Source organism: Canis aureus, chromosome 12 (genome assembly GCF_053574225.1).
Source record: "Canis aureus isolate CA01 chromosome 12, VMU_Caureus_v.1.0, whole genome shotgun sequence".
Taxonomy (NCBI): domain Eukaryota; kingdom Metazoa; phylum Chordata; class Mammalia; order Carnivora; family Canidae; genus Canis; species Canis aureus.
This window is the reverse complement of record NC_135622.1, coordinates 2,185,442-2,707,500: the sequence shown is the minus strand read 5'-3', so window position 1 is coordinate 2,707,500 and position 522,059 is coordinate 2,185,442. Positions and strand designations below refer to the sequence as shown.

The 522,059-nt window shown below is 41.0% G+C and overlaps 2 protein-coding genes, 5 long non-coding RNA genes and 3 pseudogenes across 12 annotated transcripts; 5 read left to right on the top strand and 5 right to left on the bottom strand.

The window, feature by feature from the left end:
- The first annotated feature begins 1,827 nt into the window (after window positions 1-1,827).
- On the top strand, window positions 1,828-2,011 carry LOC144324798 (guanine nucleotide-binding protein G(I)/G(S)/G(O) subunit gamma-5 pseudogene; annotated as a pseudogene).
- Window positions 2,012-10,823: 8,812 nt separating this feature from the next.
- Window positions 10,824-26,742, bottom strand: LOC144324799 (uncharacterized). The gene is made up of 3 exons (XR_013390224.1): window positions 26,520-26,742; window positions 15,427-15,643; window positions 10,824-13,032 (listed from the first exon to the last, which is right to left on the bottom strand). It is a non-coding gene; the product is annotated as an uncharacterized LOC144324799 (long non-coding RNA).
- On the top strand, window positions 25,176-28,254 carry LORICRIN (loricrin cornified envelope precursor protein). 2 transcript variants are annotated; one of them, XM_077916192.1, is made up of 3 exons: window positions 25,176-25,324; window positions 26,743-27,258; window positions 27,370-28,254. In XM_077916192.1, exons 2-3 carry the CDS (start codon window positions 26,766-26,768, stop codon window positions 28,020-28,022), a joined length of 1,146 nt encoding a protein of 381 aa, XP_077772318.1. In that variant the 5' UTR covers window positions 25,176-25,324; window positions 26,743-26,765; the 3' UTR covers window positions 28,023-28,254. The 2 variants fall into 2 exon arrangements, with proteins under 2 accessions (XP_077772318.1, XP_077772317.1); XM_077916191.1 differs by having other exon boundaries at window positions 26,743-28,254.
- Window positions 28,255-102,313: 74,059 nt separating this feature from the next.
- On the bottom strand, window positions 102,314-338,117 carry MAGI3 (membrane associated guanylate kinase, WW and PDZ domain containing 3). Of its 5 annotated transcripts, XM_077916190.1 has the most exons (22): window positions 337,739-338,117; window positions 198,995-199,111; window positions 183,259-183,378; window positions 177,871-178,080; window positions 172,411-172,585; window positions 168,949-169,028; window positions 159,441-159,498; window positions 155,237-155,331; window positions 150,116-150,304; window positions 146,667-147,272; window positions 145,384-145,415; window positions 144,239-144,395; window positions 141,971-142,062; window positions 139,833-140,025; window positions 136,934-137,122; window positions 131,676-131,861; window positions 114,717-114,819; window positions 113,848-113,974; window positions 113,118-113,261; window positions 108,649-108,787; window positions 107,794-107,884; window positions 107,047-107,185 (listed from the first exon to the last, which is right to left on the bottom strand). In XM_077916190.1, exons 1-21 carry the CDS (start codon window positions 338,052-338,054, stop codon window positions 107,835-107,837), a joined length of 3,378 nt encoding a protein of 1,125 aa, XP_077772316.1. In that variant the 5' UTR covers window positions 338,055-338,117; the 3' UTR covers window positions 107,047-107,185; window positions 107,794-107,834. The 5 variants fall into 5 exon arrangements, with proteins under 5 accessions (XP_077772312.1, XP_077772314.1, XP_077772313.1 ...); XM_077916186.1 differs by lacking the exon at window positions 107,794-107,884 and having other exon boundaries at window positions 102,314-107,185; window positions 337,739-338,116; XM_077916188.1 differs by lacking the exons at window positions 107,794-107,884; window positions 337,739-338,117 and adding an exon at window positions 336,541-336,592 and having other exon boundaries at window positions 102,314-107,185.
- LOC144281358 (large ribosomal subunit protein eL37-like) lies at window positions 254,092-254,384 on the top strand (annotated as a pseudogene).
- On the bottom strand, window positions 303,418-324,681 carry LOC144281357 (cytochrome b5 pseudogene; annotated as a pseudogene).
- Window positions 338,118-354,567: 16,450 nt separating the features above from the next.
- LOC144324795 (uncharacterized) lies at window positions 354,568-357,060 on the top strand. Its single transcript, XR_013390221.1, has 2 exons — window positions 354,568-355,193; window positions 355,335-357,060. It is a non-coding gene; the product is annotated as an uncharacterized LOC144324795 (long non-coding RNA).
- Window positions 357,061-427,100: 70,040 nt separating this feature from the next.
- Window positions 427,101-428,879, top strand: LOC144324585 (uncharacterized). The gene is made up of 2 exons (XR_013390034.1): window positions 427,101-427,215; window positions 428,447-428,879. It is a non-coding gene; the product is annotated as an uncharacterized LOC144324585 (long non-coding RNA).
- Window positions 428,880-457,512: 28,633 nt separating this feature from the next.
- On the bottom strand, window positions 457,513-459,339 carry LOC144324584 (uncharacterized). Its single transcript, XR_013390033.1, has 4 exons — window positions 459,196-459,339; window positions 458,975-459,051; window positions 458,054-458,197; window positions 457,513-457,738 (listed from the first exon to the last, which is right to left on the bottom strand). It is a non-coding gene; the product is annotated as an uncharacterized LOC144324584 (long non-coding RNA).
- Window positions 459,340-463,564: 4,225 nt separating this feature from the next.
- On the bottom strand, window positions 463,565-467,339 carry LOC144324583 (uncharacterized). The gene is made up of 3 exons (XR_013390031.1): window positions 467,180-467,339; window positions 466,678-466,839; window positions 463,565-464,629 (listed from the first exon to the last, which is right to left on the bottom strand). It is a non-coding gene; the product is annotated as an uncharacterized LOC144324583 (long non-coding RNA).
- Between the last annotated feature and the right edge of the window lie 54,720 nt (window positions 467,340-522,059).

Here is a 522,059-nt window from a genome sequence, read left to right as displayed (position 1 = left end):
ATTAGGAGTAAATAAATGAGATGGACAAATTGAGTGTGGACATTAGCTGATAGTAGCATATATTGATATTGGTTCATTAGTTGTGACAAATGCACTACAATAATGCAAGACCTTAACAATAGGGAAAACTGTGTGCAGGGTAAACAGGAATGCTGTACTATCTTTGCAACTTTTCTGTAAATTTGAAACAATTGATTTTAAAATATCTTGATTAAATAAGAAATAACGTCCATGTTTCTAGGTAGGAAAGTACAAACAGAAAAAAATATCAATTCTCCCCTAGTCAATTTATAAAATAATGCAATGTTACTCAAAGTCAGTATTCTTAGAAGTAATGAATTATTATAGTTTATTTATGAAAATAATCAGATGATAATAGCCAAGAAAATATTTTTTAATGAATTTATTTTTTATTGGTGTTCAATTTGCCAACATATAGAATAACACCCAGTGCTCATCCCGTCAAGTGCCCACCTCAGTGCCCATCACCCAGTCACCCCCACCCCCCAAGAAAATATTTCTAAAAAATTAGTGAAAAGTGGACTTGTATCAACAAAAAATTTAAAATACAAACATAGGAAAAGAGAGAGATTAATGGCAAAGAATAAACAGCCAAAGGACAAACCAAAATATATAATTTAGTCTATAATAATTAATTGATAAATAATTAAACAAAAAAGTGGGAAAATTAACTACAGAAATTCCAAATTAATTTCATTTGAATTCAAAAGTTAAAGTAAAAAAAAAATTTTTTTAAACTTGGAAAAATACAGGCACCTTATCTCATGGTAGTCTTTTCAGTGTACAAGCATAATAGGCAAGAACAACAAAAAAATACAATTTCTGTGTCTACAAGTAGGAACAAAATTAAATAGCATACAGAAAGCTGGAAAAAAATACATTTACAACATATATAACCAGCAAAGGTTAACATGCATTATTAATATATTAAAGAAATCCATAAAGAAAAAGATGAGCAGTTTACCCAAAACAAAAGAAATAATGCGTAGGAAATTCACTAATGAATAAGTAAATTCCAAGACATCAAAAATATGTTTATAACTAGTAATCAAAGAAGTAAGATTAAAGCAACAAGTTTGCTTATCAGTTTGGCAAATGTGAAATAATAAAAGGAATGATAATACCCAGCGTGACAAAGGTGTGTGGAAATAAATGCTCTCATACAATGCTTGTGGGAGTTAAAACTGGGACACTCTTTCAGGATGACAAGTTGGCACCCATAACAACAACAGCAATAATAATGATAGCCAAGAATTTTGTACTAACTGGGGCCAGGCGGGGATCTAAGGGCTTACCATGTATTAGGCCACTTGTGTGTCATAGCAACTCAATAAATGAGGTACTATTAATATTCATATTCACAAGGGAGGAAACCTGCAAGATCTTCAAAGGCCATTCAGCTGGCAGGTGGCAGAGCTGGATCTCAATCCTAAGTGGTCTGACTCTAGAGCCTGTGTCTTGCCTGTGGATATAATGTGATCAATGTGCTGTGACCCAGGGATCCTGCTTCTAGGAATTTACCCTAAGAAAACAATTGGCAATATTTATAAACTTGCGTATAAAGGTATTTAGCGCAAAAAATTTATAAAAGCAGAGGAAAAGGCAATGTAAATTATCAGCAGTAGAAAAATGATTCACTATATTGAGGTATAACCAGTCATTAAGACATGCCGTAGAAAAATAAAAATATGTTAAGTAAAAAAAGTAGGCTTTAAAATGATAAATATGGGCCACACTGCCCCACCCTCTGGCCCCATGCATCTAAGACATGGCCAATTCATGCACCCACAAGTCTGTCCAGCTCTAATGAGTGCCACATCTGCTTCCTCCAAGAAAGTGGTTTAACAGCTCCAGGTGGACGCCAGGCTCCACAGGGTGAAGGTTTCCCAGGTAGCCACATATTTGAAACAAATGCTCAGCATGACCCCCTGCTGAGTAGAGTATCTTCAAGAATCCCTTCAGACTGCAGAAAATCTTTTCCTTTTTGTAGTAAAACTAACCTTTGGATTTTTTTTCTAAACACTTTTAATGAACTGGTAAATTTGAAGCCTGTACAAAAGCTTATCCCTGTAATAGGTGCTATCAATATAAACTTCTCTTGTCAGTCCTTAACATCTATTTCTCTGAATTTTCATAAATTTCTACTTCACAAGGGTAATTTATTTTATATACACTGAGAGCATACAATAAAATACTTGTTAATAATAATAATACGGAAATCATATTTTTTAGAGTAACACAAGGCCAATAGAATATTTTTATTTTTGATGCATTCTATATTTTACAAATGTTTTAAGTAAGCATGCTCTGCTTTATAATAGAAAGTTATATACTTTGTTCATTGTTTTAAAATGATCAAGAAAAGCAATTCCTTTTGATTCTCATATCTGATATGTCTCCTTTCCTTGGCTGTGATTTTCTATTTCATAAAACTTATAGGTATCCTTTGCTATTATTATTATATATTAATAAACAATATATATTGCAATAAACAATTTTTGACTAAAACATTCATGTCACCAGGAAATGACAGTTTATCACAAACATAAGTTGTGAGGGATCCCTGGGTGGCGCAGCGGTTTGGCGCCTGCCTTTGGCCCAAGGCGCGATCCTGGAGACCCGGGATCGAGTCCCGCGTCGGGCTCCCGGTGCATGGAGCCTGCTTATGTCTCTGCCTCTCTCTCTCTCTCTCTCTGTGACTATCATAAATAAATAAAAATTAAAAAAAAAAAAAACATAAGTTGTGAATTCAGAGTTAATTCATGACGACCCTCCACAGCATTCTTCATATGTTTGTGCTTCTCAGACCTTCAAGCACAATTCCAGGCAGGGATTCAAGATCAACAGAGCAGGATGAGTCCCCAACTCCACACCAGGGTGAGGAGTATCAGGGGTCTGGGCCCTTCTCTGCTGAGCATCCTTCCCCAGAACAGGCACTGTGGAAGGAGCTAGAACATGTGGAGGATGAGGAGTAGAGTGGAGAGGATATCTCCTCATAGTTTGTGAAAATTGGGCAATCAGCATAATGTTCTAACTTCTAGGACCCTGAAAGGCAAGACCACCAGCCTCCCAGTTGAAGGCTGTGGTGGCACGGTGACACATGAAGGTCTTCTATGATCTCTGATTCAAATAATATAGTATTATCCAACTTCTATAGTGTACTAAGCCTTTATTCCTGCCAGGATGTCCTTGAGGCATGTAGCACTTTATGGCCTAGCAAACACATTTGTCCAGATAATCTCACACAATCTTGGGAGCAGCTTGCCTGGCACCCTGTACCAGGCCCTTGTGGTCCTGTTCTCTGCTGTCTCCCCAGTGTCCACAACAGCACCTGTCTGTGTGCATGGAGTAGCAGTGGACATGGCATCAAATGGACATGCACGGTAATGTACATGATATATTCTTATCTGTTAAATGGAGACATCAGTACATATTTCTCAGAGTTGTTGTGGAGATAAAATTAGGTCCTTGGTGTAAAACTCTTGTCAAGGCAGCTGACATATTGTGTAGGGTAAATAAAAGCACAGAAATCCTTTAAAAATTTTGGGGTTCAGTTCCAGACCATTCCAATAAAGTTAATATTGCAATAAAGCAAGTCAGATGAATTGTTGGTTTCCCAATACATATAAAAGTTGACACTATACTATAGCTTAAGTGTTCAGTAGCATGTCTAAAAAAAAAAAACAACAATATGTATACCTTAAATAAAAATACTTTGTTGGGCACCTGGGTGACTCAGTTGGTTAAGCATCTGCCTTCAGCTTAGGACATGATCCCAGGGTCTGGGACTGAGCCCTATATTAGGCTCCCTGCTCAGTGGGGAGTCTGTTTCTCCCTCTCCCTTTGCCTGCCACTCCCCCCTGTTTGTGTACTATCTCCATCTTGCTTGTGCATGCATGTACATGCACTTTCTCTCTTTCAAATAATCAAATAAAATCTTTTAAAAAAATAAACAGAAAATACTTTGCTTCTAAAAAATGCTAACCAACATCTGAGCTTTCACCAAGTTGTAAATCGTTTTGCCTTTATGTTGATGGCGGCTGACTGATCAGGGTGGTGGTTGCTAGAAGTGGAGGTGGCTGAGGCAAGTTCTTAAAATAAGACTACAATGAAATTGCCCCATTGATTGACTCCCTTTCATGAACGATTTCTCTGCAGCATGGGATGCTGTTTGATAGCACTTTACTCACAGAATTTCTTTTAGAATTGAAAGAAGTCAACCTTCTCAAATCCTGTCACTGCTTGATCAACTAATTTAATATAGTATTCCAAGTTCTTTGTTGTCATTTCGACAGTCTTCACAGCATCTTCACCAGGAGTAGATTCCATCTCAAATAACCACTTTCTCTAAGAAGCAGCTCCTCATCCCTTCAAGTCTGGTCATGAAATAGTAGCAATTCAGTCCCATTTTCAGGTTCTACTTCTAGTTCTCATTCTCTTGCTGTTTCTACCACACCTACATTACTTCGTCCACTGAAGTCTTGAACCCTTCAAGGTCATTCATGAGTGTTGGAATCAACTTCTTCCAAACTATTAATGTTGATATTTTGAATATCATGAATCATGAATTTTTCTTAATGGCGAATCCTTTCCAGAAGGTTTCCAATTGACTTTGCCCAGATGCATCAGAGGAATCTATGGCAGCTATGGCCATATGAAATGTATTTCTTCAATAGTAAGACTTGAAAGTCAAAATTACTCTTTGATCCATAGTCTGCAGAATGGATGGTGTGTTAGCAGGCATGAAAATAATATTAATATTGTTGTATATCACCATCAGAGTTCTTGGGTGACCAGGAACATTGTCAATGAGCAGTAATACTTTCAAAGGAACCTTTTTTTCTGAGCAATAGGTCTCATTATTGGGCTTAAAATATTCAGTAAACTATTTTGTAAACCGATGTGCTGTCGTTTAGGCTCTATTGTGCCATTTCTAGAGCATGGGCAGAGTAGATTTAGTGTAATTCTTAAGAGCTCTAGAGCTTTTGGAATGGTCAGTGACCATTGGCTTCAACTGTAAGTCACCAAGTAGATATGCCTCTAACAAGAGTGTCAGCCTGTCCTTTGAAGCTTTGAAGCCAGGCACTGACTTCAGGTGATATCTTCTAACACAAGGCTGTTCCATCTACACTGAAAACCTGTTGTTTAGTGTAGCCACCTTCACTGATGATCTTAGCTAGATCATCTGGATAACTTTGCAGCTTTGACATCAGCACTTGAATGTCATGAACCAACCTCTGCTAGCTTCAGATTCTTCTTCTGCAGCTTCCTCATCTCTCTCAGACTTCACAGGAATGAATAGAGTTAGGGCTTCACTATGGATCAGGCTTTGATACTCCTTAAAAGGGAGTATTGTGGCTGGTTTGATCTATCTGATCACTAAAACTTTGTCCATATCAGCAAATAGGCAGTTTTTGCTTTTTTACCATTTGTGTGTTCACTGGAGTAGCACTTTTATTTTTCTTCAAGAACTTTCCCTTTAAAAAAAAAAAAGAAAGAACTTTCCCTTTGCATTCACAACTTGGCTGTTTACCTCTAGAGTCTTAGCTTCTGGTCTGTCTTGGCTTTTGACATGCCTTCCTCACTAAGTTCAGTCATTTCTAGCTTTTGATTTAAAATGAAGGTCATGTGACTTTTACTCTCCTTTAAAAACTTAGGGTCCATTGTAAGGTTACTAATTGGCCTAATTTAATGTCTTTGTGTCTCAAGGAATAGTGAGTTTCAAGGAGAAAGAGAGAGGCAGGGGAATGACTGGTCAATGGAGCACACACAAAAGTCAGAATACATTCAACATTTATGATTAAGTTTGCCATCTTATACGGAAGTGGTGTGTGAGGTCCCAAAATAATTATAATAGTAACACCAAAGATCACTGACTATGGATCATCATTATAAATATAGTAATATGAAAAAGTTTGAAATATTGTGAGAATTACCAAAATGTGACACAGAGACACAAATTGATCAAATGCTGTTGGGAAAATGGTACCAATAGATTTGTTCCATGCAGAGTTGCCACAAACTTTCAATTTTTTAAGAATACAGGAGTACCTGGGTGGCTGAGTCAGTTAAGCATCTGCCTTTGGCTCAGGTCATGATCTCAGAGTCCTGGGATTGAGCCCTAAATCAGGCTCTCTGCTCAGCAGGGAGTCTGCTTCTCTTTCTCCCTCTGTTCTTGTGCTTGCTCACACTCTCTTTCTCTCTCTTCAACTCACTCTCTCTTAAATAACAAAAATTTAAAAATATCTTTTAAAATGTATTAAAAATAAATGTCTGCAAATCATAATAAAGCACAGTACAATAAAATGACGTATGCCTGTATCTGAAGAACCAAAGAATTAAAGTGTGAAAAGGCATCCCAATTTCCTGAACTCAAAGGTATGACTGTCTACACAGCTGCCAAGATCCAAGGTCCTGATGCAGCAGAAAGCCTTGCAGGGTAGGGAGGGGTTGTACCCCATTTCACCATAGCCCACTCCACCCACTTATTCTTACAGCTGAGCACTTATGAAATCCCTTTCTCTTGTCATCAAAACATTGCAGAAGAAAGGCAGGACCTGAGGGGCCACGTTGCCAAACCACCCTGCTGAGTTCTGTTGGCAGAGTCAGGCATGTCCTGGGAGCAGTTTTTCTAGAATCAATGATGGATTTGTGCTGATCCAGTCATTCTCTCGTGATGAAAGTCACGGGACAACGTGGAGGTCTTACCTGATGCCTCCACCCTGAAGGAGGGAACCACCTGGAGAATATGTATCTCTTTGGGTCTCCTTTACCCCTCTTCCTCAGCAAGACATTTGGCCATCTCACATACCAGATGGGGCCCTGTGGGGCCACTTTACCACAGAATGAGTCATCTTTGGGTACTGATGATTTCTGCAGCCACACAGATTATGCTACAATCGGGAACTCAGCATAACAAACTGTACTCTCTTCCCTGGCCTCTGGTGATGCTCCTGGCAGCAAAGAAGTGCTGTGTTGTACCAAATGAACACTAGCACTCATATACTATGGGGTTTGAAGCCACTTCCTTGACTTCCCTGAGGCTTCATTTACTCACAGTCAGGAGGGAATAATAATGATGCCAAAATCACAAGTTATTTTGAAGGTTAAATGAAACAACTCTGTGACTACTAGTCAGGGCAAAAATATTTGATGATTTATTTGTTCATTCCATGTGAGATTATCAGATAGGCCAGTGTAGTCAGTCAAACTTAGTCATGGTTACAAGATCCACCTTCCAACATTTCCTGAGGCCACTGCAGCCCCTGCCTGGACCCCCTCCCCGCTGTGCTCTCTCCCCCACAAGCCTGCTCTCATCTCAAGGCAGCTCAACTTTTCCTCAGGTACCACTATTTGAAGGAACAGCTTGTACAGTTAAGATCTAATCATGTTTCTTTCCTTTCTAAAAAAGTCTTTGGTGGCTGCCCATATCCTTTAAAAGTAAAACAAAACAAAACAAAAAACCCTTAACATGGCTTTCAGACCTATTTGTGATGCCTTACCCCTTCCTCTTCACATGCACTGCACCACAGATCCATCCTTCGTAGGCCTTGCAGGGGCCTGCACACTCCCTACTCGGTTACATCCATGCCTTCATGCATGCCTCTCCCTCTGCCTCAGATTCCCACCCACCCTTTCATCCCTATGACTTATTCTGAAGGATCCTAGGGCCAGGAAGACCCTACCATACTATATAGTGCTTCTAGAGTGTGTCCCTGTGTGTCACCCTGTGGTGCAAATGTTCAGCAATATGTCTGTCCTCCAGACTACCATGTAAGCCCTGCAGGGTAGGGGCTTTATCTTCTTCATTGTGGTTTCTCAGGTTCTATCCCAGAGTAGTGCTCAGTGCATCCATGGATATCATTCTCTCCAGAAGGGAATTCTTTCTATAATCTGCTTCCAACATTCCAGCATCTCGAGCCGGCCCACTGTCCTCCTCAAGGGCCAGGTACAGGCCCCCCATTACTCTCTCCTGGGCATCCAGCACAACTCAGGCCCCCATCACAAATGAGAACTTATGTGCATCCAAATTTGCATTTAACTATATGCACATATATCTTACCTGTGGGCAAACATCAGGGTGCTTTATGGCAACTCTCTCAAAGTTTAAGAATGCTGTTTGCGGCTATGGGAAAGAATAAAAAAGATTGGCGAACCAAGGCTTGATACCACAGTTTCATACTATTTTGTTCAGGCAAACGAAATGAACTTCTGGAGATAATCTTTATCACAGTCTGAGGTTAGTAAGGGTAATGGTAGTAATAATAATTCTATAGCCCTAATAATCACCAATTAACTCTATAATAATGGTAACATTGATTGGATGTTTTCTATTTGTTGAGCAATATATTAAGAAACCTTATATGGACTGATTCAATGTTCACACCTATACGAAGTATCCACCATTACAGTTGTGTGACCCTGAGTAATTTTGCCTCCATTTCCTCATAACTAAAGTGGGGATAGTCATGGCACCTACATCATAGTAATTAAGTGAATTATTGTATATAAATGCTTAGTAAGTTCCCCTAAAATGTGACCCCCTCTCCCTCAAAGATGATCTGAACCTGAGGTTGTAAGTCCTAACCACTGGGGTCTACTACTTTAGAGTTGTTATATGGTTCAGGCTGCCCAAGGGAGTAAGAACTAAAACCAGCAGGTGGAAAAAACAGAAGGCAGATATCTATTCATTATATTTTTCTTTAAAAAGCCCTTAAAATAATAAATGCAGCAATTTTATATCCTTTCTACCTTTGAGAAACTATTGTTTCTGTGTTTAAGGAAGCATATATAATATGCATAGAAGTTTTGTTTGCAAGAATGAAAATCAAAGCAATGTATGGCCATCAATTTAAAAATGGCTAAATAGACTGTGGCAGAACCAACGCATTACTAAGGAATAGTGACAAGCAACAATGTGACTTAACACTCTTCTACAATATGTACAGGGTGCTGACCTGAGTGCTTAGATAAATTAACTCATTTAATCCACACATGAACCTAATAGATATAGGTATACTATAATACTAATTAACAAAGGAAGAGACTGAAGCTAAGGGAGGTTCAATAATTTAGAGCATACAAATAACAAATGACAAAGCTGTGATTTGAATCCATGCAGTCTGGCCCCAGAGTTTATCCTCTTCCCTAGTCTACTAATCTATTGTTGAATGGAAAAAAAAAAAAAAAACAAGAGTCAGACAGACACGAAGAGTATGTGTACACACAAATGTACACACAATGCAATATTATATTGTTCCTGAATATGTACATAAAGACAAGGAAATGATCTGCTAAAAAAAATTGTTCTGAATAATAACATTGGTTGTCTGTGCAAGACAACAAGATCTTGGCACAAGGATTGGGAATGATGACCAGGAAAAATTTTACCTGATCTAAATTTTACAGCCACTCTGGAAAACTGTGTAGAGTTTCCTCAAGGAGTTAAAAATAGAGCTATTCTATGACCCAGCAATTGGTAAAATGAATTCACCTCAAACATACAGATGCAGTGAAACGGCAGGACACCTGCACCCCGATGTCTCTAGCAGCAATGTCCACAGTAGCCAAACTGTGGAAGGAGCCTCAGTGTCCTTTGACAGATGAATGGATAAAGAAGCTGTGGTCTATGTATCCAATGGAATATTCCTCAGCTATTAGAAATGACAAATACCCACCACTTGCTTCGACGTGGATGGAACTGGAGGGTATTATGCTGAGTGAAATAAGTCAATCGGAGAAGGACAAACATTGTATGGTCTCATTCATTTGGGGAATATAAAAACTAGTGAAAGGGAATAAAGGGGAAGGGAGAAAAAACAAGTGGGAAAAATCAGAGAGGGAGACAGAACATGAGAGACTCCTAACTCTGGGAAATGAACAAGGGGTAGTAGAAGGGGGGTGGGCAGGGGGATGGGGTGACTGGGTGATGGGCACTGAGGGGGGCACTTGACGGGATGAGCACTGGGCGTTATACCATATGTTGACAAATCGAACTCCAATGAAAAATATACAAAAATAAATAAATAAAAGAGAAAAAGAAAGAAAAAATAAATAAAAATTTTAAAAACTTTTGAAAAGACAGTGTTTTTTAGTATTAGAAACTCATAAAATAAAAATAGCTAGAAGGAACTAGCTACATCAAATTAAATGAGTTCCCTAATCTTAAAAGGATTGATGATGTATGGCTTACATTGCCATTCTTAAGGAATTCCTTAGAGGGGGTCCAAGCATTAATAAGTGGCTACAAGGTCACCTACTGGTCCACTCTGGCTGGTTGTCATCTTAGGCAAATAAACTCACATGCTGCAAATTACTCATCACCTTTTTTCATCAATCTTCTCACCCTTCTTGTTTGCGTTAGCTCCATGAAACACATTGCTTATATTCACCCAAATGCAATTCTAATTCCTTTTTTTAAAAATCTGATCTTATTTATTTTGTCACTCTTAGAACATTTTTGACTGGACTCAGACTTCAAGGTAGAAGCTCTCGAGAGGACGGCCTCCGTCTCTTGGCAATCTGTCCCTGGTGTTTTTCTTTGGCCTCCTTCATTCTCTTGGCCAAAAGTTTAGCATATTCTGCAGCCTCTTCTTTATTTTTCTTAGTATGCTGTTTCTTCAAAGCAATATGCTGAGGTTTGTGTTGGAGGACACGTGGAGTAGCAAGATGCTGAATCTTGGGTGCTTTGGTTCTAGGTTTCTCACCTTCTTTGTTTAGGGGCTTTCTAACAACATACTGGTGGACACCATCTTCTTTTGACAGATTAAAAAGCTTTCAGAAAAAAAAAAAAAAAAAAAAAGCTTTCAGATTCTGCTGGCTGGCTCTTTTGGACCCCAGGCAACGAGGCACAGTAGTATTAGTGAGTCCAGGAATATCCTCTCCCCGTTATTCACAATAACCAAATTGAAAACACTGAGATTGGCATCCACAATGCAACCCCGAACAGATTTGTGCTTCCTTTCTCCAGTCCTCCTGGATCGGTAGCAGGAATGCCCCTTACTCAGCAGGAGGCAGACACGGCCATGGGGCAAGACACCCTGCTTCATGGGAAAGCCTTGTTTGTCATTGCCACCACTGATTCAGACCACGTAACCCTTCCATTCCTTGCCCAGAGCATCAGCAGCAACTTCTGTGGCCATACGCTACTCATAAAAAAAAGGTACGCAGTTTGTGCTCATCATCTACTTCAAACTCAAGGAAAGATTGTACGATCCATTTAAACTAGAGTATAGACATCTGATATTAGTTTGCAGTGAGTCTCCAACTAGGAGGCACAAAGTTTGTAAAGGTCAGAATTACAGTTGAAAGGATGAAGCTCTTACGGTAAAATGTCAGGTATCATTGAGGAGGTGAGGGTGGAGAGGTGATCAGGGGAAATCTTTCCAGGGGAGATTTCTCCAGTGAGGTTGCATTCTCTTTGGCTAATGTTGGGTTAGGGGTCTGGCTGGCCTCATCCCTTTTGTCCAATTTTCTCCCATATTCTTCTTGAGTTACCCATTCACTACTTAATACTATTATTACCAATGTTGACAACTACCATTTGTTGAACACTTACTATGTGACAAGCACTATGTTAAATATTCTAGTGTCTCTTCATTTAAACTTTACCACATACTTGCTGTGAGACTATTACCCACATTTTATAATGACAAAAGTGTGGTCTGAGGAGCTGATGAAAATGTCCACAGTCACACGTTCAAAAGTAACTGAGCCACAATTGCAGGCAGGCCTGTCTGACTCCAAAGCTCATGCTCTTCAAGTTCTGCTATCTTGTGCGCAACAAGTCAGCATTGACGATCAGCATCAGCATTCTGAGAGCTGTCTACTTGTCACTCTTTACTCTAGACAGACATAAAACACACACACACACACACACACACACAAATCCCCTTCTGGACCAAGACCTTTGAGGAACCCAGAAACTTCAGAACTTTTGGAAGCTGGAATTAAACCTAACTTATTAAGCTTCCATGACAGAATGAGAGGCATTATTGTGGTTCTCTTCAGCAAGGGATGTCCAAGCATTGGGATCCCAAGCCAACCTTGCTTTGGGCTGGATGGAAAGGAGGTTTTCAGTCAAGCCAAAGAGTATACAATCCAAAAGGCCTCTTCCTACACTACGTTATGTGCCCCCTTTCTGAGTCCCTAAAATGATCTGAGCTTATTATATTTTTAAAAACCACTTGCCATATTGTGTTTACATCATGTGTTAATGTCTGTCTCCCTTGCTGTGCTAAGAACTTCAGGATAGAACTGAAACTTACTGATCATCCAACTTCTAGTACTTAGCCCAGTGTCTGTCATGCAGTGATGCCCTGTAGATATGGAGAAATATCATAAACAAGGTAATTGTACTCAGTAGGGAATAGGTAAGCGACATTTGAGAAAAAAGGAAGGGGAAAGAGTAATGATTTTAGGAGATGCTTGGCATCTTCAATGAGTTTCTGGCAGCCAGTGGCTGGGAAAGAGATGTTCAGCTTCATCCTGAAGTGGCCTACTGCCTTGGAGGCACCACGAAAAAATAATTCCTCTTAATTTCTGTCCTTTTTTCTAACTTTACTTTTTTACCCATCCTTAGTAACTTTAACTATTCTTTTATAGCCTTTTAATCATTCAAAGATGACTATTCATCAACCCCCAAGTCTTCTCTTCCCCATACTAGTTGTAATGGTGGTGGTGAAAATGAGTAGTGATGGTGATGGTGGTGCTAATGGTGGTAGGGGTGAGAATGGATCATGGTAGCAGTAGTAGTAGCAGTGGTAACGGTGGTGGTGGCATAGGGGACCTGGCTACTGAGACCAAAGTCCCTCCCCACTTTGCTGCTGCCATTTGGCAGGACATGTAGAGGGGAAAGCACATGGATTGGAGTGAAAGCAGAAAAGGAGATGATATTTCCTGGGGAAGAGTGGTCTGTAGGATAGTACTTTCTCCTTTCCAGTCACAGTAGTTTGTTCTGGATCTCAGCCTTCCACATCCACTTCATTTTGGGTTTGTCCAGGATGGCAACTTCTGTGTGCATTTGAGAGAAAGAAAAATGGGAAGAGAGTAGAAAGTAAAGTTAAGCCCACCAAGGCAGGTGCTTCAGGTCTCCCTTAGCCTACTGGGATAGCCTTGGCCAGACCTGTCAGAGCCTGGCTCAACTACTTGCCATTCCCTATGGGGAGTGGTCAACAGATAGGAGTGTGAGGCCACATTTCAGTGGTGGTGGCAATGCCCCACCAGCCACACCTGGCTTAACACCCCCACAGACATGGAGCCCTCTTGAGGGACACTTGGCCTGTTCTGCCACAGATACCATGGTAAGCAATTAGGTTCAGGAATCAGAACACAATTTATTTTAAGAAAAACAGGATGCTTATAACATCCTGTGTAAATAGAACAGCCACAACACCCATGGCATCTCTGGAACTCAGTGGCATTTCTGAGACTCATTGCAGCAAAGGCAGCAAGTTAATTGGACTCAATCCAAGTTAATTCCATCTCCATCAGCCAGGAGTTTGGCTGAACCACCTCCATTGTCTCACATTTGATTTCCTGGGGGATTAGGCACAATAGGCAGCACAGTAGGCAGCAATTACCATCAACCGGCTCTCACCTCTTTTTGGTGCCTTCCTCTGAGATTATTAGCTCTCCAAGATCAGACACTTAACTGAGCAAGGCTCAGAGTCAAGTGTGGCATCCATACATATTGTCTGTAGCCAAGTCTTAAGTGGTAATGATAACGAATGGTGATGGTAGTGGCATCACTAAGGACTCCCAACCAGGGCTGAGTGACCTACTCACTGTGACAAACTCCACTTCTGATAAAATAGCATCCTTCTAGAGACACAAATGCCAAGCATCTCCTAAAATCATTACTCTTTCCCCTTCCTTTTTTCTCAAATGTCGCTTACCTATTCCCTACTGAGTACAATTACCTTGTTTATGATATTTCTCCATATCTACAGGGCATCACTGCATGACAGACACTGGGCTAAGTACTAGAAGTTGGATGATCAGTAAGTTACAGTTCTATCCTGAAGTTCTTAGCACAGCAAGGGAGACAGACATTAACACATGATGTAAACACAATATGGCAAGTGGTTTTTAAAAATATAATAAGCTCAGATCATTTTAGGGACTCAGAAAGGGGGCACATAACGTAGTGTAGGAAGAGGCCTTTTGGATTGTATACTCTCTGGCTTGACTGAAAACCTCCTTTCCATCCAGCCCAAAGCAAGGTTGGCTTGGGATCCCAATGCTTGGACATCCCTTGCGGAAGAGAACCACAATAATGCCTCTCATTCTGTCATGGAAGCTTAGTAAGTTAGGTTTCATTCCAGCTTCCAAAAGTTCTGAAGTTTCTGGGTTCCTCAAAGGTCTTGGTCCAGAAGGGGATTTGTGTGTGTGTGTGTGTGTGTGTGTGTGTGTGTGTGTGTGTGTGTTTTATGTCTGTCTAGAGTAAAGAGTGACAAGTAGACAGCTCTCAGAATGCTGATGCTGATCGTCAATGCTGACTTGTTGCGCACAAGGTAGCAGAACTTGAAGAGCATGAGCTTTGGAGTCAGACAGGCCTGCCTGCAATTGTGGCTCAGTTACTTTTGAACGTGTGACTGTGGACATTTTCATCAGCTCCTCAGACCACACTTGTGTCATTATAAAATGTGGGTAATATCTCACAGTAAGTATGTGGTAAAGTTTAAATGAAGAGACACTAGAATATTTAACATAGTGCTTGTCACATAGTAAGTGTTCAACAAATGGTAGTTGTCAACATTGGTAATAATAGTATTAAGTAGTGAATGGGTAACTCAAGAAGAATATGGGAGAAAATTGGACAAAAGGGATGAGGCCAGCCAGACCCCTAACCCAACATTAGCCAAAGAGAATGCAACCTCACTGGAGAAATCTCCCCTGGAAAGATTTCCCCTGATCACCTCTCCACCCTCACCTCCTCAATGATACCTGACATTTTACCGTAAGAGCTTCATCCTTTCAACTGTAATTCTGACCTTTACAAACTTTGTGCCTCCTAGTTGGAGACTCACTGCAAACTAATATCAGATGTCTATACTCTAGTTTAAATGGATCGTACAATCTTTCCTTGAGTTTGTCATTTAATCAAACATCTATTATTCTCCAATAGCTTTTCCAGATAGTAGACCTCGTTTAATCCTCACAACACCCTCAAAATGTAGGCAGGCCAAAGCCATTTGACACATAGAGATGTAGGTTCAGAAAGGTGAAATAATAATGTACAAATGGTGCCATGGCTAGTGAAGGGTGGAACCAGGATTCTGCCCCATGTCTCCTGATACCTGTTCAGTCACCAAAGTCTTGCCACAAACTAGAGACTATTTCTGATAATAACCTGGGTACAAAATAGAAGAGGCTGGGGGCTCCGAAGGGAAGAGTGGGGCTCACCTCACAGGACACATTGCCTAGTTGAGGGTGACTCCGGCCTGCCCCTGAAGGCAGTGCTCTGGGTTAGCTCCTGAGTCCTGGTGTCACCCAGGTCCATGCTGTGTGGGCAGGATGGAGCTGGGCCTGCTGTCACAATGGAGCCTCTCCCACTCTCAGCTGAACCTGAGGCCTGACTCCCACACCACAGTCTGTGTTTTCCAGGAAGATGTTTGGAATCCTAGGAAGGAAAACAGCACGGCCCATGCTGTAATCTAGGGCTTCCAAAACCTCAGTAATTCACATACCCCCTTTACAGATTTTTCCATATACATGCACTATTAATACTGTATTAATAATCCCTGCATTATTAATAGTTTTCTTCAGATCCACTCACTATTTTCAGTTAGCCAAATTTATTTTAAAAGGTATATTACCACAGTATTACTTTCTTTTGCCTCATCCTAAGCAATAATATCCATAAAAATCATAAATCTGAAGTGTTTGTTCTAATACACATTAAAAATAGTGGAAAAGTATAGACAAATATTTCTAGAAAATATTTCACATGTTATAAAGCTATGACCTTTGTATTTTATTCATGGCATGAAGAGATGGTTAAAGTAAAGTTTTACTTTGACAATTTATCCAAATTAGCAAATGAATAAAAATATTAAACCAATTAGGATCTTTTTAAAGGTCAAAGTGACTTTTTTTTTTTGGCTGCTTCTGTTTTTACTAAAGTCTACCCCTAATGTGGGGCTCAAACTCACAACCCTAAGATCAAGAGCCCCATGTCCCAAAAGTAACATTTTAATAACATTTATCTATTCCTTTTGTAAATTATCACCCAGTTACATACTTACATATGTCTAATAAGTGTTTTCTACTTACATCCACAATCTGAAACATGAACAAGTCATTTTCATTTTTTAGAGGGAGGGATGTGGAGAAATTGCTTGCTTTTTCTCTTCATTCTCAATGCTCAAATAAAATAAGTAATCATATTCCCAGATTGTTTCCTAATCTTTTCCCCTCGATTAGAAATGTTCTATCTATGGTCCAGTGTTTTTTTTTTTTTTTTTTTTTTTTTTTTTTTTTTTTTTTTTTTATGGTCCAGTGTTAAAATCTGGTTCTCTTATATACTAATCCAATAATTGTGAGGTTGATAATACTCTATACCTTACTTTAAGGTAAGGTCAAGTGACTTGCCCCAGGTTCCACAACTATTTAAGGGAATAACTCAGGAATCGAATACATGGTCTAGAACAAATATCAATAGTTTTATAAGGTGGGGGCGGGGTCATACATAGCTATTACAATAAGGAATGTTTGTGATTCATCGGTAGAAAGCACACCTCATTTTATGTAGCTCCTCTGTAATCCATACAGGATCCAGAAATGATTATGAGGAGTAAAATGTTTTAATTAATCATGGAGAGCAATTAAATATCACAAATAATTTAATCAGATATTAACATCAATCATATTGAAATGAAACCACAGCAATAATTCAGAAAACTTCTAAAAACCTTCAGAGAACTTCTAAAATGATGTAATGTCTGATTATCTCCTTTTAAGGGGGCCAAATGGGTCTTACAATTTCATGCAGTTGCCAGAATAAGATAAAAAAAAACAAATTTGGGATGAAAGAGAAAGCCAGTATTCTGGCCAGACTCATGGTAGCAGTGCTACAAAACCTCCAATAATTCGCCTGCCCTTCCTACCTTTCTTTTCTTTCTTTCACCTTCTGTTCTCCACTTCCTTCTTTCTTTTTTCTTTCCCTTCAATAAACATTGATTCAGTGCCTGGTATGTCCATAGGTTTACTATGGTTTACTCCTGGTTTACTAAGAGCTGCGATGCCACCCTTGCCCTCCAGAAGCAAACAATCTTGTCAGGGAAGTGAAAATAGGACAGAGACTAAATATGCTCCCCGCCCAGGCTAACACACAATATCCAGGCCACTGACAATTCCAGATGTGGGCAGATGTGGAGTCCATTATACATTCCTCCATTCTACCAGCATCCACTACAGGCTATGCCAGGCATGTGCGGATGCTTGAGATGCAGGATAGTAAATAAGACTCAGCAACCCTGCAAGGAGTCCCCAGTCTGGTAGGGGCAGGATTACTGTGCTGCAGATAGGTGCTCTCTCAATCAGGTGGAGTGTTGAGCAAGGGTAGAGGGGTGGGGTGATGTCTAATAGAATATTAAATGGAAAATAAAAAAATAAATAAATAAAAAATAAATGGAAAATAAGAGACAAATCAAGGAAAGGGTGGATTAACCGATGCAGGAAAAGCACAAGAAGATATACAAAGGCATTAAACATAGCCAATTCAGTGGGGGAGAGGGTCGATGGGTTTGTCTAGAGCAAAATGCTTCTATAAGAGAACAGTCAGATGTGGGCAGTACTGAACCACAAAAAGCCCTTTGGACTAAGAAATCTGGGCTTCATTCTGATGTAGGGACACTGAAAACTTTTAGCTAAAGAATGGCCTAATTGCAGCAAATCTACTACCATGGCTAGAGACACAAGTCATGGAATGAGGTGGGCCAGATCCACACACAATATAGTTACTGTGGGGGCGCTTGAGTGACTCATTCAGTTAAGCCTGCCTTCAGCTCAGGTCATGGTCTCAGGGTCCTGGGATCAAGTGCTGAGTTGGGCTTCCTGCTCAGCAGGGGAGTCTGCTTCTGCCCCTACCCTTCCCCCCTGCTCATGTCCTCTTTCTCTCTTTCTCTCTCTCTGTCAAATAAATAAATAAAACCTTCTTTAAAAATACAGTTACTGTGGAGACTGAGGGCTGGTGAATAGCAATTCCAGGGCCAGGATTCCTAGGAGAAAGGGAACAGGTTCTTTGGGAAAAGTCTGACTTGAGCAGTGATACTGACATCTGTGGAAGGAGAGAGATACATGTATACACACACACATGCACATATAACATGTACACGTGGACATATATATACACATCACACATCTACTTGCATCATACACACATCGACATGTATACACATATAATATGTACATATAGATATGTGTACATGCATCACACTTGGCACATCTACATCATACATGTGTACACACATCACACATGCACACTCAGCCACATACACATAAAGGTAATATGAAAGCCAAAACCCAAATCTGGAGAAACCTATCTATAGTTTCCACTATTTTCCAATCCTAACTTAAAACCCTTCTTCCAAGGAGGCTTATCCAGTGGCTTCTTTTCTCTGCATCTCCTTGTCCCTCAGATGCTTGGCTACCAATTTACTCAAGCATCCTAAGGACTTATTTTCCAAATGCCCCACTAAAGTGCTGATTCCTTCTCTGTCCCTCCCCCCTACTCTCCCACATACACACTAAAAGATTTGCAACACGTTTCCCAGAGTTCACAGTCTCTCATGGTTTCTCCCTGTCTGATTTTTCACCATTCAGTTTCCACACCCCCCCTTCCCTTTTGGTCCTTTTCATATTTCTTATATTACACATATAAGTGAAACTATATGACGATTGTCCTTCTCCAATAACTTTGTCCAGCCTTCTGCTAAATCTCTCCCTCTTTCTCCACAACAAGCTGAAGTGGCAAGGGGAAATGCTCTTGAGAAAGAAAAGTTACCAAAATGCCTCTCAGGAGCCTACGGCTAACACACAGAGAGATATAAGAGTTTCTGGGCTCTTTTCTCAGGGGCCCTTGATTCTTGTCATCCTACCTAAGTTTCTTCCCTGCCACTGCCTCTGACCCTCATTTCTCCCTTCTCTCTGTCTAGAGAGGGGCCCTGGGAAGGAGGGGCCTAAAGGAAACTGGTCAGAAGTCAGACTGACTTTTTAGGTGGAGAAATTTGAGGTTGAGGGGAACAATGCCTTGCCCAAGCTCACAGGTTGAGATCACAGAATTCCCAAGACTCCAACACCTCAGAAGAGGAAAGATTCTAATCCCTACCCTTCCGAACAGACCAGAGACTGGCAAACCTCAGAAGTGCCCCTGGTTCTGCTTCAGGCCCCTCCAGAAAGCTCTAGGAAGGCATGATCCAAGGGATATTCTGAAAAATAAGAAGCAGGAGATGATGGGGGAATCAGGCACCTTGGATGAAAGATGAGGGATCACAGTGGAAAGCAGTTTGCCATAGCTAATTTACTTAAGCTACTTTCCATGGAAAGCTAAATCAGATTCCATTTGCCCTGAGATATGACTAAATTCTCATCATCTCATTGGCTGATGAACAAATATTTATCAAATACTCTGAAGCAGATGGAGATATGAAAATTTAGGAGTATCTGATTTTGTCTGGATGGTGCTCCTAGTCTGGAAAGGAAGGCCCTAGGAATCTATACCAGATGTGAGAGATGGATCCAAAGCCCCTCATCTTGGAACTCTCCAAGCACATGAAGGGAACCAGTGAAGAAGTCAGCAGAAAGCCACCAAACAAATTGTGATCATTACCACTTTTCTAAGCAGTGGGATGTTTTGCCACAAATCATCCATCCAATTTGAACAAGTTCAACTACTGAAATGAGTATAGTTTGAAGAATGAGCAAACATTCAGGATAATCAGCAAGTATGACAAACAAGCTTTACTATTCAAGAGAGAGACTGGACCTAAATTCTGGTCTTCAGTAGTAAATCCCATTAGCTGTCCTGTGAGTTAGAGAGGTCACACTCAATGTCGCTGTAGTCCCAGGGAGTTCCTGAGAGAAGCTTGTTAAGTATTAAAGTGGAATTTGAGACCAAAGCAGAAAGGGCACGTATCTTGGTTTGAAAATAACAAAGGGTGACAGTCATCTGAAGCAGCATGCCCCTAGAAGGCTGTGGGTCTGAAATGTTTGTGCTTTTTCCTTCATATCATATTGGTTTCCAGATTCCATTTGGCTTGGGAGTCAGTTAAAGCAACATGGATTATACCAGTGGATAGATAATCAGTGGATTATCGGTGGATGAGCTGGGCCAACATTCTGGGAGCACCAACTTCCACGATGCACAAAAGTCCTGAGAGGTCTCCCCTTATCGTGTATCTCAGAGCAGGACTGGCCCACAGATGCTGTTCACTGCTCCTCCCTGCTTATAGTTTACATGTGAACTCAGGAGATTGGCCCTGAGCCCTCAGGCTACCCAGCGGCTGACCACTTGTTGAAGGCCTCCACTCAGCAATTTAATTCCAGACCCAGAGGCTAGAGCATCCAGGCTCAGGAGCTTCCCTGAACGTGTTAGTTCAGCTATGAAATACTTTCACTGTCATTTTAACTACTCCCTGGTCTTACTCCCAACACCTGAAGATAATCTTGTCAGGAGAAAGCACAAAGCTTTCTACAGTAGAGTCTATCGTAGACAAAGGCCTGAGTGGGGAGGCCAGAGATCCAGGGTCTAGTCTCAGTCCTGTTGTGTAGCTTTGGAAAGTGGTTCGGCCTCTCTGAGCCTTGGGTTCTTCATCTACATTCACCAGTGTTAAGAGTCGATCAGATGACCTCTACAGCAGCCCACCAGTGAGTAGAACTGTCCATGAGCAGCTGGGAGAGGGCCACGAGACCACGAGAAGCAGGGTGTGGAGCTAAGCCTGACTGGGATGTCATCCCCTCACTCTGCCTATGTTGATTCATAAGGAAGAGACATGTAGTACCAGGAAATAATGCACGATTTGGAATCAAAAGAACTGAGTCTAAATCCTGGCTTCGCCACTTAAAAGGTTGTGGCAATTTGAGCAATTCCATTAGTCTTGATGGGCTGCTTCCTTATCTGGGAAACGAGGATAACATATCACTGGGCACATAGGACCTTGTTTTTGTTTTGTTTGTCTTTTTAAATATTTTGTTTGTTTGTTTGTTTGTTTGTTTATTTATTTATTTATTTATTTATTTATTTATTTAAGAGAGAGAGAGAGATAGTGAGAGAGCACGAAGCAGGGAGGAGAGGGAGAAGCAGACTCCTGCAAGCAGGGCGCCCGACGAGGGGCTTGATCCTAGGACCCTGAGACCATGACCTGCCCCAAAGGTGGCAGATACTTAACCAACTAAGCCACACAGGCACCCCACACAGGACTCTGGTGAGGAACAGACAAAACACCTATGTGGCAGCAGTTCATAAACACCACAGTCTGTCCACACAAAGTGTCTGAGCCAAGCAAGTGCAGTCCTTGGGCAGGCACACTGCCCATCTTGCATGCATCTGGAATGACTCAACTGTGGGCCTCCTTCTCCATGTAAGGATGAGCTCCAGGAGCACCCAAAGGAGTCATTCAAGAGTCAACATGTCAAGATAGAACCCCAGGATGCTATGAACTCTTTTTAAATCTTAGTGTATAGACTAAAGAACTAATGGGGACCTGGCTGTCAAGAACAGTTATGATTTGAAAAACGAGACAAGGCTACCAGATGTGTCATTAGCTGTAACTAGTATAACTGTTCCTTAAGGACTTGGAAAGGGAAAGTGGCAAAGAAGACGGAACCAGTGGGTAGATGAACCTAGAGAAGCTTCCTAGAGAAGGAATTCTACAACTGTGAACCACCACAGAGCTGTCCTCCCAGACCTTTTTTTTTTTTTTTCTCCCAGACTTCTAACAACGACAACCACCTCTTCAAACTGCTAACCCAGAAGAGCTGGAGAGAGGATGGAAATGTAGCCTGGGGGGTGTCTGAGGCTCTGAGGCACCTTCTGGGCAGGACTCTAAGGGGAAACTTCCCACTGAATATAAACAATACTAAGGGCTTCCAAGCTTTATGCCTGCCCTGCCAATACTCCTAAGCCTTTGCCCTGTGTCCATTTTATTCTTTGCAAACCACCCATTATCCTTTAAGTCTCAGGTAGGGAGGTTGTTAGCCTTCAGCCATGAAAATGCATTGGTATAGTTTTAGATACTTAAAGATTGTGATGAACAGGTTTCTTTCAGACTGGGGACTCCCCAAACTCAAAAGCTATGATCTCCCCTCAGACTGAGGATTGCCTGGGACAGGAACCATGCCCCTCCTTGCACCAGGGCTATTAGTCATCAGCGTTAAGAACTCCCTTCATTTCCACCAGGATTTACTGAGCAGCTATTAACACATGGCCCTACACTGGACACTGATGCATTTGCTTTACAGCCCATCCCCTCTAAGGATACAGGTACAGGCAGGAACCTAGATCTAATCTGTGAGGCAACAGAATTCAGGCATGTTAGGAAGCACATATTTTGGGCTAAGTGTCTAAGGTTATAAATCTTTAAACTATGGCATGTAAAGTTTTATAAAACTCCAACTGCCCAAGTGTAATAATTCTATAAACTTCCATCATTTCTTCATTGATTTGATGAAATGTGATAATCAGTTGCTGTCCACACAATACCTTACTACCTCTGGTCTAAGGAGATAAAACGGAGAACAAAGTTATGTATTCACACCTCGGCAAGGCTAACTTAAAGCCACAAGATCTAGCATTGCTGTCAATACCATGTTGCATCACCCTTTTCTACATGTTATCAAAGTAGGTGTACTCATTTAAAGAGTTTCCTTATTAAATGCCATCTAGGGAGGCAGAGGCAGGCATGGAGTATCTCTCTCCCAAATCCACCAAGGTTATCTGTGCACAGGTTCGACAAGGCTTCTGACTCTTTCATAATACTCCTTGCAGTACCCAGCACACTGCTGTTGTCTGGATTAATGAATAAAGCCCTAGTATCTCATATCTTATAGAAAGAAAGAAAACATCATATATTTCTTTTAAGAACATGAACCCTCCAAATGGACATGGGCAATTTGAAGATTATTGCTCTTTGAGGCTTTGGGAACCTGCACTTGAGGTTCCCAAACTTCAGAATTTCGTAGTGTGGTAACATCTCCCTCAAAACAATATGGGAACTGTTCTATTATAGCCAAATGTGTTTTGTTTGCTTTTTGTTTTTGTTTCGTCAAGTAAGAACTTGAAAGAAACAACTACAGCCTCCTGCAGTTCCAACACTTTAAATTTTAACACAAAGTAGGAAGGCCATGATTTCAAAATTCAAGACTTTTCTCCTTGAGAATGCACTGCTGAAATCCTTTAACTTACATTTTCCTCTAGAGAACACAGAGTAATGGGCCAACATGGGTCTACAAATCAGGGCTGGAACTGCACATGATCTATATTTTCTCCCCTTCTCCAGAGGAGAAGTTGATCACATAACCAACTAAGTAAAACCATTCTTTGTTATACCCATGGCAATCATATAGTTGGAGCCGGTTTTCCTTCAAAATCTCCCTGGTGGGCAGCCCAGGGGGGCGGGGGGGGGACGGGGCACTCAGCAGTTTAGCACCACCTTCGGCCCAGGGCCTGATCCTGGAGACCTGGGATCGAGTCCCGCATCTGGCTCCCTGCATGGAGCCTGCTTCTCCCTCTGCCTGTGTCTCTGCCTCTCTGTGTGTCTCATGAATAAACAAATAAAATCTTAAAAAAAAAAAAAGTTACAACAGGAAGGTTTTAAAAAAAAAAAAAACACAAAACCAAAATCTCCCTAGTGCCTCAGCTTCAAGCTGAGAAACATGTTTTCACCAACAGATCCTGGCTTTTCCCTTCTGGCTATTCTCTCAGGAGGGGATCATGTGGGTTTGCCTGGGTTCATGCCATCCAAGCTAGAACTAGTGCCACAAGTTTCCGAAGACCACACTCTAATCAGGATCACTTGATCACTAAGCCACCGTAATTAACAGTCAACTTATTATTGGAGCTGTCATTTCAACACATAGGTGGGTGGAACAAAATTCAAATGCCATACCTTAAACAATAGCAATTGAGTTCTGGTGATGAAAGAAGAGAGGACCATGCTGTTCACACACAGAGGTGATGCTACCAGTCAAGGGTCAATGGAGAATTTTTGAGTTATTTTCTTACTTAAGAACTTGCCTCTAGCTATCCATAGACTCCCTTCTGGCCTTGGTGTCCAAGGCAGGCCAAGTTGGAGGTAAAACTGTGCTGTAATAGGAGAAAACAATAAAACGGACTCTTCCCTCTTCCTGAGCCTATGAAATAGATATTACTATTAATAGACAAGGTAACTGAGCATCAGAAGCCTTTTCATTGAATAGACAACAAATACTTACTGAGTGCCTCCTGTGCTGTGACTTTGTCCAAGGTGACACAGCTGGCAAGTAGCATGGGGAGCACCCGAATCTAGTCACCTAACTTCAAATCCTTTCCATTCCACAGCTGCCTCATAGGCTGAGGTCAGTGTCACCACACAAGACCACAGGATGCCAGGGCCAAAGGGCCATGGTGGGAAGGACCACATGGTCAAGCTCTTTAGCTTGTTCATCTGCACTTTTTTCAGAAGAATAAATATCCAGGAGTAAATCAAAGTAGACACCCATGTCCTATTATTTGTAGCCCTGGCCATGCCAGAAGTGAGTACTGGAGGCTTGTGCCCGCTCTTGTGCCAGTTTCAAGACAGGAACACCTCAGTGAATCACACATGAAACACTGGGGGGAGAAACTGTTGGCAAAAAAGGAACAGGCTCTCTATAAAGTTGAGGGTTCCAAGCAATGGGATTAGAAGCCAAATAGGAGGTCCTACTCTTCACACTAAGGACTGAGATCTCCAGTGTGACTCTTTGGGGCCACCTCAAGAGTCACGGACCTAGGTCTTTGCCAGAGGTTTTGGAAACAATGTCTACCATCCACTCTGGCTAGCCATCCCTGCTGCCATATAGTTGCATCAGAGAAGGGGCCAGTTACACACTAGGCTGCTCATTCTGAGTATGCCAAAATCTTCATGAATGGGCCACCCTGTGCCTGTAATCAACAGACAGGTGGGGTGACAGCCATAGGTCACATAACTGAGTCTAAACATGAAAGGCGGGCTCAGATCAATAGATGAGTCAGGGCTCAGAGTATAAAACCTTGGGAGCTCCAGTGCTGCTCACAGAAGCCAGCATCTCCTCTCCTCCTCTCCACACTCAGCCCCTTGTGCTTCAGGTAAGTGTGAGTTCTAGCTCTTGTCTTCCCAGCTAGTCTTCTCCACCCCGCTGCAGCTAGGTAGACCAAGAGACAGACCTGCAAGGCCTCTCTCCTCTTTGGAAGCTACAAGACCTCTGTGTGCCTTTCCAAGTGCATTCATGTTTAGAGGGAATTCAGGTTGGAAGTTGGGGGGTGGGTGGTAGTGGTGAGCTGCTGCTGTGCAGATGGTGTCTCTAATCTTCTGGCCAGAATGGGAACTCCACAAAGGCAAGAGTATCTCCTGTCTCTCTGGCATCCCAGTAGGAGCAGGCCAGTGATGGGCACAGAGGGACATTCTGCAGACTGCTCCTGTGAGTGAGCAGGATGAACCCTGCGCCACGTGTCAGGAGGAGAGGCGATCTTACTTCCAGGGAGTAAGGGAGAATGGGGAGAGTAATTCAGAGAATGCTGCCAATGGGGGAGATTTGGGGAAGCACAGGAACCCGGTGCTGGAAGAGAAATGGTGTGAGATACTGGGACACAACTTCCTACTAGCAATGGTCCCTCAACCAAGCCTGGATGTAAGCAAAGCCTACCTCTTCGGGTCAGGAATGTTGGTCCAAAGGACCGCCGGGTCCTTTCCCCTGTGTCCAGACAGGACCAGGGAGAAGCCTTTTTTGATAACTAGTTCAGGTATCATGGCTAGGCTCAGTGAGCTTTTTTTTTTTTTTTTTTCCTTAAAGATTTATTTATTTTAGAGGAGGAGAGGGGGGCAGGGGGGAGGAGGAGAGAGAGAGATAAAGAGAGAATTTAAAGACTCCCTGCTGAATGAGGAGCCTACTGCTGGGCTTGATCCAATGACCCCAAGATCATGAGCCGAGCTGGAATCAAGAGTCTGAAGATTAAGTGACTGAGCCACCAGGAGCCCCTGCCTTAAGAGCTTTTGCAGAGAACGGGGAGTGGGGAGCAGCAGCCTTCTGACATTCGGACAAACCTCCCTCTGTCGTGCCAGGGATGGGTAACACACGCACAGCCCCCTGTAGGTGGAGGTTTGTGCTAATCTCTATTTGCATCGGGAGAATTCTTGCTAGGATCCGAGACCTGAGAGATAAAGTGCCGTAACCCTCTCATTTTACAAGAATGGAGTACAGAGGAGGGAGTGAGGGTTATTTGCCCCCAAATCACCTAGCAGGTGTCCGAGGCAGAGCCAGGAGAAAGAAATGGGCAACACTACCTGGTCTTTTTAAAGCTTGGTCAAGACTTCCTGAGGTGAGCGCAGCTCTGTTCTGCAAGCACCAAGCCTAGGAGGGCCCTGTAGAGCTCTCCCAGTGTGAACCGGGCGCCGAGCCGGGCCGGCAGTGCTGCCCTGCGGCTGGGGGCGCCCTCGGCTGCAGCTGCCTTGGCCGCCGCGGTGCTGCTCTTGCGGCCGGTCCAGGAAGGCGCTGCTCTCCTTTCAGGGTTCGCTTCCTGCTTGCGCAAGATGTCTCACCAGAAGAAGCAGCCCACCCCCATGCCTCCAGTGGGCTTCGGGAAGACCTCGGGCGGCGGCGGCGGCGGCGGCGGCTGCGGCGGCGGCGGCGGCGGCGGCTCCGGTGGCTGCGGCGGCGGCGGCGGCTCGGGTGGGAGCGTCAAGTACTCCGGGGGCGGAGGCTGTTCCGGCGGCGGCGGCGGCGGCTCCGGCTGCGGAGGCTACTCCGGGGGCGGAGGCTGCTCCGGAGGCGGCGGAGGCGGCGGAGGAGGCTGCGGAGGAGGTTCCGGTGGGAGCGTCAAGTACTCCGGGGGCGGAGGCTGTTCCGGGGGCGGCGGCGGCGGCTCCGGCTGCGGAGGCTACTCCGGCGGCGGCGGCGGCGGCGGCTCCGGCTGCGGAGGCTACTCCGGCGGCGGCGGCTCCGGCTGCGGTGGCGGCGGCTCCGGAGGAGGTTCGGGTGGGAGCACCAAGTACTCCGGGGGCGGCGGCGGCTCCGGCTGCGGAGGCTACTCCGGGGGCGGCGGCGGCGGCTCCGGCTGCGGAGGCTACTCCGGAGGCGGCGGCGGCGGCTCCGGCTGCGGCGGCGGCTCCTCCAGCGGCGGCTCCGGCTGCGGAGGCTACTCCGGCGGCGGCGGCGGCGGCGGCTCCGGCCAGCAGGTTCAGTGCCAGAGCTACGGAGGTGTCTCCGGCGGCGGCTCCGGCTGCGGAGGCTACTCCGGGGGCGGCTGCGGCGGCGGCTCCGGGGGCGGCGGCGGCTCCGGCTGCGGCGGCGGCTCCTCCTCCAGCGGCGGCTCCGGCTGCGGAGGCTACTCCGGCGGCGGCGGCGGCGGCTCCGGCCAGCAGGTCCAGTGCCAGAGCTACGGAGGTGTCTCGGGCGGCGGCTCCGGCTGCGGCGGGGGCTCCTCGGGGGGCGGCTCCGGCTGCGGCGGCGGCTCCTCCGGGGGCGGCTCCGGCTGCTTCTCGTCGCAACAGACCCCCCAGACCTCGTGCACGCCCCAGCAGGGCTACGGAAGCGGCTCCTCCGGGGGCGGGGGCGGCGGGGGCTGCTTCTCCAGCGGCGGCGGCTGCGGCGGCGGCTCCTCCGGGTCCGGGGGCGGCGGGGGCTGCTTCTCCAGTTGTGGGGGCGGCGGCGGCGGCTCCTCCGGGTCCGGGGCCGGCGGGGGCTGCTTCTCCAGTGGTGGGAGCAGCGGCTCCTCCGGGGGCGGCAAGGGCGTCCCGGTATGCCACCAGACCCAGCAGAAGCAGGCGCCTACCTGGCCAGCCAAGTAAGGCCCGTTGGAAGCCGTGGAGAAGAAAGAGCTGCAGGTGTTCTCCGTGGGCGCCAGTGGCTTTAGCGCTCTCATGATATTGCCCTGAGGTTCCCAAATCCTACAGGTGTTAACACTGGAGCCATTGAGTTCTGGGGCTGCATCTTGTTCTGCATTTTTTCCTCTTTGGTTTCTGTACAACTACCTCCCAACCCCGGTACATCCTCAGTCAATAAATTTGCAATTCATGAGAATTTCTGCGTTTCCGGCACCTTTGTAGCTTCTAAGTTCATTCATACTATCTCATTCATCTTTCCTCCATCCGCTCGTCTACGTGTACATTCATTCAACAAACACATTTATTCTACTAGGGGAAGCAGAGTGGGTGGATAGAAGAGAGTCAGCAGAGGAGTGAGGAATGGCTGGCAACCAATAAACAAGGATGCGAGCTCTGGTTTATGGCTTATGATGGTGAGATGATCCTCAAACACAGAAATCCTAGGAAGAGATTTCTATAAACAGCTCCTGGTGGGTTGCATAGCCACTGTGGGTCTTCACCCTGAGCTCAGTGCTTTTTAAAGACAGGTCTGCCCTGGGGAAATGCTATCTTTCATAGTGCAGAGTCTACTCTTCAAGGTCTGAAAGCAGGGTGGCTGCATATGAGGAGGACCAGCTTATGCTACCCAGACTCACAGGAGAAAGGATAACTGTTTCAGATATTGGTGACCCCCTACAGTGTGTAAGACTGTTTAGGAGGCACCTGTAATGAAAAGAGGATGTAAAGGAGCTGTTTCTTCTCTTTTAAAGGAGATTCACCCAATTTAGGAATATACAGCATAAATGTATACGATAAACACCAGTACCAGAGAGGTCATGGGGAAATGCAGGAAGCATACCAATTAACAAGGAAGAAACTACACTTGCTCCATTAATTGCACAGCTTACAAAAGAGATGTAGAACATCAACCTGGTCAGGAACTCTCCCAGGCCCCATTTCATATCCTAATTCTACTAGCTCTAGGTAAATGTTAACTTTTTTATTTACTCAAAGCAAAACACCTGCTACATCAAAAAACCAAAGTACTCTCCCTACTCATTCATTGCTGGAGACAAAAAGACAAATTATCCCTCCCCAACTCTTCCATCTACACAATCAAAACAGCAGCTTTAAAGACCCAAGTCCAAACAGTACGTTATTTCTATGTTGTTGGGTTTTTTTAAATAAATGGATTTTTAGTTCTGTACCATATGGAGTAGATTCATTTCTTTCTATTGTTCCTGCTAAGTATAACTAAAGTATCTGGTCATAATATATTTTTTTAAAAACTTTTGGAAAGTCTAAAAGGTAGAGAGAAGGCAAAATAGTTACAGTCCTCAGAACTTGAGGACTGACACTGTGGTAAGTTCCCTGGGTTTTCTTTATGCCTCCTATTTATCTTAGATTGGGCACTGGAAAGTTCACAACCAAGAAATGCCAACAGGTGCAGACAAAAAAATATCCCCCCCAAACTATTTTCTTTATCCAAAGGACCAAGAAAGAGATAAAGACGTGACCTACCAAGGCAGAAATCTTTTTCGGCAATATCCACCCTACTTAAGCCAACCATCTTGGAAAAAAAAAAAAAAAAGAATTGGAAGATTGGGCTTCTACCTGGACCTAGGGGTGAGAAGATAATATCCCCTACACACACACACTTCACTGGTGCAGTATTAGCAGAGACCTGCTATAGTAGAAGATTTCAATAAGATCTGGAGTCTCATAACACAATATACCAAATGTCTAGCACACAGTCAAAAATTACTCATCATACTAAGAACCAGGAAAATCTCAACTTGAATGAAAAAAGACACAATACTACACTGAAATGATATAGATTTTGGGATTTTTGACAGAGACTTTAAAAAACCTTCAACAAGAAATTACAAACACACTTGATAAAATAGAAAAACTTGGCAAAGAAATTCAAGATATAAAGAAAGAATGAAGTGGAAATTTTTGAACTAAAAATTTAATAAACAATTATAGAATTAAATTTTAGAATTGAAAAATATAAAATTCACTGCATAGGTTCAATAACAGAATAGAAATGACAGTAAAGAATCAGTGAACTCAAAAATAGATCAATAGAAATTATCCAATGTCAGTGACAGAAAATAGGCTAGAAAAGAAGAAAAGAGAGAGAGCTTCAAGAACCTGTGGCACTGCAAAAGAGCTAGGATTCATGTAATCAGAGTCCCAAAAGGAGAAGAGAATGTGTGACTAAAAAAAAAATATTGGAAGAGATGATAGATCAAAATTACCTAAATTTGTGAAAGGCATAAATCTACAGATTTAAGAAGATAGGTCAACTTCAAACAGGATTAACCCAAAGAAAACTACACCAATACAACACTGCAAAAAAAAAAAAAAAAAAAAAAAGAATTTAAAGTGAATTAAAGACTAAAATTTAAAACCTGAAACTGTAAAACTTCTAGGAGAAAACATAGGGATAAAGTTCCTTGACATTGATTTTGCTGGATGTGACAACAAAAAACAAGCAACAAAAGCAAAAATAAATAGATACCTGGGTGACTCAGTTAAGCATCTGCCTTTGGCTTGGGTCATGATCCCAGGGTCCTAGGATATAAAATAAATAAAATCTTTGATATAAATAAATAAATAAATAAATAAATAAATAAATAAGACTAACTCAAACTAAAGAGCTCCTCACAGCAAAAGACAACAAAATGAAAAGGCAGCCCACAGTATGGGAAAAAATATTTGCAAGTTGTATAACTAATAAGGGGTTAATATGTAAAATTTATAAAAATTATTTACAATTCAACAGCAAAAACACAACAATTTTTTTTTGTTCAAGATTTTATTTATTTATTCATGAGAGGCAGAGACAAAGGCAGAGGGAGAAGCAGGCCCATTGTAAGGAGCCCAATGTGGGACTTGATCCTTGGACCAGGATCACTCCCTGAGTCAAAGGCAGACATTCAACCACTGAGCCACCCAGGCGTCCCAAACACAACAACTTAATTTAAACATTGGCAGAGAAGCTAGAATATACAATTGTGTAGACACACAGATGGGCAACAGGTACATGAAAAGGCACTCAACATCACAAATCATCAGGGAATTGCAAATCAACACCAAAATGAGCTATCACATTACACCAGTCAGAATTACTATAATCGAGAAGATAAGAAATGGGGCAGGGCAGCCCGGGTGGCTCAGTGGTTTGGTGCTGCCTTTGGCCCAGGGCGTGATCCTGGGGACCCAGGATCGAGTCCCACATCAGGCTCCCTGCATGGAGCCTGCTTCTCCCTCTGCCTGTGTCTCTGCCCCTCTCTCTCTCTGTCTCTCATGAATAAATAAATAAAATCTTTTAAAAAAAATAAAGAAATGGCAGTACTGGCAAAGATGTAGAGGAAGAAAAAAACCCTAGTGCACTCTTGGTGGGAATACAAATTGGTACAGCCACTATGGAAAACAGTATGGAGGTTTCTCAAAAAATAATAAATAGGACTATCATATGATCCAACAATCACTTCTGGGTATATATCCAAAGGAACTTCAACGTGGATGGAACTGGAGGGTATTATGCTGAGTGAAGTAAGTCAGTCGGAGAAGGACAAACATTATATGTTCTCATTCATTTGGGGAATATAAATAATAGTGAAAGGGAAAATAAGGGAAGGGAGAAGAAATGTGTGGGAAATATCAGAAAGGGAGACAGAACGTAAAGACTGCTAACTCTGGGAAACGAACTAGGGGTGGTAGAAGGGGAGGAGGGCGGGGGGTGGGAGTGAATGGGTGACGGGCACTGGGTGTTATTCTGTATGTTAGTAAATTGAACACCAATAAAAAAAAAAAAAAAAAAACAAAGGAACTGAAATCAAGATCTTGCAGAAGTAAATGCATATTCATGTTCATTGCATCATTACTTGTATACCTAAGTGTCCATCAATAGATGAATGGATAAAGAACATATATGTATATATATGAATATTATTCAGCCATGAGAAGGAAGGCATTCCTGTCATTTGCAACGACCTGGATGGACCTTGAGGGCATTATGATAAGAGAAGTCAGATAAAGAAAGACATAACTGTATAATATCACTTATACCTAGAATCTAAAAAAGACAAACTCTGAGAAACAGAGTAGCCTGATGGTTACCAGGAGTTGGGGGGTTGGAAAAAATGAGGAGATACTTATCAAAAGACACAACTTCCAGTTATAAGATTAACAACTTTGATGATCTAATATAAAGCAGGTGATTATAGCTAACAACACTGTATCATATACTTGAATGTTGCTAACAGAATATATGTTAAATCTTTTCATCACAAAAAAAGAATAGGTAACTATGTGACAAGATGGAGGTGGTAGGTAATATTATGAGGGCAATCATTTTGGAATTTTTAAATGTATCAAATCAACACGTTGTACACCTTAAACTTACGCAATATAATGTATCAATTATATCTCTGTAAAGCTGGAAAAAAAATACAATAAAGGTGTTTATAAGAGTTGTACATATACAAGCAAAGAAAGAGAGCAAAAGAAAGAAAATAAACCCACACCAGAAAACATCATAATCAGGGGGGCGGGGCAAGATGGCAGAAGAGTAGGGTCCCCAAGTTACCTGTCCCCACCAACTTACATAGATAACTTACAAATCATCCTGAAAACCTACAAATTCAGCCTGAGATTTAAAGAGAGAACAGCTGGAATGCTGCAGAGAGAAGAGTTTGTGCTTCTAACAAGGTAGGAAGACAGGGAAAAAATAAAAAAGAATCCAGTGGGGGAGGAGCCCCCGCGAGGAGCCGGTCTAAGGGGGACGGCAAGAGCCCCCAGGACAGGAAAGCCCAGGCCAAGAGAAGCAGGAACTTTAAAAATCTTCCTGGATGGAAAGGCACTCGCAGGGGACTCGGGCAGGATCCCAGGAGGGGCAGTGAAGCCCCCAGGTTCCCGGGGTCACTAACAGAGGAAGTGCGCCCTGGGGGAGAGCATGCCACACCCCGTGGGCCCAGCGCGGTAAAGGGCTAGAGCGCGCGCCACTGGGGCCTCGGGGGAAGCTCAGGTGGCAGCTCCGAGAGGAGGGGGCTGCGCAGCCTGGGAGCGATTCCAGCAGTGCAGGACCCAGAGCCCAGGACGCCGGGAACATAACCCAGGATCGAGCGGTCCCCTGAGTAGACAGAGGCTGGGAGGGCCCAGGACAGCGAGGACGCTCCTGCCGCCGAGGGGAGCCCCCAAGCTGTGCAGCTCAGCGCCCCCTGCCCCCGGGAGCATGCAGGGCAGTGTGGACTGGGAGCTACGGTAGTTTCTGCGGTAGCTGACTCCAGGGCTGGAGAGCTGTCCGCTGCCACTGTTGTTGTTAACTCCTGGTGTCACCCTGTGCCTGGGACAGAGCAGGGCCGTCAAGGAGCAGAGGCCTCACAGGATAAACAGCTGCCACTGAGCTGTACACCTGGTAGGGGGCAGGGCATCTCCCTCAGGTGTACACACCTGAGAATCAGCACAGCAGGTCCCTCCCCCAGAAGACCAGCCAGAAGGACAGGGAGGAGCAAGTTCTTGAACAAGCAGTGCTGGAAAGCTCCAGGGGAAATCGAGGGATTTACAATATATAGAACCACAGATTAACCCTCCTTCTTTGTTTTTGTTTTTGTTTTTGTTTTTTGTTCTTTGTTGGTTTCCTGCTTGATTCTTTGTTTTTCCCTGTTTTTTCTTTTTTTTTGCTCTTCCTTTTTCCAGTTTATAGCCACTCTGACTGACCAAAATGACTAGAAAGAAGAACTCACCACAAAAAAAGAATGAGAGCAGTCCTCTCTCTCACAGAGTTACAGAATTTGGATTACAATTCAATATCAGAAAGCCACTTCACAAGTACAATTATAAAGCTACTGGAGGCTCTAAAAAAGGATAAAGGATTCAAGAGATTTCATGACTGCAGAATTTAGATCTAATCAGGCAGAAATTAAAAATCAATTAAATGAGATGCAATCCAAAATGGAGGCCCCAATGACTAGGGTCAATTACATAGAAGATGCAATGAGAGACATAGAAGACAAGTTGATGGCAAGGAAGGAAGCTGAGGAAAAAAGAGAAAAACAATTAAAAGATTATGAGGATAGATAAGGGAAATAAATGACAGCCTCAGGAAGAAAAATCTACGTTTAATTGGAGTTCCCCAGGGCACCAAAAGGGACAGAGGTCCAAAATCTTTATTTAAACAAATCATAGCTGAAAACTTTCCTAATCTGGGAAGGGAAACAGGCATTCAGATCCAGGAAATAGAGAGATCACCCCCTAAAATCAATAAAAAACGCTCAACACCTCGACATTTAATAGTGAAGTTTGCAAATTCCAAAGATAAAGAGAAGATCCTTAAAGCAGCAAGAGACAAGAAGTCTCTAACTTTTATGGGTAGAAATATTAGATTAACAGCAGACCTCTCTACAGAGACCTGGCAGGCCAGAAAGGGCTAGCAGGATATATTCAGGGTCCTAAATAAGAAGAACCTGCAGCCAAGAATACTTTATCCAGCAAGGCTCTCATTCACACTAGAAGGAGAGATAAAGAGCTTCCAAGATAGGCAGAAACTGAAAGAATATGTGACCACGAAGCCAGCTCTGCAAGAAATACTACGGGGGGTTCTGTAAAAGAAAGAGTAAGTCCAAGGAAACAATCCACAAAAACAGGTACTAAATAGGTATCATGATGACACTAAATTCATAACTTTCAATAGTAACTTTGAACGTGAATGAGCTTAATGACCCAATCAAAAGGCGCAGAGTTTCAGACTGGATAAAAAAGCAAGACCTGTCAATTTGCTGTCTACAAGAGACTCATTTCAGACATAAGGACACCTACAGCCTGAAAACAAATGTTTGGGGAACCATTTACCATTAAAATATCCTCAAAAAAGCAGGGGTAGCCATCCTTATATCAGATGAACTAAAGTTAACCCCGAAGACTGTAGTGAGAGATGAGGAGGGACACTATATCATACTTAAATGATCTATCCAACAAGAGGACTTAGCAATCATCAATATTTATGCCCCGAATATGGGAGCTGCCAAGTATATCAATCAATTAATAACCATGTAAAGACATACTTAGATAAGAATGCACTAATACTGGGAAACTTCAACGCAACACTTTCTGCAAATGACCCATCTCCTAAGCACAACATCCCCAAAGAGGCAAGAGCTTTAAATGATACAGTGGACCAGATGGATTTCACAGATATATACAGAACTTTGCATCTGAACACAACTGAATACACATTCTTCTCAAGTGCACATGGAACTTTTTCCAGAATAGACCACATACTGGGTCACAAATCAGGTCTCAACTGATACCAAAAGATTAGGATTGTCCCCTGCATATTTTCAGACCATAAGGCTTTGAAACAAGAACTCAATCGCAAGAAGAAATTTGAAAGAAACTCAAATGTGCAGGTTAAAGAGCATCCCGCTAAAAGATGAATGTGTCAACCAGGAAATAAGAATTAAAAAGATTCATGGAAACTAATGAGAATGAAGATGCAACCATTCAAAATCTTTGAGATATAGCAAAAGCAGTCCCGTGAGGGAAATACATCGCAATACAAGCATCCCTCCAAAAACTGGAAAAAACTCAAATACACAAGCGAAACTTGCACCTAAAGGAACTGGAGAAAGAACAGCAAATAAAACCTACACCCAGCAGAAAAAGAGACTTAGTAACAATTCGAGCAGAACTTAATGAAATAGAGACCAGAAGAACTGTGGAACAGATCAACAAAACCAGGGGATGGTTCTTTGAAAGAATTAATATAATAGATAAACCACTGGCCAACCTTATTAAAAACAAAAGAGAAAAGACTCAAATTAATAAAATAATGAATGAAAAAGGAGAGATCACAACCAATACCAAGGAAATACAAATGATTTTAAAAACTTATTATGAGCAGCTATACACCTATAAATTAGGCAATTCTGAAGAAATGGATGCATTTCTGGAAAACCACAAACCATCGAAACTGCAACAGGAAGAAATAGAAATCCTGAACATGCCAAAAACCAGGGAGGACTTTGAAGCAGTCATCAAAAACCTCTCAAGACACAAAAAGCCAGGGCCCCAGATGGCGTCCCAGGGGAATTCTATCAAAGGTTTAAAGAAGAAACAAAACCTATTCTACTAAAGCTGTTCGGATTGATAGAAAGGGATGGAATACTTCCAAACTCGTTTTATGAGGCCAGCATCACCTTAATTCCAACACCAAAGACCCCACCAAAAAGAATTATAGACCAATATCCCTGATGAACACAGATGCAAAAAAATCTCAACAAGATACTAGCCAAATGGATCCAAAAATACATTAAGATTATTCACCATGACCAAGTGGGATTTATCCCCGGGATGCAAGGCAGGTTCAACACTCATAAAGTAATCAATGTGATTGATCATATCAGCAAGAGAAAGAACAAGAACCATAGGATCCTCTCAATAGATGCAGAGAAAGCATTTGACAAAATACAGCATCCATTCCTGATCAAAACTCTTCAGTGTAGGGATAGAGGGAACATTCCCCAGCATCTTAAAAGCCATCTATGAAAAGCCCACAGCAAATATCATTTTTTTTCTTTTTTTAATAAATTTATTTTTTATTGGTGTTCAATTAGCCAACATATAGAATAACACCCAGTGCTCTTCCTATCAAGCGCCCACCTCAGTGCCCATCACCCAGTCACTGCCACCCCCCGCCCACCTCCTCTTCCACCACCCCTTGTTCCTTTCTCATAGTTAGGAGTCTTTCATGTTCTGTCTCCCTTTCTGATATTTCCCATTCATTTTTTCTCCTTTCCCCTTTATTCCTTTTCACTATTTTTTATATTCCCCAAATGAATGTAACCATATAATGTTTGTCCTTCTCCGATTGAATTATTTCACTCAGCATAATACCCTCCAGCTCCATCCATGTCGAAGCAAAAGGTGGGTATTTGTCGTTTCTAATGGCTGAGGAATATTCCGTTGTATACATAGACCACAGCTTCTTTCTCCATTCATCTTCCGATGGACACCGAGGCTCCTTCCACAGTTTGGCTATTGTGGACATTGCTGCTAGAAACATCGGGGTGCAGGTGTCCCGGCGTTTCATTGTATCTGTATCTTGGGGGTAAATCCCCAGGTGTGCAATTGCTGGGTCGTAGGGCAGATCTATTTTTAACTCTTTGAGGAACCTCCACACAGTTTTGCAGAGTGGCTGCACCAGTTCACATTCCCAACAGTGCAAGAGGGTTCCCCTTTCTCCACATCCTCTCCAACATTTGTGGTTTCCTGCTTTGTTAATCTTCCCCAGTCTCACTGGTGTGAGGTGGTGTCTCATTGTTGTTTGGATTTGTATTTCCCTGATGGCAAGTGATGCAGAGGATTTTCTCATGTGCTTGTTGGCCATTTCTATGTCGTCCTCTGTGAGATTTCTGTTCACGTCTTTTGCCCATTTCATGATTGGATTCTTTGTTTCTTTGCTGTTGAGTTTAATAAGTTCTTTATAGATCTTGGAAACTAGCCTTTTATCTGATACATCATTTGCAAATATCTTCTCCCATTCTGTAGGTTGTCTTTGAATTTTGTTGACGGTACCTTTTGTTTTTCAAAAGCTTCTTATCTTGATGAAGTCCCAATAATTCATTTTTGCTTTTGTTTCTCTTGCCTTCATGGATGAATCTTGCAAGACGTTACTGTGGCCGAGTTCAAAAAGGGTGTTGCCTGTGTTCTCCTCCAGGATTTTGATGGAATCTTGTCTCACATTAAGACCTTTCATCTATTTTGAGTTTATCTTTGTGTTGGGGCCAGAGAGTGGTCTAGTTTCATTTTTCTGCATGTAGATGTCCAATTTTCCCAGCACCATTTACTGAGGAGACTGTCTCTTTTCCAGTGGATAGTCTTTCCTGCTTTGTCGAATATTAGTTGACCATAAAGTTGAGAGTCCACTTCTGGATTCTCTGTTTTGTTCCATTGATCTTTGTGTCTGTTTTTGTGCCAGTACCACACTGTCTTGATGACCACAGCTTTGTAGTGCAACCTGAAATCTGGCATTGTGATGCCCCCAGCTATGATTTTCTTTTTTAAAATACCCCTAGCTATTCGGGGTCTTTTCTGATTCCACACAAATCTTAAAATAATTTGTTCCAACTCTCTGAAGAAAGTCCATGGTATTTTGATAGGGATTGCATTAAACGTGTACATTGCCCTGGGTAACAATGACATTTTTGCAATATTAATTCTGCCAATCCATGAGCATGGAATATTTTTTATCTCTTTGTGTCTTCCTCCCTTTCATTCAGAAGTGTTCTATAGTTTTTAGGGTATAGATCCTTTACCTCTTTGGTTGGGTTTATTCCTAGGTATCTTATGCTTTTGGGTGCAATTGTAAATGGGATCGACTCCTTAATTTCTCTTTCTTCCGTCTCATTGTTAGTGTATAGAAATGCCACTGATTTCGGGGCATTGATTTTGTATCCTGCCACACTGCCGAATTGCGGTATGAGTTCTAGCAATCTTGGGGTGGAGGCTTTTGGGTTTTCTATGTAGAGTATCATGTCATCGGTGAAGAGGGAGAGTTTGACTTCTTCTTTGCCCATTTGAATGCCTTTAATGTCTTTTTGTTGTCTGATTGCTGAGGCTAGGACTTCCAGTACTATGTTGAATAGCACTGGTGAGTGTGGACATCCCTCTCTTGTTCCTGATCTTAGGGGAAAGGCTCCCAGTGCTTCCCCATTGCGAATGATATTTGCTGTGGGCTTTTCGTAGATGGCTTTTAAGATGTCGAGGAATGTTCCCTCTATCCCTACACTCTGAAGAGTTTTGATCAGGAATGGATGCTGTATTTTGTCAAATGCTTTCTCTTCATCTAATGAGAGGATCATATGGTTCTTGGTTTTTCTCTTGCTGATATGATGAATCACATTGATTGTTTTACGAGTGTTGAACCAGCCTTGTGTCCCAGGGATAAATCCTACTTGGTCATGGTGAATAATTTTCTTAATATACTGTTGGATCCTATTGGCTACTATCTTGTTGAGAATTTTTGCATCCATGTTCATCAGGGATATTGGTCTATAATTCTCCTTTTTGGTGGTGTCTTTGTCTGGTTTTGGAACTAAGGTAATGCTGGCCTCAGAACGAATTTGGAAGTACTCCATCTCTTTCTATCTTTCCGAACAGCTTTAGTAGAAACGGTATGGTTTCTTCTTTAAATGTGTGATAGAATTCCCCAGGGAAGCCATCTGGCCCTGGACTTTTGTGTCTTGGGAGGTTTTTGATGACCACTTCAATTTCCTCCCTAGTTATTGGCCTGTTCAGGTTTTCTATTTCTTCCTGTTCCGGTTTTGGTAGTTTGTGGCTTTCCAGAAATGTGTCTGTTTCTTCTAGATTGTCCAATTTATTGGCGTATAGCTGTTCATAATATGTTTTTAAAATCGTTTTTATTTCCTTGGTGTTGGTAGTGATCTCTCCTTTCTCATTCATGATTTTCTTATTTTGAGTCCCTAATTTTCTGGTTGACCCTTTCATCTTTTAGCAGGATGGTCCTTAACCTCCACGTGTTTGAAATCCTTCCAAACTTCTTTTTGTGATTTAGTTCTAATTTCAAAGCATTAGGGTCTGAGAATATGCAGGGGATGATCCCAATCTTTTGGTATAGGTTCAGACCTGATTTGTGACACAATATGTGGTCTATTCTGGAGAAAGTTCCATGTGCACTTGAGAAGAATGTGTATTCAGTTGAGTTTGGATGTAAAGTTCTGTAAATATCTGTGAAATCCATCTGGTCCAGTGTATCATTTAAAGCTCTCGTTTCTTTGGAGATGTTGTGCTTAGAAGACCTATCGAGTGTAGAAAGGCTATATTGAAGTCACCAAGTATAAGTGTATTATTATCTAAGTATGTCTTAACTTTGGTTATTAATTGAATGTGGCAGCTCCCACATTCAGGGCAAATATATTTATGATTGTTAAGTCCTCTTGTTGGGTAGATCCTTTAAGTATGATATAGTGTCCCTCTTCATCTCTCACTACAATAATCGGGATAAATTTTAGTTTATCTGATATAAGGATGGCTACCCCTGCTTTCTTTTGAGGACCATTTGAATGGTAAATGATTATCCAACCATTTATTTTCAGGCTGTAGGTGTCTTTATGTGTAAAATGAGTCTCTTAAAAAAATAAAATAAAATAAAAATAAAAATAAAATGAGTCTCTTGTAGACAACAAATAGATGGGTCCTGCTTTTTTATCCATTCTGACACCCTGTGCCTTTTGATGGGGTCATTAAGCCCATTCATGTTCAGAGTTGAAACTATTGAAAGATATGAGTTTAGTGCTATCATGATACTTATTCAATCCTAGTTTTTGTGGATTGTTCCATTGGACTTCTTCTTAAAGAGGAATTTCAAAAGTCCCCCTTAAAATTTCTTGCAGAGCTGGTTTGGTGGTCACATATTCTTTCAGTTTCTGCCTATCTTGGAAGATCTTTATCTCTCTTTGTAGCGTGAATGAGAGCCTTGCTGGATAAAGTATTCTTGGCTGCAGGTTCTTCTCATTTATGATCCTGAATATATCCTGTCAGCCCTTTCTGGCCTGCCAGGTCTCTGTGGAGAGGTCTGCTGTTAATCTAATATTTCTACCCATAAAAGTTAGAGATTTCTTATCTCATGCTGCTTTAAAGATCTTCTTTATCTTTGGAATTTGCAAGCTTCACTATTAAATGTCGAGGTGTTGAGCGGTTTTTATTGATTTTAGGGGGGGATCTCTCTATTTCCTGGGTCTGAATGCATGTTTCCCTTCCCAGATTAGGAAAGTTTTCAGCTATGATTTGTTTAAATAAATTCTGGACCTCTGTCCCTTTCAGCGCCCTTGGGAACCCCAATTAGATTTTTCTTCCTCAGACTGTCATTTATTTCCCTTAATCTATCCTCATGATCTTTTGATTGTCTCTTTTTTCCTCAGTTTCCCTCTTTGCCATCAACTTGTCTTCTATGTCACTCACTCGTTCTTCCATCTCGTTAACCCTCATCGTTAGGACCTCTAGCTTGGATTGCATCTCATTTAATTGATTTTTAATTTCGGCCTGATTAGATCTAAATTCTGCAGTTATAGTCTCTTTAGTCCTTTATGTTTTTTTTTAGAGACACCAGTAGCTGTATAATAGTGTGTCTGAATTGACTTTCTGACATTGAATTGTAATCCAAATTTTGTAACTCTGTGGGAGAGATGACTGTTTGTGATTCTTTCTTTTGAGGTGAGTTTTTCCTTCTAGTCATTGTGCTCAGTGCAGAGTTGCCAAAAACAAGTTGTATTGGGAAAAGGAGAAAAAGAGAGAAGAGAAAGAAGAAAAGAAAAAGAAAAAAAGAAAAAAGAAAGAAAGAAAGAAGAAAAATAGAAGAAAAGAAAAAAGAAAAGAAGGGGGGAGCAAACAGAAATCAAAAACAAAAAACAAGGGGGAGTATCTTCTGATTCTGTATGCTGTAAATCCCTCGACTTCCCCTGGAACTTTGCAGTGCTGCTTGGTCAATAATTTGTTTTTCCCCTGTTGGTCTAGCTGGTCTTCTGGGGGAGGGGCCTGCTGTGCTGATTTTCAGGTGTTAGCACTTGGGGGAGCTGCTCAGCCACCTGCCTGGTGCAGGGCTCAGTGAAAGATGTTTAACCTGTTTATTCTGTGAGGCCGCTGTGAGGCTCATTGGAGGTTGTTTACCCCGTGAGGCTCCAGGAGGAACAACAGGGGCGGCGGCCAGCTCTGGAGCCCTGGAGTCAGCTCCCGCAGTAACTATGGAGCTCTATGTCTGCAGGGGCCTGGAGGCTCCGGGGGCGGAGCCGCTGATCTGCTCAGCTCGGGGCAAGAGCATCCTTGCTGTCCTGGGCCCTCCCGGCCTCTGCCTGTCCCAGAGGGAGGCCGGATCCTGGGCTGTGTCCTCGGCGCCCTGTGTTACCGGGCCTGCGCTGCTGGAATTGGGCTCCTGGCCGCGCAGCTTCCTCCGCGCGGAGCCTCTGCCGGAGCCCCTCCCAGCTGCTCCCGGGTCCAGCCATGCACGTGCTGCAGCTCTTTAGGGAGCCCGGCCGCGGGGTGTGGCGAGCTCTCACCCCAGGGTGCAGGTGCTCTGTTAGTGTCCCAGGGAGCCTGAGGGCATCCCCCCCCCTCCTGGGGTCCTGCTCTAACTCCCTGTGAGCTCCTTTCCATCCGGGAAGATTGGTGAAGCTCCTGCTTCTCCAGGACGGTGCGTTCCTGTCCTGGGGACACTCGCCGCGGCCTTAACCCAGCTCCTCGCGGGGACCCTCCCCCTTGGATGCCTTTTGTTTCTTTATTTCTTTTTTTCCATCTTCCTACCTTGATAGAAGCGTGAACTCTTTTCACTGTAGCATTCCAGCTGTTCTCTCTTTAAATCTCAGGCCGAATTCGTAGGTTTTCAGGATGATTTGAAGGTTATCTAGGTAATTTGGTGGAGACAGGTGACTTGGGGATCCTACTCTTCTGCCATCTTGCCTTGCCTCCGCAAATATCATTCTCAATGGGGAAGCACTGGGAGCCTTTCCCCTAAGATCAGGAACAGGACAGGGATGTCCACACTCACCGCTGCTATTCAACATAGTACTAGAAGTCCTGGCCTCAGCAATCAGGCAACAACAAAAAAAAAAAAAGAAGAAGAAGAAGAAGACATTCAAATTGGCAAAGACGAAGTCAAACTCTCCCTCTTTGCAGATGAGATGATACTGTACATAGAAATCCCAACAGACTCCACCCCAAGATTACTAGAACTCATTCAGCAATTCGGCAGTGTGGCAGGATACAAAATCAATGCCCCGAAATCAGTGGCATTTCTATACACTAACAATGAGACGGAAGAAAGAGAAATTAAGGAGTCAATCCCATTTACAATTGCACCCCAAAGCATAAGATACCTAGGAATAAACCTAACCAAAGAGGTAAAGGATCTATGCCCTAAAAACTACAGAACACTTCTGAAAGAAATGGAGGAAGACACAAAGAGATAAAAAATATTCCATGCTCATGGATTGGCAGAATTAATATTGTGAAAATGTCAATGTTACCCAGGGCAATGTACACGTTTAATGCAATCCCTATCAAAATACCATGGACTTTCTTCAGAGAGTTGGAAAAAATCATCTTAAGATTTATTGAAATCCAAAAAGATCCCGAATAGCCAGGGGAATATTGAAAAAGAAAACCATAGCCATGGACGTCACAATGCAGGATTTCAGGTTGTACCACAAAGATGTGATCAACACAACAGTGTGGTACTGGCACAAAAACAGACACATAGAACAGAATAGAGAACTCAGAAATGGGCCCTCAACTCTATGGTCAACTAATAATATTTGACAAAGCAGGAAAGACTATCCACTGGAAAAAAGACAGTCTCTTCAATAAATAGTGCTGGGAAAATTGGACAGCGACGTGCAGAAACATGAAACTAGACCATTCTCTTACCCCATACACAAAGATACACTCAAAATGGATGGATGATCTAAATGTGAGACAAGAATCCATCAGAATCCTAGAGAAGAACACAGGCAACACCCTCTTTGAACTTGGCTACAGCAACTTATTGCAAGAGACATCTAGGAAGGCCATGGAAACAAAAGCAAAAATTACCTATTGGGATTTGAAGAATGAAGGTAAAATGCTTCTTCCCAGTAAAAGAAACAGTCAACAAAACTAAAAGACAACTTGCAGACTAGGAGAAGATATTTGCAAATGACATATCAGATAAAGGGCTAGTCTCCAAGATTATAATCATTCTCTACTCATACAACCATTCTATTTCTCACTTTCGACACAGTATTCAATAAAGTACATGAGATATGGAACCCTTTATTTTAAAATAGGCTTTGTGTTAGATGATTTTGCCCAATTGTAGACAAATGTAAGGAGCATAGGTAACATATGCCAGGCTAAGCCACGGTTAGTTTGCTTGGTTAAGGTGTAGTAAATGCATTTCAACTTAAGACATTTTCAATATATAATGCATTTATTGAGACATAACCTTGTTACTGGACTTGGGTCCTTAGTCCCAACAATGGTAGAAACAAGGCTGGACCCAAAATTTAAAAGCACAGGCAAGGCTTTATTGGGGCTTATGCTAGAGCACAGGAGAGAAGCACAAAGGAAAGAATCTTCAGGCTGGCTCACTGGAGAAAGGTCAGAGAGAGTTTATTAAAGAAACTTAGGGGATGCCTGGGTGGCTCAGCAGTTTGGAGCCTGCCTTCAGCCCAGTGTGTGATCCTGGAGTCCTGGGATCAAGTCCCGCATCAGGCTCCCTGCATGGAGCCTGCTTCTCCCTCTGCCTGTGTCTCTGCCTCTCTCTCTGTGTCTCTCATGAATAAATAAATAAAATATTTATTTTAAAAAAAGAAACTTAGGTGGGAAAAGGGTGCCATCTAAGCATGTAGAGGAGAAGATTTATTAGCACCTGTGCACTTAAAGGTCATGCTTCCTCTTGAGTTGCATGTGAAATTATCACGTAAATCTCCACACCTGGGCATGACTCCTAGTATTATAATGAGGGGAGTGTCAGTGCAAGTTCAGCACTGGGGTCCATCTTGGTGCAGGTTGATTTGTACCAGTATGAGCCTGCTTCTTAGCTGGGGCTTTGTTCTGCAAGAAAAGAGAGGGCCAGCAGGGAGTAGAGAGTTTTCTAGGTGCACAGGAGCTTATTCCCAAGGTCCTTGACTGTTTCAACCTATCTATAAGTTGAGAAACATCTGTATATAGACGTACGAAATGTAAATGACAGATTAATTTTTACCAAATGAACTCATGTAATAACCAAACCTCAGAAGCATTCCTTATCTCCTTCTCAATCATTAAATATAAAAGGTATTATTATTCTGACTTATATTACAGATTAATTTTGCTGATTTTTAAAAAAGATTTTATTTGTTTATTCATGTGAGACACACAGCGAGAGGCAGAGACATAGGCATAGGGAGAAGCAGGCTCCCTGTGGGGAGCCCAATGCGGGACTCGATCCCAGGACCCCAGGATTAGGATCTGAGCCAAAGGCAGATGCTCAACCAGAGAGCCACCCAGGTGGCCCTAATTTTGCTTGTTTTTGAAGGTTATGTAAATATAATCCTGTAATATGTATCTTTTGTGTCCAACCTCTTTTGCTTAGTATTATGTTTGAGAAATTCATTCATGTGCTTGACTTTGACGTGGGAAACAAAGACTATAGAAAAATTAAATTTCCTTACTACTTTCCCACTGACAGTCCTTAAAACAGGCAGACTGACCTTCTTCTTGGAACTCAGCTACCTCAATATTGATACTTTGTTAAGGGCAAAAGGCAATTTTAGCTTAATATTATCCTGGCCTCCACATGATACTGTAAGTCTTCTTTAACATATAAAAATTCCTTTGGAAATTTCCTTTATCGCTACCCCCCGAGATACATGTTAACAATCATCCTTCAAGTATATGGCCTACTGATATACATCTGAAGGGTCTCATGACAAGAGTTTTATTAGAGAGCAGTGAATGACCTTTTCCTAATAATAGCTATCCTCCTAAAGCTCCTGGAAAACTTACTTCCAAAATTCCTTAGAGACTTGCAGTATCCCTAACCTCCCAACTTGAAAGTATATAATCAGTTACTAGTCACAACCCCAGTGCAACTCTTTCTGCCCTGTCCTGTCCTGTTCCTGTGCTTTAATAAAACCACCTTTTTGCATCAAATATGTCTCAAGAATTCTTTCTTGGCCATTGGCTCCAAACTCCACCATTTTCTACATCACTTTGAGCAGTACCTTCCTATTTTTCATTGCCATTTCATTTACCAGTGCATAAATATATTATAGTTTGTATTTTCTACTGTTAGTAGAAACGGTTTTGTTTCTTTTTGTTGTAGCCTTAAGATGCTCAGTCAGTGATCTATAATTAGTTTTCTTTTTTAAAAAATATTTTATTTAAATTCAATTTGCCAACATAACATGCAGTGCCCATCCCATCAAGTGCCCTCCTTAGTGCCCATCACCTAGTTTATAATTAGTTTTCTATATACCAAATCTTAATATGCTGTGTTTTCATTACATTTTTTTCCTTTATTTGATGTTTATTTTTAAATTTTTATTTAAATTAAATTAATTAACATAATGTATTATTGGTTTCAGAAGTAGAGTTCAGAGATTCATCAGTCTTATGTAATACCAAATGCTCATTACATCACATGCCCTGCTTAATGCCCATCACCCAATTACCCCATCCCCTCCCCACCTCCCATCCAGCAACCCTTAGTTTATTTCCTATGATTGAGTCTCTTATGGTTTGTCTCCTTCTCTGATTTCATTTTGTTTTATTTTGTCCTCCTTTCCCCTATAATCCACTGTTTTGTTTCTTATATTCCACATATGAGTGAGATCATATGATAACTGTCTTTCTCTGATTTATTTCACTTAGCATAGTACCATCTAGTTCCAACCATGTCATTGTAAATGGCAAGACTTCTTTTTTTTAATGACTGTGCAGTAGTCCATTGTATGCATATATTAAATCTTCTTTATCCATTCATCTGTTGAGGATATCTCAGCTCTTTCCATAGTTTAGCTACTGTGGACATTACTGCTATAAACCCTGTGGTATAGATGCCCCTTTCTTTTACTACATCTTTATCTTTGTTGTAAATACCCAGAAGTGCAATTGCTGAGTCATGGGGTAGCTCAATGTTAAATTTCTTTTTTTTTCTCTCGGTAAACATGGTTTGGGCATTTTTTATTCATAATTTTTTAAATTTAAATTTAATTTGCCAAAATATAGCACAATACCCAGTGCTCATACCATCAAGTGCACCCTCAACCCATCACCCAGTTAGCCCATCCCCCCGCCCACCTCGCCTTCCACAACCCTTTGTTTTTTTTACAGAGTTAGGAGTGTCTCATGGTTTGCCTATCTCTTTAATTTTTCCCACTCAGTTCCCCTCCTTTCCCTTATAATCCCTTTCACTATTTCTTATATTCCCTGTATAAGTGAAACCATATGATGATTGTCCTTCTCTGATTGACAAAATACCCTCCAGTGCCATCTACATTGAAGCAAATGGAGGGTGTTCATCCTTTCTAATGGCGGAATAATATTCCATTGTATATATAGACTGTATCTTGTTTATTATTTATCTCTCGATGCACATCAAGGCTCCTTCCACAGTTTGGCTATTTTGGACATTGCTGCTATAAACATTAAACATTGGGGTGCAGGTATCCTGGCATTTCACTACATCAGTAACTTTGTGGTAAATACCCACTATTGCAATTGCAGGGTTATAGGGTATATCTATTTTTAACTCTTTGGGGAAACTCCACACTGTTTTCCGGAGTGGCTGTATCAGTTTGCATTCCCACCAACAGGGCAAGAGGGCTCCCCTTTCTCCACATCCTCTCCAACATTTGTGGTTTCCTGTCTTGTTAAATTTCACCATTCTCATTGGTGTGAGGTGGGATCTCATTGTGGTTTTGATTTGTATTTCCCTGATAGCAAGGGATGTGGAGCAATTTCTCATGTGCTTGTTGGCCATGTGTATGTCTTCTTTGGTGAAATGTCTGTTTATGTCTTTTGCCCATTTCATGATTGATTGTTTCTTTGCTGTTGAGTTTAATACATATTCTTCTCAAGTGCACATGGAACTTACTCCAGAATAGACCACATATTGTGTCACAAATCAGGTCTGAACCTATACCAAAAGATTGGGATTGTCCCCTGCATATTCTCAGACCCTACTGCCTTGAAATTGGAACAAAATCACAAGAAGAAGTTTCGAAGGATTTAAAACATGTGGAGGTTAAGGACCATCCTGCTAAAAGATGAAAGGGTCAACCAGAAAATTAGGGACTCAAAATAAGAAAATCATGAATGAGAAAGGAGAGATCACTACCAACACCAAGGAAATAAAAACGATTTTAAAAACATATTATGAACAGCTATATGCCAATAAATTAGACAATCTAGAAGAAATGGACACATTTCTTAGAAAGCCACAAACTACCAAAACCAGAACAGGAAGAAATAGAAAACCTGAACAGGCCAATAACCAGGGAGGAAATTGAAGCAGTCATCAAAAACCTCCCAAGACACAAAAGTCCAGGGCCAGATGGCTTCCCTGGGGAAGTCTATCAAACCATTAAAGAAGAAATCATACCTATTCTACTAAAGCTGTTCGGAAAGATAGAAAAAGTTGGAGTACTTCCAAACTCGTTCAGTGAGGCCAGCATCACCTTAATTCCAAAACCAGACAAAGACCCCACCAAGAAGGAGAATTATAGACCAATATCCCTGATAAACATGGATGCAAAAATTCTCAACAAGATACTAGCCAATAGGATCCAAAAATACATTAAGAAGATTATTCACCATGACCAAGTAAGATTTATCCCTGGATGCAAGGCCGGTTCAACACTCATAAAACAATCAATGTGATTCATCATATCAGCAAGAGAAAAACCAAGAACGATATGATCCTCTCATTAGATGCAGAGAAAGCATTTGACAAAATACAACATCCATTCTTGATCAAAACTCTTCAGAGTGTAGGGATAGACGGAACATTCCTCACCATCTTAAAAGCCCTCTATGAAAAGCCTACAGCAAGTATCATTCTTAATGGGAAAACACTGGGAGCCTTTCCCCTAAGATCAGGAACAACACAGGGATGTCCACTCTCATCACTGCTATTCAACATAGTACTAGAAGTCCTAGCCTCAGCAATCAGACAACAAAAAGACATTAAAGGCATTCAGACTGGCAAAAAAGAAGTCAAACTTTCCCTATTCGCAGATGACATGATACTGTACTTAGAAAACCCAAAAGACTCCACCCCAAGGTTGCTAGAACTCATACAGCAATTTGGCAGTGTGGCAGGATACAAAATCAATGCCCCGAAATCAGTGGCATTGGTATACACTAAAAATGAGACTAAAGAAAGGGAAATTAAGGAGTCTATACCATTTACAACTGCACCCAAATCATAAGATACCTAGGAATAAACCTAACCAAAGAGGTAAAGGACCTATACCCCCAAAAACTATAGAACACTTCTGAAAGAAATTGAGGAAGACTCACAGAGATGGAAAAATATTCCATGCTCATCGATTGGCAGAATTAATATTGTGAAAACATCAGTGTTACCCAGGGCAATTTACACGTTTAATGCAAACCCTACCAAAATACCATGGACTTTCTTCAGAGAGTTAGAACAAATTATTTTAAGATCTGTGTGGAATCAGAAAAGACACTGAATAGCCAGGGGAATTTTAAAAAGGAAAATCATAGCTGGGGGCATCACAATGCCAGATTTCAGGTTGTACTACAAAGCTGTGATCATCAAGACAGTGTGGTACTGGCACAAAAACAGACACATAGATCAATGGAACAGAATAGAGAATCCAGAAGTGGACCCTCAACTTTATGGTCAACTAATATTCGACAAAGCAGGAAAGACTATCCACTGGAAAAGAGACAGTCTCTTCAATAAATGGTGCTGGGAAAATTGGACATCTACATGCAGAAAAATGAAACTAGACCACTGACTGGCCCCATACACAAAGATAAACTCAAAATGGATTAAAGATCTCAATGTGAGACAAGATTCCATCAAAATCCTAGAGGAGAACACAGGCAACACCCTTTTTGAACTCGGCCACAGTAACGTCTTGCAAGATTCATCCATGAAGGCAAGAGAAACAAAAGCAAAAATGAATTATTGGGACTTCATCAAGATAAGAAGCTTTTGCAAAACAAAAAGTAATGTCAACAAACTCAAAGACAACCTACAGAATGGGAGAAGATATTTGCAAATGATGTTCAGATAAAGGGCTAGTTTCCAAGATCTATAAAGGACTTATTAAACTTGACACCACAGAAACAAACAATCCAATCATGAAATGGGCAAAAGACATGAACAGAAATCTCACAGAGGAAGACATAGACATGGCCAACATGCACATGAGGAAATGTTTCGCATCACTTGCCATCAGGAAAATACAAATCGAAACCACAATGAGATACCACCTCACACCAGTGAGACTGGGGAAAATTAACAAAGCAGGAAACCACAAATGTTGGAGAGGATGCGGAGAAACGGGAACCCTCTTGCACTGTTGGTGGGAATGTGAACTGGTACAGCCACTCTGGAAAACTGTGTGGAGGTTCCTCAAAGAGTTAAAAATAGATCTGCCCTACGACCCAGCAATTGCACTGTTGGGGATTTACCCCCAATATACAGATGCAATGAAACTCCGGGACACCTGCACCCCAATGTTTCTAGCAGCAATGTCCACAATAGCCAAACAGTTGGAGGGGCCTCGGTGTCCATCGAAAGATGAATGGATAAAGAAGCTGTGGTGTATGTATACAATGGAATATTCCTCAGCCATTAGAAACGACAAATACCCACCTTTTGCTTCAACGTGGATGGAACTGGAGGATATTATGCTGAGTGAAATAAGTCAATCGGAGAAGGACAAACATCATATGGTCTCATTCATTTGGGGAATATAAATAATAGTGAAAGGGAATAAAGGGGAAAGGAGAAAAAATGAATGGGAAATATCAGAAAGGGATACAGAACATGAAAGACTCCTAACTATGGGAAAGGAACTAGGGGTTGTGGAAGAGGAGGTGGGCGGGGGGTGGTGGTGACTGGGAGATGGGCACTGAGGTGGGCACTTGACAGGATGAGCACTGGGTGTTATTCTATATGTTGGCTAATTGAACACCAATAAAAAATAAATTTATAAAAAAAAAGAAAAGAAGAGAATGATATTTGCTGTGGGCTTTTCATAGATGGCTTTTAAGATGCTGGGGAATGTTCCCTCTATCCCTACACTCTGAAGAGTTTTGATCAGGAATGGATGCTATATTTTGTCAAATGCTTTCTCTGCATCTATTGAGAGGATCCTATGGTTCTTTCTCTTGCTGATATGATCAATCACATTGATTGCTTTATGAGTGTTGAACCAGCCTTGCATCCCGGGGATAAATCCCACTTGGTCATGGTGAATAATCTTAATGTATTTTTGGATTCAATTGGCTAGTATCTTGTTGAGGTTTTTTGCATCCATGTTCATCAGGGATATTGGTCTATAATTCTCCTTTTTGGTGGGGTCTTTGGTTTTGGAATTAAGGTGATGCTGGCCTCATAGAACGAATTTGGAAGTATTCCGTCCCTTTCTATCTTTCCGAGCAGCTTTAGTAGAATAGGTTTTGTTTCTTCTTTAAACCTTTGATAGAATTCCCCTGGGACGCCATCTGGGGCCCTGGCTTTTTGTGTCTTGAGAGGTTTTTGATGACTGCTTCAAAGTCCTCCCTGATTTTTGGCATGTTCAGGATTTCTATTTCTTCCTGTTGCAGATTTGATGGGTTGTGGTTTTCCAGGAATGCGTCCATTTCTTCCAGCTTGCCTAATTTATTGGCATATAGCTGCTCATAATAAGTTTTTTAAATCATTTGTATTTCCTTGGTATTGGTTGTGATCTCTCCTTTTTCATTCATTATTTTATTAATTTGAGTCTTTTCTCTTTTGTTTTTAATAAGGTTGGCCAGTGGTTTATCTATTATATTAATTCTTTCAAAGAACCATCCCCTGGTTTTGTTGATCTGTTCCACAGTTCTTCTGGTCTCTATTTCATTAAGTTCTGCTCGAATTGTTACTAAGTCTCTTTTTCTGCTGGGTGTAGGTTTTATTTGCTGTTCTTTCTCCAGTTCCTTTAGGTGCAAGGTTCGCTTGTGTATTTGAGTTTTTTCCAGTTTTTGGAGGGATGCTTGTATTGCGATGTATTTCCCTCACGGGACTGCTTTTGCTATATCTCAAAGATTTTGAATGGTTGCATCTTCATTCTCATTAGTTTCCATGAATCTTTTTAATTCTTATTTCCTGGTTGACACATTCATCTTTTAGCAGGATGCTCTTTAACCTGCACATTTGAGTTTCTTTCAAATTTCTTCTTGCGATTGAGTTCTTGTTTCAAAGCCTTATGGTCTGAAAATATGCAGGGGACAATCCTAATCTTCTGGTATCAGTTGAGACCTGATTTGTGACCCAGTATGTGGTCTATTCTGGAAAAAGTTCCATGTGCACTTGAGAAGAATGTGTATTCAGTTGTGTTCAGATACAAAGTTCTGTATATATCTGTGAAATCCATCTGGTCCACTGTATCATTTAAAGCTCTTGCCTCTTTGGGGATGTTGTGCTTAGGAGATAGGTCATTTGCAGAAAGTGTTGCGTTGAAGTTTCCCAGTATTAGTGCATTCTTATCTAAGTATGTCTTTACATGGTTATTAATTGATTGATACATTTGGCAGCCTCCACATTCAGGGGATAAATATTCTTTTTTTTTTAAATTGGTGTTCAATTTGCCAACATATAGCCTAACACTCAGTGCTCATCCCATCAAGTGCCCCCCCCCCAAGTGCCTGTCACACAGTCACCCCCACCCCCGCCTACCTCCCTTTCTACCACCCCTTGTTTATTTCCCAGATTTAGGAGTCTCTCATGTTCTGTCTCCCTCTCTGATATTTCCCACTCATTTTTTTCTCCTTTCCCCTTTATTCCCTTTCACTACTTTTTATATTCCCCAAATGAATGAGACCATATAATGGTCTCCTTTGTCCTTCTCCGATTGGCTTACTTCACTCAGCATAATACCCTCCAGTTCCATCCACGTTGAAGCAAATGGTGGGTATTTGTCGTTTCTAATGGCTGAGGAATATTCCATTGTATACATAGACCACATCTTCTTTATCCATTCATCTTTCAATGGACACCGAGGCTCCTTCCACAGTTTGCTATTGTGTACATTGCTGCTAGAAACATCGGGGTGCAGGTGTCCCGGCGTTTCATTGCATCTGTATCTTGGAGTAAATCCCCAACAGTGCAATTGCTGGGTCGTAGGGCAGGTCTATTTTTAACTCTTTGAGGAACCTCCACACAGTTTTCCAGAGTGGCTGGACCAGTTCACATTCTCCCCAACAGTGCAGGAGGGTTCCCCTTTCTCCACATCCTCTCAACATTTGTTGTTTCCTGCCTTGTTAATTGTTCCCATTCTCTTTTTTTGAGATTTTATTTATTTATTCATGAGAGACAGAGAGAGAGAGAGAGGGGCAGAGACACAGGCAGAGGGAGAAGCAGGCTCCATGCAGGGAGCCCGACGTGGGATGGGATCCCAGGTCTCCAGGATTACACCCTGGGCTGCAGGCGGCGCTAAATGGCTGGGCCACTGGGGCTGCCCAATTGTCCCCATTCTCACTGGTGTGAGGTGGGATCTCATTGTGGTTTCGATTTGTATTTCCCTGATGGCAAGTGATGCGAAACATTTCCTCATGTGCTTGTTGGCCATATCTATGTCTTCTTCTGTGAGATTTCTGTTCATGTCTTTTGCCCTTTTCATGATTGGATTCTTTGTTTCTTTGCTATTGAGTTTAATAAGTCCTTTATAGATCTTGGATACTAATCCTTTATCTGATAGGTCATTTGCACATATCTTCTCCCATCCTGTAGGTTGTCTTTGAGTTTTGCTGACTGTATCCTTTGCTGTGCAGAAGCTTCTTATCTTGATGAAGTCCCAATAGTTCATTTTTGCTTTTGTTTCTTTTGCCTTCATGGATGTATCTTGCAAGAAGTTACTGTGGCCGAGTTCAAAAAGGGTGTTGCCTGTGTTCTCCTCTAGGATTTTGATGGAATCTTGTCTCACATTAAGACCTTTCATCCATTTTGAGTTTATCTTTGTGTATGGGGCCAGAGAGTGGTCTAGTTTCATTCTTCTGCATGTGGATGTCCAATTTTCCCAGCACCATTTATTGAAGAGACTGTCTTTCTTCCAGTGGATAGTCTTTCCTCCTTTTTTGAATATTAGTTGACCATAAAGTTGAGGGTCCACTTCTGGATTCTCTATTCTGTTCCATTGATCTATGTGTCTGTTTTTGTGCCAGTACCACACTGTCTTGATGACCACAGCTTTGTAGTACAACCTGAAATCTGGCATTGTGATGCCCCCAGCTATGGTTTTCTTTTTAAAAATTCCCCTGGCTATTCAGTGTCTTTTCTGATTCCACACAAATCTTAAGATGACTTTTTCCAACTCTCTGAAGAAAGTCCATGGTATTTTGATAGGAATTGCACTGAATGTGTAAATTGCCCTTGTTAGCATAGACATTTTCACAATATTAATTCTGCCAATCCATGAGCATGGAATATTTTCCATCTCTTTGTGTCTTCCTCAATTTCTTTCAGAAGTGTACTATTTTTATTTTATTTTATTTTATTTTATTTTAAAATTTATTTTAAATAAATAAATTATAATTATAATTATTTATATAATTATTTATATATTTATTTATATATATATTTATTTATATATATTTATATATAAATATTTATATATAATAATTATTTATATAATTATAAAATAAATAAAATTTATTTTATTTTAAAATACTTTCAGAAGTATTTTAGGATACAGATCCTTTACCTCTTTGGTTAGGTTTATTCCTAGGTATTTGTGCTTTTGGGTACAATTGTAAATGCACCTGTCTTTCCTATCTTGTTAATTTTCACCATTCTCACTGGTGTGAGGTAATATCTCCTTGTGGTTTTGATTTGTATTTCCCTGATGGCAAGTGATACATAGCATTTTCTCATGTGCTTGTTGGTCTGCTTTTGGGTGCAGTTGTAAGGGGATTGACTCCCTAATTGCTCTTTCTTCAGTCTCATTGTTAGTGTATAGAAATGCCACTGATTTGGGGGCATTGATTTTGTATCCTGCCACACTGCCGAATTGCTGTATGAGTTCTAGCAATCTTGGGGTGGAGTCTGTTGTGTTTTCTATGTACAGTATCACGTCATCTGCAAAGAGGGAGAGTTTGACTTCTTCTTTGCCAATTTGAATGCCTTTTATTTCTTTTTGTTTGATTGCTGAGGCTAGAACTTCTAGTACTATGTTGACTAACAGTGATGAGAATGGACATCCCTATGGTGCTCCTGATCTTAGGGGAAAGGCTGCTGGTTTTTCCCCATTGAGAATGATATTTGCTGTGGGCTTTTCATAGATGGCTTTTAAGATGCTGACGAATGTTCCCCCTATCACTACTCCCTGAAGAGTTTTGATCAGGAATGGATGCTGTATTTTGTCAAATGCTTTCTCTGCATCTATTGAGAGGATCCTATCGTTCTTGTTTTTTTCTCTTGCTGATATGATCAATCAGATTGATTGTTTTACAAGTGTTGAACTAACCTTGCATCCTGGGGATAAATGGCACTTGGTCATGATGAATTACCTTCTTAAAGTCTGTTGGATCCTATTGGCTAGTATCTTGTTGAGAATTTTTGCATCTGTGTTCATCAGGGATATTGGTCTATAATTCTCCTTTTTGGTGGTGTCTCTGCCTGGTTTTGGAATTAAGGTGATTCTGGCCTCAGCATCACTGAGTTTGGAAGTATTCCGACTCTTTCTATCTTTTGTTACAGCTTTAGTAGAATAAGTATTTTTTCTTCTTTAAACGTTTGATAGAATTCCCCTAGCAAGTCATCTGGCCCTTGCCTTTTGTGTCTTGGAAGGTTTTTGATGACTGCTTCAATGTCCTCCCTGGTTAGTGGCCTGTTCAGGTTTTCTATTTCTTCCTGTTCCAGTTTTGGTAATTTTTGGTTTTCCATAAATGCATCCATCTCCTCTAGATTGTCTAATTTATTGGCCTTTAGCTTCTCATAATACATTTTTAAAATCATTTGTATTTCCTTGGTATTGGTTGTGATCTCTCCTCTTCCATTCATGATTTTATTACTTAGAGTCTTTTCTCTTTTGTTTTTAATAAGGCTGGCTAATGGTTTATCTATCTTATTAATTCATTCAAAGAACCTACTCCTGGTTTTTTTTTTTATCTGTTATACAATTTTTCTGGTCTCCATTTCATTGACTTCCTCTCAAATCTTTATTATCTCTCTTATGCTTTGTCTAGGCTTCATCTGCTGTTCTTTTTCCATTTCCTTTACATCAGTGGTTAGCTTGTGTATTTGAGTTTTTTCCAATTTTTTGAGGGATGCTTGTATTGTGATATATTTCCATGTTAGGACTGCTTTTGCTGTATCCCAAAGATTTTGAATGGTTGTATCTTCATTCTCATTAGTTTCCATGAATCTTTTTAATTCTTCTCTAATTTCCTGGTTGCCCCATTCATCTTTAAGGATGCTTTTTATCCTCCATGTGTTTGAGTTTCTTCCAAATTTCTTCTTGAGATTGAGTTCTTGTTTCAAAGCCTTATTGTCTGAAAATATGCATGGGACAATCCCAATCTTTTGGTATCGGTTGAGACCTGATTTGTGACCCAGTATGTGGCCAGTTCTGGAGAAAGTTCCATGTGTACTTGAGAAGAATGTGTATTCAGTTGTGTTCAGATGCAAGACTCTGTATATATCTGTGAAATCCATCTGGTCCTGTGTATCATTTAAGGCCCTTGTTTCTTTGGTGATGTTGTGCTTAGAAGATCTGTCATTTGCCGAAAGTGCCATGTTGAAATCTCCTATTATTAGTGTATTATCTAAGTATGTCTTTGCTTTGGTTATTAATTGATTGATATACTTGGCAGCTCCCACTTTAGATGCATAAATTTTCATGATTGTTAGGTCTTCTTGTTGGACAGACTCTGTAAGCATGATATAGTGTCCCTCTTCATCTCTTACTACAGTCTTTGGGATAAACTTTAATTTATCTGATATAAAGATTGCTATCCCTGCTTTCTTTTGAGGACCATTTGAATGGTAAATGGTTCTCCAACCTTTATTTTGAGGCTGTAGGTATCCTTAGATCTCAAATGAGTCTCTTGTAGACAGCAATTAGATGGGTCTTGCTTTTTTATCCAGTCTGAAACCCTGCCCCTTTTGATGGGGTCATTTAGCCCATTCACGTTCAGAGTTACTATTGAAAGATATGAATTTAGTGTCATCATAATACCTATTGAGTCCCTGTTTTTGTGGATTATTTCTTTGGGTTCCCTCTTTCTTTTACAGGGTCTCCCTTAATATTTCTTGGGCTGGTTCGGTGGTCACATATTCTTCCAGTTTCTGCTTATCTTGGAAGCTCTTTATCTCCCTTATTCTGAATGAGAGCCTTGCTGGATAGAGTATTCTTGACTGCACGTTTTTCTCATTTAGTACCTTGTATATATCCTGCCAGCCCTTTCTGGCCTGCCAGGTCTCTGTGGAGAGGTCTGCTGTTAATCTGATATTTCTCCCCATATAAGTTAAGAATCTCTTGTCTTTCACAGCTTTAAGGATTTTCTCTTTATCTTTGGAATTTGCAAGTTTCACTATTAAATGTCCAGGTGAATGCTTTTTATTGATTGTGGGGGAGGACCTCTCTATCTCCTGGGTCTGAATGCCTGTTTCCCTCCCCAAATTAGGGAAGTTCTCAGCTATGATCAGTTCAAGTATGTTTTTGGCCCTCTGGCCCTCTCGGCTTTTTCTGAAACCCCAATTATATGTATATTTTTTCTTTTGAGACTATCATTTATTTCCCTTAACCTTTCCTCATGGTCTCTTAATTGTTTTTCTCTTTTTTCCTCAGCTTCCTTCCTTGCCATCAACTTGTCTTCTATGTCACTCACTCCTTCTTCTATCTCGTTAACCCTCGTCGTTCGGACCTCCAGTTTGGATTGCATCTCATTTAATTGATTTTTAATTTCACCTGATTAGATCTAAATTCTGCAGTCATGAAGTCTCTCGAATTCTTTATGCTTTTTTCCAGAGCCAGCAGTAGCTTTTAATTGTGCTTCTGAATAGGCTTTCTGATATCAAATTGTAATCCACATTTGTAACTCTGTGGTAGAGAGTACTGTTTCTGCTTCTTTCTTTCTTTTTTTTTTTAAATTTATTTATGATAGTCACACACAGAGAGAGAGAGAGAGGCAGAGACACAGGCAGAGGGAGAAGCAGGCTCCATGCACCGGGAGCCCGACATGGGATTCGATCCTGGGTCTCCAGGATCGCGCCCTGGGCCAAAGGCAGGCGCCAAACCGCTGCGCCACCCAGGGATCCCTGCTTCTTTCTTTTGTGGTGAATTCTTCCTTGTAGTCATTTTGTTCAGTGCAGAGTGCCTGTATGAGTGGGCTGAGTCTAGAATATCAACCACAACCTAAGTAAATTTCACCCTAGATTATTCTTTCTAGAAGTGAAAACCCTTCTCTCTGTAGTGTTCCAGCTGTTCTCTCTTTAAATCTCAGGTCGAATTCATAGGTGTTCAGGATGTTTTGAAAGTTATCTAGGTAAGTTGGAGGGATCAGGTGAGTTGAGGACCCCTATTCTTCCACCATCTTGCCCCACCTCCACTATATGGGTCTGTATACACACACATATACAGAAACACACACACACACACACACACACAAACTCTCTTTATATATATATATATATATATATATATATATATATATATATATATAGTCTGACTAGAGGTGTATTGATCTTATTAGTTTTTTCAAAGAACCAGCCTTTACTTTCATTGGTCTGTAGTATGTTTTTAATTTCTATATCATTGATGTCTGATTAATTTTTAAAATATTTTATTTATTCTTTTGAAAGAGAGAGAGAAAGAAAGAGAGTATGAGTGGCAGAAAGGCCAGAGTGAGAGAGAGAAGCAGACTCTGTGCAGGAAGCCAGAAATGGGGCTTGATCTGAGGACCCTGAGATCATGACCTGTGCCGAAGGCAGATGCTTAACTGGCTTAGGCACCCTGGCACTCCCATTTCTGCTCTAATCTTTATTATTTCTCTTCTCCTGCTGGATTTAGGCTTTATTTTTTTAATTTTATTTATTTGTTAATGAGAGACAGAGAGAGAGAGAGGCAGAGACACAGGCAGAGGGAGAAGCAGGCTCCATGCAGGGAGCCCGATTTGGCACTCGATCCTGGGACCCCAGGACCATACCCTGGGCCAAAGGCAGGTGCTAAACCGCTGTGAATTTAGGCTTTATTTGCTATTCTTTTTCCGGCTTATTTAGGTGTAAGGTTAGGTTGTGTATTTAAGACTTTTCTTGTTTCTTGTGAGATGCCTGTATTGCTATATGCTTCCCTCTTAGGATCACCTTTCCTGCACCCCAAAGGTTCTGAACTGTCATGTTTTCATTTTCATTTGTTTCCATGTATTTTTAAAATTCTTTTTAAATTTCTTGGGTGAACCATTCATTCTTTAGTAGATGCTGTTTAACCTCCATATATGTGTTCCTTCTAAATTATCTCTTGTGATTGAGTTTAAGTTTTAGAGTATTATGGTCTGAAATATGCAAATTTCAATCTTTTTTGTACGATTTGAGACCTGATTTGTGACCCTGTATCTGAAATTTTCTGGAAAATGTTCCATGTGCACATGAGAAGAATGTGTATTCTGTGCTCTAGGATGAAATGCTCTGAATATATCTGTGAAGTCTATCTGTTCTAGTGTGTCATTCAAAGCCCTTGTTTCCTTGTTCATTTTCTGCTTAGATGATCTCTCCATTACTATGAACAGGGTGTTAAAGTCCCCTACTATTATTGTACTATTAACAATGTGTACCTTTATTTTTCTTGTTAATTGCTTTAGAAAGTTGGCTGTTCCCAAGTTAGGGCATAAATATTTATAATTGTTAGATCTGGGATCCCTGGGTGGCGCAGCGGTTTGGCGCCTGCCTTTGGCCCAGGGCGCGATCCTGGAGACCTGGGATCGAATCCCATGTCGGGCTCCCAGTGCATGGAGCCTGCTTCTCCCTCTGCCTATGTCTCTGCCTCTCTCTGTGTGTGTGTGTGTGTGAGACTATCATAAATAAATAAAAATTTAAAAAAATTGTTAGATCTTCTTGTTGGATAAACCCTTTGATTATGAGATAATGTCCTTATTCATCTCTTATTACAGGTTTTAGTTTAAAATCTAGTTTGTCTGATATAATGATTGTCACCCAGCTTTCTTTTGATGTGTATTAGCATGATACATGATTCTGTACCCTCTCACTCTCAGTATGGAGGTGTTTTGGGAGCTAAAATGAGTCTCTTGTAGACAGGGTATTGATGGACCTTGGTTTTGTATCCAATCTGATACTCTGTGTCTTTTGATTGGAGCTTTATGTCCATTTACATTAATCCTTCCTGGTCTGCTTCCTGGTCTGCTGTCAGCCTATACATCTACCCTTGTAGGCTAAGGACCTCTTGTCCCAAACTGCTTTCAAAATTTTCTCTTTATCTTTGAAATTTGCAAGCTTCACTCTAATATGTCTAGGTGTTGGCCTGTTTTTATTGATTTTGAGGGTGATTCTCTGTGTCTCCTGGGCTTGAATGACTGTTTCCTTCCCTAGATTACAGAAGTTCTCAGCTATAATTTGTTCAAAATAACCTTCTGCCCACCCCCTTCTTCATCTTCTGGGACCCCTATTATTCAAATATTATTTCACTTTATGATATCACTAATCTCTCAAATTCTCCCTTTGTGTTTCAGTAGTTGCTTTTCTCTTTTTCTCAGCTTCTTTGTTTTCCATCATTTTGTCTTCTATACCCCTGACTCTCTCTTCTGCCTCATTCATCCTAACAGTGAGATCCTCCATTTTTTGCTGCATCTCAGTAGAAGCATTTTTAATTTTGTCTTGATTAGATTTCAGTTATTTTATGTCTAGAGTAAGGGATTCTCTAATAGCTTTTTTTCTTTCTTCAAGCTGAGCTAGTATCTTTATAATCATTGTTTTGAATTCTAGTTTTGACACCTTATTTATATCAATATTGATTAAATCCCTGGCAGTGAGTTCTTCCTCCTGTTTTTTTTTGGGGGGGTCAGTTTCTCCACCTCATCATATGCCCCTAAAAGGATCGAAGAAAGAGAGCAAAGACAAAAATAAAAACAATATAGAAAACTACAAACCAGAAAGAAAAAAAAAAAAACAGAACAAAACAATAAACTAGATCTTTGGTGTATTTTGGTCTGTTTGTTAAAAGAAATTAGAATCCAAATTAGGAAAGAAAGAAAAATTTGTTTTTCCTATATTTATATATTTCTTATATTTGCATATATTTATTATATATGTATATATATAAGATAAAACACAATGAAAGGAAGCAATATATATATGAAGATAAAAATTTAAAAAGAAGAGAAAAGAATTGAAAATATGAGAAAATAGTTGAAAATTATATATATATATATGAAAAAAAAAGGGGAAGATGCCTGGGTGACTCAGCAGCTGACCATCTGCCTTTGGCTCAGGGCATGATCCCAGGACCTGAGATCAAGTCCAGCATCGGGCTCCCTGTGAGGGGCCTTCTTCTCCCTCTACCTGTGTCTCTGCCTCTGTGTCTCTCATGAATAAATAAGTAAATCTTTCTTTTTAAAAAAAAGTTGTGAATGCTATATAGTGTTTTCCCCAAAAGCTGAAATTTTGCAGTTCTCTATGATTGGTAAGCTTGGTGCTAGCAAGTTTGTCTTCTGGGGAGGGGCCTGTTGCAGTGATTCTCAAGTGTCTTTGCCCTGGTGAAATTGCATCTCCCTTGCCAGGGGGCTGGGCTCAGTGTAAGTGTCTCTGGGTTGCATGCACTATGAGGCCCTGTTTTGCTCCCCGAAGGCTTTCAGCACCAGTGGCGAGTGTGGGGATGATAATGGTGACACTCTGATCTGTAGCCCTGGAACTGAAAGTTGGGGCTGCCCACTCTTCAGTGAGCCCTCACAGGAAAGCAGCCAATCACTCTTGTCTCCCTGGTTTCCCACCAAACTCTGTGTTCACCAGGCCTCTTGGCCTGTGACCAAGCATTTTTATCTCAGGAACATGACCCACTTTAGAGTCTGCAAACTTTACAGACTCCTGTGGTGTGGACCCATACTGTTCCTCCTGGTGGAAGCAAAGGAGGTCTCACTGTGCTTTTGCCTTTTGCTAGGCCCCTGCCCAGAGAGTGGTCATGGAGCTGTGTGGTGGTTCACAGTTTATGGCAACACCAAGCAGAAAGCCAGCACCTAGATTGCTGTTTTCGGCCAGCTTTCCTGCTCTGATGCTTGGACACTCTGCTGCATTCAGGTACCCCCATTCTTCTGTTGACCCCAGTGATCCTGAGGCCATGCTGTCCCATCTGCGATTCTGCCCCACTTTGCCACCTGACCACCTTTAAGCCAAGGATGTCCCACACTGTAGCAGACTCCTAAAAGTTACAATTCCATGCTCTAACTGTTTATAATACTTGTGGTAGCCTCCTTAAGCAAGTTCCCTCCCCTCTATGGGTTATCTTCTGATATATCACCCTAGATTCACATCTCTAATCTCCTACCTTCCAAAAAGCAGTTGCTTTTCTCTTTGTAGAATTGCAGCAATTCTTTTTTCAGATCTCCCATTGGGTTTGCAGGTGTTCAGATTGATTTGATAACTCTAGCTGAATTCCGGGGACCAGATGAAATTAGGGTCCCCTACTTCTCTGCCATCTTAACTCCCCCCTCTTATTGTAATTTTAATTTACATCTTTCTGATGAAAGATAAAGTTAAGCATATTTTCATATATTTATTAGATATCTAGAGACCCTCTTTTGTCTCTTCTTTACTTTTGTTCATTCCATGTTGAGTTGTCTTTTTCCTATTGATTTGTCAGAGTTTTCAACTTAGTTTAACACAAATAAGCAATGTCATTTTTTTCATGGCTGACAATTTTAGTATCTGATGTCTTTATCTAATTCTTCTGTGTCAGGTTGCTGACTCTTACTCATTGTATTTTGTACCTTCTGTGGCTTGTGTTTTTCACTGTATCATGCCAAATTTACTAGGAGCTTTCAAATGTGGAATATTTTGAGTCCTAGGTTGAAGTCAGCTCCTCTATAAAGAATGTATACTTAGTCTTTCCAGTCTCCATGCATACTACTATGTAATCACTTTCAATTTTTTCAGTCATATGATAGAATGCATTCAGATCACAAGCTCGCATGCCTTCTAGCTGGTACTTATAAATTCTGAAGGGATTTTTTTCTTGATACCTACTAGTAATTTTCAATAAACAATTTTATCCTCTTCTGCAGGATAAAATACTTCTCATTCACATTTACACTGAGGGAGTAGCTCTTTGGGATATATGACCACTAGTTTGATATACTTACTTGGCCAGGTTAGTACCCACTTACTTAATCAAACATTAATCTATTTGTTGCTGTAAGGGCATTTTGTTGTATGGCCATCATCTACAATCAGTTGACATTAGGTACAGGAAATGACCCTCAAGAATGTGGGTAGGCCTTCTTGGGGAAGAAAATATTTCCTTACCCTTCAAGATTCTTCCAGGTAGTCTAAGACTTAAATTGACATGAGATAATTAACAGGAGACAAACAATAACAACAACAACAAAGTTTAGTTATATGCATATGGAGATGAACTAATAAAATTGAGACTCAAAGATTCCACTAGATATCCAAGTTGAAAAAAGCACAAAAAAAAAAAGCACAGAGTTAGAATTGAAACCTCATGTTCAAAAAAGATGTTTTGATTATAAATATGAAGGTAAAGTGATGAGTTAAAAATGGGGATCCCAAAAAAGCTCAGCAGGAGATCAAAGGAAGGGGTAGAAAGTTAGACCTTAATGGAAGAGTGGACTCATCATCCCAGAGACTGATGCAAAGAGAGTTTTGGTAATGGGGTGCAGGCACACTTGCTCAGTCACAGGAATGATGAAAGTAAGAAAGTGAGAGGGAAGCCTGGGGAAGGAAGTGGAAGTGAAACATGAGGTTGTTTTTAAGGGCCTAGTGAGCAGAAGCTTACCAAGCAAGCAGAAGACTTGTCTCAGGACAGCACTGGGAACCCATAAGGAGGGTGGCTGGATCTCCTCTCTGACCTCAGTCTCAGGACAGGCCACCTTGCCACTTGTCATCCTGATGTGCCAGTAATAGTTTGGTGACCATAGTACAGGATGCCAACAACCTGCACATCTGTGCAACAAGTGCCCCAGCAGGTCTGCATGCATCTCCAGCTATTCTCCCTTTTCTCCTGTGCTTGCATCTGTTGGGATTGCTGCACTGGCCTGAAGATGTTCCAACTCTACACCCCCAGGGCTTGCCCAGCCCCTGCCCTGGCCAGGGAGCCAGCCTGCCTGCACCACCTCCTAGCCAAGCCACAGCAAGACTCTTGCTCTCTTCTGCTGCTGATTGCTCACCTAACTTCTACCCAAACCACTAGGGGAGTCAGCCCACACTGGTACCCCTATACCTGAAAAATGCCCAGGTCACCTAATTCAACTTTACTGCTGCAAAGAAGATACTGAGGATATTCAGTCACTTCACAAATATGAGTTAGGCTACCATTATGTGGTGCTATATCTGACATCATCTCAGGAACTAAAGATATACTGCAGAGGTCTCTGCCATCATAAAGCTAACTTCTGGTGAGGAAGACAGATATAAAATGAATAACAGAATTAAAGATGTGGTTCCAAATCAGGCACTGTTGGAAAGGGCAAGTATCTGAATGAGTCCATGGCTGGTGGATGGTAAGGGGAAGAGAGTTCTCTGAAGACATGACATTTATTTTATTTTTATTAAATTCTTTATTTAAATTCAATTTAGTTAACATATACAGTATTATTAGTTTCAGGGGTAGAAGTTAGTAATTCATTGGCTGCATATAACACCCAATGCTCGTTACATCAAGTGCCTTCCTTAATGCCCCATCACCCAGTTACCCCTTCCTTCCACCTCCCCTCCAGCAACCTTGTTTGCCTCCTAGAGTTTAATATCTCTTATGATCATCCTCCTCTCTATTTTCTTCTTTTTTTATTTTTCCTTCTCTTTCCCTATGTTCATCTGTCTTGTTTCTTAAATTCCACATATGAGTGAAAGAAGACATGACATTTAGACCAAGAACAGAAGAATGTATAGAAATTGATCAGGCAAAGAAATGGGAGGGGGAGGGTTTGAGAGACAGAGAAGGGCCTGAGATCCAACTCATGTCACTTCCTTGGTGCAGTCATCCCCCTCCCTTATTCCTACTTACCTCCAGATGAAAACCTCCCTAAGGGAAGGAGATATTGGTTGTCTTTGGATTTTTCAAGTGTGAGAACATATGGGGTTTTTTTTTATACTTCAGCTTGTTTGTGACATTGCGGGTTCTTTCCTCTCTTTTCCCTTTAAATACCAATCCAGAGAATTTAATTATTGCCTAAACTTTACAGACTAGCAAACCAAAAGGGTTGAACAAGTGCCTTTAGCTTCACTGGGCTAGAATCCAAACCAAGAATCTTTGTAATTTTTAAGAATCTCTGTGATTTTAAGCAGTGTACCTTTAATTTCCTCACATGCCAGAAGTCAACAGATCATGAAATTCTATCCACCCTCCACAAGCCATACACCACTCATAAAAGTCCTTCTACCTGTCATATCTGGCTTACTATATAAATACAAAACTACTCCCTGTGTGCCTGGGTCAGGCTGATGTGCCCAGAGTTATCTTGAAGAGTTAATAAGGAGTCACATCCAGATTAGTGGCTACTAGACCAGAAGATGCACACTTGAAATGTGAAACAAATGACATATATGTAAAAAGAACAAGAAAAGAGGGGGGTGGTACCTGGATGGTAAAGTTGGTTAAAGCATCAGACTCTTGGTTTTGGATCAGGTCATGATTTCAGGTTCATGAGATAGAGCCCTGTGTTGGGCTTGTATTCAGCACAGTCTGCTTAAGATTCTCTCTCTCTCTCTACCCCTGCTCTCTCTCAAATAAATAAATAAATAAATAAATAAATAAATAAATCTTTAAAAAAAAGAACGAGAATGGAGAATAATTAGGAGTAGAGTTAAATTTAGAAACAAGAAACAAGAGAAAATTCATATTTGGGGTATATAAGAATACTGATAATAAATGGAATGATGACTGTGGGTTCTGCATAATGGAAACAGATAAGAATGAATGGTGACATTGCACCACACACACACCACACACACTACATGCACATAAACCACACACACCCCACACATGCACACACTTTAGCCACAATTTCTCCTTCTAGCACTCACAGAATTATAGGGAGTAGAAGACTGATAGCACTTGCCATTGCATTTGTGGTTTCTGCATCAAACAACAGGGACTTGTGGCTAGAAGATAACTATCATCCTGGAGGTAGCTTTCTGAAAAAACTGTACAAAACAATGGTGATGCAGGGAAATGGGTTTCAATCTAGGTTCTTGACCACATCTCTTCAGTTATTTGTCAAGGAAATGGGAGCACGTGCCCTCCTTGCAGCTTCTTGCAAAAGTCAAGTGGGGCAATGTATGTAGGAGTGCCTGGAGTTTGTTGACCAATGCCTGTGGATGTTTAGGAGGTGACTGTGAAGGATTTGAATAAAATGCTAAAGATGAAGAAGGAGCTATGCCTCATAGATGATGATGAAATCAGAATCCAAAAGATTTCAGCAGATTTTAACCATGAAGAAATACTGCTATAATATAACAAATCAAGACAAACTGGAGTCCCACACTTGGGTTGAAAAACAGGCCTGGTGAGGGCATGATGGGGTAAGAGGTGGGTTAATAGCAGTTATGATGGAAAGATCCACTGGGCCAGTAGGGTAAGCAGTGTGACCAAAAGGCAGTCTTGGGATGCATTGCTTATATTATTTTTTATTGAGGTATAATTGGCATACAATGCTACATTAGTTTCAGGTCTACAATACAGCGATTCAAACATTCTATACATTACTCAGTGCTCACCACAGTAAGTGTAGTCACTGTCTGTCACCATATGTTATTACAGTATTACTGACTATATTTCATATGTTGTACTTACCTTCATGACTTATTTATTTTATGGCTGCAGTTTGTACCTCTTAATTTCATCTATTTCACCTATCCCCCCACTGACCTCCCTCTGGGAACCACCAGCATGTTCTGTGTCTATAAGAGTCTGTTTTTTATCTTTGTTTCTTTGTCATTGCTATCATTATTATTACAACATGAATTTAGAACTACACCATGTGCATAGGGTTTTTCAGGTATCATCTTATAAATTAAAGAATATTGTTGGATCAGGGAAGTAATTATTCCTGTGAACTTTGGGTTTTTTGTTCACTTCTGACCACCCATTATAAAAAGAATATGAACAACCTGGAGAACAGCCTAATATGCAGACAAAGAAACAGAAACTCAGTTCATTTCTGGTATGCACTAGCTATGAGACCTTAAGAAGGTGATGCAATCTCTCCAAACCCAGCCTCAGTTTCCTCAATTGTCAAAAAGCCCTACAGAGCTGTTTTGAAGATTAAATGAAATCACATATAGTGATTCCATGAAGGAAGAAAAAAAAAACACTAAATATTATTAGGCATTCAGCTATCTTAATTATTCATGTATGGGTGTCCACTCTGTGGATCTGCTGTGATTCAGGGTCCTGGGATCAAGTCCTGCATCGGGTTCCCCACAGGGAGTCTGCTTCTCCCTCTGCCTCTGTCTCACTCTCTGTGTCTCTCATGAATAAATAAATAAATAAATAAATAAATAAATAAATAAATAAATAAATTTTTAAAGGGGGTGGTGGGGGAACTTTGGTGGTGGAGTATGTTTTTCCCCAAGTCTCACTGATGGAGGAGGCCACCGTAAGGTGGGAGCAATGATCAACCTGGAATGAAGATGGAATTAACCTATGAAAAATCTGGTGTGCTACAACAGTGGGCAGTTTTAGGCAGTATGAAGACAGGATTTTGCACTCTGACCAATAACTCAACAGCAACCGAGGGAAGAGCAGCTGTCCTCCCAGGCTGGGAATGCTGCCTGTACACACCCGGTCCTGCCCAGGCGTGGCTACTGCCCTTCCATTCCACAGACATGTAGGCCCACCATTGTGCCTCTGGAGATCCTGAGACCTGGCAGGTGTGGTACAGCCTGGGGAGTCCAGGTTGGGAGGGAGGGGGGGGAGGCAGTGAGGAGCCACCAAGAGGCCCAGGTGAAATCCATGGGCACCTGGAAGAAAAGATATCATTTCTGCTCTGGAGAAGCAAGAAGCTTTTTGGGAGAGCTAGTCGGGATAAATGTCTTAAAACCTTGTGGAATTGGGACGCCTGGGTGGCTCAGGGGTTGAGCGTTTGCCTTTGGCTCAGGGCATGATCCTGGAGTCCCGGGATCGAGTCCCACATCGGGCTCCCTGCATGGAGCCTGCTTCTCCCCCTGCCTGAGTCTCTGCCTCTCTCTCTGTGTGTGTCTCTCATGAATAAATAAATAAAATCTTAAAAAAAAAAAAAAAAAAAAAAAAAAAACCTTGTGGAATTACAGTGGTTGGGAGTGGCCAGGGACCAGTGCGGGCAAGCCCAGGAGGTGAGCCCATATCTTGCCCACCTGGGCTCATTCTGTGGGAAAAGGTCACTTGGAGTGAGATTGTGGAAATCCCTAACTGCCATGCTGACTTGTTTACTTTACTTTGTCAGAAAGGAGGGACCATGAAATGACTTTGTCCAGGGGGGTGAAAGGAAGGGTGCCATGCTCAGATTCTGAGTGTCCCTTCCTTTCTTTAACTCACTGAGTGAACTTGAACAGGTCATCTGGACCTTTTGGGTTCAGTTTTCTATAAAATGTAGGGATTTAGCCAGATTTATTTTATTCTGGAACCAAAGAAAACTTCATTTGACATCTTTTTTTTTTTTTTTCCTTTCCTGGCTTATAGCTGTGGAAAACAACTGGTAAGATGAGCTCTAGAACCCCTCTCACCCTCAGAATCCAGGAGCCACGAAAGAGGTGGGTCTCTCCTTCTCCAGAGGCTCCTTCAGAACTGCCAAGGCCTGTGTGCCACAGGCTTCAGGCCAGGCTGTTCTAGGGAATACCAAATTCCCAGGGGCTGCCAGGGCTGGTGTCTGCAAAGGCACCTCCTTCCTGCTGCAGATAGGACTAATAGATACTGAAGGAAAGAGAAAAGTCTTCTTTAACCTCAAGGTCTTCCAGCTGGACTAGGAATTAAATTTACATGAAACAGATTAACAGGAGGAAAAAAATGAAAGTTCTATTAAGCGCACACAGAGGCCCAGGAATGAAATTGAGAACTAAAGAAATGACCAAGGCAGGCAGTTTTTATACTTTTTAGACAGAGAGACAATAAATTTGTCAGGCATTGACAGAACAAAGAAAACTTAACTTTGAGAGCTGGAGGTAGCAAATTAATAAAAAGTAACAGGAGTTGTTTATACAGCCTTCTCTGATCTAAATACTCCACCTCTGGTGATAAGAGTATCTTTATCTCCTGCTACAGGGTGCCTTTCACATGCGGAAATTTATTTTCTGCTTTCAGGGGGATGGAGGAGGATCTGAGTGTCCTTTTACTACAGGCTTTCTTTTTTTTTTTTTTATTGAAGTTCAATTTGCCAATATATAGTATGACACCCAGTGCTCATCCTGTCAAGTGCTCCCCTCAGTGCCCGTCACCCAGTCACCCCATCCCCCAGCCCACCTCCCCTTCCACTAACCCTTGTTCGTTCCCCAGGGTTAGGAGTCTCTCATGTTTTGTCACCTTCTCTAATTTTTCCCACTCATTTTCCTTCTTTTCGCCTATAATCCCTTTCACTATTTCTTATATTTCCCATATGAGTGAAACCGTATGTTTGTCCTCCAATTGACTTCGCTCAGCATAATACCCTCCAGTTCCATCCACGTTGAAGCAAATGGTGAGTATTTGTCATTTCTAATGGCTGAGGAATATTCCATTGTATACATAGACCACATCTTCTTTATCCATTCATCTTTCGATGGACACCGAGGCTCCTTCCACAGTTTGGCTATTGTGGACATTGCTGCTATGAACGTCGGGGTGCAAGTGTCCCGGCGTTTCATTGCATCTGTATCTTTGGGGTAAATCCCCAGTAGTAGCACAGGCTTTCTTAAGTAGCTTTTATTTAAAATAATTGGTATGCCAGAGTGGCACATTTTTGGGCAGCCTGCTCTTGATCTCCATAATAGCAAAGCCACAGCAATAGCCATACCCCCATGAACTTTAATGGAACTGTTATCACATGCCAACCATGAGGTCTAAGTCCTTACCACATTTAATTCACTTAATCCTCACAACAACCCTCTGAGGTAGTGAGGGGTAGTATGAATTGCACTTTACATTATTAAGGGGAGTTGATAAGAATTTAGGTCCTAGGACCTTGGAGGGTTCTATCGGCTGCCATGACAGTGACCTCCCTGGGAGGCCTGAGGTGAGGGTAAAGTTTAGCATAATTCTCAGCTGCTATCTACAGATACTTCCAAATGGCACCATTTCCTTCTGGGTGGGTGGCTGAGCTTTGTGGTGTCGCTCAGATGTTGCCAGCCCTCAGGTTTTTAGGGCCAGGTTCTGGGGATGAGTCAGGTCAGAACCCAATATAGGCTTAGAGTTAGGGCTGAGGAGGTTAGAGGGTTCTATCTGCTGCCATGGCCATGCCAGAGGCCTGAGGTGAGGGTGAGGTTTAGTGTAAGGCTCAGATGTAAGGCTGGTTTGCAGGGGGTTGATGAACGTGCTGACGGGCTAAAGGGGAACTTCAGATTTCTCAGGTTCTAGCTATCTTTTGAGTCTTCCAAATGACACCATTTCCTCCTGGGTGGTTGGTGAAGGCTTGTGGTGTCACTCAGGTGTCATCAGTCCCTTGGGTTTCGGGGCCTGGCTCTGGGGCTGGATCAGGTCAGAACCCATTCTAGGTTAGGATTAGGGCCCAGGAGCTTGGAGAGTCCTATCTGCCACTATGAGGTGACCTCTCCAGAAGCCTGAGTTGAGGGCAAGGCTTAGTATGAGGCTCAGCCTCCTGGCAGGTGTGCAGGGTGGCCCTGAGCATTGTTCAGTGTTCAGGGACACCTTCGGATATTTTAGGCTCCTGGTATCTGCCCCTCCTAAAATGGCACCATTTCCTCCTAGGTAGGTGGCTGAGCTTTGCGATGTCCCTCAGGTGTTGCCAGTCTCTCAGGTTTCGGGGCCAGGCCCTGGGGCTTGGTTGGGTTAGAACCCAATCTCAGGTTAGGGTTAGGGCCCAGGAGCTTGGAGGGTACTATCCGCTGCCCTGTCGGTGTCCTTTCTGGGAGGGCTAAGTTGAGGGCAAGGCTTGGGTGAGACTCTGGTTCAAGGATGGTGTACAGGGGCACTGATCATGGGACTGAGTTCAGGGGATCCTTCAGTTTTTTCAGGTTCTAGCTATCTGCTGGTCTTCCAAATAACACCATTACTCGGTGGATGGCTGAGATTTCTGGTGTCTCTCACATGTGGTCCGTCCCTTGGGTTTCAGGGTGAGTCTCTGGGGCTGGGGCTGGTCAGAACCCAATCTAGGGATAGGGTTAGGGCCCAGGAGCTGAGGGTCCTATCTGCCATCATGGGGGAAATGTCCCCAGAAGGCAGAGTTGAGCGCAAGTCTTAGATGAGGCTCAGATTCCTGGCTGGTATTCAAGGGGCCCTGAACATTGTCCAGTAGTCAGGGAGCCCTTTGAATTTCTCAGCCTCTGGTATCTGCCCCTCCTAAAATGACACCATTTCCTCCTGGGTGGATGGCTGAGCTTTGTGGTGCTGCTCATGTGTCATCAGTCCCTTAGGTTTCAAGGCCAGGCTCTGGGGCTGGCTCAGATCAGAACCCTATTATCTATCTATCTATCTATCTATCTATCATCTATTCACTCAGCCATCAAAAAGAATGATATCTTGTCTTTTGCAATGATGTGGATTGAACCAGAGGGCATTATGCTAAGTAAAATAAGTCAATCAGTGAAAGACAAATACCCTATAATTTCATTCAAATGTCCAATTTATGAAACAAAACATATGAAGGGTAGGGAAGGAAAAGTAAACTATGATGAAAACATAGAGGGAGGCAAGACATAAGAGACTCTTAACTCTAGGAACAAAATGAGGGTTCCTAGAGGTGAGGTGGTTGGGGGATGGATTAATTGGGTGATTTGTTTTAAGGAGAGCACTTTAAGAATGAGTACTGGGTATTGTATGCAACTGATAAATCACTAAATACTACCTCTAATATGAATAATGCAGTATATGTTAAATCAAATTTGAATAAGATGTGGTCTATATATACAATGGAATATTACTCAGCCATCAGAAAAGACAAATACCCACTATTTGCTTTGACATGGATGGAACTAGAGGGTATTGTGCTGAGTGAAGTAAGTCAATGGGAGAAGGACGAACATTATATGCTTTCAATCATACAGGGAATATAAGAAATAGTTAAAGGGATTATAAGGGAAAGGAGAACTGAGTGGGAAAAATTAGAGAGGGAAACAAACCATGAGAGACTCCTAACTCTGGTAAACAAAGGGCTGCAGAAGCAGAAGGGGAGGTGAGTGGGGGGATGGGGTAACTGGGGATGGGCACTAAGGAGGGCACTTGATGGGATGAGAACTGGGTGTTATACTATATGTTGTCTATGTTGGCAAATTGAATTTAAATTTAAAAAATGGGATGAGTGGGATCCCTGAGTGGCTCAGCGGGTTTAGCGCCTGTGTTCCACCCAGGGCGTGATCCTGGAGTCCTGGGATTAAGTCCCACATCGGGCTCCCTGCATGGTGCCTGCTTCTCCCTCTGCCTGTGTCTCTGCCTCTCTTGCTCTCTCTCTGTGTCTCTCATGAATAAATAAATAAATAAAATCTTTAAAAAAAAAAATGGGATGAGCACTGGGTGTTATACTATATGTTACAAATTGAATTTACATCTCAAAAATGTAAAAAAAATAAAATTATATATTCAATTAAAAAAACAAAATGTAAAATAAATAAATAAATAAAATTTTAAAATAAAAAAATAAAACTTAAACTTAATTACAAGAGAAAACAGATGAACATAAGGAGAAGGGAAGGAAAAAATAAAATAAAATAAAATAAAATAAAATAAAATAAAATAAAATAAAATAAAATAAAATAAAATAAAAACAGAAGGGGAGGCAAACCATAAGAGACTCTTAACTCTAGGAAACAAACCGAGGGTTGCTGGAGGGGGAGATAGGGTCATTGTGTGATGGCCATTAAGGAGGGCACTTGATAAAATGAACACTGCCTATTATATGCAGCTGATGAACTGCAAATTTCACCCCTGAAACTAATGATACACTATATGTTAACTAAATTGAATTTAAATTAAAAAAAAAAAGTTAAAGGAGGTATGGTTGAACTTGAACTTGCCTAACAGAGAGTGTTGATGTGTAGGCTCTACCACAGGTATTTAGAAGGAGCTGTCCTTATTACTTAGGTAAAAGAAAATGAAGTTATACATTTCGTTCACAAACTTATCCCTTGTTCATTTTAAATGTCGATTTTTTTAGCCTTCCTTACCCCAACTTTTTACTGATTCTCTATCAAGGAGGAAAGGGCTTTTACCCACATAGCTTACACCAGGGATTGTTGGAAAGTTTCCATACTTCTTCTGTGCAAAGTGAGAGCATCGGTGTTTTGGATATCCTAAAGAAAGATGTTCCTAATGCCCTTGAGCTTGTTGTGAGGGCAGGTAGCATTAGCATGGTGATAGGTAGCCAGGTTCTATTTCCCCCTTCGCTGATTTAGATGCCTCCATCCTGAAGATCCGACAATTCAGCACAGAGCGAGCCCTTTCGAGGAATCTTACACCAAAGGCCTAATTTCAAACACTTGAACATCAGCCAGGAGAACTAATCTGTTACCCTCAATCCCTTCTATGTCTCTCTACTCATGGGAAGGGCAATAAATAAACCAGCACCAGGAGATTTCCCTCTCTTTCAGAAGGAAGAATGCAGTTCCCTTGTTGACAGGGCTCCCAAGCACAGGAAACAAGGTTTACCTTTGCCCAAGCCCACAGGTGTTTATTTTTCCTGAGGCAGGCTGCTTGCTAAGACATTGTGCTAATCACTTCCTTCTTGACATTATCCCATCCTCATCTCTAATGAAGAACCTTGGCCCCCTGTGTATTCATTTCCAGCCTTCTGCTATTTTTTTCAAACTAGGCTTGCCCTGGAAGCCATTCAGATCCAATGTCTCAGAGTAATATCCTCTGCTTTAAAACTATGGGCCCTCAACTTTATGGTCAACTAATATTCAACAAATCAGGAAAGACTACCCACTGGAAAAAAGGACAGTCCCTTCAATAAATGGTGCTGGAAAATTGGACAGCCACGTGCAGAAGACTGACACTAGACCATTCTCTTGCACCATACACAAAGATAAACTCAAAATGGATGAAAGATCTAAATGTGAGACAAGAATCCATCAAAATCCTAGAGGAGAACACAGGCAGAAGACTGACACTAGACCATTCTCTTGCACCATACACAAAGATAAACTCAAAATGGATGAAAGATCTAAATGTGAGACAAGAATCCATCAAAATCCTAGAGGAGAACACAGGCAACACCCTTTTTGAACTTGGCCACAGCAACTTCTTGCAAGATACATCTATGAAGGCAAGAGAAACAAAAGCAAAAATGAACTACTGGGACTTAAGATAAAAAGCTTCTGCACAGCAAAAGAAACAGTCAACAAAACTAAAAGACAACCTGCAGAATGGGAGAAGATATTTGCAAATGACATATCAGATGGTCTGGTCTCCATGATCTATAAAGAACTTATTAAACTCATCACCCAAGAAACAAACAATCCAATCATGAGATTGGCAAAAGATATGAACAGAAATTTCTCCAAAGAAGACATAGACATGGCCAACAAGCACATGAGAAAATGCTCCGCATCACTTGCCATCAGGGAAATACAAATCAAAACTACAATGAGATACCACCTCACACCAGTGAGAATGGGGAAAATTAACAAGGCAGGAAACCACAAATGTTGGAGAGGATGTGGAGAAAGGGGAACCCTCTTGCCCTGTTGGTGGGAATGTGAACTGGTGCAGCCACTCTGGAAAACTGTGTGGAGGTTCCTCAAAGAGTTAAAACTAGAGCTGCCCTAAGACCCAGCAGTTGCACTGTTGGGGATTTACCCCAAAGATACAGATGCAGTGAAGAGCTGAGACACCTGCACTCCAATGTTTCTAGCAGCAATGTCTACAATAGCCAAACTGTGGAAGGAGCCTCGGTGTCCAACGAAAGACGAATGGATAAAGAAGATGTGGTTTATGTATACAATGGAATATTACTCAGCCATTAGAAAGAACACATACCCACCATTTGCTTCAACGTGGATAGAACTGGAGGGTATTGGGCAGCCCCGGTGGCACAGCGGTTTGGCGCCGCCTGCAGCTCAGGGCCTGATCCTGGAAACCCGCATAGAGTCCCACATCAGGCTCCCTGCATGGAGCCTGCTCCTCCCTCTGCCTGTGTCTCTGCCTCTCTCTCTCTAGCTGTGTCTCTATGAATAAATAAATAAAATCTTAAAAAAAAAAAAAAAAAGAACTGGAGGGTATTATGCTGAGTGAAGAAACTCAATCGGAGGACAAACATTATATGGTCTCATTCATTCAGGGAATATAAAAAATAATGAAAGGGATTAAAGGGGAAAGGAGAGAAAATGAGTAGGAAATATCAGAGGGTGAAAGAACATAAGAACATAAGACACCTAACTCTTAAAAAAAAAAAAAAAAGAGACACCTAACTCTGGGAAACAAACATAGGGTAGTGAAAGGAGAGGTGGACAGGGGGGATGGGGTGACTGGATGACGGGCACTGAGGGGGGCACTTGACGGGATGAGCACTGGGTGTTATACTGTACGTTGGCAAATCAAACTCCAATAAAAAATAAAAATAAAAAAAGAAGACTTACAAATAGCTAACAGACACATGAAAAAATGTTCCTCATCACTTGCCAACAGGGAAATACAAATCAAAACCACGATAAAAAAAAAAAAAAGAAAAAAAACAAAAACAAAACCACAATGAGATCCCACCTCACAGCAGTAGAATGGGTAAAATGAACAAGGCAGGAAACAATCAATGTTGGGAGGATGTAGAGAAAGGGGAACCCTCTAACACTGTTGGTGAGAACACATGCTGATCTAGCCACTCTGGAAAATGCTATGGATATATATATATATATATATATATATATATATATATATGGAATATTATAGAATATTAAATATCAAATATTTATAAATATTATATTCACATTATAATTATATTATAAATATAAATATAAAATATTACATAATATTAAAAAAACAGAAGTGATTTAAGGTTGACAGATTGGTTCTTCCAACTGATGATGTGTTTGGCAATGGTCCTTGGAGCAGTATTCCTTAAAAAAGCTCTTTCTACACTGAAAAGGTCCTGGAGCAGACTACACATGTGTGAAGTCTTCTTTTTTTTTTTTAAGATTTTATTTATTCATGACAGACACAGACAGAGAGAGGCAGAGACACAGGCAGAGGGAGAAGCAGGCTCCATGCAGGAAGCCTGATGTGGGACTCGATCCCGGGTCCCCAAGATCATGCCTTGGGCTGAAGGTGGCACTAAACCACTGAGCAACCCAGGGATGCCCTGTCTGCTCTTCAGAATGAAGACATCTCTTGTCAGCCAGGGGAGGGAGACCACGTGGCTACTAATCACAGCATGCAAAACAGCAGGACAAGAACCGAGCACTCAGAGGCAGAAGGGGGAGTTTTCCTTTAGGCTATCACTTTTTGCTCTCATACAGCACCAGAATGGGAACCTGCAACTAACACTAGGTGCTGGGTGTGTGAAGACAACTGTATTATCCCCTGAATGGGAACAACCCTAGCTAGGAAAAACAGCAAGACAATGGGAATGGCTTCAAGGAAAACCAAAGTTCTCCATTTCAAATGAAAATAAAAGTTATCTGGGAGTAAGATGTCTAACTTCATCTCCCCTTGCCCCAGAAATGAGGCAAGCTCCTTTCCAAAGCCTCTGGCCAAACCCATGCACAAACCTTTGGAGTTCTTTCAAATGCCAACATTGAACTGAAGCCAAATTACAAAGGGCCCTGTGGCATGACTTATCTCACAGTCAGGGGCTCTGTCAGTTTCCCCAGTTTAAAACAGAAAATATTGCACTCAGAATACTGGCACTCAATGGCCTCCAAGAAGAATCTCCTCAGAAAAAAATAAAATAAAATAAAAGAGAGAGAGAGCAAGGATGAATATTTATGCATGGAAGCAAGGTTCTTTACTGGTTACAAGGAGGAAAAAGTTCTACATTTCAAATGAAATGGAATAAATCTGAGATAAATCTGAGATGGATATGTCTAAATTTCTCCTGCCCCAGCAATGACACCAGCACCCTTCCAAATCCTCTGGCCCAGCCTACACACATTCTCTGTTGGGTACCTTTAAATGCTCTAGGTTTCATGATAATTTCACATTAGGTTTCACATTATAATTATATTATATGCTGACCCTAGAGCTTGCTTAAGATTCTCTCTCTCCCTCTGACCCTTCTCCATTGTGTGTATGCTTGCTTTTGCTCACTCTCTCTTTCTCTGTCTCCAAAGATTAAAAAAAAAAAAAAAAAAAAGAACTCCACAGAGTTCTGAAACTCAAAGTGAAGGGGCGCTGTGGTCCAAGGTATCCCATAGTCCCAAGAACTCTGCCAGACTGCCTAGATTAAAGCAGAAAATATGGTTCTGAGGCACTTCTTTGGAATGACCCCTAGGTTGAATTTTGTTTGAAAAAACAACAACAACAAAAAAATGAGAATGGACACACAAAGGCCCAACATGCTTCACAGAGATGAGAATGAGAGAATACTGAGAATTAAGTGACTTGGAAAATGTCCTAAAAATTTGGCTGTTTTAGGAATAAGAAATTCCACTGTGCTTGCTCAAAGGGAAACTTCCACTGGATACACCTGGAAAATGAGTAAAGAAAAGGTCTGCATTCCTTTTTTCTCTTTTTTTTTTTTTTTTTAAATCTTTGGAGACAGAGAAAGAGAGAGTGAGCAAAAGCAAGCATACACACAATGGAGAAGGGTCAGAGGGAGAGAGAGAATCTTAAGCAAGCTCTAGGGTCAGCACGAAGCCCTATGTGTGGCTGGATCTCAGAACCATGACATCGTAACCTGAGCCAAAATCAAGAGTCAGATGCTTCATCAACTGAGCCACACAGGTGCCCCAAGGTGCCTTCATTCTTTCTTTAGAAAAAGAATCTTCTTACATGGAATTTTTCTTGCACTTCCATCAGTGGATAGAGACAGCAGTGATTCAGAGGTACCAGGCTGGATCTCCCAGCTAATGATCAAATGTTCAGAACTGGTACTTGGAGCATTCTATTTCTGCACTGAACAGGTCCTGGAGCATAGTAGGCATCCACGGTCCATCTGTTCTTCAGAATGAAGGTATCAAAATTAACCAGGAGAGTGAGGCAAGCCAGATACTCATCTGTGTGCATCCTCAGTTGGCCAAGAATCAAGTGCTCAGGGACAGAAGGGCAAATATTGCCTTCATATATCAGATGCAGATTATTTTATCTGAGCACAGGTCCAGAGTGCGAACTCACCACCAGACCCTGGGTTCTGTGTGAGTTAAAACATGAGGGTTCCTGAAGATGACCCAAGACCTTGTTAGGGAAACAGCGAGGACATGGGAATTACTACAACGAGTTCCAAAGTTCTACAGGTTGAGTGGTGGAATGGGATAAATCATTCAGGAAGATAGCTCCCTTTGTTTCCATTTGTGCCAAAAAGGAGGCCAGCTCCCTCCCAAAACCTCTGCCTGAGCCTACACACAAACATTCTCTGCTGGGCACCTTCAAGTTCCCTAGTCCTTCTGATGTCCACATCCTTCTGAAGCCAAATTTTGAGGGACCCTCTTGTGCAACCTATCCCACAGTCCCACAGAGTCAACTGGACTCCTCAGTTGAAATCAGAGGACATGGCTCTAAGACGCTGGCTATGAATGTGGAAAATGCAGTTACTAGCACATTCTCCTAGCAAGCTGGCCATCTCAGGAACAAGAAACACCAGTGGGGTTTGGCTAAAGGAAACCCCCATTTGGGGTGCCTGGGTGCCTCAGTGGTTGAGCATCTGCCTTCGGCTCAGGTGATGATCCCAGGATCAAATCCCTCATCAGGCTCCCTGCAAGGAGCCTGCTTCTGCCTTTGCCTGTGTCTCTCATGAATAAATAAATAAATCTAGAAAGAAAGAAAGAAAGAAAGAAAGAAAGAAAGAAAGAAAGAAAGAAAGAGGAAGGAAGGAAGGAAGGAAGGAAGGAAGGAAGGAAGGAAGGAAGGAAGGAAGGAAGGAAGGAACTCCCATTAGCAACACCTGGAAGCTCTGTCAGCAAGATGCCTACAATATTCTTTCACTTACAGAGATAAAGCTTTCAGCCTTGGCTCTTTTTCCCTGCAATTCCCATCAGTAGATAAAGGCAACAGGGGTTCAGTGGTAGTCAGTCGACGGGTGCTTGTGAGTAATGTGCAAGTCCTTGGAACTGGGGTTTGGGGCAGTATTCCTTGAAAGGGCTCTTTCTGTGTTGACCAGGTCCCAGAGCATACTTGACATGTGTGAACCTCCTGCTTTTCAGAATGCAGGCATCTAGGTCAGTGAGGGGTGGTAAGCAAGCTGGCTGCCCATCACTATGTTTGCCAAGCTGGGTAAGCAGCAAGCCCTCAGGGACAGCATAACCCCTTTGGGGGAGGGAAAAGGAGGAAGAGTTCAGGCACTGAATCACCTGCTTTGCCCAGGACCACAGTGGGAACTCACCAGCAATCCCTGGGGGTTCCTGTGTCAGTCAGAGCCCCATTGCCTTGAAATAGAAACCAAGAACTGCTTAGAAATATAGCAAGGGGTTGGAAATGGCCGCAGGACCAAAGTTCTACATTTCTAATAGGAATGAAATGAGTCTGGGAATGAAATGTCTCCATTTGTTTCTCTTGCCCCAGAAATGAGGTGCCCCAGCACCCTCTTAAAACCTCTTTCCCAGCCTACACACAACCATGCTCTGCTGGGCACCTTCAAAAGCCCTAGGCCTCCCAACATCCACAGACTTCTGGGACCAAACATTGAGGGGCCCAGTAACCATACTTATCTCACAGTCCAAAGGATTTCACCAGGCTCCCTGGTTTAAAGCAGATGAATCTGTTTTGAGAAATTGGCTCATTCTTTCTCCAAAGGTGAAACTAGCTTTTAAAAGAGAGCCAGGGGCAGCACGGGTGGCTCAGCGGTTTAGCACCTGCCTTTGGCCCAGGACATGATCTTGGAGACCGGGGATGGAGTCCCGAGGCGGCTCCCTGCATGGGGCCTGCTTCACCCTCTGCCCGTGTCTCTGCCTCTCTCATGAATAAATAAAATCTTTAAAAAAAGAGAGAGCGAGCCAAACATTGGAAATGGATACACAAAATGTTAAACATCTTCAGGAGTGGTAAAAGAGGAATAAAGTTGAGAATGGAGTTGTGGGCGACCACGGACTAGCTGGAGTAACTGAACCAAACCAGGCCCGGACTGTGTCCCTCATTCACTCAAAAGGCTCGAGAGCCTAAAGGGTGAATAGTTGGTAGATGCTTGAGAAAGGGCTTGAGCAGTGGTTCTCAGGCTCGCTTGTACGTGATCGCCCACATAGCACAATAGACACAACTTATTCTGACCTGGGCATAAATGTAAGTAAGGGTCTGTCTGTCCTTGCTGGTCTGTTTACCACACCTAATATTCCTTTGAAGTGTGCACATCTGGAGCAACAAGCTTATCTATTTACCAAGGTCTTCTGGCGCCAGTGGGTCTGTCTTGCGTGCTGAGAAAGGGGAACCTTGGAGGGTTTCACAAACATGCTAAGAACAGATACTTCTTTGTCTTCGTTTTGCTTATGCTATATAATGTTGTAGAACCTTGAATAAAGCTGGCACTGCTTGGACATCATCCACTGTGTCCCTCCTGTCCCCATCTCTTTACTTTTCTTTTATTTTCCTCATCCCCATATCCTCAGGACCCTGATCCTGTTGCTGCAGCGCGCACAACATGGAGTGACAAGCACAATCTCATAACAAGATGGTCTTGATGGATCAGTGCCAGAAGCATCTGCAGTGTCTCTACAGCCTCTACTGTCTCTGCCCCTTTCCACCAGCCTCTCCCGAGGGAGGTAGAAGCTATCTCCAGGAGGGGAGGGGCCGTGGGGATGCTACAAAGGTAACTGGGAGCAACACGCGTTCCTTGAGCGCAGCTTCCCACTACCCTCTCCCATAAAGGCCTTAGAACACACATCGAAAGTAAGTGTGGAGGATGGAGATCAAGGCGGTCTACTTCACCCTGAGAAACCACCGTTCCCTGAAGGCAGGTTCTGACAAGCCTCTCACGGAAGGGACTCAGAACCTACGTCCACGGCAGGCTGGAGGCCCCGTGGAAATGCACAGTTCATAACTGCAAGAAACAGCATTCCTTGAAGGCAGCTGTCAGCTTGCCTCTAGGAAGGGAGCTTGACTCTCTCTCTCTCTCTCTCTCTCTCTCTCTCTCGACAGTAGGTGGCGGAGGCGCACTAGAAGGGAGCTGTACTTCCCTCAGAAAGAAGCATTCCCGGAATGCAGCTTGCAACTAGCTTCTCACCCAAGGGAGTTAGGACCCATCTCAGCAGGAGGCGCAATGGAAAGGCCCTGTCTAAACTCCGATGATGGGTCCTTCCTCCTATGCGGTTTCCTCCAGCCTCTCACATGCTGCTCAAGAACCTCTCTGGGGGGATCCCTGGGTGGCCCAGCGGTTTAGTACCGACTTGGGCCCAGGGCGTGATCCTGGAGTCCTGGGATCGAGTCCCACGTCGGGCTCCCTGCATGGAGCCTGCATCTCCCTCTGCCTGTGTCTCTGCCTCTCTCTTTCTCTCTCTCTCTCTCTCTCTCTCTCTCTCGTGTGTGTGTGTGTGTGTGTGTGTGTGTGTGTCTCATGCATAGATAAATAAAATCTTAGAAAAAAGACAAAGAACCTAACAGTAGGTGTGGGGACGCAATGGAAACGCACCGGGCTCAACTCTCAGAAACAAGCACTTCTTGAATGCAGCCTTCAACTAGCCTCTCACATACGGTTCATCAGGAAAGCCCCGACTTTTGGGGAGGACCCGATGCTGGGCTCCCTTGGGGAGACACTCTGGTCTTCGTTCCGGTTGGTTTGTTGCTGCAGCTTTCGGTATCTTTGCACGAACCCGGCCCTGTTCTGATTGGTCATGGTAAACCACGGATGGATGGATCCAGAACCTGGTCAGGCTACCTGGCAACTGGGGGTGTTTTCATCAAATGGAGAGATCGGAACATCGGGTCTTTCGTGACCTCTCCACAAACAGGAGTGAGACCGAGGCTAGAGTTTGTTGGCGTCTTGTTTGTGTCTACGTGTCCCTATGTGTCCTAGGGGAGAGGTTTCCTCCACCTGCGGATGCCACTGCTAACATCCCATTGCACAGGGACTCTAGCTCGTGAGCTGGAAGGCAGGCGCGGGTAAACCGCGGGCACCGTGCGGCTCAGAGAGATAAAGACGAGCCCCAAAGCTTTACAAGTTCCCATGATCTGAGATGAAATGTCCCACATTCGGGACACCTGGGTGCTCAGCGGTTGAGCCTGTGCCTTTGGCTCAGGGCGAGGTCCCGGGAACCTGGGATCTAGTCCCACATCGTGGAGACCCCTTCTCCCTCTGCCTGTGTCTCGACCTCTCCCTGTCTCTCATGAATAAATAAAGAAATCATTAAAAAGAAAAAAACCAAAAACTTTAAATCGGCCTCAGGCCTTGCGGGAGGCTCCCCTGTAGCTCCCCCCCCACCCCGTCCCCCCCCCCACCTTCCCCTCCACCTCCCCCCACTTTTCCGCAGGCCTCCCGGGCTGCAGTGGTCCACCCCTCTGCCATCCCCGGTGCCCCCAGCGCCATCGCCCCCCCACCTCCCCACCCCCAGCGAGGAGCCAAACCCACCCCAAGCCATGGGGCCACCTCCTTCTGAGGTTCACATTGGAGCGCCCCCCAGATCACCAGGCAGGAAGGGGCCCCAGGGCTCCCCTGGACTTCAGACTTTCCCACGGGAGCCTGACAGTGAGAGTGGGGAACACATCCACTGACGTTGTAGCGGACACAGGGGCGACATATATGGTTTTCAAGCCAATGCAAGGCTGTTGGTTTATTTTAAATGCACGTGTCCTTGGAGCAATCAATGTCACACGTCACACAGTTAACCAGCATTCTCCCTCCACCCCCACCCCCCCGCCCCCCTCCGGTTGTAAAATCTCTTGATTTTCAGTTCTGTCTGCCTTACAAGCCCTTGGGGGGTGCTGGCTGCGCCTCAGTCTGGGAGCCTGGAATGCTGGTGACCCACATAGACCCCTCCGCCACCTTTATACGAAGAAACCACGGTTGCCGTCTTGTCATGTGTCACACAACAGGCACAGAAACCACAATGAGAACTACTCCGACCCTGGCTCCGCCGGACCGCACCGACCAGACGCTGGAGGGTTCCAGGCCCCAGGGAGGGCCCTGCTCAACCCCGCTGTTACCCCAACGGATTAGTTAAGTTGTACCTGCTGTGATTTGTCCACAGAAACTGCTTAAGATGGTCCATCTGCCTCGCAGACCACTCACTGTTGAGGTAAAATAAGAGAAAAAGCGTTTACAGGTAAACACTTACAATAGCTTCCAAAATCTTTGGTGACCTGAGACTTCGAAGTTGGACTAGGTTAACTGGTACATTGGGTTGAATTCATCGGATACCTGCGTCTTTTCAACAGAAGGTAAAATACTAACACCATGAATCACTAAGACACCCAAGGTGGTTTTTGTTTTGTTTCCTTGTGTTTTCCTTCCTCCCTCCCCTTTTCTTCCCCTCCCCCTTTTTTCTTTTGATCTTTTGTCTTATTCAGGAAAACTGCAGATACCTGCGTGTGTTAGTATACATGTCTCATGCTTTCTTGAAAATTGTCTTACACACACGCACACACACACACACACACACACACACACAAACTGTGTTTCTAAAAACTATGACATGCTTTCATACATTTGCCAATCTAAAGGATTCTGGTACAGTAGACGGTGTGCCCGTGGTTCCTACTGACTTTTCACCAGAGACTGAGGTTTCTGGGAGTTAACAGTCTGCCCCGTGGGGGACGCCTGGGTGGCTCAGCGGTTGAGCACCTGCCTTTGGCTCACCTTTGGCTCAGGGCGAGATCCTGGGGGTCTGGGATAGAGTCCCACATCCAGCTCCTTGTGGGGAGCCTGCTTCTGCCTAGGTCTCTGGCCCTTTCTCTTTCTCTCTCCGCCTCTCATGAATAATTAAACAAAAATCTTAAAAAAAAAAAAAAAAGAGAAGGAAAGATTCTCTCTTTCTCCCTCCCTCCCCCCCTTCCCCTTCACACATTCCACATGGAATCGAGACTGCTGGAAAACGATAAGGAAAACAACTCCGTGTGTGAGAAGGTAGGAGATGTGTAGGAGAAGAGGCACAAGGCATGAGAATACATTTTTTGTTGGGGGAAAAGAAAAGAATGTTTTAAAATGAGCCTGGCTATTTTTTAAAAAATTTTATTTATTTATTCGCGAGAGACACAGAGAGAGGCAGAGACACAGGCAGAGGGAGAAGCAGGCTCCCTGCAGGGAGCCCGACCTGGGACTCCATCCCTCAACTCTGGATCATGCCCTGAGCCTAAGGCAGAGGCCCAACCGCTGAGCCACACACGCCTCCCAGAGCCTGGCTTTTTAGGGAAAGAAAACTTAAGACTGACTCTGAATTACAAAAGGACATTGCAGAAGGGGTTTCTGAAGGAGACTTTCTGAAAAGAAATTGTGTGCATGATCCAGACGGACTGAGATTGGGAGAAGTGAGTTTTACAAGCACACTGGTATGGCATTCAGATTTAGCTCTTCTCTCTGTTAAAATGCCAAGGTTTACTTGCATTGGAAATCTACTCTTGGTAAGAGATTGTGAACAGAGAAGAAAAGACCGTGTTTTTATTTCTTTTCTAACTGCCCAGAACAGCAAGGTTTTTATTTTTTTAAATATTTTATTTATTTATTCATGAGAGACACAGAGACAGAGAGAGAGGCAGAGACATAGGCAGAGGGAGAAGCAGGCTCCATTCCAGGAGCCCGATATGGGACTTTCTCCCAGGTCTCCAGAATCACACCCTGGGCTGCGGGCGTCACCAAACCACTGGACCCGGGCTGCTCAAGGCTTGGTTTTCAAAGTGAAGCAGGTCATGTTTCCGCTGCCCGTAAGCAACCCTTGAAGAAGGGTCGACCCTTTTTAAAGAGGCTGGTGGAGACCTGCATTCAAGTATCTGGCATCCCAGAAGGACTCCAGTCCATATTTACGGTGCCACCAAACCTGCCATGGATATAGATTTAAACTGCCTTGATAGAGAGGCTAGTGGGCTAGGAATGCTGAGTCAGAAAATTAATGCTGGGTCATGTGCATTCAGCCTCCATAGCTGCTGTGGACGTAAGGTCTACCTGGCCTATGGGACAGGCCTAGTGGAGAGTTCCCTCAGGGAAACTGTCCAGGATACTAAGAGGGAAAGGAAAACAATGGCCAGAACTCCCTTAGGCATGTTCAAAACTTTTTTCTTTCTTTTTCCTTTTTTTCCCCTTTGGTTTGGTTTGGTTTGGTTTTCTGGTCCAGGTATTGGAGGGCACCCGGCTGGTGCCATGTGACTCTTGATTGGCCGGGGTGGTGAGTTCCAGCCAAAGGCTGTTGGATGGGTGTAGAGATCACTTGAAACTAAAAAGCTTTCGGAAGCCTGGGTGCTTGGCGGTTGAGGCTCTCCCTTTGGCTCCAGGTGTAATTCCGGAGTGCAGGAGGAGAATCCCGCATCGGGCTGCCCGCGGTGAGCCTGAGTCTGCTTCTCCCTCTGCCTAGGTCTCTGCCTCTCCTCTCCTCTCTCTCTCTCTCTCTCCCCCTCATGAATAAGGGAATTTTCAAAAATCTTAAAAATCAATAACCCCGACAAAAAAAAATCAATCACAGTAAAAAGCTTTGAAAACCAACCAAACCCAAGGGACCACAGGACAAGGAGAAGCAAGAACTATTGATGATAGACACCTGCGAGCATTAGGCAGTCATAGGAAAACATAAACAGTGGTGGCAGAGGATAGGACCCTGGAGGTGACAAAGCAGCATCCTGTCTAGGTGCTGGGGCACTTTGACGCTTTCTGGGACCAGTAGGGACCTTTCCAAAACTTCACCCTCTGATCCAGACAGGAAAGGGCACAAGCCCCCCAGCAAGAATTCCTCTGATGAAGGGAACTCTTATCACGTTAGGTCACCAATGGGCCATGGGCTTTTAAGGGTTTCATTTCCCACCCTCTCTGTTGGGCTTCTCACCTGTATGAATCCCTGATCCCACTTCACAGCGTCCACCCATCGGGGATGAAAACTGTTCCCTGCACATCCTACATCCTGAGCACTATGAAAGCTCCCGACCAGACGCGACAAGAGAGAAATCAAGCAAGTCGGGTGACTCGGAAGGCTGGACAGCCATCTGGCGGGGGGAAGGTTGGCCAAACTCAGACACTTGAAAGGCCGGCCCCCGGCCCCCCGCCCCCCGCTACCCTCCTCTGGGGCCCCGGGCCTGACCGCGGGAGGGGATCGCTGGGTCCCCTGGTGCGAGCCTGTGCCCCCCCCCCTCCCCCGCCAGGACCTCGGCCCTCTCCGGGACCCTCCTGCGGGTGGCGGCTGAGAGCCGGGGGGCAGCACCGCAGGGAGCCAGCGAGGCCCAAAGGAGACCCCTGGAACCACAGACACCGCAAAGGACGGCATCCCCAGGGCACCCCCGTGACCTCCACCCTCTCACGGCTGGGGCTCCAGACCCCAGGACAACCTTGACATCAGAAGGATGAACGAGGAAAGGAGAGGACGAGTTTGTCCCCGACAAGCGTCCCGTGGCAGACCCCTCCCGAGCAAACAGAGACCCCAAGGAGTGGCCAACCCTACCTGCTTGTCCGTTGGGGTGAACAAGGAGAAGAGATTGTGGGAGAGGAACTCAACTATGTGGGGAGGCTAAAGGCACATACGGATTTCTTTTCTTCTCTTTTCTTTTTTCTTTTCTTTTTTAAACAAGATCCATCTGTCCAGAATTCTCCTGCTCATGCTCGACTCCCTGTCCTTGAAGACAAGAATGTCATTCATCCCCTCCTGGCACCTCCTCCAAGGCACCTTCCAGGGGCCTGGGAGGGGGTGTCCTTCTCCAAAGAAAGGGAGGGGGAGTCAGCACACCCTCCTTCCACCTGCTGGGGGGGTTGAGTGTGTTTCTTCACTGCTGCCGCTACTTTTTAAGTGTCTATAGTTCAAAACTGTATTCTGGATTCCTTTATATCCAAGTCTTATCTCAGACTTGACTTTTGACAGGAGGAGGGAGGGCAGGCCACATTTTCTCCTGCCACGGTGGAGAAGCATAAGACGGGTGCAGACCTGTGCATACTCCTCTCTGTCGTTGGGGTGAGCAGAGGATATGGACTCAGCTCTTGCGGGTTGGGATCTAATCTCTCTGTGAACAGTCGGGCAAAGTATCAGGCGAGCAGAGGGCGAGTGCAGATGAGAAGACCATGGACAAGATCGGCTACAGATGCTGGAGTTTCCAGAGCAATGACTGCATCAGAGGCATGTGAATGTCAAAGACTTCCCGGGACCTTGTTTATGGATGCGTTGGCGGGTAGGTCCTTTCAAATGGACAGTGCTCCCATCCGATCACTTCAGCATATGGTCTCCAGCTCCCGTGAGCAGTGTGGTCCTGCAGTTATAATATGGGCCTGATGGGGGATGGGATTGTGCCAGAGAAAGGGAGACAGCGTCAAGTCATTGAGCCTAAGGCATGTCTAAGACAGTGACTCTCTTCAGTAGATTGAGGCAGAAGGAGGACAGCTGGATTTCTGTTTTGTGGGTTGAGTATTCTGTGGCAATGTGGTGGGTGTAGGTGGCTGTTGTTTTGTTTTGTTTTCTGGACGAGGTGAACGAACTCTTCCAGTGGAAGTATTTGCACGAGGGGTCTGGCGGGATGGGAGGGTGTGGGTCAGTCCATTCACCAAGAAAACAGGAGAATCAGGCTTTTTAAGAACTAGGCAATGGCAGGAGTTTAGCTTGGCTCATCGCAGCAAGTGGCAACAGCAGAAACAACAGAACATTCCCAGAATGAATTGAGTTGCAGGAGCCAGCGTGAGCCTGCCTCGCCACCCTAGGGGGTACATACCTATTGTCACACACACACACACACACACACACACACACACTTCTGTTCCCAAATCCACTGGAGGACTCAGCCTTGGTGGGGGGGATGGGGGGTGGCTGGCATCTGAAGGGAAGTTCCAATGGGCCTCATTCAGCCATTTCATTCAAATGCACAAGACTGTCTCTTAATGTCCTCAGGGCCTGGGACTTGCCTCCATTGAATGGCTTTCTTCCACTCCCCCAACCCTCAGGCTGCAGCTTCCAAAGGGGGGGAAGGGGAGGGGAGGAGAGGGGAGAGAGGCAGAGGGGAAGGGAAGGGAGAAGAGAAGGGAAGGGGAAAGGGGATGTCTGAAGAACTCACCTTGTCTGGGGGCCAAAAAAGTCCCCTCCTCGATTCCTAACCCAGGAAACCCCAATAAACCCTTTGGGATCCTGGATGTGGAGGACGACACCTCACTCTAATGCCATCCAGGGGTGGGGGTACATCTGGGAGAGCGTGGCGTGGTGTGGCCTGCTCAGTCTGAGGGGGGCTTAAACACCTGAAGGTGGTGTCTTGTGGAGGCCGAGAAAACTAAGGCCATCCCACCTCAAGTTCAGCATTAGCACAAGTACAGCCATCTTAGGCCCCTGTGAATAAGAGCTGAACTTTACGGGAAAATGTCCTCAGCAGGGAATCCCAGGTCAGATCTTAAGAAACTCCCCCACCCTTTCCCCCATATTGGAATGGAAAAAATTCCTCCACCCCTTCTGAAAATCCCCTAGACCAGCCCATAAAAAACCCAGCTGTAACCCACTTCGGGGTCCAGCCCCTGCTCCGCTGTGTCGGGTATACTTGGACCCAGGCTCGAGCTCGCTAATAAACCCTCGTGCGCTTGCATCGGGGTCGGCTCCTCGGTGGTTTCTCGGATTCGCAATCTTGGGCACAACAGTCTTAGGGTCCAGAGGCCAAACACAGGCACAGAGGGATAAGGGCGAAGGACTAAGGGAGGCCTGGCCAGGGACAGTTCTGACTCATCCACCCTGGGTGAGGACCCAGCAAGGACACTCTTTCCTCTAAAGCGACGGGCCAACAGTTTCCTGGTTCCCCATCGACCTGTCCTCCCTCTCGCACCCACTTCCCAGGGGAAATCCTCAGTCTCCTTGGACATAGTCACTGGCTGTTTCACAAGCCACCTTCTGTCCACTAAAAGGAGGAAGGAAGATGGACAAACATGAACCAGCCCCACAGATGGCACCTCCCCTGGAGAGGTGGGGAGTGGCGGGCCTCATCGGACAAATGGTGACTCTGAGCCATGATCCCAGGGTTCTTGAAAAAATGAAATGGAAGGAGCACCTGGCTGGCAGAAGAGCACTCAACTCTTGATCTCAGGCAGGGTCGTGAGTTCCAGCACTACGTTGGGTCTAGAGATAATGAAAAACGAATGAACGAACATTTAAAAAATTAAGTATATATGGGACGCCTGGGTGGCTCAGAGGTTGAGTGTCTGCCTTTGGCTGGGGGCGGGGGTCATCCCCGGGTCCTGGGATCCAGTCCTGCATCCGGTTCCCTGTGGGGAGCCTGCTTCTCCCTCCGCCTGTGTCTCTGCCTCTCTCTGTGTGTGTCTCTCATAAAGAAAGAAATAAAATTTAAAAAATATATAAAAATTAAAATTAAAAAAATGGAATGGAAAGATAACGTGGCAGGAGGATGTGAAGGTGCCTAATACTGCTGAACTCTAGGCTTAGAAACGGCTAAACTGCTCCACTGCAGGTGATGTCTATTTTTAACCGCAACTTAAAAGCAAAACAAGACCCCCTGTCCTTGGCTCAGAGTAAGGGAGTTCCTGGGTCAGGTTGGAGGGGGTCCTGTCGTCCGCAGTGTGGAAGACCAGGGTTCAGCAATCCGGAATTTTTTCTTCCTCTCCAGGGAGACAGATGTGGTCACTGACGTCATCCCTGTAAAGGCAACTCAAGAAGGAAGAACTTCAGCATTTCAAAGCACCTTTTAGGGGCACCTGGGAGGCTCTGTCAGGTTAAGCATCTGACTCTTGGTTTCATCTGCCAGGAGGTGGTATTCTTGACTCATCTGGTCAGCCTGTGGGGAACTCTGGAAGGAAGGTACCAGGCCCACAGTCTCCAAGGCGCTTGATTGGCTCCAGAAAGTGGATCTGAGTTTCTCCAAGTTGTCTGATCCTATCTGAGTCTATGCATGTGTCTAAGGATGAGATTCCAGGGGCGCCTGGCCAGCTCCGACAGTAGAGAGCAGGGCTCTTGATCTCAAGGTTGTGAGTTCCAGACCCATGCTGGGAGTAGAGCTTACTTTAAAAAACAAAACTGGGGTGGGGGGGTTGGAGGAAGAAAAAGAAAAACAGATGCCATTCTAGTTAAGGCCTTGGTAATACAACCAGTCCTTCCAAGGGTGTCTGGTTACAATGAGAACAGATTCCCACCGAACTTCTGCAGATGATTTCCAATTGCCATAAAAGAAAGATTACTTGGTGAGAGTTTCTGAACTCTGGAGGGTCACAGGTAGGGAGAAAGATAGATATTTTAATTTGTTCACAAAACACTTTCATAAAATTTCTGTAACTTGTAGATATCTCTAGAGACAAACCATCTTAACGATCTGGAGGAGCAAACATGAAGGGATCGACAATGTTTTGAACAAGAGTCGTTACAAACGGTCATCGTTGTCCTTCACTCATTCAGTTCCATGTTGTTTGTTTTTGTTCTGTTTAAATGCAGCTTTTTCATTAGTTCTGGCAATTCATCCTGTAGTTTGATGATCTCAGGATGACAAGAAACCAGTATTTGTCCAAAGTCCTTTTCGTGAGTCTTCTGGAAGCTGGACCATATTTTTGCAAGAGCATCGGAACAACATCTGCAAATGACAGGGCGGTCAACAATGGATATGGTGAAAGACCCGATGAGAGTTCATTATAATGCAGTCGAGTAGAAAAATTATTTTTTGTAACACACAGCATTTTAACAATTCGAATGTCGAGTGATGGCACTGTACCAGGACATTTGCAACTCCAGGAATTTCATTTCGTTTCTGGAACACTGACAGCATTCACACACCCAATATAATCTAAGAGGGTTTATCATTATTTATCTGTTTGACATGCTTCTCATGTGACTTCACATAGCAGGTAAACTACATATATTAGTCAAGAGACTCTATTTAGGGTTTGACTTTCTGGGAATCTGTTGAAAATCAATGAACGAATGAGTGAAAAAGCGAACAGCCACCCAGCCAGCCAAAGCAAGCAACCAACCAACTAAGGCAGAAGCAGGCTCCCCACAAGGAGTTGGATGTGGGGCTCTATCCCAGACCCCCAGAACATCTCAGAAGGTTTCAAGGCACCTGCCTACAAAGGATCCCTGATCATTACCAAGCTGAGAACTTCCGTATCTGCTTCACAGAGGTGGCCCTAGGAGATTCTCCAGGAGGCTATAGAGTTGTCACCAAAATGTAGCTCCTTTAATATTGAGAAGTTTTCACTCTCTTATGTAGGTAAAGACCAGATGAAAATGAATATAAAACCTTGCTGGGGGCAGCCTGGCTGGCTCAGCAGTTTAGCGACTCCTTCAGCCCAGGGCCTGATTCTGGAGACCCGGGATCTAGTCCCGCGTCGGGCTCCCTGCACGGAGCCTGCTTCTCCCTCCCTCTCTGTCTCTCTGTCTCTCATGAATAAATAAATAAAATATTTAAAAAAATAAAAACCTTGCTGTTCTGGGCAGTTAGAAAAGAAATAAAAACACGGTCTTTTCTTCTCTGTTCACAATCTCTTACCAAGAGTAGATTTCCAATGCAAGTAAACCTTGGCATTTTAACAGAGAGAAGAGCTAAATCCGAATGCCATACCAGTGTGCTTGTAAAACTCACTTCTCCCAATCTCAGTCCGTCTGGATCATGCACACAATTTCTTTTCAGAAAGTCTCCTTCAGAAACCCCTTCTGCAATGTCCTTTTTTAATTCAGAGTCAGTCTTAAGTTTTCTTTCCCTAAAAAGCCAGGCTCTGGGAGGCGTGTGTGGCTCAGCGGTTGGGCCTCTGCCTTAGGCTCAGGGCATGATCCGGAGTTGAGGGATGGAGTCCCAGGTCGGGCTCCCTGCAGGGAGCCTGCTTCTCCCTCTGCCTGTGTCTCTGCCTCTCTCTGTGTCTCTCGCGAATAAATAAATAAAAATTTTAAAAAAATAGCCAGGCTCATTTTAAAACATTCTTTTCTTTTCCCTCAACAAAAAATGTATTCTCATGCCTTGTGCCTCTTCTCCTACACATCTCCTACCTTCTCACACACGGAGTTGTTTTCCTTATCGTTTTCCAGCAGTCTCGATTCCATGTGGAATGTGTGAAGGGGAAGGGGGGGAGGGAGGGAGAAAGAGAGAATCTTTCTTTCTCTTATTTTTTTTTTTTAAGATTTTTGTTTAATTATTCATGAGAGGCGGAGAGAGAGAGAGAAAGGGCCAGAGACCTAGGCAGAAGCAGGCTCCCCACAAGGAGCTGGATGTGGGACTCTATCCCAGACCCCCAGGATCTCGCCCTGAGCCAAAGGTGAGCCAAAGGCAGGTGCTCAACCGCTGAGCCACCCAGGCGTCCCCCACGGGGCAGACTGTTAACTCCCAGAAACCTCAGTCTCTGGTGAAAAGTCAGTAGGAACCACGGGCACACCGTCTACTGTACCAGAATCCTTTAGATTGGCAAATGTATGAAAACATGTCATAGTTTTTAGAAACACAGTTTGTGTGTGTGTGTGTGTGTGTGTGTGCGTGTGTGTGCGACAATTTTCAAGAAAGCATGAGACATGTATACTAACACACGCAGGTATCTGCAGTTTTCCTGAATAAGACAAAAGATCAAAAGAAAAAAGGGGGAGGGGAAGAAAAGGGGAGGGAGGAAGGAAAACACAAGGAAACAAAACAAAAACCACCTTGGGTGTCTTAGTGATTCACGGTGTTAGTATTTTACCTTCTGTTGAAAAGACGCAGGTATCCGATGAATTCAACCCAATGTACCAGTTAACCTAGTCCAACTTCGAAGTCTCAGGTCACCAAAGATTTTGGAAGCTATTGTAAGTGTTTACCTGTAAACGCTTTTTCTCTTGTTTTACCTCAACAGTGAGTGGTCTGCGAGGCAGATGGACCATCTTAAGCAGTTTCTGTGGACAAATCACAGCAGGTACAACTTAACTAATCCGTTGGGGTAACAGCGGGGTTGAGCAGGGCCCTCCCTGGGGCCTGGAACCCTCCAGCGTCTGGTCGGTGCGGTCCGGCGGAGCCAGGGTGGGAGTAGTTCTCATTGTGGTTTCTGTGCCTGTTGTGTGACACATGACAAGAGGGCAACCGTGGTTTCTTCGTATAAAGGTGGCGGAGGGGTCTATGTGGGTCACCAGCATTCCAGGCTCCCAGACTGAGGCGGAGCCAGCACCCCCCAAGGGCTTGTAAGGCAGACAGAACTGAAAATCAAGAGATTTTACAACCGGAGGGGGCGGGGGGGGGGGGGGGGGGTGGAGGGAGAATGCTGGTTAACTGTGTGACGTGTGACATTGATTGCTCCAAGGACACGTGCTTTTAAAATAAACCAACAGCCTTGCATTGGCTTGAAAACCATATATGTCGCCCCTGTGTCCGCTACAACGTCAGTGGATGTGTTCCCCACTCTCACTGTCAGGCTCCCGTGGGAAAGTCTGAAGTCCAGGGGAGCCCTGGGGCCCCTTCCTGCCTGGTGATCTGGGGGGCACTCCAATGTGAACCTCAGAAGGAGGTGGCCCCATGGCTCGGGGTGGGTTTGGCTCCTCGCTGGGGTGGGGAGGTGGGGGGGCGATGGCGCTGGGGGCACCGGGGATGGCAGAGGGGTGGACCACTGCAGCCCGGGAGGCCTGCAGAAAAGTGGGGGGAGGCGGAGGGGAAGGTGGGGGGGGGGAACGGGGTGGGGGGCAGCTACAGGGGAGCCTCCCGCAAGGCCTGAGGCCGATTTAAAGTTTTTGGTTTTTTTTTCTTTTAATGATTTCTTTATTCCTGAGAGACAGGGAGAGGTCGAGACACAGGCAGAGGGAGAAGGGGTCTCCACGATGTGGGACTAGATCCCAGGTTCCCGGGACCTCGCCCTGAGCCAAAGGCACAGGCTCAACCGCTGAGCACCCAGGTGTCCTGAATGTGGGACATTTCATCTCAGATCATGGGAACTTGTAAAGCTTTGGGGCTCGTCTTTATCTCTCCGAGCCGCACGGTGCCCGCGGTTTACCCGCGCCTGCCTTCCAGCTCACGAGCTAGAGTCCCTGTGCAATGGGATGTTAGCAGTGGCATCCGCAGGTGGAGGAAACCTCTCCCCTAGGACACATAGGGACACGTAGACACAAACAAGACGCCAACAAACTCTAGCCTCGGTCTCACTCCTGTTTGTGGAGAGGTCACGAAAGACCCGATGTTCCGATCTCTCCATTTGATGAAAACACCCCCAGTTGCCAGGTAGCCTGACCAGGTTCTGGATCCATCCATCCGTGGTTTACCATGACCAATCAGAACAGGGCCGGGTTCGTGCAAAGATACCGAAAGCTGCAGCAACAAACCAACCGAAACGAAGACCAGAGTGTCTCCCCAAGGGAGCCCAGCATCGGGTCCTCCCCAAAAGTCGGGGCTTTCCTGATGAACCGTATGTGAGAGGCTAGTTGAAGGCTGCGTTCAAGAAGTGCTTGTTTCTGAGAGTTGAGCCCGGTGCGTTTCCATTGCGTCCCCACACCTACTGTTAGGTTCTTTTTCTTTTTTCTAAGATTTTATTTATCTATGCATGAGACACACACACACACACACACACACACACACACGAGAGAGAGAGAGAGAGAGAGAGAGAGAGAGAGAGAGAGAGAGAGGCAGAGACACAGGCAGAGGGAGATGCAGGCTCCATGCAGGGAGCCCGACGTGGGACTCGATCCCAGGACTCCAGGATCACGCCCTGGGCCCAAGTCGGTGCTAAACTGCTGGGCCACCCAGGGATCCCCCCAGAGAGGTTCTTGAGCAGCATGTGAGAGGCTGGAGGAAACCGCATAGGAGGAAGGACCCATCATCGGAGTTTAGACAGGGCCTTTCCATTGCGCCTCCTGCTGAGATGGGTCCTAACTCCCTTGGGTGAGAAGCTAGTTGCAAGCTGCATTCCGGGAATGCTTCTTTCTGAGGGAAGTACAGCTCCCTTCTAGTGCGCCTCCGCCACCTACTGTCGAGAGAGAGAGAGAGAGAGAGAGAGAGAGAGAGAGAGAGAGAGAGTCAAGCTCCCTTCCTAGAGGCAAGCTGACAGCTGCCTTCAAGGAATGCTGTTTCTTGCAGTTATGAACTGTGCATTTCCACGGGGCCTCCAGCCTGCCGTGGACGTAGGTTCTGAGTCCCTTCCGTGAGAGGCTTGTCAGAACCTGCCTTCAGGGAACGGTGGTTTCTCAGGGTGAAGTAGACCGCCTTGATCTCCATCCTCCACACTTACTTTCGATGTGTGTTCTAAGGCCTTTATGGGAGAGGGTAGTGGGAAGCTGCGCTCAAGGAACGCGTGTTGCTCCCAGTTACCTGTGTAGCATCCCCACGGCCCCTCCCCTCCTGGAGATAGCTTCTACCTCCCTCGGGAGAGGCTGGTGGAAAGCCGCCACGCAGGAATGCTTATGTCTCAGAGTTCAGTCCAGCACCTTCCAGGCACCTCCTCACCTTCATTGGAGCTAGGTTCTGACTCCCAGTGGTGAGAGTGTGGTTGAAAGCCACATAAGGAATGTTTCTTTCTGAGACTGGAGCACAAGGCCTTTCCACTGACCTCTGCCCCTACTGCGGACACAGGTTCTAACTCCCTTATGGTAGAGGCTTGTCAGAAGCTGTCTTCAATGAATGCTTGTTTCTCAAAGTCGACGGCATTTCCCTCAATCCTCCACAGGTTCTTTCGTTATAGGTTCTAATGACTTTAGGTGAGAGGGTTGTGGAAAGCTACGTTCAAATAACGGCAGTTGCTCACAGTGAACTATATAGGATAGCCTTGGCCTCTCCACACCTGTGTCTTCCATCTTCCTTAGTTCGGATGCTAGTGGCAAGTTGCAGCACTGGAACGCTTGTGTCTCAGAGTTCGGTCCAGAGCATTTCCATGGCACATCCACGTCTAGAGTGGAGCTAGGTTCTAACTCCCATTGGTGAGAGGCTAGTTGAAAGCTGCGTTCAAGGAATGCTTCTTTCTGAGAGTTGTGCACAGGGCCTTTCCATTGGGCCTCCACCCCTACTGTGGACTTAGGTTCTAACTCCCTTATGTGAGAGGCTTGTCAGAAACTGCCTTCAAGGAACACTTGTTTCTCGGAGTTAGGTTTATGGATTGGGTCAGGGGTAGGTAGGTTTTGGGTAAGAGCAGAGTTTCTGATAAGAGTAGTTGTAGGAGTAGGGGTAGTTATTGCAGTAGGAGTAGATGTAGGGGTAGGGCTAGTGTAGCTGTAAGAGCAGGGATATGAGTAGGGGCAGACTTAGACTTAGTGATAGGCTTAGGGTTAGGTTTAGGTATACAGGCATGTGTAGGGGCAGGGTTAGACAGGATGAGAGGTTGGTGTAGAGTTACAGGTAGGGTTAGGGGAAGGTGTAGGGTAGGGTGTACAAGTTGGGATAGAGGTACAGGTAGGGCTTTTGTTAGTTGTATGGGTAAGGCTAGCGGTAGTTGTACAGGTAAATGTAGTCTTTGGGCTAGTGGTAGGGTGAGTTTTTAGGAAGATGTGTGGGTTGTGGTAGGGGCAAGAGTAGATAAAGATGTAGGGGTAGGTATAGCTGAAGAAATGGGGTATGTGGAGGGGTAGTGTTAGGGGGAGGTGTAGGGGTAGGAGTAGGAATAGGGATAGGTATAGGGGTAAGCGGTAAGGATAGGTTAAGGTGTAGGGATAGGGCTAAGATGAGTATAAGTATGTATAGGAGTAGGGGTAGAGTTAGGGTTAGGGGTAGGGTTAGCAGTTGGGTTTCAGCTATAAGTAGAGGTAAGGGTAGGAGTAAGAAATAGTGTAGCAGCAATGGTAAGGGTAGGGGTAGGATTAGCTTTAGTGGTAGGGGTAGGGATAGGCTTCGGAGTAGTCGTAGGTGTTGGGGGAGAGTTGAGTTAGGTGTAGAGTAAGGGTTAGGTGTAGGTTTCAGGTTAAGTGTAGCTGTAGGTTTAGGGGCAGGGCTTGGAGTAGGATTAGGGTTAGGTGTATGGGTAGGGGTAGGGGTAGGTTAAGCTGTAGGGGTAGGAGTGAGGTTACAGGCAGGGCTATGCATAGTGCTAAGGTAGGAGTAAGGATGTGTGTAGGAAAAGGGGTAGGGGTAGTGGTAGGTGTAGGGTTAGGGATAGCTTTATGCATTGGTTTGCGGGAGGTGTAGGGGAAGAGTTAGCTGTAAGAGGACCTACTACTACAGAGTTCTGGGGAGAGGTAACAGTGGGGTAAGGGTAGTTTTAGGAGTAGGTGTAGAGTTAGGTGTAGGGTTGGGTGTCGGTGTAGGGTTAGAGATGGGGTAGAGGGAGCAGTAGGTGTACGAGTATGGGTAGAGTTAGGGGTAGGGTTGGAGTAGGGTTAGGGGTACAGCTAGCAGTTGGGTTTGAGGTAGGAGTAGATGTAAGAGTAGGAGTAAGGAATAATGTAGCAGTAAGGATAAAGGTAGGGACAGGGGTAGGATTAGCTTTAGGGGTAGGGGTAGAGGTAGGTTTAGGGATAAGTTTCAGGGTAGTCATAGATGTTGGGGGAGAGTTGAGTTAGGTGTAGGGGTAGGAGTAGCGTTAGGGTTAAGGATAGGGGTGGGTTTTGGAAGTAGGAGTAAGGGTAAGGTGGTAGGTAGGGATAGTATTTGGGATGGGGTAGTTGTAGGGTTAGGGTTAGCATTAGTTGTAGTGGTAGGTTTACGGTAGGGTAGGGTTAGGGTTAAGGCTAAGGGATGAAGTAATGGGGTAATCTTAGGGGTAGGGATAGCTATTAGTGCAGTGGTATGGGTGGGGTTAGGGAAAGGGATGTGGGTCATGTTAGGGATTGGGGTAGGAGTAGGGGAGGGGTATGTGGTGGGGTAGGGGTAGGGGAAGTTGTAGGGGTAGTGTTATGGTAGGGTTATGGTTAGGGAAGGCTTTGTGAAGGGTTATGAAGGGGGTTGGAATGGAGTTAGTGTGTTGGATAGGGGTAGGGATAGGGTTACCTATAGGAGTATTTGTAGGGATAGGCATTGGTTTGGTGTAGGGGTAGGTATAATGGTATGGGTATTAGTAGGGGAAAGGGTAGGTATAGGGTTAGGAGTATGTGTAGGGCTAAGTGTATAGTTAGGTATGAGTTAGGGGTTGTGTTTGGAGTACGTTAGGGCTAGGGGTAAGGTTATGTTTAGGGTTTGGTGTAGGAGTAGGGTTAGGTTTAGGTGTTAGGGTAAGGGTAGTCATAGGGATACATGTAGGGGTAGGGATAGTGGTATGGTTAGTGGAAGGGGTAGGATTAGGGTTAGGCATAGGGGTAGCGGTGGTTTTAGTGGTAGGGGTATGGCTACGTTTAAGTGTAGGGGAAGGGATAGTGTAGGGTTATGGTTAGAAGTAGTTGTAGAGTTTGAGCAATGGGTATGGGAAATGGTAGGGTTTGGGTTATGTCTAATGATAGACATAAGGATAAGGTTAGGGGTAAGTTGAGAGTTAGGGATAGGGTTTGGAGTACCATTAGGGGTAGGAGTAGGGTTAGGTTTAGGGGTAGGGGTAGGAGTAGGTTTAGGGGCAGTTGGGGTAAGTGTAGTCATAGGGTTACCTTTAGGGGTACAGGTAGGGGTATGCTAGTGGTAAGAGTAGAATTCGGTTAAAGTGTAGGGGTAGTTTTAGGGGTACAAGTATGGCTAGATTTATGGGTAGGGGAAGGGGCAGTGTAGGGTTATGGGTAGAAATAGTTGTAGAGTTAAAGCTGTGGGCATGAGAGGTGGTAGGTTTAGGGGTAGGGATGGGGTAGAGTAGGTATAGGGGTAAGGTTGGGGTAGGTGTAGTACTAGGGATAGGAGGATGATAGGGTTGATATAGGGTTAGGGTTAGGATTAGTTATAGGGTTATTGGTAAGGGTAGGCTTAGGGATATGTGCAGGGTTAGAGGTAGGTATGTGAAGGAGGAGGGGCACAGGTAGGGGGTATGGGTAGAGGTATTGTTAGGGATAGTCTAGGGTTAGAGGTAGTGGCAGGTGTTAGGGGTAGGGCTATGTGTAGTTAGAGAAAGGGTTAGGGTGAGGGATAGGTTTACAGGTGGGTTAGAGGTATGGCTAAAGGTAGAAGTAGAGGTATGTGTAGGGTTCGGGATAGGAATAGAGGTTGGGGTATGGTGATGGGCAGGGTTAGGGGAAAGTATAGGTGTAGTGTTAGGAGTAGGGGGTTGGGCAGGGGTAGGGGTAGATGGTGGATTAGCTGTAGTAGTAGGTGTGGGGACAGGGTTATGGGTAGGGTTAGTGGTATGAAAAGAACAGTATAGTTAGGGGTAGGGATAGTTGTAGGAATAGGGTTAAGTTTAGGGATGGGGAAAGGATAGGGATAGGGTTAGGTGTAGGGATACTGGTAGTAGCAGAGTTAGTGGTAGGCCTCAGGTTATGTGTAGGGGTAGTTTTAAGGATATGGTAGGGGTAGGAGTAGGTTTAGGGGTAGGTGTAGGATTAGGGTTAGTGTTAGTTATAAGGGTAGGGATAGGGTTAGGTGTACGGCTAGGGTTAGAGTTAGGGGAAGTGGAAGGCAAGGTGTAGGTGTAGTGGCAGGGGTAGGGATTGGAAAGAGTAGGGGTAGTGGTATGTTAGGGTTAGGAAAAGGTAGATGTAAGAATCGGGTGGAGGTAGGTGTAGGGTTAGGGTAGGTTTAAGGGTATGGATAGGGATATGGGTATGGATAGTTTAGGTGTAGTGGTATGTGTAGGTGTAGGAGTGCTTTTGTTGTGGTGTAGGGATAGGATTATTGCTCAGCGTATGGGTAGGCATAGAGATAGTGATAGGTGTATGTTAGGTTAGGAGTTTGAGGGTGAATGTGTAGGGGTTGGGTTATGGGTAGGCATAGGGCTAGGGGTTGGAGTAGGGTTAGGAGTAGGGGTAGAGTACAGGTAGTGGTTGGGGTACGAGTAAGATTAGGGGTATGGGTAGGGTTAGGGGTAGCATTAGAGGTAGGTGCAGTGATAGAGGTAGCCTAGGTGTAGGGTAGGGTATTGTAGTGGTAAGGTCTTATAGGTAGGGGTACTGGTAGGGGTAGGGGTAGTAGAAGGGTTAAGAGTAGAGCTAGGGATATTGTTAGGTGTAGGGTGTCAGGGAAGTGTAGGGTTAGTGATAAGTATAAAGGTAGGGATGGGTGTAGAGGTAGGAGTACATAAGGATACTGTTAGGGTTAGGCATAGAGTAGGGTTTAAGGGTAGGAGTAGGGTTATGGTTAAAGGCAGGTTTAGGAGTAGGGTTAGGGTTAGCAGTAAGGGTAGAGTTAGGTATAGGTTAAGGTGTAGCAGTAGGGCAAGGGTTAGGCGTAGACGTGGGACAAAAGGTATAAGTATGTATAGGAATAGGGTTAGGGGTAGGGGTAGGGTTGAGGTAAGGCTAGCAGTTGGGTTAGAGGTAGGAGTAGAGGTAAGGGGAGGAGTAAGGAATAGTGTAGCAGTAAGTGTTAACAGTAGGGGTAGGGGTCGGATTAGCTTTAGGTCAGGTGTCAGTGTATAAGTATGTTTAGGTGTAGGGGTCAGGGTAGTAGTAGGTGTTGAGGGAGGGTTTGGTGTGATGTAGAGGTAAGGTTAGGAGTAGGTTTTGGGTTACATGTAGCTGTAGGTGTAGGGGCAGGGGTAAGGCTAGGTGTACATGTAGGGGCAAAGGTAGGGGTAGGCTTAGTTTTAGGGTTCAGTGTACAAGTATGGGGGACCTAGGCATAGTGTTGTTTCCAGTGTGGCTCTTCTGTATCTTTAGTGGTGGGAGAGAGGTTTTGCTAGTCTTCAGGTCATTCTTAACTCTATGTAGTTGCAGCCTTGGTGTGTCCATGGGAGGAAGGGACGATCTTCCTACTCTGCAGCTTCCGCTGATTTTTTGCCTACTTGATTCTGGTCCCTCCCTACTGGAGTGTAATCTCCTTAAGGCAGGGACTCTTCGTCTACCCCTTAGATTCCCCAGAATGCAAAACAGTACCTGATCCCATAATAGGTCCTCAATATAAATGTACAGAATGAATGAGTGGACCTCAAATAACATTCATGCAACTTTTTTTTTGTTAGGATGGAAGAGTTGCAACTTCCTTCCTACTCTCAGTGCTTCATTTATCTCTGTATAATTTCTAGGAACTTGGGCTTTTTTTTTTTTTTTTTTTTAAGACTTTATTTTAGAGAGAGTGCATGACTGGGCCAAGGAGGAGGGAGAGGGACAAGCAGACTCCACACTGAGCGGAGAGCCTGATGCAGGGCTTGACCCCATGACCCTGAGCTGAAATCAAGTCGGATGCTCAACTGACTGAGCCACCACCCTGGCACCCCATAATTTGGGATTTTGTTTTGGTCCCAGAAATTGGAGATAAACTTCAGTGGTATTTAGCTGTTACCGAGAAACTAAACTATTGTGTAAAAACAGGGCTAGATTAGATCAGACATTTATTTTTATTTTTTTATATATTTATTTTTTATTGGTGTTAAATTTGCCAACATATAGAATAACACCCAGTGCTCATCCCGTCAAGTGCCCCCGCTCAGTGCCCGTCACCCAGTCACCCCAACCCCCCACCCACCTCCCTTTCTCATTCATACATTTAAATGGAATGATAATAATAACTATAGAAGGCTAAGAGAAATAGCTGTTTACTTAATTTGTATCAGGAAAAACTATCCCTCTTAAAATTGCTATGGAGGTAAAAACAGAAATTTCCTAAATATGTACATTACAGCTAATGTGTAATATAAGCCAAATACTTCATATAGTTGAAGAACCAAATACTTGCCTAACTGACCCGTGGTTTCTTGGTTTTCAGAGACATGTAGAAAAATCCTAAATACCACAATGCCTCACAGGGTATAAGCTTATGGGTCTTTGAATTTTTGGTTCACTGTATTTATAAGTAAGTGGTCTTGTGCTCTGTAAAAATAATAGTCTTCCAAATTAATTACATTCACTTTTGAAATTTTTTAGATCTACTCACTCATAGTAGGCCAAGTGGGTCTGACTCCCAATGTGGCACATGGTTTGGGATTATGGAGAAATTCATTAAAGTTAATCTCATGTATACATGTATTGACTAGTTTAATCATTTAAAGTAATCTTTTGCTTCTTGCAGTTATTGGTGCCCATCCTGAATAATCAAGTTTGGATTTCACAAATGTGCAGTAATTCCATACTTTCCTGCAGCATGCCTGAGTGTATAAACTGTAATAAGGGATTATTCAAGGTAACAAACGATTGTTGTTTATTAAGGACAAAATAAGCCTCTTGATTTGTGTACTTGCTAATAATAGTTCTGCTTGACTTTAATGCAAACACTGTAAAATAGACAAATTCTCAGGATTCTCTGTTAAAATTTAGATGTTTAGGCTAGCTAAAGCATTCGGCTATGCTTTTATATTTTTAATGTCTCTGAGAATGACTCAGAGTTTAGTGGTTAGAATCACACTCTTAACACAGGCTCTCTTGCATAGCAACAATGAAAACAGATCCAAGTTAGTGGCTCTCTTCAACTAATAGTTACCTAAAGCAAAGACTACAGGTTTCATATCATAATTAGGGCATGCTTTAAAGAAAATCATTGTATTGCTGATAAACCTTAATAGCATGACCAGTAAGGAGCTGCCTAAATAAATAAATCTGTGGGAATCCCTGGTGGCTCAGTGGTTTAGTGCCTGCCTTTGGCACAGGGTGTGATCCTGGAGTCCCGGATCATCAGGCTCCCTGCATGGAGCCTGCTTCTCCCTCTGCCTGTGTCTCTGCCTCTCTCTGTATCTCTCGTGAATAAATAAATAAAATCTTTAAAAAAAAAATCTGTTATTGTTTAACACATAGAGATAGCTCTTAGGCATTGGAGCACTCCACGATGATGTAAAAAGTTCCTCTGATGTATCCTTCATACCATAGTGTAACATCACATTTTGTGCAAAAGTCCGTGTTTATACCAACATTCTATGGAGCAATCTATGGACTAAGCTTCAGCTTAAACACATCTTTGTGGAGGTCATTAGACTGTTAACTGTTAGTTTAATTTGAATATACCTTGCTTTTTAAAAACCATATTCTCTTTAATTGCCGGGCATACTAAACACGAAATTCTTCATTTGTGCATGTGTTTAAAAGCATTTGGTTTTTTCTACACGGGAATGGCTATTTAAAGGGGGGAAAAAAACCCAAGATATTTTCATGTAGAAATAAAAAGCCAAATGCTTTTGTGTCTGAGACTTCTGAAATAGTTGACCCTGTTCAACAGCTACTCGGTCTTAAAATTTGATGTAATTAGGATCTCAGTCTCTCAAGACAATGCGGTAGCATCCCAGAATTTCCTGAGAAGGTGCACTGTCCACCCAAACAATTTTGCTGCCACTTCTACAGCTTTTGCTATGACATGTGTCTCCACTGTGGGGTTTGGGAACCTGGGGTTTGATTTTATTTTTAATGTGAATTCATGCAAGGGTAGGAATTTATTTTTACCTGCAAGGGCAGAAGAACCATGGTTGCGAAATAGGTTTTGAGCATTAATCATACCAAAAAGTAAATGAAATCTAAGTCAAAACACTTCATTCTGAAAGTAAGTGTAACCTATAGTAAATGAAATGATTTACTGTTGAAATGACATAGTCTGATGAAAAAAGAGTTTTGTGACCTTACAGGAAACTAGACTTCGACTACTCTATCCATTAGAAAGGTCTAATCACTGAATTTCCAATAAGACAAGTCCTTTTCTCTCCTGACAGTGTAAGAAAAGAGTTTGGGGTGTAGCAAATTACTTTTGCAAAGCTATTTTCTTTACAATGAACAAGCATAATGATAATTAAACCAATTTCAAGGTGTGCATACTGGTAAAAGGAAGCTATACAGGTACAGTCATCATTATGAGTCTTCCTGACTGTATGATTTTGAAAGGTTGTCACTTGGAGGAACAGAATCTATTTAAGGAGTCACACTATAATATGAATTAGCTCCACAAGGAGAAAGCAACATTAAATAAACCTGACAGTAAAAGAAATGCAGGCTGTAAACAGTTTTTTGTTTTTGTTTTTTTAATATCTATATAAAAAATAACGAGCGATTTACAGATCTTTCTCTAATCAGAACCTCAAGTGTATATATAAAGGTACTGTACAATATATAAACATTTACAACCAGTACATCCATATTTTGCTTAGCATTCCAAGGCCACATTGCTACATCACTATAATCAGTACAGTGACAGATTACTTAGAAAGAAAAGAGCCACATCAGACTGACAACATATGACATCAAAGTTATGTCACAGTTAACAATAAAAATAGGATTTTTATCACTAATTGTGGACTATAGGGAAAATAAATCATTTCTGTGGTGATAAATTCTTAGCATGTTATCAAGCCTCCTAATTTTTCTCTATTCAAGTAGTTACAATAGGTGGGTAAATATAGTTCTGGATGAAAGGGGATTTCAGAATCTCACTCTGGGAAGCATGTCTCAGCTACAAGGGCAGCTTCGGTTGTTACATTAAAGACTTTCACAGTCGGACTCTGAGAGGACAGGGCCTGGATGTAACATGTTTCACAGGAACAAAATGAACCCAAATGACAGAACAGGTGTGTTCAAATACTCCATAAAATGGTTTCGTTCCAAGATTGTTTCTTTATTCATAGTGGCTGCTTCGGGAGCTGGAAAAACCTGGATCTCTTTTATGGAGTTAAAACCAGTCTCTACCTCCCAACAAACATCTTTATTTAGATCTTTTAAAAAGAACTCCGAAAATGTGTATAAGCTCTAAGCAGATGTTTAGTCTCCCTTTCTTGTTTTTTAAATAAGTTAATGTAGATAGAAATTAAAATGAAATACGATCTAGCAAGTGCTATCTACCGCTGTGCCACGTCTGCCCTCTTGACCTGTCTGTCCTGAGCACATGTGCTGCCTCTAAACACCGGAACTTGTACAGCTGCTGCCAGAAGCGATGGTCCTTCAGCTGGCAATGGGCTGTGAAACTGTTTTGTGACCACGGTCCTCGCAGTCTGTATGCTATTTGGACTCCTCACATAGGCACCATGTAGTAACGACTAAGGAATGAGTACTAGGAGGTCCAACCCAAATAGCCAGAAATAGAAACCTGGTAGCTTTTCCTTGACACAGCAGTAGGCAATATTTCCGCATGCTTCTTTCTGGTTTCATAATGAAATAACCGAAGTGAAAGGGTGACCTGAGATGCTAAGACCACATCAGGGTTGGACACGATAGCAAGAGGGGAACTCTTCATTGCCTAAAGCACTAGCTCATTTTGATCATCCAATTGTAATATTCTAAGTTACTTGAAATACCTGATCCAGCTGAATTTAAGAACCCTACGGAAGTGTCGCTATTTGACCACATTTTGTTTTTCTTTTCAGTAGTGATGTTTCGGAGTATCATTTTTAAAACTGGGCCTGGGCCATCACCAGTAGCTTAGAAGAGGCAGCTGCCATCATTAATGACGGGCTAACAATCCCTTCCTCTGCAAGGACGCAAATGTGTCTCTCTGTAAACATGCAGCATGCTATTGAGAATATCAACTTCCAAGCCAAACCTAGTTTTTTCATTACCGTGGAAATCGCTGAGTGAGATGGATAAAACAGACATGATACAGTAGATAACTTGGCACAGATATAAAGTGAGTTGTGACCACACTGTGCAGATCAGCGTGTGTCACTTGGTGGGACACTCACGAAGATGGGCTGGGTGCAGGGCAGGGCAGCCAGCTGGGGGACAGTGGGGTCTCAGCGATCCTGGAGGCCCTTCACGCAGCCAGGGTCACTTGATGCTCAAATTAAAATGTGTGTGTGTCAGATTTCCTGGAAAAAAAAAAAAAATGACTGTGTGTGTGTGTGTGTGTGTGTGTGTGTGTGTGTGTCTTTTTGGAGAATGACACTTCTTGGTAAGAAGAGATTACAGCTTGTTTCTCTGTTTTATACCGAAGGTCATAGCCGTTTCTCGGCCACACCCGTAGTGCCTGTGGCTTTATTTGCACTTGGCACCTTCCAGGGCCCTGGAGTTATGGGTGTTTTCTTAACAGGAGACGTGCTCTCAGGCCGGACCCCTCCACTCTCCCTCGTTTTATCAGCTGCCTCCTGTTCTCTCCCTTGGGGAGCTTTGGCTTTGTTTAAAACCATCCTTTCTTCAGGGTCCTGCTTCCGCTTCTTGTCTGGTATTTTGGCATTCTCTCCCATCTTCTCTTTGCTGGAACTTGTCTCTCCAGAGGTCGCCTTCCTCCCTTTCTCCCCATCAGGTAATACTTTACTAGCAGTGGGACTAGGCTTTTTGGACGGAAGAGACTTTTCATCCATTCTCTTGCTTTTTGTCTCTGGAGACCTGGTTCTGTTTTTTCCAGGCAGGCTCTGCTTTGTGTCTTTCCTGACAACACCTGATTCTTCTTTGCCCTCGGAGGTCTGCTCCGCACCATCCCCAGCACGGCCCCCTCCTCTCTGCCCATCACACCCTAATAGTCTGGCTTCAGCGTTCGCTCGGCCTCTGCTCCCTTCAGTCCTTGGCTGCTTCTTGGGGCTTGCAGATCGTCCTCTGCTTCTTTTGCAGTGCTCCTGCCCAGACTCTGCCCTGGCGCCCATCTGACCTCCTTTCCGGTCACCTTTCCTGGGGCTGAGTGATCGATTCCTGGGACTGAGTGATCGATCCCTGGGTCTCCTTGGGGGGTCAGCTGTTAGAGGAGTGGGAAGCTTGTCTGGACGTTCTTCCACATGTCGGAGGGCAGGCTTCCTGGGACTAGCAGATCGGCCTCTTGGTGTAACATCGTTTTCTACTCGGAGGAGGTTTTTCTTGTCACTCTGCCCATGAGTGCTGCTGGGTGGATCCCTTTTATTCACATTTTTCTGGAGAAAAGAGGGCTGCTTTTTATCAGACTGATTTTCATTGAAAGTGCTTTTCTTTTCAGGCACGCCGTCCTTTAATTCCTCTGTCTTTTCATATATCTGAGCTCTTGTTAAAGACTCTTCCACTCCTGGCATGGGAGATGCCTCAAAGACGGAAGGACAATGTGAAGATGGGGGACATGGTGGCTGCTCATCATAAATCACATTTGAAGACGAAGGATTAGTAACATCCCAATCACCTACAAAAAGGGATTTGGGTGGAACATTATTAAATTTTAGAATTACAAACAGGAACAATAAGTTCTGAACTGTGACAAGCTATTTGAATTGTACTAACTGCTTAAACAGCCTTATATATGCTGAGCTCTCTCTTTCTCTCTAAGGCAGGTCATAGAGATAGCTGTACTTGTACACAGGGTGGTGGTACTACAAGTAGGTTGTTTAAATATACACAAAATAACAGTTATCATTTTTCCAATAACATGTATAATTAGTGACATAATATATGATGTATGAATTCTTCATAAGTAAAGCCCAATAAAACTTAGAAGAAATAAGTAATAAAATTGGACCAAATTACTTGGTCCAGGAACCTTACTAATTTGGCTGTTATCAAAAGATACAGCTTATGGATATGCCAAAATCACTAATAAAGGCGACCTAGCTGTGGTAACCAGAACGAGAGGTTCATGGGCAATTGTAAATAATTTTCTGGCATTAAGCGGTCAAATTTAATGTCAAAGGAAACTGAAAAGTGCAGAAGATAGAGATGTATTTAATAGCATCATTTTTTAATTAAACAGAAAAAAAAAAAGAAGGAAGTGATTTACAAGACATGCAAATTTACCAAGTCTTTTTAAGGAAAGACCAAGAAAAGCCCTGAAAGCCTTAATGTTGCTCAGGTTTCACGTAGGAGCACAGACCGGAAGGAGCCAAACCTGAAGAAGGAAGAGAAAAAGCCTAGGACTATGTAAAAAAAAAAAAAAAAAAAAAAAAAAAATCACAGCGCAGTTAGCAAAGATGTCACTGGGAACGTGTATGGTTTACAAGCAGATGGTGGAAGATCACACAGTCAGAGAATTACAGGCTGGAAGGGGACTGCAGGAGGTCACGCCTACACCTGTCCCTCCGAAGCTTTAGGGGTGGGGGGAGGAGGGGGACTAGAAGGGACAAGTCCTGGTGGTATGGTACTGGAGTTCTAGGCTAGTGCACTTAATTAAAAAATGATTTTCAAATCCTGTGCTATTTCAAAAACATACGGCACCAAGCTGAAGGTCGGTACAGGAGTAGGGACATGGTCCCACGTCCAACTTCCTGACTGCAGTAGGGCGACAGTAACTGGTTTTTGACGAGTGACCAGAAAAGCCTAAAGTTCTTAGATGTTCTTCGTGACATTTAAATCACTTGCTTCTGATAGCCTTTTTTTTTTTTTTTACAGACACATTTCTCTACAAAAGCAACTGTATGTTTTCCGTTGAAATTGCTTAGCATCTTCCATCCCAACAGAAATCATGCCCGGAGCCACTTACTTCGTGATATTATAGTAACTATGCAGTGTAACTAGTTTCAGCTGGCTCTGGTGTTTCTCTCTGAACCAGCTAGTATGGTATCTGCCCCCTTCAGATAGACATCCTTTTCCTGCCATTGCCCCCTCCATAACACATGGGCAACTTTTCAGCTACAGGTGAGCTACTTCACTTACCGTGGTCAGGTATTAAGCCAGTTCCCGGCCTCAAAAGCAGAAGAACTTTATTTCCACCGGCTTGAATGAGTTCAATTGCTCGAGTATGTGTGATGCCTTGTGTAGGTTCCCCATTGATTTCAACAATCTGGTCCCCTACCTAGAGAGGGAACATTCACAGGAATGACATGTGACTCTGCATCCTTCCTTCCACTTTGTCCACTCTGGAGCCACTCAACTTTGGCTGAGTGACCTTCTCTCCTTGGAAAGATGTTTAACTTGTACACCGTGCCATTCTACTAAGGCTGAGAGGAGTGGACAGATGACAACAATAGGAAGGGATGGTGTCCAGCTTTATTCACTCTGTAGAAATCCCACAGGAGAAAGTTTTCTATGACTAGTGAATGGGATCTGGGCACCTTGAAATTGTGAATCAGATTCTGAGTTTTCCAGCAAAGGATAAACACAAGAGGTGAGGTCTCTGCAATCCACATGATACTTGAGGGTTGTAGCTGAATGATCCGCCTGGGAAAGGTACTTTTCAATTTGAGCTGAATCTTGAATTTATTCTGAAACCCAGGCAGGTGGATCCTCATCTCTGAAGCCTTTCCTGGCCTCTGGGGGAGAGGTGCCCACCCCACCTCTTTGTATAGCCCACATGTCCCGTATGTCTATGAAGCATTAGATTAAAACTCTGAAACACTTCAGCTTGGAGAATATAGTAATATGAATGCTTATTTAAAACCAGTAACTGGCTTATGCTCATGACTTTATTGAAAAATAATTTCCTCAGGAAACATAAAACTAGGAACCAGAAAAAGATGCCTCAGTACCACTGCTGTTTACTGTAAAAGCTGTTACTATCATTTTTTAAATGGAAAATATGGATGAACCAAATATAACTTCTGTAAAGGAGCTGAATAAAGATAAGGATGGTAATGATGTTAAAATATGTTTCAAGGTGATGAGCAAGCATAGGGTACCAGCTTCAAAAGAGAAAAAGTGAACAATGGACTGAAATTCCAAAAAGCTCAAATATTTATGAGCTTACTAAAACCATCCCGACATAACACAGGATGACCCAATACTTATTTAACAGAGGCTGGGGGAAGAGTCTGGAACCACAGATAGCACAAAGAACAGGGGCCAGGAAAGTGGGTGTTGTGGTCCACTCCTGCCTCCACCTCCTGCTGGCAGAGTGGTTGGTCTCAGTCTCCTCCCTGTGAAATGGGGATAACGTCAGCACCCACCTCCTGAGTGCTGGGGACAATTTAATGAGAGAAAACCTGATCACACAGCAAACAGACAAATGTTACTTTTCAAGTTCTCTATTTCCCAGTCTTGCCAAAAAAGACTTCAAATGTATCAGATTTACCTGAGGCTCAAACCTCCTCTCTACACTGCAAAAAATGTCAAGTAAACTATGGAAAAAAAAAAAAAGAGGAGTCTCTTAAAGAAATGGAGGATGTCAAATAAGATAGATGGATTTAACATAGAAAGCAGAAGAAAAATCTTTAAACAAAGTAAGATAATAATAGGGGCACCTGGGTGGCCCAGGTCATGATCCCGGGGGGCCTGGGATCCAGTCAGAGTCAGACTCCCAGCTCAGTGGGGAATCTGATCCTCCCTCTTCCTCGGCCACTACCCTTGGAGCGCTTCTTGCTCTCTCTCTTCTTCCCTCTCAAGTAAACTCTTAAAAAAAAAAAAAGATGGGAAAAATTCATACACATATATTAATAAAAAAGTGTATACCTAGAATATGTAAGTGACACAAAAGTCAATACTCAGATTTCCCTAATAAGTGACTGAAGAAAAATTATTTTCATGAGGAAATATTCATAATAAATTACCACTGCATATAAAGTCCTGCTGATAATTAGAGAAATGAAAATTAAGGCAGAGAGTACTAGGAGCATGCTTTGGGAGTGTCTTGCGAACATGACTGAGGTTATCATTAATTGCAGTCACATAGTTTGGCTTGAATTCACTGTCCTAATAAGCTGCCTATTTCTTCCTCTTTTAGTACAACAAATAAATTGCAATAAAGCTTGTAATTGAACAGATTTGCCACCAGGTGTCATTTTTGTTTAACTTTAAAACCACATTGTGGAGAAGGACACTAGAACCCTATCTATGGCTTTAAGATTTATGGTAGACAGGCCCTGGGTGGGGCAGGGGGTTGCGGGGAACAACAGGTTCTCTACTGGACTGTATGAAGCTGGCGATTTAAAAAAAAAAAAATGGAAGAAATTTGAACATTCTTCAAAAATTCTGTTACTTAAAAAAATTTAAATGTGTCAAAAAATGAGGACTACATCTTTTGATAAATAGAACCAATAACAATTTGAGTTCAGGTTTATGTTATTGAAAAATAAAATTATGGAGGACAGAGGAGACAGAAATCAAAGAGAGGAAAAATGCAGAATAGAAGAACCAAGGGAAGAAAAGAAGTAGAAAAAGGGGATAGAGAAATACTCTGTTCCTTAAAAATGTTACTATATTAACAGCCACTAAAAATTTACATCTTGTATTGAAATTACAAAATATTATTTCCAGTACATAGCTTACATTATCTTAGAAGGCCTCCAGAACCGTTACGCTTCCCCAAACAGTCAATCCAGACAAACACAGGTTGGGGCCTGACATGGAAAGCATGCGAACTGGGTCCCACTGCAGCTGTCACAGGCCAAGAGACCCCAGCAAGGGACCTAGACTCTGAGAGACTTGGTTTTATATCGGGAAGTGGGGACAATGCCACCTCCCTTAAAGGGTTTTTTTGAGGCTAACACTAAGTGAAAACAGGTGTTGCCTGGAAGACTACAGACTCCACATTTTCTTCTGTGTCTCTCATAAATAAGTAAATAAAAATCTTAAAAAAAAAAAAAAACACCCAGATTTAAAATATACCCAAATTGATTTTTAAAAAAGAAGGGGAAGAAAAAGGACCAATCTCTGTCTACTGAAATCCTACCTACTTTGGGTGCCTGGGTGACTCAGTCCATTAAGCATCTATCTGCCTTGGGCTCAGGTCATGATCCTGAGGTTCTGAGATCAAGCCCCATGTCAGACTCCCTGCTCAGTGGGGACTCTGCTTCTCCCTCTCCCTCTACTTGTGCTCTCTCATTTGGGCTCTCTCTCTCAAATAGATAAATAAAATATTAAACAAAAAAAAAAAAAAAAGAAAAGAAATCCTACCCACTTTCCCATGCCACCCATTCTGTGAAATCTGCACTCCTACCTTCTTTGAACTTGTGCACAAATCTGGTCATTTTGAAGAGGGTGGTGTCTTATTTGTTTTAGGGTCACCCTTGCTCCCAGCTCATTCAGTATTCATTCATAAAAGCTTGGGGTAAAGCAAACACTCAACACATGTTTACCAAATGAGTAATGGGAGTAGGGGCAGTGATATGGAAAATTCAAAGCTGCAATCACCTGGAAGTCTGCCTTTTCCAAACATTATTAGAATGTATCATCTGATTTATTAAAAAAAAATCTTCAAAAAAAAAAATCTTCACTGCCACCTATTCAGAAGGGAGGAAATCCAAAGTTCTCTTGAGCAGCAGGGGGAAGGCTATCTAGAATTTAAAATTTCTAATGTATCACCTAACAATATCAGTGAACTATTTTTTTAAAAATTGAGGCCAGCACACATCCTCTATGTGAGATTCCTCCTGAAGAAACATTCAGAGGAGGGGGGAAATACCTGTGGTGCAGATCTGCAGACAATCTGGTCTGCAGGGCCCTGGACAAAGCTACAGCATTCCAGAGTTGAGAACACCTATGATGGACCATTACCCATGTGAATTCTAGTCTTTCAATAATAGTAAAAGTTGGAAGAGTCATGCTTTTGGATTTCTGGCTACCTCTGTAGGTGGCTAAGAGGAAAATAAAATCCTTAGGCTATTATTTCTGGGAAGAGGTTGAAGATTGTTTTATCCTGGCTTTTCCAAGACTTTTAATAAGATGAAAGGATATTTTATTTACGAATCCATTTGCCCTCAAACATTGATGGTATAAGTAAAAAATAAGTTTCCTTACCATCCAAAGTCAAGAAGGTAAGAACAGTGTCACTGTGGTACTGCCTAGCACACCAGAGCACCTGGCAACATGAAATTGCCAGGCATCAGAAGGTGAAACAATGAGCAGCTGCTTTTATTTTTTTTATTTTTTAAAGATTTTATTTATTTATTCATGAGAATACACAGAGAGGAGAGAGAGAGAGAGGCAGAGACACAGGCAGAGGGAGAAGCAGGCTCCATGCAGGGAGCCTGACGTGGGACTCGATCCCAGGTCTCCAGGATCATGCCCTGAGCTGTAGGCGGCGCTAAACCGCTGAGCCACCGGGGCTGCCCCGCAGCTGCTTTTAGATTTAGTGACCAAAACCTCTGATGCTTAGCTTTGGGAGGTTTCCGCTTTCTTTTTGATCAACTATTTTCAGTAGTTTCCAGTTGGGAGCCGGAGCCAAAGGCTGCGTAAGGAAACCAACTCACGTGAATCCTGCCGTCTTTGATGGCGGGGCCCTCCTCAGCAAGACGCAGGATGAACAGCCCCATGTTGTACTCCTTCCCCCCGCGGAGGCTGAACCCGAAGCCCCGGGGGCCTCTCTCCAGCTCCACTGGGTGACAACCAAGGCTCTGGGAGAGGAAGAAGCATAAGGAAAACAAGTTTTCATGGACTATTGACAGTTGGAAGAAAGACTACTTTTGGAGCTGGGAGATATGATTTTATACTTTCATTATGCATTTCTGTATCTTAAGAAAGGAATGTAGGTTTTGGTTGAAAATCTACTTCTTTATAGATGCAACCTAAATTAGTCTGAAGATCACGTTATCTCTACTGGTTGGTCAATGTGCAACAGAACAATCAGAGAACAGAATTTGGGGAAATGCTTCCTTTATGGAGATTTTGACTAATTGTTCTGAAAAAAGAAAAAAAGCACACCCCCCCCCCCAACCCTACTTTGATGAGCTCAAACACTGCTATTTCTAAGTACTGGACCCAGTGGGCTCATTTCTCCAACTCTGGGGTATACTTTTTCACTGACATTCTCTTATGGAAGCTAACAGAATGCCAAACACACAGCAAGTCTTCAGGAGTTGTTAATCTTGGGAACTAATGTTATCTGAGTTGGTCTGCAGTAAAAATTCACCAGTGTCAGGGATTTAGTAACTGAAAATAACAGTCTGTGTCTTGGGGGCAGAAAGAGGGGCATCTGTGCACCTGATCATGCCGGCTGCCTACGACTGAAATCATCGCCGTGTCGGGCTGAGCAAGGTGCTTGTGGTCAGACCACGAATGTCTGTAAGACATGGAGACGTCTTTCCCAATGTCACCTTCTAGAGCACTCCTACAAGAGAGAAATCCAGTCACTCTCTGAACTGAGAAAATGGAAACAGTTTTAAAGTAAATGCAGATGAATGTCTTTCCAAAGCCGAGGCTGGCCATTCTCCTGACAAACTGCTATAGGGGCAGACCACCAGAGACGCTAGGGCACAGCTGGTCATTCACTCCAGCACCAAGGCGGTCAACACCCCACATTGTTTTGGTCGGGTTCAGTTTTGGTCTCAAGGGAGTCTGGGTGCAGTTTATGTTAAGGAAAACTGCACTCAAGTAACTTGAGCCAGAGGGCAGATAAGCTGACCTTGTCAGCAGCCCCAGTGCTCACAAAGATGCTAAAGTTCTGGAAATCTAGTTTTTGTTCCATGGCTGGTATTTTCAACAAAAGAGGAAAGAAGTAAGTACAAATGCTGCTCTGGTCTGCTCAGGTCATCTGGATTTGGGGCTTCCCTACCAAAATGATGAGGATGAAGGTAGGCAGAGCTGGATGCTGCTGCCACTTTTTTTGTTGTTGTTATTCCTAATCCCCACTCGTCAGGCATGATTGGATAATTATGCTGCACCCTGGGATGAGGACGGGAGGAGGGGGGAGGTTCTGAGGGAGTGTAGGGCGTAGGGATGTATCTGAAGGTGGAAAATCCAGGAGTTCTCATTTTGACCTCACCAGTTGGCTCCTGGACACCTGTATGGGTGCATGGGTGGGGGTGGAGAGATGAGAGAAAAAAGCCCAGACCTGGGGAGAGCAGCCTCACCTGTCCCCAGGTAAATGGTTGGCCTGGGACTGTCCCATCGGTCTGTGATGCATGGCTGGGCTTTGCCTGGCTGAGTTTGTTCCCGATGGGGGGCCATGATGCTCTGTTCAGATGAGAAAACAATAAAAATAAGAATTTGTACATAAAAATATAAAGGCCAAGTGGTTTACAAAAGTGAGATAGTAACAAATGTTTAAAGCTTTATACTGACTTTCATGACTTTAGCATGAACAGCGCTGCTGTCAGCTGTCTGCAACATTAACATTTTTTCCCCTGTGGCTTTGATTGATGCCTGTGTTTGAAGGGAACAAGCATCATATCTTACTGCACACACTTCCCTCTTTCACCCTCTTTTGGTCACCCATACGACGTGAAAATCAGAAATGTACACACTCAACAATATCATCTAGAGGACAGAGTTCCAGGAACTATCTGTCAGCCTATCCTACGGGCTTCCAGAGCACACACCCCGCTACTGGTAAACAACTCTAGATGACAAAGCTCAGTCTCAGGACTGGTGGAGAACAGAAGCCAGTCTGCATCCACACAGATCTTTGAACGTGCATGAATATTGGAGCAATTATTTTGCCTGACACAAATACCAAAAACAAACTTATAGAACCATTCTGAGTGTTGACAAATGTTTATGAAGACTTCACTGCTTCTGTACTCTGAGAGCACAAATGCAGGGGGAGGGAGTTATCATTTCTGTCTGTACCATCTCAGCACCAGCCCCAGACCTCCTTGAAGGCAGATCCCATAATTAAGAATGGTAGTAACTGCCTGCATGGAGATGGCAACTCATGGGTTGTAACAGTTAAGAGAGACTTTTAAGGCTAGCACTTTCATATTTGTAAAGCTGAAACTCGTGAATTTTTTATCTTGTCCATATATTAAACATAGGATATTTAAAATATCAGAGAGAGAGGGAGCATAGCTCAGTAAATAGGATGATGAACTCTGTGGCAAGACTGACAAGGGATAAGCCCTGTGTGTTCCTGAGGAAATTACTTATATTCTCTGTGCTTCTAATCATCTCATCCATAAAAGGGAATTATGACATATTAGATAAAGGGCTAGTATCCAAAATCTATAAAGAACTTATTAAACTCAACATCCAAAGAACAAGTAATCCAGTCAAGAAATGGGCAGAAGACATGAACAGACGTTTCTCCAAAGAAGACACTCAAATGGCCAACAGACACCTGAGAAAATGCTTTGCATCACTTGCCATCAAGGAAATACAAATCAAAACCACAATGAGATAGCACCTCACACCAGTCAGAATGGCTAAAATGAACAAGTCAGGAAACAGATGTTGGGAAGGATGTGGAAAAAGGGGAACCTTCTTACATTGGAATGCAAGTTGGTGCAGCCACTCTGGAAAACAGTGTGGAGGTTCCTCAAGAAGTTGAAAATAGAGCTACCCTAGCCCAGCAATGGCACTATTGAGCAGCTATCCCAGAGATACAGATGCAGTGATCCAAAGGGGCCTGTACCCCAATGTTCATAGCAGCAATGTCCACAACAGCCAAACTATGGAAAGAGCCCAGATGTCCATCGACAGATGAATGAATAAAAAAAGTCATATATATACACAATGGAATATTACACAGCCATCAAAAATGGAAATCTTGCTATTTGCAATGATGTGGATGGAACTAGAGGGCATTATGCTGAGTGAAATAAGTCAGAGAAAGACAATTATCCTATCATCTCACTCATATGTGGAATTTAAGAAACAAAACAGAGAATCATAGGGGAAGGGGGGGAAAAACATGACAAAATCAGAGAGAGAGAGACATAGCATAAGAGACTCTTAACCATAGGACATAAACTGAGGATTGCTGGAAGGGAGGGGAAGGGGATGGGGTAACTGGGTGATGGGCATTAAGGACCCCTGAGGTAGTAAGCACTGGGTATTATAGAAGCCTGATGAATCAGAGCCAGCTCAATGGGTTGAGGAGAAGACGGCGGAGGAGTCGAGGGCCTCACCTCCCCCGGCCCCACCAACTTACCTAGATTACTTTTAAACCATCCTGAAAACCTATGAATTCGACCTGAGATTTAAAAAGAGAACAGCCAGAACGCTATAGAGAGAAGGGTTTTCGCTTCTAACAAGGTAGAAAGGCGGAAAAAAAAAAAAAAAAAAAAAAAAAAATCAAGTGGACAAGAGGCCCCGCAAGGAGCCGGGCCAAGGCCGCAGCGAGAGCCTCCGGGACTGGAAGGCCCAGCCCCCAAGATGCGGGAACTTTAAAAAATCCGCACCGGATTCTCCCCGGAAGGAAAGGTGCTCAGCAGGGAACCCGCGCAGCACCGCGGGAGGGGCAGGGACTCCCCCAGGCTCCCGGAGCCACTAACAGAGGAGGTGCGCCCGGGGAGAGCCCCCGCACGCGGCGGGCTGGTCTCGGTCAGGGGCTGGAGCGCGCCCGGCGGGGCCCCGGGGGGAAGCCGGTGGGTCAGGCGGCGGCTCTGGACCAGGGGCTAAGCCCTGCTGCCTGCGGGAGCTGCGCCCCGGGAACGGGAACGGGAACGCAAGGCCAGCAGCACAGGCCCCGGATCCCAGGCCCCGAGCGGACACAGCCCAGGATCCTGCGCTCCCCCTGGGGGAAGGCGGAGGTGGGGAGGGCCCAGGACAGCGAGGACTCTCCTGCCGCTGGGTGCCCCCAAGCTGTGCAGGACAGTACGGACTGGGAGACTGCGGTAGGTACTGTGAGGAGCTGACTCCAGGGCTGGAGAGTTGGCCCCTGCCAGTGTTGCTGTTCCTCCTTGTGTCACCCTGTGCCTGGGAGAGGCAGGGACACCAGGGGACAGAGGCCTCACGGGGTAAACAGCTCCCACTGGCACTGGCACCTGGCAGGGGATGGGACAGCTCCCCCAGGTGCACACACCTGAGAATCAGCACAGCAGCCCCTCCCCCAGAGGACCAGCTGGAAGGATGGGGTAAGAGCAAGTTCTTGATCAAGCAGTGCTAGAAAGCTCCAGGGGAAGTCGAGAGATGTACAATATATAGAACCAGAGGGTACCCCTCCTATTTTTTTCTTCCTTTTTCCAGTACAACTCATTTTTATTGCAGATTGTAAATTTCCATTTTTTTCTCTTTTCCACCATAACTACAATATTTTACTACCTCTTCATTTTTAAATTTCTTCCTTTTTGACTTTCATATTTCTACAATTACAGGTCCTAGATATATTTTCCACTTCTAGATTCCCTTCAACATACTCAACTTAATTTTGGGAGATATAAAAGATATGTTTTTTGTTTTGTGTTTTTTGTTTTCTCTGCCTCATTCTGTTCTAAATGGGGCGGGGATTAACACATTCTAAAACATGACCAGCATGCACTAAGAACCAAGTGGTATACCGTGCTGGTTTGTTCTGTGAGATTCCTCATTCCCATTCTGCCCTGCTCTTTTATCTCATTTATGTTTTGGTGGTCAGTGTTGGGGTTCTGTACAAGTACTGCTGGCTTATATAAATTTGACACTGAGCACCATCTAACATTCAGAACTTAATATACTAGAAACAAGAGGATCACCCTCTAGAACCCCTCAGGTAGAATATACTCTCCCTCCACTACAACTATGTCACCACCACCATCTCCCAATCAGCCCCCCCTTTTTTTCTTCTCCTTGTTTTTTTCTTTCTTTTTCTCTTCTTCTTTGGGATTCTTGGCCTTTTATTTTTTACTGCTTTGTTTTAAAATTTGTTTTTCACTTTAGTAGTCCTTTTGTGTTATATCGTTCTGATCTTTGTTTTCAATTTCTGGTCTCTGACTTCGGCAGAATCATCTAGGGTGAAAATTTACCTAGGTCATGATTCTTGACTCAGCCCACTCATACAGCCACTCTGCACTGAGCAAAATGACTAGAAAGGAGAACTCACCACAAAAGAAAGAATCAGAAGCAGCACTCTCTGCCACAGACTTACAGAATTTGGATTACAATTTGATGTCAGAAAGCCGATTCAGAAGCACAATTAAAAGGCTACTGGTGGCTCTGGAAAAAGGCATAAAGGACTCAAGAGACTTCATGACTGCAGAATTTAGATCTAATCAGGCCGAAATTAAAAATCAATTAAATGAGATGCAATCCAAACTGGAGGTCCTAACAACGAGGCTTAATGAGGTAGAAGAAAGAGTGAGTAACATAGAAAAGAAGTTGATGGCAAGGAAGGAAGCTGAGGAAAAACAGAAAAACAATTAAAGGACCATGAGGAAAGGTTGAGGGGAAATGATAGCCTCAGAAGGAAAAAATCTACATTTAATTGGGGTTCCAGAGAGCGCCAAGAGGGCTAGAGGGCCAGAAAGCATATTTGAACAAATCATAGCTGAGAACTTCCCTAACTTGGGAAGGGAAACAGGCATTCAGGTCCAGGAGACAGAGAGGTCCCTTCCCAAAATCAATAAAAACTGCTCAACACCTCAACATTTTATAGTGAAATTTGCAAATTCCAAAGAGAAAGAGAAAATCCTTAAAGCAGCAAGAGATAAGAGATCCCTAACATATATGGGGAGAAATATTAGATTAACAGCAGACCTCTCCACAGAGACCTGGCAGGCCAGAAAGGGCTGGAAGGATATATTCAGGGTCCTAAATGAGATAAACATGCAGCCAAGAATACTTTATCCAGCAAGGCTCTCATTCAGAATAGAAGGAGAGATAAAGAGCTTCCAAGACAGGCAGAAACTGAAAGAATATGTGACCACCAAACCAGCTCTGCAAGAAATATTAAAGGGGATCCTGTAAAAAAAAGCAGCCCAAAGAAATAATCCGCAAAAACAGAGACTGAATAGGTATTACAATGACACTAAATTCATATCTTTCAATAGTAACTCTGAACATGAATGGGCTAAATGATCCCATCAAAAGGCGCAGGGTTTCAGACTGGATAAAAAGCAAGACCCATCTATTTGCTGTCTACAAGAGACTCATTTGAGACCTAAGACACATCCTGCCTGAAACTGAAAGACTAGAGAACCATTTACCATTCAAATGGTGCTCAAAAGAAAGCTGGGGTAGCAATTCTCATATTAGATAAATTAAAGTTTATCCCAAAGACTGTAGTAAGAGATGAAGAGGGACACTATATCATACTTAAAGGGTCTCTCCAACAAAGGACTTAACAATCATGAATATTTATGCCCCTAATGTGGGAGCTGCCAAGTATATCAATCAATTAATAACGAAAGCAAAGATATACTTAGATAATAATATACTAATAGTAGGAGATTTCAACATGGCACTTTCGGCAAATGACAGATCTTCTAAGCACAACATCACCAGAGAAACCAGGGCCTTAAATGATACACAGGACTAGATGTATTTCATAGATATCTACAGAACTTTGCATCTGAATGCAACTAAATACACATTCTTCTCAAGCGCACACGGAACTTTCTCCAGAATAGACCATATACTGGGTCATAAATCAGGTCTCAACAAATCCCAAAGGACTGGGATTTTCCCTTGAATATTTTCAGACCATAATGCTTTGAAACTTGAACTCAATCACAAGAAGAAATTTAGAAGAAACTCAAACACATGGAGGTTAAAGAGCATCCTACTTACTAAAAGAGGAATGTGTCAACCAGGAAATTAAAGAAGAATTAAAAAGATTCATAGAAACTAATGAAAATGAAGATACAAGAGTTCAAAATCTTTTGATAAAGCAAGGGCAGTCCTGAGAGGGAAATACATCGCAATACAAGCATCCCTCAAAAAACTGGAGAAAACTCAAATACACAAGCTAACTACTCACCTAAAGGAACTGGAGAAAGAACAGCAAATAAAACCTACACCTGGCAGAAGAAGAGAGATAATTAAGATTCAAGCAGAACTCAATGAAATAGAGACCAGAAGAACTGTAGAACAGATCAACAAAACCAGAAGTTGGCTATTTGAAAGAATTAATATGATAGATAAGCCATTAGCCAGCCTTATTAAAAAGAAAGGAGAAAAGACTCAAATTAATAAAATCATGAATGAGAAAGGAGAGATCACCACCAATACCAAGAAATACAAATGATTTTAAAAACTTATTATGAGCAGCTATACGCCAATAAATTAGGCAATCTGGAAGAAATGGACGCATTTCTGGAAAACCACACTATCAAAACTGCAACAGGAAGAAATAGAAAACCTGAACAGGCTGATAACCAGGGAGGACTTTGAAGCAGTCATCAAAAACCTCCCAAGACACAAAAGTCCGGGGCCAGATGGCTTCCCAGGGGAATTCTATCAAAGGTTTAAAGAAGAAACAATTCCTATTCTACTAAAGCTGTTCTGAAAGATTGAAAGGGACGGAATACTTCCAAACTCGTTTTATGAGGCCAGCATCACCTTAATTCCAACACCAAAGACCCCACCAAAAAGGATAATTATAGACCAATATCCCTGATGAACACAGATGCAAAAATTCTCAACAAGATACTAGCCAATAGGATCCAACAATACATTAAGAAGATTATTCACCATGACCAAGTGGGATTTATCCCTGGGATGCAAGGCTGGTTCAACACTCGTAAAACAATCAATGTGATTCATCATATCAGCAAGAGAAAAAACAAGAACCATAGGATCCTCTCAATAGATGCAGAGAAAGCATTTGACAAAATACAGTATCCATTCCTGATCAAAACTCTTCAGAGTGTAGGGATAGAGGGAACATTCCTCAGCATCTTAAAAGCCATCTACAAAAAGCCCACAGCAAATATCATTCTCAATGGGGAAGCACTAGGAGCCTTTGATCAGGAACAAGACAGGGATGTCCACTCTCACCATGCTATTCAACATAGTACTAGAAGTCCTAGCCTCAGCAATCAGGCAACAAAAAGAAATAAAAGGCATTCGAATTGGCAAAGAAGAAGTCAAACTCTCCCTCTTCGCAGATGACATGATACTGTACATAGCCAAAAGGCTCCACCCCAATATTGCTAGAACTCATACAGCAATTTGGCAGTGTGGCAGGATACAAAATCAATGCCCAGAAATCAGTGGCATTTCTATACACTGAGACTGAAGAAAGAGAAATTGAGGAATCAATTCCATTTACAATTGCACCTAAAAGCATAAGATACCTAGGAATAAACTTAACCAAAGAGGTAAAGTATCTATACCCTAAAAACTACAGAACACTTTCTGAAAGGAATGGAGGAAGACACAAAGACATGAAAAAATATTCCATGCTCATGGATTGGAAGAATTAATATTGTGAAAATGTCTATGCTAACAAGGGCAATTTGCACATTCATTGCAATTCCTATCAAAATACCATGGACTTTCTTCAGAGAGTTGGAACAAATCATCTTAAGATTTGTGTGGAATCAGAAAAGATCCCGAATAGCCAGGGGAATTTTAAAAAAGAAAACATGAGCTGGGGGCATCACAATGCCAGATTTGAGGTTGTACTACAAAGCTGTGGTCATCAAGACAGTGTGGTACTGGCACAAAAACAGACACATAGATCAATGGAACAGAATAGAGAATGCAGAAATGGGCCCTCAATTCTATGGTCAACTAATATTTGACAAAGCAAGAAAGACTGGAAAAAGGACAGTCTCTTCATAAATGGCACTGGGACAATTGGACATCCACATGCAGAAGAATGAAACTAGACCATTCTCTTACACCATACACAAACATAGACTCAAAATGGATGAAAGCTCTAAATGGGAGACAAGAATCCATCAAAATCCTAGAGAGGAACACAGGCAACACCCTTTTTGAACTCGGCCACAGCAACTTCTTGCAAGATACATCTATGAAGGCCAGAGAAACAAGAGCAAAAATGAACTATTGGGACTTCATCAAGATAAGAAGCTTCTGCACAGCAAAAGAAACAGTCAACAAAACTAAAAGATAATCTGAAGAATGGGAGAAGATATTTGAAAATGACATATCAGATAAGGGCTAGTTTCCATCATCTATAAAGAACTTATTAAACTCATCACCCAAGAAACAATCCAATCATGAAATGGGCAAAAGACATGAACAGAAATTTCTCCAAAGAATACATAGAGATGGCCACAAGCACATGGAAAAATGCTCTGCATCACTTGCCTCAGGGAAATACAAATCAAAACCACAATGAGATCCCACCTCATACCAGTGAGAATGGTGAAAATTAATAAGACAGGAAACAACAGATGTTGGAGAGGATGTGGAGAAAGGGGAACCCTCTTGCCCTGTTGGTGGGAATGTGAACTGGTGCAGCCACTCTGGAAAACTGTGTGGAGGTTGCTCAGAGTTAAAAACAGAGCTACCCTATGACCCAAAAATTGCCCTGCTGGGGATTAACCTCAAAGATACAGATGCAGTGAAAAGCTGAGACACCTGCACCCCAATGTTTATAGCAGCAATGTTCACAATAGCCAAACTGTGGAAGGAGCCTCGGTGTCCATTGACAGATGAATGGATAAGGAAGATGTGTTCTCTATATACAATGGAATATTCCTCAGCCATCAGAAAGAACGCATACCCACCATTTGCTTCAACGTGGATAGAACAGAGGGTATTATTATGCTGAGTGAAGTAAGTCAACCGGAGAAGGATAAACATTATATGATTTTATTCATTCGAGGAATATAAATATATAGTGAAAGGGATTAAAGGGGAAAGGAGAGAAAATGAGTGGGAAATATCAGAGAGGTTGAGAGAATGTGAGAGACTCACTCTGGGAAATGAACAAGGGGTAGTGGAAGGAGAGGTGGGCAGGGGGATGGGTGATGGGCACTGATGGGGGCACTGATGGGGGCACTTGACGAGATGAGCACTGGGCATTATACTGTATGTTTCAAATCGAACTTCAATAAAAAAAATATATAAAAAAAAACCCTGATGAATCACTGACCTCTGCCTCTGAAACCAGTAATACATTACATGTCAATTAATTGAATTTATACAAATTTTTTTTTCAGAAGGGAAATATAGCCATCTCATGGGGTTATCATATTAATAAGCAAGCTTATAAACATACAGCCTTCTTTGAACAGTGCCTGGCATATTTTATTCATTATATAAATGTTTCTATTATTATTCTCATAATCATCAAAATGATAAAGTCTTATTTGGGGCTGTATTTCTCTTAAAGTATACATTCTGAAATAGTGACCTTACTTAGCCAAAAATGTTCAATGCCTTAAAGTCAAGTGCTCCAAGAAGGAAGGGTGGAGTATGAACCTTTCTGGTGGGGGCGGGAACCTGTAAATTTTTTGTTGCTCTTTTAGATTACATCATGAATTTTATTTTTCTATTTAGCTTACCAAGTTACTTGTGTTGGTCCTCCTTGCTGGTCTCCTTGCTACTGATCCCCCCTGCACTCCACTTTCCTGGATTCCAGTCCTAGCATATAAACTGAAACATGCCTCTGCCATGCTTAAAAACCTATGGTAACTTTTAATTGCTCTTAATTAAGATGCTATCGAAACTTATCACCCAGGCATTTGTGTCTTCCCACTTCATCTCCTGTTCAAAATGTCACTTTCTCCGTGAAATCTCACCTGCTTCTCCTGCTAGACCGTGAACTCCTTGATTGCAGGAATCACACCTCATTTACGTTTATACTCCTCTCCCCACCAGAAATTCCCAGAAGTCCTTCCATTTTTGCTTACTGGATACATTAATTTGAAGTGACCTGCCTCTAACCTTAAGTGTTCATTACATAGTTGAATTCTTGTCTGTCATTGTAAATTCATGGGCACCATTAAGGGAATGGAAACTGATGGGAGAAATTACTTCTAGTAACAAGATGACTGGGAGATACTCGTACCTTTATAGGAGTCCAATTTAGATAATTTTTTGGCTTGGCTGGAGCAATGGGTGTTTGACTTCAGGACAGTAAAAGTAAGCTGACCAATCTCAACTCTTCCCCTACCTTTCCCTAAGGATGAGAGATGTCACTGTAGCATATGGTACCAGTCACATGTTCTTTCCTTGTCCTGTCAAGGTTAAATAAAATTTTCTATCATTGGTATTTTTTTCAGTTTTAGCTGTTTGACCCATGCTACATGGCTTCATCAATTTGTTTCTGTGTTGAGAGCTGTTCTAGTTCTCAGAGTTACACATTTATTCCATGATGCCAAATCAGCCTATACTCTCCCTTAGTTTTACCTGCAATTTCTTCAGATAGTAAAGTAATGGGTTAAGTATATCTCTCCCTCAATGAGAATTAAACTTTTTCTGAAGTTTATGTAATTATTTAAGAGAATGTATATTATCAGAGGAAGAACAGCAACATTAAACAATAGTGGCAAACATTAAAATGTACTGTGAATCATCCTTTGCAAGAATAAATGAGAACCCTATGAAAGGACTTTCTAAAATTCGATTAAAGGACACAAAAGATGATCTGAATAATTAGAAAGACATCTCATGCTCTTAGGTGGCATGACTTAGTATTTAAAGGTATAAATTTTCCGAAAGTTAATATATATTCAATATATCCAAATAAAAATTACAGTTGGATTTTTTTTTTTTGGATTTTTTTTTTGAGGAGACTAATAATCTGCTCTAAAATTTTATACAGAAAAGTCTTTATGAACTTCTAGTTAATCTGGAGTGTGTGTAAGGAGTGGTTGGGTGAAAACTTGCCTTAACAGAAGGATATTAGGATATACCACTTTTTTTTAAAAAAAGCATATTTGTATATATATATACATGTACACACACACTTAAAAATATATTATGTATATTACTGTGAAGAAATATATACGTAAATTAACCTAAGAACAGATAAATCAATAGAACAGAACAGCTAGGAGACTCTTGTTGAAAGGGGAGGTAAATACACAGAAGCAGTGGCTCCATGGATCAATGAGGAAAAGAAGTGATCTAAGAGCTGATGCTAGAAAAGCCCGCTCAATATGAGAATAAAAAAATAAAGCTGGATTCCTCCTAAAACTATATGTAAAAGGGAGGCTCCAGATGTACTACAGAATTAAATGCAAAATTACAAATCAAATAGACCATGACATAAGAGAAAACCTCTGTGACACGGGATGGGGGAGGAGAACTTCTCTAAAGTGAAAGTTCAAAAGCATACGTCATAAGGTAAAAAAAAAAAAAATTGGTTAATGTGATTATGTCTAGATTAAGAAAATCTGGGGGTTCCCTGGGTGGCTCAGTGGTTTAGGGCCTGCCTTCGGCCCAGGGCATGATCCTGGAGTCCTGGGATCGAGTCTCACATCAGGCTCCCTGCATGGAGCCTGCTTCTCCCTCTGCCTGTGTCTCTGCCTCTGTCTCTGTATCTTTCATGAATAAATAAATAAAATCTTTAAAAAAAAAAAATAAATTAATTAAGAATATCTGTACAGTGGAGGGCACCATGGTCAACATTAACATACAGATGCCAGGAAAAGGTCTTTGTACTTTCTAAAACTAAATTGGACTACTGCCTGTAAAATTCTCAAGGAATCTCTAAACATCAACAAGAAAAAAGACCACCACAATCCCACAAGAAAAATGAGACAAGGATGTGAGGAGGCAATCCACAAGAAGAAAAAAAAAACCTGAAAGGAGCATCTGATGAGATACTCAAATTCATGAGTAAGAAGAGAAATGATGAGAGGACACTTCCCATACCCTGGCCAGTTTGAAAGGAGGCTGGAGCCCCATCTTGGCAGACAGGTCCGGGTACAGAAGTGTTCGTGTGCTGCTGGCAGGAATGAAGGTGCAGCCATTATGGAGGAAGCTGGACAGGACCTGATCAAATTCAGCACATGTACATATTTTATCAACCAACCTCACTCCAAGAAATTCTTATCCCGTTTATAAGATGCGGGTGTATATGCAAGTGTATTGGGAGAGTGTGTGCTCATGGGGAGCTGGAGACAATGTGGCTGCCTGTGGGGGGAGTGGATGGGGAATATGTGGTAAATATGCATTACGAGAAACAGTCAAGTCATTAAAGGAAACTGATTATGTTCATCCAGCAACATGGATAGATCTTAACATCACATGGTGCTATGATACCTGAAGCATAAACAACCAAGTAAAACACAAATGAATCAGACATCATCAACATTAAACTTCTGTGCATCAAAGGAAGCCATCATAAGAGAGTGAAAAGGGAACCCATAGAAGGGAAAAAAAGCCTTGTAGGCATAGATCTGTTAAGGATCTACTATCAGAATATATAAAGAGTCTTAGAATTCAACAGTAAGAAAGACAACTCAATTAAAAGTGAGGGAAATATTCAGACAGGCCTTCACAAAAGATACACCAATGGTCAGAAGAACATGGAAAGGTGCTCAACATAATTTGTCACTGGGGGAAACAAAAATCAAACCCACAATGAGATAGCACATCACACTCCTTTTTTCCACAGGAAAAAGATCTGAGGAATAAATATCATGTACGACTCAGGACTGGATCCTGGAACAATAACATGATGTCAAAGAAACAAACAAACATATGGTTCGAGCATTCGGAGAAGAAAGCCCACATAAAATCTATAACACAATACTATTTATGTAACTCAAAAATAAGTGCCAACACACACAAATACGGATTTTAAAAATAAAACAAGGCATACATGATGCACCAGAATGGTTGCCAGTGGGAGCAGGAAGAGAAATGACAGCAGAAAATAGAGACAAATGGGAACATGCAGATAAATAAAGGGAAAACCAAGCCAAAACTCCGTGGCAACAATGCCAGAGCCATTCTGACACGGTCCTTGGTAGATCTGGTGACCAGTGTCATGAACAAGACCTGGCACAGAAGGAGAAACCAATGCTGGAAAATAGTATGACTTGAAGATTTCTTTACAGTCGACTAGAAGAGCCAGGCAGGCCTATCTCTGTCCTGCTGGGGAACATAGGTGGGCAGAGTGGTGGCGACGTTGATGGTGGTGGCGGTGCTGTGGGGAGTCTGTGGCTACCAACACGCTGGAGAGCTTATACCACTTGTGACACCTGGCTTAGGAACTTGGTTAACCATTTCCTTGGCCATAAAAACTCTCCAACAGTATCTGGTAAAAGGGGAAAAACAAGAAAGGAAAGGTCACATTTCCTTTTTTCCAGCGACATCTGTGTATTCACAGCAAGCAACTCTGGGTAGTGGGACGGGTGGGGAGGAATCGCAGCTCTGAACCCTGGCCTGAAGGTGAGATTCTGGAACACGGCGTGAACACCAAAAATATCCATCTGGCCCTTCAGCGCAGTTGATAGATTTTATACCGAATACAATGAGAAACCTGGAAGACGTATAAACTCCACGAATCGCATTTTTATGGACAGAAGAGACGCTTTCTACATTTTTTTTCTTAGAAAAATAAGAGATTCAGAATGTTTCCACAGTTTAGTAGCACTTGAGTATATGATAAAGTAAGGTGTGACCCGAAATGTGACTTGATGAGTCAAACGTGATTGTATTTTAACAGGCTGTGCCTGCGAATAAAATAGACTGTAAAATAGTTACTGCTAGGGGGTTTCCTTGCACGGCTCTCTTTTTCCTAAACAGTAATTGGCATTATATAGGAAATCCTGAGTACATCCAGAAGTTTTGGATCATAGTATCAAAGTTAATTTTTCCTTGAAAAAAAAATAGCCTTAGCAATTTAGGATAACCTCTCAGAAAAAATACTATCAACAGTAAAGGGTAATTTTGGAAAAAAAAAAATTCTACTAAGAGAAAGGAGCAGTCTCCTATTGAGCCCTCTTCTCCAGGGTGACTCAGTGTGCGGTTCTTGGGTCAGTTAGCAAAAAGATGTGTATAGACATTGTGAGAAAGCATTTAAAACATCTTCTAATGACTTGATAAAATAATTTTCTGTCTCCGTTTTTATTTTTCATTTAATTTTTACGTATTTCACAAAAATGCTGGCTGTGGGGGACTAGAAAAGTCACTGATCCTTTTTACAGATGGTTAGAGAAACACTGAGCCACAGGACTGCAAGCTCCACCACTCTGGGGAGCTCCTCTTGCTGCTGTGACAGCCATCAAACAAATGTGACATGTAATCTCCTGTGAGTTAATGCCTGTTTTTTTTTTGGGGGGGGGAGGGGTATCACAGAACAAACTTAAGGCTAAAAAGCAGATTCTAGAGATCATAGTAAAGAAATCACAGTGAAGAAATGGCGACAAAGAAGCCTGACCTAAGTCACATTAAGTAACAACAGTCCTTCAAGAAACCTGCTTCTCCCTCTGCCTGTCTCTCTCTCTCTCTCTGTCTCTCATGAATAAATAAATAAAATCTTAAAAAAAAAAAAAAAAAAGAAACATTTTATTGAGCACTTACTACGTGCTTACTATTGTTTCAGGCCCTCCCGTGGGACTTAGCACTGAGCAGGACAAGGCCTCTAACTTCAGGAATCCTAGGGCTCCACATTCCGGTGAGAAAGAGGGTAATAAACAAAGAAAGCACTGGTTACATAACCTCAGGTAGAAGTTAGTGCAGGGAAGCCAAGCAGAGCAGGGCAAGGGGGGGCTGGGGTGGTTCTGATACCCAGGTTAGGGAAGGCTGGGCAGTTAGGAGCGCAGGGCCTGGGCCGGTCTGCAGGCTCGTGCGCCCCTTCCATCACTTGTGTTGTGACCGTGGGCAGGTTCTCCAGCTGTTTGGGGGCTCAGCGTCCTCATCTGTAGGACGGAGGACTGACAGTGCCCACCTGGAGTTGGGTGAGTGGGAGAGGCCTGAACAGGCATCAGGTGTTTAGGATCACACCTGCCACGTGGTTAAGTGCCCACTAGATGTCATGAGTCTTTCCTGTGGTGGTGAAGCATGGGTGCGACCTGGCTGCGGGGTGATAAGCTTCTGGGCTGGTGATAAGCTTCTGTTGGAGGGAGCACCTCAGGGGCCTTGTGCAGACGGTGTACATTCTCACCTATCATCTTCAAGGCAATCTCGAAATACACATGATCATCCTCATTCTACAGGAAAAAACCTGCAGCAGGGAGACACTAAGTGGCTTGTTTAAAGCCATCCGCCAAGCTGAGAGGCGTCAGGGGCTCTGTCTGTCGGAGGCTCAATTCTAGGGGGATCCACGCCCCTGCAAGGTCCTAGTACAGAACTCAAAGTCTCCTAACTTTCGCTTCGTTTATTCATCCCCTCATCCTTCATTCAGCCACTTAACTCATTTCTTCATTCAAAAAATATTTACTGACCGCCTACTAAGCTTTCATGTTTTCAATTGGTAACACTTTCTTGGTCTTCCAAGAGCAGAACATTAAAAGAAAAAGATTTTATTTATTTATTCATGAGAGAGAGAGAGAGAGGCAGAGACACAGGCAGAGGGAGAAGTAGGCTCCTTGCAGAGAGCCCAGGGTCTCCAGGATCATGCCCTGGGATGAAGGTGGTGCTAAACCACAGAGCCACCCAAGCTGTCCAAGCAGAGCATTTCAACCGGGACACAGTCAAACAGGAACAACGCTCGATGGGCCACGGAGCTACAGGGTGCTGTGGGACTCACAGGGGAAGTCAAAGGGGCCTCGCTGGAGGGTCTGCTGCCAATGCTGGGAGTCCAATTTAGTAGGTGCCTGGGAGTAAAATCCTAACATACTTTCTGTGCAGAGGAAGGGGAAGCACTAGGGCTTCTGTAGAGGAGGATTTTAGGAGGAAGGAGCAGCAGAGTCTGGAACAGACTAGAAAAGAGAAATGGACAGGGGCAGGGATGTCATGGGGTCTAAGGGGTAGGAAAGGCCCCTGGGAGCAGCTGGGAGGCATCCTGTGCACACAAAAGCACCCCTCAGGGTTCTGGGGAAGGAGCCACAATGGAGGAGGTGATGAGGGAAGGGCAACAGGAAGAAACAAGAATAGAAGAATCAAGAATGAAAAGATCCCGAAACTGACAACGCTAGAGGACCATGGGGGCACCTAGGGGTAGGGGGCATGAATACACATCATAGTACAAGGGATTTTCACATGCAAGACCAACTCTTCATAATTCTGCTATTTGGGGCTTCTCCTCCTTAGTTCTGCAAACTCAGGGAAAACGAGGTGCGCATTCTGTGGTGCTGACGTTGTGATTCATAAACAAAGTGTGAACTGGCGCCATTCAACGTGGTTCCTAATTAGAAGCTCTTAATGATGGATAACCAGGCAGCTCAAACGTGAAGCAAGACCCCAAATGTATTTTATGCCCTATTTCCTGGCCTTCCCCAACCTAGACGGAGGCTGCTGGGATACAGGAGAGCCACACTGTGCTTGGGCCTGCCATGAAAGGCTGGGGAGCCACAGGTGACTTTCTTTGAATCTTCAGAGGATTTCCTCTCCCACAAGCAAGCCGAAACTTAACACATTATTTTAAGAAAATAAAGGAGATGTGGTTTATGTATACAATGGAATATTCCTCAGCCATTAGAAATGACAAATACCCACCATTTGCTTCAACGGGGATGGAACTGGAGGGTATTATGCTGAGTGAAATAAGTCAGTCGGAGAAGGACAAACAGTGTATGTTCTCATTCATGTGGGGAATATAAATAATAGTGAAAGGGAATATAAGGGAAGGGAGAAGAAATGTGTGGGAAATATCAGAAAGGGAGACAGAACATGAAGACTCCTAACTCTGGGAAACGAACTAGGGGTGGTGGAAGGGGAGGGGTGGGGGTGGGGGTGAATGGGTGACGGGCACTGATGGGGGCACTTGACGGGATGAGCACTGGGTGTTATTCTGTATGTTGGCAAATTGAACACCAATAAAAATAAATTTATTATAAAAAAAAGAAAATAAGATCTGAGAAGTGTCGTGGTCTCTCTCACTTCTGAGTGCCTGTGTCTCTGGCACAAAAGAAACGGCCACCACTCACAAACCAGATTATTTTTCTTAAGCTACTGACAACTTTTTAATAAACTGTCTTGTGAATTCATTAAACAAAAGAGGCAAAATAGGAGACCCTGGGGTGTATAAATGGTTCTAAATGGTTCGATCCCTGCCCTGGTCCTGGCGGCACTACAAGAAGCCGCCACCTCCCACAAGCCCCAGGATGCTTGCGTGGGCCTGGGGAAAGCACCCTCCTTACCTTCCTCGGCAACGACCGTTAGTGTGACGGTGACGCCAGCATCCTTGATCAGCTGAACAATGCTATCATGGGACAGTTCAACAATGGACTGCCCGTTCACCGCAGAGATGTGATCTCCGATTTTCAGTTTTCCACAGCGATCCGCAGGACTTCCTTCTATGACTCGGCCAATTTTATGAGGAATAACTAGGGGGGAGGGGGAAATTGCCCAAGTTTTTCAATTATTTAAGATATGTCAGTGTTGGATTTATCAGCATTTAAAAATTCAACATAACACCAAAAAACATTCTTTAAAAGCAGAGCAAAAAATCCCACAAAAAAACCCCCAAAACCCTGCATGTGATCATCTTACCCAATTGTAACCATTTCCACACCACCTTCCACTCTGGGCTCACATGCACAGATCCTCTTTACACAGCTGCAATCAGAGCACATAAACCTTTCTCCAATTTTATATTGTTGTCCTAACAATCCTGCTTGCAGGCTACCGACTTCACTGAAACTTAGGATACCAGCTCAGGAAGCTGGTGTTTCCTGCTTATTGCTGGCCATTGGGGCTGCATCGTATTTTGGCTATTTCAGAAACCGCCACAATGAAACCATCTGTGGTTCTGCTGAAGGGGCATTTATTACCCCGGGGGACCTTGTAAATAAATGCAGTTCAAATTCAAGGTCAGGACTCAGAAGTTACTGGTCAGAAATACAGGCACGATGAAACGACTGACCGTTAAAACGAATCCTACTTAGTTCTATAGCAAAATTAACTCCTTTTGTTTATGCCTTCATATATTTTTTAAGATTTTATTTATTTACTCATGAGAAACACGAGAGGCAGAGGCACAGGCAGAGGGAGAAGCAGGCTCCCTATGGGGAGCCCCATGTGGGACTCGATCCCAGGACCTAGGATCATGCCCTGAACCAAAGGCAGACGCTCAAACCCTGAGCCACCTAAGCACCTTGCCTTCAAATTTTTTTAAAATTAGAAAAGCTGAGGGGAATCAGAATACAAAATGTTTAATATTGAGATTATTTGGCTCATGGATAAAATTCTACCCTGAATGCACAAAGCAGGGTCTAAGAGACTTGCGAAGGTACGCTGTGCAGTTCTACTGGCTCCTGATGCTGAAGGCTTTCCTAGACTATTGAGACACTGCTGTTATTACGGCTTAAAATGAGTTCTCAGACATTCAGGAAATCTTGTCCAAATATCTTTTACCCTTTTTAATTAAGAGGCATTTGAATTAAGAAAGAAATGTTCCTCCCATGTTCCTTAATTTCCTTATTGAGGTCAGTAAACTTCTTAGGCACTTGCCTCCTGTTGACCACTGACTGTTACGAATAATTTATGTTTAAAATGGCACTCTGAGTATGTTTAATTTCCAGAGTAAAATGGGCTCCTGACTAGTATTTCTGAGTCAGAGTAGGTGTGTGTTAGGGACATTTTAATAGGCCTTCATTTGAACTGGAAGTTATGCTTGGCCATGATTTACAGCCCCACAGACAATGCCATTCCCCGGCCCTTCTAGGATTCTACATTGAGAGAGCGTTTATCCTGAAATGGAGGAAGTCAATGTTGGAGCAAGTGCCTTTTAGCTCTGAATTATATCAAGCACTTATCCTGCAAACAAAGTGATGAGAAAGGTGCCAGAGCAGGATGGGCCATGTCCCAAGCCAAGGCTGGTGTGAGTGCTTCACTTAGAGTAGGTGGCATGTCAGAAAAGGATGCTGAGGTGGACAGTGGCCAGGTAGTGACCTAATGCAATACCTCAGTTACTCTCTACCTTAGAAAAGATCTACCGGGACATGGTGTTCATCCTACATGTCTTGAGAAGCCAATCAGTCAGCCCTGGACACACTGCAAGGGGTTTGTTCAGACTTGGGAAAGCATCAAACAAAATGAGTCTCTGAAGTGCCAGGGGTACCTGTCTCATCATGGGAGCAATGTGCTCAAAGGGAACGGGCAAATCTTGGTACACAACATCCTGAAGGGCTAGCTGTCTGGGTGAAGAAGGCAAAAGTAGTCTATTACAGCCTGAGCATTTACAGCAGTTCTACCAAAACAGCTGAAAACAGCAAAGAGACCAGTAGAAGGAGAACTTCTAAAGGCTAGAAAGTTTTCAAGGTAACCCTGGAGAGTACACATAGCCAACAAAAGTCTGAAGTCCTGCCTTGCTTTTGCTGGTATACAAAGTCCACGGGCATTTGCCATAAAACCAGTTTATCCGTCTTCATTCATCTTTGGCCTAAATCTGCCTCCCAGGTGGGCTTGTCCAGCTGCTGAGGTCACTTTCGTGCTCTTATAACATTCCTTTCAGGAAAACAAAGGGCAGTAACTGGAAATGTCCCCTCTCAAAGAACACTTTGCAAGCAGAACTGAAAAGTATATGATAAGAAAGGGAAATACTAAAACCTCTGAAGCACTGGCAAAACAAAAACTAGCCAAGTCCTTTTCATCTTAAATAGAGGTCTTTTCTAGGTACTCTATTCATTGAGTGAGAGAGAGGGAGCATGAGCAGGGGGAGAGGTAGAAGCAGACTCCCTGCTGTGCGAGGAGCCTGACGCCAGGCTCCATCCCAGGACCCTGGGATCATGACCCAAGCTGAAGGCAGACGCTTAACTGACTGAGCTACCCAGGCGCCCAAGAATCTCAGAATTTCATGACTGGTGTCAGAGATGCTACCGGGAACTCTGCTTGGGACAAATGTTGCTGGAAAATACATGTAATCAGAAGGAAGAAATAATCTATCCTGAACAGAGTACTAACGTATAGCAAGAGGGGGTCCATAAAGAGTGATCTATTCCGACAGTTTCCCTTGCCTTTTCACCTGTGCTAACTCTTGTCTAGAGCACACTTCCTCTGTGATGCAGTTCGCAAGCTACTGCTCAGTCGTTGTGAGTGGCGGCTCCTCACCTACACCCCCCAGGACCCTCCTTCTATCTATAGGAGACGAAGAAGAAGGCCCAAGAAGAAGGCCCGTAGGACTCAGCATTTTGTGAGAACATCAACTAGCATTTCAGGAAAATTACCAATTCTGGGTTTGCACCAATGACAGAAGATCTCAGGTACTTTATATAAAATTCATGGACACCCGAAGCCTAACTAATTTACCATTTGGATTGATAATTAATGAGCTGCAAACACTCATTTCCTGCTATACATGAGCTGTTGCCTTGATCTTATATTTTAATTGGGCTTTCTTTCCCATCTCGTTACTCAAGTATTGATAAACTTTTTAAAAGTCCCCCCCCCAAAAAAAAAGCAAGAGTCAGTGACAAACAGTTTTATAAATAACACAATGGTGAGAGCAGCAGAAGCTCCAACAAGCAGCAGCAGCCAACATTCATTGAAGGTCCAGGCTAAAGGCTCACATGTATTATCTGTTTTAATCCTTAGACTCCTCTGAGACAAGAAGTGTTATCATCATCCTCATCTTACAGAGGAAATTGGAGCTCTTGGAGGGTAAGTAATTTGCCCAAGATCAGACAGCTATTAAAAGACATAAGCGGGGCTTTGAATCCAAGGTTGTCTGATTACAGAGCCCAGCACCTAATGACTCTGTCTCATACAGAAATCTAGCATCTCTGGTACACAGAACCATCAACATAGTAAGAAACAAAATGAATAAATAAAAAAATATTTTAAAAATTTAAATACAGACAAATCTACACAAAAAGGATATACTTAATATATTAAAATGCAATATAACTTTTAAACATAAGCAAATAATATAGAAATTTTAAACCTATATAAAGCAATGCAACTTACTTTACTGAATTCCTTCGTATTGCTTTGTTTTATGGGGGACCCTAGACTCTTCCTTTACTTTTGGCAGTCTTAGAAAAGGATGATCTTCAGTGTAAAAAGCGGTCAGCATCTATCACACGGAGTAATAATCTTGCACTATTTCTATTACTCTGAATGTGTAGGGTCATCGTATGGCCTTAGAATATCAATATAGTTATCTAACATGCTTATTTGGTTTAGGAAATGCTGATTTCCAATGATACAACACGAAATCCACCAGAAATCTGCTTTCTTTCATTTTTCTAGCACAGGCCACATAATCATCCTCAGAGCATCAGTGACAGTTCCAGTTCCAAGTGTTACCATAGCAACTGCTTCTGGAAAATGGAAACTAGTTATCAGTGAGCAGTGACCTGATACTATAGTAATAACTCAGCCATGTCACAGAAACCTTCTTCCTTTACACACTTGCATTGATTTTAGCAAGATTTTTGCAAATTGGCTTGGCTTACAACTCCTGAAAGGGTTTTCTTCTTTTTCTAAGATTTTAGTGACCGTTTAGTCTAAGAGGATCTCACTATTTACGATAGAATCAAATCCACCCGCAAAGGCAAGAGCACATTTTCCTGTGGTCAAAGATGTTTACCATTTGACTTGGAAAAATAAAGTCACCAGACAAGTATGATCGATCAATCCCAATTTTCTGGTTCTCATCTTATTTTCATTTGGATCTTATGCTTATATTTAAAGATGATTACTTCTTAGAAACATAAAGGCAAAACAAATATTTAATTTGCTGGATCGTAAGAGCCCTGTACATACTAGAGGTAATTCCTCCTTTGTTGAAGGAATTAATATATATATTCAACCTTCCCAGGTGACAATATTCTGTTAAACTGGGTTCAGGATATTTAGATTAATGTTTAAAGTTCTGACAAAATTTTTACTTTCAGTGACACATATATAAAAGATAAGAATGCCTCTTGTCACTCAAGGAGTTTCCTTTAGAGCTGGAATGTGGCAATTATGATCAAACAATACAAAAGGACTTTTTAAGACATATTTGGGTCATGATTTTTCTATTAATCTGTTTTGCTTCTTTGCAACTGCTTCTAGCATTTAATTCATTTCTGCATACACAGTTTCTCCTAATTAAAAAATCAAAACAAAACCAACCACCTATGCCTCCTTATTTGAAAAAAACTCAGCATTGTCCTTTTGTTGAATCTATTATTAGGGCACGCCCCTAATCTACTGCCATGGGATAACCTGGATGCAACCGGAGCTGCCAAGACCGATTTTATGGAATCTGAGATGATAGATAAACCTGAAGCCTGGAAGTTTAGGTTTGGATTACCTGGTTTTGAAAATAAAGAAAACATCCATCATTCTTAAAAAGATAAGTCTCTAAGGCAATTTATACATAATTCCTAATTAGTCTCACAAAGCCCATTGAGAGACTCAGGAGATTAAAATTGCAGGGACAATAGGTAATCAATCCAGCGGCCCTTACCTCCTGGAGGTGGTTTGTTTTTGGAGGTGAGGATGACAAAGCCAAATCCTTCATTTTCTTTTCGTTGCAAGACTACATCATAGGCCTCTTGCAAAGCAGGCCTGGCTGGGACCTCTGCTCGGTTGAGGCGGGGAGAGCCATTCTGTGCTGAAAGGAGGGCTTGAGAGCTGTCATCCTCAGGTTGTTTCTCTATAATAAACATGACCAATTCTGGTATTTTCAGAACATCATATTTTTTGTTAACTAAAGTGCTTTTGTGCTATACCTTTCATGAGAAAATGTAGTTTTGGATAGCCTACAGTATAGAAAATCAATCCCCCCATGTGAGCTCTGGACGTAATCAGAGCGCAAATATAGGCTGCAGCAGTGTCTGACGTCTTAAATTCTCTTCAAGTGTGTAACTGGAAGAATTATATATATTTTCTCCTTTAAAGGAAGTTTTCTTTTTTTTTTTTTTTAAGATTTTATTTATTTATTTATTCATGAGAGACACAGAGAGAGAAAAAGGCACAGACACAAACACAGGCAGAGGGAGAAGCAGGTTCCATGCAGGGAGCCTGATGTGGGACTCGATTCCAGGTCTCCAGGATCACGCCAAGGGCTAAAGGCGGTGCTAGATCGCTGAGCCACCCGGGCTGCCCTAAAGGAAGCTTTTCTTTTCTTTTTTAAGATTTTATTTATTTATTCATGAGACTACACAGAGAGGAGAGAGAGGCAGAGACACGGGCAGAGGGAGAAGCAGGCTCCATGCAGGAAACCCAATGTGAGACTCGATCCCGGGTCTCCAGGATCAGGCCCTGGACTGAAGGCGGCGCTAAACCACTGAGCCACCTGGGCTGCCCTAAAGGAAGCTTTTCAAAGCTTCCATGAAAGTTCATGGTAAACCAATCCTTCTTGAAATTGTCTTAATTCAAGCAAGATTTTGACCAATAATTTTAACAAAAGCCGGTAATGAAAAATAACACGGCAAACTTCCTTTTAAAATCAACTTTAAATATAACTTAGCACAGGACTAATGTTCGTGATGTTGGGGAGGTCACAGCATCAGGGTCGAGATCCTGCCCCTAGCTGGTGGACAAGTTAGCTATCAACACGGGATTTGTCTTCTACAATGTGTTTTATAAATGCAGTTTTCCTGATTGATATCAGATGCGCTAACCACCAGCAGCCCTACTCCCACCCCGTCCAGCATATAACAAGCTGTCCACATGAACAGCCAATTCTCTTCGGCATAGAATAGGTCATAGGAATACCCAGGAAATGGAGAGTTAACTTCTATCGTTTTTTTCCTATTCAAATGTGACATAAGAATTCGAGAAAGAATGACACAAGTTAGTACTAACCGATTAAAAAACAGGCAAATTTTGTGCCATAATTTGATGCAAACCATCATTAACAACAACCACAACATACTGCCACTGAGGAATACCCATATGTAAGGGCTCCTTTGGCTCAAAAACTACATAATTCTGGGATTATGTTTTAGAATTTCAACAAAGTACCACCAATATCCCATCAATTAATGAAAAACAAAGGTTTCTTTTGGTATAATGTATGGTTATAATGAACTAGCTAAATGACTCCAATAATATCAAACTACTATGAAACTTCATGATGCTTTAGGGAGAGAACCAACCTCTAGTTGCACATCACATTTTTTACTTCATGTGGTTATGTTCCGACCCCAACACAACCAACACTGCATTAAAATCTGTATGTGTCTCTAAATGCTTGATATTTATTTATTTATTTATTTTAAAATATTTTATTTATTTCATGAGAGACAGAGAGAGGTAGAGACACAGGCAGAGGAAGAAGCAGGCTCCATGCAGGGAGCCCGATGTGGGACTTGATCCCAGGTCTCCAGGATCATGCCCTGGGCTGAAGGCGGTGCTAAACCGCTGAGCCACCAGAGCTGCCCTAAATGTCTGATACTTAAGAAAACAGGCAGGCCTTTACTTTGGATGCTGCAATCAAAAACACAGCGCCTCATTTTAAGAGTAATGCAAATATTCATCAAGTCCACAAACATTCACTGATGTCCACTCTGTGCCAGGCAGTCACCGTTTTATGTATTGGGGAAATAGCAGTTAACTCAGTGGGTAAATATCCCTTTATGAAGATTACATTCTTGTGCTATAGGATTGTCTTTTTAAAATCTTAAAGTGGCAAGAATTCACTTCTGAAAATTCCGATATAATACTCACAGAGTTATTGATGAGAAAAGTGTATTTATATCCTCATGTAATGGTTTAGACCCCAGGCTCTATAATTAAACTCCATGTTTTAATCCTGGTCCTACTACTTACCAGCTGTGTGTCCCTTAACTATTCTGTGGGTAACTATAAAACTGAATAATGACAGTACTTACATCATAGTGTCATAAAGACTACATAAAAGAACCTATATGTCTGAGACAGAGTAAGCACTCAATGAATGGTTTTCTTAAATGTTATATTATATCATATTAATACTTAACAAGCAGAAACATTCTGCTCTCTTTGAATATTTAGGATCATCAGGACCCAAACAAAATCTTTTGATATTCAGCTAAAGGGATATCTTGATATGACTAAAAAACTAACTGTATTTGTTTTTAAGAAAACAGACTTAACTTGATATTCCCATCCACAATACCCAATACCACATTGGCAAAGTCTGTCAATATGTTCATGTAATCTTAATATAGGGGCACCAAATTTCTTTCTCTTTTTTGATAGCAGAATTATTTCTGGATCCTTTTGACCTTATATGGCCTTCCACCATGAGGCCCTGGACCACACTAAATGGCTTATCTCATACACTATTAAAACATAGTAATCTGCAAAACCATATAGAAAATGGACTAAGTGTCTTTGTTTCTTTATTAACCTATCAGAGCAGGAACAAGTTCACATACCACCATAGAAGATCTTTCTTCTGACAGTTAAAAGCACATGGCCATTTCGAGCAGCAGTTGTCATGAGGTCCAAGACTTGTTTGTGTGACTTCCCTTTGACAGGAATTCCATCAATGCACATCAGTTCGTCTGCTGCACGGAGCCGACCATCCTTCTCTGCTGCACCCAGAGGGATGATGGCTCCAATGTAGATCTGATAAGATACCAAAGTATAGGTTGGTCTATACAGTCAACTAAGATCAGTCAATCTACACAGTCAACTAAGATCTACCATGACCCTTCCCTACTAAGTTAAAGACTTCCTGATCTAGTGCTAAGGAAACCAACAGATTTTTGCAGTTCAATTATGAACACCTGAGAAAGGTAGTATCTTAGAAAGCGACTATTCTCCAAAATGGCACTTCACATAACTACACTACATGATCTCTTCTGGATCTTCAGGGATGAGTACAACCAAGATGGAAAATGCAAAGCTATTCAAGAACTTTAGAAGTGCCACATTCACTTCTATCAATACAACAAAACAAATGCACTAAAAAAAATGCAGTTCTGTGGAGTAGCTACTAAAAAGCACAAAAAGTATACCGAATGCCATCAGCAAAGGTTTTTCTACACACTGTTCACAGCAACCAGGATAATTCTTAAGATACTCCTGTAACATATGGCTATTAGTAGAAATTCAGTATATACAACAGAGAAGCATTTCTTGTTCCTAAGTCTCAGAGCAGTGATATCTTAGGGGAGAAGAGAGTGGCCTGAGGTCCACTCACATCTAGGTAAGTGGATCTGTTCGTTTTGTTTGCCAGCAGTTAGAATCCTGTAATTATGGAATCCTGAATGTCTGCGCTAATTTCAGAGCTGCTAAAACTTGACATTTAAGAGAAAGGTTTCTCCCACATTGAGATAAACTCCTCCTCTTTTTTTTTTTTTTTTTAAGACTTTATTTATTTGAGAGAGACAGAGAGAGAGAAAGAGAGAAAACACAAGCAGGGGGAGCAGCAGGTAGAGGGAGAAACAGGCTCCCTGCTTAGCGGGGAACATGATGTGGGGTTCACTCCCAGGACCCTGGGATCTAGACCTGAGCCAAAGGCAGATGCCTAATTGATTGAGCCACCCAGGCGCCCCTGAGATAAATTCTTAAAATGTCTTAGTCACCACTGACTGTATCAACAAAATAGGAAGCAATAAAACAAAATCACGTCTTCTACCAAGAACAATCAAGGTATTGTCTATTTGCCCTGCATAAGTCAACCTGCCTTAAGCTTTGTCTCTGATAACTGTTTTACTATAGCAAATATGGCTAATTAGACCACATTTATAATACATAAATCAACTGTTCTATTCAGAAATAGAAAGAAGCCTGTCATTTTAAAAGATTATTGTTACCTTTCAAGCTTGATAATAATGTCTTTTTTTTTGTCTTTCTTATACTATACAGTAAAGAACTTAAATATGTTCTCCAACTTAACAAAAAAGCATATTACTTCTCTGTCATTCAAACTAAGGGCAAAACTTAAAAATAGAACCCATTACATGTGTTCTCAAAACTTATGTGAGAATTGTGTATAAAGTTCTAGATTTTAAATGCTTTACAAACATAACCCTTATGCTTTCAGAACAGAAACCTCAATTATTTTATATTTTCCTAGTTTCATAGGTACAGCAGATGAAATGGCACCCAAAGGACTGAGCATGAAAAATGTCAACCCATTAATAAGAGTAGGTGACATAATATGCGCAGACTCATGCCACCTGCTTATGGAGCATTCATTCAAACAGACTGATTGTGGTAAACAGGATGCTTCTTTCTTACAGAAGGCAAAAGTCTTCAAATTTACCAAAGGCAAAGGGAAATAAAAATTGAAAATAAGCTGCAGGCACCTAGAGAAATACAGAAATTAATGATGGGTCAACTTATGGTGGACACACTCAGTTCTGGCCTCAGCCACACCATGGTAACTGCGAGACCACCACACAAACAGAAATGCAATCCTGCCTACATTAGTGAGATGCCGAGAAGACAGTTTTAACAAAATCTTAAAAAAGAAAAAATCAAATAAAACAAAACCACCATATTCTACCAAATGGCCACCTGAAAGTTCATAGGAGTAGCCAAATTCTGAAGTAGCTGAACTTACAGACTGATCCGGTCCCTCTCCTCCCAGTACCCGGAAGCCAAACCCCGACTCCTGTTTCCGAAGAAAAACATCCAAGTCCTTGGTGTTTGGTGCTAAGGAGAACCAGAAAATATAAAAGTAAATAAATAAAATAAAATACTTTGACTTACTTGAAAAGGATTACAATAAAACAATGCAATTATTTAGTAGGATAATATTATAGGGTTCAATAAACTATAACCTCAGAAACTTCTGGTTTGTGCAAACTTATATGAGAGCATACTCCTAAAAAAATTCAATCCTAATCTGACTCTAAATAAAACTTTGTATCGAGATTGCTCAGGCACATTTCCCCCACTTCCATGTATTCAGCATTAATACTGCCATTACGTCCTAATGCTTCCAGATCAATGTTATGACACTAAATTCAGAATCATCCAATTTAAGTTAGACATTTGATAGGCACAATTTACCTAAATTAACATGTGGACAAATCCTAGAAAGAAAGCCCAAAAGATGCCTTAATTCTACTCCCAAGCTAAAACCTGTTTCTGAAAAGTATTCCGTATTCGCTTCACCTAGTTTTGCAAAATGATATTATTTTAGAAGAAAATAATGATTGCTAACACCTATCATCAGATCCCATTTTCCAGCTGCAGAAACTGAGGCTGAGGTAAGTGCTCAGCATCAGGCAGAAAGTAAATCAATGGCAGAGCTGAGATTTCAACTCGGCTTGGTTTCTAGGGTCCGGGCCCTTAGCCCACCCTATTCTGTCCCCCAAACAGGGCAGGTTGCATTCACCAGAATATTAAGTCAGGAAAATCTACTTCACCACTAAAATAATTTGATCTTCAAGAAAATATTAATGTTATTCACAAGTGAGAAGTGTTTGCTAGAAACGTATTGGGGGATTCTATAAAAAGTGATACCGTGTGGGGTAGATCTTGATAATGTTCCTTAGGAGCAGTCTCTTTTGAGAAATGATTCCTATTAGAATTACAGAACTTTAGAGATAAAAGACTCTTGAGCCCCAACTCAGTTACTTTATGGGTGTGGCCCAAAGGGACTAGGTAGTTTCTACCAATACTAAAAATATATTGGGCTCCCAACGAGAAGTCAGAAGAAAGGGATTCTCCATGATTCCATTAATTTAAATTATTGCTTTGATGTGCTTACATCTGGCTTTCATCTTTTTGAATATGGCCTAGGTCTATGAAGATAAAGATCTGGAATTGGTTAACTATGAAGTTGACTATACGTAGTATTTCCACTTGTGTACATAGTTTCTTTTTATTTTATTTTTTTGTGTACATAGTTTCTAAGGTAGATTTAGATCTATTTCTCAAAAAACAAATTAATTTAAAAAAATCAAGCCTATGTAGCCTGCAATTTTACTTTGGAAAAGATTTCTCATTTTAAGTAAATTAGCACAAAAAAATGAATTTCTGCCTTATGCACATTCTTGGCTCATCACCCCTGAGCTGGACTCCCCTGAGCAGTCTAATCTGCTTTCCTCCTCAGGCTGCACACCCTCTGATCCACTATCCCTCCTATTCCTGCCAGGAAAATCTCTCTGAAACCCAAGTCCAAAGCGATCATCCCTACATACAGTTAAACCACCCCAAGGCTCTCTATCTTTCAATGATGGACTCCAGCTTCCTCAGAATGGCCTAACCCACCTTCCCCAGCTGAGCCTACTCTCCCCTCTGGTTTCCCTTGCCAACTGCACCCAGCCAACCTGAGCTACTTGCAGAACCCAGGCCATGCAAGGTCAATTTGCAAAGGTTATTCCTGCTTTCTTCCCTTTTTATCTCATAAACACCTCTTCTTCTTCTTTTTTTTTTTTTAACACCTCTTCATCTTTAAAGACTTGGTGAACAGTAGCTGATACTTCCTACTACCCCCATTGCTAAAATGGCCCGTTTCCTCCTTTGGATCCATGTGAGGCTTATTTGTACTTTTTATGCACACCTTTTTTTTATTATATATTTATCTTTTCCACTTAGGTTTAATCATCTTTGTGGCGCACTGCCTACAGAACCTACTTGTCTCTGTATTCCCATCACTTACTGCGGTGTTAGGTAGATAGTAGGCACTTAGTCCCTGGTTTTGAAAAAAATGAAGGAATGAATGTTGAAAATAAATGGAAGAAGCCCAGAGTCATATGAAAATGAGGATGAAGGAATAATTTTTCAATATGGTTTTGAAAGATGGGAAGGTTCCAGTTTTTTCAAAAAATCCAAATGTATTTTGTCTCAAGTGCTCCTGAAATATTCTACAACTACTTACGTTTATCTTCATATAAAGTCTTCGATTTCAGGTAGACCTCTGAAGGATCCAATTTTGGAGATCCTGACCTGATAATGCTGGGTGGAAAAGGCATAGGCTGGGGAATGGGCTCATTTATGGCCTCCAAACTTCCTAAATTTTCCTTTGTATCTGTTTTCTGAAACAGAAAAGGGCCTTACTTAGTTTTTTTTTTTTTTTTTTAAACAGATGGCCGATTAGTTCATAAAACTCTTGTGTTAACTGGGTACATCAACGGATTACAAGCTGGGTGGGTGGCAGGGTCAGAGCCACAGGCTGTCTGCAGTCTTGGAGAGGTTCACCCTTACAGCCATGTGTACTTGGTTAAGACACATTTAACTTAGATTAGAAAAAATGTACAATGATAACTCCCAATCAAGCAAAATAGAACTAAATTATGATTTTAGATGTAATTGTCTTTGTAGCCATACCCACATTCGTTGTGGAGATCTCAGCAGCCTCATATCTTATACCTAGCACACTTTCTTTCCTGGCACTGTTTGCTGTACCCTTTGTTAGGTCTTATTGGCTATACAGGTCCTGAAATAGGCTACTCAGTCAGAAGAATGCCAAAGAAAACCTTTTAAGTCTGACAGCCTATCACTTTGATAACAAGCCAATTGAGCCCAGAGGCCACAGTTACTCTAGAAAGTCTTGCTTAATCCATCATTAAAAAGATTATCTAAATGTGGGTGTTTGCAGTCCCCAGGAAATTATGGGAAGCTACCACTGCTTGTCTTTGGGTGTCAGGGAGAAGATGGAAGAGTGTTTATTATCTGCCCTAACATTTAGCTATTTCCTTACCCTCGGAAACATGAAGAAAGCAAAAGACTTCTAAGTAGTCACTTCAGTGTGCTTGTGCTTTACCATTTAGAGGACAGGATTACTGGTCATATGTGCCTCTATAATTCAACAGAAATACTTAACCCTTCTGTCTATTTAACAGAAACCCCACCTCTTCTAACTCACATGCTTCCCCAGAGTTTCTGATACAAGCCCAGGGAAGTATGCGTCCTCACTTCTCCCAATAGATAATCACCACCACGGAGGGCTGTTCTTACGGAGGGGAGCACTGCATCTGTCTTGCTGGATTAGGAAGAAGCATTTGAGGACCACTGTGTACTCACCATTTTGGCAGTTTTAGTTGGTGAAGGAGGACCTTAAAAAAAATGAGCCAGATTTTAAAAACAGAGGAAGCATTTCCAGATCACAAATACTGCTCATGTTTATGGCAAAACTAGCTTCGACTTTTAGCAGGCTAGTAAATCCTATGGTCAACTCCCACTATGTGCCAGGCTTTGTCCATACATTATCTCACTTTATTTTCATGACAGTCCTAAGGCAGAAGTGTTACTACCACTTTACAGATCAAGTAAACAAAAACTCAAATAGATTGCATTATTTCCTCATACCATAGAACCGACAGGTAGCAAGGCAGGAAATGGACATGGGTCCTGTCTGACACCAAACCCTGGTCTCCTTGTTATATTTGTTGGAACCTTGGATAACTTTCCAGTACTCACAAAGAGATCTTCTATAGATCTTACTCTGAGCACATTCTACTGTATCACCCAGAGAAGAAACAAGAATTGCTCAAAGAAATAAGAAAAAAATGAAAAATGTCCCAATGAAGTTAAACTGCTCATTTGCCTCAAAAATGAAAACTAAAAGCCAGAGAGAGAAGTGTGAAGGGCTAAATTTTATTCTTGAAAATACTAGTCATTCATAGGTAGGGATTTAAGAAAGCCCATCAAAACACAACTTTATGATCAGTCCTTGGAACTGGATTTATGTCTGTGAGCAGTTCAAGTCAGCTGATGACCTTGGAAAATAAAAATTATATTTCTCTCACACGGGTACTGTGGGGTTTAATTAACATTTATGGACAGATAATAAAGCTTAAGATAAAAGCTTTACGAGCGCAAGCTATCATGATTGCTTTACAGAACAGATTAACACACCATCCAACATTTTGCTTATTCACAGAAATGCTAGCTCTTTCAAAACATCTTCGGTACATTACAGAGGCCCAGATGAAGTACCATAGTTGAAAGCGTCAATTTCTATAACTGCCATCAATAGAGAAAATGAAATTAAGAGGATATATTTCATTTGAAGCAGCACAATGCTGTGACTCTCTCTGATTACTACAGCTATAAATCAGATTTTAAAAAGAATATAGAGGGAAGAAAATCCATAATGGACACGAATGAGACCACTAATAACTAAAAAAAACTGCTGCAAAAGATACTGCTTACGGAAGCAGTGAGACAGAACCTGAAGGAAAATGCACACGAACTACCAGTGAAGTAGGCTGAGAAAAGAGGGATTCTCCCCTGGAAGTAAGGACGATTAGCAGATACAAATGCATGAATGATGAAGGTTTTTTTTCCCTTGTGCTTTTACTCACCTCCTCTCAAGATAAGCAACGGTACATCTGCACCTACTGGAAACTGCTTTAGCACCTCTACCACTTGGAGATGTGTTAAATTCTGCACATTTTGATGGTAAATCTCCTTAATTATATCCCCCTTCTGGAGGCCTTGACACCACTGACTATCCAATATCATTTTGACCTTCTGTCCTGTTGGGCTGTCAGCAATTGCAAACCCAAAGCCTTTAGGGCCCTTAATCAGAGGGACAGTCACTAGTTCAGGCTGGGAGCTGCCGGATGACGCCAGGGACGCTCTCTGCTCGCTCGGATCCGATGGTCCATTGAGACGGTCACTGATCAAGGCGTGTCCCGGTTTTCCATTCTGTTCCAGAACCACTGCTCCTGACTTAAAATCCTGAGTATTCATGCAAATCTCTCCCTTGGTTAATGACTGTCCATTGATGACAGGAGTAGCAGCAACAATGTCCACAACAGAATCTTCATTGTCATCAGGAAGTGGATAACCGCGACATAAAGTGAGGTTTACGTATTGATTGACAGGTACCAATTGAAACATCTGGACAACATCTGCATGGGTGTGACCCAGGACACAGTTGCCATTGATATCTACAATAACATCACCTGTTAAGACATAATCAGGTTAAAAATATTAAAACCACCGAGTTCATTTTTTGTTGGGGCACGGTGGGACAAAAATTTATCATCTAAATTTGAATTCTGGAAACCTCTTACTATTCCTTAACTGCAGAAAGGACAGATTTTGAACACAGATACATCATTTTCTCTTCTGTGATTCTTCTCTTAAAAGAACATAAATGTATAAAACCTTAATTATCTTTGTGGCACAGAGTTATGACCTCAAGCTCGAGGGAATCATTTGAAAAATAACTGTGAATTCATACTGTCATTGTTAGTCTATCTTCTGAGCCATACTTAAGTGGCCACAGAAAGTTAGGTCCATGGTGGTAGGTATTCAGCACTTAGAAGAGGAGCAAATAACTCCACTGGCTAGCTAGCTACTTACACAAACAGGAGATCTTTAAATACCACATTATGGTACTTGATTTTAAGAGGCCAGTGATTACAAGGCATCTATAAATTCATTTTAGTTTGAAAATGTTAAGGCTGATGATTAGAATAATGTGAAGTTATGAATGTATTTTCCTTTAGCATCTTTCTTATTGCAGAGATGTTTGATTTATTGTAATTCAGATTTCAAAAGGAGAAACAAGCAACAAGAAAATTCAACATAAGCAAAGAACATATTATTTAAGACACTGAAAAGTCAGCTAAACTAATTCTTATTAGAGTTAGTTTTGGGCAGCCCCGGTGGCTTAGGGGTTTAGCACCGCCGTCAGCCTGGGGTGTGATCCTGGGGACCCGGGATCGAGTCCCATGTCAGGCTCCCTGCATGGAGCCTGCTTCTCCCTCTGCCTGTGTCTCTGCCTCTCTCTGTGTCTCTCATGAATAAATAAATAAAATCTTAAAAAAAAAAAAGAGTTGGTTTTGCTTTCCTGATTTTACATTATTACAACCACTTTGTTGCAGAATCATTACTACTTGACATTCATCAGTTGGTGAATTTTTTTAATGCAGCCTTAACTTTTAAAATCTGCCCTCTAATGTCTCATCCATTTGCTGCTTTTATTTGAATATGATTATTTAAAAGGTTAATGCCAAATAAAGGTGTTTTAATCTTTTCTGATTGCATGTAGGCTTTAAAAAATCAACACAAATGGTATTTAAAAACAAATGTTAGTGTGCAGAAATTTGTTTCATAATCTAAGAAGATGCAGAAATTAGACTAATAAAGTTTTTTTTTTATTTTTATTTTTTTAAAGATTTTACTTATTAATTCATGAGAGACACACAGAGAGAGAGAGAGGCAGAGACACAGGCAGAGGGAGAAGCAGGCTCCATGCAGGGAGCCCTACGTGGAACTCGATCCCAGGTCTCCAGGATCACGCCCTGGACCGAAGGTGGCGCCAAACTGCTGAGCCACCAGGGCTGCCCAAGAAACAAGGTTTGGATTCTTCCTCCCCTAGTCAAGTTTCCAGAATTTCCGTGGAAGTATGGTATTGCTATGTAAATTAGACATCAGTTTTAGACAAATCTGCATCTATGTTATGAAACCCTGACAGCACATAGAATACCTACAAAATGTGTTTTGTGGATAAAATGTTAAAGAAAAGTCAAAACTGAGAGCTTAAAGTTTTTACTGATAATTTTAACTCTCCAGGGTTTGTTAATCTTACAAAGTAATAGTGAAAATTTTCCTTATAAATATAACTTTTGATTATCTTGTTTTCTTGTTTTAAGTCTTATGTTAAGTCTTAAATGAGAAAGCAGAATATGAGAGATGCCATATCCTAATTGAAAATAAGTTGATATCTGCCATTAAAAGTATTATGGAGTGGCCCGGATGGCTGAGCGGTTTAGCGCCACCTTCAGCCCAGGGTGTGGTGCTGGAGACCTGATGAGATGGAGTCCCATGTCGGGCTCCCTGCATGGAGCCTGCTTCTCCCTCTGCCTGTTGTCTCTGCCTCTCTCTCTCTCTCTGTCTGTCTGTCTCTCATGAATAAAAAAAAAAAAAAAAAAAAAAAGTACTATGACAACTGAATTATCCAAATGGGGGAAATGCATTTGCACTAGCAAGCAGGGCAAGAAGTGACCTTCAAGGCATAGTAATATCTGTCTGGGAAAAAGTGCTAAAAGCTCTCCCATAAGTGTAACTTCCTCTAACCCCCTCAGCCATAAAAACTGTCGGCCATATAAAAATATCTAACAATTACCAAGCAAAGACTTTGGGAAAATGATACAAAAGACAAATTTATATGGCCCTGTAAAAATGGTAATTTCATGTCTGTAATTCTTAACGTAGGAGTTTAATTTTACTAACAACCAGTGAGACTAAGGAAGCAAAAAGCAAACCATATCAAACAACAAAACTTGGGAAAAAGCTGTGGGGCATCTTTTGTTTGAAATCACCATAAACACCATGATGGATCATTTTTCAGAAAAGATTATAGGTACATGTTAGATAGCTCCCCAAGTACCCTACATCATCAAAGAAAAACAACCAAACCATTCTCTGGGATGATTAATAATCTTTATCTTAAGCACAGTCGAGGAGCTATCTTGAGATGATACAAATTACTCACAAAATCAATACATTTAGTATGCTTTCTCTAAGTACGCACTTGTAAAAAATGGCCCTCTCTCAAAATTAGCATGCATTGAATTTAGACAATAAACTATTTTAATACAGAAATCCCCCTTCCCAGTTGTATAATCTAGTTCTCTCTATATATAAACTATATGTATAATATATGCATATACAGTTATTAGATATGTAAATACGTATTTATTATATGTTTTATAAATATATATATAAACAAAACCTTTTCACCATACTTTTTATTATAGTATCATTGCTCTTCAAATAATTCTGAGAAATTCGTTACCTGGTGCAATTTTCCCATCCTGAGCTGCAGGACCATCTTTCAGCACATTTTTCACTTGTAAGAACTCATCAGGCCTATCTCCACCAATAATGGTAAAACCAAACCCCATTGTGCTTTTCTTCAAGGATGCTCGAATCAGGACACCTTTCAGCTGCGATGGATCTCGAGTAAAGTGGGATTTTTCCATATCTATACCAAAATGAGAAATGGGGTTGAGGACAAAAATAAAAACAATGAACATGGCCCTCAAAGTCAACCTCTAAGAGAGTCTATATAACTTACATATAACAAACCATAAAGGGAAGCACATAAGAATCTAATATTACAAAACATAATTTAAATTCATAAACTAAATCACTTAAAAACTTAGCCAATGCCTCATGTCTCTCTGATAGGACTCCTCTATGTTATTTGAAGGGTAAAAGCACCTACTCTATCACCCCCTCATTGCTTTGTTTGTTCATGAGAGATGCCATATCCTAATTGAAAATACTATCAGTAAAGGGCTTCACGTTTCTTCCCTTGTACTCGTGTTCAGTGAATACTTTCAGAAGAAAACACATACAGCTCCATTGAAAAACTTATTTTCCGAGGCATCCTCAGATGATTGTAAAACTGAAAATGATCCATATTTGCAAATAATGAATTTATACAGCTCTTTCTCTTTCCCCTCCTCCTTCTCGACTGTGGCTGCCATGAGGGTACTTCTGGGAGCCATGAAAAGATCAAATTGTGCGATTAATAATTTACAAAGCACTGTTTAAATGAACTTTTATGAAGATGGTCTGATATTTGCTGCCAAATATTTAATAGTTTTATTGAGATAGAATCACATATGATAGAATTCAGACATTTAAAGTATATAAGTCAATGTTGTGCAACCACCACCAGATTGTAGGAGCCCCTCTACCCGGCACCCCATGAAACCCTTCTGCGAAATCCCCATGCCTGTTAGCAGCCACTCCCCATTTCTCTCTCATCTGCACTCACACCCTAGTGTTAGGCAAGCACCAATCTACTTTGTGTTTATAGTGCCTAATCTGGACATTTCACAGAAACAGAGTCATGGAATATGTGGAATTTTGAATGATTTCTTTCACTGAGTGTAATGTTTTTGAGGTTCATCTGTGTTTGAGCATGTATGAGTACTTTGTTCCTTTTCACTGACAAATAATATTCCACTGTAGGGATATATCACATTTAACTTATCCATTTTTCAGTTGATGGACATGTAGGTTGTTTCCACTTTTTGGCCATTACGAGTGATGCTGTTACTACCATTCATGTGCAAGGTTTTGTGCAGGCATACATTTTCATTCCGCTTATGTAGAGACTAGGACTAGAAGTGCAGCAGTTGTCCTAAACATACAGCAACTATGTTTACTCTTTTGAAAAGCTGTCAAACTTTTCCAAAGAGGCTGCGCCATTTTACTTTTCCACCAGCATGGGTGAGAGCTCCAATTTCTCTGCAGCGTGGCCCACACTGATAACTGTGTGCTTTTTCAGTTCTAGCCCCTCTGGTGGGCAGGAGTAATATCTGGCTGTGGTTTTGATGCTCGTTTCCCTAATGACTTACATAAACAAAGTTGATTTGTTTCCTACCCAGCTCACCCTCAACACTAGTATCCAGCCCAGAGTTATACGCCCATAGGCTCTGCTGCCGTTATTAGCAAAGGGATCTAGGAGGTAAACATTAAAGCATGTTGTTAGAAAAGAGTAGTGGTTGGGGGCTGCCCCCTATGGCAGCAAGGACTGTGTGGTGTAAAGAGCTCCCACAAGAGGGAGGCCTGCCCGGAAGGTACTCACAAAGGCTGGCTTGCGGCAGGAATAGGTCTACTTTACTTGACCTGTTCTTCCCAGGTTTGCTGATCTCTTACAAATAAAGGCACTCGGCATGAAACAAATAAAGAAAATAAAGAAAGGAAAGAAGAAAGAAAGAAGGAAAAATCAGCTATTTTGGGCTTCTCAAACTAGAGGACTAGACTCCAGATGGCAGCACATTCACCAGATGGAGACAGTTTTGGGGGTGCCTCCCAGAGCTGGCCAGCCAGCCAGTCTGCTTGTGGTGACCTCTCTGTGCACTGTGGAGCTCTTGTTAAGCCTCTGACATTTAACAATGTATCTAATTTTGAGAAATACTAATAAAATAGTCAAAGCTAATGAGAAGTCACTCAGAATTAGGTTTTACCAGAATTAAACACAGGAAAAGTGAGAATAAGAAAAACAGAGAGGAAGTGTCTTTGATTCTAAAATTCCTGATTTTAAATCCATGCTGGGTGATTTTCTTGAGTGATCTTGGAATGTTCTTTGACCTTTTAAAATCTCAAATACTCTATCTACAAAATAGGGATAATAGTACCTTATTCATGCAATGGCCACAGAGACTAAACTAGGGCAAGCATCAAAAGCACAGGCAACAGAGCTTGACCAATAGTAACTGCTCAATAAATGCAGATGAGCACAAACACACATACTGTCTATAGAAGGAGGCTTCTGACTCATAAAGTTGAGTACTTCTGTCCTTGTGGTGAGCATCACCTTGGAATGGATGAATCAAATGACTGCAACTTGATGCCATCGAGACATCTGAAAAGGGACCTTGCAGAGATATCTGAGTCTTAGATGAGAGGGTGTGTGCAAAGCATCCAATCGAGCACTGGACCCAGTTATCTCAGTAAATGGTGGCCATCAATCTCCAAGAACTTGCACAACTTCTATCACTTCTAAGAAGCTTTTCTTGCCCTTTCCACTGTCAGATTTAATTCCTCTTTCCTTTGTTATGTCTATTATCATACTGTACTAAAATTAGGTGTCTATTTCCCTGCCTAAATCATGAGCTCCTGAAAGACAAAGGCTGAGTCATTATTCTCCTTTTAATGCCCAGCTCATAGGAGAGTGCCTGGTTATCTAGATCAGTAACATACACATGGTTTCTGCCCTCAAGGAGCTTAGAGTTTAGTGAGGGAGAGAAATCTCCCTCGATATGTGCCACAGAGATGTGGGCATTCAAGAATTCTATGTTACAATACAAAGAACTGTGAATTTAAACTCAGTAAAACTAAGTGCAAATTTTGGCTTGACACTCACTAGGACTCTGAGCAAAAGGCTTATCTTTACCAAAGTCTCAGTTTCCATTATGTGCAGTAGAGATTCATGTTTCTCTCCACTTAGCCTCCTCTGCCTGCCCTCTTTCAGTCAACGCTATGAAAACAGTTGCCCATATCCACTACCTCTACTTCATCACCTACCATTCCCTCTTTGTTCCATTGCATTTTTACATCCTTTCCCCTCGCTTTTGCTAGAGTGACAAGTGACTTCCATATTGTCAACTTCAGTGCACACTTTTCAATTTCTGCCTTTCTGGACTTTTCAGCAACACAGGATACAAACACTCAATTTCTTTTTGAAAATCATTCTTCTCATGCCTGCTCCCCTTACAACCTCATCTCTTGTTACTACCCCACAAATATTCTATGTTCTAGCCATTCGTACCTGTTCTCTGGCCCCTGGAACTTCATGCATCTATGGTTTTTCACATTCTGTTCTTTCTACCAGGTGTGCCTTCTTGCTCCTCTGAAATTATCATCTGTCTGATTTAATTTTTCCTAACGCTTTAAGATCCACTTCTAATGCATCCTCTGCTTTGAAAGTTCTTCCCATGGCCTTGACTTTCTCTATCAACCAAGAGGTGAGTATTCCCTCTTTTACACCACCTATGAATATGTTTCCATGAATATAACATGTACATCATTATTCATAACAATGAAAGCTAGTATTTATTGGCAGCCATTTGCCAAATAGCATTGTAAACACTTTACACCTGTTAATTTGCATGCTCAGAACCACCTTAAGAGGTAAATACTGTTCTTATTCCTATTTTATAGATGAGGAAACAGAAGCACAAAGAGTTTAGGGAACTCATTCAAGGTTATGCATTTGAGATTCATACCTGCTCCACCTTCTGTGCATTTAACTGTTATCCGAAGATGACACGTAACACCATATATGGTAGCCATTAATTTCCTATATCAGAATGTGAACTCCTTTTTTCTTTTTTAAAGATTTTATTTATTTATTCATGAGAGACACACACACAGAGAGAGAGAGAGAGAGAGAGAGAGAGAGGCAGAGACACAGGCAGAGGGAGAAGCAGGTTCCATGCAGGGAGCCCGATGTGGGACTCGATCCCGGGACTCCAGGAGCACGCCCTGGGCCAAAGGCAGGCGCTAAACTGCAGAGCCACTCAAGGATCCCCAGAATGTGAACTTTTGAGGGCAAGATCTGTCTTACTCCTAACCGTTTTTGAATATCATGTGACTGGTAGAGCACTAGGCATATAGTACGTGCTCAAAAATATTTGTTAAATAAAAATGTTTGCTCTGCATTAAATCAAATGCAGAAGCTAAGGGACAGGACTATGTTTCTGAAGTGTAGCTATAAAAAACAAGTGCTTCTCTCATGGACAACAGAAGTGAGGAATCTATTCAATTAGTACAGTATGACCAAACAGACAACCCTGGTTATTAATGACAGATGGAGGTTGGGGAAGAGATGGGGAGGCATAAGTGGAATGTGAGAAATTCCCAGGCAGCTTTTTCAAAATATACATGGCTAGGCTCATCAAAATATTAGGACTATGTATTTTAAAAATGTTCCCCAAATGATTCTGAATTACTAATACGCTGCCATCTCACTTGAGAATCAATGTTATTGGCAAATAATACAGTGGATTTATTCCTATCAGTTAATAAAGAGTCCTGAATGGTTAAAGACATAAGACCTAAGCATTAACTTGGGAGAAGTTCATAATGGAGTAGAGATCTCAGACTGTCCTGGACTGAAACAATGGGAAACAATGCAATCTTCATATCACAACCTCAGGCCCATGACAAAGCTATTTATACTTTTTGCCAACTTTCTGTAATAGCAGAATGGGAAAATCACAGTATTCTCAAAATGTCTAGATGTTTTATTAAGATTATTCCCACCCTTACAGTGATAAAAAGTAGACATTATCTGATGATCCTCAACAATAAAAAGTTCAAACCTTATTTTCATGAATTCAGTATATAAATTTCACAAGGCATTCTTACAAGAAAAGATTGAGAAAAAAAGTTCTACCTGGTTTTGAAGACCCAGTATCAGCCTGTCCTAACTGCTTTTTCCTTTTGGCTTCCTCCACTGGATTTTCAAACTGGGTTTTCTGGTTTAGGTGACTGTAAAATGTAGAAAGACAGGCATTTCAGTTTAAGATGAAAGAGTTACATTATTTTTAAATAGAGTGTTATACCAACTCATTCCCATAGGTTAAGGGGCAAACGTTTATCTCCAAACTATGGAATGCAGAGAAGCTGAATGATGGTAGTGGAAGGGCTTTTAACAACTAAAGAAAGGCCCATTGAAGATGCCTAGAAGTGAAAGCTGCTGAAGCATTCACTATAGCTTCTGCCTCAAGGTACCCAGCAGAGAGCCAATAACAGTTTTCAAAACCATAGGAGAAGCTCTCACATCTAATGCAATCAGAATGGATGGTAATGGATCAGTTCATTTTCTAAAGGACAGTTAATGGTAGGAGGATTTTAATTCAAGTTTCTTTAAAATGAAGTCGCTAATACAGACGCTTCTGGAAATACCTAAGTATAGAGGCTTTCTTGAATTTTACTATTATTTTTCCAACTGACTCACCCACATCAATTTAGCAGAACTAAAAAAGAGATTGGTTTTTATCAATTTGTATCACAGAATAACTCTTCCACACTCAACATTTTTCATAATTATATAATAATTAAAATAATTATGATCATAGTATAAATTTAACTGGTACTTCTGATTTGGGAACATTCACAACTGCCTTGGAAAGCATACAAGTCTGTAGGGGAAAGCAGAACAGCACGGGGAGACTAAGGGTGAACAATTAACTAATGGTAGTCCGTACATGATGGGCAAAAGTGCATTTCACCGGGGGAGCAGAGCACTTGGTTGGTCTGGCAAGTCAGTCAAGTGGAAGTTGGTTAAGAATGCAACTACTGTATAGAAGTTATTTGAACCAGTTCTGATACAGAAGTAACAGGAATTACTTTCTAGCACTTCCATGGTACAAATATATTTCAGCCAAATGATAGATAGCATTTTCCAGCAGAATCCATTTTAACAAAAAGTGACATTAGCAAATATCACCAATTAAATATCAAATCATGAGAATCTCAGATCATGGTTGCCCTTAGATAGGCTGAATATTATAAAATTTGCATACAAATAGCCATACAATTTGGATAATTACTTTGCCATCTGTAAACATTAATGGTGGTGATGGAAAAGGGTAGCAGGGACCTGTCAGGGCAAGGTATGCTGGCTTTCTCTATGTCATTTAGGTTTTTAGTGCATTATTAACTCTGCAACAGATGCAATTATTTAGTTTCAGAGCTCTAAATATGGCAAGTTCCACTTGAAATTCTTTGGGTGATAACTTCACTAAAGCTCAAGTAGCTTCTGCTTCCTATTCAGGGAGGAGCCCTTATCACTGAGTTAAGTGCTAAGCCCTCTGGGAAAATGGAGATCTTTGGTATTAATTTAGGGATTATTTTAAACATTACTTATTAGGTACTGACATTTTACATATTCTTAGAAAAGTAAAACTACAAGAAAATGACACTTAGAAAAGAATAAACCTGTTTAGAATGACTTTAACGTCATCAGATGAAGGGCTCATTTTGCCACCTAGGCATTAAAACAGAAAAAGTAGTAATTTACACTCTTTGTAATGTGTGGGAGAGGAGAGTAGAAGTATGCAAATGAGTAAGCCCTTTCCTGAAAATTCTTTGACAAAAGAATGTAAGATTTTAGTGCAGAGAGTAATTGCATCTGTCACCTTGAACTATTTAGATTAAAATGCCACCCAAATAACAAAACAATACAGAAAAGTTAAAACACCCTCCTTTTCATTTAGTTACTTATATTCTCAATATTGTTAAGATTTAAGAGCTTTTGTTTTCCCTATAACTAGCTATGGGAAGTAAGATAGGAGAATATCACAGATTACCAGAAAAACTAAAAAAAGAGTAGCAAAGAAGCATTATTAAATACTGAATGTATAACTTGGAATCTCATCTGCATTAAAACTTTGTCTACAATAGGTGGATTTTAATAATTTATCTCCACAAACAAAATCCTTCTTCGTCCACGAAGAATTTGAGATACTCAAGCAGATGTATATTTTGACTTTGAAACCTAAGCGCATCAAGACACTTAATGCAATACAAGAAGACAACATTTCTAAATATGCAAGCATTCTTAGAGAAGGCCTGCCATTAAGTTTTTGGAACAATTTTATTTTCAAAAATAAATTAATCCATTTCAGAATCTCATCCCTGAAAATAAATACTTGCAAAGAAAAAGTGCCATTGCAGTTGGTGTTACTACTACAAGGCTCTGCCAAAAGCAATCATTGTGCCATCTGGTTTGACAAAGTGAGAGAGCCAAAGAGTAGCCATTCAAGTAACAGCTTTTTATCTCCATCAGTAAACTCACTGCAGATTACTATGGTCGGGATTCAAAATCTGACTAATCTGGGAATCAAGCCACACTCCATAGCTCAGCTGACTCCATACTAATGTGCATCTTGAGTACAGCCTGCTCTTTCTTAATCTAATAAATTACCCTCCTGTAAAATGAGCTCGTCCTGGGAACAATCATACAAAATCATGTTTTTGCTGCTGTTCCTTCTAATTCAGGATATTTTACACACGCTCCATGACAACTAGGAGCAGGTCACTTCAAGATTTACCCTAAAGTTGCTTCAATATTATATCTTTGCTTAATGAGAACCAGATCATTTAGCCCAAGATTTTATTACAGGCAAATGACTTTCACCTCTTGACCATGTATTCAAACTTACTTGGAATGGACAATAAGAGAATGAGAATCATTATTGCAGAAATGTTCAGCAGTGTCAATGACAATTAATAGTTTATTGAAGTCAAATTTAAATAGACTAAACAGTTAGGGGAAAAAAATCCCACAAAACCTTTCTAGTTAGCCTTCAAACAATTCTTTGAGAAATGGCTGTTTCTTTGTTTTACCTAAATATGCTTTAGAAAACACACACACACACACACACACACACACAATGAAAGAGCTGCTGTATACTTTTCACATGATAATATCAGCAAGATATTAAATAACATAATGAAAATAAAATTAGCACAGCCTTCCAAAGGAACCAAAGTGTTGACACTGTGAAGTTATATACCTACGGGTCAAATGGAGCTGTTTTCTTATGGTACAAGTTAGATTTTAAGAAATCATTCCAGAAATCTGGCCGTGGGTACTCAAATAACAATCTACACATTAGAATAAAGACTAGATATACACTTGAAATGAATGTGACATTGTGTGTCAACTATACTTCATTAAAAAGAAAAGACTAGAGTTACAACAGGAGTCAGAGATCCTTACTTGAGGGATAAATACAAGGAAATGGCACTTGTTTACAACAAAAAGTAATGAAAAATTAATAGGCAATCATAAAACTAGAAGGTACCCATGCTTGCTACTTTTTTCGGGAAATAAGATTTTGCCTTCACTACCTCGGCAGTAGGTACAGACTACTAGTTTCTAGGTACATGCTAGTAACATTTTTAATGCCATTATTTGCCTGAGGTCAAAATTCTACCTATAGCATTTGGAAAGAAAGCAATCTCTGATCATCACAATGCAGCAATTGGACAAATGAAGACAAAGAAAAGAAAAATCCGAAGATGCTGATATGACTCTGATTTCTCATAGGCAGGTATTTGGTGCTTTATTCCAACATAAACTTATGTTTAAATTTAACCATAACAGCTGGGTAAGAAGCAACTTTCCTCCATCCCCCAAAAGAATACTAAGTGTTCCTTGATTAACTCCCTAAGAGATAATACTCTTCTAAACCTGTACTCCAAAACTTGGGATCATTACAGCTTACTGCCCTTAGAGTGCTTTCACTGCCTTCACAACCAAAGAGCTGTGGTGTTGGAAGTGATCTTAACATTTCATCTAGTCTATCCCCTCATTTCACAGTTTTCTACACTACTTTTCCCTTTAGATGCTGTTGTAGTAATGGTAACACTTCCAGTAATTCATCAACATAGCAACTTCCCTCTTGCTGTATTTAACTCAAAGCAAACTTCTGGGGAGCTCAGAACCACTGAAGTAAATGCTCACTGCCCCTACTTCTAATTCCAAAAGTTGGATTGTAGAAACATAAAGTGTTGTATTTGAGTATTCCCTAATGCCATATAATGAAGGAAAACGTTTGGGAGAATATTAACTGAGGAAACAAACTTACTCGACGTAGTATGTCCCATACTGAGGGTCCTCTATTTTCTCCCAGCCATAAGGAAGTTCTGGAAATTAAAAAAAAAAAAAAAAAAAAAGAAAGAGATGGAGTAAAATGCCAGATTCAAAATCAACAGAGAAGAATTCACCATGAGTGAATTTAAGTGTCTTTTATTTCATGACACTAATATTTGGGAGACAGACAGAAAGCTGAGGACTGGCTTTAAAAGAACAAACATGGTTTGAGTCCAGTGGCTTCTTCAGTAGCTAGTGAGTGTCTCAGCAGGTAATTAGGAGCCCAGAACAAAAGATGACATTCAACTCAAAGGTGTTTACTCAAAACTGAAGCAACAAAAGTTAATTATTTAAAAAATCATCTGGTATAGATCTTTCATTTAAACAGCTTGACAATGCAAAACACACTTACCCTCTAGTTCAATACAAGAAGCAGCTGCTTGTTCAATTTTTCACCATTATACATAAGTTTTGTCAATTATTTCTGTTATTCTGACCCCTTTCTCCCCTTGAAAAAGCCTTGGATTTTTGCCATTTCTGGTGGGCAATTGAGATTTCCTTGAAATCTAAGAAAATATCTACTTTCCCTTGCATTAACTTGAGTTTCTCAAGGAAAATGTAAAATAGCTACTATAGTACCTTGGGCAGAATCCATATTTTCGTCTGGTAACAGAGAAATATCTTACACAGGATTATTACATATTATTCATTCCAGGTAACTGATCAATGAAATATACCCAGAAAAACTGAAGGTAGCTGAATTTCTGATAGCTAATAATAATAATAATAATAATAATAATTCTAGTCTTTCCAATAGAAACCCTGTTTCTTGACCTTTCTTGGCCCTGTCAAAAAAGAATCCTCTTTCCTTACCACTCTGCCTGTTTTCCAAGTTAATGCTTCTGAAGAATCATTTTATTAGTTAGAAATGGATTAAGTTGGCAGGAATGCTTCTAGCAGGTGGTTTTAGTGCTAACAACTTATACACAGGAGTCCAGCAAGAAGGAGTTTGTTTTAAAAACCCAGTTATACACTATGATGATTCAATTTTTATTTTCAATTTCTTTTAGTGTTTTCCTGCTAGGCTGAAACACACACATGTGCACACAATGTATGTTAGACAACAAATAGGCTTAGAATATATCCAAAGATTTATTAATTTCCCTCATTTAGCCAAAGTTCTGATGCATTGACTTTTTTTTTTAATTTTTTAAAAAATTATTTACGATAGTCACACAGAGAGAGAGAGAGAGGCAGAGACACAGGCAGAGGGAGAAGCAGGCTCCATGCACCGGGAGCCCGACGTGGGATTCGATCCCGGGTCTCCAGGATCATGCCCTGAGCCAAAGGCAGGCGCTAAACCGCTGCGCCACCCAGGGATTCCTGCATTGACTTTTTTTAAAAAAAGATTTTATTTATTTATTCATGAGAGACACACACAGAGAGAGAGGCAGAGACACAGGCAGAGGGAGAAGCAGGCTGCATGCAGGGAGCCAGATGTGGGACCTGATCCCAGGACTCCAGGATCACACCCTGGGCCGAAGGCGGCGCTAAACCCCTGAGTCACCCAGGAATCCCCTGATGCATTGACTTTGTAAATAAAAATTTCATTGTAATGAAGCTGACAAGCTATATAAACTATTATGCTCTAATAAAATTATTTCACATTCAGAATAAAGGGGGAGAATAGATAACTAGCCTCTTGATGTAAAGCTCTGAATCACCTTCACTCCTTTTTTCCATCTTATTTTTCTGCCTGTGCGTGTATATGTGTGTGTATACATATGTATTGTGTGTATATATATATATATGTACATATATGTATATATATACAGAGCACCCCAATTGATTGATTGATTGGTAGTTCTGAAGCTTGGTGAGTTTTTGTGATTTTTCTTTTGAAGGACCTGGCTGAAATGTCTGAGATGGAAAAGACAGGAATAGTTGAAAATGGCTATGTGAAAACAGAACAAAACAGCTGAGAATGGGATCCCTGGGTGGCTCAGCAGTTTAGTGCCTGCCTTTGGCCCAGGGTGTGATCCTGGAGTCCCAGGATCAATTCCCGCAGTGGGCTCCCTGCCTTGAGCCTGCTTCTCCTCCCTCTGCCTCTCTATCTGTGTCTTTCATGGATGAATAAATAAAATCTTTAAAAAAAAAAAAAAACAGCTGAGAAGACTTGAGACACACTTCAGCTCACTTTGATCATCCACAGCTATGAAGCAAATAATTGTCAATTAAGTAGGTACAATATTTTATGACAGGTAACCATTACATGGAGAGGAGTATTTGTTGGATTATATCTGGAAAAAATGTTCTTTAATAGTATTACCCAAAGCATTACCATTAAGGATCCTCCATGAAAGAGATCTCTTTTAACAGTTTCTTGAAATAGCATGGGAACTGAGTGATGCTGAGTGAGGATGGATCCTCTGACTGCACCATAACTGAATTTATGCTTTCTCTTTAGAAAGTTTGGCAAACTGCAAGAACTGTTTAAACCATTTGATATCTAAAAAACTCACAAGAATGTATTAATGCTTAATAAGGATAAAAGATCAACATAAATATATTTCAGCATTAATCTGGAAGTAGATTCAACATTTTATTTGGCAACTAACAAACCACAACCCTTTCTTTAGTTTAAAAAATTTTTTTTATTGGAGTTCAATTTGCCAACATATAGCATAACACCCAGTGCTCATCCCGCCAAGTGCCCCCCTCAGTGCCCATCACCCAGTCACCCCACCCCCAGCCGCTACTTCCCCTTCCACTACCCCTTGTTCATTTCCCAGAGTTAGGTGTCTCTCATGCTTTGTCACCCTCACTGATATTTTCACTCATTTTCTCTCCTTTCCCTTTATTCCCTTTCACTAATTTTTATATTCCCCAAATGAATGAGATCATATAATGTTTGTCCTTTTCCGATTGACTTATTTCACTCAGCATAATACTCTACAGGTCCCTCCATGTCGAAGCAAATAGTGGGTACTTGTCGTTTCTAATGGCTGAGGAATATTCCATTGTATACATAAACCACATCTTCTTTATCCATTCATCTTTTGATGGACACCGAGGCTCCTTCCACGGTTTGGCTATTGTTGACATTGCTGCTAGAAACATTGGGGTGCAGGTGTCCCGGCGTTTCATTGCATCTGTATCTTTGGGGTAAATCCCCAGCAGTGCTATTGCTGGGTCATAGGGCAGTTCTATTTTTAACTCTTTGAGGAACCTCCACAGTTTTCCAGAGTGGCTGTACCAGTTCACATTCCCACCAACATTCTCCATATCCTCTCCAACATTTGTGGTTTCCTGTCTTGTTAATTTTCACCATTCTCACTGGTGTGAGGTGGGATCTCATTGTGGTTTTGATTTGTATTTCCCTGATGGTAAGTGATGCAGAGCATTTTCTCAGGTGCTTGGTGGCCATGTCTATGTCTTCCTCTGTGAAATTTCTGTTCATGTCTTTTGCCCATTTCATGATTGGATTGTTTGATTTTTTGCTGTTGAATTAATAAGTTCTTTACAGATCTTGGAGACTAGCCCTTTATCTGATATGTCAATAGCAAATATCTTCTCCCATTCTGCAGGTTGTCTTTAGTTTTGTTGACTGTTTCTTTTGCTGTGCAGAAGCTTCTTATCTTGATTAAGTCCCAATAATTCATTTTTGCTTTTGTTTCTCTTGCCATCATGGATGTATCTTGTATCTTGCAAGAAGTTGCTGTGGCCAAGTTCAAAAAGGGTGTTGCCTTGTTCTCCTCTAGGATTTTGATGGATTCTTGTCTCACATTTAGATCTTTCATCCATTTTGAGTTTATCTTTGGGTCTGGTGTAAGAGAATGGTCTAGTTTCATTCTTCTGCATATGGATGTCCAATTGTCCCAGCACCATTTATTGAAGAGACTGTCCTTTTTCCCATTGGATAGTCTTTCCTGCTTTGTCGAATATTAGTTGACCATAAAGTTGAGGGTCCACTTCTGGATTCTCTATTCTGTTCCATTGATCTATGTGTCTGTTTTTGTGCCAGTACCACACTGTCTTGATGACCACAGCTTTGTAGTACAACCTCAAATCTGGCATTGTGATGCCCCCAGCTCATGTTTTCTTTTTTAATATTCCCCTGGCTATTCGGGGTCTTTTCTGTTTCCACACAAATCTTAAGATGATTTGTTCCAGCTCTCTGAAGAAAGTCCATGGTATTTTGATAGGGATTGCATTAAATGTGTAAATTGCCCTGGGTAACATTGACATTTTCACAATATTAATTCTTCCAATCCATGAGCATGGAATATTTTTCCATCTCTTTGTGTCTTCCTCCATTTCTTTCACAAGTGTTCTGTAGTTTTTACGGTATAGATCCTTTACCTCTTTGGTTAAGTTTATTCCTAGGTATCTTATACTTATGAGTGCAATTGTAAATGGGATTGACTCCTTAATTTCTCTTTCTTCAGCCTCATTGTTAGTTTATAGAAATGACACTGACTTCTGGGCATTGATTTTGTATCCTGCCACACTGCCAAATTGCTGTATGAGTTCTAGCAATCTTGGGGTGGAGGCCAAGTGCACAGTTGGCCGAGCATCAAACAGAGAGGCTCAAGGGTCCAAACTATGGGGGTAAGTACAGGTGATGTCAGGAGGCATACCCAGTTGTGGAGATGGAGAGTAGCACTTCTAGTAAAAAGTTCTGAATGTTCCTACAACACTAAAAGCAACTGTGGCTGCTCTATCTAAAGAAAGATATAATGAGGATGACCATATAACATATCGCCCACTTCTGAGAGTAAAAGAGGACACTATTATTAATTATGCTGGGACAAAAGGAATAAGCTGGGTTAGTCCGGAGCCAACCAAGACATATTGTCACCTTTAACGTAAAAAGCATTAGGGAGACACACTCATCTAATTTTTCAAATTTCCACAGAGGGGAAAGCAGGGGAGAAACACTCCAGTTTCTCTGAGCCCTCTTCCGTTCTTCTCTAAGGAAGAAACAGTGTCTGATCTGCCTGAAGAGGTTGGTTGGTTGGTTGTTTATTTATTTAAATATTTTATTTATTTATTCATGAGAGACACAGAGAGGCAGAGACACAGGCAGAAGGAGAAGCCTGACGTGGCACTCAATCCTGGGTCTCCAGGATCACACCCTGGGCTGAAGGCAGCGCTAAACTGTTGAGCCACCTGGGCTGCCCTGCCTGGAGAGTTTTAGAGAATGAATTCAGTATGCTTGGCTCAGGGTCTCTTGGGTTCCCCTCACTGTTCTGGATGTGAGCCTGCCGGCAGAGGGTGCAGTCAAGTCTGATTTGCCTGCCTGCAAATCAGAGGAAGCTCCAGCAGAACAGAAGTCAGAGATTGAGTAGTGAAGGCTGCCTCCTAAAGGGGTGAAATGCCAGTAAGCCCATGTAGATGCCGAGCTAAAGCCATGTTCACTCATCAGCTAGCATTCTAAACCAACACTGTTTCCTGGATCTGATTTCTCTATTGACTCTAAACAAGTGAATGAAGACAGACTTTACTATTTATGGCTTCCTCCCAGAACTTCATAGAGATTAAAAAAATATTTTTAAGAAGAAGACTGAAATAATCTGTGGGATAGAGTAGCTTCTTTCCTTCCTTTCCCTCTCTCCTCCTTCCAAACATTTAAAAAGAAAGAGCAACAGGGATTGGAAACTATATAGGGAACAGAGCAAGAGGAGAGGAAGAAGCAAATATGCCTCTGAGCATCTGGCCCGGATGACTATGAGCATGGTGCCTATGACAGAAAGAGGGATGGGGTGACTTTAGGAGAAAGATGTTCAGTTTCGTTTTAAATATGTGTATTAGAAGTGCTACTAGGGCAATTTTTTTTAAGTCTCAAATGCAGTAGGAAATACAGAAACAGAATTCAAAACAGGACAATACTAGAGATTCAGTAAAAGGTCCAGCTATAATTAATTAATAAAGGTCTAATGATAAATACATTCTACAAGGGAAAATAGGAAAAGGCAGAGAACTGAACTGGAACAATCAGTGTACAGGAAAAGGAAGGAAGACCAGAAATAGAGACGTGCCCGAGCAAACTAACACCACATTCACAGGCTTTAAAAAGTCAAATTCTCTGGTATTACATATCTAGTTTAAAGTAGCTGGTTTCACCATATGGAATCTACTGATGAAAGCCTTATAGACAAGGGCAGTATGTTATAAACACCCAACAAAATACAGAGATCTTAAGTGCTCATTCAGTTATAAAAATGAGTTTTGGCAATTTGCATGTCCTTCCTAACTGCCACCCCAGCAAGGTGGAGGACATATTCATCATTCCAGAGAATTATTTTAATTCACCCACTTTCCCATTACCCACATTTTCCAAGTGCTATCAGCATAGATGGGTCTGCCTGTTGTTGGATTTTAATTAATGGATAATTGAATACCTGTTCTTTTGTGTCTGGCTTCTTCTATTCAATAAGTGTCTGAAATTGTTGAGTGTTATCAATAGTCTTTTCTTTTTTACTGTTGAGTAGTATTTCACTGCATGAATATACCAAAAATGATTTATCCATTCTTCTGTTGATGGGCATTTGAAATGTCCCCAGGTTTGAGTTATTATGAATATGGCTGTCATGATCTTTGGGGAACATGTGTTTTCATTTCTCTTAAGACAATGCCTCATGGGCAACTGTGGAAAGTTCTCTAGAATGGTCACATAATTTTACATTCCCACCAACTAGTGAAAGTTCCAGCTACTACTCTACAATCTCCCCAATCTTTGGTGTTCTCAGTGTATTTGACTCTAGCCCTTCTAAGAAGTGTGAATGACCTCTCGCTGTAGTGATGACTAAGGATGATGAGCAACTTTTCATGTCTTTATTGTCTATTCCTTTGTCTTCTTTGGAGAAGTGTCTGAGTTCTTTGGCCATTGTGAAAAACAACTTTATTGAGGTATATTTTGCATATCATAAAATTAATCTGTCTTAAGTGTTCAAAACAATGAGTTTTAATAATTTACTGAGTTGTGCAACCATCACTACAATCCAGTTTAAGAACATTTTGGTCACCCCAGTAAGATCCCTCATGTTATTTAATCTCTACCCCCATCCTCACTGTTGGGCAACCACCACTGATCTACTTTCTATCTCTATAGATTTGCCTATTCCAGACATTTCACATAAATGGAATCATGTAGTAGTTGGTCTTTGTGTCTAGTGTCTATCACTTAGCATAAAACATTGAGGTTTGCTCATGTTGTAGTATATATACTATTTCATTCCTTTTTATTGCTGAATATTATTCCACTAGATGATTACACATTTTATTTATCCTTTCATTAGTTGATAGATATTGAATTGTTTCTACTTTGGGGCTATTATGAATAGTGCTACCATGAATATTTACACGCAAGTCTTTGCGTGGACATATGTTTTCATTCCTCTTAAGTAGATACATACCAGTAGAATTGTTAGGTGATACACTAAATCTATTTTTATCCTTTTAAGCACTGCCAAACCTCTTTCTAAAGCACTTGTACCATCTTACATTCTGCCCAGCATTATACTAGGGTTACCATTTCTTCCTATCCTTACCAATAGATGTTATTATCTGTCTTTTCTGATTATAATCATTCTAATGAATATACAATAGTGTCTCACTGTGGCTTCAATTTGCATTTCCCCAATGACTAGTGGTGTTAAGTAGCTTTTCTAGTCATTATTAAGCATTTGTATCTTTTTTGATGAAATGTCTATTTAAATATTTTGCCCATTTTAAAATTTGGTTGTCTTATTAATGAGTTATAACCATATTTTACAGATTCAGATATAATTCCTTTGCCAGATACATATTGCAAATCCTACAACTTTGTCTATTCATTTTCTCAATAGTGTCTTTTGATGAACAAAAATTTAAAATTTTTATTAAGTACAATTTATCAAGTGTTTCTTTTATGGTTCATACTTTTTGGGGGCCTAAGAAATCTTTGCTAATCCTAAAGTTATGAGGATATTTTTCTAAATTTTCCTCTAAAAGCTTTAGGGTTCTAGCTTTTATGATTAGGTCTCTGATCCATCTGAAAATAATTTTTGAGTATGGAGTGATGTATAGTTGAAGTTCATTTTCCTTACGAATATCCATCCACTTTTTCCAGCACCATTTGTTGCTCCCCTTTTCATTGAACTGACTTGGCAACTGAGCTGTAGATTAAGTGATCATATGTGTTCATCTATTTCTGGATGCTATACTGTTCCAATGATCTACTTGTCTATCCTTATGTCAATACCACAGTCTTGGTTATTGAGCTTTATAGTAATTCTTCAAATCTGGTAGCCTATGTCCTTTATCTCTGTCCTTTTTTAAGACTACCAGGCTAACTGGAGCCTTGTATTTCTATATGTATTTTAGAATTGGCTTGACGATTTTTTCAAGACAGACTTAGTGGGTCTTAACTGGGACTGTATTGAACCTAGATATCAATTTAAGGAAAATGAACATCATTAACAATAAATATTGTTTATTTATTATGAATAATAAAAATATTATTAATTCTGTGAACGCAGTGCATCTCCTCGATTACTTCAAGTCTTCATTAATTTCTTTCAGGGATATTTTGTAGTTTTCAGTGTATCTTGTGCATCTTTCAATAGTTTTGCTCCAAGGTATCTTTTTTTTTTTTTAAATATCATTGCAAACAATTTTAAAATAATTCCATTTTCCAATTGGTCTTTCCTAAAACTAATCTTAATATTGCAATCATGCTGAACAAAATGTATAAATTGTTTATTTTATAGATTGGAGTTCAGTCTATAGAAGGACTACCTGAAACTCACTCATAGCCATTCATTTTTTAACCAAGGTAAATAATTTCTGATTCAGTGATATAAAATGAATGCAAATTTTATTCATGCTCCCTCTATATTAAAGAAGGCATAGCAAACAATTTTGGTTGGAGTAAAGTCTATATTTATGTGTAAGACTATACTATTAAACACCATATAATACACAAGATAGACAAGCATTATTACCTAAGAGTTCTTAGAGAAATTTTTCTACTAAGCAATAAAAATAGTGTGGGGGCAAGGGTATATTAAAGACTTTCACTAAGTCTCTACTAATGCTCTAAATAAAAGATCAGCCATAAATACTAACATATCTATCCTAGCGATACTAAATTAAATATATTTTTGAAGGTTCAATAGCCAATAATAAGGCTACCCTGTAGTTAAGAATGTATCTGATTTATTAACATATTTATTTAGAAATTTTTAAATTTGTCTTTAAAACAAATGTAAAAAGGGGGCATTTTTATTAAGATTTTTATAAAGGATGTCATTGTATAGTCCTCAAAATGAAGGAAATAAAATATAAAATTAGGTGCAAGGATGTAATTACAAGTCAGTTAAGTATGATATCCACCCATTGCTTATGTGCTTATGTACATTATAATTTGTTTGGGGTTTTGGAAAGCTCACTATCCAAGAAAGAAGAGAGAAAAGGGATTAGGTGAATGAGCACAATATAAAAGATTTCCGAATCTCTACCTCCATCTTCACAGTCTTCAGGGGCTTTGGCTTTCTTACAAAGACGAGGATCCAACCAGGTTGTTGTCTTGGTGTTGTGGCTGTAGAATAAAGATCTCAATTAGAAACAGTACGATGAAGAGGGAGAAAAGTATCTCAAAAGCAAAGATTAAAAGTGACCAAAATGTATATGTTTGCACATTATCTCCTACAGCCTCTGTACACCTCGGATTCGATCTCAGACTGCTACTTCAAAACTTCCGTAAAGGGATGGTAATGCTAGAGGCACTAAAGTGAGAAAGAAGAATCTACAGAAGGGGAAAAATACCAAGTACAGATTAACAGACACTGGTTGAAACAGTCAAAAATATTTCAAAGGTTGGGCATATAGCCCCATACTGTGCATTATCCTGTTGAAAAAGCTGCATCGAATTCCTTCCTTGTTTGATGCTTGCTATTTTGGTGTTGGCTGAATTCCTTCCTTCCTCCCTTCAAAAAACATTGTATTCCTTGAGTACCTGCAACATGTGGGCTGTGATATAGTGATGTGCTGAGGGCTGGGATACAGTTGAAGAGAGAGAGATGCCCCTGCCCTCATAAGTGTTCTTTAAAATGAAAGCATTTAATAAAATAAAAAAACCTCCAAACCTCTATTTCTGCAATATGCAAGTAAAACTGATGGGTATAGTTAACTCTACTCTACAAGATATGGGCTATATACCACATAGAAAAAGAAAGCAGAACCAAAGGTCCCACTCCACTCTTCCACACACTCCTTTTTATGAAGGAGGCCGTAGATGCTTTCAAAGAGCAGTGCAACCATGTAGTAGATACTAATGCTAAAACAAAGCCATCACACTGCTGAGTAGACGGTGTTATAGTTTAAACATCAGAATTATGAGGATATTAAAGAAATAAAAAACCATGGGGGAAAATATTCAGGAAAGTTATTATCAAAGCAGTGTGAGATTAATAACATGAACAAAATATCATTCCTTGTCATCTTTATTGTAAAATGAATTCCCTAATCTCTATATTAATTACTCTTAGGAAATTAAGCCAATGGTTTCAGAGAATTAATCATACCTTCTATGTCTTTTCTAACTCCTGAACCACCTAGGGCCATGCAACCATTTCTTATGCATTACCAGGTAGGATACTAGCTGGTAGACTGTGGCAGAAACAAGTTTTTATGCTGAATAATGGATAATCTGAAGAGGAGACACTGGGATTGTTTCTAGAAAATCTGTGTTATCCATTCTGTCAAAGAGATAATTTCTCCACACTCAAGCCAGTTAAATCAATTTTAGCAACATGAAAAGGATCAGGACTCCAAAGAGGCTTAGTAGCATGTAGACTGTTAGGAGAAAAAAAAAATCATGTACATATCTCAGTAAACGAAATTCACAATCGCTACTTGAGAAAAGCTTAACTTTGGTTTCTATGATCCAAAGTTTTCATTCTTAAGTTAGCAGATGCAGGCAATCTGCTAGGATTTTACCTATTTCCCAAGGTAAAGAAATGCCCAGAGGGGCTATATTCAAAACATAATAGCTAAAGGCTATAAAGACCTATTTTCATACAGATGCATGATTTAACAGTAGTAACACAGACCAAATTTACATTAGCTGCAGCAGCAAATACTATTTAGCTATAGGGTGGTTACAAACCCCCTATCAGATTTGCAAATATTTGTTCCTATTCTGCAGGTTGCTTTCCACTCGTTGATTGCTTCCCTTTGCTGCACAGTTTTTAAGTTTGATGAAGTCTCATTTGTCTATTTTTGGTTTTGTTGTCTTTAGTTTTTGTGTCATAGCCAAGAAGTCCTTGCCAAATTCAATGCCATGAGACTTTGCCCCTGTGTTTTCTTTTAGGAGTTTTATGGTTTCAGGTCTCATATCTAGGTCTTTAATGCATTTTAATAATGTTCAACTATAATGGCATTTCTATTTTTTTAATGGCATTTCTTTTATAAATTCTCTCTCCTCTCTATAATTTACTAACTTATCCCCATTTATAGGATAAAGCACTGTCAGGTTCGATATCTCATACCCTGTTTCTAAAGATACTCTAGCCACTTCTAACAGCTTTACATCTTACTTGGGGATTTAGTCCTAAAATCAGAATGAAAGTCAAGTCTAAATTACCTTTGAACAACACCTTTAATTGGCCATAAAGAAGAGCATATACCCGATTTTGTCTGTTTTTGCATACTCCTTGTCATTAATGTTTATATAAGTATATAATATAATCAATAATGCGCCATGTATGGTAAAAAGAATACAATACACACAAAATGTATGTCTTTTAAATACTATGAATCCGATTTGGTAAAGCAAGATCCTCAGTCTATGGGAAGGATGTGGTCCCATTCTATGTGACCAAATGAGGAAACAGGTTCATGTCTCCCATCCCCAATTCTTTTTTTTTTTTAGATTATTTATTTATTTATTTATGAAAGACCGGGGGTGGGGGGAGAGAAAGAGAGAAAGAGAGAGAGAGAGAAAGAGAGAGAGAGAAAGAGAGAAAGAGAGAGAGGCAGGCAGAGACACAGGCAGAGGGAGAAGCAGGCTCCATGCAGGGAGCCCGATACAGAACTCGATCCTGGGACTCCAGGGTCACATGCTGGGCCAAAGGCAGGCACTAAACCACTGAGTCACCCAGGGATCCCCTCCCTAATTCATTTTTAAGGACATATTCCTTGACTGTGGTATCCAGCCCTCAACATTTTGTTTTTTAACTATTATATTCTATAACTTCACTACATTATATATTCTGCCTCTGTGAAAATTATTTTAAGGATGAGAAATACAGCTGCATAAGAATATAAAAATGCTTCATAATGAAACTTCCGAAAAAATTATTGGCATAATATTCTCTGGTACAAACCATAAAAAATTTATTCTGATCAAATACATGTGATATCCTGTATCTCTATAAATACATTTATACTTTATATTAATAGTGCTTTCTCATAAATTAGGGTTTGTCAATTCTTATTGTACCAATTAGCCTGAGGATCAATGATATTTCTCTTCTATGTCATTCAAATATGTTGCCTGAATACATCTAGAAAATGTATAAATGAAAATATTTAACTCCGATAATAAATATGCCCTCCATCACATGATGGTAATTCTTGAAATGCTCATTAGGTTGGACAATCTACCAAAAGTTTAAAAAAACATCAAGGCAAAATACCCTTCATTCCTACATTTTTCACTATTAGTGATAAACCTGTTTTTAATCCTTCTTTTTTTATAAAACCAGAAGTCAAATACATGACTTGTTTGTCCAAGTCAAATAAAAATGAAACACCATCCAGGAAAATCATCAGATTAAGAATTAACTGTTACTAGTATGAAAAATCTCTTTAAAGAAACAAAAAAGAAATGGAAGCCTTGTGAAATGAGGATAAAGAAATGGTAAGACAAAACCTCACAGTGACAGGGCGTGTTAGGAGAGATACAGACATTTGCTTACTCAATGAAGTAGACCATCCCTGTGTCGGTGTAGGCCATCTCCCAGTTTTTGGGTAGTGGTTCCAGATTCTCATCTCTCATCATATAATTTCTGAAGTCCATGGAGCTATTTGTTTGGTTATAACTTGGGACAGTCTTCATCCAATCAGATGACTCAGAGTGCCTCTCTCTGTTTTCTGCCATTCAACACAGAACAGTGTGCAAAGAAGGTAAAGTTACACTCTCTTCAAACAGCTCCCTTCATTTCCAACAAAATGTTAAACATTTATTGCACATTTCCTTGTGCATTATATCTACGCTCCTACAAGTTTTGAAGTAGCAAATAGACATACTGAATATTTTTCATCTGCTAAGTGACATTAACTCAGTCTAGCACCTCTCATGCCAGTCTGGGAAAGAAGTGAAAAGCAACCCTAGAATCAATTTGGTACATTGTGACTACTGACAGTAAGGGCTGTAGGGGTGCTTACACAATCCCTCCATGGGCCAGGCTCTAATTGAAGCGCTTTATATATATATGAACTCATGATCCTCACAGCAGCCCTGTGATTACTTATTATTACTATTCTGGTTTTTGGATTATAGATGAGGAAACCAAGGCACAGTGAGGTTAATTTTGTAACAGCAAAGTCAGGATTCAAATTTAAGTGGTTCATGCTCTTATGTGCATGAACCAACCTGTCTTGTATACATTTTAATACAGGTCTTTAAAATAATACCAGTTTTTAAAAATTATGCTCAATACACTTCCTGTTAAGTATAATTCTCTATTGGTGACATTACAATCCTTTGAAAGTCCCAGAGTCCTTAAGGTAAGTAAGAATACTAAAATTTGGCTACCGGGGATCCCTGGGTGGTGCAGCAGTTTAGCGCCTGCCTTTGGCCCAGGGCGCGATCCTGGAGACCCGGGATCGAGTCCCACGTCGGGCTCCCGGTGCATGGAGCCTGCTTTTCACTCTGCCTATGTCTCTGCCTCTCTCTCTCTCTGCGACTATCATAAATAAATAAAAAATTAAAAAAATAAAATAAAATTTGGCTACCATCTAGGGAATTCACAATTCATGCACTTCAAACTCATTTCTAGACTTATAACAACTCCAAACTGCAGGCGATGCCTCAGAATGAGTGAATCTTAGAAGAGGCCTTAGATTCATTACACGTAGTATTTCCACTCCAACTGTCCTTTATCCAACCGAGTTCTGTAATTCATTAATACTACTACTTACTACCCCTCACTGTTCCTCAGCTGCCCCCCAGTCTGTGCCCTAACCATGTCGTCATTGCCCTACTTATGCAACTTAAGTTCTGTAATCAGCCACGATCATGGCTCCCTTGTAAACACTACTGCTTCCTCTGCCCCAACCTTACTTCTTCACTCAGGGTACATGCCCAGCTGAACCACAACTCTGCTTAAATCTTTCCATCTACTCTACACCAGCACCTGTAGCTAAACACAGGTAACACTAACTAGTTCATTTCTACTATATGATCACTAACCTCAAGAGGGCATGTAATGGCATATGATAATCACAGGAAACTTCTTTAGTCCATTCACTCTGACACTCTCCTAGATAACTATTTCATACATTCTTTCTTCTGAGATCTACCACTACTTATCCCTAATCTCACTGGATGACCTTGTTTCCTCCACATAGCTAAATTCAATGATCATTTCTCGGTGGCCATCTTATCTGAGCATTGTTGAGCATTCTCTTCTCCTGGCTTCTAGGATATTCTACCCTCCTGTATGCCTTCTAACTCACTGGCTCGACTCAGTCTCCCTGACTGCACATATTAGAAGGCCTTCTCAGGGTTCACTCTTTGGACATTTTTTCTTCTCTTTCTACAGTTACTCTCTTGGAACTCATTCAGTGTCACCGCTGTACAAGCTGTATGCTGATGATGTCCCAATATGCATCTTCAGACCAGACATAGACTTTTAAATCCAAAATCAAACATGACATTTTCATTTGGATGTCTAATGAGCATCTCAAGCTTACATATCCCAACTGAAGCCCCTACTACACTTTTCCAACCCAAAACTGACTCCTCTTAAAATCTACCTTATCTCAATAAATGCAACTCTATTCTTCTACTAGATATTCAAGTTAAAGCCCTGGAAATGATCTTTGACTCTGCTCTCTCTGACCTCAAATCCAGTCTGCCAACAAATGTAACCGGGTCAGGCCACTTCCCTGTCACATTTTCATCAGAGCCAAACCACTATTTCTCACTTAAATTACTGCATTAACCTCTTAACTAGTATCACTGTTTATGCCTACCCTCTTACTGCCTATTTTCAATTCAGTAGCAAGAATGAGACTATTAAAATCTGTTTTATCATGTCACCCTTCTACTCAACACCCTATAATGGTTTCTCATCTCAGAGTAAAAAGCAAAATTATTCCAACAACATATAAGATCCTACATAATATCATTTCCACACCCCCCAATCATTGCTTACTATTCTATTTCCTTCCATCACTCTGTTCCAACCACATATAAAATTTTTTTTTTAAGATTTTAATTTATTTATTCATAGAGACACAGAGAGAGAGAGAGAGAGAGGCAGAGACACAGGCAGAGGGAGAAGCAGGCTCCATGCAGGGAGCCCAACATGGGACTCGATCCTGAGCCTCCAGGATCACACCCCAGGCTGCAGGCAGCGCTAAACCGCTGCGCCACAGGGGCTGCCCTGTTCCAACCACATATAATGCATTGTCCATTTTGTATCCAATTATATTGGTTTCCTGGCCTTTGTCTGAATATTCCAGGCATGCTCCCACCTCAGGGTATTTTTTCCCCTCAGGGCATTTGTACTTAAAATTCCCTCTGGCTGGAATGTTGTTCTCCTGGATATTTTGAGTTTACATCATCACTTCTTTCAAAGTCCTCTTCTCAGTGAGATCTTTTTTGCTACTCTATCTAAAATCACAAATTGGCCACTGCTACTTTTTTTTTGGCCACTGTTACTTTTTATCCTTCTCCTTTTCTGCTTTGTTTTTCTCTTTAGCACTCTCTAATATACTACATGCTATATTCATTCATGTTGGATAATTCTTTCCCACTAGAAGGCAAAATTTTGAAGACGGAGTTTTTGTCTGTTTTGTTCAGCGCTTTTTTCCTAGCTGTTGGAAAAATGCCTAGCACGCAGTAGCTTAGCAAGTGCTCAATAAATATTTGTTGAATGAATAGCTTGAATAAAACACAAGATTCATTCTCCAGGCAAAACAAAAGTGACAGAAATTAAAAGGCACCTAATGTGTAAATCAATCTGGAAGGGAGTTACATTCTTGGGACAGAAGTATGATGGAGGAAAACAAAGGAACTATATGATTTCTCATACTTATCTGAATATAATTCAAAGTGACTGTGTATTAAGTTTCCTTAATAGTCAATGACTTGACAATACTGTTTATGTAACAATCATCTCTTGGAAAAAGATTTTATTTTAGCATTATTATATAACATATATCATCCTATGTGGGCATATTAGCATTCTTACATTCTTCAGCAAGATATAAAATAATATACATGTTGGTATATACAAATAAATCTTTAACTCTTCTTTCCCCACTGCATCCCCAACAATTTTCTGATTGTTCAAGGCAGGAATTCTAATACCCAAAAGCAACACACAAAGTGTATTTCAATAAGTTAACAACTAGACTTAGTACTTATTCAGAAAAGACCAAGTGCATTTAGTCATGTCTTTTATTGTTTTTTCATTCAAATAGTCTGAATATTTTCTCTTACCAAGACATACATAATCCAGTGGAAGTGTCCTACGGTATCTACACACAAGAGGTAGTATGCAAACGGCCTCCCACTCTTGGATACACTCCCTTTAAATATGACCACCAGAAAGTTAGTAGCATCTGGCTTAGCAACCAGCTTACATGATAAGCATAAAACTGTGGAGATCACAGATAGGTTTCTCTCTAAAAGAACTCCAGTGGTAACAGAGAAGCTCCACATCAGAAAGTAAAAACAGAACATCCCCCCCATCCTCAAAATAAGAATATACAAATTCCCACATTGGGATAGATACATGGTCTCTAATCCCAGTCTTAAACATTTAAGAATGTTAACAGACTTAATTCTGTGGGAGAAGGCGGACATCAACATCAAAAGGCTCCACTGAAAAAAAAAAAAAAAGGTTCTACTGTGTGATGATTTCCCTTAATAGCCCTTAAAGAATTAGATGTAAATTCACTTAATCCTTTTTAGGCCTGTTTGCAGTCTCTACACCCAAATACAATGGGGTAATAAACATATTATGTATCATGTTATTATGTTATTATGTGAGATGTTAGGACTGTAAGACAGGACTCACACTCTGAAGGAGGACACAAATGAACATATTAAGACAGTAAATACAATATATACAACAAATTTCAGTAGTTGATGAAAAAAATCAGATGCTTTGGGAAAATAATATGGTAATGGGTTCTGCAAATTTGGGGATGTGATCAAATTCATTCATCTATTGTATATCAATAAAATATTTTCTTAGTTCCTAGTTTGCACCAGGCACTGTTTATAATTAAAGGATGCAGCAGGGATCCCTGGGTGGCGCAGCAGTTTGGCGCCTGCCTTTGGCCCAGGGCGTTATCCTGGAGACCCGGGATCGAATCCCACGTCGGGCTCCCGGTGCATGGAGCCTGCTTCTCCCTCTGCCTGTGTCTCTGCCTCTCTCTGTGTGTGACTATCATAAATAAATTAAAAAAAAAAAAATAAAGAATGCAGCAATGAACAAAAGCAAAAACTTTCCGGCCCTTATGAAGCTCATATTCTAGTGTTTTGAATAAAAATATTATAATAAATAGCACTGAAATTAGTTCTGCTGTTATTCTGTGGCTTCCTAGTTACACACTCAATTAGAAGAGTAAGAATCTCTGAAGCAACCATAACATATTTTAGGGGTACTCAAAGGAAGATTCTCCACCACTAAATTTCTGGTGATTTTGCATTTAATGAAAAATAAGAGTCAGGTTTGGAAATTTATTTGAGTGATTCAGAATTTAAACTCAACACACAGCTAACAAATCTTTCCGATAATTTTTACTGGCATGTTTCTATCCCTCTGCATTTTCAGTTGAAGGCCGTATCTTAAAACTGTATTTTTTTTCATGTCCTGTAAAGTATGACTTAGGCCAACAACATTCTCATACTTGGAACCTCAAATCTTTTAAGCAGTAGGATCATAATATATTATATTATTACTAATGATAGCTTATTACTGACTTATCAAAATTGCCACTTGGTGCAACTCACTTCAGTTTCTAAGATGGTTGACAGAGATACACTTCGTTCCATACACAACCTTTAAAAAAAAATTAGAATCACATCACTTGCTCTGTACATGCTTTAGGATAGATTTTAACTACTTTCAATTCAGTGTCACATTAAAGTCCACCTGGAAGATAGATCAGTTAAAGTTATTCATCTATTCACAAACCTGCAGTTCCACTGCCATTAACAGCTTCCTTGTCCTCATCTTCTTCCTCTTCAGGAAGAGAGCTGTCCATTCTTTCCATCTTGCTGACAGACGTAGTTCGTTTCCGTTGGGATTCTGTGTCAAACTCATTATCAAAGAGGACCTGATCAACTGGATCTGGCTGGAAAGGGCTGGGTTCTGCTGGAGGCTTAGGAGTTCCATAAAAGTTTCCTGAAATGGACAAAATAACAGCAGCTGAAAGGAATGATGTTGAATTGAGAGTCAGAACAGTATGACCCAGGGTACGTCTCTGCCCTGCTGTCTTATATCAAGGATTCTGAATGACCACCACTGGCCAAAAGGAAGCCAAAATACTTCTTCTTGGAAGTGGAGGAGGGAGAAAGAACAGAAAGAACTAATTTCTCAAGTATCCTTCATCATGGATATTCTAACATTATCTAACTTTTTAATACTATTTGTACTAAGGATAGGAAGTTGACTTCATGTACACAGATTATTTATTCCTACAGGGCTTACTTTGCATGGGCTCTAAATGATGGCCTGATTGTGAAATTAAATGCATCAATGCTCTTGTGTTAAGACTAACTGGCATAAGAAGTGGGAGTTAAAGGAAGAGAAAATGAACTCAAAGAATTCTGTTCTGATGTGTAACATAATGAACCATTTTGGTAAAATGAGGAAATATGTGGGTAAAGGATAAAGCTATGAACCAGCGTGTGCTGAAATGTAGGCTGTTTATGTAAAAGTAATTTTTAGGTTTTCTGAGCATTCTAATAATTTATTGAACAAATAGAGACATTATTAGCATAATTCAATATTGGCTTGCTCTCAGAAAGCAAGAAATACTTTGATATGCTACATCTTGAGGATCAGGAATTTTTGCAGTAAAAATAAATGTTCCAGAGTAGAATGAAAACAATTGAATATCTTCTTAATTTGTCATGCAGTTCTCAGGAGGCAGCCAAATACAATGGAAAGCCATTCAAAAGGTCTAGCTTATTAACAGTTTACGGTTGCAAGTTTTTACCTTTTATCAGCCACTATGCTAATGCTATAGAGAAAGATAGATATGGGTAGGGAATAAAACATTCGTGATCTTCCTTCGTTTATTTATTTTTAAAGTCACACCTTCTAATCAAATTCCTGGGCTCCTAAGGAGGCAATTAAGACATTCATCACATAAAGTAAATTAATGGGGTATATGATGAATTATTTGTCCCAGATGAGAACACTATAGGTGTTCACGATAATACCAAGGCAAATCTACAAGTCGGTTTACCTTGAGTCATGTGTGCCTTGAGGGAAAAGCATTAAGATAAATCTTTTGGAAATCTGACTTTGGGCAGTAATTGTCATTAAAATATTCAAGACAAAACAATGAAATCAAAGCAAAATAAATTTTCAACTATATCTCGCCTCCCCCTACTCAAGGATTTCCCTTGCTTCCAAATCCACATTTGAAATGGAATTACTCCTGTCAGGCAGACGCTGCAAAAATTCTCATTAAAACAGACTCAGAGGGTCTCCGCAAACTTTCTGGCCCATGGTAAAACAAGGACCCAGTGAAGATGCCAGCTCACATTTCTCTGGGGCAGAAGGCCCAGAAATGTTCTAAAGAGAGGTCTGGTTGGGGAACAGGATGCTCCAGGATCTCAATTTTTCCTGCATTATGTCCAACAATCATGCTACCCTGGAATTTGTATATTCCATGACAAAAATCAAATATCCACCTTCCCTACGGATGGTAGTTTTAGTAGCAACACTAGATACACACTGTACTGTGTAGTCTTGGTAATTATTATCTCACACTAGGTAGTTGAACTGTTTTCTTGGGTGAAATCAGACAAATTTAGGATATTTTGATTATTCCCCATGATCATTAAAATTTTAGGACTTTGTAATAAATCCCAGTAGCTTCCTTATTTAAACACACCTATTGGACTTTAATTAAAAAAGAAAATAAGCATTGCATACAAGGAAATTAGATCTATGTTTCTTGAGTTGTTGGTAAATAACCAGATTTCAGATATACTAAGGCATAAAAATGACATAGTTTGTGAATCCTGACTATAGGTGTTGACAGAAAAAAGTTTTCATCTTTTTGAAGCTGTTCCCCCCCGCTTTGTCCTTTTCTGTTTTTTTTTTCATTTTTCAAATAGAACTATGAACTATTAAATATTTTTGATACATACAAAATCACAGACAATTGTTTTAGAAACATCCTTATTTATTTAACTTCTGCCAGCTTCCTTTCAGGTTTCCCTTTTTTTCCCCTAAGGATATATATGGTCACATATTCAATTAAAGCCCTAACTTCCTGTCAATCCTTTCCATGCTCTCCCTGAACTGTCCTGAGGTTGGTATGTGTCAGTTCCCTGCACATTGTGTACAACTGGGATGTATATATATGCATACATAACATAAATACCACTGTTTTCAAAGGTTCATAAAGGTTTTTATAACATTTCGTATCTTTTTTACAAACAGTATGCTGTATGTATTTACAACTTTACTTTCATACAGTTATATTTTTAAGTCTTGTTCCTGTTCATACATATAGATTCAAGTTTATTTAATTGCTGTATAATAGTCCATTTTCATGAGCAAGTTAAAATGCATTTTATGAATTCCCCTACTAAAACAGAGTTGTTTCCATTCTCTTACTATTTTAAATAGCTCTGTAACGACTGTTCTAGTATGTGACTCCATATGCACATAGATAAGGATTTCTCTAGAGCAGGCATCCAGAGGGGTAACTGCTGGGTCACAGTTGAGTGCATCTTCAAATTTACTAGCTATTGCCAACATGCTCCCCAAAGGTATGGTATTCATTTTATACTCTTGCCAGCAGTATTTGGGAATTCCCACTTTCCACAAGTGGAAAATTTCCACAGGCTTTAAAATTTCTGTCCATCTGAAGGCTGTGAAACGGTACATTTCAATTTGTATTTCCTTTGAATTTAGCACATGGCAATTAATAATATGTAATATGCCACTTTGTTATCTCCCATGTTCTTATACTTAACAGAGGAAAATGAGGGAGAATGTCTTTGTGATCTAAGAATAGAGAAGGATTTCTTAAAACTTCAAAAGCACAAACTCTAAGAAAAAGAGTGATAAATCTGACAAAAACTAAGGATTTCTGTTTAACGAAGAAGCACAGGACAAGCCTATTAAGTGGCCAAATGGGAGAAAATATTTATATCCAATAAGAAATTAATATCTAAATAAATATCTAAGTATCTAAGGAATGTCCACAAACTGGAATGTGGATTGAGATCCAACTTTTAAAAAAATGTACAAAACAAATGAGAAGATAATTTGCAGAAGTCCAAAACACTAACAAGCATATGAGAAGATGTCCCAACTCTCTACCAGTGAAGCTAGAATTAAAAGGAGATATGATTTCTACGGCCATCAGATTGACAAAACTGTAAAACTGGATGATGAGGATGTCAAGCCCTTACTATAGCAGCTACAGGAATCAACCTCTCAAGCAAGGCTGGTGGGAATGCAGCTACCAAGCAGCCTCAACTGCTCCATCAGATTAAGTACCTGCAGACCTTAGAACCCGACAAATCTGCCTCTGGGTATATGTACCACCAACATCCTCACACAGGTGTAGAAGAAGAAGATGTTGCAGCTCTATCTGTGGTGAGGGAGGCTTGGAAGTAATCTGGAAGTCAATCACTAGGAGAGGGGTTAAGTGAAATGCAGTGGCTTCACAACGTGGAGCACTGAGGGGGTTAAAAAGCAATGAATTAACATGTGAATACAGGACAGCGACATGGATGAATCTAAAAAACACTGAAATAACTGAAAGTAGTTAAAAACTGAAAGATACAGAATACAGTCCAGATGCAAATAATAAATGCATGCACATAGGACACATTTTGCAAGAATGCCTATGAATAAAAGCATTTCTATTAAACATACCAGAATGGTTGCGCCTTTAAGAGTAGGTGAATGAGAATAGGCTATTGGCATCAAAGTAATAAGCAGTGGTCATTTCCTCTTCAGTGAAGAAGTCTTTACTGGCCACTTTATCTAAATAAGACATTTCTACTATTTTCTTTCAATCTCATTTTTTGTTTCCTTCATAACATCCCCTTTTACAGTGATCTTGCTTTTTTCTGACTGCCTTTCCTACTCAGATATAGGATTTATTAAGGCAGTACATCCCAGTATCATTCACCACAGTATCCCTAGTCCCTCTTATAGGGCTTGGCACGTCATAGGTACTTAATAAGCAGTTTGCTGAATGAATGAAAGAAGGATCAAATGAATGAATGAGTGAATAAATGAAGGAATGAGTTGTGGGAGCTATGCCCAGAAAGGGCAGCTCTGAGGCAAACTGAGCAGGCAAAAGGAAATCACAGAAGACTGTGAACAGAGAGAGAGCAGTGGGCAGGTGGGTTGGATAGGGGGAAGAAGCAGCCACAGTAGCCCAGACACAAGGTCAGTCAGGGCCTACCAGGAGGTGTGAGAGTGAAAAGAAAGGCATCATGAAACCTGCTCCAGGGGAAGAAATGGCTAGATATGGTGACAGACAGATGCAAAATATAGGGAAGAGGGAAATGCTGACTCTGTTTTGTGCTCATAGTGCAGCTAAAGAGAAGAATTATGAATAATTACTCTTTTGGGTAAAACACCAAGCATACCTAGATATGCTGAATTCAAGGTTAGTGTTTTTTGAACACCATCTCTGGGTACTGAAGATATTACTGGGTAAGAAAGACATGATGTGGCTTTCACCAAGCTTGTGAAAAAGGCAACTGGAATAGTATGATAAAGCAATGATGGAGAAGTGTAGTGTGCCATGGGAATGGACAAGCCTGCCAGTGAAGAGTGTTAGAAGGGAGAACAGAAGAGGGAACATGGCATCATTTAAAAACGGAAACTGATCTTAAGTCTCTACTTCCTAGAAACAAGTGGGTAGAGAAGAAATATGAAAGGAAAATCAACTACTCCATTTTTTGTTTTCATCGCAATCTCTATTCTCTTTTCTCCAAGAGAGACAAGCTATAGATGTTTTTAAAGTACACGGTATTTGGATTCCTAACCACAAACAGAAAGCAAACAATAAACGCTTGTTGAGTTCATATTGACGAATTCGAATTACTACAAAATATGCAAACTGGCTAGTTTGAATGATTTTAGTACATTCTTCATAATCAGCTTTATAATATGATGGGACACTTCTGCTTATTATTTAATCCCATTTTAGGCAGTAAATTACAAATAGGCTAACCAAAAGAAAATTTTCCCAAGACCAACAGAAAACAACTTAAAAAAATGCTATTTCACTGATCAAATTCCCTTTGAGTAATTCTAGCCATCCAAGATAGTTTTCTGGGTTGCTGCTGTTGTCAATAGTTGGGGACATACCATCATATGTTCCACTTTCTAATAATGCTCCACTCTCTTCCAGTGCTTTGAACTGTTCAACAGAAATGAAATTATAGTCCACCCCTGGTACTTCCCCATCCCTGGGGGCCCTTGTAGTGCCTAAGGAAAAAACAAGAAAAAAAAGAGGTTGCTTTTAAACTTACAAAATATTGAGAATAATAGAAAATACAGTCTATGGAGAACACATGGGAGAAACACTATTGAATATATGGTACCTTCTAGAATGAGGATCAGAAAATTTCAGGCAACATTTTTAGGTTTAAGTAGGACAATAATGTAAGATGACTAAATATACTTTAATATAATCTACAGATAGCTATGAAATTCAAACCACAAAGACTAAAAAAAGTTCTATTGTCAAAGGAAGCTTGACCTTCTAAGACATAATAGTTAATTCTTTTACCTTAATTACCACTAAACATCTAAAGGAAAGATAAATCTACCAATGATCGGACTTCATATTTTGGGGGACATGGGGAATTTTTTAATTGAAGTATAGTTGACATACAGTATTAGTTTCCCATGTACATAGGCTTCTTTTTTATCAAGCTATCTTATGTATTTTTTCTTCCTGGTATAAATGTAAACTACTCTTCTACTTCCTAGAGTCATGAAGGACAATAAAATGAGAGAAATAATCCCTTCTCGGCCTTTTGGCTAAGATCAAATGAAAAAGAGACAAACAATTTTTAAAAGTTCTTTTAACAAACTCTAGTTTTAAATCTTGGACAAATATTAATTATGAAATTATGTGAGATCAATGAATAAAAGGCTTAAGGCTAAAGATAGGTATCTATATATTGCTTCTCAACCATTATTCTCTTTAAGCAATCTCAAAAATTTAAGAAGTACACTGCTTAATGAAATACACTATGGCAACAGAATATTACTATTCTATCTATTAAGGAGTTCATGCTAAAGTAAAATCTTTCAGATCAGAAGTATAAATTCAGGTTATGGCAGCATTGCTACACTTGACTGGATTTTACTGAAGATGAATCAATACTTTTCTTAGTTGATACTAGAAAAATTACTTCAAATAGTAGAGAATACAAAAAAAGAGACCCAAGTATTTAGCCTCAAAACAGAGTTAGGATATTATAGCAAACCCTGTACAAGAATGCCTTCTTAAACCTCTTCCTCCACTTATGCTCCAAGTCATTAAAGGCACTACAAGCCAGGAGACCAAGAGTTTGCCATCTTGCGTTCGTCCCTCTATTCCATATCTGGTCAGTAAATCTGGTTGCTTCCATCTCCGCAATACCTCTAGGATTCATACACTTGTCTTCATTCTCACACTCACCTAATTCATATCTGTTTTGACGGTCTCATAGGGTCAACTCTTACTTCTTCCTGGCTATGCCCCTTACCCAGACCACAGCCTGTGACTTCTCTAAAACAATCATCTGAGCAAAAAATCTCTATCAGAGGTTTCCTATGGTCTTTAGCATAAAAATCTTCTCTTCCTCACCCCTTTCACATTCTAGGCTTTAAACATAATAGTTGTTTTTCTTTTTTCCTGGTTCTTTTAATGTTCCTTACACTTGCTTACCTCCACAAGGCCTTTGTCCAAGCCATTCCTTTCCCGAAGACTTCCTTTCTCCTTTCCCACTCTTACCTTAGCTAACCTTTAGGTCCTGGCTTAGAAAGTTTCTTTAGAGAAACTTCCCTGATTCTCACCTGGGATGGAATATGAAGGAATCACGTCTACATGGTTCAAAGTAATAGTCCCAAGTCTTAGCACAGCAAAAGAATCATAGTAGGTACTCGATATAGACAGCTGTCAAGTAAACTTATGTGAAATTTTACAAAAATGTAATTAGCACAGTGCCTGGAAATTTACTATTATTATACTTCATGGAAAATTATTAATTGCTCTTTTTAGTTGCATTACATTCCATTATATTCTGTAACATGAAAATCCACAAAGATGAAAATAAAACGTTAATGGTAATCTCAGAAAATAATGATTTATCCAATACTATAAGCAACAAAGATATTCAGCAAGTTTCCCCCTTGTTCTTAGCCAACTTTTCTATTTTATTTTTTTTATTGGAGTTCAATTTGCCAACATATAGCATAACACCCAGTGCTCATCCCATCAAGTGCCCCCCCCTCGGTGCCCGCCACTCAGTTACCCCCACACCTGCCCACCTCCCTTTCCACCACCCCTTGTTCGTTTCCCAGAGTTAGGAGTCTCTCATCTTCTGTCTCCCTCTCTGATATTTCCCACTCATTTTGTCTCCTTTCCTCTTTATTCCCTTTCACTATTTTTTATATTCCCCAAATGAATGAGACCATATAATGTTTGTCCTTCTCCGATTGACTTATTTCACTCAGCATAATACCCTCCAGTTCCATCCACGTCAAAGCAAATGGTGGGTATTTGTCGTTTCTAATGGCTGAGTAATATTCCATTATATACATAGACCACGTCTTCTTTATCCATTCATCTTTTAATGGACACTGAGGCTCCTTCCACAGTTTGGCTATTGTGGACATTGCTGCTATAGACATCGGGGTGCAGGTGTCCTGGCGTTTCACTCCATCTGTATCTTTGGGGTAAATTCCCAGCAGTGCAATTTCCTTAGCCAACTTTTATTAAAAAATAAGCATTTGTCTACTTTATATCACAGAGAATAGAAAATCTGGAAAACAACTTTTTTTTGTTAAATACTTTTTCATTGTCAAATTTTTCTTTTCTCATGTATTAGCTAAACTACATTGTTAGATACCCCAAATCAACAGCTTTTAGCTCTATATTAAGTAAAAATTAACATTAGAAAATAAAGTTAATGATTAAATTTAAAATTTATAATTATCTGTGATAGATGGAAAAACGTGGCCACAATAATTTGTACCTCCTTTCATCAAGAGATGCGGCAGCCTACTGCTTCACCTCTGAAATCTGGACTGGATGTGTGATTTGCTTTGAATCATTTAATGTGGAGGATGTGATACTGTACAAGTTCAGGAGTCTAGACTTCCATGTTTGCCTTCTTAGAATGGTTTCACCACCAAGTAAGTAAGTCCAGGTTACACTATGATGAGAAAGCCCCAGCCAACAAATAGCACCAAGGTTCCAGACATGCGAGGGAGGCCATTTTAGCCCCTCTCCTCCTGGTGGAGGTGCCAATGACTGCAGCCACATGAATGGTCCCAGTTGAGCTCATCTAACTCATGGGATCATGAGAAATAATAATATGATGGTTATTTTAATCCATTAAGTTCTGAGGTGATTTATTATGCAGCAAAGGCTAACTGAAGTATTATCCAAATAAACTCTACTATAATATATAATGATTATATAAAACCTGACTTAAGAGCAAGCCATATTATAGATAATACTATAAAAAGAGCACTGAACCAAGGGGCAGGAGCTAATCTGTGTTTTATGCTAGAATTGTTAGTAATGGTACAATTTTAAGCAAGCACTTAATTCCTCTGGTTCATCCTCTTTCAGAAAAGTGTTAAGTAAGATGATGTTCGTGATTCTTTCCATTAGTAGATATGAAATGTTATGTGTGGCATATGTACATATCCAAGACTTAAAAGTAGCTTTAATGTTAATTCTCCACAAATATAGGTATTACAAATTTCCCATCCTCTCCCCAAAACTGTAATCCATACACACAAAAAAATTCTCCTTTCCTTTATCCTACCCTATTACCTTCGGCATTTCAGAAAATTTATCTTTATATTCTCCTGATATTCTATATATTTAATGTAAAACTTTCTATATAGCCTCTAGTCCCTACTATATTTTTCCTTCATATCTAAAAATTTTCCTGAGTTCTGCTTACTCATAGTCTTCAATTCCTCTCCTGTCAGTCTCTTAAGCCATTCCAAACAAATCACTGCCCCACCACAACACTGAGATAATTGGCTGTGTTCATCAGGAGTCTCCACTTTGCTTTAACCCAATGTTCAAGTCTCAGTCCTCATATTACCGAGGACCTATCAACAACATTTGCTATAATTGATGATTCCTCTTTTTGGTTTTATTCTGAAATACACAGCTACATAAGACATATATGTAAGTTTAACAATAATAAACCCATCCAAGTGAAGAAACAGAGTGCACCAGGAGACGAAAAGCCTCCTTGTATGCCTCCAATCATAAATCTCCCCTTTTTACCCCCAAACATACCCATCATCTTGACATTTGTGATGATGATTTCCCTTCTTCTTTAAAATGTTTTTTTTTAAACCAACTACATAACTCATTCCTAAGCAACACTGCTTAGTTTTGCTTGTTTTTAACTTCATATGAACAGAATCATACCATATGCATCTTTTTATGTCCACATCAACACTTGTTGTCAGTTTCTTAAACTTCTGTCAACATGTAAAAGCATCTCACTGTATATTTAATGTGCAACTGGTTTATGAGATCACACGTTCTTTTTCAAATATTTACTAGCCACAGAGATTTCTTCTGTTGTGAAGTGACTGTTCAAGGTTTTTGCCACTTCTCTGTTGGGTTGCCTGTCTTCTAAAACTTGATTTGTTGTTCTTTACTACAGTACTTTATCAAATCTAAGTAACCAATAGCTTCCAAAATGCACCACTAAAAAAGAAAAAACTGGCAATTAAAATCAAAAGATTCCACCTACTGTAAAATACAATCCAACTGTAGAGAGGTTAAAGTGTGAAATAATTGTGTCTTCCCATTGATGAAGCACTGCAGTCCTTTGTCATACAGATGTGTTGCAAAGGGGGAGTTTCTGCAAAAATGTGAAATATGAGGGCACCTGGATGGCAGAGTTAGTTGGGCATCCGACTCTTGATTTTGGCTTGGGTCATGGCCTAGGGGTCATGATATTGGGCCCCACAGTGGGCTCTGCAACTCAGCACAGCCTGCTTAAGATTCTCTCTCCCTTTCCCTCTGCCCTTCCCACTTGTGCACTCTCTCTCTCTAAAATGAATAAATCTTTTTTAAAAAATGTGAAATATGCTTTCTAGAAATGGTACTTTCAAAGAAAAAAAAAAGAAATGGTACTTTCTGCAAAATTGTGTTCCTCAAATAGTAGAGATTACAGAGAAAATGGGGTCAGGGCTGATTTCTCAAAGCCTATTGCTACTTTGTAACCAGAGTCTAGCAAAATCACTAAGAAGCCTAATTAAAAATACTAATACAGTTTAAAAGATATTTTAAATTCCTAATAAAAATACTAGAGTAAATAAAATGCTTTGTCTTTAAATAATAATTAAAAAGAGAGAAAAGAAAAGATAGATTGACAGAAAGGGGTATAAAGAAGGTTGGAGGGATCCCTGGGTGGTGCAGCGGTTTAGTGCCTGCCTTTGGCCCAGGGTGTGATCCTGGAGACCCAGGATCAAATCCCACATCGGGCTCCTGGTGCATGGAGCCTGCTTCTCCCTCTGCCTATGTCTCCGCCTCTCTCTCTCTCTCTCTCTCTCTCTCTCTCTCTCTGTGTGTGACTATAGTAAATAAATTAAAAATTAAAAAAAAAAAGAAGGTTGGAGCTACTGAATAATGAAGATAAGGTGAAAGGTGCAATAAATGATTTTTAAGATAAAGCACATGTCTAAATCGAGAAAACAGGCCATGTTGAGGTAGACGGGCATCATGTACAGTGCATGCACCACTCAACTATGTATATTCTGTTTACTTGCTGCTATTTGATGACACAAAACATTAGCTTGCTAGGGAAAATGGAGTAAGAACCAATATTACTTCCATTAAATTGACATCATTATCCCACCTACTCACCAATCATATATATGAACTTACTGGTGTTAACAGAAACAAATGTTGTAGCAGAACAGACTGTATCTTCTCCCACTCTGTGATTTTTTTTTAATGGTCTTTTAATGATAGTAGTTTTTCATTTCATTGTAGTCAAATTTATCAGTCCTAATGCTTGTGTCTTGTTGAAGAAACCCTTCCTAAGGCCATGGAGATATTCTATATTCTTTGTTAAAAGCCCTTGCCTTTCACACCTAGTACTTTAATGCACTAAAATTGATCTTTTGGGGCCACACTTATTGAAAAGTCAATTATTTTCCCCTCCGATCAGGTATGTCACTTCTGTCATAGAAACCTCATAGAAATGTCTACATAAAACTGGGTATATTATTGGGCTATTACATCCCATTTATCCACTGACCATTCCTGCACCATTACCATGGTGCTATAATCATTATAGTTCCATGATAAATCTTGGTTTATAGTAGAGCAAGTCCACCTATTTTTTTCTATTATTATTTACAGCCTTTCCATATAAAATCTGGAATCAGAGAAACAGGCTAAAAATGCGAGAGTTTTTATGGGATTAGAATAAATCTATTTGTCAATTTGAGGAGAATTCCTGTCTTCACCATACTGAATCTTCAATCCAGGAACAAGGAATTAGTATTTTATATCCTCTTTATGGCCCCTTAATTTTATCTTTACACTTCTTTAGAAATTAATTTCTAGGTATTCCAAATACTTATATGCTATTATAAATATCTTTTTGTAAACTCATTTTCTAACTATTAAAAATATAAAAGAATATAATTTTGGGAATCTATTTGGTCACTTGATTTAGACATAATTGACTTACAATCAAATTCACTAATTTTAACAGTACAATTCTGTGAGTTTTGGGCGCATCACCCCTAAAGGTTTTCTCATGAGACCCTCTGCAGTCCCCACTCTGCGGCAACTGCTGATCTGCTGTCACTATAGTTTTGTGTTTAATAGAATATCTATAAATAGAATCATACAATAATTTGATTCCAGTAGTGGCTTGTATCTGTCTTCTTTTGTATCCATCCTTTTTGTATCCATGTTGTGGTTCAATATCCTTTCACTGCTAAATGGTATTCTATTGTACAGATATACCAAAATTTGATTATGTATTTGCCACTGATGGGCATGTGAGATGGTTCCAGATTTGGGACAGTATAAATAAAGCAGCTATAAACTTACAAGTCCTTGGGCAGACATATATTTAATTTTATGCTGAGTTAATACTTAGGAGTGGAAATGCTGGGTTATAAGCTAAGTGTCTGTTTAAAAGAAAATGTCCCAAGGTAAATATACTTTGTATTCTCACCAACCCCTAGATGAGAGCTGTAGTTGATTTATATTAGTGTTCCCATATAGGGATTCCTCCTTGAAGTCTCTTGGCAAATTTACTTTTTCTAAATCCCCAGGAAAAATGGTTGATGGGGAAAATGATGGGAAAAAAATATGATAATTCTCCTGTGAGAATTAAAGCTTAATCATTCGACACAGAGATGTTACTGATTTTAAAGGAATCTAAAGATATCAGCTGAAAGCATGAACAGAAAAGACTGAAAAGTGAAACTGAACGGTCAAGTTGACATTTCCAAGCAGCAAGACAGAAGAACGTGGGGAGAACAGCAGTCATAATCCACTCATTCCCAAGCTACAAGTGTGAGGTCAAGGCCCTGTCTGCTAACGGTGAGTCTTGCTTGCAAATACATTAGCATGGTTAGATGCATTTATACTTTATAAAGTGGGAGTGGTACCCCCACAAATCACAGGTTTGAAGGCTAAGTAAGTCCTTAAATCAGCAGTTCTGACATGTGATTCTTTGTAATGATGTTAACCTTGAAGGGAGATCTGAACATTATTTGAATACTATCCTACACCGTCTGTCCTTTGGCATTTTCTACTGTTTGTGAGCTGGGAGCTTCAGTGCTTTGTAAATACTTCAATAGAAGAAATGCAGAGAGAAGTGAATGTTGCTGTGGAATGCTCCAACCTGAAATCAGAAACTGGTGTAAAATCTGAAGTAAAAGCAATGTACATTTCTTTTTTTTTTTTTAATTTATTTTTTATTGGTGTTCAATTTACTAACATACAGAATAACCCAACCCCCAGTGCCCGTCACCCATTCACTCCCACCCCCCGCCCTCCTCCCCTTCTACCACCCCTAGTTCGTTTCCCAGAGTTAGCAGTCTTTACGTTCTGTCTCCCTTTCTGATATTTCCCACACATTTCTTCCCCCTTCCCTTATATTCCCTTTCACTATTATTTATATTCCCCAAATGAATGAGAACATATAATGTTTGTCCTTCTCCGACTGGCTTACTTCACTCAGCATAATACCCTCCAGTTCCATCCACGTTGAAGCAAATGGTGGGTATTTGTCATTTCTAATAGCTGAGTAATATTCCATTGTATACATAAACCACATCTTCTTTATCCATTCATCTTTCGTTGGACACCGAGGCTCCTTCCACAGTTTGGCTATCGTGGCCATTGCTGCTATAAACATCGGGGTGCAGGTGTCCCGGCGTTTCATTGCATTTGTATCTTTGGGGTAAATCCCCAACAGTGCAATTGCTGGGTTGTAGGGCAGGTCTATTTTTAACTGTTTGAGGAACCTCCACACAGTTTTCCAGAGTGGCTGCACCAGTTCACATTCCCACCAACAGTGTATGAGGGTGCAATGTACATTTCAATGGCAAAACCAAAATCAGGGCAAGGAGACAACATATTTTCATCATGAACAAAGAAAACAAGCTTAGTCAAATGACTGATGACTAATGCCCAATCTGAAGATGTTTTCAGACACACACTTAACAATCTGAAGAGTATCAATTCAGTATGAACTTTTTCTTATGTCTAGAATACTTGTTACCAAAGTCAAAACTATCCGACAATACAAGTTATACTTTTTGTACATTACAATTTCATCTTAGGAGTAAAACTTTCAAATATTATATATTTGTGGGTTTATCTTTCAAATTTTTAACTGATTTTTAGTTGGCATTTATTTTGTATTAATGTTTCCTTCTTTTAATGTTTCCTATTATCAAATGTCTGTATCAGGGAGAGATAATCGTTGAAAAGTGTTATTATAGTCTTGTCTTATTAGCTAATAATAGTAATAATAATAATAATATTAAAAAACAGGTGTGATTTTAAAAATATTTGGTACACTAAGGAGAATCCATTCCATGCCATGATGTTTGTAGCCATCATTACCTGCCATAAAGGTCAAGGGCAGTAGTCATTGGGTTCCCAAGGTATTTGATTTAGTTAGCACTTCATCTCAATCAACCACAGCTTATACTGTGATTAAATTGTGATGCCACTTGTCGTGAATTATGAGCATCCTACTTTCCACTGGAATGAACGTGGCACTGTGCTCAAGCCCAAGAACACAACCAAATCTAAAGTTCCTTCTTGGAGAGTCTGTCTCCTGGGACTACTACCAGTACCAATTCTGTATTAGCCAGGATCCAAATAGGACAGAGAAATATGGTAACATGAACAAGGAAAGCTTAATATAAAAAATTATTAACTATTTACAAAGAATTAACTAAGAGGAAATAAAAGAGACCTTTAAAGAATACCACTCTAAAGTTGAGGGAGAATACTCAAATAAGGAACAGACTTGGAAGGGAGGGATGCTCCCAAACTCTGGGATTCAGACTTCTTTGGAGAAGGTATGATTGTAGCCTGGGGATGGATCTGTTCATAGTCTGTGGGTCAAAGTTGGCAGACAGGGAACAATCTGCTGGAGTACTGATGAAATTCACCAGCAAGCTGACTGTAGTGAGGACTGTTTCGAACTTACTAGAAAACCATCTGGGATACTGGCTGGACTTGCCAGAAACCCAGTAGGAAACCACTTACAGGGAATATTGTTGAAATCTGGGGAGCCATAGGGGGTGCCTATCGAACTCATCAGGAAACTGCAAGGAAGTCAGCAGGTGCACTGGTGGAATTCATAAAGACGCCTATGAGGTAGGAAGCTGACTGCTGGGGCACTGCTGAAACTTACTGAGTGTCTTTTTGCAGGTAGGAGCAAAAAGAAAAAGACACATTGGAACTAGGAAAAGACTCTTTTTTCTCTTCTCTAGTATCTTTCCTGCCGGCCTCAACATAATTTGACATTGTACTAGTTGGCAAAGGGGGAATGTTGCAAGATCATACCCAGGCAAAAAAAAAAAAAAGTAATTTGAAGCCAAGAGGCACTAAATAATAACTGGCAGGCCAGTTTTCTGAACAATTCTACCATGAGTGGGAGTTGAATTTTATCAAAATTTTTTTTCTGCATCTATTTGAAAAGATCATCTATTTTGTTTTTTCTTTTCCAGTCTGTTACTATATTAATTTCAATGTTATCCCAATCTTGCATTCCTGGGACAAGCACTCCTTAGCCATAACATATTACCCTTTTTACATTTTGCTATAGATTGATTTGATAAAATATTTTAAGGAGTTTTAAGTCTATGTTCATGAAAAATTGTGGACTAATATTTTCTTTTAATGTCCTTGTTTGGTTTTAGAATCAGGATAATGATCAGATCACAGAATAAGTTGGGAAGTTCCTTCCTTCTCTATTTTCTTAAAAAGTCTGTGTAGGATTGGTATTACTTCTTTAAGTATTTGGAACAATTCACCTATACCATCTGGGTCTGATGCTTTCTTAATGGGAAAGCCACAAACTACAAATTCAATACCTTTAACTGATTGGGAACGGTTATTCAGCTTATCTATTTCTTCTTGAGTGAACATTGGTAGTTTTTTTCTTCCAAGGAATTTTTCCATTTCATCTCAGTTCAGTGTCAGCAAGTTCTTTAACATATTCTCGACTGTCCATTTAACATCTGTATGATTTTTAATGATGCCATCTTTCTCATTCCTGATATTAAAGAGTGTTTTCCCTCTCTTTACCTGAGCAGTATGGCTAAAAGTTTACTAGTTTTATTATCAGAAAAAAATCAGCTTTAGGTTTCACTGATTTTTCTCCATTCTCTGTTTTTTAGTCTGTTGATTTCTGCTTCTATCTTTATTATTTCCTTTCTTCTACTTAATTTGGGTTTACTTTGTTCTTCTTTTGCTAGAGTCTTAAAGAAGTTTAGATCACTGATTGAGATCTTTATTATTTTCTAAGTATTTAACACTATAAATTTCCCTATAAACACTGTTGGAGCAACATTCCACATACTGGTATATTGAGTTTGATATGTTTTGATATGCTATGTGTAACATGTTGTATTTTCCTTGTGGCTTTAACTCACAGGCTATTTAGAAGTGTGCTATTTAATTTCCAAATATTCAGAGATTTTCCAGATAATTTCTTTTTAAGTGATTTCTTACAATTCCATTATGATTACAGAATATATTTTGTTATGACTTAAATTCTCCTAAATTTATTCAATCTTGTTTTATGGCCCAGAATATGGTCTTCATTTGTAAATGTTCCATGGGCACTAGAAAAGAATGTATATTCTTCTGTTGTTGAGAGGTTCTAATACATTGCAATTAGGTCAGGTTGGTTCAAAGGGTTATCCATGTTATAACCTTACTGATTTTTTTTTTTTTTTGCTTACTTTCCCCAAATAGGTGCTGAAATCTTAAACTCTAATTATGAAATTGTCAGTTTCCTTTCAGGCCTATCATTCGTATCATTTCCATTCCTCCTCAAGAATTTTCTTTAGTTCTTTTTTACAGTGCAAGTCCTCTGGTGAAAAATTCTCTCATCTTTTTTTTTTTGTCTGAAAAATTCTTTATTTCTCTTAAGGATATTTTTGTTGTATGTAGAAATCTAGGTTAGCAGTTTTTCCTTTCAGCACGTTGAAGATGACATTTGATTGACTTCTGGCTTGTACTGGTTTCTGTTGACAAGTCTATAGTCATTCTTTGTTCCCTTGTATATAATAATGTATCTATTTTCTATCTGGCTTTCACATTTTTTCTATCACTGGTTTTCAGCAATTAGATTATGATATCCTTAGATGTGTTTTTTTATGCTTCTTCTGCGTAGGCTTTGTTGAGATCCATATAAATCTGGATTTATAGTTTTCATCGTATTTGGGAAAATTTCAGCCTATTTCTTCATTTCTTCATTTGTTTCTTTCCATTTCCTCCCTCTTAGCTCTGACAGTGTTCATATTGAGCTGTTCTATGACCCAATTTCCGAAAGCAGCTATATACATGTAATATACATGTAATGTATATTGCTATTACATGTATATTGCCCAATTTCTGTTTACAGTAAGGAGGTAAATCTAGTACCAGTTAGTCTTTCATGGCAGAAGCAGAAATGTCTCTCTCTCTCTCCCCCTCTCTCTGGTTGCTTAAAAGAAAAATTAATGTCTTCAGTTTTTTTTTTTTCTTCTCTGTTTCAGTTTGATTCATTTACATTTCTACATCTTCAAGTTCACTAATCTTTTCTTCTGCATTTTCTAATCTGCTGTTAAGCCCATCCATGAGTTTTTGAAGTTCCATTTGGTTCTCGAAAAAAAAATTCACTTTCTCTTCATTTTATCCATATTTCTTTAAATCCTTGAGTATATTTATAAAAACTCTAAAATGAATGCTTTGGTTATACCCGTTTCTATGTCACATATGCCATTTCTGTTTTGTTTTTTATATTAGCTGACTTTTCTATTGATTATGGGCCATATTTCCTTCTTCTTTGTATATCTAATAATTTTTATTAGACACTGGGCATCGTGAATCCTATGTTATTCGGTGTTGAGATTTTGTTATCTTCCTTTAAAGGGTGTTGATCCCCCCCGCCCTTTCCTTTCTCCCATTCTCCCCTCCTTCCTTACTTTCATTTTGCTGATAGTTAAGTTATATGTGTATTTGCTTGATCCTTTTGGGATTATTTGAGCTCCTTTTCTTCATAGCTCTCTCCTCTCTGACATCTGTCCTGAAAATCTCAGGTGCCTCAGACTTCTTGAACTGAGATTTCTGTCCTCTCGACTCAGAATCTTCTGTACTCTGCTTGGCCTTTACCTCCCCATACTATGGCCCAGAAAGTGGCTCCAGGCAGAAGGCTGAGGAAGCCATAGGACTTCACTGTGAGCAGTCATCTTTCCACTTCTATTAGGGATAACAGTCTTATCCTTTCAACAGTGCAGTGTCTGACAATGGCAGAAATCTTTCCTTCACTTATTAATTTTGCTACTCAAAGTGTTTCAGATCTTGTCAGTAGGCACTCCTTCTAGATGGCTTTCTTTCTTTTTTTTTTTTTAAAAAAAAAATGTGCTTCTGATATGTCCCCATCGTGTTTTAGGCATTTACATACTTTCTGACACAATTAGATGTTCCAAGCTCATCTTGTACTTTCTTTGCTCCAGACCCAGAATCAGAATTTTCTCCAAGAATATTTGGTATCTTTTAGTAAAGAACAGTAATTACAGACCATTTGGTGTGTTAACTGTTAATGATATATCACTGTGTTCTTGGAGGAGTTGTGGACACGTCAGTGTGTAGGCTAATAGGTCCAGTTAGGATCTGAAAAGGCTGCAGCTGCTTGGACCCTATGAATGAACACTAAATAAACTATAGCTCCTTTCTAGGACAAAACCTCACACTGAGGAGAAACTGCAAAACTAGGACAGTAAAAGTAAATTTAAAAGAGGATCCAAGTAAAAGTGCAGAGCACAGCACAAAGTACAAACACGTATTTTTATTAACTTGTTTTAACAAGAGAAGAGGGAACTCTAGAGCTATGGAACTAAAAATGCTACCCTGAGACACCCCACACAGGCAAAATACCAAGTTACTTATAAGAGAATGAAAATCATTTTTCAGGCTTTTAAAGAGCAATGCTTTATGCCAGAAGACAACAGATAATTGAAGAATTAAAATAGTCAAGGCAAGAAAATATGAGCCAAAGATTTCATCTACATCCAAAAAACTTAAAAGTTTAAGGGCCATAGACCAACTATGATGATCTTCTCACTCTTTCCTGGAAAATCTAGTAGAGAAGAAGTGTTAGAAAAGTACAGTTTTCAAAAAAACAGTGAAAATAAGGAAAGCATGTGAAGTGGAATAAGCTTTCTAATTATATTTGTTGGGATAAAAAAATATTATTTCAAGTCAGATGATGGAAGAGAGAAGAAAGGCATAAGAAGCAAGAAGTAGATCATTTAATATTGTTCATGGTTGGGACAAAAACAAAAAATGGAAGGGAGGAGGAACACAATATTATATAAAAGCATAAAGGCAGCCATTGGAATAAAGATGCAAAACTTTCCAAAAAGAGATCAAATAAAATGGACTACATAGTGAAAGGCTTTTTAAATGAAAGACGTGTATATGGGTAAAATAGAAAACCATGACACAACAGACACTAAAGACCTATCATCAATAAATAGAAAGTTTCACATTGGCTACACCATCCAATACTATTTGTAAAACAAAGAGCTTCAAAAAGATGAAAGAATAAAAAGACAAAGACATACTAGGCAAAGCAATGCAAAGAAGGCAGGAGTTGCAATTCTGAAATCCGACCAGGTAGATTTACAGAAGAAAATCTTAAGAGGTTGGTTTTAAAAACAAAAACAAAAACATTTTATACCATGTTAAAGAGTCTAGACTTGGGGATCCCTGGGTGGCTCAGTGGTTTAGCACCTGCCTTTGGCCCAGGGCGTGATCCTCAAGTCCTGGGATCGAGTCCCACGTCGGGCTCCCTGCGTGGAGCCTACTTCTCCCTCTGCCTGTGTCTCTGTCCCCCTCCTCTCACTCATGAATAAATAAAATCTTAAAAAAAAAAAGAGTCTAGACTTATACTCAATGAGAGACTTTGAAGAATAAACTGTACATAGATAAGAGTCAGGTGTGCACTTAAAGACAGATCAGACAGAGGGGACATGGAAGGCAGGGATGCAGCTAGAATGGGGAAGGGGGCAGACACCGAGGGCCTACTCTAGGACAGGTGGTCTGCACTCATGTCCTCGTTTTAATTCTTAGAACTATGGGAGGTGTCTCTTGTTATTCATATTTTATATATGGGGATTCTGAGGTTCAGGAAGATCAAGTAACTTGTTCAAGGATCAAGATTTTTCACCTAGCTCTTTGCCCCCACATATTGCTATTTGTTTAAAAAAAAAAAAGTTCAAGTAAGAAAAGGCGAGAGTCTAAGGAAGTACAGAAGGATTACTATTTAAGGAGCATATGTGGCAGGCTTGGTGATAGACTGGACATTGTGTAAGAGAATATAACAAGAAAAAGAAAGAAAGAATTCCAGAGCCATTATAGGAGCTACTATCTACAAGGAGTAACAAATACCTTGAAAAGGAAAACAAACCAGAACATCCTTTTTACCCTTTTACTGTTTACTGCTTTTTATTCTTCCCCAGCCTTGAGCTAACTCAAGCATTCATGATTTCTTGAGCTAATACAAGCATTCATGATTTCTTGTTACACGTTAAAACACACACACACAAACACAAGCATCATTACAACAACCACCACCACCACAACAATCACCAGGTCCTATAAAAACTACGGAGACTGGAACAGATACACAAACATCTAGATAAAAATTCAACATAGATTACTACAAAGAAGGTACTGCATTTTCTCCTTTTTTCTTTTGGGGAAGGAGCACTTAAAATTAGTAATGTCTTAAAAATTAACACAAAAAATGTTTGGCACTGAGAGAAAAAAAAACTTTTACCAAATAAACATTTGGAACTGATTTATAGAAGAAAATCTACTTAGCAGAATGTACATATATATTCTTAAACTCTTAAAGTCTGTCTGTTTTTAAAGATAACAATAAAATCTCCTAGTTTTTCTACTTTAAAAACAAAAGCCCTGCATGTCCTCGGAAAACTCTTCTCCTTATCCAATTTTTGTTTTATTCTGGTGCCCCAACTGAGTCTTCCCAATTTGATATGAAATATTCAATTAAGTTATTTCTATGTTTGATTAAATAAGAATATATTGGCCTCCTTTTCTTTTATTCTATCTCATACTTACATGGAATGGTTCTCAAGTAGAGGTTATCTCTGATTACTTGCTGCAATTTGTGGTCAATTGATCCCTTCTGAAACTGAAGACTCAGGTAATGTCGCAAATCTTTATTAATGACTTTGCCTACAGAAAAAAACACAGAAGACAGAACATGTAACTGTTAGATCTCCAATAAAAAGTGATGTTAGTGACTGAATACACTTAATCCATTTGTCTATAGACAGAAAAAAGAAATCAGTGTTTTACTAAAAACAACACTGTCTTACTAAAAGCAAATTATTATAGTACTATAATTAATGATATATACCTAAAATAAATGATGTGGGCATAATTTTAAAAGAGTAGGGATGGACAAGGTACAGATCAAAGAATATGACAAATACCCAAGATAATTTCCACCTACGGTTTTAAATACCATCTATGTACCGATAACTCCTAGGTTCTTATCAAGTCTCCATTCCTGGCCTATGTCCACCAAGCTCCAAAGCCATCAAACTGTTTCATATATATTGCAGGTATATTTGTAAGTCAAATAAGCACCTCAAATTTCAGGTAGCCAAAGCAGAACTCTTAAATCCATCCTCCCCCAATTTTTCCTCTGCCCTGGTTTTCCTTGTCTTAGCAAATAATAGCACCACTGACCCAGGGGAACAAACCCCCAAACTAGAAGTCATCAGAAGTTTCTGTTATCTCCTTTTCACTTCTATCCCCCAGATTCAATCCATTAGCACCTTTTGTCAGTTCTACTCCCAACACATGTCCCATGTCCACTTTTCTCCTTTTCCAGAGCCTCCACCCTAATCTTAAACCACCATCATTTCCCTTTTAGAATTCTGCAACAGCCTTCTGTCTCCCTACATTCATTCTTGCCTCCTTCCTGCTCCCACCATTTGCACAAAAGCCATATTTCTGCACAAATTTCAAATATAAACCAGATAATCCCCACTCTCTTTAGTGCCCTTCCCCACCCATGACCTCTTACTGCACTTGGGATAAAATCCAAACTTCCACATGTTCTAGCTTTGACCATCTCTGACCCAAACCCATTCACTAACCCCCAACTAGCCATGCTTCTTCTACCCACAGTGGCCAGATTTCTGATCTTCAAAAAGGCCAAATGGGCCCTACCTCAAAGCCTGAACAGGCATTTCCTGTCCACTCACTTGACTCCTAGATGCAATGTGAGAATGAAAGATTTTTTTTTTCCTTACTCGTGGGGAAAATGGGAGATAAAAACGGGACTATTAGAAGTCTCAAAGGAATGGTAAACAGAAAAATGAAAGATTATAGAAATCTGATAGCAGTGAATTTATAGTAAAGGTTGAACTTAAAATGAAACCAAAGCAGCCTGAACACTGTTCATTATATATGAATTCACCACATTACAAAAGGACAATGTTAAAATATAATGGATTACTGTATCCAGTAAGAAATGACTAGGTGATTAAAATATATTCTTTGTTTTATTTGCAACAGCTTGTGACAAGGTTAGATAAGCCAAAACAGATCTTACTATAGATCACTTCATTCTTTTAACTGTTATTCCATAATGTAACATTTCTGATCCTCTCTTTTTGGTCTTTTCTCACAGGTATAAACAAGCAGAACCAAATGAGAAGGTGTTAATACAAGCAGGAAACCAGGGTGCTGCTCAAGTTTAAAGATAACATTCAGATCCTAAACTAATAAACAAACTAAAAAAGTTTGTTTTGCCTTGCCAAAAATAGATGCTGAGGAAGGGGGACCCCTCTGTGATCAAAGAAGAGAGCCTGAAAGATATTTACAGGGATAAACAGAAAAATCCTGGTTGCAGAAGTGGTTTCTGCCAGGCATTCAAGGGGCTCTACCAACCCGAGTTCCATTTAGATGGAATCATATTATGCCATTTCTTATTTTTATAACAGTGCTTGCTCACTGCTTGGTGGAAAAAACCTAATTCATAATCAATATTGTACAGTCTCAAGAACCCAGAAATGGACCCTCAACTCTATGGTCAACTAATCTTTGACAAAGCAGGAAAGAATATCCACTGGAAAAAAAGACGGTGTCTTCAACAAGTGGTGTTAGGAAAATTAGCCACATGCAGAAGAATGAACCTGGACCACTTACACCATACACAAAAATAAACTCAAAATGGATGAAAGACCTAACTGTGAGAGAGGAATCCATGAAAATACTGTAGGAGAACACAGGCAGCCACCTTTTTGACCTTGTCCACAACAACTTCTTGCTGGACACAGCTCTAAAGGCAAGAGAAACAAAAGCAAAAGCAAAAATGAACTATGGGGACTTCATCGGGATAGAAGGCTTTCACACGGGCAGCCCGGGTGGCTCAGCAGTATAGCACCACCTTCAGCCCAGGGTGTGATCCTGGAGACCCGGGATGGAGTCCCACGTCAGGCTCCCGGCATGGAGCCTGCTTCTCCCTCTGCCTGTGGCTCTGCCTCTCTCTGTGTCTCTCATGAATAAATAATTAAAATCTTAAAAAAAAAAAAAAAGAAAGAAAGCTTTCACACAGCAAAGGAAACAGCCAAAAAAACTAAAAGGCAACCTAAAGAATGGGAGATGTTTGCAAATGACTTATCAGATAAAGGGCTGGTATCCAAGATCTATAAGGAACTTATCAAACTCAACACTGAAAAAACAAATAATCCAGTCAAGAAATGGGCAGAAGACTTGAACACACATTTCTCCAAAGAAGACATACAAATGGCTTAGCAGACACATGAAAAAATGCTCAATATCACTCAGCATCAGAGAAATGCAAATCAAAACCACAATGAGATACCACCTCACATCAGTCAGAACGGCTGAAGTTAACAACTCAGGAAACGACAGATATTGGCGAGGATGCAGAGAGACAAACCCTCTTACACTGCTGCTGGGAATGCAAGCTGGTGCAGCCACTCTAGAAAGCAGTATGGCGGTTCCTCAAAAAGTTAAAAATAGAAATACCCTATGACCCAGCAACGGCACTACTAGGTATTTTTATCCAAAGGATACAAACAGGGATCCCTGGGTGGCCCAGCGGTATTGCGCCTGCCTTTGGTCCAGGGCGTGATCCTGGAGTCCCGGGATCGGGTCCCACATCAGGCTCCCTGCATGGAGCCTGCTTCTCCCTCTGCCTGTGTCTCCGTCTCTCTCTCTCTCTCTCTCTTCTCTCATGAATAAATAAATAAAATCTTTAAAAAAAAAAGAATATTTTAAAAAAAACAAAGGATACAACCATAGTGACTCAAAGGGGCATCTGCACCCCAATGTTTATAGCAGCAATGTCCACAACAGCCAAACTATGCAAAGAGCCCAGAAGTCCATTGACAGATAATGGATAAAGAAGATGTAGTATATACATATAATGGAATTACTCAGCCATCAAGAAGAATGAAATCTTGCCTTTTGCAATGACATGGAGAGAACTCAAGGGTATTAGGCTAAGCAAAATAGGCTAGTCAGAAAAAAGACAAATATCATGATTTCACTCATATATGGAGTTTAAGAAACAAAACAAGATGAACATAGGGGAAAGGAAGGAAAAATAAAGTAAGATGAATAAAGGGGAAAAGAGAAAAAAATAAGTGGGTAATATCAGAAAGGGAGACAGAACATGAAAGACTCCTAACTCTGGGAAACAAACTAGGGGTGGTGGAAGGGGAGGTGGGCGGGTGGGGGGTGGTGGTGGTGACTGGGTGACGGGCACTGAGGTGGGCACTTGACGGGATAAGCACTGGGTGTTATTCTGCATGTTGACAAATTGAACTCCAATAAAAAATAAATTTATTAAAAAAAAAAGAGAGGGAGACAAACCATAAGAAACTTTTTACTCTAGGAAAAAAATGAGGGATGCTGGAGGGGATGTGCAGGGAGGGGGACAGGGGTAACTGGGTAATGGGCATTAAGGAAGGCATTTGATATAATGAGCACTGGGTGTTATATGCAACTGATGAATCATAAATTCTATCCCTGAAACTAATAATAGAGTATATGTCAATTAAATTGAATTTAAATTTTAAAAAATTACTGTATAGTCTCATTTCTTATTGAATAAAACATGTCCCAAAATGAATTTATTAAATATTTTAAAAATTAGGTGTGTTCCAAGTGTTTTATAATAAATATTATACAAAAGCTTTGATAGATTGCTATATAGGTGCTTAAAAATTTTAGTGACATTTGTGGACATTTAGTTTTTGAATAGATAGAGAATCCATCATTTTTTTTTCCATTTAAAATAATATAGTACTTTTACTTTAACTCAAGATTTTGTTTTTAAATTTGAAACTTTAAGATATGGTCATATACCCTATGACACCTGGGTTGGCTCAGCGGTTGAGCGTCTACCTTTGGCCCAGAGCGTGATCCTGGAGCTCCGGGATGGAGTCCCGCATCGGTCTCCCTGCATGCATCCTGCTTCTCCCTCTGTCTGTGTCTTTGCCTCTCTCTCTCTCTCTCTCTCTCTCTCTCTCTGTGTGTCTCTTATGAATAAATAAAGATAATCTTAAAAAAAAAAAAAAGATATGGTATAGCCCACAGAGGGAACTATAAAATGCTAAGAACTGGGATTGGATTTTAATTCAATTAAAATAACAGCCATTAAATCAGATATAAAGACAAAGCCATAATACAAAACACAGATCACAAGTTACAGTATAAAGGGGTTTCCTCTGGTGGAAATGAAGTTAAAACACCTCATTTTCTGTCAAGGGCCTACAAGATCTTAAGACTGAGAGGCCAGTTAAAGGAGAAAGAACTAGAGTTAAGGCATCACATCTAGGATTATCAGAGCTGGAACTGCACTCACTCTCAGTTACCACCTGCAACCCCTGCTGGGGTTCTGGATACAACACCGAGATGAACAGTTGCCAAGAAAAGGGTGAGGGATAATTTCATAAATGTGGTATTTTATTTAAAATGTGCAGGTCATTCAAAAACCTTCAAGGTTGAAAACAAACTATTACAAATATCAGTGAAATGTCGATTATAAAAGATTAACAATTTATACAGGTTGGCATTCTTTCAGATTAATAATTAATAGTAAAATATTTTGGATATAGTAGTCCTCATTGATTTCCTTGCCTCAAGAAACCAAAGACCTTCTGTAAGGGGACAGAATATTATGGTTCCCTCTTAAATAGGATTCCAGAGAATTTGTTTAAAAAAAAAAAAAGTACAAATATCCTGAGTAGGCAGATACTGCGGAATTGCTAGAAGGCCAACAGAAACATTAATTCACAAAAACACATCTGAGTGTATCTGTATTATCAATTTGTATATAAACATCAGCCTTTTATTTAGGCATAGTTTCACAGAAATTTGACATTTAAAGGGTATGAAAAATATTTACTTGGGGTTAATGCAGTTGTTGCTAAACAAGGAAGAGGAAAAGATTCTTCATAATTTAGCATTCCTACCCAGCCAGCCTTTGCTTTATTTATTTTTTTAAAAGATTTTTATTTATTTATTCATAGAGACAGAGAGAGAGAGAGAGAGAGAGAGAGAGAGAGACAGGCAGAGGGAGAAGCAGTCCCCATGTAGGGAGCCCGACGTGGGACTCGATCCTGGGCCTCCAGGATCACACCCCAGGCTTCAGGCGGCGCCAAACCACTGCACCACAGGGGCTGCCCCAGCCTTTAAGTGCTAAGATTATTCCCTGACTTCTAAGTGATTTATAGGTTTATTTATGAAACATAAAATAGATCTATATATCTTATAAATACAGCTCCACTGGGGGAAAAGTTTGTAACTGTAACTGAAATCTCAATTATATGAATAAATCCAGATGCTCAAGTTTCAACATACGAATTCTTAGTTAAAAAAAACCCATAACTACAAATCCATACTTTCTGAATATATGTAAATTAATATTTGCTAGCAGTTCTGTTTGAGGAATCCATGTGTAGAGACACTGGTTATTAGATAAAACCTATGGCACACAAGCATGGGAGTGGCCATGCAAGCAGCTATAAACCAATCTAACTGTCAATATTCCACTGCCTTTTCTATAAGGATCATTCAGGACACTTTGCCAATCACTTCCTAAAGTCAAGATGGTACGTGACTTTACTATATTCTCTAATCCAGTAGCAATTATAAAATTGGAGGGAAAAGCGAGATGAGTTTAGCATATCTTGTTCTTACAAATTCACACTGATTCATAGTGGTCATCCCATTCTTTTCTAAACACTTAAAACATTTTATATTTTTTCAATCTCTTCAAATTTTGCCAGTTTCAAGTTAAGGAAGCAGATGTGAATTTTCAAATCTACTTCATGCCTTTTTGGAAACTGGAACATTTGTGTCTCTTTAGTCTCCTGGTACTTTCCATATTCTCCATGATTTCATAAAGAATAGTGACAATAGCTCTGAGATTAAATCTTGAGTTCATTCAATTTCTGGGAGGCAATTCAGTTGAGTTTTGAAAATAAAAATTCATTTAAAGTGAATGAAACTTTTACTATCTTCTCATTTTTTAAATATTGAATTTCCTCTGTTTGGGGCTCTTTGTTTTCCTTTTACTGTTGGAAAAGTAATTCTGCTAGTTCAAGATTATGGAAGCAAAGTATATGTCTGATTTCCGCCTACAAACATCTAACATTAACAACATCTTCCAAAAGTAAGCCTACCTCTTCCTTCCCTGTTGCTTTTGCTCCAGATACAACCTGAAAAGCATTTTTTGCTCCCGGAAGTATCTTAGCTCCTTTTGATTGTTGGCCTGTAGAGAAGAAAATTCCTAAATGCTCATTTCTTACAGTCTAGTAGTCTAGTAACTCTGTTAAATGTGATTATGTGCTCGTTCCATTTGTCAATCATACACATCTTATTAAAAACATGAGCAGCTCAGAGTATTTTGAGGAAACAACTTCCTCACATAACTTTTCTTTTAGAAATCTCCAGCCTCAGGATGCCTGGGTGGCTCAGTGGTTGAGTATCTGTCTTTGGCTCAGGTCGGGATCCTGGAGTCCTAGGATTGAGTCCTGCATCAGGTTCCCCACAGGGAGCCTGCTTCTCCCTCTGCCCTCTCTCTCTCTCTGTGTCTAGCTCATGAAGAAATAAAGTCTTTAAAGAAACAAATAAAAAAGAAAAAGAAATCTCCAGTCTTAGATCCATATCTAGAAATGCTATAAACTTTTAAAAATCTGTTTTCCTCAAAGGCAAAAAGTATGGGCATAACCTTGTCCTAGTTCTCTTCCTTACTATGGAGACTATATGATAGTCTAGTGACTTTCCCAACACAATGAACATTACTCATTAGTTATTTCCCATTAGACTTCGCAGTGTATTTCATTGCTTCTTCCATTCCCTGACTCTATAGTAGTAAGAGAAAGCTATGTAAAAGTGGTAAAAAGATATACAGAAGTTTAACTCCAAACTGGCTTCTTGGTTAAGACAGGATGCCCCAAAACAAAATATATCAAATGGTAGTCTGTTTGTTTGTGAAACTATAAATGGTATTTGAACAAGACTTTTCTGGAAAAATCAATCTACACATTTCACAGTAAAATAAAATCTATGACACAGAAGTTATTCAAAATCATCTCATTTAAAAAAGATTATTTATTTGACAGAGCGAGAGCATATGAGTGGGTGGGAGAGGGAGAAGCAGACTCCCCACTGAGCAGGACTCCGTCCCAGGACCCCAAGACCATGGTCTGGGCTGAAGGTAGATGCCGAAATGACTGAGCCACCCAGGCACCTCTAAAATTATCTTATACAGTTATTAAACATACAAGTTTGTCAGCTGAGGGCCAGGCCACGGTTTGTTTTAACAGATTTAGTTTTAGTATCTAGCACGCAGAGTGACAGTTTAATTTTGTATTTTTAATTTTTCATTTGACCCTCTTCACCTTCGAATACATGAAATTTTAGAAGAGAATATTCACTACTCAGATGATACACTACTTTTTAATAGTCTATATTACAACTTTATCCTGTTTCTTAAACAATGAAACTGATTTTATTTTGACCATCAAAATAACTAAAATACATTTTCATTGAAGCAGCAAGCTCTGTAAGTCTTTAAAAGTAGGTTTAATTATAGTTTATATGCTAATTTCTTAAATTTTGTTCTTTATTAATTTTTTAAAAAGATTTATTTATTTATTCATTCAGAGAGAGCGAGAGAGAGGCAGAGACACAGGCAGAGGGAGGAGCAGGCTCCATGCAGGAAGCCTGATGTGGGACTCGATCCCGGGTCTCCAGGATCACACCCCGGGCTGCAGGCGGCGCCAAACCGCTGCGCCACCAGGGCTGCCCTGTTTATTAATTTTTTAAATGTATTCACAAAATGGTATCTGGCTATCCTGCAAATATAAAATAAGGCTAAATTAACCATTCATATCTATTGTGTTCTGGCAACACTGAGGTTAACAAGTCCAAGCAAGAAAAAACGTCCCAAAGCCTTCTGCTTTTTCTAGGGGGGGGGGTGAAGGGGAGGAGATGTAAGAATCAATCTTGGCTCTTCTCCCTCAATGACATATCAAATCAATAACAATAACAAGGGGCACTTGGGTGGCTCAATGGTTGAGCATCTGCCTTTGACTCAGGTTGTGATCCTGGGATGGAGTCCTGCATCAGGCTCCTCACAGGGAGCCTGCTTCTCCCTCTGCCTGTGTCTCTGCCTTGCTTGGTGTCTCTCATGAATAAATAAATAGAATCTAAAAAAAAAAGAAAGAAAAGACCCTACCCTTCTTTGCAGCAGCTGCAGCTACTGTGTAAACGAGTATGTACCAAGTCCCAAGTAGTAGGAGCTTGCGGGTACAGCAGTGAGTGAGAGTGCACCCAAATGAAACACAGACCTTGCATGGAAGATGAACACTGAAGATGTTTCAAACACTGGAGCGTTAGGAAAGATTAGTATAGAGCACTGTGGGAGTCTATGATCTAGATCTTTAGTTTGGGCAGTCTGGGAAGACAGTCACTAAGTTAGTTACACTGTAGTTGAAACGTGAAGGATAAACAGGAGCTGGCTGGGCCAAAAAAAGGGTAGGGGACAGGGTTGGGGATTTGAGGGAACGGGACATGCAAAGACACTTAACTTGAGGGACGAAAGAACACAGTGCTTACAGGAAGGGAGAGAAATCCAGTATATCTGGTTCTTAGAGAGTGGGGAATTGTTCCCACAAGCTGAGACAAGAGTTGTAGTGACCAGAGGGTTGACTAGCACCTCACAATAATGAGAACATCAACAACTTACATCTGACACCAAGGCCCTTAATAATTGCTTTAGGCCAACAACCATGGATATGTTCTTACTGGCCACCTCTACATTGCATACCTCAAATGCTGTGTCCCTATTTCTGTTCTGTCTTCTATCTCTACATTCACAGTCATAAAGTTGGAAGACCCATATCTACATAATCGTCTGTGTCTCTGTCATTACAGGCAAGTAGGAAGGAACTTAATGAAGTTTAAAAATAATTTATATAATTAAATTCTTACTCAGTCCTAAATCTGAAAAGCACTAAATACTTTAGAATCCCTTGAGCCATTTCAGTTTTTGCAACTAGTTGGTGTCCAGTACTCTGAGTTCCAGCTTGAAGAAATCCAGACTGAAGCAATCACGCAATGTTGCCACCTTCTGCAGAGTACTGCTGCCACCTGACTGTTTAGGAGAAAGCCTCCGGCTCATGGAGGTCACACTGAGTGTAATTTTTAGCCAACTTTATCGAGATAGTATTGACGCGTAACACAAGTGAGTTTAAGGTGTATGATGTGACGATTTGATACATTTATACACCCACAGCCCCTGGCAACCACCATTCTACTATTTCTATGAGTTTGGCTTTCTTAGATTCCACAAATAAGAGAACACACAATATTTGTCTTTCCTGTCACAGGTCACATTTTTTGCCTATATTACAAATTTATGGCAACAGTATACTGTTAAAATGGGAGTGTCCATTCTCCACTGGTGCCTGGAAGCAGCCGTCATAAATACATGAGTCAGATTTCATCTTCACCCTGAGTCCTACATCACTATCAAGTCTGTTGCTGCCTACCTGGCTCTTTCTCTGTACACCCAAGAAAGGCTTTCTTTTGTTTCCTCCCTTTCTTTCCTTCTTTTCTTCCTTCCCTACCTCCAGAACTGAGACCATAGCTAAAGAAGCAATTATTTGGTTTAGGTAGATTATACATCTGCAAAATCTCTGAACTGTAGCAAACTAAATATATTCATTCCTGGATGCCTAACACTGCTTATTACATGTAGAATTCAATGTTAATACAGCATTCAAATGGCTTCATTATATTCAAATTATGTATAAGTAAAACACATTATCAAGCTTTTAAAAAAATTTTTGATGGTTTTTATTGGTTTAAATAAAGCAAGTATTTCAGTGTAGGATGTATTTGCAAATAACAATCATTTCTCTAAAACAAAACAAAACCAACTCTGAAGCATGGCCAGGGCTCTGAATTATATAGAAAAAGAGTTGGTGCCCATTGTATCTTTGTAGGTTCTTACTTTGGAGGCAACTATACCGGTCCTGCTAACACCCTGCCCCACCCTTCTAACCTCTACCTTCCGCTATTACCCCTACTGGTTTCAGTTTTGTGTCTACTCTACCTGGCACCCCACAGAGTTGTGTACATATAAATACTGTCAGGGGAAAAGGTCTGCACACTGGCCACTTGTCCACCTGCTCTTTGAAGCCAAGACCCAAGTGGAACTGTGAAGTCTGCAGTAAGAAGCTTCCGTTTTCATCTCTCCTCCTTGCTGGTTTGTGCTACAGAGCAGTGGAGCACCCTGCAGCCTCCCTCACTGGGTCTTAGGCCTGTGTGAAGTTAGAACTATGCTTCGTTCATCTCCCTTCAGAATGCCTAGCATAGTGCTGAGTAAATATTTCCCTTAAACACACCAAACTGGCACTTTAAATAATGGGGTTACTATACTGATGGACTTTTAACTGGAATCCATCTCAGAAAAACACGTCTACTGTAATTCTCAAAGACAAAGAAATCCTTTCATTAAGCAGCAGCATTAAAAAATAATGTCTTCAAAAAAAATAATGTCTTCACTATAACAAAGTGGTCAAATGCTCTAGATATATTTTAAATGAGAAAAGCAGGTCACAATACAAAATATTCATTGGGACCTCAAACTGAAGTAATCTCAGGATATGCAAATGAAAAACATACATAAGACAAACACATATTTAAATACTTAAAAATACTCAGTATTACTGTAGGATATAATTATTGGGTAATTTTTCAAACATTTTCTTTAAAAACTCTTTTCCTCATAGTTTTTGTATTTGCAAAATTTTTTTATAGTGAAAACCTATTACTTTAACAAGAAAACACTTTTAGAAATTAGATTGTATTTTGAAAAACTGTGCCCTTCAAAGGTCATTAGTGGAAAAGGAAGCCTGACCCAGTGGACTAATATGACAAAAAATATACCAAAGTTCTATGTGAATGCTGAGACTAGTTGTGTAGGTTTTCTTTTAATCATTTGTTTTTAATAAGTATTATTTTGGGGGCACCCGGGTAGCTCAGTTCATTAAATAATATAATTTTTCAAGTTTTTAATTTAAAAGCTGCTTTTATCTAAACGCTCATTCTTTAAGATCTCAACATCTCATGGCACCTGGGTGGCTCAGTTAGCTAAGCATTGGACTCTTGATTTCAGTTCAGGTCATGACCTCAGGGTCCTGAGATCAAGCCCCCTGTTGGGCTCTGCACTGGGTGTGGAGCCTACTTAGGATTCTATATCTCCCCGCCTCTCTCTATCCCTCTCTGCCTCTCAATGTTTGTGCATGCATATGCATGCTCTCTCTCTCTCAAAATAAATAAAGAGACAAATTGAGGTATATAGTAGAAAATAAGTATTATTTTCACCATGCTAGATTAAACTGCAGCCATTTTGCTTTTATCTGAAACTCTCAATTGATACACTACAGAACTAAAATCTACATTTGAAAAATTAGAAATTATCACTCTAGAAAAGACATGACAAAAATCACAATTTTCCCTTAAGAAGCCATTTATCAGAAAGAGCAAAGTAAAATGAAACTTCCTAGCAGAACAGAGTGGAAAAAATAAGGAATAAATCATCAGAAGTGGGTCCTTTATTTGGATGAAGCTTTTATTTGATGGGATCATGTAGATTTAGCACTTAAAGAAAAACAGTATTTGTAAAGTGCTATCCTGTGGCTATTTACAATTTTTTCTTTGTGACACTCATGTCAGGAATCATTAGCAAATCTGTCATAATGTGAGATAACCAGTGCTTGGTTGGCACACCAATATCTGAATCACAGTATTAATGCTTCATCCTTTTGACAAGAGGGTACAAAGCCATCTATTGTGCCCTGTCATTTTCCCTGAAAACAGAATAACTGGGTTCAGTAGTCTTTGCAAATCAAAGTTACGTGCTTCAACAGATTGTCCAAGACTTGAGGCAGAGGATCTGTTACTAAAGTTTCATTACAACAGCTGATAGAGACAGCTGAAAGGGAACACAGATGTACTTGATTAGAGGTCTGACCAAAACAATGCTATTAGAGAATTCACATTATATTTTTAAGATACATCATTATGTAAACAAACTGAACCTCTGGGTTCAGGTAGTACGCTAAATATAATTAATCACTATTCAAGAAGCAATTTCATAGACTCTTTTTCTCTGATCAGTTTTAAATATGAGAATTTATACTAATCCTTAGAAATTTTCTAAAGTAGATGGTTCTACAAATTATAGTATACATCAAAAGTGATCTGACTCTAACAAGAATCAGCATTCATTATATAAAATTATTTAACTATTCTCCATTTTCATTTCTAATCCCTGTTTAATCAGTAACATATTTTAAAAGATTTTTAAAGTTATCCTTATAAAATATGGTTATGAAAAATGTCAAAATTCCAAAGAAATGTTTTTGGGGATAAATGGCTACTTCTATGCATATCCCCCATTCAGATTTCTCCACTAAAAATCCTTTCCCCCACTCACCCTACCTGTAAGGCTGAGTGAATCAGGACCTTCCAGAAAACATCAACGAAAATAAAAATGTCAGAAGATCTCCAGCCTCCCATTCCCCATTAAAGGATGGGAAGGAAAGAAAGAAGAAATAAATCAACACCTCTAAAGTAACCAATGGCAAAAAATAAATCTATTCCAAAAGACAATGGAATTTCTATAAATTCTATCAGTTGGAACTAAGAAACTGCACTCTAAGAACCACAATCAAGAGTACTACGTGGCATTTTCTACCTTGATAATCCTGAATTTAGGTTCAAGTACTAAAAGAGAATCTTCTTGGCTACTGGCAGTATAAGTCACTTTTACAAAAACCAAAAATAGAAGGAAAAACACTATGTTGTAAACCTGAAGCTAATATAACACTGTATATTAATTATACTGGAATTAATTTTTTAAAAGGTTGAATAAGCTATGGATTCCATTACAATAGAAATCTATGTAGCTATAAAAAAGAAATAAGACTCTATAACAAAATCTAAAAAAAGAAAAAAGGGATCCCTGGGTGGCGCAGCAGTTTGGCGCCTGCCTTTGGCCCAGGGCGCAATCCTGGAGACCTGGGATCGAGTCCCACGTCGGGTTCCCGGGGCATGGAGCCTGCTTCTCCCTCTGCCTGTGTCTCTGCCTCTCTCTCTCTCTGTGTGTGACTATCATAAATAAATAAATTTAAAAAAATTTTTTTTAAAGAAAAAAAAAGAAAAAGGTTACTCTCTATCCATTCAACATTAATTTTAAAGATACAAAACAATTTGGATCACGCTGAGAAAATAGCAGAAACTGATATGCAGTGTTCTACCTCTTAAGCCAAACACATTCTACAGACTTTAAGTAGGAAACATGCATACTTGATCCCAGGACGCCTGGATCACGACCTGAGCCAAAGGCAGCTGCTCAACCACTGAGCCACCCAGGTGTCCTAGGTTCTTAAGTGGGAGGCGTAAAGGCAGCAGGCAAACCTACTTCAAAGCTGCCAACCAGAGTGACTTTGAGTGGAATGATACATGCTGATCTCCAAAACAAACTGTGTATGAGCTTCCTGCTCCCCATTCCTAAGAGCAAGAGACAGAAAGTTCAGAGAGAAACAGTGACAAAGTTCCCAAAATGTAGCTGCCCTTTGCTCTGCTCCCTCCCTAGCCCCCTGTACCTTACCAGACATCTGATGCTATAAACAGAGGCTAGATACTTCTCCATCAAGCTAGAGAGTTCATGTGCTAATGATAAAAGCCAAGTGGAACCCAGGGACATATGAAAGTTACTCAAGAAGTAGCAGTGATGGGTTCTAAGTAGAGAGACAACAAGAGCAGACTGGCATAATAAAAATGAACTGGAGAATATACCGGGGAAGGAGCCAAAAACAGCTACGGCACAGACACTTAAAAGATGAGAGTCACTGTCTTGGTGAGAGATGATTTAGATCAGCAGTGGTAGTGGAGGAAAAAAGCAGACGGATCTAAGATTCATTGTATATACCCACATATATTAAGGGTTTTTCAATACCAAACAGGATCCTTAGAAGAAGAAGTTGTCTTATATTTGATCCGTACAAAGTCTTCAATTACAGAATTATCCACAAAGTGTTTTATTAAAAACAACAACAACAACAACAAATTATTGTCTGGAAAGACATGTTAGTCTGAACCAACAACTGTTTCCAGAGATAATATGACACAACTGCTGAGGGGTGGGGGATGGTAGGAAGGCAAATAAAGTGAGAAGATTTAGTGATTATTCCTTGGAGTATTACTTCACAATCACATGTGGTAGACATTACTGTCAAGCAATCTTTCAATGATCACTTGAAAAAAGTGACTCAGTCCATGCTTAGGTTATGAAATCATGAATATATGCCAACAGAAAAAGTGAGGGGAAAAAATCTGCTCTAATTCTACTTGTGGCTGGGACAGAATTATACACAGTTTTAAAAACACAGTATCTCAAGCAACTTGGATGGAAGGGAGGAGAGAGTGATCTGGAAAGCCATGTTGGATGACTCATCCCAGTGTTGACAAAATACTCAAGATGTATGTTGAAGAGCTGGAACAAAATTTTTACATGAGATAGTGGGGAAAATATCTCTAAATTTTACACACACACACACACACACACATATAACTAAATTGGATATTAAAAATCGAAATTTGATTCTATCCTTCAAAGTTTAGATTCATGCTGCCTAGTCAAAGGATATTTTTTTTAAAGAGTCTTTTTAAAAACTGTAGGATAGCTTAACTCTGGGTCTCCTAATATTTGGATTTATGCGATATTATGAATAGAACCTCTAAGTCTTGGCAATCTACTAGACAGAAGAGTCAGGGGAAAAGAGATAATAAAAAAAGATCACTTCAGGTTTCTAACTTGAATCATCAGGTGAATTTGAGTTCCATTATGAAAAAATAAGTAGAAGGAGGAAGGAACAGTTTTAGGAATTGAAGCAAGAAATTACGTTATGATTTGGAGCATGTTATTTGAGATGCTACTGAGGCAGACATCATGTGAAAATACCAAGACATCTGAACTTAGAGCTGTGAATTGAGACTCTTGAGCTCGCAGGGATTAATCAACAAAAATGTGGCCTTGGTTGGGATGTGGGGCAATAAGTTTCATGCACTACTGATGGGGATGTAAGTTGCTTCAACCTTTCTCAAAGGCATTATGGCAATATCTTTACCATGTATTTGCACATCTTCTGATGGGAGAGCTCTACGAAAGCTCTCTTCACACTAAACAAACAAATGTGCAAGATGAGTGTTCATCACAGCACTATTTACAAGGCATTTAAATGTCCAACCACAGGACAGGCAACTGGTAAGTGTAAATGATGAAACACAATCTTCAAATACTGAGGCCTAATGGAATCTCACCATATTACAGAGTAAAAAAGAGGAAGCTCGTTGAACAGCATTCAGTGCAAAGTGTCATTTATGAAACAGGTGCATGCTTTTTATGTGTCTGTATGCAAAAATGTATTCTAAAATGTGCTCATCTCTGAATGGTGAGAGGTTAAGTGATTTCTACCCTCATCTTTGTAATTTTCTATATTATTTGAGAGGTTTAAAAAAAACCCAAAGCATATCTTTTTATAGATTTTCAAGAAATCTATAAAGGTGTTTTTTTTTTCCTTTTTCTTTACTGTTTAAGAATTAGAGCACAATATAATCTTGGAGGTAAACAATAAAAACAGGAGAGGAAGATTACCCTGGCTGAATACAGCTGGCTTTCAAATTTTAGGGCTATATAACTAGAAACACATTTTCAAAGTTGGAACACCATCCCAGGCTTGAGACCAAACAATTAGGCTAGATGAGTTAGTCCTGGTTGACCTATGCCTGTAATTTGATGACTGAAATGAATAGTGTGACTGAATGCTTAACACATCACTCACAGAACTAGTTTCTGAACCCCAACTCAGGGATTGAGTATGATAATGTGATTTAGGACAAGTTATATAGACCACATCCTAAGGATTAGTAAATTACATACAAGAAAATAGTAGAAAAACAAATAGCCTGACCACAATAAAAATATTTCCCATAAGAAAGAAAAAAAATAGAAAGATATGATAGAGATTATCAGCCTCTTCCTTAAAGCAAATAAAACCAAAAGACAGTAGTATAATAAAACAAAACACCAAGCACTGTGCTAGTGTTGAGGTTATAAAAATCAATGTAGTACCTGCCCTGGTGTTATGGTATCACAGACAAGGATAAACAAATAACTAGAAAACTCAGCTAAGAAGCAGGTATAAGGTGCATGAGAGTATATAGCCAAGAGAAAATAATAGTTGTGTTTGATGGGAAAGACAGTTCCTCTAGATAGGGAGTATGGATGGGGAGGATAGAAAAGAAAGCACAACAGGCCTTCCAGGCAGAGGAGGAACATGCACGGTGCCTTGAGGGTAAAAAGCAGAATGGCAATTGATTATAAAACTAGTGAGACAGGTAGGAAGCTCAGATAACAGAAGGCATTGCTTGGGACAATAAAGAGTTGGAATACTATTCTGTAGTGAAGAAGTCACTAAAAGTTTTACTGGGGAACAGCACAGCCATTGTTTTAGATGGATCATTCCAGCAACAATGGGGACTTCAGAGACAAGAGAATAGCTGGAGGGCATGGAGACAGCATAGAATGAATTTAGCCACAAAGCAATTAATACTGGCATTGGAAGCAGTAATAGAAGAATCAATGCAGCAGAAAATTGGATGGGTGAGCTAGGAGGCTGACTCAAGAAACATACACTGAACCTGAAAAATTAACCAAGAAATGAAATGAATGCGTCGCAATTTGCAGAGTGCTGTAACTCAAATTACAGGAGTCTCAGAAGGAGAAAAGGAAATGAACAATTAATAAACAAGAAGTGTAGCTGAAAACTTGAAATGAGACTGGAAATAGAAAAGTTCACCACTGCCTCAAGAGAAAGACCAGCAGCAGTAGCATCAAAAAGAGACAAATTTAAATTCTTTTAGTTTTTGTTTGTGGGGGGAGGCAAGGGTCTCCAAACTTCCCAAAATAAAGAATAGATATTTAAAGAGTCAAAATTGAGAGAGATTAAGATGACAGGTCCATAGTGAAAGACATGATGTGATTTGCTTGAAAACAAAGAAACTTTCAGAGTTCTGGGGTGGTGGTTAAAATTTTTTTTTTCATCTAACTAGCTTTTCTTCAGAGAACAATGAAAGGAGAAACCTAGAACTCTAAGACTGAAGGTAAAAGAAAACCTGATAATTTAGAGCTGCTGTAGGAAAATGCTATATTATATTGCTATCGTGATGAAAAAATAAACAGGTGACACATGAAGAAGAAACAAGAAGCTTAAGCAAGGTAACAAAACCAATAAATACCAGCAGCAAGCCACAAACTATCTTATTTTTCACAGCAGAAAGTCAAAAATTACTCCTTTATAGAAAGACATAAATTGATCACAGTTAGGTTGGAAAAAGCCTATGGTAAGTTCAAGACTAACTTCATTTTTAGTGGCTCCAAAAAGCTGTATCATATGATTATATCACCTTGCTACTAACACTTTGAGGCACTTTGATAATACACATGATTGAAATTAATGTTTCTAAACTCTGCAAGAAATAATATGATTCATTTGTGCCTTAACCTCAGTAAATTTCACCTGTGGTACTTTGTTCAACTTTAAATTTAAAACTAAAACCAAGCCCACTTCTGCTGCTCTTGAAAATACTATCTACCCTATTTAAGAGAAGGATCAGCAGATGATAAAAACCACTACTGAAAAGAAAATTATTCTTAATTATCAAGGGCTTTTACAAAGAGTCAGATATGATTATTTTAGCTGATACTTTATAAGACAAATTGGTAAAAAAAAAAAATTAGTCATTAGTGATAAGACTGAATGACTGTACCTTAAGTCTTTGTCTTAAATGTTGTTACTATTTTTACAATTACAAAACCAACTAGAAAAAGCCAAACACAAATATGTAGCTATATTTTGTTTATAACTATGAAGACAAAAATATATACATTAATAATGACTGAAAGGGAATTTATAGACATGAAAACATGTTCAGTTTTATTTCTGGGAAGCTGTGTATATTTTTAATATAAAATTTAATGAAAAACTGACATGCAAAAAGATTCATACTTGGCTCCATAAAAATGAAATGCATCATTTTTCTTATCAAAGAATGAATATGTAAGCAGTAATGCTATATTTATGTGATAATAACTGGTGAAGAAACCAATTTAATTGCTTTTGTTAAATTAATGATTTCTAATTATTTTAGCTATAGTCGTTTTATCTGTCATTGAACAATGGTATATGTATTATAAAATTTAAAATAACAACTCTATAGCAATGGCTTAAATATTTTTGTAAAAACAGAATTCTATCTTCAAAAACATGTTATAACAAATTCCATGTACAAGAGTGGATTAAGACTAGAGTCCAATTTGAAAAGCATTGCTCTGCCAGTATGGATTTACCAGACTAATATGTATGAGATTGTTTTAGTTCCTCAAGAGGACCACAATATGCCTCAGTCACCTTAAAAGGGGGTAACAGGGATTTCTATTAATAACATGTCATGTACTAAGGCTTCCCATAAGCATGATGAATTTAGTCTAAAATGGTATCCTGCTTTCTCCCCCCATGTAAGTTCTGTTTAAATATAGAATTTTTTTGTAAGTTGAAAAGGGTGGGGGGAAGCCACTAGGAAAAAATATGGTGAAATAAATGACTAGACTGCAGAAAAAGAAATGCAATGATCTTTAAACTTCTAGAAAGATATTAAAAAAAAAAGATATTTCACTTCACTCATGACAAGATAAATGCTAATTAAAACACTGAGATATCATTTCTTACCCAGCAGAATGATGAAACCCTCGACACCATTGCTGAGGTTGTGAAAAAACAGGCATTCTTATACATTGTTGGCGGGTGCAGTGGCATACCAAGAGTGGGATGGTGAAAATACACCATGCCAGGTACCCACAATAAAAAAGAACATTGTCTACAGAGATTTTACAACCAAAACTTAAAGCTGACTTGCTTAACATCATGTGCCAGTAATTTTTTAAGAAAATATAAGCAGGGCAGCCCGGGTGGCTCAGTGGTTTAGTGCCTGCCTTCAGCCCAGGGTGTGATCCTGGAGACCCAGGATCGAGTCCCACATCAGGCTCCCTGCGTGGAGCCTGCTTCTCCCTCTGCCTGTGTCTCTGCCTCTCTCTTTCTCTCTCTCTCTCTCTTTCTCTCTCTCGCTTGCTCGGTCACTTGCTCGCTCTGTGTCTCTCATGAATAAATAAATAAATAAATCTTTTTTTTTTTTTTTTTAAAGAAAATATAAGCAATGAAATATTCCCTAAAAAAACCTTTTGTTGTTCCTAATTCTAAATAATTGTTGTGGCTGCTGCTATGTTCTAATAACATTATGCAAACTCAAATTAGACATTTTTATTAACTATTTCTTAGACATTGAATTATATACATAAGTTCATTTGGAGAACTCCCAGTACAGCCTCAGATATACATGGACTCGATTCTACATACTCATTTCAGAAATTAAGTTTGTAGCGTTTTGAAATGGTTCAAAATCTTGAGCACAGTCTCAAGCCCCTGTGATATACTACGTAGTCCTGCACTGAAATAATATATTTCAAATAAACAAAGACAGCTGTATGATATTTCTCTCTCTAGGTTATCTGTTTTTCTCCTGGTAGGAAGTTTCAGATGAGTTCATCAGACCCCAAAATATTTCCAGACAGCTGGATTCAGCCTCAAACAATGAATAGTAAAACACAAAGCTTTAAACACAGTTATTTAAAGAACAGTGCACAGAAACTGTGGTTAAGGTCATTAACTAAACGACAACAAAATGTAAGGAAATGGACATTTACATGGAAAAAAGAATCAAATTTGGAAGAATGGTAGGAGAGACAACAAAAGATACTGCTGTTACCGGAAAAAACCAAAGGGCAATGTTTATTTGAATGCTTGGTTATAAACTAGTGGAGCAAATAACATCAATGTTCATGACCATTCAGTCATTTTCTCTCAATATTGCAAAAGAAGAAAAACTGCAGGGTTTTTTTAGTCAAATATAATATAAATTTAAGATGATTTTTCTGGCAGAGATATTTCAGTAAACATTTTTTAATATACCATTTATTTTATTTTTAATTTACTTTTACTAGCATGATTATATATTTAAAAGCTCAATAAAAGAAAATAATTTGTTTCTATTTTGTTTCTATCAATACAGTTCATTTTATTTCATAGTTATTACTGAAAATAATTTTATCATATAGAAGAGCCATGTACTAAAAATTACCTGCTCCAGGCATCAAACACACTAGGTTTGCCACTATGGAGTGTAAAATGATACAACTAGCGTGGAAGAAAAAAAAATAGGGACAGTTAGAGTTCTGGTTACATAACAGCAAAGAGAAACACTGGTGGGCTAAGCCAGAGATGAATAAAAATGGTTATCTACCATGGAAGCGGTAAAAGAACTGGGTAGGGGGTAGGGATAGAAAACCGAAGCAAAATTCTAACTATACTTTTTTAATATAGTCTGACTTCTGAACCATACAAATGTTTTATACATTCAAGAGAATAAGATGGAGTAAAAAATCTAAATCAGCAAACCTTAACACTGAAAACAAGTGTAAATAAATGAACTTGACTGCATATCAAGTTAGTAACAAAACCACATGAAGACAAAAAATATTTCAGGTCACTTTTGAACATAGTATTCTGACATATACTGGGATATATTCTAAGGATAATAAAATTGCAAAGAAATATTAAATTTCCCATGACAGTTGTATTATTAATATTGGTTCATATAATTTTTAACCAATTTAATTTGCACTATAAGATAAAACAAAAAGGTAGCTATGTAAATGCTATTAGGAATCAAGATGTTCAGTGGAAGACAGAAAACACCATATTGGTGTATCGACTGGTGTCGACTTGTGAAATCTGCACAAGTATCGACAAAAAGCCATGACTTTAAAAATACACATGCACATCTAAACATAACTAGAAATGTAGTCTGTCTACACAACTTCATTATATCCACTAGAGGTAATGGCATCCCAGAAGCAATGAATATCTCTAATGTTCAGATCTTGCTTTCTAAATACCCTTCTCCATTAAAAGGAACCAGGGCTCTTTGAGAAACAACTGGTTCTAGAACTAGGGCAGGGAAAATATAAGTGAGCATAGTTCATTATGTTTTTCTGAAAAGTAAGGAAAAAACTAATGAAGGGCTGTCAAAAAGGCACATGAGCCAGCTTTGAGAGGCTTTCATCAGCCACTTGAGAGAATTTGAACATCAAAAAGAACAGTTGTAACTGTTTATAACAAATTGAATAAATAAAAATCCATGAGTCCATAATGTACTCTAACCAGAGGGGGTGAGGGGAAGAGCTCATGTGTAACCAGTGGTGGAGATAATAAAAATTCCCTGTCCTCAAAACTTCACATAAGCAAAGAATTAAGCATTTATTCTGCCTTTTGGGGAAAGAACTGCCATTCATCTCTAGCAGAAGAGAAAAAGTGCTTTACATCAGCTAACAGACACAAAAGAAAGGATAGAGTTCACTACCACCAATGAAATAATTGGTTCAGGAAAGAATCATTAATAGATCAAGGCATTTGGTGTGAAATTATTACCTCACAAATTACTTTCTAATTTTGGAGGGGAAGAGTATATTATGACACAGAAAATATTGACTTTAGTATTGCTAATAATCTGACAATCTGCTATCCCCCTGATGTGTTACAACATGAAGTTCACAGTACCCCTTATAATGTACCCATATTCTTGTCCAAAATTTTAATCTGAGTAGAATCAAGCCATTAGACTTATGTTCCAGTTTACAGGAATTCTAAAGCATAGAGGAACAAGATAAATGATACTACAAAGAAACACTCAGACAAATAGAGAATTTAGAATATTCTGGTTTCTTTAAAAGCCAATGCTGCCTTGTAAAACAAAACAATAACAGAAAAAGTATGAAGATGTTCTAGGATGAAAGAGACTAAAGAGGTATAACACCCAAAGGCAACATGTGACCCTTGAATGAATTGTTTAGGAAGGAAAAAAAATTTTTACAAAACATTGAGATAACAGAGAAATCTAAATATGGCTCAAATAGTAAGGAATATTAAGAAATTACTGTTAATATTCCTATGTATGGTAACAGTATTATTACAACAGGAAATACATGCTGAATAGTTAGGAATTTTTAGGAATGAAGTATCAGGAAATTTGCAATTGACTTTGAAACGGTTTGGCTAAGGACAGGTGAAAAGTACAGAATCTAGGTGGGTTATATGGGTGTTCACTATCATAATCGTTTTAAGTTTTTCATAGTTTTGAAAATTTTCCTAACAAGAAGTTGGAAAAAAAAAAAAAGAATTCCTTAGTAAACACAATGTTAACTAATCCTAGCAATAAGCATTTCAATAGAAGACATAATTCACAAAAAGAATTCAGAACTCACTCTATATTCTGACAATTAGAAACTTGGTCTTACATCTTTTATTTCCTTCAGTCAGATAAAAAACAGCAGTCAGCTACATCTTCCTTGTGTTAGCAAATTGACTCCTCTAGGCTTGGAACTTTTCGCAGTGGAGGAAGAATTTTCGCCTACCTGCCACCTGACCTCAGCTCAGTGTCCTCTGAAGCCCAAGTTACTGTAAATGAAGTTGTACTGAAAGCTGAAAGTCTTTTGATAAACCAGTGGAGGGTACCATGTTTTATACCTTGGCTTCTGAGCTAATACATTCTTAGAGATAACACAGTCTTTATATGCCTTCCTCTCTATTTATGCTCTTCTTTGGGATGAGGGGTGTGTCATATCACCTATATTCTAATAATTCCCCAAATGATATCTACTTCCAAACTCTTCAGCCTACTGGTATGTCTTTACCTGGGTGTCCCAAAAGTTCCTCAAAACCAGCAAGTCCAAATGTGAATTCATCAACTTCCTCTGATACCAAAAGCGTTATTATTTGCCTGAGAGGCCAAACTAGAAACTCAGGCATCAATCTTGGCTCTTCTCCCTCAATGACATATCAAATCAATAATGATAACAAGGGGCACCTAGGTGGCTCAATGGTTGAGCATCAGCCTTCGACTCAGGTTGTGATCCTGGGATCAAGTCCCGCATCAGGCTCCCCACAGGGAACCTGCTTCTCCCTCTCTCTCTTTGTGTCCCTCATGAATAAATAAATAAAACCTTTTAAAAAAATAAAATAATAAATGTTTTGATTAGAATATTCCCAAAGATAAAGTTAGATTTATGAAGAAAAAAAAATGATTAGACCAAGAAGGTTGTTTTATTTGGCAAAGCTTTAAGTTCTGTTGCATTTTATTCTTTTTAAAAAAATTTAAGGCAGATGCTCAACTGCTGAACCACCCAGGTGTCCCATTTATTTTATTTTTATTGATTTTCCACATTGTTCAGATTACTTCCATTAGTCATTTAACTTCTCAAAACTTTAAACTGTAATAATTAAGTGGTCTATAGAGAGAAAACATAGTTTAACAATGTCTACTATCTTTTAATCTCCATATGCAGTTTTCAAAAGACCATTTTACAAAGCAATTGCCCTAGACTCTTCAAAAATGTCAATGTCATGAAAGGATAAACAGATAAAGAAAAAAAGGCAGGAAAATTAGTCTAAATTAATAGACTGGAGTCAAGACAAGTAAAGCAAATGTGGTTCTTCTTTGGATCCTACATTTTCAAAAAGAGAGAGAAAGAAAGAAAAAACTAAAAAAGCTACAGAGAACATTTTTAGAACTACCGGAGAAATCTGAACATAGCTTGCATATTAACACAAAAATTGAGAAATCTGAACAAGACACTAAAGGCATTTCAAAAAATGAAAGCCATCAGATTACACAGTAGTGTCCACAGAATACATGGACACTTAAATAGTGGCATAAGAAAGTGTATTTAAAAACATTTTCTAAAATAGTTTGATAAACAAAACAACATCTCCTATGTTAATTTATAAACATTTATGGTTTACATTTCTATCACCTTTGCTAGAATATGAACTTTCTTTAAGGAAGGAGCCCTGTCTGGTTCATTTTTATACCCCTGGTCTCTGAAGCAGGAAGAGGTACATGGTATGCACTCAAATGTTTTTATTATGTATGTTTATAGAACTTACAAAATTAAGAATTGAGAAAAATAAGATCTCAGTATATTCATTCATATTGTGATCATTTTGTAACATGCAGTTTTTATTTCTGTTAAAAAAATAACCCATCAGATCCCAAAGTTAACATGCTTGAAGTATTAAAGTCTGAACTGACCCTGTTTATATTTATTTCAAACCACAGATATTAGCTACCATAAAACAGGCATGAATTTATTATCATCTTCCAAAGCTATCATAATTGTGACACACAAACTTCACCCATAATCATTCAAGTTATACAGCATGTGTGCAGAAACCAGTTACCACAGCAGACCTGAGATGGCTATCTTTAGAAAGGCCTACTGGCAAGAAGGCTAGCCTCTGGGAACGTGGGTTTTCTGGGTTTTCGGGAGCATTCACATTGTTTCCAGATAAGAATGTCTCACTGGGCCTGTTTGTGAAAAGAATGTGGTTCAGGCTGAATATGTGCTCTCCCTCTAGGAGCCTAGAACTCTGGTACGTGCTAGGCAGAGGAAACCTATGTGCCAACCCCTATAAAAACTGGGCACTCACTCTAATGAGCTTCCCTGGTAGACAATGTTTCACACCTGTTGTCATAACTCAGTGCTGGAAGAATGAAGGGCATCCTGTGTGACTCCACTGGGAGCATGAACCTGGTTTCTTCATACTTTGTGCCATGTGCCTTTTCTTACTGCAGTAAGTAATTCATAGCTACAAGTAGGACTATATGCTGAGTCCTGTAAGTCCTCCTAGCAAATCACTGAACCTGTGAGTGGTTTTGGAGACCCCTGACACAGGCGTGCTGTATCAGATAGTAGTCTAATTATTTGGGGATAATGAACATTATCAAACATTTAACACATTTCCATAAAAAGTCATAACAAAAAGGAATTTAATAGAAGCCATTAAGATTTTGACTTTGGACTGTGTTTTACAATAATTACTTCTATCCAGTGGTTAATATACGCTTCCCTCATGGGATAAGGAAGCAAAAAGATAATTAATTATGAGAAATTCAATCAAACTTTAAGCAATGAACCAGGTCTCAAGCCTCCAAAGTAATGGAATTATTCTTAAGAAATCTCATTTCCATCCCAACCTACCCTCAAAACGTTCATATAAACCCCAAAAGAAATATGTCTAGAACAGGTTTCTGGAGCACAAAGGTTACATTTTATTTTATTTTTATTTTTTTTTAAAAGGTTACATTTTAAAAGAAAAATCCCTGAGGGTTTTGTTTCTGTTTGCAGAGACAGGATGAGAGTGATGTCAGAAAGCATCAATGCTCCTTCCACAGTTTGTCTATTGTGGAAAGGGTATTATGCTGATTGAAGTAAGTCAATTGGAGAAGGACAAACATTATATGGTCTCATTCATTTGGGGAATATAAAAAATAGTGAAAGGGGAAAGGAGACAAAATGAGTGGGAAATATCAGTGAGGGTGACAGAACATGAGAGACTTCTAACTCTGGGAAACAAAGAGTAGTGGAAGAGGAGGTGGGTGGGGGGATGGGGTGACTGGGTGACAGGCACGGAGGGGGGCACTTGACAGGATGAGCACTGGATGTTATACTCTATGTTGGCAAATTGAACTCCAATAAAAAAAATATACAAAAAAAGAGAAAGAAAGCATCAATCCCCTCCCCCGTTTTCCTTCTCCTAAAATGATATGTAGCTCATAGCAATGGGGGGGGAACAAACTGTTGCTCATTCATCAAAAGAAATAAAATTTGAAAGACAGTATATATTCAATGATTAGCTGCCTCTTGTATTATATATTTCAATTTATAAATAAGCATTGACATTCACTGAATAAGATAAATAAGCATTTTTTAAAAAGATTTATTTGTTTATTTATTTATTTATTTATGAGAGAGAGGGAGAGAGAGAGAGTCAGGGGGCAGGGGTAGAGGGAGAGAGTTTCTCAAACAGACTCCACACTGAGTGTAGAACCCTACATGGAGCTCAATCTCACGACCCTAAGATCATGACCTGAGCCAAAATCAAGAGTCGGATGCCTAACTGACTGAGTCACCCAGGCCCCCCTAGATGTGTAAGTATACTTTATACCAAATATTTTTTTCTTTATACCAAATATTAAACAACATTCTAAATTTAATTATTTTTTAAATTAAAATGGTTACATTTAAGATCCCTTTAGAGACAATACACAATATTCATTTTTATCTGTCACAGGAAATGTATTTGACCTAACAAGCTTCACAGCAATTTTACTTTGAAATAATTCCACCAGCTAAGAGAAAGATTAGGTGCTTTGTCAAAACATTAAATCACAGTATGAATGGAGGTAACTAATAAATAGGAGTGGAGATTTGCAATTGTGATTATGGGTGGTGAAATGCTTCCATATCTAATCAAACAGCTACGTTTAAGATAGAAATGATGGTGCTTTTGCTGTACAATATAAAATGAGTAAGAAAAAAACACAGCAAGGTGACTTTTTGATAGGATTTTTAACTACTCTGCTCTTCCCAACCACCAAACTAAAATTAAGTATAAGGCTAATCATAATGTTCTGTGGAAAGTCATTGATTGTAAGAAGTAAAAAATATCTGGTTACTACTATTGAATGCATAAAGCCATACTTTAAAAAAATATCAACACACAGGAAAGCAGTCATGTTGAACACAGTGAATGGAAACCATAGCCAAAAATCTAACTTCATTCATTCATTGTTATTCAATCAAAATGAATGGAGCATCACTTGGATGGTCTTTGCACTCTAGGAACAATGTCAATGGTATGTTATTGGTGTTATTTCAGAAGCAGGTAAGATACATGTGGGGGCACACAAGATGGAAGTGGTCGATTTCAGAGGTACTGAAGGATATGGGACAAGTACAGGAAACACCTTCCTTGCAGCAATGAGGAACCATTAAAAGGTTAAGAGAAAGGGAATTCAAAAGGATTGAATTTCTGCTTCAGATCCATCAGGGACCTATGATGTGATATGCTGGCAGGAATGAGACAAGCCTCTGTCATTTATTTACTAGCTGGATAAATGGCCTTGAGAGATTTACTTACCTCAGGGTCTCTTTCCTTATCTGTAAATGAAGATCATATCTATTCTACTCTACAGGGTTGTTTAAGGATTAAATGAGATAGTGTGATAATCATGTAAATGGTCTGGCACACTGGCACAGAGTATGTATTCCAAAGAGGTCAGATCACTTCTGGAAGTCATATATTAGTAATTTAACTGCTTTTTAATGTAATGAGCTTCTTGACTTAAGTTGTGAAATTTAACTGCTTTTCAACGTAATGAACTTTTTGATTAATTTTAGACAGTTGAGGAGAGATAGAAAAATGTATGCCCAAATCTTTTTTTGCTTTTTTTTAAGATTTTATTTTATTTGAGAGAGAGAGGGAGAGCAGGAGAAAGAGGGAGAAAGAATCTGAAAAAGACTCTGTGCTGAGTGCAGAGCCCAACATAGGGCTTGATCTCATGACTGTGAAATCATGACCTGAGACAAAACCAAGGGTCAAATGCTTAACCGACTGAGCCACCCAGGTGCCCCATTAATGTCATGGTCTTTATTCACTTATGCTTCTTATTCAAAACTCTACCTCAAGCCTTGCTACTACCACTTGACAGGTTAGATTCCATTACAACAAAGGTCATGTCACAAAAACCTGGTTTAGGAAACATTCCCAAACACTACTCATGTCACTCAAATACCGCAACAAAATGATAAACATTAGAGGCCTTCAGGAGCTTGTTGCAATGAGAGTACAGCTTTTTTGCCATTTTTACTGAAGAAGTGGTTTTCTCCTTCCTATACTTTCATTTTGCCACTGTGAAGTTCTACAGAAAAAAAACTTTTAGTCACAGACCAAAATCAACATCTACTTGAAAAACTCGATTGCATCCACATCAGATTTACTTACAGCCACACGTAATGTAGACTCACAAATATCAGGCAAAGGTTGGCAATGAGGGCACTGACCCAGAACTTCTAGATGTCAGAATTTATTACAGTATGAAAATTCCTTTCTTACTTGTTCCTCAAATTTTACATTTTAGCATTATGCTTTACCATCTCTCATGCTGGAGGTGAATTCTATGTTTGGCATTTGGATCTGTGGTTTAGGAAAGCTACAGGAGTATAAATGTTTTGTGCATGATCACTAAGCAGACCACTCAGAAGAGGACAGAATGAAGAGAAAAGGCTTTAAAATGTTCAATAAACATTATGAGGCGCATGGGTGGCTCTCTGGGTTAGGCATCTGACTCTTAATTTCAGCTCAGGTCACGATCTCAGGGTCTTGAAATTGAGCCCACGCTGGGCTCCATGCTGGGCATTGAGCATGCATAAGATTCTCTCTCTCCCTCTCCCCCTGCCTCCTCCTCTCTTACTCCCTCCCAAATACATACATACATACATACATAAAATAAAAGTTTTAAGCATTATGCCCCCACAAAGTATATTTTCATTCCTCTTCCTTAGAGATGTAACAAACAATTTTCTGAGGAAACACAATAAAAGAAACAGAGAGAGCTATGGATAGCTTTGTAGAGAGCAATTCTCTCCCTAATTTTCAAATAGAACACTCAAAATTATTTACATCTTTAAATGTTTGCTGCAGTAGTAGTTAATTATGCTCTCTTCAAGGCCTGCAATTTACAATTGAAGCCAAATAAAGATAGATATTAACATTTCATTTTTAAGTCTTTTAGTTTTCAGAATAGAAGATTAATGTGCTTAAACATCTGCAAAGTAGAACTTTGATTTAAAAATCTAACACTTGACATATAGGGAGTTTTTTTTGTGATGAATCCCTTAGACCCACAAAGATGTACAAATCATTCTTACCCACTCCATCTTACCCTAAGAATTATTATTTTATTGAACTTAAATGTGGGGCTCTTTTTTTTTTTTTTTGCCACTTAAGTATTCTCAAATTAAAGTTTATAATTTAAAACTTAAAGCTTCAAAAATACTTAAAATATTAAATGACTTCTAAGTTTAAAGAGAAATAAAGAAGACTAAAGGGAAAACTTCCTTATTTTTAAAAAATTTATCATGCATATGGAACAAGACCAGAAGATTCGAGCCAGGAACTTCAGCCTCTCCTATGGTTACATGAGGTGGCTTAGGGAAGGTGTAATGGAGAGAATTGTTTGCAATGATGCTACTCTAACTTTAAAAATCATGCTTTCCCCATTCACCTCAACTTCCCGAATACTGCCCAAAACATTTCAAAGAGTTACATCTTCCATATTTGGAACTGGTTAATTCTAACTGACATGTAAGGAAGTAGTTTATACTTGACTATAATTGTACTGCTTTTTACGGTTCCAATTTGCTGCCTCCTAAGAGCAATGCTCCTGAAAGGTGACTTCTTCCTCAATTAACTCAAATTCCACTGGGTCAAAACCATTTAAGGTATAGCCATATATCAGCTTCATTAAATATCCTTATTAATTTTCATAAAACTAGCCACTTATAACTCCCCAGTAAGAATTCTTTCAGATTCTTGAGTCGATCCTTTCATTGAATTGTACAAAGAAAATGAGGCACAGAAAAGATGAAGGACTTGTACAAGATTGCCTAGACAGTGAATACCTGACTTTCTTACAAAATTATCTTCACTCCACTTCCTATTAATTACTATCTAATACAATTATAAATTCTAATCCTGGGCCTTAGCGTCCTAAAACTGAAAGAAAATATTTAGAACAATAACAACAAGAGAAACAAAACTACCCTAACTTGACTTCAGATCAGAGAATAATCCCTAGAGTTTAGCAAAAACTAGGGAGATGGTAAGTGGGGGTGGTACTACCAATTTTGCTATTAAAATAATCTAAACTCTCAGCCGTCTACTCATTGAAACACATATCGAGTGCCCAGTTTGTGTCACACCTTTTGATAGATGATGAAGGTAACTGGTTCTCATATCCATGGCAACAAGGCAAAGCTATCTGTAAAGCTATCCCTCAGAGCTCTTCAACAGCTGACCTTCAGGCTGTCTGCTAAGAGGTGGCTTCCTTTTTTCCTTCATACTATTTGTGACATTCAACTTAACTTGATTTTCCTTATGATGTTTGAGTCTTTTTTTATGGGTGGGAGGTGAATAGTGGTATAAATATTTGCCTGATGAATGCAATTATTCAACATGATGGTATGCCAAATTTTTATGCAGTGATAAGCAAATTTTTATGCAGATAGCACATAAAAATGTAATCAACCTGTAATTACCTCATGGAGGCAGAGAAGACATCTGCCATTTCATGAAGTGGAATCTTTTAAACTAATCACCTAGAGACATAAAAATGAAAAGTACACACCTATAACATTTGCAGAGCAAATACTTAAGTTCAGTCATACTTATGTTTAAATTTGAAACTGATTTGTTGCTAACTGAAAAAAGGAAACAACAAATCAGATGATATAAGGCAAAACTGATTTTCTTCCCCCTTGAGGCATGGACACACTAAATCCATCCACCTGCTTCAACTGACAAGCTTCCAAGTAACCCAACAGTTGGCACTCTGAACTTAACTATTTTCTACATAGCAGAAACAAAACATACAAATAACTTAAGGAAAGACAACTTTATAATTTATAATTTGAGAGTCTGTCTGATTAAAAATTAAAATGACTATCCCTTCATTCTTTCCCAGCTTGTGCTCATATATGATCACTCGCCTATAATATTCCCAGTTAAAGTAAATCTTTAAAGTTGCCTTCCCTGACCTACAACTAAATTACCAGAATAGGGACGCCTAGGTGGCTCAGCAGTTGAGTGCCTGCCTTTGGCCCAGGGTGTGATCCTGGAGCCCTGGGATCCAATCCCACATTGGGCTCCCTGCATGGAGCCTGCTTTTTCCTCTGCCTGTGTCGTGTCTCTGCCTCTCTCTCTCTCTCTCTCTTTCTCTCTCTCTCTCTCTATCTATCTCTCTCTGTGTGTGTGTGTGTATCTCATCAATAAATAAATAAAATCTTTTAAAAAATAAAATAAATTACCAAAATATTCTGAACAAGTGCTACTTCGGAAGAATGTGATAAAAAGAGGAGACTATATTCCTTAGGCATTTTTACAGCTGAAACAAGTTCTTTGGGGGATGAAAAGGTGTTTAAATCCTATAGCTGCACTCAATTCAACATCCAAAGGCATATGGAACACCTAGTATATGTCAGGCACGGCAATGGACACAAGAGGGAGAATTTACAAAAACAGTGATTAGCCCATATCTTTAAAGAGTCCCTAATCTAGTGGGAAAGATATAAACAGTCATAAGGTAATATATTAATGTTATAACAGAGATTTGGTAATATATTAATCTTATAAGGATGCAAGGTCCTAGAGAAATCAAAGGGCATCTAAATAGCAAAATAAGAGAATGAAAAGTGACTGGGAAGGTGGAGTCATAGAGGCAAGTTTAGAGAAAATGCAAGCTATTCAATAGGATGTGATTGGGGGTGGGGGAGAGATCACAGGACAGATTATGAAACTAGTAAATTAGGCTGAAGCCAGAAAGCTGAAGGACTTCTAGAGCTTAGAATTTCTCCTCTACACAATTCAAGATGCTGGAGGTCTTCAGCATAAGTGTGGCATGACCAAGACTTTGAATGTGGCAAAACAATCTGGCAACGGTGTGAAAGAGAAACAGCTCAAGTATGAAGAACTCCAAGGAGAGATCTGAATTACAGTTTATTTTTTGTCTTGGTGAGAGATGAAGTTATTGGCAGAAGGGACAGACTCAAGAGTTATACCGAAAAGACCAAACAGATACTTAGTGATTTGAGTCATGTGCACATTTACACACTTGAAATGTCATGGGAGAGATAACAATGTCCCGGATGAAAAAGAAAACAAGTTCGGTCAAAGCCCAGGATTAACTTTGTATGACACCTCTGTTTATCTTAGAAGCTTATTGTTCTTCTGTGTCATGTTCAGAAGCATCTTATCAAATACTTACTCAATTCCTGTTACTTAAGTAGCAATTACAATACCAACAATATACAAGAGGTTATGGTTTGGAAATATCTGGTTAAAAAGAACTTAATGATTGCACTTTTTAAACTATTGAGAAAAAGTGGGGGCAATTATTGGTGAACAATATAGAAAATACTATTCATGGGCAATCTTTGAGACTTCTGTGTATGAATTACTGAATAACCATTCTCATGCCACAGAGACCGCATGTGTACAACAATGACATAATTTACACGAAAAGATCACTGAAGAGCATTCATTAGTGATGACTTAAATTGGAACTTTCTCCTAATTTCAGCTGAGAGAATCCATAATAAAGCAAAAATAACCATGGGTCACTCATTAGAGGATTGAAAAAAAGGTGTTTAAAATAATAGAGTTCTTTTTTTTCTCTCTCTCTTTTCTTTTCTTTTGGTGGGGGAGCTGGCTTTGCTGGTCTGCAGTGGGAAAAAAATTTCTAGCTCTCAAAATGGTAATTTAAGAACAAACAGACTCCTCTATCAAAGGGTTTTGGTAAATATGCAAACATAACAGCAAAGTCGTCACAAAGACCTTCTTGCTTAACACTAGGGATGCCTGAGTGAAAATGGAATGGTTTATAAATGATACCATAATTTACTCACTTTGTGTAATTTCCTCCCACTCATTGTTAGGAGGGAAAAAATACCAAGAAAAATATTTTCTCCCCACAATTTATGCATAATTGTTTCCCTGTTTTGAAACAGCAATGACAACACCCAACAAAGGCTCCTGAAGGTTTTTTAAAACATCAATCGTTTTCACAGTGGGGAGGAGTGATGTAGGATAAATACAGATCGATAAAGCTTAGGTGTTTCCTCCTGCTCTGACTCTACTCTTCCACTAGGAAATGCTTCCTGCACCCAGCAAAATGTGGCACAGGTATACTGAGTGCTAAGAGGAGAAGCACCCTGACGTCTGGCAGAGAGGGGAGAGCCCATGGGCGCTCATACGCTCCCATCTCCCAAATGGTTCCCTGTCTGGTTCTTTCTCACACCTCCTCCACAGTTAACACAAACAAGCCTGGCTGACTAGGAACTGTGATAATTGCCCCTGAGCAAGTTCAGCTAAACAAGGTGAGTTGTAATAGCTTCAAAGTGCATTTATTTACCACTTCAGTGGACCTTGGAGCCTGTGAGGAAAAAACTGGAAAAATGAGCCTGCCAACACAGCCTGGACTCCAGACCCCTGACCAGAGAAGTCAAGACCCACACGAGGAAACCTGAAAAGGGGTTTTCATCCTTAGGATTTCCACCTTTCAATCACTTAACAGAGTCTCCCTTTTGTCTCTCTCTTTTTCCCCTTAATAAAAATACTGAGATGTACACTTCCCGTGTTTACATACCACGTTTCTTTTTAAAATCTTTGTTGAGTTTGCACTTCTACATAAATTAGCGTGGATTAAAAAAGAGACTTGCTTGGAAATAATCTGTCTTCTTTTGGCTGTGCTGGAAGTCCCAAACGCCCAGGATCCTCAATAAGGCTGACTGACAGGTAAACACTAGGAGAAGGGATCTCTGTCCACTAGGGTGGCTGAATGGGAACAGTTAGTAGTCATATTTTCCTGTCTGCTAACAAACCTGTCTTTCTTTAGAAGATGATACCATGTTACAAAGAGAAATTGGTCTCTTCATTTAGTCATTCAGGTAACATTTACTAAACATCTGTTCTGTGCTAAGTGTTGTGCTGGGCAGTGTGGACATGAAAGCAAAACAGTATGACGACTTTATTTTGTGAGTCAAAAATCAAGACGTTATCAGCTGAAAGATTTCTGTGTAACTCCTGGATGTGAGAGGTCATCCAAGGGACACTGCTTTTATATAAGCTGGTTGGAGCAGAAAATATAAAGCCTATAGCTGAGCTCTTGCAAAGGCAAAGCAGATAGTGGTAAAAATATAGGGCAGAAAATATAGATAAGTGCTAAGAGGTCAGCAAGGCAAGGTTTTTGTTGGCATCTAATATTAATCATTATAATGGATTCTCAAATTTAGATTTTGACTTCCCCCTCAAGTTCCATTCTCATGTCTAATTGCCTGGTAATGCACATTCCACTCTCCTCTTCCTACTCCTGCCACCTTATTATCAGTCTCCAAAACATTTTACTCCTCTAATGATGGATTTCTCTATGTCATTACACGCTAATACGTTCATATGAAGGTATATATGTGCAGGTAGACATAACATACATAAGCCCACACAGAGTTTTTTGCTGTTGTTCTACAAAAGAATAGGATGTATTAATACATATTTCTATACATATTTCTTCCTTCATTCAAGAATACCTCACAGAAAGTCCCTCTAAGTTAGCTCAGACAGTGCTGTTTTTGACGGTAATATACTATTGTATATTGTTATGTACTATATAATTTATCCATTCCACTACTAACAGGAATTGTTTGTAACTTTCCATATTATAACAGTGCTGCAACAAACATTCTTGTACATACCAGTGCTTTCTTCCTTAGAGATAGATTTCCTAAAGTGGAATTAGTAGAGCATAGAATATGTGTATTTTCAATTTAATAGAGATCGGCAGATTGTCTTCCTAGAAAGGCAATAACGACTGGTATTTCCATAAGCAATGTATGCACATAACTTCCCACAGCCCCATCCCATGTAACAGGTGTTTTGGATCATTTTAATTTTTGTCAGTCTTATGGATATAACATAATAATTTGATATTATCTTACCCTGCATTTCATTGACTGCTCATAAGTCTGCCCATCTTTTAAAATGTTATTGACCATATAAATTTGCTTTTGTAAAACTCATATCCTTTCTCTATTCTCCTACTTGACTCTCTTATCAAATTGTAAGAGCTTTTTGCATATTATACATATAAACACTTCTATCTGACATCCCTATTACAAATATTTTACAAAGTTGCTGGAGTATTATTTTTATGTTCACTTGCAATATAAGTTTTAACTTTTATATTGCCAAAATCATTCTTTCTTCTTGGCCAACATCTAGATTTCCTGTTTAATTAAGAAGGTTCTCTAAAGGATGAATTCTACTTAAATATCAAAGTTCCTTTCTTCCCACATAGAACGTGAGAAATTATCCTTAAAGTATACTCTAAGAACAATTCCCCTCACTTTTTTTTTTTACATCAAGTTCTTTTGGCTCTCTAGTCACCATGCTGTAAAACCTGACTTTCTAATTATTAAATAGACTTTTCACAGAAATGTGAAGATAAAAAAGATACTAGATGTCACCTTAAACTTTCTATCCATTACAAGGGACTCTCTTCAACATCGTTGTCAAAGAATAATCTAACCTCTGAGCACTCATTTGCAGTGATGAGACACCACTTCCCCAGACCTTACCATTCCATTTTCTAGGAATTTTTATTCATTTCATTCTGGGTGATATCTATACTTTTCATATTCTTACTGAAAAAACCAAACTTAGTAATTATAGAAGAGAATGGAAATTGGACTAATTGTGATGTTCTTAGTACCTGAAGATCATTCAATTCCTTCTTCCCTTCCTTCCAATGAATAGCTACTTGATGCCAAATATTAGAAATACAACGATAAAGGAGAGACTGGGTGGCTCAGTTGGTTAGTGTCCAACCCTTGATTTCAGCTCATATCTCAATCTCAGGGTCTTGAGTTCAAGTCCCACGCTGGGCTCCACACTGGGTGTGGAGCCTACAAGAAAGAAAGGAAGAAAGGAAGGAAGGAAGCAAAGAAGGAAGAAAATAAGGAAGGAAATAAAGATAAGGAAAACACAGCTTCTGACCTTAAAGTCATGGAAAAGTAGTATGTATTTAATGTATATATGCATATATCTGAATATATAAATATATTGTATAGAGAGGGAAAATAGTGTACAGTGAAAATGCTTCCCAAGATCTGTTTTAAGGAATTCTAGTGCCTATATTAGGCAGTAACTGGAATAATTGCAAATTATAGAAGTTAACCGAGCTGAAGATTGAAAAAGACATTTACAGTATTGAAAAAATTAAAATTTAGTACTGTTTTCTTTAATCTGGTTCAATCAGTTGAACTCTAATTAAATTGTGTTACCTAGATAATATTATATTTGGGCCAGGCAATATAATGCATTTTATAAGAGATGTAAGAAGCCTTAGGCAATAAATCACATATCGTGAAGAGTAATCTGGCTTACATTAAAATTAATTCAAAAAAATGTTTTCGGCCTGGAAATTTACTTGCTCATTAGGAGCCTGGTTCTCTTTGGTAATCAGTACTATCCCAAGACTGAGCAAAAATTTGGAAAACCATATAAATACAAACATTTAAACAACTTGAAATTTTAAACAAATGAAAATTGGTTCAGTGTCATAAAAAGTAGGGTAAAAATTTCCCAATAAAATGCAATCATGATAAATACTAAAAAATTAATAAATCAATAAACAGATAAAATAAAGTGCTAGGAAAATACACAAGCTGATTATCAGTGCTTATTCTGTCAAGGCAGAGGCTTGGTTCTTCCGTGAAATCTTAGGAAACTTTGCAGATCCTTACTTGGGTTTGGAGAGTAATTTGCTTACTGATTTACTCAATGCTGACAGCCACATTAAACAAACATATGTAGGACCTGAGAAGCAGTTAGCTATCACAAGCATTTGTTCATCCACCCACTGGCATACCTAATTCCTAATTCTAACATCAAACTTAGAAACATGTCACCTCTTTTAGAGCAAAAATACAAAACCATTCTATTTATATTGACCAGAAATCTTATTCTTGGCAAAGACAAGTTTCAACAAATTTTATTTTACTTTATTTTTTTAAAAAGATTTTATTTATTCATGAGAGACACAGAGAAGCAGAGGGAGAGCAGGCTCCATGCAAGGAGCCTGACGTGGGACTCTCCTGGGACTCCAGGATCATGCCCTGGGCCAAAGACAGGTGCCAAACTGCTGAGCCAGCCAAGGATCCCATCAACAAATTTTAAATTGAAGTAGTAATCAATTAAAGTATAATATCTACCTGAAAATAGGTTTATTGCTCAATACTAAAGTCAAATATTTGAAAATCATAAATAGCGTTAATAACAGGCAAAAAAAGTAAATTAAAACACAATTCCTTTTTCTGACTATGAGGCTAAAATAATATCAGGTAAAGGCAAACAAAAGCTGAAAAAAAGATTTTTAAGAGATTTAAATTTCAGAAGATTTAAAAGCTTCATAACCATTAATCAGGTCTATCTGGTATATTAAAGAAGATCCAGGAATATCTTCGACGATAGCACAACTATTTGCCAAGGCAAAGACCTCTATAAATCATCACAGGTGTGATGATGTTAGCTGTTGTGATTTACATAGTCATAATAGAGCTCTGTTTTAAAATGGCAGTTAGCTGAGCTCTCTGTTGTTTCCATATTTTCTCTGATTATATATACTTTAAGTATTTGTTTACACCTCCGTCTGTTAGTCTATAAGCTCCTAAAGATTTTATATTCCTTTTTTTTAAGATTTTATATTCCTAATAAAAAACACTAACTGTAGTCCTAAATGATTATTCAATTTGTTTATTTTATTAATGATGTTGGATAAAAAGGATCTTAATAAGTTAGTTCCTACTACATTTATCTTACCTTCAAAGAATTATAAAGTTACAAGTTCAAATATGCATTATAAACCAGCATTAAAAGAAAGGTACGATATCCTCAAAAACTACACCAAAATACAACGCCACATTCTTTGGAAGTCTACAAGCTAAATATCTTCTTGAATTCTAAAAAAGCATGTGGAGCTTTCTCCATCAAGTGTTACATTTATAGGAGAGCCTGACAAATGGGTTTTAAAAATCTTTAGATACTGTATGATTTCCTTAAGTCCATGTATTTAGAATTGTTTCTAATCAATTAGCAATTACACTGGCTCCAATTGTTTTTGCATCTCTTGAAGTAAATGGAGTATCTGCCTGCAGACAATATAGTCCAAGAAGTATTTTATAAAAATTAATTATTATTATTCTTTTAGAGATTTAAAAAAAATTTTTAAAAGATTTTATTTATTTATTCATAGAGACACAGAGAGAGAGAGAGAGAGAGGCAGAGACACGGGCAGAGGGAGGAGCAGGCTCCATGCAGAGAGCCTGACGTGGGACTGGATCCAGGGTCTCCAGGATCACGCCCTGGGCTGCAGGCGGCGCTAAACCGCTGCGCCACCGGGGCCACCCAAAAATTAATTCTTAAAACAAAAAATTAATTCTTATGAAAACCCAGAAAAAAATCAGGTACAACAAAAAACTATAAAGTCTTTCCAATATACATGGGATTTTTTTGTTTGGTTTTGTTTTAAATGTATGGACTTACTTTGAGGATCTATTTAAGCTAGCAGAGCAGATCTGGAATCAAGCATTCTTACAAATAAAAAAAAAGTAAACATAAACTAGCTAGCTTAAACCATTATTAACAAAACTCAATTAATTTGAATTAAGCATATAAAAGTACTCACATCAGCTCTCACTAAAGAGCCTTTAGCTGAGCAATCAAAATTCAAAAGGGAAAAGACCCCCTAGCTAAAACAGTTGTTTATGGACATGTTAACTGAGTTGTCAGTGAGTCAGGCATAAAATGTGAACAGAACTCCTGAATCCTTCCACTTGAAATACTCTAGTACTGGAAATGATCTAAATTTCTGCCAAGTTTCATACTCTAGGGAAAGAAATACTTTGATACATCATTTAACATGTATGAACCATTACTAATTTAGAGATTGTGATTTTCATAAGCATTTTCACCTAGTCAAATGATCAAACTTAACACCAATAATAAGACAAACTGACCATGATTTTCTGATATATTCTTGTCAAAAATGTTTAATCCAAAACTAATCATGAAGAAACAATTATATGAATCCAAATTGGAGAAACTCCTGCAAAACAACTGGCCCAGAGCCTAAAGATGTGGATGCCAAAGAAGAGCCAAACAAGGCTGGGAAAAGATTCAAATTTAAAGAAGACCAAAGAGATAGGACAACTAAATGCCATATGTAACCCTTGATTGGGACGGGGGGCGGGGCGGGTATGTCAGCTATAAGGGATTTTATTAGGACAACTGGGAAACTTTAAATATAGACATATTACATAAAGAACAAATTATCCAGACTAAAATACAGGAAAAGGGTAAGAAAATATGGCAATGAGCATGAGATATGTTGAAAAGGTCTCATAGATGTAACTAGAGTCCCAAAGAAGAGGAGAAAGAGGCTGTAGCAGAAGCAATATATGAAGACACAGCAACCAAAAACTTCCCCAAATTGACCTTAGACATCAAACTATAGATTCAAAAAGCAATACAGACACTAAAAAGGATAAAAACCACAACAGAAACCACACTTAGGCACATCATAGTACAAATTGCTAAACCGAGTAGAAACTCTGAAAAGCAGCAGAGTGGTATCTTCAAAAGAGCAATTCCCACTTCTCAGTGGCAAATATGTCAGGAAACAATTGAATAAAATATTTTAAGAGCTGGAAAAAAATAATGCCCTACTAAATTCTATACCTAGTAAAAATACTCTTCAAAAAATGGAGGTGGAATAAAGACATTTGTGAACAAATACAAATCAAGGGAACTTATTATCAGCAGAACTGCACTAAAAAGAATGAAAGGAACTCTTCCAACAAACAAAGAATAATCTCAGAAAGAAGCAATGATATGAATAACAATGCAGATCAATGGAAAGGGCGAAAATGTGGTTAAGTCTCAATGATTATATAAAACAACAAAAATTATGTCTTGAGTTTAAAATATACAAAGAATTAAAATCACAAGAACAGCCCAGAAGCAAAAGGGTAATAAATGGAGTTGAAATGTTCCAAGTCCTCACCTTGTCATGATGTGACAATCAGACCAAGTTAAAAAAATGCATGTTTTAACCTCAAGGAAATCAATCCCTAAAAGAATAGTTTATTATATATAATAAGTTAAAAGAATGAAATAAAAAATAATTCAAAAGAAGGCAAGAAAGGAAAGCATATGGCATAAGTCAGGTAGAACAAATAAAAAATAACAAAAAGATTCAAAACAAAATGTTTATATTAAATGTAAATGGGCTAAGTAGTTAATTAAAAGTATATGATACTAACAAAAGAGCACCTTAAGTATAAGAATGCAGAGAAGCTGACAACTACAGGATGAGAAACATAGCGTGCAACAACATCATCAAAATGAATTGGATCCTTATGCTTCTGTGCATTCAATCAAATATTTTATCTCCTGGGCACCTGAGTGGCTCAGTGGTTGAGCATCTACCTTTGGTTCAGGTTGTGATCCCCAGGTCCTGGGATCGAGTCCTGCATCAGGCTCCCCACAGGGAGCTTGCTTCTCCCTCAGCCTATGTCTCTGCCTCTTTCTCTGTGTCTCTCATGAATAAATAAAATCTTAAAAAATATATTTTATCTACTATAATGATAGTAAAATTTATATATCACTTATGAAGGTCACCACACTCCAAAATGGCCTCCAATGACTACTGCCTCCTTGTATTCACCTTGTGAAATATGCTCCAACCCTACATTACATTGGGCTGGCCTGCCCTGTGTGACTGCTAGAATATTGTTAACAATGATGGTGTGTGATTCTTTTTTTTTTTTTTTAAGATAGATTCATTCATTCATTTATGAGAGAGCATGCACAAACAGAGAGAACTACAGAGGAAGAGGGAGAAGTAGACTCCCTGCTGAGCAGGGAGCCTGATATGAGGCTTGATCCCAGGACCTGGAGATCATGACCTGAGCCCAAGGTAGACGCTTAACTGACTGAGCCATCAGGTGCCCCTAGGTGCCCCTGATGTATGGTTTCTAAAGCTAAATCATAACAGACATTGTGGCTTCTGCCTTGCTGTCTCTGGCATTACTTGCTCTGGGGAAAGCCAGAGGAATATTCAACACCCCTATGAAGAGAACCACGTGGTGAATGGCAGCCTCCTGCCAACAATAGCTGACATCAATCTGCCAGCCATGAGAGTAAATGAGCCATCTTGAATGCAAATCCCACAGCCCCAAGAAAGCCTTCAGATGACTGCAGCCCTGGCCTACATCTGGACTACCACCTCATGAGAGACCATGAGCCAGTAAGCGACTCCTAAATTCCTTGTCTACAGAAGCATTATGAGATAAAAACATTTATTGTTGTCTTAAGCCACTTTATTTTGGGATAATAGGTGATGCTGCAACAGATAACTTCTGCATTTACTATGTGAAAGGAACTGGCACTTCAACTTTGATTAATTTATTTTATGTAGAACAATCCATAGAGTCAGAAACTTAATCAGTTTACAGATGAGAATACTGAGGTACACAAAAGTTCAGCAACCTGCTTAAGATCACAGTAGTGGAAATAGCATGTGAACCCAAACAATCTTCCACCAGAAGTTGTTTGTTCTGTGGTTTTTAAAAATATTATATATAATTTTTTTTCTTTTAAAGATTTTATTTATTTATTCATGGTAGACAGAGAGAGAGAGAGAGAGAGGCAGAGACACAGGCAGAGGGAGAAGCAGGCTCCATGCCGGGAGCCCGATGCAGGACTCGATCCTGGGACTCCAGGATTGCGCCCCAGACCAACGGTAGGCACCAAACCGCTGAGCTACCCAGGGATCCTCAAAATATTATATTATACTGTACTACTTTTCATAGGTCAGGCACTGCCCCACGTAATGAGGCAGTGACTAGACACAAAGCCTACTGGGGGAAACAGACTAAAATAAATTAATGTAAATCATGACGTAAAGGAGATAAGTGCTATGAATTAAAACAAAGCAAGTCAAGGAAATACACAGCATGGGAAAGAATGGGGTAACTAGGTAGATGAGGTAGCCAAGTAAGATTTGAAGAGATGACATTTGAGTTGATACTGAAATGAACTGAGGGAAGCATTCTGTGAATGGTTATGTGGATATCTGAGAGTGTTTCAGGGAAAGGAAACTAAGAGGAGAGGCCTTAAGAGTGTTCTTGGTAATATTCATGGAAACTAATACTGTAACTCAGAAAACATGGGAGAAAGTGGTAGAAGCTCTTATAGTCAGAGAGGTATCCAGGCCAGACCATGTAAAGATTTGTAAGCCATGGTAGGAACTGTGCTACTTTATCCAAAGTGTTGTGAGTTGTCATCAAAGAATTCTGAACAGGGAAGTGAGACAATTAGTTAATGTTTTCAAAGAAAGAGTTTTAAAATCTCTGTGGGGAAGAGATTTTTTTTTAAAGGATTTTATTTATTCATAAGAGACATACAGAGAGAGGCAGAGACACAGACAGAGGGAGAAGCAGGCTCCCTGCAGGGACCCCAGGATCACACCCTGAGCCACCCAGGTGCTCCAGGAAGAGGCTTTAAAGAGGCAGGTGTGGACATGGGGGAGATCATCAGGAGGTCAGCAGAAGTCCAACTCTAAGAGAAAGGTAAGACTAGGGTATGTGGAGGTGGTGAAAAGCTGTCAGATGTGAGATATCCTGAAGTTAGGACTCACAAAATTTGCTGGTATTAGATATGGAATGTGAGAGAAGGACAGGAACTGAAGACAACTCCAAGAGTTCCGGCCTGAATAACTCAACAAATGGAGTTGCTATTTACAGTAGAGAGAAACACTTGGAAAGGAACAGGTTGGGAGAAAGGTGGTAGCCAGGAGTCCTGTTTTAGATGCAGGATGGGGAGATGCCTATGAAACAACTGGGCAGAAGTTGGGGACTAGGGAATAATGGGGGATCTGAGCTGAATGCAGACCCTCAACTGCTGAGCCATCAGGTGCCCCTCTTCATTTGCTTCTTATGCCTTTCCCCCTTTTAATAAGTTATTTTAGAAAAGCAAACTATATACAGAATACTCCTTCCCAACAGTCAATGAAACATAGAATTTTCTAGAGTTGATCTAATGGAAAGTTTGAATGATTTAGTAATGGTCAGCTAAAATGTTAGCCACAAATTAGCAAGAGAAATGACAATGAAGCATTTGGTGTGGTGAATTGTCAGAGTTAAAAATGAAGGTAGAACTTTTCAAGGAGACAAGTCTGTTCTCTCACCAGCCCTTTACTATTTCTGCAATTGTTTCCTCTTTACAAAGACTGAATTCTTTTGTTTGACAACAGGGGATGGTTCTAATGAATCAGGCCACAAGCACTCAATGTTATGTTCCTATTAAAAATGGGGTTTATCCAAAGTGATACTAAAATGTAAAAAAATTGGGGCACCTAGCTTAGGTCATGATCTCAGGGTCCTGAGACTTATCCCTGGCTCAGGCTCTGTGCTCTGCAGGGAATCTGCTTGAGATTCTTTCCCCCTGCCCCTTGCCCTGCATGTTCTCTCTCTCACTCTCAAATAAATAAATCTTAAAACAAAAATGAAATGAAAACAATGATTATAATTTTAAGCAGAATATAACCTATAGTTGGCAAGATTCCAATGTAAATACACAGACAAGACAGAAGAGATGATGTAAAGAAAATTGGGTGACATATCGGCAGGTATTGGCTTTCAATGGGATGGCTATGGATATTTTCCTGTTTAATTTCTACTTCTCTACACTTAAATTTATTTTAATATACTCTTTTCATTAAAAATTGTAATGGTTATTTGTATTTGCACTGAACCACTTACAGGAGTTTCTATTTTTGTTCAGTTAACCTAATTGAGTTACGCATGCCTTACGATAAATGCAGTTAATTCCAGTTAAAATTTTTACATAAACAGGAAAACTACAGTAGAAACCCTAGATTTCTATTAAATATTTACAACATAGTAAAGCCTATCTGTTCTCTTATCACTCAGCCCAGTTTCTTCTATTTCTGAATTTTCATTGTTTTGTGTGTGTATATGTATGTATACATATTACTGTTCTTCATATACATTTTACTTTCATTCATTGCTTCATTACAACTTCTTTCTCCCCTTGAATTCTTAGACATCAAAGATTATCTCCATATTTCCTAGAGCGCCCAGCACAATGTTACATATTTAATAGATAGTTAGTATCTGTTAAATTATTGAAATCATAGAATTTTAGAGTTCAAAGAGAACTTGACAAGAAACCTACTCTGTTCACATCTCAGGATTTTGGAGACTGTATGTTTTTATCTTCATAAAAAAGTATGTAAATTATAAGAAAACATCAATAGTACAGAGTTTAGGACCTCACATGATTTGCTGACAGTTTTGATGCCTTAAAACTATATTGAAAATTCACAGCTTGAATTTTCTCTGGCTCTGAACTGTACTCCAGGGCATTCATTTAGAATTTGCCATGGTTTTCACATGATAAATATTTAAAATTCCTTTCAAAGTGATTTTCCTATTTTCAAAGTAATAAATGCCCTTTCAAAATCATTTGCTATTTCAGAATCCGAAAAGTGGGGAAATTTGAATATGAACTAAATAATACATAATTGTATTATATCAATGTTAAATTTCCTGAGTAGGAAAACACGCTAAAATATTTCTAAGTGAAATGTCTGCAACCACAGTCAAATGATTCAGGGAGAAAAAAATCTGTACTTATATCTAAGAGATACACACATTTACGTACATTAATGTTTTGCTACATTTATGCACTTACTATCTGTGCATATGGATGAAGGATATACAAGTGTTTGATGTACTCTTCTTGCAACTATGCTGAGGCTTGATATTTTTCAAAATAAAAAGGTGGAGAAAAATATATACATTCAAATCCCACCCCATCCCAAACAATATTCATTTGAGGCCTTTAAGGGATTTCTTTGATATCCTTCAAATAACAGAACTTTGAGGCACTGGCACTTCTTTTTAGTAGATTAGAATTTATCTAAACACTGGCAAGAAGAAATAGCATCAGAAGTCAGTTACCTAAGTATAGATCTCATTTGTAAATATCAATACCAGCTTGCTTTTGTACCAAAATGGCATTCACATATTAAAATATGAGGCACATTTAAATTTTCCAATAATCTTTTAAAAGGTAGGTAAAGTATAAGAAAAGTATACTACACATTCTTATTTCTCATATTGACAGAGTAATTTTATTTTATTTTTTTGACAGAGTAATTTTAAAAAGCCTTCATGTTTATAACCATGCTGTCAGTTTACAAATACATTTTATTTTCCATATAAATTATAAGATTCAAATCAGAATAAGATCCCTAGGTACAGTTAAAAAAAATGAGTTGAACAACCTGAACTAAACACGAGACTCTCAGGCATCTTAACAATTAGAAGATAATTTTCAAAAGACAACAAAAGAGCTTTCGTATGTATGAAAAGGAAAATGAACCCCTCAAAGGTTCGACATCATAATCATAATCACCATCACTGTCACTGTCAATATTAAAGCCTTTCTCTCCTGTTTTCTGAGCATCACAATTAAATGGAGAATTGAAATACTGTGACTTAGATAAAACTAGTTATTCTGAAGTTTTAGTAACAGAGATTAATTTTAACTCTTCTCAAATTCTAAACTAAATACCATGGGATTGCAATCGTATTAAAAGGGATGAGGGGAGAAAAAAAGAAATGAGTTTGTCTAAATTATTTATTATTGCTAAAGCCAAGTTATACTTTATATTTTATTTAGAAATATACAAACATTAGAAATACTGTAATAGGCAGAATGCACACCTGAAAATGTCCCCGCCCAAAGCCGCCCTCCTCCACCAACTTTGGGAATATGTAACTTTACACATGACAAAAAGGATTTCGCACATGTGATTAAGAGTATAAACCTTGAGGGAATCCCTGGGTGGCACAGCGGTTTGGCGCCTGCCTTTGGCCCAGGGCGCGATCCTGGAGACCCAGGATCAAATCCCACGTCGGGCTTCCGGTGCATGGAGCCTGCTTCTCCCTCTGCCTGTGTCTCTGCCTCTCTCTCTCTCTGTGTGACTATCATTAAAAAAAAAAAAAAAAAAAAAGAGTATAAACCTTGAGATGTCGAGATTACCCCTGAAAATCCCAATGGACCCAAACTAATCAAGGGTCCGTAAAAGGAATTTAACTTGCTAGTCAGAGAGAAATGAGATTGGAGGAGAAAAATTTCAGAGCCTAAGGAAGACTCAACCTACTGCCGCTGGCTTTGAAAATGAAAGAAGGGGCCACAAGCCAAGATGTGGGTGGCCTCTGGAAGCTGAGAACAGCCCTCCATTGAAGAAAACAGGGTCTCAGTCTCACAAGCTCAAGCAACTGAACTCTGCCAGCACCTGAGTAAGCAAAGAAGTAGGCTCCCTGCTAGAGTCTCCAGAAAGGAAGGCAAACCCGCGATACCTTGGTTTTGGTCTTAGACCCAAACTAGACGTTCGAACTTCTAACTGAAAGATAATAAATGTTTGTGGTTTAAGCTACTAAATTTGTGGTCATTTGCTATAGGAACAGCTGGAAACTAAATATAAATAAAGAATCAAGTCTATTGTACAGGTGATTGATGGGATTCTATGGAAAATACTAGACTTGATCTGGGAAGCAAAGCAGGAACGAGAGATTTGGGTTATGTGTAAGATTGAGGAATTCGCCAATCACAGTAACAAAATGCATGCTACAAGCTCCAGTTGCGTAAGAATCAAAGATCAAGATAGAAGCTTACTTCTCCTTTTCAAAAATCTAAAGCTAAAAAATGCAGTTCTCATTAGTTCAAAGCTGCGAGCTTTGTAAAATGATTTTAATTTGCTAGCTTAATTGAACTTAGTGAAACTCATCCATTTGTTTCTTTCAACGTGTGGTGTTCATTATTCTAGAATAATACCTCTATCTGAGCAATTAAGATATATGGGAACAGATTCAGATGGTGAACTCTGAAGGCAGACCTAGCAAAGCTTATAAGCTTTTGGGGATCAAGTAAGTAGAGATCTTCTAAAAAGTCTCTCTAAATCCTTGTGTACTCTTTGTTGAGATGCACATTCTAGAAAGTAATACTCATTACTAACTAGAAAATGGATGCAGGAAACTCAGAAAATTAAAAACAAAAAAACAAGCAAGTGATTAGAAAGCATACTGCCAGAAAAGGAAAGAGAGATGTGTAGTCATACTTGAGTAATATGGGAGTAGTGACTATAGATATCAGTAGATTAAGAGTTTGCTTTCAGATTCCCATTTCATTTAAAAGTCGCATAATGGGAATCAAGTCTCTTGTTCCTGGATTCCTTGGCTCAAGTACTTCTGGCTATACTTCCCAATTAAACACACCATCTTTGAGTCTTAGAATGATACAACATGGATTCAAAAGCAGTAGAGAGTGGGACATCCTGCTTCTGTGTGAGAGGAAACACTGAGGAAGTTGAGGAGAGGAATGGAAGTGCATCTATGAGAGCCATCCTTTCCAATTCTTCTTCATCTTACAGATCCTTGAATGATGAAATATTCCAGTCTGACCTATTCTCTTTATCTACACTTATTCTCTTCATTGTTTTAAATGCCATTTATAAACAAGGAGCCACCAAATTAACGTCTTTAGCCAAACCATTTATCTTGAACTCCAAGTTCGCATATACAACTGTCTACTCCAAATCTTCACTTGGATTAAACAGGTATATTAAATTTAAATGATCATCTCACTCAAAATTGTCCAACCTACTTGCCTTTGTTAATGACAGCACTACCCTTCCAGTTGTTAAACATCTTGATCCCTTCTTCTAATTAATTAAGCTCTCAGGCATGTGTGGTGGGAACAGCATGAACTCTGGGAGTCCAATAGACCTTGAGTTCAAATTCCAGCTCTTCTACTTCTGGATGAGCTAACTTTAGCCATTAAAACTCTCTGCATCCCAGCCACGAGTACCAAATAAGAAAACACAGATAAAGCAACTAAAGCATAATGTCTAACATACAACAGATGCTGAATAAATAGGAATTATTCATACAGTAGAAACTGATAATCTTCTAATATTCATTCTTCTCTTCCTTTTAAAAATTAACACCCTACATTTCCAGGCCTCACATGCAGACAGATGTGTCCATGTGACTAAGTCAATGGGACAGGAGCATAAAATATTGTATGTAACTTCCAGGTCATATATTTTTTTTAAAGATGCTTGCTTTCTACCTGTTTTTACCCTAGTCACACAGAATAGAATATGAATGTGGTGGTGTTGATTCAGATTCATCTTTTCTGGCAAGAACAATACCTTCCTTAGGGGACAATGGGACAAGATAAAAGAATCAGGTCCTTGGATGGCAGTGTGGAGCAGAACTGCGAACCCAAGTGCCCACCAACACAGAAGCAAAAGAAAAAACCAATTTTCTGCCTATAAAATGATAATGCCTACGTGTAAATTCATTTTTACTACCTAGAGTCCAAATGACTCCTTCAACATATTTTTCAAGCTAAATTTTCCAGAATACCTTTACAAATGTATGAATCCTCAAAAGGTATGTCACTACTGAAAAAGAATAATGTGAAAAGAGGGGGGGAAACAGCATATATGGGAATTTGTGGCAGCACGTTAAAAATGAAAAGGAATGTATCTTTTCCCTTGAATATTATACTCTGCTGCTTCATGACTATTCATTTGATAAGACTTATTCGGTATAATAGCATACTGGATTTTCAATTAGATATAAAATATAACTTTCAGTGGGAAATGTTAATAGAAAGCTGAGGAGAAAAAAAAAAACTTACATCCTTGTCTTTTCACTTTCCCCAAAAAGTGAAGTATTATAGGTCTGTGATTGAGAAGAAATTTTCCTTATTCGTACAAGAAAGAAGTTGATTCCTAGGACCAGAATATAAGCAACCATTACACATTCCTGTTTTCCCAAAAGTCAAACAACAATTTTCACATATAACCTACCAGTGACAACATTTTCTATATACTTTTATAACCTGAAAAAAATTCACTAAAAACAGAAATATAAGAGCTCACTGAATGGGCAGAAACATAATTTGATTAACGAACTTTAATAAATCTTAAAGTCATTAAAAGACTGCAAATTCTAAGTAAATTTCCTTTATTCTAGGAAAGCAAAGGAATCTAAACACCAAAGTCCTCCAAGTCCAAGTGTTCCCAAGACTGATTCACACAAATTCTTTCATATCTTGAAAGTACTTAAAAAATAATGGGTGACCAAAACTATCTACCTTATACATCCTTAGCATAGTGGTTAAAAGTACAAACTATGAAGCCAGACCACCTGTACTGAAGTCATGGGTCCACCAGTCAATATTTATGTGTTTTAGGGCAAGTTACTTAGTATCTCTACTTCAGTTTCCTGTAAATGGTGATTATTAATAAAACCTGCCTCACTGATGAGCCATAGATGCTGCTTCAAGGACTTCATGATTTAATTATAGAAAGTGCTCCAGAAAAGTGCTACAACAATATTGTCTTTCTAGATCTCTTGCTTCTTCCTTCTATGTGCACGTGTGTTTATCTATCACCTACTGAAATATACTATGAAAGACACACACCTAAAGACCTGCAAAGTCACTTCCTTTAATCTAAAGTTTTAATTCTTCAAAAGCCTTTGGTTACATTTCTAGAGAGAATTTATTTCATTCATTCAGCAACTGGTTACTGGGCACCTACTATGGCAGGTGCTGTAATGGTTGTGATGAAATAAAAAGATAAGGTCCTTGCCTACAAAGGAGAGCTCATGGTCAGAGCAGCACTATCTAACAGAAATATGTGAGCCCCAACCTTATGCCAAATGTAGAATTCTAAACTTCCTGGGTGGCTACTTAAAAAAAAAAAAAAAGTAGAAGTAAACAGGTGAAATTATTTTAAATAAATGTATTTTATATAATTCAATATAGGGGCATCTGGGTGGCTCAGTGGTTGAGCATCTGCCTTTAGCTCAGGTCATGATCCTGGGGTCCTAGAATTGAGTCCCACATCAGCCTCCCCATGGGGAGCCTGCTTCTCCCTCTGCCTATGTCTCTGCCTCCCTCTCTGTGTCTCTCATGAATAAATAAAATTTAAAAAAAAAAACAACCAAAATACTAAAATTGTATCACTGCAATAGATTATATTTCAAATTATTAATGGCATTCCTTTTTTTGGTAGTGTCTTCAAAAGTCAGAGTGTATTTTACACTTGCAAGCACATTCAATTCAGATGTTAAACTTTTATTGGAAATACTGATCTTTACCCACATCTCTCCATATTCATCCTATCATCACACTACAAAGCCAAGAATGATGCTATCTATCCAAGTAGCTACTAGCCACAGGTGGCTATTCACATTTAATATATATTAAGCAAGTTAAAATTTCAATTCTTCAGTCCCAGTAGCCACACTTTAAGTGCTCACTAGCCAGTCATGGCTAGGAACTACTCTATTGGACACTGCAGGTCTAGGGAGAAGACAAATGTGCAACAATTATATTTAAATAATTTCTATAGCAGAAGTATCTGCAAAGCATAGAAAGAATATTTAAGAAGTAGCACCAAAAGAAACATTGCAGAGAGGTGAAATATCAGCAGAAATGCAAAGAATAAACAGGAACTTGCTAAAGAGGCAAGTTAGGAGACAATATTACATGTAAAAGGTATGCAAAAAATGAGCAAAGGCCTAGGAGCTTCAAAGGGTTTATTAGCAAAACTTTAATACGTCAAGATTAATGAAGACATGAAACTAGCCAGGTCTTGGGCAGGGACCAAATCTCAAGTATTTTACAGTCCATGATATAAGATTGCAGGATACTAACGATTTGTTGGAGGAAGCCTTTTGTCTCTAAATTTGTGGTGAAATTTAAAAAGAAAGAACTGTTTTGAAATGAGAGGAAAGGGGGAGAATCAAAGAAGCTATATAAATGTTAAAATACAAAATTTATGAGCATAAACATGTAAAATAATACTTTGGCAAATATACACCCTAAATAAGTTTAATCATTTTATCATTAACATTAAAGAATTTTTAAATAGTCAACTTTATAAATTTTTGAGATCTTGCTTCTTTGGAGAGTTTTAGAAGTTAGGTTTGGAAAGTAGTCTGAAGAGACTTTTGAGAATGATGCTAAATAATATCTGCATCCAACAATCTCATTTAGTGAAAGCCAACCATGAAAATTTAAAAAGCCAAAAGACATCTGTATTGTTTAACTGCCACTAAGTTCCCAGAATATCAGTTAGGATTGTTCCAGAATGTCCTATTTTCTAAGCAGGCTTATAATATTGAGCTATCATATATAACACAAAGGATTAAGGTTTTATTTATTTATTTTTAAAGATTTTATTTATTTATTCATGAGAGACAGAGAGAGAGAGAGAGGCAGAGACACAGGCAGAGGGAGAAGCAGGCTCCATGCCGGGAGCCCGACGCGGGACCTATCCCGGGTCTCCAGGATCACATCCCTGGCTGAAGGCGGCGCTAAACTGCTGAGCCACCTGGGCTGCCCCAGGGACTAAGATTTAAAAAATATATATATTTATTTACTCATGATAGACACACAGAGAGAGAGGCAGAGACACAGGCATAGGGAGAAGCAGGCTTCATGCCAGGAGCCCAACGCGGGACTCAATCCCGGGCCTCCAGGATCGCGCCCTGGGCCAAAGGCAGGCGCTAGACTGCTGAGCCACCCAGGGATCCCCAGGGATTAAGATTTTAACACAAAATAAAATACAGAATATGAAAAGTTGTAAAGAAGATGTTTTGATTTCTGTAAATCATAAAATAATGAAATTGGCACAACTACATATCACAAACAACTGAATATTTTCTAAAAATCATATGCCAAATCTAAGGCAGATAAGAAAACTTATGATCAGAGTCAACTTCGCTGGATAATAACCTTTACACACTCTGAAGAAATATTATTTTTTTAAGGAAACAAAACAATATCCAAAATAGTATTTTAAGTTCTTACTGCTCCAAACTGACCCATTCAATAGATACTTAGTAAATTAGTTTCTATACCAAAGGTTTTCAACACTTTTCTTCAATTCTCATTATTTATAATTCAAAACATAAAATATATTTCAGAACTTTGTTCTTCACAATCCTAAGCAACAGTCAAGAAAACAATAGCTAAATTCAAATTTTAGACTATTCTTAATTAAATGCTATTTCAGTTCATCTTATCATTCAGACAGTAATTGTTATAGTTCATACAAGCCCCAAAAGATAAGGAAATCTTGCTACTAGTACATTTCATTTAAGGTATTAAATATACCCCAGAAAACTGGGATTTGCCTAAGATTTCATTTTTTCTCTGTTGATTCATATAAAAAAAAAAAAAAGACAAGGCAAGCCAGTGCTCAGTGTTTTTGTCTCTAACACAACAAAAAGCAAGTAAAAATCCTACAGAGTTTCTTTTTTAACATCAAAAAAGGAAATGAAAGAGGGGAGGGAGGGAGAAACTGAAGAGGGAGTATTCTGTTCCTTCCTAGAGAATATTAATATAGAACCTTATAGGGATCCCTGGGTGGCGCAGCGGTTTGGCGCCTGCCTTTGGCCCGGGGCGCGATCCTGGAGACCCGGGATCGAATCCCACATCAGGCTCCTGGTGCATGGAGCCTGCTTCTCCCTCTGCCTGTGTCTCTGCCTCCCTCTCTCTCTCTGTGTGACTATCATAAATAAATAAAAAAAATTTAAAAAAAAAAAAGAACCTTATAATATGTAAGGTGCCACAATATCTCCCTAGCTCATATCCCAATTCTAGGTACTCCACTCACTTCTCTCAATCCCCTAACAAGGATTAAAAGAAACCCCCACCAACTATGTATCATTTCTCTACTTCCTCTTCACAGTAAAATCTACTGACAAAGTTGCCTCTACTTTTTATCTCTACTTCTTTGCTTCAATCCACTACAAATGAGCTTTTTAGTCCTACCACCTCAATGAGACAGCTCTTCTCAAGGTCATCAACGATTCCCATTTCTCTTTTTTTAAGTCAATGGTTAAACTTCTCTGATCTCACTTTTTAAAAAAATTATTTCTCAGGAACCTTTGACCCAATTGATTACTTCCACCTTAAAACACTCCTCTGAATATCACAGGGCCCTAACTCACTGATTACATCTTCTCAGTAGTTTCCTTTCCTTCACCAAACTTCTAAAAAGCCTACTATGCCAGGGGTCTATTCCTGGCTCTTTCCTCTTTACAATTCAAACTCCCTTCCCAGGTGATTCTATCTAGACTTAAGGCTTCAAATACCAAAAATATGTTGATGGCTCTCGGACAAAATCTCTAGCCTGGAGATCCTAGAGCTCCAGCCTCATAAAGACAACTACTACTCTACATGTCTAATATGTATTTCAAATTTAACCCTTGGTAATGCCATCAGGGTGCCCAATATGCATTTCTAACCTAACCCTTGGTAATACCTTCAGGGTCTACTGGATCGAGTTTTTTTCTTAAGTTTTTTTTGCGTAGTTCAATTTGTAAGGATTGATATTTCATGACTTTCTTTCCTAGAGGTCTTCCAAAGAACAAAGAGAAAATTTACTTTAAAAAATATATATTTTTTTCAATTACCATATAGCTATATTGGACCCTTTTATAAATCAAAGATATATTATGGGACTTCAGTGTTTTTCCTACATCTTGCAATCTTTTCTAGTTCATCATCCTGGGAATTACTTCATCATTACCCATCAATTATTTCCAACTATACTTAAAATATTAAATAATAATATAACGGATGAATGATGGACTCGTCTCGAGGGAGGATGCACTACTGTACCTTCAGTTTTCTTATTGCGTTATCCAAAAAGTATTGCCTTATCTTTCAAAAAGAAGTCTGGGGACACCATCATTGTATTCGTTTTGGGTTTCAGTGGACACAGCTGAGGATTCAGAATTTTTTATTATCTATCCATAATGGCAAAGAGATCAATGGAGAAAAATACTTCACAATTATTAGATGTTGAGTGTTAACAGGCAGGTCACAGTAAAATTTCAGAAAATGAATCTGCAAATGGCAATATTCCTAAAAACGAATTTTCTCAAATCTAAGAAGCAATGAATTTACAATTCATTTGCCAATGTATTTTTTAAGGAAAAAAAGGAAATACAGGATTTGTAGTCAATTCAATAAGGACTTTGTCATGTACTAGGTTACAAGGACCTGGACTATCCCATTTGCCTAAAAGGATGTGTAGCAGTATTCTTTCATCTTTTATAATGTTTGTACACAAAATCTACTTAATAAAGCTCATATGTGTATAAATGCTACAGGCAGACACTTATACAAAGGTATACATACAGAAGAGAAGGAAACTTTTGATATAGAAATGAAAAAATCATTGGATAATCATTCTAATTGGGAACTTATAAAGTTAAAAAATAAAAATGCACTTCAATTGTTAATGGTCATCCTTTTTGAAGACAAAACATTAGCCATCAAAATTTTCAAAAGAAGTAATGATAAGCCAAAGCCTGTTAGAAGTGTATTTGAAATATGAAATTAGTATGTATTTAATGTCTATGTTCCAGGTTTATCAATGGCAGTTGATGAGTAGTTAATTGTATTTAAAGACTTTTCTTATTTTGAATATGTATATGCTTTCACAACCAGGAACAAATAAAAATTTGAGTCTGACTCCCAGCAACTTATCTTGTTGGATATCAACAAACTGATTCTAAAATTTATATTCAACTTTTTGGTCTTGCTGTTGGAAACAAGATGATGAAGGGGTCGTCGTCATTTGGAAAGCATCACAGTAAGATGTACATGTGTCACAGTTGTGACACTCTAAAGTCTACCACCTTCAGAAGTCAATCTGTGGCAAATGTAGCTCTCCTGCCAAGCAGAAGAGAAAGTATAGTTGGAGTGCCAAGGCTAAAAGATGAAATATCACTGGAACCTGTTAAATGAGACCTCTAAAAATTGTATACCACAGAATCAAGCATGGATTCCATGAAGGAACAACACCTAAACCCAAGAGGGCAGCTGTTGCAGCATGCAATTCATTTTAAGGATTACAATGATTAGTCACACAATAAACATTCTGGTTTTAAATAAATAAGTTAATAAGGTTTATATAGAGAGGCCAAAGATTCAGAATAGCCAACATAATATTGAAAGACAAGAACAAACTGACCAACTTCAAGACTTTCAAAGCTACGGTAATTAAGTCAGTGTGGTATTGGTGAAAGAATAGACAGATCAAAGGAAAAGAAGAGAGGGCCCAGAAATATACCCACATAAATATAATCAACTGATCCCTGACAAAAAGAGCAAAGTCAACACAAAGAAAAGAATAGAGTCTTTTTAAACAAACAGTGCTGGAATAAGTGGGCATCAACATGAAAAAAAATTGATCGAGACACAGATCTTATACTCTTAACAAACTTCTAGAAGATAACGTAGAAAAAAAAGTCGAGATGGGTGTTGGGTTTGGTGATGACTTTTTTTTAAAGATTTATTTTTATTTATTTATGATAGACATAGAGAGCGATGGGGGGGCGCAGAGACACAGGCAGAGGGAGAAGCAGGCTCCATGTCGGGAGCCCGACGCGGGACTCGATCCCGGGACTCCAGGATTGCGCCCTAGGCCAAAGGCAGGCGCAAAACCACTGAGCCACCCAGGGATCCCCTGGTGATGACTTTTTAGCTATGACATCAAAAGCCCAACCAAAGAAAATATTGATTAAACTGAAGAACTGGCTTCATTAAAATTAAAACTTTCTCTTCTGGGGATCCCTGGGTGGCTCAGCGGTTTAGCACCTGACTTTGGCCCAGGGCGTTATCCTGGAGTCCCGGGATGGAGTCCCACATCAGACTCCCTGCATGGAGCCTGCTTCTCCGTCTGCGGTGTCTGTGCCTCTCTCTGTCTCCGTATCTCTCATGAATAAATAAATAAAATTTTTAAAAAAACACTTTCTCTTCTGTGAAAAACACTGTCAAGATGATAAGAAGACAAGCCACGGGTGGGAGAAACTATTTGCAAAAGACATATGTGATAAAAGCCCATTGACCGAACTATACAAAGAACTTTTAAAACTCAACAACAATAAAACAACTCCACTACAAAATGATCCACAGGCCTTAACTGATATCTCACTCATGAAGATATACAGATGGCAAGTAAGTATAGGACAAGATGCTCAACATCATATGTCACCACAGAGACACAAATTAAAACAATGAGATACCACCACCAAATGCTGGTGAGGATGTAGACCAAAGGAATTCTTATTAACTGATGATGGGAATACAACAACATGGCATAGCCACTTTGGAAGAGAGTTTGTAGGTTTTTTTTTACAAAATTAAACATACTCTTACCATTCGATCCAGTAACCATGCTCCTTGATATTTACCTAAAGGACTTAAAAACTTATACCCACACAAATTGGCCTAAGCCTGCAGGTTACCCATATAAATGTTCAGAGCAGCTTTATTCGTAATTGCCAAAACTTGGAAGCAACCAAGATGTCCTTCAGTAGGTCAATCAGTCAACTGTAGCACATTCAGATAATGGAATATTATTCAGTACTAAAAAGAAATGAACTATCAAGCCATAAAAAGATATGGAGGAACCTCAAATGCATATTTCTAAGTGAAAGAAGCCAATCTGAAAAGGCTACATCATGTACAATTTCAACTATATAACATTCTGGTTAAAGGGCTTTTATACATTTTTTTTTATACATGTTTTTTGCAAATAGTTTCTCCCACTCTGTGGCTTGTCTTCTCATCATTCTGGAAAAGGCAAAACTATAGAGACAGTAAAAAGATTAGTGGTTGCCAGGGGCTATGGAGGAGGGAAGAATGAACAAGCACAGCACAGAGTATTTTTAGGACAGTGAAAATACTCTGTATGACGCTACAATGTTGGAAACATGCCATTGTACATTTGTCCAAATCCATAGTATATACAACACTAAGAGTGAACCCTAAGGGGAATTATGGACTTTGAGTGATAAATATGTCAATGTACATTCATCAATTGTAACAAATGTACCAATCTGATAGGGAATGTTGGTAATGGAGGAGGCTGGGGCTGAGTGGGGTTTGGGGGCATATGTGTTACCTCTGTACTTTGCTTTACTATGAACCTAAAACTGCTGGGAATAAAAGAAGCATTTTTTTTAATTGAGTTTGCTATGTTTAAATTCTTATTAAAATTTCTAATAAAGTTATTTTCATTATTCCTATACATGTACTTCTGCACTTTGTAAAATAACTTAAAAATATAAAGACCAAAAGTAAAAAGGGTACCATGGATTCAGCTGACAAATGATGATGACTATATTCCTTGGTATACAGAGGGCTAATATGGCCCAAATAAAGAGGAGGTCCTCAACTCAGACTTCCACATGCAACTTCTAGACTTGCCTAATTCAGCAAATAGCGCCACTATACACTTAATTACTGACATCAAACAATCAAGGTCATCCTTGACTCCTTCATACCTGTCCAACCTCTCCATCAATTTCCACTGGCGTCATTGTTTGAATCTCCACCGCTCCCATAGTGATTGAAGCCACCACTATCTTCCCCTAACATTAGCAACAGCAACCTACTTGGTCTTCTATCTCCCATTTCTATTGTCCTCTTGTCTTTCTTCCACACAGAGTATAAACTTTGAAAAACCCTCTAGATGTTTTCCATCACATTTTTAAAAATCCCAACTCCTTCCTATGGCTCACCAGTTTCCATGTGACCTGGCCTCTGGCTATTTCTCCAACTTATCTCTCATTCCTCTTCCCCCTTGGCTTTCGGTCCTTGAATATACCAAGTTTATTGTCACCTTGTAGTTTTTTTTCTGCTGGGAATGTCCTTAGAGATGGCCTTTGTGGTTTCTCATCTTTACCCTTCAGGTATCAATCCAAAAGTCACCTCTTCAGTGTAGCCTTCTCTGATTCTAGCTAAATGGCTCTCACCATACCCCATGATCTTCACAATCTACCAAAACCTATTTTACATTCTCCACATTTATTATAACCTTACTGATAATAAAAATGATCCTATTTATGTATATGTTTATTATCTATCTGCCCACACACAATCTTCTTAAGAGTAGAAACTAGCATGAGGCACCTGGGTGGCTCAGTCAGCAGAGCTGTCTGACTCTTGGTTTCAGCTCATGTCATGACCTTAGGGTCATGAGAGAGCCCGTTGTCAGGCTTCACACTCAGTGCACAGCCTACTAGAGATTCTCTCTCTCTCTCTCTCTCCCTCTCCTTCTGCCTCTCCCTCTTACCTCCCTCCACCCCCACTCCACCCCCCCACCCCCCCATGTGTGATCTCTCACTCTAAAATAAACTAATTAACTAAATAAAAAATCTTTTTAAAAAAAGAATAGAAACTACTTTTCTCAACGACTCCATTCCTAACACCAAGAACAAGAGCTAGCACTTACTAGGTACTCAGTAAATACTGGCCATTTAAACAACAAAAGGGAATCCACAAAAGTTATTCCTTGCTGAGGACAAGATAAGAAGTGTATATATAGGTCAGCACATTACCTCCACACCAACACTTACTCAGTTTTCCTTACTGTGTAAGGTACAGAAATGTCTGTATATCAATCCATTATTGTCATACAGCCTCATACTCAAATGGACTCCATCCATTTTTAGGATAGTATGGATATAATTTTTAAACATTAAAAATGTTTAATCTGCCTGGGTCAAATAGGAAATTACAAATATGTAATATTTCTTACATTTGTAAGATGTAAGATTATTTGTAAGAAATGAGAATAACATCTCTGCCCTCCTCCAAATTCCTTTCCCCAAAGAAAAGCCTGTTTATAAATATCAAGCAAATGAAAAGCTGCCAAATTTTGATCTCTCCCAACATTCACATTGATTTAGTTCCATTGAAAAGAAAAAATATGGCTCAGAACAACATAGGGAGTTGGTTGGGCTCTTTCTCCTCCCCTAACTCATGATTGCACACTACTAAGATAGCCTGGCAGCAGACACAACTCAGTAAGTGCACACAAGCTTGGAACACCTTTGGATGAATCAGCTCAAAAATATCTGTACTATCAGAAAAACAACCTATGGCATTTGCTCTACTCCGTAAGTGACATTGTCATTGTTTTAATTCTCAACATACTAGCTGTTACAAATATCTAGGTATTTCAAAAAAACAGTGTTAGTGTACTGAAAATATTCAAGACATCTCTTCTTTTGAACTTTTGACGGAAAAGCAATGTAAAACAATAATCCTATGAACATATTTATAAAAAGTGACGGATTCATTAATCAAAACCAATCAATGATAACAGCATTTTATGCTTCCCCAAATTAGTGAAACAAGAACTGATAGAAGCACATCAAACTAGTTACATCCTAAAAGCATGGGTAGGTGAAACTTAAAATGTCTGTAACCCAACATCAATACTACCTTGAAATTAAAGACTATAAAAAGAACTGCATTTTTAGCCACTGGCTGGCTGAAGAACACCAGTGAAGAACACCAGGCTGAAGAACAAGCAAAGGTAGTATGCCACAGGAGGGGCAAGTCTTCCGCTAACATCACAAGATCACTGGCCCAATGAGTGGAGTTTGATAGTAATTCTTGCTACTAATAAACAAAAAAAAAGAACTGCATTTTAGATCATGAAAACAACTTACTATACCTTTTGTATTACTCCTCACTTTTCAGTAAAAGCATACTTTCTTTTAAGCACGTCTTTCTTTTCAAGACAGGGCCCAAAGGAATTAAAAGCTGTGTCTTCTGCAGATCTTATGCCTTTAAAAAAATTTTAAATCTAACTATATATAGGACAAAGCCCTTGCTATCTATAAAATGTAATGTATCAAATTCTACTTTCTCTCCTGACTTACATTCATAATTTGAAACTAAATTCTGGGGCATAACCCCCATTAAATTCCTCAATCAGTAGACAAAAGAAAAGTATGTTCAGATTCCTACTCCGATTACATCTTGGCCACTCGTAGTCATTTGAAACGATTTTTTTCCCTCCCAGCCCAGCTGCTGAGATAAGCTCTGGTCCCCAGAATTGCCACCCTTCTCCTAATATTAACCTCTTCTTCCCCAAAGCTATAGGGATGTTTAAAAAGGAATAAAGACTGAAGGAAATAAAGGCACTAATCTCTGTCTATAGAGAGAAACTAAAAGGTAGTTTCTCAGCAGCTGCAAATCACCAAGGGTTCAGGTTAAAAGGGTCACAGACTTTGAAACAAAAAGGAATTTTGGGATCAGTCTACCTACCTCATTTTACAAACAATGAAAACCAGAAAATACTCCAGATAAAATGAACTCCCTAACTGGGATGCCTGGGTGGCTCAGTGGTTGGGCGTCTACCTTTGGCTCAAGGCATGATCCTGGGGTCCTGGCATCAAGTCCCATATAGGGCTCCCTGCAGGGGGCCTGCTTCTCCCTCTCCCTGTGTCTCTGCCTCTCTCTGTGTCTCTCTCATGGATAAATAAAATCTTTAGGGAAAAAAATTAATTCCCTAATTGAACAATTCCTTAAAATTCCTTATCTTAGATGAAGAATATCTACTGGAAAATGAGAAGATCAGAAACTTTACAATAACTTGCTTCAGAAGCATATCCCACTTTTCATTTATTCAGCGAGCTTCACTGTGAACTTGATTTGTATGTAGTGCAAGTGAAAGCATTTCATTCACCCCACAGACATACCTAGAATGCCTACTATGTGAAAATAGCTGGGGTAGGAGCAGGTACAAAATTCCCAGCCCTCAGTGAGCTTACATCCTAGACTGGGAAAAGAGAAAGACAATAAACATAAGAAATCAGCAATAAATGAAACATAGTGTGTGAGCTGGTAATAAGTGCTATGGAGAAAAAAAGCAGAGAAGAGAAAGAGGGAGTAGGGGTTGGGGGCTGGCAGGGATTTAAATACAGTAGTCAGGGAATAGCCACATAGATGTCTGGAGGAAAAATACTACAGGGAAGGCAAGGTCAAAGTCCCTAAAATAAAAGCCTGCCTGGAATGCTCAAGGAAAGGCAAGGAAGGTAATACAGTTGGAATGCATGAAGCAGAGAACAGCAGGAGGTGAGGTCACAGAGGTATGAGGAGGCCAGATCTTGTAAGTTCCTGCGGACCACTATAAGAACTCTGGTAAGATGGACTTACTCTAAGTAAAATGAATATTATACAAAGTATTAAGCAGGAGACTGATGTGATTAGACTTAGGTTTTAACAAAATGACTCTAGCTACTGATATACGGAAGGCAAGTGTAGCATCTCAAAACCAGTAGAAAGTCTAGAACAATGATCGAAGCAGAAGATCATGGTGGCTTGGACTAGTGGAGTAGCAGTGGAGTAACAAAAGGTCACTGAATTTTGGATAACTTTCTGGAAGTGCAGCCAATAGGATGTGCTGACAAACTGGATGTGGCAGATGAGAGAAACCTATAAATATATATCATGATACATACAATATAGACATACATGCATAATAGACTGCATCCATTTGGATTGTATATTTCAAGGAGTTTGTATGTATCTATGAAACCACTGCTGCAATCAAGAAGCAGTTCATCTCTTTCATCTCTAAAGGGTTTCTCATGCTCCTTTTCAGTCCCTAGATAGGCAGTGATCTGCTATTCCCTATCACTGTAAATTAGTTAGCAATTTTTAGAATTTTATATAAATGGAATATTAACAGTATAAAAGTATTTAGAGTTTGGCATCTTTTATTCAATATAATAATTCTGAGATTGATTTACACTGTTGCATGTCTCACTGGATCATCCCCTTGTATTCCTGAATTGTGGTATATGCCCTATATAGTTACACCACTTTTTATATTCCATTCATCCACTGATGGACATTTGGGTTGTTTTCAGTTTGGGTCTGTGATACTGTGGTATAAGAAATACATATTTTCAGGGCGCCTGGGTGGCTCAACCAGTTAAGTATCTGATTCTTGATTTTGGCTGAGGTCATGATCTCAGGGTGGTGACATCAAGCCCCAAGTCATGATTTACACTCACCACAGAGTCTGCTTCTCCCTCTCCCTCTGCTCATCCCCCCACTCATGATCTCTCAAATACATAAATAAAATCTTAAAAAAAAATATATATATATATATATATATATTTTTTTTTTAAGACCTGAAAGCAACTTTAAATGTCATCAATGGATAAATGGATGCGGTATCTATATACAACAGAATGTTACTCAGCCAATAAAAAAAGGAAATCTTGCCATTTGTGACAACATGGATGGACCTTGAGGGCATTACACTAAGTAAAATAAGTCAGAGAAAGACAACCATATAATCTCATGTATATGTCAAATCTAAACAAAGAAACAAATCAAACTCATAGATACAGAGAACAGATTGGTGGTTTCCAGAGGCAAGAGGCAAGGAGGTGACAAAATGGATAAAAAGGGTCAAAAGGTTTAAACCTCCAGTTATAAAATAAATAAGTCATGAGGATGTAATGTGCACCATGATGACTATAGTTAATAATACTATATTGCATATTTGAAAGTTGCTATAAGAGTTAAATCTTTTTTTATTTTAAAGATTTTATTTATTTATTCATGAGAAACACAGAGAGGAGAGAGAGAGAGGCAGAGGGAGCCCGATGTGGGACTCGATCCTGGGTCTCCAGGATCACACCCTGGGCTGAAGGCAGCACCAAACCGCTGAGCCACCCGGGCTGCCCAAGAGTAAATCTTTTTTTTTTTTAAAGAGTAAATCTTAAAGTTCTTATCACACACACACAAATTCTATAATTAGGTACAGTGATAGATATTAACTAGACATTGTCGTGTGATCATTTTGCATGTATACAAATATCAAATCAATATGTTGTGCATCAGAGACTAACATTACATGTCAATTATACCTCAATTAAAATATACATATTTTTGGAACTCCTGGGTGGCTCAGCGGTTGAGCGTCTGCCTTCAGCTCAGGGCGTGGTCCCAGGGTCCTGGGATTGAGTCCCATATCAGGCTCCCTGCAGGGAACCTGCTTCTCCCTCTGCCTGTGTCTCTGCCTCTGTGTGTCTCTCATGAATAAATAAATAAAATCTTTAAAAAAAATACATATTTTATTGGTGTTCCTCCAAATCCTGGCACAAAGCTAAATCCTTAGAATTTTTTGAGGGATATGGGTGACAGGAACATCTGTTATTCGTAATAAGTCCTCTCTCAACATATCTGAGTTCATGTTAATATAGTGGCTGTCATGGGCTCCTTGATAGCTACAGAATGGGGGTTGGTTGCCAGAAGAACCAACTATATGAGTAAAGGTTTGGAACTACAGCCCTAACCCTGACATCCAGGTGCTGGAGACTGAGTTTGACCACCAATAACCAATGATTTAATTAATCATGCCTACATAACAGAAGCTTCCCAAAAACCTTAAGTGATGGGGTTTGGAGGATTTCCAGATTGGTAAACCTATCCAAGTGTCAGCAGGATGGTACACGCCAAACTCCATGGGGAAGGAAGCTCCTGCACATGGGACTCCCAGATCTCCCACACCCTTTCAACTGGATGCTTGTTTGTATTCTTTATAGTATCCTTTATAATAAACCAGAAATAATATGTAAGCCTCTCACAGAGGTCTATAAGCCATGATATAGCAAACTACGGAAACTGAGAAGGAGGTTAAGAACCCCCCGATTGACAGTCAAGTCAGACTGAAGTGTGGATAACCCATTACATGACCCACTACATGTGACTGGTGTCTGAAGTAGGGGGCAGTCTTGGGGGCCTGAACCCTTAACCAGGAGGTCTGTGCAAACTTGAGGATAGTGTCAGAACTGAATTAAATTGTAGAATTCCCATTTGGTACCTGCAGAGAATAAGAGTATTTTATTGCTTGATATGGAAAAACCACATTTGGAGTCAGAAGTGTTATGAGTAAAGAACAGGTCTTAGTAGTGAGGGTTAATGTGGATAAAACGGATACAAACATTTATAGACCAGTTTTTGAGTGAACATATGTTTTCATTTCTCTTGAGCAAATAATTAAATAACTGGATTGTATGATTAGGCGTATGTTTAACTTTTTAAAAGAAATTGCTGGGCAGCATGGGTGGCTCAGCAGTTTACCGCCGCCTTCAGCCCAGGGCACGATCCTAGAGACCTGGGATCAAGTCCCACATCAGGGTCCCTGCATGGAACCTGCTTATCCCTCTGCCTGTGTCTCTGCTTCTCTCTCTCTCTCTCTCTCTCATGAATAAATAAACTCTTAAAAAAATAAAAAATAAAGAAATTGCTGAACAGTTTTCTAAAGTGGTTGTAATATTTTACATTTCTACCAGCAGTTGATGAGAATTATACATCTTTGCCAACACCTGTTATTGTCAGGTTTTTAAACTTAGCCATTCTAATGGAGAGAGAGAGAGGGAGAGAGAGAATCCCCTTGGGGTCTTCATTTGTATTTACCTGATAAGTAATGATATCAATCATCGTTTCATGTGCTTGCTGGCCATTCATATGCTGGCCATTCATTCTGTTTTATGAAGCTAATTGCCTGACTTTTTAAGTTTCTTTTTCATTATTATTATTATTTTAATATTATTGCCACCCTGCCAGCTTTAAATTTCTTCTCAAAAGCATGTATTAATTTCATACATACAGTGAAATGTCTTTCTAGGCTTATTCAGATATGTCTGTCTATTCTTCAATATTATGTTGTTTAAATTTTTTTAATAAAACATGGTATTTCCATATCATTTTTATAAAAAATGGTAATATTATTTCTTCCTAATTACTGTTCACTGAAAATTGTCTTTGTTTTTGTCCTTCCAAATGAACTTAAGTTCTCTAGTCAAATTTCAAAACACTTTGTAATTCTGGCACAATAAGTATTAACCAATTTTGGAAGCATGCCTATTTTTACTCTGTCATCCCATTCAGGATCATAATATGACTTTCTATTTAGATTTTTTTTTATCTTTCAGCAAAATTTTATAATTTCCTTCATTGATTGGCCTTATTTTCATCAAGGTATTCTTTGATGCTATAGTAAATAGTGCATTTCCACTACATTACTTTCTTATGTTATAGACGTCACTAACCTTTTCTTTTGTTCAACTTCAACTTTCATATTAATTCACATCTATTCTAAGTTTTTCAAAGATTTACTATAAGGAAATAAATACTGAGTTTTATCGAACTCCTCTGGCATTGGCTGAAATAATCATGTAGTTTTCATATTTGACCCCCTAACCACATGCATTTTTTTTATTCAATGGAGAAATTCTATCTGGTTATGACATATTATTCTTTTAATATCCTGTTGAATCTGATTTGCTAGAATTTCATATTGGCTTCTCATAACTGAACTAGATCAATAATAACTACTTTTTGGTGCTTTGTCAAATTTGATATTGGCACAGAATGAACTGGATACCTTTCCATATGTATATAGGTATACCATGAAACAGTTTAATATAGAAAATTACTTCTTGGAAAGCTTGGAAGAATGTGTCCATAAATCCATTTAGGTTTTGTTTTGTTTGGAGAAAATGGGTTTCTAATTCTTATAATTAAAGAAATGGAAAAGTTACTTGATTATGAAGGTATTTATTTATCCTGCAAGTATTTGTTGAGTACCCATCTATGCACTAGGCACTAAAGTTCCAATGGTGTGCCAAACAGCCATCAATGCTACCCTCAAAGAGACTATAGTCTCGTTGGGAGAAAAGAGACACAAATAATCAGAATCATTATTAACAGTATTAACTATATGAAGAAAAGGTATAGGGAATTATGAAAACATATGACATAAATATCCAAACCAAGGCTTTGAAGATTAAGGGATAGTTTCCCCATGGACACGAAATTTTGAATTGAAACCTAAAGATACATAGAAATTAACTGCTCAAGACAAGGGTAACAGCATTCCAAGCAAAACAAATAGGATGTACAAAAGTCCTAGAGTGAAAGAGGATAGTGTATGCAAGATCAACAGAAAATAGGTCTGGCTAGAGTGCAGGAACCAAAGGAGTAAGGCTACAGGGCAAGAGAGGCAGGCATGAGTCATACAGGATTTGAAGGCAAGTAGAAGCTATCTTTACCTTTTGAAGAATGGAAGCCAGTAAAGGGAATTTCAAACAGAAGAGTCACAATCACATTCTTCTACTTTTGTAGTTGATTTTTACGGCTTACGTTTGCTAGGAAATTTTAGATTTCATCAGGATTTCCAAGAATAGTACCACAAAACTCTGCATAGTGGTCTCATAATTTTTTAATCTCTTCCCAATTTCTAGTATTCCTATTTATTTTAATTTTTTTTTGATGGAGGATAGAGCAAAGCGGCAGAGGGAGAGAATCCTTTTTTAAATTTTACGTTCAATTAACATATGGTATATTAATTTCAGAGGCAGAGTTCAGTGATTCATCAGTTACATGCAATACCCAGTGCTCATTACATCATGTGCCCTGCTTAATGTCCATCACCCAGCTACCCCATCTCCCCATTTCCCTCACCTCCAGTAACCTTCAGGTTGTTTCTTAGAGTTGAAAGTCTCTTATGGTTTGTCTCTAACTTCGTCTTATTTTATTTTTCCCTCCCTTCCCCTATGATCCTCTGCTTTGTTTCTTAAATTCCACATATGATTGTAATCATATGATAATTGTCCTTCTCTGATCAACTTATTTCACTTAGCACAACAGGCTCTAGTTCCATCCACATCATAACAAATGGTAAGATTTTTTTTTTTTTGGATGGCTGAAAAATATTTCATTGTATATATACACCACATCATTATCCATTCATCTATCAATGGGCATCTGGGCTCTTTCCATATTTTAATTATTGTGGACATTGTTGCTATAAACACTGGGTTGCAGGTGCCCCTCCAGATGACTATGTTTGTATCCTTTGGGTAAATACCTAGTAATGGGATTCCTCAGTTGTAGGGTAGCTCTATCTTTAACTTTCTGAGGAACCTCCATACTGTTTTCCAGAGTGGAGGGGGAGAGAGAATCTTAAGCAGGCTCCACACCCAGCACAGAGGCCAATGCGCAGGGCTCAATCTCACAACTCTGAGATCATGACCTGAGCTGAAATCAAGGGTCAGACATTTAACCAACTGAGCCACCCAGGTGCCCCCTAGTATTCCTTTTTAGTTTGTAAAGTCATTTCTTTCTCTTTTCCTCCATTAGATTTGTGATGGGTTGCTCTATTTTATTGGAATTTTGTTAAAAGTCTACTCTGGACATTATTTTAATGAATAATTAAGACAGAAATTCCTGCCATATTCATTGGGGATAATGAGGGGAAAAAACTGCTTCGTGTCCTTGAGTAAAACTTCCTCACTGAATCTTTCTCATCTTGGGTTTTCTTTTGTCTTATTTTTTGTTTCTCCCTCATCTTACTTAACTTCCTTATTTTTTGGTCTTTGTCATTTTGTTGAATAGGCACATCACGCTAGAGGTTGTATAATCCTACTCAAATCAACAGAGGAAAAAAATACACAACTGTGTTTGTGACTCTCCTTTTGTCACTATATAATATTAAAGCTGTACTTCTAAGAGACTTCCTGTATCAGAAGCCACTGCAAAAGGCTTTGGTATACTCTTAAACATGAAAAAAAAGAGAGAGAGAGAATACCTTTATTGTCTAGGTAATACTCACAGGACTGCATTTGCATCCTAATATCTCTTAATAGTATATAAAAAAGAGGTCAAATAATTAAAAAATAACATTTTCAGAAGACAATCAGATTTCAGTGCATGAGTATGTGTATGCATAGAAGCTAATCTAGTAGAATTAATACATCAATACTTGGCTAAATCTGACATCCTCTTGGAATAGTTGTAGAGAGATCTTTTGGAGAAGTTATCAATCCTCAAGACAGATTTCAGATTAAAATTTTTCAAAGAGGAAGTCAATGGTCTCAAAACTTCAAAATGAATTGATGCCAAATGACTTCACTGCACTTTGATTCCCAAATAGAATCCCTTATGGCTACATACTTTGACTACCTAAAAATTGCAGCACCAGATCTCCAGGATTGGAACATTATTATAGCTAGTGCTAACTATACTCAGTTTACCTCCTGTCTCTCTTATTCCTTCCTCTTCCTGAAAGGGGAAGGTGGGAGCAGTAAGCAAGGTCCTCTCTTTGCAAGAAAAAGAGAAATCAAGGCAGTTAATGCTCCTGCTCAGGAAAGAACGACACTGTGATCTCTCTCTCTACTCTGTAAGGAAAGACTATCCCTCCAGAGGGGGGGAAAATGGTTTCAGTACCTCACTAATTGGCTATTTTATGAAATGGAATACTTTAGAATCTTTGTTGTGAGCTAAGAAAGTAATCATGAAGAAATATTCATTATCCATCCATCCTCATTTCTGTTTAACCAGGTGGACTGACAATGAAGGATGCGTAGAGAGTTAAAAGTACTGTGGACAGACACACTGCCCTGACAATTAAGATCGTGTTTATTTTTCCTATGCATTTATTTTCTCTGTAGAAAACGTACAAAAATAGAAAAGAAAATGCTGGAGAATAAAAACCACCCACAGTCCCGCTATACAGAGGAAACAATATTTGGATGATTTTCTCCTGTCCATGCTATATCACCAAGAGATTATACCTGCTTGACTGTACTGCCCAACTCCATCTCAAAAAATATCTTAAGTGAGGTCTATTTCTTTATGAGGGACAAAAATCTCAAGCTGTTCTTATAGTATTCTTCATTATGACACTTTCAGGAAAACTGGGGTCAAAAAGTGAGCCTTCTGGAACATCATAAATGAAAGAGTGATATAATTGCATAAGTGGGAAATTTCTTGAAAGTCTGTAATACTGTCTACAAATTTTTTTTGAAGATGTAAAAACCTATAGAGTTTTGCCTATTTTCTAGAAAAATATACATTACAAAAAGTATTTCGAGAAGGTAAAGACTATCTGAAGATACTGAAAGCCAGGGACTGGAAAAAATAGTCACTTATCTATATATCCTCAAAGTCATTTAGGATGAGTTCATCTTTAGAAGTTAAAGCCTAAAATAACACATAATCCTTATATTAAATTAATCAGCTCATTCTATAGACTGACATAATCCTGATAACAAAACTTAAGAAAAGCCTCCCTAAGTACAAATGCCAAACCAATTTCACTCCATACAGATACATTTTTCTTCTAAAAAAAAATCAGCAAATTGAATACAAATATTAACTGAATTGATTGAAAGAAGTAATATATTTGCAGATAATCTACCCAAAATTTCCAAGTTATTCTGGATGGATTTCCTCCCACTTGTTTAGAAATTATAACCCCCCAAAATATAAATCCAAACCCCAAATCTTCTAGATAGGTTATCCTGTCTCTTAACATTATATGACTTAAGAATTGAAGTCTAAACTCTCTCTCTCCCCACCCCCCAAATGTAATACAACACTTACAACAAATTCATTTCCTGCCCCAACATGAGACTGAACAAGGGAACTCATGCCCCTGTGATGTCCCTCTCATCATCAATCACGATCAGCCCCTCCTTACCCATTTTATTTGGCCTAGGCATCTGTTTCAGCACTGATCCTTTACCAACCAATATGTCACATTATTGCCACCTGCCACTGCAAAATGTTCTTTTTCTTTTAAGCAACTAATGTAACATTACAAAATGCATATGGATTGGGTACCTGGCTGGCTCAGTCAATAGAACACGCAACTCTTGATCCTGAGTTTGTAAATTCAAGTCCCATGTTGAGCACAGAGATTACTTAATGAAAAAAAAAAAGTTTTAAATGCATTTGGATAATACCATAAATCATTACTTTAAAAGAAATGAGAGGGGGTGCCTGGGTGGCTCAGTCAGTTAAGCATCTGTCTTTGGCTGAGGTCGTGTTCACAAGTCGGGATTAAGCCCTGAGTCAGGCTCCCTGCTTAGCGGGGAGTCTACTTCTCCCTTTGACCCTCCCCTTTCTCACTCTCTCTCTCAAATAAATAAAATCTTTAAAAAAAAAAAAAAAGAAAAGAAAAGAAAAGAAAAGAAAAGAAAAGAAAAGAAAAGAAAAGAAAAGAAAAGAAAAGAAAAGAAAAGAAATGAGGGTTATCTATATGAAAAAACATCACAATTATCCCGAGCTGGCATGTTATAACAACCTAAAGGCTATGGCGCTAGTTTGCAGGACACTGTACCTTTTTTTTTTTTTGACACCGTACCTATTAACAGACAAAGGAAAGAATATAGACGTACTACCACACAGAGATTACCAATTAAAACAACTTTTCCTATCCGTTATATAAGAGAATGCTGACAGTTCTGCTCTTACGACCTCAGGGACACTGGTGACAGGTAATATTAAAAAGGAGAAGCATGGGTTGAAGTCTGCCAGGCACTCAACTCCCAGCTTGGGTAAAGAAAGGATCTTTATTACAGTAATGATGTTACCCTATGCACAAGGCCTATTTTAATATTAAAACTTAATCTTTATTCTTATAGACATCCTCAAAAAATGTATGAGAAAATAAGTTGAATTAGCTGTATATGCTCACACAGAAAATCAACAAGAAGCCCAACTATGACTTTTAGCACAAAGAACCATTCAAAGTACTCTCATAGCCTTCTCTCCACCCTAGCTGCCTTTATAGAAGCTTCTTGGCTCTATCTCAGTCCAACTGAAGAAAATGATTAGAAGCATTATTTGCTCATTCTTTACCAGTATTTAATTACTTAAAATACAGTGAATACTACCAAAACCAGCACAAAACATATTTCTTATTATAGCTTATTTTCACTTCATTAAAGTTCCACTATCCATTTATGTCAACCTATTAAAATGCAACATTTGCATATTTTTAAGACTTAAAATGCTATTTCAATTACACTTCTAGCTCTATTAGAATCAATGTGAATATATTGACAAGATAATTGTTCACAATCAACACGAACAATGAAACAAAAAGCAAGTGTCTGTGAGCTTAAGCACTTATGCCTTAGATGTATAAAAATAGTAGTTCTCATATTTATTTAGGTAATGGAGTACCAGACACATGAAACATTTACATGTATATTTTTTAATGAATATTTAATTTTATAAATCTGGAGCTGGTGTAATTAATAGGTTTCAATTGTTTAGTAATAGTTATAGAAGAAAATGTAAATTTAGTTAGTTTTCTGCAAACTGGAAAATAATTATTACCTTCATTAATTTAATACTATGTTATAAGGAAAGTCACTTATCTTAGAGATTCTCCCCTACTAGAATGGCTATCATCAAAGACATATAATAACAAGGGTTGGCGAGGATATGGAGAAATTTGGATTCCTCATATACTGCACTGCTAGTGGGAATGCAAGATGTTGCCACTTTGGAAAACAGTCTAGCAGGTTCTTAAATGGCTAAACACAGACTTACCATATAACTGGGCAATTCTGCTGCTAAGTATACATCCAAGAGAACAGAAAACATTTATTCATATAAAAATGAGTATACAAATGTTCATGACATTATTTGTAATAGTCAAAACGTGGAAATTTCAATATCCATCAACTAATAAATGGATGAACACAATGTGGTAGCCATACAATGCAGTAGGATCCCACTATAAAAAGGAATAAAGAACTAATATATGCTATTACATGGATAAACCTTGGAAACATGCTCAGTGAAAGAAGCCCAGACACAAAAGGCCACATACTGTGTAAATCCATCTGAAATGTCCAGAATAGGTAAACTGATAGTGACAGGTGGTAGATTATTGGCCACTAGGGGCTGGCCAGAGACAGGCAAGGGAAATGCCTGCTCATGGGCACTGGTTTCTTTGTGGGGTGGTAAAGCATCTCCTGGAATTATAGGTCAGTGATGGATGGCTGTACAGCTCTGTGGATAAACTAACAGCCACTGAACTGCACACTATAAAAGGGTAAACTTTACTGTATGTGAATTATATTTCAATTTTTTAAAGTAATGAATAAAAACACAAAAAATACACAGTTACTGACCATGGAGATATTAAATGAAGCCTATTTTAAATATTTTATCTATCATGAAAATTTGCCCATCTATGCATTTGTTAAGAAACCTTTTATGATATAAACATTTCTGTTAAAAATAATGTGACAACTGGTAACCAATAACTTTTACCATGTTTCAATGTATCCACCAAAAGTTTAGATTTAAAAGACTTAAGAAGTATTGCAAATTAAAACAAAACCAAGTATAGGATTATACCAGTTATCTGCACTATCTTTTACAGTGGTTCATGCATCACTGGTACATTTTGAGCATAGTAAAAGATCCTGATTACAGACTTATTTACACAAAGTAAATATCATAAATTTTTTACTCAAATTTCTACCAAGAAGTCAATGTTAATTTTTATTCTGTCCCACAATAAATGTCCAAAACCTAGTATTTAAGCTTTTGCTGTGTCTCAATTCTATTAATTCCGTTCTAGAAAAATTCTACAGGAACTCAGAACTGCATGTAATAACTGAAAACTGTATTAAGTAAAATTAATATTTTTGGAGGACTATATGAATTACTACATTAAAATAATAATGTGTGAATTATTAATATACTAAAATAACCTTACTATTCCTACTACACAGAGTAATTCATTTTCATTCTAGCAAAGTACTTTCTGAATTGCCACGCTGCCACGGTCTACCTCTGTTTTCTAAGCAGTTACATTCGTAATACTGTGAGGACTATAAAGATAATAGCCCTAGACTCAAGGAATCTACAATATAATACAAGTTGAAAGTGAGCAAGTAATATACACTGGGACAGTCTATAAACATTGAGACTCTTACAGTTTAACCAATAGGTAGTGAGGAAAACATTATATGATCTGAATCAGCTACTCCTACATTAGATAAGAAGAGAACAGGTACAGAAGAGCAGCAGGAAAACTCACGAAATAAGTAGTCTGGATGATGAGGATGAAGAATCTAAATTAATGGTGAAAGAAGGACAGATGAAGAAAGGCTCTTAGGTCTTATTTACAAAGTAGAATCAACAGGACTTGGGAGGCTGCAGAGAGAGAAGAGAATATCACCTAGAAGTAAAGGCTTGCATAGGCTTTGAAAACACTTCTGGGGGGATCCCTGGGTGGCTCAGTGGTTTAGCACCTGCCTTCAGCCAGGGTGTGATTCTGGAGTCCTGTGATGGAGTCCCACATTGGGCTCCCTGCATGGAGCCTGCTTCTTCCTCTGCCTGTGTCTCTGCCTCTCTCTCTCTCTCTCTCTCTCTCTCTCTCTCGCTGCCTCTCTCTCTCTCTGCCTTTCTCTCTGTGTCTCTCATGAATAAATAAATAAAATCTTAAAAAAAAAAAGAAAGAAAACACTTTTGATTGGCTCTGACTCATTTCAGCTGTGTATGTTGGGCAATGACTTCATCATTATGGGTTTCAGTTTCCTCCGTAAAATGGAGGTAATAATAGTGCTGACCTATCACAGGGTTGTCATGAGGGCTGACTTAGAAAAGAATGCATGTAAAGCACTTAGCACCGTACCTGGTACATAGGATGACAAGGTTAACAGTAATCCCGCTGACCATGATAGGACATACAGGAAGAACTGTAAATGGAGATGAGCTAAGTATACTACATTTCTGCTTGTGGGCCACAGAATCTGTTAAGTCTAAAGAATGGTGAATACTATAACAAAATTTGTGAAAGTAAATTAAATTAAAACATAACTAAAGACTTCTAGCTATAAAAGGGCTTGAACACCATACTATAGGATTTAGACTGAATAAAAAAATCAACGGTCTCCTAAATACAAAGTTCAGAGTTTGTCTAATATATGACAGCCATTTATTTTTTGGGTGAGAAAACGAAGACCCACAAAATGAAGAACATCCCAAAAGTCACACCACTCCTTGATATACATAGGATGAGCGTGTTAATAAATTAAATGCTGGCTCTCTGCTCTTCGACACACAGCCACATCTTCTGGTGCAGTGCCAGCCAAGTCTCCAAGACATGATGGTGGAGTCTGGAGTAAACGGATTTGGCTACTTGGGGCACCTGGTCACAACAGCTGCTTTTAACTCTGGCAAGGTGGATACTGTCGCCGTCAATGACCCCTTCACTGAACTCAACTACATGGTTCACGTATTCCAGGATGATTCTATCCACAGCAAATTTAATGACACAGTCAAGGCTGAGAGCAGGAAACTTATCAGAAAACCCATCTCTATCTTCCAAGATCCTGACAACAACAAATGGGGTCATGCTAGTGCTAAGTATGTTGTAGAGTCCACTGGGGTCTTTACCACCATGAAGCAGGCTGGTGCTCACTTGAAGGGTGGGGCTAAGAGGGTCATCCTCACTGACCATTCTGTTAATGCCCCCATGATTGTGATGAGTGTGAGCCATGAGAACTATGACACAACTCCAAGATTGTTGGCAATGCCTCCTACACCACCAACTGCTTGGCTCCTCTGGTCAAGGTCATCCTTGACAACTTTGGCATCATGGAGGGACTCAGGACTTATGAGTCCATGCCATCACTGCCACCCAGACAACAGTGGATGGCCTCTCTAGGAAGTTGTGACATGATGGTTGAAGGGCTGCCAAGAACAACATCCCTGTTTCTACTGGCACCACCAAGTCTATAGGAAAGGCCATACCTGAGCTGAACTGGAAGCTTACTGGCATGGCTTCCTGTGTCTCCACCCACAATGTGTCAGTCATGGATCTGATCTGCTGCCTGGAGAAAGCTGTCAAATGTAATGACATCAAGGAGGAGGAGGCAGGCATTGGACAGCCCTCTCAAGGACATCCTGGACTACACTGAGGACCTCCACTCTTCCACCTTTAATGCTAGGGCTCACATTGCCCTCAATGACCACTTTGTCAGGCTTATTTTCTGGTATAACAATGAATTTGGCTACAGCAACCAGGTGAGGGACCTTATAGTCCACATGGCCTCCAAGAAGTTAAGAGCCCCCTAGATCATCAGCCCCAGCAAGAGCAAGAGGAAGAGGGGCCATCTCTCTGCTGTAGAGTCCTTACCCCAACTTGTCCCCTGACACATTGAGAATGTCCTGACCTCAACAGTTTCCAATTTCCATCCCAGACCTCCTGAAGAACTGGAGGGGATTAGGAAGTCCTACCTTGTCATGTACCATCAATAAAGTATACTGTGCCCAGTCAATATATATATATAGAACGCTATTCATACTCTTCATTTGCTTAACAGAACTCTGAGTCCTATTACAAAACTTTCTTCTATCCCCAACCTATGATATGGAAAATTTGAAATTACTGTGATAAAAATCAAAAGAATTCAATGTAATGTAGTGGTGACAGTTATAATACAGGTTTTCAACAAATACTATTTCTATAAGGGTGCCTGGGTAGCACAGTCAGTTAAGCATCCGACTCTTGGTTTTGGCTCAGGTCATGATCTCAGGGTTGTGAGACAGAGTCCCACATCAAGCGCCAAGTTCAGCAGGAAGTCTACTTGGGATTCTCTCCCTCTCCCCCTCCCACTCATGCACATGCGCTCACTCTCTCTAAACTCAATTAATCTTTAACAAATGAATAAATAAAACTCTTCTTTAAAGAATAAGCAACTACAGAACTTTAGGAAAACACAAATTATTTTACTGAATGATATAAATTTTTTTTGAAATTAAAAAAATTATAATTGACATGACAAATTTTATTTTATTTTTATTTTTTAAAAAGACACATTTATTCAGCATCATGATCAGACTATTACATTTAGCAATCAACAGCATGGGTGCAAAAAAAAAAAATCTACATTAAAACCCTTTGTTGGACAGAACAGAAACTAAAATAACCTGTTATACAATTAGTCACAAATACAGTCCTTGAGTTTTTTGCCCATACACATGAGTATTGTCTAAAACATATCTTCTTTGTAGCAGCTAGGCCCTGCCACCGCTGTGCTTGGCTAAGTTCACAAATCTGTTGTAACCTGTAACTTCCCTGTCACTTCTCTGGCCCTCCTCTCCTGCTAAGCTTTGTTTCCTGGCAGTAATTAAAACCTTCTGCCACTGCCATAGCTGCTGCTGCTGGAACCGCCATAGCCACCTTGGTTTCATGATTTGGCAAAGTATTGGCCTCCACCACCATAGGGGCCAGAGCTTCCGCCTCCAAAATTTCCTCCTTTCATGGGTCCAAAATTTGAGGATTGATTGTTGTAATTGCTAAAATCGTTATAGCTTCCGCCACCTCCAAAGTTGCTTCCGTCATTACCAAATCCATTTTAGCCATCCCCACTGCCACCGACCGTATCTACCACCACCTCGACTACCACCGAAGCCACCTTGACCACTGAAGTTCCCTCCACGACCAAAGTTGTCATTCCCACCAAAACCACCTCCACGACCACCACCAAAGTTTCCAGAACCACTTCGTCCTCTTTGGCTGGACCAAGCACTAGCCATCTCTTGCTTCAATAGGACTTTCCGTACTTCACAGTTGTGGCCATTCACAGTATGTATTTTTGAATGACAATCTTGTCTACAGAGTCGTGGTCGTCAAGGGTCACAAAAGCAAAACCTCTCTTTTTGCCACTGCCTTGGTCAGTCATGATCTCAATCACTTCAATTTTCCCATACTGTTCAAAATAATCTCTTAGATGATGTTCTTCAGTGTCTTCTTTAATGCCACCAACAAAAATCTTTTTCACAGTTCAGTGGGCACCAGGTCTTGAGAATCTTCTCTTGAGACAGCCCTCTTTGGTTCCACGACTCTTCCATCCACCTTGTGTGGCCGAGCGTTCATGGCCGCGTCCACCTCCTCCACGGTGGCCTACGTGAGAACCCAAAGCCTCTGGAGCGCTTGGTGTTGGGGTCTCTCATTACCACACAGTCCGTAAGCGTCCCCCATTGCTCAAAATGGCTCCTCAGACTCTCATTGGTTGTTTCAAAGCTCAAACCTCCGATGAAGAGCTTCTGCAGCTGCTCAGGCTCTTTGGGAGACTCTGACTTAGACGGGACGGCGGTGGGAGGGGAGACTTTAACAATGCTTACTCGGCGGCGTCCAGGGGCAACACATGACAAATTTTAAATATGAAAATTTAACTTTAATAATTCTTTTAAAAGATTTTATTTATTCATGAGAGACACAGAGAGAAGGAGAGGCAGAGACATAGGCAGAGAGAGAAGCAGGCTCCATGCAGGGAGCCCCATGCGGGACTTCACGCCCTGGGCCGAAGGCATTGCTTAACCGCTGAGCCACCCAGGCGTCCCTGTCTTTAATAACTTTTAAATTATTTTTAATCAAGCAAATATATTTCCTAAAATACATTGTTACTGAAATTTAATTAACATTTGTTTTCTTCATTCTGAGAAATAAATATAATTATAGAGACAATAACAGTTATAAGCAGCTTTCTTTCCATAGTCCTCTGTAAGACCTCAGTTCACAAAGATACCGTATGAATTAATGGAGTATCTAGAAGCCCCTGTAATAAATCTCTAAATGCCAGTAATGACCACTACTTTTCCTCTTTCCTTTTTCTTTTTATAATTCACTCCTTTGATTGTATGCAGCCCTCTGTCTCTATCCACTTCCAATATAAGCTTCATAAAGTTCTGCCAGAATGGTGTTTAACCAAAACAAAATTTCTCTCTCAATACTCAACAAGGCAAGCATTACCACATCCCATGCATAAAACGTTTCAACTCCAATCAAAAGCAAAGCTATATAGGCAAAAATAAGACCAGCCAATGAGCAAAAGTTTTTGTAGATATCATAACCAGAACAATATCATAAATTATGTGGGATGTAAAGGCCCTCAGAATCCTAGCTCTTAGTTTAAAAATAAGTTATATATTGCAGCACCTGGGTGGCTCAGTTGGTTGAGCATCTGACTCTTGGTTTCATCTCAGGTCATGATCTCAGGATTGTGAGATCAAGCTCCATGCTGGGCTCCAGGCTCAGTGCAGAGTCTGCTTAAGACTCTCTCTTCTTAGGGACGCCTGGGTGGCTCAGTGGTTAAGCGTCTGCCTTCAGCTCAGGGCATGATCCTGGGGTCCTGGGATCGAGTCCCACCCACATCGGGCTTCCTGCATTGAGCCTGCTTCTCCCTTTGCCTATGTCGCTGCCTCTCTCTCTCTCTCTCTCTCTCTCTGTCTTTCATGAATAAAGTCTTAAAAAAAAAAAAAAAGACTCTCTCTTCCTCTTCCTCTCCCCCCACATTCTCTCATGCTCTCTCTCTCTAAAATAAATAAATAGGAATGCCTGGGTGGCTCAGTGGTTGAGCATCTGCTTTGGGCTCAGGTCGTGATCCTGGAATCCTGGGATCAATTCTCACATCGGGTGTCCTGCATGGAGCCTGCTTCTCCCTCAGCCTGTGTCTCTGCCTCTCTCTATTTCTCACGAATAAATAAATAAAATATTTAAAAAATAAATAAATAAATCTTAAAAAAATAAGTCATATAAAAGAAACTTGAATACTTTAATGAAAGACTCTCCTGGATTCAGAGAAGGATAAAACTATCTTCATTTAGTTCTTGAATCAAGGTAAAAGTATGTTTTCAATTTATTGCACTCCATTAATATAATATGAATACCAAAGCTTATTAATTTTTGTGCAGCCTAATTTCATCACACCAACACATTAATAAATGTTTGATTATGCTTTTTGTTTTCATTTCAGACAAATTATATCAGCCTTGATTTTTATAAAGTTCTAAGATATTTCATTTTACTTCTTAGAAAATCCCATGTTGTGCTTTGCAACATCTCTAATTACTGAGGAAGAAAATTGCTGAGCCAAAAGAAACTAATTACAAAGAGCTGATGTAGTATATAGAAATAATCTATGGGTATAAATTTTCAATTTTTGGTTCTGTAAGGGAAAATGGAACAGATTATTTTTAAGTACTAAAGAGTGAACTTTTAGCCTAAGTAGGCCATCCTACAGACTACCAACGATTCAATCAAAGGAGGAGGACTTTTAGGACAAGAAAGCCCTACGCTTTCTTACAGAAGACCATGACAAGAAGGATCAGTGGCACTTCCCTTTGTATTTACATGATCATACATCTAAATCGGGCCAAGAAGCATTTCAATAGAAAATTTTAAAATAACTGATAGATTTAACCTGAAAATATTCCAACAAGAATTGAACAGAAACCCAAAAAAAAAAAAAAAAAAAAGCGGTTTCATAACAGAGTGCCAGTATAAAATTATTTAGATTTCTATGCACCCAAGGGAAGCTTACTTTATTGAAACAACATTTTTCACTAATTCAAAGTGCCAAGGCATCTAATACTAATTTGAGAATGAAGACTCTATGGGTTAACCAATTTTAGGGGGGAAGTGACCTTGGTATGACTTACCCACAACAAAATCAACTTTTCAGTAACACAGATGGTAGACTAGACAAAGCCAATGTTTTAAGTTTAGAAAATGCTTTTAATTTTTTTTTATCTCCCCATGCTGTGCTTACTGCTTTACATAGGTCTCTGACTGCCAAAGAATTGTTAACTAATCGGCATGAGGTTCATTTTGTTAGTACACAGCTGGGCACGTTAGTCATACAACATCTGCTTCTCAACATAGCTTCTGCCTTTTCTTCATCTACCTCAAAGCAGTTTCTAAAAGTTGTCACAGAAAAGCATGCATGCCTCTCAGTATTTGGAGGCTGAACTTGATCATCATTGTTATGTTTATTACTTTACAAAATTATCAGTGGCTTCTGAGTAACTAAAAACCATTTAGCGAATCTAAGTTGTAGAAAATCTAGTATTAACATTAATTTGTAAAACATAGTTGAGCCAAAGAATGAAACTCAATATGAGTCATGCCCTAATTGGACATTACTCTTTACATATATATCTCTAGGTTCTCTGAGTGGCGCTCTACTGGAAAAATAACTGAACTTTCAAAATGTGAATATTAAAAAGAAAAACTTGTATGAAGTGTACACAGGAAAGAACCAAGCACATTCTGCATCCAAGATCTTTCTGCACACTTCACTTTTTCTTTTAAGGGACTAATTAATCAGTCTACGAGTTATCCATGTCCTTAGCTGCTTCTCCTGCCTTTCTCTCTGGACAAGTGTTACTCCAGCATCCTACCAACATGCAGGAAGTTAAAGCTCAAACACAGGCCATTCAATTCATGTCACACATTGTTCCAAGTGTTTGTTTTCAAATTGGTTGGAAGTCATCAAATATTTCCGTACAGGAATAACAGATAATGGTAGTAGGATCTCAGGGCAGTCTCCAAAATGTAAATGAAGTACTGAACTAATGACAGTATATAACCCAAATGTCCTTCTTACCACTGTTTCTATAGCAAATTCCACTCTAGAACCTAAATGAGCATTTGAGAAATGTAACCCATCACTGGCAAAGCAGCAAGAGCTCCACAGTTCAGTTTCCCTTTTCTCGCCAGTCAGCCAAAAATCAACAGGGTGAGCAGGTGGCAGGAGGTCGAACAGCCATGCAAAATTCTATCACCAGGAAGCTGGGTGGGAGGAAGCAGAACTCAAGAAGATCCTGTTCTGAGTCTGATAACAGTGGCAGGGTAAGACTCAAAGGTGAGTCCCTAGGGGAGCTTTAAGCATATCATCAACTTTGGGCTACTGAAGCTGAAGTTTCTGTTCCCTCAGGGAAAACAGCAGCAGCCATCCAACTATCAGAGGGACTCCAATGACATTGTAAGGTTTTGCTGCTGTCTGTCTAGAGGTGATGGTTGTCTACCTGGCTTCTGTTGTTTGGTATGTTGGATTGGGGTGGGGAGGGGTGGAAGCAGTTATAAGCTATAGCAGTTTTTTGTAAGCAGTCTTAAGCCAGTGAGATAAAATGACTGAAAAGCCATTTTGTGAAATATTAATACCTAAATAATTATCTGATTAGGACATAACTGATCTACTCTTGGCCCTTACTTGGTAGGGATTAAAACAATGCTCCATGCTTGTTTCCTTGTTCGTGGCTTCAGCCCCACGAAGTGATAAGCAAGCACACCTTGTGACTGTTTTCATTGTGAGGTCGGATCACACAGCAGCAGCAGGACAGCTACTGGGAAAGGTACGTCTCCAATTTTATGGGAGGAGGGAGCAGTATGCTCCTCCCTCACGAAGGTGAGGACTGAAAAAGGGTCATTGGTCTGATCGCCACTACCCTACTCTCCACCATCCAGTCTCTGGGGTAAAGGTGGACTGTGGTTAGAACACTTAAGCCATTACTGTTGCCCGCCCATGGCTGCTCACTTTCTCCAGCTTTTGATATGGTGCGGGAGACTTCACAGACGCCCTGTGATTATGAGAAAGAGACTCAGTCACTGAAGACTATTTCCAGACTTCTTCTTATGTGAAACTGTTTAAAATCTGTCTTTGCTGGAACTCTTATTAGTCTTTCTTTTGCTTGTAGCTATATATAGTGTTATCTGACCCAATGGCCATCTCTAATGGGGCACTACACAACCCTCTTCCCGCCATATTTTATTTAATTCGCACAGCAAATCCCCCGAAGTAGATACAGTATTGGCCACGTTTTTAGGAAGGGAAAACAGAGATTTATAGAGATCATGAAACTTGCCAACAGTTGGTGAAATGGCAAGTTAGAATTCAAACCCAGATATGTCTGGTGACTGGGCACATGTTCTTTCTGCTGCCTTACACACTCACTCACTCCATCCATGACTGAGGACGCAGCGTGCTACAAGAGATTGGAATCAATCCAGGCCTGGGTTCAAATTCTGGCTCTGCTATGTACTCTACATCACTGGACAAATCAACTTCAGTTTTCTGAACTATAAAATAGAGATAATAACATGTCTTTCCATATTGTTGTGGCAACAGAATTCATCCAACTATTTCCAAAATAACAAAACATGTCCCCAGGCATAGGAGACATGCAAACCTCAGCTTCCGCTCCCTTCTCCATTCTATCATTTAAGTGCTCTGTGCAGAGCATAGAGAGAAGAATCCATCTGTGTTCCCACAAAGCTCATAGCCAAGTGAGGTGACAAACAATCCTGGATAGTCATCTTAGAGGCTTACATACCATGCTGGGGAAGCCCAGAAGAGGGAAAGGTGTCATGAAGCAACCAGACGAAATGACCTCCTAATAGGCTTAAAGGAGTTTGCCTGGCAATGAGAAAGGGCACTGCAACCATGCAAGGATGCTCTAGGTAGAGGGAACAGTATGTACAAAGGCACGAAGGGAAGAGAAAACAAAATATACTTCAGGAACTACACGTCGTTCAGGGTGGTTGGGGCTAATAATAATGAGCAACAAGGGAAGGGGATGGAGAGTAAGGCAAGGAAAAGATTGTAAAAGTCTTCATATAAAAAAAGGGTGATGATGGGCAGCCCCAGTGGCTCAGCGGTTTAGCACCGCCTTCAGCCCAAAGACTGATCCTGGAGACCCGGGATCGAGTCCCACGTCAGGCTCCCTGCATGGAGCCTGCTTCTCCCTCTGCCTGTGTCTCTGCCTGCCTCTCTCTCTCTCTGTGTCTCTCATGAATAAATAAATAAAATCTTAAAAAAAAAAGGGCGGGGGGTGATGGCCAGTGAGGGTCGAGGCAGTACACTGCAGAAAGATTTAACAGCAGCAGCAATAATATGGCAGGATACAAATAGAAAAAATAAGACAAGCCTCTAAATTTCTGGACTATTAACTAGATTGCTCTAAATTCAAGTAGAAAAAGAAGATTAATTCTACTTGTCTTTGGACTGAAAGAGTAACTGGATATATGTAGTTTTATGTATTCTTCAATACATACAAAGGTGGTACGCAGATCACAGATATTTCTGCCAGCAGCAGACAGTTAAATAATAAGTGAATGAAAATAAAGTAATCCCTAAATTCTACCTTATTTCCCTTTCTACTATGGACAGGGAGGGGAGGGTGAATCTAAAAAACACAAATTAATTAAAAGACAATGGGATAGGCAAGAAAAAGAAAGGAGGAAAATAAGGGTCTTAGAAAAATCAAGCAGTTTAATCAGTATGAAGGAAGGAAGTAGTAGTTCCACTTAAAAGGGAACATGTGTTGCTCAAATTTCATCTCTACTATTCTTATTAAACATTAATAGAGAGGGACAAGTTGAATTCCAAACTTGTAAAGATTAAAAAGAGAGTATTAAAATTTAAGCAATACTAATATTAAGCAATAGTTATATAAAGTTATATAAAAAGTAGGCCAAGAATGAGTGGGGAAAAAAAAAAATCAAAGGAATTTTAGTTCTAATATGGTTACTTTTAATTACCTTATTTTAAAACAGCCTTAAAATACCTGGTACAATATTGGTTTTATTCCTATTTGAATTCTTTATTAATGTCATGTTCAAATCACTCTATAGATGCACAAATGCATCTTCATAAAACATGGAATGTCTTAGGGGGAAAAAGGAAAACCTATGCACTTTTTGTATATTATATAGACACATACACAGGACACTTCACTGTGGGAGTACAGACTGAGTGAAACATAATATCTAATTTATTTAGCCAAGGTAAATACCAAACTACTAATAATTAGGGCCTTTCCAAGGAGCACTTTGGGAGTTTAGAACTCCTGCAATACAAAATGAAAAGGGGCCTTCAAAGGGACCTTCAGACTGCTTTTTAAATAAAACTTTTCAAAAAATAAATTCAGTATTTTAAAATTCAGTATTTTATTTACTTTAGTACAACAATATAACTTATACAGCTATAATTCCAACAATTTTATCCCCAAAGTGTTTCTACAATACTGGAAAAAAATAAAAAAGGAAAAAAGAAAAAAAGAAGTGCATATTTATTAAGGGATTACCAGCAGGTGAAAAAGTACCATTTCATATTCCCTTGTCATCATCCAGATCAATAGTTAATAGTTAAATAACATCCTTCCCATTTTATTTTTTTTATTTTTATTTTTTTTAATTATTTATTTATTTATGATAGTCACACAGAGAGAGCGAGGCAGAGACATAGGCAGAGGGAGAAGCAGGCTCCATGCACCGGGAGCCCGACGTGGGATTCGATCCCGGGTCTCCAGGATCGCGCCCTGGGCCAAAGGCAGGCACTAAACCGCTGCGCCACCCAGGGATCCCATCATCCTTCCCATTTTAAATGAAAAAGTTAACTCTCCCTCCCAAATAGCCTAGCTTTTAATTTTGAATACTTTAAACCTCCTTGCTGATCTATGGATTAACTCATTAGTCATGTGTAAATAAAAACACAATAAAAATCACTTAGGCTTTACATATATGAGCTGCTATGTAGCTTCTTTACCCTTCTTATAAACCAACTGGCCATGAGAGAAATTTTTTCCTTTTATCTCATTAAGGTTTTCATCTCTTAATTTGGTCCTCTACACATAACAAAATATAATATAGAATTATATGATTTCATTTATATAAAAGAATATGTCTTACCCAACATACTGAGTTGTCAAGAAGTTAATGAGGAAAATTACTGTTTTTCAAACTTTTTCTGATCAAACAATATTTTCTCTAAATCTACAATCAAAATATTTTATATTATTCTATAAGAATTCTAATTATTCATCAGTTTGAACTGCCCAAATATTAAATAATTCATGTGACATCAGCCGTCATAATACACCTGTTTATATACATGCTTTTCAACAATCTTATTTCCAAACATTTAATTCCATCCCCACACTCATTGCAACAAATATAAGACACTTGAAGATTCAGTAATAACCAGAAGCTATTAGCATTTCCAAAAATCCAACATTTATGAAAGATCTATAGCCTTATGCTTTCAATTCAAAATATCAGAATATCATTTGCTACATTTCACAGAATGGTTACATGGGATGCCAGAGAAAGGTAAAATCCCATGGAGTTCTTCCTTGCTCTTCCTTTCTATCTGGTGAATATTTATATTGTAGCCTTCTGTAATACTTTAAACCTTAGAGATTTAAGTATAAAATAAAGACCTCCCTGCGCACATGGACTATTTTTAACTCCTTTCTGTAACACCAGCATCTTGCACAGTGACTGATGTATTGCAGGCACTCAAAAAAGTACATATTAAATGGATGAATGACTGAACCAAGAATGAAACTCAATGATACGACTATCTAATAACAAGTTACAGAGAAGCATACCATTGATTCTTTTCAGGTAATAAATCAGTTCTCTAAATGGTCCTTAATTTCTGCAGGCATCAATTTATAAAATTCATATGCACATTCTCAAATGCTTCAAGCAGATTGGCAACCGTGAAAATAGAGACATTTCCAAATTTACACATTAATATTATTGAGGGTGGAATGAGAGGCAAGAGAGAAAGGGAGTATCACTATAATAAAGAATGAAAAGAAGTTATTATAATTATTATACTGAAGGTCAAGAATTTATTTAGCTATTTAAAGCCAGTTGAGAATAATCATTTTGGGTGAAACTCAATGAAACAGAAAACCAAAGAGGCTATTACCATGAACAAATGCTTATTAAGTGCCCATTATGAATAGGGCACCATAATAAGCACTAAAACCTAATTTTCCTCAGAATATGGAACCTCAAACCTGTGTTCCAAAATGGGTATAACATGCTGTCCTTGGAGATGGACTACCAAGATTTTAAAAAGTGAATGACCAAGAAGAAAGCAAACTACTAATCAAAATAGTATATGAATTTCAACATAACAATTTGGTATGCTTGGTTTTCAAAATACACATATTGCCTCACACAAAAGATGCAGCTACAAAAAAAATCAAAAGTGACATAGCAAATGCCTTAAAGGTAAAACTTTACAATACTAAAACGCAGAAGATTTATGGGCCAAAAATGGTTTGGAGCCATAATAAGAAAACAAAACCTAATATACTAATCTTGCTTTAAAAACAAACAAATCGGGATCCCTGGGTGGCGCAGCGGTTTAGCGCCTGCCTTTGGCCCAGGGCGCGATCCTGGAGACCCGGGATCGAATCCCACATCGGGCTCTCGGTGCATGGAGCCTGCTTCTCCCTCTGCCTATGTCTCTGCCTCTCTCTCTCTCTCTCTCTGTGTGACTATCATAAATAAATAAAAATTTAAAAAAATAAAAATAAAAAATAAAAAATAAAATAAAAACAAACAAATCCCCAGCATTATTAAAAATGCTACTTATGTAGTTCCATGAATGCAACCACTTTCCTTCCTTGTCTGTTGTGTTTATTTCTACCACTCAGCACAGTGCCTGACACAGAATAGGTATATGACAATTATTTGTTGACCGGAAATGGAAATATGTCAACAAGGAAGGAACCTTTTCTTCAGAAACCTTACCAAGAAGATACTGAACTACTAACCACAATTCAGCATTCACCAGTGCTAAAATACAGTATGTCAGAGAACACAGAGAAACATCGAGTACAGAGCATAATGTCAGGAAATGCCTCCGAGAAGTGAGCAAACTTGAAGACGGAATTGACCAAGAATATGAGGGAAGAAATTCATATATTTTTTCATTCCACAGACATTCATAAAGCATGACTATAGTACAAGAAAGTGAAAAATCAGAGGACTCTTCAGGGACATGCAAGAGGACAGAATGGTTATATTAGGGGCATATTTGGGAGGTAGACTGAAACAGGAGAATTTGTTGCCTCAATAGAATGTATAACTCTACAAAAGCAAAGAGATTTCTGTTTTTCTACTGTTCGTGGGAGGCAATAGAAATGGCCATAACTTGTCTCCTCCTTTTATTCACACATCTTAAAATGTGATATTATAGCTCTTCCCACTAAAATAAATAATAAAGTCCTTTATTCCATCTGTTGAATTTCAGCCAACCTTGTGACTTGATGTTGCCAACAAAATATAGCAGAAGCAACACTGGACCAGTTCCAAATGTAAGCTTCAAAAATTTTGTACACTTCCACTGTCTCGGAACCATAAAAAGTCTAGTCTAGCCTGTTGGATGATGAGAGACACATAGCCCAGGCAGTTCCTTTTGCCTTAGACCAGGGATCAGCAAATATTTTGTAAAGCGACAGACAGTAAAAACTTTAGGCTTTAAGGGCAATATATGATCTCTTCACATATTCTTTTGTCTTTTTATTTTGCTACTCTTCAAAAATATGAACAATATTCTTAGCTTAGGGACCATACTAGGATTTCCAATTCTTGCCTCAGATGACGACCAACCAACTTCAACTATCTAGCTGATTGTAAATGACAACCCAGGCAAGACCAGAGAATTTCACTCACAAGTCGTCAACCCAAGAATCAGGAACTAAGCAACTGGTTGTTCCTTTGCCACTACATTTTTTTTTTTTTTTTTGAGTAGTGAGTTAATCATTAAAAGCTTACAGATATACTACTCTAGCTTTCTACCTAGAACAGTACCTGTCACTTAGTAAACACTAAATGCCCAGTGAATAAAATAATGAATAGGAAGAATTACAGGAGGCAGACATGATATTTCATGCCAGGATTTGCAAACTCAAAGGCCCACAGGAGTCAGACAAGTAAACTGAGTAAAATAATGGGGGAAGGGGGATCACTGACAGTCTAGGTAAGGACAAAGGCAATGGGAATGGGAGAAGAAAACAAGGAACAAAGTCAAAGCTATCTGAGGTAGAAAAAAAAGATTCTAGGCAGAGATTGTGCATCTGGCTAAGAATTCAAGATCTAACTATCTGTTGTCTGCAAGTAACATACTTTAGATTCAAAGAAATACTCTTGTATAAAATGGTGCTGGGGCAATTGGATACCCACTCACAAAAAGATGAATTTGAATCTCTCACATTAAACACAGAAATTAACTCAGACCACAGACCAAATGTAAAAACAAAATTATAAAACTCTTAGAAGAAAATACAGGAGTAAATCTTCAAGATCTTGAATTAAGCAATGCCTTCTGAAATAGGACACAGAAAGCATAAGATAAAAGACAAAACTGATCAATTGAACTTAATCAAAATTAAAATCTTTTGTGTTTCAAAAGACAACATTCAAGAGAGTAAAAGAAGCAAACTAGGCAAATCCCTATATAGAAAGAAGGTAAGTGGCTGCCTGGGGCTGAAGGGAGTAAGGAATGGGGAGTGGCTGCTAATGGATATTAGTTTTCTTTTGGAGGTAATGAAAATATTCTGAAATCATCTAGTGGTGATGATTGCACAACCCTGTGAACATATTAAAAACTACCGAATTGCACACTTTAAAGGAGTCAGTATTATGGTATGTGAATTATATCTCAAGTTTTTAAAACATTTTAGAATTTAAAAATAACCCATAGACTAGGAGAAAATATTTGTAAGTCATATATCTAATAAGAGATTTGTGTCTAGAATATGTAGAGGACTCATTGTAGCTCATAATAAGAAGACAACCAACTCAATTTGAAAATGGGCAAAGGGGGACACACGGGTGGCTCAGTCAGTTGAACATCCAATTCTTGATGTCGGTTTGGGTCATGATCTCAGGGTCCTGAGATTGAGCACCCCACCCCCCCACCTCAGGCTCCATGATCATAGTCGGCTTGAGATTCTCTCTTCTCTACTCCTCCTTCCCCAACTCTCCCTCACTTGTGGACGTACTCTCTCTCCCTCACTCTAAAAATAAATTAATGTAAATAAATTGGGCAAAAGAAGACACATAAATAGCTAATTCGCACATGAAAAGATGCTGGACATCTTTAATCATCAGGGAAATACAAATTAAAACCAAATGAAATACCATTTCTCACCCACTCGGATGGCTATAACCAAAAAAACCATATCAAATATCAGTGAGACTGTAGAGAAATCAGAACTTTCATAGGTTGCTGGTGGAAAACAATTGACTGAATTAGAAAAATCTGACAGATCCATACAATGGAAGGCGATTCGGCAATAAAAAGGAACAAAGTAACTGACAACAAAATACACCATGAATGAAACTCAAAAACAATGTGCTCAGTGAAAGAAGTCAGAAAAAAAAAAAAAAAAAAACACATATTGTATGATTCTAGTTACATGAATGTTCAAGAAAAGGGGCAAATATAGAGATAAAAAGTAGATTAATGGTTGCCTAAGACTGCAAATGAAAATGAGGAGCAACTCTAAGTGGTTATAAGGTTTCTTTTCAAGGTAATGGAAAGGTTATAAAACTAGGTGTGGTGATGGTTGAACTGTACCCTTAAAACAGGTAAATTTTATGATATGTAAATCATACCTCCATAAGGCTGTTTTGTTTTGTTTTGTTTTTAAAAAGAAGAGCAAAATTTGGTAACTGATTAGGAGTGGTGAAAAAGTGGGAGAAATCTTTAAAAAAAGAAAAAAAGAAGAAGAAGAAGAAAAAGAAGAAAGAAACCTAGATGTTTGGCTTTAACAACTGGTGTGGATGGGAGTACCCTTTATTGAAAAGGCAGAGTGGCAATGAGGGGGAACAGGTTCAATGGGTGGGGGATAGAGAATAGTTAGTCTGATTTTGGGCATACTAATTATGGACTGATATAAAAGCATCTAGCTGAAGATGACCAAAAAGCAGTTATGAAAAACAGATTTAAGAATCACTCACTTGGGGCATCTGGATGGCTCAGTGGTTGAGCATCTGCCTTTGGCTCAGGTCATGATCCCCAGGTCCTGGGATCAAGTCTCACATCAGGCTCCCTGAAGGGAGCCTGCTTCTCCCTCTGCCCATGTCTCTGCCCGTCTGTGTCTCTCATGAAATAAATAAATAAATAAAATCTTAAAAAAAGAAAAATCATTCAATCAACAAATGTGTAGTGAATGACCACCATGTACCAGGAACCACATTTGGCCCTGGGCATACAGTAGTTGACCAGCAAGATCCAGTCCCTGCTTTCATGGAACTTGTATTCAGTGGGGATAAAAAATAAAACGACTTCTATATAGTACTATGCAATTGAAAAGAATCAATGAAGAAGTGACAGTTTAGACACTGGTGTGACTGAAATCCTCAAAGAAGGACGAAGGGTACAGAAAGGAGAAAGAGAGTCAAGGATGTAAACAGAAGTTTAATGACTGTACATACAGGTAATAGAGCCATGAAGATGACAGACAACCAACCAGAGAGAAAAGTGAAAATACCTATACGAGAAGAGAGTTCAAGAAAGAAGTTGTAGTTAAAAGTAACAAAGTATCAGCAAGATGAAGACGGTGAAAAAACCATTTGAATGATTTGATTTACCTCTTCATCATGTAATAAGTATTTTTGAGGACCTATTATATACCATACTTCAGCTTTATCCTGAGTGAAAGGCAGAAGCCATTGCAGAGCTCTGAGGAGAGGAAAGACATGATTTGATTGAACATTTTTAAAGGTCACTCAGAGAAGATTAAGGACACAAGGGCAGAGCTGGGAGACTAGTTAGGTGGCTCCTGCACTAAACCAACCAAGAGATGATGGTGACAGCAGTGGAGAAAGGGAGCAAAGGTCAGATTCTGAATAAATTGTAAAGGTAGAGCCAATAGGACTTCCTGATGTATTGCATGTGAGGTTTTGAGTAACAAGTCAGTCAGACAAGACTGTAAGGTTTGGGGCTAGACAACAGGAATTGCATCAAATGAAAATAAGCATGGCTGCAATGAAGATGTTTAGGGGAGGCAGAGGTCAGGACTTTGTGTATAGACACATTCCATTTGCAATGCCTCTTAGAGATAGGAGTGAGGATGTCTGACGATCACTTGGATAAATGAGTGTAGAGTTCAGGAGAGCGGTGTGGACATTAAGAAGCCAGGGAGAGAGGAAGCAGCAAAGCAGAGTGAAAAGAAGCAGTATGTATAAAAGGACCCAAGAGAGGCAAGAAACCAAGAGAAGGTTTCTTCTCCTAAACCAAGAGAAGAAAACATAACTATGGAAGAAAGAGTATTCTACTATATATACCTGAGGTGCTCAACGGGAGGTCCGGGGCAGGGGGTGGGGGTGATTCTGTCCCCTCAAGGGACATCTGACAAGATCTGGAAGTGTTTTTGATAGTCTGACTGGAGGAGATAGAGTATACTACCAGCATCTAGTAGGAAGAGGCCAGGCATAATGCTAAATATTCTATAATGCACAGGATAATCCCCTCCTACTCCCTGCAGAAGCTCAAACCTCTTTAGATATGGTGACTCAACTTCTATTTAATTAAATTTCTAAATAATTATAATTACTTTTTTGGCATAATAACAAGTGAAAGCTATTCAGTTAAAATGGGATAGTTATTCTCTACCAGGTACATAAAGATATAAACACAAAATACCACAAAGGAGTATATCATAAGTCATAGTTCTTTAAATAGTTTATTATTGCCTACATGTTTGTATTTTCCAAATTTTCTTTTAAGTATGTGTTACTTTGAGAAATAGGGAAATTTTATACTTTTTAAACTATAATGGTCACTAAATACAAATGCATGGGAATTAAATCTGTATAGCCTCTTATGTAACAGGATTCTGAATTCTGTTGAAAGAGAATACATTAGAAGGAAATCACTTCTGCAAAGTAAATCCTGAAGTTTTAGGCTATTTTCTAATAGCTGTGGGATTTATAGAGCATAAATCAAATGTTAATCCTTCCAAATGTTATAAACTGTACCAGCACATTCAGTGTTCTATTAAATGATTTAGGAGTACAGCTCTAAATGAAGATAAACAAAAAATATCCTAGAGAGCAAAAACTGGCCAGAGAAGCAATCTGATCATAGGTGCTTCTCTAATAAAATTTATAGATATAGGAGTACTTGGAGGAAGACCTGCAATCCTCAGAGGGCTAACTGGTTAGCCCCAGGTCCTATCTTCCGCAGGCTCTTCATTGAAGGAAAAATACAAATGACTATTAATAATAATAAGTAATGCTTAGCCTCACTAGAAATCAAGGATTGCAAACTAAAACTATAAATATACCATTTTATGGCCACTAGGATCAGAAGAAATTCCAATGGTGGAGAATAATGTGGATCAACAAAACCCTTATACATTATTAGTGTGGTAGGAATTCATTATATTTTATTGTAATCTTTTCCTGTTCTAAGTATCACAAATATCCTACCAATCTCTAACTTGCCTTTTCACTTATTTTATGGTACCCACTAACAATAGAAGTTCCTAATTTTAAGGTAGCCAAATTTATTAATTTTTGTTCCTTTATGAAAAACGTAAAATCCTTCTTTAAAAAAAAAAATTCTTCCCTATCCTGAGGTCACAAAAACATGCCTCTATATTAAAAATTTAAATTCTGTCCTGCTCATTTAAGTAAAACCAGTATAGCATGGAAGTTAAGGTCACAGACTGAAGCCAGACGACCTGGTCAAATGTGTCTCTGCTACTATGACCCTGAGCAAATTACTTGGTCTCTCTGTGCTTGCCTCAGTTTCTTCACATAAAAAATGGTGACATTATCATAGCACCTACAATAAAGATAAATGCAACGATCAAAGGACTAAATGTGTATAAAGTGACAGAAGAAGGTCAAGTATATAATAAGCACTACAGAAGTGATAGCGGCTTTTATTAAGGCTTTAATCTGACTGAATTTGATTTTGTGTAGGGTGTGAAGTAGAGATCCCATTCCATTTTCTACCCATATAAACAGCCAATTATTCCAGCAATACATGGTGAAGAGTCTACCCTTTTTCCACCAATGTGCATCATTACTCTGACATATTAAGTTTCCATAAAGGCCTAATTCTGTGCCTCCCTTCTGCTTCTTTGATGTATTTATCTCTGTGCTGTCACCATACTGCCTAACTACAAGTTCCTGACAGTAATTATTACACTGGACAGTATACACCTAGCCCCCACTCCTAACTTGTTCTTCAAGTTTATAGGATAACTTGTCCTTTGCAAATTTTAAAATAAGATTTCACATTGGTTTTTTAAAGTTTTTGGAACCTGGAATGAAACTGCATAAATTAGAAATCAACTTCTTAAAACTGACTGAATTATGTTACCCAGTCTCCCTATCCATAGACATGATCTTTCTCTCCTTTTTTTTAAACTTCTTATGCCAAATGATTAAATACATTAGTTTTCCACCTTTCTTCTTAAATTCCTTTAAGGTTATAAATTTTCCTGAGAACAGTTTAAACTGCATTCTATAAGCTCTGATTTACAGCAATTTCATTATTATTCAGTACTAAGTATTTTTTAAATTCCCATTATGATTTTTTCTTTGATCAAGGAACTAGGAAGATATTTCCCCCCATAAGTATATAGGTTGGAGGGGAAAGGAGGGTACTGATTTCTAACTTCCTTCTACTTCAGTCAGAAAATGTAATCTGTATGACACAGAAATTTGCTGAGACTTTTAAGGGCTTAAGCAGGAGCTGATGAAATAAGACCTATAGGCCAAATCCAGCCAGGCACCTACTATTTGTAAATAAAATTTTATTGGAATATAGCCACACCCAAGTATTTACATATTGCCTATGGCTGTTTTCAATTTACAACATCAGAGCTGAATAGTTACAAATAAAGTTGCCAATAGCTGGGGGAAAAAATCCCCAACTTTGAGATAAAATGTTTATCTCAAAGCAGAAAATACTTAGGATTTGGCCATTTATCAAAAGCTTGCAAAACCCATGGCCTAAAGCATGGTCAATTTTCATGAATGTTCAGTATGTGGTTGAAAAAAAGGGTTATATTTTCCAATTGTTGGGAATAGGGTTGTATATATATTCACCAAATCAAATTTAATAATGTTCTATCTTCTATAATTTCTTTCTCTTTTTTTTTTTTTTGTCTGCTGAATCTAAAATTACTAAGAGGTGTGTGAACATCTTTAACTATGATAATGAACTTGTCAAAATTTTCTTATAATTTGTCTACTTTTTTCTTTATAAGTTGGGAATTAAGCTATTAGGTTCATATAAACTTATTAGAAACAGCTTCCTACCAAAAATTAATATTTTATCATGATATAGAATCCTCTCAGATGCTACTAATATTTTGCCATAAAATATATTTGGTCTGATAATATCATTACTACACAAGAAATATTTTGGTTAGTAATTGTTATTTTTCCCCCATTGTTTTCAATCCTTTTCTGTCCTCATTCTTTAAGGTGTTCTCTTACAAACAACATATAACTAGATTGTTTCCCTTTTCAGTTTGATGTAATAATTAATTTGATTACTGATGTTTAGATTTATTTCTGCCATTTTATCTTGTGCCTTTTATTTTGCCCACATTTTTTCTCTTTCCTCCCTTTTGTTAAATTGACGAGTTTTTTCATATTTTTTCTTTTTTTCTTTTCTCATTTAGAAGATACCCATTTTCATTCTTTTGAACATTAACTTTTAACTTCCATATCTATAATATGAAATTTAGCTTCATCCCAAATAACACAAGGGCCTTAAGAGGTTTTAAATCTAATTATCTCCTCCCCACTTATATCAAATTGTAGTACAGTTCTTTATGACTACCCTGATATTACTGTGGTCTTTTAAACTCCGTAAGTTAGAGGTTTCTGTTTTACATCATTAATGTATGTTTACATTTATCCCCGTATCTACCACCTTACTTCGTTATGCTCTTTCTAACATCTCAAACCTCCTTTTGAAGATAAGAATTAAATCATTCAAAGTTACTTGGAAGAATGGGGCTTTTAGCTAAACAGATAAACTCCCTATTTTTGTTTATCTCAAAATACCTTTATTTTGCCTTCATGGTTCAAAGAACTATTTCGTCACTAGAAAACAATTCTAGAACAGTTTTTATTTTCTTTTGGTACATTTATAATTCCACTGTGTGAGTTTCTGTTTTAAGATCTTGGTGTTTTGGGGATCCCTGGATGGCTCAGTGGTTTAGCGCCTTCGGCCCTGTGTGTGATCCTGGAGTCCCGGGATCAAGTCCCACATCAGGTTCCCTGCATGGAGCCTGCTTCTCCCTCTGCCTGTGTCTCTGCCTCTCTCCCTCCCTCTCTCTCTCTCTCTCTCTCTCTTTCTCGAATAAATAAATAGAATCAAAAAAAAAAAAAAAGATCTCGGTGTTTGTCTTTACCGTTACACATTTTGCTACAATGAATGAGTCCATGCACCCCCCTGTATGGCTTTCTTGCTATTTCTTCGGCCTCCAAAACATGAAGATCGCAATGTTTTTTCTAAAATCTTTTACACTTCAAATATTGTCTCTCCTCCCATCTTCCCTCTACCATCTTCTGAAATTTACTCTTCTCTTATCCTTTTCATCACAATATCTACCCCTCAGCTCCTCTACTATCTTCTTTATGCCAGCTTCAGACCTATGTTTTAGTAATTTTTCTCCTGTACTGTATCTAATATCTTATTTATCCTTACCATTAATTTTTTTTTGTTTTTTATTTGGCATTTCTACAATTTCTAATTGGTTCATTTTCAAAACTGCCTGGTCAATAATAGCGACTCCCTCCTTACTCATGTTATTGTTATCTTTTATTCCGTTAACAATATTAAAATGTTTCATTCATAAACTGCATTTATATTCCAAGAACAGAAGTCTACCGGGTTTGGTTCTTTGGTATGCTGTTCCTACTGACTTTCACACATGGTGGCTTATTATGATAGTAATTTCTGATTGTGTGCTCCTATTTTATGTAACTGTGGCAATTCTTTGCAGCTTGATTGAAGATGTTTACTTCCCAGCAGAATCGGAGTATGGTTCTGCCAAGCATCTACAGCATTTATTAAAGCATTTATTTACCATCTTAAATTATAATTCTAGATTTAGGCTTTTTCAGATTGTGCAAACAGTATTAATTTAAACCCCAAATGCACACACAAGGGCAAGTGAGTGGTTACCAATACTCAGAGGAGACTTTTGCTTTTAACCTCTATTCAGATACCATAGAGAATCTTTTCTTTTGCCTACTTCTGGAAGAGGGTAAGAATTTTCTTCCCCTTGCCACTTGCTTGCCTTTTCCCTAAAGTAGTTTCCAATCTGACTTCACAAACTGTAGAAGCCCTGATCTTAGTCCTCAGCCACTCTGTGCTCTTAAGTTACAGGTCACGTAGGTCCATATATGTCCCCAGGGTATCCAGTGGCTTCAAAGCCATGCTATTTCTCTGAGATCCTGCTTGTTCCTTTATGCAGATTCATCCATTCATTTAAAAGGACTTTCTGTTGCGATTGCCTTTTTTTTTTTTTTAAAGCAAGCATATTTTGAATGTTTTAGAACCAAAAGGTTCAGGCAGTTATACTGTCAGAAAAAGAAATCCAATGAATACTTTTCTTAACTGCTCAACCTGAAATCCAATGAATGTTTTCTTGACTGCTCCACCTAATGCCATAGCCATATCAAGTTCTTATTTTCTAGCTTAAAAGAACTGTGTGGCAGTTACTTCAGGATAATCTATTCCAATAGGAAAATTCCTCTGGAATAAGAATTTAATAAGCCCGTTCAATCAGGGTGGTGATGAAATCAAAGATTTAAATATGGCAATATTTGTATTAGAATAATTAACCAGATAACTGGTCTTGTGTGAATACAATTTGGAAACCACAAAAGACGTGAGGCAATTTACTTTAATAGTGTTCTATTCAAATCAGGGCAATTCACTTTCTAGTCATATATCATCCAGCATGAGTTATACCACACCTCTTTTTTCTTTTTTTAAGATTTTATTTATTTATTCATGAGAGACACAGAGAGAGAGGCAGAGACACAGGCAGAGGGAGAAGCAGACTCCCTGTCTGGGAGCCCTATGTGGGACTTGATCCCAGGACCCTGGGATCACACTCTGGGCTGAAAGCAGGCACTCAACCACGGAGCCACCCAGGTATCTCACCACACACCTCTTTTTTCATAATTTTTAAGAAATATAACAAAGTTGGGGTGCCTGGATGGCTCAGTCAGTTAAGCATCTGCCTTCATCTCAGGTCATGATCTCAGGGTCCTGGAATCAAGCCCCCACATCGGGCTCCCTGCTCAGCAGGGAGCCTGCTTGTCCCTCTCCCTCTACCCGTTTCCCCTACTTGTGCTCTCTCTCCTTTCTCTCAAATAAATAAAATATTTTTTAAAAAAATAAAAATAAATATTACAAAGTCAAAATGCCATATATTATTTTGTATAATATTACCCATTTTAACCAAAGTCTCAGTTTAGAAAGAGTCAGTTTCTCAGGGAGCAGCTACATAGATGGTCATTATTCTTCTATAAAATATATGTATACACTTTTATATATATACATACATAATTACATAAAAGAGAAAGAAGCAGACAGAGAGAAAGAGAGATGGGAGGATAAGAGGGGAGAGAGACTTCTCACCTACTCAGCTGCATTCTTATCAAGTGACACCCTGGTACCTATATTATCAAATTTCCATCTTTGTTTTCTAATGTTATGTGCTAAACTGTGTTCCCTAAAACTTCATATGTTGAAGTCCTAACTCCCACTACCTCAGAATGTGACTGTATTTGGAGGCAGGGTCTTTAAAAATGTGATTAATTTAAAATGAAGTAATCAGATTGGGCCCTAATCCAGTATGACTGGTGTCATAAGAAGAGATTAGGGCATAGAAAGTTACAAAAAACAAAACCATGGGAAGATACAGGAAGAAGATGACCATCTAAAAGCCAAGGACAGAAGTCTAAGAAGCAACCAGCCCTGCCCATACCTTGATCTTGGACTTTTAGCCTTCTAGATTTATGAAATAATAAATATGTGTTGTTTAATGCAAAATAAAAGAATTCTAAAAAATTTTCCACCTACAGTATCACAGGGCCTAACTCATATACTGTAAGTATAATGGTCTACATGTGATCAAAGAGTTCTGCTAAATATATTATTTCTACTTCTTTATTCAAATATTTGAATACCTACTATGTAGCAAGCCCTGTGCTACATAAAAGAAACAGTATACAGAAGAATGTAATTTCCAAACCAGTAACTACTCCAACCTTTTCTCTGGTCCTAATACCTTCATAGGCTCCACTCTAATAAAACAAGAGGAAATAAGGACATTTTCTTATTTTTTCTTTAACTGTATTATACTTTTAAAATCATGGCTTACATTTGTGGCTTAACAGTTGATAATCACTACTGTCCTGAAAAGCCTATGCCACCTCATATATTATTTTATAAATTAGCAGAGTTGCATATAATAAATGGTAAGAACAGTGAGGCTGATATTTCAGAACCAGTTATTAAGCTAAGAAAACAACCAAGGCAACTAACTATCCAAGCTCCATATTTCAATGTGGCTTTGTTTTTCTTGCTATCATTTATGCAGCTAACATAGTGAACAGTATTAATAACTATGAAAAAAATGCTTGTGAAAGTTGACAAGAGGATTCTAAAATTTATATGCAAATTTAAAGGATTCATAATAGCCAAGAATAAAGTACTCCAAATTTATATACCAGACATTAAGACTTATTATAAAATTACAGTAATTAAGACAGCATGTCACTAGAGCAAGAACAGACAACAGAAAAATGAACAGGATAGAACTGCACTATCCAATACAGTAGTTACCACACCTATGTGACCACTGAGTATGTAAAATGTGGCTAGTGCAATGCAGAAAGTGAATTAATTTCTTTTTTATTTTAATGAATTTAAATTCAAGATTAAACTTACTAAACTATAGTTTGGACCAACTTAGTTATATGAATCTATGTTTTCAACTTTAAGTTTTGTGAAATCAAACTACAGATCAAGTATTAATGATGACAATTTAATGTATGAAATTAGTGGTGTAATAAATGTGAATGAAATACATGCTAAATGTCAAAGACTGAACAAAAAAATATAAAGTATCTCAATTCCATATTGATTACATAGTAAGATATTATTTTGTCATACTGGGCTTAAAAAGATATATTATTTAAATGAATTTTATCAGTTTATGTTTACTTTTTTTTAATGGGGCTACTAGAAAATTTATATGTATACATGTATGGCTCACATTTGTGACTTGCATTATACTTTTACTAAACAGCCCAAGTGTAGTGTGTCCAGAAAAAGATTCACTCATTTATACCTGATTTATAAGAAAGATTACATTGCAAGTGAAGTGGAGAAAGGATGATCTTTTCAATAAATGGAGTTGAGTGAAATGAAGGGGGGAAAATAGGTATCTTGAGTCCTCACATAATAAAAATCAATTCCAGTTGCATTGTATATCTAAATGAGAAAGTCAAAATAATAAAGCTGTTGGAAGAAAACAAAGAGAGTGTCTTCATTACATTGGGCTAGGCAAAGATTTCTAAACAGGCTATAAAGTATTAATCATTTTTTAAAATTGCTAAATTAGAGGCATTCCTGGGTGGCTCAGTGGTTGAGCATCTGCCTTTGGCTCAGGTCATGATCCCGGGTTCCTGGGATCAAGTCCTGCACTGGGTTCCCCACAGGGAGCCTGCTTCTCCCTCTGCCTCTCTCTGTGTGTCTCTCATGAACAAATAAATAAAATCTTATAAAATAAAATAAAATAAAATAAAATAAAATAAAATAAAATAAAATAAAATAAAATAAAATAAAATAAAATAGCTAAATTAGACTACACTAAAATTAAGAACTTCTGCTCATCAAACGACATCACTAAGAGAATGAAAATGCAAGCCAGAGTGGTGAAAAGGGGGAACATGTGAAAGAGATGGACAGTATGTAAGACACATGTGCATACACACATACACACACAGAGAAAATATCCATTGTATATACATTAATACCTTAATATGTTTTAAAGATTTTATTTTTAAGTAATCTCTACACTCAATGTGGGGCTCAAACTCATAACCCTGAGACAAGAAACATATGCTCCACTGATTGAGCCAGCCAGGTGCCCTAATACCTTAATATTTGACCATAGTTCTCCTGTTAATATGTTTTACTTAAGCAAATTTTCAAGCAACTGAATGTTACCCATTCAAGAAACAAAAACTTTTAGCCAATTTTTATTTATTTATAAGTACTTATATACATTCCTAGTTGTGAAAGTAAAGATAATGTACACAAAATCTACCTTTACACAGACTACATAAGGTCACTGTTGGAGTTGGTATATAAAAAATATCCTCAAATGAAAGATTTCCTCTGAAAAAGTTACCCTCAAATTAAAACTAATCTTTAAAAAAATACTTAAGACTTACAGTCCAGACAAGATGGATTAAACTGATTTCTCCCTACTCCTCCCTCAATGTACAACTATAAATCCTAAAAATAATGCAAGAGACATCAAAAGAACAACTTTGGAAGGTGTCAAAAGGAAAACACACTAGAACTGTTATATATCCCAGAACTAGAGATATGATACAGAGGCAAGGCTTCTGTGCTCTCCCTTCCATCCAACTAAAGAAGACCTATCCAGAAGGTGACCTAACCCTAGCATGTCCCAATCCCCAATCTAGCACACAAGGCAGTGCAGGCAGACCAGTTCTTCTCTGGGGTTCAACAAGAATCTCTCCAATGTCACCACCAATTGAGCCCACCACTAAAGACAAGAAGGTATGATGGAGGTTCCACTAACAAGAAGCAGTCAGGGGCAACAATTTCCTTCTCAAGAACTGAGATGTCCCTGCCCTACTGAGAAAAAACCGGATGGCCAGATAACAAGAGGAGGCAGGATGTCATGCCAAACCTTAACAGAATGAATACCTGTTAAAGATTGAAACAGGATTCAGAGTCTCCAACATAATAGATAAAGTGCCCAGGATACAACAACAAATCACCTATCTCACCACAAAATAAGAATATCACAGCTGGAATAAGAAAAGACAATCAACTGCCATCAACACAAAGATGAATCAGATGTTGGAATTATCTGACAGAAATTGTAAAGCAGTGGTCATAAATATGCTTTAGTGATCAATTTCATATTCTCTTGAAGCAAATGAAAAAATAAAAACCTCTGGGCAGGGGGGGTAGGGGGAGTTATAAAAAGGAGCCAAAAGGCAATTACAGAAATGAAAAATACAGTAGCAGAAATAAAAAAATACTCTCTAAAGGGGCTCAATAGTAGAGATGCCAGAAGATGGAATCACTAAAGCTTAGAAAAGTGTAGTAGAATTTAACCAGTCTACACAACCAAGAAAATAGACTGAACACAAATGAACAAAAGCTTCAGGAACCTGTTAGACTCTAATAAAAGAACCAACAACATTTGTATCATCAGAGTCCCAGAAAGAAGAGAGAAAAGAGAATAGGGTTGAAAGAGTACTCAAAGATATAATGGCTAGAAACTCTTCAAAACTGGCAAAACAAACATACAGAGGCTAGATGCTGAGGAGACACGAAACAGTATAAATCCAAGAAAGTATACAGCAAAATACAGCAAAATTAAACCTCTGCCAACTAAAGAAAGAAAAAATCTGGAAAGGAGCCAGAGAAAAACACTGCATTATCTACAGAGGAATACCTCATCTAAAACTATGGAGGCCAAAAGTAAAAACACGCATCACTTTTCAAGCACTGAGAGACAAGAACTGTTACCCACAAATTCTATATCTAGAGACATTATCCTTCAGGAATGAAGAGAAAAAAAGACATTATCAAACAAAGAAGAATTTCTAGAAGGATTTGTCACTAGCAGACATACTCTTAAAGAATGGCTTAAGGGATGCCTGGGTGGCTCAGTGGTTGGACGTCTGCCTTTGGCTTGGGTCGTGATCCTAGGGTCCTGGGATCAAGTTCCAAGTCGGCTCCCCGTGGGGAGGCTGTTTCTCCCTCGGCCTGTGCCTCTGCCTCTCCCTCTGTGTCTCTCATGAGTGAGTAGATAAAATCTTTTAAATAAATAAATAAATAAAATAAAGAATGGCTTAAGAAGTTTCTTAAAATAAAAGAAAGTAATAAGAAAAAAGGGAATCCTGGAGCGCCAGGAAGAAAGAGTAATAGAGCAGAAATCTGGGTACATACAATAAACTATCCTTCTCGTGAGTTTTATAGATCATATTTGAAGATGGAAACAAAAATGATAAACACCTGGTGTTTAATATTTAAAAGTAGGGAAGATAAATGGAAGTAAGGCTTTCATACTTTACTCAAAGTGGTAGAATGCTGATCCAGGAGACTGAGAATCTACAGTAGTCCACTTTTATCCATGGGAGGATACATTCCAAGTGGACACCTGAAACTACAGATAGTATCAGACTCTATATATACTATGTCTATTCAATACCTACATACCTATGATAAGTTTTAATTTATAAATTAGGCACAGTAACAGATTAACAATAAGAATAAAATAAAACAATTATAAAGTATACCGTAATAAAAGTTACATGAATGTGGTCTGTCTCTCAAAATCTTATTGTCTTGTGTTGTCTTCTTGTGCTGATGTAAGGTGATAAAATGCCTACATGATGGCATGAAGTGAGATGAATGACAGGCATTGTGATGAAGCTTTAATGAACTACCAACCTCCTGACCTTGGGCAGGAGGAGGATCATCATCTTCTTTGGACTGCAGGTGACTGCAGGTAAATGAAACTAAGGAAAGTGAAACTGTAGATAAGGGGGGACTACTGTGTGTATGTGTGTTTGAGAAAGAAAGAAGCCCAAGCAACACTATAAAAACTCTACAGAGTACAAATAATAAAATGACAGACCTAAGCACTAACATATTAATAATTACTACTATTTGTACAGGTGAAGTCCTAACCTCTAATGTGACTATATTTGGAGAAAGGGCCTATAGGAGGTAATGAAAGTCACACAAAGTCAAGGGTGCAGCCCTGACCTAATAGGATTAGTGTCCTTATAAGAAGAGATACTAGAGAGTTCCAGTCTTCCTCCACCCACACACAAAGAACAGGTCATGTGGACACACAGAATGACAGCCCCTACCTACAAGCCAAGGGAAGAGGTCTCAGAATGAAACGTACCCTGCCAACACCTTAATCTTGAACTTTTCAGCCTCTAGAACTGTGAGAAAATAAATGTCTACTGCTTAAGTCAACCAGCTTACAGACTTTGTTCCAGCAGCCTGAGCAGACTTAAGACAATTACCTTAAAAGTAAATGAACTAAATACTAATCAAGACAGAGGCTGACAGAATGCATTAAAAAAAATAAAGCGACTCAAATACAAGCTGTCTACAAGAAACTCAGTCCAAATTCAACAACAGAAGTATTTTGCAAGTAAAAGGACAGAAAAGGTATGCTATGTAAATGTTAACTTAAGAAAGCAGGAGTGATATCAATACTTTCTGACAAAGCAGCCTTCAGAACAAAGAAAATTATGAAAAACAAACAGAGATATTATAGAACAATAAATGATCAATCGACCAGGAAAACGTAATGAACCTTAAAGTGCATACACCAAAAAACTGGGCCTCAAATAGAGGAAGCAGAACCTGACAAACCTGAAAGGATTTATAGACAAATCCACAATTAATAGTTGGAAATTTCAATACCTCCCTCATCAGCTAACAGAACTACTAGGAAACAAAAAAATCTATAAGGATGCAGAAGATCTAAACAACAAAACTAATCAACTAGATCTAATTGACATAAATAGGACACCCCAATCAACAACAGCAGAATACACAATTTTTTTTTCCCAAGGACCCGCAGAAAATTCACTGAGAGATAATATCATGGGCTATAAAACAAAACTTCACAAATCTTTAAAACTTGAAATTATATACAGTGTGTTCTTTGATTATAATAGAACCAACTAGAAATCAATAAAGAAAGTTAATAGAATAGGGGCACCTGGGCAGCTCAGTCAGTTAGGTGTCTGCCTTCACAGCTCGGGTCATGATTCCAGGTCCCTGTAAGCAGGGAACCTGTTTTTTCCCTCTCCTCCTTGCTCATGCTCCCTCTGGCTATCTCTCTCTCTCTCTCAAATAAATATAATTAAAAAAAAAAAAAAAGATAGCAAAATAATCTGTAAACACATGAAAATGAAGCAACCCACTTCTAAATAACCCGTGTGTCAAACATGAAGTCTCAAAGGAACTTCTAAAGATACACAAAACTGAATGAAAATGAACGTACAGCATACCAAAATATATGGGAGGGAGCTAAAACATGCGGACAAGGATTGTATAGCACTAAATATTTATATAAGAAAAGGTCTCAAATAGTCTAAGTTATTACCTCAAGAAACCAGAAAAAAAAAAAAAACACAAAGCAATCAGAAAGAAGGAAATAAAAATAAAAGCAAAATCAGTGATAGTGGGAGAGGCCTATAAAGAAAATTAAACAAAAGCTGTTTTTTTGAAAATATATCTTTTTTTTTTTGTATTTTAAAAGCCAGATATATTTTTAAAATATCACGTCTATAATAAGTAAATTATGTAGTGATGGAACATCAGAAAAAGTTGATGAACAAAAGGCACATTCTAAGAGTTCAGGAGTAGAAAGAACAGAAGAGTTCTCTTTTGGTTTGATTCAAAATAGGAGAAAGGGAAACTGGTGTATTAAAATTATGTTTTGGGTGAAAGTTTCTGTCAGTTGAAGCAGTTAACATTGGCTTCTTTCTCTCCGGCCCAAAGCAGTCTTTTCTTTCATTGGCTTCTGAGAACGTGTTTAATCTTCCGCTGTGTAGAAGTGAAACATCAGGGCTACCACCAGTGCTGAGATGGCTGGGATCACCCAGTTGGTCCACCAGCTGGAATTAGAATCAACAGTAGTAATGAGAGTTTCCGAAGGCTTGTTTATCTTCGCTCTGTCATCCGGATGAAGTTCCCCAATGATGAATGTTTTGGACAATTCTCTGGCATCTGTAGAGTGCCCCACGTCCTCGAAATTTTCAGTAGCATCCCCTCCAGCTTGTTCCCTTAATACTTCTTCCCCACCAGGATGCTCCTCCAAAAACTTGGTCAAATCGTACACCTTGTGGTGCAGGATCAACCAGGTGCTCTTGCTGTGGTTGTGCTTCTGGATCTCTTCCAGGGTGTAGTACTTGATGGTCTGGTCCGACTGCTCGGCCACTGCGGAAGGCGGCGGGCCTCAGGCCGTGCAGACAGCAGCCGGGCCGAGCTGAGCGCACCTCAGCGAGCTCGACCCGGGACATTCCCCGCACCCCAGCCCCGAGCGGACCAAAATATATCATTAAAATCAGTTAACCTCTATCTACAAAGACTAATAAAAAGAGAGCAGACACAAATCAACAATATCAGGAATGAAACAGTAGATATCACTACAGATCCTGAAGCCATTACAGCATAATAAGTAGGGGCGCCTGGGTACAGTTGGTTAAGCGCCTGACTTCTTGGTTTTGGCTCAGGTCAAGATCCCATGGGTCATGGGATCAAGCCCAGCATTGGGCTCTGTGCTAAGTCGGGAATCTGCTTGGAGATTCTCTCCTTCTGCCTCTCCCCTCACTCATGCACTCTCACTCTCTTTCTAAAATAAATAAATCAATCTTTAAAAAACACACACTCTCTCTTTAAAATAAATATATCAATCTTTAAAAAATTTTTTGGAAAAAAGATAAGTAAATATTAGCAAATTTACTTTATACTTATAGATTCAATAATTTAGAAGAAAATGGTAATTCCTCAAAAACCCCTGAACTAAGATGAAACAGATAATCTGAATAATTCTACAAACATTAAGGAAATTAAATTTGTAACTTAAAAACTAAAAAGAGAAATCCCCAGGCTTAGAAGATCTCACCAGAGACTTTTATTAAACATTTAAGGAAAAATTAACATCAATTTTATATAACCTGTGAACCTCTTCTAGAAAACAGAAGGGGGGGAACAGTTCTCAAGTCATTCTGTGAGGCCAAAGCTACCTTTTCATTTATGTGTACACTAAAACCCGTGCATGAATGTTCATACTATCACCATATGCAACAACTTGGACGAATATCCAGGAAATCATACTGAATGAAAAAAGCCAATCCCCAAAAGTTACATATTGCATGACCACAATTTATGAAATGATAAAATTGTAGAAGTGGAAAACAAACAGTAGTTGTTGGGGTTAGGAAGAGAGAAGGAGGGAAGGGGATGAGTGTGGTTACAAGTGACAGCTGGAAGGAAGGAATGGTCATATGGCTTGTCTATGATGGTAGATACACAAACCTACAGAAATGATAAAACTGTATAGAACAAAATACACACACACACACACAAAAGTACTAGTAAAACTGTACTAGTTTTACTGTACACACAAAAGTACTAGTAAAACTGGGTAAGACTGATGGATTGTATTAGTGTTAATATCCTGGTTGTAATACTGCACTATAGTCTGTACAAGACGCTACCATTGGAGAAAGTTGGGGAAAAGGTACATGGGATCTCTATTATTTTTTATGACGATATGTGGATTTACAGTCACATCAACAAAAATGTCAAGTAAACAAAAAACAGTAATTGCTATCTAAGTTCACTCCTTACAGACAGTCAAAAAGGTAAAGACAGAGCTGGGAAGAGCAGGTTTTATCTATAGCTATAAAGTCAGCTTACACTAATGGTAAGAAGGAAATTTTCAAAACAACATGACTTCTATGGAAGCACACATTCCAGCATCCAGGTCACCAAATCCTATTATCAGACGATGAGAAGGCAAAGCCAAAGCCAAACACACATAGGTTAAAAAAAAAAAAAAAAAAAAAAGCCAAAGTACTTCTAGACCACAGAATACAAGGACAAAACAAGAGTAGACCAGCAATATACCAATAAGAAAAGAACTGTAAGTTATGACGGAGTCATAGCCCCTTATATCTGGTTTATCACATGCAGATGTCCACTTTGGCTTTCCTTCCTAAAATAATCAGAACTCTGTGAGACTAATTTAATCACAACAACTATTGACACCCATTATTATAATAGCAGTATGCAGTTCCCTCTGTCATTTAAGGTTGGTTACTTCCTACAAGGCTGTGGATAAACCAAAAAGCCTAGTCTGTTAAGAATTGTCTGTTATATTAAGAGTGATATCCAAATGCCTGGTACAACCTTGACACATAACATTTATTAAAAAACAGAAATGAGAGAGAGAATAATTTGTCAATGAATTAATAAAAGCCAGTGGGCTCTTGTCAATAAAAAGATATATTCACGGTAATTTTACATGCAGCTGCTAAGGGTCCCTGAAGATCCTATAGCCCACATTTTATGACACCTTGGCTTAGAGAAGCATAATCCAGCAACTTAAGTCATTTACCTCTTTAAAGAAGAGGGTCAGATAGGACAACTTCTCAAAGCCCTCTCCCTCCAATGGTATCATTAAATGATTCATACCCTGGTCAAACCCCTGATGGCATTACCTCTCTTTGACTGTCAAATAAATGGCACAGATTTTTAACTGAACATTTATGTAACAGAATCCTTAAACATATTTACCATCGGGGAGATAGGTCTGAAATATAAGTTGGAAGCTAAAGAAAAAATGAACTCTTTTTGTGAATTGTCAGTAAAGTCAAAAGATCATTAAGTTGAAAAGAGGAAGCACAGTAGGCCTCAGGGGGAGAAAAAGGTCAATACCATGATGCTGCACTATGTCAGTCTGGTTAGAAAATATGCTCAATTTAGCTCAGTTTTGGCAAAAATACATCTCAAAGCAAATGCTATCCTCTCAAAAAAAAAAAGTTTTAATCTAGAAAACTCATTAAAAATGTATGGAGGAAATTAATTTGGTACATAATACATCATGAGATGTCTAAAAGTACCCAAACTTTTTCAGGCCTCCTAAAGCAATCTTTATTGACTATCAGCATAAGAGCCACTCCCCAGTATACAGACCTGAGGCTTGGATTCCCTGAGCTGCAGTGTAGCTTTTTGAGTACACCTGAAAATGAATTACTAATAGAGACTAGATCTTCCCAGAGAAACCATAAAATATTCAACATGGATAAAGTGACTCTATCCTTACTATATTCTCACCTAGTCTTCTTGCTGACCAAATCTTTTCTTCAATTTGGAAAACTGCAGGATGATTCAAACTGCTCTACATATAAACTTTTAGGAATGTCATCTATTACGTTTTTTAAAAGTCTGATTTTTTTTCTTTGCACCTGAATGAAAGAATTGGAATTTTTAAAATAACTGAAAATAGGGGCACATGGGCTCAGTCGCTTAAGCATCCGACTCAGCTCAGGTCTTGATCTCAAGCTTGTGAGTCCATGCCCTGCACTGATTTAAAAATAAGTCAAATTTAAAATGAAATAAAATAAAGTAAATATTTATTTAATCCACAAGAATGTTTACCAAACAGAATTAGGTCACTGTCTTGGCAATGAGTTCCTAAATCTATAGCCCTTGTTTTCAATCTCTTTTTTCAGCCTCTCATTTGCTGCAATGTTGAAAGGATGACAATAAAGCAGGAGACCAATTACTGGAGCCCAAAATGGAATTCCTTAAGGCAGGTGCCATGTTCCATGTCCAGATGCTAATGGACTGGACTGCGTGTGGAGAATCACTCAGTCTCGGGGCTACCAAGGGTCCAAGGCTTGCCTCGCTCAAAGCCGAGATTCTTCTGCAGCAATTCCAGTAAGAGGTTCTTCCTCCTCTATTCAACCCTGCCAGCATCTGGGACATGCTGCTGCTTTCTGAGACTGCCCACTCCATTCTCACAGCTCTGGCTGTTAGAAAGTTCTCTTATAGTGGGTACAAATCTGTCTCTGCAATTTCCACCCACGAGTTCTAATTCTATCCCTTGGGACCACACAGAAAAAGCCCAATCCTTCTCCACATGTCAGCCCTTCAAATATTTGAAGGGAGTGATCAAGTGTCCCATGATCATCATGGTAGGCTGAATACATCCTAATCCTCAGGATCTCTGAGAATATCATCTTCTATGGCAAAAGGGACTTTGCAGATTCGATATATTAAAGATTGTGAGAAAAAATTTAAAAAAATAAATAAATAAAGATTGTGAGTTAGAGAGGTTAGCCTGGATTATCCAGGTAGGCCCAATATAACCACAAAGGTCCTTATAATACGAAAATAAAAGGGCCAGAGTGAGAGAATAAGACTTGAACAAGGAGGTAGAGGCTGGATGATGCTCCCTGAAGATGAAGGAAGGGGCCATAAGCCCAGGAATGCAGGCAGCATCTGGATGCTGAAAAAGGCAAGAAATTAGATTCTTTCCTAGAGCGTACAGAAGGAATGTAGCCATGCAGATCCATTTAGGCTTCTGACCTCTGGAACTGCATGGTAATAAATCCATGCTCATTTATGCCATTAAATTTACGGTGATCTATTGCAGCAGCAATAGGAAATGAGTAGACTCATTATCTTTCCAAACTGAAAGATTTCGTCAAGTACTCTTTAAATGCACACAGTTTCAAGTCTCACCCTTTGAGATACTCCCAATCTTTCTTTTGTCTGAAACCCATGTGTTTCCTTCATCCTATCCTTGTAACCTCTTCTCCCAAAATAGCTTTAAACTTTCCCTCCAGCAATGATGTCCAAAGCCCTATCCACTTGGTCCACTGGCCCTTACCAAGTACATTCTCAGAATCACTGCTCAATAAACAAGTTTTAAGTTGAAATGAAACAACTGTTCAGAAATCCCAACAGTTCCGATCTCCTACAAGATTAAAAGGCCTTATTCTTCCTCTTCTCCAAACCAAGTATAATAATTTTAGAATCCTCAATTTCTTTTCCATCTATAAGGATTTAAGGCATTACACAGAGGACTTCTCAACTGAGACTTTTAGTCATATGACTTCTTGTTTAATAAAACCACCGTGGAGCCTAAAGATAAAAGTAAAAGTTCCCTATATTATGCATATGACTGATGTTTCCTAATACTGAGTCCTCTAAACTCTACATTTATTTTTAATTATCATGCAAACTGTAGAATTTATCACAAAAATCAATTACACAAAAGTATAGTGTTAGTTAAGCCAAATGTTTTTACAAAATATTTAAATGCTTATATAATAGCTTTATCTGCCAACATTAATTTCTTCCAGCATAATAATGATACAGCAAAAAATAATAATAGTAAGTGAACTGTTTGACAAATACTGTAATAAGCATCGTACCAATAGTAAAACTCACTTTATAATCTTAAAGCTTGTCCTACTGCATTCTATTCATAGATGTTAAAGTTTAGTGCACTCTGATCATTATATTTCAGAATTGTATTGGATATTAAATCATTCACCATAATACTTTCTCACTAAGCTTCTGTGCATAAGGGCAAACAGGTCTCTACTTAATTCTAATCAAATATATGTTTACTGAAAATCCCTCAGCCCAAGCCCTACATTAGGATAGTGGGAAATTCAAATATGTAGAAGACATGGTCCCCAGCTTCAAGAAGATAGCATATTTATCAATAAAAGGAGGAAAAGAGAAATAAATACTAGGCAAGAGAACAAATGGGCAGCATAGACAGTGAGGGTCATAAAAGAGTTCCAAAGAGAGTGCTCTATGGACTAAAAGGATCAAAGAAGTTGAAAGTAGGATGTGACCTAGAGAGAACTCAGAGAGAAATGGCAAAGAACATACCACACTAGTGAAACTGTACACATAAAGACAAGGTGGCAAAAGACATACTCAAAGAACAGAAGGCAACCAAATTGGACACTGTGGAGAATTTTATGTCAGGAAGTAGAAAAAGATGGCACAAAAAGTGGGTTGACAACAAATTACAAAGCCAAATAAGTCACCCATCAGAGTGCATTACATGCATCTGACATTCAAACTTTCTAAAGAAAGGTCTTGAATGCTAGACAAATGAGCTTGTATCTTCTCTGGTAAGTAACAGGGAACCAATGAGGCTTCTGGGTAAGAGAATGACTTACATAAAATTAAATTAACAGTAGTTTACAAGATAAAAGGGAAAAGCAAAAAACTAAAATCAAAGAGCCCCAGATTTGAGGTAAGAAAACCCCAATAAGAAAGCAGATATGAAAATAGATGAGAATATAAACAAGTATTATGAAGAAAGAACTCACAAAACTTGGCACTATTTTTTTTTCTTTTTTCAGGACAGGGGTTTCAAGAGTCTAATATTATTCTAAAGTATTTAAGTCCAGATGAGACGGAAAATGCATTTGGAAACTGTTTAGCAAGTATCTAGTATGCCGGTCACAGTCACGGAGCAAGGTGGTAGGGATAAAATAATGGCCATGACAATGAACTACATCAGCAAGGCCTAAAGACTACCAGGGCACTGAAGAGTAACTATTGTTACTAACAGTGTGACAAACACTATGGATAAGTAAAGTAAAGCACATACGACAAGTACATAACCTCAAAACTGAGAGCAGGAGAGGAAACTGATTTTAGGAAGGAAATCAAATAACAAAAGAGGTGGAGGAGCAAGAAGCAGAAACATGAAAGGACACATATACATTAGACTCATTCTTAAATTACTCAATTAAGTATAAGCTATCAGAAACCAACGTGTCCCCAATTTAGAAGACTCCAAATATTTACTCCTATAATAATTTGTTTCATTGAAACCCCAAATTTTTATTTTGATGAAGCATATTTCAAGGTAAAATTACATGCTCAAAAGATTACCTACCCAAAAAGGGGCACTAGAGAATTTTATGGGTCATGAAAATATTCTGAATTTTGATTGTGATGGTGATTACATGACCATTCATTCATCAAAGCCAACAGAAGTATATCTAAAAAAAGGGTGAATTTTACTTTGGGTAAATTATATCTTAATAAATCTGACCCCCAAATCACCAATGATTTACTTGCTGAATTCAGTAGTGATTATTAAAGGTGATTGAATAGTTATTTAATGTTTTATTAGAAACAAAGTATATGCCACTATCACTTTACTATTTATAGTACTGTATATGCATAGGCTATGAACACATACATCTTAATAAATTTGTGATTTTATCATTTTTATTTAAATGGTACTCCCCGTATTTCATCCTAAATTTGAGAAACAAGTCTGAATACTCTGACTCAGCATCTAATCTGAGGTCCCCACTCATATCCTATCATCCTCCTAACAAACTTAAAATCTAAGTCATATTCCTCCTTAAACCAGCTGTCTTCAAACTCTCCTTTCTTCTGTGTCTCAAGATCTGTCACCATTGATACCTGGTATCTCTTCCTTACCACAGTATCCAGTTCTACCTATCTGGGAAATAGGACTCTTCCTTTAAAGGTGTCCACACTCATCTCTACCTCCTCTAGTCTGTCCTACATACCAGTGCCAGATGAAGCATATATTCTTTTATTAATTATATAAACTCAAAACAGCTCAAAAACAGTTGGCTATTCTCACTGACTTTAGGATAAAATGCAAATGTCTCTCATTAGCTTTCAAATCCTCCATAACCTGACCTCTGGATACAACTCTATCCAGAAAGTATACAATAAAATGATTTAAAAATTATTAGAAAGGCAAGATACTGGGAGAGGGGGTAAAGAGGTAACATACCAGAAGTTTTAAAAGAAGTATAGGCATATTCTGGAGGAGGTTGGAAAAGCAGTCTAGGTCTACACTTTTTTTTTTAAAGATTTTATTTATTTATTCATGAGAGAACAGAGAGAGAGAGAGGCAGGGACACAGGCAGAGGGAGAAGCAGGCTCCATATAGGGAGCCCAACGTGGGACTCGATCCCGGGACTCCAGGATCACGCCCTGGGCTGAAGGCAGGCACTTTAACTGCTGAGCCACCCAGGTGTCCCTAGGTCTACACTTTTAAGACCTGCCTGCTAACCTGATAATTTTAGTAGATAATAAGGGAAATCATGGATTTTTTTTTTTAAAGATCTTATTTATTTATTTCAGAGAGATGGAAAGAGAGCATCGGGGGAGGAGCAGAGGAAGAAGACAAGCAGACTCCACACTGAGAGTAGAATCCAACTCCGGGCTTGATCTCAGGACTCTGATATCATGAGCCAAAACCAAGAATCAGACACTTAACCTACTAAGCCACCCAACCGCCCCCATCATGGATGTTTCTGAACACAAGAATGCCGTAACAAAAGTGATGCTCAAGGAAATTACTCTGGGGCTGGAGTACAGGATGTAATGGCAAAGAAGAAATAAAAAATAGAGGCTAAGAAAGATCACAGCCAATGTAAACAGTCTAAACATGAAAAGGACTTGAATGGTGGCAGGAATTTAGGAAACAAGGAGAAACCATCCTTCTCAGCTATTGTTGGTATTCATAACCTCCCCAAAAAAACTAGACAGTGGTGGGGGTCCTATCAGGCACATCTGTTGGGGTGATTGGGCAGGGATGGTTATAAGATTCATCCATATAGTTTGATTAAAATTAACAGAAATTATTCAATCTGGAAAGCAATGGGCCGGGTAATTCAAACAATAAGAAAGCTACCCAAAAACACAATAGGGAAGGGGATCTGGTATTAAAAATTGCTTGTTTCTAAAAATGCAAAGATTTGCTTCAGATTTTCATTATTTGGTCTATAACACATTCACACAAATACTGTGAAACCTATAATAATAAGGTCATCTTATGAAAATAATACGCCATATTTCACATCACAAATGGAATTAGTGTTGCAAATATGAAAGAAATTCTTAAGTCCTAATTATAGTATCTAGCAGCATATTACACATAAACATCCTTTATTTAAATGTGCTTTTGTAATTTATGTTAACTTGGATTGAAATAAGTTAATTCACAGAACTTATTCTATTCACAGAATAGACAGTCATTCTATTACTATCACCAAATGTAAATATCTATTTTTATTTTTTATTTTATTTTTATTTTTATATAGATACTGGATAGAAAATTCATTCTCTAAAAATAATCTTTTCCTCAAGATTCAGGGAGGAAATGAAAGAACAAATCAATTCCCTTCAAAGCAGTTAGAAACTAATTTCTAACAAAATTTATAGCTCATTGACTTCATCAATTTTTCAAGAATCATTGTGAATTAAAAAGACACTTTCAGATACTACTTGAGATTAGATATGGGAAGTGATCTAAGGTGAGAATTCCAAATGTACCAGGACATACATGAAAACCAGCATTTATAAATTAGCCTGACAAAAAATACGAGAGATGCTTAATTATACTATCAGAAGTCATTAAGGAAAATATAAGGTTTAGGGGAAAAAAAGGCCTTTTGTAGTACTAAGAAGGAGACTGTGTACATGTCGATTTAAAAGCCCACTGCTTTCCACTAGATTAAGAGCAATGTGTCCAAACAGTTCAGCTTTAATACTGAAACGCTGCCACTCAATAAAGAGAAGATTAAGTTTCTGAGAATAGGTTGTATATTAGGGTTTATATATTTGTCAAGGTTGTATTTTTAAATCTTTCAACAATTTATTGACAGCTTACCCCAGGTTTGGTTTTGGTTTTTAATTGACTTAGGGACTCAAAATTTAAGACTGATTCAGTTGTTTAAAATAGAAATATCAAGGGATCCCTGGGTGGTGCAGCGGTTTGGCGCCTGCCTTTGGCCCAGGGCGCGATCCTGGAGACCCGGGATCGAATCCCACGTTGGGCTCCCGGTGCATGGAGCCTGCTTCTCCCTCTGCCTGTGTCTCTGCCTCTCTCTCTCTCTCTCTGTGTGACTATCGTAAATTAAAAAAAAAAAAAAAAAGGAATATCAGGATGTCTGGGTGGATCAGTGGATCACACCTTTGGCTCAGGGCGTGATCCCAGGGTCCTGGGATTGAGTTCTGCCTTAGGCTCCCTGCATGGAGCCTGCTTCTCCCCCTGCTGTGTCTTTGCCTCTCTCTCTGTATTTCTCATGAATAAATAAATAAAATCTTTTAAAAAAAATTTTTAAAAATGGAAATAATCAACAACTTTGGTTGTAGAGCCAAGATTACTTCTGCTTTACACAAGGTCCATCTGGCTATCTGGAGGAGGGCAGAAACTGGGAAATCAGGAGTTAAGTGTCAGGGATTCAAATTACAGAAGATGTTTACATATAGAGTACAAGGACCATATCTTATATTGATCAAAGCAATTACCCATGGCAAAATTTTGGATAGAAGACAAAATACAACCAATCACCAACAGGTACGCAGCATCTTCACTGGGCCATTTAGCTACCAAGGCAGGGCTAACAGCCCTGTATATCATGATCATTTATCCACATGCCAGTGACTGCTGTGAGGGAAGGGCTTGAGTTTCTCTGCATTGTTCATAATTTAGTAAATAACCCAAAATAAGGGAGGACTTTTAGACCAAAAGAAGAATCTCTTTCGGGCTAAAAGAGCTGACATTTTGGGGCCCCTGGGTGGATCAGTGGATGAGTGTCTCTCTTTGGCTCAAGGCATGGTCCCAGGGTCCTGGATGAGTCCTGCATGAGAAGCATCCAGGGTCCTGGATGAGAAGCAGGTCCTGCAGGGAGCCTGCTTCTCACTTTGCCTGTGTCTCCGCCTCTCTCCATGTCTCTCATGAATAAATATAATATTAAAACAATAAAATAAATAAAAGATCTGAACATTTGTCTAAAGAAAAAAGTAAACCTCCATTGATAAGAAGACAATACAGTATGATGAAAAGTCAGGTAACAGTTATCAAGTTCCCCAAAAATGTTCCTTTTTTTTTTTTTTTTTTTTTTACCAAGTAATCTCATGTCTAGGAATGTCACAGCTGACAAAGTAGCAAAAGAAAAAGTAATATATATGATTACTTCTGGGTGGTAAATTACTAGCAGCCATTGTTTTATCCTGATTCTTTATGAAACTTCTGAATACAGAACTATGGCAGCGCTGGAGCTCAAATTTAGGATGAATAACCAAAATCCAAACTCCAGACTTATTTTATAATATAGAGAGGTTTGCCAACCCCATCAAAAAGAAGCGAAGCTTATACTTCAGTCCTTCTGATATAATCTCAAAATACAGGGCACTCCCTCAATTTATTCTGAACAGCAAAACACCATCACAGAAAGCAATCTGGTAAAGACAACAGATGGGGAAAGGTGACCCTCAGGTAACAGAAGTGGAAGTGCCTGAAGAAACGTGATGTGAGGTCAAAAAAGGGGCAACCACACGGACCTGCCTTATACTTTCCAGAGTCGATTAAATTAGGCAGAAGATGTGTAATGGGGCAGTCTGAGGAGAGTCTTTATAGCACTGCTTGAAATTTTGAGTCATATATGACACAAAGGGGAAAATGTCCCTGAGTGGGTTTGGCAGTGATAATTTCTCCCATCAGTTTGGTGTAACTTCGTACAGGTTAATCAGATAACTCTCCCTATCTGTTCTATAGTGGGAAAATGCCAAGTGCTGGAGAGGGCCAACCAAGGAGAGGGTACTGAGCCTAGACAGCCAGGGGCAGTGTCCAGACACAGGGAAATAACAGAAGCAAGTAAAAATGAGGAAGAGATCAGAGAAAACAGTGTAGGGGATGGGGTTTGTACCAAACACTGATTCCACTTTATAATCATACCTACAGGGGATCCCTGGGTGGCTCAGCAGTTTAGCGCCGCCTTCAGCCCAGGGCCTGATCCTGGAGACCCGGGATCGAGTCCCACGTCAGGCTCCCTGCATGGAGCCTGCTTCTCCCTCTGCCTGTGTCTCTGCCCCTCTCTCTCTCTCTCTCTCTCTCTGTGTCTCTCATGAATAATAAAAATCTTAAAAAAAAAATAATCATACCTACCTCTACCCTAAGCCCTCTCCTCTCCCCAATACCAGTGACACTGATGTTTAAGTCGTATCCCAGACATCCTATTTGATTTGGACCAAACTGGTACCAATCATGACCAAACTCTCCTTTGTTAATTGTAAAAATTTCAGGAATAATTCATGCACATAAATCAGACATCAAAGCAAAAATTCATAATATGATCATTTTATTCTTTATAAAACCAGGTACAGGGGCACCTGGGCGGTTCAGTGCTTGAGCATCTCAGGTTGTGACCCTGGGGTCCTGGGATTGAGTCCTGCATCAATGGCTCCCTGCAGGAAGCCTGCTTCGTCCTCTGCCTATGTCTCTGCCTCTCTCTCTGTGTCTCTCATGAATTTTAAAATAACTATAACAAAAAAGGTCCATATTCATTTTATGGGAACTATACAAATGATATCACATCTCCTTCCTTTATTCAACTTGGTTTCCAAAACCTAAGTAAAAGAAAAAAAAAAAAAAAGACATCTAACTTGTTTAATTCAACTAAGTCTGTTGTAGTTGTCATTTTCTGTCTGTGTTATGTTTTTAAGAACAGGTTTTAAAAAGTCAACTCCTGTTGAAACACATATCCCAGGTAAATTTAAATAGTCATCAATTTTGGCTTCCTCTCCTCTCCATATACTTTTTTAATTCTTACTGACAAAAAATTGAATTCCACTTGTCAAATCTGGGAGAGTAAACTGTATGTTCTTCTTGAACTTTTGCACCAAAGCAAAGCGCTTCTCAGTTGCCTTTCTGTCTAGAAAGTGTTTTATTGACTAATGTAAATCTGTACATTTTTCTCAGCATTGGTAATAGACCAATTCTATCACCATAGTCTGCTGGGTAGGGTCTAAGTTACTGAACTAAAGGAGCCATAAAATTAATAATGTATTATGCTAACTACAAAACTATTTAAGTATCCTGGAATTGCAAAGCAGAGAACAATAACTGTAATAGATTAAGTCTAGAACAATCTCTGAAGGAAATAAATTTAGGATGAGATTTTGAAGAAGTACAGCAAACACTTTTGTTTGCCTATAACAGTGTATCCACACTGGGAAATAATGAGAAAATGAGGTTGGGAAGATAAGAGTGGAGAGAGGGTCGCTGGAGGATATTAAATGTTAGAACAGAGGGCAACCACAGCAAGGAAAGAACACAATGCTCTATTGGGTTGATTTCCTTAAAAACCCAAACTATCAGTAGCCAATAAAGAGTGAGAATGTTTTCTACAAGAAAGGACAAAAATAACATCAATCTAAGATACTTAAGTCTGCTTTTAAAGATAAACATGTCTCATATTCTGATACCAACTCAAATCATTATTAACTTCCAAGCTTGATAATGACTTCACTGATAACCTAGCTAGTTAGTTTCATCAGATAGAAACTAAAACAGCATATTTTTCACTCCTCAGAAAATATGGTACTCACATGAAGGAAATAAAAAATCTGTAGCCTATATCTTTATGCATATAGGGGCTTTGCCACAAAAGCTGAAATTTTACCTAGATTAAATAAACGTCCTTACCTTTTTTGAACTACAGCTTTTATTACATCTTTAAACACACAACAAAAGATGGAGACAGATTTGAGGAAACTGAAACAAAACTCAAAGGCAAAATTCCTTGAAAGGAAATGAATCATTCCCCGTGGTATCTTGGCCTGGTGTGAGGCTTAGTGCATAGTAGGCATGCAGGGAACATTTGCTAATTAAACACAAAGGCTTTGCCAACAGGAGGATTAATGCTTGGAAGAATCCCAAGCTACATTCCTGGACCAAATATCTGAAAATGTCCTCAATTTTACGTTACACTGTATTTTCCAACAAGTCCTAAGTGATAAGTTAACTTTGTAACCCAATCAAATGCAACAGTAGGACCACATCCTTTACATTTTGTCTTTGAAATTTGGGTCCAAGAGATTTTTAGCACATATACCAGTTGGCAGCAAAACTTGTCCAGTTTTCAAAATTCACTTTCATTCTTATTTATATGTTAAAATATAATCAAATTAGAATCTGAGGCTAATGATAACTGGCATGCTAATCCTGGATTCAGAAAATAATTAGCAACGTGACTTTGGGCATATCTCCTCAGTTTTCTCATCTGTAAAATGAAAAACCTAGGTATTTGAAAAACCTTCCTCAAGGAAATGTACTTATGACTGCAGTTTACTTTGAAATGTGTAAAAAACAACTGATAGATGGACACAGGGATAGGTTAATATAGAATAAAGTGGGGGGGTGTAAAAAGCCAAGAAAATAATCTAGATGGTGGATAATATACCTCTCCTCCACGGAAAAAGCTCTTCACTAGCTCCAATCTCCCATCTTTCCCATTCCTGGAAATGGCACCATCACACACCCATTTGCTCAAAGCCGGGGGGCGGGGGGGGGGGGCCTATTAGTTACCCTGGAGTCTTCCTCTTCCCCGACCTTGCAATCCATCAGCCAATCTGTTAGCAAACCTTTCAAGACCACTCTCAAGTCCATCCACTTGAGTTCAAAGGCCCTCCTCTCATACTGGCCCAAGCTTCCTCCTCCTCCTCCTCTTCCACCACTCCTGCCCCTCCTGAATCACAGACTTTCTGAAATGTGTACCAGATATTCACTTTCCACCTCTAAATTCTCGGGTGGTGCTAAGAACATCAATAAAATCCAGACCCTTACCATGGCTTATAGACCCCTGCTGGCCTCTGCCGACTTGACCTCACTCCTATGGTGGAAGCCACACTGGCCTCTACTGTCCTATGACACATCCAGCTCTTATATTAAGGCCTTTGTACTTAGTAATTCCCTCCACGATGTTTCCTTTCAAAAATGTCACTTGGCAGGTTCCTTCCTTCTGGTCGTTCAACTTGCGGCTTACATGCCCTCCTTAGGGAGGCTTTTTCCCTGACCACCCAATCTAAACAATGTACATTGTACTATCTCCTCATCCAAATCTCTGCTTTTGAGAGGGGTCAAGTACATCGCTTTTGAACAGACTGCAGTCACACCTCCTAGATTCACGCTCTAGCTCTGTACTTCCCAAAACTGTATGACCACAGGCAAGTTACTTAGCTTCTCTGTGCCTAGATGGTCTCATATGTAAAACAGACAGAACAACTTCACCGGGCCATTGTGAGACTAAATAAATATGAAGGAGAACACTTAAAAGCAATGCCTGGCATATAATAAAAGCTACTGAAGTCTTCTCTACTACTACTATTATTATTACGGCATTAATTTATATTCTCTTCTTTATTTATTACCTACCTCCCCAAATGGAATGCTAACTCCATAAGATACCTTGTTTGCTTTGTTTATGGCCATATCCCCAGTGCCTCCAACATGGTCAGGCACTTAGCAGGTACTCAGTAAATTTCCACTGAATGAAAACATCACTAGCTCCTACTTTTGACTGTGGGACTATTTCATTTGTCCTCAGGAAACATTTACCTACAATGTAGCATTTTTTTCTTTGGCTTCAGAAGTTTTCCAAATTCTCTGAAAACAGACACATAAAGGAAGATCACACAGTGCCCTGCATCTAAACGGTACAGATAAAGACACAAGTAGGGAACATGAGCGAGGAAACCAATGTAAAAATCACCTTCTCCCTGATGCTGTAGTCCTTTAGCCTTAGGGAATTGAGATAGTAATTAGCATTTGTCATCTATCATATTAATTGCTGAAAGAAAAATATGTGATTACCCATAGCCTATTAATCCACAATTTAGTAGGTTACAAAGAAGGGGATCATTTTAAGGCACTGAGAGGTTTCTCTTTTTCTCATACTGAGACGTTTCTTAAGCAGCGTGGATATATTTGCCATTATAAAATATACAGAAGTTAACAAAGTACCTCAAACCAGGTGGCTCAAAACAGTAAGAATCTCTTCTCTCACAGTACTGGAAGCTTGAAGCCCACAGTCCAGGTGTCACCAGGGCCACACGCTCCCAAAACTCTGGGCTGGGTTGCGCCTCCTCCAGCTTCTAGGGGAGAGCTCTCAGTCTGCCCTGCAGGCGGCAGCTCAGGCCCTTTCAGGCGCCACCTCCTTGATCACGCGGTCACGTGGCACCCACCCCTCACCAACCTGTGTCTCCTAGGAACCCACCGTACTCGAGAGGACTTCGTCTTAACGAATTATGTCCGCGATGCCCCTATTTGCAAAATGCAGTACTGGGGGGGGGGTAGGACTTCAACATGTCTTTTTAGGGCACACAACCTGACCCATAACGTGTATCTAGGTATACGCTGCATTCTTACCTCAAGCTGCCAACTTTTCAGCTCATCGAGATATTACTTTTCTTTAAGGCAGGCACAAGTATATTTCCGAATTCTGATGCTCAATAAGAAGAGCCATATTTATTTCTGGTCCCAATTCTCTAGGATAACTCAAAGTTACCTCCACAGTTGAATTAACAGCTTCATAATGATGGGAAATATAATTACATCAGTGATCTAAAGCAGCAAATAGTCTAAACCTGCTACAAACAAGTGTCATGAATAAAATAATAATGATGATGGGGGGCCCCTCATTTTAAAACAGTTGGCTCAGTCAGTTCAGCATCTGCCTTCGGCTCGGGTCATGATCCTGGAATCCTGGGATAGAGCCCCACGTCAGGGTCAGGGTCAGGGTCAGGCTCCCTGCTCAGGGTAGTCTGCTTCTCCCTCTGCCTCTGCCCCTCCCCCTGCTTGTGCCCTCTGGCTCTCTCTCCATCAAATAAAATCTTTAAAAATTTAATTTAATTTAAAAAGTAAAAGAGTTGGGGAAAACACCCTGATTGTAGCTAACACAATTTATTTTTCAAACCCATGAGATATGCAGTATGATACTTACTTTATAGATGAAGAATCTAAGTAATTTGTCCAAGGTAACAGTCCATAAGTGGTAGAACTGAAATTCCACCACAGATTGACTCCAAACCCACATTTTGAAGTCATACAACTTAACTGTGCTTTGCCAGTTTTATGTAAAATTCCATCAAACCTTACTAAAAGCCATTTAGATTTGGCCAAAAGATGGCCTGGAGGCTGTGATTTCACCTCTATGAACAATAATGAAGACAACCGGTCCTAAAATGTAATGTGTACAGTAAAATTACAGGCACCAAGTGCTGTTTCTCTTTAGTCACATTGTTTTTAAAAACAAATAAAGGACAACAAAAGTGGAGGTGCTCCTGTCATCATCACCCCTCCCCACCACATACACCCAGTGAAAAGATTCCTATAGCAACTTGAGGTGAAAACTGTGGGCAAGAAAGAGACCTGGCCAAGGGGTACGTTAGGACTACACCCCAGTAAGACTGTTCTTTCAGTTACGTTATGAGCAGTAAACTCATGAACAGCCTGGGGAGGCTGCACCATCGCTTAAAGAGAGGGGCTCCACATAGGCACAAAAAAGAAATTCTGACCATACCCTCTCCTCTAATCAGGATCCCAAAGTTAGAAAACAGCCACAGAAGGGCTGTGAGTTTTAAATATCATTTGCATAGATGCTTCTCTAATAGCATCAGTGCCAATGGTGGAGACAAAGTAGTACCTTAGGAGGTGAAAAGTTTGCCAACTGCAGGGAATGAGGCAAATTATACCCATTCCCATCTGGTATTTGGGGGGAATGATAAAATATTCTTTTAAGATTTTATTTGTTTGTTTGTTGGGGAGGGTGCACCAGCAGGGGAGAGAAATGCTACCTGTGCCCCAGGACTCTAGCCTTTGAGGGGAGAGCAGGGGGAGGGGCATAGGGAGAGGGAAAGAATCTCAAGCAGGCTACACTCTATGGAGCTGGAATCCCATGTGCAGCGGGGCTTGATCTCATGACCGTGAGATCATGACCTGAGCCAAAACCAAGAGTCAGACACTTAACCAACTGAGCCACCCAGGTGCCCTAGGGAATGATAAAATATTTCTATATTGTTTACTTAATAAATAGTAAGTTCCTTAATACTGATGAAATTCTCATCTGCATTACATCACTTTAACAGCAGACTAACAGGCCATAATTAGGCAACGTTTTATTCTTTCAATTAGTAAGAAATTATCCTGAGACTATCTATTGGCCTTTCAAAGATCCATTTCCAATCACTTTTTTTTTTAAGATGACTTTTTCAAAGACAGGGTTTGTTTACTACATGCAGTCCAAATTGAACCTCTAAAACAAGGATATCAAATAAAATATTACCTAGAGACCAGGCTTCTGGCATATTTCCAAATCCAGAAATGGAGAAAAAAATATATATATACACAGATGTTCAGGGGGTACAGAGCAGCTCCCGAATATCTAAGCAAGGACAAACATAAAGGAAAACAGAAGACTGCCACCTTAGGTTTACACCTGACCCTCTGACAGATTGGACAATCCACCAGGGGAAGTCAAGGAACCTGGCAATTGGCTGACAGGATCCCTCCAAGGTCAGTTTTTTCTTTGGGAAGCAGAGACACGTGGGAGAAGCAATCAGAGTAAAGAGAAAACAAAAACTGGGGAGATGAGCAGAGAGCTAGCAGCTGATCAAAGGCAGCTGAGGAGGCTGAGGCAGTGAGCTACAGATACTGCTGTGCACCTCAGCAATTCCTAAAGGCACAGGTTGGGGCTACAGGAGGAGAGAAATGCTACCTGTGCCCCAAGACTCTAGCCTTTGAGGCTTAGAGCATCTATACAGTAACAAGCCACTCTATGCATCAGCAACCATAATTGTGCAGTGTTTATACAGGAAAACTGCCACAGAATAAAATGTATATATTTACAGTGGGCATCCCGTAATAGAGGTTTCAATCTTACTCTAATATAGAATCTACTTGGGGAAGGGATGTGGACCATAAACTATAAGGTACAAATGCCTCGCTCTGGAAATTCCCCCGTTATCACACTGCTCCTGCCCTTCTTGACCTTCATACCTTCATCTCTACCCCAGAAAATCTGAACCCAAAATTTTCCACAGCTTGTCTCCTCTTCATGAGTAAAATAAACTAGATAGATAGATGATAGATAGATAGATAGATAGATAGATAGATAGATAAAATATCCTAACATTCCAGACTGTTCTATTAATGATGACACAGAGGGAATTGACAATTTCACATAATTCCAAGAACAGGGAGTAAATTATGGCTGCATCTCCTGGAGGCTAGAGCTGTAGGAAGATTCCAGAATGATTCTGGACCTTGGGAAGAGGAGTTCATGGCCCTTCCTTCCAGTGGTCTGTTAGGAACACCCCTTGGCCTTACGACATGCATCAATTTCTTCTCCCATAATCTTAGTTTGTACATAAGTTTCGCATGGCCTTTTCCAACCTTGACTCCCCACCTCACAATGGGTGGTGTGTTTTGTAAATGCTAACAACTCCCACCATAGTTGTGACAAGTGAAAACAGGGCTGCGAAGATAACCTATTATATAGTATTTCCACTACTCAGATATAACAGATGTAAAGAAACCCAAGGGCATAGATGGTAGTAAAAGGTACTAGAATAATTAGGAAAGGGCATGGAATCAAAACGAAGAAAGAAAGAAAAGGTCAAACTCACAGAAAGAGAGATGAGCGGTGGCTGCCAGGGGCTGGAGTGAGGGGGAAGGGAAGAGATTGGTAATGGGAATAAACTTTCAGTTGTAACATGATTAAGGTCTGAGGACCTAATGTATAACATGGTGACCATAGTTGACAATGCTATATTGCATAACTGACATGTGCTAACTTATGTGTTCTCATCAAAATAAAAAATACCGGAAGATTCCAGAATGTTCTATTAAGGTTGTTATCCCAGAGGAATGTATTATGTATGTCAAATCATCACACTGTATACTTTAAATTTATCACACTTTCATCAACTGTACCTCAGTAAAACTGAAAATAATGACATCATTGACTTTGAGTATTAAGTACCTTTGCTTTTAACATGATTTGCTTATTTGCAATTTCATGCAACTTAATGTTTTCAAATGGCTGTGCTGGACAACCAACTTGCTCAATTCCTGAACATTTAACCATCAGAGTCAAGAAAGAGTATAGCCAACCCCTGTGCTTCACTGAAAAACCTCTCAGCTGAACTCCCTACCGCTAACTGGACATGCTTTCCTTTTTGTCTTAGTTCAAATCCCCAGGAAAGATTCTTACTGGCCCCATTCCTCTTTCTAAGTCCCAGAAATCACAGGTTGCTGACCAGCCTAGGAATTGGTCGTTTCAGCTGAGATGCCTTCCCTGCCCTGGATGCCTGCGGCTTATAGTGGAGGTTGAGATCAAGTGATAGAAAATACAGAAGTCTCAGCAGCAGGGACAGGAGGTAGGGCAGAAGTAAGCCAGTACCAAGATAAAGATGTTAAGAATCCATCGGCCTTGTGCTCATTCCAACTACAGGCCATTTCAAAAAGATGAGCTCACAGAAATGACAGTGAGTTATCAGGGAAGGGTTACGCTGCATTTAAATACGATCCCTAAGAAGACGAGCGTGCGAGATAGGGTCCGCTGGCACTTAGCATCCACCTACTTATAGCATGCCTTCCTGAAAGGCAGGGATTGGAAAATCAGAAACTGTATTTTCCAGGTTCCTTTACACAGTTAGTATTTGGGGTGAAAATTCAGTTCCACTGTTTAAGATGTAGGACACAAAATATGGAAGGCAGAAGTGGATCGGAGTTCCATCAGCCTGCAGCTTTCAGTGGTCTTTGGTCGGCAAAGAACGTCACAGGATGTCAGAATCCAGTCTCCAGCTGCAACGCTGTTGAGGGACAGTGACAGAAGGCAGTGCCAGCATCTAGTCAGCAGCTCAGAGGCATCAAGAAGGTGGCCCAGCATTGGCCAGATACCACACTGCAGACTTGAAGCAGCTACAATAGCAATAGCAGTGGCTGCTACGGTCCCCTGCGTCACAAGGGCGGTGGGATTTTCTTACCTTAGTTGCAGTGACAGCCTCCTGAGGACTACTATCCTGACAGCTCCCATGGCATGTGGTTCCAAGGTACCCTAGAAGTCACTCTCGGATTCCTGGCCTAGAGCCCAGCTCTCCAGCCCCCTTAAGATTCCCTAAGCAACAGATTCCCTGTATTACATACCTTTCTGTTTCCTGCACTTGACCCCCCACTGATACTACTAGAGTCTCTGGAAGACTGGCTGTAGACATATCTTTTCAGGTCGACACCCATGCTGTTCTTTCACAGGCACACAAATGGCCCGGGCAAGACGGTACCATTCCCATTGGTCACACCTAATGAAAAGAGTCTCCCCAGAACTAACACCCAAACCTCCCCCTTCTTTTTTTTTTTTTTTTTTAAGATTTTATTTATTTATTCATGAGAGACACAGGCAGAGGGAGAAGCAGGCTCCATGCAGGGAGCCCAATGTGGGACTCGATCCCGGGTCTCCAAGATCATGCCCTGGGCTGAAGGCGGCACTAAACCGCTGAGCCACCCGGCTGCCCAAACCTCTCCCTTCTTAAGTGTTGCCTAACGCCAGGGAGTAACTTCTCTGCTGTGGCCAGCTCTCTGTGGCCTGGGACATCGGCTTGTCCCATCCCGAGCAAGAGCACAGCTCCCTGCTCAGCCCTGTTAACCTGCATTACAGCCAGATGAGCTCAAGGACCTGAGCCCAAAGTGCCCTTGACAGTTCCTCTACCACACCCCTGAGCAGTCCCAAGCTCCACAATCCCTCTTCACCCACTGCATCCCCTACTCAGGCGAAGGCGAAAAATAAAAGGAGAGCTGGCTGTAATTTAGACTTGCGCTATCACCCCACCGAGAAGGGTAAGACGAGCAACAGCAGTCTGCCATACAGAGCACCCATTCAGGAGTCTACTGAAAGCACTGCAAAGAATCTTTCGATGGGAGAAATCATTTTCCAAAGCTAAAACAACAAGAACCAATACTTAAGTACAGAGCTGTTATACCAGCTTACAATTCTCTGACTATTTAGATCTAATCATAAGCTACCGCATCACATAAGACTACAAATGTCCTGGAAACCTGTGGCACATAATGATCAACATTCCTCCCTAGGCTCCAACTCCTGGATTACAACTGTTGCCAACAATGCTCACGCATGCTGATGGCCCAGCAGGCTGAGGCCCACCTGTGATACTTAATGGCAAAGCAATGCAGATTTCGTAAAGAGACAGAATATGTTTAACAGGCTACTTCTTTTTTCACCAATTTCACTACAGTTTCCCACAGAAAATCTTACGCCAGAAACCAAAACAAGAACAACCAGAATTCCAGTCCACACTCAGCCAGCTTTGTGCTAGGGACTCTGAGCAGAGTCACCTGCCATTGCTAAGCCTCAATTTATTTATTTGCAGACTCAGGGTCTTAGTTGGATTGCCATGGTTCCTTCCAGTTGAATGACTGACTTCAAGCCGAAACAGAAAACATAACAGCATGAACACTTAAAGAATAAGAGGTGCCTAAACTCCACAACCTGCTTTAATGGCCTCTTTGATGGGACCACCTTACTGCACAGTACTTGAAACCCGAAAGAAAAGAGATCTACTTGAATATGATCTACTTCTACCTAGCTTGGCTAAATTTTATTTTATTTGTTTAAAGATTTTATTTATTCATGAGAGACACAGAGAGAGAGAGAGAGAGAGGGGCAGAGTCACAGGCAGAGGGAGAAGCAGGCTCCATGCAGGGAGCCTGATGTGGGACTCGATCCCGGGTCTCCAGGATCACACCCTGGACTGAAGGCGGTGCTAAACCACTGAGCCACCCGGGCTGCCCCGCTAAATTTTATTTAAAAGCAAAGTATACTTTGAATAGTCTCATACTTATTTATTTTATTTTAAAGATTTTTACTTATTTCTTTGAGATAGAGAGAGCCATCAAGAGAGAGAGAGTACAAGTAGGAGGAGCAGTGGGGGGGCGGGGGGAGAAGGGGGGAGAAGCAGACTCCCGCTGAGTGGGGAGTCCCATGCAGGGACTCGACCCCGGGACCCTGGGATCACGACCTAAGCCGAAGGCAGGCGCTTAACCAACTGAGCCACCCGGTGCCCAGGTCTGCATACTTATAAAACATTCCTAGTTCCCAAATTTATTCATTGTTCCATTCTTCAGAACATTTTTTAGGCCACCAGCCTCAAGATAAGTGTACGAACAAACACCTTCCTGATGAGTGAATTATAGAGTGAGTGGACAGGAAACATGAGAACCAGATATTATTTGCAGTATCAAGTATACAATTTTCACAAGTCTGTTTATCCTAAGAGTATCCGGGCTTTTACAGAGAACTGCTAAAATTATGATCTTACAAAAGGTAGCAAGAATTAATGCTAACTTTCTGGTTGATTGGTAATTCTTGGGAATAACTACTTCATTGTGCAGTTTAGCTATACAGATTAAACTGCAAGACCACAAACTTGTTTAGAAACAGAACAAAGGGGGATCCCTGGGTGGTGCAGCGGTTTGGCGCCTGCCTTTGGCCCAGGGTGGGATCCTAGAGACCCAGGATCGAGTCCCACGTCAGGCTCCCAGTGCATGGAGCCTGCTTCTCCCTCTGCCTATGTCTCTGCCTCTCTCTCTCTCTATCATAAATAAATAAAGAAAATTGCTTTAAAAAAAAAAAAGAAAGAAAGAAACAGAACCAAGCAATGCAGCTTTTATTTTAAGTAGCTGCCCAATGTTTCACTGCCTTTAACACCCACTCAAACAATTCAGAATTGTGGGGTTTTTGTTTTTTTTTTTTTTTTCCTTTTAACAGAGGAAAAGGAAGTAAGGCAGATTTTTCAGACACAATGAAATAATATTCTATTTGGAAAGTGAAGAAGGAAGACTTGAAACTGCTTTAGTTCACAGTACTCGTTGAGTCTGAGACCTTTGCTGTGTTCATCTTTCTGGACCTTAGTTTTCTCATGGATAAAAGGGAGAGGATAATGTCTGACTCATGGAGAATCACAAATATAAAATTTTTTACAGGAATACATGTGTGCCAAAATACACATCCTTATGAAACAAATGAGACAGGTGTATAATGTATGGACATACGATTATTACTCAGGAAATGGCAGCTAGCATTTTAATGATAAGTCCCCAAGTCAGAATATTCCTATTAGATTCAAAGCAAGGCCGCTGACTTAAGAGTCACAAACCAAGGGAAGGTTGATGTATCATTTCATCCACCAGCATTTCACTATGAGATGGCTCTAGTTAGCAATTCTAACTCTATTAAAAGGAAATTAAATTTTTAAGTAGTACGGACATTCTAACTGTAAACACTGAAACAAGTGAAAAGTATCCTTAGCTAAAATTAATAATATTTTAACAAAATGTTCTTCTGCCCAAAGCTATAGAAGTAGGTTAGATATAGTTCTGTGAGCAGAGATAAGGAAATTGTATTATTTTAACAGATTTCATGACTTCATTAATCAATATATAGAATTGATACTGGAGAACCCTAGCAATAGGCTTCTGCAATAGAAGCAGTGATTTTCCAAATACAACCTAAAGACATCCAAGACAGACATACACTAATCTCAAAATACAAAGTCACACTATGATTTTTGATGAATCATACCCAATACCATGAATGTTGGTTTTGATATACAATAGCGTATTTACCAATAATTTAATAATATTTAATATTCACTAAAGATACAAACTACCAGACAACACTGAGCCAAATTGCAAAACTCCTACCATGCACATGATACATAAACTGAAGGTTGATATTCAAATCACTTTCCCGATACCAGAGTTGAATATACTCATATGGTAATCAAGAATATAAAAATAGTATGAAAAGATATTCAGGTACCCACCCCTTTTTTTTGACCTCCCACCTCTACTCCAAATACCTAGCCCTGGTAGAGGCAGAAAAAAACAAAGGGGGTCAGATTTTAGCCTACTGTGTCTGCCAAGTGACTTTTTTAGGTGATTAAACAAAAACCACATTACACACTTATGCAGTGTTTCAAAGAGTCAATGAAGTAGTTTCTTAATGTTTGACTTCTATGAGATCATAGTTAAAAGGTATTATTATAGAATGCGTAGCAATAATACAATAAAAATGTAGCCTCAAGTTATATTTAAAAAGGCTATTGTCTTAAAAGCAAAACATCCTGGGGGCACCTGGGTGGCTCAGTTGAATCACCAGACTCTCGATCTTAGATCTGGTCTTGATCTCAGGGTCCTGAGCTCTACACCCCATCATGCAGCCTATTTAAAGAAATAAAAGGTAGGTAGGTAAGTAAGTAAGTAAGTAGGTAAATAAATAAATAAATAAATAGCCAAAAATCCTGGAAAGCAATTATTTTAGAATTTCATCTTCAAAATGGTACAATGAGGTTTAAAAAATTGCATTAACTAGGTTAATAATAATTTTCTCAATGCCAAAGATAATTAACTGATTGATCCTCCAAAGTATCAGATCTACCTAAGAACAAGCAGCACTGATTAACAGAATCTTAATGTTAAAAAAAATTTGAAAAAGTACTTTTTAGCTGTACACATTAAAAAACTGAGATGTTGACATCTTTTTTTTAAGATTTTTTTTTTTTTTAAATCTAGGGGAGAGAAAGCACAGGCTCATACACGTCGGGGGGCAGAGGAGGGACAGAGGGAGAAGGAGACAGAGTCTCAAGCAGATTCCCTGCTGAGTAAAGAGTCTGATGTAGAACTAGATCTCATGACCTTGAGATCAAGACCTGAGCGGATATCAAGAGTCGGATGCTTAACCAACTGAGCTACCCAGGCAGCCCAAGATGTTGATATCTTAAAGAAAAAAATTTAGATCAAAGCAGCTTTTAGGTTAAAAACTTCAAAAATTATAATATTTAAGTAAACTGAGTAAAATCAGTGCCTTTGGTCTATAATCAATACCTGGTTTTTAAAAAAATGACAGCTTTATAACAACTGTGTACTCCTGTTGGCTTCAAAGTAGGAGAGATTAATGTTTTAAAAAGAGGCCATTTCCTGTAGTGTTATCTCCCCAGCATCCCATCTTTTAAGGAACTACTCATCCCTTGTCTCCTGAGGTTCTAAGACAGTGCAGACACTGCACTTTCTACACCTAACCGCAAGAGTAGACATGCCACACAGGCCTGGCCAATCACGGTACCTCATTGCCTTCTCTCTACAACTGGTCCAAAAGATGGGCACAAAGTCCCTGAGTGAAATTCGTTATTGGACTCCAGGACAAAGATGAGAAGCTTTAAGGACTCTGTATGACTTGGGGGCTCAGGGCCACCTTTCTTGCTACACTGAGGACTGAGCTGAAGAAAAAGCCAACGCAGAGGAAAAGAGCCAAGTGAAAGTCCCAATGACCATCACTTGATTGCATGAATTTAGCTGTTACAGCCCTAGGTATGGGTTTTCATGTATGTAAGCCAATACATTCCTCAGCCTAGATTAACCTCAGTAGTTCCTGTCACTTGCTACAGAACTCTTACAAACACAGAAACTGACATGTGAATTAGGGTTTCTTTTTTCCCTTCCTGATGAGATCTGACCTACATATCAATAGATACCTGTTGCAAAATGGATAACCACATCCAAAGAGTAAAAGATCTCTAGGGCTGCTCCATTTAAAGGGGATTTTTTAAGTCATTTTATTAGAGGGGAAAAAAGACAACTTCATTCTATTTGATGAAGATCAGAAATAAATTATTTATTAATAAATACTTCCCTTTACCCTCCCTTTCAGAGTATTTTCATTCCATAAAACTACTTCTGTGAAATGTCATCATGTGTAGTAAAACTCCATTTCTCTGGGGGGGGTGGGGAGAATGCAGGGAGGGCTAGGTGGCTCAGTCAGTTAAGCGTCCAAGTCGACTGATTTCAGCTCAGGTCATGATCCCCAGGGTTGTAAGATCAAGCTCAGAGCTCAGCATTGGGCTCAGCAAGAAGTCAGCTTAAGATTCTCTCCCTTTCCACCTGCCCCTCCCCCTGTTTGCACTCTCTCTCTCTCTCTCTCAAATAAATTCTTTAAAAAAGAAAAAAATATTTTTCAGAGTCACATGTACTTCCCAATCAGAACAACAATGAGAAACAGGGTATTCATTCACAAACTTCCTGAAAGCAAGAAAAACAATTATGTGTTTAAAATTATCTAAAAAAAAATAAAATAAAATAACAAAGAGCCTAAGATGCTAGAAAGTTTTAATTAAGTAGATCAGCTACTGTTCATAATACATACCCAAGACAAGGACATCCTCCAAATAAAATAGATGCTAATTTTAATAAATCTGAAGCAAATTTTCCTTCCAATCTGCATTCCATAATATTTTTTATAAACTCCAAATACATTATAGCAAACAGTTTAACCCTCTTTATTTCTTACTGAGTCTCTAAAACAGTATCTCCAGCACAAGTATTACTAAAACAAGGTACCTTACAATTTGAGCACAGTCTGTCCTTTCTCAGCTATTTAAATATGTCACAAGTCAAATGACAGTCCTCAAAATGTAGTCCATGATCCCCTGGCCATGATGGGGTGACTGAAATTGGGGGAGAGATGCAGAACTGCTCCTGGGAACCACTGCCGTGTAGCTGCATGGGGACACAGTGCAAAGGTTGGCGGTGGGGGGAGGAGGGGATTGGATGGAGGTATAATGGTGCAACCCTTTTCTCTGGAAGTCAGTCAACAGTGACTATAACAAAGGAAAAGGGGAAGTTAAGGTGGAAATTTATTTCCAGTTCTCTTTTATTCACCTCAAATGCAAATTGCATTTTCCTATAAAATTGGCTAGGCTTCCAAGGCAACACAAGAAAGCCTATTATCATAAAGCACAGTACTACTAGTAACATTTCAGCTACATTATGGGTTAAATAAAAATACTCATTACATTATGAGTTGAGGAAGGCTGAAGGTAGAAATAGCATTAAGCACTTCGCCAGCACTATTTCTAGAAGAAAAAAAAAAAATTTCAAGTTCCAATTAAAAAAAAACTTATGAGACAATTCATATTAGAACTGCTTACATATTTAAACAATTAATATGATTCTCCATTTTCTAATTATTCTATAATGTGAATTTTGTGCATTTATAAAAAAATAAGGTTTTACACACGTTCACTATTGAGACTGACTATACCGTAGACCTATCTATATCGAATATTCTTGCCTCATCTTTTTCTCCTCCTCTGCTTCTTACATACTACTGAGAGGATACTAGTTTCACTAAACCAAAACCTAGCTATCTTTCAAAGCCAAGCTACGTTCAAAATTCTTCACAATTCTCTCCCCAGGTAAAGGCATGAGGCAAGGACCCTAACAAGACACACAAAGGGATGAAAGCTCTCACTCTCTCTCGCCTCATGTACACATTTACCTTCTACAAATTCACTCTGCACACCCAGATGAGGATAATTTTTAAAATTAAGAGATAGGTTTTTTATTAAAACAAAAACAAAAACCTAACTCTTCCCTGCAAGCAAACTGTTTCATCTGGTGTTCAACTGAAACATGGCAACTGGTTCCAAGGTGGGCAGAAAAGAGGTATATAGTACTTGTTCTACAAATGGTACAAACCAGTGTATAAAATACATTTTGAGTATAAACACAGACACAATGTATTTTGAGGGCAATTTAACTAAGGGCTTGTCAAAGGATAATTGTGTTTATATTTGGTTACCCTCTTTTTGTAATGACTTGAGAACCCAAATCCTCTGTGAGATGTGACCCCACGTCACTTTTTAGAACAGGGTGCTTGGCAACCAATTAATCAGTCCAGCTCCCACCAAAATTCATACTCAGACTTACCTAAAGAGTTTTACACTAAAGTACCAGGAGAAGAGTAAAAAAGGTAAAACCCTTACTACAGGGATTCTTTACCAATGAAACCTTAAGCTCCCATTAAAGTGTGACTTCTGGAAGTCAGAGATCGTTTCTCATTCATTTATTTATCTCATGTTTTTATATCACCGGCGCTAGCTGACATGGGTACACCACCAAATGGCTGTTAAAGGAAGGAATGTGTGCCAGTAATCAAACTTTTGTTTTCTCTTTATAAAGTAAAATAAGCACTTTTTTTGGGGGGGGGCGGGGGGGAACATTCTGAGTAATATCCGTTCAAGGAGAAGAGCAACTCTTCCCCACAAACAAGTCTCTCATAAGACTAGCCCCTGAGATATAGAAAATGTTACCCTTAAGAGCAGTTTTAAATAAGGGACATTCATTCTCTCTGCCAAGGTGCAGTACTGCAAGGAAATTATTTCTCAAAAATTCAGAAGAGAAACAAAACGATTAATTAGTTAAAAGGGTCACAGTTTTAGTCTCCAATACCAAAACACTTATCCTTTGTCAAACCCTAAACAACAAAAATCTGACCTAGGAATTGGCAGAGTTTGAAATTGGTACCTAATACTGTAGTGGATCATAAAACTGAAATTCTCCTATAGCATACTCTCCAAACTCCTAAATGCTCACAAAATTTATACAGCACTTGGAGGTTACATAGTAAAGAAACTATTCATCTGAGAAGATTATGCACTGACTTCACAAGTCAGATACTGGAGCAAAGGTAGATTTGTTTTACCATCAATTTACACAAATTAGAGACCAGGAAACACACACACACACACACACTGAAATCTGTCTCTTATAATAAGAGGTTTTATCAAGTACATCCCAGAATCTCAGAGGAGAAACAATTTCTATTCCCCAGGAACACAGTTATGTTCCATGAAAATCAGTCTTAGTATTAAACTGAATAAAATAAAAATGGTCTGAAAACTGAAAAGAGCCAAATATTAAGTGTTTCTTCTGCCTCTATGGCATAAGTTCATCATTCACATGAATTGGATGGAATAGGGTCCAGAAGCTGAAGTTACTGGAGTTATTTTGAGGCCAATTTTAGATGCGAAAAAAAATTGCTACCAAATTTTGAGAGGACAGGAAAGTTTCCAACTTCAGGTTTATCAAAATTTAATGCTGTTTCTCTAACAAAGAGGCTGCCTCACCCAATCTTTAGTTTCTATTGTTAAAAAACAAAGTTTTTTGATTTGGAAACCAACCAGGCTAGCTAGTTTCTCCCACCCTTCCCGTCTTTAAATATGACAACCAGGGGATCCCTGGGTGGCTCAGTGGTTTAGTGCCTGCCTTCGGCCCAGGGCGTGATCCTGGAGTCCCCGGATCAAGTCCCTCATTGGGCTCCCTGCATGGAGCCTGCTTCTCCCTCTGCCTGTGTCTCTGCCTCTCTCTCCCCCTGTGTCTCTCATGAATAAATAAATAAAATCTTTAAAAAAAAAAAAAACAAATATGACAACCACCTAAACAAAACTCACAAGTCCCAAATTACCCAATAAACCCCAAAAGAAAAAAAAAATCCCAAAGTTAAAAGAAAGAGGTAAAGTTATTCATCATTGGCATAACACAGACACCCTTACTTAAAAGCTTCTAGTAATGTTTCTTCACCAATGGGGAATGGATTTCTAGGAATGTGCTGTTTTTAACAAAATTCCCCTATAAGACAGATGTCTCAAAGAGTCAAAGGCAAACTCTGACCTAAAATTAACTGGCATTTCCACAAGATCTATTTCAAATTAGTTTTTGCTTAAATGATAACATTGTTTCTCATGATTTTCATCTCTAGACACAGTAGCCGATTTAAGGTAGTCGAAAGCAGTGCGTGCATAAAAACAGTAGACAATGGTTCCATGTAATCTATCTATATTTAAATCTCTGTAGTAAAATCCACATCATAAGCAAGCACTGAAATATGTGTTTAAAAGTATATGAAGTGGGCAGCCCAGGTGGCTCAGCGGTTTAGCACCCCCTTCAGCCCAGGGCCTGATCCTGGAGACCGGTGATCTAGTCCCACATCAGGCTCCTACTGGAGCCTGCTTCTCCCTCTGCCTGTGTCTCTGCCTCTCTCTCTCCCTCTCTGTGTCTCGAATGAATAAATAAATAAATAGAAATCATAAATAAATAAATAAATAAATAAATAAATAAATAAAGTATATGAAGAGGTGAACATTCATAGTCTAGAGAATTTTAGAACAAAATTAACTACTCCTATCATTAATCAGAAAAGAAACTGCTTAAAAATATGCTCTGAAAAAAAAAATCAAAGAAACCAATTCTGGTTACAGGACTAGATCATGAAACAATTTCATCAGAGGTCCAAAGTTCAACTTCCTTTACTACTGTGAAACTACAAAGTTCAAATTCAATGGAAAACTTTTCTCTTTGCAGAAAAAAAAAAAAAGAAGAAGAAGAAGAAAGAAGAAAGAAGGAGGAGAAGAAGAAGAAGAAAAAAGAAAAAAGACAGAATTGTAATTAAGAAACAGTTGACCAGCTAGGCCAAGAAATAGGTGGAACTAAATAAAGACTGTCCTAGAAGCAGGAATGCACTGATTGCTACATACTATGTGAACACTAAGCAAGAATAAGATTCCAATAAGAAATCCCCTAATTCTCTCAAGAAAAGCCTAGGATTAGGAACCGTATTTTAAAGAGTTAATTTTGTTGTAATCTTTAATGGAATCTGCAAGGAGAAGAAAATACTAAAAGCCCCAAATCAAAGATTAAAGACAATCACTGCCAGAAAGAACTTAAGTCATCCAGGTGTTGATGCTGGCTTTGGCTGAGTTCCCCTTAGCTCATACAAGACAAAAAGGAGAAAGCTAGGAAGGTTCCACACTCATCCTTTTGCCAGGGACTTTGTCAGAAAACAACGAATGTGAGATAATTCCCCACGCATATTACATCTCAGAGAAATGCTAAATTTACTCTTGCACTGTACTAGTTTCTAAATGACATGTTATAGATACAGTTTAACCAAGAGTTACTAAATCAAGACAAGAGACAGTGTTAAAGTACACTTTACAACTCCATATTAAAATGGAAAATCCATTTCTCTCACAAAGTTTAGATAAAATGAAAAAAAAATGTGTAAAGCACATTCCTTTTTAAATTTCCTTGCTTTGTATTTTCATACTTTTCAAATTTAATCCTAACAGTACAGAATCCTTGTCTCCTCTGGAGATGGTGTATATATGCCCCCAAAGTTCTAGGAATAACCTCCTCTAGTTCCTTAATATTTGAAGTCTTGTGCTTCATTGCAAAAACCTTGCTATTTTATAACAAATGTTGTTTAAGCAGAACCATTTAAGAAAGCCAATTCACTTCACGCTTAACATGAGGCTATTTCGAAACTAAGAACACTATTCTTTGAGAAATCAACCTTTTAAAATTACAATTTACTTAGAAACAAGAATATAATCTCAGATGACACACAGTGGTTTCCTTTAGAAATTACCGAAGCGGAGCATATCTTTAAAGAAATAAGTTTTATTATTAATGATCAGAAAATATGCTACACTCATTAATATAAATCATTCCCTTTTTTTGGCTAAACATTTAAAGTACGAAAGTACTTATGGTTGTCAGGAGGGCAAAATGTTATTACCATAAAAATGTCAACTACATTCTGGGGCATGTGATGTTTATTCGACCCAGCTAATTGATATTACTGAATACACTCTAAACTTTGAATTATTTTCTCAAATTTGATATAAACCTTGAGAAAATATATAACATGCCATCAGACTAATATATTAAAGATCTCCCCAGTCTTCTAAAAGAATCACAATGACTTGAGTATATATTGACTTCCTCAATCTATTAAATCTTAAACTATTTTTGAAAGTAAGTTACATTCTCATTCATGCCCCTAACTAATCAAAACAAAACACAATGATGTAGATGTTCTCGTTATTCCCTGACTCGTGGGATTTGAACTAAATGGCACCTACACTAGTAAACGGTGTATTATATAGTATTTTGCATATTACAGACAGTGCCTGACTGACTAAATGACAGCCCTCAAAACCTTTCTTCCACCTTTCATATATGGCTCCAAAAGTTTGAGCCCAGAATTCCTTAATTTGCAAAACTATACCAAAAAAAAAAAAAAAAAAAGATGTTTAAAGTCTGCCAAAGTCTTTTTAAATTAACAATAAAGCAGAAAACCTTATGTAAACTGTAAGCTTAAAATGAGTATGATGAAATAGACCACATGAAGAAAATCTTAAGATCGCAGGGACATGTGTGTGTGCATACACCCACAATACTCACACATATGTATACTGCACCACAAACCATCAGTTCCCATTAAGCCCAAGGACTATGAAAGAGAGATCTCCAAAGTGAGCTGCTGAGGAAAAAAAAACAGGGTGAGGGAGAGAACATGTTAAATTTTTCTCCCGAATTTTCTAGCATTTTGCAGTGAAGGGGTGGACTGACCGCTCTAGCCCGAGTCACAATTAAACAGCCCATTCTATTCCGATGCACTATGTAATCCAGTAGACAGAGCACACTCTGCAGAACTGATTTCTAATAACGTTAGGATCAATCACAACGTTACAAGCATCTCAGAAAACAGAACCACATTCTAACCAATGCCGGGCCGACCAAGAGCGCTGTGGGTAACACACACACACACACACACACACACACACACGTAAGGGCCACGGCACGCCATGGGATCTCGCTGCACGCAGTCTGATCAATGCTCTGAAAGCTAAACCTGACGTGCTTTGCAGACTTGACTTGCATAAAAGACACCAGGGCAGCGGGGGTCTATTTTACCCACCGCTTCTACAAAATCTGTGTCAAATCAAAGATCTGGAAGAGACTGTACTCGGAAGAGGCACCTCGGTCTAGGTCTCCTTCCGAAGCCCGGACCATTCAACAGCTCCCCACGAGCACGCACGACTCCGCCACGCATCGCGCACTGCACAGCACGGATACCCGGACACCTGACGCCACCTGGGCTGCGCGAGTCAGGCTGTCAGCCCCGGGGTGTTGCTGGTGCGCAGGAAACACTGGGGCGGCCCAGCCCTCCTGGGCACGCTCGGCGGTAACCTTGGCACCAAGTGCCTCGACAGCACAGAACCTCCGTCCCCATCAGAAAATGCGTGCGGCTGTTCCCAAGAATACGCTACCATCAGGAGGACCCTTCTCTGCAAGGGAGAGCTTCAAAGGCCGGTTTTTGTCTCTCTCTCTCTCTCTCTCTGGTCCAAAACTCTCCATAGGAGACGGGGCTACGACTCTAGGAAACCCAGTTTCTAGGGGCAATTCTGGAACAGCCCGCAGAGCAGCCTCGCCGAGCCTCGCCGCGCCGGAGCTCAGTTTTCCCATCCGCGAAATGGACAATCGCCACCGCCCCCCGTCCCCGTCGCCGTCGCCGTCGCCAGGGAGTCGGGCGCGCCCCGGAAGCCCGCGATCGCCCAGGGCGGCGAGCGACGAGGAGGGGCCGCTGCTGCCGGCGTACCTGGCTTCACGGTCTTGAGACGGACGGGCTCTCGGAAGTGGCGGATGACGGCCAGGGTGTCCCGGTGGGTGAGCCCGCTGACGGGCGTCCCGTTCACCTCCAGCAGCACATCCCCCGGGCTGGGCGCCTTGCCCGAGACCACGCAGCAGGTGCCGCCGCCGGGCTCCTCCCGGAGCCGCCCCAGGTAGGGGAACTCGCCGCGCTCCGCGCCGCCGCGGATCTCGGCGCCCAGGTCGCCCGGGGGCCCGGCCCAGGAAACCGCGCACTCCTGCACCTTGCTGAGCCAGTGCTTCTTCTTCTTCAGCGTCTTCGACATCCCGACCCCCGCGGCACCATGCGGGAGACCCCGCGCGGGCGGCGGGGGCCCGGCGGCCCGTGCAGCGCGTGCAGCCCGGCGAGGCGGCCTCGCCGCGCCGCGCCCGCGCCCGCGCCCCCCGCCCCGACCGCCGCCCCGAGCCCCGAGACGCCCCCCGACGCCCCTCCCGGCCGCGCTCCCCGGGGCTACCGGGCTCCGCGGGGGCCGCCCCGGGCGCGCGAGGCCGGAAAAGCAGACGGGAGCGGCCCCCGGGCGGGGTCGCGGCCGCCGGCTGGCCCCCGGGCTGCGCGCCGGAGCGGCGGGAGAGGCAGGGCAGGGGGCGGGGAGGTGGGCGAGGAGGGGCCGGAACCAGAAAAATCCGTCGGGGGCGCGCAGAAGCGCGCGCAGACCGGCCGCAGGACCGACCGCGGCCGCCGCGGAGCCGGAGCCGGAGCGCGGAGCCCAACGCCCGCCGGAGCTGCCAGGAAACTGCCGCGTTCAAACCCGCCGCAGCCCCCTCCGCCTCCCTCGGCCCTTCCCCCCGCCCCCGCCCTCGCCCGCGCCCGCGCCCGGCCCGGCCCTCAGCCCGGCCCCGCCCCCTCCCGCCGCGCGGCGCCCGGCGCGCTGCCGTCACAGGCCCGCGCCTGGACGCCAGCCCCGGCTCTCGACGCCCTCGCCGGCGATTGGCCCCCGGCGGGCAGGGGGCGGGCCCTCGGCGACAGCGCGGGCCGCTGATAGGCTGGGGGCAGGGGAGGAGGCGGGCACTGGGATGAGTGAAGTTTAAAGGGTGGAAAAAAAGTTTGAAGAGTGAGGGAGGGCGGAGGGAGGGGCCGGGGAGGGATGGGACCGGCCGCCCGCGGCCGCGCGGACGGAGGCCCCCCTGGCGGCGGCTGGAGCCCAGCGAACGCTCGGACCGGGAAAGCGGAAAGAACTCCGAGGTGGAGGCGTGGCCGCAGAGCCGGGCGGGGCGGCGCCTGGAGCTCCGGAGCCGGCCCGGGACGCTGCCCGGGGAAGCTGTGCTCGCTCGGCTGCGGCGTGGCCCGCGGCGCCCGCTGCCCGACGTGCCGAGGTCTCCAGGGAGGCGTCTCCCAGCCGACCCCTTGCACTCGCGGCGTGTTTCTGGTTCGCTCGTGCGCTCCTCGGAGACAGGCTGTCGGACTCCGAGCCCCGCGTACTGCTGTGCGACCTGCGGCAGATTAGACGACCTCTCTGAACCGCTGCATCCGCAGCTGCAAAGTGGGGATGGTCACACTCCTCCCAACTGCTGTGAGCCTGGCATCTGGTACGTGTGAAATACCTGCACGGCGCCTCGCGGAAGGTGGGTGGTTCCTCCTCGGTAGCTGGTGATATGGACGATGACTTTATGTCCGAAATTGTGCTAGATCGTAGTTCTGGTGGAGAGACCGGCAAGTCCACAGGCCGCCCAAAATGAGGGGTGATGTGGAGGTAGGAGTCAGGATCAGAACTCGCCCGGGAACTGCCAGACCTGCGGGCTGCTCTGCTCGCTGCTTTGACCTTGGCCGAATCTCGGCTTCATTTGAGTTCATTCATCTGTAAAGGAGGCGGCGATGGGAGAGCAAACATTGAATAAAGAGCATCTCGGGTCCCTTTCAGCACTGATTTTTCAAAAACGACAACAACAACAACAACTATTGAGCATTTTCATTCCCTCACACTCTCCCCAGCTTTTTGTCCTGTAAAAATCCTATCCAGGGGGCCCCTGGGGGGCTCAGTGGTTGAGAGTCTGCCTTCAGCTCAGGTCATGACCCCGGGGTCCTGAAATCGAGTCCTGCTGCATGGTCTCGATTGCATCCATCGAGATGCTGCTCCATCGAGACCTGCTCCATGCATGGTCTCCCTGCATGGAGCCTGCTTCTCCCTCTGTCTGTGTCCCCGCCTCTCTCTGTGTGTCTCTCATGAAAAAGTAAATAAAATCTTTGCAAATCCTGAGTCCAAATGCCATCTCTTCCAGGTAGCCTTCTTTGATTCCTTGTCCTCAAAGTAGAAACCTTTCTCTGAGCAATGAGACTTTGTTTTACCTTTGCAGAGTGACTCCTAATTTCATAGTTTCCTGCCTCCCTTTAATAGTTGAGGAAAGCCCTTACTTACACAGTGAATGACTCCACCGAATCTCATCATGTGTCAGATAGAGTGGACCAAGTTTCAGCAATCAAGTTTCATGATTTTGTTCATGCCATAGTATCAGTCAGAGCCTGACAGAAAACAAATGGTACTTTACAAAGATGTGGGAAACCCCAAGGGTAGTGTGGAACCCCCAGGCTGTAAGCTCCTAGGTCTGCAGAAGAGGGAGGAACCAAAATTCAGCACAAAAAGGGCAGCCGGACAGGAATGTGTGAACTTCAATCAAGGGATGCAGTCGGCTTAAGTAATCGCCCCAGGATGATGCTGGAGGATTTCTATCTCACTTGTGCCTCCCTCTTCCAGTCTCCTGCTGGTGCATCCCAGTGGCCAAATCCACCCAGAAGCCAGAGGGCAAGAGAACCCTTTGCTGCAATCCATCTCAGTCAGTCACACAGAGAAGAGGAAATTGTGCATCTAGAGAGAAAAGGGGGAAACATCTAGTACAGACACACAGATTGCTCAGATTTACCCAGATCTGAGACAAAGTTGGAGTATTTTTTCTGAAGCATTACCTAAGCTAACAGATTCCTGGATGAGATCTTGATAACCTCCACATCATCTACTTTCACAGTACCTCTGGGGGAAATGTCTTTTCCTGCCTGGATTGCATCCATTAGGATACTTTTGGCCACGAGGAACAAAATATTAACAGCTTCAAGAATAAGGTCATGTATTATATCTTTAACACAAGGTTCATGTGTTAAGTAATCTCAGGGTTAGTTTAGTAGCACGATCATGTCACTAAGGACCCAGTTCTTTTTGTGCCTGTTCTCTACCATCGTATGCATGTTAGCTTCTATCTCCAGGCTCATCACCTCTTGACTGCAATGTGGCTGCCACAGCTCCAGATAGGACATCCTCAGAGGTCACTGTACAAGCAGGAAGGCAAGGAAAGACAGTGCTGCTCCCATGTGTATGAAGGAGAAAATCTTTCCCAGACTGCAACCCCCACCCCAACCAATATAATCTCCCTTATTGGCCAGAAAATGGTCACATGCCCACTGTAGCCTAGTGGCAAAAAAAAAAATGAGATTGCCACAGTTCATTAAATTGATCATGAGTCACCCCAAACAAAATAGGGGTTCTGTTTGAGAGGAGAAAGAATAAATGTCAAGTAGGCACCCGACAGTGTGTGCCGCATGCCTCAACCAAGAATACATTATCTTGACTCTTGGGCAGAAAACTGCAGTGATTAGGACCTTGTGCTCTGGAGTCAGACTGCAAATCCCAGCTTTTCTACTTACTAGTTCTATAATCTTGAGTAAACTATTTAACCTTACCTAAACTACATTTCTTCATCCTTGAAAGGAGTATAATAGCAGTGCTCACCTGAGTTGTTGTGAGAACTGAATGGAGCTATTTGAATCAAGAAAGCACTTAACATATGATCTAGCATAAAAGCAAACATTCAGGAAATTAGTTTGTGCTAGTTGTATTTGTGACCAGACAAAAAGCATTGTTCATCACCCTTGTAATTCTCTAAGTATTAAATTCACCCATCTTAGTAAGTCTAGGTTCTACTTTTAAAATATTTTAGAAATAAACTGCCCCCTCCAGTGAATTAATTCTGGTAGGATATTGTTCTGGAAATCACTGCATAATTAAAAGAGTCACATTATGAGTGTCCATCTGTAAAATGGCACCTAACCAAATAACCAAATTCTATCTATGTTTATCACAGCTTCCTAAACTTATAGTTGGGCTAATAGTTATGATTTCCACCAAGGAGTATTAATAAGCCAAACAATATGGAAACTGGTTTAACAAAAATAAATGATACAATGGAATTTGATGATCTCCAAGATTTCTTTGAGCTACTCCCAACCATCCATATGATAAACGTAGATATGTTTCAAGATGCTGCTTACCACCTAGGTCCCAAGACGGCTATAGAGACACCAACACAAGTATCACAATGTTTAAAGACGAAAAGGAGAGAAGTGGTTGTCTCCTTTCCCCCATTTCTTTTTTGGAAACCAAGGAAACCTCTCCCCATGAGGCTCTGAGCAAGTCTTTCCCTCCAGCTTATTGGGCGAAATTGCCCAAATGCCCTTTCCTAAACTGAAGGTGCAAAGAGTAATGAAATATCCTTAACCAGTTTCACCCTTGGGTGCTCAAAAGGAGATCGAGCATCTTATAAACTGCACGGCTGCACAATATTTGAACTTGGGGCAAGGCAGCAGGGGGTGGGGGTGGTGAATGGTGTTCTCTTAGCAAATATGAAGAAGGGGGGAAGCCCGGCTTTTCCGTAAGCAATCCACAGTGTCCTCCACAAACAGACTACACTAATTTGCTTCTAGTATACAATGTTTCTGACAAGGCAGGGGATGTGTTTTGTTTTATGATTTTGGACACAGTGTTCCTAATGAAAGCTAAATAAACCCTTCTACTCAGAAAAGTTCAGAATGGCAGGTAGAAATTCCTCGTTTTTCTGATTTTTTAAAATTTATTCATGAGAGACACACACACACACAGAGAGGGAGAGAGAGAGAGATTGATGCAGAGACATAGGCAGCGAGAGAAGCAGGCTCCATGCAGGGAGCCTGACATGGGACTCAATCCCGGGTCTCCAGGATCACACCATGGGCCAAAGGCAGGCGCTAAACCGCTGAGCCACCCAGGGATCCCCCCCCCTCCATTTTTCTGAAATGACTCATGCTTACCTACCGCCCTGTACAGTCTGAGGTGCCATGTACAGTTTGTGTGTGGAGGGCCCCAAGCCCATCACCCACACTGGCAGCCGTGTGGTCAGCACCCCTGGAGTTGTGCATGGCTTTGTGCCCAAGCAAGGCAAGTGCAGGGAGAAACCTTTGATTTCACTTGTTTTTATATCCTCAGTCATTTCTTCTGTGAAAACTTGAATCACTAGTAATCATAAATCAAATCATTATTTAGGTGAAGTCATTCTCAAGTATGATGGTGGCAGAGGGTGGGGGAGAAGAGGAGTATACAGATAAAACAAAGGTTTGCCTTCTATGTGGAGCATCAGAACATTCATCTTGTTTTTCTTCCCACAGATTATAATAAAATTACCTGGAATTTTTAAAATTCTGGTCAACAAAGTCTTTCACGGGCTCAGAAAACATCCATATTTACCTGTATTATGGAAACGACATATGTAATGTAGTCTAACATTAATAACCTAACTGAATTCAATATTAATGTTCCATTATATCTTTACATTTTATTAGCATTTTTATTTGCTGAGGTCTGTGAGCTAATTTGTATGCTAATGCTAAAATATGCTCAATTACAAAAGCAGTTACACGGAAGATTGTATTTCAGTTAAACAGACTATTGTCTAAAATCTGTATTACTAAAAAATAAAAATAATAAAAAAATAAAATCTGTATTACTTACTATGTTTCATATATAAACATGCAGTTTTGCCCATGGACGCATTTACCTGCAAATGACTAAATGAATCCAGCCCAAATCACAGAACAATAGAAACATTCAAAACCGAGTGCAGTGCCAACATGCTTTGAAAGGGGGTTAGTTAAGCAGTCAGATGTCAAGTTCCTCTAGCAAAGCAGGACAAAGAGAACATTGAAGGAAATAGAAAATACCAAAATACCTATCTTTCAGCTTTCAGCTTAAATACAATCTCCTACTCAAGGCCAGCCTTGATTTTCTATAGCTGGATGTGAGCTCTTCCTTCTCCAGAACTAAAAGCATGCTATCTCTATGTGTTTCCTTTTCCAGTAGACCTCATGATCCTTGAGAGCAAGATCTCACCCTGATTTGTTTGTGTCTCTCCCATAGGTCTGGGTACTTTGTCTTTAGTATAGTTAGCACACATTTATTCAAAAAATAAAGTGCCCATGATAAATAGGCATCGTCTTAGGGGTTGGTTTACGGCAATGAACAGGATAACAGGGGGGAGGATGACAGTGTAGGGGAGAAAGACAGTTTCCTCCACCCTCTTAGGTCCCTGGCTGGGTCTGAAATTTCAGCTGACAAAGACACGTTAACAGGAGAAAAGCATACAACTTTACTTAAGTTTTATGTGACATAGGAGCCTTCATAAGGAAATAAAGACCAGAAGAAATGATTAAACCTCAGTGGTTATAAGCTACTGATGAAAAATTGAAAGTCATAGAAAGGTGTGATAGGGCAAAGAATATGAGCTGAGAGTAATAAACCCTGAAAACTCAGCAAAGCCTGTTTTCTCAGAATCTTCTTGATATCCCTCCAACTTGGATATCCAGATGCTCCTTTTTACTCCGGGTCTGGAGAGGGTACCTCTTAGGACCTGCTTCAGAGAAGAAGAGGGAGAAGGTCAGAGAGACCTGCCTGCTTCTCCTCTTTTCTCAAACCGTTTTAGTTTCAAATATTCAATATGCCAAGCTGCCGTATTTTAGGGGATCACATCCTGAAGTCCATCAACAGCAAACCCAAAGCAAGTAAATGATTGAGATAATTTCCAATAGGAACAGTCCTGTAATTAAAAAAGATAACACATGGGCAGCCCCGGTGGCGCAGCGGTTTAGCGCTGCCTGCAGCCCAGGGTGTGATCCTGGAGACCTGGGATCGAGTCCCACGTCGGGCTCTCTGCATGGTGCCTGCTTCTCCCTCTGCCTGTGTCTCTGCCTCTCTCTCTAGCTGTGTCCCTATGAATAAATAAATAAAATCTTTAAAAAAAAAGATAACACAGAATGAAATGGTGGGTGTTTAGGAGAAGACACAGGTTACATCAGATAGAAATCATGGAGAAGGTCTGCTTGAGAAGGTAACACTTTTGGGCACCTGCGTGGCTCAGTGGTGGAGCATCTGCCTTCAGCTCAGGTCATTGATTCCAGGGTCCTGGGATCGAGTCCCGCATCGGGCTCCCTGTGGGGAGGCTGCTTCTCTCCCTCTGCCTGTGTCTCTGCCTCTCTCTGTGTCCCTCATGAATAAATAGATAAAATCTTTAAATAGAGAGAGACAGAGAAGGTGACAGTTTGCTTGACATGAATGACAAGAGGGAACCAAGTGAAGACCAGAGACCTGAATGTTCCAGGCCAATAAAGAGACCTCAGAGGAATAGTAGAATCTGGCTTACGTTTTAGACTGATGGTTCTGATGGCTCCACAGAGAAGGAGGGTGACAGTAGAATCAGGGACTCTAGATTAAAAAAAAAAAAAAAAATCTGGTACAGGAGCCCACTGAGAAGGCTCAGTGGCATGAACCAGGGTAGAAACAGTGAAAATGAAAACTTACCAAGTGCACCATGAAAATCAGGAATTATGGTTTTAATTTCAGAGACTTATCACAGTTAAAGACGTCTGTTACAATTGTATTTAATGAGCTTTATGAAATGTAATGCTTTATTGAAACGTCCATTCCCAGTGAGAAGAAGGAACTTAGAAAATAAAAAATAGGGGAAATACTTAAGTTTAAACTTATACAGGTTCTTTATTTTGCTGTGTTTATTAAGAAGCGCACCTAGAGAAATGGAGTGCTAAGTTCAAGGTTTTTCCTGGATCTCTTAAGAAAGCAACATCTACCCAAAGTCTACTATGACCTTAAAATTTGTGAAACAGCATACTGTTCTTTTAACTGACAGGGTGTGTTGTTATAAGAAGTAGAATTTGGAGGCACCTGGGTGGCTCAGTTGTTGAGTGTCTGCTTTTGGCTCCGGTAGTAATCCCCTGGTCCTTGTATCAAGTCCCGTATCAGGCTCCCCGTAGGGAGCCTGCTTCTCCCTCTGCCTATGTCTCTGCCTCTCTGTGTGTCTCATGAATAAATAAATAAAATATTTTTTAAAAAGCAGAATTTGTTTCCTGACTTGTTAAGGAATTCACAAACTTTGTATTAAAAGAGCTTCACTACCATGTAAGATCTTTAGTTTTGTTGACCTGTTGGAAAACTGCAGGCTGTTGAGTCTTCTCACTGCAGATTAGATGCAAATAAACAGTGCCTTTCACGGATTCTGATATGAAGCATGAGGAGAAGATCCTTTTCTTCAACAGAAGGAAAATTCTCATTAACATGGCTAAACTTAGGTGAAGTGTTTCCAAATGTACACTCCCAAATTTCACGGTAAAAATTATTGGAAACGCACCACATGAGCTTAAAATAAACACATCCCCTTCAAAGTCTGGGGACTGTGGCCTTTCTTATACTTTACAAGAGTATCTAAACAAAGTCTATATATTTTCCATTGAAAAATGGAGAGTGACCTTGCTGGGTATTGAGTGAAGGAGAGAAGGAGCTGAATTCTGTTCCAGAAGCAGGGCAACATTCTAGGTAAAATGGGTACTGAGAAGCTGCTTCTGTACTTTAGAACCTAAACTTAATCATGGCACATTTAAATATATAATAACTGTCTGCTAAGAGTAGATCCTAAAAGTGTTCGTTGCAAGAAAAAAATTGTAACTGCATGTGGTGCTGTATATTAGCTAGACTTATTGTGGTGATCATTTTGTAATACATACAAATATCAAATCGTTATGTTGTACATCTAAAACTGTGATATGACAATTAAATCTCAAGTAAATCAATATCAACATATACTGTCCATTCGTGGTTGGATAGGCACAAATAGGAAAAACAGAGCAACTGGTTACATCAATAGCAAACCATCAAAACCATTAATACCATCATTACGTGGTTAATTTTCAAGGCATTCTTTTTGACTTGGGTGTGTTTGAGAATGCTGACATTAAAAATTTCAAACTGCAAGCTACTATGGGCTGAATTGTATCCCCCTGAATTTGTATGTTGAAGTCCTCACCCCTAATGTGACTATATATGAAGACAGGACCTATAAGGAGGGAATTAAGGTTTAAACTTTTTTTTTAAAGATTTTATTTATTTATTCATGAGACACACACACACACAGAGACAGAGACAGAGAGAGGCAGAGACACAGGCAGAGGGAGAAGCAGGCTCCATGCAGGGAGCCTGACGTGGGACTCGATCCCCGGGTCTCCAGGATCACCCCCAGGCTGAAGTTGGCGCTAAACCCGGTTTACAGGTTTTAAATAAAGTCACAGGTGTAGGGCCCTACTTCAATAGGATTGATGGTCTCTTGAGAATAAGAGAGATCTCTCCTCTGCTTCCCCACAGCAAGAAGGAGGCAGCCTGCAATCCAGGAAAAGAGAAGAGCACTCCCACCAGAAAGAAACCAACCACGCTGACACCCTGATCTCAGACTTCCGATACCTAGAACTATGAGAAAATCCAATTCTGTTGTTTAAGTCACCTAGTGTATGGTATTTTGTCATGGCAGCAGAGCTGGCTTAGACACATGCAGTCACAGTGATTCTTTAAAAAAATAAATTAACTAGATCATGTTACTCCTGGCTCAACACTAATTGTATCCCCATTTTACTCAGAATAAAAAAAAAAAAAAGCCATTGTTCCTACAATGACCAACAGGACCACCATCATCCAGTTACCTCTATGATCTCTTTTCCTACTGCCCCCCACTTGTCTCCACTCCAACTACGGCTGGCCTTCTTGCAATTCTTTCAACATGGCAGACTTGCTCTTGCCTCAGCTCTCCCCTGCCTAGAGTCCCTTTCCACCAGATAGCTTTGTGGCTCATTCTCTTATCTCCATCTGACATTGGCTCGAATGTCACTTCTCAATGTGTCCTACTTTTCCTTCCTATCTAAAAAATGCAACATCCTCTTAACTCTTAGATCTCCTTACTGTACTCTTTAAAAAAAAAAAAAAAAAGATTTTATTCATTTATTCTAGAGGGAGAGAGCACGGGCAAGACAGCACCAGCAGAGTGAGTGGCAGAGGGAGAAGGAGAAGCAGACTCCCCTCTGAGCAGGGAGCCTGATGTGGGGCTGGATCTCAGGACCCTGAGACCCTGACCTGAACTGAAGGCAGACACTTAACCGACTGAGCCACCCAGGTGCCCCTGCTCCATCTTTTCTTTCCTTTGTCCACAGCATTTATCACTTTTTTATAGACATAATAACAATTGTTTATATATTGTTTTATGTCTGTCTCTACCTTTGAATTTAAGTTCCAGGAAGACAGAAATCTTTATTTGTTCACTAATTTAACCCTGGTGCCTAGAATAGCACCTGGCTTACAGTAGGATCTTAATAAACACTTGTCTACTCGAGTGCTTTCCCTTCAAAATTCCTTCAGATATATTAATTATACTAGATAATTTAATCTTCATAATAATTTTAAAACAGCAATTCAATCTTTGTAATAATTCTATGAGGCAGCTATCACCATATTCCCAAATACTAGTGAGTCCGAAAAGTTACTCTAGGCGCTCACACATTTCTCCACATTAAGTATAAGTCAAAACTTGAACTCAGATGTTTTTACTCCAAATCTAGCCTCCTTTTCTTTGTCATGGTGGTCATTCTAAAACATTTTCACAGTTGAACAGAACGTCAGAACCCTCAGAATAAGAAATAGCAGTCTCTATTACAGCTGCATCAGAATGATTAAAATGAAAAAAATTGACCCTAGAAGTGTCAGCAAAAAAAAAAAAAAAAAATGTAGACATGTGGACATTCTCATACACTGTCAATGAGAATGTAAATCAATTCAACCTCTTTGATAACTGGCTGTTTCTACTACAGTTATATACATTAGGATCCATCAATTCTACTCCTGGGTATATACCCAACAGAAATGAATACTTATATCCTCCAAAAAAGATCTATACAAGTATTATTCAGAATGGCCCCAAACTGGAAACAGCTCACATGTCCACTAAGGTTAGAATAACTACAAAAATCTTGGTGTGTTCTTAGAATACTACACAACAATGTAGGAATAAAACTAATCTTCACACAGCAAAATGGATGAAGGTCACAGTCATAATTTTTAGCAAAAGAAGCCAGACACAAAATGATGTACTATCAGATTCCATCTATACGAATTTCAAGAACAGGTCAAACTAATATATGGTGATTAAAGTCAGAATCATGATTACTTTGAGAGAGTATTGACAGAAGGGAACACAGATGATCTTCTGAGGCCCTGGCAGTGTTCTACATCTTACTATGGGTAGCGCTTTAAGGAGTTATCAACATATGCAGAAACCAGTCTAGCCCTATACTTCAGATTATACATCTTACCATGTAAGTTTCATAGCAATAAACAAGTTGTTTAAAATGAACACTTCAGGCATCCCTGAGTGGCTCAGCAGTTTAGCACCTGCCACTCAGCCCAGGGTGTGATCCTGGAGTCCCGGAATCGAGTCCCATGTTAGGCTGCCTGCATGGAGCCTACTTCTCCCTCTGCCTGTGTCTCTGCCTCTCTCTCTCTGGGTCTCTCATGAATGAATAAATAAAATCTTTAAAAAAAAAATGAACACTTTCTATCAATGAGGAAATGATGGATTATTCAATCAATAGTTACAGAACAAATGACTGGCCATCTGAGAAAAAAAAAATGAATGTTGATCCTTGATCTGTGCCATAGTCCTTATTTGAAAATAAATTTCAGATGATCAGATATTTAAATATAAAAATATCCAACTAGTATTGTAATAAAAGATGGTAAAATTGTTTTATAATATTGGTGGAGGAAGGCCTTTCTCATCAAGATACAGAGTAGTGTTGAAAGATTCTTAAATTTGACTATGAATGATCTTGAATGACATGACATGACAAAACAATTACCACAAAGTTTAAAAAGCAAATGACAGTTCTTTTTTATGGGGGAGTTATATTCCATTGTGTGTATATACCATCCATTCATCAGTCAATGGTCAATGGACACATGAGCTGTTTCCATATTTGGCTATTGTAGACAATGTTGCTATAAACATTGGAGTGCATGTATCCCTTCAAATTAGTATTTTTTGTATTCTTTGGGTATTATTTTCTTAACATTTTTTTTTCTCTAGCTTACATTAATATAAGAATGCAGTATATAATGCATACAGTATACAGAATATGTGTTAAACAACTATTATTGGTCAAGACTTCTAGTCAACAGTAAGCTATTAGTAGTGAAGTTTTGGGACAGTAAAAGTTATATACAGATTTTTGACTGCACGGGGATTGGGTTGCTTAAGGATCAACTGTACATGTATTACTTAAAAAAAAAAACAAGCATAAAAATACTATGTTTGAAGAAAAGTAGGAAGAGGAGCAAAAAGGAGAAGGACAGTGGGGAGGGGAAGAAGAAGGAGAGGAGCAGGAGCAGGAGATGGTGGTGGTTGAGAAAGAAAAATAATCAAGATCTGCCCTTCTGCATGTCCCACATGGCCTAGCCCATGTCTTACACAGAGTGTGCTGGATAATTAAAACTCCCGAATCTACACTACCAGTCTGGAATCTCATCCAAGCACCAGTTCAGTATTTTCACCTCAGGTTGATCTTTCAAAACCAGACTACTTAGGGCATGAGATACTTGGCCTAGGGAATTTTCTGGTACTTGGAGGTAGTCTATGCTGGTAATAAATTAAACCTCACTTAATACTTACTATCTTTAGAGGAGATGATGGGTAAATCAACATTTGGTGAAAACACACACACGCATGTTACATAAACATACACATACACACACACACATATACACACCCTTTATATGTATTTCTGTATATAAAACACAAACATGTTGTTTATCTGAAGCTTAAGATGGACAGGTCAGAAGTCACTAGGACAATTTAACATTTCTATATAGGTACCAGTTTTATGCTTCTAATGGTTTTATTTATTTTTTTAAGATTTTATTTATTTATTTATTTATTTATTTGTTTATTTATTTATTTGAGAGAGAGAGAGAGCAAAGCAGGGGGAACGGAAGGCAGAGGGAGAGGGAGAAGCAGGTTCCCTGCCGAGCAGGGATCCCAGATGTGGGACTCAATCCCAGGAAACTGGGATCATAACCTGAGCTGAAGTCAGATGTTTAACCAACTGAGCCACCCTGGCACTCGCTTCTAATGATTTTAAATAAAAAAAAAAAAATAGCTTTGCTTTCTGTTTAATTGTATTTTAATTAAAAGCTGATAGTTAAAAAAATTACTAGAACAAAAACTTATTGGCAGAAATTTCATCAACATTAGTTTTTGGAGAGACTTGGGGTTCAGCTCATTTCTAGATTGGGGTGTTTTTTCTATAGAAAGTGTTCTAGCCTGGGTTTATCTTGATCTAGGAGGTTAATGTGTTACAAAAGGAAGTTATTTTAAAGCGAATTTAAACATGGTATTACAGAATACTGATAGAGCAATAGCCAAGATAAACAGGTGGTAAAACTTGAGAAAGTCTCAAGAATTCAGTTTTGAATTTATTAGTGTCAAATTGGTTGATTTTAGTAAGTCAGACAGAAAGATAAATACTATATGATCTCACTTATATATGGAATCTAAAAAAAACCCAGACTCATAGAAACAGAACAGATTGGTGGCTGCCAGAGGCAGGGAGAGGAAGAGGGAAAATGGGTGAAAGTAGTCAAAAGTACAAACTTCCAGTTATAAGCAACTTGTGGGGATGTGATGTAGAACATAGTGACTATAATTAACAATACTGTAAATCTGAACGTTCCTAAGAGAGTAGGTCTTAAAAGTTCTCATTACAGGAAAAAAAATTGGGGGGCACCTGGATGGCTGAGTGCTTGAGCATCTGCCTTTAACTCAGGTCGTGATCCTGGGGTCCTGAGATGGAGTACCACATCAGGGTACCCATAGGGAGCCTGCTTCTCCCTCTGTCTGTGTCTCTGCCTCTCGCTCTGTGTCTCTCATGAATAAATAAATAAAATCTTAAAAAAAAAACAACAAGAAAAAATTGTAATTATGTGAGTTAATAAACATTAAGTTGTTGTGGTAATCATTTCATGTTATATGCTTATATCAAATGAATATGTTGTACACATCTTAGACTAATACGATGCTATGTGACAATTATATATCAAACTGGAAAAAAATTGAAGGTATTAAATTTACTTTTGGCTTAAGTCCTTTTGGATAAAACGTAAAATTTACCTGAGTAAAAGAGAAAACTGGATAAATACATATATATCTGATTTGGTTTTTTTAATATCTAACAAATGAAAACTCAGAATCCTTTGGCCCTGTCAGCTAGTTCTATGTTTGCCACAATTAATTGTCTAGAAGAGAGAATAAAGCACAATACAATGGGTTCTGAGTATTCTTAAAAAAAAAAAATCCAGCCAATTTTTTGGGATGTCTGGAGTCTGAGAGATTTTATCCATTCCCTTAATAATCACTACAGCAATGATGCATTACATTGAGAACAGTTCTGAGTAGTGACCCTGAGACATCAAAAAGCCATAATTATCAGAGAGAAAGATTCATAGGCTCATAACATTTTAGATGTGGAGGAGTTAAAAATCACCTACTGCCTAGTAATGCAAGGAAATGAAGTTGAGCCATTTTCAACAATATAAACTGAAATACACATTTTAAATTAATCTTTAAGGTGCACCTGGGTGGCTCAATGGTTGGGCATCTGCCTTTGGTTCAGAGTGTGATCCTAGGGTCCTGGGATCGAGTTCAGCATCCAGCTCCCCACAGGGAGCCTCCATCTCCCTCTGCCTGTGTCTCTGCCTCTCTCTCTCTCTCTCTCTGTGTCTCTCATGAATAAATAAATAAAATCTTTTTAAAAATTAATTAATCCTTAAGTAACTGAACAATTAAATATGTGAAAACAGTAGTTTTCCATTCCCTTCTACCAAATAAGGCTCTACAATACAAGGGAATTTTACCATGACGGGCTTTCTTAGGTTTGGGGAATATGAGCTTAACATAAACCCCTCTTTTCCTCCATTCTCCAACTCATATGGAGAGATAAATATTCTATTTTTCAAATTATCTTTGCAGAAGATCATATATTTTGATTCACAGCATTTGAAAGCATGTGGGGTAGAAAAAGGAAGACATTTAGGATTAGATTTTCATTTGGATTGTAGTTTTGACCACCCATACTGGTGCGAGCCAGGAAAAGAAAAAGACTAATTTTTAGAAAATTTGGTAAAAATAAACAAGAGGATAATATTCATCTACCAAGAGTAAGAATCTTCCCAGTGATTAAAAAAATCTACACAAAATAATTGACATACAGAATTGCTGATGTTTAGAAACAATGGAGTTAAACTTTTAATTACCCAAATTATTACCTTTTGTAGCTGCAGAGAGAGAAGTGCTGTCAATGCAATGTAGTTGAACAAAGGACAAGCTTGTTCAAGGAACCAAAATTTCTAATTCTAGAAGAATGTGATGCTAGGACCTTTGAGGGCACCGCGTGCTCCCTTGTATTCAGCCAAACAAGAGGCCTGCTATCACTCCTTCCATCACCACAGAGCAGAAACAGATATTGCAGAAGCATTATGACCTGTGGAGGCAGATTCTCCCACCTTTGTTTAGTTTTCAATCATCCCTTACAGGCTGAACTGCATGCTCTTGTTTTCTTTTCCTGGATCTCAGCAAAATGCTTATGTAACAGCTTGGCCTTTTCACAAAAATTAGGTTCTGTGCTGAGACGAGTCACTAGCTGTATCCAGAGTCCTAAACCGTGAAATCCCAAAATATATTATTGTAAAGGTCTTGAGTGTTCATTCAGATTATAAATTGGGGCATCTATTACAGGATCCAATCTGAACTGAAATGTAGGCTATCCAGTGTAGCTGGGGTCTATGGAGACAAGGCAGTAGATGGAATTCTGGAAACAATGTTGGAAGCCCCTGAATGTCAAGGAGCCCAAACTATATTCAATAGATATAGAAAGCTCTGGAGGATTAGAAAACAGGGAAATAATATAATCAAAGTGGTGCTGTTAGGCTGTGGAAGATAGAAGTTGAAGGAGAAGAAATTAGTTTTTAAACATTTGCATATGCAGTAAAGAATGTCGAAAAAGCATTCCAACAAGTTACTAGAGTAGTTCAGTAATTCTGTGTGATAGAACTATCAGTGCTTTTTATTTTATTCATATTTGTTTTGTCTAACTCTATAGAGAATGCATAGGGGTTGCTTTGCAGTAAAGAAGGTTTAAATTATGTGTTTAGTTTAAAAATGAAAAAATTCAAACAAAAACAAGAAATAATAAAGCAAACCCCCACGCGTGTGTCACTCAGATTAAACAGTTGTCGAGATTTTGCCATAGTTGCTCCATCTCTCTCTTTCTTCTTTTTTTCTCATTCCTTTGCCAGTATCTTACCCTGGGTCATTCCTGCATCTTTCTGACCTGGCATTAGTTCTTAATAGCTTCCTTGTTTTCCAGCACAGCAAGATGTCCCACACTCCTCTTAATTTCCTGCCACAAGCCTGGAATCAGCCTATCTTTCAAGGTGCTCGGTTTCCTTTCAGCAAAGAAGAAGAAGAAGAAGAAGAAGAAGAAGAAGAAGAAGAAGAAGGAGGAGGAGGAGGAGGAGGAGGAGGAGGAGGAGGAGGAGGAGGAGGAGGAGGAGGAGGAGGAGGAGGAGGAGGAAGAGGAGGAGGAGGAGGAGGAAGAGGAGGAGGAGGAGAAGTTTTAAGAAATAAAGAAAGGTATAAACGAAGAGCCAAGTTTATACAGAAGTGATTTCTGGATGGGTGCTACCATCCTGGGACTTGTGAAGCAAATATTAGAAGTAGCATACAAATATTAGTAGTAGCAAAATAAGTGAAAATATGTAAACATTCTGAAATGAATCTGCTTTCCAAACAAAGCAGACTTAGTATTAAAAACGTGCCCCAGTAGATAACCCTTCTTCAATTTAGGAAATACTCTGTTTCTTTATGGTCTTTGCAGGAAAAAATTTCACGCCAGCTCTTACTGGGTAGAATTTAGCATCTGTGCCACTAGATCCCTCATTTTCATAAATTGGAGCAAAATGGTATTATCTAACACCTTCTCTTTTCTGTGTCAGGGGACTCTTCATCCCTTCATCCAGCCTAAATAGATAAAGTACCATGGCTCTGTTCACACCATGGGAGGGAAGCTTTTTTTTTAATCTTTAAAGCAGTGATTGTTAACTTTCTCTTCCTTGGCTGCTGGAAGCTCAGCTGCCATCATGAAGGACACAGTAACGATCTGGAGCAGGAGGTTCATGACCAATTGACCACTTCAGCAGAAACAGATGGTCATTGATGTTCTTCACCTTGGAAAGGTAACAGTACCTAAGAAAGGAATTCAGAAAAAAATAATTAATCAATCAATCAATCAATAAGAAAGAAAGAAATTTGGGAAAAACTAGCCAGAATGGACAAGACCACACCAGATGTCATCTTTTTTTTCTTTTTTTTTTCAGATTGTATGTATTTGTTCATGAGAGACACACAGAGAGAGGCAGAGGGAGAAGCAGGCTCTCTGCAAGGAGTCTAATGTGGGACTTGATCCTGGGACCCCGGGATCATGCCCTGAGCCAAAGGCAGATGCTCAACCACTGAGCCATCCAGGCTTTCCCAGATGTCATCTTTGTATATGGATTCAGAACCCATTTTGGTGGCAGCAAGACAACTGGCTTTGGCATGATTTAGGATTCCTTGGATGATGCAAAGAAAAACAAACCCAAACATAGACTTGCAAGACATAGCCTACATGAGAAGAAAAAGAGGTCAGGAAAACAGCAAAAGGATCCCAAGAACAGGCCAAAGAAAGTCAGGGAGACTGCAAAAGCCATTGCAGTTCTGGCAATAATAAAAAAAAGTGAGCTGGATATTGGACAACAGAAGGAGTAAAGATTCTGCAGACTTTATCTGTGATGATTGTGCAGATTTTTCATGAGAGGATTAATAAACTAAGAACTTAAAAAAATAAATGACAGCTAAAGCATAAGGAGGGTTCATGACATGTGTCAGCACCATTCTCAATCCTTACGTGCGTTAGCTCTTTTAATCTTGACAATGCTGTGAAGTAAGGCACTAATTACCTTCATTTTTACAGATAGACACTAGAGAAATAAAGGAGTAAGGAGCCCAAGCCCACTTAGTCATGACTTTTAATGAGTCGGAATTTGAATCCAGGCATTCTGACAACACACTCACTCAGGGTTTTTCCTTTCCTTAAGCCAATGGAAAAATCCCAAATCTCAAAACCCCGGCCTGAGAGAAATTCCTCTATGTAAGAGGGAAATACCAGAACCATTCACACTCCTGTTTTCTTGTGTTCATGGTGGACAGTTCTGGGTCCCACACTCAACAGGGAGTCTGCTTGGGATTCTCTCCCTCTGCCTCTCCCCCCACCCTCACTCTCAAAATCATTGAAAAAAAATTAAAAATTGAAAGAAAAAAAAAAAAGCAAGCAAGCAAGGGAACAAACTCCCCACAGTCACCATTATACTGTTCTGGCTAACCCAAAACCAACACGTTTGGTTGACAAATATATCATTCTTAATCAGAAAATAACAACAACAACAAAATAACTTAAAAAAAAGTGTTTATTGAAACTTCCCTATCATTATAGGGTGCTTGTCACATTGTATCACACAAGCTCCATGTGGCTAAGGACAACATCTTCATTTCTATAGTTCAGACAATCAGTCCTAGCACATGGGAGGTAAACGGCATATAAAGCGGATAATGTTTAAATGAATGAAATTTGGTGAAGAGCCCTGGATCTCACATATGGCACTGTAATGTACAGGTGGCCGTGTCTTGCCAAAATCCGAGTACTTTTGAAAGTGAAAGACGATGCTCATGCTCTTACACCAGGACGATGGACCCTTCCTATCGGAGCAGTTTTGCTACATAAAGCACAACTGACCAAATCAGCACAGTCTCAGGGCAAGGTAACGTATAAATGTGTTAGAGTAGCATATTTTAGAAGAAAAAGGCCGATTTGTAGAAAAATTTATCAGACAGACCTGCAGCTCCCTCCTCTTTATCTGTTTTTATGCCCATTCATGGAAACGTTCCCTGCCAGTTTTACAGTCTTTCGTTCTGTTCTAAACAGCCTAAGTGTCTGCACATGTCTGCCTGTACCTTTAGTCTTTGTTCTTAGTTTAAATTATAAAATAAATGATAAGTACTTTGCAATGTTTTCATGCATTTTCTAAAGATTTTATTTATTTATTTGAGAGAGAGACAGAGAGAGCATAAGCAGGGGAGGGGCAGAGGGAGACGTGGACTCCCCGCTGAGTAGGGAGCCTCATCGGGGCCCCGTCCCAGGACCTTGGGATCACCACCTGCCCTGAAGGCAGATGCTTAACTGACTGAGCCACCCGGATGTCCCTCTAGAAGCATTTTTATACATAATTCCAATTTTAAGGATTAAACTTTGGGATCATTACAAAATTTTAGAGGTGGCAAAACTTTACAGGCAATTCTGAGAAATATCTGTTCTTTCTAGTAAAAGAAAAAAAAAGAACTGTGTAATCTTTCGATCTTTGTCTCTGTGGGGCAGAGAAATCAGTATTTCTGGTTTCTATGAATTCCTTCCATATTCCAGCATTTTGGGACTAGTGGTAGTGGGGGAAATCTGGTTGTTTACATCCTTATAAATGATTAAGCTTTCCTGTTTTGTCAACTCAGCCTTTTAAGTCTCCTAGGAACTAGAGCAAGGATATAATATCATCTGTGGTGTTATTTGCAAACATAAAACGAAATGACTGTGTGGCTCATAGATACCACTTACGTTCCACTGTAGACAAGAAAACAGGAAACATAAGCATAGTAGTTATAGATTTAAATGGTTTGCCTGTTGTTCCATAAAACACTTGTTTCATTTACTCCTCCAAGTCTATGCAATTCAGCTCAGCTACTGTGAAGTAGAAAATATTACCAATTAGAGCCGCAGTATGCTGGTCCTGAATCACAGGGCTTCAGTACCCTGGTGTGTTATGATACCCGAAGCTATACCTTGCTCCCTGCCTCAGCACACACATCGCAGCAGGGCTGGATGTGTTCAGGGGCTTGATGTATACTGACTGAAAATTAATAGAGAGCAAAACCCAAATGGCACAAAGTTAAGACACAAAAAGTTTTTTTATAAGGTAAAAATATGGAAAGCCATAACAATAAAAATGAAGGATTGAGAGATGCTCTGGCCCCTCTTAGTTTGCTAAGGCTAGATCTCTCCATTGGCAAAATGGGGAGCGACTGATGGGCCAGTTAGGCCCTCACATCAAATTGAAGAGGTCTAAAACGAGCTTATTTTCTCCTTTCTCTGCCATTCTACTCCAGCGGCTTGGTTAATGACAAGCCCCTGGCAAAGGCCAGAAACTGAAGTCATGTTAGCAGAAGGCCAAGCCCCTTCCATCTGCACAACAGTCTGTGGGCAAGTGCTATGGACCACTTCCTCTCTGAGAGATTTCTTGTATGCTTTGCTCACTGTTCACTCCCATTGCCTCACTCTGGTCCAGGGGTTCATTAGTGGACCATCAGAACAGTTCTCTGGCCGGTTCCTGCAGCACCACATCATCCTCCACTTCCAGTCTGTCCCACACACCCTCTGAATGATAAAAGAACTTCCTGAAATTCCACTTTCATTTTCTTCTACAGGAAGGTTCAGCAGGCACATGGACTCCATAATCTAGGTTTCCTCCATCCTTCTCAGTTTTATCCCACTGGTTCTGAATATTTATTCTCTGATCTGGTCCAGGTCCTCTCTACACAGGCCCACAAACAAACTACAATCCCTCCCCACTGTTCTTTGGCCTCCTCACCTGGCATACCCTCCTTTTCCCCTCTGTCCACTACAATTCAGTAGCAAGTTCAAGCTCTAGCTTCCACCCTTGCCTTCTGAATTATAATGTTTGGCCAACATTTGACTTTTTAAAAAAATCAGCTGCAGAACACTGTTTTCATCAAGGGTGGTCCATTCAATCTTGAACAGAAGAGGCAGAGGGAGCATCATGGTCCTTGTGGGCAAGCTTCCATGTCAGATGCTCTCTTGTAAGAATGTTATCTTGGTATGGAAACTGTGTCCAATAGATGAATGGATAAAGAAGTGATTCACACACACACACAAACACACACCACACTGGAATATTACTCAGCCACAAAAAAAGAATGAGAGCTTACCATCTGCACCAACACGGATGCACCTAGAGGGTACTGTGCTATGTGAAATAAGTCAAACAGAGAAAAACAAATGCCATATGATCTCACTTACATGTGGAATCTAAAAAACAAAATAGACTCTTACATATAGAGAACAATCTGGTGGCTGCCAGGAAGGAGGTTGGTGGGGAAATGGGTGAAATAAGGGATTAAGAAGTACAAATTTCCAGTGATAAAATAAAAAAGTCACAGGGATGAAAAGTACAGCACAGAGAATATTGTCAATAATATTGTAGTAACCTTGTATGGTGACAGATGGTGACTACAATTATTGTGGTGAGCACTAAGTAATGTATAGAATTGTTGAATCAATGTTGTGCATGTGAAATTAATATAGATTGTTAATTGTATTTCAATTTAGAAAAGAAAATAATATTACTCATGGGACATTCGCTGAGTCCAGGCTCAAGGATCCCACCTCCAGAAGTTTGCTAGCCAGTGGAAGAGACGATTTGTGTATGTGCACCTGTGTATATGCAGGGCAGGAGAGGGGAGTCCGGGATGGCAGTGAAGCAAAGAGGCACCACACACCAAGGGAACTAAGGAATTCAGGAGAAAGGGCAGGTTAATGAAGGGGAGATGATGTAGTTGGTTTGGGAAATGCTGAGATTGAAGTGCCGGTAGGACATCCATCAGTGGACCCAAGCTTGTCACAGGGTTTGCCCCTTCAGATCTGCATCCATCCTCCCCTATTCTGCACTACACTCTAGGCTCTCAGGATATTTATCTGAGAGACGACATCTGTAGCTTCCCATGTCCTCTGGCTTCTGTTTGAGCTTGGCCAATGAGCAGCTGAGCAGAAGGAGGGAAGAGGGTGAAGTCTAGGTATTTACTTCTCTGTTTTTTTTCTAATGAGGCAGTTGCAGGCTGGTGGAGTCCCTCGGTATAGGTAGAAGGGCATGTTTTCTCCAGGAAGCCTGCTTTCCATGATGTTCTCTCCTTCTAGGTTCTGGTAACTTCTCCTTATCCTTATCCCTTTAGATTTAGGGCTGGCAAAAGCCATTAGCTGCCTATGGTTTCCCTGTCCCCAAACCTTTGTAAACAGTCTCTTTGTAAATAAACCCTCCTGGAGTTGTCCCAGTTTTGATGTACCATCTGCTTCCTGCTGAAATCCTGAGTGATACATCATGTTGATCTGACCATTGGGATTTCCGGTCTAGAATCGGGAAGGGAGATAGAAATTGTGGAGACTAGTCTAAGCTGAGGGAGTGAAGGACATTGTTGACTGAGAAGGAGAGGAGGAAAAGAGGAAAGGCAGATGGTTGGGGGACCTTCTACCCCCACGGAGAGAGAACACACCAGCTTCAAGACTGAGAGTAATGACAATGCTCTATTCTTAGGGCCCTGATGTTCCTGATAACATCCTTCCCAGAAATGTAGGAATGCAATCATCTTATTGATGGGGCAGTCATTTGAAAACATCATCCGGGTGCCTGACAGCTCAGACTGGGCTCTTTGTGTATACCTATTTGTGTAGGAACTTCATCTTTCAAATTTCAAATTTTTATTTTTAGTAGGCAATCCATTCACATGATTCAGTATCAGAATGTAAAAATAAAAATAAAAGGCATACATTGGGAGTCTGTCTCCCATCTCTGTCCCCATTCACCTTATTTCTTGTCTCCTGCTTTCTCCAGTACTATTTATTGGTTGCTTATACATTCTTCCCAAGTTTCTTTATATAAAATATAAGCTAATTTAACCGCATATCCTTATTTCCCTTTTTCACACAAAAGGTATTATGCTAGGGTCACCTGGAAGGCTTAGTGGTTGAGCGTCTGCCTTTGTCTCAAGCCGTGATCTCGGGGTTCTGGGATCAAGTTCCACATAGGGCTCCCTGCAGGGAGCCTGCTTCTCCCTCTGCCTGTGTCTCTGCCTCTCACTCTGTGTCTCTCATGAACACATAAATAAAATCTTTTTATTTTTTTAAAAAAGGTATTATGCTAGATATACTACATCTTGGACTTTTCCCCCACATAATGGTATACCCTAGAGACAGTTCCATCCTCCTCTCCAGTTTTTTTCCTGTAAATGGCATAGAGTCCCCTCAAGTGGAGGTAGGACTGTTTATCAATACAGATGCAGAGGAGCTTTGGTGAGTGCCGCCTACCAACCATAGGTCCCTCATCATAGCTCTCAAGCACTTTCCCCTCCTCACAACCATCCAGCGTCCCACTGCTGCCCGCTTCTCTTCAGGCTTTGTCTCCCACTCAGTAGAGAAAATTGAAGGCTTCAGAAGGATCTCCTTCAATTCCCTGTTATCAAATATAAAACCCCCACCTACGTCTGCACTCACCCTCTTCTTCCCTCAGGCTGCAACACAAGACAAACTTTACCTCCTGTTTAATGCCAACCCTTTCATCTCTGACTAGGATCCCATCTCCTTCCCACCTTCTTGGGAGCTTACACTACTAATGACCCTAGATTCCCTCTTGTACATTAAACTTCTCTCTTGAAATTGGATCACATAAAAATACAACCACTACCCCACCCCTTGACTCTATTCTCTCTCTAGCTACCATTCTCTCCTTCTCCCTCAGAGTCACACTTCTTGGGAGAGTTGCCTATAGTTAAAGTTTCAGTCTCCCTGCTGGCTACTCACTCCTCCATCCATTTCAGCCCCATTCCACCTCCATCAAACCACCGAGGCCTTGCACACTAAGCGACCCATGACCTTGAAGGTCATTCAACAAATGTACATTTTGGTCTTAGCCTTATTTGACTTAGCAACATTTGACACTCTTTGTGATTCCCTCCTCCTTTGGAAATTCTTCCTTTGGGTACGCTACCTACTCTTGGATTTCCTCTTACAAGACTGGCTTCTTCTCCATTAACTGGAAATGTTTTTTTAGCCCATAGTTAGGTATTCAAGAAATAGCCCCTGAAGTAGGGGGAGGCAAATGAGATATTTGGACTCACTCACTGAGGCACAAAACTTAAGGGAGTGCTGTATAACTCCAAAAACAGGATATTTCAATGAATAGGTCTAAAAACTCAATTAATGCAAGAAATCCACATTGAACAAAATATCAAAATTTTCAATGAGGTAGTAGGCAATACATTCACATCTTTTAAATGAAGACCAGTGCTGTGCTGATTCAGATTGGAGCCCAGGGCGAAAGAAAAAAATGTATGTCTTCATGTACATCTTTTGATGTATTTCCTAATAGCTAATTTCCCCCCCCAAACACTGGATTAGTTGGAAACATACTGAAAAAATAAAAAGTAGATGTAACAATATGTTGTTTAAATATATTTATACCAAAAAGGAAGTGATGGTTTTACTTCAATTTAAAAATTACTAAAGATGATTGTCAAGAGAAATTTTGAAGCTTGGCAATTCTGTTATCTTAATTGAAAATGAAGAAACTAAAGAAGTTAGCTTTTGAAAATATTGTTGAATTAGCTTCCATTAAACCTGAAGTCTCATTTTTTTCTTCTGTCTCAAGTTTCAGTGTGGCATATTACAGAACTGTCAAGAAATAGCACATTGCACTCTTATTTGTTAAACAGAAGTTCAGACTTTTTCCTACTGTCCCACCAGCCTGGTGAACACTTTAAGCTCAGTCCTTTTTGGAGCTTGCTATCCTAGAGCTGGGTGAAGGTCTGGAAGCCACCTAACCCCCAGGCACTGAGTGGTGCCCTCCACTTGTTGGCCACTGATTGGCCATTTCCAGAACATGCTTGCCCACATCCTCCTCCCACCCTGGTGCCTTCAGGACCAGTAGTTCTGTGACATCTGAGGTCTCTGAAAGGTCCTGGGATTTTTGCTAAGGTTGAGAGCTTGAGCTGTGTGTGTGGGTCTTTACAACTCGAGACCCTCTAGTCCTCTGTCTCTTTGCCTTTGGGACCTTTACCAAAAGCGAGAGGCTTTAACCTCAAGACTCTTTTGCTATAGGCCCTGTCAAGATCCCTGAAGCCAGAAATCATAAAACCAAGCCATCAGCTTCAAAGGGGCAAACGAGAGAGAAAATGCACACTGAATATTTCTACAGACTACCCTGCCAAGAGGGCCTCTCTTGCAGGCTCTTGCTCCTCCCCCTGCTCCCTGGGAAGCTGGCCTCCACACTCCCTCCTAGGCAATGGAATTCAATCCCCAGGCCACAGCTTCTATCCTTGAGCCTAGGGCTCCCTGACTTGTTTCTCCAGACCAGACCCCTGCACTGAGCCTCAGAGTCATATGTTCAACTGCTTAGTACCTCTATCTGGACATCTCTTGGCAACAAACTTAACATACCCAAGGCCACAGTCTGTCCTTGCCCTCCAATCCAGTCCTTTCCAGTTCATCCCTGAATCCCAGCCACTTCCTCTCCAACACACTTCTAGAATTCTAGAATTCTAGGCCGCTCCGTTTGCACTGCTCCCCTCTCTCAGCGACCACTGTTTCTTGACTCTTGTGAAAACCTCCTCATTGGCCTTCCCTGCACCCCCCCCCCCCATGGACCTCTTCCAATCTTGTCTCCATGACACCACAGAGAGAACTTCTTGAACTATGAATCTGTACGGGTCACTCTCTGGCTTAAACTCTTCAAAGGCTTTCCGATGTTCCTGGAAATACAATCAGATGTGGAATGACCCTGCTTGGTCCAGCTTCCTCCTCTCTCCCACCCTATCTCCCTCTCTGAGCTCTCTGAGCTCTCACCACACCACATACTGTTTCCTGCACATCTGTTTCTCATTCTGGTCATTACATACTCATTTGCCTAATGACATAATTACAGTCTGCCTCGTGCTTTAGACTACATGCTACATGAGACCAGGAACCGTGTGTCCCCAAGATTTCACACAGAGCCTGTAACATTACATCCAAATGTTTGTGGAAACATTAATGTATGACATTATTTCTTTGAGTTAAACCCTTCTGAAGGTTAGAAGTGTATGTCTGAGGAATTTTTCTTTCAAAAACATTTGAGAATTATAGTTTTCCAGACGCTGTTTTTAAATGCTTTATATGGGCACCTGGGTGTCTCAGTTGATTATGCATCTGCCTTCGACTCAGGTCATCATCCCAGGGTCCTGGGATCAAGCCCTGCATTGGGCTCCCTGCTCCACAGGGAGTCTACTTCTCCCTCTCTCTCATCCTCCCACCTGCTCATGCTCTGACTCTCTCTCAAATAAACAATCCTTTTAAAAAATACTATAAATGCTTTATATGTGTTAACTCAATTCATCGTCACTATAAGCCTAGGAGTAAGTGTAATTGTTATTCCCATTTTGAAGATACTGAAACTGAAGCACCGCGGTCACATAACTCACTCATGGTCTCATAACTAGTAAGCAGTGGAGCTAGGGCTCAAACCCAAAATTTTTGCATTGGACCTGTCTGTATCTGGCAAATATGAGCAAAGTGTTAGGCACCATGACAGGAATGGGTTAGACCATCTTCAAAGGAAAGAAGTATGAAAATTAAGGTCTATTAAAATGTAGGAGACATTATACAGAATATATAACCTATCTCGTTTAATCCTCTCAGAATGGAGTAAGCTAGGTATTTTTTATGCCTGTCTCACAGATAAGGAAACAGGTTGAGAAAGTTTGCATAACTGCTTGAATATCACAAAGGAGTATGACATACCTGGAATTCAAGCCCAAGTCAGTACAACTCTAACATTGATGCTCTTCCCACCAGAGAAAGCTGAGCCTGCTTCCTTTCCATTACAAGCTGGTAAACTGATTTAGCTACCGGTTCAATGATCCACAGATGTTAGTGTGCATAAGAATCACCTGGGAAACTTATTAAAATCATGAATTCCTGGGTTTTACCATTAGAGATTTGGGTGTGGGGAGGACCCTTTAGTCTGCAATTTAAAATAAGCATCCCAGGTACATCTGGTCTAGGTAATTCTGGTCTGGTGTTTCCAGAACTTTAGCAGTCAGCAGAATTGCCTGAATGGGTTGATAGAGGGAAAATTGTTGGTTCCTCTCCTAGATTTACGAATTCAGAAGATCTGGGAAAGGCTGAGAATTTAAAATTTTTTTTTTTTTTTTTTTTTTTTTTTAGAATTTAAATTTTTAACAAGTTCCTGGCTATATAGGGAGACCAATTTTTGAGATCTACCAATTGTCCTCAGGCAAGATTCTGAAAGGGTCTCCATTGGTTATTTAATTTAATTCTTCTGAATTCCACCAGTTTTGAAGCAATTTCCAAAATCTATGTGCCTCCAGCCTGCCAGTCCTCCATACTTGCCCTTTGAGAATTGAAGAAAACAGCAGATTTGAAGACCTGGAGAAAATTTATATTTGGGTAAAATCCTTCAGCAGCTTTAGATGGAGAATCTCCTACCTTTCAAAATAATGTGACCTTTGCACAAAACTCCAAAATATTAGATGTTTTTAGGTAGGACTGATCCTAGATAAGAAATAGTAAAAACAGTACTTTTTTTTTTTTTTTAACCTATCCTGTTTAAGATTTAAAAGGCGGGGAGATTCATTTCTGTTCAACTTTGCAGGTGTGTGTGTGTGTGTGTGTGTGTGTGTGATTTCAATAAAATATAATTTGTACTTAAAGTTGTTCAGCTTTTAACTTTTAGGAACCTATGAGGATAAAGTGTCAAACACATCCCACTTTATAGGGAAGGATATTTTATTATTTTTAAAGACTTTACTTATTTATGAGAGGAGAGACAGAGAGACAGAGGGAGAAGGAGGCTCCATGCAAGGAGCCTAATCCGGGACTCCATCTCAGGTCTTCAAGATCACACCCTGGGCTGAAGGCGGCACTAAACCGTGGAGCTACCTGGGCTGCCCAGGGAAGAATACTTTAAATCAAGATTAAAAACAGGGGCAGCACTGGTGGCCCAGGGGTTTAGCGCCACCTTCAGCCGGGGGTGTGATCCTGGAGGCCCGGGATTGAGTCCCGTATTGGGCTCCTTGCATGGAGCCTGCTTCTCCCTCTGCCTGTGTGTCTGTCGTGAATAAATAAATAAAATCTTTTAAAAACAGGATTAAAAATTTTAATATTATGCCATTCCTCTGGGAAAATCATCTTGTCTTAGGCTATGCAATAGTGCCTAAGATGCAGAAGAAAATCCGAGTGTGTATGTGTTTAACCTTGATATCATGGTCCAAACTTAGCAAAGTGCACAAAGTAAGCAAAAAGCATAAAAGGATGAAGGCCTCGGAGTTCAGGGACCATTCACTTGATGAATTCCTGAGATATGTTAGGTAATCTTTTCAGCATATTTCATCTATGAAGATATTTTTTTTTCCATAACAGCATTTGGAGAATGAGTTCCTGACAAAATGTACTTCCATATTCTAGTATCTTCAGAAATAATTCAGTCCTTTCATATTTTTGAAATAAAGAAAGGATTTATCTTAGAGGCATCATGAGGCGAGCCGTCAACATTTCATCTTGAAAAATCTTTACCAAGATCGAAATATCCAAAGTGCCTCTTCTCCTGGCCCTCCTGTTCCTCATTCTAACACCAGGGACTCCCATCCCCAGGAATCCTGCCTCCCTGTAGTCCTGGCACCCACACATCTGATTAACCTTTCTAAGTCTTTATCTGCTTCATTGGCTGAAAATCAACTTACCTTCATTTATTTCCCCCTTTTCTCTTTTTTTACTACTTTTAGCTTAAGTACAAATAAAGAACTCTTCTTTCCTACAGCTATCCACAGGAAAAGAATATTTTAAAATTACCAAATCTAATATCTTGGTGTGTAGGGAATTATGTTTTTGTAGACTTTTGATGATGAAGCCTTCTGAGAATGCCAAAGGGCGTTGCAAATTTTTTTCTTCTCTCTATTAAAATAGACCAAATTTCAGAGAAATGTGAGATCTATGGCAGTAAGATATACCTCACTAAGTCTAAGGCTGAACTAATTTGATTCTTACCACTTAGAGGAAGTGGTTGAGGGCAGAGCTGCCAAGCACATGGGCTCTGGAACCAGACTTTGTGAGTTCAGATTCTGGTTCCCGCAATTACTCATCATATAAACGTGTGCAAGTTACTTCATTTCTCTGTGTCTCCTCTGCAAAGTGGGCTTCCAATAGTGCTTACTCAAAAGGGTTATTCTGAGGAATAAAAAAGACACTTGGAACAATGCTTTGAACATAATAAATGCTTAGTATTAGCGGTGCTGCTTGTGTGGTTCTGATCATTACTGAAAAGTTCATACAGTATCAACACAGAAATGAGAAGCATTTAATTCTAAAGGAATAGATTTTAAGGAAAAATAAGATTTTTTTTTCCAAATTAAAATGAGAAAGTTCCTTCCTGTAGAAGTCTACTGCTTATTGGTAAGAAAGTTAGGTGTCATAAAATATCTAACAAACACAATATAGCTCAAAGACATCCCTTTAAAAAAGCCTTCGATTTTAGTGATGAACAGAAGCCATCATATTAGGGGAGCACAATTATATAATCAAGCATAATGAATGCATATTCATTTATTTACACTGCAACCTATTCCAGACAGGAATAGAGGTTGCCATAATGATTGAATCATAAGGGAAACATAACGATAAGGAAATCTTCTAATGTGGTAGGCTAGCCTCTGCCTGCATGCTGAAGACATTGGGAAAAAATGTTGCGAAGAAATATAAACACATACGGATAGAAAATGCTCCTTCTTCATTTTTACTACTGGAACCACATTTCCTATATTGAAGGATCAAAGTTTTATTTGAATCTTTTCCATCCCTCATTCTCCACCTTCAATCAGTAGCCATGACCTATTAGTTTCACCTTTGAAGTATTTCTTGGATTCCCATCTTTTATTTCTACAGCCAATATCTTAGTTCACATTACCTCTTTAATATAAGGAGCTTCCTATTCATCTCTTTGCCCCAGTCTCTCCCTTCCCTATCCTTCTTCCCTTCTCTTCTACCACTGTAATTCATCCAATACAATGCTACTGAATTAAAATTTTTTAAATTAATTTTTCCAAAGGACGTCTCTGGTGTTGTTCCTTGCCTGCTAAAAAAACCTTCTGCATCTCCTCATTGCTTTCTATTTTTAATACATTTTATTTGTGCCTCTATGTCACTTCATATTTTCTACTTTATAATAAACTTCATATACATTTGAGCTTCTTTATGAGAAAATAAGCTCCTTGCATTATTTCTCTCACGGCATCTAACCTATTGTCTTAAGGTATCAATATTGAAAAAAATAAATAAAGCCCAGAGGAAAATATTATCTTGTGATATGCACTTCTAACTATAGCAATTCTATCTTTATGATGACATAGTTTAATCAGGACAAGATAGATATAAATCATCAAATTAGGAAAATGTAGCTAATTCAAGACCTTAATTATAGATTTGCAAGATGGTTAAATAATTTCTCTAAATTGAAAAGAACACATTTTCATCTTGTTGCCTACTATGTAAATTATGCCAACTAAAATATTACTCAAATGTTGAGGAAAGCAGGTGGAATTTTAAAAAAAGTAATTGTAAATAAAAACATTTTAAAAAGTAGCATGACAGCAGAGATTCTAACGAAAATGATAAACCGGAATGCCTTTACATGTAAAGAAGCAAGCTATTTTGTAAGTTGGATGCTTTTGAGAAGATTTATAAATACATGACCATTGAAAAAGAGTAATTCATTTATGCATTTATGATTCTGCAAACAGTGTGTGCATTTAAATGTTGTGTGACCCCAGAGTACAATTATATGAAGACGAATTTTTAGCTTGTGTACAATTTGCATTGTAGCGTGCTTATTCTCAGAAGAAAATTCATCCAGGGATTTTAGCAGACGTTAAAAAGAGCTTAGAAAAATAAGCAGTCATTATAACAACTCGGGTAAGATAAAGATAACCATTCTCAGTATCTGTAATCATTACAAGGATTAAGGTTTGTGTCTTTCCATACAATGGTAATATCCAAAGCTGCTTCTAGGGATTAAAATGGTTGCTGTATAAATCTCCAAAATATTTCTCCTCACGATATCCTAAAAGTTTGTTGAATTGAATTTGAATGAAAGCAGAATCTTTATCATACATTCAGATTTTGCATATAAGGTATTTTAAAAGCAAACCAAACCACCACTACCCATGAGTGTGGGCTACATTTAATGATTTACTTACAAAAACTAGAGTATGAAGAGGGAAAAATAGTAACTTTAAAGTGGGGACACTCAGCAAACACCACCTTAACCAAGTCATGAAGTTTCACATCTCCAGTGATGTGTGGATGTCAGGTTCATCCTGATATCCCGAAGGACACTTCACCTCTGTTGGATTCTTTCCAAATACCCATAACCCTAGTTTAATCATAAGAAAAACATCAGACAAACCCAAACTGAAGGACACTCTACAAAATACCTGGCCAATACTCCTCCAAACTGTCCAGGTCGTCAAAAACAAGGAAAGACTGAGAAATTGGGACAACCAGTGGAGAGAGTAAGGACACCTAGCAAGTAAAAAGAAAAAAAAAAAAAAAGGACACCTAGCAAGTAACTACAATGTGGTATCGTGGACTGGATGCTGAATCTGAAAGAGGACGTTAATGGAAAAACTGGTGAAATCCAAATAAAGTCTGCTGTCTAGGTCATTGTCATGGGCCAACGCTGAGTTCTCAGATTTAACAAATGAGCCATGGTCATGGAAAATGTTAGCCATAGTGGAAACTGAGTGAAAAGTATGGGAACTTCGCGTAGCATCTCTGCAATTTTCTGTAAATCTAAAATGTGTGCGGAATGAAAACTTCGTTTTAAAAAAAAAAATCTTAATTTTTCTGCCTCTGCCATAGAGCAGTCAGCCAGCCACTATATGTGGTCGCTGTCTAGGTTACCCGTATGACCACACCAGGAGTGCTTGGTTAACAATGTTGTTTCATGAAACGGACAAGAAAACGCATAGAAGAAAGCAAGTCAAAGATGGGGTACAGGAAAGCTCGAAGAAAATCAAAAGCTTTGGAAACAACATATAATTTAAAATTTCTTTCTTTCTTTTCCTTTTTTTTTTTTTTTTTTGCAGAATGCATTGTACTATTTACAGACAGCCAAGGTGATAGAAATTCACTTCCCTCGTATTGTGATTCCATTCAAGTACAAGTAATCTCTAGGTTTACACTTTTCTCAGGAAAGCTGTTATCTTGGTGTAGACTTCTAAGCTACCATCACCCTCCGGGGAGAGCTATGTTTTGCCAGATTGTGTGTAACAAGGTTGCAGCCCATGTGTACCCTCTGGGAGGATGTGCGAGCATTCCAAGTTCCTTTCTTTCTTTCTTTTTTTTTTTAATTTTTATTTATTTATGATAGTCACAGAGAGAGAGAGAGAGAGAGAGAGGCAGAGACACAGGCAGAGGGAGAAGCAGGCTCCATGCACCGGGAGCCCGACGTGGGATTCGATCCCGGGTCTCCAGGATCGCGCCCTGGGCCAAAGGCAGGCGCCAAACCGCTGCGCCACCCAGGGATCCCTGCTGGTTCCTTTTAAACGTGAACAATGGAAGATGCCGTTTTAAAAATTGATATAATCTTAAAACTGAAGACCAGCAAATCAGGTCATAGCATTCCCCCCGCCCCCCATCTTCGTTTCTTCGGTGGCAGATTGTTCTTGCAGAGTATTTATGATGACCAGGACGAGGTGTTCTTAAACATTTACAAGAGTATAATTGTATTTAGTGCCTTGGGGAGACGAGTTCATATTCTCACTGTAAAATTTCCTCTCAATAAATGTTAATAATCCAATAGGTAAATTTGATTTACGATTACCAAGTTTACCTTTTACCACTACTCTTAATAGATTTTAATCCTTGCCGTATCATACATTTGCAAACACTAATGTATCACTGGGTAACCCATATTTTCTTTCCGGGGGGGAATATTTTAAGAATACTGCGTTTTCTACATTTGTATCTAGATGAATATTTTGTATCAGATCCATTATTGGAAGATTCATTCATCACTGCTTGGGATGATCACGGATGTCTCCTGAAATTGGTTCTCAATTTTTTTTTGCTGTTAGGCAATGCTGCATGTCTGGCCTTATTTTTCTGTGGATTCCAGTAACAAACGTGACATGGTTTTCGGTATAGAGGTAGAAGGAAGGAACAAAGTCTCTTTGGAATAGGAAGAGCAGTGACAATGAGAAAGAAGTATAGACCATCAGAAGGTCAGGATTCCACGGAGCCTGACTCCCCTATCCCCACCCCATGAGGAGATGGTACAGAAACATCAGCTGTTTGTCTCCCAAGGCTTCCTGAAGCTTAATGGGACCCTGGTGGGAGGGAGAGACCTCTCCTGAGGGACAGGACTGGGAGGAAATGGCCTATCCTCCTTCCTTCATTTTCTTCCCTCCCTTGCCTGTCACCCAGATGTCAGAGCTCTGCTGCATTCACAGGCTAACCTGGGAGACTTGAACTCCTTGGCATAGCTGGCTCTGCTCTTTGGGATAGGTTCTAGAACCCCCACTGTACTCAGTATAGGAAATGGCATATTTACATTGCTGTGGCATATAAAGAAAGAACTCCATGTATTTTATGGTTCAGCTATTGAGATGCCAAACAGCTGCTGTCTCCAACAAGATACGCATGATTCTCCGTACATTAAGAGACATTTGTGTCACTTAAAAAAACTGCTTTCTGTGTAGATAATTTTCCTTATATTTAGAACATTTCCATATTAGAAACATTTCCATGTTTCTAAGAGAGCAGTTTTGCTTCACTATGAAGCTAGTATACTTTGATCTTCCTGGGTTCCATGTTTTTCCAGAGACTAGTCTTCTTTAAGAAGATTTTATAGGTAACTTTGAAATATACATGAGCTGATCCCCCCACTACGCATTTACTAAGGAAGCCTACCAATATGGAAGCTGCTAAGAATGGGGACAGTTTCTTTTTTTTTTTTTTTTTATGGGGACAGTTTCTTACTTACAAATACTTGTTTCTCTAGAGTTGGACACAGTGCTTGACACAGTAAATATGTTTCATTCCTGTTAATCAAAATATGAAGAAAATAATTTTCTTATTCCTTCCTTTCTGATGGTGTATATTACTACAGTAGGCACCTGAATCCAGGGTTGGGAATCTTGGGACGATTCTGTAATGTCAAGCGTCCTGCATCATTAATAGGTTCTGGGGAGCTGTGATCAGACTTACCAAATTTCTTTCCTGTTGGCCTGATAGGGGTTCTTGCAAATGACCTGATTCTACAGCAAATATCTATTACCTCTTGGTATCTGTTATCCACTGACCTATTTTTCTGGGGGCCACTTCTTTTCTAACTTCTCAAGTTGTTGAGGTGTTTAATTGCTCCTATTTCTAACTTCATTTGTGGAAAAGTAGAACAAGTTAGAAAACCTATAGCAGCTTTCAGTGAGTTGAAAGGAGTAGACTGGCAGATAAAAGAATCATAACTCTGACAAAGGGATTCAACAAAGGCAGGACCCAAGGCAGCCAAAACTGAGTCAGTGCTCACCTCATGGCTCCCATCTACCTCCAGAAGAAGAGATTTCTGTAGACAGAAAGAAGCCATTCAGAACCTTAAGATCGGCTTAGGTGCAAACTTTTCTGAGAACACAATTCTACTACGTTAACAGTACACCCTTCCCCAGTTCTAACATATCCTTTTAATAATCTCAGCTTTGAGGTTTATGCTTCCTTAGTGTGGAGCACACACCTCCCCATTTCTGCCTCCTCCTCCTCTTAAATCCTCATTTCCTACTCAGCATTGTCTCTACCCAGGTTCTCTTTGCTCCCCTCTCCCTCACTCCCACCACCTTTTACTGTTTTTTGTTGTGCTGGGTTTGCAACTGACATTATTTTGCAGAAAAATCCACTTGGTCTTACATGAACACTGCTCCTGTTTCTACTTCTCGTTGACTCACTGGGCTGGGAGAAGGGGCTTAGCGAATTCTACTCCCCATTTCCTTTCCTTCAATGTGTGCCTGGAAACTTCCATTAATAACCCCACCGTGCTCAGTATTTCAAAGACTCAAAAGTAACTTATTTTATATATCAGTCTATGGATTATGTTTCTATATGTCGTATTCTTTGCCACTGCCATCACAAACACCCAGAAACTCTTTTCTGTTCCTCAATTATTTTTGTGACATTCCAGCCAGTCACCTTGTTGCCACTCCTTCTCCCACTTTCAACCATTGTTCACTCCACATACTGCTTATTTAATCTAAATAGTCAATTCAAGGGCACCTGGGTGGCTCCGTTGATTGGGTGTCTGCCTTCACCTCGGGTCATGATCTCAGAGTCTTGAAATCAAGCCCCAAGTCGGCTCTCTGCTTCTCCCTCCCCCTCCCACTCATGCTCTCTCTTTATGGATCCCTCAAATAAATGAGTGCAATATTTAAAAGTAAATAAATACAAATAAAAAGTCAATTCTGATCTAGTCAAAGAAGGAGGTGGAGGAGGAAGAGGAGGAAGAAATACAATCAAGGATTTTTTTTTTCAATCAAGGATTTCTTTGCTTATTGGAGTAAGTTCCAAGTCCTCAGTCTTGCTTCCGTGACTCCCTATGATATCGTCTCAACATTTAACTGCAGACTTATCTTTCAGTGTTCTCCCTTTTAACCAATATAGACTATATGTTTTTCCCATCTTATGGGGCTTTCTGGCTTTCATAATGGTAGTTATAGTGTCAACTCATAGAGCTACGTTGAGGCATCACATTAAACACTTGACACTTCATCAACTCAACAATAGTGTAAGGGTAGGAACTACTAACCCACTTTAATGGACAAAAACATTGTTATAGAGGGTTACAGAAATTTCCTAAATCACACAGCTAGAATGTGGCAAATACAGATTTGAACCCTGCTCTTTCCTTTGTTTGAAATGTCCTACTCTTGACTAATGGCAATGCTCTCATTCTCCAAAACCCATGTCAAATGCATCATCCTTCACCAAACCATTTTACATCCCTCTGCTAATTGGGCCTACCCTTCCTCTGCACCCTCACAGTTCTTGAATTGAACCCCTCTTGTGCCACAAAATATTTTGCCTTTTATCACAAAGTTGTATAGATACTTGGCTTAGCTTTTTCAAAAGCTAAGTTGATGATATGGTTGCTGCCCTACTGGAGTTTATATAGCATGTGTGACTCATTGCTCTTTGTATTCCTTCTGAACATAGTAGGCATTTATTACAGGGCTACTGCACTGAGTCAGTATGTATGTGTGTATGCACACATGTATGTATCCATCTCCACACTGGGCTATTTTTGTAGAGAAATGTGACAGAATGATTTTCTAGGCCATTTTTCTTGAATGCTGTTGCCACAATGGCATTCTGGGGCCTCATTTTTACCGTTATCATTTGTGTAGAAAAGAGCATGCTCTATGCTCAAGAAATGTTTTATTCAAGTGAGATAATAAACTATTTATCTAAGTATAATGAAAGGATACATGTCATTAGCTTTGTTATTATTATTATTATTTTAAGTCCTACTCCTTCTGGAATCTGATGTGAAGACAGCTTGTTTTTCACTAAACAGAACCGGGGACAAGCCAGGAGTGACAAATGAGAGGCAAAAGTGACAGTAAGTGGCAGAATCAGGATTTAAATCTAGATGCATTTGATGCAAATGCCATAGTTCTTAATCAATATGCTATATTGTCACAAAGCAATTGTCTAGCCATTATGTTGCCTACCAGTACAGTTACACTTTTCTGACAATATGTTCCGGCCACTGGGATTAGAATTTGTGTTTCCCCCCCAAAAAAATTTAGCTGCCCATGGGTAATTTAGGATGAGGGCTCTGTTCTTGTTTTGTTTTTGATATCGAGGAAATGTCCTACTACTTGTCCATGGGGAATGTATTTTAACTGTGCTTAAGAATCTATCCCAACAGTTGATCTTATTGTCATTGTTTCCTATTACATTTCAGAAGGCAACTTCAAGTTTGGGGGTAGCACTCTTTTGTCGCCTATCCATATAAACTGAGGTTAAGCATAACTTAGAGAATAAAGAATAAAATATAACTGCCCAGTGTTATCTGAAACAGAGATGGACCTAGTTTGCAATCCAGTATAGAGCATACGGGAGGGAAAAGGCAAATTTAACCTGCACACAATGATAAGAAATCTATTAAAATGGACCTTGGAGTAGGTCTTCATTGCTTTCAAAATCACATGCAAATTTCCTCAGAAGGTGCATACCGGTCTTCAGAAAATGGTCCTTCTTTACCATTCTCACCTTTTTTCTCACCATTGCATCCAAACCTGCTGAATTTCTTATAGGTCTTCCCAAGAGATATGCTTTTTCTCACCTCTGGAGGTCTGCATGCTCAGATTTGCTTCCTTTCCCTCCTGTACTAACCCCTATTGATCCTCCAGGACTAACCTCAAACTCAGGCTGCACTTCCTTCTGGGCTCCCTGACTCCCCCCAAATGATGCTATAACGAGGAGGTTCACTCTGCTTATTTCCCACTGGTGGGGCATGTCTCACTGATTTGCAATGACCTTTTCACTTGCCTGTCTTCCCAATCAGCCTGTAAACCTCCCCGAGGACACAGTATGTCGTGTTCACAGATTTATGGAATATAGTGGGTGCTTGTTACATTTTTCCTGGATGGATGAATAAGTGGATGAAAGAATGAACTCCTTTCTAAGATGAGACTGTTTGCTCTGTATCTTTTAAATCTAGATATTTTTCCCCAATGACCTTACTATTCCCCAAAGGATTTGAACGGCTGAATTATAGTAGTTTAGTGGCAACCAGATTATTAAAATATTTGGGCAACTGCCAGAATTTTTTTAATCATATGCATACTTTGCATCTGGATATTTTATTGGGGTAGGGATTATTCTTCTGGGAAATAATGGAGGTTTTCCTAGTGAATAAACCATCAAAAGAGATAGATCAGCTTAAATTAATCTAAGAAACTAAATATAACTGAATAGAAAGAAATATGCTTACTATTATTAAGAGGGAAAGCACACTATTTTTTTCTGTAATCAATTGCAAATTTACATTTCATGACTCTGGTTGTTGTTTAATCAAAAATGATTATCTTCCTTGATTAGAAGTATTTTTTAAGGAAAAGGAATTGCTAATTAGTTTGCTAGCACTCTGTTGAAGGTGTTTGCAATTAAATTGAGGAGGTAAGGAAAGCTGCAAATGATTCCAAAGCTGAAATTAGTCAAATATCGAAGGAGCTCCTCTGTCAAAGTATGAGAAGTTTTAAACTTCTTAAAAGAAAAAAAAAAAAGCAGGGGCATCTGGATGGGTAAGGGGTTAAATTTCTGTTTTAGGGTCAAGTCATGATCTCAGCATCTTGAGATCCAGCTTTGCCTGGGGCTCTCTGCACTCTGTGGGGAGTCTGCTGGAGATTCTTTCCCTCTGTTCCCCATCCCCCATCATGTGCTCCGACATCCTAGCTCTCTCTAAAGTAAATAAATACATCTTAAAAAAAAAAAAAAAAAACCTACTACCTAAAAAGATATTCTTACAGAAAAAAGAATCTGAGAGGTCTTGGTTCAGACTAAAGCAACTTAGTATTCAACATTTTTATTATACCTGTACTTAAGAAAGCAAATTGCTAGTGTATATGTAGATATATTTAGATAAAATTGTGGTATCTGACCATTTTGAAATTTTTTCTCTTCATTATTAGTATGGTGCTATGTATAACAGCGACTTCTGATTAGTCCACTTAGGACTGGTACCTGAGTCTCCCCAAAGCTGTACCTTTCACACATCACATGACTTTTTTTTTTTAAGATTTTATTTATTTATTCATGAGATACACCGAGAGAGAGGGAGAAAGAGAGAGAGAGAGAGAGAGAGAGAGAGGCAGAGGGAGAAGCAGGCTCCATGAAGGGAGTCTGACATGGGACTCGATCCAGGGTCTCCAGGATCACGCCCTAGCTGCAGGCGGCGCTAAACCGCTGCGCCACCGGGGCTGCCCTACAATAGTGCTTTTCAAAAATGTGCAATGTTAGGCTATATTAAGGAAATATGGTGTCCAAATGTTGGGAAATAGGTATATCCTACTACATATACCATAGCTCACTGTGTTGAATTCTATTATGAGAAATGTTGTGTTTCTCATAATAGAATTATGAGTAGCCAGAATAGAAAAGGTCTAGAATTAAAGTAACCAGAATAGAAAAGGTCTAGAAATTATTTCATGTAAATAACACTTGAAGTAATATGAAATATTTAAACTAAAAACCAGAAAACTAAAGGAAACCATTATAGCTATTTTTGACTACTTGTTCAATCATTGATTGATTCATTTGTTCACTCAAAAAATATTCAGCGAATTCCCACAATGTACCAGGCATTTTGACTTCCTGCTCATTTCTGATATTTTGCCTGTTTCCTCCATCTGTACCTTCAATACAGGTAGACCAACAATCTTATGGAATAGAAAGGAAACTAACTCATCTATAAATCCAGATTGAATGCTTATGAATGAATTTTATCATCCTGCAATAAAAAAAATCCACATTAGTCCTTTTGTCTTGGTTTAGCCTAAAAATGAAGCAATGTATTGATCTACAGTTTCAAAACAACCCATATCAAAATCCCTGGTGGCCTTCAAAAGACACTGCTAAGACAATGAAAAGACAAACAATACACTTAGAATGTTTGCAAAACTCATATCTGATAAAGGACTTGTATCTAGGATACAGAAAGAATGTGCACAACTTGATAATAAGAAGACAAACAACCTATCAAAAACTGGCCAAGAGCAACTTGAATAGATATTTTATCACAGAAGATATATGAATAGTTAATATGCACATGAAAAGACGTTTAACATCATTTGTCATTAGGGAAAAGCAAATTAAAAACATAATGAGATACTATTTTACACCAACTCTAATGGCTAGAATAAAAAGACAATATGAATAGAGAGAGAGAGAAGGGAGAAAGAGAGAGAGATGAATATATATTTATAATAAATATCTATACATATATAATATAAAAAAGACAACCATGTTGGAAAGACAGGACTCTTCATACACTATAATAATAGGAATATAAAATGGTACAGCTGCTACACAAAGCAGTGTGGCAGTATCTTGAAAAGCTAAACATAAATTTACTATTATGGCCTCACAATTCCATTCTTAGTCATCTACCCAAGAGAAATGAAACCATACATCCACACACAAACTGGTATATGATTGTTCTTCGTAGCATTATTCAAAAGAGCCAAAAATTGGAAAAAAATTTAGATGTCCACCAATTGGTGAATGGATATATAAAATGTGGTGTATCCACACAATGCAATACTAGTCAGCAATAAAAAGGAACAAACTGCAGACATATGCTTCCACATGGATGAACCTCAAAAATGTTATTCTCACTAAAAAGAACACCAGGCACAAAAGACTATATATTGTATTATTCCATTTATATGAAGTATTCAGAAAGGACAAAGCTATAGAGACAGAAAGTAGACTAGTGGTTGCCTGGAGCAGGAATGAGGAGGAACAGGATTAACAGTAAACTTGCATATGGGATCGTATTGGGGCAATGAAAGTGTTCTAAAAATGATTCATGATGATGGTTGCATGACTTTAACAATCATCAAATGGAATATTAGAAAAGGGTGAATTTTATAATATGCAAAAACATGCTTAAATAATGTTAAAACATATTTAGGTTAAAAAAAAACTCTGGTTATTTTTTTTTTTTGCAGATTGATAAACTGACCCTCAAATGTATATAGAAATGCAAAAACCCAGAATAGCCAAGATAATCTTGACAAAGAAGAACAAAGTTGGAGAACTTACACATCCCAACTCTATTTATTTAGAGAGAGAAAGAGAGAGCATGTAAGGGGGGGAGGTATATGTACAGAGGGAGTGAGGGACAGAACCTCAAGCAGACTTCATGCTGAGTAGAGCCCACATGGGGCTCGATTGCATGACCCCAAGATCACAAGCTGAGCCTAAACTAAAAGTCAGCTGACTAACTTACTGAGTCACTCAGGCACCCCATATACATCCCAACTTTCAAACTTAATACAAAGCTACAGTAACCAAGATAGTGTGATACTTGCATAAAGACAAACATAAAGATCTATGGGATAAAACTGAGAGCCCATAAATAAGCCTTTAGATTTACAGTCAATTGAGTTTTGACCTACATGCAAAAAAAAAAAAAAAATAGCTAAAGAACAGCCTTCTCAACAAATTGTGCTGGGACGATTTGTCCCAGCTATGCGGAACATAGAGTCACCCGTGTGCTTACCCAGAGAGGAGCTCATGTGTCTGAAGGGTGTATTTTCTTCTGTCATGTTGATGTTTCCTTCTTAATTTATAGGATTTTTTTAATGTAAAAAATTGCACTGAACTCTATAAATGTAAATGCTTCTTTTTGTAGCTCATATAAAAAAAAGTTTCCATATTTGTAGTATACTGCAATAATATTTTTTACATCCAGCTCTTTAAGTGATCCTTGTTCTGGTGGCCTTGTATAAATATGTTTGCCCTAGTTGAATTAAGAAACTTTAAAGGTTATAAAATGAAAATAAAAAATAAAGTACTTGTTTTCTGCTAGATGCAAAAAAAAAAAAAAAGTATGCACGAGCAAAATAAATAAATAAATTTGGACCCCTTCCTCACACCATACACAAAAATTAGCTCAAAATGGATAAAAAATCTAAATATAGAGATAAAATTATAGAATTTTATAAGAAGGGCACTTGGGTGGCTCAGTCAGTTAAGCATCTAACTCTTGATTTGGGCTCAGGCCATAATCTCAGGGTCCGGGGATCAGGCTCCCTGTTGGGTTCCTGCTCAGTGGGGAGTCTGCTTGTCTCCCTCTCCTTCTTCCTCTCCCCCTGCTCGCATGTTCTCTCTCTCTCTCTCTCTCTCTCTTTCAAATAAATAAATAAATCTTTAAAAAAATTTAGAAGAAAATCTTTGTGAACTTGGATTAGGAAAGCAATAAAAGAAAGAACAGATAAATCAGATCTAATCAAAATAAAAAACTTTAAAACACACTATCAAGAAACTGAAAAGATAATCTATGGAATTGGATAAAGTATTTTCAGATCATATATCTAATAAAGAACCTATACCTACTATATATAAAGAAATCTTACAATTCAGTGATTTAAAAAAATTTTTTTAAAAGAGCAAAGGATTTGAATGGGCATCTTTCTAAAAAAGATACAAATGACTACTAAGCACATGAAAAGATGATCAATATCATTATTCATTGAGGAAATGCAAGTCAAAACCATCATGAGATACTTCACATTCAGCAGAAATGATAAAGTCAGTAAGACAGAATGACAAGTGTTGATGAGGACTGAAGAAATTCTGCCCCTGATACACTCTGATGGGAATGTAAAATGGCACAGGCACTTTGGAAAACAATTTGGCAGTTTCTCTAATTGGTAGGTATCTACTAAGGAGAAATGAAAATAAATGTCCCCATGAAGATTTGTATGCAAATGTTCATAGCACTGTTATTCACAATAGTCAAAAGTTGGAAATAACACGTATGTCCATTAATGGTGAATGAATTAAGAAATAGAATTATAGAATACAATTCACCAATAAAAGGGAGCAAAGTACTGATACACACTTCAACATGAATGATGTTTACAACATGAATGAATCTCAAAAAACTCTTGTTCAGTAAAAGAAGCCAGATACAAAGGAACGTACATTATAAGAGTCCTAATATGAAATGTCCCAAAAGGCAAATCAGTAGAGACAGAATGTATGTTAGTGAATGCCCACAGCTAGGGGTCGGAATGGGAAATGACTAAATGAGCATGAGATTCTTTTTAGTAGTGGTGGAAGCATTCTAGAATCTGTGGTGATGATTGCACAATTTTAGATACTAAAAATCATTTAGACACACACATAAGATGGATGGATTTGGGGGATCCCTGGGTGGCTCAGCGTTTTGGCGCCTGCCTTTGGCCCAGGGCACGATCCTGGAATCCCGGAATTGAGTCCCACGTCGGGCTCCTGGGGTGGAGCCTGCTTCTCCCTCCTCCTGTGTCTCTGCCTCTCTCTCTCTCTCTTTCTCTCTCTCTATCATAAATAAATAAATAAATAAATAAATAAATAAATAAATAAATCTTAAAAAAAAAGGATGGATGGATTTTATAGTATGTAAAGTACACCTCAAAAATCTGCTACCCAAAATAATAATTTTGAAATGCTGTTAGAAATGGAAAGGATCTGGAAATCTCCTAGTCTGAACTTCTCATTTTATTGAGGACCTAAATGAGGTCAAGATAGGTACAGTGATATACCTAAGGTCATAAAGACAGCTATTATCCTCATAAAATCTAGAACCCAGCCACTTGGAGGTTAGCATACTCATCAGGTTTCTTTCTTGGGTATGCATTTCTTGATTACTCAAACTAAGAAGGGGTCATCTTTTAAGATTCTCTCACAGCACTGGGTGAATTTCCTTTATGGCCTTTAGTACAGGTTATCATTGTCCTTTGACAGGACAGACAACTCTGAGAGGCTAACTCTCTTCCACTTTTGTTTGCATTTCATCCCCATGCCTAGCACAAAGTGCAGAAGTGATGGGGGCTCTCAATAAATATTTGCTGAATTAATGAATAAATGAAGAAACAGATGGACCTGGAGCCCAAACATTCCCATTACTCATTGTAAAGTAATGCCTCATGAGGAATCTTCCCCTGATAAAGATTGGGTGACACCCTTCACAGAAGTCTCCAGAAATGTACATTACCCTCTTGTAACAAGGTGAAATCAAATATTTTATTGGAGTTCAAAATAAGAATTAATAGCTTCTTTAGACTGGAAAGAGGGACCGTTACAGAGGAAAGGTCCATTGGATTTTGGTAAGCTGTAGGAAAGGAAGAAAATTTCAGGTGAAGCTTTTCTTTATGACGACAAGGCCTATAAAAAGCTATAGATCAGGGACAGCTAATGTAAGAACTTGACAGGCTTTGTAACATTTTAGTTAGTTACTTTTGTTATCTTTCTGAATATGTGCTGGGGGGTGGGACATGAATGGAGGGAGGGGAGAATCTGCAGTTGGGCAAAAGCCAACATACTTTTGAATGCTTTTCAATTGTCCCAACAATTTTAAGTGTCATGAAGATGACCTGTAAAATAGCTGAACAAAGAACTTCCTATTGCAAATATAAGATTATGGTTGATTTCCGCTCCTCACAAAACAATTTGTTGGTCACTGCACTGGCAAGGCAATGTGTCAGTGGTCACAGTTTTTATTCCCAAGGAGCATTCCCAAGAAGATAGGGGAGGATGGATAAGTCAATTGTCGATCATAGCACAGAGTGACAAGTGCTGAATCTATTCAGATTCTCAGGGTGCAAGTAACACATGCTGATCTGCTGTCTCGGGCAAAAACAAAAGCAAAAACAAACCACCCAAAACCAAAAAAAACTTATGGAAGGATATGAGACAGCTCGTAAAACTTAAGGAAAAAATGAGAAAACCAGGTCCTCAAAACAAGAGAAGCTTGAACAGCACCCAGAATCCAGAGGATAGGAAACAATTGAGAACCTATTCAAGCTCCATTATTTGAAATAAATCAGCTCCATCATTTCCCAACAGTGTGTCAATCACTGTCACGCAATGCAAATTCCAGAAGAGTCTGATTGGTCCAGGTGGATCCCATGCCCAGCCTTTGGCCAGGGAGGGTCCTGCAGCTTCACTAAAAGTCCACCAAGACTGCATGCAGCAGGGAGGGACAGTTCCCCAGAACAAAAATGAAATTTTGCTTCCAGAATAAAGGCAGACGCAAAGTACGGACATCCTCATGAGAGTGTTAGAGCATCCACCAAGCCAGGATTGTGAGAGCATAGCCCTACCCAACTTTTGCGGAGTTTCAGTTAAGTTTCCAGAGGAAGTAACAGAGACGTTCTGGGAGAGATTTCTATAGAAGCTTTTCCATCACATCTGGACGAAAGCAAAATTAGATCTATCAGCTTCTCAAAGTCTTTTGTTTATTTAAAAAGCTTCTAAATCTTAGGGTAATCAGAAGGAACAGAAATTCTGAAATAAATCTGTATTTGATGATAACAAAATAGCCCCAGACACTATGAATTCCATTATTACATTTAGACTTGTAAAGAATCAGTAAGGCTGCACTGCGTAGAAACTGGTAGAAAGAGAACTGGTAGAAACTCCAGTTCTCTAACCAAAGGGAAAGTGTACATTAGGAGTGGTCAGGAATTTATTCAAAACGCCCACTGTACATAGTGCCACAGGATTCAAACTCATGCTGATCTGACTCCAAAGTCCATGTTTGTAACAAATCTGCACTAAACTCCCAGCATCTTTTTCCTGGAAAAAAAAATCAATTATATGTTCTTTTGTTAGTTTGGGTGTTGTTTTAAAGTTCAAGTTGTTTTAAGATGGCTTATTTCCATTTTAATGGTAATATTGTTAAGGCTATAAAAGAAGTCTAAAATAAAAAAATTCTCAGCAAAAAAGTTAATCTTGGGACTCTTACCTTACTATAAAAATTAACTCCAAATGGATTAAAGACCTAAATATAAGAGCTAAGACTATAATAGTCTCAATGGAACACAAGGGGAAAGTTTCATGACATTGGATTTGGCAATAATTTCTTGGATCTGGCACCAAAAGTACAGGCCACAAAGGCAAAAATTGACAAGTGGAACTAAATAAAAATTAGAAACTTCTGCGCATCCAAGGAAACAATCAAGAGAGTAATAAGGCAACCTATGGAATGGGAGGAAATATTTACAAATCCTAGAGCTGATAAGGGATTCATACCCAGAACTTCAAAGAATTACAACTCAATACCAAAAAAGAAGTAACCTGATTTAAAAATGAGAAAAGGACTTGAATAGACATTTCCCCAAAGAAGATATACAAATGGCCAAAAACACATGAAAAGATGCTCAACATCACTAATCATTGGGGAAACACAAAGCAAAACCATAACGGAATACCACCTCACATTAGTTACGATGGCCACTATCAAAAAACCAGAAAATAACAAGTGGGGACAAAGATGTAGAGAAACGAGAATTCGTATGCACTATTGGTGAGAATATCACCTGATGCAGCCACTGTGGAAAATGGCATGGAGATTCCTCAAAAAATTAAACACAGAATTATCAGACGGTACATTCTACTTCGGGTGTATATCCAAAAGAACTGAAAACAGAATCCTGAAGAGATATTTGCATAACGATGTTCGTTGAGGTATCATTCACAACAGCCAAGAGGTGAAAGCAACCCAAGTGTCCATCAATGTGTGAATAGCTAAGCAAAATGTGCTAGATACTGACGATGGACTATTAGTCTTAAAAAAAGGAGGAATTCCCATCACATGCTACATGGATGAACAATGAGGACATTATGCCTAGTGAAGTAAGCCAGTCACACATACACACACAAAGACAAATACCGTATGATTCCACTTATATGAGGTTTCTGAAGGAGTCCAGCTCTTGCAAACAGAAAGCAGAATGGTGGTTGCCAGAGGCTGAAGGTAGAGAGGGACACGGGGAGGTGTTCTTCAATGGATATAGAGTTTTGGTTTTGAAAGATGGAAAAGTTCCAGGGAGGGGTACCTGGGTGGCTCAGTGGTTGAGCATCTGCCTTTGCCTCAAGCCGTGATCCTGGGGTCCTGGGATCAAGTCCTACATTGGGCTCCCTGTATGGAGCCTGCTTCTCCCTCTGCCTGTGTCTCTGCCTCTCTCTGTGTGTCTCTCATTAATAAATAAATAAATAAAGTTTTTAGAAAGAAAAAGAAAAAGTTCTAGGGATCTGTTGCACAATAATGAACATATAGTCAACACTACTGTACACTTAAAAATGGATGATATGGTAATTTTACGTGTTTTTTACAACTTTTTTTTAAAAGCACTGTTGGCTGAGTTTAAGCCTGTGGTGATAGGGATTCCTCAGTTCTTAATACAGAAGTTACCACCATATCCAGTCTGTCATCCTATACCTGCAAAACTGATTTTTTTTTTTTCAAAACACTAAAACGGAGGACATTGCAATTACTGCTTCAGCCTTTCATCATTCAGGCTTTAATGCATCATTCCAAACCTAAGATTACTATCTTGATGTCTTTGGCTAGTCCCATCACCTTGTTTACTTGACGCATTTGTTTGGCGTGCCCCGTAGATCTCTGTCCAAATCACTGAAGACAGAATTTAACAACCAAGGTGAAGGACCACAAATGATCTCTCTTCAAGCACTTTTTCTGTGCTTTGGTTTTTAATATACCTATTTAACCAACCAGGTAATTGTTCATCAAACTATTATTGGTTATCTACCATGAGCCAGGCACTGTGCTTGGTGCTGGTGATATAAATATGTGCGTGCGTGCACACACACGCACAGTCTCTACTGTCTCTTCCTTTAAGGAGTTCATATTCCTATACTTTACTAACAAATATACCATAAAAGACTGTAAAATGGGGATCCCTGGGTGGCGCAGCGGTTTAGTGCCTGCCTTTGGCCCAGGGCGCGATCCTGGAGACCCGGGATCGAATCCCACGTCGGGCTCCTGGTGCATGGAGCCTGCTTCTCCCTCTGCCTGTGTCTCTGCCTCTGTGTGTGTGTGTGTGTGACTATCATAAAAAAAAAAAAAAAAAAAAAAGACTGTAAAATGCTTCTCTGAAATTCAGAAACAATGGTCCTTAATATTAAACACTTACAATGGCAATCAGATAGCCAAGGGGAAGTCTGTCTTCTCCTCAAATCCAGGCTGCTCAACTTTTTTCAATGACCGCTGTTACAAATTCCCTTGGATACATTTAAGGTCACTTCACATTTGTATGGCCTGGTTTGCCCTAACCTACTTTTTAAAAATTCTAACCAACATTAAACAATTGTTATGCTGAACTTAAATATTTAGTAAAGAATGAAAGATTCTGCTTGGTTTGGATGTGTATGCTTCATTAAACCGATGGTTTTAATTACAGTAATATTTAGAGGACTAATTATCTTTGAGTAATCAGAGTATGAAGCAATTTAAATGTCATTCCTGGCACAGGTTAGAAGCAAATTTACTTATTAAATTATGGAAGTTTTACTTTATACTGGCCACTGAATAATTTAAAAATGAACATGACACTTAATTGCAGAGATGAAAAAATAGATACAAAGGGAATAGCTTTGTATCAACTGAGAACAGCCAGGCCTGAGTTTTTTTTCTTTAATATTGAAAACCTCCATATTTTGGAGTTGCCTCTCCAAACATGATTCTCAAGTAATTTATTTTCAAGTAATTTAGCTTACTAAAAATTTTCAAAATTTTGAAAGTCCATTTTGAAGCTTTAAGGAACAGTTCAAAATAGACATCAGCAACTTTTACTTCAAAAAAGGATTTGTTTATTCAGTTGGACAGTGATAACACAATGTTATGTTGAACTGTATGTTGCTATTTTTGTAAGTAAAAAAATTACTGAAAACCAGCAATTTCATACAGTGTGATCTAATGAATATAGATGATAGCATGATAGTGCTATCATGATAGATGATAGATGATATCTAATGATAGCAGATGATAGGTCTTTAAAAAATAGAAACTAATTTTAAAATGTCACAAGTAGAATTGAAAATATTACATAAAATTTGGAAAAATAATGAAAAATCCATAATCTCACCACCCAAATATAAATTCTATAATCATTCCTATATATTCCCTTCCATTATTTTCTCTGTTGCATGTTTATATGTTTGTAGTCATAGCATACATCAATATTTGCATATATAAAATTTAAAAATTTACAGCATCTGTTTTTTTAAATTTGTGATATAATCTTTCTATACATATAATTTTTAGTAATTGAATAGGCTATAGTTTACTTATTCATTCTCATATTGTTCAATACTTAGGTCATTTCCAGTTTTTGATATTACAAATGGTGTTATGATGAGCATCTTCTGAACTGCTAAGAAAAAGTTGCTTTATATTTGTATAATCCATTACAAAAATCTATGTTTCTGTATTTTTCCACTGTATTTTTAATTAAGTAAATATGATGAATACTCTTAGTACATCAGGAAATGAAAAGGCGTTCCATACATTTTTCTTTGTAATTTACCATTACCACTCAAAACTGACATCTTTTATAGTCATTAATTCCTAAAGACAACATAATAATAATTTTTAGAGCTCACATTCTACTACCAAACTTTCCAGTGAGCTTGTAATTAAAATGTCAGAATTCTTTCCGGTCCTTGAAAACAATGTTTTGCTTCAGATGATTGATTCAAACTTTGTTTTATAGATCTTAATTCTCACATCTTCCACTTGAGGTCCAAAATGAGTCCTCAAGGTAAGGAACAAAATAAGAGTGTAGAATTTAAAATCCATTCTTATTAGGTTGACATAGACCACAGGGTTGTCTTTTTTGCCCCCCACCCCACCTCCATTTAAAAATAAAAATTTGAATTGTTGCACAACCTGGAGTTTAAGCTTTTCCATTGAATTATTTGATAAATTATAGTTCCTAAATTTTCAAGTGTTATTCTTGTGTAAAGAACATGCGTTCAGTTCATTCTTAACTTAAACTCACACCACATGTTGGCCTGGGCCAGGTTTTACACTGTCATATTTGAGAAAAGAAAAGATGGCGGGGGGAAAAAAGAAAAGAAAGGAAAAAAGATGGCAGACACACAGTTGTAAATTTGAGATAGCCACCAGTGTAACCTATTACCCTCTTTTGGGTCTTACTTCCTCTGCAGTCACCAAATTACCTGAAGTTCTAGTGCTCAGGATTCATTTGGAGGATTCTTCACCATTATTCCGCTTCTAAAGGGCTATCACGAGCGTTAGGAAGTAGCTGATTGACAGGCCTCTTTGTTTTGATTATTTAATCCAGAATAATGGGAGTAGAAATACATGTCATCTCCCACTCATCCCCTTTAATCATCCTCAGTGCTAATACTCAATAATTGGCAACATCTACGTAGTTAAACAAGGATGCGATATCTGACTTAGAATGAATCATTTTAATTGAGAATGCTCCAATCTACTGTCTGCCTACCACCAAACATTCTCTAAGGAGAAATCATTCAATTTGACAAATATTTGAGTGCCTTCTCTACATAGGGTAAGATGTGTATCAAGGAGACCTGTGCCCCTGGTTTTTTGTTTTGTTTTGTTTTTTGTTTTTTTACATTTTTCCTAGCCTAATAAAGGGCTAAATTCTTCCAAAACACATCCTGTGGCTGAAAATGTTTTTGTTCGCCGTTATGCAATCTTATGAAAAAGCATGGTCTCTTCCAAATTGGACATCCTATAAATTGAAGACATTAGTCATCACTGGTGCGTTTTTTTCTTCCATTTAAAACACACACTTTAATACTTTTTTTTCGGGTCAGATTTTAAGTGGTATATTGAAATATTGGAGAAGAAATACTATATGTGGAAAAAAAAAGACCAAGCTTAGGCAGATAATATTTTAAAAAGCAATCTCCATTAGAAGGAGGAAGAAGAGCCATGTCATTTTCTCATATTTCAATTCCTAGGCATATATGTAGAATTTAAGAAAACACAACATGACACAGCACTCACTCATATGCTCAGCATGTAATTATTGAGCGTGTGTCATGGATGTCCCACTGGAATCGTCTCTGTGGGAGATGCAAAGGAAAATCGGGGCCTATCCTTGCCCTCAAGCAGCTTACAGCATCTCTGGGAAGACAAGGTAGCAGGTCAAGCAGGGCAAGCTCAGAGGCAGTGTGGACTACTGACCCCGTGGTGCAGACAGCAGCGTGTCAGGAATGTGTCAGAATGTCTTGGGAGACTGCAGAGGAGCAGTGAGGCTTGGGCTGAATCTTCCAGGGTGAGAGGATTTAGCTGGATGGGGACTTTGAAGGCTCTCTAGACTGAGGAGAACATTTAAGAAAAGGCAGAGACTGTGAAACAATGTTCAGGGTTAGTGAGTAATAGTCTGGCTGTGTCATGGAAAATGAGACTGGAACAGATTTAGGGGTGGGGAGGCACGGGGAAGGCAGCGGAGTCTTCTTGCTACCACGCTTTTATGTGCCAGGCCCTGCATACATCTTATTGGGTCCTTCTGACAACTTGATTACTTCCCAGCTTTACCAGAAGAGAAAATAGATTCAGACAGATAATGTGATTTTTTTTTTCACGTTCATAAGACTAGTTGGTGACAGCATGAGGATTCAAACCCAAGTCTGTGAGCTCTTTCCCCTGTACTAGTTCCTTTAAATGAATGGCTTACAGAGGGACTTGAACTTGCTTCTGTCTGAATATGTGTACACGTGACAAGGAAGACCTCGCCAGACGGGGTGAGCGGTCCTGTGAGTACCTTAGCGTCTAGTGACCTGACACCCAAAACAAAGGTGAAATAAGTCCAGATGTGCCCTAACTCCCTTAGCTCACAAAATTCAGGAATCCCCAGCTTATGACAATAGAAAAGTCAGGTCGGAGTTCAAGGGCTCCTGCGTTTTACATGTTACGTAATTAAACATGACATTTTAGTTTAGTTTTATAGACTGCGGTCCTAGTTAAATATTGTTCTGAAAGACTTTCAAGTCTTCCATGAAATCATCCACCCTAAACTTGAGGGCAATAAGTTTTCCAGAAGAGGGTGAATGATGGATGTTTTTTAGTCCAATAATATTTACAGACATCACCTGATCTCGGTTGCCAAAGACTGGTATGTTGAAACCACAGGACACCACAGGTTCATTTTTTTCTAATTAAAACAACAACAACAAACCTGACTCTATAGTAAAAAAAGAACAAGAATCCCCTTTTTGTCCGCACTGCTTTCCCACAATTTCTTCTTCATTGTCCATTAGAACAGCTGCAACGCACTACACATTAAAAAAGGAATGTGGCCGCTAGCTATTCAATGTGTTTTTATGATTTTAAGCAAATAACACACTATCTAATGACTAATTTAACCCAGTTTACAAACTTCAAGTATCTAATTTTTATCTATCATTAACAGATTTCTGTCTACTGAAAAAGAACACGTTAGCCTGCCCTTGCTGTGGCCTCCCAGCCTCCAAGAAAAGCCCGTTTGCTAGCCCCAGGTGCTTAGACTTTAGGATCTCAGATCTCAGATTTGGCAAAGTGCTGTAGATGTAGGCGAGAGAGAATGAAGAGACAGTGTTTCCTCCCTGGGGTCCTACATTCAGAAGGGCCTCATCTTTGGCTTACTGTTCTGCTGTCACTGTCAAGAAATTCTTTTTGAATTTTTTGAATTTTTAAAAATTTATTTGTGAGATAGAGAGAGAAGAGGAGCAGAAGGAAAGGGAAAAGCACACTGTATGCTGAGTGCAAAGCCTGATCCGGGGCTCAATCTCAGGACCCTGAGATCATGACCTGAGCTAAACCAAGGGTTGGACGCTTAACCAGTTGAGCCACCCAGGCACCCCCATTGTTTAGAAGATCTTAATAACTTTTGAACGAGGGGCCTGACCTCACATTTTCATTGTGTGCAAGGCCCCATGAAATATGTAGCTGGTCCTACAGCCTAGCAAAGTGTACGGTGGAAAAGATGCTCATTTTGATCAAAGCAAAAGGCTTATATCAGGCTGGCTGAAGAAAAGAGGGCAAGCCCAGAAACCAAAAGTAGAAGGAGAAGTGAACAAAGAAAAGAGTGGTGGACCTGGGCCTGTTCATGACTGACGAGGTTGCATATGTGGCTTGTTCTAAAGGAAAGAGAAATGGGATCAGAAAAATGATCCAATACCTCTTTCCGTGTGGCTACTTTTTATCCCAATTCTACATTCCTTGTTTCTGTCCTCCCACTCTGTGCTAATAGTCATTTGGATGTAGCCTGTGACTTTGTATAATCCACAATTGCTGCTGATGTCAAAAGTACAGTATCATATGCTGATACTATCATTAGAAAAGAAACAACTGGCCCTAAGTAGAGTCACTTGCCCTAAGCCCGTGTCAGCAAACTGAGACTTAATACCTAATCTAAGTGCAGTTTCAGCCTCTTTGAGGAATGCAATCTTAACCGGTCAGTCTGGAATGACCTGGCTAGCACCAGTGAGGTCACTCACCTGATAGACCCCTGCCCTCCCCCAAAAGAAAAGTGACCTTGCCTGAAACAATCCGCTCTTTGCTAGAATAACTTCCTTGTCCCGCCCCCTCCTGCCTACAGAAGTCTTCCATTTCATAGAGCACGTTGGACCTCATTCCTCTCAGCTAGATGGAATGCTGCTCAATTCATGAACTGTTGACTAAAGCCAAGAAGATTTTTAAAATTTACTGTGCTGAATTTTGTTTCTTAGCACCCAGAGTTTTGCCATTATTTCTATGTTCTCAAGTGTGAAAATAAATGAAGGCTACCCAAATAACAAAAGCAAAGGCTGCTTATTCTGAGCTTGCTCTACAGCAAGGAAGTCAGTGACTGTCACTCGCATTTTGGCAGAGATGCAAAGGCAGGTGGTGGGATGGTAAAGCTTGATAGTGGAAAAAAGAAGGCTTCGGGTATACCCTGACTAGACTGTCGGCTTAGGGAAGCTGTAGACAGGCTAACTAGAACAGGGGCATCTATTGGATTGGCGAATGTACTTGGCTTTCTCTTGTTAGAGTCCTAAGTTAGAAGCAGAAACAAAATTGAGGGAGGCTGCCAGTTATTACATGTCCTGGTCATTTGGGGCCAATTGTTATAGAAGTTATTATTTAAAAAAAAAAGAAGTTATTATTTAGCTTCCTGGATTGTTACCAGAGATAGCCAACTGGCATCCTGCAGGTGTGACTTACAATGGGCTGTATTCCTGGGTGGTTTATTGTAGATAAGGAGTTGGTCTTCTGGGAAGGATGCTGCAGGCTGTAGGTTAGAGCTCTATTTTTATATATGGCCTGGCCATTGTCCTTCTGTATGCTTTGTCTCTCACATGATACCCCTTAACAACAGGGCTTTATTAGTCTGGGTACAGTAAATTTTCTATGTTGGACAATCCCTACACAACATGTTTTCTTCCTTGCTAGTCTAGGTAACAATCACTTTTCATAATAAATGTGCCAGATAGTGTATTGCTTATCTAGTCTCACTGAACAGAGTTTATTAGCTGAGTCATTTTGAGAGTTTACCTGTTGGGGAAGAAATCAACCTGATATAACAGTCCTTTTGTTCTGCTAGAGTGAAAATAACATGAATCTGTTCTTTTTTTTTTTCTAAATTGCAGCTTTATCTCCGCTTCCATGAAATGATTCCTGACCTTCAAGGGGAAAAGAGAATGAGTCCAGCGTATGTTTGGGACATAATGCTTTTATCCATCAATTCTTTTTTTTTTTTTAAGATTTTATTTATTTATTCATGAGAGACACAGAGAGAAGCAGAGACAGAGACTGGGGGAGAAGCAGACACCCTGTGGGGAGCCTGATACAGGACTCGATCCCAGGACCCTGGGGTCACACCCGGAGCCAAAGGCAGACACTTAACCACTGAGACATCCAGGTGCCCCTAGCCATCAATTCTTAATAATATATTACTGATTATTATTTTTTCCTGCTTGGATCTTGTAGACAGAGTTTTTGTTACACCATGATTCTACTTGACAGACATGGATTTCTGACTGAAGGTTTTATAATGATATTTGGTGGGTTTTTAAATCTTAACTGAATTAGTAGAGATCTCCATTTCTTCAATCAGGTTAAAAAAATACCCATAATTGGAGCACCCTGGATAGCTCAGGAGCTCAGGGAGACTCTTGATCTCAGGTCTTGATCTCAGGGTTGTGAGTTCAAACCCCACAGTGGACATGGAGCCTGCTTCAAAAAAATCCATAATTCATATTAATTTCCTCAATAACATAGATTAAAAGTTCAAGACCTAGATCATGAAATAAATTTAGTAGAAATCATTATCATTACTGAGATTTATTGATAGCATTTAAAAATACAATGCTAAAATGTTATATTTCTCTAAAACCACGTACCATTTATTGAATGGAACAGGATAAAATAGAATGTAAGACATGAGAAATTAGAGGACTCTAAAGCTTCTAGCAGCCACACTTACAATTCCTGCTCTCACACTTGTAAGCTCAGTGTTTTCGTTCTTCCCCTGCACTCCTGCCAAAGCCAGCATCCTCCAGCAAGGTCTCACAACCGCATATTTAGGCTATTGCAACCGCCCCTTGCCTCCTTTATGCCAGTCCTTCTACACAGCTGCCTTCCCATTATGTCTCTCAGCAATGCAGTGGCTTAATAAAAAGAATCAACATATGTGGTCACTTCACGCATGCCTGGTACCCTGCTACTCTACGAGCACAAGAGCACTAGCTGTAGGTCCTGCCACTTAGAGCTACAGGAACTGCCACTGAGAAGGTCAAGTAACTTGAGTAACTTGCTCAAGATCTCATTACCAGAAAGTGTGGATTAATGACTTTATGACCACAAAGCCCAAGCTCTTCACTTAGCCATGTGGGTCTCTATGTGGTAGGAAGGGCATCAGACAGGCTTGGATCTGAACTGTCTCTACCATTTACAGGCTGTGTAGTCTCGGGCAACTTAACCTATATGGACCACCACTCTTTTCCTATATAGAATGGGAATATTTTGAGAATTGGATGAAGTAGCAGGGCTGGGATTCAAACCAGGTATTGAGCTCTGGAACCTGGCTCTTAACCACTATGCAAGGCAATTTGCATGAAATGCCCAGCACTAAATCTGGAATGGAGTGGGTACTCAGTAAATGGTAGTTACCTAGCCAAAAGAACTCCCTAAAGTAGCTCTCAAGCTTCTCTGTCAGCTAGATCCTCCTCCCTGCTAGTTGCTCAGCCTCTTCGTGTATACCTCTTTAATCTTAGCAGCTCAGGAAGTGAGGTTGAGAGAAAAGAGAGCCCTGCATTAGGGGTCTGAACACCTAGGTGCCAGTCTTGACTCCACCCTATGCACTGTGTCACCGTGGCTAAGTGCATTTTCTTTGAATCTTGCATTTCTTATCCATACGATAAGGATTATGTATTTCTTGCCTATTTCACAGGGTTGCATTTCTTATCCATACGATAGGGATTATGTATTTCTTGCCTATTTCATGAGGGTTACAGGTATTATTATATATGAAAGCCCTTTAGAAACATACAAATGTTACCTTGGAGAAGCAGTTGTGTGTGTGTGTGTGTGTGTGTGTGTGTGCATGCACACCAGGAGGGGGGCTACTCAGCTGGGTGGGTCAGAGAAATCTTCTTGGAGGAGCTAATATCAGAACTGACACTTGAGGAAGGTGGAGTATTAGCAGATGAAGAGGGTTCCAGACTGAAGCAATGGTGTGAACAAAGAAGGTGTAAAGTGGCAGTGTGACCTCAGAGAACGATGATGACTTATGTATTCTTAGAGCTGGAACTGAAATGGGGACATATAGACAGGGGTCAAGTCTGGAGGACCTTGCAAGCTCACCAAGGAACATGAACTCTTATAGCTCTTGAGCCATAAAAGCCTTAGAGAGGCTTAAGCAAATGAATCATGTGGTAGGGTCAGTGTGGTAAGAAGATTACTCTCAAGGCAGAGTGCAGGATAAAATGGGAGGAAGAAAGAATGAAGTTGAGAGAATGGTCAGGATAAAAGCTTTAGCCAGGGCCAATAGTGGGGGCAGGAGGTAAGAAAAGGGGGGTGATGTCAATAAATACTTGGAAGACAAAATTAGTGGTACTTGGTAATAAGCAAATTAGTATCTTTGGATAATAAAAATCAATAGGTTTGATGATTGGTCCTTGGCAAAATGCTGTAGTCAATTTTAAGAAATGGCCAGTGAGCATTTAATTTAGAAATTAAACTGGTTGGGTACCTGGGTGGCCCAGTGGTTGAGCATCTGCCTTTGGCTCATGATCTCGGGGTCCTGGGATGGAGCCCTGCATCAGGCTCCCTGCTGAAAGCCTGCTTCTCCCTCTGCTCCGCCCCCTGCTTGTGCTTTCTTTTTCTCTCACATAAATAAATAAAATCTTAAAAACAAAAATAAATTGAACTGGTAGATCAATTTAATATCAGCATAAGTTGACTATGAACAAATCATAACAAAGGTGCATCATTTCCTTCTTTATAGAACAGTTCTATAAGAAACATTTGTTACAGAAAACCTGGAAAAAATAGAAAACCAGTGGAGAGAAAAGTCCAGCCCCTCACTAGTCACATTTTGTTGTAGTATTTTTTTTTCTAGGAATATTTTTAATGTGATTATAATCATTCTATACATTATATCTAGCAGTCGATATAGATTTTTTTCTCTTTTTAAAAATATTTTTTCTCTCTCTCTTTTTAAAAAGATTTTTTTTTATTTATTCATGAGAGACAGAGAGAGAGAGAAGCAGGCTCCCTGTGGGGAGCCTAATGTGGAACTGGATCCCAAGACCCTGGGATCACACCCTGAGCCAAAGGCAGACACTCAACTGCTGAGCCACCCAGGTGTCCCTATTTTTTCTCTTAATGTGTGATACCTTAACCGTGTTTATTTTGTAACAAAATCTGTAAATATCACTTTATATTTATATTTATATATATATTTATATATAACTATATATAAAAAATATTTATATGTAACTATTAGGTTATTTTCAATATTCTGCTATTGCAAATAATGCTTCAATGAACATCTTTGAATTAAGATCTTGGTAAACTTTGGTGGAATAAATTCTTAGATGAGGAACTGTATAAAATTTTAGATCTAAAAGATGTTAGAGGCAATTTATAATTTCACCAACAATATGCAAATGTTTATTTCCCATACTTTCACTGATAAACCTTGAGTTATCAGACTTAGTTTCTGTCAGTCTGATAGATTAAAGAATGTTATTTCAGTGTGCATTCCCTCATAAAAATTTATTGAGGTCCTACTATACACCAGGCCCTGTTCTAGATGCTTGGGGCACATAAATGAACAACACAATGATCCCTGCCCTTGTGGAGCACAATAAACAATAAACATAATATACAAGCAGATGATCCAGTGAGTTAGAAGGTAAGTTCTGGGGGGCACTAGAATCTCTGAGTTTAAAACAGGTTGTTGTGGCTGCCCTTGTCACAGTGTCACCAGAATGGATTAGTGGCAGCCACTGCTTTTTAGCCTCACTGGTTTTTGCTCTAAGTTTGGCATGAAAGTATCTGATTGGCAAAGCCTAGATCACATGACAGCATCTTGCTGTAAGGTAAGAATGTCTGGAAAAGTGAGCACTTGAAAATTGTAGTTTCTGTGACATATAGACAACTCTATCTCATAGGGTTGGGGAGTCCTCAAACACAGATGCTGAGTAGCCAAAAGGAATGACAAATGTCCACACAGTAGGTGCTTGATTCCCTTTTACAAGTGCCTGGGCAAACTTCAGGGAATAAGTTTCCCCAAAATCAAGCGGACCTGGGAAAGTAGGTACCAGAGCGGCCAGGGGCAGATTTATGTGATCTGATGGGCAAGTGCACGCAGAGCCAAGGTCAAACCTTCAGAAGCATGGGCCTAAGGGATAATGCAAAATGTGACAGGTGTCAAAGCTACATGGCCCTGGACACTAGGAGATTTAGGGGAAATGTAGAGCTGGACTTTGTGTGCAGAAAGGTTGTCATGAGAATATGTGGATCATATGCATTTTTGGAAACTGTAGAGGGCAAAGCTACATGCATCATGTATTCAACAGATACTTAGTGAGAACCTGATATATACAGTCACTGGTCTAAGCACTGGAGATAGAACAGTGAGCAAGGCTCATAAATTCAGTCTAATGTAAAACCGGCATGCAGTGGGGAAGCAGACGATAAAAGGAACTACACACACGTATTTATAATACGATGTTAGATAGTGCTAGGTGCTCTGAAATAAAATAACGCAGAGTTAAAAAGAAAAGAAAGCATGGAGCATGATGGATAAAGCAGTGGGAGAAAGCCTCTCTCAGATGGTGACATTTGAACAGAGACCTGAATGAAAGGAAGGAGCAAGACGGGCAGATGTGTGGGAGAAGAAATACCACGCAGAAATAAAAACAAGTGCAAAGGCCCTGAGCTGTATATAGTGTATATGTATGTAGTGGATTTGAAAAATATTGAGAGGCTGGTTGTCGTCAGAGTTCAGTGAGTAGTAGAAAATGAGGTTGGAGAGCCTTACATATAGAGAGAGAGCCTATAGGCCAAGGCTGTCGTGACTTGTTCAAATGCTATGGGAAACCATCAGAGCTCCTTGAGCTAGGGCATGACATGGTTTGACTCACATTTTATAAGAATTATTCCAGTGGCTGCTGGGTGGAGACTAGGTCGTAGGAAGGGCACGTTTAGAAGCCCAGAGAGACAAATCAGGAGGCTACTGCGTGGTCCAGGTCAGAGATGGTGGTGGTAATAGTGGGTGGGAGTTTCAGGGGGATGCAGTGCATCTTTGTATAAGAAAAACCTCTAGGTATTATAACCGTGCATAGAATGCTCTGGGAGCTGCAAAAGTCATTTCTGCATTAGGAGGAGTTTAGTCTAAAGCAGAGGTCAGCAAATCTGACCAAATCTGACCCCGTACCTGTTTTTTTTTAATAAATAAAGTTTTATTGTAACACAATCACACTCATTATTGTCAATGGCTGCTTTTTGTACTAAAACAGCAGAGCTGAGTAGCTGCAACAAAACCCATATGGCCTGAAAACCCTAAAATAGTTACTGTCTAACTCTTCACAGAAAAAGTTTACTGACCCCTGTTCCAGAGGACTCCACATGTGCTTCCTCCTTTCCAGAGTATCTATCAACCGTATGTGATTGTCCACTTAACACATTTATGGCATCTTTGTCCCACTGAGTTCATAAACTCCTCATGTGTACATGGGCATGAAGCTTGTTTTCTACCTCTCAAATATTTCTTTCTATACCTGAGTATACACACTCAGCAGTTTCCTTAAAATATACTCTTATTTGGGAAGTCAAGTATGAACCCATCACAACTTTGAGGCAGCTGGGTGGCTCAGTTGGTTAAATGATGGACTCTTGATCTCAGCTCAGGTCTTGATCCCAGGGTTTTGAGTTCAAGCTCCACATGGAGCCTATTTAAAAAAATAAAAATAAACAACAACAGCAATTAAAAACCCCCAAAACTGGGCAGCCCCGGTGGCGCAGCGGTTTGGCGCCGCCTGCAGCCTGGGGTGTGATCCTGGAGACCCAGGATCGAGTCCCACATTGGGCTCCCTGTGTGGAGCCTGCTTCTCCCTCTGTCTGTGTCTCTGCCTCTCTCTCTCTGTGTCTATGAATAAATAAATAAAATCTTTACAAAAAAAACTAAAAAAAAAAACCCACACTAACTTTGTGAAAGAATAAAAGACTGTCCCAAACTCCCAATGGTAAAACTAATTTTTCCCTCTAGAGGAAAAGGTCTATACCATTGGCAATATCCACGAGGTAGCTCAGTAGTTGCTTAATAAAGTGATCTTGATAATTTTAGGAAATGATACGTGGGATTAAGGACCAAATGTTTGAAGCTGGAACCTTGCTCCTGGGAATACACCTAGGCCAAGAGTAATGGAAACAAGTGACTTACCAGCCAGGAGAGGCTAATTCAGTTCTCCAGTTTCTGAAGATGTAAACAGGTCAGACCTTTGGAGAATTGCAGGAATTCCGGGCCTGAAGAGTCGACTCCATTTCTTTTAATGAATGAGAAGAATGTTTGTCCAAGATATAAACCAATCTTAATTATTCAAAAAACAAAACAAACAAAGAAAAACACCCCAGCCAGAGTTTCATCTCTACCATGTAAACCTCTGGAATTTGAAATGCAAACAATCTTCATTTTCTCACACAAGGAAAAGAACATCGAAAGAACAACAGAGCTGAACAAAACCAGAAATTATTCAAAGCAACCTTTTGAAGAAAGGGGAAAGTTTCTTATGTAACAATAGGTTCAAGATCCTGAAATGGATAAGAGAACAGGGGCCAAGGATGAGCAATATTGATACTTTTGGGGGCTTACGGTGAGCCAAAGCCAATGCTGCTGGTGCTCTCAAAAGCAGTTTCCTCTTCCCTTTGCCTCCACCAACAAAAACATCAGGTGACTTCTCTTAAGAGGGATAGGAGATGGGCAAAGTGGGTGAAAAGGAGTGGGAGACACAGGCCTCCAGTTATGGAGTGGATAACTCACGGGGACAAAAGACGCAGCATCAGGAATATAGTCAATGGCCCTGCAGTAGCGTTGCGTGGTGACAGATGGCACCTACACTTGCGGTGAGCACAGCACAATGCATAGAGACATTGAGTCACCATGTTGTACCCCTGAAACTAATGCAATGTGTGTGTCAACTGTACTTAAAAATATTTTTAAAAATTTTATCATTAGGAATGTTTGAGGAATAGATTTTTTTTAAAAGATTTTATTTATTTGTTTGTTTGTTTGTTTATTTATTTATTTATTTATTTATTTATTTATGAAAGAGAGAGCACAAGCGAGGCTGGGGGTGGGTATAGGGAAAGGGAGAGGCAGACTTCCTGCTGAGCAGGGAGCCCAACACAGGGCTCAATCCCAGGACCCCAAGATCATGACCTGAGCCCAAAGCAGATGCTTAACGGGCTGAGTCACCCAGGCGCCCCTGAGGAACAGATTATTTTTAAAATATAAATTCCTTTTTTCAAAAAATAAAGGTTTTATTTATTTATTCATGAGAGACACACAGAGAGAGGCAGAGACACAAGGCAGAGGGAGAAGCAGACACCATGCAGGGAGCCCAATGGGGGACTCAATCCCTGGACCCCAGGGTCATGACCCAAGCCAGAGGCAGATGCTCAACCACTGAACCACCCAGGGGTCCCAAAATATAAATTCCTGAAATCATTTTCAGTTCTTCATCTAACATACATACACAAAAACTAACTTAGAGGTAATCATTCAGATAATTCAAACAACAAAAATTCCCAAACCTGAGCAGCCCAGGTGGCTCAGCGGTTTAGCGCTGCCTTCGGCCCAGGGCATGATCCTGGAGACCTGGGATCGAGTCCCATGTCGGGCTCCCGGGATGGAGCCTGCTTCTCCCTCTGCCTGTGTCTCTGCCTCTCTCTCTGTGTGTGTCTCTCATGAATAAATACATAAAAGCTTTAAAAAAATTTTCCAAAACCTGCTGTTTTGTGTTCTTTGTAGAGATAGATTCATGATCGTATGAAAACCCTAAAGCAATGTTCGCTTTGCCTCAGAAAGTTTCTGGCCCCTTCATTTGGGCAGTCGTCACCATTGCAAGAGTATTCGTTTCCTCTGTATGCTTCGTAGCGATGTGCTATGGTGATCTCATCGATTTTAAACAGTTTTGTAGAATGTTAATAGGATTGTTGCATAAAAGGCTTTACTTCTGGAACTTAGCTTTAGAAATTCTTGCTAGAGCACCCTTCTTCAAACATATCTAGTCTAATAACTACTTGGTATGTGACTGTTCATTTACGCATACACACCCATGCTTACTCAGGGCTCGTGCAGCGCTTGAGGCAGATTAACCTGGCGAACCTTTTATAGGCTGCATAGCAAGTGATAATACAGTGCCACCTTACACCTTCGTACAGGGGAGAGGCAGAGCATTGGTGAAGGAGTTGTCAAACCATACCAGGCAGCCTGGGACAAGCCGCTGACCATCTCAGAGCCTCCGCTTTTTCCATCTCTAAAATGGAAATAGTAATATATATAGTGTGTATTACTGGAACAAATTATGTGAACATCGTAGTGGTGAATGGACTAATTCTGAATGGATGGCTCAGAGATGATTATTATCATAAAATGTCGTGTCTTATATAGGATCCCAGACTTCCTTGGAAATTTTCTGTCTGGGGAAGAGTGTGGTCATTATCAGTAATGGTCTTGGTAAGAAAATATTAGGTGTCAGTAATTATAAATGCCCAGATTTCATCACGAGCGTAGGAGATTCTGCAACAGGCCAGAGCCATTCTCTTACAGTAGATTGCAATAACAAATTCCTCTAATTATACCTCTTTTAAAATTTGGGGGTTCTGGCAGCCACGTTCTCTGAACTCCAAATCAGGATGTCTGATTTGACCTGGGATTTTTGTCCTGCGACCAAGTATAAGAGACATTTTGTGAGATACATTGTTGATACCAAATTTACTGGAATTCCTGGGACTTTTTTTCATGAGAAACAATCAGAATATTTGAAATTTAGAAAGTCCCTCATAACCAAGGATTTATGGACATGATACTTATGACCAGCCCACAAATGCCCCATTTCGAGAAGTAGGGTTCAACTTTAAATGCAGAAAAATCAGCTGTAACTTGTAAATTTTAATGAGACAGATGTGCTTTCTACCTAGCAAATTCAATTGCAGAAAAGAAGGCAGAAAAGCAAAGCACCCCTTTATCATCAAATGGTTCCCTCAGAGTTTCCTTCAAAGGAACTTCTCTGAATCCTGTGACCCAATGAAAGTGTCATTTTCCCTTCTGATTTGTTCCAGTTTTTAAAAAGGGGGGTCTAGAGTAGGAGGTGGGGAGGGCATAGGGTAGGAATTTGAAAAAGTAAGAAGTCTGTACTGCATACCTACATAGAACAAATATTCTAGAACATTTCATGTGAGTGGTTACTGTTATTCTCAGTTGACTGTTTATAAACTCTGCAAAGTTTGGTTTTTGAAGAGCTTTCAGGTCTATCAGATTTAGGAGGAATACAGGTGGGGAGAGAAAAGGGAGGTGAAAATTATATTTTCACAAAAACATGGAAGAAGAAAGCAACAGTATTTGCATGCAAAATTTAGTTTCCTAGTAACCAAGGCAAAGAGGAAAATATGATGAGTTATGTAACCTCTTTTTTTCTAGTAGACGCAAACAGGCCAATTATTCAGGAGAGACAAACCTTTTCTGACACCAAGCTCTGAAAATAATTTGTCTTAGAGGTTTTTGTAGAAAGGACCTTGAGCAATTTAATGGATGTATTTTCCAGTTAGGAGATTTTACATATGTATGAGCTGATCTAGAGAAATGCTCTTTTGCGCAGGATAGGCAAGACACAGAGAGACCTTTATCTCTCCCTCTCACACCAACCCCCCCCTCCCCCACAAGCAACACCTGAAGCCTCGTGCATGCACACAAACTTTCAAAGAGTATGTGGCCCAGATGGGCATGGGCATGGCCATGGAGAAGCCACAACTGCGTCATCGCTCATGGTTCTTCAGCGAGGTGATGGGGGCAGGGGGGGGAGGCTCCCTTTGAAGTTGGTCTAATCATTCATGCCATCCCAGCAGCCTACATATTGAAAGTGGGATCTGTAGCAGCTGTTTTGTGTTGCTGCCTGTCCTGCCATTCTTCCTTCTATTGAGAGGTCAAATAATAATGATAAAAGCTAGAGAAGAAAGGCAGTCACACTGCATGGTTTGGGGCTAGAGTCCTTGGCCTGAAGGGGAGGTCTGGATCTCCATGCTGCAATCCTAAGGGAGCAGGAAAGTGAACTACACGTGAGATAGGCTGGCAGATGTAGATGGAAGCAGGAGGTTCACTGGACTCTGGGTGTTAGAAAGCATGACACCTTCATAGAGAGAAACATGGGGGAAGCAGCATAAGAATGTGCTGCTCAGAATGCTGCCTTCAGTGCTCGATTGCTTATTAAAGACCTATCAAAACAAAGCCCGAGTAGGCCACTAAATGGTGCTTTGGTGGATTGACATTGGGCTGGATCTTACAGTCTGAGATTTCAAAGTTCCTTTGAAGTTAGCATATTAGGAAATCACTTTCCAAATTGTGATCCTGTAAGCTTTAGATGTTCCCAAATAGCCCTGTCAGGGAAATAGAGTTGACTAATTCTGTAGTATTTAACAAGGGGGAGAAAAAAATCTTTTTTTTTTTTTTTTTCATGACAAGCCCCCAAATAGTAACATCCCGTCATTAATGAAAAAAACAACATGGAAGTCACATGGATCAGCCAAAGGTGATTTTTTTTTCCCCTTCTAAAGATTCATCCCTTTCAGAAATTCCTAACACTTCTGTTCTCTTAATGTGGCTCTGCATCTTAACAGTCTTAATATTAGGGTAATTCTTTAAGATCTTAAAATTTGACTTGTCATTAAAATAGCCATTATTACGGCGGATTTTGTTACTCTCACTCTCAAGAGACCTTTCTGCCTGAGGGACGTCAAGTCCCCAGAAGAAGAGGAATTGGTCTTCTGCTTCCTCTTAAGATCACTCAGGTTGACTTGAGTGGGCTGTGTGAGCCCTGGAGGACACCAAGGGGAGGGGACAGGTATCTATCCCCAAGTTCCTCAGGGGTCAGATCTTGACCCCTACCACCAAATGGAAGTCACCAGCTTTGCAGATGAGAATGTGGAACACACACTGAGTTCCTCGAGAGGCCTTCAGGGCTTCTTAGAAAAGCGAAAAACAAATCACGCAAAAATAAACAAACAAATAAAAGGAAACCACATCAGATTCATTAAAGAGTATGCAAGAGAAACGCACTGCTATTTTAAGGTAGCTGTAGCATTTGAACGTGACTCTAGTGACTTTCCTGTTAGCACATCTGTGTGTATTTATAAGCCTATCTTAGCGCAGAAACATGCGTCATAACTGATCCCTTGAAAGGAGTCAGGGTTATGGTGTGGGGGATGAACATGAAATTTAACTACAAGATGAGGCTTCTTAAAAGGTCAGTGGGGTGGAGAATAGTAATTGTTCCAGCTGAGAAACTCCACAATATATTTTTGATGCAATGACTAATTATTGTGATTATTTTCATCAGCACAGGCTCCTTTAGAGCTAAACATATTCATTTTCTCTTCTCCTCCCTAAAAAAATCTCTCAGGCTTTGGAGGGATTCCATATGGCTTCTACCTATACTTAGGAAGCATGCTCTTGGATGTCCCCACACATGGTGAGCTACCTTTTCCTCCTCCCCGCTCTTTGTCTGTGACACAGTATTTCTCTTGTTTGGACCTGCTCTGAAAGCCAGTGCGAGCTTAATGGAAACAGTTGGCACCGGAGATGATGATTTCCTCGTCCACCCTTGGAGGACCCCTGTCAACACACCATGCACACAGCCTTTAAACAATAAGCTGCGGTTTAATATGAGCTGACATCATTTCAATAGGAAGAGATGGTAGAGATGTAGAAATTGTGGGGGGGTTTTAGAAATTATTTTTAGTCCCTGGAAAGTTATTGTCCACAGTTGCACAGTTTTAAATCCAATGTGGTCTTTTTACTGAGCATCTATCCAAAGAGCTTACAAAAGAGAGTGGTTTGGGAGCTGATACACACACAGGGACAGAAAGAATGAATTATTAACAGAATAATTAGATATAAAATATCACTTCTAACACCATCACCATAATACTTCCTTAAATTCCTATAGTCCTTTAGATTTTTCAGTGGGGTTTCACGCACATGCTTGTCTGTTCTTTCTGCACCCAGGGGTGACATACCTAGTGAATTTAAAGCCTAGTGAGCATAGCTGAAAAACATATTACTCAGATATGACCTGTGAGGAACAGTGCAGTTTTCCAAATTGTGAGCCATCTCTACTTCCATAAAGACAAACACTAAGCTGGGGTCTTCAGAAGCATAATTTGGGGGATATTAACCAGATAATCATATTCTGTCTCTTTGTGTCTCTTCCCCAATTTTTAATTAAGAAAAAACATCTTCTGGGGGGCCTGGGTGGCTTAGTAGGTTAAACATCTGCCTTGGGCTAAGGTCATGGCCCTGGGTCCTGGGATCAAGTCCCATGTTGGGTTGCCTGCTCAGCGGGGAGCCTGCTTCTCCCTCTGCCCCTCCCCTTCACTCTCTCTCTCCCTCTCTCCGTCTCTTCAAATAAATGGAATCTTTAAAACTGAAAAAAAAAAAGTGTCTTGGCCTGTGTTGTTTGAATTCATCTTGTTTGATTCATCTGCATTGTTTGAATTCATGGTATTCTTGTGTGTTATTCACTCAAGCAATTATGTGATTAATTCGATTTTTTCAGTCTTTGAACAAAATCTTTGGTAGTTTAAAACACCTGATGAGTGAAAGATTTTGGGACTACCTTTCTTTCTCATGAATTATTTTTGAGAATAATCATGCACAGGAATTAAACTTTGTTAGAGCCAGTGTAAGCAAACCTAAACACAATGCATTCACTTGGTCAGTGGTTTTAAAATTGAGAACCCCAGAATTTTATAACATTAGGACAGAGCAGAAAATAAGTCATAGGGGGATGCTAATATAGCTGTCCATTCAATAAAAATCTGTGAAAGTAGAATTTATGGGCATAGATTTCGGAAAGTTTGGTTTAAAATGGCAGAGGAACCTGCTAATATCTCAGAGAAAACTCTAAATGTCAACATATTTTATACGGTCTTCACTCATAATAGCTCCTCTTCTACTCAGATGATGGCTATTTATTGCTTAACAAGTTGTAGTTTTTAAATGTCCTCTGTCTCATCGAGTGATATGACAAGGATCCACCATTATGAGTTTCTTCACAGGCACTTTGGAAACAATCCAAAACTAGACTGTCTTTGACTACACAGCATGTCTTCATGGAATGATTACACTGGCAATTATTTATTTTTATTGTATTTTCCTAAAAATGCTTTATTTTATTTTATTTTATTTTATTTTATTTTTTTTCTAAAAATGCTTTAAATGCATATTTCACATTCCATTACTCTGTGTTGCGACGTACCATCATAAACTGAAACCCTTGTTATAGCACAAGTACAAAATGTCTCTATAAAACGGGAAATCCTCTTTAAACAGCACCTCACAAAGAACTATTTTTCTACATCTCTCTACACAACACCTTTCATAACTCAATTCCTTTCTGTTTTAATGGTAATTGGCATTTCATGAAATCTTAAAGTTGGGAGGTCTATTAATTGGAAGGGTTGCGTTCAGCTACCAGCAGCAGCGAACTTGACACAGAGGCTTAAACCAATAGGGCCTCCACTGGGCCCTGACCCCTTCTCTTCATCCTCTTCAGCAAATGGCCTTTGTCTTCATTATCATCATGTAGCTGCTGCACATCAGGCTTACCATTTTCATTCCAGGATGGAAGAGAGGGATGGGGGGAAAGGACCACAGGCAAGAGGGCAACAGCTGAGTCTTTCTTTTTTTCTTTTTCTCTCTTTCTCTTTCTCTTTCTTTCTCTTCTCTTCCTCTTTCTTTCTTTCTTTTTTTCAGAGAGAGCATGTGCATAAGCGGGTTGGGAGGGCAGAAGGAGAGAGAGAATCTCAAGCAGACTCCCTGGTGAGCAAGGGGCCCAATGCAGGGCTCGATCTCATAACCCTGAGATCATGACCTGAGCCGAAATCAAGAGTCGGACACTTAACCAACTGATACACCCAGGCACCCCTCTTTTTCTTTTTTGAAAGATGTTTAATTCACATGCCATAAACTTTACCCCTTTAAACTTTATCCCTTTAAAGTGTTTAAAACAGTGGTGTTTGGGCAGCCCCGGTGGCGCAGCGGTTTAGCACTGCCTGCAGCCCAGGGCGTGATCCTGGAGACCCTGGATCCAGTCCCACGTCGGGCTCTCTGCATGGGGCCTGCTTCTCTCTCTGCCTGTGTCTCTGCCTCTCTGTGTGTGTGTCTCTATGAATACATAAATAAAAATCTTAAAAAAAAAACAGTGGTTTTTCATATATTCGGAAGATTGTGCAATGATCACCACTATCTAAGTCCAGAACCTTTCCATCATTTCCAAAAAACCCTGTACCATTAGCAGCTGATCCACATTCCCTCCACCTCCTTCCCCTGGCCTCTGGCCACCACTGTGCCCTTTCTCTGTGCCTCTTCTGGACATTTCATATAAGTGGGACTATATGGCATGTGGCCTTTTGTGCCTGGTTTCTTTCACTGAGCATAATTTTTACAAGGTTCATCCACCGAAGGGAAGAATCAGTACTCCATTTTTTAAAAAAATCACTGAATAATATTCCACTGTATGGATATAACACAGGGTTAAATAGACATTTGGGTTGTTTCCACTTTGAGCTATTATGAATAATGCTATGAATATTTGTGTACACATTTTTATGTAAACACATGGTAACTCTGTGTTTTTATTTTATATAAATAAAATATTTTATTTATATAAAGATTTATATAAATTGAAGATTTTATTTATTTATTTGAGAGAGAGCACAAGTGGGGGTGAGGGGGAGAGGGAGAAGAAGACTCCCCCCTGAGCAGGGAGTCTGATGCCAGGGATCATGACTTGAGCCACAGGCAGATGCTTAACCCACTGAGCCACTCAGGCCCCCTGGTGTCTTAGCTTTTTGAGAAACTGCCACACTGTTTTCAAAGTGGCTGCACCATTTTACGTTCTCACCAGCAGTGTATGAGAGTTCCGGTGAGTCTTTCTCTCAGAAAACCTTATCTCAGAAGCCTCCCCCACCCCTCCCCTTATGCAAACATCTCAAGCCAGAACTGGGTCCTCTGGCCCCTCCTATCGTCAACGGAGGGTGGAAAAGTAGTGGTCCAGCCTCTCTTGTTGAGAAGGAAAAGGAGGTTTGTATCTTTGCTATGGAAGCGATCCTGGTCATCTTTTCTGATAGGAAATCCCCTCTCCAAAACCCCAACAGTGGGGCACTCCACCTCTGCTTGAACACCGCCAGTGATGAGGCTCTTTTCTCCCAAGGGAGCCCCCACTCCACATTTGAATGGATCTTATTCTTTGCTCTTCTTGTATACTGAGTAATATATCTGGTATTTTTTCTTCAGGAATAATAAGACAAAGGGAATGTGGGAATTGAAGTCAAATAGAATCATTAATAATGTAAATGTGATGTTCCGACTATTATTGCCTAGCTGGCAGGAGGGCTCAGTAATTGTTTGTCTTCCTCCCTACCTCCCCTACCTCCCCCCCCCCATTCCCTTCTTCCCTCTGTAACGGGATGGCAGGGAGGATACATTGGTATGTTCTGTTAAATTATACATTTCTAAGACATCAGAGACAGGGTGGTCTAATTGACTTCGGTCTACACCTGCTACAACGTAAGCATAGCGAGCATTTGCGATTTTTTTTTTTTCCTGCAGAAGAGAGGGAAGATGGCTGGTGGCAGAAGGCACCACTCACAGACCTCAGCATTGGGTTATAAGCAAGCTGGGTGCTTAATGAACTGCTGAATAATGTAACATTTCTTTAGTTCTTTGGCTGCTTCATGATTAAACGCTATAAATATTTATGATTTATTGCTGATGCTTAGGATAGATTAGGCTTTGGAAGGCTCATGGATCACAGCAATTCGCAAGGAAAATAAGAAAATAAAAACTATATTAAAGCTGCTTATTGACGAGGCTGCTCACGTGGGTCATGTAATTTTTCAGAAGCCGGTGGAGGGACAGCTAGTCAGCAGCACTGCCATTTAAATGGTTTCTTTTATAGTTGGTAAACTATTTCTCATAAGAATATATTTATAATAAATGGGAGTTAAAGTTATCACTTTCTACTAAGAACGCACTCACCTTGGAAGGTTCCAGTCAGGACACAAGAGCAAAGAGTTCAGCATTACATTTACTGCATGTGCCCACCAGGGATCAATTCCTAGGGCTCCTTCCCCCAAAGTCAGCACATGTGTCTCTGGGAACCAAGGCGTGAATGAGTGCACCGCCAGCTGCAGTTGCACATGCAGTTGCATGACCCACTTGCAAAACTTTTTGCTCCCCGTTTCCTTGGTCACTGCTTTAGAGGATTAGTAGTACCCAATAAACAAGCTTCTGCAGAAGATACATGGCAGTGTCTCATGGGCGGTTGTCATGTGGACTCTGAATGCAGATAACTGTGTTTGATTCCTAACTCCACTGAGCTGCACAGCCCTTAGCAAGTTATATAACCTCTCCAGGCTTCAGTTTTTCCTGGAGTTAGTGAGGATTGAGCGAATGAATATATTTGAAGCACTTGCCGATAGCCAGTGCTCAATGAAACGTTAGGTTTATTATCTCCATTAATAGGCATCATAAGCCAATCTTTTGAATTACAATGTGCTTGGCTCAGAGGGGACATTTCTGAACACTGTCCTAGATGGCTTATTGCTTGGACAGGAGGGAAATGGAGCAGATAGAGGAAAAGAGAAGCTTAAAATGTTTTTCCTGAAACTGATTCTGCACCCTTGCATGTGTACGCAGAAAACGATGCTTGGGTTTGGCCTTTTCACATGTCCTACCTCATTGCAACTTCACACTAATCCTTGGAGACTCTAGCTGCGCTCTCCATTTTAGTATAACGAAATCAAGTCCTTGAGAGACGAAGTGATTTGCCCAAGAGCACAATATTAAACAACGGAGCCTAGATTTGAACACAGGTCTTTCAACTAATCAGTTCATACACAGACTGAGGGCAGGGATACATTTTTGTTCTGTTTTATTTTGTTGTAAGAAAAGGAAAGACAAGTTTGGGGGAGGGCAATGGGGGAGAAACATGGAAAAGAGCACCTTCATATAATTCTCCATGTCGGGAAAGGATGGGTTCAGCTTGATAAGGGCCAACCCAGCCCTCCTATAGTCCAGATATCCACTACGTGGTTACAGAGCAGATCTCTTTTTTCCTGGGTTTCCCAAATGGACTACTTTTAGGTATCAAGTTCCACTGATTGTAAGTCACCAAGACAGGGCGCTCAAACAAAATTTCAGCTTCTTTTTCATAGATAAGGTATAGCCCGAGCAGAGTCTAAGAAATCTTTGCGTTGCAGACTGAAGTATTTCACTATTGCATTTATTCACACCATTTGAGTAGAGGATAAAAATTTCTCAATTTCTAATATGTTAATGCCAATGAAGAAAGCAAAAGGCTGCTGGAAATTTGTGACTGACAGCTCTGTGCTCTTAGCCAGCTAATGAAGTCTCTCCTGCATGCAGAGCCACCTCATGTACCAGAGCTGGGGTCAGATATTCATGTCACTGAGGGAATGTCATCTGTTTCTTTATTTGAAAAAGGATTCTTAATGCCCCATAATTCCCATATCTCCCTAGTTTTGCTTCAGACAAAAAGGAATTAGATAATCACGTCACATACTGAGAAGAAAACATTTATAATACCCATGAGAGTAAAACCTTTTCAGGACTGAATGGAAGGCCACTTAGCCTCTCTGAAACATAAAGTCCCAACCAGAGGGAGCAAAAAAACTAGCAAAACCAACCTGGCTCACTATATCATGTCGTAACTATTCCGGTAGAGGCAGTCTATGGCAATAAGTAGCACATACTAAACATTTCATCTGCCAGATATACCACACACACACACACACACACACACACACAGATTATATCTGGTTTACTCCCATAAATAGTGCCATGAGGTAGAAAATATTTTCTTCATATTAGAGATATAAAAACTGAGGTTTGGAGAAGACATGGAAATAATTCCAGGTCACATAGATGCTAATGGTACAGCAGGAACTCAAATCCAGGCCCCTCTGGTGTCTATGCCCAGACTCTTTCAATTTTCTACATCTTCTTTCTTCAGAATGTAAAATGCCCTCCGTCATGCTTATATCATTGAGGCATGCACTAGTTATCTATTGCTATTGAACAAATTACTACAAACTTAGTGTTTGAAAACAACACATACATTATCTGTGAGTCAGGAATCTGGCCATGACTTAGCTGGATCAACCACTTCAAAGTTTCCAATAAGATTGCAATCAGGGGATCAGCCAGGGCTGGGGTTGCAGCTGGGGCTTGACTGGGGAAGGGTCTGCATCCGAGCTCACATAGATGCTAGAAGCATTCATTACTCACAGGTTGTTGGACTGAGGGCCTCAATTCCTGAGGTCCTCTATCAACCAGAGGCTGTCCTTAGTTTCCTGCTACGTGGGCCTCTCCTGTGGTAGCATACTTGATCAAAGCCACTGAAAGTCTGCCAGTGAGATGGAAGTTACAATCTTATATAATAATATAATCTTATATAAATATAATGTAATCACAATAGTGACAGTTCACCACTTTTGCCATATTCTGTTGCTTAGAATCAAGTCACAGGTCCTGCTCACACTCAAAGGGAATGGGCTCAACGAGGATGTGGAGAATAGGAGGTGTAGGGGTGTATATCTAGAGCCTATCAGCCACAGAAAGATGTCAAATGTTCCATGTTTTCCTTTATATCTCCACCAACTCCACAAATTTGTCGTAAATCCCCTCATCCAAAACTACAGAAAGATTTATAATTTATTAAAAATGTCTTAAAATCCCAACTGGGATGTTTGTCTCATGCTGGTTGTTCAAAAATATCATTATTTATCTCTTAAGACATGGAATTTAATTTTTATTAATTGCATCTTGCTTCTGGAAAGAAGCTCATGGCTCATGGGATCCCAGGGAAGAGCGTGTTTAGTGGGGTTAGCAGGGTCTCATGAGGGTCTCTTTATTTCATAACAAATATATAGCATCAGTTCTGAACCCTCTGAGTGAACTCTAGCAGCCTTCCAGCCCAGACCCTGCTAGGTCATGCAAAGCTCACCTCTGTGAGCAATGCAAGTAGAGTAGTCCCACAAAAATGCTCTAGCACAAGCCTCTGGAGGACTAAAGGTGTAGGCTTACAGTAAATAGAGAACAGAATACATACAATGAGAAATCGGTTATAGCAATTATAATTATCATTGCTTTTTAGTGTCTCTTACCCAGTTGTACCATTGGAATCAAGCCTTCCTGAATTATAGCAGCTTAAAAAATCTTTTCATCACTATCATCACATACATATGTCTGTGTGTATATATATGTATGCATGACACCCAAAATTTAGCACCATGAATTCTCACTGCTGCTGCAAAACTGTGTTTCTTCTCAACCCTCTTGACGTACACTCCATCCAAAAGAGGCTTTGGAAATCTTCCAGAGCCCAGTTACGCTGGGGGGATGCCAACCCACCCATCTTCCATCTCCCTATAATTTCTTCAATAACTTCAGCATAGAGTGACATTGGTTTACCAAGGAAAAGCTAACAGATTTTTTTCTATAAATAACTGGTTGGCTGTGCTGTGGTGACAATTTATATAATAGAACTCATGCTTAAATAATAAGGTAACAGCTTTGGACTGTGAATTTTAAAATGTTTTATTGAAATGTAGACTGATTAACAGGCAATATTCTTTTCCTAATTATTTTAATTATAGGCTCTTAATGACAAGAAGCTGTAGAAATAAAAACACGTTAAAATTACATTTTTAATGAAGTGGCACCTGGAAGCCCCAACTTCTCCAAAGCAGGTAGGGGTAATCTATTGTTACCTGGAAACAACGCATGTGTTCATAGAGATTAAGATGTTTGTTGAGGGAATAGGATTATTTATGACCCAGTTTCTCTGAATGCAGGGAGGATAAAGCAGACATGTAGCATGGTAAAAAGGACGCTGGATTCTGACTCAAGGGGGTGATTTCTAGTTCTGGTTCTGTTAAACTGCTTGACAGTCCATTTCATCTCTCTTGGCCACCATTTTTTCACACGTAAAATATGGAAGTTTTAGCTGAGCTCTAAACCCCCTTTAAACGTTGTAATTCCATGATTTAATTGCTCTATTAAAAAAAATGAAGCTTTTAGGCAAAAATAGATCAAACATATCTGTCATTAAATATTAATTCATATGCACACACAGTGATGTCAGACTTGGGGACATAGGGCTTTACCTGGATATTTTTAATCAAAACTAAACTGGACCCAGCATTGTACTAAGTACCACATACCTGTGGGTGGGTCAGGTGGCAATAGAGAAAGGGCTGTATTCATCCACCTACCCACTCAGTCATTCATTTCCTAAGCAAATGTCTATTTGTTCTATCAGGGAAGGTCTCTCTGACACGGTAACATTTGAAGGGAAATCTAAGGCCAATGAGAGAAGGAGCCATACAGATTATCTTGGGGGCAAAGCATTTCAGAGAAAGAGCACAAGCAGAGGCTCTAAGGTCGGAGTGGGCTTGTTAGTTCACAGATGAGCAAGGCCAGGGGAAGAAAGCAGTACGAGATGAGGCCATAGAGCTGGTAAGGAGCTAGGGCTCAGAAGACGTTTCAAAAAAAATCTATTCCTTTCAGCATTAGTGGTAGGCCTTTATCTGTTTTCAAGTCCAGAAGATTCTCAGCTATAGTCTCCAGGAATATGTCTCATCTCCCACTCTCTATTCTCTTTTTCGAGAATTCTTCTGAGGGCCGTGCTGGAGTCTTTCCATCTACTGTGTTTTCTAACTGGCATCTCATAGGGTTTTGGGGTTTTTTTTGGGGGGGAAGTTTTAATTTAAATTATGGCTAATTAACATACAGTGTGACATTAGTTTCAGGTGTACAATATAGTCAAGATAGTGATTCCACATTTCCAAACAACACCTGGTGCCCATCACAAGTGCCCTTCTCACTCCCCGTCATCTGTTTCACCCAACTCCTACCCCCTCCCCTCTGGTAACCATCAGCGTGTTCTCTGGAGTTAAGAGTCTGTTTCTTGGTTTTCCTTGGCATCTCATGGTTTTAATCTCTTTATCATCCCATGCTGTGTTCTGGTGAGTTTCTCAATAGTATTTTCTAGTTCTTTAATAATCTGTTCATCTATGTCCAGTCTAAGGTTTGTCCCATTCATTCTGATTTTTATTTCAAGGAATGCATTTATTATTCCCAGGATTTCCAATAGTTACCTGTTCCTTCTCATCTAGTTGTTTTGTTTCAGCATTTCTTGTTGTTGTTGTTGTTCTTAATGAATGCTTTTCTTCCCTTCATCTCTTTGAGGATCTTAAACATACCTTTTAGAAGACATTTTCATATTAATCTCTTATTTCCATTCCATTTCACCTGGAGTCAGTTTATCTCCTGATTATTTATATCTTTTGTCTCAGTTTTCTCCATGTGTTTTGGAATTTCAGTTTGAAGGCTCATCGTGGTTAGGAGGTTTTGTTGTTTCTTTCTCTTTATTCCCCCAGGCTCTGACAATGTTGTGGTTCCTGTTTCCAGGCCCCCTAGGTCCTTCGTTTTTTTTTTTTTTTTTTTCCTTCGTTCCTCCCTGGCTTCCTTCCATCCGTCCCTCTTCCTAGCAGTTCAGAAGTGCTTGTCCCATTGAAAAGATTTTGTTACCAACCCACGGGGGCTGCTTGACTCCTGTTCTTGCTTCAAAGTAAGATCCTTTATTTCCAACCTTTCAAGATGCTCAGCTTCATAGCCTCCACATTCCAGGTAAGGGTCCAACAAATCCTTTCTTCATCTTCCTCTCACGGGTGGCAAAGTCTCCACAAAAGCACTGGATTCACTTGATAAAACTGGCTCTGTTCCCAGCCTCTCACAGGATACATTGGGTCCCTGTCACCATGCCGGATATTAATAATTCACCACCTGTGCCTACTTTCACACTTAGCAGCCAATTGCTTCAGCCTTATAGTATTATGTTTGGTCAATAAAAATTTTTATTTAGTTTTTTTTTTAATTTTTTATTTTACTTATGATAGTCACAGAGAGAGAGAGAGAGGCAGAGACACAGGCAGAGGGAGAAGCAGGCTCCATGCACCGGGAGCCCGACGTGGGATTCGATCCCAGGTCTCCAGGATCGTGCCCTGGGCCAAAGGCAGGCGCCAAACCGCTGCGCCACCCAGGGATCCCTTTTATTTAGTTTTTGAGCATGGCCATTTGTATTTGGGCTTCCTTTAAAATATTTTTGTCTCCCACTGTAATGCGTTTGGAGCCCTGGGACAGGGTATGGACTGAAAAGCGTTAACTCACATGCCACTTTCACTAGAAGTCTCTTCAGACGAGATTTGAGACACAAGATAGGCCTTAAAGAACTGACAGACCTTCAGTAGGCTCGGTGAGAATATAATCCCATACCTGAAGTCAGGAATATGTGGGACGCATGGAGGGAAATGGGAAGAAACTCTGGCTAGAGAGACCAATGGCAGTGGAGACATAGGGGACCCCAGGGCCCAGGTTAGATGTCCTTTGCATGTGCTCCTGTAACAAGCTATATGTCACACTCATCATTCCTTTGTAATTGCCTAAAGGTAGAACCATCTATGTCTTATTTACCATTGTGTCCTCTTTACCTTGAATGGAGCCTGGCTCCATTAGGAGGTACCTCCATAGGAGGTACTCAACAAGTATGTGTAGAATAAGTGAATAAGTATTGGATAGATAAATTAGGGTGTGAAAAATAGAAAAATATTAGTCACATGTAACTCCATCACACACTAAGCATTCATTCTTTACTCTTCAGCTAATCAAAACCCTGCCCCTCCTCTCTTTCTATCAGCATCTCCTAATTTGTCATCCATTCTCAAAGCTACTATAAAAATGCTTCACTTAGGGGCTCTTGGGTGGCTCAGTCAGGTAAGCATCTGCCTTTGGCTCAGGTCATGATCTCAGGGTCCTGGGGTTGAGCCCTGCATCAGACTCCCTGCTCAGGGGGAACTTGTTTCTCCCTCTTCCTCTGCTGCTCCTCCTGCTTGTGCACTCGTGCTCTCTCTCCCTCTCTCTTTCTCTGTCAAACAAATAAATAATTTAAAAAAAAAAAAAAAGCTTCACTTAAAAGTCTCCAACAGCCTTCCAGGCACAAAATAAAACTATTTTCAATTTTCAGTTTTCACCCCGTAAACCGCTCTGCAGTACCCTGGACCTTGGCTTTGGTGGCACCATGCTATCCTGTCCTGGAAGGCTTTGTGATGGCTGCTAGATTGGACAGCTGAAGATACAAATACCTAGTTATAACCAAGCATTTGACCAAGAGCCTGACCAGAGAGTGACCTCACAAAAACTATATTTGAGAAAAGCAGGTCTGGATATGAGAGACAAGGCCAACCGGAGAAGGGCAAGATTGGGAGCAGGGGAGAGTATATGAGACGACTGCCCCCCCCCCCCCACACACACACTTAGCCTCATAGATCTTTCCGGTATCTTTCCCATGAGACATTTCCTGATTTACAGGTCTTGGTGTGCAAACGCACGGATTTTAGCTTTTCTTCCTAGGACAAGAATCCAAGTGATTGAGACTTTGTATAGCTGTTGCCAGGCCTCCTCTCTGGGACTAGGTCTTCTCTTGGAGACCCCAGCCTGCTTTCTGGGGTACTGGTTGTATGTGAGTAAAGAATGGCCACCACTCTACCTACTTCCTCTACATTGCTCTTCCCACTGCATTCCCTGTGATTTCTGAAATGAGGCTAAGAGGCTACATACTCCCCTTGCTCCTCTGTCCAGGCCCTTCTCACCCTGGTGAGGGAGTGTCTGGTAGCTGTTGTTTGGTTTTACCTCCTTACTGATTCCCTGCCTGGTTGCTGAGGACTGTGATGCCTTGCACTCCATGCCTGTTTGGGGTTGGGACAGAAGGCAGTGAGTAGGGCTTATTGGACTCCAGACCTACAAAAGCTAAAGTAGCAGGCAGGTGATCTAAACAATGTCTCAGGCAGAGAGTTCTTAAGGTAGAAACTCATTAGCAATCTGAGGAGATGCTGGGTGTTTTAAATAATAGAGAATGCTAGTCATCCAAGTGAGGGCCAAGGCCAAGGCTGGACTTAAAGTCAGATGACCTGATGGTTTGCTCCATGAAGCTGGATTGTAGCTCCCGAAATGCCTCCTGTGTGAGGTCAGGACTGGTCAGATTAACAAAAGTAAGGGCCTAGCTTACCTGGATGGCTAACTAACTGGCTAGGGACCAACAGCAGAGTGAGGAACAGTCAAGTACAGCCTGCAGAGCACCGGTACCCGCCTCTACATACTTCCTCTAGCAATACAACTTGAACACGTAGCAATATAACTCCCGTTTGATTTTACATATCAAACTGTGTTCAGGGCACACACGCTATGACTCAGAATCTAAAGATCTCTTCTCTTAGTAGGTGCTGTCTTAAAATAAAGATTTTCAATCACTGTCCTCTAATAGTACAGCACGCTTAATTACTTGAGCTTTATTTTATTTTATTTTTAATTTTTATTTTTTTAAAGAATTTATTTATTTGACAGAGAGAGAGAGAGAGAGAACACAGCAGGGAGAGCAGCATGCAGAGGCAGAGGGTGAAGCAGACGCCACACTGAGCAGGGAGCCGGTGGGGGACTGGATCCCAGGCCCCTGGGGTCCGACCTGAGCCCAAGGCTGAGCCCCCAGGCACCCCTCTTCCCACTACCTCCTACCTTATTTTTATTACGGTGCCTCATAGTGGTAGGGGGACCTGTCTCAGGGGAGCCCTTGGGGGAGTTGAGCGGGGAGGGACCCACCTGCCCCTGGTCCGCTCAGCCTGCTTCTCAGAAGATGCTCCACGGATCTTCTTCTTGTTGCCGGTTCCCGACGCTCCTGGGGTTTGGGTGCTGTAGCTCACGGAGCTCACTGACTCCTCATCTGGTTCAAATTCCCGCATTTCCCAAGTGGATGATGAGCCATTAGAGAAGCAGGAGGCCGGCTCCGCTGCCACCCTGAGGACAGGTGCCCCCAGACTCACTTCCCTGCTCGCACCCTTCCTGCCCCGGGTCTCACCTGCTCTCTGTCTCCTCCGGACCTGAGCGGGTGAGCTGCTATCTGAGAAACCCTCACGTAGAGAAGTTTCTCCTTGAAATCGGTGGGAATATAGCCTGGATGGGGAACACATCCCTGACCCCCCACCCTGTGGCCCCTTGTCCTTCCCACCCCCTGTCTCCCGGGGCCAGGTCAGCACCCGGCTATTTCGGGACGTGCTATTCTTACAGGCCAAAATGATTTGGTTGCTTTCAAAAGGGAGAGAGAGAGAGATAGAGAGAGAGAGAGCACCATACAAATGATTCACTGCCTCCTCTTCAGCGGATTTGTCCTCCGAATGTGCCAGGCCCTGTGCTAGCGGCTGACCGTGTCTACCAGCACCCCCAGAAGGGGCGACCGGGGGCCTCAGCGGTTGGGCCTTCTGTGCCTTCGTGGATGCTGCGAGGAACGAATGTGCTTCATCTTTGTCCCCGCTCCCGGGCCACCCATCCTTGGGTCACTGGCAGCTTCGGCTCTGATCTCCATCCTCCCCCTTGATGGTCCAAGAAGGGGCCCCCTTGCCCTGGCCCTGTGGGTTTCGGGCCTTTCACCAGCTTCTCCTTACCTCTGCTTCCTTCCCAGGCCCCTTTCTTTGTCTCCTGTGTGGTGGCACACAAAGCCCTCCTGAAGACACAGCGTGGGGTCACCCCCGCCCTCAGTCGCCTGGTTTGGGCTTTCCTGCTTCCCTCCAGCACCACGGGGGCTTGCCTCCAACTTGTCTCCTTGGCCCCCAGACACCCAGCGGCCCCCTCTCGCATGCCCCCAGCACAGCGGTGCACCCCAAACTACACTCAGGGGACAGTTGCAACTTGACCTGGGTGCCACCTCGCTCTGATGCCAAAGGCCTGCTGTGGGTGCTGGTGATCCAAGGACTCTGGCCTCTGTCTCGAGGAGCTCTGACCTTGTATGGGAAGTACATACATGGGCTCATCAACTATAAGGCGGCGATCGCCGAGGGTTAGGACAGCTACACGCCTGGGCTCCAGGGACAGGTGGGGGCTCCGGAGGCAGGTAGAAGCACAGGCCATTCTCCAGTGGAAACGTGGGAAACAGAAGTTAGGTTCTAGAAAGAGTGCTCCTAAGTGGTGATGTATCAGAAAGTCTGGTGTGGAAGTAGAACGAACTGGAGGCAGGGAAGGGGAAGGAGATGCTCTCTGGAGGTGAGCACCTGGAATAATGTGCACACTGAACATTCAGTGATGCAGGATGTATTTATAGCACCCCCTAAAAAATCAGAACTTTCCAGAAAACTAAGGAAAGGAAGATGGTTGTTGGTGGAGGAAATACCAAATTGCAAAAGCATGGGTGGGGGACATACCGAAGGGTGGGGGCAGTGGATGTGGGGAGGTGAACAAGCTCAAGACAGAATGGGCAAGTCCTTAGGGAAGGATTCAAGTCCTGGGATAGTGTGAGGACCAGATGGGTTTGGGCCAGGATTCACTCAGAGTGGCCAGAAGAAGATTGGTTTTAACACAGCACATTTTCACACTTTTTTTGCCTATGTCTCATAGAAAAAAATATTTTTTTACATAAAAAACCAATACATAGACACTGAAAATATACTCTTATTATGAACAATTTATCCTGTCCCAATGTCTTTCCTACTCCCCCTTTAAAAATGCTAGTCATGACTCTCTCAACTTCTGACCAGTGGGTCATGACTCAAGGTTTTGAGAGCACTAAGGGGCAAGTATAAGTCACAAAGAGGGAAGCTAGGGTTGCTCAGCTTGGGGTGCAACCAGAACAGAGCAAATAGGAACTTATCAGGAAAGAGAGAGCATGGCACAGAGTTCAAGATATTGGTGGTGAGGCCAGCAAGGGTGTTGGGAACCAACTTTTATAGTTATGGCTGCACAGCATGAGAGTGGGCCGGTTAGCCTCAGTGGAACTCAGGGAGATGGTATGAGGTCTTACGTGTTATTAAGTTAAGGAATCCCGGCTCTGTTGCAGAGGTGATTAGAGGCACTGAAGTGTTTTAAATAGATGTATCAGTTAGCTACTGCTGAATAACAAAGCACCCCAAAGCTTAGAGACTTAAAACAACTTCTGATTGTTTTACACAAGTCTATTCACTGGTGAGGTGGTTCCACTGGTCTGGGCTGGGCTCACTATGCATTCACAGGGAACTGGCAGGTTGGCTGGGGCCTGTCTCATCTAAAGATGGCCCTGCCTGGGACAACTAGGCTTTTGTACATGTGTTTCCCATGTCCTCCAGCAGGCTAGTGTGGGCATGCTCTTGTGACACTAGCAGGGGTCCAAGAGAGGAGGTAACATGCAAGTACTTTTTCAAGTCTCTGCTTGTATCAAGGTTGTTATTATCCCCTTGGCCCAAAGCAAGTCACATGCCAAGGCCTAGAGTTAGTGTGGGAAGGTACTATCTGGGGGTGTGGATATAGAGAGGTATGAAGTCAGTCTTCACGCTGAAGAAAGTATAAGGTCAGATTTGTATTTTAGAAAGATCACATTGGCTGTATGGATTGGAAGAAGCTGATGCTAGAGGCAAGGAGGCCAGATAGAAGGATGTGTTAGTGAACTTGTGGGAGATGATGGGTGTTCAAACTAAGGCACTAAGTTAAGGGAGAAAGGGATTTCTGGGAGTCAAAAAATCATACCCTCTTCCCTCCTGAGTTCAGAACCAATTGAGAGATGGACATGCAGGTCAAACAAGAGGGAGCCCATCAGAGAATGTGGTTTTAAATCTGCTACCAGAAGAGCTTTCTCAAACTCTCAAGACTCTTCTATTCTCACTCTCCCAGCCTCTGCACCTTGGGCCTTCGGAGAGAGAAGCAAGAAAAGGGGAAGAAATCCTATAGTCTTTAATGGATTGGCTCTACCCAACCAAGAGATTCAGCTGTCAACCAGGAGTTTGAGAGAAAGGCCAGGAACAATATGTAGTGCGAAGATCACACATTTTTCCTCTACAGGGCCAGAGGGTAAATATTTTACACTTTGCAGGGTGTTTGGTTTCTCTTGCAATGCCTCGATTCTGCCAGGAGAGTATGAAAGTAGCCACGGGAAATACATAAACAAATCAACATGGCTGTGTTTCAATAAAACTTTTTTTGGACCCCGAATCTTGAATTTTCATGTGTCACAAAATATTCTTCATCTGATTTATTTTCAACCATTTTAAAGAACGTTAAAAATCATTCCCAGCTCTTGGGCTGGATTTGGCTTTCTGACCCTTACTCCAGAGGAGGTCCTTCTGCAAGAAAATACATTGGCAGGGAAAAGGAGTTTACTCTTATATTAGTCAGGGTCTCTGCAAGTGACATCTTCAAACTGCGTACCCGAGGAAAACTTAAAAACGGGATGATTCACAAAAGTGTGAGTAGGGTTTAGGGAAACTAATAAGGATACACCCAGGAGTGGCAACATCAGGAATTGCTACTACTTCCCAACTTAAGTCATGAGTTGGCAAAGGAAAGGGTATAGAGCAGACCCAGAGAGGCGAGCCATACTGGAGAGGTCTGGGCAGAAGCCATAGCCATTTGGTGGGGGGGCCTCGTAAAACCTGTGGTCACCTGGTAGGAAGAGGTCTCAGGTTATCAATATTCTGACTTCAGACTCCTGCACTTTGATCCACTTCTGGTGCTTCCCATCAGTCAAATGCAATTGGAAACCAATTGGCGCAAGGGAGCCAGTTGATATAATCCATACACCTGGAGGTGAGCTTCCAGGCCAGGGAGGAGGCTGGGGAAGGATAGTGAGTGGATCTATATGGACAAATGGAGAACATCCAGCATGTTCTCTAACAGGAACCAACTGGAGGGATGGTAAGGAAGTATGGTTCACAGGATTACCCCTTCCTCTCAAGGGCCCCAGCTCCTCATCTATAAAATGAGAAGGTAAGATTAAATGACCTTCAAGAGTCAATTCCAATATTTTTTGGTTCCGTGGTAACGCTCTCGACATTCCTCATTGTGCTAAGGAAGGGGGCTTAGAAAAAAAGGGTCTTTCTTTATTTCTGGCCCCAGACTCCGTTCCTTCTAAGGCCCTCATGCCAAGGCTATATACCAATGTAACTGTGACCTAATGAGGCCACTGCTGTTGCTACATTGTAGGAAATGACTTCTACGATGAGAAGTTCTAGCCAAGGCAGGGGAGCAAAGTGAGGGTGCTGGGAGGTGGGCCAGGGCAGAAGGCTATTATAATTTATTAGTGTCTCCTCTCTGCCAGACGTTTTGCCTATGGTAATAATCTTTTCCAAAACCATGTGAGATAGTTTTTATGAGCCTCAATTTGCTAGTGAGGAAACAGAATTTCAGAGTGGTTAATTAACTTGCCTATGGCCACACAGTTAGTTGGGGCATAGTGGTCTTGAATCTACTGTCCTCCCCCCCAACCCCCCTGCCCCAGCATACTAGTATTTTGGTTCCCAGCTCTCACGAGGTAGACAAACACCTCTCCAGTCTTCATAGGACTTGAGTCCTAACCTAGAATGGCTAGAGAAAGGTAGAGCCTTCAAAATACCAGATGTGCACTGGCCAAACAAAACATAGCTGAGATATTCACACAAGAGTGTTGGGCCCCCAAATGCTCCTTCCTTTCTAAGCATTAGCCTTCTTGGCTCCAAAGATGATGCGCAAAGATTCCCAAGGACGTGGGTTCCTCCTTGTTCCTTGTGTGTTTCTTCCCAGCACAGCTTTAAAAAACTGAGGCAAAATTCACATCACATAAAAGTGACCATTGTAAAGTGTGCAATTCAATGGCATTTAGTACATTCGCAATGCTGCCCAATCACCACCGCTATCAAGTGCCCAACTTATGGCCCGATCTTCTCTTATATTTGATAGATGTTTATCCCCTACACTGGATGCTTCATTTCTTGAGGCCACCGTCTGTGTCTGCCTCATGCACATAATCTGAGGATACCTGGCAAACATTCCACGCCCTGCATATCTTAGAATCCCAGATACCCTCTTCCCATTTCTGTGCTGAGCAACACATTAAAGGCTGGATTTGGCATCAGAATCTAGGCCTCCTTCTTACCATGTACCTTCATTATGCCACTGGATCAAAACAACAAGCTTCATGGTGATAAAGACTCTATGTCCCATCTTCTTTGAAGACATTCTTTTCATCCTCTTTTTATCTGGCTGCACATTGCCCATGTGGATATTAATTTGCATCAAGCCATGGTTAAATTTTCAATGTGCCTCCAAATTTATATGCTATTTCTAAGCAAACTACCACAAATCTGAATATTGCAACTCATTAAATAATTAATTTTTCTAAGATGTCTTCCACTTTGGAGAACAGCAAATTTTATAAACACAGAAATATGAACTGAGATCTTGCAAATGGATCTGGGTGATGTGTATACATCTTCAGTACAGAATTAGAAAAAAATTAACATATTATGTTTTTTAAATCAATTTATGAGTCAAGAGGTTTACTTAAAAAAAAAGGCCCTACCCTATTTGCATTTTTAAATAAATTATCAAATGGAAAATAAACCTTCCAATTACTGTTATGGAATGTTGTAGTCTCTAGAAATGCTATAAATTAAACCCATTCACTATAGGGTTTTCTGCATTACAATTCTGTGCAATTTACATGCTATGCAGATCGTGCTTTACTGAATACCATCTAACACATTTATTCTTCCTCAAAATTAGTTAAACACTGCCTTCTCTTCCATTCAATCAATCCTTCTGCGAGGACAGATGTAAGAACACTTGCCTGAAACGTGCTGTCGCTTCTTTGCCCCTCTTTGCCAAAACACACATGACTGGATGACAGCAAAAAATCTTATTTGTAAAAACCTAACTTAACATCTGGTTGATGCTCAAGGTGTGCTGGAGGATCACCCAAGTTTCTTGGAGGCGGAGGCAGGGACTTGGGACTGAACACCGATGTGTGGGGACTATATTCACTTATATGCCTATGAGTTGTTGCTTTTTTCTTAACGTTTGTGGGAGAAATGGACTTACTTCCAGAATTACTTCCCTTCATCACATTGTAATCATCATCACTACCTACTGGTATTATTGGAAGAACTCTATTATGAAGATGTGTTGGAGGGCAGTCATTCTAAATCTCTGAGCTTCAATTACACTGCTTGATGGGAAGGCACTGGTATAAACAGAGGATTTTTATACCCTGAAGACTGGATATGCTGGGCTTATCAGCCATTTTGCTGAGAAACAACATTGCCTTAGAGCTGGGCAAAATGAGAAATAGGTTTGACTTCTCTCAAGCAAGAGCTGCAGCAATCTGAAAGTTCTCTCTGCAGGAGTAATTTAATTGAAAAGGGTCCCAGAGCTCAGTTAGGAAGTAATCAATCCCATCATCAACAATTCTTATGTTGTAAGAACTGTAGAAGACATCGCCATCCCATAGGCCCTCCTGGATTTCCTATTAATGGCTGTGAGGTCCCAGGGAAGGAAACTGACCCAAGGAGGAGAAGCCTGCAACAGGACTACACATTTGGATGGTGGGGCCTGGGAGAGACATCATTTCATGGAGCCCATCTGTTTGTCCCATGCGATGAAACAAGCAGCAGGACTTAGTATAAATAACTGAGGCTCTAGAAACAGACAGGGGTTCAAGACCCAACTCTTCTGTTTGAACCTATTGAGCTTGGGGACGGTAAGCTACTGTTTCTCTTTTGATAAATGGACATGAGATTGCTACCCGTCTCACACAGTGGTTCAAGGTTTAAAGGCAATCAATCACACGTAGTGACTGAAATTCGGAGCTTAGCAAGTGTTAACTATTGGTCACCTTATTCCCTCCTTACTTATCAGGACCAGGATGACCAACCTGACTCACCTAACCAGGAAATGCCTCTCCTTCTCCTATACAAGTTCTTTGGAAGGGCCTTAGATGTATTCACAGGTCAAATATCTGAGCAGATTACAGATACAGGGCTAGACTCATTTTTGAAGTGTGCTTGGTTTTACAACTGGGGTAGTGCTTCAGTGCACAGACAATGCTCCTTTGGTGCTAACAGATTTATAGGAGGTTGATATCTGGGGCATCTGAGTGGCTCAGTGGTTGAGCATCTGCCTTAGGATCAGATCATGATCCCGGGGTCCTGGGATTGAGTTCTGCATCAGGCTCCCTGCATAGAGCCTGCTTCTCCCTCTGCCTGTGTCTCTGCCTCTCTGTGTGTGTCTCTCATAAATAAATAAATAAATAAATAAATAAATAAATAAATAAATAAATCTTAAAAAAAAAAAAAAAGAGGTTGATATCTCTGCTCTGTATCTATAAATCTCTGACAGATTTTCTTCCTGGTAATGGTTTGCCTTGGTTGGCCCTGATACTTTCCCAGGTAAACTTCATTTTTCAGTTAAAGATATGATCTAGATGTTTAACTCATGAGATAAATTTTTACAGTAAGGGTCCTCGAAGGATCCTGCCTCCCCACACTCAGGCCTTTGGATGGTACCCTCCAATACTGACCCTGGATTTGGTCATAAGCCTTGCTTGGCCAACGGAATATCAGCAAATTTGATACAAGCAGATGACTGAAGCAGGGTAAGCTTGACTCTCTTGCTGCTGGGAACTCTCCCTGTACCATGTGAGGAAACCTAGGCTGGCCTGCTGGAGACAGTGACTTAGCCCACAGCCACCACAACCTCCATACATATGAGTGGTGCTTCTTAGACTATCAGATCCTACCTGAGATGCCCGATGATTGCAGCCACATGAACAGCTCCAGGCAAAAGAAGCCTCAGAAGAGACTAGCAGAGACCAGCCGAGACCAGCCCTAATTGCCAACTTGCAGAACAATGAACAAATAAATTGGTGGTTGTTTTAAGCCACTAGTTGCTGGCATGGCTTGTTAAGGCAAGAGATAACTAATACAACACATTAAAATTTATAAATAAAGTGGTAGACACTTTTGTCCTCTTTTCTGTGTTTCTAGCCAAGGCAAGAGAGAATAAAGCATCTTACTAGGTGACAAAAGAATGTGACTCATAAATGGCAAATCCGAGGAGCTCACTTATCCATTCCAGTTGATTCTGGATGAATAAGAATAGAAGTGGGTCCATGTAATTTTTCAAAAAGTACGGTGACAGAACCTTTACCTGAACAAAGTGAGAATTTCTGAATGGCAGGAGGGAGATTTGCTGGCCATGAGGACATGCTGTGCTCCTGGGAGTAACTGTGACATCGCGCTGTGTGTCGCAGCACTGATTCTTGCCCCTGACAGTCAACATGCTTGGTCACACAGGCATTTCCAACAGTTTTTGAGGAACATTGATTTTCAGCTGACAAATGGATGTCATTGAGTGGTTGAGTCAAATCCGGGGATGTGGTTGAGGGGTATGGATGCATGATCTCTATTGATGACCAGGAGGCAAGTGGGGAATTAACACCAAGGGTCCGAAGGATGCAAAATAATGATGAGAAGCAAAAGAAATAGAAGGTATTCGGAACAGAGAGGTAGTAAAGTGTCTGACTTGCATGTGGTTCTGGCCGGACATCCAGATGAAAAATAAACAACTCGGCAAGTGTCTCAAACAAGAAGCACAAGCAATGTGGGAAAGGAGCTGTGTTCTCAGGTTAAGGTAGCACCAAAATTGTCAGGAAGGTGGGTGAGCGAGGTGGGGAAGTAAATAAGACTTTTCAGGATTCATTGGGGAAGCCAAGGCTCCATTAACCTCCTCACAGGAACCAGAAAGAAATCTTTGTTAAATACTTTGTTCTGAAGAAGATACTGCGAGGGTCTGAGTGTGACGCCGGTAGTAAGGAAGGAGACGGGGCACCAATGGGGAAACACAAGGCATCCTTCACCTTTCCTCAAACCACTGCCAAGTCTAATTACGTTTTTTTCTACCAGGGACAACTCCTCCAAGCGGGGGCAGGTTTTACCTAGGGGGCTCCACAGGCTATTTTAAAATTTTAATTCAAAGACTACACACAAATGGTAGCAAGGCCACTTACCGTGCCCCCTCCCCCACCCCCACTCAGGATTTAGTCCCCCTGCTTTGCACATCACACCTCAGCCGTGCTCGAGGCAGCTGCCTCTCCTCTCCACACAGGCCTTGTACTTGGAGTGATGCGCTGGCTCCCACGCTTGGCTCCCTGGCTCAGGCACGTGACCTAGGTTAAGCCACAGGTACCTTCTAGCTGCAAGGATGGTCATGTGACCCTGGTACAGTCAGTGAAATGCCATAAGACTTTGGGGGTTGGGGTGTGCCCTGCCATTTTCCCCAACGTGCCCTCATGGCAGGCAGCCACGTAAGGTGCACCCCTGCTTGAGGTCTGAATCCAGGGGCACCCAGGGGCTGGCAGGTAAGCATCTATCTGCCTTTGGTTCAGGTCATGATCCTGGGGTCCTGAGATCAAGTCCCACATTAGGCCCCCCGCAAAGAGCCTGCTTTCTCCCTCTGCCTGTGTCTCTGTGTGTGTGTGTTTCTCATGAATAAATAAAATCCTAAAATAAAAAGAGAGAGAGAGATCTGAATCCAGACACCTCTGAAACCAAGCTTGCCCCATGGAGGTTTCATTTCTAGAAGCCAACAAATCCCATTTTTGCTTATGTCACTTTATATTAGATCTTATGTCACTCGCAACCAAGAAAGTACTAACTATGCATCACTTATCAGATTTTTAATCTGTAAAATAGAGGAATTCTGTTAGAGGGTAATATCTATCAGCAGCCTATGTATCATCTTGGCTTTAAGAGAAAAACGGGAGAGGAGAAGCCTTATAATATTCCAAAGCAAAACAGGTATTTCCAGATAAACTGCATCCCATACTTGCAATCAGTTCAATAAAATTTATAAAGTGCCCATCGTACTCTAAGTATATGTTATTTCTTCCTCTCTGCATCACTGTGGAGGGTAAATGCATACATCACACGGAATGCCATTTACATCACAGTTGGAAACGTGCCCCTTGAGCACACTATTGCCACGGTGATTAGAATCTAGCCGCACATTAGAAACGACAAATACCCACCATTTGCTTCAACGTGGATGGAACTGGAAGGTATTATGCTGAGTGAAGTAAGTCAACTGGAGAAGGACAAACATTATATGTTCTCATTCATTTGGGGAATATAAATAATAGTGAAAGGGAATATAAGGGAAGGGAGAAGAAATGTGGGGAAAATATCAGAAAGGGAGACAGAACATGAAGACTCCTAACTCTGGGAAATGAACTGGGGGTGGTGGAAGGGGAGGAGGGCGGGGCATGGGGGTGACTGGGTGGGGGGCACTGAGGGAGTCACTTGACGGGATGAGCACTGGGTGTTATTCTGTATGTTGGTAAATTGAACACCAATAAAAATAAATTTATTATTTAAAAAAAAAATCTAGCCGCAGAAAAAAACAGTGAAAGTGAGCAAACTGCGTTCTCATCTTTCAAATAGCATCTGTTGGACCTGTGTGCATGGGGTCTATACCTTTATAAATATTGCCCGACACTGTATGTAACTAGAGTCATGCAGGCCTAAAATCTTGTCCTGCCAATTTTCTATTACTGTGAATGTCATGGGAATGCTTGGCAGCAACGAAGCACGAAAAAACGCCAAGGAAATGAATGGCTCTGGGCTGTGCTGCTGAAACACATCCGCTAATATTTAAAATTCCATGTCACAGGACATCACTCAGCCGCTGACCGAGCTGTGAGGGCTGGGCCTGCTGGGGGTTCAGACCAGGGCTCCAGGTTCCCTCGGTTGGATTTTTATTTCTTCCTACTGTCTCCCTCCCTCCCTCTGCCCTCTCCCTTTCCTCAACCCCAGGTTTCTGGGATTAATTGAGAATGTTGTTCAGGAGATATCAGAAAAAGTTTGTACATATGGTGCCAGTTAGGGTTTGTCGGGGCGTATTTCGTGCTTCTTGGGGTAAAGAAACCCAAATGTACTAAATACCCGTGTCTTGCTTAGAATAGTCATGTGAGGTCTGCATACCTTGGCTTGGAAATCCCTAGTTTTCATCGTTTTGGAGGGCAACCTCACCGGCCTGGTGCTGTGTCCTCAGGGTCACACCCGAGAGCAGGGGTCTGAGCCCTCCCAGGCCTACTGGCTCTCGGATGACATCAGGGCAGACTCAGTGCAGAGGACACCCAGGCTGTGTGCTGACCTACCTGAGGGCCCTTGGCACGTGCTCTGTGCTATCTGTCGTCCCTAGGGGCGTCAGGACACACCGGGGACCTCCACACCGAGGGTAGGGCCTGGTCCTCCTTGGGCGTGGGCTCATTCATGTCCTGCTTCCTGCCTGCTCTATGCTCCCTTAGTTTCTCCATGGCCACGTGGCCACCTGCTGAGAACCCACCAGGTGCGGGGCACTGAGAGATGCACCGAGGTACTACCTGCCACTCCGCCTCTCCTTATCCCTGCCGGCAAGCACCTGTCACATGAAACGTCTTACCTGCTGGACCCAACAGCCCGGATGAGAGCGGCAGCCAGAGCCACAGCGACCGGCCCTCCAGTCTCCCTGCTTTACTTGGGCCCCTCACGGGAAAGCCTCAGTCATCAGGGGCCCCTGGGTGGCTCAGCCGGGGAGCATCTGCTTTTCGCCCAGGGCGTGACCCGGGGTCCCGGGATCTAGTCCCGCATCGGGCTCCCGCTGGGAGCCTGCTTCTCCCTCTGCCTGTGTCTCTGCCTCTCTGTACCTCTCATATTATTTATGAATAAATAAATGAAATCTTTAAAAACCAAAAACCAAAAGCCCCTCAGTCATCATTCTCAGTCCCTTGCTCACCAGATGCTAGGCCGGCCACATCCTCCTTATGCTGCCTCTTATCATCCGACCACCCTGGCCCTCACCCAGCCGTTGCCCAGGCCCTTCCCCAGGCGTCTCCAGCTAGAATTCATTCACGCGCTGCCCCCAGAGTTAATTCTCTGCAGTTCCCATAGACGCTGTCCCCGGTGAGCCCGAGCCTCCCCTGGCCTCCCTCCCCAGGCGCTCCTGCTCCCGCTCGCTCCCCGGCACCACCAGCTCCTCCACCTGGCGGCTCCCCACTTCCCGCCTCCCCTCCTGGGGCCCCTGGGCGCAGGGAGCCTCCCACCTCCCCGCCTGCCCGCTGCCCCCGGCGCAGGACGCGCTCCGGGCCACGTGGGGTCTGGACGTGGGGTTGCCTGTTCCTCAAAAGGCTTCCTCTGTCTTCTCTCCTTGGAGGGCTTGTGTTTGCTACTCTCCCTGGATTCAAGAGTCAGCTCACGGGTCACCCCTGGCTTCTCCGGCGAGTCGGTGCTCCCCGAGCTCCCAGAAGCCGTGAGCCCAGCCCATTCCATACCCCGGGTGCTGCTTGTTGACGTGGTGACCTAGGCCCCAGCCTGACGCAAAGCTTCCTCGTCTAGGGCGTGGAGGTGAAGTACGGGGTGAGCTCCGGCCACCGCCCTCCCCGAAAGGTGCAATACAGTGTACGCGGGGAGCACGGCCCAGCGGTGTCCGAGGCTAAACAGAGGCCGCCGAGTGGTGCACTCTCCGGACTTGGGAGGAAGGAAACACGGTTTGGGAATGGAAGTCAAGGAAGGACTGGATTTGGGTCTTGGGAAGCTGCCATTCAGCGGGTAGGGAGCAAGGAGACTCAGGACTCAGGAAAGGGAAAGAGAAACGTGAGCCAAGGTACAAAAGCAAGAAAGCACAGGGCATGCTCAGGGCCGGAAGGGGAAGAAGGGGCCAGAGGGCTGGGACCAGGCTCTGAAGGCCCAGGAGCAGCAGGCTCAAGGGCATGGACCCCGTCCAGCAGGCACCTGAACGATCTTGGCCGAGGGAGTAAGTGTGGAAAATGATAGGTTGGGATCAATTAGCCGGTGGTGTGCTGGACAATGGATGACTCGAGTCAGAAAAACAAGTTCAGAGGCTCTTTCACAATCCAGGTCCGAGGGAAGGAGGCCTTGCCCAGGTCGTGACAAAAGGAATTAGAGAGCTATCTGGGGACAGAAGTGAATGGCTAGGGTGACTCCTTACTGGAAAGGAAAAGACAGATGGCCCAGAAATTTCAAGCCCCCAAACAGTAACTTTGACAAATGGGATTGTTAGTGCAAGGGCTGTAATTTGACAGGAGATCGTGGATTTTTTTGTTTGAGACTTGTTACGTGTGAGAGAACTGTGGGGTCCCTCAAAAGAAGTGCCCGGCAGGGAGCTGGAGATTAAAGACAATATTGTGTGGTGTGGCCGAGAGCATAGGTCTAGCTGGACGGGGTTTGGATCCTTGTCACATTACTTATTAGAAGGGTGATCTGAGGTCTCAGTTCCTCATGTGTAAGATGGATACAATTATAGTGCTGACCTCATTGGGTTCTTGGGAAGATAAATGAAATAATTATACGTAAAAGTCCCCAAAACACCATGTCTGGCACCTGGTAAGGGCTCAATAAGTATTGGCTATTATCATTAATAGCAAAAATAGAGAAAAATTTCTTTAGAAATTATTTATTAGTTATGCAAGGTAAATAATATTATTATTATTATCCCATTTTCGAGTGAAAAAAACATAAGTCAGTAAAGTTAGTATCACATACCTAATAGGTAGCAGAGCCAAAGCTGAAATCTGGATTCTCTGTGCCAAATCCCATGATTTAAATGGGTGGGGGTGGGGCAGAAGGCAGGACAGGGCATGGGGTGGGGTGGGGTGGGGTGGGGTGGGGTGGGGTGGGTGAGAGCTGCAGGAGGCCAGTCACACAACCTCCAAGCACCACCAAATATCAGGATTGGGTTTTAATGTAAGGTCCTTATTGTCTCAGTGACAATCCTATGTGAACTATACCAAAGCCGTCAATCCAGCAGAGTAATCAATTCTTAGAGAAGGGGGTCCTTAAAGGTGATGAAGTCTCCACGAAGTGGTCTGTTTGCTTAGGTTGTCTAGTGCCCACCTCCACCCACCAACCTTGCAAGGTTCTGGTACATCGTCAGAGACAGGTTTTCTCCTTTCATTTATAACACAGATTGCTAATAACAGTCTGATACCTGTCAGCAGGAATCTCACCCAGCTGGCACGGCTGCCCATAAATCTCACATTTCAAGTGATTCCTCCAACATTATAAAGATTGGGAAATTGTGTTGAGGATGAAATCGACAATGAGCTTCTGCCTGGTAGCTGGGAAAATGATTATTGCTGACCCCTTTCTGTCTTTGAATTACTGCTTAGCTTTCTGTCTGGACATATGGAAAGAAGAACTCTTTGGGGAACGCTGCCAGATAAAGCTGGCTTACCTTGGATTCCTGAACGGATGGTATGTCTAAGAATAGACTCCAAAGGGAGATGCAGGAGAGCTGAGTGGAACCATAAGAATTGGGCATTTTGTTCACTTTTTCCCATAACTCCTCTGACTTAAGAAGTGAATAAATTCATGGCATAATGCCACAGAGAATGAATAGTAAAGAGCACTGGAGAAAGGACAGACTCTTGAGAAGGCTCTATTGTCAAAGGAATGCAAGAAATGAGATGGCTAGATCATCTCCTTCCACTCAGGCACCAAGGTAGGAGACGGGACTGGTGGTTTTATGAGAGGTGGAGACGGGACATTTCAAATTCTAATCCTACCTTGGAATGCTGATTCCATCATGGCCAAGGGCATTTTTTATTATTTCCATGCCTCTTTTCCCACATCTATAAAAAGGAGTTAATCAAGGGTGTTGCTGAGGTTTAATTAGTTAATACTGTAGAGTGCTTTGAAGATGAAAAGAAGATTATAAATACAGTTCAGTTCTCTTTTAAGAAGCACAGGTTGAAGTTAAGATGTAACAAATCATATGTCCCAAAATAGCTGGGGGCAAATGAAGGTGGTTTGGCTTTGATAGGTAACTTTCCCTGACATTACTCAGACATTGCAGCTGGGCAAAGACAAATGATGTCACCCTGTTTCCAAGCTTTTCAGAATTTTGTTGAGAGAAACGGAGAGGAAATAGTTGGTCTCCATCAGGAGAATGAGGAAATCCAAAGAAAAATAAAAAAGGATGCAAGTATTTGTAGTGAGTCTCCACTTCTCTGACCCCACACCCTGCAGGATAATCTGAACTCCAAGTGAGCCTAGAGCCAGGAGCCGTATACACATAAATCGGCTTCCCTCAGATCAGAGTTCTAGGAGTGGTGGTGTTGAAAACAGACAATGGAGAGGAGTAAGTGGAAAGAGGCGGTGGCATGGCCTAGGCCAAGTCTCAGGGTGGCCTCAACTGTCAAGCTGTGTGATGCTGAGCAAATTACTTTACTTCTGGAAACTTGTTTAGTCTTCTGTGAGATGGGCATCATTCCTTCCTCCTAGGATACTATGAGGAGAAACTGAAGTCATTGGTATGAAGTGTTGATATAATTGGTATGGCATATAGTTCCTCTCTGTCTTTTTACAATTATTTTCACCTGATGTCTCTTCTTCCTTCAGCCCAGACTGGCTTTTTTCAGAAGCTTCTTAAATGCCAATATCCTAGATTATTGTTTTCAATTCTAAACTGTTGGGGCTGCTCTATGTACTTTCCATGTTTTCACTGGAGAATCTAAGAGCTCATTCCTACTCTGAAACAGCATTCCAAGAAGGAGACTGTTTCAGCCAAGGTTGTTTCAAGGAGAAAGTCAAGTAGAACACACACACACACACACACACACACACACGTGCATGTGCATGCCCTAGATTATTTTTTAAATCCCAGATCTCAATGCAGCTGTCTTTCTATGCCACTGTCTTGCAACTGACATCCTGTTATTAAATTCCTGAGAATGAAGGCTCTCTGAAAACATAACCCACAATAAAAGGGAAAAGCCTGGGACTGCCAGGTATGTGCTCTTCAGACTGTATCTTTTGTCAAAATGACTGAAGCCCTCTTCACTTCACTATTTTGAAGTGGCAGAGCCCAAGTTGGCATTCCTGTAGGATTTTGGGGAGGTAGCTTGTGTTCCCAACAAATCCCAACCAAAAGTCCTCACTGAGATCCACAGGTACCTAAAATGGTTAGGACTAGGGGTGCAGGATGGGGGAATTTAGAGATTACAAAGGTGTCTCCATGCCCCTATTTCACTGGCACAGACACCAAGTTCCAGGCTCCCAAGAGATGCATATACAAAAGATGTTGGAATCAGGTAAATATCACTGGGCTCTCCACCCATTCATGGGCCAATCTATCAATGCCTGACCACTGCTGCAGGAAAACATCACCAAGATTTACAGTTATAGCTACCTGGATGTCTAAAAAGCACAAAAGAACACCTTAAAAATTAAACTTCAAAAAAAATTGAACTTTAAATTAGGGATGGTGAATTGGGTGAGTCCTGGAAGTGGTAAGGACAGTGGGATATGAATGTTGGGATGGATTATGGATTGTAGTGCCTGGCTTGTGGGAGTCACTCAAGTGAAAGCAGCATGGAATCACTGGTCTCTCCTCTCCTTTCCTGACTCTTTTCAATGACATCATGAACACCATTGGCATTGGCATCTTTTGGTATAGAGGACAAAGAGATGAACTGATAAGCAAAGATAAGTGTACATTTTATAGTTTGCATATACCCTCAGTGTTGGGCCATATACCAATTTTACCAAATGTGAACCTGCTGCAGCTTGATTTAGAAAAGTATTAATTTTAGAGGGAAGACCAAGTGCTGACTTCGCTAGTATCACCCCACCTGTTAAAGTTACAGGGTGTAAGCAGGAAGGAGAGAAAAATCAATCAAGGGAGGCTATGTAATGCAATGCCACACACTTCAGATGTCCTGTCTCCAGGATACTTCATGGAGTGAAGACTGTGACAGCTCAGCTCCTGAAGTCTGGCTATCACCGCAGAGAGAACATACCTGCCATTCACTACATCTATGAAGATCAGCAACCTTTTGGGTTCATCAGCCTGACTTAAATGAGATGGAAAGTCAAGAGGAAGGACAAGAATAGAGAAACAACCCACAGCCAGACCATTTCACCTTCTCATTCTCCTACTTCCATGTGTCCCAAATCCTTAACCATCTTAGAGAAACAGAAGACCCTGCAGCAGAGTCTGTTGCCATGATTTTAGCAGGATCCCTTGGGGGTTCTGCAGCCTTGGTCCTCCTTGGCCAAGATGGAGTGTGGGGGTGAATGCAAGAGTGGGTTGGTCTTGGGTACTACTCTCCTTGTAGCTGTTACACCACTGTACAACTGATGATGAAAAACAGACTCTGATTATGTCATTGATGTAGAATCACTTACTGTGTTGCCCCAATTTTTTTAGTTTCTGTGTTTTCAGAAACAAGATGCATTTTCATCACCTCACTTCTATCTGTGCTCCAGTGACACTGTCACACCACACCATTCTGCAAACACCATGTACCTTCGTGACTATGAGTGTCTTTATATCCACACTTGTTCTGCCTGGCATCAGCTGTCCCGTCTCTGCCCCTAGGCAGTTCTTACTCATCATTGCAGGTCCAACTCAAACACTGCCTCCTCTAAGAAGCCAGAGATCCATGGATTATTTTCCTTAACTCTATCCTTATCAAATTGGCATAGAGCAATCATTCATTTGAATGTGTGTGCTTTTCACTAAACTCTCAATTTCTTGAGGACATGGAATCTGATATTCAATTTTTAAAAAACACTCCATTACTAACACACTCTTTGGTTTATAAAATATATCCAATATAGGTTTACAGAATGAAGGAATGACTGAAAAAAACACAGTCAAAAAGAAAAGGGAAGTTTTCAACAAGTACTGAAAAGAAATGATTACCATCCCTAACATATAAAGATATTTTTCAAATAATAAGATAAATACAAACATAAGAGAAAAGCAGGCAAAGGACAAACGATGACAATTAATTAAGGAAGAAATACAGATAGCAGATAGAACTTATGAACATTTTCCAACTTCATTATTACCAAGGAGATGCAAATTAAACAATGAGATAATTTTTTCCTCTATTAACTTGGTGAAGATAAAAACATAAATTTTCGTGGAGTTGAGGGTCTAGTGAGATAGGCACTCTGGTGAGTATGAAAAGTAATCTTTCTGGGAAACACTTCAGATATGCATATGTATATACCAAAACTCTTAAAAATGGTTTACATAGTTTGTCCTAGTAATTCTTTTAGGCATCTATTATAAAGGAATAATTAGAAATGCAATAAAAATCTATAAGGATGACATTCAAAGAAATATTTATAATATCAAAAATTTGAAAATAATATAAATGTCCAAAAATAAAAGAAGAGTTTAAAAAAATAAGAGTTTAAAAATTATCTCCATAATAAACAACCTAATCTTACATCTAAAGGAGTTAATATATATATATGCACATATATATTACACCTAAATGAGCTTATGTATATATATATATGCTTATGTATATATATATATTACACCTAAAAGAGCTAATACACATATAGATATATATGTATTATATGTGTGTATGTGTGTGTGTATATATATATATATATATATACACACATATATATGGCCTAAAACCAGTAGAAGGAAGGAAATAATTAAAGATTAGAGCAGAAATAAACAAAATAGAACCTAAAAAAGCAAAACAAAACAGATCAATGAAACCAGGAGCTTGTTCTTTGAAAAGATCAACAAAATTGATAAACCTTTAGGTAGACTCATTGAAAAGAAATGAGAAAAACTCAAATGAAATAAACAAAATCAGAAATGAAAGAGGAGAAATAACGACACCACGGAAATACAAAGAGTATAAGAGAATATTATGAAAATACGCCAACAAATTGGACAACCTAGAAGAAATGGATAAATTCCTACAAAAATATAACCTATCAAAACTCAATCAGAAAGAAATAGAAAATTTGAACAGACTGATTACCAGCAGTGAAATTGAATTAGTAATAAAAAAAAAACTTCCAATAAACTTCCAATAAACAAAGTCCAGAACTAGAAGTCTTCACAGATAAATTCTACCAAACATTAAAAGAAAGAAATTGGGACGCCTGGGTGGCTCAGTGGTTGAGCATCTGCCTTTGGCTCAGGGCGTGATCCTGGAGTCAGGATAGAGTCCCACATTGGGCTCCCTGCATGGAGCCTGCTTCTCCCTCTCTCTGCATCTCTGCCTCTCTCTCTCTCTGTGTCTATCATGAATAAATAAATAAAATCTTTAAAAAAATAAAGAAAGAAATTATGGGGTGCCTGGCTGGATCAGTTGGTTCAGTGTCTCGACTCTTGGTTTCAACTCAGGTCATGATCCTGGGATTATAGAATTAAGCCCTGCGTTGGACTTAATTGCTCAGTGAGGAGTCGGCTTGGCACTCTCTCTCTCCCTCTCACTCTGTCCCTCCATCCCACTCATGTACTTTCTCTCCTTCTCTCTCAAATAAATAAAGCTTAAAGAAAAAAATCAATAACCATTTTTTTCAAACTATTCCAAAAAACATAAGAGGAAAGAAAACTTCCAAATTCATTTTGTGAGGCCAGGATAACTCTGGTATCAAAACCAAACAAAGAGGGATGCCTGGGTGGCTCAGCAGTTGAGTATCTGCCTTTGGCTCAGGGTGTAATCCTGGAGTTCTGGGATCAAGTCCCACATTGGGCTTCCTGCAGCAAGCCTGCTTCTCCCTCTGCCTATATCTCTCCCTCTCTCTCTCTGTGTCTCTCATGAATAAATAAATAAAATATTAGAAAATACACTATTTTTTTAAAAAAAGGCCAATATCTCTGATGAACATAAATGCAAAAATCCTCAACAAAATATTAGTAAACTGAATCCAATGATACATTAAGAGCATCATTCACCATAATCAAGTGGAATTTATTACTGGATGCTAGGGTGGTTCAATATTTATAAGTCAATTAATGTGACACATCACATGAACAAGAGAAAGGATAAAAACCATATGATCATTTCAACAGATGCTGAAAAAGCATTTGACAAAGTACAACATCCATTCATGGTAAAAAAATAAAAAAAACCCTCAACAAAGTAGGTTTAGGGGGAACATACCTCAATGTAATAAAAGCCATCTATGAAAACTCCACACCTAACATCATATTCAGTGGTGAAAAACCAAGAGCTTTTCCCCTAAGTTCAGGAATAAGCCATGAATGTCCACTCTGTTTTATTCAACATAGTACTGGAAGTCTTAGCTTTAGCAATCACACAAGAAAAAGAGATAAAATGCATCCAAATTGATAAGGAAATAGTGAAACTTTCACTATTTGCAGATGACATAATACTATATATAGAAAACCCTAAAGACTCCACCTAAAAACTGCTACAAGTGATAAATGAATTCAGTAAGGTTGCAGGATACAAAACCAATATACAGAAATGAATTTATTTTTATACATTAATAATGAAGTAGCAGAAAGAGAAGTTAAGAAAATAATGCCTTCTACAATTACATCCCAAATAACAAAATACCTAGAAAGAAACATAACCAAGGAGGTGAAAGACTTGTACTCTGAAAACACTGATGAAAGAAATTGAAGATGATGCAAACCATGGGAAGATATTCTAAGGTCATGGATTAGGAGAACAAATATTGTTAAAATGTTCATATTACCCAAAGCAGTCTACAGAATTAATGCAATCACTATCAAAATACCAAGAGCATTTTTCACAGAGCTAGCACAAATAATCCTAAAATTTGTATTGAGCCACAAAAGACCCCAAATAGCCAAAATAGTCTTGAGAAAGAACAAAGCTGAAGGTATAACAATCCCAGATTTCAAGATATACTATAACACTTTACTCATCAAAACTGTATGGTACTGACCCAAAAATAGACACATCAATGGAACATAACAGAGATCCCAGAAATAAATCCATGATTATATGCTCAGTAAATCTCTGACATAGGAGGCAAAAATATGCAGTGGGACAAAGACAGTCTCTTCAATAAATGGTGTTAGGGAAACTGGAGAGCTACATGCAAAAGAATGAACCCAGACCACTTTCTCACAGCATACACAAAAATAAATTCAAAATGGATTAAAGATCTAAACGTGAGGCCTCAAACCATAAAAACCCTCAGAGAGAACACAGGCAGCAATGTCTTTGACATCAGGTGTGGCAACATTTTCATGTGTCTCCTGAGGCAAGAGAAACAAAAGCAAAAATAAACTACTAGAACTACATCAAAATCAAAAGCTTCTGTACAGCAAAGGAAATCACCAACAAAACAAAAAGATAACCTGCTAAATGGGAGAAGATATTTGCAAATGACATATCAGATAAGGGGTTAGTATCCAAAATCTATAAAGAACTTATACAACTCAACACCAAAAAAACCCCAAATAATCCAATTAAATATTGAACAGAAGACATGCACAGACATTTCTCCAAAGAAGACATACAGCTTGCCAAAAGACACATGAAAAAATGCTCAACATCACTCATCATCAGGGAAATACAAATCAAAATGGTAATGAGATATCACCTCACACCTGTCAGAATGGCTACAATAAAAAAACACAAGAAACAACAAGTGTTGGCAAGGATGTGGAGAAATGGAACCCTCGTGCACTGTTGGGAATACAAGCTCGTGCAGACACCATGGAAAACAGTATGGAGGAGCCTCAAAAAGTTAAAAATAGAATTACCGTATGACCTCCATAATTCCATTCCTGGGTATTTATCCAAAGAATATGAAAACACTAATTCAAAAAGATACATGTATCCCTACGTTTATTGCAGCATTATTTATGATAGCCAGATTATGGAAGCAATTCAAGTGATCTTTGATAGATGAATAAAGAAGATGTGGTATATATTATATATGGTACACACACACACACACACACATATACACACACACCACACACACACAGGAATATTATTCAGCCATAAAAAAAGAATGAAATCTTACCATTCTCAACAACATGGATGGAACTAAAGAGTATAATGTTAAGCAAAGTTAGTCAGGGAAAGAAAAGTACCATATGATTTCACACTTATGTGAACTCTAAGGGGGAAAAAAAAGAGAGAAAGAGGAAAACCAAGAAACAGACTCTTACCTATAGAGAACAAACTTATGGTTACCAGAGGGGAGGTAGGTGCGGAGGTGGGTAAGGATATAGGCGATAGGAATTAAGGAATGTACTTATGATGAGCACTGGGTATGGGATTGTTGAATCACTATATTGTATGCCTGAAACTAATACAGCACTGTATTTTCACTATACTGGAATTAAAATAAAAACTTAAAAAAAGAAGAGGTGGTATATATATACAATTACTATGACTGGTACTCAGCCATAAAAAAAGAAATAATCTTGCCATTTGCAATAATATGGATGATCTAGAGGGTATAATGCTACATAAAATAAGCCAGCCAGAGAAAGAAAAATACCATATAATTTCACTCATATGTGGAATGAAAGAAACAAAAGTGAACAAAGAATATAAGAGACAAAAAAACACAGACCTTATCTATAGAGAACAAATGGTTACCAGAGGGGAGGTGGGTAAGGGGATGGGTAAAAGAGCTGAAGGGGGCTATGAGTACACTTATCAAAATGAGCACCGAGTAATGTGTAGAATTGTTGAATCACAATATTGTACACTTGAAACTAATATAACAGTGTGTGGTAATTACCCCGGAAGCTTAAAAATAAGTAAAAATAAAAATAATCTCCATATGATGGAATATCATATAGCTGTTAAAAACATGTTTTTTCCAAAAACCTCAAGAAAGATAAAAAAAAAAAACATGTTTTCAAAGAGTATTCCATGGGATACATAGGAAAAGATTTCTCATATAATGTCATCAAAAAGACTAAGGTGTAAAAATCTATTTGTCATATGTTTCCAGTTTTGTAAAATATAGATAGCCAGATAAATCCTTGTAAAGAAAATACCCACATGGACATACACCAATGTTAACTATAGTTCTATCTGGGTGGAAGTATTTTGGGTGATTTTTATTTCCTTTTTTATAATTTTATAATTGCCTTGTTTCTTACATTTTTCATAATAAGCTTTTGTACTAGGGCAAAATGAGCTTTTTTACTGAGATTAAAGATTTAAGAAGAACTATGAAACATCACCATATAACTATCAAATGGCTTTTAAATAAAAATGATAATACCAGATACTGGAGAGAATGCAGAGAAGCTGGATCACTCCTACATTACTGGTGGGAATGTAAAATGGCATATTGACTTGAAAAAGAGTATGGCAGTTTCTTACAAAACATGTGCTTACCAAAGACCCAGAACCTACACTTGTGAGCATTTATCTTAGAGAAGTAATAACTTCACCCAGAAACCTATACACAAGTATTCCTTTCTTTGTAATCGACAAAACCTGAAAATAACCCAGATGCCTTCCATTGAGCAGATGGTTAAATAAATTGTGGTACATCCATTCCATGGACCACTACTCAGCAACAAAAACGTACAAACTCTGGATGCACACAACAACTTGGCTGTATTTTAAGGGAGTTAGGCTGAATGGAAAGACAGCCAATCTTAAAAGGTTACCTATGGTACGATTCTATTTATATGTTGTTCTTGAAATGGCAAAATTATAAAGATAGGGTAAGAGATGAATGGTTGCCATTGGTTAGGGAGAAGGGAGAAGAGGAAGGAGAGATTTGGCTGTGCCCACAAGCAATCCTTGTGACAGAACCATTGTGTCTTGACTGTAGTAGTGAATACAACAAATCTACACATATGATAAAAATGCATAGAGCCAAGTACATACATACATACACTCACACACACAAATGAGTGTGTGTAAAACGTGAAATCTGAGTAAGGCTGGTATAGAGTACCAATGTCTACTTCCTGGTTGTGATGTTGTACTGTAGTCACATAAGATACTGACATTGAGAGAAAGTAGGTGAGGGGAATAGGGATATCTCTGCATTACTTTTTGCAACTGCATGTGAGTCTCCAATTATCTCAAAATTAAGAGTTAAAAAAATTAAAAAATATACAGGAACCTATAAATTAAATGAGGCATAAGAGACCAATCATCTGGAGCACTTGGTTGGCTCCATCAGGGGAGCATGTAACTCTTGATCTCGGGGTTATGAGTTCAAGCCCCACATGCGGTGTAGAGATTATTTAAAAATAAAATCTTTAAAAAAGAGAGAGAGAGACATATCCAATTGCAATATGTAGTTCTTATTTGGATCCTGATTCAAATTCTAAAAACATGTGACGTTTGTGAGGTCCTACAAATACAAACATGGCTGGATGGCCAATGCCCTTAAGAACTACAGGGTTTTGCAGGGATGGTATTTGCAGTTCTATTTCCAAAATAATGAGTCCTTCTCTTTTAGAGATTCAAACAAAATATTTAGAGGTGAAATCATATAATATCTGTATGTACTTCAACATGAGTAGGGAAGAGGCTAAGTGGACAGTTGGTTAGACTCCATCGCAAGTGGATGTGTGAATTGGTGTGATTATCCTAGCTTGCCTATTAATGTGTATCTTCAAAATTCTCCATAATAAAACTTTTTTAACAAGGAAAAAATAAAAAGAAGACCAAATCTCCAAGATAACCCTTCCAAGGTACTTACCTGCTCGTCAGAGAAGCACGTGGCTTTATTGGAGTACCTTGTGTACCAGCCACTGTGTTAGGCTTTAAGGACATGGCAGTAAGTAAAGAGGCTGCTCCTCTCCAGAGCTCAAAGGCCGGTAGAAGCAGAGAAATTGTAAAAGCAAATAAGTACATTTTTAGAGGGTGAGTGCTAATGAGGATTGTACGGTAGTGGAAGGACTGACAGTCCCTTGTCTCAGTGAAGTGGTATCCCAGCCAAGTGTTCAAGGACATGTTGCCGGCTGAGGCCATTACATCAGGGAAGAGGGTTCTTATTTTTATTTTTTTAATTTTTTTTTATTTATTTGTGATAGTCACAGAGAGAGAGAGAGAATGAGGCAGAGACACAGGCAGAGGGAGAAGCAGGCTCCATGCACCGGGAGCCCGACGTGGGACTCGATCCCGGGTCTCCAGGATCGCGCCCTGGGCCAAAGGCAGGCGCCAAACTGCTGCGCCACCCAGGGATCCCGGGAAGAGAGTTCTTTAAGCAGGAACTTGATTCCTAAATAGGACTTAACACCGTCTGCTTCCACCTCAAGGCTGTTTATTTCAGATCCTGTTCCAACCCAAACTGTGTTACATCCTTATTGTCAACGGCCTCTGCTGTCACCTTTGGGGAGTAGCTGAAGCAGGGGTAAGGATGTTTACTAAGGTCTTTCAGTGCTCACAACAGGATGATGCGAGCTCAGATTCAGTCTCTCTCGCCACCAACCACCCCCTCCAAGGTCCTTGAACTTTTGGGTTGTGGCTCCATTCACCGGATATTGAACCAGAGGAAACTTGTTAAATGAGCCTTTTAGAGGAAAGGAAACTTGGTCATAAGTCTTAAGGGGGAAAAAAAAACCCAACCAGGACGCAATTGCATTTGATGAGGAGAGTGATTCATTTCACCTTGATAAGAATGGGAACGTGAGAGTAAGTTGTTTTATTGGGCGAGCACACACCAGAATCACGTTAGGGTGCAGCCCGACCCGTTGCCATAAGGTAAAGGACCCCATGTGGCTAACGGTCCCAAGGCCACAAGTCACATTTCTAGAGCGTGGTCTGCCCCAGGGCCACCCGGCGAGGCTCCCTGCGATTACCGTCCCACTGGGGAAGGCGCGATGAAGGTGAAGGCGATGGAAGGCAGTGGTGGAGGGGCCCGTGCCCCCAGGCCACGGCTGGCACGTGGCACACGCTTTGCGCGTGCAAGCAAGACACACACAAACGAAACCCCCCAACACGTCCGAAGAGCATTAACGCATGCCCAGGATGTGGCTGCTGGCTGAGATGCTTCCCCCCGCCCGGTCCCACTGTTACCAAACAGAGAATCCACACCTTCTGCAGAAAGCACGATCGCCAAGTAAAGGCGGACCTTCTCCTGGGACTCAGCACCCAGCACCGCCGCCAGGGCCGAGCATTTGTTTCCAGCCTCGCCCAGGGTCACTGTGGATCCGGCCAGAGAGAGAGACCGGGAGCGCCTCGGCCCTGACAAGGAATGATCCATCCTCGGGCACAAAACAATTTGCACCTTCAGTCTCGTCTGAATCCTCCCCTCTAGGGTCTTTGTGCTGATGGGAGAGACCACGAAGGAATGAATCCGGCTTTCCTCTCAGGAGTCGGCCTCTGATTACTTACCTCTAAATATTTTGTTTGGATCTCTAAAAGAGAAGGACTCATTATTTTGGAAATAGAACTGCAAATGCCATCCCTGCAAAACCCTGTAGCTCTTAAGGGCATTGGCCATCCAGCCCGTGTTTGTATTTGTAGCACAAACGTCACATGTTTTTAGAATTTGAATCAGGATCCAAGTAAGAACTACATATTGCAATTGGATATGTCTCTCTCTCTCTCTCTCTCTTTTTTTTTTTAAAGATTTTATTTTTACTTTTCCCCAAGCTGGAGTGTGACGATTTTGAGGGCCGCAAAGCTGGGCCTGAGAGAATAGTCTACACCGGGCACCCCAGCCGTTGGCCTGGAAGCAGAAGCTGGGGAGCGAGTGGCAGGGAGAGAAGAGAAGAAGTGCCCTGGCCTGAGTCCCCCGGGAGCTGGCGTGTTTCCGAGGAGCTGCGTGTCTTCTATTGCGCCCACTTGGTTTAACAGCCAGGTCTTCCCGGCAGGAAAGATCATTTGGGAACCGGCTCCCGAGCCACTCTTTTATTGTGATTACAAGGGGAAATGGCTCATTCCTTTTTTTTTTTTTTTTAAGATTTTATTTATTTATTTGAGAGACAGAGTGAAAGAGAGAGAGAAAGCACAAGTGTGGACAGGGCCAGAAGGAGAAGCAGACTCCCTGCTGACATGGGGCTGGATCCCAGGATCCTGGGATCATGACCTGAGGAATATGGCTCATTCTAAGCAAGTCATAACTGGTGAGATAAAAATGTATTTTTCCAGTATAATTCAACAAACATCTATAGAGCTTCTGTCAAACACCATTGCTAAGCTTGAGGGGGTCCAGGTTCATTTATCGAATATGTACCGGGTGCCCACTCTTTGCCAGGCAGAAGGCTAGGTGCTGGGGGCACAGCGATTAGTTAGACAATCCCTTCTGAGTCTGTTCAGGCTGCTGTGACAAAACTACCATAGATTGGGTAGCTTAGAGTCTACAGAAATTTACCTCTCATAATTCTGGAGGTTGAAAATTTGGTGCTGAGTGAGAACAAGCTTCCTGGCTCATAGACAACTATGTTTTATTTGCATTCTCATGCTGCTGACCGGATGAGGGAGCGCTCTAGGGTCTCTTTTGCAAGGGCACCAATTCTATTCATGAGGGCTGTACCCTTACGTCCTACTCAAAGGCCTCACCACCTTCACCATCGCAGTGGGAGTTAGAACTTCAACAGATGAACTTTGAGGGGACACAATGTTCAGTCTATACCACTTTCTTGCATGGAGCTTATAGCCTGGCAAGGGGGACAGTCATTTCACAAATCATCACATGACTAAGTGATTGGCTGAGATTGTGGAAAACGTTGGAGCTGTAAAGGTGCCATGAGGACGCAGGAGGAGGGTCTGGTCTGAGTGCTTAGGGAAGGTGATGTTTACACAGAGAACCCAGGCGGTAGCTAAGTGAGGAAGAAGGCATGTCAGGAAGGGGACTGTAGTCTGCTCTTCCTCTCCAAAAGCTCCCAGTAGACCACGGAGCCCGAAACATAAATGAGTAGTTCTGATCCTGTACAAATTGTAGGCATCATGTGCTGTGAGACCGTGGATGGATTTCCACAGACCCTGAACCCCTGGCTCAGTGGCCACCATGAAATAAGAACAGGAGAGAGAAACTGTTCTTCCTGGCCTGTCCTGCTGATGCTTAACAAACAGAACAGAATATGAATAGTCCTTAGCATGCTTTCTTCACCTGGAGAAGTACTTCAGGTTCTAATCTTTCCTTCGAAAGATGAAAATGAGGACCTGGCAGAGAGACAACACGTCTGAGATCCGAAAAATTAAACATCACCCTCCTCTAGCTCACATACAGAGAAAGGTGCCATGGTGAACATTGTGAGAAAGGCATGATGGTTTTATGAGGTGAGGCTGCATGTGGCTGAAAGTAGGCCACATGTGCGAGTTGATTCTGCAGCTTCTCATTCATTCCACTGATAACTATTTAATGAGTATCTATTACATGCTGGGCAGACAGGGCCCCTGACCTCCTGAAGCTTGGCATTCTAGCAGGAGAGAGAGATGATAAACAAATAGAACTCCAAGTGGACCAAAGTGATGGAAGAAGCAGGAGAGGATTCAGGTGATGAAGAAAGATAGGAAGGAGGACAAGAGAGCCTGGCAGGACATAGTGGTCAAGAAAGACCCCTCTGCAGGGCTGGGTTCATGGATGTATGCCTGGGGCAGCTGCACAAGCCCCGCACAGGGGACTCTGTGCTTGGGCTTTAATTCTCTGTAGTTGCCATCTTAAATTGTTTACTTTAAGAGTTAAAGTGTTAGATTTGCATCTGTAATTTGTAAATGAAATATCATGGGACAATGGGGCATATGTGTGTGGGGCTTGAAGCCTTAGCTCCTACCACCTCCCACCTCCTCCCACCTCCGGCCACCTCCTGCCGCCTCTCTTGGGTTCTTGGCTGTCTGCTCCCCTAGACCCCAAGCAACCACAGCCACCCTCTACCCTAGTGGAGGCCTGGGCTCAGGCACAGGGAGAAGCAGAGTGGGCACAGGGAGGGGCACCTATGAAGGTCTGCACTTACCCCATGAGCCCATAAGCATCCTTGTACCCAAAGGAGCATGACATCGTATGGCAAATAAGATGAACCTTGACAGATTGTGAAAGACCACAAGAGAAAGGAAAAGGCTTTTCTTCTTGCTTTTTGAACAAGGTGCCCTGCCCTGCATTTTCATGGTATACTGAGCCCTATAAATTATGTGGCTGGCCCTGCCCTCTGAGAAGGGGACAGATGAGCAGCAATATGAAAAAAGAGATGTGGGTGTCAGCACCCCAAGCAGAGGAAGCTTGAAGTGCTAAGGCCTCAGGTTGGAAAAAGCTTGATGAGTTGGAGGAGCAGCAGGAAGGCTGGTGTGGCTGGAGCATTCCCAGCAAGTTGCGGGGGCGTCAGGGGGTGGAGCGGGGCATGAGGCTGGAGATGGAGCCAGGACCCAAGCATGTGGAGCTCTCTAGCTATGGTAAGGAAGCTCCCCCTGCCGCCCCCGCCAGTCTAGATGGAAGCTGTGGCATGTTATAGGCAGGACAGTTATACAGTCTGATTTAAGTTTTTAAAGGTTGGGTTTTTGGGGAGATGGGGAGACTGATCTTATTTTTAATTTGTTAATGAATTCACTGATTCCTATTCCATCTTGCCATTGAGGAGACTGGTGGCCTTGAATGAAAACAGTGACAGAGGCAGTAGTAGCAATGTTGTGGAAAGGGGAAATGGGTACCAGGGCCCCAGCCCACTGAGGCCATGGGTAAGGCTGGCTGTGTGGAAGCAGAGAGAAAGAGTCGAGGGGAAGAGTCTGAGGCTTTATTCACCTCAGTGAAGTGAAAAGCACTGTCCTGTGCCAAGACAGGCATGGTCAGGAAAGGGGATCTGAAGAGAGAAGAGAAGGTTTGGAATGTGTGAAAAGAACATAAGAGCCCGCCCTGGGACAAGAACCAGGATCTTGGCAGCACAGATGGCCCAGCTTGGTGGGAAACCTTTCTCCTTTTGGAAACTAAGCTTCAGCATCTAAGTGTTCTGTACCCCATTCTTTTTTTTTTTTTAAGATTTTATTTATTTATTCATGAAAGACACAGAGAGAGGCAGAGACACAGGCAGAAGGAGAAGCAGGATCCCTGTGGGGAGCCTGATGCAGGATTCGACACCAGGATCCTGGGATCACGACCTGAGCCAAAAGCAGATGCTCAACCCTGAGCCACCCAGTGTCCCCCCAAAATAATGACATTTCAGTTAGACCCAACTGACCAGAAGGAGACAATCATATTGAGTTCTAGGGGTTCTAGGCAGGGCACATCTTTACCAGCGTCAAGGCCCTTGGGAAGAACCCTGCCTTGTTTGGGAAACAATGAAAAGACTGGTGTGGCTTAGTGCAATGACCTAAGAGGAGAACCATATAAGATGAGCCTTGAAAGGTGGCTATGGTCAGGATATTAAGGGCTTTTCAGGCCAGGCTGGGGAGTTGGAGCTTCATCCTAAGTTTGAGGTGAAGCCAGAGTAGGGTTTTAAGCAAGGCAGTGATGTCCTGTTTTGCTTTTTTAGGGGATCATGCTGGCTACCTTACTTACTGTACGGAGTATGGGTTGTCAGGCTCAGGAGAGGAAGGGCAGTTCAGAGGCAGTCTCAGGAGTCCCGCTGCCAGATAATGTGGCCTGGGCTGGGTGAGAACTGTGTGTGTGGAGACCAGTGGACAAAGATATGTCAAAAACACTTTGGAGACAGAAATGATAGGGCTTGTGGATGGACTGGGTTGTGGGGATAAGAGGAAGGGATGAATTGAGGCTGACACCTAGGTTTGGGCTCCAGCCTTGGGTGGACAGTGATGTCACTTCATGGAGTGGGGAAATGTGGGTGGACAGAATCACATATCTTCTTGCACACTCATGACACTGGGAACTCTCTGCAGGGACAAGCTATCATGCCACTGACATTTGAAAAGTCTTGCACAGAGTCCAAATATGTTTCCCTATAAATGTATTCTCTTATCCCAATTCTTCTCCTTCAACAAAATGAATCAAGTCTTTCCTCTTTCCTGTAGGACAGTCCTTTTCTATACCTTGTGTATAGGAGAATTACTATGGCCGTCTACGTTTTTTCTTCTCTGAGCTACATGTTCCTAAATTACCAACCTTTGTTTCCTTATTCCTGGATCACTAAAGATTCAAATTAGTCTTCCTTCTACCTCATACCAGCCTATCCTGCCAACTTCAGCTATAGCCATCTCCTTGACATGCCAGTTACCAACCACCAAGATGTAGGCACTGTCCTGGGAAAATATATATAATAGGTTCTAAAATTAGATTCTTCTATCTCAGTTTTCCTAAGGCAAGAAGATAAGATGCTATCTCTTAAAAACACCACCATGCAAGAATTTCAAAGTTAGCAGCCGAGATGATCCTTAAACCCTTTTGTCTGCATCTCTAATATGTGAGTTGAGAATGGAGATCAAGAGATTCGTGCAAAGGATGATGTAGGACCTGGCTGTGAATCTCATTCCTCCCAAGGGTTGGAGGAGGGCTGCTCCCCTTTTACCACAGGTCAGGGGCAGAGGGCTTTAGGGGATCACTTGGTAAGCTTGATGTGTGATACCAGTGTGAGGGGGGCATCGCAGACTAGCAAATTTAAAAGGTAAAGAGGGGCTGGCTAGTTGTTCTGATGGCCAAGGGAGAAGCAGTGGCTGCACTGGCAGCTTGCCCATACAGAGTGTGCGGGGGCAACAAACGTGAGGATATTTCTTATGGAACTCATGTGGCTCATGTGCAGATGAGGGCTGGCTTGGAGCCATTTTGAGTTCTGCCCAAGAGGACCACCTGGAGGTCTGTGGAGAGACGGTTGCCAGGAAACCGGGGCCGAGGACAGTGTCGTTTGGAGGGAAATGCACCACCTGTGTCACAGGAAATGCTGTTGAATCTTCCGATGAAGCCTTCCAAGAATCTACAAAAAGGCCCAGGAAAGAGCCTTAAAATGGGTCCCCTATTAAATAGTGAAGCCCGATTAGAAAGGTACCAGTTGAATGAGAACTTTCCTGCCTTCTCTAGCTGTCATCTCCCATTCCCCCTCAACCGTAAAGAAGCCAGAAGTGGCACTTAGTGAAAAGGGTGAGGAGAGGTGGAAGCAGTAGATGAGCCAGGGAGAGCCCACATCCCTCCTCTCCTTCCCATGGGAGGACCTAGCTGGGAAATGGGAGGAGGATCAGCTTTGAAATGTTGATTATTACATGGTCCTGCACACTGTTAATTATTGTATTAAAACTGTGATTATTATTTAAGGAAACTCTAAGGGTGAGCAAGAGAAGAACCTGCCCCATTTTTAAGACACAGCATAAGTTCAAAATAGTCTCTTTCTGATAACATTTTAGGAAGCCTTCCTGTTCAACACTGTGATTATACACAGATGAAATAGCCTTTTGCTTTGTCATTCTCTTGCTTTAAGAGTTCCCTTCAATCCCCCTCTCTTGCCTTTTAGATGAAATCCAAACTCCTAAGCATAGAGTTTGATGTCCTCTATTACCTGTCTCACATATATTTTTCAACTAAACTTCCCATAATTCCAAATAGAACATTTGACTTCAGTCAGGTGCTCCTTTGTACTTTGTAATAACAGCCAATATTTATTACATGCTAGTTGTACTAAGCATTGTATCATTTATGCCTCATAATAACCTCTTGAAGTAGGTGTTATTATTATCCCATTTTACAGATGAAGAATCTGAAACCACTAATAAATGGTGAAGCTGTGATTAAAACCCAAGCAGTCTGACTCCAGAGCTCCCAATCCAAACAGCTACACATACTGTGTCTTCTCTCCACATACATATATTCTTTGCTTTGCTCTCAATCTATTTTTGGCATGTCCCCCTACCCTCCTCTCCTCTGCTTATGCCATCCCAGATATCTTCAAATACCAGCTCAAAGTCCTCCTCTTGTGTGTAGCTTTCCCTGATTACTTCACAGTTATCTCTATTCTCTGAGCTCCCAAAACATTTAGTCCATGTCAAGGACTTTAAAATTTGAACTTTGCTATTTGTTTCCCTATTATCATGTTGAGCATGTCATTTGGGTAAGCCCCTAGAAGTTCCTTCAAGGGTAAGGCCTGTCTGTGTTCCATGCTATACTTGTATTCCCCACGGCAGTGGTTCGCCAACTTTAGTACAGAGAGATATCAACAGACAGTTCACAGAATAAGAAATGTAAATGACACTTAAATATATGAAAAGATGCCGGACCTCATTATAATAAGAGACATGCAAAGTCTCACTGAGTTACTATTTATCACCTCTCAGATAGACAAAAATCCAAAAGTGGCATAACATATTCTGATGTCAAGGCTGTGGGGAAATAGGATCTCTCATACATTTCTAGTGAAAATGTGAAAAGATAAAACTCTTATAGACAGGAATTTGGCAAGTCTAGCAAGATTACATGTACATTCCTTTTGACCCAATAATCCCACTTTTGAGAACCTGTCCTAACGATACACTGGCAAAAATCTGAACTGCTGTATGTTCAAAGCTGTTCATTGTAGTACTCTTTGTTAAAGCAAAAGACTGGGGGGAGAACCCAGTGTCAATCAATAGAAGCCTGGTTGGATAACTGTAGTACCTCCATATAAAAGATTCCTGGATGGGAAGAAGGATTGCTACAGACTGGTTTGGACGATCTCCAGGATCTATTGTTAAGTGAACAAAGCAAAGACAAGAAAAATGTGTACAGTGTGCTACAGTTTGTGTTAAGAAAGATAGGAATAGGACTATTTCTATGTGTGCTTATTTTTTCAAAAGAAAACAATGGAAGAATAAACTGAAAAATAATTAAAATTATCTGTGAAGGGGATAAACCAGTGGGAAAGAAACTGGGATGAAGACAGATATGCCTGAATGTACCTTGCTTTACAATTTTGACTTTGGAACCAAGTATCCATATAATTCAAAAACAAAACTAAACCAAAATTAAATATTAGAAACAAACTGAAATAGTTATACACAAGAATTGAACAAGTAAGGGAATGGATGATAACCAGGTTTCTCTCTGTTGGAGTGGGATATTATAGACAAGTAAGAGGAGGAAGCTAGAATGATGTATGTCATAATGAATGAGAGTTGGAGACATTAGCATGAATTCATGTTTAGCTTAATATTAGCTATAGCATATTGAGCAATATAGATATATATGGTTACACAGAGAAATATTTATAGATATGTGTACATACACAGGTTGGTACACATGCATGTATTTCTAGGTCTGTCAGCTGAAGGGGCCCAGAAGCAATGACTAGCCCAATAGTAACAAGCATGCTGAACACCAAGATACTGATTTCTAATACCATTTTTTAACAAAAGGAACCAGGGCTCCCAAAAGAAATGTCCAATACTGGAACTGGGGCAGGAAATATACAAGATAAGCCTGGAGCATCTCATAATGCCAGAAAGTGAGGAAGCAGTTAAAAAAAATCGTGAGGTCATGTCAAAAGACACAAAAGCCAGCTGAAGAGTTCCCAATGACAAAAACAAGAAACAATTTGAACCCAAAAAATAAATAAATAAAGTAGAACTGAATTATAACTCAAAGTATGAAATAAGTCTATGCATTCACACTGATATGAAGAAATGATTGAACCAATCAATCAACAGGAGAGAAGACATAAATCACCCATGCAAAAGAATTCCAAGTAATTTATGTAAATACCCATTAGGAGATGAAGGATAACTCCCACTCCTTACATGAAGGCTTCGCATACCGACTTTCTTCCAAGGAGTACAGTATGGAAAGAGGGCAAAAAGAATTTTATAATGGAGAAACTTAACATACACCACCTAAGCCAGATGATCAAAGTTAACATCATAGTGATTAAGGAATGTTGATAGTATGTACCCTTGATATGATGTGATGAGAATAGTACTTTACCTCTGAGGTCTTCCTCCCCCAAACATGTAACCCTAGTCTCATAATGAGAAAAATATCAGACAAATCCCAACTGAGAAACATTCAACATAATACCCGGCCAGTACTCCTCAAAATTATCAAAGGTTATCAAAAACAAGGAAAGTCTGGGAAGATGGCAGAGTAGAAGGACCCTAAATTCACTTCATCTCATGAATACAACCGCATAACACTCACATCAGTGTAAATAATACAGAAAATGACCCAAAGACTGGTAGAACAAACTCCACAACTAAAAGGAGAGAAGATGCCACATCAAAGAAGGTAGAAAGGTCAAAGATGCAGTGGGGAGCTAAAGCCTGTGGGTCTGGCTGCTGGAAGGATGGAGTTGCAGGTGCAGAGAAGAGCAAGAAACAGACTATCACACCAGGGAGCCTGCACAGGGAAGATGAATCCCCACAGCATTTGGCTTTGAAAAGTAAAGGGGCCAAATTTCATGAGTTCTTAAAACCAGCAGGACATAAAGCCTAAAAACCTTGCAAAATCAATCGGCTTGGCTCTAGGAGAGCCTGGAGGGTGACAGGAAGCTGAGTCCCCACTCTGAAAGAGACAACAGACAAACAGCCCAGCCCATGGAGCTACAGTATAGAAGCAGCAGTTTGAAAAAAATGCCTGAGGCCTACAAAAGGTAGAGTTCTTTACTAACCAGAGTTCACCGAGGGACTTCTCAAGGAACAAAGAAGTTAGCAGACAGCATTCCCCTCCACTGCCCCCCAGCATGAACACATAGCCGCTTGTGGGAACCTGTGCAGCTGACACTTGCTACAACTTGCTACAACTTGCTTACACCAAGCCCCCCAGACACACACCTGCACTTTAGTAGATAGATCCACCCTTTCCAGTCACACTTGCCTCAGTTCTGGTGCTGTGGGTCCCCTCCCCCAGAAGACTGTCATAAACCTTGCCAACACTGTGATTCCCATTTTCCAGGAACTTGGTCCCAGTGACAGTGGCTGGTCACTTCTCAGGGAAGACATGGACACCATGTTAAAATTGCTCCCCCTGCTCATATGCTTTTTGCAGAATAGCCAGACCAGCCATGGTCTTGGCAGCAGCTACACATAACTTGTAGAAAAGGACCAGTGCCACCTTGCTAAAGTGCACACCTCCCCACTGCTTTCAAAAACAAGAAAGGTACCTGCCATTCCTAACACAGAAACAGACAGAGAGAGTTAGGCAAAATGAAGAAACAGAGGAATAAGTCTCAAATGAAAGAACAGGACCACACCACAGTAAGAGACAGTAGACAATTTAAAATAATGATCAAAAAGATACTCACTGGACTTGAGAAAAGAATGTAGTACATCATTAAGATCCTCAACACAGATTAAAAAAAAATCAACAATAACTGAAATAAAAAATACACTAGATAGAATAAAAAGCAGGCTAGAATAAACAGAAGAATGAATCAGCAAACTGGAAGGCAGAGTAATGGAAAATAATCAAATTGGGCAACTGTGAGGAAAAAACAACTATGCAAAATGAGAATAGATTTAGGGAACTCAGTAATTCCATCAAGTATAATAATATTCACTTTATAGGAATCCCAGAAGAAGAAGAGAGAAAAAAGGGAAAAGAAAGTTTGTTTGAAGAAATAATAGCTGAAAACTTCCCAAATTTGGGAAAGGAAAAAAAAAATCATACCCAGAAGGCAAAGAGTTACCTCAACAAAATGAACCCAAGGAGGTGCCCACCAAGACACATAGTAATTAAAATGACAAAAAGCAGTGAGAAAGAAAGAATTTTAAAAGCAGCAAGAGAAAAGAAAACAGCTACATACAAGGAAAACTCAATAATGCTGTCAGTGGATTTTTCAACAGAAATTTTGAAGGCCATAATAAAGTGGCATGATATATTCAAAGTGCTAAAAGGAAAAAAGTCTGCCGCCAAAAATATTCTATGTAGCGAGGCTACCATTCAGAATAGAAGGAGTTTCCTAGAAAAAAAAAATGACCACTAAACCAGCCCTACAAGAAATATTAAAATGGACTCTGTAAGTTGAAAGACTATAATAGTAAGAATAAGACAAGTAGGAAGCACAAAATCAATAAAAATAAGTAAATCTGTAAAAATCATTCAAGGGACTCACAAAATAAAAGGAAGTAAAGCATGATACCAAATACCTAAAACGTGAGGTGAGGAGTAAGGAATAAATTCTAACTTAAACAACCATCAACTTAAGATAGACTGCTATATGCAAAAGAGGTCATATATACCTCTAATGGTATCTACAAGTCAAAAACCAGTAATAGTTATACAAAAAATAAAGAGAAAGGAATCTAATTATATCACTAAACAAAGCCAACATTAGTATTAATTCATAATTGACTTTTTCTAAAGAATGCATATTTCCTAGCTCTGTCCACTAAAAATGCCAGGATTGAACAGCAGTGAGCACCCTGAAAGCCCAGACTGTAATTTCTAAATACCCTTTCCCACTAAAAGGAATCAGGATTCCTTGGAGAAATGGCTCATTAGAGGTCTGAGGTAGATGAGCCTGGAGTGTCTCATTCTGCCCAAAGCAAGGGAATGATGGAGACAAAAAAGCAAACGAAGAAAACACAGAAGCCAACTTGGAATGGCTCCCATTGGCCAAAGATGGAACAGTCTGAACATGAAAAAGAGTAATGACTACAAACAAACAAGTAAATAAAAGAAAAAAAAAAGAGAAAAAGTCACAACTACAGTGAAATAAAACCCATCAAATACATAGAAATTTATGAGCCCATCACATGTGCCTCCTTTTTCCCCACACCAAGAAAGGAACTTCATTGTCATCTTTTGGGAATACTAGGATGTCGATCATGCTAATACATATAAATGTGATTAATAGAGGGAAGGAATAAAGTCTTTATCTTGACTTTTCCCCACAGACTGTATTTCTAAGCCAAATAGTTTATGAAGGAAATTTCTTCTGTAGAGAAGAATCACAGCTAATAAATGTGGGAAGAAAAATATAACTGAAAAATCACCATTTTGTAAGCCCTAGTGAAATAGTAGAACGAGGCAATGATCCAATAGCCTGCTGAAGCCCTTCGGTGAAATGCTGATGGAGAACGTTATAATGGGTGGGTCAGGAGAACACCACTTGAACTCACTGATCAATCTTAACTAAAAGTGGAATAGCTAGATAGAAAGTTCTTCCACTCAAAATATTTAATTTAATCAAGCCTCTAACCATCAGCTTAAGGAAGAATATGGGAGAGGGGGGAACGTGTTAAAAGCAGCACTGTGAGGATACACTTAGTCAATTCTAGAATGTGGGAAATTCTACAGAACAAATGATACTGTTTCCCCAGCAAATAAAGGATGTTACAAAAATGGAAAGAGGCTGTCATGAGTTGAAAGAGACATACCACAAACACAGCATGTGAATCTTTTTGGACTGAATGCAAACACATCAAACGCAGAAAGATATTTTGGAGGCTATTATGGAAAGCCGAACATGGACTAGGGATTGGATTCCAAGAAGTTAATGTTGTTGGCTGTGACGATGGCATTGTGATTATGTTAAAAAACAAAACAAAATAGTCTTTATCTGTTGCAGAAACATACTGAAGAGCCCATGAGAAAAAGGATAAGATGTCTGGGATTCATTTACAATATTTAAGCCTCACCTCCTCCCAAAAAGTTGGTATAGATGGGTAGAACTGAAACAAGAATAACAAGATGTTGACAAATTATTGAAGCTGAGTGATGGATACATGGGGTCCATCATGCCATTCTCTCTTATATCATGTGTTTAAAAATATTCACAGTAAATGAAAAACAATTTTTGATTTTTAAAAATGGGGTACCCAGGAGATTTTGATCCTAGATTGGGCATCTTTTAAACAAGCAGCTCAGAGGATTCTGACTCAACTAGTCCAGGGCCAGACTGAAAGAATCTGCTCTAGTACAGCTCTGCTCTAGGTAGTGAACAAACCCTCAATAAGTATTTATTGATTTAAAATGAAGACTAGAGGCGCCTGGGTGACACAGTTGGTTGAGTGTCTGACTCTTAGTTTCAGCTCAAGTCATAGATCTTAGGGTCACAAAATCGAGCCCTGCTTTAGGCTCTGTGCTGAACACTGAGTGTCGAGTCTGCTTGGGTTTCTCTCTCCCTCGCCCTCTGCACCCCTCACACTCTCTCTCAAATAAATAAATCTTTAAAAATATACATTGGGGGAACCTGGGTAGCTCAGTCCATTGTGCATCTGCCTTTGGCTCAGGTCACGATCCCAGCGTCCTGAGATCAAGCCCCACATCAGGCTCCCTGCTCAGCAGGAAACCTGCTTCTCCCTCTCCTGCTCCTCCTGCTTGTGCTCTCTTTCTTACTCTGTCTCTGTCAAATAAATAAATAAAATCTTTAAACACATATCTATTTTTAAAATGAAAACTATTTTTTGATCAGAAATTGAAGTTGGAAAATTCTTTCCATATGGAAAAGATCAAACGTGATAAGACCTGGCACAGAAGTACTTCATGGGCCTTGATCAAAGCACCCAACTATCAGGGTTACATAATTATTATTTCAGAGCCCATTTCATAACAGGGTATTCTGGATTCTCCAGATCCATTAGTTGAAGGATCGGCTGGATCCCCAAAGGCTTTCAAGTGGGTGTTGGTTCTGCCTTTTTCTCTCCACCAGCTGCGGGGCTATGCCTGCCCACCACGTCTTCAATCTCGCTTCAAGGTCTAGCAGTCTCCCTTTGTCTTCTACCCACAAGCCAAGAAAAACAAGATTTCTGAGGCTTGTGACCCATCCATCCTCTTGATTTGCATATATATGTGTGTGTATATATATATATATATATTTTTTTTTTTTTTTAGCTCAGTTATCAACAGCCATAAAGGAGGAAATCTGCAGAGCCCATGCTTCTGCACAGCAGTCCCCTAAGATCAGAACAGAAAGCAGATCTGTTTGGGTAAACCAGAAGTGAGAATCCTCCTGGGCACCTGAGCTACTGAGTTTAATTGGGATGCAGCTGCTTTTCCTCCTTCTACATTCTTCCTAGTTCAGCCTGCAGACAACGGGAAGTTACCAGCTAATTGACTGTTTCTATGATTGTCATTCACTTTGGCACTCTTCCCAATTCTCTGTTGCTACCAAGTGCTTCTTTTAAAAGTATTTGCTTTGCCCTGGACCCCGATGAAAAATGTGCCAGGCTAAAATCTTTAGGATTTGTTAACAAGGGGCCAATCTATCTGGGAAGATGGCAGAGTTGGGGGTGTTGCTGTGAATAAAGAGCTGAGTGGAGCCAGGACTAGCATCCAGGTTATATATTACATAAAGGAGCAGGACAGGTTTCCAGCCTCAGAACCAGTTGGGCAAGTTGATGGAGTTTCTTTTTATTTCTCACCACTCAGTTGAACAGAGAAAACTTTCAACTTCATCAGATGAATGTTCACTTGGATTTGTTGAGAAAGGTTTGTAAGCTGGGGCTTCAGTTTCATGGCTCTATCATCCTCTCGACTGGGTGTTAGACCACCCCCCACCCCCCACCAGGACAGGTGCAAGGCAACAGAATTAAAGCAAGATGTACGACCTGCCAGCTCTCTATCCAGCTCTAGACCTCGGTTGCCAATGGTTTTTCAACTTGGCTGGTTTCTGATATAAAAAATAATGGGGAACCATTGCCAAAATCAATACATCATGTTTGTGTGTGTGTGCCTGCCATGGGTTACATCATGGTATTGGATTTTGGTGGTCACCCCATCTCCTCTCCTCATTGCTTTGCGTCTAACTGCTGCCCAACATTCTGCCAAACTGGCCCAGAGCCTCCCTCGCTTGTCTCTTCAGTGGAAAGTTCCAGAGTAATTCTGAGTGTGCCTCTTCGGAATGCTTTGTGATTTTTATTTAAAAACAAAAACAAAAAGAAAAAAAAGAAAACCCACACAAGAGGTTTGCCATTCAGGAACCCTAATTGGTTCCCAGGAGATGAGATGATTCTTTTGGCTTCCACAGTCTCCAGAATTCTGCATACCATCCTCTGTTTACCCAATGAATACACCAGCCCAGGAGCCAAGTGGAAATCTGTTCCAGGCCCTCTCTACTAGAAGAAGAAAAGAATGCTATATGTTGTAAATCGAAAAAGAAGGGAGGTTGAATTTCCAGAAGAGCCTCTTTAAAAATTCAAGAATTCATCCCATTAAAAGGTGAGGTCCAGTGGATTAGGGCAAATATCTTGCAGATATGTAGCATGTGCCTTGTCACTTGTTGCCTTTTTCCTTCCCTCCACTACTCAGAGTGGGAAAAAGGAGTGTTTAAAACTTCAAGTGCCCAGACCAAGTATCTCTCTATCTCTGGGGAAGGTTTTGTTTTTATTCTTTGTTTGTTTGTTTTTATTCTTATTTATTTATTTACTTACTTGATTTAACTGGCTGACGATCCCAGCGTGCTGCAAGGTTGAGAACCACGGCTCCAGCAGAAAGACCAATAAGCTGGGGGGGCGGGGGCACCTGGGTGGCTCAGGGGTTGAGTGCTGCCTATGTCTCTGCTTCTGTCTCTGTGTCTTTCATGAATAAAAAGAAAAAATCTTAAAAAAAAAAAAGAAAGAAAGGAAAGAAAGAAAAGAAAGAAAGAAAGAAAGAAAGAAGAAAAAAAGAAAGAAAGAAAGAAAGAAAGAAAGAAGAAAGAAAGAAAGAAAGAAAAAAAGAAAGAAGAAAGAAAGAAAAGAAGAAAGAAAGAAAGAAAGAAAGAAAGAAAGAAAGAAAGAAAGAAAGAAAGAAAGAAAGAAAGAAAGACCAATGCACTGGGAATAAAATGAGCAACTATTCGGATCCTGCCTTTGCTGCAGAGTTTGTTGACCTACAAAATTATAGATGACTTTATCCTAAGATTATTTGAACTCTAAAATTCTCTTTCAGCTGGTCTCTGTCGTGGAAACCAGGAGCATACCAGAGCCAGCTATTTTTCCGTAACACCTGGAATGTCTCTGAAGCCGTCTACATCATAAAAAGATCTGTCTAATCGGGTCAACGTGTTGTTGAGCCCAGATTGCCTTACTGGACTTGAGTAAACAAGAAGTGTGGTTTACAAAGGAAAAATACAAGTGACACGATGTGTTTCTGATACATACGGGCCTCCCAACTAGTTTCACATGAGTAGTGGAATTTTTCTTAATGTATATTTAACTCCTGTAGCTGTGCTAGTTTCCAATTCCTTCGATAATCAGTTAATTGGAAATACATCCTTCTCAGGAATGCCTTAAAATAAAAATGGGACACCCCCCTCATACCACCCCCCCACCCCCACCCCCACCCCCGCTGGTGGAAACTTACATACTTACAAAGCTAAGGAAGCTGTGTAATCCAAAATATGCATTTTTGTCTGGCCTGGACTTTAATTAGATTTTACTGTAGTCGCCTAAATGGATAGAGAGAAGCTTTAACTTTTGAACTAAGGCACAAGTAGTCAGGCATAAAAGAACTCTAAAGGGCAATACTCTAAAGGGATACTAATTGCTTTTAAAAAGATGAATTGAATTGAACCAGAGAAGCAGAAAATTACCTTTGTTGGGAATCATCTTGGTTGTTTAAGAAAGAGAGGGCTGGTGGATATTGGGACAATTAAGTGAGCACAGCTGAGAGGAGGCCCTCACCTCTTTCTAGCTTCTCAGCCAAACGCATCCCAAAGGCAGAGACTCTGGAAGCTTCCGTGCCACCCATTTAAGGCCAGGCTGTCTTTTGGTCTCTGGCAACCTGTGTGCACACCTTCAACTTGTGCCAGCAATTGTTTTGACATCTTAGGGCAAGGATTCCCAATGCTATTTGTAAATGTTATCTCAAGGGGCGTGTCATGAAACTGTCTCAACGAAGGTAATTGAAAGTCAATTTGATTTTTAAAATGAACCTTCAGGGCAAAGGTGAAGTGGTTTTTCCTCCCTGTGAACTCCGCAGCCCTTTGGGGTGCCTCACCCCTAGGATGAGTTTCCTGTGCACACAGTTCCATTCAGAGCTCTGGGAGTGAAGCAAAATCAAACGACACGCGAAGTGTCGCAGCCTCACAAACACTGGGAACCGCAGACCTAGAGGCTGATGCAGAGATGCTCTCTCGAGAAGGGGGCGTTCAGAAAAATTGCCCTGCTTGCCCCCCAGAAAATCCTACAGAGGGCCATGGATGTGTTTGGGTTGCTCAGCACTATGAACCCGGGGTCTCCCCTCACATAATTAAGCACAAAATTTGGAACTATTTATTTAATAAAATCCACTGGTGGGGCCAGTGGTTGGGTGGCTCAGTGGTTGACCATCTGCCTTTGGCTCAGGTTATGACCCTGGGGTCCTGGGATCGAGTCCCACGTCAGGTTCCCTGCAGGGAGCCTGCTTCTCCCTCTGCCTGTGTCTCTGCCTCTCTCTCTGGGTCTCTCATGAATAAATTAATAAAAATCTTTAGACCAACCACCACCACATTGGGCACATACTGTAGCCAAGGTGGGCGGAAATGCACAACAGATACTGTTATAGGCGATGCCTATAACTGTGATCCCCCCAAATTCACCTGTGAAAAATCCCAGGCCCCCAGGATGGGATTGTGTATGGCAATACGGTCTTTAGAGAGGTGATCATGTTAAAGTGAGGGGTAGGGTGGGCCCTCATCCAACCTGACTGGGGTCCTCAGCAAAAGAAGAAATCTGGACACACAAGAGACACCAGCATTGGGTGGGCACAAGACAAATGACAAAACATATGAGAGCAGGAAAGGAAGGGTCGGAAGGGCAGGGAATGAGTCAGACATGGTACATAGAGAGCTTTACTTGTGCTTTAAGGTTTTGTTTCTTGTACTTGGTAGTGGGATCATCACATTACTAGCTGCACCTTTGGTTTGCCTCTAAGATTTCATCATAATGTTTTGGAAAGTTGAGCGCCCAGACCTCAGAGGGTTGCAATGACTGGTGCCCGGAGGGCAAGACTGAGCTCGGACGAGGAGTGAGGATGAGGAGGGTGTGCAGGTACTAGTGACACCAGGCTTGGGCAGCTCCGGATATGATGACAGTGCAAGGGTGAGGAGGGGAAAGGCATCTAGGAGGACTCACTGCCCTCCACCCCCCACCCCGCCCAGAAGAGTGGGGAGAAAGTGCCCTTCTCAGGACCCAGGAAGAGGAGCAGGTGCGGGGGTAGGGGGAGGGCATGAGCTCAGTGTTGACACGTTGTTTTGTTTTGTTTTTAAAGATTTTTATTTATTCATGAGAGACACACACACACACAGAGGCAGAGACACAGGCAGAGGGAGAAGCAGACTCCTTGCAGGGAGCCCAATGTGGGACTCGATCTCAGGACCCCGGGATCACGCCCTGGGCCAAAGGCAGACGCTCCACCACTCAGCCACCCAGGGGCCCTGATACATTGCTTTTGAGGTGCTGGTTGGTGTTCAGTGGCAAGAAAAGTGGAAAGAGATGAAAGCGTGTGTCACATCTAGGATTATGGAATGCTCACTCTCAATTCTTGAGGTAGGGTAGCTTCTTTTCTGCTTGGACACCAAAGGCAAGACCACAAGATCAAGTCGAAATCATATTCCACTGCAGTCCCTGGGCAGCAGGCACTGCCCACAGCGCTGGATTCAGTGCTCGGAATGTCTAGGAGCTGCCTGTCTCCCCAGCCCACGCCCAGGCCTGCTGCACACTCTGCCCAGGGAAAGCCAGCATCCATCGGTCTGTCGTCAGTCGGTCAGTCAGTCGGGAAGCTCAACAGCAGCGCCCTCCCTCTTTTTAAATAAAGCTTTAAATTTTACAATGGTTTTAGGTTTACAGAAAAGCAGCAAAGGTAGTACAGAGTTTCCATTTTCCCCGTCCTTAGCTTCCTCTATTATTAGCATCTTCCATTAGTGCATTTGTCACAATAAATGAACCAATCTTGTTATATTATCATTAACTAATGTCTACACTTTATTTCTTAGTTTTTACCCATAGTCCTTTTTCTGTTCTGGGATCTTAGGGGGGATATCCTGTCACCTTTAGTCATCCTGTCTCCCTAGTGTCTTTCTGGCTGACACTTTCTCAGACTTCCCTTGTTTTAGATGACCTTGAGGAGGAGGCTGTGAGCGCTGAACGGGTTTTATGAGAATGTACCTCATTTGGGATCTGCTATGGTCTTTGCCCATCCCCCTACTTTTTTTAAGTAGCAGAGACTCTTCTCTTCCCCCCTAACAAAAGCTGGGAACAGCTGCTGGCTGGAAGCCCTAGGTGGTGGAAGGAGAGCCTTAGAACATCTCATGGAACTCAACAGGGCTCTGAGAAACCCAGTCTAGACCAATCCCTCATTTATAGACCAGGAAGCAGCTCTCCCAGCCTCCATCCCCTTTGCTGGACAGGATCTGCCCCCCATCACCCACTCACTAGAGATGCAAGCATCTCCTTTCCATGTGCATACCTTGCCCCATGGGGATCTACAAACAGGCCCTCTGGTTATTCAGAACCCACCCCACCACCACCAGCACCCCCACCCCCAACTGCCACACACACACACACACACCCCACACTTAGATTCATCATGGCCTAGCAAATGTATTTATATTCAAATGCTTTAGCTCAGCCAGAAGGGTCAATGGGCCAAGCACCACTTTGAAAGGTTAGCCAGAAAAACATATCTTTAAAGTCTGATTCCATCATGTATAAGAAAAGCCCATGAGCCCTCTGAGAAGGGAGCATGGACCCCAGTGAGGAACCCCTGCAACAGCTACTTGTGGGATACACACACTTCCTAGGAACTGAATGCTGTGTCCCCCCAAAATTCATATGTGGAAACCCTAACCTTGTATATGATGGTGTTATGAGGTGGAGCCTTTGGGGGTGACCGGTCATAAGGGTGGAGCCCTCAGGAAGGGGATTAGAGGGGAAGCCCGGGTGGCTCAGCAGTTTAGCGCCACCTTCAGCCCAGGGCCCGATCCTGGAGACCCGGGATCCGGTCCCACGTCGGGTTCCTTGCACGGAGCCTGCTTCTCCCTTGGCCTGTGTCTCTGCATCTCTCTGTCTCCCTCTCTCTCTCTGTGAGTCTCTCATGAATAAATAAATAAAATTTTTAAAAAGTGAAGGGGATTAGTGCGCGCAGCCCTTGTTCACCATGAGAGGATACAACAGATTGATAGTCTGCAACCCAGAGGAGAGCCCAGGGACCTCACAGGGACCTGACCACAGTGGTGCCTGAGCTCGGACCCCCAGCCTCCAGAGGTGACAGAAATCATTTCTGCAGTTTGCAAGCTCCCCGGTCAGTGGTCCCGTGTTACAGCAGCCCACGTGGACTAAGACAACTCTCTACACAAAATCAGAAGTGACAGGTCTCCCAAGTACCTTTAGATGAGTGGTCGTGCCCCGGGAATCTGGGGTTTATCAAGCCCCAGGCTCAGGTGTCCAGAAGACCGAGGCTAATCCCAATGGGACTCCTTTGCCATGCTGTCCCCTTGCTGGGTCCTCTGTGTTCCCTTTCACGATGTGTAAAATGGGATGACAGCCGCCTCAGGGGTTGTGGTGAGGGCTGAGTGAGGCAAAGCCCAGCACACTCAGGGTCTGGTCAAGCTCAGATATTGGATTATTATTATTGTTGTTGTTGTTGTTGTTGCCATTGTTGCTATTCTCAGGCCCAAACAGCACTGCCTTCCCCTTGTTTCCCGCACCAGCCTCTCACCAGCACACCAGGGCCGGAGCAACACTGGGAGCTAACACTTCAAGAACCTGTACTATTTGTGGGAATGACTGAAGGGGAACATTTCTAAGCTGGCGAGTGTCAGGTTTAATCCAAGTGTCAGGTTTAATCCAAGTGAAATGGAATAGAGAGGCCAGGCAAAAGCTGGTCGAAACAGGCTTTTTTTTTTTTTTAATTAAAAAAAAATTTATTGGAGTTCAATTTGCCAACATATAGCATAACACCCAATGCTCATCCCATCAAGTGCCCTCCTCAGTGCCCGTCACCCAGTCACCCCCACCCCCCACTCGCTTTCCTTTCCACCACCCCTAGTTCGTTTCCCAGAGTTAGGAGTCTCTCATGTTCTGTCTCCCTTTCTGATATTTCCCTCTCATTTTCTCTCCCTTCCCCTTTATTCCCTTTCACTATATTTTATATTCTCCAAATGAATGAGACCATATAATGTTTGTCCTTCTCCAATTGACTTATTTCACTCAGCATAATACCCTCCAGTTCCATCCACGTCGAAGCAAATGGTGGGTATTTGTCGTTTCTAATGGCTGAGGAATATTCCATTGTATACATAGACCACAGCTTCTTTATCCATTCATCTTTCGATGGACACTGAGGCTCCCTCCACAGTTTGGCTATTGTGGACATTGCTGCTAGAAACATCGGGGTGCAGGTGTCCCAGCGTTTCACTGCATCTGTATCTTTGGGGTAAATCCCCAGCAGTGCAATTGCTGGGTCGTAGGGCAGGTCTATTTTTAACTCTTTGAGGAACCTCCACACAGTTTTCCAGAGTGGCTGCACCAGGTCACATTCCCACCAACAGTGCAGGAGGGTTCCCTTCTCTCCGCATCCTCTCCAACATTTGTGGTTTCCTGCCTTGTTAATTTTCCCCATTCTCACTGGTGTGAGGTGGGATCTCATCGTGTTTTTGATCTGTATTTCCCTGATGGCAAGTGATGTGGAGCATTTTCTCATGTGCTTGTGGCCATGTCTGTGTCTTCTTTGGAGAAATTTCTGTTCATGTCTTTTGCCCATTTCATGATTGGATTGTTTGTTTCTTTGCTGTTGACTTCAATAAGTTCTTTATAGATCTTGGAAACTAGCCCTTTATCTGATACGTCATTTGCAAATATCTTCTCCCATCCTGTAGGTTGTCTTTGAGTTTTGTTGACTGTTTTGCTGTGCAGAAGCTTCTTATCTCGATGAAATCCCAATAATTCAGTTTTGCTTTGGTTTCTCTTGCCTTCATAGATGTATCTTGCAAGAAGTTACTGTGGCCAAGCTTTTAATGACCGCGCTCTGGGGTGAGGTTCCAAGGCCTGCAGGAAGTGGCAGCGGCCAGGAGGTCAAGGGGGTGTGGGGGGCAAGCGGGCTTTTTCAAGGGGGAGGGGTAAGGGGTTGTGTGTGGGTGCAGGGTGATAGGTATTAGGGTATATGACTGGTGGAATCGGCCTGGGGCATAACTGTTCATGCACTTCTGGGGTCTGGGTAAGGTACGGTTCAGGTTTCCTGCACAGTGGCCCCCCGTTTTGTCGGTGCCTCCCGCTGCCCCTGGATCCCGCCCGCCCCAGCGAGAAAGACCCAGGGAGCCGCTGGGAACTCAAAATAACTCTTGAAGCCAAGGTGGACTCCGGGTTTCAGCCGGGGCATCTCAGCTGGAAGAGGGGCTCCTGGGGACGGTCTCAGCACATCGTTTCGGTGCGTGATACTTCCTGGACTGCCACTTGCAGCCCATTAGTGGGTACGGAAATCAGTTCTGTGGGTTGTGACGACAGCACCCCCGCCAAAAAAGGGGGGTGGGGAAGGAAGGAAATAGAGTACCGACAGTAGAAAATATCAGAGGGCATCATTGGTAGAAAGTACAATCTTTTTTCAGGAAACTGACTGTGTTGGAGTGTGGCACGTGGCGGGTACTGGGTGCATGCCCCGGGTCGTGCCCCAAGACGTCCTCTGCGGCCTAGTCAGAAATCCGTCCGAGCCATTCCTCTAACGTGTATGCAAGAATGAGGGCTGGGGTGCTTTAGTGAGTCCACCACAAGGAATGAAAGCGAAGGGAGCACTTTCAGGACAAAGTCAGGACTAAGGGTGGGGATTGTGGAAGATTCTGGAAGCTTCTCACTCCACGGCAGGGCCCACCCACACCTCAGGTTATTTTTTTTTCCCCCTCAGGTTATTATATTAGCCTTTTCTGGCTCCTCTTGGGGATTAGCAGCTAAAAAAATAATAGTGATGGGCACCAACCCTGTAAACAATTAGGACGTGGGTGCCTGTCTTCAGGGGCGGGGAGGGGCCAGGAGGAATAGATCCCAGAGCCTGTGGTGCAGGGCCCAAGGCCCCCAGGGATGGAGTGGCAGGTGGCAGCGCTGACCAGCAGGACAGCAGGGGCCTGGGGGGGGGGTGCCTTCACCACTTCCCCTGCCCTCGGGGTAGAGCTTGGAGATACTGGAAGGTTCCTCCCGTGTCTCCTCAGTTCTGGGCACTCCCTGCAGGCACTGAGTCCACACATCCTGAAAGACATGCACCTCCCAGACCATCCTGACGCCTTCTTCCCTCTGGTCTCACATGTTTTACACACACCTTCTCCTTGGAACATTCATGGCCCCCCTCAGAAGGCATGTCCTCCTGCCGGTACCAGGGCCCTGCTGTCTCCCTGCGGCAGGCCTCCAGGCGTGCACTTCCGTGAGGCTGCCCGCCGCCCCCAGCCTGAGCCCCCTGCATGCCTGGGCCTAGTGCACTACAGGGCATGGTGCACACTGAGCACGGGGCACACCAAACATGGTGCACACTGAGCACGGGGCAAACCCAAGCACAGCACACTCTGGAGCATGGCTCACACCTGAGCATGGTGCACACTGAGTGATGCCCAGACTGCTTTTTAGTAAATGAGTAGGTGGAGAAGAAAAGGGTGAGGACTCTCCTGAGGTCAAATCCCGTTTGCTCTGTCAGGCTCTGTGTCCAGAAGCCCCAGGAGTCTGGGCTGTGAAGTCTGGGAACAGTGGGAAATGCAAATCCGGGGACAGATGGGAGTCAGGCCAAGAAAGCACCACCAAGTCAGGAGCCAGCACTGGCCAAGCAGAGAGGTGGGAGTGGGGGTGCTCAAGACTGGCTGGGGCTGTTCCCTCCCCTCCTGTGGCCCTGGCTGCCCGGCAGTTGGGGGACCAGTCAGGACCTCTGACTCCAGATTCAAAGGTGGGAAAGTTCAAGGTACATGTGGGACACGGCAGAGAAAGTAGAGGGGCTCAGCGCTGGCATGAGGGGAGGCTGGGAAACATCCCAGCGGCGGGGAGGAGTTAGATTTTCATCCGAGGTCTTGGGAGACAACCAGGGCAGGGGCTACCACCTCCATCCCCTAGGGTAATAGGCAAACCTGCATATATTTTTCCAGGAAGAAGACCGTAGCTTTCATCACATCCTCCAAAGTGTTGTGACCACAAACAGTAAACAAACCCTGTGTTCTAGGCTTCTGAGCAGGTTTCCGGAATTTCACTCTGGCAACAGTGCACGTAGTAGAGCAGTCTCACCAGTGTCCCTGGTGGAAAAACATGTGCCGTGGCAAGATAGTGTGTGTAAATATTTGATATCTGACATTTGGTTGTTTAATAAGATTGCCTGCCTCTCCGCAGAAGAGTTAGAATGTGCCAGCCTCCACTCGGCCCAGGCCTCTGAGTCCCAGGGACCCGGCTGTCCCACCTGTGCTTTCAGCCGCCTCCAGCGGGGTTAGTCCTTCTTTTGTTCCCTACCCCACAGCTGGCTTTGACTCTCTTTGACTCCGAGGTCCCCTGATGGGACACCTCTCCCTCTTCGGGGGCAGTCCAGGGGTGACAGACTTCCCTTTTTTCTCCTGTCCCACCACCATGTGTCAGACTTACCTGAGTGGCTGGGGATAAGGTAGGGGGAATTGTAGGGATGGGGTGCCTTTGGCTCCAGTGGTGATCCCAGGGTCCCAGGATCAAGTCCCACATCGAGCAACCTGCAGGGAGCCTGCTTCTCTCTCTGCCTGTGTCGCTGCCCCCCCTTCTCTCTCTCTCTCTCTCTCTCTCTGTTGTGTGTCTCTCATGAATAAATAAATAAAATCTTTAAAAGAAAAAAAAAGAAAGGGGGAGTCATAACATCAGAAGGAAAAGTTAGCATGTCCATTTCCTATTATTCTCCTGACCCAAGAGTTAGGCATCAGGGAAGTTTGACCCATGTCACGAAGCCCCTCATGGACTCTTGAATTTCTCATTTTGCCCTCTTACCCTCCCACCTCCCTCCTCTAGACCTGCAGTGCAAATATTAACCCTCCCAGAGGGCCCTTCCCGATCCACAGGGCTGCTTTCCCCCTATAACACACCCTTCTCTTCTCCTTGGAAGGACATGGTGGCTCCTGTGATGCTCTCCCCTGAGTCAGATGTACTTGGCCCCTTTATGCTGACCCCAGAGCTGGGGAGGAGAAGGTCCTGTGTGGAAGAGGGGCTGGACCTTACCCATCCCCTGGGCCTGAGAACTCCTGTTCATTGGACAGGAGGATCTTAAACGGGCTCCATGCCCAGCGCAGAGCCAGAGGCTGGCTGACCCCATGACCCTGAGATTATCACCTGAGCTGAAATCAAGAGCCAGGGGCTTAACCAATCAACCCAGCCACCAGGTGGGTGCCCCTGAATTCCATTCTTCTACTCACAAACTTCTGTAACTATTTGATTATGGTTTTTAGGAACTGGAGGTCTGGGGAGAAGCTGGAAATGCCTGCCATCTGCAGCAGTTGCTTATAAGGAAGGGCAGGCGTGCTGGTCAGAGGCTCCGATGAAGAACAGAAAACCCACGCAGAAGTGTGGGGATCGGCCAGTCCCCGCCCCCTCCTCCAGGAGCCCCAGCCTCAGCCGGGCCCGGGGTCCAGAGGGGAGATCACCCGCTCCAGCTTGGGAAGGGAGCCTCTGCTCTCCGGCGGCTCGCGGGTGCCAGCAGGAGCTGGAGCGCCCGGGGTGGCGGTTAAGCGCCTTCAAAGCAGGGACGCCTTGTCCCTGGAGCCCCAGCATCTACACCCTGCCCGGCTCATCTCCTCGGGGGACCCCGGGAAAGCGTGCTGGAGAGGGGGAGTGGGGGGAGAGCGCCTGCCCCAGGTCTGTGGCCGCAGGCCCAGCCCGGGCGGGTCGGATGCGGGTCCCTAAGTGCCAGCGGCCTGCTTAGTGCTGACGGGCCTAAGTAGGCCGTGGCATTGGGTGGCGGCTGTCGCTAGCCTACCCGACTCTGTTTTACGGGAGAGGAGCCACATATTCTAGCGAATTCGCTTTCAGAATCAACCTGCTAGTTGAGAGCGGCCTGTGCGCATCACCGCATCCTTGTCCACCAGCCGCTGTATCTGGGGAGGCTGCGGCTCCGCCTCTCCCGTCGTCTCTCCGCCCAGGCTACACGCGGGAATGTTGCCCGCAGCGCACACGCTGGACACCCCTGCGGACCCCAGTCCTTGTCTTCCCCCCTCCTCCCCGGGGACTCCATCCGCCACGCGGCAAATCGCGAACGCAAGCAGCAGAGTCGTGGCCACGCCACTCCTCGGGAGAGACTCCTGCCCCGTCCCACTCACACCTGGTCCCGGACGCCGGGGCGGGGCGGGGGGTGCGCGGCGCAGCTCCCAGCCCCACGCACACCCACCCACTCGCTCCGGAGCAGGGTGGCCACCGCCTGATACCCTCCTGCTTCCTTGCCCTGACATCCCTCCGACTGGCTTAATCGTCTAGTGCGAGCCGTAGCCGAGGGGTTTCTGCTCTGCAGAATGAACTTTTTTTTTTTTAATTTATTTATTTATTTATGATAGTCACAGAGAGAGAGAGAGAGAGGCAGAGACACAGGCAGAGGGAGAAGCAGGCTCCATGCACCGGGAGCCCGACGTGGGACTCGATCCCGGGTCTCCAGGATCGCGCCCTGGGCCAAAGGCAGGCGCCAAACCGCTGGCCACCCAGGGATCCCCAGAATGAACTTTTTAATAGGGAAAGGGCTCGCTTTATTAGGGAGTCACGTCTCAAAGGATGCTGGGGAACCCTAACAGCTCCGCCTCGTGCGACCACGACCCCGCAGACCTTTCAGAGTAGCCTGGGAAGTGGGGTCTGGAGAATACTTTTGTAGCCCCGGTGGTTCTCAGCTGGGGACAATCTTGCTCTCCCCGCCCCCACCCGCCCCCGGGGGACAGCAGCTTTGTTTCCAGACATCTTTGGTTTCCACGATCTGTGAGAGAGGTGAAGGCCGGGGGGCTGCTAAGTGTCCAACAATGCGCAGGACGGCCTTGCCCCACCAACAAAGAATTATCTGCCCCAAAATGTCAGCGGTGCCGACATTAAAAAACCTGAAATCAGACAGATATAGGTGGTCTTCCACCATCCTAACATTACCTAGGAAAACATTCAGAGGCCATTAGCAAACTCCGGATTTGCAAAGATTAAAATGCATATAGGGCAGCGCAGGTGGCTCAGCCGTTTAGTGCCTGCCTTCAGCCCAGGGCCTGATCCTGGAGACCCAGGATCGAGTCCCACATGGGGTTCCCTGCCTGCTTCTCCCTCTGCCTGTGTCTCTGCCCTCCTCTCTCTCTCTCTCTCTCTCTCTCTGTGTCTCTCATGAATAAATAAATAAAATCTTAAAAAAAGAATAAAATAAAATGCATATAAAGGCAAATTACATTCTTCTAGATTCTATTTCCTCAGCCTTGGTTTACTGCACGGGTTTTAAACCACAATTCGAGAATTTTTAAGTTTTCCTTAAAGTTTCATCTCTACTAGTTAACCATCTTTCACAAATTGATCGGATTTTTATTACTCAAGGCATGTCATCATCAAGAGAAAAGAAGAAAAATGACAAAATGTCTCGAGATACGGGGGCTAGCACATCCACCAGCTAAGTGCTCACTGCAGACTGCATTGTCTGAAGACTGTATCAGCATTTCCCATCCTATGTGCTTCTCCGGATGTATGATTTGGCACAGCTCCGGTGGCAAGGTGGGGCCCAGGTTCCTTCCAGCTGAATCTGGGAGGGTTTATAATGATGGCCCAGGTCACACGATGTAACTCCTAAGGCCAGGTCGTTAAAAGAACACAGCTTCTTCTTGATCCTCTTGGAACCAAGCCACCATGCTGTGAGGAAACCCAAGCAGCCGCGTGTGTCCATTCTGGCCAACAGCCCCAGGTGAGGAGTTAAGGTCATCAACGACAGCCAGAGATAATCCCAGCGAGCATGCCTTTCCATAGTTTTTGTCCTCGGCCACCGGGCCGCCTTCAGTCTCTGAAGGCTCCCAAGTAAGGCCTCACTCAGACTTTGTGAAACAGAAAGGAGCTGTCCCCATTGTGTCCTTTCCAAGTTTCTGACCCACAGGATCCATAAGTGTAATAAAAGCATTGATTGAAGCCACAGAGTTTTGGAGCAATTGTTACATCGTAAGATGTAAATGAACAGTGATTCTCTCCCAAATGTATATAAAATATCTCCTGCAACAAAACTGCCAACTTGCTATACAAAGATCTCCCGCCAACACAGGCGGTAAGTGGCAAACATACTGTCACCACCTTGCCCTGTACCTTGAGCAGACATCACTAATTAATTGCAGAACTCTTCCTTGATGAGCAGGGATCCAGCCATGAGACCCTCTCAACAAAACACATCAGCAACCGAGTGATTGGGGCTGACACATAATTTGAAATGTCTCTGCCTCCCCAGTGTGTTTCGTAACAGTTGAGGCTGGTTCCCACTGACTGATGCCCAGACAGAAGGATTTATCTCTTATTTAATCAGGTGCACACAAAAGGCTGTCTGACTTTGCAGCACCTGTTTGCATAATTCTGTTATATTAGCTTAGTAGAAGACTGGGGGGGAGGGGGCGGATCTTTTCATCACAGTATTTTTGAAAATTTGGCTGTAAAATAACAACAGCAATCTATTGATGCCGAGAGCCACTTTTATTAAAAACAAACAACCTCAAATCTCTACTACACTAGCAAAAGTGTTTAAACCGCTTTTTAAAAAGTGGAAGAATCCCCTTAAAAAGAAAAAAAAAAGGACTAACATAGTGAGATGGACCTGTATGTCTAGTCCGTGATTGAAGATTGTCGACTTTATGCAATAGTTCTGACACGGAACCTTTCATCTTAGTCTGACGACCCAAGCACATGGCGCGACGGGTCCTTGGTACACGTGTTATTTTCAAGTTTGTTCAGTGCACATTATTGTACCAGGTCTGGGGAAGAGCATGAAGTGACTGTGCCCTCCTTTTCAATTTTCTGTTTGCGAATTTGATGTCCTCACCTTGTGACTGACAACTAAATTTCTCTCTCTTCATCTATCAGGGATTCTGGGAAGCCAGAGTTGTTTATTTTTAAAAGGAATGTAATAATGTTTATTTGAGGAAGATGACTCCGGTGATTGAATTTCTGGACAGGCAGGCAAACTACACCTCAAAAGGACTTTTTAACCCAAGATTTCAAGGATTCTGGACACATCACAGTCCTCTTATTCTCTCATCATGGCTTTTTGGACTTTAAATAAAGTTCCCCCGTACAAGGGGGTAGGACTGGGGACAGAGAGGAAAAATCACACTGGCTGAAATCCTGTAATTGTCCTTTGGAGGATGTTTCAAAAAAATCATAATTTAACCAAGGCAATAACCCTGGGAATATTTTTGAGATAATTAAGCCTTGCCTTCTGTGCCTCTCTGTTTTCCTGTGTCCCTCTATCACTCTCAAACACACCCACTCTCCCTCCACCCCTGTTTCAAACCTACTAACCAACCCCATGTCTTGGCTTGGTTTCCTCTTGTCCTCCTCCGACCCTTTTGGGGCTTCCCAGTTCTGTCCTGCTCCTCTAGAAAAAATGATACGGCCGCTGGGCTAATCTGACAAACTGATTCCAGCTGAGGTGTCGCTGTCATCTTTTTTCTATGAAGAGTCACCGCCTATAGGAAAAATCTAGAAAACAATCCACATTTTAAAAATGAATTTCACTCTTTTCATTATGTGAGAGACTACATGAAAACTAAAGACACCAAACAAGGTAAAACTTTCCCCAGATTGTTAGACACTCACATTTCTTGGAGATGTTGTCGTGCCCATTTTCCTGATGTGGAAATGGAGTCTCAGACAGGTCAAGAGGCGGTTCAAGGCCCCAGGATCCAAACCCAGATTACTGAACTGAGGAGCATGTGCTCTCAACAGCTATGCCCCGCTGCCTCATGTTATATATCTTGGCTTCAAGAGAGTCAGTAGGATCATCTTTTCTGGGCAGCTTGGATGAGCAGGGGCCTTGTACCATCCAAGCATTAAAAACAGCACATGTCAGTGGCTGCAGCAATGCTGGAACACTCAGCAAATGACTCGCTCTTGGATCGCCAAGAGCTTCCTAATTTAAACACCAATTTTGAAATGTGCGTGGAAATTTTTCTTAAGTGTATTATGTAATTTCTTTCCTCCTCAAGCTGGATGTTCTAAACATAATTTAGCCTTTAGCCTTTCCTTCTATACTCAAGGTTCAGCACCATGAGCGTTAGCTGCAGTTAACGAGGCTTTAAGACAGCAGTACCCTCGGGACTGGTGAGCTGCATAGGGCTGTTTTTAACCTACATTTTAAGTGGCCCCAGACTCCTGTGCTCTGTGAGTTCTTGTGTCTGCTTTTCATAGATTTTCTTGTCATGCTATCAGCCTCTTGGGTATTGACTCTCAGTGCTATTTGTATCTGTCTACATTATTCTTTCTTGGCCCTCTTGGATTTGCTACTTAGAATCTCCAGTGGATGTGAAACCAAGATATTTAGGCAGATTTTTTTCTGGGGAAAAAAAAAAAAAGTAAATACTCATTGAATGGCCAAGGGGATTTCTTGTGAGTAGGGGGATTTTAGTGAATGGAATTTGTAACATCTATTTTATTTTTTAAGATTTTATTCATTTATTCATGAGAGAGAGAGAGAGAGAGAGAGGCAGAGACACAGGCAAAGGAAGAAGCAGGCTCCATGCAGGGAGCCTGACGTGGGACTCAATCCTGGGACTCCAGAATCAGGCCCTGGGCTGAAGGGGGCGCTAAACCGCTGAGCCACCTGGGCTGCCCTGTAACATCTATTTTAACTCCCTTATCTCTAGGTCAATAATTGATGAGGTTGTCAGTTAACCATATCCGGGCACTATCCATTGGTACCTTCCTGTCCACAACCCCCTTCAAGGGAATCTGTCTACTTACCACAGGCCTCCCCACATAACCTCCCCACTCCCACCCCCACCCCTGACTTCCCCTGCGTGGATTCGATGAGTGGAGCACCTGATTCAAGGGCAACCAGACCACAGACTGGCCAATGACCATGAGAAAAAGATAAGCCAATCTTAGCCTGTCCCAACTCTGGGGCATTTGAGTTGGGCACATTGAGGCAAGCTGGTTAGGGGTGGTATTTGAAATAGAAGGTTCATGGTAGAGTGGTGGCCCTTGAGGCCCCACCATTTCATGAGTCATCTGAAGTGATGATGCAGTAGAGCTCTAAGAAACCTGGTTAGAACAAAGAGAAGGAAGGAAATGCATGGGGAGAGGCAGAGAGAGGCAGAGAGAACTTCCAGACACCATATTCTCTGCCTCCAGTAGGTGGTTAATGGACAGGGATAAAAGGGGATGGAGATAGAGAGGGGATGTCAGGTGGGAGCACAAACATGATGCAGGGGAGGGCAGAGAAAGGGGATGAGGGGAGACCATTGACGAAAGTGTAACTGGAATTGGCAAAATGTGGCCCGAGCAGTTAACGTTTTCCCCAGAAAATGTCCTTCCTTCAGATAACAAAACCGAATCAGGACTAAACCCGGAAAAATGAATGAGGTAATCCTCATGAAACAGATAAGAGGGTTTCGTGAGATCATAACTCACAAGTCAGTAACCTTTGGTCTAGATTCTAGAAACTACATTTGCATTGTTCATGGAGACTTCACTAATTTCCCCTCGAGCCCTGTATCAATAGATCTTTTAAAATTCAACCCTTGGCAGGGCATGAATTGGAAAGAGGGGCAGTGTAACCAGCCTCAGGGACTGAGAGTCCTACAGGCCTGAACATTGCTCTATGTTCTGGGGTAAATGAGGATAAGGCCACGAAGTGAGGAGGCTAGGAGAAACCCTTGCCCCGGGAAGCAGGGCACTCACCCCCAAGTGAGGGCAGAGCGTGGGCTCCATCCCAGAGGTGCCTGACATCATCCTTGGGGCTCAGCTACCTGACCCGTCATGGCATCCGACCCGTGTGACTGCTCCCTCTTTCCTAAGCATTTCTTCCCTCGGACCCTGGGATATTACACTTCCCCATGCTTTCATTTCTGCCTTCATTCGTGGCTACTCTTTGTGCCAAATTTTTTTAATTCTCAAGAAATTTATTATTTTATTATTTTTATTAATATTTCAATAGTATCATAGTTGTGATAATAAATATTTATTTGATTTTATGTATTATATCCAACGTTATATTGGTTCCAGGTGCACAGCATAGTGACCTGACAATTCTAGATGTTTCCCAATACTCCTATTGGTGGTGTCACCATCTGCCACTACACATTATTACAATATTATTGACTATAATTCCCTGTGCTGTACTTTTCGTCTCCATAACTTATTTATTTTATAACTAGGAGTTTATACCTCTTCATCTCCTTCACATTTTTTTTTTTAGAGAAGACTTTAGACAGTATAAAAGTAGGGACGAGAGGTCCATGGAGCCCCACGTGGCCATGCTCATGCTTCAGTGACAGTCAGCTGGTGCCTTATCCTGTGTGTACCCCACCCCCACCCACCTTTCCGCTCTGCAGATTCCTTTGAAGCAAATCCAAGTCATCACGTCAAGTGTTTCTGTGCGCGTCTTTTGTTTTGTTTTGTTTTGTTTTGTTTTTTTAATTTATTTTTTATTGGTGTTCAATTTACTAACATACAGAATAACACCCAGTGCCCGTCACCCATTCACTCCCACCCCCCGCCCTCCTCCCCTTCTACCACCCCTAGTTCGTTTCCCAGAGTTAGCAGTCTTTACGTTCTGTCTCCCTTTCTGATATTTCCCACACATTTCTTCTCCCTTCCCTTATATTCCCTTTCACTATTATTTATATTCCCCAAATGAATGAGAACATATAATGTTTGTCTTTCTCCGACTGACTTACTTCACTCAGCATAATACCCTCCAGTTCCATCCACGTTGAAGCAAATGGTGGGTATTTGTCATTTCTAATAGCTGAGTAATATTCCATTGTATACATAGACCACATCTTCTTTATCCATTCATCTTTCGTTGGACACCGAGGCTCCTTCCACAGTTTGGCTATCGTGGCCATTGCTGCTATAAACATCGGGGTGCAGGTGTCCCGGCGTTTCATTGCATTTGTATCTTTGGGGTAAATCCCCAACAGTGCAATTGCTGGGTCGTAGGGCAGGTATATTTTTAACTGTTTGAGGAACCTCCATACAGTTTTCCAGAGTGGCTGCACCAGTTCACATTCCCACCAACAGTGTAAGAGGGTTCCCTTTTCTCCGCATCCTCTCCAACATTTGTTGTTTCCTGCCTTGTGCGCGTCTTTTGGAAACCACAGCCTCAACCCCACCAGTCACATCCCCCCAAATCAACCAGCACTCCTCAGTAGTGGCAGATACTCAGTGTTCACATTTCCCAAACTGTCCATCAGTCATTTCTCTTCCCCCGACAGTTTACTTGTGAGGATGGACGTCCAACCGAGGCCCCGGCATCCCTATTGTTTGTATCTTAAGTGCCTTTTAATTCATAGTGTCCCTCCAAGTCTTTTCCTCTTTTTCTACAAATTTTTCTGTTGAAGACACCAGCTGACCCTGTAGAATTCCCCACTGTCTGGATTTGGCCGACTGCATTCCATAGATTCTTCCTGTATTGCCCTGGCTTGTATTTCCTGTAAATCGATCATTAAATCGAGGCGTCTAATCGGATTCAAGTTCGGCATGTGGTGACATTTCACAGGTGGTATTGGAGCTACTCGGTGTGTGGCAGAGTCTTACGAGGTTGGAAACCACTGATGTCCACGCCCGATGATTGATGCCATTAATTCAGTGAGGAGCTACGCAGTGGTCCTACTCCTCTCCCACTCTTCCCCGGCCTTCTAGCTCTGACACACCATAAAGGCAACTTCCTGCCTCAGCTATGTGGTGACCCTGGGCTCACACAGGAAACTCAGCCCAACGTGTCTATGCAGCGCCACTGCAGCTGGCCAGCGGCCCGGGGCCATCCCAGCTCACTGAACTGGTTTTCCCACTTACGAGATGAGAAGGATCCTAGGGACCAACTCGTGGGACTGCTTGTGAAGGTTAAAGGAACAACACACGTGAAGTTCCCGATGTGCAGGCATCCTGTGGAGGTGAACTGCTGTCCGCACCTTGGTTGTTGGGACACGGATCTCCTCACGCACACCCAGGGTGCACAGCAAGCATCACGAGGATGCTGAGCAGGGTTGGGCTGCTTGTCACAGGTCATTGCCGCGGGCTTATTGCAGCCACCAGCCAAGTTGTTCACAAGAAGGACGGCCATCCCTCCGCCTAGTGCCTCTTCCTGAGGCACCCACAGTTCCCGGCAACTTGTCTGCAGACGGGGGACCCTCTAGTTGCTGGTGGAACTAGAGCAAGGCCAGTGCCAGGGGCGTCCTCGGTCGTCGGGCAGCCCTGCCCCTCCCAGGGACATGCCCTAGAGGCAGAAGGAAGAAGGGGCACCCTTTAGCAACACCTCCAGGCCAAGATGCCCTTTCTTCAGAAACTCCTATTAGAAACATACTTACTCTTCCTCTGGTTTCGGCAAGTCAGTGAATTAATCTAGCCCTATTGTCAGAACAGTTGGCTGCTCATTTATAACAAGACGAATTTTATAGGCTTTGTAAAAACCACTCAGGCACATTTAGGACCTGAAGGCATTTGTCTCAAAACTGGCTCTGGGTTGGATTTCTGTGTTTCTGTGCATATTAAATCTTTACACTGCCACTTACAGCCCCTTAATGGTCTCCACTTAGTGGAGGATCCTGGAGTCCTTGGTACAAATTCTAAAACTAAGAAGCCACTTGTAAGTCAATCTACTTCTGTGGTAAAGGCAAATCTAATTTTAGTAGCCTAAACCAGAAGTTGAGTTTCTGGATTTTTAGAAAGAGCCTGTGCTCTCCAGCCTTTACTTAGAAGAGAGCTGGGGCAGCTGGCATGGACCGCAGGGTGATCGCAGTCGTGAGGGGCATAGCCCATGGCCTGTCTCCTTCTGAAGCCGAGAAATAAAATGCTGTTTCCCCAGTAATTAGCTGCTTAGCTCCGAGAAAACTACTTAACCTCTCTAAGCCTCTCTCGCCTTGTCTGTAAAATGAGAGCATCAAGGCATTGTTGCCATGAGAGAGAACGCAGGAGAAGCACTGACGCAGCATGGGGCACATTTTAAGGACCCAATAATTCTTAGCCATTATTATCATTATAGCGACTACCAGACTCCGGTCCTGGCTAGCCAGGCACTACGTCACAACTTTTATTTAAAACAATATTTAATGACAAAGGGGCACCTGGGTGGCTCAGTGCTGTATTCTTGGTTTTGACTCAGGTTGTGATCTCACGGGCCATGAGACGGAGTCCCACGTGGGCCTCAGTGCTCAGCGGACAGTCTGCTTGAAGAGTCTCACCCTCTGCACATTCCCCCACTCTCTCTCTCACTGTCTCTCTAAAATACATAAATAAGTCTTTCCAAAAATTCCAATATTGAGCTGAAATATTACTCAATAATAAAAAGGAAAAAAAGCTATTGATACACACAACCTTAGGTGGATCTCAGGGGCATTAGACTGAGTGTGAAAAAAGACCGTGTCAAATGGCCACATACTGTGGAATTTGGATTTTGTAACATTCTCAAAATACTGAAATTACAGAGATAGAGAGCAGATTTAGAGTTGCCAGGGTGACCTTAATGGTGGGAGGCAGGCACCCAGCTATAGAGGAGCAGGACAAGGGGCCACTTGGTGTGATGGTTTTCTGTGCCCTGACTGCGGTGGTCACAGGAGTTTACACACGTGATGAAATGGCAAAGAAATACACACACACACACGTTGCACCGACATCAACGGCCTGTGACTGATACCATGTTATAGCGGCCTCAGTAAAACCATTGCAGAAACCTGGGACCTCTCCGCGCTATCTTCACAACTTCTTGTGAATCTATAATTATTCTAAAAGAAACATTTTTTTTTTGTTTTGGAAAATGGCATTTAGTGTTTACATTAGAAAGTCTAAATACAGCTCATAGCTGAGCCACATAGTATACACAACCTTTCCTTTTTCCATTTGCATTTACTTTCTCACGTGACATTCTTTCCTCTAGATTTAAAAATCACCTCCTATCTCATTGGCTTTAATTCGCTATTTATAGTACCAGTGCTTCCCAAACTGTCAGGATGTGAAGTCCCCTGCAAGGTGGTCATATACATCAGGACACCTGTCAGTTCCATTTTTTTCTTGGTGAACTCGGCCCAGAACTCTGCCAGCTTCCATCCGGCTCCACAAAGCACTTGTTGGGCTCTAGGCTGATTCCGAACTCATTCGCTTAGGAAAATATCTGGTAGTCTGCACGCTGAAGTCTTAAATTCTAGATTTTATAGGGTGCCGGGATTTCAATATATGTAACTGTTATTATGATTTGCTTACTTAAATTTTCTGATTTTGCTGTAATTTGTATTACTTGTGTTATACCGTCATTATATCCCTTATCGTGGAAAGAGGGAGGAGGCCCTATAGTCTGGAAAAAAAAATAATAAAAGATCTAATTTAGCCACATGAGCACAGCAGGAAATCCTGGGGGATTTTTAATTATTTTAATTTTTTTAAAGATTTTTTTCTTTAGATTGTATTTCTTTATTCATGAGAGACCCAGAGAGAAAGGCAGAGACCAGGCAGAGGGAGAAGCAGGCTTCCTATGGGGAGCCTGATGTGGGACTCGATCCCAGGACCCGGGATCATACCCTGAGCCAAAAGCAGATGCTCAACCACTGAGCCACCCAGGTGTCCCTAGTTTTTCTTTTTAATTTTAAAGGGAATATTCAATTAGGTGCTAAGTGTTTGGCAGGTCAGGTACCACAGACTATCTGTGGCTCACAGAGATAGATCCCCAGCTCCCTGACAACACCCCTCTTGCTCACCTTCTTTCACTTCCCTCCACTAAATCCCTTAGGCATGTTTAGTTCTTTGTCTCCTACTTTCACCCAGGCTCTTGCCCCAGGTGTTATCGGTCCTTGCAGGTGCATCTTACTCCTGCAGCTGGATGGGGCAGAGGAGCATGAAGGAGTTTCAGATCCTGAAGCTGGAGGAAGGTGGGGTGGAAGCCGGAGCAGAGTCTGGCCTCGAAATGGAGTATTGAAGAGACCAGCAGATTTTCTTTTGTGAACGCTAACCTCATTCTGATTCTCTCACACCTTATTAGACCCAAGAGTCTCTTCTCTCCTTCCTAGACTTGGATTGTTCTACAGAAAGTGACCTTCTCTTAAGTACCACAGAAAGAGGTGGAGTGGGCATTCCATTAAAGTTCAGTAAAATGAAGTAAAAAAGCAATGTTTGGGGTGGAAGGAAGGAGGCTCCTCGTATGCAGAAGGGGTGAGCTGCGGGTGTTCCTCTGGGGTCCAGAGGAGCCAGGGAGCACTGTGCTCACTGCCCCCCCCGCCACCACTGCTATCACACTTCCACAAAGATTTGCAATCACTCCCTGCAAGCTCACATGGGGAGGTGTGGAACGTCAGAAGCATGTGTAAGTGCAACAAATTCTAAAGAAAAGAGCTTTAAATACAGCTTTTTTTTTTTCTTTTCTAATATGTCAGGTGGAAATAAGCCTTATCAACCCAGAAGTTCTGAAACAAAACCTACCAAACAAGCCATAGAACATCTCAGCAATGGTCTGCTGCAGATTTTCCATGAGCAGATTTGCTGACTTCTAGTAACACAAAAACACCTTTAACAGGCCCCCAGATCCTCCTGGCTGGATTTGTTTTACGTTCAAGAGCAAAGTCATTAACGATATTTCGGGTGAGTCTCAAATTCTCTATCTTTTATAATCTCTCAAGGTTCTTGAGTACATTAAAAACAATTCCTAGGAACATTATGAAAAAACGATCTTCTAAAGTGCAGCTCACCATATAATAGGATTTTTTTTCTATGTCCATTCCATAGTTCCTTTTAACAAAATGTCATGATTCAAGTACAGAAGTCCCTGGGAATCCCTTAAAGCATTATTAAAGCATTTTGAATTTGCTAATTTGATTGAAGAAAGAGCCTGGGTAACCTACTTAGAAGACGTATCAAACTTCCACTTCATACGCGGTGTATTTCCTTAAGTGCATAAAAGACCTTGGAAATTCTTAATTTAATCAAGATTATTCACCTTGGCAAGACACCCCTGTGCAGATAGCCAGCAGCGGCCAAGGAAAGCAAATCTGTATATTTGCATAAGACAAGAAGAGCTGTGATTTTACTGTGCAGGCAGAACAAGGACTGCGGACATTCCTGAAATCTAATCATTAGAAGTAGAGGCAGGATGCAAATCTCCTCGTCCTAAATTTAAAATTTGTAAGACATCTCTGTAGTAGGCTTTTCTGTCTGTCTGTCTCTCTGCTGTGATATTTCACCATTTGAATAGACAAATGGTTAACAGCAAAAATTGGTTCTGTCAGAACAGACTTTTTTTTATTTTACTTATGTATTCACTTTATCGAGAGAGAGAAAGTGTGTGCGCGAGCACAGGGAGGAGCAGAGAGAGGGGCCAGGGAGACCCCGTGCTGAGCCCAGCGCTGGACTCGGAGCTCCATCCCAGGATCCAGGGATCACGACCTGAGCCAAAACCAAGAGTCGGTCGCTGCACTAGCTGAGCCACCCGGGTGCCCAGAACATTCAGTTTTTATTAAAAATTCCAGGAAGTCAGAGCCTTCTGGGCAAATTTATGAATCACAGGAAAGAGAAGAGCTATTTGTAATTTTATTTTTGTGACAGAGGTTGTTTCTTTAATGATGGAACAAATTTTAATTTTTAAATTAAGAGACCGTGGGACCCCCTTACCTTGGCCAACATCTTCGAAGACAAGAGGGATGCATTTCCTCTCTCCTTCCACCGTCCCTTTTCCTTCATGCCCTAGAATCTCTTGGAATCTTGAAGGAAGCCTGAATCTCTGCCCTTTTCCTGAGTTTTTTTTTTTTCTTTTCCTGAGTTTAAACAAAACTGAAGTCTCCTGATCTTCACCCCACCTTTTTGTTTCTGCTTTGCTTTCATTTTATATTTGGTGAAACCTTTTTATTTCTGTAAGGATGGACAAAGCGACGATCAATTGTGCTTCTCTCTGAGGCAGTAGAGTGGGCACGAGGGGACTTCTAACTCTATTCCCTTCAGGACTGTTAACATTTTGCTTTTCTACAAGTATACGCTATTCCTACCATGTTTAAATATTATTTTCTGATTCCAAGTAGTGTATGTTCATTGTAGATCATTTGTAAAAGAGCCCCAAAGGGAAAACTCAAAAACCACTCCTGCCCGTGGCTGTACTGAGTGAGCCATGGTCTGCAATGTGGACACTACTCAGCCCCTCTCAGGAGAGACCCGCAGGGCTCCTGTGGCGTGGAAGGAGGGGAAAGGAACAGACCCATGGCTGGCAAAAGGTCATATTGGGGTCTAGATAATTTTTTAAAGATTTTATTTATTCAAGAGAGACAGAAAGAGGCAAAGACACAGGCAGAGGGAAAAGCAGGCTCCCTGTGGGGAGCCTAATGCGGGTCTCGAACCCAGGACCCCGGGATCACGCCTGAGCCAAAGGCAGACGCTCAACCACTGAGCCACCCCGGTGCCCTGGGCTTTTGCCTTTTTGATCATTTAATGTAATTTTGTTCCCAATGGAGTAGATGTAAATACAGAGGTTTGACTTGCCGTGTTAAACTAGGAGCGCCTGTATACTGCTTATCCTTTTCATGACTGTATAATGTCTACATACAGATGTGCCATAATTTATTTGACCTTACCCTACAGGTACATTTTTGCCTGCATTATTTATTCCCTCGAGATAAAGCATGGGACATGCTTTGGCCTCAAGAATCCCGCATGTTGGAAGGGTGTCCGTTTTCTATTCCGTCAGGGCTCTGTGGGAGTCTCCCTCCTCTGTCCCCAGAGCCGGCTGCTTTCCTGGGCCCTGCACTTTCTCTTGCGTTGCTTCTCCTTGTAGAGTGGTCCTTAATTCCATTGCACTTTGCTTCTGTGTAATTGCTATTCCCTGCACACAGCTCCCCTGGGTCTCAGGGAACCAGCTTCTTGCTCTGAGCTCACCCAACCAGGATCAGAGTGTCCTCCTGAAACACTCCACGGGGCTCTCTTCCAATAACGTTTTGCATTTTTTCATTTAGCCTGTATTTCCATTTTGGCTCCTCTGTATGGGACGCTTCATCAGAATGCCAGTGCTTGCTTTCCCGCCCTGTTATCTCTGCAGCTTATGTTGTGACATCCTCTCTGCTCCTCTACTGGTTGGTGGGATGAGTATTTGGACCTTTGTCTTATTAGTCTGTATTTCAGAATCCCGTAGGTGATTGCATGACCAAATCTGCCTGTGATTTTGTTGGTCTACTCTCAGTAGAAAGAGGTTGCTTAAAAACAAGACAAGGGCTATGGATAGATATAATCTCCCATGCTGAAACTTTGTAGGATAATATGCTCAAGCTGCTCAATTTTTTTACTTTTATTGACTTCAGCATATTTTGGAGTGGGGGAAGGTGGTCCATGGGTGGTGCCCAGTCCTTGGGCCCACCCTCGCCTGGTTCCAGACACATGTGGAATCCTTAAGAACATTCCAGCACATTTAAAGCCCACCATTTTCCATTTTCCCATTTATCCTTCCAGTAAAGAAAGTACCACCAACACTGCACCCATTAATACTTAAAGTCACAAAAACACAGTATTAATTTTAGTTTTTAAATATTTATTTTTTAAATATTTTATGTATTTATTCATGAGAGAGAGAGAGAGAGAGGCAGATACACAGGCAGAGGAAGAAGCAGGCTCCATGCAGGGAGCCCGATGTGGGATCCAATCCCAGATCTCCAGGGTCACACCCTGGGCTGAAGGCAGCGCTAAACCACTGCGCCACCCAGGCTGCCCTTAATTTTAGTTTTTAATGATGACACCACAAGAGCCAAAAAGATGGAGGTTAGACTCCATGAAATTCACTCTATGCCTTTTTCTTGCTCTTTTTGTGTTTCTGTCATTTCATATCTTCTTTCTCTGCCTATTTTTGGATATGTGTCAGCTTGTCCATTTCTGTTCCTCACTCTATATACCAATTTCATTCTCCTTTTCATTTCTCCTTTCATTAGCTTTTCTACCCCTCTTCCTCTCTTCTCTAAAAAGTTATGATACAGAATTCTTCTCCCATTTACAGTTGTGTTCTGTAACTTGAATGATTGTTCATTCCTAGTCCTATATATTTAATAAGTTTCGGTTTACAATTTTAAAGAAGGATGACTGAATTCTTTTTATGTCTTTCTCTTTAAAATACAAATTACCTTTGAGTTGTTTGGTTTGGGGCTGATTTTTTTCCCCTCTGTGGTTTAGTATCACCTGGTATCAAGGTTTCTTGATACAGTGAAGCATTCCTTGACTAACATTTCTAAAATGCTATGAAAGTTCTGTTATTTATTCTAGTAATTTCTGTATATCCATATATCTATCCTCTTGGTGACTTAGCGAGTTTTATTGTTAACATAACAAGTAAAATATATTTCAAATACAGATAATAAAAATAACAGCTAATGGAGCACCTGGGTGGCTCAGGCAGTTGAGCAACTGACTCTTGATTTCAGCTCAGGCCATGATCTCAGGGTCAAGAGATTGAGCCCCATGTAGGGCTCCACTCTCAGTGGAGAGTCTACTTGGAGATTCTCTCTCTCTCTCTCTGCCCCTCCCCATACTTGCTCTGTGTGTGTGTGTGTGTGTGTGTCTTTCAAATAAATAAATCTTTAAAAAAACAAAACAAAAAAACCAGCTAACATTTATCAAGTGCCAGGCATTCTTCTTGAGACTTGATGGTAATCGCCAACTTTGAGCTCTACTCAAATATCCCCTTCTCCGGGGGTCCTTCTTTGGCGGCCCTATCTAAAATGACAGTGTTGACCTTTGGCTTTGTTGTTTCTCCTTAGTGTTCATCCCTAACATACTATGTTTTCCATTATGTAGCTTCTTATTTCTCATTGTCTGAAATACATGCTCCCAGAGGACATAGGTTTTTTGTGTGCCTTGATTATTGCTAGATATTCTGGCACCTAGAACAGTACCTGGCACATGGTAGGCCCTCAATAAATGTTTGTCAAATGAATGAATGAATGAATAAATGAGCTCATTTAACCTGCACTGCCACCCTATAAGATAGTTGTTCTTATTTATCCACATTTTTAAAAAGATTTTATTTATTTTTATTTGACAGAGAGAGAGCAGGCTCACCACTGAGCAGAGAGCCCGACGAGGGACTCAATTCCAGGACCCTGAGATCATGATCTGAGCCAAAAGAAGCTGCTTAACTGACTGAATCACCCAGGTGCCCCTATTTACCTCCATTTTAAAGATGGGAAAGCTGAGGCACAGAGCAATTCGTTAACTTGCTAAGGTTATCTAACTTGGAAAGAACTGGTATCCTAACTCCAGCAGACTGGTTCCTTGATCCTGTTTGTTTTTGTTTGTTTTTTAAGTAGGCTCCACACCCAGCGTGAAGCCCAACATAGAAGCTTGAATTCACCACACTGAAATCAAGATCTGAGCTGAGATCAAGACTCCGATGCATAACCAAGTGAGCCGCCTGGCGCCCCATAGTCCTATTCTTAATAACTAACAGTACTTGGGCACCCACTATGCCCATTTATTTTTTTAAAGAAAAAAAAATTTAAAGAAATAAAAGTTACAGAAACAGTTGAAGCCTTCCTCAGAGGGAAACAGTGTCCAGAAGCTGTATATTTGAGGTGTATATTTTACTGTTTGGAGCTGCCTTCCCAATGGCTCCTGAGCCAAGGTGAGAACAGCGCGTGGAGGCTGAGGACCTACAGATCTGAGAACTCCCCAAGGCCGTCTCTCAAGCAAAGTATTGACTCCTTTTGTTCCTTTCACTTTCCTATTATTTTTTTTCCTTTTCTACTTACAGGCACTCATTTTTCCGGCTGAAAATAGAAAACCTTTTCAGATTGGAATAACAGTCTTTCTTGCTATAGTTTTTTTTTCCCCCAAAGGCGGGATGAATTTGAGCCTCGTCAGAAAGCCATCTGCTGTGTACTCACAGACCTATTTGGAGCCAGAAAAAGAAAATGAAGAAAGGGGAAAGCCCAGGCTCACTCACTTTGAAACAAAGGACTGTGGCTTGTGAACTGCGTGCCTTTGACAAAGGTTGGCCACAGGGCAGTGTGCACTGATGGGGAGCACAGGGAATGAGCTCTGGACTGTTCACGGTGACCTGGCAGACCTTTGCTACCCGTAGAGAAGAGACACTTAATGCACAGGAAGAAGTCTCCACATCCAGCCCTCTGCATTCATGCCAGTTCTCCATGGAAAATGGTCATGGGATTTGTAGTTTGCTGCCCTTACCATTATTTCCACCCCCTCTACTGGTTAGGATTAACTCGCTGTTACTCCTGTGGCATCCAACCTTGCCGGTTCAGGACCACCACAGGAAGATGCTGCGAGGTCCTCGTTTAAGCCACGAGACCACACTTGCTGCCCAAGGGAGCACTCACATTTACTGCCGCCGACCTGCAGATCCGAAGCAAATGGGCTAGTTCCTATCCAAACACTCCATTCTCTACTTTCCTTGACTCACCACAGCAAAAAAATCAATGGCAGCATGAAAGCTCAAGCCCCAAATCAGTATTTTCATATTCTTGAGGCCATTTGAATGCTCTTCTTTCATTTTTCCAATTTAACTTTTTTTTTTTTAAGATTTTATTTATTTATTCATGAGCGACGGGGGGAGGGGAGGGCAGAGACACAGGCAGAGGGAGAAGCAGGCTCCATGCAGGGAGCCCGACATGGGACTCGATCCCGGGTCTCCAGGATCACACCCTGGGCTGAAGGCGGCGCTAAACCACTGAGCCACCGGGGCTGCCCTCCAATTTAACTTTTAATGCCTTTATTTTTTATAAACACAAAGTAATATAGGCTGGTTGTAAAACATTTCAATCATATATAAATATGGAACTTAGAAAGTTAAAGACCTTTGGTATCACACCTCATAGATAATTGTGAATAGTGTGATGTATATTCTTCCAGACTTTTTTACCATCTGCACACTTTTCACTTAAACTTTCTAGCACTTCCTCAGCACAACATGGGATCTCCTTTCCCTAATCATTACGCTTCCATTCACCTCTGCTCACTCATTTAACATGTCTTTCCTGTTTGACTATGATCTTCATCAGGATGGAGACCCTGCCTGTCTCATGTTGTGGTTGCACCCCCATTACCCCCACCCTCGGCCCCAGTATCTGCCACCATGCCTGGCACACAACTGCTACTCAGCATCAACTGGCTGAATGAATGGTTCTCACTCTGGTGTGTGAAACAGGTGGAACGGGTTCTGTAACGCCTCTCCTCCAGTAAAGAAACAGACTCAGAAATGTTTTGTGACTTGTCCACGTTCACAGCTATTCAACAGTGGAGCTGAGTCCAAACCTGGGTCTTCTGATTCCAAATCAAGAGTTCTCATCAAAGTACAGCTTCCCCCTTGATAACTGCCAGAAAATCAGGACCGCATTCCCAACCAGAGGCTGGACTATGTCCTACCTGCCCCATGAAGTCTCCAACTCACAGGGGAAATGCATTCAGTTCTGACATTTTCAAGTTAGAAGAAAATAAGTTAGCGGGGCACCCAGGTGGCTCAGTGGTTGAGCATCTCCCTTTGGCTAGGGGCATGATCCTGGGGTCCTGGGATCGAGTCCCACATCTGGCTCCCAGCAGGGAGCCTGCTTCTCCCTCTGCCTGTGTCTCTGCCTCTCTCTGTGTCTCTCATGAATAAATAAATAAAATCTTTTTAAAAGATAAAAAATTTTAAAAATTAACACTTTTTTCAGATCAATACAGAAAAAAATGGATTATTCAATAAATGGTGATGAAAAACACTGGCTGGCCCTTTGACAAAAGTAAGCCTAATCCAAACCTCATTTTTTATATCAAAATAAAATCCAGAAATATCATTTTAAAAGTTCACATAAAAATGAAACCATAAAAACAGTACAAAATAAGTGAAATTTTTTATAATTTGGGAATGGAAAGAACTTTATGACATTAAAAAATTCAGATTAGAAAGTACTGGTAGATTTTGCAGTATGGAAATTAAATCTCCTCACCAAAAAGAAACATACATTTAAAAAGTTGGAGAGTGGACAAATTATGAAAATACATATGACCCGCATAAGGTTAATATCTTCAATATACAAAATGTTTTCATAAATCCATAAAATTTAGTCATCTATCCTTCTATCAGGGTAGTAGGATTTGGGACAATTTTTACTTTCTTTACAGTTTTCTGTATTTCTGATTTCTTTTTTTTTTTTTTTTTTTACAACAAGTATTTTTAATACATCAAATCCATTATCAGTTTGGAAAGAATACTTAAAAACATGTAGGTGAGCATCTTTTTGAAAAATACTTAAATTCAAAGCCCAAAATTGCTTTTCCAGAATTGCCCAATGGTTCTGCTTTATAATATTAATCATTATACTTAGTCTTCAAAATTCTCATGTAGTAAGATAAGACCCACTAAAAAAAACAAGATATATGAGAAATAGGAATAAAAATTCATAAGACAAAAGAATTTTAAAATGATAGGGCCCCCATATTGAAGTTATGTTTTCTTTCAAAACCTGATTTGAATCTAAATCTTTGGATTAAAATTTCAACTTTTTTTTTCATAAGGACAAGAGTCCATTGAACAAAAGCTCTTTCAACCCTCTAATAAGTATTTTTCGCACTAAGATCTTTTCTTCTTAACACAGGGTGTTTTTTCCCTCTTCCCCCCCCATCCCCGACATCTAAGTTGTACCATTAAATAAAACTTATGATTTAAATTTCAATTTTACTGAAGATGCAGGTAGCATTAAAGGGATCATACAGATGAGCGATTTCATTGAATGTCATTTCACACAAATTTACATAAAGCTGCAAAAATCTACACAGCCTCTAAAAATTCTTCTGAAGGAGTAAAGGGAGAAAAATGTATATTTATTGAGCACAGTTTGTCGAGTCCTCTATTAGACTGCTTTATTGATGTCATCTCGTTTAATCCTTAGAGCCAAGAGGTGAAGTTGGCATTATTAACCCTCATTTTATAGGTTAGAGAACATGCTCTGAGAAACTAAATGACTTTTATTTTTATTTTTAAGACTGTTTATTTGAGAGAGAGAGAGTACAAGTGGTGGAGGAGGGGCAGAGGGAGAAGCAGATCCCCCGCTGAGCAGGAACCCGGATGCAGATGGGGGGGCACCATCCCAGGACCCCAGGATCACAGCCTGAGCCAAAGGCAGATGCTCAACCGATGAGTGCCCAGGACCCTGAGAAAGTCAATGCTTTGCTGGAAATCACACCCTGGGATTCCAAGCAGCCATGTGTGACCTTTTCCCTACACCCATGAACTTTCTCCCACGTCCTGCTTCCCTCCCCACAGAATCTGACCACCAGCAACCACCAACTTCAATGCACTCGCATTTTGTGTTTTGGTTCTTTGTGCTGTATTTGTCAGCACTTAGACCTAACGTGCATGGACAACTGTGGCAGAGCCACGGTTACACTTACACGCCAGCTGTGTGCCCCTGACCACTGGCATAAGCTCCTGAAGCCTGTTTCTGTGCCTGGAAAAAGGCATCACCTGTACGTGGCTGGCCTTGCTGGGGCCTGATGGACAGAATGCAAGGAAAGGACTTATTACAGCACCTAGGGTTACCTGAGCGCCTCATAAACCTGATCTGTGGCAGCCCAGCAGCCTGGTGTCTGACGCTGCCCATTGGCTGACCTCCAGGTTACCAGCAGGTTCCCTGCTAACCAGGCTATTGTGTCTGAGCCAAACTTGACTTCGGCCTTTAGGACACGTATTGCCCCTGGCAGCTCCATAAGCCCTGACAGGCCCACCCTCTCACCCAAGCTGCGGGCATTCTGGGCTCACCTGGGTTCTGGGATGGCCCCAACATGGGCACAAGCCCTATCTGGGGACAGACTCTGATCTCTGCTAGAACATAAGAGAACTAACATGGGGCTGAGAGGCTCATGGAAGCAACAGTGAGGTAAGTCATTCCCTTCTGACAATTCTTCCAGAAACTTGCTCCAGCAGAGTAATAGGGGCTAGCTGGTGAGTGAGCCTCACCCAGGGGTCTGTCAGCTGCCAGCAGTGGGCTACCCCTGTCTCTGCACATCGGGGTCCCCAGCACGGCTGTCCTGGGCAAAATGGAGCTGCTATGAGACACCTTCCTCGTAGGTCTCTCTTGCCCCTGCCAGGGCCCTCCACTTTTCTGACCTTCCTTAGAAGATGCTGCTAGGTGAATGGTGCTGAAGGCTCACTTTCGCATCACTAGTGGGCTGCCTGAGAGAACAGGCAGTTCACTGCAAATGTGGTCCACACCCACTCCTGGCCAGGACTCTAAGGGATAGGGAGAGGACTGAGTTACAAGTGCTTGGTGTTTCTCACCTCATTTGATTATTTTGTTTCCTTAACACACCTGCATTCCTTTGTTTTTGTTTTTTGGTTTTTTAAAGACTTTATCCATCCATTCATGGGACACACAGAAAGAGAGGCAGAGACACAGGCAGAGAGGGAAGCAGGCTCCCTGCAAGGAGCCCATTGTAGGATTCGATCCCAGGACCCGGGGGTCACACCCTGAGCTGAGGGCAGATGCTCGACCACTGAGCCCCCCACGGTGCCCCTCCTGCATTCCTTTGTTTCCGTGTGTTTGCTCATGCTGTTCCCTCTTGGTGGAATGCTTTCCCCCAGCTCTGTCCTGGGAAGTCCTCAGCATCTCCTCCCTAGTTTCCAGACACCCACCACCATTAGAATCTGCTCCTCAGTAGTGAGACATTCCTCCATGTGTGCGTGAGACCTCCATCTGCTCTGATATGACTGGGTTCCCCTGTGATCTTATTTCATAGTATACATTTGAAAATATTCTGAGAAGAGGTCCCCACCTCCGTGATTTCCAGAGGCACCAACGAGTCCCTGATCTTGATTGTGTTAACAATTCGGGAGGGTGGAGACCATGCCATAGTCCTGTCTTTGCCCTCTAAGCCTAACACTGCCCCCCACACAGTGGGTTCTCACTGCCCATCTGCTGACTGGAGCTAGTGTCAGTGATGGTGCTCACAACCATTGTGCCAGCGAGTCTCCAAGCAGCATGCACGTGTTTGGGATCACGGTCCAGGGTCACTCCAGTTTTGCATGTGCTGCTCGACTGGTCTGATGACCAGGCCCCAGACTGGCCTTCAGGGCTCCCCTGTTGCTGACCTGGCTGTGACCACATCAGGCTTGGGTCCAGCTGTGAGCATGTACATGGCTTCTCAAGATCATCCAGAAGGCTCTGCCTCAGGGCTCAGGATCTCAAGTACTAAATATAGTTGGCTAGTTGGTCTTCAGTATCCAAGGACAAAAATCAGCCTCATTGTTTTGCTCTTAATCAAATGCGATGTGGAGAAGCCGAAGAAGGCGAGTGGTACCCTCTCCGTGGTGCAAGCGGGCTCTTCGGTAAAACGGATCTATAGTTACACGAACGTACAGAAGTGATCCAGCTTTTGTGTCCCTAGAAAGTCCTCACTACACAGTTTACCCCTCCTTTAGAATTTTCAGTACGGGATGGTTCATAGTCAGAAATGTTCTAGGAAAATCTGACTAATGAAATGCAAGAAGTTGGGGAAAAGAGGGAAGAGAGAGAAGACAGCTGTTTGCGAGCATCTACCATGTCCCTGAGCCTGCATTAGGCTTGTTACAAACCTTTTCCTGTTTATTCTCACAGCAACCCTCTGGGCTAAGTTTGATCATCACATTACAGGAGGGGGAGCTATAGTTTAGAGAGGGTAGCAAACTTGTCTACGGCCCCGGCAGCAAGGAGCAGGGCCCAGTTTGACTCCAGTTTGTCCCACTACAAAGCCTGTGCGCTTGCCTATCTGCCAGATGGCCTAGGGGGAGGGCAGCTTTGAGCTTGACCTAGATCCCTGGAGTGACAGCTGTTTGATCCTTTCATCTGGATCCATCTGACTGCCCACAGCCCCTGGTGCTGCCTGACCCCATCTTTGCTCACTGGGTGAAATATCCACTGCTTTACTGATGATAAACTGACCATCAGGCCAAGTATATGCCAAAAAGCCCCTGAGCAGGTGGCAGCTCTCAGCCAGCCTCCCCCTGAACCATGGGCAGAACACCGGCTTTCCTGAAATCCCCAAATTTGTGGCTGTCTCTGCTCCTTGGGACCGCTGTCCCTTCCAGCTACCATCTTCTCTCTTCTCTGAACATCCTGCCAGTAGCTTCCTCTTCTTTTTTCTCCTTCTAAAACTGCCCTAGCCAGCAGAAGGCAAGGCCTGGAGTGTATCTCCCCCAGAGGTATTTATATTTTCCCACAGCCCAAAAGTCTTCTGCAGAAGAAATGAATTTATAACGGTGAAGTCTTTGGAGGCAAGGGGTTAGGAAATCTAAGAGAAGGTATAGGGCCAGGGGGAGGGAAGGAACTTCTGTGAAGCCCCTGAAATTGCATTTGGTGGGCAGATGCCAATAGTAAAATGAGTCATTTAAAAGGCAGTATCCTTCCTCAATAAATAAATAAATAAATAAATAAATAAATAAATGCATCCAAATGGGAATCCTGCCCTTGTTTCCATAACCACTAGACCAGCCTTCCCTGAAGCCTTTCCCTTGATGCCTCTAAATTCCCTACAGAGTTTGCATGGAGCTATTATTCTCTTTGTTTCTGTACCATGCCTCTTTGCAGTGGTGCCTCTTCTGTAGCTGCCCATCCGGCTACTAAGTGGTCTGCAAACGTTGAAAGATCCTAGGATGAAAGGGAAGTCTATCTGATGAGCCAGTGTGAGCCTGGAATGGGCCGGTGTCTTGGGCTGGATCAGCTCTGAGTCAGGCTGGGGACTTCAGGGCAAGAGAGAGGCCAAAACTCAGCCCCCACCCTCAAGGAACTTTCAGTCTGGTAGGTTGACCTGGGGAACTTTAAAACATGTCAACATGGGGACACCTGGGTGGCTCAGTGCTGGAGTATCTGCCTTTGGCTCAAGCCGTGACTCTGGGGTCCTGGGATCAAGTCCCACATGGGGCTCCCTGCAGGAACCCTACTCCTCCCTCTGCCTATGTCTCTGCCTCTCTATGATCCTCTCATGAATAAATAAAATCTTTATTTAAAAAAAAAAAAAGTCCACATATTTTGGGAACAGGGAAATGGAGCGCTGCCCCACCTCACAAGAACCTAAAATGTGGGATCCCTGGGTGGCGCAGCAGTTTGGCGCCTGCCTTTGGCCCAGGGCATGATCCTGGAGACCCGGGATCGAATCCCACATCAGGCTCCCGGTGCATGGAGCCTGCTTTTCCCTCTGCCTATGTCTCTGCCTCTCTCTCTCTCTCTCTCTCTCTCTCTGTGACTATCATAAATAAATAAAAATTTTAAAAAAATTAAAAAAAAAAAAGAACCTAAAATGTGAGCATGGCTTTGTAAGTGGACCCGGTGGGTGACTAAATGGAAGCATGGATGGACAAATGGGTAAGAGCAGATTTAAAAAAGGAAAGAAAAAGAAAGAAAAAGAAAGAAAGAAAGAAAGAAAGAAAGAAAGAAAGAGAGAAAGAAAGAACAGAGAGCCCTAGGAACTGACATTATTTGGGGTTTACTAGAGCAGGGGGTCTATTTTGACAGGAATTACAGGAACTCTCTTCATTCAAAAACTGTTTATAGCCTATTCTGATCCTGATGCTGTGACACTAGTGGGGGCTGCAGTGACACGGACATGGAGGTGGGGAAGCTGGCCACACAAGCCCTCCGTCTCCAGAGCCTCTGCTTTCTCCCTGTCCTTACCCGTCCCAGGCTGGGCACCTCAGCTCCTTCTCTCACTCTGCCTACCCCCTCACTCCCCTGGCTCCCAAATCTGTATTTCTGGCCCAGACCCCCTGGGCTCCCATGTGCCTCCCTTCTCCTGGTGAACCGAGTGCCACCCAGAAAATCCTAGAGGACCGACTGCTGGGTCCCCCAGGGGTATGCAGGTGGAGAGCCAAAGACCAGAGGCTCAGTTCGTGGGAGAGGTCAGAGGTCTCGCCAGGAAAAGGAAAGAGGAGGCAGGAGTGAAGAAATGTCTGTTTCCAGGGCGCCCGGGGGCTCAGGGGTAGAGTGTCTGCCTTGGGCTCAGGTCGTGACCCCAGGGTCCTGGGATCGAGTCCCACACTGGGCTCCTCTCAGGGAGCCTTCTTCTCCCTCTGCCTGTGTCTCTGCCTCTCTCTGTGTCTCTCATGAATAAATAAATAAAATCTTTTTTAAAAAAGTCTGTTTTGCTATCTGGTAGGCAGTGTCATGATTATTCTGATTTCCCCGGAAATCTTTGCCATGTTACCTATTTATATAGGATATCTATGTATCATGAATATGCTATCTAATACATATTCATTAATATTAGGAATAATACATTAATATACTACCTGTTTATCATTAATATATAATAAATTATATCTATAATATATAAAAGTACACACTGAGCACCTCCATGTGACAGCACGTGTTAGTGATGCACTGTGGGGTTGGCTCTGGGTGGAAGGGTTGGCAGGGATGGCAAAGTGTGCACAAAATACTAAGTACAGTACCAAGGTGGGAGTGGAGCGACCGGCGGGACCACATCTGAGTGACATAGCCACCGCACAAATATTTATCAAGCAGCTTGTGTATGCGAGGAGCTCCTGTAGGTGCTGGGGAGGCGGATTGGACAAAGCAGACACCAAGTTCTCTGAGAGGAGTACAGCTTGCTTCTCATGGCGTGTCTACCCACTGGCCATCTCTCAGTGTCCTACCTCAAATGCACACGTGTCCAACATGCGACGCCCGTCCTCACCTCCACCACACTGGCTTCTCTCGTATTTTCCATCTCCCATCTGTGGCACCTGTGTTCCAAGTCTCAGCAAAGGACACTCCTACACATGTACTGGCCTAAAACACAAACACGACAGCGTCCCTCCCTGGCCCGCTCTGTGCTGCCGCGACACCCTCTGTCTAACCGTGGTGTCCACTGCACTCTCAGGACCGCAGCACTTGGCATATACAAGCAGCCCGGTACGTGTCCACCCAACAGAGGAGGGAAGGAGTTGTGATCAAGCTGGCATGAACAAAATATATCCCCCAGATCCTGGGAAATGTCCAGTGACGACCCCACCACCACCTCTCCTTTCTGTCCTCCTCCTCCTACCAGTCCCAAGAGGCCAGCTCTTTTGCCCTCTATGCCAGCGTCCGACTGGCAGCCTCCAATCGCATCACCCTACCTGTTCCCAAATCAGCACACCCAGGCCTCTCAGAATCCAGGCTGCATTCCTGCCAGGGCCTGGGCTCACCCTCACCCCGGGAGCCCGCCCTGCTGAGCATACGTGCACTTCCCAAACAGTCTTTCCCAGGACAGCTCCCCATTCTCCTCCCCCCCCCACCGCCCCAGGGTGTACAGGACACTCTCTGTGCCAGGACCACCTGCTCCTCTCAATTTAGCTGCCTACTTAGATATCTGCACACATATGTGTTCATTCTACACCTCTCCTTGCTCTGCGAAGGGTTTCTGCAGTTTGTGGAGAAGAAAATGCAAAGTGTCAACAGGCCACCACCACATTCAGCTCTGCAGGGTGTTCACTGCACAAGAGCACCCCCTGAGGGGGACAGTAGGGGTCCAGATGCAGCCCTTATCTGTTCACCAAGCCTTGCAGCCCAGAGCAGACTACACCTTCCCAGAGAGGGTTCCTTTTCCTGGCTGGCCCAGTGTCTTCCATGGGCCCTGATGAGAACTAAAAGTAAGAGGAAAGAAGAAAGAGGTAAGACTGAGGACAAAGGGCAGCCAGGTCCTTGAGACGAGGAAGCACCCCAGGGCAGATACATGTTCCCGGCCCAGCCCAAGAGTGCCATGCAGAAAAAAGAGAGCCACAGGCGACTCCCAAGACACATCCACGGGCCAAAGCAAAGAGAAAGACTAATAGTGTGGTTATATGGAAAAATATAAGCAAGATTTTCAAGAGCACACACCATACTGCTTTGTACTCTGGCTGCCGTTGGCCTCATTTCAGCCACAGTGTGACTAGAACTCTAATCCGGTAAAGCAAATCCTTATGGATGTAAAAGCAGTGCCCCCTCCCCCTCCTCCTCCCATGCTGAAAAGTTATCATCACTAGTTGACTCAAATATATTTACCCTGGCAAACGCTTGTGCCTGGACTCTGGCCTCACCCTGCAGCCCACCCCGCAGGTGAGCTCGGGATTAGGGTGTTATTCTGTTTATTCCCCTTTGGCCACTACTGCTGCTGACTCTCACAGGAGCTGTGTCAGTGAAGAGAATGGGAAAGGCCAAAGATTCTCAGAGCTGAAAGATCAGGATTAGTGGCAATCCCTAACCCTCCCAGGCCTGGGCCCTACATACCGGCTTCCTTAGACTTGGCAAAACAATTAAAAAGGGCTTTTGCTTTAGGATCTAAGAGTCAAGACTGCAACAGGATCTCACTCCAGGTGACTGGCATTTTGCTGATATGCTGATAACTCACAGGTATTTGAGAATTTAACTCAGGATAAGACTCTGAAAGGACTGTAACCTCTGTTTACCAACCCAAGGGGGGTCTGATTAAGAATTTTTTAAGTATTTTGCTTTGTTTGGTGTAATCCCTGGGAAAAACTATTACAATAAATCAGATGATAGCTTTCTACTTCAGGCCCACAGCTCGTAAGACACATGGGCACAAAATTACATTAACAAATGCAATCAACAAACCCCACAAAATCTAACATAAACTAAGCAGGAGTTTTAGGAAGATGATACAGCCCCTCAACTGCCACACCCCACTGGGGAATGCATCTGGCTTTGTGGGTGAGCTGCCACTCCAGGGAAAGCTGGGATTAGGGAGGTCCTCACATAGGCTGCCTTCTTAGAGTAGGTTCCAGGATCTCTGCCTCCTAACTTCTGTGGGTCTGCAGGCTATCCAGAAGCCCCCACCCGTGTGCTGGCCACCAGCCAACTCTCAAAAGCCCAGGGCCACCTCAGGCTTCAACAAGAGCCTTTTCACTTCTTTCAAGTATTCCCTCAACATCTGACTTTGTTGATTTATAAAAATAAGAATCATACTCCCCACCCCATATACATATTTGAAGGTTTCCTGAGATAACATCTGCCGAGCGCTTAAAGTCCCTGGCACAGTAACAGATCCTCGGTAAATTATAATCACTATCAATCTTCAAAGAAACAACAGGGTGGAATGGAGAGGTCACCAGTCTAAATCCTTTCGTTGGTGTTCCCTCTCTGGGTCAGCTGGAATCCCAGAAGCTGAAGCAGAGAGTGGCCTCTTCCCGCTGCATCCCAGAGGCTGCACACAAGTTAAGGCCCATGGACTCCACGCTTTCAGGGAAGACTGCTTTGTATTCACATCACTGTGGGCTTAGAGGCTGGACACCTCCTGGAGAAAGGTGCCAGCTCTTGATCCTCCAGAAAAGGTGAGGCTCCTGGAATAGTAAATCTGCATCAATAACAAAAGGCTTTTTATACAGACAGGGCAAAAGATATATAGCCACTTCTTTTTTTCTTTTTTTTAAGGACAAGAAGCAACCTTTAAAGAGGTGCAATTTGACAATAACACAAATAAAAACGTTAAAAAAAAAAAAAACCAGGCTCTTGTCCAAACCCTCATGATGTGTCACAGAGCAGGGAGAGAAACCCAAGCTGTCGGGCTTATACAGTGGAGGAGAAGCAGTTCAAATACCTTGTGCAAAAGGAAGCAGAGGATCCTGCAGATCGAATGTTCAAGGGGTGACTCTGTTTATTACCTCTGAAAATTGAGTTAGAAAAGCTTCATTATGGCCTTGGAGTCAGAACAGGCTCTCATTTTGCAAACCTAAATGAAAGTGAAAATTGGAGAAGCCATTCCTCTCAGCGGATCTTGAGACCCAGTCACAAACAAAACCCAAATGTAAACTGTTATTGTCATTGGTAAGATACTCCTGGAGTGAATGTGGTCCCCATACTCGGCCCCATAATTAGTTTTATAAGAATCAGGGCTCCAGGGCAGCCCCGGTGGCTCAGCGGTTTAGCGCCACCTTCGGCCCAGGGCGTGATCCTGGAGACCTGGGATGGGGTCCCACGTCGGGCTCCCTGCATAAAGCCTGCTTCTTCCTCTGCCTGTGTCTCTGCCTCTGTGTGTGTGTGTGTGTCTCTCATGAATAAATAAATAAAATCTTTAAAAAAAAAAAAAGAATCAGGGCTCCAGCTGAGGAGAAACATGACAGGCTGAGCATGAGAAAAGGCTGATATCTCTGGGGGTGCTTGGTCTGAACCCTGCCCCTGCCAGCCAGGATTCGTCCCTTGGTAGGTGACAGAAACCCAGCCCTAAGGAGTGTCAGTAGGATAGGAGACACAAACATCGCCTTTAAGGTTTGCTTTCGTGCTCCATCTCCCAGCTCTGTTTCTCTTTGCACGCTGGCTTCATTTACTCCGGGGATGAGCTTTCCTCTGTGACTCTGTATCTTGGAATGGAGGATCCCATGCAGCTCCAGAATTCTCCAAAGGGTTCATTAGCCAAGAGGAACGCAGAGCACCTCTCCCCCCCACTTCCATAGCAATGCCTGAAGGGACTGATTAGTTGTGCTTCAGTTAGGAGCCTAACTCTCAACTGTGTCAAACATGGGAGGACTATTGTCATTGGCCAGACTGAGGACAGGTATAGGAAGAGGAGCTCAGCAGCACCTGACCCTGTGGGGTGGGTTTCTCAAGGGAAAGTGTGCCGTTATCTCCAGAAGCCGGTGGGGGTTAAAGGGGGTAGGCAAAACAACCTAGGTCTGCTACTTCCAGTCCATAGGAGAGCTCTATTTGAGGCAGTGGGAAGTTGATAGAGCTCTGCTAGAATCAATCTAGGTATTTGGAAAGAGGCTGTATCTATTGGCCTTGGAATCCCAGTTTCCATGAAGAGTGCTGAACCCTCCCCCTAAGTCCAGCCACCTCTGAGGCACTGGGACCCACAGTGATTGCATGTTGGGATGGGCTTCTGGCCACTGAGGGTTGGTTTGCTGGTAAACTGGGCACATCTGCAAGGAAAACAAGATAATGTCGCAGACCCAGACCTCCTGACTTACTGACAGAGGGCCTCCTCCAGTTTACTCGCAGGGCAGGAATTCCCAGCTCCTGATGCTATAGGCTCTTTGCCCCTCCTTCTGGGTCAGGCAGTGTCTGTGCTTGCCACACAGGCCGGACAGTCATTCCACTCCCCAGCACAGCCCCAGGCACCAAGGAGGTCCTTGAGAGAGGTTTGTTGAGGCCCTTTCTGAGCAGCTGAGATAAAAGCTTGGGGAAGAATTTGGAGGTAAGGTGACTGGGCCTCCGGATAGGTAGTTTATCCTTCAGCTGATGAGAGCTCCTTATAGGACCTAGATGGGGTGTTCCAGAAGACACACCTCTTTGCTCTGTGTTAGTAGCTGTTAAGTATTGACAATGCATTTGTTCCACAAAAGCATTCCAAACCCAAAAGGAAGACGGGTCATTTATTTGCTGAATAAGACTGGAGGCAGAACAGCCTCAGAAGATTCCAGGCTTTCAGCAGCAGGGAATGAGCTCAGAGGTTTTGGCAGGTATCTTCTGCCTCTTGATGCTATAATGGAGAACAGTCAGCAAAGCTGTTTCTTACGATGTTTTAAATGCCCATTATGGGTGGTGCTGAGGAAGTCCAGAAAAATACATATGCTGTTATGGGCTGAATCCACCCCAGATTCCTATGTCGAAGTCCTAAACCCAGTACTTCAGAATGCAACTCTTTGGAGATAGGGTGTAAAGAAATAATTCAGTTAAAATGAGGTCATTAAGGTGAGCCCTCATCCAAATGACCGCTAATCCCTGTAAAAAGAGATTAGGACATAGGGGAAAGGTGGCCATCTATATACCCAAGAGAGGCCTCCGAAGAAATCAGTGCTCAATCTGATACCCAAAACTCAGTTTTCCAGCCTCCAGAATTATGAGAAAATTAATTTCTGTTGTTTCAAGCACCCAGTCTATGGTGTCTTGTTTGAGCAGCCCTAGTCAAGTAGCACATATGCTGTACAGTTGACAAAGCCGTTTCTCATACCTGAGCTCCTTAATCTTCACAACAATCCAGCTGAATTGAGAGTATTATCCTCATTTTATTGATGAGGAAACGAAAACACTATCAGCTTAAGTGTTAATGAGTGGCCAAGCCCTGGCTGGAACCCAAACTTCTTGATTCCAGATCCCCTGTTCTTCCCAACAGACTTGCTTCCTACTTGCGAAATTCCCCAGGGCCATTGTTATCATTCATTTCTCCACCCAGCAGTGTCTAGAGGCGGTTACAACGGGCCCCCTTACTCTGGAGAGGTGGCTGAGTGATTCCCTCTGCTTTACACAATGGGTTGGTGGCAGGAAAGGTATTAAAGTGGCTCCTGAAATTCTGGATTGTTGTTAAGTGATGATTTTTTTTAAGATTTTATTTTTATTTATTTATTCATGAGACAGACAGAGAGAAAGAGAGAGAGAGAGGCAGAGACACAGGCAGAGGGAGAAGCAGGCTCCATGCAGGGAGCCTGACATGGGACTTGATCCCAGGTCTCCAGGATCACACCCTGGGCCGAAGGTGGCGCTAAACTGCTGGGCCACCGGGGCTGCCCCTAAGTGATGATTTTTTATTTCCCCTGTTCACTCATCAAATCCAAAGTGTCAAGAGCTTTCGAGAGCTGGCAGCTTTGTTCAAGTGTGGAACAGTAAGGGGCCCCACCTCTCATGCCTGCAGCAGGTGAACCTATTGTCTGTGATCCTGGAATTCAGGCACAACGCGCAAGCAAGCATCTAAAAGGTTCTGACGTTGTTTACAGTCACAGGGCAAGGGCGGGGGTGATTTGGCTCTTAGGGAGCTGCTTTCTCTGGTCACCACCTACTGGGAGGAGAATTGAACAGGGAACCTGGTTCATCTGGGGTTTGCTTTCAACCTAAAATAGTCATGTTTTTTCCAGAGAATATTGATGGAAGAGTTGATATCAAAATAAGCACAGGAGCCAGACTAGCAAACTCCAGCAATGGGGGTTTTTTTCCCCCCATTTTGGGGGTGGCATGGAAGTACATGACTTAGGGCAGTAAGCAAGATCTTTAAATGATTTTCTTATTTAGGTGCACAAACAGCAGAAGTCGATATCAGAATACATTTTAAAAAGGAAAATTTGTGCCTGCAATCTTATCACCCCATTTTTTTCTCGTTTGGAGTCCTTTCTGTCCTTGTCCAGATGCAGATAATTCTTACGGTGCTACTCATGGCAAAGATGAGATTTCATATTTTCCTTCAACATCATAGGTAGAAGTGTTTTTCCAAGTCACCGCATTTTTTTGTGATTAAATGGCCACCTGTTATCCCTTGTAGGACTAGAACCATCATCTGCACAACCATTCCCCCCTAGCCATTGAGGTTGTTTCCAGTTTTTCTGCTTCACATGATAAACTCCCTTCTAGACTGCAGGAAAGCAGATCTTCATTTAGCTGGCAGTTTTCTGGCATCAAGCAGTGGCTCCATGTACAGGTGGGTACCCAGGGGTCACCCCGCAGCCATGGTAACTGATGGAGGGGTCGTCCTGGGGGCTGAATGCAAAGGGCACCTGGGAGCCAACAGGTGCAAGCAGGGCTATGATCATCCGTTTTCCCACCCAGTCTTTCTGCCTTCCCAGGGGCCCCTGGCAGCTACCCGGCCAGCAGTGAGGTGAGAAGCAGCCTGTGAACACAGAGGGTAACAGAGGGTCCCAATTCAGCTCCTGCAAGAAGCAGAAGCAACAACCGGCTACCTGGGGAGGCTGTGTGCCTTCAATTCTTCCCTCTCCTTGAGTGCTGGGTCTTCTGAGAATAAACACACAGGATCCTCAAGGGACTTAACCGCTAATCCCAGGAGCCCAAGCAGAGGAAAAACGGTGTGTTTTGCTCATTTTATCAAGCTGTAGTCTGTCTGGCCTGATCCTGGCATATTTTCTGTTCTCCTGCAACTCCTGCCTGAGGGGACAGAAGTCCCAGCCCAAATACTGCCTGGGCACAGCAACCCCGCCCCCTACCCCACCCCACCCCCACCCCCCGACCCCCAGGTCCTACTGGGGCCAGAAATTTTTTCTTGGAACTCTTCATCCTGGAGCTTCTTGCCTAACCCCTTTAGGAAAAACACTGTAGATGAGAGAATTGCTGACTGCTTTGGAAATTGAAAATAAGCAGGAAGGCAGAGGATGTTCCCTTTGCATTTAAAGTCAGCTCCATTTGGAGATAGTTCAAAATGCAAACATACTAATGCAGTCACCATAGGCCAAATTAATTATTGCCTCCTGTGTTACAAAATTGGTCCCACCCTCTTGGAATGAGTTGCATTTTGGGCAGAATCCTATGAAATCTTCTCCATTATCCTCTTCAGGGTCAAACCCAAGGTCACTCACAGGGCTTGACCTGACTGGTAATAACAGAAGAAGCCAACAGTGATGCAGAGTATTTTTGCTGCATACTATGCTAATTGCCTTACATAAAATATGTCAACCCTCACACAGCCCTATAGAGTTATTACCCCCATCCTATAGGTGAGAAAACCAAGGCTCAGAAAAGTCAAGTAACCACCCCCAAGTCACAGAGCAGGTAAGCAATACTGGTTAAGACTCAGACTCCAGGGGCAGCCCAGGTGGCTCAGCGGTTTAGCGCCGCCTTCAGCCCAGGCCGTGATCCTGGGGACCTGGGATGGAGTCCCCTTATTGGCTCCCTGCATGGAGCCTGCTTCTCCCTCTGCCTGTGTCTCTGCCTCTCTCTCTCTGTGTGTGTCTCTCATGAGTAAATAAAAAGAAATTTTTTTTAATCTTAATTAAAAAAAAAAAGGGGACTCAGACTCCAGCAGGCTGACTTGAGTACACAGGCTCCCTAGCAGGGACACCTCCTTCAGCCAACCTAGCCCCACTAGTAACAGTAGCAATAACTGAACACTTAGGAAATGCCGGGCATTTTGCTAAAGTATTTGCTTGCATTCCTTTAACTCTTGAATGAGGAAACTGAGAACCAGAGAGGTTAATTCACTTCCCCAGAGTCACATAGTAAGTGAATATGGCAGAGACTGTTTTATCTAAAATCCAATTTCTCCTTATAGAAAAATAGACTCCCATTACCAGCTGACCACATGGTCCTCTAGAATTAAGACTATATTCTCCAGGGGCACCTGCGTCGCTCAGTCAGTTAAGTATCCAACTTTTGGTTTTGTCTCCAGTCGTGATCTCAGGGTCATGGGATGGAGCCCCACATCGGGCTGTGTGCTCAGCAGGAAAGTCTGCTTCTGTCCTTCACCCTCTGCCCCTACCCCCCAACTCACACATACTCTACCAAATAAATAAAGCTTAAAAAAAAAAAAGTTCTCCAGACTCTGTTGAAGCTAGGCGTGTCTGACTAAATCATAGGTAACAGGATCTATGCAAAAGCAACTTCCTGGACATGTGAGTCTCCTCTACTTTCCTGCTTCCTGCTGTGGAATGTAGTTATGAGAGCCAGAGCTGGAAGCCTGCCAGCTTGAGCCATGACACGACCAAGGGTACAGACAAAGCCACAAGTAGAAGGAGCCTGGGTCTCTAAAGACGCCACAGAAGTCAACTCAGCAATCTTCAGGTGCCCACCTCTAGACTTTTGACAAGAAAGGGAAATTAGAGAAATGAGCCACCATTGCTTGGGGTTTTCTGTCATTTACAGCCAAACCTAATCCTAATTAACATAGTAGTAGAGCTGGAATTTAAACCAGTTTGACTCCAAAGGCCAGGCTCAACCACTTGGCATGCTATTTCTACTATAAAACTTTACGCTCACATCACTTCATCTTATTGTTTCCAGTATCTTCCATGCCCTTCATTTGGAGAGTCATTCAATAGATATTTGACAAGTGCCAGTCTCCATGCTAGCAAAGAAACCAAGAATATAAATACAAATAAGATTTGGTCAGTGCCCTCGAGGAGTTGGCAGTCCATCTTGGAAGACAGATGGTGAGGCAAATAAATAAAATATAGTGCAATGAGTCCTGTAATAGAGACATGAGCCAAAAGCTGTGGAGCAGAGAGGAGTGACTCACTGCCTGAGGTTCACTGCACTTGGTTCTCCTATACCAGCATGTTTAAACCACTGGCCTGAGGTGACCACCTTTGGTCTAGAAATGCAGCCCATCCTCCTTACCTGGAATTTCCGATGAATTCTTCAGTACTGAAGACCCCTCTAGCCCTTTGGGAATCCAGACTGCTTCTGCTTGCTGTACCCAAGGTCATAAAGGAAAATGAATGTGGGACTTTTAAGGCCAACAGCCCTCACAACAAGGAAGAAAATGGAAGTAGGAAATCAGAAGACCTCAGCGGCAGGGCTGGATAAATAAATATTCCTCAGCATAGCTGCGAAAGCCAGAATGAATTCTGTCTGTAATTATTCTGTGCTTGGAAATACTGCTTCCAACGTGACCTTTCTACCTGCAATTCTAACAGTGGAGCTGCTGTCACTGTTAATAAAGCCCAGGCCCAGCTCTCCCTGATTGGAGCCAATTAGAATTACCTGGAGAGGGCAGCCAGGGTGCCTTGAGGCTAATGAGGGCAGCTGAGGTTTTGGCGTTGGCTTATTTGCCCAGCAATGAGGGAATGGAAAGCTTATCCCACCAAGTGGTCCCTCCACCCTGGGCCCCGCCCCCCAGCATTCACTACCTCTACTCAACTATTCCATGAGCGCTGGCTTTAAATCAAGGCAATGAGATCTACTGGGGGGAGAAAAATATCTCCTGCATAATGAGGCCAAGCAACACTTCCCCTCACTCAGCATATATCCGTAAGCAACTATTATGTGCCAGGATTGGTGCAAGGGGCAGCGTGCCATAGTGAATAAGATACAGACAGAGGCAGATTTACCATGAGGTTCAAGAAGCTCAAGTTTTAGGATCTCCCATTGGCACAAATTCCAAAAGGGGTCCTTACGATGCGGTCACATGTTTTTTGTAGACGTTGCAAAAGCAAGCTCTTTTCAGCACACTTGGTTAAGAATGCTGTCTCTTTCCACTCAGATGTCCCTCTGTCATGTTTCCCCCAGTACAGGGTGGCACTGAAGTGACCAGGGGCATTTGTGGGATTTGGTGAAGGGGAAGTGAAGTTAGAGATATAACTGGGTTTGTGTTTTGTGGTATGTATTTAGGTGGTTGGCAGTCACTTTTGTGTGTAATAATTTGTGCTAGCCCTCACAGTGTGGAAACGGCTTCCAGGAATCCTTCTACTGCTCTTGGTGCCGACTCAGTTGGCATTGTGACACTGAGGAGCGAGGCCAAAGATCGTATCAGATCGGAGAGTGTCCTATGGAGCCTGGCACTGGGAAGCATGTGGGTAGTGGAGGAGAAACCAAATTTGCATCGTACAGCACCAAATAAAAGTCTATGGGGGTTTCTTCCAATCATCAGATGTACAAAATTCTAAGTGCAAGATCCAGTTCTCAAACATATCTACTCATATACACCCGGAATATTCAGTAATACAGCGATACAACTCTATGCTCTACTGTTTTTTCTTTTTTGATGGGAATTATGTCAATAGGATTTATCAGAATTCCTATGTTTATAAGGTATGAACTATAGCAGATCTACAAACAGCAAGCATGTCTGATTGTGAAATCACATGTTTTATGCATCCCAACTGTTAATAATAAAAACAATTTTTTGTTAACCCAAAGACTTGATTCTTTCCTTTCTCTATGCAGAAAATATTACAAAATTGCTGTCCTCTTCAGAATATTTAGATAAAAGAGTATTCAGCCAAAAAACGCAGAGGAAGAAAGAATTATAGCAGTGTGCTAGGCAGTTAATTAATAAAAACATTGTAGGGGTGCCTGGCTGGCTCAGTCAGTGAAGCATGCAACTCTTGATCTTGGGGTTGTGAGTTCGAGCCCCACACTGGGTGTAGAGATTACTCAGAAAAAATCTTTTAAAATAATAATAAGGGCCACATGGGTGGCTTAACCAACTGAGTGTCCAACTCTTGATTTCAGCTCAGGTCATGATCTCAGTGTCGTGGGACAGAGCCCTGCATCAGGCTTTGCACTCAATACAGAGTCTGCCTGAGTTCTCTCCCCTTCCCTCTCCCTCTCTCCCTGCTCACATGCACATACTCTTTCTCCAAAATAAATAAAATCTTTTAAAAAATGATAAAAATACTGTATCATCTTTCTGTATTTTGTGATATTTTTGGTATTTTCAGCTTTAAAACTCTACAATTTCTTATCATTTCTTTTCACAGTTGAATAAAGGTCCACTTTCATGCCTGATTTTGTTTTAGTAATTTTGCATTTGACTTAAAGAGTAAAATTTACTTTACAGCCCTTTATGCCCTGCCATGGTCTAATGGGAGAACCCCACTGCTTCCCTCCCCTCACTGCATTGTGATCTGTGCCCACTGCATGCCAGGCTCTAAACTACAGATAGGCACACAGGAACGGATGAAGCAGATCTGGCACCTTCCCATACGTAGAGGGGAATATGGACACCAAGTAAACCAAATCATACAGGATGCTGTTCAGGAGAATGAGAGGAGAGAGCATCTGCCTTCTTTTCTTTCTTTCTTTTTTTTTTTTTTAAGATTGTATTTATTTATTTGAGAGCAAGCACAAGTGGAGGGGGCTACAGAGGGAGAGGGAGAAGCAGACTCCTCTTGAGCAGCGACCCTGGGATCATGACCTGAACTGAAGGCAGACACCCAACCGACTGAGCCACCCAGACATGAAGGGAGAACTTCTTGTAGGAAATAACATTTCAGCTGACACCCAAAGGGTGTTAGTCGGATGAAGAATTAAAAAACATGCCAAGCAGAAAAACAGCATAAGTGAAGGTCCTGAGGTGGTAAGAGCTTGATGCATTACAGGTTTTCAGTAAATAGCTAGTGAATTTTAAGAATAAATACTATGGTTTGGGCAGGGCCAGGATGTTGTGCAAACATAGAGGAGAGGCACCCAACGCTTGCCAAGGGTAACCAGGAATGAAGGAATAAGGAATAAGAAAAGGTTAGGTTAGAATTGACTTCCTGACTTTTCAGAGAAGAAAGAGCATGTGCCAAACCCCGGAGTCAGAGAAAGGTCAGAGAGTGGTTCTGTATCACAGTGGGCTCGATTTGGAGAGAAAGGTTTGGCTGAGGGAAGGTTGAAAGAAGGGAAGGAGAACTAGGGTAGGACTGGCAGGAAGTGAGGCCAGATCATGAAGAGCTCCCCAAGCCACGGTAGGACGGTAGGACGTGTGCACTTCATGCTGGCTGCTGGGGCCGGGGCCTTAGGAAAGGAACTGAAGTGCTCTGGCCCCTATCTTGGAAAGATTAGGCTGCAGGCTAGAGATCTGGATGAGGCCACGAGGCAGGAGGACCAGGCAGGGCGCCGTCGGAGAAATGCAGTCAGGGAAAGGTGGTGGCCAGAGGGTGAGGCGGTGGGGATAGGAGGAAGCAGACGGGGCCAGAACCCCGCGGTGCCTGAGGCCTCTGGGGCCTGTAGCAGGCTGCTCGGTAGCTCTTCACCCTCCGCCGCCGCCAGCCAGCGTCGTGGGAGACCGGCTCTCGCTCACGAGGGAGGGTTTCTTTGCAGGACTGGGACCCCGGCACCCTGGCCCACACGTCACCCTGTGCCGCGTAGCTTCCCTTCAGCCCTCCTCCCTGCTCTCCGTCCTCTCACTCCCCACCGGGTCTGACCAACGGGGGCCGGCAGGAGACTGGGGAGCAAGGGGTAAGGTCACGGTATCCCCCACCGCCTCCCACTGCCTCCCCGGGAGGTGGCCCCAGTCTCTCTCCCAACCGCCTTCCCATCTCCACCTTTCTCTGAGCGCTTCTTGCACCCAGTCTCTCTTGTCCACTTCCCCACCTCCACTTGGGGCTGCCCGGGAGCCAAATCACCCCGACATCCCCGTGGCTCCCCCACGCCGCACCCACGCCTGTCAGTTCCCTTTCTTCGGTTATCCTGACGAAGGTGTCCTGTGTCTCCGGTTGGGACCCCCCCCCCCCCCCCCCGAGTCGCGCGCATCCCGCATCCCCTCCGCTGCGGACCTCAGGCTGCAGAGCCCGCACCACCTCGGTGGCTCCACCAGGCCACGCCCCCTCCGGCCCAACGGCCAATGAGGCAAAGGCCACGCCCACCGGCCCTGTCCCCGCAGCCAACCAGGACCTTTCTGCTCCCCCCGGTCCCGCCCCGCCGCTCCCCGAGCCGGGGGTCGGCTCCTCTCCGCTCCCCTCTAAGGCCGGGTGCGGCCGGGACCAGTCCCCGCTGACCTCGGACCAGACCCCCGCCCGCCGCTCCCGCAGGTGCTCCATGAACCTGTCAACGTGTTTTTCTCGGACCCCCGGTGCCCTAGGCTCCCTTCTTGACCTGGAATCCCTCTTCACGGCTGTCTGGGTGCATGTGGATGTGACCTAGGGCTGTAGGATTCTTTCTTTTCTTGTTTCCTCCTCCCCTGCCCTGAGGACTGGGCCTTTGCCTTGTTCATGCTGTACCCCAGGGCCCGGCCCAGTGCCCGGAACACACTAGTCACTATCTGTGCCCCCACACACCGACCAACTGGCCTCCCGTCATGGGTTACCGTCTTCCCCCAGACAACATAGAGCACCCTCAATGAGGCTTCAGGTTCCCTAATCACAGTCCCTTCTCGTCTTGCCTTCCTAAAAGCAGCCCCTTCAGCATGACGACTGTTTCCAGCAACTGCTCAGTCATACATGTATTGTATTCCGGGCCACTCCCAGCGCCCAATTAATGTCTCTATCGGCCCTAACCCCTGACAGGTTCACAGGAACTGACTCACATGAAATTCAAAATAAAGTTTTATTTTTTGATCCAACAATAAACATTAATTTATGCTAAAATTAAAAAAAAAAAAAACCTCTAGATTTTGCAAAATTTGCCTGCAAAATTGTGAATAAGCTCAACGCAGCTGAACTTACTCTTCTTTCTGGCTGGTGCCCTAGGCATGTGTTTGAGTCTGCCCGTTGGGTATTAGTTACCATGATACAAGGGTAACTCCATTCACTATGTGTGGATTTTACTGGTTTGACTTGGCAAAGTCAAGCCAAGGTGGGGTTAGGGGAGGATGACCCTGTTTTTCAATTTCTTGGGAGGATGGAGGTGGCAAGGAGGAGTCAGTTACCACTTATGTTTTCCAACGTTGGTGCTACAGTCAGGACAATCCTTTGCATGAGCCTAATTCCGTCATTAAAAGATATTTATCATTTCTGATTTCCAGGCACTAAATGGTAATAGCACTCCTCAGTCAATGTGACAACTAACAACAGCAAAAAAAAAAAAAACCTCTCCAAAATCTCCTAGGGGAGCAAGGTGAAAAAACGTGAAGAAGTATCATTTACTGTGTGGTTGAAAGAATGTTCTTTTTTCTCTTTTTTTAATTTATTCATGAGAGACACACAGAGAGAGGCAGAGACACAGGCAGAGGAAGAAGCAGGCTCCCTGCAGGGGAAGCCTGACGTGGGACTCAATCCCAGGACCCCGGGATCACAACCTGAGCCAAAGCAGACACTCAACCCCTGAGCCACCTGTCCTGAAAGAATGTTCTTTGAATGGCTCTATCCTCCTCTGCTCTTGTCTGGAATAAACACCCCTTTCTGCCCTTCCCTAGTGAATTTGCTGACCTACAAGACCTACAAGGTCTGTAAGACCTTGCCTGAGCAAGAGAGTGTTGGGCAATGGAATTGATAATACCACTCCCTCATTGAACATTTTGTCATGTGATAGGACTCTTGTTATATCAGCACCTTTCATTTTAATTAAGTCTTGGGGTTTGTGACAGAACATTTCAGAGTCGGCACGGGTGTCTCTCTGACTAAATTTAAGCTCCTAGAGGGCAGAACCCACGTTCCATGCCCCTCCCCCAGTGGGAGGAGATGAGCAGGGTTTAGGTGGAAGGTGACCCAGGTGGAAGCCTCTGGTGAAGTACCTAGACTGTGGATTGAGGGCAACCGGGAGCTTGGAGCTGCCCATAGGGACAGCCCACAGTGTGGTGGGAGAAGGCATGCAATTGCCCCAATGACACCACTTGGAGGTGAGGAGCACCTTTAGGGGGTGGGAAGAAAAATAAAGTCCAGCAAAGGTAAAGGGTGACAGGAGTGTTTCAGAGTCACAAAAGTCATCAGAGAAGGGACTGGTCTTCAGGACCAGAGGAGGCAGGAGGAAAGCTGAGAAGTACATGGTGGCCTCCTGGCTCCTTACAGGCCGGTGGAGGGAGTCGGCCACACATTATGGAGCTGACCAGTGAGTAAACTTAGAGCAGAGAGGACAGTTTTCAAGAATCCCACTAGTGAGAGGAAGGGAGGGCAGCCCCACAAAAGGTTAGGAGGCATTCCGTGAGCGTATCTGTTTGTCTGGTTGTGCAATTGATATGTATATCTATTTTCATAACTATCTGTGAATATTACAGGAGAGCTAGAAACAGTGATTGCGAGCAGAAGTGGAACAGCCATTCGCAGTGGAGCGTTTGCAGATGCAGCCAGGTCTGGGAGGAGAACTTGGGGTCCAGAAGGAAAGAAAAGGATGTTCCTGGAAGATAGGAGAGAAGGCATGCTGGAAGGGCTATTTTTAATAATGGGTATTTTAAAGTGAATGGATTGCTTTCTCAGGAATTTTACCAAAAACATGAAGTAAATGACCCTTTTTTATTTATGCAGAGGCATTTTGGTAGATCCCAACAGCTCCTGAGCCTCTTACAGAATGCAGTTCTGTCATCGGATTTAAAAGGCCTTTCCTTCGTACATTATGGCTGTAGCTTGGAAAGGCCGTGTGAGGGCAATCTCAGAAAAAGGAGGCAACATTACCAAAGGGTTGGGAAAACCAAAATGCCTCCTTCATTCCAAGCACAGAGGTTGGTAATAAAAATTGTTTATCATAGATTAATCCACAGCCTGAATGTAAAGGTTAGATGGGTGGGGGATGAGGAGGGGAGAAACCCTAACCTATATGATGCGAACTCTTCCTTTTTACAACCCTGGCAAAAACAAGCAGGAGACAAATCCCATTTACAAAGACAGTAAAAGCTCAGTCTCCTCTCTGACCCAGGCCCTCTCCATGCATCATAAACATTCCCATAGTCATAAATATCACTGATGAGGAAGCAGAAGGCTCTTAATTGGCTTCAACTCATTTCATGGTGGAGGAAGCTAGAAAGAATGCACTGACTAAGAATAAGACAGGATGAGAGATCTCCCAGGAGAAAACTAAAATTGATTCTTCCATCAACATGATGCTCTTTTGGTGCATTGACATCAGCCAGGAAAGAGCTGGCTGTTGGAAAGAGTACCTTCTCTCACTGGCCCAGGGTCTTCCTGTCCAAGAGGTGCCAGATCTCTTCAGATCCAGTTTTCTGGTGGTTGATGTCATTGATGATGAGCTCCCATAAGGAAAGAAGGGAGAGAACTAGCATTTATTAAACATGAAAAGCAGGATAATGGATAAACAAACAAATGGAATCCTATCTGGCAATAAAAAAGATGGACTACTAATCACACAACATTATGGACAAACTTCAAAAACATCATGCTGGGAGGACAGAGCTTGACAGAGAGTCCATCCTATGTGATTCTATGTCCGTGACTTTCTGTAATAGGTGATCTAGGCTAGGAACAAAAAAATCTAAACAATGGTTGCTTCCCTGAGTGGGGGAGGGATGACCTGGGAAGGGGTTTGAGGGAACTCTCTGTGGTGCTGGAAATGCTCTGTGTATCTTGATGGGGATTTGGACTACACAGGTGTTTGCGTTTGTGCAAACTCGGTAAATGTACACTTAAGATTCATGCATTTCATTACAACTAAATTCTACATCATATGAAAAACTAAACAAATATTGAACTCTAGTTAATGATATGCATGCTGAAGTATTTAGGGGAAAGTGTTCTGATGTCTGCAATTTACTTTGAAATGCATCACTTAAAATAGATTCATGGATGGAGAGAGGGATAGGGAGATGGATGGATAAGTGAAAAAACCATTTTCAATGCTAATGATGGAATCTAGGTGGTTAGTAGACAGCTGCTCATTGTACAATTCTTTCTGCTTTGTGGTATGTTTGAAAAGTCTCACGATAAATGGAAGAGATAAGAATGATATGAGGCCCCTGGGTGGCTCAGTGGTTGAGCATCTACCTTCAGCTCAGGCCATGATCCTGGGGGTCCCGGGATCGAGTCCTACATCGGGTTCCCTGCAGAGATCCTGCTCTTCCCTTTGCCTGTGTCTCTGCCTCTCTCTCTCTCTCTCTCTCTGTGAGTGTGTGTGTGTGTCTCTCATGAATAAATAAATACTATCTTTAAAAAAAAGAATGATATAGGGCACCTAGGTGGTGCAGTTGATTGAGCATCCGACTCTTGGTTGCAGCTCAGGTCATGATCTCCAGATCATGAGACCTGAGTCCTGGGTGGGTTCACAGCACAGAGTATGCTTGAGATTCTCTCTCCCTCTCCCTCTGCCCTTCCCCCTGTTCACATGCACTCTCTCTCTCAAATAAATAAATCTTTTTAAATATAAACACATAAGAATAATATGATTTTTTTAAAAAGGGAAGAAGAGAAAAAGAACCACTTATCGAGTGTCTACATATACCGAGTGTTTTAAGTACATTACCCCAATCCTCAGATGAACCTGATTTTGCAGACCAAAAAGTTAACGATTAGAGAAACACAGCCTCAGGATGAAGGGATGTTTCTTGACCCTTCTTCTTTCACAAATTCCATCCAGACGCAGGATCTGGTGGTGGCCAGTTCCCAGCACTTATATTTTGGGGAACAAATACTCTTCCCACAGCTGCTCCCTCTTGGCCTTCCTCTCAGTGCTGGCTTCTGATTATCTTCAAAAACGAAGAGCAGTCCTCAACCACCAACCAACCAATAACTCCACAAATATTCATTGAACACCTACTATGTGGAGGAATTCAGAGAGCTGTAAAACACAGTCTCTGCCTTCAAGAAGCAACCGGAGTATTAAACACAGCCTGGAGATCCAGCCTCCAGGGAGGGGACTTTGGCATTGATTAGCTCTGTGATCTTGAGCAAGTTATGTCAACCCCCAGTCTTCCATCTCCTCATGTATAAAATAAGGGCTTGAACTAGACCATCTCTCATGTCCCTGGCAATCCTCACATTTCTGTGACTTTTGATCGAGGTTCAATGGCTGCTCCGGGTCGCGTTTGCGAATGGAACACTCCTGAGGAAAAGTCCCCTGGGCAGAGAGTTGCCTCACAGGTAGTGGGGTCCAAGTGTGTCTGGTGGATGGAGGGGAGGAGATGGTATTCCAGATGGAGGAAATGCAAGTGCAGGGCCTGGGAGGGCAGACACATGGGGACAGTAAGGATAAAGTGACTGGAGAGGAGGCTTCGTGTCTGTGTCCAGGAAGCAAAGATGACCTGGGAAAGACACTTTGACTCTAGCTTCTGAGAAGCAGCATCCCATGGGGGATGTTAAAGCACAGGCAGTGTGAGATGAGGCGGTGTCTAAGGAAGATTAATCTAGCTATTTGCAGTCATGAGGAAAACAGTGCAAACAATCACAAGTGACAGATCATCCTGAAACAATGTGACAAACTCTGGAACAGCTTCAGTCTATGGTTCTCAAGCTATGATCTTTAGAACATTAGGATTGCTGGGAAGGGCCTCGCAGGGACAGCGAGTGGGGCCAGGGCAGGTGGAGGGAAGGCAGGGCCCTTCCTCTCACTCTGGCCTTTGCTGCAGCAGCACCACTTGGATCGGATGGCTACCTGGGAGTTCCAGATCAAATTTATTTTGAAACGAGAATTCAATAGACCTCAGTTGAACCATATCAATTAATTACAGAAATAACTGGCCAAACAAATATGTCAGGAGGGGGTTGTTTGAGGATAATTTGCTGGGCATGCGCCTCACACCTCTAATTGAGATGACTGCACATTTTCACCTGTGAGATGCCAGCTCTGACGAAGGCAGGGAGTCTCCAGGAGAAGACAGATCCAGGGCACGGCCATGCCCAAGCCCCGGGAAGTTACCACAATGGTCTCCCTCCCTGCATCGTCCAGGTGTGATGGACGGTCAATGATTAGGCCCCAGGGGCGTGCCTCAGGCCCTGCCAGGCTCTCAGGCCTGACCTGATTCCCTCTGCAGGTGCCAGGACCTCACCTCGTCTCCTCCCCTCCTGGTAGACGCCACCAAAGTAGCTTTGGGCAGGGCACTGTCTCTTCCCCCACTGTAGGTTGGTTGTTCATCACCCTAAACAAACATCCAAGAGCATCTCACACTGTCAAACCGGCCCAGGGTAACAGAAACAGCCAAGTTGGGGAAGTTGCATGGCTTCTAGAATCTTACAGATACATTTTGGTTGAATCCCCTGGCTCCTGTTGCCTTCATGGGAGATAATTGATAAATTCTGTCCTCCACATTCAGTCTTAAATAATCTCATTAATGGTCTCTTCTGACCACCTGCTCTTGGATGCCCTCAAGGCAGAGCATTAGCCCTCCACTTACCTCAGGTGTCCCTTACCCTCTGTCCCCCACCGCGGAGCTCCCTTTGAGGACTTCCTCGTGGTTGTGCTTCCACCCGCTACTTCGTGCGTGACCTTATCCTAGGCATCCTGGTTATCTAATACTGCCTAACAAATCACCCAAAACTCAATGGCTTAAAAAAACAATCCTTGGTTATTTCTCACCATTTCTGTTGGTCAGGAAGCAGGGGAGGAGGACTCAGCTGGGTAATTCTGAGACAGGGCCAGTTGCGATCAGATGTCAGCTGGGGCAAGAGGACCATTCCCAAGGTGGATCCCTCACATTACTGGCAGATTGTTGCTGGCTCTTGGTGGGGGACTCAGTTCCTTTCCAGGTGGGTGCCTCCACGTTGCTGCTTGAGTGTCCACATGGCATGGCCGCTGGCCTCCCCCAGAGGAAGGAAGCCAAGAGACCAAGCCAGGTGCCATGATGATTTCTATGGCCTACCTTGAGTGTCATACACTGTGCCTTCCAGCCAGTACTACTGGCCACACGGGGTAAGCCCCGATTCTGCGTGAGAGGAGATACACGAGGAGACAAGGGTCATTGGAGGCTGGCCTGCCACATAATAAAAGGGTCAGAAGAGAGGGGTCCCTGCTTGAACTATTAAGTGATTTGCAACTTATTGGGGGGGTGGATTTTACATGCTTGTACCTGTAATAATAAAGGGATAAATAATGATGAAAAGGCAGACAGCCTGTGCCCTGGAATACAGCCTATGTATTGAGTGAGCAAGATAGACTCTGTACTCTTAGGGCTTGGAATCCAGTGGGAACGACAAGTTTCACCTCAATAACTGCACTTGGAACAAAAGCCTATCTTCTTAACCTTGCCCCCGTCTATTTTCTTCTACTACTCAGCTCCTTTGTCATGGAGCTTCAACCACTCACCTTTTCTCCAATCCTTCAACAGACTGAGCTCCTCCCTGTCTCAGGGCCTTTGCACTTGTTGTTCCCAGGAATGCTCTCCAGGTCTTTGCACAACCAGCTCTTTCTCCCCATCCAGGTCTCTGCATTTAGTTGTCACCTGGTCGTTTCTTGTGTGCTGGTTGTCCATCTTCCCAAACTAGAATATAAGGTGCATAAGAGCAGAGACTATGAAATCTCCCTCACTGCTGTGTATCCAGACCCACGTGGGTTGCACTTGTTACAGAGAAAGTGATGAGTATCTGTTGTAAGGCCCAAACAGAGTGCCCACTTTCCGACCATCTTCAAAAAGTTTATAAAATCCTCCCTCAAGGCTTTTGGAAACTTAAGCCCCAGCCCTGCCACTTGGCCGTCTCAGGATAGACCAAGGCCATTGAATTACTGACTCCTCAACACGGAGCAAAGAGCAAATGTCTGCCACACCTGAGTTTTCACCCGCTTTGGGACTCAGGCTGACTGTGCTCTTTGCACTTCTGTGCAGGGATGATTCTCAATCGTTGACTGCCTTTGCTTGGCTTCCTGAACAACTTTCCTCTCCAGGCAATTCCAGCCTTTTTTTGCTGGACTCGCAGCTGGGTTTTCAGCTTCCCTGGGCAGTAAAAATATTGAAAACGGTTGCTTATTAACAACTCAGCTTTCCTGCTTTTCAAGAGAGAAAACATGACAAATGGAGACCACATGCATATTTATTTTGAAAATGCATTTTTTAATTTGCAAGCAAATGGACACTGCTGGTCTGCAGGTCATTTCACCTACTGTGGCGTGTGATTAGCGAGGCCTTTTCTCTCTGGGTGGTGGTGCCAACTAATGGACTCACAGTCTCTGTGTAGATTTATCTTCATTAATTAAAACTTTGCCAAGTCTTCCTCAAAGCCCCCATACATGGCAAGGCCGAGCCTTGGCTTGTGGCACTGATCCGGGCTGGCAGGCTGGGAGGGGCGGTCATCCTATTAAATATTAATCCAAAAGGGTAATCAGCCCGGGGGCTTCCACCCCTGAGGTTCTCTCACTGGGAAGTCACAAACTGATGCCAAAGCTCAGTGCCTGCGACAATTCTCTCCGCCAGGCCTGAGTCAGCATCAGATGCAATTTTTCAGAACTGTTATTTGATAATAAATCTGAGCAGAATTCTGGGAGATCCCTCTTAAAAACTGGAGTGAATTACACGCACATCCACCTTTGAAGGAGATGTTAACCATCATGCAAAACTGTGCCTTATAAATGATGAACGGGCCAATTTGCCAGCATTAGTTTTGAAGTGATGGGTCAGGGTAAGATGAGCATCAGACGTTAGTTTTGAAAATCTGCCTTCACTAAGGAATGGAGGCGGATAGGAAGGCCCAAGCTGGTACTCAAGAGCTCCATTGCCCCATTTTTGAAAACGTGAAAGTTGCTCCCTACGGGTTTACCTTCTCACCCCGCCTGCTTTCAATCACCATTAGTTGGGTTCTAGCTATGAAATCACTTCTATAGACACCATTGCCAGCAAACTCTGTGGTTGGCTGAATTGTGTCTCCCAAAACAGTAAATTAAAGTCCTAATCCCCAGAAAAAAAGTCTCACAGTGACTGTGACCTTATTTGGAAATAGAGTTCTTTTTCACAGGTGTGATTAGTTGAGATGAGGTCATCCTGGATTGGGTGGGCCTGATCCAATGATTGGTGTCCTTATAAGAAGAGACGAAAGAGATAAAGAGACACACAGGGAGACCACCACGTGATGTCAGAGGCAGAGATTAGAGTGATGTGTCTGCCAGCCAAGGAACACAAGGGCTGCTACTGGAAAGAGGCAAAGAAGGATCAGAGCCTTCAGAGGGAGCATGGCCCTGCCAGTGCCTTGATTTTCTTACTTCCAGCTTCTAGAACCAAGAGGATAGGGCACCACATTTGCGGTACTTTGCTATAGCAGCTCTAGGAAATTAATATACACTCAGTTCAGGGCCCTACTACTGACTACCTTGCCTCTCTGCCAACCCCACTGATGGGCTTGCTCACTCTGAGTCCCTTCCTAGAAGGTTATCTGTGATAAAGTCCCAACTTGCTGGAAGGCTTAGGAAGTGGGACATCAGCTGAGAAGAAAACCTCATCCATCACATCTCATGTCTTGCAGATGATTTTTGAAATATCTCAAGCCACATTCTTGCCTCAGTGGAAGTCAGTGTACATAAGGTGGCTCTCGGACGATGGAGGAGGCCATTCTGTCTCAGGGGGCATTACTCCACATTCAAGTTTCCCTGGCTGGCATCACAGATAACAGAGAGTAAGACTTTGGCATGAATTTGTACTGACCCCAGCACAGGCTCTGGAAATTGAATTCTTCCTTTCACATTCCTGACTAACTCTTTGTCTCTTCTAAAGACTGAATGTTAACAACCACCACAAAACTAGCAACCAAGACTCTATAATATCCTGTCATCTTGAGGTAGCTGTGGGAAGGGATCTTGAACCTGAGGTCCCAAAACTTGGACCTGGATCCCAGCTCTGCCCATCCTCATGAGGGGCAAGCCAGGCGTATTATCATCCCCCACTCACTTGTGGCCGGACAAACTGAGGCCACCCCTTCCCACCAGCAGGGAGACACAGTCAAGGAAAGCAGCTGCCGCCTGGTCTTTTTTTGCTGAATGGAGCATGCCAGCTGAGGGTAGACATGAACTGCTCTGGACAACGAAAGGGGTCTTAAGAAGTCCTGGAGGTGAAGAGAAAGAAAGAGAGAGAAAAAGTTCTGGCAGGGAAGAGAAATCTGGGAGGTGCCTGATGGGGAATTTGATTTAAATTCTATTGTGTGGTGTGTGATCTGTATCTCCTTCCCCACATCCCCCAGAAAAGATTTCTAGTCAATATGTTATGGAATTGGATCTGGTTTGGGAGGCGGGCATCAAACAAGGTTGAAGATCACCCATGAGGAACTAATCAGCCCAGGGATGATCAGGAGCTGAAGCTCAGAGACACTGAATGCCTTGCTCAGGGTGACACGGCTTTAGGTTCTGAAATCAGATCTGTGTGACTCCACCCCTGTGTTCTTTCCTCTAACATAGGGTGAACTTACCAAACTACTGTAGGCCCAGCAGGTAGTCCGGGTTGAAAATTAAAATATTCCAAAATTAGGGGCACCTGAGTGGCTTAGTCAGTGAAGACTCTGCCTTTGGCTCAGGTCATGTTCTTGGGGTCCTAGAACTGAGTCCCGCATTGTGCTCGGGAGGGAACGTGCTTCTCCCTCTCTCTCCCCGCCTCCCCCTGCTCGTTCTCTCTCTCAAATGCATAAAGAAGTAATCTTTTTTAAAAAATGAAATAAAATAAAATATTCCAAATTTATCTGTATTAACACCCTGAACAACAAACAATAATAACTTACTAATTGTAGTTTTCATGTGGCTAGAGCTTTGCAGTCTTGACAAATGCCTTCTGTTGATTGAACATCTACTGAATGCCAAGCTCTTTCATGTGCATGATGTGATCTAATTTCCTGAGCAGGCCTGAGAGACAGACATTTCTATCCTCATTTTGTGAATGAGGAAACATTAAAGAGTGGCTAGCCCAGGTCACTGTTGGGAAGCAGCAGACCCAACACCTAAATGCCAAAAATCATTTCATTTATTTACTTTCTCAGTAGGTAATACAGGCACATGCTGCAATATTCACCAAAGAAAAAGGCCAATGAAAAAAAAAAAAAAAGGGATCCCTGGGTGGCGCAGTGGGTTAGTGCCTGCCTTTGGCCCAGGGCACGATCCTGGAGACCCGGGATCGAATCCCACATCGGGCTCTCGGTGCATGGAGCCTGCTTCTCCCTCTGCCTGTGTATCTGCATCTCTTTCTCTCTCTCTCTCTCTCTCTCTCTGTGACTATCATAAATAAATAAAAAATTAAAAAAAAAAAAAAAGAAAAAGGCCAATGGTGATAAACTATCTCTTCCTCACCCTCGGTGACCAGGCTCCCTTCCCCGCCACCCTCAGATCGCCCACTATGACCAGCTCTTGAGTGTCCTTCCAACATACCCTTGGTATGTACAAATACAACCACGTTCTTCCGATAGCATGGTTGCCTCCCTCAGGGAAGGAAGAACAATTGAAGTTCACCTGAGGAGACAACACTTTCCCTTGGCCCTCCTGGAATGCTCCTGTTTGAACCTTTGGAACTCAAATATCAAATGGAGTAGGTTTCTGTGTTTTCCTGGGAGTCAGTGGGCGGTATCAAAAAGAGCATTGGGTCTGGAATCTCAGGGCACCAAGGTCAAGTTCATACCCAGAGCAGGTGACTTTACCTCTTGGGACCACTTCTGAGTCTGAGAAACAGAGGCGCACCCCCCCACACCTGCTGTGAGGACACCAGAAGAGAAGGAAGGTAACCCGCCTGGCACATCTGGCATCCCCCTTCCTGCTCCTCCTGAAGGGAGCCGACTGTTTTCCCCGTGCTTCTTTCAGAACAGAGACAAGGGGAGGCAAACTCCCCCAATCCATACGCTGTTTAATGATCAGCTTTGACCTAATTCCACTTGAAGGCGTTTCCGTCTCCTTCCTACCTCCCACCACTTCCCAGCCAGCTGCCAAGTGTAGAGAACACATGAAAACTTGGGCCAAAGGGGAACCTGGCATGTTCAAGCCTTTGAGAGAGCAGCTGTTTGTTTGTTCCTGCATTACCCTAGTTTTGCCCCTGACCTGTTTAATTATAAGAGCCCCTGGGGAAGAAGAATCCTCTGTGCTCTGGTCTACACAGTTCCCTTACGCTCTCACAGCAAAGCTGTGGCCCAGAGGCTAATGCTTGGGCTGGGAGGTACGAGGCAGAAATGGGGCCAAAACTCAGGTCTCTCCACCATTTCCTCACCTTTCACTGTTTGTAGTAGTTTCTGATGTATAATCACTAATATATCAGTTCAGATGCACTGGGTTGCCAGCAACAGAAAATCCAAGTCACGCTTGCTCATATTCTGGAAATCTGGAGGTTGGGTGGCTTCAGGGCCAGCTCTGCACTCTTTCTCTTCTCCCCTCTTGCTTTCTTTCCCTCCTCCATGTATTGGCTTCATTTTCAGGCTGGCTTCCCTCATGTGGAAAGATTTACTGTACTCCAGACTCCACGTCAACACATCGCCATGTCCAGGGAAAAGAAGAATCTCTTCTTGGGTTCCGTTTATTAACAAGGAAGATTCTTTATAAGAAGTTCCAACAAACAAGCCACTTGTGCCTCATTTTCTCAAAATCTTGCGGTAGACATCTGTCATACTTGTGGTCACTCTGGCTCTTTTGAACACTCATCCTTTGTTAGGACAAGCTCAAAATTATAAGTTCTGCCTCTCTGAGGTAGAAGCCAGATTTTGCTCTTCCTTTGTTAGGACAAGTTTGAAATTATAAGTCCCACTTCCTCAAAGTAGAAGCCAGATTTTGCTCTCCCGACGCAGACATGGGTCTTTTGCTCAAGAGTTGGTGATGCAAGAAGAAAGCATGGAGTGTGGCTTCTTCTCCGTCCCTCCCCTCCACTCCCGCTGCCTGCCTGCTACACACACACACACACACACCACAGAATGGAGGCACTAGTGGCTGCAGAGTAAAGTCGAGTTCCTGGACCAGAAGCTGCTGGCAGTCTGCATTACGTGCATCCGGATCTTGGTGTCGGTGGCAGTTTTCTCGTCAGCTCTGACCTGTGGAGTGGTTTGGGCCAGCTTGGCCCGGAACCTGGCTTTCCAGCTCTCACTATGATCTTGTGAACCACCCACTGTCCTTCCTATCAACTTTGGAAGTGCTGAATCACCCGGACTTGGCCTCTGTCATTGCAGCTAAGAACCTGACTGATACCCACACCCACTCCTGAGCACACGGCCGGGGATGGACCTGTGCCCTCTGCTGACCGGCATACACCTGAGTTCCTGGGCCAAAGGGTGGCAAGAGAGTGGGGATTTCCCTTCCGCTCATCAAGACCAGCTCTGGAGTTCAGGGTGCAGTCAGCTTCCCAGGAAGCATGGGGGGGCATGTGGGAAACCTAAATAGAAACTGGGATTATGTGGGCAAGGGGAAGGGCTGCTTTGCGGGCAGCCCACAGCTCCACTGAGCCCTGCTATATGAGGGGCTCTGCGGCTCGCCACCTTCACCCTCAAGCAGCTCTGTAAGAGATGTGTCACCCCACCTTACAGTCATGCAAACAGCCACAGAGACATTAGGTAATAAGATGATAGAATCCACAGGCTGGAACTCAAACCAGGCCTATTTGATACCAAAGTCACTTGCATGTTTCTACACTGATTCTTTTCACTCCTGTATCTGTGGCTCAGCTGTGGCTGTTTTGTGGTTGGCTCCAGCTGCCGGTTGGGTTCAGGGGGGCTCCACGAACCTCCTCATTCTTCCCGGACCAGCCGCTACTCAGTGGCTACCCAGATTCTCAAGGTAGCAAGAAAATGTTCTGAAATTGGATTGTGCTGTTGGTCGCACGACTCTGTTTTACTAAAACAGAATTTTTAGAATTCAGAATTTACTAAATTTTTAGAATTTAGAATTTACTAAAACCCACTAAATTGTTCACTTCGGAAAGGCTGACTCTCATGGCATGTGAGTTACATCTCAATAAAACTTTTATTTAAAAATAAAAGAACCCTAACCCAGGTGTCTTCTCGTGGAGGGAGTCCAGTGGAGGGAGGCAGCTGGGCTGCTCAGAGGACCACCAGCTAGATCTCCGAGGATGTGGCTGTAATCCCACGTCTGTTTCTTGCCAACCTAAAACGTCACCCTTTCAGACCTCACTAAATGCTGCACCTACAGCACTCAGCCCGGGTCTTGGCACAGAGCAGGCGCCTGGTACGTCTGTGTGTGATTCACTAGTGGCCCCTCACCTCTGAGATCCTCTAGCCCAAGCAGGTAAGGGGTAGGCTGAGTGAAGCCCACAGACAAGAGGCAGGATTCACCACTTGTCCGGGCGGCCACACAGCAGCAGGAGGAGACTGGTAAGCTCATCAGCCGTGTTCCACACATGACTGACCTGTGTCCTGCATCCTCTGCCCAGGAGTAGGCTGCTGCCGCCACCTGAGTCCATCCATGGAGGTGCTTTCAATCTGTCTAGATAGGAGAGAGCAGAGCAGTGCTGCATTTATTTCACCCCACAAGTGACTGTTGACAACCAGCTCCAAGCCAAGCCCCGTGCCAGGCAC

Excerpts from the sequence above, each read along its gene's own strand:
- LORICRIN (XM_077916191.1), top strand. The coding sequence starts at position 26,766 with ATGTCTCACCAGAAGAAGCAGCCCACCCCCATGCCTCCAGTGGGCTTC.
- MAGI3 (XM_077916186.1), bottom strand. The coding sequence starts at position 338,054 with ATGTCGAAGACGCTGAAGAAGAAGAAGCACTGGCTCAGCAAGGTGCAG. Across the intron at positions 199,112-337,738 it reads TCTCAAGACCGTGAAGCCAG|GCAAAGTCATTAATAAAGAT; the intron begins GTACGCCGGCAG and ends TTTTTTCTGTAG. Across the intron at positions 169,029-172,410 it reads GGGATGGTCTACTTCATTGA|CCACAACACCAAGACAACAA; the intron begins GTAAGCAAATGT and ends TTTATTCTACAG.